The 462,962-nt window shown below is 48.8% G+C and overlaps 10 protein-coding genes and 4 long non-coding RNA genes across 26 annotated transcripts; 9 read left to right on the plus strand and 5 right to left on the minus strand.

Moving 5' to 3' along the window:
- Positions 1–3,713: 3,713 nt before the first annotated feature.
- RAB6A (RAB6A, member RAS oncogene family) lies at positions 3,714–46,142 on the minus strand. 2 transcript variants are annotated; one of them, XM_023945474.2, is made up of 8 exons: positions 45,786–46,142; positions 21,344–21,402; positions 18,813–18,866; positions 17,123–17,228; positions 15,220–15,331; positions 14,421–14,514; positions 8,919–8,985; positions 3,714–6,801 (listed from the first exon to the last, which is right to left on the minus strand). In XM_023945474.2, exons 1-8 carry the CDS (start codon positions 45,853–45,855, stop codon positions 6,737–6,739), a joined length of 627 nt encoding a protein of 208 aa, XP_023801242.1. In that variant the 5' UTR covers positions 45,856–46,142; the 3' UTR covers positions 3,714–6,736. The 2 variants fall into 2 exon arrangements, with proteins under 2 accessions (XP_023801242.1, XP_023801246.1); XM_023945478.2 differs by lacking the exon at positions 17,123–17,228 and adding an exon at positions 17,296–17,401.
- MRPL48 (mitochondrial ribosomal protein L48) lies at positions 46,131–53,633 on the plus strand. Its single transcript, XM_023945487.2, has 8 exons — positions 46,131–49,479; positions 50,175–50,227; positions 50,450–50,487; positions 50,788–50,873; positions 51,494–51,666; positions 52,568–52,670; positions 53,202–53,291; positions 53,383–53,633. Exons 1-8 carry the CDS (start codon positions 49,459–49,461, stop codon positions 53,455–53,457), a joined length of 639 nt encoding a protein of 212 aa, XP_023801255.1. The 5' UTR covers positions 46,131–49,458; the 3' UTR covers positions 53,458–53,633.
- A 923-nt stretch (positions 53,634–54,556) lies between these two features.
- On the minus strand, positions 54,557–55,293 carry COA4 (cytochrome c oxidase assembly factor 4 homolog). The gene is made up of 2 exons (XM_086883675.1): positions 55,209–55,293; positions 54,557–54,935 (listed from the first exon to the last, which is right to left on the minus strand). Exon 2 carries the CDS (start codon positions 54,927–54,929, stop codon positions 54,681–54,683), a length of 249 nt encoding a protein of 82 aa, XP_086739801.1. The 5' UTR covers positions 54,930–54,935; positions 55,209–55,293; the 3' UTR covers positions 54,557–54,680.
- On the plus strand, positions 54,678–65,335 carry PAAF1 (proteasomal ATPase associated factor 1). Of its 2 annotated transcripts, XM_023945494.2 has the most exons (12): positions 54,678–55,418; positions 55,496–55,536; positions 55,944–56,047; positions 56,380–56,469; positions 60,189–60,287; positions 60,958–61,108; positions 62,153–62,347; positions 62,681–62,772; positions 63,078–63,193; positions 63,750–63,832; positions 64,065–64,147; positions 64,928–65,335. In XM_023945494.2, the coding sequence occupies exons 1-12, from the start codon at positions 55,372–55,374 to the stop codon at positions 65,003–65,005; spliced, it is 1,179 nt and encodes a 392-aa protein (XP_023801262.1). In that variant the 5' UTR covers positions 54,678–55,371; the 3' UTR covers positions 65,006–65,335. The 2 variants fall into 2 exon arrangements, with proteins under 2 accessions (XP_023801262.1, XP_023801270.1); XM_023945502.2 differs by lacking the exons at positions 54,678–55,418; positions 55,496–55,536; positions 55,944–56,047; positions 56,380–56,469 and adding exons at positions 57,596–57,706; positions 57,795–57,868; positions 57,956–60,085.
- Positions 65,336–65,467: 132 nt separating this feature from the next.
- DNAJB13 (DnaJ heat shock protein family (Hsp40) member B13) lies at positions 65,468–72,922 on the plus strand. 6 transcript variants are annotated; one of them, XM_023945511.2, is made up of 8 exons: positions 65,468–65,573; positions 66,097–66,200; positions 66,419–66,580; positions 66,797–66,954; positions 67,687–67,800; positions 68,450–68,563; positions 68,647–68,726; positions 69,082–69,300. In XM_023945511.2, exons 1-8 carry the CDS (start codon positions 65,506–65,508, stop codon positions 69,233–69,235), a joined length of 954 nt encoding a protein of 317 aa, XP_023801279.2. In that variant the 5' UTR covers positions 65,468–65,505; the 3' UTR covers positions 69,236–69,300. The 6 variants fall into 6 exon arrangements, with proteins under 6 accessions (XP_023801279.2, XP_086739791.1, XP_086739792.1 ...); XM_086883665.1 differs by lacking the exon at positions 69,082–69,300 and adding an exon at positions 72,853–72,922 and having other exon boundaries at positions 65,479–65,573; XM_086883666.1 differs by lacking the exon at positions 69,082–69,300 and adding an exon at positions 72,853–72,922 and having other exon boundaries at positions 65,479–65,573; positions 68,650–68,726.
- Positions 72,923–98,740: 25,818 nt separating this feature from the next.
- LOC111942367 (uncharacterized) lies at positions 98,741–107,100 on the plus strand. 2 transcript variants are annotated; one of them, XR_002870526.2, is made up of 4 exons: positions 99,435–100,203; positions 103,002–103,196; positions 105,556–105,657; positions 106,385–106,554. It is a non-coding gene; the product is annotated as an uncharacterized LOC111942367 (long non-coding RNA). The 2 variants fall into 2 exon arrangements; XR_002870522.2 differs by having other exon boundaries at positions 98,741–100,203; positions 105,556–107,100.
- An 11,974-nt stretch (positions 107,101–119,074) lies between these two features.
- Positions 119,075–163,071, minus strand: HUNK (hormonally up-regulated Neu-associated kinase). Its single transcript, XM_086883677.1, has 10 exons — positions 162,771–163,071; positions 148,995–149,287; positions 141,598–141,653; positions 137,071–137,206; positions 136,716–136,843; positions 133,294–133,429; positions 129,887–130,055; positions 129,273–129,356; positions 124,314–124,377; positions 119,075–122,157 (listed from the first exon to the last, which is right to left on the minus strand). The coding sequence occupies exons 1-10, from the start codon at positions 163,017–163,019 to the stop codon at positions 121,514–121,516; spliced, it is 1,959 nt and encodes a 652-aa protein (XP_086739803.1). The 5' UTR covers positions 163,020–163,071; the 3' UTR covers positions 119,075–121,513.
- A 7,844-nt stretch (positions 163,072–170,915) lies between these two features.
- Positions 170,916–175,019, minus strand: LOC147654471 (uncharacterized). Its single transcript, XR_015285262.1, has 2 exons — positions 174,106–175,019; positions 170,916–173,704 (listed from the first exon to the last, which is right to left on the minus strand). It is a non-coding gene; the product is annotated as an uncharacterized LOC147654471 (long non-coding RNA).
- Positions 174,222–212,832, plus strand: SCAF4 (SR-related CTD associated factor 4). 4 transcript variants are annotated; one of them, XM_086883678.1, is made up of 21 exons: positions 174,320–174,358; positions 183,606–183,689; positions 184,268–184,312; positions 184,785–184,946; positions 187,108–187,243; positions 189,518–189,657; positions 190,172–190,348; positions 190,565–190,665; positions 197,538–197,585; positions 198,688–198,796; positions 199,132–199,299; positions 199,912–199,997; positions 200,734–200,918; positions 201,846–201,946; positions 202,885–202,998; positions 203,682–203,838; positions 204,622–204,776; positions 205,538–205,700; positions 205,805–205,885; positions 205,968–206,156; positions 211,664–212,832. In XM_086883678.1, exons 2-21 carry the CDS (start codon positions 183,618–183,620, stop codon positions 212,503–212,505), a joined length of 3,231 nt encoding a protein of 1,076 aa, XP_086739804.1. In that variant the 5' UTR covers positions 174,320–174,358; positions 183,606–183,617; the 3' UTR covers positions 212,506–212,832. The 4 variants fall into 4 exon arrangements, with proteins under 4 accessions (XP_086739806.1, XP_086739804.1, XP_086739805.1 ...); XM_086883681.1 differs by lacking the exon at positions 174,320–174,358 and adding an exon at positions 175,124–175,291; XM_086883680.1 differs by lacking the exon at positions 197,538–197,585 and having other exon boundaries at positions 174,222–174,358.
- Positions 212,833–214,843: 2,011 nt separating this feature from the next.
- SOD1 (superoxide dismutase 1) lies at positions 214,844–217,974 on the minus strand. Its single transcript, XM_086883682.1, has 5 exons — positions 217,850–217,974; positions 217,323–217,416; positions 216,858–216,927; positions 215,428–215,542; positions 214,844–215,120 (listed from the first exon to the last, which is right to left on the minus strand). The coding sequence occupies exons 1-5, from the start codon at positions 217,922–217,924 to the stop codon at positions 215,010–215,012; spliced, it is 465 nt and encodes a 154-aa protein (XP_086739808.1). The 5' UTR covers positions 217,925–217,974; the 3' UTR covers positions 214,844–215,009.
- A 652-nt stretch (positions 217,975–218,626) lies between these two features.
- On the plus strand, positions 218,627–228,331 carry LOC147654472 (uncharacterized). Its single transcript, XR_015285263.1, has 2 exons — positions 218,627–219,284; positions 225,120–228,331. It is a non-coding gene; the product is annotated as an uncharacterized LOC147654472 (long non-coding RNA).
- Positions 228,332–228,911: 580 nt separating this feature from the next.
- On the plus strand, positions 228,912–381,016 carry TIAM1 (TIAM Rac1 associated GEF 1). The gene is made up of 29 exons (XM_086883683.1): positions 228,912–229,053; positions 259,192–259,390; positions 273,216–273,275; positions 308,926–309,104; positions 314,007–314,989; positions 325,764–326,211; positions 327,978–328,150; positions 331,886–332,110; positions 333,395–333,580; positions 336,163–336,309; positions 338,703–338,777; positions 339,243–339,413; positions 343,997–344,101; positions 346,121–346,202; positions 350,425–350,511; positions 352,852–353,076; positions 358,851–358,954; positions 367,336–367,440; positions 367,837–367,905; positions 368,184–368,309; positions 370,185–370,293; positions 372,562–372,741; positions 372,855–372,973; positions 373,723–373,831; positions 374,803–374,861; positions 375,657–375,759; positions 375,890–375,977; positions 376,777–376,949; positions 378,608–381,016. Exons 5-29 carry the CDS (start codon positions 314,018–314,020, stop codon positions 379,081–379,083), a joined length of 4,716 nt encoding a protein of 1,571 aa, XP_086739809.1. The 5' UTR covers positions 228,912–229,053; positions 259,192–259,390; positions 273,216–273,275; positions 308,926–309,104; positions 314,007–314,017; the 3' UTR covers positions 379,084–381,016.
- A 19,889-nt stretch (positions 381,017–400,905) lies between these two features.
- LOC111942412 (uncharacterized) lies at positions 400,906–409,830 on the plus strand. Of its 2 annotated transcripts, none has more exons than XR_015285258.1 (6): positions 400,906–401,006; positions 403,285–403,479; positions 404,188–404,389; positions 406,418–406,603; positions 407,017–407,108; positions 409,352–409,830. It is a non-coding gene; the product is annotated as an uncharacterized LOC111942412 (long non-coding RNA). The 2 variants fall into 2 exon arrangements; XR_002870540.2 differs by having other exon boundaries at positions 400,918–401,006; positions 403,319–403,479.
- A 2,243-nt stretch (positions 409,831–412,073) lies between these two features.
- LOC111943123 (claudin-17-like) lies at positions 412,074–417,200 on the plus strand. Its single transcript, XM_023946147.2, has one exon. It carries the CDS (start codon positions 413,281–413,283, stop codon positions 413,923–413,925), a length of 645 nt encoding a protein of 214 aa, XP_023801915.2. The 5' UTR covers positions 412,074–413,280; the 3' UTR covers positions 413,926–417,200.
- Positions 417,201–462,962: the final 45,762 nt, after the last annotated feature.

The raw sequence follows: 462,962 nt of genomic DNA on the forward strand, positions 1-462,962 counted from the left end.
ACTCACTGGCACCTCCCCATGGCACCGCCACTCCTGGGCCGCTGATCCAGCACCCACAGCTACTCCTGCTGCAGGGGTGGGCATGGGAATAAAACAACTCCTGTGACATGGGGCCACTGTCATCATGTCCAACCTGTGACACATCCCAGCTGTGTGTGCTGACATCCCAAAATCCCCCACATGCTGGGCTGATCCCCCATCACGGACAGCAGGGGAAAGGGATTGTGTCCCTCTGCCCCTGAGCTGGGGTGTGACCCCACCTGCAGAGCTGCCCCAGCCCTGGGGCCAGCAGCACAAGGAGCTGGAGCTGCTGCAGAGAGTCCAGAGGAGGCCCCGGAGCTGCTCCAGGGCTGGAGCCCCTCTGCTCTGGAGCCAGGCTGGGAGAGCTGGGGGTGCTCACCTGGAGAGGAGAAGGCTCCAGGGAGAGCTCAGAGCCCCTTGCAGGGCCTGAAGGGGCTCCAGGAGAGCTGGAGAGGGACTGGGGACAAGGCCTGGAGGGACAGGACACAGGGAATGGCTTCCCACTGCCAGAGGGTAGCATTAGATGGGATATTTGAAGCTTTTCTGGGCAACCTGTGCCAGGGCCTCACCACCCTCACAGGGAAGAATTTTACTCTAATATTGAATTTACTAATCCAATATCCATTTTATAATTCACTGATCAAGGTGCATAATCCCAGGTGAGACACACTGGGAGATGGAACAATCTGGGAACTTGTTACCAATTGCAACATGACCAGAAACTGTCTGTCCTTCCCATGCCACGTCCAGCTGCTGACTTGCAAAAGCTCCTTTTCCCGAGCTCAGACACCCATGCTCCTCATCCCTGCAGTACCTGAACATCCTGAAACTGTTCCTGCTTCTCTCCTGCTGTGCTGGTCTCCCAGAGATCCAGGGACACGGAGCAATCCAGGCAAGGACAGTGCTGGACCAGCACATGCCTCCAGCAGCAATTCCCGGGGTCTTCACACTGCCGGTGGGAACAGCTGTTGGCAGGCAGGCCCTGCACTAGGGAGCTAAATGAAGGAGCAATTAAATATAATATAAATGATTTTGGAAGCACAAACGATAGAACCACAGCCCACAGAAGTACCTGGCTTGGTCTGCTCCACTCAGGAGGGGCTTCCCAGGAGCTCGTGGTGCCGACCGAGAGGCGCTGGGTAGGACCAGAGGGACAAGGAGTGCTGAGGGACAGAGGTCAGGGCTGACCTGCTCCGTTCCCAGCTCCAATCCAGGCTCGCAGCACTCCTCTCTCCCAGCAGGGAGAGCTGCTGAAGCTCCAAACACGGAGCAAAGCTCAGAACAACTCCAAAACCCCTCAGAAAAATGGGATCCGCAGTAAGGAGCAGGCACAAGCCATTAATGTCCATCATACCCACAAACTGCCTGGAAAATGAAACCCATAGTATCCCATGGCACGGGAATCAGCTGGGGGCCATGTGACCCTCGCTGTGATCCAAACCCACCTCTCTGGAAATCAAGCAGCTCAGGAAATGTCAGGATCATACCTCCCATTTCCATCCAGCCCCCTTTCCCAAGCTGGGATAAATGCAGGAAAGGACAGTGCCAAAAAACCAGCACTGAGAGCATCAATAAATCCCATTTTCTCCCTTCCCTGCCCTGAATCCGAGGACCCACTGGCTGTGGGAAAGACACTTCAGTGCTTTAATTAGCAATAACTTTAATCAAGCCTTTAATAACATCCTCGTTCCAGACGTGCTCTCCGGGTGGCCGACAGCGAGCACTCAAAATGGCTCTAATTTATATCCAAACCCTCGGAAACAGGTGGCAAGCCTGGAAAATTCGATTGGGAAACAGCAACCCTCCCTCCCAACCCAGCAGGGCAGAGCTGTGGGGCAGCAGGAGCATCATCACCCAGCTGCTTCCAGCCCTTCCCAACCCCTTATCCTCCTGGGAAGAGCAGAGCTGCAATTCCACAGGCATTTAACTCCCGACACGCCCAAGCCTGGCCTTTCCAGCATTGATCTGGGCAGTCAGCTCCATTCTGCTCCTACAAGAGGATCCTAAGTATTTTATAAAAAGACACATTTGACCTTAGCATACGCTCGGACCAGGGTGGGGAGGGGGAAAAAAATGGTTAAAGAAGGGGGAAAATAAAATCGGTATTTTTGCCAATTGATGAAAAATCCCTTAAACTGGTGAAGAAACAATTCCATTGGTGAAACCCCAAGCCCAGCAAGCCTGGAAAGGCTGGCTCAGGCAGCGGGAGAGCAGCAGAGGAGGAGGCAGCGCAGATGGGAGGGAGATGCTGCTCCGAGGTCCGGGTGTTTGCAGCTGCTTCCCTGACTGCGGGAGCGCTGGCAGCCTGTGCCGCAGCCTGCCCACCCCATTTATCTTCCTTCGGAGCTGGGACATGCCCAGCATGGAAAAAGGTGCTGCTGCAGCAGGTGGGGAGAGCCCTGGTGTTTCGGTTTGCTGAGTATTCGGGAGCTGGAAGCAGAACTGCAGCGAGGAGACGGCTCGGCTGCTGCAGCAGCTCTGCAGATGCTGCCAGGTGGATGCTGTGGCTCCTCCAGCCTGGAAAAATCGGGGCTGATCCCACCAGCAAGCAAAGAAGCCATTGGTGCCCTCCAACCCGAACCAGACTCTCCCTCTTGGATTTTGGAGCCGGAGCTCGAGCCACTGCAGCCAGGAGCACCCTCTGGAGCTGGTGGGTGCCCCCCTCCCATTCCCTGCTCCACGGCAGCCCTGGCTCTGCAGTTTAATCCAGACCCCTTCACCAGAGGGAAGCTGGGAATTGGGGTACCAGAGGGAGGTGGGAGTCCCAAGGCTACCCACGGCAGTAGCCAGGAGGAATCCAGGAGGTGAACGTGGTGTTTCCAGAGGCTCCCACCCAGGGCAGGAGCCGGAGGTGCCAGCTGCAAGGAACCGAAGCTCCCCCCAGTGACAAGAACCTTCTCCAGGAACTCATCCCCCCCACCACGACTTTTCCCACATCCCTAATTCCAGCACATCACCACCACTATGTTCCAGGTTCCTGACCAATTTATTTGTGGTCCTTTTAACAGTGAAGAGCTTGACCAAGAGATTTGGTGTGCGTTTGGGCACACACCAAATCCAGGTAATTCCCCTTCTCTACTGCCCAGGTTGGATGGGGCTATGGGGCTTGGAGGAACCTGGGCTAGTGGAAGGTGTCCCTACCCTTGGCAGTGGGTGGCACTGGATGGCCTTTAAGGTCCCTTCCAACCCAACCATGCTGTGGTTCCATGATTCTCTCCTTCGGGAAAGCAAAGGGTAACTCACCAAAGAGCATCTGTTACTCACCTCCCCGGCCCCGCAGACCTGGCTGCCATCTCCAGCAAGAAGGAGGCTTGAGGAGGATCCTCCTCAGGGAAGCTGGGCTTGGTGCACCCGTGTCCCAGGGAAGCTGAGGCAGTGGTGAGGCCGCCCAAGGTGCCTTTGGGAAGGGAGCAGAGCTGGATGCAAGGAGCGGGAAAGGAGCAGAAAGGAACAGCTGCAGCCAGCAGAGGCCGGGCTCCGTCCCCGGCATCGCTCCTCGGGCGCTGGAAACAATGGCAGAGACACCGCAGCGACAGCAAACACACCCCTGCACCACCTTCCCCCTGGCACAGAGCCCCCCAGAACTCTTCCTCCTGCCCTCACAAAAGCCTCCTGCTTCCTCCAGCCCCCCGTGAGGAGCTGCACCTCCCGCCTGCGCTGCGCTGGACGTGCTGAGAGAAGAGACCCAGAGCTTTCCAATGAGACAGGTATTTATTTAGTTCAAGCACTAAGGATTTGTTCTCTTGTTGTTGTTGGTTCATATTATCAAACAGAGCTGAGGTACCAGTGACATTCCAACATGAAGAAAAGGAACCTTTTTTTTTCCCCTTACACAATTTCTTCAACTACTTTTATCAAGACAAAACGTGAGGCATGGAATAGCTGCATGATGGACTGTACAACAAGCAAGCCAGAGCAGGGAGGAGAAAAGAAACAGAGCCGAGACCTTCACTCAAAAAAACCACACAAAAATCAGCATTAAAAACATCTGTTCCCATGGTTCCACTGGCCACGTCCACGGAGTAAAAGAAAATTAAAATCTAAAACCTGACGGGCGGATGGTGCAAAAAAAAAAAAACCAACAGAAGAAAAAAGAGAAACCGAATAAAAATGAATCTGAAGAGCACGCTGCTCCTGTGCTCACCTTGGAAGTGTGCTTCCTCTGGAGAACTGGGACGAGGACAGGACCGAGCCCTGCGGTCATGTTAAGCACAGGCTATCGGCAAGGACATGCACTGAACGTACCTGGCTGTGCTGAGCAGCCCCAGGGGCCTCGTCTGTGCTCCTGCAGCCCCCTGGCCGTGCTGAACACGGAGCTGTGGGAACGCTGCTCTCCAGACCTTTGTTTCCAGCGAGTTCTGGACAAACCTGCTCCCAGGTCTTCCAGGAAAAGCATCCAGGCTGCTGGTCCGTCACAGCCCCTATGGGCTAACCCAGCTCCTTAAATCCAGTGCTTAAAGCTTGGGACTGTGGGAAGCAGAGGGGGCTGGTTCTATCAGAAGCAAGGAAAAAAAATAAAGGATGTGCTTGTGGGGAACAGCCAAATGGGGACCAACAGAAGCTGCATGGAGAACCAAAGGAGAAAAAAAGCAAACCAAAGCAAAGGAAAAAGCAGCAGGATGAAGCATTTCAGCACGGTTAAGAACAGTACAACAAAGGAAAAGCAGCCAGGTTTCCTTCCCCCAGAGAGTTTCTTTTAAATAAAGAATGATCCTTTGTCACATATCATTGATGTTTATTTCAAGACATGCCACGTCAAAAAAATTCGCCTTTAATATTGCATTAGAAAAGCACTTTTACATCTCGTTCTGCCTTTAAGTTATTGTTGTGCAGACTTGCTAGAAACCCAGGGCAGGGCATGAGCCTGGCATTCACCTCAGGAATGAAGAATTCCAACTCTTTTATGCCCGCTTCCTGGGGAAAGTGGTGGTGAGGACGATTCCCTTCCTCTCCCCCAGGTGGTTATTTTAGATGGTAGAGAGAGGGGCAGAAGAGAACCAAGGAGGAGCCTGAATATTCCCTTGCAATTGTCCATTTAATTCACAATCGCAACACAGACTCGAGAATTCCTTCCTGCACTGTAACTCGGCCAGAGTCGCCCAGCAAACAATGTATTTACAATTGTGTTTATTAACTTACACAGCAACTTCACAATGACTAGTAAAGATTAAAAGGGTGCACTTCTAGTGTGTTCCATTCCGTGTTTCTCAGGTAGCTACATCTCGCAACATCAGCAAAGCTCTACACAGATTCCTCAGCCAAAGGAAAACAACAAAATCAGCACTGAAAGGAGTAAAAAAAATCAAAGCCGAGAAATAAATATCAAAGGAAAAAGGGTTAATTGTCAGCCTAATTCCGTAGAAAACTAAATTACTAATTATTTAACCAAACTATACAGCTCTAGAGAACCAAACTAAACCAACCTGGAAGACTGAACATAAAAAAAAAAAAAAAAAAGAGCTAAAAAATAAAGGCATAAATCTGCATAATCAGAAGTTGGTTTCCATCCTACTCAAGTCCCTCCCTTTCCATCTAAGATGTCTCAACTAGGATTCTGTAGGATCAAAGTAAACACCCCTTCTCCACTGACTTATGCCCACGCTCTGGAAAAGCGGGTGCCATTCCCCCTCTGCTGGGGCAGCCAGCTGCTCTTCCCTCTTTCTCCCAAATTTCCAAGGTTTCAATCGGCTTTGGCAGGTTTTAGTGCCAGTCCTGATTTCAGTATTTCCCCTAAAAAAACAAAGTAGCAAAATGCTTTCTCCTCCAAACAGCTGAACCATTACATTCCCATCTCTTGGGCAGTAATAATTCACTTCATTGGTGTTCTACTTAAAAAGGAAAAAAAAAAAAAAGCTCTGAAAACTCATTTTGCACTCGAAACATTATTATTTCCCTGTTTCCTGCAAGTGTTTTGCTAATGCACATCCAACCTTCCCTTCCCCCCAAAATCCTCCAGAAGCCACTCATCCCTAAGAGCCCGTCCGTATTTCCCAGCAATGCTTCCTTGGAAATGTGTCCCCGCTGCCTCGGCAAGAATTCCCAGCTCCAGCAGCCGGGAGTGTCAAACCCCTGCTAAGGCCAGCCTGGGTCTGGACACCAGGCAGACTCGCTCTGCTCAACGCAATTAAGAGCTTGGGGTTAATTTCTGTTTAATTATCAAGGATAAGCGTTTAACCCTCGGCATCTGCCGCCTCCCCCCGTGATTCCGCCTGCTGTCTAAGCATTCCCAGTTTCTGAGAGAAATCCAATGGGTCAGATTTACAAGCCTTCTTCTGCACATACATCTCGTCTGGGTCCAATTCCAAACTTACTCAGTTGCCATCATTTCAAAGTGCAATACCATAACATATTAAAAAAGGAACAAATATTAAGAAATTGTACCTATTTTTTTGTTTGGATTTTTTTTCTTTTTTTTTGCTTTTGTTTTTTTTTCTTTTTTTTTTTAAAGTTATACCTAGAATATGGTGGAATATTTTGGCTTTTTTTTTTTTTCTTATAAATAATGAAGACACTGACATTTTGTTGGTGTGTGTGTGTGGGTGGGGGGTGTGCTTGTGAAGCTAAAGATCATCTCCACGAGACAGCCAGCGATGATGAACTGCGATACGTTATTACGGAAAGGGGAAGGTTCAAGCCAATATTCACACTGCAGTCAATGAAGAGGACAGGGAGGGAAAGCAGTGATGTTCTGGAGAAAGGTGGAAGCCACATGGTATTAGCAGGAACAGCCTCCTTCACTGACAGGCTGCTCTTGAGGCTTTTCCAGTTTTATGTCAATCACTGGAAGGAGGAAGTTAAGGCAAACACATCTCCAACTCTGCTTCCCCACCAAGAGCAGGAGTTTGCATGGCATTTTCAGTGCTTACCACTGAAATGCTCAGAAAAAACAGCTCCAAACCGAAGGTTTCTCACCTGCCTCTCCTCCCCTGGCACCAGCACATTAAATTTGCAGCAGAAACGATGTCAGACCCCAATGTTTGTCTCTTCCCAGCAATCCCACTGATCTCTTGCTGTGGGAATTTAAGATGCATGGATACACTGAAGGGTCTAATCACCACCTCTGCAGAACCACAGAATCATTCAGGTTGGAAGAGCCTGCTGAGATCTTCAAGTCTACCTGCTTCCCCAGCACCGCCAAGGCCACCAGTATCTCATGTGCCCAAGTGCCACTTCCACACTTTAAATTTAACACACATTTAAATCCCTCTGGGAGTGGGGGTTCCACCACTTCCTGGGCACCACCGCACATTGCTCTGGCCGTGCCACCCCGACCTCCTCACCAATCCTTGCTCAATCTCTCCGCTCCCCCCAGCAGCCAGCAAAGCCCTGCCACCAGCCTGAATTCCCCCTTCCAGTGACAGCTGATGTCCCACAAGGTCACTGCAGAGCTGGCTGCTCACAACCTGCCTGTGATAAGCGACTCCCTCTGCAGCACTCGAATTCCCGGCGGATGCCCTACAGCTACAGCCTCCCGGAGCCTTTCCCGGGAGGGAAAGCTTTGAATGCTAATCCCCAGCTCAGAGCTGTTCACCACAAGTCTCCAGCATTCCCCTTATCAGAGAACACAGAGGCAAAGAGATCACACAGCTGGTACTTCCAGCTTATTCCTTTAGGGGGTTGAAGTTGCTTTTTAAACAAGTTTGGAGAAAATAAACATGGAAATGGAGACAGAAGACCAGCAATTCATCTCCAATGTTTGGTCCATTTGACTGATTTAAAGCTTGAAGTGCATTTAAGTTGGAGATGCTTGACATGAGCCTTTCCAGCTTAATCTCAGAGCATGAATGGGTCGAGATCCTTGAACCCTCCATGTTTTGCAGAAGTGGCCCCGTTAATCCTAATGCAGCTGCCTGGGAGAGGATCCTATCCATCCCTGCTATCTGCAGGCTGCAGAATGCCCAATTCCCAGTGCCCTAAATGCACTCCCATTTAGAGACTGGTGATCAAACTCTCTGCCACAGACCCTGCACTCTACACCTTCCCAATGAATAAAGAGTGTTGCTCATTAACCTTTTGGGGACCTGCATAATGAAGTATTTCTTATCACTCAAGTCCCTGTCACACGAAGCTTATGCCTCAGCAGCTGCAATCCCCAGCTTCCCAAATCCTTTTTCTCCCCATGCATCAGATGCTCTCATAGAATTTTGGTGTCAGGCTTGTCCCACTCCCACAGTTCCTGGGACTTCCTTCCTCGAAGGCACAATTTCTCCCGTTTACCAGCTCCATGATCCCTGCTACAAATAAAACCAACAACCCTGGAAAAGCTGCTATTCCAAGCATACCCACCTGTCCAGGTCAGTGATTCCAGTGTAGCCATACTGCTTTTCAAGCCTTTTCCATCCCTCATGCCACCTTGCTTTCCCTTGGCTGAGACCGATCCCATCAGTTGAGCTGTCTCCCTCCCTCCACAGAGATGCTGCCTGGGGTCCAGGCTGTGACAGGCTGCCCTGGGAGGTTGTGGGACCTCCATCCTTGGAGATTTCCCAAGTTTCCCTGAATGAGACCTGGACAAACTGGCTCAGTTTGGGAGTCCTGCTCTGAGCAGGAGAGTCAGAGAAGGGGCCTTCAGAGGTCCCTTCCAGGACAGTTTGGTTTTCCATCAGTCAGATCTGCAAGAGCCACAGGGGTTTTTGCTCAGACCTCTTTGCAGCTGTTTTCTCCCACCTTCCACACGTTCGAACACCAAGCAAAGAATCCTTGTGGATCACCACTCCTTCCCCTGCTGCCTCCACCCTCAACACCCCTGCTCCCAGCCTTCCAACCCACCAATCCTCCTTCCTCAGCTCGAAGGTTACTTGCCCTATTCCCCCTCTTTTTGGGATGTCCACGAGCTGAGCGGGGGCTGCAGCAGATTTTCCTGTCCAGGGGAACGCCTGGCACAGGCACAGAAAGGATACTGTCTTCTCTACTTTTGTCTTGTGTGCTTTCCATCCCAGGCAAGGCAGCTGCCACGCGTCGGAAAAGCTGCAAAGAACCACACAGGGAACAGATGAAAACAACGGCTCCCCCCGGCTGAGACAGTTCAAACAATGATTCAACACATCCCCCAGCGCTATTTACACTGCTCAGCCCCAAAATCCTGACACCAAATATAACCTTTATTCCTAGAAAAGGGCAGAGCACAGCTCTTGTTAGTGGAGATCAGGCAGCTGCGAGCAGCAAGCCTCCTGCACTGTCTCTGTAAATAGGATGGGTGGGATCCAGCATTTCACATCACACCTGCCATGGATGTCCATGGACCCCAACAACCTTCCCCATGGCAGGTGGGAATTCGATTTTCACACCTCCCCAGAGGATTACAGGAGCATGGACACGCTGATGGAGGCAAACACACCATCCAGGAGCCTGTCACCACATCAGCGGAGCTGACACATGTGGAAGAGCATCAAAAAATGGGATGCATGGAATGGATTTCTTTCAAGCCTCACTTATCTGTGCCTCAGGCCCCTATGAAACAAAGGAACACGCCCAGCCCTAATCCTCAAGTTTTGGTACCCACTCCATGGTTATCCTATGTCCACATTCAGAGCATAAAGCACAGAATAAATGCATCCAAAGCCTCTCACTTGAACACCACCTCCAGTTTCCCAGCAAGGTCTGATCTCCAAACTCTCCTCCTCCTTGAAAGAGGCGAGATGAAATGGGACCAATTCCTTCTCCTGCATTTCCTACATCTGCCCCTGAGGTTCAGACCTGTAATTCCCAGCACACAGCTTTTCCTCAGCCCTCTCTCTGGGTGAGGATCTTACAGATGTGCCCACTATTAATGCAGAAGTATTCCCCTGCATTCAGCTGCCTGTGCCCCCCTGCACAGGATGCTCTCCATCCATCACGTGTTCCCACTGCATCCCCGCAGCCGCGCGGGAGTCCCGGATCGCGTGCTGTGGGTCTGACGTCAGGCCTGGCGTGTTGTGTTCCATTACTGCACGTTTTCCTGCCTCTCCTCAAATGACACAAAGCTAAACCATTTATTCCCAGTGACCCACTTTCCACAGAAAACCCAGCCAAGCCACTGCCAGCCTGTTTACATCAGGAATGTGGGTACCAGCCCCGCGGGTCCCTGCCCAAGGGCTTTCCCTGCTTCGGCTGCCAGTGTCCCAGTGATGCTGCAGAGACAGCTGAGACAGATTTGTTGCCTTGAGAGCCCCCTCCAAGCTCACCATGAGCAAGCCCCCAGGTCTGCCTGGGATCTTTCTTGGCAGGAATCTGGCACACACTGAGCCAAGGACAAGTCTGAGAAGTCGGAACTTGATGTAACTCCCTAATTTCAGCCAATAATTCCAAAGTAAAAAAAGCTTAGTACACCACCCTCTGTGTTTCTGGGAACCTTTGCCATTAACCTGGACCTTCCAGCCTCCCTGAAAACCTCCGGGAAATCCTCATAGGCCAGCCAGGAAGTAACAAAATTCCAGATGCTAAACTCTACCTAAACCAACAACAGGAATGCCCACACAGAGGGAGGGTGAGGAATCTCCAAAAAATCCTCAGCTGATGGAACCAACTGGAATTCCTGCATTTAAACCACACTGCTGACAGAAAGGCTGTTTAAAATACAGTAATCCTTTCTTTACATTAAGACCAGGAATAAAATGATGCTTTTAGCAGTATTTCTCTCCTAAATTATCAGACTAAAAATAGGAATTTGGCAACTAAGAAAAATCAACTTTATTTCTTATTAACCTTCTGCTTATCAGCCCCAGCATATGTGAATAAATCCAATTAGGGAAACTTCCTGATGGTTGGAAAGCAGCCTTCCCACAGGGCCCTCCAAGCTTCCTGGTGCTGTCAGCCCCGAGCCAGTGTGTGTCTGTACACACATGTACATGTTTAAATGTTTGTGTGGGTATAAAAACACAAGTATTGATGAGCATCCAGGACTTTTTTTCCCCAAGGCGGGAGTTAAATGCAGCAGCTGAAAGACTAAAAGCCACACAAACTCTTTCAGAATTCAACTCTGCAATCTGCTTCCTGATAGAAACTCTGGAAAAAAGCCTCATCTCTCACCATCAGTTTCAAGTCATTTGCCAAACTGTGTCTTTCCTGCTACTCCAGCCAATAAATCCCAACAGATCAGGGTCACAAAGGACTGCAGGCACAAACCAGTGTTCAGCCACACTCCAGCAGCAATATGGAAAGGACAGGAGGATCACTGGCCAGATGGAAAAGCCGGGTAAGAAACCTGTTCCCCAGTGCAAGGCAAACAAAAATCTTTCCCTAATTCTCATTCTCTGCAACTCTGAGGATAATTCTTGCCCATCAGATGGATAAGAATCAGAAGACAGGAGAAAAAGCCCAGCTCTGTGAGAACAGGGTTACAGAGGGGCTGTGCTCAGAGAGCTGCTGCCGTGAGAAAGTTCTTCTGCCAAAGACCACATTCATCTCTTCCAGGGCCAGCGTGGAGCATGCCAGGTACTGCTGGAGGGAGGAACCCAAGGGCTCTCCCTCCCCTCTCTTTCTACAAGACAGCAAAATGAACCCTGACATATTCTGGGCAAGAAATCCACGGACTAACAATAAGATTCCCTGAAATACAGACTGCTGAGACAGAGCAGGAATAGCAAAGTCTTTGAAAGCTTATTCAGGGCTGACAGAATGAATCAGAGACTACAATTCTCTGCATTAAAAGGAGCAAGCTATCTACTTCTGTTCTCCAGCTTAAGGCTCCCCTGGCAGTCAGTCTTTGCAGGATCCAAAAGGCAATCTTTTCCCCTCTGCTGCAGCAGTTTAACCCCAAACTAACACTACGACCGCTTTTATTCCCTAATATCCATTCATTTTTCCTTCAAGACTGCCTGCCCAAAGCTAGAAGGACCTTGGGGACTGCAAACAGCTCTGCAGTCACAGATCCAACAGCACCCAGCACTGAGGTGCCATCCTCAGAGCTCTCCCCTTTCCCATTCCACGGGGAACAGCAGAAAAAGCCTGGCAGCAGCACGGTCCCCTCTGCTGCTTTGCTGGTGGAAGATCCTGGCACTGGAATATCTGCTGTTGGAAGTACAGAGCATCTCACCTGCTGGGTCCCAGCACAAAGCCAGGCCCTCTGGATCTGCAGGACAGCTGCAGGGAACACAGACCTGGAGGCAGTGCCCTTCCCTCTCATCCGTGCTGCCTTCCAGCAGAAAAGGATGAACCAGAAGCTAAAAGCAGCACCCAAGGACAAAAGTCCCCTGGATTCCCACTGATAAGGAGCAGCTGGAAAAATCACAGCCATTCCCTCCCCAAGCAGGCCAGGAAATTCAGCTGTTTCTGGATGAAAATTCTGTATGAAAATTAACTTAGGCAGTGATTGTTCTGCAGGATCAGAATATATTGTGGAGAGAAGTTATCGGTTATGGGAAGGTCAAATTTGCATTCAGCTTATTAAGGATTTTACACAGGTTATGGGAAGGGGATCCATTCTGCAGTTGTACTTTCCCATTTCACTGGGAGAGAATTTACTGCTATGTTACTAAAATAAATTCACACAATTTAATAGAGAAGCTGCAAGGAAACAGGGAACTAAGTGGTGGTATTAAAAGTCTTATCCTTTGATAACTGCTTAAACAGCTACTTATTAAACTAATAAAAAATGAGAGTTACAAGTATTCTAGAATATAGAATAGCTTTGAAATCCTTGAGCATCCCAGTCCACACCTGCAACACATGGATCAAAACCCCTAGGAAAAATCCATTTTTAATTCTTTTTGAATATCCACACATGTCTTTGCACACCATCAAATCCTCAGGGCTCCAAGCTGGCCCTTAAAGCCACAACTCCCTCACAAGCTTGGCTAAAGAACCTCTGGAAATGTGGCAGGGCACAGAAATGCCCTCAAGGAAAGAAGGAGTGTAGAGCTTCATCATCATCATCATCATCATCACTCCTCTCAGTGAGGCAACTACTCTCAGTGCACACCCCCAGGTCTAAGCACTCATTAAGGACTGCAGCACAGAATCCAAACCTTAATTACAAGGCAGCCTCTGTTGTGGCAGGATAATTGGGGGACCCTGGAAGCCAACACGTCCAAGGTGGGTAATGCAGTGAAACAGCTCTGAGTTAACACTGCTATAATTATCCCATTATATAGGGAATCATTTTGCTACTTAGAGACAAAGTCAAGGGACATTTTAATAGCAGACTCTTTAGTCCTGTCTAGAACATGAAGTGGTTTATAATCTTATTTTATTACTCCTGGTACCCTTCTGCATAGAAACCATTTGTGCAACTACATATATAATATATACATGGAATGTCATCCATACATAAAGAATGGTTTGGGCAGGAAGGGACCTTAAAGTCACCCAGTGCCACCCTCTGCCATGGGCAGAGACACTTTTCGCTGTCCCAGGCTGCTCAAAGCCCCATCCAGCCTGGCCTTGGACACTTCCAGGGATCCAGGGACAGCCACAGCTGCTCTGGACACTCTGTGCCAGGGCCTCACTATCCTCACAGGGAACAATTCCTTCCCAATATCCCATCCATCCCTGCCCTCTGGCAGTGGGAGCCATTCCCTGTGTCCTGTCCCTCCAGGCCTTGTCCCCAGTCCCTCTCCAGCTCTCCTGGAGCCCCTTCAGGCCCTGCAAGGGGCTCTGAGCTCTCCCTGGAGCCTTCTCCTCTCCAGGTGAGCACCCCCAGCTCTTCCAGCCTGGCTCCAGAGCAGAGGGGCTCCAGCCCTGGAGCAGCTCCAGGGCCTCCTCTGGACTCTCTGCAGCAGCTCCAGCTCCTTCTGTTCCTGAGGGACAGGGAGCTAACACAGCATTCCACATGTGAATTTAGACACCCATGAATTTATGTCTTCTCCAGGTCTGAATTCAAAGAGCCACAGTTCATCTCAGGACATAAACCCTCATTTTTCTGCAGTCTCATCACTTCAAAAGACCTTTCACTGCTTTCCCCAGTTCAAAAGCAACTCATCATCTACTAGAAATATTAGATGTTTTGGACATGGAGCTCTGGCTGTCCAGAAACACTTTCTGGCACTTCCAGTGCTCTCCAACAGAGTGGGAACAGCAGTTGCTCTGTCTCCCTGTGCACTGGAAGCATTCCGAGCCATCATGCTCCTCTCCTTCGTTCGTTCGTTCAGTGACACGGAACCACAAACAGTCCTCAGACCTGTGCTTCCCCAACTTGGTGTCTCATTGTCAGTCTAAACAGCAAATCTGGATTATCAAAACCCCAGGAAGGTGTGATTCTGTACTCACAAAGCTTCTTTCATAACTCCTCTGTTATTTAAGGGGAAGGAAGTCCCAAATCATGTGATGCAAGGTCAGAGATCCTTCAGAACCTCAGCCAACAATTCAATTCTGAGGTGTTGCTTGCTGCATGTGGACTACAATTCCCACTGGCTCCCTGTGCCAAGGCTTCCCAAGATCCACGGAAGTGCTCCTCCCACAAGGGTGTGTTAACAGCAGCCACTCACCTGTTTTACATTGTATCCTGCTTTTGCACTAGTTTCAATGAACATTACATTCAACTCTTTGGCTTTCCTTTCTCCTTCCTCAATGGACACTTGTCTGGGGAAGAAAACACTGAGTTAGGATAAAAATACACAAACATAGACAAATACCTTAATAATTAAGATTTATCAAACCTTAAAAAAAAATCCCAAACCTCTAAGTGCTTTACCTGAAAGCACTTAAAGGTTTTTTTTTTTTCCTGCATGGAATGTACAGCTGCTGACAGGCATCATCACTTCACTTCCATGGCATACCTGGCTCCCAAAGCAGAACTCAGCATTCCAGCACAACAGCCAAGTGTTCACCCCCAAATCCCTGTCCAGGAAGCTGCGCTTTTATGTCTGAACAATTAGCAATCACAGTCCAAAAATAATCATCAAAACCAAACTGTTTTAACTCCAGGTGTAACCATTGCATATGGGAGGAATTCTGTCCCGCTTTTCCCTGGATATGTGTTCCACCCATTAAGCAGAACATTATCAAGAACAAATATTTGCAACCAGTTTATTCATTCACTGGTGTGAGCTGTAGGCAACAATCCCTTCTCTCCTGACATCTGTACAAGTTGGTGATGGTTTTTCAACTCATTCACAGAACTGTGATGGAAATATGGCTTAGCCAAAAGAAAGAGGGTTTAAAATTGAAATTTCTCTAGTCACAGCCACCTCCAGAAAAAAAATACATTTAAATATACTCCTTAAAATAAGAGTTATCAGCAGCAGAGTAAGAAAAGCATCTGAAAGCTGGATTATTCCTCCATACCTCTTATCTGCTAGATCTGTTTTATTTCCCACCAGCATGATGATGACATCGCTGCCCCGTTCCGTTCTGACATCATCGATCCACTTTGTGGTTTGCTGGAAGGAGTTTACATCTATCAGAGAATAGTGGAGAGGGTTATCACTGCAGGTGTCCCTCACAGCTCACCAGGAAATACATCTGGACTCGGAAAGAAAAGCTTCATATTCTGTGGAGTCGGCGGAAGAGGGTGATGAAGAATCAGCGAGTGAAACCCTGAATCTCCCCCACTAAAGGACACGGATGCTCTGGCATTAATTTCAGAAGGGCAAGTGCTTCATTCATTACAAGTGGGTTCAAAGCCACGGAGGGGAACTGAGTCCATCTAGAATTTGGTTTTGACCGCACCTAAAATGAAAAGTCTTATCACTGTGTTTCGGCTCCTTATTTTTTAGTTCAGTGTATTTTCTATAGGGAGTGGGGATTAATTTTTGTGCTCTACACTGCTCATGGCTTGTGCACCTACAGAGGTTCCTGCAGTTCCACTGCTGCTCAGAATCCTCAATCCCAGTGTTTTGTACGCTTGAATCAATCACTTTTTATTTTCTCTAGGGAATCCCAGGGTTATACAACACAGCAGCGACTCCTGTGGCACTGAACACTCGCCTTCAAAACAATTTCTAAATCTTTGCATAACACCAGAAGCAGAAATTTAACCTCTTCACAGGTACTTAATGCTACATCCTTAAAAGCTGCAAGGTAAGAATTCCAGACTGTGGGGTGCTTGAGAAGTTGCATCCCACAGGGAAAAAGGAGTTGGAGGGAAGCTGCCACAGAGCTCAGCATTTGCCAGTTAGTGACACAAAGAGCATCTGAGCAGCCAAAGCAGTTCCAGTACTTAAAAAGGGGGGGGACTCTGCAGCAGTTCTTGAAAAGTATTGATTTTTTTTTTTTCTTTAATGGCTTCTACTGCAAAGTAATATATTGCGTGCTAGAGAGCCAAGACTTGATCACTTGCCAGTTTTAATTCTCTTTACTGCTTGCCAATATTGAATTTGCTGGGTCAGGAAAAAATTCAGAGTTCACAGCTAACCTATAATTTTAGCTCAAAGGAAAGTGCCATTTTTAACAATTAGATCTTTTCCAGGTAAAGCCTCTATTCCTGGCTGTAATCTTCTGGTATATATAAATCAAAGGACAAGAACTTAAGCATTTGTGTAGAATTAGGCCATTGTTCTGAGTCAGTTCTGGTTTAGAACTGAAATTGTCTGAAGGTTTAGTTCCCCTAAAATAGAATTTCTGCTCTTTGTCAATGCAGGAACCAGTAAGTTAAGGGGTGTCTGAACTGAGGGGAGGGACAGAAGAAGCAGGGCTGAAGAAGCACTAATATTTTAGTTGACAAAAATGTACATACCTTAGTAAGAAATGAAAGAGCAATTGTTAAAGGGTAAGGGCTTAGTGGTAAGTTTTACATCTTGCAGCATGTGAGAGTGGCTGATTCCAAGGAAAATGTGATGTTAATGCGTTCTCCCCGCCAGCCCGTGCCCAGATTTCATTTGGTGGGGGAGGGTGAATGAAGTGGAGCAAGCTACAAAAGTCTCCAAATTGAGAATTCAGATATCGATGGACATGAGGACCGAAAGTCACAGGTGATGTTATGACCAAAAGGCAGATGGAAGAGTGCAACGAGAGCAGGCAGGACTGGAGGACTGGAGAAAATGGGGTAGGGAAGGGTTAAAAAGGCGTTTGTGAGACATTTTATACATTACAACAGCAGCAACCACGGGGCTTGTGTAAGACAAGCAAAGAAACCACGTTTTTGTCATGCCAGGATGAAGCCCAAGCAGATGACGTGAGAGGACATGCAAAGCTAAGCTAGAGGATGAAAAGGGCAGAGTATTAGAAATGCAGAATTCCCCCCACTCACTTGTGATATCATAAACAACAACTGCAACAGTGGAGTCACGAATGTAGCTAGGAATCAAGCTCCTGAACCGCTCTTGACCTGCTGTGTCCCATAATTGCAACCGTACCTAACAAAATCAGTCAAACAAGCAAGAAAAATAAGAAAAAAGGTCAAACCCAGTGCAAAATACCTACTTGTGATATCGTAAACTACTACAGCAGCAGCAGAGTCACGGATGTAACTGGGAATGAGGCTACGGAAACGTTCCTGACCCGCAGTATCCCACAGCTGCAACCTGATCTGTGGGTGGGAGAAAATTAAAAAAGCCAAACTGCCACTAAAAAGAAAAGAGTAAAGAAATGTTTTACTTTTTTCCAAAAAAGCTAAATAAAAAGGATAAACTCATGCAGGAGGTGCCTGGGGACTGGGAGCAGCAGGACACTGTCTCCTTACAGCAATCTCTCCCCAGGGGTAATAGCCAGACTGGGGGGGTGCAGCTTCCCAAAAAATGCTTCCCTTCCAAAAGGGGAGGAGTGGAATGGCTCAGCTTCCAAACTCAGAGGACCAACAAGAAAGCTACAGCTGAAGTGTTGGAATCATCATCCCTGGAAATGTTCAGAAGTGTGTGGATGTGGCACTTAGGGACGTGGCTTAGTGGTGGCCTTAGCAGTGCTGGGGAATGGTTGGCCTTGATCTTGGAAGGCTTTTCCAGCCTTTGTGATTCTGTGAAATGTTCACCTGCAGTTCTCCCTACACAAGAGATTCATGCTCTGCTCTCCTTCCTCACGACTCACACAGGCAACCTCCAGCAGCATGAAGGATGGTTGCTGGTGGAAAAACTGGGAAAGCTACTCATGTCAAGTTTTTTGAGGATAAAATGCTCGTTGTAACTCTAAACTGCAAAGTAACACGCACAGAGAGGCTGAACGGCTCTTACCAGCAAGGTTCTGGAAGAAAAGGTAAGACACACTAAAAGCAACATTTATGGCAAGGTGTGCAAGAGCCAGTTTGGCCATGGAAAGCACATTTCATCCCTCATGCACTTTCCATGCAATCCCATTTATTGGGGGTTTATCCAACCCCACTTACTGGGAGTTTATCCAGTACCACAAGCTTCTGCAGCACTGCAGTTTTGATTCTGTAAATAGCTCAACTGAGGCTGAATTTCTTAATTAAGAATCTGAGCTCATTTGAAACCACAGCTTTGCTTGCACAGAGGAGTGATTTCATTTGATGAGCTAAAACTGCACCAAGCAAGGAAACAAGTCTCATTTGTGAACTCATCAGGGGCCACCTTTTTTTTAAACAAGGAGCATTAAGAAGATGGAGCCAGCTATTAACTGGCCACATCTGGCAATTTGTGTTTTACCTTTCTGTCTTGTGGCATCAAAAGCTGAAGGGGTTAAGCATGGTTCCCCTTTCTCCAGATTCCCACCATCGTTCACCCCTCAAATTATCTGTACCACCTCTCCCTTCATGGAGGATGACACTAAAGCACCTTGTGCCACTCCCAAACGGCACCTGAGAGCCCTGCACACATGAACCAAATGATGATTTCCCATCCCCACTGCTGTGTCTCTGCCTGGAAGCAGCTGGGAGATGAAGGCTCAGCCTGTGCTTCTGAGTGATCTCAGAAGTGTGGGCTGCACAAAACCAGATGCTGGTCCTCATTCCTACTGTTCACAGAGAGAAGTAACAAAATCTTACTCACTGTTCGATCCTCCAAGTACATGGTTTTCGATAAGAAGTCAATGCCAATTGTTGCCTGTAAAGAGATGAGAAAACCAAGAGCTCTTCAAAAAATGTCAGAACACCTGCAGTGGTTTTCAGGGGAGCAGCAGCAGCTGCAAGAAAAACAGGTTGGGTTTCTTGTTTTTAAGATATAGCTCGATCCAATAGGCAATTTGTTTAATATATCCATGATTACAACAATTCCTTAAAGCACTAAAGGTTTGAAGCTGGACTTCAGTTCATGCATATTGACAGTTTAATCCACACATTTATTTGGGCAGCAGCAGGGGTTTTTATGCATGTGACAAATGGGTGTTCCCCAGGTCAACCAGGATATGTGGGCACACTGTCTTCTTCCCAACTGCCAAATATCTCCGTGGATCTTCACTTTTCCAGGCAGATTAAGGCAGACATCTACATGATCCCCAACAACCACTAAAGCTTGGTTCATCCTAAAGCAGCACTCAAACTTCCTGACACCAGTGGGAGCTTCTTCGAGAACATCTAAATGGCAGTGGGAATCCATTCTCTCTGTCCTGTCCCTCCATCCCTTGTCCCAAGTCCCTCTCCAGCTCTTCTGCAGCCCCTTTAGGCATTGGAGAGAGATCTGAGCTCTCCCTGGAGCCTTCTCCTCTCCCAGCCTGTCCTACCGCAACACAGGGAAGCAGCAGCATCAAGGACTGGATTCCAGCACGCTCTTTATACCAGACTTTTACTAAAATAGATCTTCTATGATACGACATGTGACATGTGAGGCCACAGCACAAAGGAAATCATTCCCACCATGTCCATGGAAGGGAATCACTCCTTGTAAAATAAATCCCTCCAACCACAAGCTTTTATTGCAGGTGTTTGGGTTTCTGACACAGTACAGCAAGTTCTTACTGATAAGACAGAGGGACACAGCTGAATTCCTCTCATCCAGCAGTGAGCAGAAGGAATCCAATGCACCGCACGGATTTTATTAAATGGCAGCTTGCTATTTTTAACAGCTGAACATAAAAAGCCCCTGTTCAAATGATAGGTTTCAGAAAAAATATGCATTCAAAAGCTGCCAGAAACGTCCAGAACAAGCAAATCGTCCCTGAACTCACCTCCCGCTCCAGTTACCCATGATCAGGGTATGATGTGCATCGAATACTGGGCTCTCAGGGGTCTCTAGATAATCCTGGTATCCGAAAATGTCTGTTTTGGGTTGACACCAACAGGCAGTGTGATTTTGGCCAAATTCCTGGAGCTTTCGTGACTGATTCCTTCTTCCAGCTACAGCACAATAGGAGGTACGGCCCCACCTCAGTCACAACTCCAGGAAAAGCAAGGGGTTTGGATGAATGGCTCTGACCCAAATCCATTAACACCCAAACTGGACAGGCAGCACTGATGCTGAAGTCATCCTGGAAGCCCTTAGGATTTCTCACTGTTGTAAGTGCCACTGACTGATTTTGTAATCATTTAATGTATTACATCAGACCACCCTTCCATGGTGACACCCCTATTATCCTACAGCACACAGGCTCAAACCTCCTCAAGGAAGAACCAGGACACAAACTCCATGAGGAAAAGGAGCGGTCCTAAAAGAAAAACACTGTGGGGGGAAAAAAAATCCCAGCTTCAATAAAAGAACTGCCTTCAATGTCCATGTAATTACAGTGGGAGGGATCTGCGAGGATGTTTGCTGCCTCGGGAGCAGTGACGTGTGCTCCAGCCCTCCCACACCATGGAAGCGTGGCTCTTCCCACAGTTCAGGGAGAACTTCCCAGCTCATTTTTTCTAGCAGCAGCAAGCAGGAATTGCTGAAGAAGGCAGGAGGGGAAGCTCCCAATTCAATGAGATCCTTGGGTAGACACTGAGGAACAGGAGAACCACAACGTTTTCCCTTTTAATTTTTTTCTATTACCTCCTCCTCCCACCCCTTAAAAAAACCTTCCCAGGCACCAGGGAACAGATTTTTCTCAGTTTTGTGTATCCAGAACATCACCAGCTGCAACCAAGTCATGAAACATGCTCTGCTTGGAGGAGACATCCTTCATGAAACTGAAGTACTTTTATATCTCTCCACATTTTGAGCTCATGCTAAATTCTGGGAGTGGGCAACACTGACTATTCTCCTAGACTGCACAGTGCTAATGTGAAAAATTGCTTTCTAATTATCCTAAATTTTCTTTTTTTTTTTTTTGTTTTTTTACATTCCTGTTATGTTATCCACACACAGGGATTAGATCTGTGATGGTCTGGTAAAAAATGGCAGGGGAAAAAAAAAATCTCTTATTCCCTGGCTGTGCCTTGGGCATTCCTTTAGAACCACAGCTCATCCTGCTGCAAGCAGCAGCAGGTAAACTCCTGGAGCAAAATCCAACCCAGAAGTGCCACTCTGGCAGGTGATTAAAATAAAGATTTTACAACTGGGAATTCCACGGTCAGTGCCCCAACTCTAATGGAATGACTTTTCCTGCAATGGAAGACATGGCAGCAGAGGAGTCTTACACAAGACAAAAATATGGGTTAATTTACCTGGTAGGTGTTGTCAAAGCTGTCATACATGAACCTGGTGATCAAGGAAGTCTTCCCCACTAAAAGAAACAAAAAAAAAACAACCATGGATTCAAGAACCAATTTCAGAGCAAGTTTTAAGCAAATGATTTAAAAATGGTTTATTGTGTCCAACAGATCCATCTTGAGCACTTAAACTTCCTGCAAGGACAAGAACAGTTATTTGACTTTACAATTGAAAAGTCTTTTTTTTTCCTTTTTTTTTCCTGTATCATTCCCAAGCATCAGTTTTACTCTTAAATATTTGTGATTTGAGGTGAATATTAATTTCATTGCTCTGTTTTCTACCAAGTCATTCAGTAATTTTAGTTGAACTGAATTAATTTAACAGCCCCTATAACCAATTATTAGCAACAAAAAGCTCTTCTTCACTCATAAAACATGGGACTTACTCACTTTCAGACCCCATCATCCTCACAACACTTATTTTCTACTCCTGTAAGACCAACAACACGGCAGAGCTGGGCCAAAGCCTAACTCATAATTTACAGGCTTTTTCCATCTCCTACATCCTCACCTGGAGGGATCAGCAAGATACACAGGAACTGGAATATCTCCAGCTGCCTCATTTTGATGTGCATAAATCCTCTTAATTGTAGGCCAGTTCCATTTAGCCCTGAAGTTACTCAGGGCTGCATCATCACCTCCCAGTGTTTTTTCCAACCTCCTTGCAGCTGGAATTTGCCATCTCCCAGTGGCAGAGGAGAGGAGTTGTGTGACTTGTGTTGGACACCAAACATTGCATGTGCAGATAAAAGGTAAGAAAGAGAGCTTGGGGCAGAACTTGTGTTCTCCAAGCAATATTCCAAGGATTTTAGTTCTTTACTAGGTGATCATCCAGTGACAGGGATTTAAGGCAAGATTAAGGTCCCTTCCACCCCAAACCATCCTGTGATTTCTGGGGTGAGTTTTGGGGTTTTTGTTTGTTTGTTTTAGATCTTAATGTAAGAGTGTCACCAAAATCTCCAGTATCCCAATCAAGCAGCATTTTCATCTTCAGTTATGTCTGAGAAAGGGCTAAACAAACAGGAACCCAGCACACAGCCTCAGAGAGATGAGATTTTCCCATGTCAAAATCTGAATTCCCATGTGAATTTCTAACATATTCTGCTCTGGAGGCAGAATCAGGTTTCCCACAAAGTTAAAAAGCTGCCTTCATGAAGGCAGAGCAAATATTCCCTTCACTGAGTAGGTTTTCGGAAGCAGCACATCCCAGATGGGAAAAATTCCTGAATCCCTTACTCAGATTTGTCCCATGGATGTGCTGAACAGCTCGAGCTGGTGCAGGACAAACAGCCATGAGCTGCTGTGAGGAGAGAAGGGATTCATTCCAGACCCAGTGCCAATCCTCAGGAGACACAGACAAGCAAACCCAATCCCATCCCACCGCAGCACAGGCTGAATCCCGGGAATTGATTTGCAGCATCACAAACAAGCTGGTTTTCCTCACGTGGTCACTGATGCAAACAGCCACATTTAAGTCTTCACAGATCCAATCTCACCCAGGAAATTATTTGCTTTGGTAACTCACGACCCTTGAAGGACAATCAAGTGTTCCAGAAAATTTTTCCCTTCTGAGTGACATCTTGGACAAGATTTGTCCACAAATCATAAAATATGAAAATATTCTGTTTATTCCTGGAACCTCCCTACCCTACCCTCACTCATTTCACAAAAAGAAGGGAAAATAAGGTGCTGCTTGGCTTGTTTATATTTAAATATCTGCTTCAACTAGCATTTGGAGACAGCATCCTAATGGACTTAGTTCCAAGACATTTCTTCTCTGAAAGGACCCAGGTTTATGTTGACAGGCACCAGATCAAGATGGTATTAACACCAAATGCTCACAGTTTTAATTCCATGAATACTGAGGCACTGCCATTCCTCCTTTTAAAAAACCCAAACTGACTCCTTTTAGAAATCCTGGCAGGAAAGAAAGCCCACAGTTCCCACTGTATCTCTAATTTCTATTCCGCCTTGCTGGCCGTATGTTTCTCCAATTCTCAGAAGGCATTAATTTGGGAGTGATTGCAAGCAAGGGAGAGGACAGATTCAGAATTCAAATTCATCTTGGAAAATGCCAAAATGACCTCAGGAGGCAAATGAAGCTCAGCAGGGAGAAGCAGAACAAGGTAATACATGGAGACAAGAACAACCAGCTGCTTAAAATCCAGATGGGAAACAACTGGATAAGTAATCCAGGGGTTATAGCCCAAGGAACAGATAAGACACTCAAGATTTCAGCTTTGTTTCATTAAGATGTTGGTTTGGGTTTTTTTTTTTAATCTAGTGAGTTAATTTAATCTGTTGGAAAAATTTCCACACACAAGTACATCCAGGGCAGCATTAGTCAGCAGTGCAACATCCTTTAGGCCAAAATATTCCTGGTATGCAGCTGGAACAACTCCAAGAAAAAGGTCAACATCACATCCTTGGAGGGACAGAGGTGGGGGAGGAAATGCTGCGAATGGGGTTTGACTGGACACACTGACAGCTCAGGGAAAGTCTCAAACAATTCAGGAGCTGAGAAGGAACTTTTTGGCAAAAAACCAGGCAGCTAGTGGAGTTCAGTTTCAGCTGAAAGGTGACGGACAGAAGTGACTTACTGCTCAGGAAATGTTGTCTCCAGCCACTTTGCCCTCTGTAGATCAAGGTCTAACAGTTAAAAGCTAAGTCCAACCACAATCTGAGCAGGAAGGGCACAGAACTGGGAAACTGAGGCAATTAAACTTCAAAATAACTTATTCAGCTGGGCAGTGGATTCTCCTCCCTTCCTTGGCATGCAGAGTTGTCAGATGTCATTCCACTCTAGGAATTTACACCCAAGGCATACAAGAATCTTTTGAAGAGGAGGAAAGCCAAGTAAATAAGTGATAAACCAAAGAAACCATTTGTTTCAACACTGAACCTGAAGGTCAGCTCTGGACATTTTTCTGTCATTCAGAGGCTCAACAGTGGCTTCATCAGAGGAGTTCTTGGCTCCCTCCAACTTTCCATCCAACAAAAGCTTCACATCAAACAGCTCCTAATCAAACAGTTGTGCCTCAGACACCATTGATTAAGTGATTGCTGTGACTATAAAATCCTAGAAGGTTCTGGGTTGGAAAGGACCTTGAAGATAAGCTCATTCCAGCTCCCTGCCATGGCAGGGACACCTCCCACTATCCCAAGTTGCTCCACGCCCCAGCCAACCTGGCCTTGGACATTTCCAAGGATCCAGGGACAGCCACAGCTCCTCTGGGCACCCTGTGCCAGGGCCTCACTATCCTCACAGGGAACAATTCCTTCCCAATATCCCATCCATCCCTGCCCTCTGGCAGTGGGAAGCCATTCCCTGTGTCCTGTCCCTCCAGGCCTTGTCCCCAGTCCCTCTCCAGCTCTCCTGGAGCCCCTTCAGGCCCTGCAAGGGGCTCTGAGCTCTCCCTGGAGCCTTCTCCTCTCCAGGTGAGCACCCCCAGCTCTCCCAGCCTGGCTCCAGAGCAGAGGGGCTCCAGCCCTGGGAAGACCCTCTATCATCTAATTATCCATGTACACTTCTGAAGGGGTCCAGCTCCAACAGGAATTTTTAAGCTCAGATCTGACTTGCTCAGATGGTTTCTTCGCTGGATCAGTTCTGGAAGAATCTGGACCTGGTGGTTTCTGCATCATGAAGTGGCTGCTCACCCCATCCACATGAATTCTGGAATGCTGCAGTGTTTCCATATGTTCTGGGACAAGAAGAAGTTGTCTGTTCTGACATGTAATATTAGGAAACTCCTAAAAGGAAAGGTTTGATCACTGGTTCAGCACAGAAACCAGCAGATGCCCAAACACCAACACCCTCCTGAATCAGCATCTGAATCGTGGCAGCAAACAGCCAAGTGCCCAAAGATGATGGAGTTACAAGACAGCAAAGTTGTGAAGTTCCTATCAGTGGAATTGCCGTGAACCAGGAGGGGCTAAATTCCAAACCTTCAGCTCATGGAGTCACCCTGATCGATCCCCTTTGTCTGGGAGCCTCGAGCCACTGCCTGGCAGGGATTTCACAGTGAGAATTCAGCTGCAAGATGGAATCAATACGCTGATCTCGTGCTTCCAGCCACTTTGATCCGACAGCGGCCGCTGGAGAGATTCCAAGGTCGTTCCATCTGATTCTTGCAGGCTGCCTCTTCCCTGCTCCTGGGGAGGTTTGTGTGTCCAGCAGCAGCCCCCAGTACTGACACTGATTAATGGTGGGCTCCCACGGCTCCCGGTGCCGGCGCGTGCGGAACGGCTGCGCTGTGCCGGCCGCTCTAACGAGGCACTGGGGAGGAAGGCACAGACCCATTAGATAACACAAATCACCTCCCTGCCAGCACTGGATTAGAAGGTCATTTGTTGCCAGAGTCTGCAAAGGGCTCAGGCACCAGCCAGGAGTGACCTGCAAGGAAAAGTAATTGGGATTGTGCCACTTGGACTGCGTGATGCACGAGGAGCAGGTCTGACATCCCCCTCATTTTCTTCGGTGTATCATACTAGAGATTCACATCTTGTCCAAGGATTCTTCTGGAGAAGTCATATTTAAATTGCTGACTTCAGCCTAGTAGTTGTTTAGAACTTTCAAAGCATCAGCAATCAGGAAAAAATCCCCAAGAAACAGCTTGAAAGCAAAATAACCTTAAAAGTAATCAACACATCCAGCTTATTCAACTGGAAAACTGCACTTGGCCTCTCCCAGCTCTCAGAAGCAGCCTTGGCTAAGAGATCCAACCTGCTGAAACGCAGAGGTAAAGGGAGGAAGATGAGGAAAGCCTTCTCCTCGTGTAAGGAAATAACTCACAGTGTAATCCCAAAATTTCACCTGCCCTTTGCATGACTCCTTTCAGACTTGATTGAAGGATAAACCCCAGTGACACTACAACTTTCTTTCACAGATAAGCTCACCTCAAAATCTTCACTGGAATTATTTTGCAGGAAAAAAACAACCCAGGGCACCAAAAGGAAAAGCACTGCTAAGAATGATATATTGAATTATGAATGCCTCAAAACCATTTTTAGATTTGTGTTTAAAAAGAAGCCCCAAAAGGAAGATGCACACAGTTGACTTTAAATGATCTGCATCAGCCAGTAAGAATATTTTTAGCTATGCCATTCCCAGCACTGGAAACAGAAATGCTGTATTAAAGTGATTAAAGCAGCTTCTTTAAAAAATAATAAAAAACATTCCCCATGCTCCTCTGCTCTTTGCTGTCAAACTATGGAAATTTCACCTGGTTCCCTCAAAGCAAGAAACAAAACCCATTCATTATCCAAAGGCACTGACAGAGCCAGCAGACTGCATTCATCCAAGGAATTCTCAGTCAGGTGAAGTTTATCCCAGTCACAGAGAAAAACTTGGAGGATGGAATCCAGTCTAGTCCCAAGGAACAGAGGTCTCATCTCTTTGCTCTAATTAAAGTATTTTTCTACCCTGATTTTTTTTTCCCTATTGATTCCACTCCTGCTCTACTGTCAAACCTATTTTATTCTTCCATTTCTTTCCTGATGGCAGATGAGATCAGACCAAAGGACCACCTCAGCCAATTCCTTACAGTTTTAAGTCCTCAATAAATTTTTTTAAAAATCAAGAAAAAATAAAATTAGTAGGAAGCCTGCAAAATATAAACCTTCTTGAAACCCATACATGGACACCCTCTAATTAATATAAACCAAATGATTCAAACAGACCCTTTTAAGATCATTTATTCACAGCCTAGTTCAAGGTCTAGGTTATAAATTAGACTGTGGTCCTATTATACAAATTTCTTTAAGAAGAAATTTAAGATTCTGTTTACGAAGTTAACGTAGAATATCCAGAGAGTTAAGGGAAACAAGACCCAGAAAAACATGGAACAATTTAAGTTTGTTTTATATTGTTTTTGGAATTCAGGAGATGCTCCATAATTTTCTACCTTAAATATATTTCATTCCTCCCAGGGAACAACTCACCTTGATTTTAGCTGATTCTGGGTTTGATACTCATTCCAAGCAGAACAAACAATGGCCTGAAGCTCGTGGCAGAGATCACACAACGGAAATTAAAGCAGCGACAGCGAATCCGCCGGCTCGGAGCACAGGGAGCACCCTCTGCACACAAAGTCCCCTCAACACAATTCCAGCAGTTTTATTCCTTCTATTTTACTGGCAACTCCTCTGACAAAGGACATTTGCAGCTGCACTGCTTCTCACAGAACCACAGGCCAGTGAGAACCTGTAACACAACGTGCTGATGCCAAATACTGGTATTTAGGTATTTCTTTGGAATAGGAAAATACCTAAATACCAAGAAAATAAATCATGGAATCACAGAACCATTTTGTTTGAGAAAGCTTTCCAAGATCATGGAGTCCAACCTGCCAAGAACATCACTAACCCATGATCCCAAGTGCTGCATCCACAAGGCTTTAAATTCCTTCAGCAATGGGCATCCAGCAGCTCTCACAGGGCTACAAACAACACCCACATGGCAAATCTCAGCCCCAAAGTAAGTCAAAGCCCTCCAAGAACTTACACTGCTCCAGCCTGCTCTGAACCTCCTCCAAAGAAAAACAGCCACAAGGATGCTGCTGGCAGCAGCTTGTCCACGATTGCAGGGGAAAGGAAGACAGACAGCAGAGGAACCACCTCCAAAAGGGGATTTTGGCAGTTTATTTGTGGAGGTTTTATGGCATCCTACCTCGAAAAGGAACTCTAGAAAGGCAGACACAATCAATAACAATGTCAAACAACTGCAGCTGGCCTTTTTAGACCAATGAATCCCTGCCAATCCTTTATTTCTTTTCAGGTCACCACCACAACAAAGCTTTTATTTTGCCTTTTAATTAAAAGCACGATTGAAAACTGTTTGATACAGTCCTGGATCAATTACTTTGGCTTCAGGGACTGCTGGCAGCCTGGAGCTCTCAATTTGAGAATGGCTGGCCTGTACCCACAGAGCAGAGGAGAAAAGACAGAAATTCAGAGACTGGAAGTGGAGGATTCCCAGTGTATTCTAAGTGTATTTCCAGAGTGGTCTGTTCAGCCTTGGTGAACTACAGGGAAAAGTGGACTTGGCCTTTTCTTAGCCAGCAGTTGACAGAGCCATAAGCAGTAACTCCTCACAGCCATCACCACAGTTATTCACAGACTACTTATAGCAGAAACAATCAAAATTAAAAACCCTACAGAAACTGACCAGAGAACATGAGAGACTTTTGGAAGCTCAAGGTAATCCTGAAGCAAATGGGTGCCCTGGAAGTGTCCAAGGCCAGGCTGGACAGGGCTTGGAACAAACTGGGATAGTGGAAGGTGTGGGCAGGGGGTGGGACTGGATGGACTTTAAGGTTCCTTCCAACCCAAACCATTCTGGGATACTGTGATTAGTGGGAGAATGTTGAGTCTCTTAAAATTAATTTATTTTTTTAAACCCCAGGTTTTAACCCCTTTCCAGATGATCAGTAATAGCACTGTCCCAGTGCTCCACACAAAATGATGATGAATTTAATGAGATGCAACGTGTGACCAATGAACCAATGGAATAACAAAATTGGCCTCTTTCCTCTGGCCTCCAGACACAGCCCTGAGTATTTTAAAGTACTGAGAGATCCTGAACAAAAAGTTGATTGTTTGCTCATTGTAAATTCAATCCCCTTAGTTCTTGCAAACATTCTATCTGGACTGGACTCTTCAAGGCAAGATGAGACAGTTTTATTAGAGCTGAAGGTGAGGAGATGAGTTTTACTCATTTAATGAAGTAAGAAACAGCACAGCCAGAATCTTGCTGCTGCTGCTGAGGAAATTTCCATTTTCCTTTTACCCTGTGACAATCAGGTGCCTTGAACTTCGGTCAGCTCTTTGTGATGGGAGAATTTCTGTGCAAAACCTTTTAAAGCCTTAGCATCCCAGCAATTCCCAGCAACTTCCCAAAGCAGCAAGTGTGACATCAGCCTTTAGCTCCCCAGCCAGCCTCCAGCACCGGTAAAAAAAGCTGCACTTAGCAAACTGGAACAGACCCTAAGCCATGGATAGGAGCCTAAATGGATGGTGGGAAGTGTACATGAATATTTATAAGTGTCTGGTGCAGAGCAGCAGGAAGGGAAGCATGGAGTGGAGTGAACTGGCATGATGTAACAGGGAATAACAAGGAATGACACCTACCCAGCAGATGAACACATGGAAAGCTGTTCTGGGAATGGCTGGGATCAGCTGCAGCTCGTTCCCACGTGCTGCAAGAACAGGGATACAAAGGAAGGAGCCAGACCCTTTGCACAGCAGCACCATTTTAAATTCTAAGGATGTGAAAAAAAGCTGCCCTGATCCTGCATTTCACATGCTTTTTCTTCCCAAGACAGAGGGTATAACTTGATTTTCCTAAGAGTTACATCAAAAAACATCTGCTCTGTTGCAGCCCCAGGAAATCAGGAAAGTGCAGCTCCTCAAGGCTCAGGGAAATATCCTCAAACAGCACCAGAGCTGTTTGTTGCCCAGGAGGTCGAGACTCAGCCCTTCTCCCTGGCCACCACCAGAGACACGTTTGTAATGGCTTCTAAAACAAATTCATAATACTCATTTCAAGCCATGCCAAAAATTAAGTTTCACACACATTTGGGATCGTGTTTAAAGACCTGCCCTCGCTACTGAGAAACAAATAGCAAACAGAATTTTTTTGCAACCCTGTTGTCATCAGAGCAAAAGGGTTTTAGTTCCAGTCAATCTCTCTGGGCAATAATCCATGGAAACAAGAGTTTGATGCCTGCCCCTTCCTGTCAAGTATTTCCATCATTTACAAAAAGGGACCAATTACTCCCTTATCTACAACAACCAGTAATCAAATGATTAACACTTCAGTAACTGCCTTATAAAAAACATGACTATGAAAATATGTGTTAGCCTGAAAAGCTCATTAATTCTCATTCATTCTTCTCTTTGGGCACCTCAGAGCACATTCACAGTGTTGTTTTCCACAATAATTCAACCAAGACAGAAGGAAATGGAGGCTGATGGACTTGTCTGACCTAGTAAGTCTTTTTTCCCAGGGTGTTGCTGACAGCAGTGCCCAGCAAGGCCTGTAAATCCACTCCCCAACTTTTTAGTCAAATTCAATACAATGCAGAAATCAAGGATTTGTTTTCTTCCTTTCCACAAGATGCTTTTCAAAACCTAACAGTTCAAGGCTGGTTCATGTTTTAAATTTGAAGCCTTCCTTTAGATTAGATATACATCTGGACACAGACAAACACTTGGAATTAAATCTATCTGAACGTTAGTCTCTGTAACTAGGAATGGAGAGCCAGCTAAAGTTATTAAAAACCTAGTCTCTTTTTCCTTTCAATGAGAAAATTTTCATTTTATTCCTGATCTTACAGTGTACATTTTCCTGGTGTAATTCCTGCTGTACACTACTGCAGTTTGCTTCAAATATTTGGCAGAAGAGTTACCACAGAATGGGTTGGGTTGGAAACGACCATCCTGTCCAAGCTCTCTGCTGTGGCTTTCATCCTAAATAGCTCAGGTGAAACTTCCCTTTCTCAAGGGAACCCGAACAGTATTTCTGCCACTGTAAAAGATGTGAGCAGACAGTGACAAGTGGGAAAGTCCCTTGTTCCTCACGGTCACATCTCACCTGAAGATTCCTCCTCCCTCTCAGACAGCTGAGCTGGTTCACTGGTATTTACTGGTCCACTCCAGTGGACAAGAAATTGCTTCTAACAGGCAGAGCAGCAATTCTCCCAAAGGATGCTTCCTTTTACACAACCATTCCTAGGCATGCTATGTAAAAACCCAGGAGGGTTTTACAGCTGACAGCTACACATTGAAGGACAACCAGAAAAAAGCCAGCTCTGCCACTGATCCAAGTATTCAGTGCCATATGGATGTATTTTATACAGTCCCCGGGCATTTTAAAACCAGCAAGAGAAGCAAAGTATTGTCACTTGTATTTAAAGCTCAGCAGTAGCTAAAGGGAAAAGAAAGAGGCAGAAGAGAGCATTTTCTATTATCTATCTTTTTCTAAGGCAACATCAGCCTGTTAGCTGTCTACAGGCAATTTAGAATCCTATTTTATTTATCACTACACTTTTTTCTTGAGGGAGATGCCAGTCAGCTGTACCTGGTATCTGTATTTCTCAGAAATAAACTAAAGCACAAGTTAAGACTGGCCATGATTGGCCCCAAGGTAGAAGGCACAGGCTGGACACATAAAGCTGGAAAAAGCTCCCCTTTGCATTTTGGGATGTGAAAGGATCACAGAGATCAATAAAAATGTGTAGAGACTCATTACAAGTTTAATGATAAACTCAGAACTCCTTCCCGCTAAGCAACTCCTAATCAGCACTGGCAGAGTTGATAAAAGTAGAACAATATCCCTGATTATTAATGCACAGGCAAGATTTCCTTTGGGATCCGCACCAAACCTTGTGACAGGGACAAAAATACCCAGTGATAAATAGCTTCATTAACTCTTGTGGGTTTTGTCAGTAATTAGCCTGACTCTTCCTCCCAAAATGGGAAATAAATGAAGGAGCACAATGCAAACAAATCTTGTTCTGTTTGCTCAGTCACAGCCATGAAGAAATGAAACAGTAAAAACGGGTCAGCCTCTGGTTCTGTCTCAAAATCACACTTTGGAGTTTTTTTTAAACAATGCAAAGTGTTCATATAAAAACTGGGGTGTTTTACCATCCCATTGTAGAAAAGAATAAACAAGAGTCAACCCCTCACTGTTGAACAGGAAGGAGCAGATGTATTAAATATAATAATTCGATTACTCTCTCAGTCTAGTAAAATTAAAAAAAAAAAACAAAACATGGAAATGTTACCTCCTAAGCACAGCTATAAAAATTCATTTTAAAATCTGTGCCTTATGCTCTAGAGATAAACCCCTTGTCTGGTTTTCTGCAGAGGAACTCCAAGCCAAGCCTGTAACAACCAGTGCTATTTTCACAGTTTGAAAGGTTTCTAAAAGCAACAGAGCCAAAACAAGTGTCACAAGTGGAAGACCTCCAGGCAATCCCAGTTCTCCTCCCCCAGGATAACACCAAGCCTCTGGGAAGTGACACAATGCCACGTGAGGAGCCAGACTCCCAGTTTTCTGTTGGAGGAACAGCTGCCATCTCTCATGTTCAGAGTGCTGAGTCTCCCATCATTTTGTACAGAAGGGGCAAATATTCTGATTAAATACAGCTGAAGGTAACTGAGGTCTGCAGAACTAAAGTCCTGCCCATTTCTGGATGTTGGGTGGGTTTTTTTAATTTAATTTAGGTTAAACTGGGGTGGAAGGCAGAACTGTCTTCAACTTCCCACAGCCAAGCAAAGAAGGAGTTTTGGCTTGGAGGAAGAGCCTTGGAATCCTGTGAAGAGCTGAAACCAAAATGCTGCAATGGGGTAAATGAAACATGCATGTGAACACCTGGAACAACAGGGAACAGCAGAAGCAGGAAGGGAATCTCACTTGCCAATTGCTGCACAGTGTGGCAAGTGTGGTTTCATTCAAATGAGGAAGAACAAATCCAAGATACGGTAACCAGAAGATCAAGATTTGGAGTAACTGTGAAGATAAGGAAAACAAGAGAACAGGGAGACACAAGAATTTTGCCCCTAAGTGATGAGACAAAGTACCTAAAGGGAAGATCCTGAGCAGTTCTGACTCCTAAGAGATGCAAGACAAGTGTCACAAAAGCATGGAAAGCCCAAAAGCCACGATGAGCATCCAGCTGTGTCCCATCCCGTGTCACAGCATGGGGCAGAAATCTTGGCCCTCTGGAGGACAGGGATCAGAGTGGATAGTTCAGATTTACACTACAGTGACTGTGAGAGAAATCCAGATTAGGATGCCTTTCACTTCCACGTGGATGAGTTTAACACCAACCAAAGAACAGGAATTGTGGATGATACACTCACGTTTTCATGGATATCAGGCTTGGTTAATTAACTAAAGGGTACTCACAGCCTTTACATTTCAAAGACTTCTGTGCAGTCTCTCATTATTTGCCAGGAATGAAAAAAAACTCCAAAATTAACAGACCCACGAGGATATTTTTTCACCACAGCCTGAGGATTCTGCTTTCCTTCATATCTCACACAGTTCAGGTTTTTAAAATAGTTTCCAATGAAGTTTCAAATATTCTCCAAAGGACTTTACTGCTAACAAAATGCCTCAGAACCCTCAGCCATAAACACTGGTAACACAAAGCAGCACTTGGAAATATTGAGTCAGAAGATCCCAGAGATCTTCTGATCAGGTGTGGATGACCATGGAGCTAAGGAAGAAGGAAGATTTAGTAGTCCAGAAGTCCATGTGACCACAGACTGTACACAAAACTTCCTAGGAGCAAGGCACAGGGAGTGAAGGAAGGAGCTCTGAGCTGTGGGAGTTCCATGTGGACCTGATTAACAGCGCAGCTGGCATGTGCAGCACAGGCTGGAAAGAGGAAGACATTCCATGCAGGAGATGTTACTCGGAAAGCTGCTCCTACACCTCAGAAATTATTTTTTCTAAAGGTGATGAACAGCAGCAGTTCTCACAGTCACCTTTTTTTGATTCCTCACTTTGGTTTGAAGCACTGGGTTTCACCCTGGGAAGACATATTCCATAACTGGACTGGAGCCTATCCTCAATATTTAGCTAGGTGATATTTCCAAATACATTTCTGTGAGGAAAAAAAAAACATTTAAGAGCATATTTGTGAGGCAGAGGAACTGGAGGATGACTGGGGAAAGGAAGGAGGAACAGTATTAGTTCCTGGCTAGTGCCATCCTCTTCATTCCAGCTGCAGTTTAGTTGGGAATGGCTGCCTGTCCCTGAGGCAGAGTACGAGGATTCACAAGATTCACATTTACTATTTCCTTCTTCCCAGAACACTCTGCTCATTATTGCTCCAATAACCCAAAACAGCACCACTCCAGAAAAACATCATCTTAGTGACTCAATTTTTGGACAAAGTATCAATTTTGGATTGCAGTGTTTGGGTTGAAATTTCAGAACTCAACATTATCCCACATTATTACAGCTTTGCTGTGAGCACAATGGAACAAATGTTTTTAGAGACACCTCCAAAAATTCTATTCCATTCCATTCCATTCTCACACAAAAATTTGACCTATCAAGTTTCAGAGCCCAATACTGAAGTTTTATTATTGTCATGCAAGGGCGGCTCAATACTCACTTTATATATGATGTCAGTTAAAGCCCATGGGGATGAAAACACTTTTTGAAGCATCTATTACTTTCAGGTTCTATCATTCTAACTTTCCATTAAAAACCAGTGTAGGACTGAGCAAAAACCCACCAGGAGACCTTCAGTAATTAATCATTCATAAGATCCAATTATTACATCCCAGTATTTTATAATTATCTGCTTGTAAAAGGCTTGAAAGAAATAAAATGCTACATACGGAGATCAAATGTAATTAAGCCACTCTGGACAGACATTTTGTTGGAAGGGTGAATCTGCTCTGCCAGGAATGGTTCTGGAAAGTGCAAATTCCACACAGGCAAAAGGGGAAGGAGCCAAGAGCTCCTCCATCACCTGAAGCACAAGATATCCCTTCAACTGATTTCCAGATTCACAGCCACTCTAAGTCCTCAATTTAAGTCAGAAACTAAATGATGCCAAACCATTTTGGAAAGAGGAAGCAGACACTGAAAATGTAATTATGAATTTTTGGTTTAAATACCTTTAACACAGTATTTGTTCCTATAACAAACCATATTCATGGGCAGTTTAGACAGAAATCTGCATAAAAATCCTCAAACAGAACAATGTTTTCCAAAAGTAACTTTTGTTAAATTAACTGCAAATGACAGGCTAATGCATCATCTAATATGGAAACACTCCCCTGGATTCCTCAGAGTTATATTCCTGAGGCAGGAGAGAGAGACCGCCACCTGAGGGTGCATTTCTGAAGGGAAACATTCCCTGCTTTGAGCAGTGAGCATGATCCCCGATGCAAGCTAAACCAGCAGATACCAGTATCCAACTGAGGGAATCCAGGCATTGCTTCCCTGGATCACATGCCAAATGGAGCCCTTGGAACAAACTCCTGCTCTCTTCCCGGTGATGGTTTTGCCCTTGAAAGCACAACAAGCACTGCTAAGTCAGCTATTTCCAGCGAGGAATTACAGAAGTTTCAGGAGACCTATTAAAATGCAAGGGATTTCCATCCCCTTCCCTTCCCTCCATCCTTTAACTCTGTTAAATTTTGCCTAATGTTTCCCCAGCACCATTATCCCACTGGCAAAGCAAGGAAATACTTCCTCCTGCTCCCTCCTCTCCTGACTCCCTACACTGCCACAAAGAAATCTCTGCTCCCTCACACTGTGGTGACAATTTTTCTGCTGGGGGAAAGAGAAAAGGAAAAGAAGGAAAAGGAGAAGGAGAAAAAGAAAAAAAGGAAGAAGGGGACAAGAGCTCCATACAGCATTCTCCTCAATGATTCCATCTTACTCCCACAACCTACCATCTCCTGGGCAGCACTGGAAAGATTAAGATCTGTCCTCTGCTCTTTCCACACAGGAGGTGCAGAACAGCTTCCACAGGAGCTCCCTCAAACTCATTCTCCAGGCAGACACACGGGTGAGTGTTCCTTCAGAAGTGAGTTTGGACAAGACCCTAAAATAATCCTGGTTTAAGGTCGATGCAGCCTGGCTTATGAAGAGGCAACTTGTAAGGAAAAAACTGCCCAGAGCACATTCATTAAGCACAGCTCTCCTCCAGGCATCTGCTGATCCGAGCTGACAGGGATGGCTGTGGAGAACACCTGGGGACTGCTGCTGTGAAAATAGCTGGAGCTGCACCAACACACACGGGTTTGTGCACATGATGCAGCTCCCCAGCCAAGCACAGGGAAAACAGCTGGTGGAAAATACAGGACATGGACACCAGGGTGTAAGCAAGGGCAGCACAGAATCCCAGGGTTTTGCATGAAAAAAACCCCAACCACAAGTTGGTTTTTAGCAACAGAAACCCAAACCGTGCAGAAACTGAGATCAGCACAGCTGAAGGAGCTGCAGGCTCTGGGTGGGTCCAGGCAGCACATGGTTACAAATCCCTGATGTTAAGGATTCAAGGAAAGGATATCCTGATACAACACTATTCTTTTCTCCTCCACATCTCCTGCTCCTCAGCTGCCCCAGCTCTTCTCCTGGGAACTGGGGCAGGACAGAGCCCATCAGACACTTGATGCTCCTGCTGCCTGCACTGCAAATTAAGAACTCCAAGCTTAAAGGATGTTAAACTATTACATCAATTCCCAACTTTTCAATGGGAAACTTTTCCTCCAAAATCTTCCTCTTTTCCTCTAACTTCTTCCTAACTGAGACACTGACCTCTCCATATGGAGTTTCAGCCAGCTGACAATGAACTTGTTCCTTCCCAGCTGTGCTTCACAAACACCTTGGGAAGAGGCCACGGATCTGCTAACCCAAGGCCTGGTATTCATGTATATGAATTTTAGAAATAAAAATAGCTAGTCTTTGAAAGGTAGAAATGTGGCTCCAAATAGGAAATGGAACAAGTTCTGTTGGTGTTGTATTCTGATCTTTTCTAGATGAACAGGTATTTCAGAAGGAATTGTGGGATTCAACTGTAAAAAAAAAAAAAGTGTTTATATGAGAAACTGGGTTTAGAACAGAAAATTCTTTAGACAAGGATTATCTATACTCCAACTGGGATACAATATCTTGAAATAAATACTTTCCTCTAGCACTATTTTCCAGAAGAACAATTCCTTCATATTAAAGACATATACTAGTTAAGTTCCTATTTAATTGTAATGTTTATTCTCTAAGACTTGTTTCTAACTTGAGCAATTCCTTGTATAAACGTGCACAGAAAATATTTTGGGCTCTTCCGACTAATCTACCTAAAACCAGCTTTAAGTGCACCACAGGGTTGGCTCTAGACTCAGGTTTTTAGGCAAGCAGCTGAGAAGCATCAAATCCAGGGAAAAGCACAGAGCTGTTTTGAGACATTTCAAAAACATCTCATGTAGGACATTTCTTCCCCTCCTCCAGTTTCCAAAAGGAAAAGCTAAAAAGCTTTTGCTCTTCCTGGGATCTGGAATCAGGCAGGCAAAGCCAGATCTCAAACCTCTGCCTCACTCTCAGCAGTGCAAGGCTTGTACAGACTAAACAACCATTTAAAACATCAGCCACACAATCCTCCAGGGAAATTTTTCTCTAGATGGCAGGATTTACTGGAGGCAATGTGTAGTAATTCACACAAGGTTCCTTTTGAGTTTCCTAAAATCTCTCTTGCATTTTTAAGCGAAGATGTAAAATTCCTAAGGCCAAGGAATTTATTTTTAACTGTAAATTACTCACTGTGACAGTACAGAGTCCACTAAGCCCCGGAACAGAGGCAATCTATGAGCTCTTTGCATTTCACCAGAGAGGGGGGAAATATTTTAACACGAAACCAGCTGATGAGTCAAGATTGGAAAAGCTTTTTTCACTGGGGAAAGCTGTCTTCAAGTCTGCTGTTGCACTACAGCATCCAAATAAAGAGGTCAGTTTTATGGGACACCAGCGTTTGATCTGCCTACTGTTTATGCAGTGTCAGGGAAAAAAAAACATTCTTTTCTCCAAGTCACACTGTGGTTTAAGAGCAACTAAAAATAAAACAAAAATGTGGAAGAGAATTATGTTCACGACTGTACAGTGGTAGATAAAAGCCACTCTGATGACTGCCCAGTGAAGAAGGACCAAAGATAACTCAGCTAGGGAAGAAAAATGGGAAGCTGGAAGAACAGAAAGAATAGGAACATAATTATGATTTGAATACATAAATATTTAATATTAAGAGGCAGCTGGAGAAGCTGAGAAGAAATTACAAGAACTGGTGAGTGAGTCTGGCAGTGAGAGACTAGAATAGACCAACCCTGCGAAAACCTCTTTGTAAAGCATTCCAAGGTCAGGAAAAAAAAAGGCAAAAAAAAATAAATTGGGATTTCCTTGTGATGATCCTGCAACTGTCTTCAGCCATTGGCCCCTCCAGCTGTGTCCAGCTGCTCTGCTGAAGGATTCACCTCTGGCTTTATCCCAGTCAGCAGCACCAGCTCAGCCTGAAGAAAGCCATCCTGGGTTTTATGTGGACACAAGTGACTTTTCAGCCATTTGGAGTGAGCTAAGGACAAAAAGCTCAAAAGCTGCTCCAAAAGCAAGTAAGGGGAAGAGGAAAAAAACAATGAGGTACTATAGACGAGACAAAGAAGGCAGCACACCTCTAGCATGAAGACCTGCCTACTGCTGCCAAGGAAAGTCAGAGAGGAGTCAGAACTTCCTTCTCCATCTCCACCACTCAGATATCCACTGGATGATTCCATCACCCAGCCAGTTCAGATTTCTCTACTTCCTTCCATGAGGCCATTCAAAAAAATCCTCCTGTCACTGACACCAAGGGTTCTCACAGCCGATTCTGTACCAGCAGAGGAGGACAGGAATGAGTATCTTCTACTCCCAGAAAAGGCAACATCTCCATTAAATAAAAAGGAAGCTGCAGAGAAACACTCCTGCCCTCACATTAATCCACTGCTGTCTGCCCACTCCTGTGCAGCTCCAGAGATCTTGCAGGACTGAAGTTAAGAGGAATTCTCTTCTCCCAACTCCAACAGCAGCTACCTATACCCCTGACAAAGCCACTGACAGGGATCTTGCCAATCCTGCATCAGCCACTGTTTGGAGCTTTGCCACGGATGCTGCACCCTCCAAGGGCCCCTCTCCTTTTAGCCACACATCTATCCCAGCTTTAATCCCCTTCACTTTGTGTTGCACATATCAAGAACATTATGAAAATTAACTTGCTGTAACTCAAACCTAGACAGGGGCATGGACAGGAAGCACAGCAGGAAGCATTTAGTGGAATGGAATAAACTGGCCCCTGCATTAATTACAGAAATGCTGGAATGGCTTGTTTTTTACTGCAGCAATTGCTGACTACTCCTGAAGAAGCAAACCATTAAAGGAAAGTCACTTAGCAGGATAAATGGCACTCATCTCTATGGTGCAAATGTTAATAGTACAGAGGTTTAAAGGATCACAATTTGAGACAGAGAAAAGACCAACTGAAAGTTAAGACATTTTCTCATTAGCAGGTTTAGCTGCCCCTTCCTGGTTCTGGCCATGTCTGAAGACAAAATACTGCTCATCAGTATTGCTCCAGTATTTCTTCCCAACTCTTTAAATTCTGGGAAAATATGCTTTAGAGTTAAGGCAAGGCCTTAATTCTGTGTGTTGGTAACACCTACACACGTCTGGATGAGAGAACACTAGGAGCCTGCGAATCTCAGAATAGCTGGGTGGCATCTCCAGGGGATACTGGCAGCTATCCAAGGCATGGAGACACTTCCAAGTGAGCCCCAAAACCCCTTCTCATTCCAGTGGCAGCAGCTGCTGTGGGTGACATCAGCATGTGCCCATCCTGGTTTACAGGGGTCCAGCAGAAAGGACACGCAAACCAGGGACAAAAATCAGGCAAGATACACCCTCGCTCTAAGAAGTCAAATTAATTCAATGCACTATTGTGCTGGACAGCTGAATAAGGACTTCCTTCCCAAAACTCCTTTTTTGCCAGACCCAACGGGAGGCAGCCAGAAGCAAGTGAGGGGCTTGACAACTCGGAGCTCACACTGAATTTATTTATGTTTAGTTTCACACAATATTTGCTTCCCAGATTATCTTTGTCTTTCTATTATTTTTTGTGATGCACTAGGCTTCATTTGGATAAGAGTTAAATAGTACTGAAACACACAAAAAAGTCATTTTTTCCAGTTAATATCACTAAAATATTCCAGAACATGGTTTGAACATAAAAGGAAAATATCTGACATAAAATAATTGATGGAATTGTTCACTGTCCCTGGGCCTTTCATTATATTAGAGCCAGAAGAGTTGGGTTTATGCTGAGGGGAAAACAAAGAATTCATTTAGCTTTTCAACTTTGTGTGAGCTCAGTAAATAAATCAAGCAAAGAGACCTGAAAAATTTGACTTTCACTGCAAGTCCACATTTTGGCTGCTGTTTGCTTGCCAAGAAACACATTTTTCATTTAAACTACTTCCATAAATAATTTATATTAATGTGTCACACCCATCATCATTTTGGTGGTATATGTTAATTTTCAAAATAGCTTTTACAGAATCTCAGGAGCATCTAGGTTGGAAAAGATCATCAAGTCCTTGATCAGTCAAGGGTTGGACTGGATGATCTCAGAGGTCTTTTCCCTGCTCCATACTGGAAGAAATGCATCAGCATTTCCGTACCTGTTCAGAAACATTCACGTATCACAAGGTTACTGTTCTTACAGGTTACAGGCCTCACAGAAAAATTTTGGAGGTTGCCTTGAAAAATCTGATGGTGCTCATGTTGAGACAGCAACATGTGGGATTTTCTGAGCCACGTTTCAAAGCATTGAAGGGGTTAGCTGGCTTGTTTTGGTTGGTTGGTTTGGGGTTTTATAATCATTAGTGTACACAACAGGTACTTGTATACGCATGAACACAACAAAATGCCTTTAAACATCTGGACTAAATTAGCAAGTAACTAAAAGACAGCTATTTCCTCACAGACTGATTACAGAAGACAGATTTTTAACCATCACTGAAATGGAGAAAAATGGCTGTTTGCTCTGATAATTCCCAAATGTCACATTGTCTGCTAAGGTGGGCTCAGATGAGCTTCCCTGCCTTTGTTTCTCCATTAGTCCCACTTACAGCTTCAGCAAAAGCTTTCAGACATCTGCTTTGCAGAGCCTGCATCCAGTGCCAGGTACCACCAGCACCCCAAGAGCTGCAGATAGAAAATCCATTATGTCACATCAAGGAAAAAGATGATCATTTCCTTCCAAATCACAGACTATTTCTGAGATGCAGAGAGGAGAGTACAGTTCAGAAAGGCACAGCCATTCCTCCTTTCAATAGGCATGGCTCCTTCAGAAGCTCCCACAAATAGACAGGGATCAAAAGGCACAGTGAGAACAGACACCACAGAACACTGATGTCTTTTTCTCCGTGCTTTTTCCACACGTTGCTGTAGGAAGGGATTTTTCAGCGATGGAGAGTGGAGAGAAATGGTGGAGTTCAAGATCTTTAGGACAGCGAGGAAGGATCAGACACCAAGCACGTTGCACTATGAAGGAATCCCAGAATAGTTGGAGTGGGAAGGGAGCTGCCATCAGTGAAGATGTTCAACAGTGCTGATCCCATGACTGACCCCTGAAGAATACAGGTGAAGACTGAGGCAAAGAAAGTCATTGAGTACCTCAGCCTTCTCCAAATCCTGGGTAATCAGGTCTCCTGTTTCCTTCTGGAGAGAACACACACCTTTCCTGGTCTTCCTTTATCACTACAGAAGCTTTTCTTGTTGCCCCTGATGACTGGCCAGATTTAATTCCATCAGGGCTTTGGGTTTCCTAACCTGATCTCTGGCTGCTCAAACCTTTTCTGTGCATTCCTCCCAGGCTACCTGTCCCCACTTCCACCCTCTTCCAGGCTTCCATTTTGGGTTTGAGGTTGTCCAGGAATTCCTTGTTCACCCATACAGGCCTCCTGGTGTTCCCTGACTTCCCCCTTTGCTGGGATGCCTTGCTGATATTCCACTTCCAGATGTGAAGCCTGAGTTCAGAAACCCTTTGAAAATTCATACAGTCCAAACAGAACCCCAAATATGGGAAGGCCCAGCCACAAGAAAACCACAATGTTAGGAAATTAAAGAGAGGGGAGGGGATAAGCTTTTAAACCACCAGTGCGCCGAGGTAATAGCTCTCTGGAGTTGGTCAAGCTGAGAATTCCTTAGAAACAAGGGAGTTTTAGGCAGCACAGGGATGAGTCTGTGCCTACTGGGAAAAGTGTTACACCAGCCCCGTGTCACACACAAAGCACCTGCAGCTCCCCAGTTATCTAATGAGACACATCACACTGCTCAGCAGTGCCTGTACCAACATCGTTATGCAACAGAACAGCTCATTAGTGCTTTCCAAACAGTTATCTTTCAAAAGTTATTACACTGCACTTATCAGTGGGTTTTCAATATTAAAAATCTCAGCTCCTGATAAAAAAAAAATACCAAAATGCAACTGGTTCTAATTTCCTTCAAGATCTTATGCAGAAATGCTAGCACAGAGAGACAACAGGGAGTTCTTTTGCTTTCTGTACACGTTGGTGCCCTTCAGACCTGCTCGCCAATGAAACCTGCAGTAGAAACTCACGTGACAAACAAATTTTTCTGTTGCAGTGCCCCAGCGTTCAGTTCTGCCCACTCAATCAAAAAAAAAATCCATTTATTATGAAGAGGTGTTCCTATGCAAAGCAGAACTAAAGAGGTTATTAATAGTTTCATATGTGTCATATTTACTGCAATTTACCCCAATGGAGGTGATGTGTCCACTCCCTGATGCGACCCAGAAATCAGAATTCCTTAAACTTAAGGTATTAGCACTGATGAAAATCACCTGATAAAACCAGATCAAAGGCAGTAAGAAACATACTTCCCCACACACAATAGCTCCATCTAATCCCTCAGCACAGAGCTCTCCCTGCCTTTTTAGCAAAGATTAGCATATTTAAAACTGCTAAACTCTGTATAATCTTCAACCATTGAGAAAAGTAATTCAATTAAGGAGAGTGCTGGTGAAGTTGCCTTCTTGCTAGCCAGCCAATGCTGTATCCCTGTACAAGTTTATAAAAATAGAGATGGAAAGAGAGGAGAAGATTCTTCTGATGTTGCAGGCTTGTGATGCACCCACAGCACACGCAGCAAGTCCCCAGGCTGGGCCTGGGAAGGGCATGGGGGACACAAGCCCCAGAGACAAGGGGATTTTGGGGACTGAGGAGCGAGGAAAATCAGCATGTTAGCATGGGAAAGAGCATCTGCAGCAAGTGATGAACAGCACGAGGCAGAGCCACTGCAGTCCATGCGGTGCTGAGGGATACGGCACTGAACTCCCACAATATGGCTGAGGAGAGCGGAGAAAAGCACACACTGTATCCGCTGTGCAATCCCACTCTCACATGGAAACAAAACGCCCAGGGATGCTTCTAGATTTCCCATGGAAGGGCTGCAAAGCCTGCCCAGTAAGGAACTGCAGTTTAGATTTCCTCAGCCATAAGACACAGGTTTATTGGTGAGGCTGTGTACACTCAGCACAGCTCTGCCATCAGCCAGCTCTGGATGCTGAGGCAGCTAATGGCCATCGCAGCCCTTTGTACCATTTCATTTGTCATCCTGAAGTCCCTGGATGTAAATGAACCCAGGGCACTCAGCCTCCGCACCAGCAGCAAGAGGATATCTTTAATTACGGCCTTCCAACAGGGCAGAGAACCTTTCATCTGAGCAGGAAGCAAATGCAGCAATCCAGCGCAACAGTTGCACAAAGATCTCCTGGGTTATGAAAGCTGCTATCCTAAAAACTTTTATTTCTGCACCTCCCTTAACCTTCCAGACAAAGAAAAACAAGGTGTGAGCAGAGCCCACTCCAGCTCCCTTTTTGCAACACCAGATTCTTCCGCAGTTTTCTCCAAATATTATGAGGATGTTTATTCCTCCAGGAGCCACTTGGAACGAGAGCTCTGCATCCTTCGGGCAGCAAGAAAATTAAAAAAAAAAAATTACAGGGAGTGACATCATGACAGAGACATCTGAAGAGCTTCAATCCAGGAAGGGACGTGTCTCCATCAGAGGCAGACTCATGGAGCGCCGTGTTGGAGCATGCCCACGCTGCAGCACCCGCGGGATGCGCGGACACGGAGCTGGCACGGAGTCATCGCCCAGCATCCCAGACAAAGGCAGGGCTGGAGCCCACCCTGCAGCTGGCCCCGGATTCCAGTCAGCTCCCACCCATCCGTAAGCTCCAGCCCAGGCAGCAGTTGCGGGGCTGGGAATACTCAGTCAGGAGGATTTCGCTGTGCTGAACCCACAGAATCCCTTCTCTCCTCCCTAGGTTTGACTGGGAATTACTTAAAACCTTCCAGTATAAAAACAGATGATTAGCTGAGAGGGGAAGAATAATTCCTAGAGGAAGCAGATATCTGACGTTATGTCTGCTAGAAGAGACAAGAAATCCACGTGTAAATGAAGAGCTGCTGAGATTTAAGATCTGCACCAGGTGCCACAACCTTCCATGGAGGTATTTGAAAAGCTTCATGATATTGAAGCTCAGATATACAGGTAAACAGGCCAAGGATTTTGCAAATGCATTGCTAATATTTCAGATTCCTGTTATCAAATACCTGGGAAAAAAACAACCAAACAAAAAAAGCTTAAAAAAAACCAGCATTTTCTACACATGACCCTCACCTAAAATCCTCATAAAATGGCTGGCCAAATAGCACCTTACCAAGCAGATCAGGTGACTTTCCTAAAAAATAATAAATAATCAAGTTGCACTCGTGCTCCCCAGATCCCTGATATGGGAAGAGCTGTTTCAACTCCAAAATCATAAAATGAGACTGGTTCAAGGAACAGACTAAAGGAAATTGCCAATGTAAATAATTTCAACAGCAGCCTTATCACCAAGCTCATCCACATCTGAGTGAGGAAACACCAAGATACAACTAATTTGGCAAAAAAAAAAAACAACTAGTATTTCATCATCTCCTATCACAGGGACCAAAGGTGGCTGAGGGAGCAAATACCCCGCCCTGAGACAGAAAACCTATTTGCACCTATTCATTATGTCATAGATCACTCAGTATCTACCCAGAATTACACAAAGCATCTCATAAAGGAACTTTTATTTATTTTTTTTTTAAGAAAACTCTTCTAAGGGGAACATTTGGAATGCAGTATTGGAGATACAGGCCTTCCACTAAGGGAGGAGGAGACATTGTTTAGGTTGGGGGTTTTTTTCATTCCAAAGACAGGGAAGAAAACCTCACTGACTGAATTAAATATTCAGAGCGTCGCTCTGCCAAGACATAACTCCATTATGGAAAAACGCTGTATTTACACAGTAAACGCTGCGGATTGAGACTCCTGCCCCCCAAAAAACCAGTCGAGCTGGGATCGAATGAATCAGCAACTGTTTCTGGAGATGGGCTTTGGTGGTTTTTGGGGGGTTAAACCAGAGCTGAAGCCCGCAGACCCCCACCAGGGTGGGTGGGTGTCAGGGACTCTCATGAGGGAGGCTGTGTGTCAAGAAGGGTGAAGAGGGGGATCCCGTCTGACCCCATGAGGGTGTGTGGATATCGGGGAGAACGAGGAGGGGATCCCATCAGACCCCATGAGGGTGTGTGGGTATCGGGGAGAACGAGGAGGGGGATCCCATCAGACCCCATGAGGGTGTGTGGGTATCGGGGAGAACGAGGAGGGGGATCCCGCCAGAGCCCATGAGGGCGGGTGGGTGTCAGAGACACTCATGAGGATGTCGGGGAGGATGAGGAGGGGGTCCCTTCGTGCCCCGACGAGGGCGGGCGAGTGTCGGGGTGGGTGACTCACCGCTCTGCTCGCCCAGGAACACCAGCTTGAATTTCCGCAGCGGGTTCCCGAAGTCCCCGCCCGACGACATGATGGAGGAGCCGCCGCCGCCGCCGCCGCCCCGCGCTCGCTCCGCTCCCCGCGGCGGCACCCGCGACCGCGACCGCTTCTCTCCGCCTCCTCCTGCTTCTCCTCGTCCTCCTCCTCCCCGGCGAAGGCTGCGAGCCCCGGTGAGGTGCCAATGCCGGTGCCGCTGTCGGTGTCGGTGCCGCCGCTTCGCCCCCCCCGCGCTCCCGGAGCCGGCGCTCCGCCCGCCCCGCGCACGCGCTGTGGGCGCTTCCCTCTCCTACGGGCCGGGAATGGTTTGGGTTGGGAGGGACGAGGAGAATCATCCAGTTCCACCCCCTGCCATGGGTAGGGGCGCCTTCCACTGTCCTAGCTTGCTCCGAGCCCCAGTGTCCAGCCTGTCTTTGGACACTGCCAGGGATCCATGCTCTGGGCAGGCTGTGCCAGGGCCTCGGCACCCTCACAGCCTCAGCACCAGGGGGTAAGGGCTGCAAGGTGTACCCAGCCCGCACGGGCGTGAGGGAGGAACCAGCAAAGTCCTTAAAACCAAAGGACTTTAATCTTACCTGATACAGATACTCTTTTCAGAGGAGCATCTCTGAGGAGCAGCTCTCTCCCAGCGGAGTGATGTTTACCAGGAAGGTCAGTGATTCCCACTGTCATCCTTTGACAGTGGGTGAGGGCCCTCCATCTTTGGCCAGCTTTCCCTTTCACTACTTTTTTGCCCATTTTTCCACACTCTGCCCTCAAAGTTCAGTGGTTTAGGAGGTTCCCAGGTGCATCCTGGCCCTTCCCGTTTAAGCCTTGGCTGGGAGATTGTTCCAGAGCATCTCTGCTCTGATAGTCAGGGAAATGGCATCTGCTACATGTTTAGTTTTGAAAGCCTTTCTGTTTTTTATCATTTCATTTATACTCCCTCAAGGTGATTAACAGCCTCACTAAGTGCTGGTTTTTTTCACCCAGGCTTTGAAGTACCAGAGAACTAAAAAATGAAAATGTGTCTTTAATCAGGTGATTAAACAAGTTTTAATAGATATTAGCAGAATCTCCCATCCAGCTCTGTGCCTGGCATCTGGGAATGTTTCCACACTGGTTGTGTGGCTGCTCTCCTGCACCATACAGAAAGGGAATCCAGACTGGCAGAGACTGGCCTGATGTGATTTCAAATACTAAATACAGATATTGTCCTTGTTTTTGTGTCAGGGTGTATTCCAGGATCTTTCCCATGGGTCCCAGGGAAAACAACAGCTGAATGCAGAGAAGGAGACATGCAAAACAGAGGTTTTCTTCTAAAATCTATTTGAACACTTCTTGATTGTATTCATCATTAGATGAGTCTGAAAAGAAGTGGAGGCAAGGCATGGGAAGCTTTAAAAATGAGGAAAAGCTTCCTGGAGTCTTTTTATTATGGTCCAGAAAAAGCAAGTCATTGAGTCACCTCAGCTTCTCTGTGTAAATGTCACAAAAAGGTTTGGAAGTTGTGCTTCTGCAACAGGGATTCGGCTCCCTGGCTATGAAATGATGCAAAAGACAAAGAAAGGCACAATGCAGTTGGAAATGAGGACCGTGTCCTAACAGAGAAGGTGCTCAGCCACTAGAACAAGCTGCCAAGAGCAGCATTATCTTTGTATCCAGGGAAAATCAAGATGAGCCTTTGTGAGAAAGATGCTTTCACAGAGAGAGGAGTGATCTGCTGCCATAAAGCCATAAGTCACTGGAAACCTATCGACTGCGACATGCAGGAGAGTGAATTCCGTGATTTAACAGTCCCTTTTGGCCTTAAAATGTATCCATCCATGATAGATGTTAGAGACATTCCTCAGTGGAGAGGTGGACTCGTTTCTCATGGAGACACCAGGGACAACTCATTGGGAGGAGGGATTCCTGCAATCTGTTACTGCCGAGCCCCAGACTCAGCTGGGGCAACGCTCCCTCCTCAGCCACGTTTTGTGGGTGGAAGAAAGGTGAGTCCCCAGGAGGGGCAGAGGGAATTGAGGGGTGCAGTCCCACTCTGTGGGCACATAGCATTGGAGGGCAGGGAATTAGGAGTCATCCTCAACCTGCTCTTAACCGTGGTGCTCATCACAGCTTCCCCTACAAACGCAGGACCAGCCAGTCCCCTCCAGTCACAGCAGCCCCTCCCCAACTTCCTCTGGGGCTTCAAAGATCACAGCAGGAGAAGCCTGGATTCCTGGAGTGGGAGTGCCAGGCTTAACCCAGCTCAGAGTCCCACAGTGATCCTTAGTCAAGTGTCATTCCCTGACTGGCCCTGCCTGGGGCTCACCAAGTGGGATCAAAGGGCAGGATAACATCCACGTGGGCAGTTCTGTCATCTGGGGAGCATGAGGAAAACACAGCTTGGAGCTGGGAACACGTGTCCTTGCACTGTGGGGCAGAGAGCAAAGGAGCCATGGATTCCCTCTGCTCTCTCCCTGTGCTGGGTAGGTGGAGACACAAACCTTGTCCTTTCACATTCCTTGTGTCCCGTCCATGCACCAGCGCAGTGTGGATGGACATCAAGGGTGTCCAGTGTGTGTCCGGAGCGCCAGGCACTCAGAAATGCAGGACAAGGCTGGATCACAGAGCAGGAAATGAACCTGCCATGTGGATGAACCAGAGGGAGAAAGTCCATCAGGAGCTCTGACAGCTCTAGGAGGAGAAATTGGAGCAGGCATCAGTCAGCAGAGCGGGAAATCCTGACTCAAAATCCAGCTCCCAGGCAGGGAACAGCTCCAATAAGGGCGCTCAGGGATGTGGGCTCCAGGGTGAGCATCTGCTATGGAAGAAGGAGCAAACAAGCCAGACTGGAGAGAAAGGAGACAGGAGGAGGGAAAAGAGCCTGTGAAAAATTAAGGTTTGTATGGAAGAGGCAGTTGGACATTGGATGGGTTTTCCTGAGTCAACTCCAGACTGTCAGGCCTGGTGGGCAGAGGACCGCAGGCCCATCTCTTCCCAGGCAGAACCCCTGCCCACCTGCTCTCCCACTGGGAGATCAGGGAGGAGGTCCCCGCCAGCCCAGCCTTCCCACACTTAGGATTTCGTGCTTGCAAATATATATATATTTTTTTAAATGATACTAAAGGCCTAAGTAAATGGCCGCCGCTACGCCACACTCAAGGTGGCCGCTGCACCACTCTGGGGCGGGGCCGGGCGCGGCCCGCAGCACCGCCACGTGGCCATGCCACACTCAACATGGCCGCCGTACCTTGATTGACGTGTCAGGAAACCAATCAGTGTGCGAGATTAGGTGGTAGGTGGGCCGTGACGGGTGGGACGCGCGGTGATAGGCGCAGGGCCGGGTGCGCTGTGTAGCCGCTGCCGCATGGCGGCGCTGCCCGCTGTGTGTGGGCAGCCAGGAACCAGGTGTCCGCCATTACCGCCCGCACCCCCGCGCCCTCCCCGCTGCCTCCTTCAGGACACCAGGGCCCCGCCAGTACCGCCGGGTGTCCAAAAGTTGATGCGTACGGGAGTTCTCTGTGGACCGAGCGGGGAGATGCCCGAAAATTAGAATTCCCGGGAGCCATCGGTGGGCGGAACGCGGGGAGGGAGCCGCGGGACGGGGGGAGCCGAGTGAGGGCGTACCCAGGCACGGAGGGGGAACGCTTTGAGCTACGGACCGCGGCGCCGGATGATGGCGGCGGTGCCGAAGGTACCGGGGATGGCCACAGGGAAGGGGAGTGGGGACGGGGAAGGACGAGGGGACAGAGGGAAGGGGAGGAACAGGAACGGAGGAGTAGCCTTGGTCCTTGGGACGGCTGAGGCAGTCCCAGCCCTGCTGCTGGAGGCCCTGACCCGACCCTGGTTTGGTTTCGGAAGGAAGTGTAGGGGTGATCCTGAGAGGGTCCAGATCTTGAGATCGTGCCCTGGACCTGTCTTGATGATCCTGGACCAGGGGCTGAGACACCCACACACCCCTGCTCCCCATCCTCACACACCTAGGGGGTCACCCCAACTCTATTAGACCCCTCGTCTCCGTGGTCCCTGTCAGATCCCTGTTCCTCTACACTGGGATATTTGGGACATCGGTATTTATCCCCCACCCTGGTTTGGCGACAGCAAAGTTGTTTGCCGGACCGATGAGCTATTTCCCTCCATCCTCGTGGAGGTGGGACAAGCACGAGGGTTGTTCACGGACTGTCCAACCCTGTCTCTGGGAGCGGTGTCCAAACGCTCCTGGAGCTCTGGCAGCCTCGGGGGAAGAACCTTGTCCTAAATCCAACCTAGAGTTCCCCTGTCACAGCTCCAGCCATTCCCTCGGGTCCTGTCCTAGAGGTGTAGTAACCTAGAGCTGTTGATGAAGATTCCCAGAGGATCTGCCACCCTGTTGTGTTTTAACAATTGCAGGTGCTGTGCTCGGAAAAGGGAGCCTTGCTCCGGCAGGTGGTTGCCCTCAGCAGGTGAGAAAACATACATGACCAAAAAAATTAGGTTTCTTTTTGCCAGATCTTCTTACAGTGGAGGTAAGACTTTGAGCTTGGAGCTGAAAGGGCTGTGGGATGGGAAAAAGGGGGAGTCTTTGTGCTGATGGGATCAGGCCTTTGCAAAAGGATATTGGCCACATATTTTTTCCCGTAAGTGAGGGAAACCAGAGTTGCTAATTATTATCTTTTTTCTTACAGAGCAGCAACAGCCAGAGAAAACCGTCTGTGTGTTGCAGGTAAGGTCTGTTGTCAAACTAATTTTGAGGCAAAAATTCACTTCCCTTAAATAAATATTAAACATTGGAGCATTTCTGCTTCATTTTGGGTTTTTTTTTTAGCCAATACTGGACTGGTTAAATAAACAGAGCAGGAGCTCTGCCACTTCCATATGGTTTTTTTCTAACATTTTCTTCTTTTTTGCCCTGTTCTTGGTTAAGCAAGTGTCACCAGCTGTGGTGTTATGTGATCATAATTTGGGGCTCTCAAAGCACCTGCAGATGTTTGCTTGCAGCTGGAAACACTGCTTTCATTTTCAGGTGATGCACTCCTGGCTTGCCACAGATCCTACAGGTCCCGACCTACACATGGAATTGGGAAGTTTAAATACCTGCTCCCAAAGGAGGTAAGCAGAAGGATTTCCCCCTGTGCCTGCTTTCCCAAGGAAATCCTGGAGTATTCGCATGCCCCATCTCAGAAGGCCAGGTTGGATGGGGTTTGGAGAAACCTGGAATTGTGGAAGGTGTGTTTCCCTGTGGCAGGGGGTTGGAATGGGATGAGATTTTGGTTCCTTCCAATCCAGACTATTCCATGATTCCATGAAGTACCCACACACCACACTGCAGAAATGCTTCCTTTTGTCCAGTACATTCCTGTGGAAGTTAATGAGTAGCTTTGGAAGGGAGGAACCTCTTCCTGACACTGAATTTAACACCTGAACTATTCCAGAATATTGTGAGCACGCCTTACTTGCATGTAACCTTTACACAACTCCCTGAGGTCCATTTGTGTGGAAGGAGGAAACAACAAGAAGTCAGCTGCCTTTTAGGCAGGAACTGAAATAAACAGCAGGTTTATTTCTACTGGTTTTATTCCTTTCTTTCTTCCTCTGGAAGAAATTAATCACAGCCTGAGTGTGTTTTCTTGTGTGATGCCACCTAAGAGCTGAACCTTTATTCCCAGCATTGTTCAAACCAGATACTTTCTATTTTATTGTATTGTATTGTCTTTTCTTTTGGAAAACAGGTTCCAAAGAAGAAAAAGGAAAAAGTGCAGATGAAAGAGATCGATGCTGGCACTGAGTACCAGTATGGAGATGTCAATATCCAGATGACTTCCTATGATCTGTGCCTGGTGGAGCATTTTGCTCAGTATGTCCACAGACTCTGCAACCGCCTCTCGATCCGAGTCAATGAGAGGTATGAGGAAATCTGTCCCTCTGGATTATGACCCCCTGCACATTGGGGCACACTCCAGTCTCCTTGAGAGATTCCCATTTGGATGTAAATCCAAACATCTCACCTTCCCTGTGTTCTCCTTTCGTCTATCTGTACAATTTTGGATGCTTTATTTCCATCAGGAAGACTGAAATTGAGTTTTTAAGGCACCGACTTGACCAGATTCCAAGGAAAAAATAGCTGTTCTATCTCTTTCCTCTGAGGAAAAGGCTTTAAGCCTGTGGAATTGCGCTGTGAAAAAGCACTGAGCTGCCACCAGGGAATAAAACCAGTGGTGACTGTCTAAAATGTGGAGTTTACATTTGTACCCTCTGAGGCTGGACGTGGTTCAGGGTGTAGAGAAAGAAAGGATTTACCCTTCAGACTGGAAATTGAGGGGAAAAGGTGAGCAGTAGGATGGAACTTGGAAGGAGCTGTGGGAATGGGGATGAGGAGGCTGAGGTCTCTGAGTACTGAGCAGAGTCTGATCCACTCCCAGTCACATTCCCATTAAATCTGAGGTGTAAACAATGTATTTCTACTGGTGCATTCCACCAGTAGATTTTAGCTCTGTCCCAAAAGACAAAGCAAGTCAGAACTGCTGCTTGTCTTGAACTATGAAGAAGTTAAAAGTTCTCAGGCTGGTGTTTGGAGCTAATCCAGGTTTTTGCTGGTAGCAGTGCTGCAGAGCTTCCTCCTTATCTCCTTCCAGCAAAACACCCGCCTCTGCCAGAGCCTGATTTGCAGGATACATCCTTTGCATAATTAATGTCCCATGAAAAGTTAATCTTCTTCCCCATTCTCTGCTGTGGAGGTTGATTCATCCCCGTAAAGTACTGCAAATATCCTGCCTGTCCTAAGCACTGCCCTCTGACTCCTGCAGCTACGCCATGCCCACCAAAACCAACGAGGTGCTGTTCATGGAAGAGAGGGGATCCAAAATGCAGCTGGATGCCGTCCTTACCACCCACCAGAGGGTTGTTCAGGTAGGAGCTGGGATTTGCTGGCAGTGCTGCAGCACTTGCCATCACAGGCTCCCCAAACCCCTCAAATATTTAAGAGATGAAAGGCATCACTTGGGCATAAATGGAAGCAAAAAGTCTAACTACATTTTCTGCTGAGTGTTGCTCTTTACTAGGAGTCCAGGAGGGTTTCCTGTCTCTGTGTTTCAGGCAGAAGATTTATTATCTATTTTCTGCTGAATAATTGATACGAGGGGTAGAAAAGTCATGTTTGGGGATGGGTGATTGGAGAAACTCACAGGCATAGATGGGATTTTGGGAAGGAATTCTTCCCTGTGAAGGTGGGGAGGCCCTGGCACAGGATGCCCAGCGAAGCTGTGACTGCCCCATCCCTGGGGGTGTTCAAGGCCAGGCTGGACAGGATTTGGAGCACCCTGGGATAATGGAAGGGGTCCCTGCCCATGGCAGGGGTGGGACAGGATAATGTTTAAGGTGCCTTCCCACCCAGAGTATCCTGGGATCGTTCCCCTGCAGCTCTGTCATTTCTGCTTTCAGATCCGCGGTTTGAGTTCCACGTTCGCTCCCATACTGCTGGAAATCATTCAGAGTAACCAGCCTGAGGGGGTCCATCTGTTGATGAAACAGGTATGGTTACATTTCCCAGTGCTTTCCCTTTAGGAAGCAGGGAAAGGGTTTGTGTCATCCTGATTTGTGGTGGTTTTCCCTCCCTCCACAGCACACAGAAGCTGATTTCAAGAGCAGACTGAAGTCTCGACCGGAGCTGGAAGAGCTGCTGGCAGAGATGTCCTGAGGTGAGGAACAATGTGCCATCCATGGGCTGTTCCATGACCTCTGCACTGATAACTTAGTGAATTGGAAGGAATTCCCACTGTTTGGAACCAGCTTATCTCAGTAAAAATAACGTTTATATCTGACTGGTTTGTACTGGGAGCAAAGATGTCACAATGAAATTTGGGTTTGCTTCAATTCTCTTTTTTTTGTTTTTTTTTTTTAATTCCCGATTATTTTGCTTTTGTTATGTGGGGATTCCTGCAGAAATCTGTGTGTGAATAATGCTGTGCTGCAACAATCCCAAAACTTTTATAACCAAATTTGATGGATGCCAAGAGAAACTGTTCCAGAAACTGGTTTGTTTGGAGGCTTTTTCTCCCCCTTTCTAAGGACCAGCTCATGAATAAGATGGAAAATAACTTATTAATTTATACTCTACCCCAAACTGGGGCTGTCCAGGTGTTTGTGCTTCCATGCCCAGCCCCTCAGCATTCCCAGCCCAAACATCCCTGGGAAATCACCTGAACCTTCCTTCTGGCAAAAGCCATACGAAAAAGCAATTTTATTTTTTTTTTTCATGGCTTATTTTCCAGGAAGTTGTGGTCAGATGAGAATCCCTTTTTCTCCCATTCCTAATTATTCTGTGGCTTCCCAGGAGATAAATCCTCTCACCAGAAATGCCATCCTGTGGGACATGAGGTTATCACTGCTGGGAAAAGCCTTAGGATGGCACAGAGGACATGAAGTAAAAATCCATAGCAGGGCTGTTCTGGAGCCAAGAGCCAGCCTGAGTGTGCTGTGAATGCTCCTGGATTTGGGACATTTAGGGCTGCAAATTCACAACCACAGAATCATTTTGGTTGGAAAACACCTCTGGAATCAAGTCCAAGCTGTGTCCAGAGGACTGAGTGCCATGTCCAGTCGCTCTTGGACACCTCCAGGGATGAAGACTCCAAACCTGCTTGAGCAGCCCCTTCCAGTGTTTAAAACCCTCTGCCATGAATTCCCCCTGCTGTCCAACCTGACCCTACCGTGGCACAGCTTGATGCTGTTTGATACCCCAAACCAGCCACCCCCTCCAGCTTGCACTTATCCAACTGGCACAGATGGAGCCGAGAGATGACAAATTCCAGGTTTAATTTCCCAACAATTCCACCTGGATTCCCGAGCGGTTGGATAAAAATAAAGCTAAAAAGGGGGCGAAGGGCGCAGCCCCGTTGCTGCGGTTCTGTCTGGGCGCTGTCAGTCCGTGGGCCGGGCCGGGCCGGGCCCGTCCTGCCGCTGTTGCCGCCGGGCCATGCAGGCCCCGAAGGCGCGGAGCTGCGTCTGGCAGTGCCGCCAGTCCTGCCGCTCCGCCATGCACTCCTGCAGCTGCCGGTGCTGCTCCAGGCAGCCGGTCCGTGCGATCATGGCATCCAGGGGATCCTCGCCCTCCTCCGCCTCCCCCTGCTCTGCCGCCGCTCGGCTCCAGGCGTGCCCGGCCTTCGCCATGGAGCGCTGGGGACCAGGGAGCGGCGCTGTCCTTTGCGGCACCCGGAGCCCTCGGCACCCTCCCCGCGCACCGCACCCCAGCCACGGGGGCCCGGCACCCTCCGCCTCCCAGGGCTCTCCATGGCCGCCCAGCCCCCTGCTCGCCTCCCAGGGCTCTCCATGGCCGCCCAGCCCCCTGCTCGCCTCCCAGGGCTCCCCATGGACGCCCAGCCCCCTGCTCGCCTCCCACGGCCCCCATGGATCCCCTCCCCGCCCCACCCATGGGCGCAGCCCCCGTACCAGCGCAGCGCGGTCCCTTTAAGGCGGGAGCTCGGCACGGTACTTCCGGGGCGCGGCTCGGCCGCCGCGGCGCTCGCTGGTTGGCGGATTTCCCCCATTTCCGCTCGCGCGGGGATCGACGGGAAGTAAAGAGGCGGAAGTGCGTGCAGTTACCGCGGCAAAGATGGCGGCGACGCTGCGGATCCAGAGCGACTGGAGCCGGGCGTTGAGGTGGGAACGGTTCCTTTCTTTATCTCTGGCCTTGTCCTGTTCCCTGCTCCGCTCACGGCCGCTTCTTCTCTCTGCAGCAGGGACGAGGGCGAGGCGTGGCTGAGCTGCCGCAGCCCCGGTGAGTGGTCTGAAGAGGCCTCGAGGGGGCCATGGGGATGAGGGGGGATCGGGGAGGATCGAGAGGGTGAAGGGTGTTTGGGGAACCCTTTGTGTGAGGGGCTGACGGTGGGGTGCCCCGTTTGTTAGCAAGGAACGGGGCTGCCGGGGTGCCCTGTGGTTCAAACGGGTGCGGGTGGCTGGGCGTCCCTTGGTTTAAAAGGCGTGGGGCTGGTTTGGGGATCCCTTTGGTTTTAAAGGGCGTGGGGTCATTTGGGGGCCCTATGGGACTAGGAGGGCAGGGGGGTGTTTGAGTTCCTGGTGGGCAAGGAAGAGGTGAGGGTGGTTGGGGTCCCTCTGGGTTGGGGGGGGATGTTTGGGGTGCCTGTAGGTGTTTGGGCTCTGGGGCTCACGGCTGCTGTCCTTCAGGGAAGCCCACCCTGTACGGCAGCGTCACCCGGCGCGGGCTCAGCTCTGACGGCGTCCCGGACATCGTGGCCTCCGAGGGATTCGTGGTCGGGGAAGTCACCAAGGTGCCAGGGCTGGGGGGAGAGGGGTTGCTGACCACCCCCCATACATAAAGGGGGCTGCTCTGACAGCCCAAGCTGCCCCCTGGTCCCTGCCCAGTCCTGTCCTGCCATCCCGAGCCTCCTGCTGTGCAGAGCCCTGGAGCTGGTCCCTACCATCCCACAGGGCTGGAGCAGCCGTTCCTTCCCACCCACATCCTGATGAGATGAGCCCCACACTGACCTCCCAGGCTCTGGGATCTCCCACAGCTGGGTCCAGGCCACAGTTCCACTTTGGTAACCTCTGTTCCAGGATTAACAGCACTTCTAATTCATTTTCTCCTTATTTCTTCCCCTAGAAAAGCATCCTCATTTCTTGTCCTCACGAAAATGCGTGCACAAAGTTCTTGGCTCCGTACACAAGTTTTTGTAGGATTCATCAGAAAAGTGTGAGTAGCCTTGTGAGGTGGGAATCTCTGGGTGTGATTGGCAACTCTCACACCCCTGTCTGTGGTGTCCTCACAGTGAGGGGTGGCCTGGAGTGTGGATTTGTGTGGGAGGGGTTGGAATGGAGATTGAACTGCGATCCTGCGGTTTAGGACTGGTGTTCCCACTGAAACCCCCCAGACCACGTGCTACTCACTCCTTCCCTCTTCCCCCTGCAGCGGGATGGAAACGGGGACTGGAGGCACAAAAGACAAAGATTGGGGTCGGGATAAGAACAATTTACTGAGAACAGCGATGGAATAAAAAAAGAAACAGTAACAGTATTAATTACCAAAACATACAGGACAGGGAAGAGATCCACTCACCACAAGGAACCCAAAACCCAAGCTCCACCCAATATCCCAAACATCTCCTGCCCCTCCCTGCTTCTGTAAAAATTAACCCTGTCCTGGCCAGAACCAGGACATTCCCCACCCATCATTCTATCCCATCTCCTAATGCCCACACCACCCACAAAAGCACTGGAATCATTCCTTAATCAAAGGCTGTCCCTCTTAAACATATTTATATCCATTATACTGCTTTTCCTTGTTATCAGTGAACTTCCATCCCCTCTCATTGGTATCCAGAGGCTTTTTAGCTGTGTCCTTTTGAATTTTTAAATGCTTCTGATTTTTTTTCTCCTGCTGCCATTTTTTCACTTGTACTTCTGAGTCTTATGAAATCAATCCAGTCCGTTCTTTCAGACTTCGTTCTCTTCAACACTTCTCTTTGGGAGCTCTTCTAAAACACCGATCTTTTCCAAGGCTTGGCTTTGTAACGTTTCGGGTTGTTCCGCGCAGGATGCTCGGGGACGTCCGCAGGTAGGACAGCGTAGTCACGGCAGATGGGGCAGGTGCTGGAATGCTCCTGGAGCCACGTCCTGATGCACTTCCTGTGGAATTCATGCCCACACTCCAGTTCACACGAGTTCCTGCCTAGCTCCTCATGGCATATTGTGCAGGGATCATTACTGGAGGCTGCGTACTCCTTGGGCTGTATTTCCAAGCGGGACAAGCTGCCGTATGGCCAGGAAGAGGGTTTCAGTGCATAGTCCCAGATGAAGGCCTTTAATTTTATCACCTTTAGGGACCTATTCCACGTGAGTGATGAGAACACCTCGGCAAAGACCGGTGGTGCGCTCTTGGTGAACGCCTCCCAGATGTGCCAGGTGCAGTAGGCGCCGTCCGGATCGCTGAGGTACCGACTGTTCTGCGTATTCCCAAAGAGGATGTCCGCCATAGTTAGCTCTGTCAGGTACTGAGTACCTTCCCGTATGCTGTTCCAGCTGTCCCGGTACACCAGCAGGTCATCCGCGGTGTACACGTCCCTCACGCTCCACACCAGCCGCATCCAGAGGCTGTGAGTTCCCGTCTTCCTCCAAATGCCCCTGTCAATGGCCATATTCTGGGACAGGCGTCCCAGCTGCTTGGCTTCGTATCTGTCTAGGAGTACATCCACATCAGCTCCTGCAAACCAGCACTCGTACAGCCACAGCAGCATGGACTGACCTGGAGGGCGGGAGAAATTCTGATAGATTTCTCGCAGCTTACGCTGGGATTCACTGATTGGCTCTGACTCTTCATCCTCTTCATCCCTCGCTAAGGAAACCGATTTGGTCTCGGATGTGCTCTGTTCAGGAGCGACTGTTCCCAGCGTGGGTTGTTCCTCTGGTGGAGCTGCAGCTTGAGTGGCCACGGCGCCTGCTGCTCTGTTCTCTTGCTCTTCCTTCTCCTCCTGAGGGGACTGGCTGCTATCCAGCAGTGTCCGATAAAGAGTAGCCAGGGCCCAGCACAGTGCAGTAATTTGCTCCTCCCTGGAACCATCGCAGCGTTTCTCTTTCAGATACTCTGCCACTTTAACAGGGTCCTGGATTTGTTGAGGGGTGAACTTCCAAACTACTGGAGCTGAATACTCCTTCAAAACCTGGCCGATTTTCTCCCAGCGTCCGTGCCACTCATCATTATCTGACCTCTGGAAGACCTTGCCAATAATCTCTTTTGTAACTCTAAAGATGATATAGATCCTAAAGATGATGTAGGCCAGAGCCAGGAGACACAGCACACACAACAACGATATCCTTCCTTCGATATTCAGAGGGAATCCAGAATCCTTAAAAGCTGCTATAAGAGGCTTGAAGGAGTCAAAAAAGACTAGAGGGTTGTGAAAATATTTGTAGCCTGTTCCCCCCATGAACTGGAAACGATTATTAATGATCTCCTGGAGGTAGTATATCATGTCACGAGTTGATACCGCATATTCTACGCACATAAGAATCTTGAACCATCTCTCTACACTCTTAAAGTGCGTTATCAGGACCACATAGGGAATTATAAACCTGTACAGGTACCAGTCCACTGAGGGCAGACAAAGGCACATCATGACCAGCGACTGTACCTAGCACACTCGGCTCAAACTTGCTTCCACCCCGCTGCGGGCAGAGCTGTTCTTATCTCGGCCCTCGGTGCCGCACGATGGATGGGGCTTGCGGCGCTTCGGGATTGGTATTCCCGAAATTTAGCGTTCCCACGGGGGAGGCTGCAGCGGGGAACCGGAGGCACCAAAGGCAGCGCTCGGGGACTGAGACCACAACAACTCACTGGGAACAGCAATGGACAGGGACCGACCGCGGGGACCAGGCTGGCAAGAAGGGAAGCCGGAAAAAAAAGCCGGGAAAAAGGACTTTTTCCCGCCGGCGCACGGAGGGTGGGATAGGAGAACATCCGCCTCCGGCCCTGCCCCTCCTGCTGCCGGAAAACTTAACCCCGGCGTGGCTCAAGCTCATCTGCATTTCCTCCTGCCCTTGGATTTTACCGCTGTAGCGGGTCTTCCCCCTACAGCCTGAAAATTCCATTCAAAACATGCAATGCAAATGCAGCTCACAGAATCACAGAATTCCTCGCTGGGAAAAGACCTCTGAGCCCATCGAGTCCCAGCTGTGCCCGATGCCCACCCTGTCCCCAGCCCAGAGCACTGAGTGCCACCTCCAGCCCTTCCTTGTGCACCTCCAGGGATGGGGACTCCAAACCTCCCTGGGCAGCCCCTGCCACAGTGTAAAACCCCTTTCCATGAGGAAATTCCTGCTGATGTCCAACCCGGCCCAGCCTGAGGCCATTCCCTGTCCTCCTGTTCCCCCTCGGCTGTCTCCTCCTGTCAGGGAGTTGTGCAGAGCCAGAAGGGCCCCCTGAGCCTCCTTTTCTCCAGGCTGAGCCCCTTCCCCAGCTCCCTCAGCCTCTCCTGGGGCTCCAATCCCTTCCCAGCTCTGTTCCATGCCCTGAACACACTCTAGCCCCTCTATGTCCTTCTTCTGAGGGGCCCCAAGTTTGAACAAAAAACAAGAATAGTTTTGTTTCAGTACTTCAGCAAATTTAGGCTGTGATTTTGGCTTCATAAATATCTCAAACTTGTGGGCTTGTGAGTCGGGCCAGTTACTGTGAGCTGTTTTCTTATTTCTCATTTACAGGACCTGTTAGAGAAGTCCAGATTTCTCTTCTACCTGGGATAAACCTGGAATACAACTACAGGCTTTTGCCTCACATTCCTTTTTCTCCTTGCCCTGCAGAGTCACAGGCAGAGAATGTACTTAGCAGGTTTCCCCCTGTTCAGAATTAGGCTCTTGAGCAGAAATATTTATATACAGAATTATATAAAGCTAATTCTTGGTGCTTTTACCTTCCTGTAGATTACCTGCCTTGATATTTCCAGTGGTGGAGGACTTGGTGTGTCTACCAGCACAGATGGGACCATGAAAATATGGCAGGCTGCAAATGGAGAGATAAGAGTAAGAGCATCTGGCTTGGATGTTTTGTGTTGTCTGTGACATTCCTGAAGTCCTGAAGGCCATGACTTTGGTCAGGCTGTCCACACCCTGTGAAGAATCTTTTAATTTTAATGAAAAGCTAATTGAAATTGGGCGTTTTGGAGGCTTTAAGTCAAATCTGTTGGAAAAGGTGGCTTCTCCCAAGGGGGATGTTGCTCAGAGAGGTACTCAGGAATAACAGGAATAACTGACAGTCCCTATCCTATGTGGTAAAAGCACTCAATCTCTTATGAAAGAGAGAAGAGGGGAGGAAAAAAGATTTTGGTGCTGGATTAGCTGGATTGGCTACATCCTGGCTTGTGGCCTTTCCAGTAAAGGGGTAAAGCTCCTTTTCGTGGAGTTTCACCTGTCAGCTCCTTGTTTGGCAGAGGATAAAGATGTTTAACCCATAATTAGAAGCAAATGTAGTATCTTTTTCTATGTAATTAGCTGCTCAGATGGTAAAGGGAGGCCCAAAGTCACCTCTTTGACTGCCCCAAATTCAGACCAGTCCGTTCCAGCAACACAGACCCAGAGGATCTGAGTTTAATCCTTTGCCCATGTGAGAATGCCAAATTTTCCAGTGTCATAACAACTGCTCGGCACGAGGATGATGACAATGGAACTAGCACGTAGTTCTTTGTTTTTCCAGAGACTTTTGGAAGGCCATGTGTATGATGTGAATTGTTGCAGGTTTTTCCCATCTGGCCTCGTGGTTCTGAGTGGGGGAATGGATGCCCAGCTAAAGATCTGGTCAGCAGAAGATGCCAGCTGTGTAGTAACATTTAAAGGTCACAAAGGAGGTACAGAGCTCTGAAAATGCTTCATTTGCTGTGTGTGTACTTGCCTTGCACTCCAGGGCTGATGCCCAGTCTCCAGCTTGCTGCACTCTGTGTTTGGCGTCTGGAATGTGGCATCAGATGCCCCAAATGCTACCCCAAATTATCACTTCCCTGAGCTACCAATTGCTGTGTCCAGGCTCTGGTTTTCCCTGTCCCATGAGGTGCTGGGCTTGATTGAGAGGTTAATAAACCCCATGTCTGGCTGCCCTAAGCTTGATTAACTCAAAAACCCATCTTGTGTTGAATCTGCTGTTGTTCTTACATGATTTGGGAGTTGGAACTTGATCTTCAAGGTCCCTTCCCACCCAAGCCATTCTATAATCCTTTTGTGTGCACTGAAAGTGCTTTTGCAGCAATGTCCCCTAACCAAGCCAGATGGTGTGAGAGAACCTTGGTCAGTGATGCTGCCAGTCACTCCCAGGTGACTTTAGTCACTGCTTATTCCTCCAGCCCAAACTGCTGGAGTCTGTTTGCTTGGCTTATCCTGTCCTTTGAGCTTCAATAGGGAAGGTGCCAATTAAATCTTCCGACCACCTGCCTCTTCTCTGCTAAGAAAACCACTGTCATTTTTCACATCCAAATTTGACAGCCCACAGTAAAATAAAGTAGTTAAGGGATCTTAGAGCCAGCAGGCACTGCTCTTTGGATGTTGCTGTAGCTGGATAACAGGGATTCTGCTTTTGGGGTTATCCAGGGGTGGATATGGGAACATTTAAAAGTGCCAGGCTCTTTTCTGCCCAAATTAGAGCTTAATTTTGTGTGGCACCAGCTTGGGCTGAGGTGAGGTGTTGCTGATCATTTGATTGATAATATCCTCCCTTTGTGCCAGATGGTGGTTCTGCTCTGTGAGGTTTTCTGGGAGCTGCTGCCTTCCACAGGCACCTTTATCTAGAAGCACAACTTGTCTGTGTGTGACTTCTGTCACTGGGGACAGTAGTCGAGTTCAGCTCGGGAAATTAGGTGCTTTTTTGTGTCAGTACAAACACAGTCTTTGATTTCATGCAGGTATTTTGGACACTGCCATTGTGGATCGGGGAAGAAATGTCCTGTCCTGCTCCAGGGATGGCACTGTCCGTCTCTGGGACTGTGGGAAATCTGCCTGCCTGGGCGTCATCGCCGACTGCGGCTCTCCCGTCAACGGCATCGCCGTGGGCACTGCTGACAATTCCCTGAACCTGGGCTCACCTGAGAAACCTCCCAGTAAGGGGCTTTCCTTTAAAATCCCCCTTCTTTTCCCTGCCCCAAGCTGCTTAGGGTTGTCACCAGTAATCCCAAGTGTCTGCAATGCTGCTCCATGCCCTTGTACCACCTTGGTAAGGGAGCAGAGTGCTCCAGTCCTGGGTAGAATTCAGCCCTATCAAGCGGTCTGAGTGATGGAGACTGAACTCTGTGTGGTTACTGGCCCTCTTGGTGTCTCAGGATCTGGAGGAATCTTGCCACAATTCAGCTGGGGTGATCCAAGCTGTTGGGTTCTGATCCCATCAAGATTTGTTGTGTAGCTACTGCTGGTATTACCTGTTGTCCTTTTGCCAGGTGAGCGTGAGGTCGGGACAGAAGGGAAAATCCTGCTGCTGGCTCGAGAGGACAAGAAGCTTCAAGGAGTGGGACTGCAGAGCAGGCAGCCAGTAAGGACCTGAGACTGTCAGAGCACTGGAACGGGGAATTGAGCCAGGTTAAACCTAAACTGGAGGAGAGGCCAAAGCCTGGTGCAGTAAGGGATGTTCTCTCCTTCCTGGACAGATTTTTATGTGAGGAGTAAGAATTGCTCAGGATTTAACTTGGAAACCGGGAAGACAGTATTTAAAATTAAACAGTGGCGGCTGTACTGTCTTCTAAATAAATTTGTAATAATAATAATAATAAAATAATGTAATAATAAAGTCCTGGGTGTCCCACGAGTCTAACACATGGTTTGTTCCCAAATCCTCAGGTGTTCCTCTTTGTTGGATCTGATGCCTTCAACTGCTGCACGTTCCTGTCAAGCACCTACATTCTGGCAGGGACTCAGGATGGGAACATCTACCAGCTGGATGTGAGAAACACAAAGTGAGTGTGTGCCTGGGGCAAACAACCAGTGTTTTGGTTGGAAAAGAGGGTCAGGCAGAGCTTGCCACCAGCCAGTGCCACTTTCAAGGGGTGCATTCCATTGCACCAGGAGCTCCTGAGCCTCTTGCATTATGTTGTGTGTGTTGTTATATAAACATTTTGATAATTTTATGTTTGTATCATCTGTGTGCACATACGTGCAGCAATATTCTCCCCTCCCACACAGCCCATTTCTTTCCCTCACTTGAGTCTCTTTGTAGGATCCTGACATTTACCCTGGTCCTCATTCCAGCACAGGACTGGAACTGAGCTGTGGAACTTTCCTGCTGTTCCCTGCTAACTCGGTCCATAGGAAAGAATCATGGAATGGTTTGGGTTGGAAGGGACTTCAAATCTCATCCAGTTCCACCCCTTCCCATGGGCAGGGCCACCTTCCATTACCCCAGCTTGCTTCAAACCCCATCCAGCCTGGCCTTGGACACTGCCAGGGATCCAGGGCCAGCCACAGCTTCTCTGAACAACAATCCTCATCCCTTGTTTCTCCTCCTTTTCCTAGTGCTCCAGTCCAGGTGATCCATAGATCAGGAGCACCAGTGCTTTCCCTGCTCCCGTACCGAGATGGATTTATTGCCAGCCAAGGTAATTCCAGGGCTGTTTTGTGCCTGTAGAAATCCTATGATCAAATTAAGGAACCTTGTGCTCTTTGGGCATTGTCCTGTTGCCCCTTTGCTTTGGGATTTCCACCCTCCATGTCCCTCAAGAGGGCCTTCAAGGCACATCTCACCCTCTGGAGCCTTTTCCTGATGGAATTTCTGTTTGTAGTTCAGAGCGTGGGTTGCTTCACTAATTGGCTGCTGTGCCTTCCTTGCAGGGGATGGCACCTGCTTCATTGTTCAGCAAGACCTGGATTATGTCCTGGATCTCACCGAGGCCGACTGCGACCCCGTGTACAAGGTCGGGAACGTGGGGTGTCCCTGAGGAGAAAGTGGGCAGGGAAAGCTGGTGCCAGGCAGGAGGCAGCTGCCTTTACCTCAGGTTTTTCACCTCAGCAGGTTCCTTCACACAGTTGACTTTTGAGTTTATTTTTTTTCTACCTGAATAATCCTTAATATTTTGCATAAACCAATCCTCTGCAGAATTTCCTGGCTTTATCTCCGTTGTGCAGGAGCTGACTGGGATGGTGGAGTTGGAGCAGCTCTGGCAGAGCTCTGTTCTAGAACAAGTGTGGATAAAGGGTGCTGAGAGAATCCTGAGGGTAAAAGCAGTGGTGCTGCCTGACTCATCTTGGGGAATTTGGGGCCAGGAATGGGGTCTAGCTGTGTGTTCCAGACATCCAACTGTGCTTGCACAGATCAGGGAGTGCAGCCTGGAAATGGGCCCTTGTTTTTAGCCTGTCCTAGCTCCACAGTCCTGTTCTCCATATCCCACCCAACACAGCCCCTCAGGTGAACACGCGGGGGGATTGAGGTTTGACCTGCACAACTCAAAGCAGGAAAAACGCTTTTCCACACTTAATTTTCCCTTGGGATCTGTTAGAAGAACCCTTGTGTGGGGACACATCTGATCCCTAAACTCTGGTGATACCTGGAAATGTCCTTTAAAAGCTGCTACTGGTGTTCCAGGAGAAATTTCCCTCCTCTTTCCTTTGTGAAAGTCCAGAAGGAAAGCTGGATTTCACTGGGAACCGTCACTTGGAAAACTCTGTGTAAATACTGATTTTTTTTCCTTCTTCAGGTGGCTTCTTGGGAGAAAGAAATCTACACTTGCTGCAGGGATGGGATAGTGAGGAGATACCAACTTTCCGACCTTTAAGTGTTTGAAGGGGCCAAATAAAGGAGAAGTGTGTCGGAAAGGCTCTTCCAAGCTGATTTTCCTGGGATGTGTGTGTACAAGTTTGAGGCTGTTGTGATGACCAGGCTCCATACACAGTATTTTTGTAACGGGTGGTGTTTTTTCCTATTACACAACTGGGATCAATTTTTAATTGAGAGAGGATCTCGTGTTGCAATGATGTTGTGATTTCAACTCCAGTGCTGAAAAAATGTAGTTGGGGGGAAATAAAGAAATAAATGGGTAGAGGGGGGTGCAGTGAAAGTGACTGTCATAGTATGGAGCGAAATAAACCGCTGCTTTGATAACAAAGTGTTCATACATGCGTTTTCATGAGAACTTGTGGATTTTTAAGAAAAAAGAGATGGGAGTGAGGGTTGAGCGGGCCCGGCGGAGTGCGGAAGTGAGCGGGAGAACTACGTTTCCCGTGATGCCTCGCGCGGCGCCGACCGGAAGTTGTGCTGCTATAGCAACGGGACGCCATGGGGCTGGACTACTACGCCGTGCTGGAGCTGGATCGCGGGGCCACCGCCGACGACATCAAGAAGGCGTGAGGGATCTCCGGCATCAGAGAGAGCCCCTGGGCCGGGGGGCAGCCGGGGGGCGGCGGTGGGAGTGGGGCGGCCCCGTGAGTGGCTGTGCTCGGCCTTCCCCCGGGCTGGATGTGGGAACGGTGTGTCTCCTGTCCCCTTCAGTGGGTCTGGAGGGGCCATGGCGATACTCTGAGGGCTGGAGCCAGGCTGGGAGAGCTGGGGGTGCTCACCTGGAGAGGAGAAGGCTTCAGGGAGAGCTCAGAGCCCCTTGCAGGGCCTGAAGGGGCTCCTGGAGAGCTGGGGCACAAGGCATGGAAGGACAGAAAAAGAGAGAACCCCCAGAGGGCAGGGTCAGAATGGGATACTAGGAAGGAAATTGTGGCTGTGAGGGTGCAAAGAGCAGCTGTGGCTGCCCCTGGAGCCCTGGGAGTTGCTCCAAGCCCCGTCCAACCTGGGATAGTGGAAGGTGTCCCTGCCCACAGCAGGGGGTGGGAATGAGATGAGCTTTAAAGCCCCCCCAAACCATCCTGTGATCCTCAGTTATCGGAAGTTGGCCCTGAAGTACCACCCATTAAAATGCAAGGAGCCCTGGGGGCCGAAGAGGTTCCAGCAGCTGGCAGAGGCCTACGATGTGCTCAGCGACCGTAAGTGGGGAGTGACCCCTTGCACTGATTGCAGGGGCAGGAATGGGGTGTGAATTCCTGGTTCCTGGCAGGACCACAGTGACCCACAGCCCAGCTGGGAACTGGCACATGCTCCCATGTCTATCCTGCAAACCCTCTTCTCCAGCCTCCACCCAAACAAGACTTGCATCTCAGGCTGGGGCTCTCCCTCGATTCCCAATGCTTCCTTGTTCCCCAAGCTATGAAGAAAGGCATCTACGACAAATTTGGGGAAGAGGGGCTCAAAGGTGGCATCCCCTTGGAGTTGGCGAGTGACAACCCTTGGAGCGTCGGATACGTGTTCCACAACAACCCTGATAAAGTCTTCAGGGAGTTCTTTGGAGGGGACAACCCCTTTGCAGGTAGGCTGGGAGACCTGGAGGTGTCAGCTTTCCCCAGCTGCTCCTTTCTGGGATTCCCATCAAAAAGAGGGATTAGGGAGGCGAGGCTGCCATAAACGCTCCTGGAAGGGAAACGCTTCGGGTGGTTCTGGGTGGGAGAAGATGGGAGGTAAAGACCCTGGAGGGACCCCCAGCTCTGACCCCAGTGAGGGGCTGTCCCTCTGCTCCCTCACACAGAGTTCTTTGCTGAGGATGGCTCGGAGGTGCTGCTGCCCTTTGGAGGGCCCCGAGGCCGGGGGGCCCTGCGGCGGGACCCCCCCATCGTGCGGGATCTCTACGTGTCCCTCGAGGACCTGTTCCATGGCTGCACCAAGAAGATTAAGATCTCCTGCAGGGTAGGGGGCGAAGGGGGCAGATTTTGGGGTGAGCTCTGCCCTCCACACTGAGGATTTGGGGATGGCCCTGCCCCAGGAGCTTGTCTCAGGGAGGGATTAGCACCAAACCCAGAAGGACCTGAACCAGTGTTCTTTTCCCCTAGCCTGGCAAAGGGAATTCAGCACAGGAGGCAATGGGGGAGCGGGTAGGAAGCGAGGGCTGATCCCAGAGATGGGTGGAGAAGGAGCTCTTTGTGTTCTGGCCTCAAATAATCCCATTTTCACATTGCATTGTGTCTCCTTTTTGTCCCCTTGGTGACCTCTGTCCCCCTCCTTGTTCTCCCAGTCTCCTGGACCCAGCCCTGCATCTCTCCTGCTCTAGGACATGAGGAAACAGCCTTGAGCTGTGCCAGGGGAGGTTTAGGTTGGATATGAGGAAATATTTCTGGACTGAAAGGGTTGTCAGGCATTGGAATAGGCTACCCAGGGCAGCAGTGGAGTCCCCATTCCTGTAGGGATTTAAAGCTGTGTGCTTGTGGCACTTGGGGATATGGGTGAGTGGTGGCCTTGGCAGTGCCGGGGTAACAATTGGACTCCATGATCTTGGAGGTCTTTTCCAAGCTAAATGATCCCATGATCCTGTGATCTGATCCTGTTTGTACCCACGGCCACTTTGATGTGGAGGACAAGCCACCCTTGGCCTTTCCTCTGGTGAGCAGAGCACTCTGACCCTCCCTCTCTGTGCACCCGCAGGTGATGAACGAGGATGGGCAGACAAGCACCATCAGGGATAAGATCCTAACGATTGATGTACAGCCGGGATGGAAGCGAGGCACCAGGATCACCTTCGAGAAGGAAGGAGACCAGGTAAGCACAGAATCACCCAAGAGTCAGGTTTGGAAGGGACCTCTGGAGACCACCTCACCCAACAGCCCTGCCCAGGCAGGGTCATCTGTAGAAAGAACTCATCCAGGTGGGTTTGGGATGTCTCCAGAAAGGGAGACTCCATGCTCCAGTCCTGTGCCCACTCCATGGAAAAAGTTCTTCCATGAAGAAGCTCTGGTTTCCCATTGCTGAGGGCAGCAGGACCAACAGAGAGACTCAGCATTACTGTGCCCAGAAGCACTCTGAGGAGCCATCCCTGCCTGGATTTTCCTTAGAACAGGCTGAAGAACAAAGAATTGAAAAGGGGTGGGTTTTCTTCCTGACTGAAACAGTTTTGGATTTGCTCATGGCTGAGCAGGCATCTTGGATAAAAGATTCCTTTTTCTCTTAAGGGAAGAAAGTACCTTTCCCTTCTCTTCTAGCCAGCTGAAAACAGCAACAAAAGAGCAGGAATTTGTGGCAGTTTTCCCTGTATAAAATAATTTTCAGTTTTCCAAGGACAGGCTGGATGTGGCTTGGGGCAACCTGGTCCACTCATGGCAGGGGGTGGAACTGAGTGAATTTTAATGTCCCTTCCAACCCAACGATCCTGGCATTCCATGATTCTGTGATCTTTTTCCCTCTCAATTAGGGCCCTAACATCATTCCAGCTGACATCACCTTTGTTGTCCAGGAGAAGCTTCACCCCAGGTTCAAAAGAATCGACAACAACCTCCTTCATGTTGCCAGCATCCCCCTGTCAAAGGTAAAAGGCTGAGTGAGGGGACAGAGCTCCACCTTTGGGCTCTGGGGCTGCAGCAGCAGCTGCTGGTGCCACTCCATGCCCAGCAGGCGCTGACTGGATTCACCCTGGATGTGTGGACGCTGGATGGGAGGCTGCTGAACATCCCCATCAATGACATTGTGGAGTAAGTGCCAGGGGAAAACAGGCTCAGGGCTGAGCACACACTTGGGAGGAACTTGGCCTGCTCCAAAGCCTTTTCCAGCAGGTTTGGGGCTGCAGGAGGAGGAGGAGGATGCCCACAGTGGGTAGCTCTTCTGGTCTGGGGCTGTGTTGCTGGGAGCAGAAGCAAGGAGAGGGCTGGGTGTGGGTGGATGAGGGTGGACGCTGGAGCCTGGAAGAGGAGGACAGGCCTTGGTTGAAGCTGGAGGAGCAAATAACCTGAGAAACCCAGCTGGGGCTCTGCAGGTGGGGCTGGGGATCATGGCCCCCACGTTGGGATCATCCCATGGCCCCTCTCAGCCCCTTCCTTTGCTTGGCAGCCCCAAGTACTACAAAATGGTGCCAGGGGAGGGAATGCCGCTGGTCCAGGACCCCCAGTGCAAGGGGGACCTCTACATCTACTTTGACATCCTCTTCCCCAAAAGGCTCAGCCCTGAGGTGAAAACACTCTTGAAAAGCATCCTCCAGCCCTAGGGACAGTGACCTTCCCCCTCTCCCCCTCCCTTATTTCCCCCCCCAATAAAGCTTTGGAGCCAGCACTGGGACTCGGCAGAAGTTCTTCCAAATGCTGAGAACCGTAAGCCACAGGATCACCCTAAAACAACAGCCCTGAGGCCTGGCCTGGGTCCTGCTGGCTTTGTGGTCTCTGCTCCCACCCTTCAGCAGCAGCTCTGCAGCCCCAAGGGAGGATTTGGGGGGATAGAGGGAGGCACCCATGGCCAAGACCCTGCCCACTGGCCTCAGTGCTTTATTTTCCTAATCCCAGAATCTGTCCCTGCCCAAGCTGAGCCCTGACAGTGCAGGGAGAGGTCAGGTAACACTTGTGTTGCCTTTTCCAGTGGCACTCCAGGGCTAGGAGAATGCCCTAAAAAGGGAGGAAACGCTGACCCTGCTGCAGTCAGACCCCATAGGGGAGGTTTATTGCAAGTGCCAGTAGGGAATAACAGGAAGCTGTGCTGGGAAAAGCAGCTGAAGGGAACATTCCAGGGATATCCCCATCCCAAAGCCAGTGTGGGTTGGGATATTTGGGGTTTAGTCAGCACAGTGAGGTTGTGGGTGCTCAGTGGGGCATCCCCCACTCACCCTTTGGAGAGACCAGTGAGAACATCCTGGGTGAGGGATGAAGGCACCTGGGCACAGGGGCTGCCTCACCACGAGCCAGGAGCATGTCCAGAGATCAGCTGAATCCTAGGGAATTCTCTCAAGTCTCCCACAGGGACATCAGTGGGGCTGTGGGGATGAGGGTTATAAATAGCCAGTTCTTTGGGATATAAACCTGGCATTGTCCTGATCCCGGCTGAGATCTCAGATCCCTGAACACCACAGCTCCATCACCCCAGAGGAGCTCTGCAGATTCCAAATGGAATTCTGGAAACAGCCTCCAAACTGTTGTAGAATAATTCTTTAGAATGTCTCAAAGGGCAGCAGCTCCTGCACCCCTGAGCACCACAATTCCATGATCCCAAGGGATCCTGTGGCTGCAGACCTGCTGCTCCTCGGGTTCTGCACAGCCAGCCGGGATCCTGCATTCCCGGGAAAGGGACATTAAACCGGGAATCAGGGAATCCCTGCACACCTCCACTGTGAGAGGTGACACCAATGCAAATAGAACAGTGCCCCGCTCCAGAATTTGCATCCTTACCTGTTTTAGCCATTAAAAATATGCTCCTTTTTCTTACTCTATTCTTTGCCTATTTTATTACAACCATTTTCATCCCAGATCCCACTTGTCAGTTACTCAATCATTTACCATTGCACTTTGGACAAAATAAGGGACACCAGGGATGCTGGACCACAGGAAATCTGCAGGAGAAACCCATTAGAACCCAACAGAGAAAGGTTTCAAGGCATTCCACAATGCAGAAATCTGTCCATGCCTTGTCAGGCCGCCCCAGTTCTGTCACATCCACCTGAGCTGTGCAGGTGAGGCCAAGGCTCCCCTTCCACCTGGGAATATTAATAATCATAATATTGTCAATAACAGATATGAGATATCAATATCAGACATTGCCAATATCATACATTGCCAATATCAGATATCAGATATCTATCAATATCAGACATTGCCAATATCAGACATTGCCAATATCAGATATCAGATATCAATATCAGACATTGCCAATATCAGATATATCAATATCAGACATTTCCAGTATCAGACATTGCCAATATCAGATATCAGATATCAATATCAGACATTTCCAATATCAGATATCAATATCAGACATTTCCAGTATCAGAGATCAATATCAGACATTGCCAATATCAGATATCAATATCAGTATCAGAGATTGCCATTATCAGAGATTGCCAATATCAGAGTTCTCTGCCCACCAAGGACACCCCAGCCAGGAGGGACATTTCTCCCACTCTCCAACAGAGACCTCAGGTACATTTTCCAGCCTGGCAGGTGCTCCACTGGGCAGCTGTCCAGGCCAAGTAGCTCCTCTGGATTTGTGCAGTAATTGGAGCTAAGAAAGGGACATTAACCAAGTATTCCAGGCTGACTGGAATTAAAAGATGCTGGCCAGAACATTCTGACTGGGAATTTCATGCAAGAGCCTGAGGAAGATGAGACACCTGCTGGAGTGGGCTGTACATGGATAATCCAGCCATGAGAGGGCAGTGAGACCCAGCTCAGAGTGAAAAACATTTCGTTTACAGAGCACTTCTGGCTTTTGCTCTGCCAGTCTGCTCAGTGAGAAATTGTTTCAAAATTCCCATGACCTCTCTCTGCTGCGGGGCAAATCAATACATGGGTTTGCTTCTGCTCGTGCTGGGAGGAGAAATGAATCCCAAAGAAAAAAGCTTTTACAGCTGATGGGAAAGGTTAAAAACAGTAAGTAGGCAACACTACCCTGTGTGTTGTTTGTCACTGCAGTTGTGCCACAGAACCTCTTCCAAAACATCAGAGAGCACCCCAAAACCGTAAGCAGGCAAACCCCAAGGGTTCCCCATTCACTCCTAGCTCAAATCACTTTCCTTGACATACATTTTATCACCGAGAGACCTTATAATTATCTTATCCCCAAAATGTTTATTGTCTCCCCTCCAGATTACATTAATTTTTCCCTCCAAAATATTCGTTGTAGCTTAATAGATCTACTCAAGTTTTATTCACAAATTTTCCCTCTCTCCACTACTGATCACCTCAGTTTACCTCAAAATATTTGTTCTCTATCATGGAGATGACCTCAGATTTTAACCTCATAATTTTCACTACCTGGCAACTTCTAATTACCTCATTTTTACCTCAAAATATTCATTGTCTCCCCGACAGATTAACTCAGATTTTATGCCCAAGCTCTTCACTTTGTCCCCTATAGATTACCTCAGATCTTTCCTCCAAAATGTTCGTTGTCTCCTACACTTCACAAAAAAAAAAAAAAAAAAAATTCCATAATTAAAAAGAGAAAGTTGCTGAAAAGCAGTCAAAATTCTCAGTGAAAAAAATAACAGCATGGAACTAGGAAAACCAGCTAAGAGCTGAAGATATTTTTTTATTTCCTTATGATCTGCAATAAGTGATAATTTTACACTGGGAATGAACACTTGGTTCCTCTTAAAGGGAGGACGGAGTTGCAACGCATTGTCAGTGTCATGAATTGTTTTACCACTCGAAGAACTTCCCAATTTTCTCAGTGTGGCAAAGAGAAGGTTCAGAGGAGGAATTAAAACCCAGGGATGCACCTTGCTTTTCTAACTCGCTGCTTAGCTGTGCCAGAGTTTAAAATGTTAAAATTCCTGAGCACCCTCACCTGGTTCTGCTCTGTTGGTTGAGCTGAGTCACGTGAAAATATAATTTTCAAAATTACATTACTTATAATTAATAATAATACATCATGATGATATGTTGTTATTTCCCCCAAAATAACTTTCTGAGCAGTTTTTTCGCAGCCGTGTCCCTGCAGTGGTTCCCGGGGAGGCCGGGAGAGGGCACATCTCCACAAGGGATGGATTTCACTGCTGCTCAGCAGTGCCAGGGAGCATTTTCACTCTGCTCACTCAGGAGCTCGGGGTTTCACCACGTAATGCTGCGGCTTTTCTGCTTTCCTTTCTCCCCCTCTTTGCTCCTCGGGATGAATTTCCAGGCTGGCTGGAGGCTGCTTCGCTTTGCCACTTGGAAGCAGGAGGTTTGTGGAATAAAATCTGTTTGGACTCAAAATTGTTCAGATGGAGCCACAGAGGAGCCTGCAGGACCCTCGTCTGTGCCTTCCCCGAGGTTCCTGGGGGATGATGTGCTATTATTACTGGGATGCTCTCTATGAAAATCCCAGAACCCTGAGAAAAGACAGATTTTTCTCGTCTGGAGAGTGCACAGGAACTCACATCTGTCTCTTGTTTCTGATACATGTTATAGAAGTAATAAAATGTAGCAAGCATTCATTTAAGTCATACTGAGAAGCAAATTTTCATGCTTTGACAGAAACTCAAACCATTTCACTTATCTTTACAGAGTGAGGCCGGAAACATGAGAACTTTCCTATTTAAAGCTTTTATAAATAGACCCTAATTGAGTTTTCGGTGACACTGTGATACTCCAGAAATGGAGCCCACAGCCTAAATGTTGAATGGCAAACCCTTCAGCAGCAGCTAATTAACACCGCTGGTGCATCTCAGACAGCCCCTGAGAGAACCAAAACATCTACCCACTGAAGAGCTATTTAAAAATACCTGGGACAGAGTGACTTCACGCAGCGATTCCTGTGTGAGTAACTCAGCTCTGCGTTGTTCACATTTCAATTGTTTTCTGCCATTCTGTTTCAAATCACCAATTTCTCGGGCAGGGAGCAGCACACATCCCAGAGGGGAATGGTGGATTTCGGGTGAACCCCTGGAAGCCTCTGTTTCTCTCAAAGTCCCGCTGGGTTTTGCCGGCTGTTCTTTAAACCCTGCCTAAGCAGAGCTCTGCTTTACACCAGACCAGCGGGGCTGGTGAGAAAGGAGGGATCACTTTACAAAGCTCCCTATTTGAGCAGGGATTAACAAGGCTTGGAGGCAATTTGCAAACACACAAACTCTTCCTGGCTGCTGCTTCCAGAAGCGTTTTCTTAGAGCATCAGGCAGCCCCAGGGATGCAGAGGATGCAGAGGGCTTGGCTTAGCTGTGCCAGTCCCCCTTCACAGGCTGCTGTGAAATTCCAGGCTGTCCATTCCCTAAATCCTTGCTGGGGTACAAACCCAGCCCATGGCTCAGGGACACCACTGGCAAACCCCTTTTCCTGCTCTGCAGTTTTGACTGAGGTGCCTGTGAGCCCCTAAGTTTTTATTTAGAAATAACCCACCAAAAGGGACCACATTCCCTTCAGGGCACGTTTCCTTTACAAAACTCTGGCCAGTCAGGTTGCTTCTAACCTTTAAAAGGTTCCACACACTGAGAGGAAAAGCCCTTGGATCAGCAAGGAATTGGGTCCACAAAGCCCCAGATAATCCAAGGCTGTGTGGATCTGTCATTCAGATAAGGCAGATCCATTTCAACACCAGCAGGAGGAAATATGGTTTTAAAAGTTTATTAAACAACATGATATATGTAAATTTGGTCAGGAAACACAGAGACACATCACCCTGCCAGGACACAAAGCAGAGCTGTCCAAAGCAGAGAGAGCAGCAATGAAGAGTCTGAGATAGGGTTGTTATCTAATCCAGATAGCACAGAAAACAGAAACCCCAAATAGTTGAAATGCCAGGAAAATCACACTGTTTCCCTGATTTTTTTTTTATTTTTCTTACATCTTGGAAAGCCAGCTAAGGAAGTGGTTGAACCACACAGGGCAGGAGATACTGAATCTGCTGGTGAGGTTTTATTCAAATCCAAAATGCTAATCCAAAAGTCACCTCCTAGTTTCTGCTTCCTCTTTTGCTTCTCGGGTAAACTCCAGAATATTTGCCTCAGGAGCTACAGTGACTCTGAAATTGCTGCCTTTTCCTCTGAAGAGAATTATCTCTCTGCCCTGGTGACATGTGACAGTTTTTTGGGGGGAGGATCACATCCTTCTCCTTGCAGACTGCTCTGTTTTGTTTTCCTGCTCTGCTTGGAAGAAGTGGATGTTATCTTTGAGAACAATGCCGTGGAAGGGCTGTCAGCAAACAGCCTCACAGCATTTGGGAGCCCACAGCTGGCTGCTGCATCTGCAGGGAGCAGAACTGAAATTCTTGAGAATGGATCTCTGAGCCTGACAGGGACATCCTGAGGCTGCTTTAGCAGAGGTCACATTGATGCTGATCAAAACACCAAAACACCCAGAAGGACAGGAGACAGAGTGCCAAAACTTTCCAATGTCCTGTGTGAAACTCAGCTAAAACTTACCTAATTTTCAAATTTTCATCAGCATTGGACAATGCACTGCCTTCACTTACTTCTCTCTGCTTTGCTGTGTCTTTTGCTCGGTTTAACCTGGGTTAAACCTGCCTTTCCATGGGCTTGTCCCTGTTTTCTCACAGTAACTCAGGTCAGAGGTTTTTGAGGTGTCAGCTCTGAAGCTCTGCTCCTGCCATCTCCAGATCTGGTGGGGATATTGCCAGTGGTGGCAGAGGAACAAAGATCAAACACTGTGAGTCTTCTGCTGAGGTGAACTTGAAACTGCTCACTAATTCAATCATTTCCTTCCTTCCTTCCTTCCTTCCTTCCTTCCTTCCTTCCTTCCTTCCTTCCTTCCTTCCTTCCTTCCTTCCTTCCTTCCTTCCTTCCTTCCTTCCTTCCTTCCTTCCTTCCTTCCTTCCTTCCTTCCTTCCTTCCTTCCTTCCTTCCTTCCTTCCTTCCTTCCTTCCTTCCTTCCTTCCTTCCTTCCTTCCTTCCTTCCTTCCTTCCTTCCTTCCTTCCTTCCTTCCTTCCTTCCTTCCTTCCTGCCTTCCTTCCTGCCTTCCTTCCTGCCTTCCTTCCTGCCTTCCTTCCTGCCTTCCTTCCTGCCTTCCTTCCTGCCTTCCTTCCTGCCTTCCTGCCTTCCTGCCTTCCTTCCTGCCTTCCTGCCTTCCTTCCTGCCTTCCTGCCTTCCTGCCTTCCTTCCTGCCTTCCTTCCTTCCTTCCTGCCTTCCTGCCTTCCTGCCTTCCTGCCTTCCTTCCTGCCTTCCTTCCTGCCTTCCTTCCTTCCTTCCTTCCTTCCTTCCTTCCTTCCTTCCTTCCTTCCTTCCTTCCTTCCTTCCTTCCTTCCTTCCTTCCTTCCTTCCTTCCTTCCTTCCTTCCTTCCTTCCTTCCTTCCTTCCTTCCTGCCTTCCTTCCTGCCTTCCTTCCTGCCTTCCTTCCTTCCTGCCTTCCTTCCTTCCTGCCTTCCTTCCTTCCTGCCTTCCTTCCTGCCTTCCTGCCTTCCTGCCTTCCTTCCTGCCTTCCTTCCTGCCTTCCTTCCTGCCTTCCTTCCTGCCTTCCTGCCTTCCTTCCTGCCTTCCTGCCTTCCTTCCTGCCTTCCTGCCTTCCTGCCTTCCTTCCTGCCTTCCTGCCTTCCTTCCTGCCTTCCTTCCTGCCTTCCTTCCTGCCTGCCTGCCTTCCTTCCGACACGGCGAGAATTCGATGCCTTCCAGATAAACTGGCATCACAAGTAATTTCTTGCTGTCTCTGTTGGTGTGCTTGGAAGCTCACAGGAGCTGAGGAGATGCCACGTGTCAGTCAGCAGGGAGAGCAGCACGAGCTAGCTTTTCCTCTGGGCCCTTTTGTACATCACAGCCGTCGTGTTCCATCAGGCTGCTGGAGCCGCTCCAAGCTGCAGGAAAGATGTCCTCCCTTGGATGTTTTCTTAGCAGAGTGGAGCATGTTCCAAATGTTCAGCTTCCAGCTGGGTGCTCCCCGAGGTTAACTCCCTATCAGGAGGGGAACGAGGAGGCAGTTTCCTTCCAGGCTGCTCGGCTTTTGTCCGCAGCAAGCCCAGGGCCCCCTCTGGAAGGGTAGAGCTGCTTGTTTCACAGGAGAGCCGTGGTCCTGCCTTGTCACAGGGCTTTGGGTGTCCCCCAGGCCGTGTTTGGAGGTGTTTCACGTGCACTGTGCGTCCTGCAGGATTTATTTGCTTTTACTCATGGAGATGGGCTCGCCCGTCTGCCTGTTGATTTGTTTCTCCCTGCAGGAACTTTTGATGGGAATTTCAGCCAGGTTTCAGGAGTCTCCGAGGTAACTGAGGGCTTTGTGAAACTCAGCAGTGCAGTGAGGAAACTACATAGTGTCCTACTGAGGGAAAAGTGGGCAGAATTAAATTATTATCCGTTCTGGACCCACAGAGCCACAGAGGAGCTGCAGCACATGACAGATTTCATCTGCTGCGGGTGTGATGTGGGATATGGAGCAGCTGGAGCTGCTGCAGCATCAGCAGAGGGAGTGGGGATCAGGAGCTTTGCTCCATGAGAAATCCTGCAGTTTTTACACTGTGTGTTTGGGTTTGTGGCCCATGTTCTATTCAAGCCCAAAGCATTTTGTTTAGTGCATCACATCACATGAATGTGGCAAAGGTAATTAAATATTTTAGTAAATCAAGCTAATTCAGTGGCTGTATTCTCTGATGTCATCTCAGTTTCTATACTAAAGGAAATTAATTGTTTCATGTAATAATAATAATAATAATAATAATAATAATAATAATAATAATAATAATAATAATAGTAGTAGTAGTAAAGAAACAGCCACCCAAGTTCTAGGGGTTTTCCTCAAGCAGAACTTGTTTTCATTTCCTCTCCAGGCTCATGGTCCTGGAGCTGGTGTAACACAGGCCTGGTCACAAAGAGAAGTTATTCCCTCTGGAAAGGGGGGCACAGGGGAACCACAGCCAGTTCTCATGTCTCCTATCTGTCTCTCTGGGATCTGAGGTTCCTGGCAGTGGCAGCAGCTGGTTTAATCAATAAGCTAAATAAACACCCTTCATCTGGAAGGAGTTAGCAGCTCCATGGAGCAGAGGTGAGCGAGGAGCAGAGTGTTCAGTGCTGCTGTGTGAGCTGAAGGGCTCAGCAGCGACTTGAGGAGAGCTTGCCTGAGCCCTTTTGCCTGTCTCCATGGAATGGGAGCTCCTGCTGTTCATTCCCACTCCCAGGGACTCCAGTTGCCCCAAAACCAGGTTGCTTTGTCTCCCTCTGATCAATGTGTGTACAGCCACGTTTTGACATGTGGCCACACACTTCCACACCTGCTCATGCTTTCCCCCTTAGCATTCCGGCATTCCTGCAGATCCCATGATCCCGTGCCCAGGGTCATCCCCAGCTCATGCTGGAAGCAGTCAGGGAATCCTCAGCTGGATTCAGCCACCCTGTGGGTGGGACAGCTCTGTGTGCTCAGAGCTTCCCCATTAATTGGCAAAAGGAACATCAAATCGTGCCTTCAAGGAGTGACTGCCTCCTCTGGAGTGGAGGCAGGAAGAACCTGCCCTCAAACGCTTGCCCAGGCAGAGAAATTTGCTGGGAGGTCTGGGAGGGGTTAATAACGCATAGAATTTTTTTTTTTTTTTGACAAAAGGCTGATGGTGAATTTGGCAGAGCAGAGGGCGGCACCTGAGAGCAGCTTTTTGTTCAACAAATCCCTCCCCAAACCATCCCAGGCTGGCACAGCACCATCACTCCAGTATGGAGAGGTACAAAACTGGAACCTGTTTTTGCCAGAAAAAGCTGGCAGCCCTGAGAGGTATCAAAGAGGGACCTCAGACCTGCCTGTGAACCCTGGTAACAGAAGGATTTGGCTACTCTCAAATCTCAAAGTAAAGCTGGTGCACCTCAGCCAACTTCAGTGGGGTTTTGCTTCTGTCTGCAGGGTTGGTGACATCAAAGTAAACAAAGCGAACTCCTTCCTGTGCCTTAAAATCCTGCTGATGTGTCCCATGACTGCTACTCCCAGTGACACACACGAGGCTGATATTTTTAGTACAATATATCATTTAGAGCTTCTTTTTATCCAATTAAGAAATGAAATCTAGCTAACCCAATTTATGCCCCGAAGGAGAAAACAAATCTAAGTTTCTTGTACAAGCATCAGGATTGTACAAGTACTATTTCCCAAATCTGAAACAAAACCTGAAGGAATTGTCACACAGCCTTTGCTGGGTAGACCCCACCTAATGAAAAACAAAATTCAGTAGCCGTTCCTGAGCTGGTTTTGGTTGGGGTTTTTTGGTACAATTTCAGTCCCAAAAAATGCACCGCGTGAGAATGGATGTAAATATGAGTTACTAAAACTGTCATCATCAGCTTCTGCTAGGAGCAGAGGGTTCTGGAAGCATTACCAGGTATAATGCAAAGTTGTTGGGGAATAATAATTCAAACAAACCAGAAACTAAAAAAAAAAAAAAACCCATAACAGATACTTGGATTGCATATCTGGGGACATTTTCATTAAACTTGCTACATATTTATATTAGCTGATTTATTTTTTTTATCCATGTGGAGCAAATAAATTCATAGGAAAATAAGTATTTTGCAGACAAGTTCACCAGAAGGTGATGGGTGAAGACCATTTGCAATCTCAGCTAAAAGTGAATCAGAAAGCTATTATGAACAGGAGGGTCATTGGAAGTCTGTGCATTTGACAAAGCTCTCTGCAGCAGGATTCTTTTGTTTTCAGTTCGTGCTCAGGGGCTGAAAATCAAACACAAATGTCAAAGGTTCACCTGGTTCTTCAGTCTCCTTTTTGTTTTGTTTTGTTTCTTAAATGCTAAATAAAAAAAAATAAAAAAAGACAAAAAGAAAGAGGGAATGTCTGTGAGCACACACAACCCTTTTCAGTCAGGTGTTTTTCCTTCAGACATCTGAAGTTTTTCTTCCTGATCAGATGTCATTAGCATATAATTAAGGTGCCAGATCTGTGCCATTTTCCTGTATGCTTAATGGGGTGAGTTCCTGAGGTTTCTTGGGAGGTTTCTTCCTCCCAAACTGAGGTCAAACAGTTAACCAGTCATTCCTTCCCTCCTTCTATTTATAAGCCATAAGAAGCAGGATGTAGTAACATTCTCTTGTGGTTCACCATAAGGAAAAGATTCCATTTCTCTTCGGAGACAATCCCCAACAGCCCCCTCAACAGAACTTCTTTTATGGAGTGAAAATGGGGGAAACCTCTGTGTGTGTCTGTGTGTGTCCTGTCTGCCAGGTCCAGCAGCAGAGGAAGCCCCTGGTGCTGGAGAACCTGGTGAGAACCATCCTCCCCTTCTGCCCTACCACACCTCTCCTTCCTCCTGCCCCTCTGTCTCCTCATTCATTCCAACATTAGAGCTCTTCCTCCAATCAAACACTGTGTTTTCTCCCCCAAATCCATGCCCTGTCCCTAAGGATTGCAGTCCAGAAATCTTAGCCGAGTGTTTGAGCATCCACAGGGCTGACTAGAGGGGAATGACACCGGCCCTGCAAGGGCACCTGGAATTCTTCCTGAACCTCTGTCAGAGCCCTTCTCTGAGCCACTCTGTGCCCAGGGTGTGTAAACAAAGGAGCCCAGAAGGGCTCCATGAAGTCTCCTGGCCCTCAGGGTGCCTGGGAAGAGCAGGGGATGCTGCCGGACAATCCAGCTGGAAAAGCAATTACTGCCTTCCCAGCAAAGGAGCTCAGGGCTGAGCCCCGGCCCCTCTCCAGCTGCAGACAAAGACAAGAGGCTTCTGAGCCCCAAATACCTTTTCAATGGTGAGGAGGAAACGTCCCACGGGTTTTGTTTTTCCCTCCAGGATGTCAGCATCCCGTCCTTTTGAAATCTTTGTGTCGGAGTCCCCACCTCCACTCAGCACCGCTTTCCTCCGGGAGGAGCTGGGGGGAGGCAGGAGCAGAAAGCATCACTGGCTTTAAAAAGAGCCAACTTCCCCCAAGAACAGCCGGGGTGCTCCTTGACATCACAGCTTCGGGCTGCCCACTTGAAGCTCTCCTGAATTTTCTCCTTTCCAAGATGCTCCTTGATGTCTGTGTCCATTCCTCCCCCTTTATTTAAAGCCCGAGGTGCTGCAAACCACAGCAGCACAGAGAGAGCTGGCTGCATCCAAAAAAGGAGCAATTTGCCTAAATCTTGCCTTTCAGTATCTGTGGCTTTAACTTAGGAACCTAACAATGAAAACACAAATATTGATTGGCACTTTGCACTCTTTAGCTGCCTCTAGTTTTAATGGGAGCACCCAATGTATGGGCTCATTCTGGATATATTCTTATGTTTTCAGAGGAAAAATAAATCTCAATTTTTCTCTCCATGCTAGGCTAAACGTTCAGCTCTGTGTGGCTGTTTTCCATGCAATATCCAGCAGCATCTTGAATACAAAACATGAGGGGGGAACATTCAATTAATGCAATTAAATAAGACACAGAATCGTGTTTCATGCTAATCATTTCTGTAATCCAACAAAAGCCTGCCCCACTTTTATTTTATTTTCTTTTTTAATCTGGAGCTGCCACCGAGTTTCCAGTCTGCTGCACCAGAGCCATCCAAAATGTAGGTCAGGCTTGCCAAGTCCACTTCTGCATGAAACAAGGCGTGTTCTCCCCCTGGGGGAAGCATCCTCTCCACCCCTCCCGCTGCCAGGATTCGGCCCCTGACAATTCCTGCTGGCTGGTGGCTGCTTCCCTCTGCTTTAGGGCCATGGGAAGTCACCTCTTTGTGGTGCCCTGGCTCGGTTTTGGTAGCATCAGCCTTAGGAGGGTGGCCATCCATCTCCAAACCCAAGCCTGGTGGCACCAAAGAGGGTCCAGGTGACACGGGGACAGCAACCCCAGTGATCCCGGGCGGGCACACGGGCCACGGCCCCAAAGGTCTGAGTGCAGGTTCAAATCATCCCCCAGATGGTCTAAAGCGGTTCCTGGCAGCAGGAGGGGAAGCTGGAGAGGAAGAGGCCAAGGACAGGGCAGGCCAAGCGCGCCAGGGAGGCAGCTGTGGTTTGGGAAGCTGGGTGGGAGCGGGCTGGGGAAGCACACAGGGAAGAGGCAGGATACCACAGCCTTCTGTGTGGGATGGGTGCGCTGCCCCTGGGTGCCACAGCGGGCTTGGGATCCTGGCAAGCCCTGGAGAAGGACAGGGAGATCCAGAGTCGTGCCAGGAGCTCAGGAGATCAGCAGTCCTGGCTGGAAAAGGGGAGGTTCACTCACATTTTCATGCCTTTTCATGGAGTGATGCAAACTGCAATAACTGCCTTGTGGGTGATGTCATGTCCAGACTCCTGTTTCCCAAGACAGGGGGTTACTGGGATGGATTTTCCTCACTGATTGTGAGGTAATCAGGGGTGCCCTGAGGTCAGCTCTGAGCACCACGTCCTCCTAAAAACCACATTAATCAGTTGGTGCCTTCGGAATTCTGTCAAGTACACTTACTTCATTGAGCAGCTGCAAAACCCAGGTAAGACATTAAGGCTTGGGGAGGAGGGATGAGACAAGGGGGAATGGCTTCAAACTGACAGAGAGTAGGTCGAGATGGGATATTGGGAAGAAATTTTTCTCAGTGAGGGTGGGCAGGCCCTGGCACAGGGTGCCCAGAGAAGCTGTGGCTGGGTCCCTGGAAGTGTCCAAGCCAAGTTGGACAGACTTTGGAGCCACCTGGGACAGTGGAATGTCCCTGCCCATGGCATGGGGTGGGATGAGATGAACTTTAAGGTCCATTCCAGCTCAAACCATTCTGGGATTCAGTGATTTAACTGTAATTCCAACTGAATTGTTGGAAATCCCTCTCGCTTGGCTGGGAAACTTTACAAACCAGCCTGAATTTCCTTAAGTGCATTTGTGGGAAGAGAACAAGCCCACAGAGACACCAGCTCCGGGGAAATGCTGGGAATCTGACCCAGGTTCTTGCCTGTGTCCTGTGCACTGGAGTGAGTAATGAGCTCACTGAAGCTGCTTGTTTCAGACAAAATGTTCCTTATCCAGTGAGTCGGCACCATCAGGCTGTTTCCATGTGGAGCTGGAAAGCTCATCTGCACAGGCTGGGAGAGGCCAAAGTGACAGACAACTCTGAAGATGGTGCAGAAGGGAAAAAGAATAAAAATAAAGATGAATGGGAGTTCAGGGAAAGTCCCAAATCTAGCAATCAACCAACCTGACAAATCCATGCAGCAATTGACTCTCTCCCCTTGTCCTGTGTGTACTCTGATGTGACAGTGGAAAAAAAAGTGAGATTTCTTTTCTGCCTGCACTGCTCTGCTCTATTCATCACCTTCAGCTTCGGGGCTGCAGTGCTCAGGCTTGTGGAAAAAAAGGAGCTGTCCTCACGCTGTCTCCTCGCTGCCCTCCGGAGCAGGACCTGGAGAGGGAGCAGCGTTCCCGAGGCAGCTGCTCAGGGGCCTCTGCGCTTCCGAGCTGATAATTAATGAAACACTCTGGGAGCAGTCTGCAAGAGGGAGCTGCTGTTAATTAGCAATGCATTTGTCACATGATGACGTGCAGAGATGGTGGAGGAGCTTCAGGAAGTCTGAGGCTTAACCCAGCAATGGTTATGGGCTGTATTGGTAATCACCATTATTAGGCAGGGTTTTATTATGTATCTTTAAACTCACTGCAACTTCTCTCAACATTTTCTGGAAAAGACATAATCCCATCTGTTGGATCATCCAGAACAGGTGAATAAGGGGATGATGAGCCTTCCTTTTTTGCACTGTTTCTAAGTGTGGCAGCACTGATTGCAAAGTTCTCCCATCGCTGGTTTTGACTGGCATAGATAACAAAGCCATCCTGAGGAGCTGCTTTCCATGGAGTCACATGCCTTGGAGCAGAAAGCCATTTATAGAGCTCCAGAAAAGACCAAAACTGCTGTGGATTATTGCTGTCCCCAAATACCCTTGGTTCACAGGACATTGGAGGCATTTTTGCAGTGGCAGAGCTGTGGTGAGTGTGCCTGGAACCCCTGAGGCAAAGCACACACTGCTCGTGTGGGAGCTGGCAGAGCTTTCCCAGGGCTTTGTAGATATCCCAGGATCCCCTCCATGCCCACATCCTTGTCTCCATCCCTGGGCATGCGTGTGTGCCTTCAGTGCTGCAATCCTGTGCCTAATAAATCCCCGTGGCCCCATAAAACCCAATTACTAATGTGTTTAAAATAAAAGATGAATGTGTATTTATAGCCACGTGTAATATTTTATATAACGCTCTACAACAGATGTCCAGGGAGCAGCAAAATTTTAATTAAGGTTTTCTCATTGCTTTTCCTAGGGAGTCCAATCAAAGTCCTACTGAAAGACAGGAGTGAGACATTAAAAAAAAACCCACACAGTGACAAATGTTTACATGTATTTTATAACTTATTCTGTAAAGGACATCTGTGGCTCATCTAGTGCAAAAAAAATAAAGAAGCCAAGACTATCTGGTATGAGGCCGTGTTCTACTTATGCTTCTGTAGTGATCATGCCATGAGTAGTGTGGAAAAACCTTGTGTCCAGGGTTTTTTTGGTGTTTGTCCCATGATTCGTCAGCACTTTATAAAGAGGCAGAAATGTGTTTGATCTCTGGCTTGATGAGTTTTTAGGAGAGTCTCTCAGCAACTCTGGCACTGCTGGCTGAGGGCCTTGCAAGTTCCATGGAATTTAAACCCCCTTTGGGCACAAATAAACCTCATGCCCGGTTTGCAAAGAGGAACTTGAAGGGAAAAGCTTTTGGGGAGTTGCCCACTGTCCCTGGGGGTGTCCCTGAGTGGACACCACAGTGGCCTTCTTGCTCCTGAGGGCTCCCAGAGTCAGGTCAGAGATGGGAGACAGTGGCCTCCTCCTTCTCGTGGAAAAGGAGACTTTCCTGAGTTCTGAGGAATTACTGAGCTGGTCCTGGAGGCTGGGGTAATGCTGCTGCAGGGCATGTTTGGGGTTCCTTCTGCCTAAAAGGTTGTCTCCAGAGCCTTGACCCCTTCTCCCTCCCTCCATACTCAGTCTGGGAGCTCTCCTGGTTCCCTGTGGCTGGGGAGGCCCTGAAGGACTGGGCTGGAGGCAGGACAAAGCGAAAGAGGGACAACCAGACTGTTTCCACATAAATTTTCCTTGCATGCTGGAGCAGATCCAGGGTGCCTGTGAGCCAGACTCCCCAGGAGAGCCATCAGTGTGCTCCAAGTGCAGTGTGAGAGCACAGGAATCATTTGTTTGCTGCCCTAGCGCAGTGCCCGCTCCATTATATTTAGGTATTATTAACTATGATTAAGTGCACGATCAGGAGACAGAGCTGCTTTCATGAATTGCATTTCATATTCAGAGAAGGCTGCTGTGATGGTGCTGGAACATCACGGTGTGAGTGATGGGATGGAAATCAATTAACAGGTGGAAAAATAGGCTGGTACATGCAAAACTCTCTGAAAAGAGCACCCACTTCTTCCTTGGGATCTTACTCATGAGACAACAAAAGGGAACCCACACAGATGAAGGCTGAACCATTCATTTGGAAGTTTTTAATTTCTTCCCTAAGGGAAGCTAAAGAATATTTTTAAAGTGTCTACAGTGTTATAAAGGCTCCTCTTTTGGCCTCAAGCATTTGTTTTTATAGCACATCTTATATGCAAGATGCTGATTTCCAGGATGGCTGCACCTTAGATCCTGGTGGGGCTCAGGGAAGGCGTCTGTGGTGTGGCCCTTGCCAGTGAGATGGACAATCTTTTCTGCAACCTGCTGTTTTTTAAGGGGGTCCTAAAGTCTCTCTTCATTGTTTTTCCTTTTTTGGTCCAGTGTTTGAACTTGCTCTATGAACTGGGCTGCTCCTCAACTGGCTTTCTTTCCAAACTCCTCTCCACTGCTTTTTCTCCATGCTTACCTGGCAAGTTAAGTTTCTGAGGCTCTTTCCTAGCTACAAACAAGGTAACAAACACCTCCTGGGACGCTCTGGGTGTTGCCCTTCCAGACCACTTCCCTCTTTTCATAATATTTTATTGCTGCTTCTTTCCTTTAGCTTTCCGTCCCGCTCTGAGAGCTGCAGCCATTCCTGGCTGGTGGAGTTTGTGCAGCTGGAAATCACCTGGAAATCGATGTTTGCAGTCAGTTTGTCACTTCCAAGGCCCACACAGGACACTGTGCATGCCTTGCAGTCAGTTCTGACAGGAACTCTGGGGTTCAGTCTGGGTTTCCCAGGCATTTAGCATCTCAGAAGGTTATCTGGGAAAATAGTTGTCTTGGCCACATCTTCCCAAGTGCACGACACTTAACAAAGCAAGAGGGGAAATACTAAAATATGAATGTGTGGCAGATGGCCTGGTAGGACAAAGCTGAATCTGAGGATTAACCAGACCATAATAAAAGCTGTCATTACAGGTTGTCATCATTGCTGAGTTATTTATTAGCTCTAAACAGTGCTCCCCTCAGACACCAAATGTCAAATGTTTCAATAGGTAGGACCCAAATCTTCCCCTTCCAGCTGCTCCCATTTCGTCCTGCCAGCTGCACCGTCTCATCTTCCAAGACCTGCCAAAGAGCCCAACATTAACATACCTTATTATGCACATTATTTTGCCAGTAGAGGCCAGATGAGGCCAAATCATCCTGATAATAAGTCCTGCTGTCATTAAATGCTATTATGCATGCTACTGTTGATCCCCAGACCTTCACAGAATATTAATAAGGGCATGCTTGGCATTTGCTGCAAGGATTCTGGAGCGGATGAGTTTGGCATTTATTGGATCTGTCCACAGTCTGGAGAGATCTGTGGCTACACCAGTCACTTCTGTAACACAGGATCAAAATACAAGGTGCCTGGTTGGCAAAATATTCCCAATTCTCAGAAGGTTTCCTTCTCCTTTAAAAAGGAATCATGGTTTGGGGGGTTGATTTGGATCTTAGAAGGAAAGGAAGGAAGGAAAAAGGAGGGAATTGCCTGAGGATGATCCAAATATTTCATTCTCATTTTTTGAAAACCTGTTTTAAGGTCAATTTGAAATGAAAATGGCATTGTGAAGTGAGGAGCTGAACATGCCAATGTGAAAAGAGAAGCTGAACCTTTTCAAATTCCCTGAATGCCTTTTTTTTCTCTTCTATTCCTTTTCTTTTCTTTTTTTTTTTTTTTCTTTTTCCCTGCTGAAGCAATGTATGTTTTGACCTGAAGCTGTGATTTGCTTTGGTTAGCCTAGAACTACTTTTTTCTGTGATTTTTTTGCTTGGGAAAAAAAATACTCAACTGCTTTAAGTGTTCTGTCTTTTGAGGAGGAGGTGTTTATGTTATAAAGTTCTTTTAACTGAAAGTTTCAGCTATTATTGGAATTTTCTTTCTTTTCTTTTCTTTTCTTTTCTTTTCTTTTCTTTTCTTTTCTTTTCTTTTCTTTTCTTTTCTTTTCTTTTCTTTTCTTTTCTTTTCTTTTCTTTTCTTTTCTTTTCTTTTCTTTTCTTTTCTTTTCTTTTCTTTTCTTTTCTTTTCTTTTCTTTTCTTTTCTTTTCTTTTCTTTTCTTTTCTTTTCTTTTCTTTTCTTTTCCTATTGTTTTTCCTTATCCTGTCCATCCTCTGCAAGTATTTTGTCAGTTTTTATGTAGCATGGTTTCAACAGGGCAGTGGTACATAAAAGTGGTGGGGAAAAGTGCCACAAGCTCTCCATTGTAATGTGACCATAAATTCAAGCCTTATTTCAGTTATGGGTGGCCACTTCTGATACCTAAAGGTTAAAGCCTCCCTGGCAGTGATTAACTAGTCAGGATCTCAGCCAGATTTCAGTACTTGAGCAGTCACTACCGTGGAAAATAACTCGAAATCTTTCCCCTGACCCTTTTGTCAAGCTGTCAGTGCCAGTGATTGATTTCAGTTCGTGCAGAGCCCGGGGCTGTCTCTGAGCTATAATTGTGAACTAATGTGCAGCACTGGACAAGTCAAGGTATATCTCAGCATTTCATGATCTCCTTTACACCCAAGGGCACAGGGAATTGGACAGAACCCACAGGGACTGAAGACTGAGCTGCAGAGGGGCTTTTAATTCTCAGTGAGTTAGAGAATTCCTCTCACCTTACTTCAAAATTAAGCAGAAAGATCAGAGCAGAGCAGCCCTCGGAGATGGCAGCATTGCACATTCACAGACATCAGTCTGCTGGAAAGCAGAGTTCCTTTGCTAATCCAGTCCTTCTCAAAAAGAAAATTTGGGTAGTAACTTTTGGGACCTCTTTGCAAAAGCTGAGCTGATGGCACCAGGCTTGTGTCACATGCTGGAAGAAGGCAAGGTAAGAATTTTTACTTCAGCTAGCCTGCAGCCTAAAAAAAAAAAATCCCCCCAGAAAGCAGGCACCTGCATTTTTTCACCAGACAAATGGCTATAGATTAGAACATACCTTGAAAAAACCCAACATCCCTTTAGATAACATTTTCTGTTGTCAAACAGAAAGAAAAGCAGAGCACAGGCCTAAAATCAGAGTCAGAGGAAAAGACCAAAGTATTTTTAGATTGTCTGGATTCCCAGCCTAAGCGAGGGAATGACTTTAATCAAATTTAGCCAAGCCCCAGCCATTCTCTCTGTGGTTGGTTTCAGCTGCACATGTCCCATCTTGGAGCAGCCCTTCCCAACAGCACACAGGCAGCTTTGTTTACAGCCTGGGAAGGATCAAATGGGCTCCACTGGAGGGAAGGGAGAGCAAAGGAAGGCGTTTTCCTCTGAGCCATCCTTGCCTGCAGAGGAAGCTTTATAACTCCACAAGCCAGGGTACAATATGTTCAACATATGTCAGTCTTTCCTCCCAGCAAGAGAGATGAATCACCTGTTTTCTGCAGAGGGGAGATGTTTAAATCCTCTCTGTTCACGAGGAAGAGGGAGCAGTTTTCTCATTGTGATGGATATTAGTAACAATCCCAGCAAGGAGCGTAGCCTGTGCAGTTGATGCTTCTCCACTGCTGCTGGCTGAAGGGTTCTTGAGGAAAGGCCTGTTTTCCATAAATAATGCAAATTGTTTGCAGTTCCAGTAATTCAAGGCCCAGGGTAGGAAGTTTGCCTCATTCTGCATGGGGTCACACTTCCTCCCCATGGGCACTGATGGGGTGGCCGGGAGCCCACTGCAGGCTCCAGAGAAACACCTGGGGGAAACAATCCGGCTCATAAACACATGAAATTTGGGTCTGGAGAGGGGTGAGAGAGGCAACACATCTCCCAGGGAAGGGGGCTTTAAAAACCAGCTACGACAAAACATGCACGTGTGGGCTTCAGTCCACCCCTGCTCAAGAAAGCATTTCAATCCAGTGCAATAGCAACAGCTCAAGGGTTTAAGTGCTTCTAAAAGCCAAGTTTCTGTCAGAAACTCCCCAGAATAAGTGTGGTTTGCACATCAGGCTACAGAGCTAAGGGAAACATTGCTGTGTAACCTCAAGAAGAGCTATGGAGGCTCCACTGTAAATCTGATCCTTGCAATTATTTCCATGATGACAACACCCACCAGCCTTAGCTGGAACCTATTTGCGATGCTGCAAATGGGGTAAAAAAAATGCTTCTTCCTCTAGAGAATTTGTGAGATAAGTATGTGACAAGGCAGTGAAGGGCAGAGGGAGCCCAAGGAAACCTGAAATGATTTGCCAGGTGGAGGGTTTCGTTCTTTAGGCCACTTGTTGGTTCTTACAAATTGTGGTTCTTGCAGCTGGCTACACACGGCATTCTGTGATAGAGTCAGGAAGGCCCCCGAGCTCATTTGACTGTTTGCTTTGAACCAGCTACTTTTAAAATTGTCATATAAAGGGGAACATAATTCTTCCCCTGCCTGGAAGGAGCAGGGAGAAATATTGCTTTGAAAAGGCCAGTTTAAACTGCTTTTGCACCCAGCTTTTTCGGTGTATGAACTGGTCACTCACACGATGGCAAATGTCCTGCTTGCACCAAGGTGAGCACACAGCCCAAGGCAGGCTCCCTCAAAGAGCAGGAGTGTCCTTCATGTTTGTGTGAACCAGGAATAAAAACTATCCAAAGGAGCACCCTGGGTACTCAATATCACAGTTTGCCTCTGGTCATGGGGCAACAACTGGGAGTGGAATGCAAAAGAGAAGTTGTTGCTCTAAACTCAGATTGAACTGAAATAGTTCAACAAGTGAAAATTATTGAAGTATCCTGGGAATAAAAATATGGCAGGATTTATGGGGAAAGCAAGTAGTTAGAGCAAACTTCAAAGAAAATCAGTGCTTTGTGATTTAAATTGTGTCCTTGCCTTGGTTTGAAAAAACAGGTGTCTGCTAAGGAAGGCAGGAACCTCCCTTGAAATGGAAAAATGTAAACTTCCCCCCTAGATTATTATAGATTTGAAATCAAGGGGCTCTCAGGCAAAGATATGGGAGTAGGAATAACAGCTCTTTCCTAAGAACATTAAAATACAATGCAGTAATACAAAAACCACTGACAGAGTCAGGATACAACCTGACACCCTGTTGGGCACGTGTTGCTAGCGCTCTCACTAAATGGTGCCTGCAGTCCTCCTGCACTGACAGATGGGCTCTGCTGAAGCAATGATCCTGTACAAAGGCTGCAGTTTTCCTCTGAAGCTCCAGGGCTGCTGGAGGTGGGTCATGGTTTCCTCTGGGAATCCAGTGGAGAAAGGCTGACTGTGGTGTTCCAAATCTCAGATTATATCCAGGTAGGAATGCTCGGCTCCTCCCCCTGGGTGCAGCATGTCCCAGTGGGATGATGGAAGTTTATCAGTCATGCAGTGAGACTCAATGGCCATGAACAGAAGATTTCCCCCTGGAGGGAGGATGGGTGGTGGGAGAGATAAAGAACACTGCCCCACCTGGTTTTAACAGCTGCTAACAGAATACAGACTTGTGGTTACATCTTGCAGTGCAACCCAAGACAGTCCTGTAGTCCCTAACCCTGTGATCCCTGGAAGCAGAGGTGGTTTCTGTGGAAGGAGCACATTTTCCCATCCTGTTCTGTTCATGCCTTCCCCACACACTTGTGGAGAGGCAAGGTGAGCTCATGGAGAGCCTGCACGTGTGGAGGAACAGCTGCCCTGCTGCCTCATCCCAGCAACATCTGTCCTGTGCCGGGCTTTGGGACAGTCCTTCCCTCCACTCTGCTTTCAAATGCTAAAAGCTTTTCCTCTTGCCCTCATAGTTTCATTCATTTAATGATTGCTTAGTGCCTAAGTGTTGATTAGACCGAAAGCTTTCCTTAACTCTCACAGTATTTCACTGTGCTGAGGAAAAAGGGCAGATAGATCCCACTGGTCAATGAGGTCCAAGCTCCTGCTGATGCCTTTTAGCCATCTGCAGCACATCCTGTTCATGCCAGCAACTTCTGACATCTACTACTCATTTTAATCCTTTGTAAAACATGCAGGGGAGTATGGTGTACATAATGCATGACCTAGATTGTTAAAGTGTTAGGAATTCCGTTCCAATTGCTCTGAGATCTTAGCAAATTCATTTGCTACAGGCAGAGGAAAATAAAACTTTCCCTGACTAATTTCATTGTGTTCCTCTGCTTGTCCCTGGGACCCTCCCCACGCTGCCTTGGCCTGAATGCTGCAGGTGGCAAATTTCTCACAGCACTTTGAATCCTGTTTTCAAAAGTCCAGAAATATTCCAGAAATACGTGAAGTAAATATGCTAGCTCGTGTCAGGATCATTTGGAGGGTTATTCTTATTTTTAAAAAGATTTCTTCTTTGAAGTTGAAAAGCTTAATTGCAGCCCCAAGCACAAGAGTTGTGGCAAGCCCTGAGGCTGTGGCTGCTCTGCCTTTGGATGTCAGACAGCCTGGTTTGTACACACATCATGCTTCCCCTTCACCATGATGGGGACTCAAGTCTGCTCTGGAATGAAATAAAGCATTTTGCTTTTGCAGCCTGATGGTTTACGAGCGTTGAAGTAAATGCATAGGCAGCACTTCAGATTAATACCTTTATTATCAGCTGGGATATTTAACCTGCCCATGGCCCCACTGCTGCCCCAGCCAGCTCCAAGCCCATGGTGGGGAAGGAGGGAATTTAGGTTGCTTAAAAATCTTTTTCAAGATGAATTTTAGTCCATCTGTGTAGCACAGTCAACTTGATCTCTATCTTTTATTACCAGAGGAATCCCAAATACCTTGATTTAAAGCTGGGCTGTTTGTTTAAAAAGCCACAGTTAGACTCTTTAGACTTCTTCATTCATATTTCCTCTTCATGTAAAATTCATGGCAGGATATTTTAAAGCTCTGCCTTGTACCCAGGTGTGTGATTCTCATGTGTTTCAAGGTATAGGAGGTATTTTTCTGTATGGAAAATCAATTGAGTTCCCTGGAACAGAAAAGTTCCAGGTTTAACATCTACCCTTGCTGTCCATGGAGGTAACACAGCAGGAATGGAATATCCCGGAATGCATTACAGGGATGTGGTCTTAATTCCTTACTGGGACAGAACTGGTGCTGGTTGCAGAGTCAGGCTCTTGGCAGGCAAAGGGTGTAACTCAGAAACCACAGGCTCAGAAATTCTCCAGGAATTATCTGGATTTTCTACACTGCATTTGCTCAAGCTGATAAAGGGCTCCGTTTGCAAACCCCACTTCAAGTGTCGAAATCGTCGGTGTCTACTAATTCACTTCATGTGTACACACCAACTTTTTATGGAGCTGTAGCTTCTCCTGCTTGCTATAAATCCCTTTAGAAGGGATCAAGTCATACCCAGTGAGAATTCACAAAGCATGTGGAAACGTTGGCCCCGCTAAAATGAGTGGGAGTCTTGCCTTTGGCTTCTGTAAGTCCAAGACTTTACCCACAGAGTATAAAGAACAAGAGGATTTCTTTAGGCTTTAAAGTGTTTTTCTTCTTCTTACTGGCATTTAGAGTTATGCAGCACTTTTTGATTATGCTTTTTTTAAAACCTGATTTTGCCTTGCTTCAAGAGCAAGCAAAGGCAGCGCTCTGAAGTGTGTTCTCTAAAGAGAACCGAGTGCCTAATCTACTAATGAACTGTAATTATCCTTTTCTTCAGTTGAAATTGCACTTAGCCCTGAGCCTTGTGGGTTGCTGACTCAGAGAAGAAACAGGTTCTGGGTAAGTTTTGTACATTAATATGTGCACAGCAATACCTATACGTGCACATAGACCAGCAAAAATGGCTTTCCTGTGCCTGACTCGTAGAGCAGCAGAACCAAAATAAAATAGAACTCGTAGTAATGTGGCTTTACCACAAATTCCTGTCAGTCTGCTCATTGTGTATTTTTGTCCATTTTTCTCTGTTTTCCACGGCTTGAAAATTCTTAGTGTCAGCCCTCACTTTGGGAAGACGTTGATGCAAGTCCTCAGTCACTAGCTTGGACATCTTTGTCATATGTGTACAGCTAAGAAACACCCAGGAATATCACTCAACACAACCAATTTCTACACTGTGCTCCTCCTGAATTGCTGTCACATGTCTAGATAATTGTATTTACCCTGGGAATAATCTTCAACAGAAATTCAATTGAATTGTTGTGTAATCCCAAAATTCTCTGCCTCAGGTTGGACTTGCAGATGGAATTGGCTGGTTTGCCTCAGAGGAGAGGCTGAAATAAGGTCAGATATGCCTTGTGTGGAGCTCAGGAATGCACTGGCTCTGCTGGAGTGGTGAAGGAAAGGTCTCTGAGCTCTCCAAGGTCTCTGGTTCCCTCTGATGTGCCTGATTTCCCTGAGAGAAAGGCATCACTTCCTTTTGTAGAATCCTGCCCTTTCCCATTTCAGATGCCCACATTCCAATAAATCCCTCATTCTGCCCCTCAAAATCCCTCTCTGCCAATCCAGATAGGTGCATTGCAGTCACAGCCAGATTCCTTTTGTTGCCAGTCCATCTTTGCCCGTTGCACAAAACCAAAATGAGTATTTCCAACACCAAAAGCAGCCTCAGGAGTAATTTTTTTTGGAGGCAGTGGCACTGCGTGCTCCTTTATGGGGCTCTTCCCAAAGAGCTCTCTCTAGTCCTCATTCCTCACAAAACATTACAAGGCAGGGATGGTGTGGACAGATTTTGGAGGTTTTTATCTACTTCAGACCCTTTGTGAGAGTGTTGGCAGAGAGGCCTTGCTGTGCCAGTGAAGATGAGTCCTTCTTCCTCCCTGTGGGAGAATTTCTGTCACAGAAGGACACACATCCACAAAGTGATTTGCTTCCTATTTTATTCCCTTTGTCCTCAAATTAAGTCTCACAGAGAGGCCTCAAGTACTTTAAAGGCCAGCCAGGCAGGGCTGTGACTTCCCCAGGCTGTGTGCTCTGAAATTGGAGTCACTATTCATTCGCTTGTGATCAGCCCAGCCTAAAGGGGGACTTCATTACTTACTGAGTCCTTAAAATAACCCTCTTTATTTGTAGCCCCTTTGCCTGCAGAGATCATTTGGGCCCATATGCACTGTTTGGTTTTAAGTTTCCATTTTGTTTTTAAGAGCAAGAAGTCTCACATGCCTAAAACAACCTCTTTCCCCTCCCTGCTCTCATTAAACCAACTGACAATGACATGTTTAACTTTGTCAATGTTTGTTTTTAAAAAAAACCATAAAGTTCAAGGCAGGTTTATGTGTGGAAAGACTCTCCTTTCCTCAGAGATCCAGCTGGACCAAAGCCATATCAAAAACTTCCTGTAAGGAAGACATAACTAGAAGGGAGAGAGGAATTTTTCGGTGCCCCTTTCTGCAATAAAAGCAGCCCCGTGGCTGAGCTGGGCTCTGCAATGTCACAGCTGTCTTGAAAGCATTTCCACAGAGACATTTGTGCAGGCATGCAGAGCTGGGGGCAGAGCAGGGATGTGGATGGAGAGCAGGAAGCAATTGGGAGTTCCACATCCTGCACCACATGGCACGGCGGAGAGCGCATGTGTGGTGCCAGACCCGGCGTGGGACACTCATACCCTCCTGCTCAGTAATCCCTGCTTTGCACAACCTTCATCTCCCCTGGCCTGTCTGTCAGCCATGCACTGAAGTGAGAATGTGAGCCTGGAGCCCATCCCTGCTCCGAGCATTGAGGTGCAGCTGCATCCTTCCACCAGGCATTTGTGCTGTCTGCAGGGTGGCTCCAGAGGCCGGGGGACACTTCCCAGCAGGACTCTGGGTTCAGCCCCAGGGTGAAAAGCAGAACTGACCTGAGTGTGCTGCAGTGCTGTTGTGTGTGCACAGTAAAACACAGCCTGTGTCTTCCCTTCAGTGGGTAACTCACTGCAGGGCAGGGACTGAGGGAGCCTCAGTGTTGTGCAGGACATCTACACAGCGTGTTCTGTGCGTTGGCTGCCTCCTGAAGCACAATCCTGCCTCAGGCTTGACACTGGGTTCCAGCCAGCCAAACACAGAACAAATCCTTCCTCTCAATGACCTCCTCAGCCTGGTATTTGAATCACACCAGGGGGAGGAAAAAAAAAAGAAAAAAAAAAGAAAGAAGCCAGTTAAAATTTGCCAGAGCAAAGAAAAAAATACTAGTGTGATGTAATGCATGTGCTGACTCGAGTGTTCCTCCCTGAGCCCTCGTGGCAGGTGTCAGCACACACAGCAGGGCCAGGAGTGTCCGTGTGCTGCATGTGCTGGAGGAGCTGCCTTGGCACAACCAGCAGCACTCTGAGATCTCCTTGGCTGCCCCTCTGGTGACTGACTGCAGCTCCATACCTGACTGTGGCTGTCCCAGCTCTGGCACCTTCCTGTTCCACAGCCTGCACCTCGGCGTGGAGGCTCTCTGTGCCTGGTTCTGCAGAGATCCTGCTCTCTGTGCCTGGTTCTGCAGAGATCCTGCTCTCTGTGCAGGGTCTGTGCTCCTCCAACAGAGAACTGGGCTCGTCCTGACTCACTCCAAAAACCTCGCTGCTTCTGAACAACAAACGTGGTGGAATCTCAGCTTTCCTGGCTTTTTGGAATGGGTGATGTCCTGCTGGGCAGCAGAATCCCAGCACCTTTGGGATGAAGGCAGATGCACAGTTCCAAAGCAGGGCAGCCCACTTGGAGGCCCCAGAGCAAGAAGGAATGTGTGAGGTTCAGCAAAGGAGATTTCCCTGGCAGGGCTCTGGCCAGGACCTGCTGAGTGAATCCATGCTGGTTTACCCTGGACTCTGATGGGAGTTTCAGTCACTGAGCTGTACAGACCAGTAAAGTTCAGCTCAGCCTCAAGTAGCTGGCTTTCAGCTTACTGACATTTTGTGGTGATACCATTTCTCCTCCAGGATTGCATTATTGGTGCTGCTGAGAATGTGATTTTCCCCAGAAGTCACAGCAGGGATCAGAGCGGAATTCTTAGCATCCAAACCAAGTTCCTCAGTTAACTGAAGAACATCCACCCATTTAAAAATCCTGCTCTATCCCCTCATTTCATGCACCAGAAGTTTTCAAACACAAGTAGTAATTGTGGGTGTGAATGTATGCCTTCCTATTAGCTGGAGACACCACTGAGGCAATCTGCTGTCTCTGATAGGTGGAAATTAAGTCAAAACTACCCAAAAGCTCTTCTCCCTCTGTCTGGAAAAACCTGAATGAAAAATCTGTTTGGATGTCTGAACGGTGCATCCCCAGCAATTCCTTTTTTTACTTTTTTTTCCCAACAGGAGAACACCAATTCAAATTGGAAGTTCCTTATACCTAGGGGAAAGCACTTTATAGGCTTGTTTTGAAACCCACAACTTCTCAGCATTTCCCACTTCAGCTTGTAACCAATTTACAGCTGGAAGGGCTGAGGGCTAAAACCCAGGTAATTCAACAAGCAATTAAAACCAACTCAATTCTACATGCAGACGACTCTCAAAAGTGGTTACTGGAGCTCTACTGAGCAGTGCATGTAGATTTTTATGCCCAGGGGAATATCACTGAGGTAATTGCCTTTCCATTTAGAATAAATATGTTTTATTCTTTGCTGCTTAAGTTGGTGTTTTTTAAAAGAACCATGCCCATTAACATGAAAAAAGAGACACTGCTCTCCAGGCAAAAAAAACCCCTGAAAGCACTTGTTAAACAAATAGAGCATCTGCCATGAACATTAACTGCTTTGTAGCTGATTTTTGTGGGGTTTTTTTTCCCAGTCTAAGGAGAGTTTGTCTGCATAACTTCAGGACTCTGTGCAAACTCAAGCACCTGACAGTATAAGAATAAATATCTTATTTTTCATTCACCTATTTTTCATTTCACTCACTTATTTTAAGCTCCTCTTCACAATTTTCCACCTAAAGCATAATTCCAACCATGACTAACACGAAGTCATTTTTGTTGCCTGCATATGTTGCATGCTTGTGAGGAGTTTTTAGTCATTCATAGTATTGGTTTGATTTGAATTAAATCTTTCTGAATGTGCCTATTCAAGTAACCTTTTGCTTCCAATTCTTGAAAGAAATAACTTTCATGTCACCAGGCACAGCCTCCCAGAATGAAAACCTGGGCACAAAAGGATGGATGATGGGATGCAAAGGGAAGAAAGGAAGGGGAAGGCTTGGTGTCTCTGAAAGGAGAAGAGCAGAAATATGGAAAGAATTCAAAGAGAAGGCAGTAAAAACCCCACCAGGTACAGCTTGACTTAGCACTGGGGCTGCATCAGAATCTCCTGTGGGGATATTTTTGCTCTGAGAGCTGGCTGGAAGGAGCCTGAAAATTGTGAGAAAAGAAATTGGCTCCTCCTGTAGGAGGATTTCTGCTTGGTTCAGTGACACAAAACTTTGTCTTTTGCAAACAAACAGGTTTCTGTCACAGAGCCCCAGTTCCACTATCAGTTTCTCCTCCTCTGATTGTTGCTAATGGCTCAGATCAGAAGGGCTAAGGAAATAGGGAGAAAATTCTCCTCTTGCTGTGGGAAATTCCACAGCCTTCCTGAGGACAGGGCTGGAAGGGTCCTCAACAGATCAATCTCACAGCTTAACGCAAGATCATTTGGGCTTAACCCCCCTGACAGGTGTCACTCCAGCTTGTTCTCAAAAACTTTCCCTGCTGGAACTTCCACGGTTTTCCAAGGCAAGCTGGTCAAGATGTTTGTCCAAAGCTTGTTAATACACTTCCCTCACAAGTAACCTAGATCTTCCCTTGAGGCCATTAATGCTTCCTCTGTGCCCTGGGCACATGTGAGAGCAGTTTATTCTTTCCTCCGTGCAGCCTCCATTTATGCATTTTAAGTTTACTGGCATCTTGTCCTTAATTTTTCCTTTCTTTAGCCTGAACATTTCCATTCCCTTCGATGTTTCCCCACAGGTCTTGTTTTTTAGACCCGATTCTCTTTGAAATAGTCTCCACCTCACATCCTTCTTGGAGAACAGTGCCTAAATCTAGACAGAGCAGACCAGCCAACATCACCGCAGCTTGACCCAGCGGTGTGAAATGATTATTTTAGTTGGTCTTAACTCGCGGTGTTCCTGCCTGTACCTCTCACCACTGGGTGCTTCCTTCTCAGCAGCTGGTCATTACTGATCCAAGTTCATCCTGCAGTCACAAAACCAGGCAAACTTTTCCTGCAGAACCACTCTGCAGGTGGCTGTTCTGCCCGCTGCTTGTGGGGACAGCTCAGGGCAGTCTCCCAGGCTGACTGTGAATGACTGAGGAGTGTTATCTCCCCATCTTCCTCTTCCTTCCTCTATTTCCAGAGCTGTGAGCAGCTGACAAGGCTCTAGCTGAGCCCTGGCCTGGAGTTAAGGTGACTGGAGAGGACGTGGGAAACTGCTGGCCCTGAGAGATAAGGACGGATAAGGGGAGGGAAGTTACAGATAAGGGCTGCATTCTGCAGGTGGTTAGGGAAGTGTTAAGTGAGCAGTGGCCAGAAGTCACTGATAACTAGAGAGAATTCCTTGGGGAGTAGGACCCTGCTAGGGCAACAGGTTAGCACATCCAGGAGCACCAGGTAAGGACAATATTACCCAGGGAGCCATGTCAGAAACACCAGACTGTGCAGAGGTGGCAAAGCTGGGCCCTGTGAAGAAAAATGAATTTGGGGTGGGTGGGTGCAGAAATGGGGAAGACAGCACAGCATGGGAAAAGGAAGGATTAATAGATGTGGGGGCAAGGAGGATAAAGAGCTGTGCCAGGCAGCCCTGAGCTTGATTACAGCTCATGGCCCAAACATGCTGCCCTCGTCATCCCACAGAAGCTGGCTCTGTGGTCAGGAGGATGGGGGCAAGGATCTGGCAAATCCAGGGAACATGGAGGCAAAGACAGGCCAAGCATCCCGGTGTCACCGGCTCCACGCCACTGCCAAATCTGATGGCATCACCATATTCCCAATGCCTTCCCAACACTCCTGCAGAGCTTTTATTCTAAACTTGATCGCTTGTTTGAGCCTGTTTGCAGCATGGCTCCACACACCCAGTGTGCTGCTGCCCAGGAGTGGGAATGAGGGGCCAGGAGAGGCATTTATTTAAGGCAGTGTTGTCACTAAAGCCTCCATTCCATCAAACCTTGGCTCAAGAATACAAGAAAATGATTTTTCGCTGCTGCTTTGTCCTAGCCAAGATTCAGACCCTTCTGAGTGAAAAGTTATGTGTTCCTGCCTCTCATTTCCTCTCTTTCCTTTTGTTCAGACATCTATTTATCATTCAAAACCAGAAACCTGGGGATTAATTTATTCTTTACAGAACTCAAAGAAATGTGGGGATTTTTTAAATTTCCAGATCTTCCACACAACAAGTAAGGAATATTTGTCAGCTACTAATTTTTCCCCATTCTATTTATATTTGCATTCTTTCTTTCTGTGATAGCTACTTCACTTCACCCTCTGACATTTTATTAGACAAAAATGGGAAACTCTGGCCCCCGCTGACGTCAAGAGGAATTTGGGTATCGATTTCCCTGAAAAAGCAATTTCAAGCAGTGACCTGGCAGCCTGCACCAACTTGTGCCCAGGCTGTCTGCATGCAGGGGGCCTTCACCCTCCTCACACAGCCTTTTCATTTTCCTCTTATCCAGCTCTAGATCCAGCTCAGAAATACTCAGAAGAATCAGTAACAGAGTGGAAAGATGTGAGCCTTGATATTAACTATCTGCTTTTATAGTTTCTCTGATGTTGGCTTTGGTTACCCATAACTGGGGGTCGTGCTTGGCTGCCAACTCACTGAGCAACTTCCTCTGTTTAAACAGAATATATAAGCCTTACTCTTTTCCAGAGTTCATGACTCTTTTGTAAAGTGTTTTATGATACAGTTGTTACAGAATCCACCATCACAGTAACAGCTCCAGACAAGGCCTCGCTGTGGGCCTGGCTTCCAGCCCACTTCCTTGAATGGAGGTTTTTCCATCGCTATCAGCGGATGAATAAATACATCAAACTGCAGCACACACCCCCACTGCAGGAACAAGGCCACGGGGGCTTGGGGGGACATGTCTAGTCGTTGTTTTCTCAGAATCAGAGATCGTGAATCCAGCCCCGTGCAGAGGATCCTGAAGGCCTGAGTGCCTTTGAGGCCCTTCAAACACAGCTTTTTCAGAGGGTCTTAGCAGCGGTGCTCAGCACACGACCTGTGAAGTCATATAAACCTCCCACACATCTGTTCTGTGCCTTACATCCCTCACTTCTGTTTGTGTGAGGTTTAACAGTGACTGCTCCGGACTGAGAGCAGCCCGTGCAGCGTGATCCATCCTTTTATCACGGCGTTGGGTCAGGTCAGCTCAGTAAGTGATGGTGGCCTTGTGGTAGTAAATGATCTCCAAAGTGCAGCTTCTTCTGCACTTCAGGGCACAGATTTCCCACAAAGGAAATGGGAGTGCTCGGGAGATGGTGCCGGTGGAACCAGCAGAGGAAAAAGGTAAATCAGCACATCGTATCGCTTGTAATGGTGTCACATTAAGATCACAGTGCTCTGGGAGGGATGCTGTAAATCAGCTTTTGGATGTCCTATTTTTAAATCTCACAGAATGCACTCATTATCAGAGGAAAGCATAATCCCGGCCTGAGGTATTTGAGGTGACTTAGCTGTTTTGTGACTGGATGAATCATGGCACATTCACAGTGTTCCTGTCCCTGCAGCTCAGGCTGAACACCTAGAGACCCTCAGATGGGACTTTTACTGTGCTGGAAAAATCACGGCTTGTAGGGAAAAATGTTAATACATCCTCATACAGACAGAGCTTTTGATCTCATTCCTTTAGATTCCAGTTCATCCTCTGTAGCCTGGCTCCAAGGAGTGACCGATGCCAGATGCTGCAGAACAAGGACTGGACAATTTTTAGAGCATTTTGGATAGAAGGAAATCTTTTTCCCAGCATTAGTTTGAAGCACCGGTTGGCCCCAGTCCTGAAGCATGTGGGGGAAGAGAAAGGCTGAGGCTGCACTTTAATTCCCCCTAATGTAGATTTGGAATGGTGGGTTTTGTTTCCCATATGAATGCAGTTATTCTTTTTTCTCCTATTAAGCATAATCAAGAAAAAAATCGTTGTGAACCAAAGGTTTTAGAACATTAAAAGGACAGAAAAATCTCTCTGGTGACAGCTAGGGCACAGCTAATGCTGAGTGCCCGGTTGCCCTGGTCATCTGCCTTCCTAAAGCTCCCCTGAGTGCTTCTGCTGTGGAAGTATCTGGTTTTCCAGCAGTAACTGGTATTTCCTGGGCCTGAGAGACTCCAGCAAATTACTTCAATTGCTCTATTTTATTTGCTGTGTTTCTGTTTTTAAAGCAAACCAGCCCGAAGTTCAAAATCCCTTTGTAATGGACAAGAAAGTAACGAGATTCCCTGGAAGTCTGTATTAACATGCCAAATCAATTACAGTGTAATTAGCCAGAACTGTTACTTGTTGAAATCCTGTCAACGAAAATAACTCAGGCTTCCCCTTCAGATTGCTCCAGCACCTCCATCTTCTTGACAAGGACTTTGAGAGAGAGAGAGACCACCTCCTCCCAGCCCCTATCAGACTGAAGGCAGGGAATGAAACCCAGATGTGTTCATCCTTACAAACATGGAATGGTGGAAAATGCTGGGGAAAAGGAGGACAGAGCTCTCCTGACCAAACCACGATGCCTTTCCAGGGCAGGATGAGCCTCCTGGGCAGGCTGGACCCTGCTTTCCCTGGGGTAATGCTGCAGGCTGCTCCTGTGTTCCCTGATTTATGCCAGCCCACGGAGAAGGAGGCCCACTCCTGGGAAGCTTTATCTGCAATTCATTTAGGAAAGAGGCAAGTCCTCTCCTCTGACCTAATTGAAAACAGGCAGCCTCCTTCTAATTGTGCACTCTAACCAGTTCATGTGCATTAACAGAGGAAATTGGAGAGGAAAAGGGTTTGGCATTAGGGAATTGGCATTAATTTCCTGCACTTGAAGGTCCATATGCCAGCTGTTTATCTATCTATCTATCTATCTATCTATCTATCTATCTATCTATCTATCTATCTATCTCTATCTATCTATCCATCCATCTATCCATCTATCCATCTATCCATCTATCTCTAATTCACATTGTTCTCTCTACAGAAACTTGACTTCAAGTAAAATACAAGCACCAGGAATTTTTTTCTGTTCCAGTTCTAGCCAAGCGTGTAGAAGGGCACAGTTTTTCCAAAAGGCACCATTTTCAAAGACTAAAAGACCTCTTAATGCCAAAAGAGTTACTATTGCTCATCATTACTTTCAAAAGACCCTTTTCGTGTTTGGCTCTGCCTGCCCACAAGGAACACTCTGGGAAAATGGTCAGTTTTGGTTAAAATATTGCAAAGCTGAAGGAGAGTCTTCATCAAATAGCCAATAGGAAGAGGATGAGAAATGCCCTTGTCAGTCAGCAGCTTCAGGAGGTTTAATCCTACAAAGTCATACATGTTCTGAATGCAAAGTTATATTAAATAATACCAAAGCAGCAATAAAACTTCTGGCAGTGTTTTAGGTGTGTGTTTGCAGTTCCAGTGATCAGGTGTCTTTACAGGTCTCAAGTTTTGTGAGCACTGGGGTAGCCAAATAACTTAGAGTTGTTTCAAAGTCACCACAGGGTTTGGAATCTTGATTGTATCTATCTGATCATACACTGAATGTGCTTAAGCAGAAATAGAAATGACTTTTAATTGCAATCAGGCAGCTGTACGTACCAAAGTCACCGCAATATGCTAATGAGATGCTAATATATCCCTTTGCCTTTGCTGCAGCCTTTTTTTAGTATTTTATCCCCCAAACAGGTTTTGCAACACACATTTCAAGGTGGAGACTTTTGGAAAGTTGCTGCTTATTAGGTGGAATTTTGGGGAAGCAGCAAAACTTCCTCATTTCCAGGTTGCCCTGGACCACCAGAATGGACAATGCTTGAATTATTACCTGGGCTCTTTCCAGGTCCTCAAATGCATGGGGACAAGGGAACCTGCCTTCACTGTTATGGTTGACTGCAGAGTTATTGATGGGAATTTAAAAACTGTTTGTCAGGTTAAGCTTTTGGGGGGGGGAAAACAGGGCTAGAGGTTTAAAGCAATTCTGCTGGGTGCTGGCCAATCATGTAGACCAAGGACTGAAAGTGGGTGGTCTTGGAACAGAGCCAGTGGAAATGGGGCCAGGAGATGGTGTCATCCTTGACTCCAACACATTCATGTTTTGGCTCTCCAGCAAGGGTTATTTTTTCTCTTTATTCTGCAGTTCAACACAAACATCTTCTTCGCTTTCTAAAATCCGTGGGCTGAGGTGTTCCACCTGCCAGGTGGAAACACAGACCAGAAAAATCACAGCAAGTTCCTGGAAAGTAGGAACAGAGCAGGAGCAGGCCCAAGAGGAGGTGTCACACCTGCCAAGTCACCCAGCCAGGAGCAAACTTGGTTTTGGACTCCCAGAAAGGTGTGTGAAAGAGTCTTAAAAATCACAAAATAAGGCAATGTGATGTCTCTGGGACCTGCCCACGCACTGAGCTTTGACACTTACCTTGAAGTATTTTAGTGTAAGGTGGGTGTAAGGCTTTGGTATCATCCCCTTAGTCTTAAGCAGAAAACTAAAGTTTTAAGCAGAGAGCCTTGACATTTTCCTAGAAGTAGGAGGGATGTTTTTAAATTTTTTTATGTATTTTCCTCTTTTCTTTTCTTTTCTTTTCTTTTCTTTTCTTTTCTTTTCTTTTCTTTTCTTTTCTTTTCTTTTCTTTTCTTTTCTTTTCTTTTCTTTTCTTTTCTTTTCTTTTCTTTTCTTTTCTTTTCTTTTCTTTTCTTTTCTTTTCTTTTCTTTTCTTTTCTTTTCTTCCCTTCCCTTCCCTTCCCTTCCCTTCCCTTCCCTTCCCTTCCCTTCCCTTCCCTTCCCTTCCCTTCCCTTCCCTTCCCTTCCCTTCCCTTCCCTTCCCTTCCCTTCCCTTCCCTTCCCTTCCCTTCCCTTCCCTTCCCTTCCCTTCCCTTCCCTTCCCTTCCCTTCCCTTCCCTTCCCTTCCCTTCCCTTCCCTTCCCTTCCCTTCCCTTCCCTTCCCTTCCCTTCCCTTCCCTTCCCTTCCCTTCCCTTCCCTTCCCTTCCCTTCCCTTCCCTTCCCTTCCCTTCCCTTCCCTTCCCTTCCCTTCCCTTCCCTTCCCTTCCCGTTACTTTACCTTTGGAACTTCAGGGCTCTTCCCAGGCCATGGATTTCCATGTGGGCCTCCCACTACTCAGTTTTACCGTGGGGTTGCAAAAACATTTTAAATGTTGCCTTTTAGGTTTTGCCTTTTTTTTTCCTTTTGTATGTTCTGTGTGTTCTTCACACACACATTTGTAGCTCTTTAGTCTATTGTATTAGTGACTGGTTTTCTCAGTTCTTTTCCATGGCCTTTCCTTAAGCAGAGAGATCTCAAATTCATTTCTTCCATGAGGGGGGAAAAAATCAACCCCCTCAAAAAGGCATTATTTTCTGCAGAAAATAAGGCCTTCAGCTTGAGCAAAATGCTGATTTCTGGCCTTATGAAAGGAAAAACTAACAAAAAAGAAAACTAGGGCATTAAAATCTGCAATAAGAAGTGTCCTCCCTTTCAGGGTTGCAAGGAGTCTTTGGGAGGTGGGTAAATTTAGTTATTTTTTTGCTTGAACAGAATTGCCTTCCATCTCCCAACCTTCAGGCAATTTTAGGAATCTTTTCCTGAAATAAATGGATTTTCCCCAAATAAATGTACCAGCACAGACAGTTCTCAAGACACTGATAATTCCAGAAAGACTAAGGCCACATTTTTCAATGAATTTACTATTTTCCAATACATATACGTGGCTCTGCCCCCGTCTAGCACAGAATCTTCTGAATATCACTTAGCCAATGTGTTAAATGTCTATTTTTAAGTTGTTTTCCCACGCTCTGAAGAGTGAAAACAAGTCAGTCCAAGCATATGTGGAGATCATAGCTTGGATGTGGGAAGCCTTCCAATGACACCTTCATCTGCCTTGGAGGACCTTTGTTTTCCACTCTTTGGAAGAAAAAACCACACAGCCACGTCTGCAAAACAAGATATTCAGCCCCTGGCAGCCAGCAAACACCAGCCAGAGAAAGGACACAACATTTATGGGCTCCCAAAACACAGATGTAAACAGAATCTCCTTTAGCAGCGGAGAGAGCACAGGCCAGGCTGCTTGAAAAAAAGAGAGTTTTAGGTGCTGGCAGCTAAATTGGTCTTTAGATGTTGCTGAGGTATTTATAGAGCTTCTGGAAAGGGATTTGAAAATATGCCATAATTAAACATTTGAACTGGGATAACGTTGTGATAAACGATCATGTGGAGGTCCCAAACACCTTAAATAGTCACTCTGTGCTCCTAAACCAGAATGTTATTGGCTCTGATGCTGATTTAACGTCCTCACAAGGGGCTTTAAAAACAAGCACGGGACAGAGAAGTCAGGCATCCAGTTTTTATTTCAGAATTCAAAAGCCTAATGAGGTAAGGAAGCTACCAAGAGATCCATAAAAAGGAAGGCAAAAGGTTGAACAGTCCACAGACTTGCATAGGAGGTGGTTGCAGATGTGCATGATACACAGCACAGGGCAATTGCTAAACTTGCTATTTAAATGTTAATCAAATCCTTTCAAAATAGTAGCATGGAAAAAAAAGGGGCTAATTCCTTTTCCTGTACTTCATCAGATGGTAGTGGGAGAGCCCACCAGCTGTGAGGAGGCTGTGGAGTGCTTGGCTTCTGTTCTGGTAATGAGCTTTTGATGAGGAATGCACTTTTCACCCAACACCGGTTTTCCTCTGGCTCCCAACAGACATGCAGCTGAACTGGCATGAGGGACCGATGTGCTGGTGGCAAAAGGGACCTTCCTTGGCCCTTTATGGATTCCTTTCTACCACAGACACAGAATGGCTGGGTGAGTTCTGGATGAGCGAAAGAACGCGGAACACAAGTGGTGATGGACAGTTAGAACTTGAACATTTGGGCACATCCTCCCTTGGCATGGCTGCTGGGGGAACCGTAACACTTTACATCTCCTAAGAGACTTCACAGACATTCCTTCTTTATTGTACAACTAAAAATAGCCCAGTGCTTTGGCTTGGGTTGTTTTTAGAGGTGGGCAGGCCTTTCCCAGTCAAATACAGCAGTGATAATGAATGCTGAGTGCTGGCAATGCCAGAGAATTTGTCATGGACAGCCTTCCCTCTCCTCTTGCCTGCTGGCCTTTCTGACAAATTCAGGACACTATTTTTTGAGGTGTCCAACTGCTTACAGCTTCTATCCCTCCATAATGAAGGTTGGGGGTCGGACACATTTCCCTGTGAGCCACTCAGAAAGAGCAAATGAACTGGGGAACTCAAACAATTCCAAGCAGGGTAAGAGAGATCTGTCTTCCCTCAATGCACATGCCAAACAAATAGCCTGACATCATCTTCATTCACCACACAAAATCTATAGCAAGAGCAAACACCCTTTTCCTTCCTCTTGGTTCAGCTTTAACAGTGCAGAACTTAATCCTAACTCGCCACAGGAGAGATGGTCTGTGTGTATTTTCCTCTTCCTGTTCTTCTATAAATAAGCTGAGTTTTGCATCATTGTCTATTAAAGCATCACTGTTTTTTTTTTCCTTAACTCTGGGACAGACAAACTGGACAGGATGTAGGGCTTGGTACTGTTATTTACAGCAAGTCCTTAACTCTGCAAGCAAAGTGGTGCTGAATCCAAATGAGGACATCAAATGTGGATCCTAAGGAGACCTGTACCTTTGGAATATGAATAACCCTGCAAGAGTATTAAATCTGGATTCTCCTGACTTCTGTGTGCAGAATCAGTCTTTGGTGTAACATTTCATTCCTTTTTACTCTGTCATTCAGATGCACAAACCAAGCATGCCAACGTGCCCATACAAATGTTAAGAGTATTTCAAGCTCCTCTCAGGTTTTGTAAGCAGAGGGAATAAAGCTAAATGGAACAATTATTCCAGCACAGTATTACACACAGCAACCTCCTGAATAATTCCATATGTGTGCTGTCTCAAAGCAGTGAAATCAATCAGTCAAAAGCAATCGGTCCAGTGGAAATTGCGAATGTGTGTGGGGAAATAAAAAGACATGAGGGGCTTTGACCGCTCCTGTGATTTTTTGAAGAGCTGCTAGATGCCCTTTGTTTGGGGTGGGCTGTTGAGTTATCACCCTGGCTCTGCTGGAACAGCCAGGAGACTTTCACGTGTGAATTAACGCGTCTCTGTGTGGGAAGCTGACACGGCGTATTTCCATTTCCCTCAGCGTGCCCGTGTGTACACAGCCATAGCTGTAGGGGTGTATCTATCAGTACCAAATAAATGTATCCATGCCAGAGTGAGCTGCCCTGTGAAATGCCTGCTTGCACGGAGCTGGACAAGGTCTCAGAGCCTGGCAGGATGGTGGTGTCATCCTGGCAGGACGTGCCCCAAGCTCTGTGCTCCTTCCCCTGCCAGAAGGACGAACGTCCTGTGTTTCCTAATGGGGTCAGTTCAAAGAGAGGTCTGTCCAGCTGGGGCCCCACCTCACCTGAGCTCCCTGTTGGATGGGAGAGCTCGGATATGGTTTTCATGCAGCTGCTGCTTTGCTGTTTGTACTGTTTTCTCTCTATGAGGCAAAGCAGGGTGCGCTCTGCCCTGACACAGCTGACTGTGGGTCGTGTCTGATCCCCGGGACACAGGAGTCCTTCTCTCCCTTCTCTACCCTCACATCCCTCTGCATGGATGGGGCCTTTATCCCTGTCCCTGATCTCTGCAAGGGACACCAGCCCACCAGGGGATGCAGCTGAACGTCAGTGACCACTCAGCACTGCATCCCCCCTCACTCCTTAGCCTCAGCACTTCACCCTGAGCCTCCCCCAAAAGCAGCTTGCAGCCCCCCACACTTGCTTTTGGCAGTTTGAGGTTTCTTTTTTGTGGAGCTGGACTCACACCCTCAGCCTGAGCAGAGGTGTCCGAGGAGAGCTCCAATCCACATCCAAGAGGTGTCAGGCTCTTGTTTATGCACTGGTGGGAGCACGGTTGCACCTGTGGACACAAAAGCATCCATCCCCCAGGGAAAAGCAGGGTTCAGGCTTACTGCTGGCCCCTCTTCCTGCTCTGAGCTCAGGAGAATCCACACAGCCCACAGAGCAGGTCTGGGTCTGCATCTTGCAGCTGACTGTGTTTATAACACACTTAGGAGTGACAAAACCCCGTTCCATGACATTGAGCATTGCAGGAACACCTTCCGCTTTTCCTGGGTTCTGCTGGCTCTGTGTGTTGTGAAGCAGTTCCATGACAGGAAACACAATTTATGGGCTGTAGGTTCACACAGTTCCATGACAGGAAATACAATTTATGGGCTGTAGGCTCATTGCCAGCGAACCTTTGTAAATACATAAAGTCCACAGGCAGAATCTGCCCTGTGTGTAGTCTCTGGTGACACTGGGCACGTCTTGCCAGCAGCCCAGGGGGAATCAGGGGCAGCTCGTGGGGTCAGTGTGGTGGCTGTGGCGGCCAGGGAAAGGCATCCCAGCTCTCCTCATGGCAAGGTCTGCTCCCATTGAGAAGCTGGCTGTGCAGCCGAGTGTTTGAATGCGACTGTCACATCGCCCTGTCTTCCTGACAGGAGTAACTTGGCTTGAAGGCATTTTCAAAGCAGTAACCACAGGATATTTTTAACTGCCTTGTGCTTGCAGGAAAAATAGAGTCACTTTTATTTAAATACAACGTGAAATTACTCAGCCCACGTTGATAGGGCATGTCAAGTGGGATGTGTAATGCCAACATGTCCTACAAGCACCATGACATTCCTATATATAGTGGGGCATCCATTTCATATGAAAATCCCTGTGCTGAGCATGAAGCAAACGACTTTTCCACACCTGATGCTTACTTGGAGGGGGAACACCACAAAATCAGCTCTTAAAGTGGCTTCTGACCTTTTTCCTGCCACACCATGCTGCCCAAAATAATCTTTCACATGCAGCAGTTGAACATCTCCTTGTCTTGAAGGTGGCAACTTGCACAACACAGAAATCCTTCCACAGGGAGGTTTTGGGAATGAAACTTCTGCCAGCATTAACAATTGGGCTGCCTCCAGCCAGGCCCTGGTCATCTGAAAATATCAGAACCCCCCCACCTTCATCTGTGATTAAAAGAACCCAAGCAATGAAATAAAACAAGCTGTTGGAATTGTCACCCTTGCTCTTCCAAGGCAAAACCTACCATTGTAAATAACAGAACCCCACCCAGAGCAGTCCTGCATGCCCCTGTCAAGTGCAGAATCAGCAAAAGGTATCATTATGCCTGTATTACACCTATCAAACCCAGGAAAAGATGAGGAACTGAAGCAGAAATCACAGACAGGTTGGAGAAGTCAGCCAGAGACACACAGAGACACAATGCACCACGGAGGGATTTTTCAGGCTTTGGTGACAGGAGATACTTGGATTCAGGAGCATTTGCCAGGGGCCATCATTTGCTGGGAAGGCTGAGACTGAAACAATTCTCTTTCAGGGCAGCCTGTCATGTGTGTGGCTGTGCAAGGCCTCAAGTTACTGAGACAAATGTGGCTTATACTCCCTGTGATATCTGAAATTGTATTTAACATCTAGCTTACTTTTTGCGTCTGTATTATTGCTGTGAGCTCTTTTCTACTCGGGTGGATCTTGACCTGACCAGGAGTGCTTTTAGTGCGTGAGTTCCTGCTTTTAATAAAGGAATGATGGAGAAAAGACACGAAGAGATGGGGAGGAAGGATGTCTCAGCCTTTCACGTGCTGGGAAGGTTCATGTGGAGGAGCTGTGGGTGCTGAGCCTCTGACAAATGGGCTTTGACAAGAGTGAGTGACAAAAGCAAGAGCTGGCGCCTGAATTTGAAGGGCTCTCCTCTTTTTTTTCTGCCTTGCTTTCGGGAGGGCTGCTGTCAGACAGCTGTTGGATGCAAAGCAGACTGATCTATACCACGGGTCCTGTGGGGATCTGAGGGAGAGGAAGGAGGATCCAGCCACCCTCTGGCTGCCTATCCTCATCCCACCACACGTGGGGTCAGCTCCCACCTCAGAGGGGCCACCAGGAGAGCCAACAAACAGGCCCCCTGCCTGGTCTCCCCGTGGAATTTGAGGGGAAGTTCCCTCTGAGCATCTGTTAAACTAATTTAGACTTTTCCCCCTAACCCCGGTGCAACTGCTCCTTTTTGCAGGGCCTGCAGGAAATAGACATCACTTCTGGAGGATTATCACACTGGCCAAAATTAACTCCCTGTTATCCTGTTCCTCTCCATCTGCTTGGTGCAGGGTGCAGGATCCACCTTGACCACAGCAGTACCTGGCATCAATTCCCTGCTGATCCTTGAGGAAGTCTTCCTGGCATTCCAGCCACTATATAAAAGCAACAAGTTCTCCCTCACAGGGCTTAGCTGGGACTGGGGTGCATTGCCCATTCCTCTGAAATCCTGTTCTCTTTGTTTCCTTCCAAATACTGAAACAAACAATGTTTGAATTTCAGGCTCTCTGTTTCCCACCCCTGGTGGGATCTTCCCAAAGGACGGTGCCAGGATTCCCAAACCTGATGATCCTGGGTAGCATCCAAAGGTCAGCCATCCATTGGTGCTGAGGTGAGGTTAGGATCAGGATCAGGATCAGGATCAGGATCAGGATTAGAACCAGGATCAGGATCAGGATCAGGATCAGGATCAGGATCAGGACCAGAATCAGGATCAGGATCAGGATTAGGATCAGGATCAGGATCAGGATCAGGACCAGGACCAGGACCAGGACCAGGACCAGGACCAGGATCAGGATCAGGACCAGGATCAGGACCAGGATCAGGATCAGGATCAGGATCAGGGTTTGGAGTGAGCCCAGGGCTGTTGGAGGGGGGCTTGGGAGGGACTGTCAGAGAGAAGAGTGGGCTGTGGAGAGAGCTTGGCTGTGAAATAGATTGATCTGGGATATATCCATGGGATCTCATCCGACAGCCTGCCCTCTACCAGGGCTGCAGCTGAAAGCCTCCTGCTGCTTCTGGGAAGGGGCCACCTCAGGAAAGCCTTGGATGCAAGTCAAAATGCTCAGGTCCTCCCCTTCAGGTGCTCCTTCAACACTGTCCAGACCCCCCATCACCCTCACTCCAGCTGCAAGCCTGGAGCAAATCTGAACCACTTTGTGTCCATTTTTTTTATTTTTTTATTTTTGGTCCCTATGAGAATAACAGAAAATGGTCGTTTAAGGTTATTTTTTCTGTTTAACCTCCTCCTGCTGTCCCCAAGTGTGCTGCACAAAGCCCTTATCAGGATTGCAGGGCAGGTTTGAAGACAAGCATTGTTTCTCTCAGTCACGATTTGAGAGTGAAGTGGTGGGAGTTTCATTATCAAAGGCTGGCCCAGCTGCCAAGTTTGAAACAATTCTGAGATCAGCTCATTCTGCTTCCCTCCTGCTGCTCCTTGTCCCTGCTTTGAAGTGACTTTTTGGAAGGAGTTAATCAAGTGCAGTTTCCAGCCTCTCCTGCAAGCCAGGCTCAAGCACAACCCAAAGTCTAAGACTGTGAGGGCCACGAGGGGTTTTCCTTGGTTCACTTTACCCTGCTCCACTGCTCTTAAAATCCCTTCTTGCCCTGAGTGTGCATTTACCTAAAAAAGCATCATTTAACTTTTTTTTTCTGCTTTATTTTGTTTTTCCCATGGTGAAAGAAACCAGCAGAGCACCTGTTAACATTAAATTCATGTCTACAACACACGTTCTTCAGGGTAGGAGCTAACACAGACTTTTTTCTTAGTCAGTAGCCTACGTCAGTTAGGAGGATGTGGCAGCCCAGTAGGATCTATTTGACAGATGTGCCCTGAGGTTTTAAATTGTCTTGGTCTTTTACACAAATTGAACAAACCCCACAAAGCTGCTGTTTGCCTCCTGGGCTCCAGTTGTCCTCCTGCCCTGAGGTAAGTGAGGCTGAGGAAAACCTGCCAGCACTCTGGGAAGTAGAAAAAAAAGCAGGAGCAGAGTAATTCAAATGCTTAACAACTCCCGTGAATGCAATTTGCATTGTAGAAAGGCTAGGTAATTTCTCACAGTGACAGTCAGATAGAGATGAGATGCTTCCCCATTTTACACATCAAAAAAAGGAAATCAAAGGTTGTAAAAGCCCTGTGTTCGTGCCTAGTCTCAGTGTTCCTCTCAGAGACAGGGGGAGCTGCTGGGTTTGTGTCTTTGGAAGCATCTTAGGAGGCACCTGGAGTGACACACATCCAGCACCTGGGGGGACACACATCCAGCACCTGGAGGGACAGACATTCAGCACCTGGAGGGACAGACATCCAGCACCTGGGGGGACACACATCCAGCACCTGGGGGGACACACATCCAGCACCTGGAGTGACACACATCCAGCACCTGGGGGGACACACATCCAGCACCTGGGGGGACACACATCCAGCACCTGGAGGGACACACATCCAGCACCTGGGGGGACAGACATGCTGCACCTGGAGGGACACACATCCAGCACCTGGAGGGACAGACATTCAGCACCTGGAGGGACAGACATCCAGCACCTGGGGGGACACACATCCAGCACCTGGGGGGACACACATCCAGCACCTGGGGGGACAGACATCCAGCACCTGGGGGGACACACATCCAGCACCTGGAGGGACACACATTCAGCACCTGGAGGGACAGACATGCTGCACCTGGAGGGACACACATCCAGCACCTGGAGGGACACACATCCAGCACGGACCCCAGGGAAGGATGATCCATAAAACCTCTCCTGTAGGCATTCCCCGTGTTCCCACCCTGCTCCCCTTGCCAGACTGCAGCAGCTCATCAAGGAGAGCGGGCTGCTCCTCGTCATGGTGGGAACGCTGTTCTCCCAGCAGAAATCAAGAGGATATTCTCCTGCAAGTGCCAGAATTCAGGCTCGCCTGTGCTTCCCTCACGATCTCCAACAAAAAACGATGCCTGACTCATGCCTACACTGATTCACCCCTGAGAACTCCCAGTGCTGGCAAGAGCCGTGCAGACAGTCAGGGAGAGACGTTTTTTGGGGGGTTTAGGAGAGTTTGCATCTCTCCTCACTCTGCCTTTTGGCCTCTCATGGGCTGTGCTGGGGGTGAGCGTCTGAAGGGGGGAAACCTCAAAGCCCTTCACACCAAAGTCACAGCAGGGCTGTCCCTGAGGAGCCCCTTGGATTTACCCTGGTCACAGTACCTGGGAGAAATGGTTGCTGTCTGCTTGCTCATGCAGTCCCAAAACATCTGAGCTTGGTCCACACAGTTGCTCTGCCCTCCAAAACCCCTGCTGAGCCACGCTTGAGGGCCAGGGGATCCTGTCATCTCAACAGGACAAGAATGACCAACAAGACAGGAGCACATCCCCTCAAGAGAGAGGGATGTGGGGGTGATGGATGAGGGGAAGGGAAAGGATTGATTGCAAAGAAAGGGTTTATGGCGATCCCCAGCCTAATAAAACTCAAATAGGGCAATTTCTTATTCCGAAATCTGTCAGTGACCTTTGGCAAATCAATTCATCTCTGTCTGTGCCTCTAGTAAATGGGAATAATATAGCCTTGCTGTCTGGAAAACCCTTGGTAATTCTCAGATGAAAGATGTTTTATTGGTACCAGTATCATCCTTCACTGTCATTAGCATGATAACAGATCCATCACCTAGCAACAGAGCAGCAACTCCTGCTCTGCTTGTCCACGGATTTCTCTTGGATTTTGGCTCTCCAGCAACCTGCTTTTCATTGCAAGAGGTTTTACAGCCTGTGACTGTTCTTCCCTTGATGCTGACTGCTGCAGACAAGCACATCTGCCGTGCCCCAGGTGCTCCTGCCCCCTTTCACTGCCCCCTTTTGCCTCTCACCATCACAGCAAACAAAATTTGCTTCTCGTAGCTAAAGCATCCCAGCAGAAGTTTTGAACTTCAAAATATACATATAAACTCCGTGCAACCCTAGGAATACAACTATTTATCAGATGTGCACAGATCACAGGGGGAAAAGTAGCAATCAGGAAACTTGATTTAAAAAATGGCAAAAATTGTGGCAAAAGCCAATTCCAGGCCTCACTATTAAGGACAAAGTTGCACATACATGACTATAACCAACCACTGCAGATCAGGAGTCGTGCCAAGTCCTGTGGTGCCTTTAGACTCGTGGCAGGAGCAGTGCTCCCACCCTCAAGTGGTGCACAGACCAACCTAAACCACTAAAACCAGCATCAGCAACTACTTGGAGAGGGGATCAAAGGGAAAGATAAGGATTGTGAAAGCATTGTCCTGTCTCATCCCAGACAAGCTATCCCTAATACACATTTTTTTGTCTAAGCCCTCTGCTCAAGCACGGCTGCTTTGGGAAGGTCCCTTGCTGGAAGAAATTTGGAGAAGTTGTGCACAAGGATTTTTAGATATTAAGGAGCAATAAGATTCATGTCTATTAAAATACATGAATTCATGACTGCAACCCTAGGTTTACATGACTAGTTATTTAAAAATACTGTACAGTCAGGAGCTGCTTCAATTTCCAAAGGCACAGCAGCCACTCCAAGGCATCAATTACTTTTTCTTTCAAAGATGAAAACACCCCCACAGCCATCTCATGTTTCCAGGTCAGTACCTGGGCCTGAGCAGGGCTGTCACCATGGTGCTGCCTGGGACACGAGGCAGAGTGTGACACTGTGACACGGGTAATTGCCAGCAGTTTGCCTTTCTTGTCCCTCATCACCCCAGCACAAAGCACAAACCACAATGGGTGTCAGAAATTGACTTTCAAGGTTTTATTTAGCATGCCTGAAAGGATTTGAGGATGGTCAGTGTAAAAGGCCTGTAAGAATTGTTTCTGAGATGTCAGGATCCCTTTGAACCGGTGGGGAAGAGGAAGAGTCTGATCTTCCCTAATTGCTGTGTAATCCCATCCTCAGCCTGGGAGGCACAGGTAAATAATCAGGTTCCCAGCCTGGCAGCTACTCGGGATTTGGTGTCTTCATTCAAAGGGGATTGCAGGTAACTGAATAAATAATGGTACTGCCACGCAAGCCGCTCTCTTGGCAACCACAATTCAAGCAGGGGAAAATATTCTGAGAAAAGGGTGGGCTGGGAAGGGAAGGAATTGCTTGAGCACACAGCGTTAGGCTCTCCCAGGAAAGACAGAAATGTGGAAGGTGTTTCTTCCCTGTAACATTTGGGCATCCCTGAATCAGTCTCACAGGATGCTGGCCTAGGTATCCCACAGCACAGGTTGTCAGGGGGCCCAGGTGGATGCTACATCCCTGTTTCCTGGAAGGATTGCTCAGCACAGGCATCAGGAAACACCACGAGGATTTTCATCCTCATCACTGATGCACTTGGATCAGGTGTGGTGAGCAGGGAAATCTCATCTTCCATGAAATCACTTGTCTGGGTGACGGGGGGAATTCTCCATCCCCAGCCCCGTGCAGACACCTGAACACCTTGCAGGGAGCAGGAGAGGCTCAGGGAGGCTCTGCTCAGCCAGATGTGTCTCTGCCTGGCTCATTCCTGTCCCCATTCCCCCTGGCAAGTCACGCTGCCCTGTCTGCAGGGATGTAATTATTCACTATGGAGACTGCTGCAGCCCCCCCAGCCGTGCTCAGGGCTCAGCTGAGCACTCAGCAACAGGTGCTGGGCAGCTTTTTGTGAGGAGCTTTTCTCCACATGGGGTGTCTGAAGGCAAAGGGAGGTTCTTCCCTCCCTGCTAACAGTGAGTGTGCAGGTGGAACTTCCTGAGGCAGAAAAGTCCCTGTGACATTGACCCTGTCACTGGTGGAGTGGACTTTTGAAGGGTCTCCCCTCCTTCATGCTAATGAAGGGTTTTAACCTCATGGAAAATCCTGCACTGTGTGTGAAGCCTTGGCTCAGGGGGTCCATCAAAGGCAGGGAAATCAGTGGGAACCACAGGTCTGCAGTCCTGCAGGTCAGATCCCCACGTCAGGGCTCCCAGCCTGGCCCAGAGGCTCACAGCAGCCCAGACTATGGCCCCAGCACATCCTCCCCTTCCCTGAAGTGAAATGTGGCATTTGAACCCAGGAAAAACCCGGGCTGGGGGTGGGGAAGGCAGCATTTTGCTGACACTAGAGACACAGTAAGTATTTTATGTGCTCTAGTGCCAGCTCCAGGCCGTCTGCCCGCCCAGCTCCTCAGGATGGAGCACAAGCGTCCCTCACGGCTACGGGCAGCATGGTCGGAGATCAGCTGCCACAAACATGTCTTGGAGCTGGGACTGAGGCACCAGGAACGGACTCCATGCCTTGGACATGAGACCTTTCCTGGTGCCTCAGCACTGGCAAACTCTGGGACTGCCTTCAGCTGCAGCTTAGCTCTTTCCCTTGGAGAGCAGACCTGAGTCAGTCGTCTCTTCCACGTGGAAAAGAGAGCACAGCTCTGGGAAAAAGAAAACCCGGGACATCCATGGGGTTTGCCAGGTCAGAGCCTGGGAAAAAAGCCTGCTCTGAAGCACTGGCAGCTCCCTGCTGGACCCACTGCCCCATCCCCATCCTTCAGCACGGCTGTGGGACACGGGATGTGGAGGAGAAGGGGAATGACAGCTGTGGCTAACAACTGCAGGGATTTGTATATCCAACACCCGTGCATTCAGCAGCCCTGGAGGGGCTGGACCTGACAGGCCCCCTGGGGAACAGCAGCAATGCTCAAGCGCACCCAGAGGCACCCCAGGACAGCCAGGTGAGCGTTCCCTACCCAGGAGCTGCCAGGGCAAAGCCACCAGTGCTGCTCCATGGGAAACTCCCAGCACAGCTGAAGGTTCACATCCCTACCCAGCCACCAGGAAAGGACAGAGGGGTCACAGCCAGCTGCATCCATGGATGAAATATTGAATAGGAGCATTGCAAGAGGGGCCCCTGGGGTGTGGAGAGACATTGTCCCTGGGGTGTGGAGAGACATTGTCCTTGCAAGGCACCAGGCAATCTGCTCTGCTCCGGGGCTCTGCTGTGACATTCCTGCAGATGTACAGGAAAAGCAGCTGACACAAACCCCGAGTCACTGCCCACCCCCATCTCCCAGTAATTTCTTGATAGAACAGACACACTGAAACACCTGTCCACGGTGCACTTTTGGCTACGAGCTACACTGAATATCCCCCCAAGGGAAAGCTCTCCTGCTTGCAGAGAGGCATCCAAGCCCTTAGGGACAACACCTGTGTACCTGTGATTTTAAGCAGCTCTGGGCCAGGCTTGGCCCCTCTCCTGACAGCCCTGCCTGGCAGGGAGCCTCCCTGGCAGCTCCCTTTCCATCCTTCAGATGTTGCACCAGCCCTGAAACTGCAGTGGAGCTGCTCCAGCCGAAGTGAACATCACACAGCAAGTGCTGTAGGGATGCTGGCTCAGCAGAGAAACCCCAAACACAGCTGCTGGAAGGGGTGAGGTGTGCTCTCAAAAGCATCATTCCACTTATTTAGGAAGGGGGAAGGTTAGCACAGAACCATTTCCAGTTTAGGGAAATGATGAATTCCCATTTTACCTACACCTGTGCTCTCAGACACTTTGTTTTCCCCAGCCTTTATATTCTGAGGCACTTTCCCTGCACCAACATCCAGGTCTTGTCATCCAGGACTGCACACCCAGACATCCAGCCCAGCTGTCACTTCCAACAGAGCCTTGAGGCTCCAGAAATGTTAAACAGCAGATTCAGACCTCTCAGATTCGCTTGGGAGCGTTTCAGGCCAGGAGAGCTGGTGACCTGTGACAGTTTTGTCACCGCGCGCTGACAGAGCGAGGCCCTGTCCCTGGAAACCGCAGTGACACCCTTGCACAAGCCTGTTGTGTCCTCCTTCTCCCACGCAGGAGAAACTGAGAGAATCTCCTGTCTCTGGGGCCAGGAATGTGAGAGGTTGAGCAGATTTTGCTGTGAAGCTTGAGGCAGACCCATTGCGGATCAGTTCTTTCACCACTAAAATTTCCCTTCGTGCTTAAGCAAAGAAAAACTTGGATTTCTGTTTATGAGCTGTCAGAAAAGGTCATGCCTGGGAGCACCTGTCACAGAGCCCATTCCAGCATCCCTCAGCCTCCTGAAAAATGTCTCAGCCCTCCTGGCCGCTTCCTACCAAAGGGAGCCTGAAATCAGAAATTTTCCAGATTTTATGGGGATTGGCGACCAGGTAGAGGAACCTCCAGTCAGCTCACTGGGATGCACAGGAAACATGGTTCTGAGTCCACACACGGGACTGTCTGGGATTGTCACGGGAGCAGGCAGAGATGGGAGAGAAAAGACTCATTTTATCTAATAGCCATCTGGAAATAAATGGTGACCTTTCTTTGTTCTGGATTCTGTCCTTTCTGCTTGTAAGAGACATGAGGAATTGGGTTTTTTCCCCTTGTACAGGTAGAAGAGTGCTCTTCTTACAAACATTAATAAATATAATAAAATTATCTTAATTTTAAAACAAGCTTAGCTCCTCACCCTTACTCAATAACCACCTTGTTTCTTCTCTCCTGGCATCAGCAGGGAGACAGCAGAGATGCTCCTGCAAAATCCAAACCCACTCTAGGCTCTATCTCTTTGTTTTTCTTATTGCCTGTGCCTCAGTAACACAGAGCATCCTATTTCAGGCTTCCCTGGAGAGCAAACATGGGAGAATTCCATGGTGCTCCAAGGGAGCCATGTAGAGGGAGGATACACCAGGGAAAACTGACCATTTGTGGCCACAGAGGATCAAAAAATCAGGGAAGAGACAGGAAAAATCCAAAGTCCTGCACACAGCAGTAGTGCCCCTGAATTTTCTGCTCATTTCTGGGCAAGCACGGTGTGAGCTTGGGGTGCTACAAGCAGTGAAGTTTTTCAGTATTTAGCAGCCCATTTACAGGAGAAGTACAAAGACCAACACCTTCTGCAACAGCTGCTGCTTTCTGCTCTTTCTCGCTGAATAAATCCAACACCTGTTTTTCCAGGCAGAAGAGCCTGAGCAAAACCACTGTTACCAGTCTGGATCCTGAAGTGCTGCCCAGCGATCAGCCAGTTTGCAAATCCCTCCCGTGAGTGTTTCACAGCTGCTCCATGGACTCCTCTGGGCTCTGCATGTGAGCAGCAGCTCAGAAAGGCCCCACAGAGGTGTTTCCATCTTGCACCAAAGCTCAGAACTGCTCTTTTCACAACATCCAGCCTGAAGTGTAAGGTGTATTTTCAGCTGTCAAGCACATTCATGACAGGTTTGGTGCCAAGACTGAGGCAAACACCAGAAAAAAGATCTCAAGCTTCCACTAGACCAGGTTGTTCCAAGCCCCATCCTACCTGGCCTTGTAGTTTTTGTCCTGAGATTATCTTTGCTGTACACAGTGACCTGGCAAACAAAGTCAGCAGTCTGTGGCAATCTTGTTCAAAAAGTACATGTGTTTAATAATGATACCAAATACAGCTTTTCCCCCCTGGAATTTCCACTATGATATTCAGTAGGTCCCTCCTGTGGTCACTGCAGCTGGACTGTACATAGCTACTGACTATGACGAATAATACATGGTTATGTTTTAGCGGTGTAGTACTCATATATTCTCTATAAATATAATAAAAGATTTAATATTTGTTTTCATTCTGATTCTTACACATATTTCCTGTGCTTCCACGAAAAAAAACCCAAAACAACACAACAAAAACAAATCCCAACCAAAACATGTCTCTTTCCTGCCTCCCCCAACCTTTTATTGGGTTCCAAATAAACCTGAGTTTGTAATTCAAGTCAGCATCTGCCATCTGTTCGGGTATGTGAGTCTGGTGCACACAAAGGAGGGGATTTCAGTGGTCCCTGATTCCAGTGATCCCTGATTTCAGTGGTCCCTGCCCACTGGCTTGCCAGCACAAACGTGTTCTTAGCATGAAGAGAATGAAAATGCTCTGATGTTTATAAATGAAGGAGTTAAAATGGCCCCCTGGGATGCACAGGTGCTCTCTACAAACAATGAAACACTTCTCCATGTGAAAATGGGTAAAATTATTCCAGAGCTGTCTTTTCTCATCAGATTGGGGACTTCCATGTGTATTATTTTACAGGCAGCACAGCTCCCTCAGAGGTGGGAGTCCTCACTCCACTGAAGGGTCCAAGATGCACACGGACTCTCCAGTGCTAAGGGAAGGTCCCACCTGCAGGGATGAGATGGGTGCTCTAGGCATCACTCTGCTGGTTTTGGCAGCACTGAGCAGCCCAGTTATCTGTCAGTATTTGGATTAATGCCCATTTTCTCCTGCAGATTTTGGTGCTGGGCCTGTGCTGTGCTGCAAAGCAGGAACAAAAGCTCAGCTATGGGCTCTGCTGGGAACCTTCTCCCCTGCCTCTGCTGCCCCTCCTGACCCAGGATCCTGCTCATGGAACTGGAAGGAAAACTTCCCAAACAGGGGTAAGGATGGACACCGACGGGGCAATGAAATTGTCTGTAAAAGTCTGGATGAAAACAGGGCCTGGATTCCTACCAGTGGCAAAATCCCAACGGCAAGAAGACGCCACCTCTGCTCCCTGGGTTTTGAAATGACGTTCAGTGGAGGGAGCAGTGTGGGCCAGGGCTGCCCATGGGGGAACCAGGCTGGAACAAGCTTTACTGAGATGCTCTGAGGACACAAACACGTACACAGGGGTGGTACAGACTAGAGAAAAGAGCAGACTTTGTCTTTGGCTAAACCTTCTGATTTATAGGAAATGGTTTGAGGACAGAAACAGAACCAAAAAAATGTTGTCAACCTCTCAGATGTATCATTTACTTAGAAAAGCAAGACTGGTATACAGAACATGGTGTCTTTTAAGAAAGTTAATCTTCACTGCTCGTAACAATACCCACCCAGTTTTTGGTAACCACTACATTACCAATCTTGGAGTATAAAATGGACTTGGTACAGGTTCATGTGTCCTTTATTAGTCTTTTTAATTCACTGCAGTCTGAAAGAAGCCTTCAGGTGTGTCCAATGCTGCCTTGATGTAGCAGGGGCTAATGCAGGTGCTGGCTGATTATTTAAACACACAGCCTACTGCAATCTGGATTCCTGTTTGAAGCAGCTGCTTGCAGACCCCTCATATGAAAGGAGCTGGCCTTTAATGCAGTGGATTTCCACGTGATGCCACTTGTTTTTAAATAACCATGTTTCTTGTGACATGATTAAATCACAGTTTTCCTTATGAAAAAAAATGACTGTGTTATTACCTACTTTATGTAATTAACAGTAAAATCTGCCTTGAATTCCAATATTCCCACTTCCTCTGAATCAGACCGCTCGTGTCTTTATTCAAGCTTCTACCACCTCCATCTTCTCGGCAGGGCTTGTCAGCAAGCTCACTTTGGACAGAGTACCTGGGGTTTTCCCCCTTGCCTGCCCCAGGAGCAATGCCTGCAGCAGCACCACGTGCTGTGTGGCACAGGCAGGTGGAGCAGGGACAGTCTCACCACAGATCCTGGCCCGGCATCCGTGGCACCACTGCTTTCCTGGAGGAACCAAACCCTCGGTGCTCGCGGTTCTTCCAACCAACCTCGCTGCCGCGCCAGGTGAGAGCAGTGAAAATACAGATTCACGCAGCTCTTGCAGGATGTTTTACTGTACAGTCAGATGCCAAATGCGAGTATTTCTTAACAGCACAAGCAGAGCCCTTTCCTTTCAACTTTAATATGTAGGACAACGCCTTCCTTGCAAACAAACCTCCGATTTCCTACGCTGCACCACCACAGGGTATCACGCAGTGACAGCAACACGCCTCTGGCTTTCCCTTCTTGATTAAAGGAGAAAAAGAATCTCGGATCCCAGAGAAGAGCAGTGCAAATCCCAGGATGTCAGACTAACACTGGCCACTGACAGCCTCTGTGTTGAAGGAGATCTGTGTGGGGCTCATCTGCTGCAGCTGAGGCATCCTGGCTTCCAGGGGCTTTTCGCTCGCCGACTGCATGGTCTGGTTCCTCTTCCGCAGCATCTGTCCGATCCCCATCATGGGGAACCTGCCCCTGCTTTTCACACAGTTTGGGCTGCCCAGGGGGTTGCTGGGGGCCAGCTGAGTAGGGGACACTGCTTCTTCCTTGGCTGGATACGCCTTCTCCTCATACGTGAAAGAGACCTGGGTGGGGTGGACGGGAGACGTGCTCCCTGGGGGAAAGAGCGGGGACAGTGTCCTTTCACTTGAGCTTTTGTAAGGGAAATTCATTGGAGAGCCTAAAATTCTGTACTGGTGAGAGGGGGAAACCTGGTCTATTTGGTCCTCTCTGTCAACTGACTCGAAGGAGTGCACAATATTCAGGATGAGAGGGGAGTCCCTTGGCCGGCCCCCGATCCGGGACGGCTCTGGCTGGGGAGACTCCTGCCTCTTGAGGAGCCGGGGGGTCCTGGGGGGCGGCTGCTGGACCTCCAGGTATTCCAGGGAGCTGGAGGTGACACAGCCTGTCTTGGCTGCCAGGGGCTCGTGGAAAGGGCTGACGCCGCCGCCGGAGTCTGCAAAGCAATGGGAGAAGGAAGCAGGAGAGCATTTTGCAGTTACCAGCGCTGCCTGGCCCACGGCACCTCACACACAGGAACTGACCAATGCACCAGCTACAGCTCTGGGACACACTCAGAGCCCAGTTCCCTCACCCTCACCTCATTCTAACGCCGTTGTTTCCCGGATGATTTATCTGCCCTTTCCCTCACAGGCAGGAAAAGTGCTTAAACTGAGACAGGCACTTGAAAAGGAAAACCACAGATGTCTTCAAGCTGTTTGTATTAATCACATCCTCTAATGCCACGCCTGAGAAATCTCACATTTCTCCTTTCTTAGCACAACTTTGTGTGGCTCTTGCTGGGCCTGTGCTCACCGACACACCTAGAGACACAGGGGAGCCCAGTGAGTTAATCCCTGATGGCTCTCCCTGCACTTTGGAACAGAATCTGTTCCTGGTTTCACACATGTAAATCTGGAGTAGCAGCACTGGCCAGATTCAGGCTGCTACAGTTGGAACAGATTTGCTGCATCAGCTTCAGCAAGAACCTTCTTCCAGCAAGGGCTGAAAATAAATAGAACAATCCTTGCAGGATTTGGCCGAGTCAAACAAAACAGCTCGTGGAGAAGATCTGCTCAGCTCCTACAGAACGCTGGCACTGCCTCATGCCAAGCTAATCACAGGCAAGCACGTTTTGCTGCCTTGATGGAAAGCTGTCCAAGGAACCTGACTGCCAGGTCCCCCTAATTGAATTAACTGGTAGCTATTCCATCAGTTCCCTCAGTCTCAAATCATCTAAAAAGGATCTGAAATTATTTAGCTCTGCCAGCACTCAGGTCACAGCCACAAATCTCACATGTATTTTTTGTGGAGGGATGGTCTTGTCAGGGCTTGAGACTTGAATGGATGAACAGGATGAAATCTCACACTTGTTTGGTAAAAGTCGAAGTTCAATCCGACCAGTTTCTTTCTAAAACTGGCCAAAATTATTTAAGATGTGTCAAAGCATAGTCTCCATAAGCAGAGAAATGCTTTAGCTAAGATCTGCATGATTTTCAGGTTTCAGAACAAAAAAGCAGGGAGAAACATAAAGCCAGAAGAGAAAGAACTACATTTTCTTCCCCCTCTGCCTTTCTTGCAAAGGGGACAGCAAATCTGAGCGAAACGGGCATTTTACAACTTTTTTTAACATTTTTTCACAGGAAGTATGTGCCATTCCTGAGCAGCTCTCTGGACTCCTGCCACCTTGCAGCAGAGGTTCCCCAGACAGACAGGACAATTTTTTTCACGTTGAGCACAACAAATGATAAATTATCAAGTCACGACAGCGAGCATGAAAGCATCACAAGCCACCACTCTGAATAAGCCCCTGACACCACGGTAAATGTTTCACATCACTGTATTTTCTGCAGTGACCTCTCCTCCCTCAGTTCCCTATTTAACAATGGGCTACATCACCTTCCTGCTCCTCAGTGCCTCCCACCCAGGTGTGCACTGCCCACACCCCTTTTTCCCTGCTGATTCCCCTTTTCCTCCACTCCATTCTCCACCTTCCTTTTGCTGGCTGGCTGGCACATCTCTTCCTCTCCTTGCTCATGACTTCTCCCCTCCTTTCACCCGCGGGCAATCGCTGAGGTCGGCAGTCCCACCTGCCTTCCCTTGGGGCTGCCTCTTTCCCACTGCTCCACCACCAGCCCCTCCAAGGGACCCCTCGAGGTCAGGGGCTCTCCCGTGCCACTCCTTTTCCTGCCAGGAAAGCACAGTGGCTGCTAGGAAGAAGCTTGGCTACCATCTCTGGCTCCTCAGCGATCCGCGGTGGGTGGTGATGCTTTCAAAACACCAGCGTGAGCGTGGATGGCTTTGTGCGAGGAGGTGCGAACGGGGAAAGGAACTGCCTTTTTAAAGCCCTGCAGGAATTCTGTCAAACACGGAGAGTGAGGACTCCTGAGTGCTGAGCACCACCATGGTTTCCTCAGGGCCTTTCACCCCGCTGTGCGTTATCGAGGCCTCTTTCTCGCATGCCCAGAATGACAGGGAGCACAAAGCCGGAGTCTTTCCTCAGGAGCGCGCGCCACACGGGACAGGACGGGCTCAAAACCACCACAGACACAGACACAGACACACAGACACAGACACACAGACACAGACAGCACTGCCCTGCCTCCCACTGACCTTTCTCCGGACCCCCGGGCTTGGCGACTTTCCGGTCCTTCAGCAGAGCCTTGGTGTTCTGGATCTGTGAGACAAGACAGGAAGAAGGCTGTCTATATGAAACTGGACTTTTCTCAGTTTTCTTTGGGAGCTGATGGTGAAGAATCTCCCCTTTCTTTTCTTGCTCTTTGAGTTTTTTGTCCTTTAGGTTGCAAAACAAACAAGAACGATTTGGTTTACTCAAGGGAAGTTTCAGTGGCCCCCAGACCTACAAGGTGGATTAAATACTATGTATTTTACCAGGAACTTATTCTGACTACTCAGAGTAACTAAATCCTCCACATCTCATTTTCCTCTGATCAGCTTGCTGTGATTTCATGGCTCCCATCTGCTCTGACATTCAGGCAGTGTGAAAGCTGGTTTTGGAAAATTAAAGGAAAAGGGAAAGTTCTTGGAGAAAGCAGATAAAAGTTTGTGCTCCTCCATACCTGAATTACTCTACTTAAGCACTGAAAAAGTCTGACTTCACTCCCTCTGAGATTTATGAAGGTGAGCTGCAAAGTTTTAAAGAAGTTTAAACCCTCTGAGTCGTTTATCTTCTGTCCAGACAAGATCTGGAGGAATACAGCCCTTGCTTTTACAGCATCTCTGCAACTGCACAGGACATGGAGGGGGAGAAAGTTATCCCTTCCCTGAGCCCTGACTCCTGGTTGTGATGGGGAAGGCAGCTGAAGGTGGGATTGCAAGAAGAAGGTAGGGTTGATCTCTAGTGATGACAGAGGAAAACCAGAACCTGGCAGCAGGACTCTGAAGAGGAAGGCCTTTTTCAAAGCACTGTTTAACAGAGAAAATTCATTGCATCTTCTTTCAGATTCAGCAAACTGCTTAGCACCCTTCACCTGTCACTGATTTCTAGGGGAGCCCAAAGTCTCCTTTCACATTTAAAAAAAAAACAAACAAGTTTTGGTTGGTTTGGGGTTGTTTTTGTGGTCATAGCTCTCATTTAAACAACATGTTTTGCTGCATCTGGTTAAAAGGTTGCTGTAAGTACAAGCTTCTTTAAAAAGTGAAGGAAAGTTCCTCCCCTCAGTTACGTGCCTGTGTTCTGTCTGGTAATTATGCACTGCCACTCCTGATTTTCTTTTGCAAGCTCACTGACGTGGAGCTTATGAAAACCCTCAAAGTGAAGCGCATAAGAACATGTGAGAGAGGAAAAGAAAGATGCAGAAGACAACTTGGATTCTCCTGGGCCACTAAACACCTTGGAAGCAAGACAGACACCGAAGAGGCAAAAATTTGGACTCAGATGGAGCCTGGCTCCTTGCACAGACAATGTCTGGGCACTGCTGGACTCTGCAACCTTTCAGGAGTTACAGAGCTGGAAAGAACCTTCAGTGACTCACAAACAGACATTTTTAGTTTTAACACCGACATGGTTAGGTGGGTGACTTGGGAGAAGAAGAACCCAAGATCCTCTGTGAGCTCCTCACTGGCTTCACCTCAGCCTCTCTTCGTGCATGTGGGTTTTGTCCCTGTCCATCCCTTATCCCCCCCAACTCCTTTCCCTCTGGCTAACTGCAGCTGGCTGACCCTTCCACAGCCACAAAGGAGCCCCTCCTGGAGCTGTACACCTTTGGAGGTGGCTGTGCTTGGAGTAACACCACCGTGCTTGGAGTAACAGTGTGGATCAGGCACAGTCCCTCCTGGTGAGGGTGAAGCAGCAACAACAACAAAAACAACAGCAGCAATAATGCTGCCCATTAGTGCTGGGGGAACACCACCCTGCCACAGCAGGCAGGGGAAGGTGTGCAGCTAATTCTGAGCCCACCACACTGTTTTTCCTCCCACGGCTCTGAAACTCTGCTGTCGAGAGAGCCTTCAGCAGAGACAAGGCTCTCCCGAGGATCTTTTTATAAAGGCACTTGTGAGGATGAGACCAAGTGGTGACTATATTAAGCTCACAGGAGCCAATCCAGATTGTTAGGAGCTATCTGCTGCTTTGGCTAGGTGAGGAGGGATCTGCGTGCTGGTTGCTGCAGCCTCTGTCGGGGCGCAGGACGTGCCAGGGCTGCGGTATTTTTAGCCTGATGGTGCACGAGCCAAGCTGCAGCTCCTCACCTGCCAAGAGCTCCTGCCTTTGCCCTCACCCTGCTGGTACATTCCCTCAGCCACAGCAACACAGCCACTCCACACAATTAAAGCACCCCTGGCAAAGGAAATTCACGTATCCGGCGCTGGCAATTAATTACTTCACGCTGGATGAACACTGCCAACAGTCTCAGAAGTATTTCTAAAACTGCTAACGCTGCTCCTTAATGATCATGGCTGTCAGAGGCTCAGGACCAAAGTCCTGAACTCCCAAGGTGCCACAGACTTATATTTGAAAAGGGAAGGAAGATTTCATTTGGGGGAGTTATAAAAGTTCCCTCTGCACTGCAGTGTCTCGCTGTCCCGTAATGCCGGAGCTGTACCGGTATATTATACTTGAATAGGTTGGGAATTACCTCATCCTCTGCTATTTCCTGTCCTGACCTTGACCCTCAAACCTACTCTTAGTCCCAGCAATGGGTTTGAAAGGCAGATAAAGGGTGTTTGCCTTGGCCATGTTTGACACGGTGATAGGATAAGGACACCAAGGGTTTAAAAATTGCAAATTGTACGTCTGAGCCCACTCGCTCCCCTGGATTTGCTGGAGGGACAGCCATTCATCCTGAGACCCCTTCCCCAAATAAAGAGATGGAGAGAGCCATACAGACTCCTCCCTCTCCCTGCACCACAGGGACACCAGCCTGGAAACAGCCTGGGTACCTCACACCCACAGCAGCCTGGGCCCCTCTCCATGCTACAGCAGAACTGCTGGAGAAGAGGGGCAGGACATGACCTCTGCCCACCTGCCTGCCCCAGCTGCTGGCAGCCCCTCCTGAAGCCAAATCCTTATTTCCCATGGCTGGAGAGAGGTAGGAGAAATCCCACGTGTGCTGAAGCTAGAACTGACCATCCCTCTCCCTCCTATTCCCATGGCAACCTGCAGCTCGGCTCCCTAGGGACCAGTGGCTCCCAATTCCTGCTCTGGAAATGGTGGGGAGGGGTAAAGGGATTCCATCTCCAGCTCATGAACCTTCCTGAGCTTGCCAAACCCCTTCCCCCGAGTCTCCATTTTCCTCCACTTCCAGGGGGGAAATAATTGGCACAGTATTTGGCACAATATTGCCAGAGTAATTGGCACATTATTAAATCCCAGGGCTGGACACTGCCAGGGCTGTGTTCCACCCACAGGGAGGCATTTTAGGAGCGATATCTGCCTGAGTTACAAAGGGCAGCAGTGTCCCAGGGTGTGCATTCACCCCTGCGTGCTGCTTCACCTGTTCTGCCACAGTAAAAGTAGCATAATTCCCCTGTGTAAGAACAGCTAAAGTGACAGAAAACATTGTGGAACCAGAGAATGGGTTAGAAGGGATCTCAGCCCATCCTCACCCCCTGCCATGGGCAGGGACACCCTCCCCACGCCCAGCCTGTCCTGCACTTCCCTGCTCTGTGCCCATGCAGCAGGGGAACAGGCTGCTGTCATTATTGCTATTATTGCAGTGTCTGCACAGTGAGTGCATCCTGGTAAGTATTTCAGGAAAGACATGACACCCCCTCATCCTCTAAATAGCTACCCTGGGACTAACTCTGAGTGCAGGAGAGGCTTTGGAAAGAGCTTCTATCCCCGAGCAAGCCTACAAACCAAACTGGGGCCACACAGCAGCACAGGCACTGCTGTTACTTTCCAGTTTTCCTCAGGGAAATAAACTTTGCAGGCAGGCCTTGCTCAGCCTCCCCTGCACGGGAGCAGGAGCTGTGAGCTGACCCCTGGAGAATCCCAGAGCACAGTGGCTCTGTCACTGCTGGGGGAAGTGACACCAGCAGCTGGTCCAGAGAGAACCAAGATGCTCCACGCAGGATCTGAAGCGTTCAACTCCCAGTACCTGCCCCTGCTTCCCTGCAACAGCTTGAGCGAGTTGTGAGAGCTTTGTGAAATATCATATTCATTGAGCCTACCCACTGCTGATCCATTCCAAGTAAGATGGTTTTGATTTATTCAAGAAATAAGTACTTTGCCCTGATATTTCCATCTGGCTTGCAGTTCAGCTTGTCTTGCAAGCAGCCTTTGTAATAAACAAAACCAGCCACGACACAAATCTGCCCCTGCAATTAGATCATCAATCCAGTGCTGAGGAGCAGCTTTTGAGACAGGCAGACTCCTCAAGAATGCTGCTCTTTGTGTTGGCAGGGAAGACTTGCACAGCTCATATTACTCCTGTAATTTTAGTGCTTGGCAAAGAATCAGCCAGGGAAGAAAAATCCAGCCATGATTTAATACCAAATACCTTCTCTGCTTGCAGGCAAGAAGACTGGAGACCTACAGAGCAGAAGGTTAAACCTTTTGCCTGCCCAAGGGAATTCCTTCATGATGCAGCGGGCTGGTCCCACATCACTTCTGCTAAGGAGCAGAGAAAATTGACTTTGAAGAGTGTTGTGCTAATACAGCCTCACTGCTCCTGGCAGCCAAGCCAGGGTTGGCCCAGGACACCAGGAGAGTCACCCTGGCTGTCACTCAGCTCTCTGCCCTACAGCACCAAGCTCTCCAGGCTCAGAGCCTCAAGAACACCGAGTTTTCATCTTTTTATAACACCAGCAACTTGCACCCCAGAATGAAGCTATGGAGCCTCCTGTGTTTGCATTATTTTGCTAAACAGAGATTTAAAAACATTTAATTTCTTTAAAAATCCTGAAAGTCACCTTTCTATTTCTTCTCTAGAGGGTTACTATTTGTTTCTTTAAAAAGAAATAAAGGGAGTTATTTGTCCTGCACAGGCAAGACCACAGGTCTTTCTTTTTTCCCCAGGTCCACAAACCCATCACTTTAATCACAATCACCAAGGATGCTCAAATTCAATCTGCTTTCAAAGCACTTCAACAAGCTGTGGTGAGCTTTACCTCATAGGAGTCTTTATTTGCCTTGTATTTTTCTATCTGGTACAGCTGGTTCTTGTGGCAAATACTGTCCTGGCCTTCAGCCTTCTGTGGAGAGAAAAGCACAGAAAAGTAAAATACATAAAATAATTGGAGAAAACTGATGTTTAATTACCACCTAGAGGACTGCACCCACTCTTGGAGTTTAGCAGAGGAACATCAGCTTACAGAGATGATGGATTTGGTCCATTACATTTTAAATATCACTGGTGGCACCGTCCCTAATGTGAAAAGGACCAAGGAAAGAAAAATCTAAGGTGCTATTGTCAAACTGGAAAGTCTGAGCCGTGCTCAGGGGCCAGGGAGATTACATCTTTTTAAAATTAAAAGATTAAAACTTTCAGCTGAGTTTTCACTTGAAAGTTGAATAAGTTTAAGAGCTCTTAAGCTTCTTCTTGATGTCCTGACTCAATAAATTGTGCTCATTCCAAGGAACAGAACTATCTCAACACAGGGACCTCACGATGGATGATGCTTGGGATACTCTGCAGTTCTGAGGGATCAAATGGCAGCAAGCCAGGCCACTTCCAGCCTTTTTGTGCCCTGCTCCCCCAGCAGTGGCAGGAGGCAGTGCTCACCCTGAGGCTGGCCAGGTAGCGCTCCAGCTTCTTGTTGAGCAGGAAGTAGATGGCCAGCGTGTGGCTGGCCCTGTTGGAGAGCACAGTGTTGATGACATCGCTGTTCTTGTAGCCCAGCTTCTCAGTCATGTGCAGCAGCACGCTCTGGCTGAGGTCCTCCAGGTGAATCCTGCACAGGGAGAGGCACAGAAGGATTTTTGGGCCGTCCTGTCAGTGACAGAGCCCCCGGGGGATGAGGCAGAACACCAAGAGGAGGCCCTGAGGGCTCAGTATCTTGGGGGTAATTAGTTCCCTTCTCCCATGAGCAGGTAGGGGAAGAACAGATGTCAGGGAACACAGGAGCTGCAGGAAGCTGGATGAACAGGACTCTGTCCACTGTGTCCACCCTGATGGGAAATGGCACCGTGATGCTCAGGCCATTTGTTACCCTACACCTGACCACTGAAGATCATTAAGATGAGCTGGTTTTGAAGGAAAGGAGGTAAAATCCAAGCCAGATCTGGCTCTCTGAGAAGCCTCTTTTCTCGTAATCAAGCAGCACTGCTCTGAGCTTCACCCCCTTACCTGCTGCACCCATGCACTAATCAGCCAGGGAATTTCCTGCTGGAGGAAAGGGGATGTTCAGGGTTACTCCTGCAGCTCAGAATGGCAACACTGCTGTTACCCCTCCTGTCACAAGTCCAAGCCATGTTCATGTCTCTCTCTTCTATAAAGTCTGGAACAGTCTCAGCCAAGGCGAGAAAAGCAGTACAGGGGTCTTTTGGAAATGCCAAAGCATTGGCTCAGCCTGAGTTAAAACCAGATTTTTCCAAAGAACTCTACTCCTATTTAGACCTCTAAACGGGCTGGCCAGCTTCCCAGAGGTACCCGTCAGCTCCCATCCATCTCCAGAGAAATGCTGGGTTCCAGTTGTTTCTAGAGGATATTCCTCACTCCTAATACCAAGCCCAGTATCAGAGGGAACTTATTTTGCAAGATTCCCCCTTCCAAGGGATGCGTCCCCACCTTTCCCACTCCTGGCTCCCGGCTCTGATGGACAGGACTCAGAGATGATGTCAAACACAGTCTGGGAAATCTCAAAGAACTCATTCCTTTTGTTCCCTGTGCTCATGAACACTCGTTCTGCCCCTAAAAAATGCTTGGGGCTGTTTTTTTTTCCACAAGTTCAAAAGCAAAACTTATCTTGGCCACCGCACGTTGAGACATCTGGGCAGCAAAAGAAATTCAAACAATTTCTACTTGAAGTGCTCAGCAAAATGGGAAATTTTTGCTTGCCTTCAGGGAATTTCTTTAACAAAAGCAAGCCTATAAAAAGCCTGGGAAAACATTCTCCTGAAAGTGCAGCTTCTGCTGTTCTCCCACCTTATCTCCATGCTCTTCCCTTCCTACCACGCTCCTGTCTTGGGAACAATGGGTGTTACCCCCAGAGCAGTGGAAGGGCACTGCAAGAACACGACACAACTCCTTCTGGGTCAATTAAGAGAGGAATTGATTCTTTGCAAAAATCAGCAGTGTGTTTTTCAGGCACAATTTCACCACACCTTACCCATATCTGTACACTAAGGAAAAACTGGAGACGTTCCATGGAAGCTGGCTCTAGTGCCACTTTCTGAGACAAGCTCAAAAGGAACCAGGCCACATCTTTAAATATTTAAAACTTTGCAGATTATTCTCCCTAAAAAGCTCCAGTATGACAAAGACTATGGGGGTCAAGCCTGGGACATCAACTAATGAAACAAAAGTAATATTATTTCTGAAAAATGAAAGAAAGGATATCTTTGAAGGCTTTTATCCCTTACAGCTTCACACGTCCCCTGCATTTGGAGGAGTGATATCGAGAGAATGGCTCTGCCTCTTCTCATCCCTTGGGAAACAATTCATCACAGGAACCACCTTTATATCCTGGGGATTACGGGCAGCTGGCCCCACATCTGCCCTCCTCATTTCAGGAGACGGATTCAGTGATATCCCCAGGCATCTGTGCTGCTTGACATCCATCCATCCATCATCCATCCATCATCCATTTATCTACCCATCCATCCATCCCTCATCCATCCATCCATCCATCATCCATCCATCATCCATCCATCCATCCATCCATCATCCATCCATCATCCATCCATCCATCATCCATCCATCCATCCCTCATCCATCCATCATCCATCCATCCATCCATCATCCATCCATCCATCATCCATCCATCCATCATCCATCCATCCATCATCCATCCATCATCCATCATCCATCCATCATCCATCCATCATCCATCCATCCACCCATCCACCCATCCATCCATCATCCATCCATCTGTCTTTTGGGAGCTGGAGATCTGCTCTTCTCCACAGGTCAAGGAATGGCGCAGTCACTCGAAAGTGCCACCTCTGGAAGGAAGGGAAATGTCTGCTGCTAAATCAGGGCTCCTGCACCCCCTGCCAAGGCACCACATCTGGTTCCTGGCAACTGAAGGAGGGGAAGTTATGATCTTCACTTAGGGACTCTCCTCTTAGCCAAGTTAGGACAGAAATTCTGCAGCACTATCAAGTTTAAGCACCAAAATTGGGCTTTAGGTTGCTGTCTTTGCCTCAGTGCTGCTTGGCCTGCAAGGCAGTGAATCCTGCAGGTCCTGGGTGGGGTATGAGACACAGCTGGAGGCCTTTGATACAGGAAGGAGATTTTATCTGATCAAATTGAGACATGTAATTCCAAGTGAGTTCCCTGAGGCTTCATTTACAGTCACTGGAGAGGAACTCATGTCTCCAGGGCACAAAGTCATCCTACGGCAGAATCAGAGAGAAGACAGATGAATAGTTATGTAAAAAGTGCCCTTATTTCTCTCCACTGACTGCAACTCTACACTGCAGATGTTTTAAGTCCAGCAAGATTATTTATAACCAAACTGGACCACAAGTATCTTCCCTTCTTCCTTTTTCCCTGGATGGATGTTTGGCTGACACTGAGATTCGTTCTCTGCCTGCTTTCAGTCACATATTCAGCAGGGTGCAGGTATTCAACACCAACAACCAAGGAAGCAAGACCATTAAACTCTGACCTTTCTCACCATGGTTTGCATATTCCCTTAACCCACAGCATCTCACAAACAGGCAGAGGCTCTCCTGGAGAAGCAGCTTGGCTTTTACTGACCAGCGAGGAAGAGATCAGAAGCACCTCTCACACCTCCCTAATCCCAGACCTGCAGCAAATTGACTTTTTTAAAGACCTGCCTACCCCATCCCACCCTGCAAACAATGCACTGTACTTGCAGCTTCCAATTTAAGGTATTGCTCCTGACCATTTCAAGCCACACAGGGCCAATGTGAATACTCTTTCTGATGGACTGACAAGAGCAATCCCTAGGATCTGTGACAGCAGCCAGCCTGGCAGGTTTTCTCCTCCCCTCCCCGCTGTACCTGTTTGGATAGGTGACATTGGGCGGCGCTCTCCCGGGGTAGTTCTCGTTGAGCCATCGGTTTGCCAGGGCCTGCTGGATGTTTGGTCTCTTTGCGGGGTCTGGCTCCAGCAGGGAGCGCAGGAAGGTGATGGCCGCTGTGGAGAGATGGAGGGAAAAGCCCAAACAAGAGCTCTGTCAGTGCCTTTAGGACTCGCCCAGGAGAAGAGTTACTGCAGGTGTGCGGCCCGAGCAAGAGCAAGCTAAAAAGGAACATTCTCCTTTCTGCATGCTCCAATGTCCTTGAGGAAATGGAAGAACTGATAAGGGATTAGTAACTAAAACAAACAGTGATTTACGGTCACAATGATTTATAGAGTTATAAAGGAGAGGGGGAAAAGTGCTTTTTGTCTCAGAACTCATCTGAGGTTTCAGAGCAGGTGAGCCAACATTTAATTCCCACATGAGGGCAAGAGGCTGGAGCCAGGCCAGAGACAAATCACTGTGCTCAAAGCAGAAGGAGATGGACCAGGGGTGAGTGAAGGGAGGGAAGGGATGCAGACCTGGGAAGGAAGTCACAGCAAATTAGGCTCCTTTTGACATTATAAGGATAAATTCTCTGGCTTCCATCCAATCTACAGTCGGCTGCAGAATGTTTTAGCCGAATTAAAAGAGCATAGCAAAATTAGCAGGCTTTGCTTTGTTCTCCCAAACCTTCAACTTTCAGTGACACTCAACCACTCCTCCTGAGGCTCTTGCAAAAATGCTCAGTTTTTAAGCCATGTGCTTCTTACATGATTAGGAGCAATGAAATCAAATGATCTGCCCAAAATCTCACAAGAAGTGCCCCCCTGAGCTGAAAATAAACTCTGCTTCAACTAGGTCTGGTCCTTATTCCTTGAATTAGCAACGCTAGATTTCACTGCTCCCACATGCAATTTAAAGAGGATAAAACACCTTTTGGTGACACCACAGTGGATGGGACAGGATGGGCTGGTGCACCAGGGAGGGTGGATGATGAGGAAGGGGGAGTTTCTCCTGAAATAAATCAGGGTTAGACCCAACAGGTACCAATTCCCAACAACCTGAGCAACCTCAATGTACAATACCCTGCAAAAATCACCTTTCAGCTGGAGAAAGGGCCCTCTCTGTGTCAAGAACCTTATATGTGCAAGAGAGACTTATTACTCTGTATTTACCAGTCCAGCTGGGTTTTTGCTCATCTCTCTCTTCACAAACCGCTGACTTATGTGAGATGCTTTATTTAAACATTCTCCAGTATTTTTTGTTATTATCCTACAGCAGCCATGTTGTGGGAGCAGCAGGAAGAGCCTACATCCGAGCTCCCAAACTTGCTGGAAGCTGCTCTCTGTGTGCCTGGTGTGCCCTTTCTTCATCCCCATTACAGCAAACAACAAACCCTTGTTCTCCCATTTAATCCCCTCTTGCTCCAGTGCTTCCCCCGTGTCTGTGGTAGCAACCTCACACATCCCATTGGCTCAGAGCCAGGGAAATAAATCCCTCTCCCCAAACCCACACACTCACTCCTGCACCACCACCATGCCTGGTCTCCAAATCACCCAAGGTCTCCTTAAAACTCCTACTTCTCCACCCCCACCCTTGCCAAAAGGCAAACTGATTGAATAAGGCTTGTGAAGTGCCACAGGTCAAGAGATTCAGGCTGGGATAAACTAATTCTGGAGTGAAGATTCCCCCCTGGAAGCTCCCAGAGCGACAGCACCTTGGCTGATTCGAGCTGGGATGGCACAAGGAGCTGTTCCAGCTAAGCCACACAGCTGTGGACAGCAAAATGATTTCCCCAGGGAACAAACATGAAGGAAAAGGAATACATGCAAGGTGAACACCAACTTCCTGAGCATCTGACCTCAGCTCATCTAAAATCAATTACCAGATAGTTGTTGTTCAAGAGGCTGCATGAGAAATAGGTTCCTAAGTGGGAAAATTGAACACCAAGTCCAAAATTTCGCTGTTTTGCTGCACAGGTTGTTTTGGGTGCTCACAGTCACCCATAGGTCACACAAATGAAGTGTTTTCCTGCTCAGTGATAAGACTGGCTACCTCTGCATGATGGGGCAGTGTGTTCAGGAAGCAGGAAATTAAATATTGAAAGACAACGTACTGTGCACACAAAACAGACTCCTGTAAAAATTCTCTCCTCTATAGATGAATTGATGGAAATGAAGAACTGACTGAAACAAAGAGTCCATAAACCCAAGAAGTTAACAAGCCCCACAATTCCCAGAGCAGAGGAGCAGAGTTTCTGCCCAGTGACCCACAGCTTAAGGGTGGCAGGAACAAATGTCACCCTAAATCACACTGTGCCATGTCACTGAGCTCACAAGGCCCTGGGGTCAGGGACAGATGGGTACCTTTGTCCACCGTGGGCAAAGGTTAACATCTTTAAATGCAGTCCATTAATTTGCCATCATCTCTGCAAGTCCAGGCTGCTGGAGCTCTCACAGGATAAACACAATCCTGCCTTCCCTGGGGACCACAGTGTCAAGTGAGCCACAGATGCTAGAGAGAGAAAATCTGATCTCCGCTGTTAAGTGGCAGGATGGATAAAACAGCAAAACGAAGCCATTGTCAAAAGCAATGTTTTCTTTTCTGCTGCTCAGGGTCTGGCTTTCTACAGGGTGGAACCCAAAATCTGTACTTGGACAATTCACCTTGTGACTCAACTCCCAAGGCTTTTCTTTTACACCCTGTAACAAGGATTTCCACTCCCTTTTTGTATTTGAAATCTTTTAGTTTTATCAAAAGCCCCTTGCAAACAGGCTGCCAGGGAAGGAGACAGAAGCTCTCCACGGACAACAAATTTGGCAGAGAAAAATAAAGCCTAGCTACCAGACAGAGCTTGTTCCAAATGCTGACAGTGGCCTTGCTGCAAGCTGAAAAGTGATTCTGTTGCCTAGTGACACGGCTCTGTAGCAGGAATTAATATTTCTGATACTAATACATCAACTATTTTGCATTTTGTGAACACACAAAGGTTATCCCAGGTAACTGTCCCAAAATAACTTTCTGAGTGCATGTCATTATTCCATAATAAATGTGAGGTCATTTAAGGCAGTTTATCACTCCACCCCAGTCATGATAAAGCCCAGGAATGTGTTATTCCAGAATAATCTGTTCATCCATCCTTACCCTATGCTAGAATCTTCTGGATGTGCAAAAGCAATTCCACAGAATTTCACAGATTTATTCCTTCTCTCACACTCAGCACAACTTGGTGCTTCTCCAGAAATCAAAGCAAATAGGAATTCTGTAGGAATTCTGCTACATCAACTCCTGCAGGTCTTGCAGAGGCCAAAAAGAGAAAAAGGAGCTTTTCCCAACTAGCAGAATGTTGGCAGCCTGACTCACGATTGCGCACTCTGACCCACTGGATCTGAACGTTTCCCAGCAACCCCCCTGGATTACCTGAAGAGAGCTGGGTGGGAAAGGGGTTCATTTCTTTGTCCACCATTTTTTGGTATAAGGCTCTCAAGCTGAATGGCTCCACAGTAAAGGGTAATGTTCCAGTCAGCATGGCATACATGTTCACCCCACTGAAAGAAAACATGCAGAAAAAGAAACCAAAGTGATCAGCAGCAAGGAAAAATGTAGGTTTTAGAGACTGTACTTCACCTTTAATGTCTGACAGTTATTACAGGGCTGATGGCCCATCTCTGACAACATTTCAGGTCAGGCTGAATGGGGCTCTGAGCCACCTGATCCAGTTGGAGATGTCCCTGCTCTTTGCAATAAACAATTATAAACTCGAGAAGTAACTCACATGGACCAAACGTCTATTTTGGGCCCGTATTTCTTCCTTGCCAGAAGTTCAGGGGCTGCATATGCTGGGCTCCCACACTGGGTGCTGAAGGGATCAGAATAACCCAAGATTCCTGCACAGTTGCTCAATCCAAAGTCTGTGAAAGGCACAGAGACACAGTTATGAAAGAGAGACACAGTCAAACTGCACTAGAGCACAAGCTAAAAAGAAAGAACATTTTTTTCCAAAAGCTAAGCAATGAACTCCCTAAGGAGAAAAAAACCCCAGCTCATCCACATGCAGAAATTTCATGTAATCTGCTTGTACGAGGTGCTAAATAACCAGAGGTTTCCACTAAACAATAAAAAGAGCCTTAGAACATACTCAATTACCACTTCATATGCAAAGCAACTACATTTCACTGGCAACTGGATGGCAACAAGCAGAGCTGAGCTTGTCCCAGGTTCTGAGCCACCCCAGGCTGCTGTGCCTTCCACACTGCTGCAGGATTTTATACAGGGGACAAGGCTAAGTGGGATTTCATCAACATTCCCTCTAAATCCAAGAGAAAATGAACCATGGGATGCAAAACGGGGTGTTGCTGTCTGGGGCTGCACAAACACTGAGGGTTCAGCTCTGGAACAACACATGGAGGTCCTGGAGCAAGAAGGGGAAATGAAGAGTCTTGACTTGGCTGCTCTCTCCCTGACTTCTGCCTTGAATTCTTGTATTCCTGGCCCTTGGGTGTACCTGGCACACTTTTGTGGCAATAATAATGAGGGACTGGCTAAGGCTGGCACTGGAGACAGGAGGGAGCCCCTCAGCAGGAAGGACTGCCCTTTCCCAAGTGCTCTCTGGCAGCCCAAGGGTGCTCCCAAAATTTCCCTCCTGTCTGCTCCAGCACTGGAGCGGCTGCAGGCTTTGATGGGTTTAGGGAACAACAAATCCCATTTATTAAGAGTTGGACTGTTGATCCTTGCGGGTTCTCTCCAACTCAGAATATTCAGTGAAACCACCACTATTAAGAACATTGACACTTGATTAATTCCTCAATGTCCTCTCTCAGTCATTAATTTGTGGCTCTTTTCCTTACCTGCACACTTATTTGCACTGGACTTGCAGTGCTGGCCTGTCCTTAAGCTTTCACCCCACTGAAAATCAAATTTGGCTGAAATGTGAGGAGCTCCTCAAGGTATTGGAAGCAACCTGACAGGGCAAACACATAAGCCTCATTTCCTCACTAAACTAGGCAAAGATATAAAAATGCTTACCAAAAAAATGTGATTATCACAGTGACTGGAAGAGCCCAAATGCCTAAAGGGTGGCAACAGGGCTTTCCACTCAACTGGCTGCACCTCTGAGGGACAGGCAGGCACAGGGGGGACAGGAATCACCACCTTTCACAGCTAAAGAGGCTCACTGGGGTTTTCCTGGAGAACACTGCCAAAACTGAAGGGAGAATTGTGGTGATTTCCTTGCCTCTGATGGAAAACAATTATCTCTGGACACTGCTTAATCATCCTTGCTAGAGATGTACCATCCCTGAGGCTTTTACAAATACTGCAGAGGATCCATTAACTTCATTCATGTGCTCATTAGCTGTGGCCCGAGATGAGTTCTGTCAACTGCAGAATACTTTTAAAAACCCCTGGAAATAATCTCTCCACACAGTATTATTCCTGGTCCTTACCCCGCTGTGTCATGCCAGCTCCAAATCCCTTGACTGTTCCGTAATGTTCTACAGTCACAGGATACAAGGGCTGTATTCTGTGATGGTGTCAATCAGCAGCCCTTCATCAGTATCAATGGGGGGATATTCTATCAGAGGTTTTCACTCTCTCATTTGCTTCAGTTGTCAAGCCCTTATTCACTTTCTTCAGCTCATTCATTTCAGCTGCTACGCCTTTTTTTTCCCTGTTGAAATGCAGAATGTGTGCAAACAGATGCACGCTGGGGACAGGGATCTCATAGCCATGGAAATGAGAATATTGCTATTAACACAGTGTCAGCACATCGTGATCACAGTGGGATTTTTATTATTTTTATTATTTTTAAGGATGCCGTGCTGATCTTGATGAAGACAGTGCAACCACCAGCGCTGATAACCTCACTGCCACTGCCCGCCTCTCCCTTTCAAACAGCCCAGCAAATTACAGAACTCAGATCAAAGGCCACACTTGATTTCCCAAAGTAAATATTTTCACATGGGAGCTCCACCACCCCCACGACTCGTGCTATGGAATCACCATCGCATCGCTCCGCTCCTCCTCGACGCCTCCAGGGAATCCACATCCAGCTAGGGATGCTCGGCTATCCCTGGAGCCCTGCCAGTCAGCACAGGGAAAGAGCTGTTAAACACAAGCTCCTGGACAAGCTGGACCAGCAGAGCTCCACAGAGCTCAGCAGAGTTGGGTGTCCCAGCAGGATGCCAAGAGCTCTGTGTGTGGCTTTTTCCAGGCGTCTTTATCAGACTCCAACCACATGGGCTGGTAGATAACAAGGAGTGAATTACTTCCAACTGTCCCAATCCTGATGTTCTTCAATTTGATTAAGAGAGTGCTAAGAATAAGTCCTCTCAAAGGGACTTCTTCCCAAGAAGAATATCTAAGAGCAGCCTGTAAACCACCTTGTCCTGTAGCCAAAAGGAGGAACAAATCCAAGGTGCCCTTGAGCAGCTGAAGGCTCAAGATATCCAGGCCTCACTGAAATGCATCAACAAGCAGTGGCTTCAATACCTTATTTTCAATCTTCCTTTCACCTTTTGCTCTCCCTTTCACAGCTATTACAAGAGGAACGTTTTTATTTTTATTTGCTACTCCTGGGTTTACTGCTGTACAAATCATGGAGACCAAGCTCTCAACCCACAGCAGGTAACATGAGCCAGTTTTGTAGCTCAAAGCCTCTTCTCCCAGTCATGAAAAGCAGCACTTCAATTCCTCAAAACATGTTCCTGAGTCCTGAAGAACCTTCCTGGGAAGGACTATGTGATGACACAACTGATCATTCCTAGTAGGGGAGGCTACACAAAATTTTGCAACCTTTCTTTTGCTACAACACCCCCAGCTGGGTTGTGGGATTTAATGGCTTTGTTTCAGCGTGCACACTGCCTGCAATGTGCTCTGCTTAAACATCAGGCTGCAGACCTGAGGACAATTTACTGAGGCTGTGGAAGATCAAACTTGCCTCTTTTCTGTGTTCTTCCCATACCACCCACTGCGAGGAGACCTTTCCATGCAGCCCAAGCAAACAGAACTGCAGGAAAAGGCCTGGAGTAGTTTTTTTGGCACGTGAGTTTTAACTGTACATGGATCATCTGGGAAGGTCTTGGTTGGGATGTCAAGTTCACGTGGTGCTGTGTAACCAAACCCCCAAGAACAGGGAAGCTCTGCGAGTTCTTTAAATCCATCAGATGTTCGCAGAGCGCGGTGCAGGCCATCTGGTCCCGTTTATCTGCTCAATCAGGACATGGGTGGCATCCACCAGTACTGAGGGATGATTCATGGTCACTTATCAGTACCCTCCTGACCCTCAGCCGAGGTAAGGCAGAGTTCTCTTGGCTATTATTTTCCCAGCTGCCTGATTTGCTACAGAGTAATCACTGCAAGTCGGGGTAGCATTTCCAAAAGTGAATTCCCCGAGTCAAACCTGGCTATTTCAGAGCTCATGAATCATCCTCCCCTTGTTTGCTGGGAGATGTACGGACTTCATACGTCACAGTGAGCGCCCATCTGACCTGGGTGTTTGAATGTTAAGTGTTTTTCACCACTTCTCAGCCCGTGAAACTTTCTGAAGAGAATCAGTTGAGCTTTTAAGTCTGCAGCCACAGACACTGCTGTTGGCAAAAGTGTAGGCATGGAAAGAAATACAAACAGATGTTTGGCATTTATTTTATGAAAGGAATATTTTCTTTTCAATGCCCACATTAGCATTAATGGGAGTTATGCAAGGCAGTGAGAGACTGTCCTCACCAGTGATTAATCCAAATGCCTGCACAGCTTGAATGAATCAAGCACCACGTACAACTGATACCTAAATACAATCAAGGCTCTACCGTTGATCTTTTTTATTCTTTAACAGCCCTCTAAACCAATTTTGTCCCGGGTGCTGGAAGCAAATTTAACAAATATAAATATAGGACCACATTTTGCCAGCTGCTAAAAATGTGTGCAACTCCCACTGACTTCAGTAGAGGCATATGTTCACGGGGGCAGAATCCAGCCCCTAGCAAATAAGAAATGATCATGATAATGAAATAAACCACCGCTTCTGTGGTGTCAATTCTTAAATTCTTTACCAAGCTCCCGATTTGAATGTGAAAGATGTGGGTTTAAGATGTAGGATTATTCCCATACCCAGTTAAATCTGAATTATTTGGATCGTTTTTTTTCACAAAATGCTTTCAGGAACAGCTTGATTGCTATCTATACTCTCTCAGCTCCTCTCTGCAGCAACATTAGCAGTTGTCACATGGAGGATTATGAAGCCTCAAAAACTCTCTTTATAAAACTAACAATTTCAATTACTGGAATTGCCAAACTGGTTTCTTACCAATAAGCTTGATATTGTTGTCTTCATCTAGCAGCAGATTTTCTATCTTCAAGTCTCTGAAAGAAAGAAAATATTTTGAGTGAGTCTCCAAAATAATGAAGCAGCTTTGCTTCAGTCTCATCAGTGCCTGTACAAGACTTGTATGTAATCAAATGTATACTGAAAGCAGCACACCCAGTTCCACAGTGAAAGCAGAAAGCCCCATGCATCCTGCCCAAAATTAACAGTGCTTTCACACTCTGCTTCCCACCTATTCTTCAGGCACAAAATGATATTACAAGCACTTGTCAGTACATCCTGTAATTAACCAGGCTCATTAAGTTTCTTCAGTACTGCAAGTTTACAGAAAACTTACAAAGTGGAAACATTTTAAGTTGGACACCCAGAAAATCACCCCCAAACCCCAAGCTGTGCCCACTGGGCATTAAGTACAATGTGAAAAAAACCCTATTTTGCTCTCTACACGACTGGTCCACGACTCCTAGCAGTTGGCTAAGTCTTCACCACATGGATTTTTCCCCCCCATCCAGACAGGGAATATTTGTAACAATCAGCACACTGGGATATCCACGGCTCGGAGGGGCAGCAGTGCCTCTCCCAGCACGCTTTGGAAAAATTTAATAATAAATAATAAATGATGGATAATAAAGCCATCAGCTCTAATTGTGGGAATTCAGTGACATCCACAGTATTTTGCCTCTGTAAGGCAAAGGCAGTGATGAAAGACACCTCCATTACAGATGAAGATATCAGGCTTAATTAAATAAGACAGGTAACCTGACCGAGCCAAGCATTTCCACAAGGAGGGAGCTGTGAGAGAAAGACTCCAAGCCTTTTTCAAAATGCTCCTCTTCATTTCACTTCATGTCCCAACAAACCTGAGACAGAAGGCAGGATAACCCTCACTTCATCAGTAAGACCACAAGGACCTACCTAGGAGGGATTTTCTGCATCAAGAGCAGGGTGGGCAGGTGAAGGGGGGATTCTGCCCCCACCTGCAGAGCTGCCTCCAGCCCTGGGGCCAACAGCAGGATGTGGAGCTGCTGGAGCCAGTCCAAAGGGGGAATGGCTTCAAAGTGATGAGATAATGGGTTTAGATGGGATACTGGGAAGGAATTCCTGGCTGTGAGGGAGGTGAGGCCCTGGCACAGGTGCCCAGAGCAGCTGTGGCTGCCCCTGGATCCCTGGATCCCAAGGCCAGGTTGGCCAGGGCTTGGAGCAGCCTGGGACAGTGGGAGGTGTCCCTGCCATGGCAGGGGTGGCACTGGATGGGATTTAAGGTCCCTTCCCACCCAAAGCCCTCCAGGACTCTATGATTACATTCCCTGCTCTGGCAGTATCCCAGGGGTCCCTGCACATCCTCCAAAAGGCATTTCCCTCATAGAGCAACCAGTGCAGCTGAGAAAGGGCTCGATCCAGGGACAATCTGCCCTGCCAGATGGATCAGGATCAACCCACTCCTGCTTCCCTCTGCTGCCAAAAAGGGGCTCAGTGCTTCACCTCTGGCATCTTTATTGCTTGCAGGTGGAGGTTTTCACAGGCTGTGTGATTGGTCTCCAGGAAAGCATCAGGACTGGGAACTTAATGGGAGAGACTTAAAAAAAACCCAAAAAAACCCCCAACAACTTTAAAACCCCAACAGTCTGGGAAAGACAGAAAAATACAAAACAAGCCCCCCACTATCACCTCCAAAACCCCCAATTAAACTGAAATCAACAGAAGCACTGCAATGCTTAGTACAGCACCTCAAAGCAAAGAAAAAGACACTGAGTATAAAGAAATATTAGCTAAGAAGAGGCAAGACTTTAAAGGCAAGGAAAGGGAAAAAAATGCAAGCTATAAGTTAAGGAGAAAAAACATCCAGGCAATCAGAGTAACAAATGAGTGACAGAGGGGCTAACCATGAACATCAGAAAATATATTTTAAAGGATTCAAAGTAAAAAAAAAAAAAAAACAAAAATAAACAAAAGGTAAATATTACAGGGCATCTTAAAGCCATCAGAGGAAAAAGATAGAAATGTAAATATTGCCTCAGTATAGAGTGCAGTCAGACCTGGTAAAAGCTGTTTACCCATCTGTCTGTTCTCAGCAGATTTGCCAGTGAGTGGTAACTGATCTAATGGTCCATATGCACCACAGTTTTTGTCCACCCCAACAGGAAAACACTGATTTTTGGAGCAATACCAGGAGCCAGGACAACAGGCTTTCCCACATTTCTCTTTGTGGTGGTACAACCCAGCTGCACACCTGCTTTAGGACACACTGCCATGAGCATCCTAAATGCTTTATTAACTCAGCTGTGTCCAAGACAAACTTCAAGTATCTTTCACAAAAAGGTTTATCTGAGCCGCTCCTAAGACTTGACCAACTCTCACTGAGTGCCTTACTCACCTTTAATGTTCCAAAGCCTTTATCACACAGTGCATGAAATGCAGGCCTCCAAACGCTTTTGGGGGCAATGGTGTTTCTTTCTCCACTGCAACAAAGCTCTGGACACTTTTAGTTTCCCTCCCTGAAGTAAATCTGATCTCGTGCCTTTACCGTCACGGCTCCTCAACAACAACCATGACTAAAGGATTATTGATGGGTTTTCCCCCATAAGCAAATTCTCAGCATTCATTGCTGAAAAACTTAAAAGATACTCCCAGGCATAAGGAACAAGAAGTGCAACCTTTGCCTAAGGGATCAGTTCCCTGATGCTGAGAGTGTCTAACTATGGGACAAGGCAGTCAGACCTGGGAATAATGAAGTCATGCAAGGAAGGCCAAGCTGCATTCCCACAGCGTGGAGAACCAGCAGATATTTCTGTCTTCTCAGCTTGTGGAGCTGGCAGCACACAGTTGGCATTCCCTGGATCTGAAAATACACCAGCTTTAAGGGCTAAGTTTCTCTGAGAGTTTGTCCTGCTGTCAGTGGGGCTGATTTCTTTCTTTGGAGCACTCTGGAAACCCCACGTGCAGCCAGTGCCTCCAGGGAGGAACACAATGAATCCCTGGAGCAAGTGACCCCATCAGCTGCTCCCACAGCAGTTTGTTCCATGCCATGGCAGGCAGCAGGCTGCAAAAGGGAAGTTTTGCATTTCACACTTTATTTCTTGTCTGGGGGAGGAAGGATGAGAAAGAAGGTTTTACCAGCAAGCAGCTGCACAGCAGCAGTGGTTGGCTGCTCTCTCCTGAATCTTATTTTTAATCTGAACAGCACCACAGAAAATCACTCCTTAACTGTCAACCCTCAAGGCCACTTTTGAGCCTTGTGCAAGAGCTGGAAAGGTTGCAGAGATTTGGGTTCATCGCCACATTTATGTACAATATACATTTCAAAGGCTTTGATATCAAAATGTTATTGAGCCCAATTCTTCTGTCAGTAACAACGTCACTGGATTCCACATGGCTGCCTCTGCAAAAGGGGAATCTGGTCCATTGTCTTCAGTAAAATGATGTTCAGTTTGTTTACACCAGAGCACTCCAAGAGAGAATGCCCAGGGGTAATTCTGAAATCTGAAATAAACCAGAGAGATGAACCACCGCCGCACTCCAAAAGGAGAATTTGTTCTGTAGAGCAGGATCTGTGATAAATATTGCATCAGCAGCCAGACTACTGGCACTTGAAATTAATAGGCTGGAAGTTATCAAAGCCAACATGTCCAACAGAGGTACCAAATGAGGAATCCTGTGGCACTCTGGATCGTGTGGCACCACCAGCTCTGCCCAGAATGCCGGGGTTTTCCACCTCTTTCAAACTCCTGACCTGCTTCCAATCACCAAATGGCAGTGGAAGGTAGGAATCTGCTGCCATGAGGGTAGAAAAAGGGGAATACAGCAAGCCATCTTTGCTACCAATACACTATTCAATTCTTTTCTTTGACAACCTGACAGTAATTGCATTGAATGGGATTGAATTTTGTTAAAATGACTTAAAAAGGGTTGTTGAGAATTTCCTGTGGGATGCAGTGGCAAGCACCAAGGCTTTCACTTCATTTTCCCTGCTGTCCTTGTGCTCCCAGAGGGCTTATTGCTCATTCTGCTTTTTGACAGCATGAGGACCTGTGTAAACACCAAGAGAAAGCTTCACCAGATTCTGCCATTTGGTTCTGTTTTCCTCTGTCAGAGGAAAAGATAAATATTCCTACCTGATTCACAGCTGAGCTTGTTGCAAGTATATTTTTAGCAGCAACCAACCAGCTCCCCTGATAGAGGGAAAGAAACCCAAATGATAACATGAAATTATATATAGAATAGTGGCATTTTGCTTTCAGCGAGCAGCCAAGGAGCTCTGAACCCTGGGCACCCCTCACCAAAGATGCAGCAGCTTCTGCACTCTGGAACTTGCAGACTTCATCTCAGCAGATGACATATTTAGAATTTTTAAATACATCTACCCGATCCAACGTGAGTTTGGGGGTATTTTTACACCTCTAAATAAAAATGAGGTTTCTTGAAGTTGCTTTATTTTAGGCCGTTCACACATCAGCGCCTCTTAACAAAAGCATTTCCACTGAGTTCTGGGTCCCTGCTCCAAAGACCAGTGATGTGAGTACTTTTCTGCCATGCCAAGTCTGGATTGAAAGCCATGCAGCAGCTTTCTGAGTAATACCAAATAACATAAGCAAATTTCACACAACTTATTCCACCTGGGGTTTTTCATCCCAAGCAGAACAGGGGTAAGCCATCTAGATTATTCCCCAAATAACGCAGCCAAAAGCTGTGATTTTTTGTTTGTTTGTTTGCAATAAAACAGCCAACAAAGAGCTTTTCAGGGCCCTGCTCCATTCCATGGGAAGCATTTGGAGATACAAACAGCAGCCCCTTTTCTGGCTGGGGATGCTGCAGTTTGTTCCACACGTGGCAAACTCCAACTCCCCCGGATCACCACGCACATGAAAGTGCTGGTATTTTTACCTGCTGCAAAAATAACAACAACAACAGAACATTGCCATTGCAGCCAGGCAGAGAATGAATCAGACTCCTGCACTATTTTCTCCCTCCCTCAGCAGCTGATTGAATAGCCTGTTTTTAGAGCTGCCACAGTCAGAGGCCCGAGATGCTGAAGGACAACTCCTGAGGTAATTGTTAATTTTTCTCCCTCGCTTGCTCAGATTGAGGCAGGAGAATAAATCCAGATCATACCACCAGCATCTCCACGCTGCTCTATGCTCTTTGCTTGCAGGAGAAGGCAAGGCATCCAATGGGTTAAGGGAGAGAAAATACTTGCAGATATGCTGCCCGTGATTCTGTCAAGTTTTATCAGTTCAGGCAGAATCAGACCTGCTCATTCACTGTGTGGAAGCCTCCCAAGAAGCAGCTCAGCGCTGCACAGTGATGTGAGAAGCAGGGTGGATGGAGGAGGCTGCCTGTGGGGTGGGGATTAATTCTGCACCACGGGGCTGGACAGACAGAACTCAGCTGCCAGAGGCAGCCCAGCACTGGCACACTGCTCCCAGGGCTGCTGCCTCCTCCCACAGCCTCTGCAGCTGTGCTAGGGTCACAGAGGCAGCAGAGAGGGAGGGGGGAGAGCCAGACCTGCAGCATCCACATGGGAACTCAGCATCCACACAGAAACTCAGCATCTATACAGAAACAGCATCCACACAGAAACTCCTCAGCATCCACACAGAAACTCCTCAGCATCCACACAGAAACTCCTCAGCATCCACACAGAAACTCCTCAGCATCCACACAGAAACTCAGGCTCACCCTGGGCCCCAAGCCTTGCCTCCTTCTCACCACAACAGCCTGTTGATTCCAGCTGGTGCTTAGGGAACGAGCTATTTTGGTACAAAATGTGGGTTTGAGTCCTTTCAGAAAAAGGATGGAATCGAAGTCAAGCCTGGCAGCCCCCTGTAAGTGCCTTGGCCACTGTGCAGAAGGTAAATTTTTGGGGGAGAGGAATTGCTGGTGCTGACCCAATCCTGCTGTTAAAAGCTAAACATGTCCATCTGTTCCTGCCTTGTTTTCCTCTGCCCATCTCAGAAACTTGATTTATTTCCTTTATCTCTCCCTCTCTCTAAACACTGGGTATCAACTGATGCCTGAAAACAGTAAGGAAACTTCTTCCTTGTCCCTGCCTCAAGCTGTGGGGTTAAAAATGTAAAGAGATCAGCAGTTTTGAGGCTGGTAGGGAACCGTGGTACCAGAAATGTAGCTGGAAGTGAGACCAGAGGTGGCCTGTGCACATAGCAGTTATCCCCCATGGACCACAGGGAACACACAGAGACCCAAGACAAAAGTGGCTGCACCCCCGCTGCACAGCTCAGCACACAGCTGGGCACAGCTGTCTGTGGGCAGCTCCCACCTCCTGCACGCTCAGTGGAGCTGAGGAGATGCAGAACCAGATCCTGCAAAGCCTTGGGATGTCTGGCTCCCGCAGCGTGCCCACAGAACCCAGGAGGACGGGGCCTACACAACTCGCTCGGCATCACACGGGAACTGCGTGGGAGCCCAGACTTCACACCAGCTGGCCCAGATTTAGAAAGCAGAGCCTCCTTCTTAGCACAACGCCCTATAAATACACCTAGGAACAGGAGAGGAGAGATGCTGGCTCCAAAGGTCCAGCCAGCCCACCATCCTCCTGTCTCCATAGCAGCCGAGAGCACAGGAGTGGAGAAAGGTACAGGGACAGGCAGTCACGTGTGACACCGCCACCTGCACTCTCCCACTTGCTGCTCAGGGGCTTCAGGCAGAGGCAGCTACTCTTTATTCAGCAGCCTCCTCGCTGCTGAGCTTGTCCTGTTTCCCTGGAGCCCAGGTGAACTCCTAACTCCACAGCATCCTCGTGCCAGGAGAGGCGCATCCCACTCACACACAGAGCTCAAGGAGTGGCTGGAAAATGCTCCCAGGCACAGGGTGGGATTTTTGGGGCGTCCTGTGCAGGACCAGGAGTTGGGCTGGGTGGTCCCTGTGGGTGCCTGTGAGTCAGTGGATGAAAGTCCTGGAGAAATGAGGTGATGCACTGCAGCAGCTCTGGCTCTCTCCGTGCCGTGAGGCCCCGCCGAGGTGATGCGACAAACAACAGGCACAGCCTCCTTCTCAAAGAAACAGCAAAATGATTCACTGGCTCACCTTGGGGCAGAGCAGTGCTTGCAGTGAAAGGGCCCTACTTTTGGACTCTACCTTATCTTTACTGTCACAGACCCACAGAATATCCTGAGCTGGAGGAGATCCACAAGGTTCATCGAGCCCAGCTCCTGGCTGTGGAGTCAGCACAGCTCCTGTGTGCTCACCTGAAGCTGCTTAAGTGCTTTCTGCAGGTACAGCTCAAGACAGGAGCATTCAAACAACACCACAACAAGGAGCCAGAAAGCTCTCAGGAACACACTATCACAAGGAAATCTCCTTACAATACAAACAAACCCCACTTAGAGGAGCTGACACAAACTTTACAAACAACACAAAATTACCTGTGCACGACTCCCGCCCGGTGAAGGTGCTCCACTGCCAGGATGAGCTGCCGGATGTATTTGCGGGCTTCATGCTCCTCCAGCCTCTTCTTCTCGTAGATCTTGTGCATCAGGTTGCCACCAGGGCACAGCTCCATGACCAGGTAGTAGCTGTTCTCGGTTTCCAGTATATCCAGCAGCTGGGCAATATTGGGGTGGCGGATCATTTGCTGGATCTGTCCTTCCCGCCGCAGGTTCTTGGTGACATAGGTGTCCTTTTTGGCTCTTTTCTTGTCAATCACTTTCACTGCCACCTAAGGAGACAACAGGAGAGGCTAGCTGTCACATGGAGGATTTTGTTGCTCTAAATGTTTTAAAAACAGCCATTAAGAAAACCAGAAGTCACAAGGATGTCCCTCTCAGCTGGCACACCGTGGCTTCAGGTCAGAGAAAGAGTTGCTTTTCCAACCCCACTGACTCATCCATCCTTCACTTCCTTCTACAATGCCAGTCAAAAATTACTGCAAGGAAATCAGTAACAAAGGAGAGGAGACAATCCCACTAACCACCCACAAACACTTGACATGCTTAACGCTGGGCATTTACTGCTGTTGTTTACTCAGAAAGCCTCCAGGCTGGTGTTTACAACTTTTAAGTGTCATTTTTGGCTTTTCCTGGCTTTGAATACACAACTGGAGATGATATCCTTTCATTACGATTTTCTTAAACTATAGTCAAGTGTTGGCTTTGCATGATTTGCATATAAAACATACTATGAAAAACAAAACCATTTTGGTACCGCTCTCCCAGCACATTTCCTGCTTTTTCTCTCTTGTGGGAGCTGGAGAGGGACTTGGGAAAAGGGCTTGGAGGAACAGGGCAAGGGGAATGGCTTCCCACTGCTAGAGGGCAGGGTTAGATGGGATATTGGGAAGGAATTCCTGGCTGTGAGGATGCTGAGGCTCTGGCACAGGGTGCTCAGAGCAGATGTGACTGCCCCTGGATCCCTGGAAATGTTCAGGCTTCCCAGTCATCCTCCCCTTTGACATGAATGCCTTGGAATTGAAGGATAAAACTGCAGGAACTGGGGCTTCCTGGTGTGTGCTGAGAGCCAGGAGCCAATATTGCTGAGTGTGTTATTGGCTGATTGTGTTCCTGCAGTGGAAAGATCATTGTGATGGCACAGCCCTGATAAAGAGCTGAGACACCAGAGCTGCCTGGGTGAACTCGGAGCAGCATCAGGACCTGGGAGCTGCACCCCTGACTACTCGCATTAAAGAGACATCATTTAGTCATCAGATAAAACAACAGGTAAATCAGAGCTTAATTTCACCATTTCTGAAAGCCTCAGGTGGTTCACCAAGGAAACGGACTTAAATTAGTTCATTCTTTCATCTAATGAGGTGGAACTGAGCACAGAGGCTTGCACAGAGTATTTAGACAGCAAACCACAGGAGTTACTCTGGTGAGGACAAGCAAATTCACAGGTTACAGAAACATGAGATACCATATTGTACATTGGCAGCACAACACAATCTCTGCCAAAGTTTAAAAAATAAAATAAAATTAAATGAAAAGCTGGCATTTATCACAGCTGCAAGGTACAAAACACGGTGTGGTAACAGCATGAAGCAGCAATCTATTATGCATCTTGGTAAGTCACCCCTAACTCACTGACAGTAAAAAGCACATTATACACGTCCACATGTGCTGCCCAGCCTGAGCTCAGCTGTGGAGGTGGAGCAGCCCCCTGACCCCAGAGGACAGAGTCAACCATGTGACTACTGGAGGACTTTTCCACTATCACCAAAAATTAGCTTTCTATGCCTTAAGGACAAATTTCCCCTCCATTTTGACAGGAGCCTTGTCAGGCACCCCACCAATCCCAGCAGACAAGCAAAGCAGCGTTGGGATTCAGCCCAGCTCTGAGCCCAGCTCTTCAAGAGCCCTTTGAGAGATCCCCCTGCACAGCTGACAGAGCTGACCAAGGTGGAAACAGCAGATTTGTTCCAGTAACACCCTGTTCTAGGGATCAAACTCTGCATGCAGCTAGCCCAGGGCTGACTTAGCTCAATATCCCCGATTCTGAGTTCATCCAGAGGTAGACAAGGCAAGTGAAGACCAAATGTGCCCAGACACACTTAACCCACAGAGCCTCCTGTGCAGCGTAGATGTGCGTGCACGCACCTGGAAATTTCATTCATGCAGAAGGAAAAAGCGTTCAGTGGAGAAAATACTGCAGACGTTGGGTAATCATCAAACAAACACATTGGAGCTTTCACAGCCTACTCAAGACATGCCAATTACTCAGCTTTGCTCTCTCCCAAGCTTCAAGTAGGGGCTCTTTGTTTCTGCATCATGCCTATCTCCTGACTTGAGTTCCTGGCCAATGCTGGCACAGAAGTAAAAAAAAAAAATAATAAACGATAAAGCAAGCAATTACTCTCAATATGTAGCAACAGTGGCTCTTGACATTCTGCTTTTGGCTAAACCTCTGCTGTGTAAACAGATAAATGGTTCAGGTTATTCTGTGTTATGAGATACAAAGATGAGTAATAGCCCATATTTTTGGTTCCCGAGTCCTAGAATTACACCGTTGGAATGAATTACTTTCCTGAAGGTTACGCTGTGACACATCAGATGAGCAATCGCTGCTCCCCTCCATCGCTGCACTAATGCGAGTTGGGCTAGAGCAGCGCAGGTGAGGGCAGGGCCAGCACCTCTGCGCTGCTCTGTGCAGCGAGGAGAGGCTGCAGCAGGCAGCAGCAGAATGCCCAGCACGGGCACGTGTCCTCACCCAAACAGCGGCACGTGTCCCGCACACACGGGCGCTGGGGACCGCTGCCAGCTCCTGCTCCGCGAGGGCTCGTGAGTCTCAGGGAGAGAGAGGCGGGGGAGGCTGAAGCTGACTGGCACCAAACTGCACAAAAACAGTCGCAGAAAGGCCCCCAGGAAAAAAATAAACCTGAGAAGAAGCAGTTTAAAGGGCCAAGCGTTGCCTGGAGAAATCTGGGAGCCAGAGCTGCTGCCATGTTCTGCATCCCCTTTGTAAGCAGTCTGGAAGTGCCACGAGGCAGGGAAGGGGGTCCCACTCATCCTAGGAATGCCCCCATCCCTGTGTCCGTGCAGGAGGCACCAGCTCCCGTTGGGCAGCTTCCCAGACCTGCCAACATCCCAACGAGGTTCTGCTGCTCCGGGCAGGAGGAACCTCCAGGTGCTCGGCGAGCACAAGTCCAAGTGTCCTGGGGTGACTTGGGTCACCCTCATCCCTCCTGCCACCTATTTAAAACCTTGCCAGGGACACTTGGAAAAAGCCCAGCTCGGGAAGTCGTGCTTCTGCAGGCATTTGCTTGCCCAGAGGTCAGTTTAGCTGGCGGCCTGGCTGCTCTGCAGCAGTGCTGCTTCGCTCAAGTCTTCGAGAAGCCAAAGTCAAGAGGTCCTGAAGGATGCCCAGCTCGGCTGCCTGCAGTAACAGCTCCAGGAACACTTGCACTGCAGTGGCCCCAGCTCTGCAAATAATGTTCTAACATGTTTAACTTTGCAGAGAACAGGGGACGGCATGTGACCTTGCAAAATCGGGGTGTGACATTTTGAGGGCTTTTTGAAGAGGTTTCCCCACTTACCCGACCACTTGGATTGTTTCCTTCTGCAAATTCCCAGCCTAAGAGGGAGGCAGTTCCTGCTGGCTGCTGCTAAAGGGAGCTTCGGCTGAATTGAGAGGAAACTGGTTTGAAAAGGAATCCAGCAAGAACTCTGTGGGATTTGGCCAGGAGACCAAGAGAGCACAAGAAAAGCAACTCCAACTATCGGCAGGACTATTTCACTGTTGGAGGGACAACCCCCTGCCTTTCTCCTCTTTTTTTCCTCTTCTTCTTTCTTTTTTTTTCCCCAGAGTCTACTCCTGGCAGACCTGCCTGCCGTGGTGCCAAGCCAGGCAGCAGCACTCACACCCAGCACCATCCTGGAGCATCCTGACCGTGCCAGTGCAGCTCAGAGCTGCAGCTCAGGGCAAAGAGAAGGCCTGAGACTTGGACTTCTGCACCCAAATCAAAAACCTTTTCTGTCCAGCTTCAGCTTAGCCAGGAGAATGAGACAAAGAGCCAGACCATGGCGATGTTTTGCAGCCATCGGTACTGCAAGTCCATCTCCAGCTTTTTTCTTTCTGCTGTGCCCAAGGCAGCAATAAATTCAGTTTCTTTCCTCCCTTATTTCCAGCGATAGCTGTCTGGCTTCACTTGCAGCTTGCTTTGTATTTACCACTGTTCTCACCACAAAAATCTGAGCTCCGTTTTCAAAACCAGCTGGTGATTTTGGGTGGCCAACCCAAATCATATTAGACAGACCTAACTCTGAAGCCTGCACAATTGTCAGCGCAGTCCCAAAATCAACCCTTCAATGCCTTCGAGGGCATCTCATTTTGGGCAATCGCCCAGCCAGGCACAGAACAAGTTGTTCATCACAACCAAATCCAAGGATCAGAAAATGCCAATTTCATTCTCTGGGTAGAGTTTATTTTTTTATCTGACTGTTACAGCTTAGCAAATTTGACAGTGCAGTAAAGGAAGGTTGGTTTTTATAGGGCAAGTACCAGTATCCTAAGAAATAAAGCACTAAAGGAAAGGGTATTTCAGCATTTCCTCTAATTGTAGTAAAATCAGCAATCAAAAAAGGTAGAGAGGAGTCACTGCTGCAAAGGTATTTTCTTTTCTTCTGAGTCTGGCAGCATAAGCCAAGAGTTTGGGGTGCAGCAATACACAAACCCAGCTGCTGCAGAGGAGCCCAGGATAAATGTCCCAGCAGGCAGGAGGCCACTGGCTCTGCTGGCAGCCAGACACAGCCAGAAAGGCTTGAAATCAGCCCCTGAAGAAACATCAGCTCTTCCAGACAAGCCCTGAGTACATTCACTCATGCACTTTGGATTCCTGCTAGCCTGAAGGGGAAGAATCCAATGGCCAGGGGATAAAAACAACGTCCTACCGATTCCCTGCAGCCCAAACACAACAGCAGCCAGCAGCGTAGAAAGGTATTCAGGAGGACTTTAGATAAGCAAATGATCCTAAGGCCTCTTGATGCCACAGCCAACTTAAACATAATCCCTCTAAAAGCATGAGCAGGATGTATTTGGTAAAGTAAAAAAAGGTATTAATTACACCTGTGCAAGGCACTGGGGACTATTATTGGAGTGCTGTCTCCAGTTCTGGTGCCAGTAATTAAAAAATTACTTTGAAGTTTTGGAAGGAGTTCTGAAAAGAGCTTCAGAACCGTCTGAGGTCCAAGAACTGTTTGTCATAGTAACTGACTGAAGCTCAAAATATTTAATTAAGAGACTGCTAAGCACTGATTCAATGATTTTCCTGCAAGCACCTACAAGAGGGAAAGATTTCTGATAAGAGGAAGTTCTTTAATAAAATTAAAATTAACATCCCAAAAGGTAAATGGGGGAAACTCAGGCTATTCCTCTTCAACATGTCTGTTACCTCCCATCATATTTATGGAGATGCCATGTTCCATAGGCAGCTGTGATTATCCTTCCCTGGGCCTCTGCTCTGCTGTTTCCATAGAGCCAGCTGCCCCTTCCCTCCCATCTTCTGTGTCACTCCCTGTTCAAACAGGGACAGACAGACATATCCTGACCTGGCAGCATCCCTGGCACCTGGAACAGCCAGGCTTTCACAGCTCAGGGACCAGCAGGAGATGGTTTGGAGGCAAAGTGGGGTGACACACTGCCCCTACCCAGCCACTCAGAACAGAAACCCACATAAAATACATTTTTCCTTTGTTCTACGTGTCCCAGGCAGCAGCATCTGTACCAGGCACTGATGCCACAGGGTCAGAGACCGCCTGGGCAGCAGGAACACAGAACAGCCTCATCCATGGGAAGGAACTTGGCTTATGCCTCGTCTTGAGTGGGTCATGGTGGGGATCTGTCTTGCCTTTGGCAGAAAGAAATCAATTCCAGCAGCCTCCCAGTGCTCTCTTGGTCAGCTAATTAATGGGGCAGCCGTGAGGGAGAGCAGCACATTTTTACCTCCCTGGCCTCCAAGGATATCACCACAAGTCAAGAGAGATTATGCAGACACTGATGAAAGTAGTGGTGGCAGAAAGCCAGGCACAGACATACACGAGGATGCACTAAAAGGTTCCAAAGGAAATCCTTACACAGCTCGTCAAAAGCAGCCTGCAGGCCGGAGACGTTTCCTGCAAGGAGCAATCTCGTCTCTTGAGTGCCTGGGACAGATGGGTTTGCCTTGCCACTGACAAAACCACAAAATATCCACCAAGCTTTCCAAAATCTCCCTGTTTTGCAGAAAAAGGCTTTGTGACCCCCGTTCCTAAGGTAAGACCAACATGCCAAAACACCAGAGGCAAACTCTGAACTCAAGGGACGAGCAGCTATGGGGAAAATAAAGCCATGGCTGGCCCTCCCGAGGCTGCTGAGAGCTTCTCCCATGGCAGGAGATGGATGAAGGGCTCAGGTTTCGAGCAGGGAAGCAGAAGCAGAGCAGGGACACCAAGGACATTCCTCCAGCACCGATCCCTGCCGGAGAAACGCGGCAGCCACCGCTGCTTCCCCTCTCCCTGCTTGTGGGATATGTTTCCCATTAAATACAGCCCCCGTTCCACATTTTAGTGACCTCATGCAGAACTGGAGCTCTGGAAGGCTAAGTGCCCCTGATTTAATACCAATACAGCTCTCTGGATTTAAGGAAGAGAAAAACCAACAAGCCGACCCCAGTGAGCCACGGCTTTTGAGGCCCAGGTAATACTCTCCTTTGTAGTGATTTAAAGCACAGCAGATAAAACATTTACAACTGTCAGGAGCCAGGAAAAAGGTGTCTCCAATAAAGATTTTATATATAAATAATACCCTCTCTCCCTCAGCTCTGTGGACATTATTCACAGAAAACGAATTTATTCTCCGAAAAAAAAATGTTTCCATGACAATCTTCCACAACAGACAGAGAGCAAAGGAACTTTATTTTATATAACTTGGCTTTTTTTAGTTCTCTTTGTTGCAATGGTTTTCCTCAGCGTGCCTCTGATCTCACATGGCAAGTGAGAAGCACCATGGGTATAGCACCAGAGGTGCTGAACCCAGAGCTCAGGGCCAGAGCAGAGCAAACACAGGCAGAAAAGGAGACTTTGGTCAGTGCAGCAGCAGCTTTTGTTAATTTTTCGCAGGTGGTTTCCCTGGGGGACCGTGGTGACTCCTTCCAGGCCCTTTCCATGTGGATGAGGTTTGACCCTGCTCTCTGCCAGCCCTGACAAAGCACAGATCAGCACTCAGGTGTGGCAGGGTTCCACTGAGCTGACAAAGGGGTGCCTCTGTCCCAGGTGGGGCCCAGAGCAGATTCTCTCCTCCTGCAGAAAAGCCAGCCCAGTTCTCTTCACCAGCACAACCTCCAGCCCACCAGAAGCACTCTCAAGGCTGAGTTCATCCCCTGCAGGAGATCAGACAACCCCTCAGGGAAACAGCATGAGCTCCTGCACTGGGCCATGGAAGAGGGAGGTTTGGGTTTTCTGCTCTCTGATCCGCTTGAAAATAACAGCGCAGCCAAGGTGGAGCTGGAGTAGCCCAAGTGGGGCAGGCATGGCCTGAGTCCATGCTCTGGAGCACTTGTACCCCACTCTGCCAGGTGAGCACTAACCCTGCAATCCCCCTAATTCATCTCCTGGCTGATACCTCCCCAGTGATTGGCTTTGGACAGCTTTGGTGCCTCTCCATAACCTTGAAGAACAGCACAGTCAGCTGTAAACCCTCAGCTCATTCCTGCGCCGCCGCTCAGACAGCACAACAGCTTGGGGTTCAGGCAGACTGCCACAACTCAGTCACCACAAGGTTTGTCACCACTGCTTTCCTGCCAGGGCTACATCCTTGTGAAGAGGATGCTGCTCATCGATAGCCTCCCTTTTCCCAGCTCCCGAGGGCAGAGGGGCAGAGACGCTGCACCTGCTGAAATGCAGGAAGCTGCAGCAGTATCCTGCAGGTCGCTGCTGTCACAGGAGACATTGCACAATGCAGGAAGCAAGATGTGCTCTGATTGCCCAGACATTTATAGGTAACTCATGCCTTTGGGAATGGGCACACAGCTCTGCATATCATCAAACAAGTTAAAACTACAAAACTCACAGGAACAAATACTTGGATCCAGATGTGAGCGTCACCTGGTGTCAGCTGAAGCCAAAACGCTCGGCTTCCCTCCATCCCACATCTGCCACTGAAAGGAAAACTGTCTGTAGGAAAAGCAGCACATTGCTGACATGAGGCATCCTTAAAACTGCTGAATGCAAACTTGAAAGCAGATTATCTCAAGAGGATAAGGAACTGCCACACACGCATCAATTCAGCTCACTGCAGGACAAGTTGCAAGCTCCAGCTGAAAAACATCAAGTCAATCTTTTTGGAAGATTAATGAACGGGCTCCTGGCCTATCCCAGCTCGTTCCTGCTCACACCCACTGTGCAGCACAGGAAAGGGAGAGAGGGAAGAGCATGGCTTCACAGCCAGTTTTCACCTGGTTATTTTCCAGGTGGGAGCACATCAGTAGCCTGGCTTCTGCTGAAAGCACTGTGAGCTCTATCACACCTCTGAGGGAACACCACGCTGACACAGCAGCCTGCTCCTGCTCCCAGCCAGCTCCTCAGTGCTGCCACTGCAAGCACACTGCTGCTCTCCAAAACATTTCCTGGAGCCTTGCACGTTAACAGAAGCTCCAGCACAAATTCTGGATCTGCACACACGGGCGCAAACCCCTGTGAAAAGAAAAGCTGCGAAAGCAAACACCTAGAAGCAAGGAAAATGTCATAATCCAGGCTGCAGAAACAGCCTCGTTTTGCCTCCTCAGCGCATGTAATTAAGAGTGGCACATCTTCCAGGTGCAACAGTTGGCAGCTGTTTAATAAAGGGGAACAGCATCCTGGGAAAAAGCCACTCTGTGCTTTTCAAAATAAGCTTCTTCAAAATAATTTTTGGATAGAGATAAAGCTTGAAAGTATGTTGAGAAACAGGTAAAGATGAAATTACTAACTAAACATAAGTGAGAGAACAAAGGCACTCAGGAGATTGATATACAAGTATCACAGGAGGAAGGAAAAAGAAAAAAACAAACAAACAACAACAACAAAAAAAAACCCAGATCAAATTTGAAATGAAAGTCCTGCAGCTTTACCCTCTTGATGCCCTGAAAACAATGAAGGTCTCACAGTTTTATCTGCACCCTCACAGTACCTGGGAGGGAGGAAAAAGGAAGAGGTTGAACTGAAAGACCTGCAAACACCTCAGAAACTCAACTTTTGCCTGCAGCCAAGCAAATGCTGACCCATTTGGCTGGTTTGAAAGTGACACCACACAAGCCCTCAAGGCCCCCAAAACTCAGAAAGGGTGAAGCCAGAGGTAAAGATCTTACAACTGCACATGGGTATTTCCCAATTTCCGATTTTCTAGGTTTTAAGCCAGTGCTGCTGCTGCTTGGGAAATTCTGGGTTTGAAACCCAGACGAGGCTGACAGTCCCCCCCAGTGCTGAATTTCCCAAAGAAGAGCAGTGATGGCATCAGATCCACACCTGCCAACACCCCCAAAAGCCCCCGAGTCTCCATTTCCTGAAACCTGTGGTGAAACACTCAGGGAAAGGTGAAATTTACTCGTGGCAAAATTAACTCTGTGACACAAAGAGGCATTTCCAGGTCTCTGCAGGGAGGCTCTGCCCACCCACTCCTGCACCTCTGGGGGGAAAGCTCAAATACGCCTTTTGATTTTTTCCTCTACCTCTTTAATAAAGAAATGCGTTCTGAACGTGAACTCTTCTGTGAAAAGGCCACTTTTAATACTAATTGCTTTGCCTCCATAGAATAACTGGTAAATTGTATTTTTAGCCACTGCTTCCCACTGATGCAGAATGCCTCTTGACTAAGTGTAACTAAAAACGTACCTTGTTCCATCTCAACAATAGCACTGAAGAAAATTATAAACAAATTTTTCCTTGGATGAGAAATCAAATGAGTCAATTTGCCTCAGTGATTTTTTAATTTATTTTTTTTTTTTTGCTAGTGTCAAAGATTACAGTGAAAAACAGTAAAATATAATGTTGGATCAGGTTTGTTTACAGGAACTTTGGCTCAATATGTTGTCAATGTGTGAGTTATTGGGACATTGCACTGGATATTGGGATATTGCAGCAGATATCAGAATAGATAACACAAAGTGTGATAACAGAGCCTCAAATCACCCCACCACAGTGATGGCAACATACTCTCAGCTCCCCAGGAATGCAAAATATAAGTGTACTTTTATAAAAATATACCTCTTTTTATAAAAACATCTCTCTTCATAAAGGAGAGATAGCTCCTCTGCCTGATCCCCATCACCCAGTGAATGACTTGGAACAATCCAAGCTGTGCACAGGCTCCCAAAGCCACCCAAATACAGCTCACTCAGCAGGGCTTCAGAGCCACAATCTAAAGCTAAATTGGCTTGCTCCTCATAGAAGAGCTACATTTCCTTAGGATTAGCAATAAAGACTGCCTGAGTGGAGCTGACAAATCAGCCCTTTACCCCAAAATGTCAGATTACAGGCTGTGATACTTCATTCAAAAGCCACGGAGAGAATAATCTGTTCAACGCTCAGCTAAAATGCACTTAATTGCATCAGGCCCCCCCAAGGGCTTTTCAAGCCCAGAAAATAATAACATGCCTGGCACTATGGCAGCACAAACCACAAGCAGCACCGCCAGAGATGTGGGTTAAGGTCCATGGATAAAAACCTGGGTGGGGAAGGTTTAAAAACCTCACCTCAGCTCACCCTGCCGAGCTCGCAGGCGCTGCCATCCCACACAGGTCACTCTGAGTGCACCTTCCATCAGCTGCCCTGCTGAAGGAGCCCTTGTCTGGCCTGCAGAATGTGCCATCCCATCCTCTGGAAGACCTTTCCAGCTCCCAGTAATGCCAGCGTGAGGTAATGGCAGATTTTTGTCACCTTTTTGGTACCCTCGGCTGGCTGGGGGCTCGTTAATCCCCGGATTTCATGCCCAAACACACCAATTCCCGAGACAGCAACGCGCATTAACTCCTCCTGGGCTGCTAAAGTCTGCTGCAGATCAAAACCTGTTTGGGTCCCCCGCTGAAATCTGACATTTCGGTGACCGTAAGGGCTCCCACACTGCACGGGGAACACTCTGCTCTACACTTAGGGCAATCTGATTGAATTCAGGCAATGCCCTGCCTCAGCAAAGATCTGCCTCGGGCCACAGAAGTGGGGCCACCTTATGGAGAGACCTTCCGTTCCAGCCTAGGGAGGAGCCAGATGGGAATGGGATTGGGAACAGAAGTGCCTGGCAGCCGGGGAGCGGAGATGCTCTGCTGGCAGCACATCACGGAGGATGCTCTGCTGGAGGGCTGAAGGAATGGCTGATCTCCACAGCCAGGTGCAGTGGTGTCTCCCCACAGAGCCCCGGGCACATGTGGGGTGGAAAGCATTCACCCCTCGGGTGAGAGGGAGGAACATCTCTCAGAGAGGACCTCACCCGAAGCCAATCGTTAATAACTCTTATCTGCCACCCCTCGACTCGAACTGCTCATCCACAAATAGCTGGAATTAAAGAGGCGGGTTTCTGGGAACCTGGATGTTTGGTCAGTCAGTTTGGAAATACGTGAGAGATCCTTCAGCCCTGCACAGGGCCGGGTCACACAGAGCTCGGAGATCACCCTCAAAGATGCTGACCACCTCACCTCTGCCCCCAGAGATGGACACAGTGGCTCAGCAGGAAGGAAGAGTGACTCGCTGAGTTTCTCCTTGTCACTTTGTCACAGCGTGTGCTATTCAAGACACAGAGGGAAAAAAAAACCCGAATCAAGCAGCAGACCTGGGAGCTGAGACAGAGGGGTGTGTGGTGGATCTTTTTTATTTTTTTCCCCTCTTAACAGACTGAGATAAATGTAGCAAACCCAAAATGTGGAGGTGGGGAGGACGTGTGTGTGCATGTGCCTTTTATCAACTGCAGGATCATTGGATGTTTCTGTTACCAAGGAGAAGCACACGCTTGGTAACAGAGGAGAGCAACATTTATTTATTTTATTTTGCATTCCTATATGATAATATTCACAAACCTTCTCATTTTTCACATGATGAGGTTCTCAGAGCCCTATATTAAATCTCGCCCCGTGACAAATTGATTGGAATGAAGAAATAACTACCCGAGAGTGCAAGAATGCAATCATCACCAGCGGCACGTTTGCGGTGCCGCTGGAGCTGGAGGGAATTACACCGCACACAGCCCCACTGCTCCGGGGAGGCTTCAGCACCAGCACCCTGCCGGGGAGGGAACCCTCTGCTTCCCTGATACAGGAGAGGCACCAGTCCGACAGCTCACAGAATCCCAGGGGCATTCAGGCTGGAAAAGAACTCGGAGATCACAGAGTCCCAGCTGTGCCCGATGCCCCCAGCCCAGGGCACCGAGTGTCACCTCCACTCCTTCCCTGGACACCTCCAGGGACGGGCACTCAAAACCTCTCTGCCACAGTGTAAAACCCCTTTCCATGAGGAAATTCCTACTGATGTCCAACCTGAGCCTCTCCTGGCCCAGCCTGAGGCCATTCCCTCTCCTCTTGTCCCTGTTCCCCCCCGGCTGTCCCCTCCTGTGCAGAGCCAGAAGGTCCCCCCCGAGCCTCCTTTTCTCCAGGATAAACAACCCCAGCTCCCTCAGCTGCTGCTCACAGCACTTAGAAGTTGTGTGGATGAGCAAGAGCAGCGCAACTCTTTGCTGGGGACTCGTCCTTGCTCGGTTTAGTGGCCAGCCAAGCCCCTGCTGCTCTGGGTAACGCCGTGACCTGTCCGAAGTGATGGGTAAGAGCCTCCGCCCAAGGGCTCTGCATAAAAACCAAAAATCACAGACCCTGCACGGACTTTACCAACCAACCAACCTGGGGAAGAACCAGCCGGGGCGCATCTCCACCAGCAAAGACATTTGCCGGGTGTTGTACCAACAACTTGAGACGGCCGGACTGTGCCCCCTCCCGCAGCATCTCCAGCTGCGCGACAAGTACCAGTGTGGAGCCACTCGTGATATGTCGCGACTGGACTGCGCACAGGGACGGCTCCCCAGAAACACGATTGTCGCCAAAAACCCCGCTTTTCTCACCAGAAAAAGTGAGCAAACAAACGGAGCGGGGGGCGGGGGGGGGAAGATGAAAAAAAAAAAAAATTAAAGTAAGAAAAAAAGACAGGTCAAGGCAGCTGAAGTAGTGCAAGAGGAAGGGGGAAAGCTCGGCGGGCACGGGAGGAGCGCCCGGCGGAGCCGAGGGAAGTTGGGGATGACGCCCAGGGGGCTCCTCCATCCTCCCGAGGGGCTCCTCCATCCTCCCGGGGGGCTCCTCCATCCTCCCGGGGAGCTCCTCCATCCTCCAGGGGGGCTCCTCCATCCTCCCGGGGGGCTCCTCCATCCTCCCGGGGGGCTCCTCCATCCTCCCGGGGGGCTCCTCCATCCTCCCGGGGAGCTCCTCCATCCTCCAGGGGGGCTCCTCCATCCTCCCGGGGAGCTCCTCCATCCTCCAGGGGGGCTCCTCCATCCTCCGGGGGGCTCCTCCACATCGGGAGGGGCTTCTCCATCCCCCGGGGGGCTCATCCTCCCAGCCGGAGGAGCTACTCCATCCTTAGGGGGGGGGGGTCTCCTCCATCCTCCCGGGGGCTCCTCCATCCTGCCGGGGAGCTCATCCTCCCGGCCGGCAGGGACTCAGCACACCCGCTCACCAGCCAGCCTCCCGTTTTCCCCCCGTTTTGCCCCGGGGGTGGGGGGCTCGCTACCTTCTCTCCGGTGAGCACATGCAGCCCCTCGCGGACCTTGGCGAAGGATCCCTCTCCCAGCTTCCTGCCGATCAGGTAGTTGCCGACCCTCTTGGTGTGCTGGAAGTCGCGGAGCCGCTCCCGGGGCGCGGCGGCGCTGAGCCAGGCGGCCAGGAAGGATCCGCCGTCCGCCGCCGCCCGCCGCGCCTCCCCGCCCGCCGCCACGGCCGCCGGCTCGCCCAGGAGCCCGTCTCCCGCTGCCGCCGGCATGCCCGCCTCTGCTCCGCTCTGCCCGGCCCTGCCCGGCTCTGCCGTGCCCGGCTCTGCCCCCGGGCCGCTCGGGGAAGTTGCTGCGGGCAGCGCTGCAGCGGCGGGGCGGAGCGGGGCGGGCGGGGGCCGGCGCTGGGGCGAGCCCAAGTGCCCCGGGCTGCCGCCCCTCCTCGGAGCCGGCGCCTCCCCCCTGTCCCTCCTCCCGCTCCAGCCTCACGGGGCGGGGGGAGCGGGCTCGTTCCAATTTGCGGTAATTCCATCCGCTCGCACGCGGCGGGAGCGGCTGCCGTGCAGAGCCGGCGGCCCGGGGCTTTGTCCCCCCCCCGGCATCCCAGCGCATCCCTCTCCCGGGAATCGAGCCGCTCCCCTCGCTCTGCGTGTGGCTCCGCTTCGCTGCCGCCCGGGAGCGCCTTTTGTGTCGCTTTTCCCCAGCCGCGTGTCGGAAAGGCGCGATGGCCACCGCAGCTCCGGCGGCTCCGTCCCGCTCCCTCCCCGCTTCTTCCACCGCCGCCGCTCCATCTTATCCCCGCCGGAGCTCGGGGTCCCGGCCCAGCTGCCCCCGTCCCCCGCCGGGAGCGACGGGCGCCCATCGGCTGCGGGCCGGGCCCTTGGCACCGCCGCGTCCCCTCCGAGCCTCCGCAGCCGGCGGGGACGGAGAGGGAGGGAGTGAGTGAGTGAGTGAGTGAGTGAGTGAGTGAGTGAGTGAGTGAGTGAGTGAGTGAGTGAGGGAGGGAGGGAGGGAGTGAGTGAGTGAGTGAGTGAGTGAGTGAGTGAGTGAGTGAGTGAGTGAGGGAGTGAGTGAGTGAGTGCACTGCCATTGTCACCGTGCAGCCCCTCCCGGCCCGCCGGGAAACCGGAGCGAGGAGGGCAGCGGTGCAAGAGGAGACAGAGCCGGCAGAACCTCCCCGCTCGGAGTTTGCGATGGTCGGCGATGCCCTGCCCTGCTCTTTGTGTCTGTGCTGCTGGCCACCTTCCACTCGTGCTGAGGGAGACCTGATGGAGCAGTTAATTCGTTGAAATACCTCACAAGGATCTTAACCTCTAACCCACCTGTAGTTGTACTAGCCAGAAAGTCAGGAAGATTTGTCTTCAAGCATAACGCACGTTTTTAAGTTTTGCCTGCGTGCTTGTGTTATGGAGTACTTTGAAAGGAACCACGTGCACCCTAACAGATGTGAGTTGTGTCAGCAAAATGTGCCCTCCTGTTGAGGGGCAGCTGTACCTGGCACCAGCCAACCTAGAGCTCCCATCCCATCCCATCCCATCCCATCCCATCCCATCCCATCCCATCCCATCCCATCCCATCCCATCCCATCCCAAATGTAAATCTGATTTTGCTTCACACTGCTGTCCATTTAACTTGGATTTTTGTCTTGACTGGCCACATTCCACCATCTGAATCTCTCCAAAACACGTTCCCAGTGGCTAAATACATTCTTGGGGCCAGGAACCCTGGAACTGGCTCTACACCACCATGCTCCATTGAAATATATGTTTTCAGATGAAATTTCAAACAAAACAGAAATCCAGTGCTGTCCCAGGAGGCAGGAACTGGAGAAGTGAAAGCTTCATAGCCCATAAATAATAGTTTGGATTGAAAATCTCCTCTCATTGCATGCCCTGGGTACATTTACAAGCGTTGCAGCACACAGCCACCTAAAGCAAGAATCTGCACGTCCTCTGTCCCCACGCTGTCCTGGGAGTGGTTTGGTGCCTTGTGGGACGCTGTGGGGACACAGGATCACACTCCAGTGCCTGAACTGATGGCAGCTGGGGTGCACTTGGGCAGGACACGTCCAGGAGAGAGCTTCACTGATGTTTCCTCAGTCAAAGCCAGGGTGGGAAGGCACCAGGATTGTCCCTGTGTTCGCAGGGAAGGTGACCAAGCCCTTGCACAGGTGAGGACAGTGGCAGGCAGGATGATTCCCAGGTCTGTGTCACAGTTTCTCTGGTCAGCATGACAAATGTGAGGGTTTTAACAACATTGCTGCATGGGAACAAAGGAAAAAATGGGGAGGAAAAGCTGTACTGCAGACAGTTACATTGGAAGACTGAAAAGTACAGCTTGCTTCCCAGTTGGGAAGAGGCTCCATCCTGTCTTATTTAAATACATGGCTGTGCTAAGAGGGTGTGGAGCCAGACTCTTTCCCTGCCTAAAGGAATATCCCTTCAGAGAGACTGGCAGGCAGAGCTGGGTGCCTTTGTTTGGGCTCCACTAACAGAAACATGGCTTAGCCACTTCGGGGATTAAACAGATGTTAATGGTGTGTTTTCCAGTCAAACACCTGAAAATCAGCCTCTTTTAAAAATAAAACTGGTGAGAAATGCCCATTGCAGCAAACAGGAGGAGAGTTCTGAAAGAACCCAGTGAATTTTTTTTATTTTAATTGCCTCAACTCCAGGACTTAATGAGTTGACAGTATCCTTTTACCAGGCGAGACCGCTGCCTTCTCACGATTCCCATCCTGTCCAGCTGTGCCCATCAGGGTGCAGTCTGGATGAAAAGGGGATCAAAGGCTGCATTCATTTCTGTCCATGCTTTAATTTAAATCTAACTCCAGTGTGCTTTATTTTGAGTTGCAGACTTTCTAGGTAATGACATTTTCTGATTAACTGTTGAAATTACTAATGAATTAAAGGCACTAGTCTGTCTTCAGGTTGCAAAAGCTGTAATAACAAGCTACTAAAAATAATACAGAGCTTGATTTATACCCACCAAAGCAAAGAAATTCAGAGCTACCCTGACAGTATTGTCCTTTGCCATCCCCAGCCATTTAAAATACTGCAGTAAAAAGGATTATTAGGTTGTGGACTGGGAGTTTTACAGCCACGAGGGAGGCTGGGCTCAATCCCCAGCGAATCCTTACTGTGAACTCATAATTGTGCTGCAGGAGGGCACCGAGTACATTCTGTCCTGGTCAAATTAAAGGTGGTAATTCAACATTTCCCTGCCACATCAGCAGGCCTCTTGCAGCCAGTGGTTAACTGCTGACTTCAGTCAGGTCACAGGAGATACCCTGACTTAGAGCTGATAGGCTAAAAAAAAAACCATCTCAGGCTGTTATTGCTTATGTTTTCCTGGGTATCTCATCCTGCTGTAAAATAATTGGGGATTTTTGCAGAGTTTGGGTTGAACTGTTTAATTTTGTAATATTTGGGGTTCAGCTATTACGGATTAGAAGAGTTTAAATTAATTTAAAGGAGATTTTTTTTGAAGTGAGAATATATTCTTAGATAATTTTTAAGGGGTTTATGGTGTTTGAACCCCCGAGTGCAGGCAGAGGAGAGCCTGTGTTTGCTGGCACTGCCACAGTAACAGGAAGGAGCCAAAACAGGGACAGCAGTGGAGAAGAGAACCCTCTCCATATGCCAGGGATGGTCAGGATGAGCTGAAGACGTTGTGACTTCTGTGCCTGGCTCCTGCAGATGCCACTCAGCTGACAGGGATAGGGGCCTTCCTAAACCCAGGATGGAGAATGAATGTATTTCACTTTTCCATTGTTGCAGGATCCTGCACCTGAGCATTCTGCTTAAAACTTGTCTTTGGACATATGTTGTCCTTAAAAATATTCAGAATATAGTTATATATACATGAATGTATATGTATGCAAATTTACCTGAGTAAGCACTGAACTATTTGATGACTTTTACAGAAATGTGTTGGCAGTGAGGTGACCTGGGACTCCAAAAGTCCTGCTAGACCTGTGCTCACAGAAAAATCTCCAGTTTGCTCTCTGCAGCTTCTGTCCTGCAGTTCTCCAACACATAAACCAAGGCATTTTGGAGGTATCAAAAAGCAAATGGAATTTAATATCAAAGTGGCAAGCAGGGGGTCGCTGTTTTGGTGCTGTTATTCTTTTTCACATTCCATTAATTAAGCAGTTCAATTTCTGAATCTCAGTTAAACTGCTGTGAAGCATTGCTTGCCGCGCACACTGTTGTGTAATTTAAGACCTTGGGTTTAAGTTTCATTTACGTGTAAGAGAACACAAGAGGCTTGTATGGGAAATGCTCTGTATTTTCAAATAGCTTTTAGGAATCAGTGATGGATGAGATGTGAAGAACAAGGAGAGCGGACCGTTGTGAATCCCTGGATTTAGTGTATCCTGCAGGAAGAGGGGTGAGGTGTGGGGAATGCTGACAGAGCCCCTGCAGTGGCCTCCTCGGGTCAGCCCTGGTGCTCTGAGGGCCATTTCAGTGCATGATGAGGATGGAGATGGGGTTGAAATAAAGCTTTACACCCCAGGAGGGACTGCTGCTGGTCCAAACCCTCCTGCCAGTGCCATACCACAGTGAATTTGGAACCAAGATGCCCTCAGAATGTTGTATCTCCTCACTCTCCTCCTTTTTCTTTGCAACAGGTCAGAAAATATCCTCAGAGCACAGTCCAGGACTGGCTGTGTGCTTGCATCTGTAGTAAGAGGTGTTTTTTGCAGTCAAAGAAAGGCAGATATTCAAATGCTTCCTTGCAAGAAATATTCCAAACACCTTGTTAAAATGTGACCAGAGCAGCGACTCCCTCCTGAGCAAAGACCTCTGTGTTTTGTTTAAGCATGAGAGAATTTTGGATGGCTGAATGAACTGCTGGAAAGCAGCAAAAAAACCACCAGACTAAAAAAATCTTGAAATGAATGCAGTCTTGTACCAAGCTATGAAAATTCATCTCGGTGCTTTGCAGCCGAAAACTTTCATTTCCCAAGCGTTTTCCTTTGTGTCCAGGACAGACTTGCTGCATGATGATTGCAAGGCTCATTTACAAACCACAGTTACCTTGCTGCACTCAGGTCTCTGGATGCACCTTCCTGAGCTATGGAAACCACATCAAAGGCTCAGGGCTGGCAAACCCAGTTACGGAGTGTGCAATTATTTACAGGTGAATACTCTGGCGTATGTTCAGGACCTGAAACATTTCTGAAGTGATACGAGCTTAAAATAAATAGATTCAATTTTAAATTAGGAATCCCTGGGAGTGTGGGGAGGGCCTGGCACGGAGTGCCCAGAGAAGCTGTGGATGCCCAGTCCCTGGAAGTGTCCAAGGCCAGGTTGGATGGGGTTTGGAGCAGTGTAGGGTAGTGGAAGGTGTCCCTGCCCTTGGCATTTTTCCATAGATATTCCAATCAACAGGTATTTCAGCTTAAGGCCAGGCTTCCAGGTTTTTCCTTGGCATGCTTAAAAGAATGGCTAACTTGGCTGAATCCAAAGAAAGAAACGTGTTTCTTTGTTACATTGCAATCCTTTCTGTCACCTGCACCGGTTCCATGTACAAATTCAGTGATGGTTTATTCCTGAGTGTGTGACATGTGCCAGTCTGCTGTCACAGAGGCACTTGGGATGCACTTCCCTTGCAGGATCAATGAAGGGATGGCCTGGCAGAGATCACTTGCTCACTCAAGCATGAAGAACCACCAAAATCTGAGGGGTTTATTTAACTCAACAAACTTATTTGTTGCAAAACGCCCGGAGGGTGAAATGAAATGGCTTTGTTTAGTTTGTTGAACAGCCTGGACAGACAGCCGTGGTTTAAAAACCAACTACATCCCAGGCCACTGTTCATCCCACACAGACTCCCATGGGATGAGTTATCCCTGCCAGAGGCCAGGAGAACATCTGAGCATGCAGATGGGCCCCGGGGTCAGTGGATGTGGCTGCAGGAGGCCACTGGGAGAAGAAAATTCCTGAGCTGAGGATGTTTCGAGGGGAAAGCAGAGCTTACACTCTCCAGATGTTCCCTTTCAGGGCGTGTCAGCAAAAGCTCTCTGGCTGCTCTCAGCTGTCAAGATAGTGCTCAGAGGAGGGGAAGAGCAAATTCCTGGGGCAGCCGGGGGTCGAGCTGCCCTGTCTCGCTGCTCCAAAGCGGGGGGCCTTGGGTTCACAGCATCAGAACCGACACGGGAGCCCAGCCCTGGAAAGAAACACGGGATGCACTGGCTGTGCACTTCATGAGGAAACACCGCTGCTTTGCTTTTCCTTCCCAAAGCCTGGGGACACAGCCTCCCTCCCACAGCTCCTCTGCATCCCACCGTGTTCCAGCCCAGCCACACATCCCCCTCAAATCCCTGCTCCTGGCTCGGGCGCAGCTCCTCCAGAGGCTGCTCTCAATTCCCTCCCCATGCCCCCCTGGGATCCCTGGCCCAAGCCAGCCTATCTCAACAATGCTTGCTGTATGGTCAGAGGGAGCTTTGCTCCTATTTAGTTCTTGTTTCTCTGCAGGTTATTTTGCCTTTCTCACTTTTTTTCCAGTCTCAGGAGAGTTATCCACAAGATCAAGCCCCCTATGACATTGGTTCAAGGAACACAAAGCAGGAGGAGCTCTGGCACCATTTCCCATGACTCCAACTTCCCCCTTCAACGCAAAAGAAAAAAAAAAATGTTGGTGAAATAGTATTTCCCATGAGATTGGGCTGCTCTTTCTCTTACTGGTGCCCTGAGTACAGAGATGGGCTTTTTGCCCCCAGCTTTCACCATGGCTGCTGCTGCAAACACTTGGGCTCTGATCCCAGGGATTCCAGGGGGATAATTGCTTCAAACACTCAGGGGGAGAGAGGCTCCAGTCAACTCATCCTTGTAAATCCTCCAGTGGAAAACTGGAATACAATTCCTGAATGATCCCCAAATAAAAATTTTGAGTATTTTACTGACAGGCTTTCTAGAAAAAAAAAGAAGGGAAAAAAAACCCCAACCCTACAGATAAAAATACACTTCTGGGTTTGCATATTTACATGGTTACAGAATCACTCACAGACGTGTTTGAGAATCAGGTTGATTATTACAAAACCCAGTGGGTTATTCATTCCTGCACCTGCTTCTGTAGCAAGCACATTCTCCCTTGAATCAGCACTGATCCACCTGGCTGATGAACACGAAGTACCGTGAAATATTTGGCAGGGAAGAGGAATTACTCATGAAGACTGGCTTTGACAGCACTTTCAGACCCTGCTACTCCCTGTCTGCTCCAAAGTGGCCAAAAGAGATAACGTGACTCAGGCACTGGGCAGGCCTTCCTGCCTATCCAAAATAACATCTTAGTCCATGGCCTAAGGGAAAGCAAGAAGAAAAAGGATTTTTCTTCTTTTCCCTTAAGAAAAGGAGAAGAAGAAAAAAGGCTGCTAAATGATCCAAGTATCATGCACTCCTGCAACCTCAGCTGGAAAACTGCACCTCCACGAGTCAAGGAGTTGGTAAACAGAAGAAAATTCATAAAGGTGCTCTGAGAGTGAAAAAAGATTTAAATAAGAAACTTTCCAGTGGAGCAACTTGGTCCTTTTAAGCCCAGCAAAGGGAGGGGGCTCCTGCTCCCAGTCTGTGTGCCTGAGTACGAACCCAGGCTTGCAGACAAGGCTATAATGAGATCCAGGGCTTGGGAGCTGAATCCAGACAAATTCAGGCTATAAAACAAGACACATATTTTTAACAGTGAGGGTAATTAACCAGCACAGCAACCCAGTGAGGCATTATGGCAAAGTCTCCTTCTTTGGAAATCTTTAAATCAAACTCAGATGTGTTTTCTGGGAGCTGCTGTACTCCAGGCAGGAAGGAGCCTGGTGCTGGGTGTCAGGCAGGAAGGTGGCCTGGAGGACCCAGCTGGCAGGACAAACCAGCAACTCCAGTTATTCCTCTGGAACCAAGCAGATCCTCCAGGGAGAATCAAGAGAAAACTCTGCCTTCAGAACTGGGAGCTGCTGGAACAGAGAGAGTGGGAAGGTCCAGCAAAGCATACAGGGAGAGGCACTGACTTATTTTCTGTCAGCTGATAGAGTTTGGTCAGCCCTCACGAGCTCGTCCAGAGCTTTTCCCAGCTCTATCTGCTCATCTCAGAGTGTTTTATCTCCTGCCAAAGCCAGCTTCAGTTGTCCTGCAAGGTGATTGAAGGAGTAGGCACACAAAAATAAAGCATGATTTTTAAAATCAGTCCATTTTTGTAGAAGTTTATTTTTAGAAGTAACCCTGGTAACATCACAGGATGATTTTTATATATGAGCATTACAACTGAAATATTTGGACAATCAATAGCCAAGGTTTCATCCAATCAAGTGACCAATAACAACATAGATAAATTAGTCACCCCCTTACCAGATTAAGGCCTTGTTTCCCCAAAACACAAAAACATGCACAAAAAGCATAATTACATGAGCTTCATCTTCTGAATATTCTAAATGAAATGCTAACAGACCTCAGGGTCACTCAAAGCAGAAAACACATCTTCCCAGCCCATGCCAAATGTGCCTCATTGCCAGTTGGTTGCTTTCCAAATAGTGTAATATCAAAAATACAGAAAAGCTCTAAGAATCTTCCCAAAATGTTGGCAGTAATTACTTCTGAAGTATGTCCCAATCCCTACATTGAGTAAAATATCTAAATAAAAGATTGTATTTACAAGCATGTGTATTCAACATTAATGTATTTCCAGATGTACTTGTATACTTACAGCAAGGTAATTTTCCTAGAATCCTCTCTAGGCTTACCCATATTTTTCTAATATGTCCCATATTTGTGGATATAGAGGAATTACAGGAAAACAGAACACAGAAATGCATGTATTGGGGGAAAAAACACAAACCTTTGCAATGTATGTTTCTCATCACACAAAAATCCCCAGGCATGTAAATAAGTGAAAAAATAATCCAACTGAAAACAAAAAATCCTTGTGCTGTGAAAGAGGCAGGTACTAAATTGCCACTGATAATCAGCCATGAGCCTTGCAGAGGAGCAGGAGAACCTGGAGAAACGCTGCTCTCTTTGTGACAGGAAATGGAACATTAAAATCTGGGAAAAGCCAAGTGGTTTTGCTGCTTCCAGGAGATGTGGCACTCGATTCCTTCAAACACCCCCCTTTTTGCAGTACTCCAGTGTTTTGGAGGAGCACACGAACCAACAAACCCATCCCACACCTTGTTTCCTTTCTTCAAGGAAGAGAAGATCCTCACATGCACAGGAATGTTTATTTTGGCAGGGTTTGTTTTACTAATTATTTATGTTTGAAATTATGGGATTTCTACCTTGCAAAAACCAAACTAAACCAAACCAACCAAACAAACCCAAAAACCCAACCACAACCAAAATCCAACTGCTTTCCCTTCCCAGACTCCAGTGTTCACACCTCACAATGCCCAGGAGCCCTTTGGATTGTTTAGGTACCTAACATTAGGGACATTCTTTCCAGGACCTGAAGGAAACCTGCAAGAGGGGTGGAGAGGGGCTGGGGACAAGGGCCTGGAGGGACAGGACAAGGGGAATGACTTCCTATTGCCAGAGGGAAGGTTTAGGTTGGATTCTGGGAAGAAATCCTTCTCTGTGCACAGGTTTCCCAGAGAAGCTGTGGCTGCCCCTGGACCCCTGGAAGTGCCAAAGGCCAGGTTGGATGGGGCTTGGAACAGCCTGGGATGGTGGAAGGTGTCCCTGCCCGTGGCAGGAATGGGAGTGGATGGGCTTTAAAGGTCCTTTCCCACCCAGGCCATTCTACAATTTGGCTGGAGTTTGATACGGTTTAATTCAGTCCCGAATCACAAAAATGATCATCCTCTGCAAGAATCCTTCTGCACACAAAGTAGAAAACAATCTGCTTAGCGGCCATGGTGCAGTCTGTGTGTGTGTGGGTGTGTTTATATATATATATATACATGTGTGTGTGTGTGTATAATGATGTTTTTACTAAGAAAATGAAACAGGTTTTTGTGTTCTCACACTTGGTTTTCTGGCTGAAAAGAACGCCGGCTGGGGAATTTTGGATGCAGGCAGGGCTGACTGCTTTTGTTGAGAGCAAAGCAAAAGGTCTGAAAGTGAATTCTGAAAATAAACCAGGGATAAAAACTGGTGTTGGGGAAATGGCTGTGGGCAGCGGCAGGTGAAAGGGACGGGAGGTCACAGGGGCAGTGACTGTGGGCACAGTGCATTGACACCTCAGCAAACCCCTGATCAAAGGCTTATTCAAGGAGCAGCCCAGACAAAGCATTTAAGTTCCTTCCCTGATTTCCATGGGCCCTGTGATCTGCACAGGATCGCACTGCCAGCCTGGGGGAACAGCCCAGGGAGCTGCTGCCACTTTCCATCCTCCTCGCACAGCCTCTCACATGCGACTTCAGAGCTCCATCCCTTCCCCTCCAGAGGAGATGGGTTCAGGAGAATGGTCCTGATGTTTGGCAAAGTTTTACCAGGATAGAAAGGTTCTCATTGGGGTGGCTTGTCACAAGTGGGCTGTGCTGGAGAACAGAACAACACAGACTCCATGGAGGATATAAACACTATAACTTGGGGAGGAAGGGCAAGTAGAAGTACAAAAAAAAAAAAACAACCCAGAGATGATAAAGCCTTTTTCGGTGGAAAATAATCTTTGGACCAGACCTCAACATCTCAGAGCAAAGTGCTGGAAACTGCCTTTAGATGATTCTTGCTTTAAAAACAAACAACCCCCCGCCAACACCCAGGAATTTTGTTTGATGACAGGGACACGTCAGATCCTTAGTACTGAGCATGGAAACAGAGTTCTTTTGTGAAGCGACAAGTTCCTGGACTTTGTTCTTGAATCTGCGCCCCTCATGCGCTACGAGATCAAAGTGATTTTTTATCCTGTGAATTCGCACTGGCCCAAGATGTTTGCTGCCACTCCTCACACACAGTTTCAGGGAGAGCAAGTTGCGTTTCCCCGCTTTCCCCCTCTTAGCGCGGACATCAGGGCCATCTCCTGGCCGCTGCAGGCACCGGCGGAGCAGCAGTAAATGAAAAAAAAAAAACCAGCTTTGAAATCTAAGGTGTGAAGCCTGTCAGGAATTATTTGCTGCCCAATACCCGGGAAGATTAATGGAAGCCACAAGTTTGGATTTGATCAGTGCTTCTCCAGAGTACCAAGGAAAACTCTTATCCACTTTGACCTAAGGATTGTGTCTTGCACAGCATTTCTTTCTCCTGCCTCAAATACAATCCAACTAGATTTTTTTTTTAACAAGCGTATTGCAAATCCAAAAATGCTTACAAGTTAATTAGTGACACATTCCTTGTCAGGTTTAACTACTTGGTGTTTACATCCCATAGAAAAGCACTGATAGGACCCAGAATTTTACTGTACCCAGTGCCCCAATTTTATTGTACTCACCGAACTGCCCTAAACCCCTTCTTCTGAACCGAGTCCAGCCGAACCGAGCCGGGTTCAACCGAACCGAGCCGAGCCGAGCCGAACCGAGCTCAGCCGAACTGAAATTCTGCTGAACTATTTCCCGATGTGTAAAGTGACAAAGACTCTGCTGAATTCCAGCACACGGGCAAGAACAGCAGCAAAAGCTCCAAGTGAGGTTAATTTACCCCTTGGAAGGGACCAACATCACAAAAGGCAAGGACACGGACAGTAGGTAGGTAATATTATTAATTGTTTTCTTCCACCGCTCCTTGGGGGCTTGCTTTAAAAAAACATTACTGACACCTTGGACGTGTCCCACAGCATTCCCAAACTTCAAACCTCTGGGATTGAACAGTGATTCCAAAACATTCCGGTGGCAAGCGCTCCGTCCCGGGAGCTGCTCTGGGTGCTCTCGTGGCCGTTAATTAGCGCGAGTGCTGTCGCTGCCTAATGAACTCCTGCCCGCCCCCGCTCTCCCGTTCCTGTCCGTGCGGTGGCCGGGCCGCCCGTGGGACGCGGCAGCAGGAAAACCCCGAGCTGGGCGCCTTTAACGTGAGGCGGCCCCGCTTTCCCTCGCGGCGCCTCGGCCCGGCCCGCGCCGCCCTCAGGGAGCCGAGCCGAGCCGAGCCGAGCTCCGGGGAGCGCAGAGGGCGGCTCCGAGCTCCCCCGAACCGAGCCGAGCGTGGCCGCACCACAACAGCTACGGCCTGCTCTGAGGGGCCGAACCGCAGCTCCTGTGGGGCGTGCCGGGACAGCGATGCCCTCCCAAGGGCTAGGGCAGTGTCGGTGACAGAGACGGCGGCTGAGGGCACTGACGTTACCGCCGCCGCCATTCTTTCCACTCCCCCGGCCGCGGGGGTGGCGCTAACATGGCGCTGGCGCGCGCGCCGAGCAGTCACGTGGTGTCGCCATCCCCGCTGCCCAACCTCTCGCGTGGGCCGGGAGGAGGCCCGGCCGATCCCGGCGTGCACCGCGCCCCCCCGCCTCCCCCCGCCCGTCGCGCGGTCGGCCCGGGCCGCGCGCTGCCCGCGAGCCCCGCCATGGCCGCCGCCATCATGGCCGCGCCCTGAGGGCACCGACCGGCCCTGCCGCGCCGCCCGCCGCCTTCCCGCCGCCTCCCGCCGCCAGCGCCGACATGGAGGCCGTGAACGCCTTCAACCAAGAGGTGGGAGCCGGGGGGCGGGCGGCGAAGCGCGGGCCGCGGCGCGGGGGGGGGACACACGGCGGCCGCCATCGCGTCCCCCAGCTCCCCGCGCTTCCGGCCGGGCCCGACCCCGCCGCCTGCGGCCTGCGCGGGGAGCGCCGGCCCGGGCCTGCCGCCGGGCAGAGAGCGGTGCTCCGGGGGAAAATGGAGGCGAGCGCGGCCTGGCCGTTGAGCGGCCGCTCCGCGAGGCCCCGCGCGGGCCGGGCCTTCCCGGGGGGAGGCGTTGAAGGGAGCTTTGGGCGTCCCCGCCAGCCTCTGACCTCTCTCTGATCCCCTCGGTTTCCTCTTGCAGCGCCCGAGAGCGGTGTCCCGGGATCCCGGGCCGGCTCCCTGTTGGCAGGGGCTCCCAGGCGGGCTCGCTGTCACGCGGCGCCCCGGCCGTGTGTGTTGTTCGGGAGCCGGGGAAGCCGCGTTTCGGGGCCGGCGTTTCCCGGTAGTTGCTCGGCGGGACAGCCGCGGTGCGAGGCGGCGGCACGGGCAGAGGCTGCAGAGGGAGGGAGAGCTGGCAGAGGGCTCATCCCTGTACGGGAACGGCGCCTGGGATGGGACTCAGGGATCGATCCCAGTTCAGGGGACAGGACAGGCTGGAAAGCGCTTACTCGCTTTTCGTACCGCACAGAAGGTCCCTCCCTGTCTTCTTCTGGTTTTTGGTTTGTTTTTTTTTTTATTTCTTAGCCAAGAGGAGTTGGAAGCAAAGCGGACCGTGGTTGTTTTTTACATAATATATGGGAAATCAGTTTCTGCTGTATAAAGTTTTTGAAGTTTTTGACATGTGACTACAGTGTGATTATTAATTATTGTTAGTTATACTTCCGCCTCAGCTGGACAGTGTGGCTTTGCAGACCCTCCATGGACAGAAAATCCCTTAAAGCAGAGGCAGAGCCTGTTCCCAGATTCGTGTTGGCGGCTGGGTGTCTGTGCCTGCCTGTTGAACAGAAGCAGAAGAAATGGCAGCTGCTCCCGTGTGATGGACTCAGGCTGTGTAAGGCTCACTCTCTGCAAGGGCTTGTCTTACACACACCTGAAAATGCCCGCATCTGTACCAAAACAGTGCCAGTGCAAAAGAAAAAGTGGATAGCATGTAGCTTCTGTTAATGGTTAGTTTATTTGCCAGTGTTTCGGGGGGTTTGTGCAGCTCTGAACCAGTGGGATGTCAGGGTGCAAAGCCATCTTCCCCAAAAAATTCAAACAGCACACGTGTGCCATTTTCAGTGTTGATGGAAAGAGGGAGCAGCAATATTCTTAGTTACCTGCCTCAATATGAGCAGTGGGCCTGGCAGAGCACTGCTGCCTGACAAACCTGAATGGGGCAGACAGTGCCCAGTGCCTGTCAAACAATAACCCCACTGCTTGTGCTGAATGGTGACTGCAGAGCAAAAGTGGTGTTTCTGGGGATCCCGTGACTAATCTGTGCCTTGGAAACGGGCATGTTTGGATCTGTACCTCTTCCTCTCCCATGTAAGAATGGTGGGATGTTTTGCTTCACTGCTGTAAGAAATACTGAGTGGGATCCTGATGTGTGGCTGCTGGAAGAGCAAAGCCCCGGGTTTCAGTTGGATCTCAGTTCTGGGGGAGAGAGCTGTACTTGCTAAAATCCCTGTTCTGCAGTCTTTTGTACGCCTGAGTGCTTCTGTAGAGCTACTGGTGTGTAAAGCAGCACATGAATAACTTCATGGGCTGTGTGGTTCCTGCCCTGTTTCCTCTCAGGAGCTGTGTTTGTGGTGGTGTGCAGGGCATAAAGTCCAGTTCTCGGACTGATCCCTTTTCCGCCTGGAGCTGTGCAAATGAAATGCGAGGAGGGTCAGATTCACGGGCAGGGATTGTTCGCGTCTGGGCTTTCTCAGGGAGAGAGCAGTTGTACCAAAGGCCTGGGTGCTGTTCCCAGAGTGGTGGGGATACCCTGGGACAGCTGGGTTGTGAGGCCTTCAGGGGTGCCACTCCCAGGTCGCTGAAGAGTTAATTCTTTTCTGAGGAGGGGAACAACTTCAGCGGTGGGGATGGGGTGGCTACAGAATACCCTACAGGTCCAGAATTCCTGCACTTGCTGGCTGTACAGGGCCACTGCAACCAGGAAATTGTGGTTCTACCATGGCAACTCCAACTGCTTGGGGTTTGGTGCTGAACTTGCCATGTGTGCTGGAGATGGTTCCCTACTGACTTTGCTTCCCTGGAGGTGGCACCTGCCAGCTCTTTGCCTCTCTGCCTGAAGGAGGAGATGGCACTTACTCCATCAGGTGGTCCTGTCATTTGGGTTTTTTGGGTGGGCTTGCTGTTTGCAGCAATTTCTCGGATGATGGGAGCCCAAGTTCAAAGCGTGGATGTAAATCTGCTGTCCTCTAAGCTGTGGGGTTGGTGTCTCCCTGGGAGGGAGAGAAGTGAGTTTGGCTCTGGCAAAGGGTGGGAACTCCTGGGTTGCATAATTCCATTGTGTTGGAATTGTGGTGCCATTCCCAGTCCTGTTCTTTGGACCTGTATTTTGAATGCAACTTTGCCAATAAACGTCCTCTTCCAAGTCCTCTCGTTTCTGCAGGAGCAAGCAGGGGTTTTGTATTGGCTGCTTTTCTCTATCCAGCTGTAGTTTGAGCAGGTGCTGTCAGCTGAGTAGGTGGGATTTGACAGGTCTGTAGTGGAGTGTGTTTTCTCTGAGGAGTTTACTTTCACGAGCTAGAAGTGCTGTTAGGTGTATGTGTTATGTTACACTAATGGTACAGTATAAATAAATCACAAAAGGTAACTGGATAATGGGACAGAACTTTTTATGGTTTTAAGAAAACAAGCAAACATTTTTCTTTAAAAAGAAAAAAAATTAAAAATCACACTCCCAAAACTGAAGCAAACAAAAACCTCCCACTGAACCCACACATCTGCAATATAAATCCTTGAGGTTTTTAATTTAGGGGATGTCTGTCCTTTTCTTTAATCTGGAAAATTTGAGGCATGGTTTACTGGTTATAATGGTTAGAAATAAAGATTTTTTAAATTTTTTTTCCACAATCTTGCTGCTGGAAGTAAAATAAGGTCAGCTTTCTTGTTTTGTAATCTTTTATTTGTGTTGAGTAATGCATATCATTCACTTAGTCCTGTGTCTCAGTAGTTAATGTGTACCCCTGAAACAATTGATACCCGACCTAAACGTGCCTAGAGACAAATAAATAAGAGGTCCTGGGGCTGTTTATTTAAAGATGGAGCTGTGCATTCCTTCTTTGCTGTTTGCCCATCCTTAGGGCACTGGACAGCTGAAGTTTAGATCCCGTGTGGCTGTTTTCTGCCAATGGCAAGGCTTCATTTTGCCCGTTCTGTGGCAACCTTCCCCTCCATCCTGAGGAGCTATAAATAGAGGTTAGCAGGATATCCTTCCCAGTAGTTCTCCAGCAGTTACTGGAGCTCAGGATCCCCAGTGAGTCTCCATGTGCACGGAAAAGGAGAAGGACATGACTATCAGCATCTGGCTCGAGTCTCTTGCCTCTGCCCTGAACTTGTTTCCAGGTATATTGGAAGCTGGGACATTCTGGTAGAGATTCCTGGTAAGAGAAGTAGAGAGACAAGTGGCTTTCCAGGAGATGTGCTGGCCAAAAGAGCCCTGCACTGATCCTGAAAGCTGTGTTTCCAAAGCACATGAGTAGAAAACAAAACTCTATTCTGTGCACTTGCATGATGTCATTTTCATATGAGTATCTTTTGTGAAGATGTTTCTCCCCAGTGATTCTGGATTTGTGAATGGTCTTTCTAGGCCACAGAGGTAGCTTAGTTGATGAAGTGCTATTGAGCTTCATTGCATGGAGGTCATATCTGGTCAAATTCAAATCTCACTTTATTTTCCAAAGAGTGCAGCCTGACAGCTCTGGATGTTATAGTGGTCTCCTACCTTCAGCAGCACCTAATACTTGCTGTGCTTCACAGCTGCTGGTCAAGCTTTTAAAACTTGCATTGATCCTCTGAGAGACAGCTTAGCAACAGATTCTTCTCCTTCCCTTAAGGAAGAACGAGGACCTGAAGAGGAAAAGCAGCAGTGACTTTTATAGGGGATGTATAGAGCTGACAGAATTCCTTTTAGAGGTCTGGTCATGCATTACAATAAAGGTGTTCTGTTAACAAAATAGTGCAATATCTGTGCTTGTTGGTCATGTCCTCCAGGATCCTTTTGTTTCTGTCAGGAACAAGCAACTGCAGTTATGTCTGTAAGTCACTGGGGGTTGGCTGGATCAGGTGGTTTCTGAATGCATTAGTGTGAAAAACAGAGTTCACTCTTCAGAATTTTTAAAAGTTTGGTAATGGACAGTGTCCAGCACAGGGGTGTTTCTGGCCATCAGCCAAAGAACACACCGGTAGATCAAGACAGTGTTATCTATATACTGTTACATTACTGAGGTCTATACATATTTATGTGTTTCATACATTATTCAAACATTCTTGGGAGTTTTGGATGTTGCAGAAGCTCTTTTGTTTGGCCTTACATGATGACTTATCTGCATGACATCCTGTAGATCAGGTCAATATATTTTATTCCTTCATCCTGTTGGTTCGCACTTCCCTGAAAACGAGGAGTTAACAAGTTCTTCTCCAACTCTGGTTTGTGTCACTGTTATCACTTGGAGAGGTCGGTCAGCAGATGCAGGAAAAACAACATAATTGCTTCACACCTCTCCCCTAGTTACATAGAAGCATTTTAACATTTGGTGTTTTGCTAAGGCTGGCAATACAATACATTTATCACACCACTGTTTCTGTAAGCTGTACGGTGCATACGTGGCTATAATACATTCATCACACGACTATTTCTGTGAGCTATAGGGTGCAAAGCTCATAGATTGTGTTACACTAATGAGCAGCTAAAAGGAGTCACAAATTGTACTGGATCCAAATCCTTCTGGTCAATAACAACATGTGAAGGCTAATACAGAAATGCTAAAGGCAGTATCGTGTTGTTATTTTTAACTATTAATAAAATGCATTCCAAAAGACAGTGAGTTGATGTAGAGTACTGCCTGTGCATGGAGCCTGGTTGGGGAAGGGTTGTTGGACACCTAAGGCATGTTGGAATGGTTGAGAGCGTGTTAGACTGCTCTGGAAATTGGAGAAGGGGAGGTTGAAGGAGGTGTCCTGACAATGACCTGGGTGCTTGATATCCACTAATCACTAACCACTGTCTGTTTCAGTAGCTCGTGCTCCTCTCTGTGCAGCTGCTGTGCTCTGGGGTTTGTTTAGTCAGTATATAAAATGGGCTCGTGGCTCTTTATTTGTAAATAAAGACACCTTTTTATGGCACAGACACTTGAGCAAGAGGGCAAAGCCAAGGAAGCCAGTTCAAGTCCTAAAAGGTGCTTTTACTGTGTTATCTCACACCTAAAACAGATAGACTTAAGATCATACATCAAACTGGGTAAATTTTAAAATAGCAGTTCTCCCCTTTACTTCAAACCCCACTGGTTCTCAGGTTTCCACGTAAACTAAACCATCAAAGGGTATTAATTATAGAATGAGAGAAATTAATGATTTGCTGCTCAAAAGACTGAGGAGTGAAGGCCATCAGTGCCTTGTGCCATTCCCTGCCCCTCTGCAGGGGCTCCTGGGCTGGAGCAGGGGCACAGTGGGAGCTGGAAGGTCTCTGTTCAGCCCTCCCCATGTGGAGCTCCTGTACTTCACACTCAGTTTGTATCTGGGGACAGTCACTCTGTGCTTCCCTTTTGCTGTACTACCATGATTTAATAGCCATTATTAGCCTGAAATTGAGCAGGTGAGTTTTCTGCCTTTTACATCCCTGGCTTTATAGATACTTTACTGTGTACTTCCATCCTGCTGGGAGAAGCACCCAGAAATATTCTTAAATCCTTACTTTGTATTGTGGCTTGAGTTTTATACTCTTGAATACCTCTACTTCTTTTGTATCAACATCCTGTAAACATGCAGTCAGGGGCCGTAAAGCAGAAAGTAATTTCTAGCAGGTCACAGCATTCCAGGCACAGGCTCCTGTTGTGAGGCAGGACTTTGGAAACCTCTCAAGCAATAAAATTTTCTTTGTCTTTGTTACATACATCACTTTTTTATTTTTTTTTGTAAATTGAGTGTGTTTTTCTGGCAAAGTTGTTCCTTGAGCTGATTATGTCATCCTTTGAGAAACTGGATTTATTATTGTGAAACAGCCCTCTAAAAATAGTGGTCGGGTGACTTTTGTATGCTGGGAAACGTGTGTGGAAGAAGATCCAGGTGTATTTGAATTAATGTAACAGGAAGTACCTGGGTGTCTTCTGAGCAGCTCCCCTTTCCAACAGGGAGAAGCCACAAGGAACTAGAAAGGGAGTTTAGCTGTACCCATCTCTAAAACACAGTGTTGACACATGTAACTGATACTGAGAATTACATAAAAATTGGCTATAAATAGTTATTTGGTGTTCTAAGATCTTAGGTAATTTTAGAAAAGGAGCAAAATTCTGAGGTAAAATTCCAAGAGATGATTTGGGGGGATGAAAGGAGCAGGATGGACGAATGGATGGATGGATATGTAAGGAGAGAGAGAGAGATAGATAGATAGATATGCACACTCATGTATATGTGCCTTTGTTCTCCCTAGCATTTTATTTGTCCTTGGGTTTGGTTTTTTTCCTGTGTTTCCCCCAGTTGCAATGCCCTGCTTGGGATACTTTTAAGACACTTCTTTTTATTTTTTTCACTGCACTCATTTCTTGTCACCTTGGGCCCTGCTCTAAGCTCTCCCAATTTTCTTGGGGTCTCTCTTCGTGTTCCTGAAATACAAATGCCAAAGTGGTGCTTCCACACCAGCTCCTTTGTTCTTTTTCTGTGGGACTGGATCCCTTCCCGGAGAACCAGTTGCTTCTTCGTGGGTAAAGGAGGGGATATGGAGTGCCTGTTGTAACGCTGGTTCTTTTTCTTCCTCCTCCATTTCACTTTTTGAGCCTTCTGGTGGTTTGTTTGTGGGTGTTGAGGTTTGGATTTTCTTTCCCCCCCTTTCATTATCTCTTAAAACAGATTTTCCTGAGTTTTAATAATAGCACTGGCTTTGTTCATCCAGAGTCTCTGCACTTACTCTAAAGCACTTAAGTCTAAATTGAAAACAAGATATTTTTTTTTTAAAAAAAAACCACATCAGCTCACAGACCCTTCTCTCCTTCTGTCTTTTATCTGGCAGTTTTTATTTGTCCATACTGTGATTTCTCAGCAAGCAGCGAAGTTTGCTGAAGTATCTCTTACAGCTGAAATGGCTTTAAAACCCCAATGTTCTGGCACAAGAACTTGCATTTTGTAGGGATGAATAATGAAAAGTCATGGTCTTGTGTTGGTGCTGGAAAAGGGATGTGGTGTGGCTACCACTGTCTGGAAGGACAGTTTTCCTATCTCCTGGAACAGAAATCAAATTAAGAAAGCAAATACCTTATTTCCTAGTCTTGGTGTTTTCTAGGTCTAAGGCTTCCTTTAGTGTAGCTGAACACGCTGTTAGAACTTCCCTTGTCTTTGAGTGTGTGGCAAATTTTTTCATCTCCTTCACTGATTTTTTTTTTAACCCTGAACTGAGGCAGTGGATAAATATGTTTAAATTGATCATTTCACCAGTATCTTGGAGCTTTAAATTAATTAATAAAATAAGAGACAAAGTTTTAAATGACATCTTACTTTCCATTACATGGACAAATGAAGACACTTCGATTTTCTTACTTTGCTTTGTGGTGAATGATTGATGACATTTTTTACTCATATTCAAGGGCTCAATTTTTTCTTTGTGATAAAGAGAAAAATGGAGTTATTTTGCACAAACCAATTTATTCTGTGATTTGTGAGGAAGATTTAAAGGTAAAAACAATTATGTGTCTATGCTCAGCTTTCTGTGCCCATCTCTATGTGCAGTTCTGTTTTCCCTCAGTTTCTGAAACATGGAGCTAATGCTTATTTCCAGTTATGGCCAATGTCACCTATAAAGATGACACATAACTTCTGTATCCTCCATATAAACCTCTATAAACTTCATATAATATCTATAACTTCTGCAAACGTTCTCCTTGAGGAGTGCACCTTTCCCCTGGGAGCCATTTGGAGGGTGAGGCAGCCAGATCTGCAGAAGAGTTGGAGCAGTTCTTTCTAGCAATAACCTGGTAAATGCCGGTTTCTGGTGGGTTTGTAAAACAGCCAGTCCTCCCAGGGCCAGCCAGCAGCATGGCCATACTCAGTGTGGGATGGCAGTAATCAAGTCACCCACCTGAAATGTTGTTTTTGCTTAATTGCTCAACTTCAGAATACATTTTTAATGTTTGTTTTCTCTGTTTAGCTCTTCTCGCTGATGGAGATGAAACCTCCAATTTCCCGAGCCAAGATGATTCTCATCACAAAAGCTGCCATTAAAGCTATTAAGGTAAAGTACAACAAAACAAAGGTGAAACTGTAACAGCAGCAATGTTTTATTATTTCACTTGTAAGTAAATACTCAGGATTTGCCAATCTCAGCTTCGGGGATGGTTTATTCTAGCTGCTGTTAAGGCTGTTGTCTAGAAACAAGTGGGTGGTGAATATCATCCCTTGGTTTTGGACTAGAAGCAAAATGCCAGCTTGGTTTTTTTGAGCTGTTGCTTTTTAATGCTACACCCACTAGAGTGTTGTGATTTTTGTGTAATAAAACTAAATATTGCAGGATGCAACCGCACCTTAACATGTGAAACCAGTGTGGATTACAGAGACAGTAAATCCAGAAAGCTTTCACTCATACTTGACAAGCAATGTGCCTTGTGTGCACACTGACACACTTCTGACTTGGATCTGGGTTTTCCCCATGGAATATTTTCCTCAATTGGGGAACATCCTGCTTTTTAGAATGTGACTGCAATGTTCTATAGCCTTTCTGAAATGCTAATAAGCACAAGGAGTTAAAATGCTTCTAAAATGATGTGCCACTGCCAAGGAGATGATAAATTAATGGATATATTTATTTTCCAGCTTTACAAGCATGTTGTCCAGATTGTGGAGAAGTTTATCAAAAAGGTAAAAAGTAAAAAAAAATTAATTTCTTGATAAAGTTATCTGCATGCTTTGCTAGACATCGGTAACAATACTAGTAAATAACCAGAAAGGCTTCTGTTACTTAGGTTTTGAGGGAGGAAATCCTGGTTTGTTAGGATTTCACATTTTGGTATTACTTTGTCTATATAAGCTCCACATTGTAGTTTTCCATAATACATTGAGGAGGGGAGGGAAGAAGTAAATTGTGAGATTTCCCATCTTCCCTACACAGCAGCTGGGGAGGAACCTGGAGGTGCTGAACTGCAAATTAATTGTCACTAAGACAGTGCATATTTCCAGAGAATGCAGTGTTCCTGCTTGCCTGGGCATGAAGAGCAAGAGGCTGGGATGCAGGGCTGTGTTTGAGCCCCAGAGCAGGTTTGCTGTGAGGCTCTGAGGGGGATGTCACCTTGTGGAGTCCCTGCCTGACGCAGAATCTCTGTGCTGTTTGCAGTGCAAGCCGGAGTACAAAGTCCCAGGCTTGTACGTCATCGACTCCATCGTTCGGCAGTCTCGGCACCAGTTCGGAACAGACAAAGATGTTTTTGGGCCAAGGTTCTCTAAGAACATTACTGCCACATTCCAGTATTTGTATCTGTGTCCATCTGAAGACAAGGTAGGACCGGCACTTGGAGTGTTGCTGTGCATTGGTGGGATGCTGCCTTGGTGCTTGCACTCCTGTAGCAGGGATTTGGGGATTCTCTCTGACCATTATAGTGACTGTTGCTGAGAAGGATTATCAAAGGTGGCAGTTAAATGCAAAGTCAAGTTAAAAGATGTATTTTGCCTAACCTCATTGGTTTTGTTTTGCCTATGCAGACACTTCAGCAGTGTGTGTTAAATGTGCCAAAAGTTCTTCTTGAGGCTCCTTCAGCACTTCCTTTGGAAGGCAGAGTCTGCAACAACGAGAAAGTTCAGGAGAAGCTCTGGTTTTGTGGGCAGCAACTGTTCTGCTCAGAAATGTTTTCTAAGAAAATCATCATGTTGATTTCTTCAGTCTTTTCCAATCCCATACTTGAGTTTTGTTGGTGCTCTCCACTGTCAGGGCTGGTCTAGAGCCTCATTTTTCTTAGTTCTGCTGTACTTTTTAGTTGAACAGAGGCTCAGAAAGTGAATTCCTGATGGTCCAGAGAAAATGGTTTTTGTGACCTCTGTCAGTACAGTTTTGAGACTCCCAAGTTCAGTGTGTTTTAGAAGTTGCCAGCTGGTTTCCGGAAAATCACCTACTCCCTTTCTCTTTGTAAGAGTGAAATACTCCTTTTCTACCTGACTTCCTCCCTAACTCTCTAAGTAAGCTTTTGAAAGGCTTGGATGCTCTATAGTTTTCTAATGTGCAACATTCAGACCTTCAGGCATTGAATCTGATATTTGGGAGCTCCTGGGTTGATAGCCTGTGAAACAGACCAGTCCCTTCTTTCTGTTTCTGCATTACCATTTTGTTCATCTGAATGAATGAGACTGTCCATCTCCTTCATGAAACTACTTGATATTGGGAATGTTATTATTTAAAACACACTTCTTTTAATGGATTTCTTGTTCCTAAACAAAAGAAAAAAACAAACCCAACCCCGATCTGCAGATACACAACAACTGTGGGTGATATCTGAAGAGGATGCTACATTTATTATTTTAAACAGCCTTTCTGTAAAATTAATATGTGACTTAAAATGAGAGTATTACATTTGCCCATTTTTTTGCCTTTGTATAAATTTCAAGTTTTCTGGAGAGATAGAATACCCAAAGTAAAAAAAGTGCTGCTGTTTTAAAGTTAACTGTTTTTCAGACCAAAATGTTACTTAAAAATAGACATTTCAGGTTTCTCTGTAACTGACGTTATTTTAGCAAACATTTTGTAAAATTCTTTAATTGCCTAGTTAGAGGTGGGTTTACATGGGTGTATATAACTGAGTCAGAGTGAAAGAGCAGAATCAATTCATTTGAACTAAAAGGTACTTACAGCTTATATGTGTGCAAGTGAGTGACTAAGTCTGCAGAGAGGACAGCAATGCAACGTGTGTTCTGCCTTCCACCTGCTTGCATCTTCCAGCTGAAGCAGCACAGCTACTGAGACATCTTTGTTTGAATGCTGGGCTAAAGAAGGAAGGGCCAATTTCTAGCTTGTTCCTGGAAGCTGCATTGTTCTTCATGTAAAAAAAAAAAAAGGAAAGAAATGAGCTTAAAATAACAGCTGACAATCAGAGATTCTAAATTAATCCTTCTGCAGTGATCAGTGAGGATGTTTCCTGCTTGCTTTCCTCATCTTTTGGATAATGATGGAGATGCAGTTTCTGGTCTCAACATAGAATTGGTTGGGTTAAGAATAATACCAAGAAAGGAGCCCTCAGTCTGACTGATTCTGAATCAAAGTGTTGTGGTAACATTTTCTGGTCTAACTGCCCCTCTCTTCACGAAGGCTTTCCAGCTCATCTTCCTTTTCTCTTTTTGGTCACGTGGGTTCCTTGTTTCATCCCTTTGTGACGACCTGTGTAAACACGGGGCTGAAATGGATTGGTCCTGGATTGTACAGCACACCTGGATTTGTGATTGGCCAGAAGAGTTTGAGGGAAATGTCAGATGGCTTTGATAGTAAAACAAGTTGACAGTTTTTATCTTTGCCAGTTCAAAGGTGTTGCTGCCCTCTTGTCACGACACAGGGTTTGCTGAGTTGATGATGGTGATTTTGTCACGTGATGTTCAAACCTTCTCTACATACAGAAGATAAAATGGTAACTTAAGAAAGCTGGATTCAGCATTGGTGCTTCCTTTTGTTTCAACAGAGTAAAATAGTTCGTGTCCTGAACCTCTGGCAGAAAAATGGAGTATTCAAAATTGAAATAATTCAGCCTCTCTTGGATATGGCAGCAGGAACCAGTGCCACTGCACCCATAGCAGAGAATGCTACTAACAATGAAGGTAGGAATGACATTTTAACTTCTGCTCTCAAAGGGTAAATAGCAACAGCTTGTTTGCTTTCAGCACAAAGTGCCTGCTCTTAGTTCCAGCAGTGACATAGCAATAAAGTCAGCTTTGTCACAATGAGCAGCCAAACTCATTTTCAATAAGTGCTGATACTGTACTTCAGAAAATACTGTACTTCAGAAGTCATGTCAGTATTGACATGGGAGATATATTAAATGTTTATCATGTATGTATGCATGTGTACATATGCATGTGCACACTTAGAGGTGACTTCAGTGTGCCCTCTTAAACAGACACTATTTTTTCTTTTGCTTTGAAATATTTTTATGTGATTTCTCAATTTCATAATTGTGATGTAATTTTTTAATGCCAGTATCCAGGTGAGTGACTGGTATCTTAGGTGTTAAAGAGCTCCATCTTCCTTTGAGTCAGCTTAGTAGCTGAAAGCAGCAGCTGTCAGTGTCTCAGTGTGCAGCCCTGATAGTCTTGGACTGGTGTTTCACATCCAGGTTCTCAAAGAGAACATTTGTGCCAGGGATTTTGCATGGACTGCTGGCTGAGAAGCACCGACCTGCAGAGCACAGCAGTGCCAGCCTGCCCACAGTGCCTGCACTGACCTATTTAGTGCCACAGCAAAGTGAGAGTGAGGTTACAGGGAATACGCATTCCACAATTCCTTCCTTCTCCGAAGAGCTGCTTTTTGGCTCTGCACTCCGTGTTTCACACTGAGCTTTGGTAATCTCCTTATTCACTGTGCTCATGGAGTAGGACTGGGAAAATGGAACGGAGGGAGTGAGGTGTGGTGAGAGACAGCAAAGCAGTGAAATCATCTCCAGCTGTGTTCAGGGAAGTGTATCCCATTAAAGGTTTTATAAACTTGGCAGGGCCAGGGAATGAGTGCCTTGGCATCTGAGCTGGGGGGAGAGGGCAGAGTGGTGGCTGTACAACTGAATTTTGGGACGGGTGAGGGGCACTGCCTGTCCAGCTCTATCTCTCCTCAGTAGTGGTGAACAGGTTGGATGCCTTCTGCACAGATTTTCAGTGAGGTTATTCAGATGCATCACAGGGGGTAATTTGGCCCTGCAGTAAATATGCTAATGAATAATAATAAGTATATTAATGCATTATGTGAAGTAGAGTCTGTTTTGCTGATAAAGGTAGAGAGAAATGCAAATTTTCTCCCTTGAGCAAGCAAATATCCTTCCGAATATATACAGGAAATAATTTGGGAGTTACTTTATATTTAAAAACAACACGTACCTTTTTGCTTTGTTTTTATGTTGCATTTCACTTCTGGGAAAGTATTATTCAACACATTTGCCTGTGCTTGCTGCCTGTCAACGCTGGAGTTATTTGAAGTGCAAACAGAGGAATGGCTTTATAAGAGTTGCTATTGCAAGGCGAACGTGTTTGCTTAGTGTTTCGAACGAAATATTTCTGTCTGTGGAGTTGTTTTTTTTTTAACTCACTCCTTGTACAGCTTTATTATGTCCATTAAAAAAGATCCACTGAAGAATAGTTACTCACAGTATGTAGGAATTGATGGGATTATTGCTAATTTATTTGGTACTGGCAAGATGCTTACAAAAGGTGTTGTAATGTAAGACAAAGAGAATGGGAACACTAATAGCATGTCTTAAATTGTGATCTCAGTTTCAGCAAAGCTTAGTGGAAATGGGAGTCTTTTCCTGGAAAAAGGAGTAAATATAATTTTCCTGGTGGGAGGATTTATCCATCAGCTGCAGGTGTGGCTTGTGCATGTGCAAAAGAGACATATGAACAAACTTTGTCAAAGAAAACTGCCTGTGAAGTAATCCTTAAAAACCTTTAATTATTGCTAGACTTTTCTGCAAAAGTTCAGTTACTGGGAGAATCTCAGCTGTTCTTCCAGTGAGCCATGAGATGGTTGATTTGGATAATTTACCCAAAAGGATGAGCCCAGGTCTGTGGAAGCAGAACCACCACATTCAGGGTATTGAAGCTCATTGCCTAGTGCTGTTTGAGTGAGAGCTTTTCTAAACCTGCACAGCTACTAACATGGAGCTGGGAGCTAAAATTCCGTGTGGGACCAGCTTTTCTGTCTTAGTGCATCCCAAGCGCAGGTGTGAGCAGTGACTGGAGCAGCTCATGGCACAATGAACAGAATACGCAGCTGGATGGTGTAAATTGGCCCTTTTGGGTTAAACTGGGGGTTGTAGGCAGACACTTGTGGGGAGCAAGAGGAATGTGGAGTCACACAGCCCTGTCTGTGTTCCTGGAAACCCTCAGGTTCGCCGCCGCCTCCGGCCAAGGTTCCCTCAGAGGCCCCGCAAGTGACCGCGAACTCAGTGCCCAGCGTGCCACAGCTGCCCAGTTCTGATGCCTTTGCAGCTGTAGCCCAGTTGTTCCAGACAACACAAGGACAACAGGTAACCTGCTCACTGATGCCCTTCAGTTTCTGTGTGAAACGAGAGGGAGAGTGGTGGAGTTGAGAGCCTGGATTTGAAGCTTCCCAAAGGTCTTCAGGGAAAAACTTGCAGGAATTAGAGTATTTAAATTCTTCCATCCAATAGTTGCAATATTTGATGATACTCGGTTTTATGTTCCTAAATAATTACTTATGAATTGATGCAGTAACAGTGTTTCCAGAACAGGTGGAATATCTCAAAGAAAATGAGGAATTTAATTATTCAGACCACTTAAATGTTTGCTGTATTGAAGGGCCTGAGCACTGCAGTGTTGGGATCTACTGAGTTTTGCCACCAGAGTGTTTAAAAAGGGACTCCTGGTCTTGCTGTAAATGCTCCCACAGTTCAGTCAGGTTGTTAGTGTATTCATCCCCTACCAGAGTCTGTACTGACATGAAATTTATATCCTACAACTATTCCAATACTTGGTGTTTATATGAGAACATACACTTAATACTGTCTTACATTTCTGTAGCTTCAGCAAATCCTGCAGACCTTCCAACAGCCTCAGAAGCCCCAGTCACCGGTCATAGACAACACTGTGATGGCTCAGGTTCAAGCTATTACTGCTCAGTTGAAAACCACAGCAGCACAGCCCCCAGAGCAGAAAGCTGCTTTCACAGCACCTGAGCAGAAAACATCGTTTGACAAAGTAAGTCTTGGTTCTCATCTTCTGAAGCTGAAGAAAACTGGTTTTGGACAGTTTTTATTTTGTATTGGAATATAGATTTCTGTTTTTCCTCAGTTATATCCTTGTCTTTAGTTTCAGAGCTTACATAGGTTGTAAAAATGAGATAATAAAAGATATTTCGGCTGGCAGTTGGGTAAGATACAGAAAAAATAGTTGTCCTGATGTGATTTCTTTCAGAAGCTGCTAGATCGGTTTGACTATGATGATGAACCAGAAGCAGTGGAAGATTCAAAGAAAGAAGATTCAGCTCCTTCCCCTTCAGTGTCTCAGCCGGCTTTGTAAGTTCTAAGTCATAATAAAACTAAGGAATCTTTGTCCTAAAACATTTTTAGGTTAGAAAGTAGATTAAAATTCCAAGTTAGTTCAGTGTTTAACTGCTACAGTTCAAATCTAAAACATTGCTAACAGGTTTTGGTGTGTAATTTTTATGTCTCGTTAGTTTGGTGATCTGGTGTAGGTCTGTGTTGCCTCATTGATTAAGGACTGTGCTCTGTAGAGAAAAGCTCGGTTTTGGTTGCAAGATTGAGTTCCATGTTTTTACAGTACAACTGTGGGTGTCAGGCCATCACTGGATCAGCTGGATTGCTTTACTAGTTGGGGAAAAGCTGCTATTCCAAACATTGTGATCGTTTTAAGTATTCAAGAAATGAAAATTAGCTTTACAGTTTTATGTTGGCAAACATTCCTTCCCCAGGAATGTTTGCAAACAGGAAACAGGCTCCTGTTTCCCTTTTGCTGTGTGAACCTTTTGCTTGGGTTGTACTGCAAGACAAGTCTGTATTCTGTTAGCAGCTGTTAAAACCAGGTGGGGCAGTGTTCTTTATCTCTCCCACCACCCATCCTCCCTCCAGGGGGAAATCTTCTGTTCATGGGCCATTGAGTCTCACTGCATGACTGATAAACTTCCATCATCCCACTGGGACATGCTGCACCCAGGGGGAGGAGCCGAGCATTCCTACCTGGATATAATCTGAGATTTGGAACACCACGGTCAGCCTTTCTCCACTGGATTCCCAGAGGAAACCATGACCCACCTCCAGCAGCCCTGGAGCTTCAGAGGAAAACTGCAGCCTTTGTACAGGATCATTGCTTCAGCAGAGCCCATCTGTCAGTGCAGGAGGACTGCAGGCACCATTTAGTGAGAGCGCTAGCAACACGTGCCCAACAGGGTGTCAGGTTGTATCCTGACTCTGTCAGTGGTTTTTGTACTACTGCATTGTATTTTAATGTTCTTAGGAAAGAACTGTTATTCTTACTCCCATATCTTTGCCTGAGAGCCTCTTAATTTCAAATTTGTAATAATCTGGGGGGGAGGTTTACATTTTCCATTTCAAGAGAGGCTCCTGCCTTCCTTAGCAGACCAAACCTGGTTGTCTTTCAAACCAGGACAGATTTTGGTGCCCTGTGTGGGGCATGAGGACATTGAGAGAAAAAGGGTGAAAAAAGGAATAACAGTTCTTTAGTAACTTGTGTTCTGGATCTAGAAACCTCATTAGGTGGCACCATGTGGTCTCGCTTACCCTGGTTCAGGTGGCATGTGGTCGTGGCTGTATTTCTTCTGTTTGCAGGCCCTTATCTACACATGGGTCCTATAACTAAGGCTACTATGGCTATTATCCAATTTGCTTGATAGCTTAGTAAGGTGAGGAATTAATGGATTTTTTCCTCTGGAAGGTGGATGGATTCAGAGCTATCACACACTAACTGTATGTTTTTGGGGTTACTTTAATAATGGTACCTACTGTGAGGAAATGTTACCAGGGGAAATTTTCCCCCATCCCTCCACCCAGCTCTTTGGGTCTACCCCACCTGTTTTCAAAGGGTTCAAATCTTCTCTAAATGCTAATGATATCATACAATGACTGATGTTGCTGATACACCTGTTACACTTAGCATTCAGAGATAAAGGGAGATTGGGTTGGATAGCCACCCTGACAGCTACCCCAGAGAACAGGGATGCTGCCCCTGAGCCTGACCCTGCCCCACAGCCCACCTCAGAAATGAACCACCTGGATTGGGTGGGGGATTCTGGTGAAGGAGATGGGCCAGATGCTAAAGGAGTGCATTTCCTCAGCTGCTGGGAAACCCTCCCCCTGCCTCGAAGAGGGAGAGTCTGATGGTGCTGCAGTGGAACCCACAGACGTTACAACTGTCCACAGTTCCAGCTGAACCACAAGGGCAGTCACAGCCAGCAGCAGTTGCCGCTGTGGAAACAAAGTCTAAGATGAAATCAGGGGCTAAGAAAGGAAGGCCCTCATAACCTGCAGGGGAGCCAGAGGCTGAGATCAGCACTGAGCCGCTGACGTATGAGCGTCTCCATAATCTGCAAAAAGACATTGTGAGGTGGGGGCGTGAGCCTTATACAACCTGGTTACTTTGGGTCTGGGACCTTATGGGTGCAGGTGTGCAGCTGGATGGTGGTGAGGCAAGGAATGTGGGACCCTTGACCCAGGACTCAGGCGTGAATCAGGTATTTGTCAGGGAGCAAGGGCCCCTTTCCCTCTGGGAGCTGCTTTTGATGAGTGCAAGAGAGAGGTTTGTCCACAGAGAGAGAATGGAAGAGTACTATCATAGAAGGGGCTGGAAAACCATTGAGGAAGGGATCCAACAGCTGAGAGAAGCGGCAGTATTAGAGGTCCTTTTTTGGAGGGTTGGGACAGCATGATAATGACCCCGACAAAGTCAGGTGCACTGGACAGATGTTGTGGAGTCTGGCAAATCTAGGGCCACGTGAATACACCACCTTCATTGCCATGATTAATGCTGATAACAACTGAGAGACAGTGGGTTCTGTCACCACCAGGCTTAGAAATTTTGGGAGTATGGTCCATGGCCCGCAGCAGGCTTGGATTTCTGCTGTGATTAAAGAACTCAAAGAGGAGATGAGGGAAATGAGGGAAGAGATGAGGAAGAGTAGTTCCCATATGGCACCAGTGCGAGTCACAAGCCCAAAACTCCAAGCCCAGCGTCCCCCAGCTAGAGAGAGAGGGTACACCCCACGAGCTGAGCTGTGGTTCTTTGTACGTGACCATGGGGAAGACATGGGAAAGTGGGATGGGAAACCCACTTCTGCCCTGGCAGCACCACGAGTGTGTCAGCTCAAGAAGGGAAACACTAACCAAAGGAGTTCCACTAGAGCGAAGGTAGCCTCAGCCTCCCATCACCAAGCTGCCAGGTATTATAGAAGGCAGGAAGATCTGTCAAATACCCTTAAAGGAACTTTTAGTATATATGCCCAGGAAAGAAATAATAACCAGTGCTAGAGGGGCCCTGCCTCTAGCCAGGAAGAGGCGCGGGAAAACCGGGTCTTTTGGACAGTGTGGATCAGATGGCCTGGCACATCAGAGCCACAAAAATACAAAGCTTTAGTTGATACTGGTGCACAGTGTACCCTAATGCCATCAGGATATGTGGGGGCAGAACCTGTTTCCATTGCTGGGGTGATGGGGGGATCGCAGCAATTGACTCTGTTGGAAGCCGAAGTGAGTCTGACTGGGAAGGAGTGGCAGAAACATCCCATTGTGACTGGCCCAGAGGCCCTGTGTATTCTGGGCAAAGACTTCCTTTGAAATGGCTATTACAAAGACCCAAAGGGACTCAGGTGGGCTTTTGGAATAGCTGCTGTGGAGGCAGAGGACATTAAGCAATTGAACACCTTGCCTGGACTATCAGAGAACCCATCTGTAGTAGGACTCCTGAAGGTGGAAGAACAGCAAGTACCAATTGCCACCTCAACAGTGCACCACCGACAGTATAGGACAAATCGAGATGCTGTGATCCCCATCCACAAGATGATCCGAGAGCTGGAGAGCCAAGGGGTGGTCAGCAAAACTCACTCACCCTTCAACAGCCCCATCTGGCCTGTGCGTAAATCTGCAGGAGAATGGAGATTGACTGTGGACTATCGTGCATTGAATGAAGTGACTCCACCTCTGAGCGCTGCTGTGCCGGACATGCTGGAGCTCCAGTATGAGCTGGAGTCCAAGGCAGCGAAGTACTACGCCACTATTGACATTGCCAATGCATTTTTCTCCATTCCCCTGGCAGCAGAATGCAGGCCTCAGTTTGCTTTCACATGGAGGGGAGTGCAGTACACCTGGAACCGACTGCCCCAGGGGTGGAAGCACAGCCCCACCATCTGCCATAGACTGATCCAGGCTGCCCTGGAAAAGGGTGAGGCTCCAGAACATCTGCAGTACATTGATGATATCATTGTGTGGGGGAAAACAGCAGTGGAAGTGTTTGAGAAAGGGAAGAAGATCATCCAGATTCTGCTGGAAGCCAGCTTCACCATAAAAAAGAGCAAAGTCAAAGGACCTGTGCAAGAGATCCAGTTCCTGGGGATGAAGTTGCAAGAAGGATGGCATCAGATTCCCACTGGGGTCATCAATAAGATCACTGCAATGTCTCCACCTGCCAGCAAGAAGGAAATGCAGGTTTTCCTAGGTGCCATAGGTTTTTGGAGAATGCGTATTCCTGAATGCAGCCAGATTGTGAGCCCTCTCTACCTGATCGCCCACAGGAAGAATGATTTCCACTGATGCCCTGAACAACAACAAGCCTTTGCTCAGATCAAGCAGGAGATCACTCATGCAGTAGCCCTTGGCCCAGTCAGAACAGAGCACATGTGAAGAATGTGCTCTACTCTGCAGCCGGGAACAATGGCTTGTCCTGGAGCCTTTGGCAGAAAGTGCCAGAAAGTCTCCCCAGAAAGTCTGGGGAGACTCAAGGCCGACCACTGGGATTCTGGAGCCGAAGCTACAGAGGGTCCGAAGCCAACTACACTCCCACAGAGAAGGAAATCTTAGCTGCCTATGAAGGAGTTCAAGCCTCCTCAGAGGTGATTGGCACAGAAGCACAACTCCTCCTGGCACCCCGGCTACCGGTGCTGGGGTGGATGTTCAGAGCAAAGAGTCCTTCCACCCACCATGCCAACGCTACATGGAGCAAGTGGATTGCTCTCATCACACAGCGCACCCATGTTGGAAACCCAAATCGCCCTGGGATTTTGGAGATAATTACAAACTGGCTGGAAGGTGAAAACTTTAGTCTCACTGATGAAGAAGAGCAGGAACAAGTGACATGGCTGAAGGAGCTCCACCATACAACCAACTGCCAGCAGAAGAAACACGCTATGCTCTGTTCACTGATGGTTCCTGTCACGTCGTAGGGATGAACCAGAAGTGGAAAGCAGCCGTATGGAGCCCCACACAACAGGTCGCAGAGGCCACTGAAGGAGAAGGTGGATCAAGCCAACTTGCTGAACTCAAAGCTGTTCAACTGGCCCTGGACATGGCTGAAAGAGAGAAGTGGCCAAAGCTCTACCTCTACACGGACTCATGGATGGTACCCAATGCTCTGTGGGGATGGCTGGAAAGGTGGAAAAGGGCCAACTGGTAGCGTAGGGGAAAACCAATCTGGGCTGCTGATGAGTGAAAAGATATTGCCACTAGGGTAGAGAAACTACCTGCCCATGTCCCCAGGAGTCGGGCTCATGAGGAGCTCGGAAACAATGAGCAGGTGGATCAAGCTGCTAAGATAGAGGTGTCAAAGATAGATTGGCAACATAAGGGCGAGCTGTTCCTAGCTCGATGGGCCCATGATGCCTCAGGTCATTCATATCCGTGACTGAGACATGTGCCACGATCAAGCAGGCCAAGCGGCTGAAGCCCCTCTGGTACGGTGGACATTGGTCCAAATACAAGTATGGGGAGGCCTGGCAGATTGACTAAATCACACTGCCCCAGACCTGCCAAGGCAAGCGCTATGTGCTGACCTTGCTGGAAGCCATCACTGGATGGTTGGAAACCTACCCTGTGCCTCATGCTACAGCCTGGAAAAGCAAGTCTTGTGGAGACATGGCACCCCTGAGAGAATCGAGTCAGACAGTAGGACCCATTTCAAGAATAGCCTTATTCTGGGCAAGAGAAGGCGGTATTGAATGGATATATCCCTTATCATGCACCAGCTGCCAGGAAAGCTGAACGATGCAAGGGACTGCTTAAGACTACCCTGAAGGCACTTGGCAGAGGGACCTTCAAAATTTGGGAAATGAACTTGGCAAAGGCCATCTGGATGGTCAACACCAGAGTCCATCAATTGAGCTAGTCCTGCCCAGTCTGAACCCTTGCACACTGGATGGAGATAAAGTCCCTGTGATACATGAAAGGTACTTTAAGAAAGACTGTTTGGATTGGTCCCATCTCAGGCAAAGGCAAACCTGTCTGTGGGATTGTTTTTCCTCAAGGACCTGGTTACACTTGGTGGGTAATGCAGAAAGATGGAGAAATCTGTTGTGTACCACAGGGAAACCTCATCTTAAGCAGGAACTGTGTGTAGGGTTTCATTGTATATGTATATATATATATATAGAGAGAGAGAGTTTAAAGAGGGTATTGATTTGGGTATGATGCAGATGGTAATAGAATAAGGGATGAATAATGTCTTCGGTTGCACTGCAAGATGTAACCACAAGTCTGTATTCTGTTAGCAGCTGTTAAAACCAGGTGGGGCAGTGTTCTTTATCTCTCCCACCACCCATCCTCCCTCCAGGGGGAAATCTTCTGTTCATGGGCCATTGAGTCTCACTGCATGACTGATAAACTTCCATCATCCCACTGGGACATGCTGCACCCAGGGGGAGGAGCCGAGCATTCCTACCTGGATATAATCTGAGATTTGGAACACCACAGTCAGCCTTTCTCCACTGGATTCCCAGAGGAAACCATGACCCACCTCCAGCAGCCCGGGAGCTTCAGAGGAAAACTGCAGCCTTTGTACAGGATCATTGCTTCAGCAGAGCCCATCTGTCAGTGCAGGAGGACTGCAGGCACCATTTAGTGAGAGCGCTAGCAACACGTGCCCAACAGGGTGTCAGGTTGTATCCTGACTCTGTCAGTGGTTTTTGTACTACTGCATTGTATTTTAATGTTCTTAGGAAAGAACTGTTATTCCTACTCCCATATCTTTGCCTGAGAGCCCCTTGATTTCAAATTTATAATAGTTTGGAGGGAGGGGGTTTACATTTTCCATTTCAAGAGAGGCTCCTGCCTTCCTTAGCAGACCAAACCTGGTTGTCTTTCAAACCAGGACAACTGTGCATTATGATAAAGTCTGGAATGACATGACCACATCCCAGTTTTTTCCACAGGACCTCTCTCTCATTCAGTACACAGGCTGGATGGTGCTCAATGCCGGGGTTAGTCCATATTTCTTTTTTCCCTGCTTCAGTATGTGGCCCCCTGTCTTTCTCTCTGTATCTGCATCTAAACCTTGCTTTGAAAACCAGAACCACTAACTTTGTCATCAGCTTTCTGACTGTGTCTCTCACCTTGAGCACTTTATGTCCAAGAGTAGTAGTTCATTTGAGTGCCTCTGAAGGAAATAGCTAGATTTAGAATACAGATGGAACTCTGGAGTTCAGAAAGATGAGGTAGGTCAAACATAGGCACTGCTTGTGTCTGCCCAGCTGGGGGCTTGTGAGCATGTTTATGTTCTGTTGGTAGTGCTTCATGCCCTCTGTCCTTGGTGTCTCACAAGTGTGCAAGGCATCCCTGAGGGTGGCATTCCAGTGTTCCCAGTCTGGGCACACAAGCTCAGTAATTCTCTCTATAAAATACTCATCTGTCCAAAATCTTCTCAAAATTGTCTTCAGACATTGCAAAGTTCCATTTCCCATCACCATCTAATTCTTTTATCCCCCTGAAATCCTGCTGAGTTTCTTGCACAGGCTGCATCCTGCAAGCAGGTCCTGTTACCTCCACAGAGCTCCAGAATTCCCTGAGCACTGTCCATTCTGTGTGTTGAATCAGGAAGTGATGGGGATCACTGTAATCCTCGTGTGATACACACTCCCTTCTCTGCCCTATTTCCTCCCAAACCAAAATGTTTTTGTACAGCAAAAGTACAGACAGTTTGTTTTCCCTGTGGAGAAAAGCACTGCTTCTTTTGTTCCCAAAAGAGGAACTGCAAAGGAAGAGAATTAGCCTAAGGCAGAAAATCTTCCTGGAATATTTCTGTAGGCTGAGATCTTTAGCAAGCTTGCATAAGTAGAGGGGCAAAAGAGGCTCTAACCTTTGTGTAGCATTCTTTAAATGCAAAAGGACTACTCTTAGAGTGGAGAAGAGATCCAGAGGCCACTCTTTCTTCCTTTTCTTTTTTTGTTGGAAACAGGACCATAGTAAAGATAACTGTTCTGTCTGAAATAACAGCAAAAATGTGTAAATGTGCATAGAAATCTGTAAAATAAAGACAAATTGTACATTTATTGACTTGTCTCACCAAAATATTCCTGGTTTTAGTGGTTTTCCAGGAGAAGGCATGCAGCAGCCAGTATTTCCTCAGCTCCCAAATATGGATCCTTTTCAGCAGCGGATGATGGGAATGCAGCAGGATCCGATGCGGCACCAGGTAACCCCAGGCTTTTCCCTTGTCCCCCTCTTGTGTTTTCCATCCTTTGCTGTTTTCTTTGGTGCAGAAGGAAGGAAGTGATTTTCCTGTTGGTGAAGAGTGAATGTGGCTTAGCCCTCCATCTTCCCAAAGAAACATATTATTTTTGGTGTCTGTCCTAGTCAGTCTTTGAAGGACAAGATTGTTACTTCTACACCCAAATGCTTGGCTTGCTTCATCTTTCCCCCATCTTTTGTTATGAGTTTTGAGCAGACATAAAACTTCACTTGAGCCTGCTGGGAAGCAAATGTAATTCCTTCTCCTAGATGTAATTCTGTGTTTTTTCCTCTCCCAAGGTGCCACTTCCTCCGAATGGGCAGATGCCAGGCTTTGGTCTCCTGCCTACCCCCCAGTTCCCACCCATGGCTCAGCCAGTGATGCCTCCAGCAGCACCAGTGCAGCCAACTTTCCAGTCTCCCTTCCCAGTCCAGGCTGAGCCACACCTGCAGAAACCCCATCAGCAGGTGAGCAACCCTTACAGTGAACAGAGCAACTTAAATGCTCTCATACATGTCTTTCCCAAACGTGTGTGGATTGTCCTGGAGCAGAAATGTCAGGATGACCAGGACACAGCTGGCTATGAGGCTGGCTCTGCTGGGAGGCAGTTGGGGAGCTCCAGGACTTACCTTTTTTCTGTCTCCAGCATACTTCAGGCTTAAAGTAGTTTCTTATAACATCTTGGAGAAAAGTTGCATCAGATCTCACTTTGCCTGAGACTTTGATGATGGAGCAGGAGGATCCACTGACTGATTTTAAGGAATAAAATCATATTCTGTGGGGATGCAGGTGGTACTGAGATGGGGTAAAATGTGGAAAACCAATAATTTGCAAATTGAAAATGGGAATTGTGTAAATTATTTCTATGGTGTCTTTTCAGTGGCTGTATTAAGTACCTGCAGTACTGGACCCTCTCTCTGCTAGTGACCACAGAATGAAGCCTTTGAGTCACATTACTCTTTAATTTCACACATTTGAATATTCAGTGTATTTTCAGTGCTATTAATTTAGTCTGAGCATAAAAAGAAATAAAATGCTTGTGCTGTTCACCCATAACAGCTGTCAACTTCACTTTTTAGGATATGGAAGTGGAACAGCCACCCATTCAGGAGGGAAAAAGGCATGTTTCCGACAGTAGGAAATCAAGATCTAGATCTGCATCAAGGTAAATGACTGAAAGTTCTTTTAGTGCAGGAATAAAAAGCAGATAGCAACTCTTAAGATACATGAACCTCTAAAGTCATCTCCCTTCTAGAGAAAATATGGTATCTATGCAGTTCTCTCTCACTGGGAGAGAGCAACTTCCATGCCTGTCAGTCCAGAATAAATTTTAGGTAGGCAGAATGTGATAGTTTAATTTTGTCTGTGCTCTAAAAACACTTTTTGTATGAAAACATTTGTGATCTATGTCTGTGTGTCACCAAGTGTGTGTGTCACATCCCAGCTGACCGAGCAGATCTGGCTCCACTCTCCCTTTAGTTGCCAGTCGTCTTCACCAAGTTCCACATGATTTCTCTGAAGGTCTTCCACAGCTTGAGTGGTTTAGAACTTGAACATGATGTAAAATACATTTTCAGTGGCAGATTCTATTTATAGTCTCTTTGAGCCATTTCTTTGTAAAAGAATAAACATTTGCCTCACTGATGCAGTGTAACTTTCCAGTGTTGAAGTGGACACAGTTTTGATGGTCAACTTCAAGACAAAATTAGTAGAGGACGAGATAGTGGAAAGTAATCATCTGTTCATATCAGCTACCGCAGTAATTTATGAATGCCTGTGAGTGAGCTTGGATTGTTGGATTCCCATATTGACGGAACTCTTTGGGTATTTAAGCCCTTAACCGTGTGTCGGTGTCGGCGTGGCAAGCGCTGACCACGCTCTGGTGGCTCTGGTCCCCACAGGTCCCCCAAGAGGAGACGCTCGCGGTCGGGCTCGCGCTCGCGGCGCTCGCGGCACCGGCGCTCGCGCTCGCGGGACCGGCGCCGGCACTCGCCCAAGTCCCGCTCCCAGGAGCGGCGCGAGCACGAGCGGGAGAGGGAGCGCCGCTCCAAGGGCCTGCCCCAGATCAAGTCAGAGACTGTCAGTGGTGAGTCTGCTCTCTTGGTGGCTGCTTGTGGGACTCTGCACCTTCCAGTAATGCCATTGTCTGGGTGATACTTTCAAAGTTTTTGTGCTCCTACTTGTGGTTTCCGAGGCTCATCCAAACAGAACAAAAGTTAACTGCCTTGTGATTCCTGGCAGGAATTTCACTACACTTCGTAGTAGGCTGTTTAGCATTTCTGGAGTATCTCCAAGTTAGAAATATTATGGCTGTAAAATGAGAAAAGGAAAAGCTGGAACCCCATGTTTTTCTTTTCCTTCCTTTGAGACATATAAGGTAAAGCAGACTGAACAAAAAGAATTAGAGTTTATTGTAAATTATTACAATTTTTCAATTTTTCAAGTATTCAGTCTTGTGTACCTCTCCAGCTTGAAGGGGACTTTGACCTAGAAAACACATAGACTAATGTTTGGATTTTTGATAGAACCTTGGCTTTGCCAGTGTTTATAGAACAAACATAGTAGTTATCTTCTGAATATTCCTTGGGAGTGTGGAATCTTCTCCAGGGTCATCAAGTAAAATAAAAACATTCTTTCTTTGATAAGAGAGACAAAAACCTGAGGTGTTGTAAGAGCCAAGACCTGAGCAGTGACAGTCCCAGGGGTGTAAAGGCCTGCAGAGCCCTGGTGGCTGTTCAGTGGGAGCTCCCTGGCAGTGTTGTGAGATGTGCTGCTGCCAACACCTTTCCCAGGCTCTGTCAAGTTGGCTGTCAAAGTTTGCAGTTCTGTATCTCTGGTGGGAAACCTGGATGAGTATTCGGTGTTGCTGCAGTACTCTGCAGCCTGGAGGATACCTTGAGCTCCTCTCCTGGTTGTCACCCTGGGTTCACACAGGATAAATGTTGATTATATGTCCTCTAAGGAGCTTGTGTCAGCAGTGGCTCTGAGCACCTGTGCTAACTCTTGGTTGTAGTTTGCAGTACCACGCTGTGGGTAGGACAGCTCGACAAAAGGACAACTCAGCAGGATGTGGGAAGTCTCTTGGAGGAGTTTGGCCCCATTGAGTCGATCAATGTGAGTAGAAGGGGTGCAGCGTGAGCCGCTTTGATATGCTTGGGTGCAGAACTTCTCTCCAGGCTGCTGTGAGGCAGAGTTATTTCTGATACATTCCAAAGAGCTGGCCTTTCATTCCCTATGTGTTGTGCTTTCAATTCATGTGGCTGATGGAGGGAGCTGCTTTGGTTTCCTGCAGTACAAAAATGATTGTGGGGTAATACAGAGTATTATCCCTTTTTCATAAAAATCCTGCTGTGGCTGCAGAATTACATCCCATGCTTCTGAGTTCCTTGGTTGCTTCATTTTATTTGATTATAGGAGTATGGACTCTCAAGCTGGTGTTCTTGTTGCTCTTCTTTCATTTTAACCATAACCATGGAGAACTATTGTTTTATTTTGCTGTATTTAAGTATATTTTATATAGAAATTATAGCTGTTCCAGTAACTTCAAAAACTTCATTCATTCAAACAAACAAAAATAAATGACTAATTTTCTTCCTATTCCCAAATTTTGTAAAAGATCATTGGAGTTTTTTCCTCAAATTCATTACAAATAGAAATTATTCCAAATCTGCAGCTAGAAGTGAATGTGGAGGTGCAGCTGGCAGAGCAAAGGGGGATACTGTTGTGCATTCCAACAAAGTAACTAATTGCCAGACGTTAGAATTTACATGAACGCTATTGTTTAACAATTTGAAAGAATTAAATATGCAAAAGTCAGCTGTATTTTAGAGTTTTGGAAGTTTTGAGAAGTTGTGGAAGTTTTAGTTCACTAGAAATGGGAATTTCCATAAGATACTGGATTTCTTAGCCTCTTAAACTAGCATTTCCTTCCATACTTCCATATTCCCTTTTGGAACAGCCCCTGGTGTCCCTCCCAGCTTGCTGTAACTGAGCATTTGTGTGTTGTTCACTGTGACCCACAAGATGAACTTTTCCCCTTGAACCCTGCACAGATGATACCACCCAGAGGATGTGCCTACATTGTCATGGTGCACAGACAAGATGCCAACAGAGCCCTCCAGAAACTGAGCCGAGGCAACTTCAAAGTCAACCAGAAATCCATCAAGGTAATGCTTGGAAAATGTCAGGCCTTCCAAAGCTGCTGTAATTATTGTCATCCTGTCTGGTCTGTGCTGGGGGAATTCCTTGGGGGTATTTCAGACTTATATGTATTCTGGAGATGATATTCTGTAAAATTCTGAAGAAATACATGAGTGAACTGGTTTTTGAGAATTATTATTCCTGGTCTATAGTGGGATTAGTGGAACCTTGTATCAGTTTCCTTGAGAGATATCTGTTTAATCAACAGAAATGGTGTCCTTTCAGGGACTGGCACTGTGTGTTTATCATTGCCAGTTATTTGTCTCCTAACAGAGTTTCATTACATATGATAATCCTACAAAGAGTACTAATAAATAAGGAAATGTGCATTAATTAATGAAGTTATTCCTTCTGTAGAATGTCAAATTAGTGTGACATTGTCCTCCAAAGGGAAATGGAATTAATTTTAGGGGCTGGGGATCATCAGAAGCAGCTGGCTTTATACATTTTTACAAATGGTGTACAAGAGTCAAGCCAAGGAATAGGACCTAAGTCTGCTTTAAAAGAAACTTACTTCAGGAGTTTTGTAGCTATTTCACTTCCACCTTTTACTTTTCGCCCTCAAGTGCTGTTTTGTGAGAATGAAATCTTAAATCCATTAAAGTGGAAATATTTTGCTGACCACTTGTATTTCCCCCTCCCCCCCAAGATTGCCTGGGCTCTGAATAAAGGAATAAAGCCAGACTACAAGCAGTACTGGGATGTAGAATTGGGTGTGACATACATACCATGGGACAAAGTCAAACCTGAAGATCTTGAAAGTTTCTGTGAAGGAGGAATGCTGGACAACGAGACCCTTAGTCCAGGTACAGTGCTACTGCATGCTTTGTTATTGAACCTTTGTTTCAGGGTTGGGTCATTCTGTCCAGTTTGCCCACTTAGCTGTCAATTATTCTATATGTGCTCTATCTGTAGCATCTCTTCATGCTGAACACACAAAAATCAGTTGTGTTTTAAACAAAAATGTAATGAATCATGAACATAATGTCAGTGTGTTCCAGTCCTCTCAGTGCTTTTCTCTCTCCCAAAGTGCCCCCTCGCTGATCCCTCTTTTTGTGCTCTTCCCAGGAAGTTTGGATAGGCTATAGGAGCTATTTCTTCCATAAATTAAGTTTAAAGCTATATTTGACATTTCTCTTAATTTGCTGTAATTCTTTATAGTTTTATTCTCCTTTTCCTTATTTTGAGGCTTGAAGATGTTGGATATTTTAGAAATTAGTTCTCAAATTAGTGCCAAAGCTGCTGCCTTCTTCCCTGAGAGCGATAGAATGAACCTGTTGAAAGCTTGTCCCAAAAATCCTTACAATTTTTGTCACAGATAATGTAACAGAATCCTGGGTGTGTATAAATACTGTCAGTGCAAAGGATTGCTAAATGACTACATAAAGGAACAAGTTGACTTGCTGTTTCAGTGCTTGCTGAGTTTAAGTGCATTTGGAATTTTTATTGTCAGAAATCAGTGCTTCTTCGCTCTGTGCTGGTTATTACCTGAGTGTTTTCAATTAGGTTATTTTTGGAAATATGGCAAAGCATGTTTCACGTGGCACTGCTTGTCTGATCCATGTCTGTTGGGATTTTGTTTTGGACAGAGTGGAAGGGAATTCCCAAGAAGTCTGAAAATGAAGTGGCTCAGAATGGAGGCGCAGAAGCTGCACACAATGAACCAGTGTCACCTATTCCCAAAGCTTTACCTGTCCCAATTCCTGTTCCCATGCCTGCACCAATAACAGTACCTCCTCCACAGGTGAGAGGCGCTCCACAGAAATAAACAAAAACTCACTTTAAATAATAATTCAGGGAGGGAGGGAATGCCATGAATGGTAACTCTCTTCTCTCAGTCACAGAGAAATCACTGTAGTTGAATCTTGGTTATAGAAGGGATGAATTGCATCTTCAGGTTTTCTGATTGGCTGTTTTTTGTTATTTGTTTTATTAATTAATGCTCCTCTAAAAGCTTTTCTTATTGGCAGATACTCCACTCCTTTTGTATCAGTAGTTTCTTGTCAGTGTTAAAATAGGAGAATCCCATAAATCAGACCTAATTTAAATTCAGAGCTTGTTATAAATCAGAAATAAAGCAAAACGAAACACCAGTCACTCTGATATGCAAACTCAGGTAGTGAGAAAGAGACAAGCAGAGGTTTTTACTTGCTCTGAAGTTGTGAGCATTCAGTGGATCCTGTCTGGAAATCCATCATGCTGGGTGGAAACGAATTCCAGGGACTGTGGGAGTGGTATGTGGAGGTGAGTTACTGACGTACCTTAGTACCCACTTAACACAGAGGGAAATTTTTCTCTCATTTCAAAGGCAGGCAGAACTGGTGTTGGTGTTTTCAGTGATGGGAGTTCCTGGAGTGCTCCTGCATCTTTTGTGCAAGTCCCCCCATGATTTTGAGCTCGCTGAGGTGTCCTGGTGGAGCTGGACACAAAGACAGATCCCCAGTGGGACAGAGAATCAATGGGGCACTCTTGGGGTAACCCATCTTTCCCTTTCCTTTTTCCTAGGTTCCCCCCCATCCATCAGGGCCTCCCATGGTTGGTGCACTCCAGCCCCCTGCTTTCACAGCACCTTTAGGAATCCCCCCTCCTGGATTTGCCCCCGGGGTGCCACCGCCGCCGCCGCCTCCATTCCTCCGGCCCGGCTTCAACCCGCTGCATTTACCTCCAGGTTTGTGGGGTGCGCCTGCCTGAGCCCTGCTGGGCCCAGAGCTGCACTGGCTGCACGGGGGGTCTGCCAGGGGGGCACTCAGGGCTCTCCTCTGCTTCTTGTAGGGTTCCTTCCTCCTGGGCCACCACCTCCCATAACTCCTCCGGTCTCTGTCCCGCACACTCCGGCAGTGAACATCCCAAACTGTAAGTGTTGGGCCCTGTGGAAGGCAGGGATCCTGCAGGAATTGCTGGCTGGTGTTGAATGTGTCCTTGCCTTGTTCTTCAGCTACAGCAACTGGTGGGAATGAGGACGCTACAAAGGAGTCGTCAGTAGGAAATCCCATCCCAACAGTAGTTTCTGGAGGCAGAGGGAATGCTGAAAGTACTGACACTTCCAAAATCTATGGCACTATTCCACCTCCTGTAGCACCTACCAGTGTCCCTGCTCCCGTCACCCAGGCTGTTCCACTCCTTGGTAAGTTCCTCCTCCGTAAGTTCTGCACTTCATTGTTCCCTACATTTCAAATAGTGTTTTGATTTGGCTACTGACTTACAGTCCAGGGGAAAGGAAGCAAATTTTTGGAATTTCTGTCCTACTGTTAGCTTTGAAATCAATTTTAGAGACTTAGTTTTGCACAGAAGAAACAGTCAATATTTTTTACTGTTGAAGATCTGTTTTCTGAGGAAACAAAGCCATGATGTGTAAGTTACAAACTCAAATGCTGTCCACTTCCAGCAAGTGAAGGTTTATACAGTGTAGAAAAGGAACATACAGCAACACATGTGTATGACATAGGAACCAGATTTGAGACTCAACTATATTTAAAATTAACGTGCAGAGAAACTGTTTTTAGTGTATTTTTGAAATCTCTGAGGATGGGATACATTCTTTTAATAGAACAGAAAACCAAAAGCTTTTATTCAGCCCTGCTGAATAAAACCTGGACAGGTTTTGAAACCTTTGTAAGAAGATATTTAAATACTACTAAATTTTTTTTTACTTATTAAACCCAGAGTAATGGGAGTACGTTGCATTAATTACTTTTCCTAATAAGATACAAACTTGGTCAGATTTTAAAAGGGAGTGTGAACTGTTACAGAGCTCTGCTAAATGCTTATTTTATGATGGTCTTCGATGGGCCAGTGTCAAGAATTTACTCGAGACTTGTTCCCTACAAACTTTAGTGAGGTTACTGCATTTATGGGATTTTAGGCCTCTACATGAGCGCCTAAGGAATGAATGAATGAATGAATGAATGAATGAATGAATGAAAAAGCTTATTTTGTGTTAGTGAGTTTCTGCCCAGAATTTTCAGTGAACATTGGAGAAAATCAGATTTGTCTCCCTGAGAGCTCACTGCTCTATTGAATGTGAGGGCTAAATTTTCCATCTAATTTAGATTACTAATTTAAGTCAGTCATTTCTATGACTAATGATTTATGGATCCTTCATGTTGAAAGCTTGACAGGAGACCCTTTCAGAACAGAGAAAAGCTTAAGAAGCTCTGTGGTGACACCATGGAGTCAGGGAATTTTGTTAGGAATTTCAGAAATTCACACCTTCCTGCTGAACGACACTTTCTGTAAAGGTAGCACGGAGTTTTGGAGTTTCACTGTCTTGGACAGCATAACCTGCACTTCATATTCCAGGCCTTTGGAATGTGTGAGGCTCCTCTGCACTTTGCTGTATCTCTGCACACATAACAAAAAGGTTATACAAAATAAAGACTGAACTAAGTCAGGCACTCAGATCAGTTCCTTGGACAGCAGCTGCTTTTTATTCTTAAAAATCCAAGAAAGCTGAATTTGAGAAACCTGGAAATCAGTAACTTGCCTTTGCTTTTGTTAACTCGTTTCCTGAGTGGCTGAGGCAGATCAAGTTCTCTGTGTGGTCAGAGTGAGTTCTGTCAGTGAGGGGAGGGTTTAGAGCTCACAGAGCAGTCCTGGAGTAATGGCTGAGATCTGTGTGCTTGATGAAGCTGTAGCACTTAATGTTGGGGAGTGTCTAATTTCAAGAAGTTATTTATAATTAAAGAGTTATGTAAAACCCATCCTGGAGTTGCAGGGCACTGTTCAGTCTGAAAACAGAGACAGAAAAACCAGAAGAAACAGATGATAATATTTTATGTGATTAAAAATAAAAGGTTAATATCAGTTGTCCTGGCTTTTTAAAACCTCTCAGCACAAATTACACTCTTCCTAAAAGCACTTGGAGTCACTCTTGCATTGAGAGTAGCCCTGCATGTGGGAGGCTAGAGAGTGTCCTGGGAAAGGATGAGGAAATGCTCTCCAGGTACTTGGGCAGGATGGGAGAGCTCCTGCAGCAGGCTGGACTCAAGGGATGAAGATTGCTGGGAAGAGGCTGTGGGAGAGATCCAAGATTTTGGTTTGGGAGCACTTCTGTAATCCCTACCAAACACAGGAGCTCTTGGATTCAGTTTTTCTGTGGAAGGCATGTTACGAAGTAATTCTAAAGGGATTATTGTAACTTTTCATACCCTTTCATAAGTTCTCTCTCAACTCCACCGATTTCCTTTGTGCCTCCACTGTAATTCCTTCATCCCTTCCAACCAGGACGTGGTTGTGTTTTAGAGGAGTGATGTCTCTTCGACTTTGGGTCTGGAGTTTTGTGCTTTTGTCTAAAGCCCACCCTCAGGTTATTGGGATTCAGTTGTGCCGTTGACCTCACTCTCTGCTGTTACACCTTGTTGTTCATGGGAACAGGACGTGGGATGGCTCAGTGAGCATGTGCTCAGGGAATTTGAAATGATCTGTAGAGAGGGGATTTGCAGGCTCCTGTGACATGTGCCTGCTGCAGGAAATGACAGCCTTTAAATCCCCTAGGATTGGTCCACGTGTTCCCAGCATTGAGCAAATGCTGCAGCTTGGGCCAGTAATAGACTGCAGATTCTGTGTTTGGAATACTCAGATTCTGTGATCTCTTGCCCTGATGAAATACACCCTATTGCAGTTGTAGGTCCTGATCTAGTGCTCTTTTTACCCAAATTCTTACAAGGATCATAACATGTAATCAAAGCTAAGTTATTCTGGAGATCACATCAATCACTTCCTGGTGGTGCAAGCTCAGTTACTACTCTTTGCTGATGGTTTGTTCTGAAGTGATTTTTGTAATCTGCATTAAATCATAAAACACAAATACAGCATTCTCTGAGCCCCTCATAGTGTGACTGTCTCAAAATGTTGGGATTTTTGGCAAGATTTTTCAGCTGTGACTCCATATTTAGGCCCTTTAGTTCAGGCTTTCTTTACAGTCTTGCTCTGCAAGATTCTGCATCAAACTCCAGCAAAAACCTACCAGACTTACTACATGGTCCCTCTCTCAAGAATTCCCTGGCAGTATTTAATGTTGTAGCTGTAAGATGCCACATTCCCCACTGGAGAACATGCTGAATGCTGGAGAACAGCAGCTTCAAAGTGGAGTGAAAACCTGCTGCTGTTGTGCTGCATCTGTGAGTTTTTGGCTTGTTTTGTGTGTTTCCATGGGGTTTGTGTGCTGGGACAGACAGAAACCACACAGCTCCACGTGCTGGGAAGTGATTTAAGGGCTTGAGAGTTACTAGAACCACTTAGTGAGCAGAGTTTGTGTAAGAGTAAATCAGGTGTGTCAGCACTGGTAACATGGGAATTATCCCAAGGGAATGTAGGCTTTGTCCAGCTGGGAGAGATGGTCAGATCTGGGTCACAGGGACATGGAAATCTGGCTTCATACCTCATTTATCAAAGCAGCAAGGATGGCTCCTGTGCCCTCTCTGGACAGAAGATACTTCAGGCCAGCCTGAGCACTCCTACTTGTTGTAGGAGTCAAATGATGAAACTTGGGCCAGTTTGGTGGGTGATGGTTGCTCCTCTGAAACCAATAAAGTGTGTTGGGAAGGCAAGGTGTGGTTTTGCACATTGGGACAGAGGAGCGGGTGTCAGGTGTGAGGGAACTGGCTCCAGTAGGACAAGATGGGTCAGGAAATCACCTCAGGGTTTCTCTCGGAGCTCAGGGAGTTCATACCCAGTTCAAGAAACTGCTTGAATGTCAGGTACTTACTAAACCAGAAGAGGACTTCAACTTGGCCCAGACATGGTGTGTGTGTCTGTACCATGAATTTCCCTGAGCATTTTCAGTAAAGTGGAATGTGTTTCTGGACAGCTCTTCAGGTTTTTAGTCGGTGCCTGATTTGTCAGCAGAGTGAGGAAACTCCAGTAGTTCTACAGTTGCTTTAGCCTCAGCATTGAAGGCAGTTGATATTTAAAATAAATTGAAAATCAAAAGTGTGCAGCTCTCTCGCCAATGCAGTGCAGAATGGAGTTCCAGGTACCATTATGTTGCTTCAGTGCTGCCGTTTGAGTAGAAATAAGGTTGAGAAATTAAATGTGAAACTTCCCTCCCTCACCTCATGTTCATGCTCTTGTAACTCACATCTGCTCTGCTGCTTCTAAGCAGAAGCATAGGCTGAACTTCAGCTCTTCAGTTCTGTTATTCTATTCTGCCTTGTTTTAATCTTCTGAGGAAGATTAAAAGATATTTTTACCAACGAGAGTATCTCCAAACGTCAGAATTTCTGAGAGACATCATTACCTGTGAGTCTGTCTTGTCAGATCTGTAGTTCTGTCACAGGAGCAGTTTAAACTGGGTGATTCAGACCTGGTTATTGACCAGGAGAGGGGAGGGCTCTGCATTTTAGAGAAAGGGAAAAACGCAGAAAAAGAATGCTGTTGGTACCGGAGCATTTCTCTGCAAGAGTGTGACCTGTGGAGCAGTGTCTGACTGCTTGGAGGGGAAGGGGAGAGGGTATCATGGACTTCAAGCTGTCACAAGAGTCTTCGCACTGGCAAAATACAGCTTCCTTCCAATATGAACTTAAAGAGCACTGAGGTGAAAAGGTGCAAAGGTTCCTGTCAGAGATGTCCCTCAAAGGCACTGGTGTGGTGAGAGGGCAGCTCAGGAGGCTCAGGTCTGTCTGGGGCCAGGTGCCGGGGAAGGGAGCGCTGAACACGCAGCTGAAGGTGGGGAGCTGCACCCACGTGCACCTGTCACTGCTGACACCAATTCCAGCATCACTTTCCACAGTGCTCCATTCTGCCTCTGCCCAGGCGGGGGCTGGGTTTCTAGGGCAGCAGGAGCAGATGGAGCAGTGTGAGGGCTCTGGGAACACAGGACAATGCTCCTGCTTCAGACTGAGGAGTCACCTGCCCGGCGGTGGGAAGGCCCCAGCTGCAGCTCAGGGTTCCTCCTTCCTTCTGGCTCGTTGTGTTGTTGCCTGGGAGCTTTGGGCTGAGCTTGAGAGGGAGTTTTTTTCCTCCTTTGAAGAGCTTAGGAATAAAACTGGAAAATAGTTGGTGCTGAATTTGTGCTGTAAAGGATGAAACACTATTACAGAAAAAATCAGGAATGATGTGTTGCATTTCCTTTTAGTTTACATTGCAAGGTTTATTCTACTGAAATGAATCTTTGGTGTGTGTCCCTTTTCCCTGGAATGGCAAGCAGAGCTGTGCTCCAGCTGTATTCCAGCCTCATCTCTGCTGCCTGTGTGCTTGAGCCTCTTGCTGATGCTGTGCAGCTCTGGGGTGTTCAGCTGCTGTTGGTAGCAGGGGGAAATGTTTGAATCCGACTGGGGGAGTGAGGTGTCTTCACCTGGAAGCACAACACCAGGAAGGGGCTTTGGCTGCAGCCAGATGAGGAAGCGTGGGGCTGAGCCCTGACCTGCACAAGGGCAGAGGCTCTCGCCTAAGGAATCCTCTGGGAAGAGAGAGATTAGTCGCTGCCCTGGGCACAGTCATCGCTGCCAGCAGCACACAGCGCGGCGCTGGCAGCCGCTGCTGCCCGGGCAGTGCGCGGAGAGCCCAGGGAGCTCCGCTCCGGGTTCTGGGGTGCTCTTTTCCCGGGCTAAGCGCAGGTTGGGTTTGAAGTCACGGAAACGCTCCGCGTCCCGTCCTGCCCGGCTCTGACTGTCGCTTGTGTGTTCCTTGCAGGCACCCAGGGCGTGGCGCCGCCGCCGCCCGCGCCCGTGGTGGGGCTGCAGACTCCGTCCACGGGGCTGCTGGGCGCGCGGCCCGGGCTGATCCCGCTGCAGCGCCCGCCGGGAATGCCGCCGCCGCCGCCGCTGCCGCGCTTCCCCATGATGCCCCCGCGCCACATGCCCCCGCACATGATGCACAGAGGGCCCCCGCCGGGCCCCGGCGGCTTCGGGATGCCTCCCCCGCACGGAATGAAAACGCCCTTCCCTCCGCCCGGCCACTTCGTGCGGCCCGGGGGCGGCCCGGGCGGCGGCGGGCCCGGCGGCGGGCCCGAGGAGAGCAGGGACGGGCGGCAGTTCCGGAACGACAGGCAGTTCACGCCCAGCAGAGACCAGGAGCGGTTCGGCAGGAGATCCTTCGGGAACCGGGTGGAGAACGACCGGGAGCGCTACGGCGGCCGCGACGACCGGGAGCACGAGCGGCCGGGCGGCCGCGACAGGCGAGACTGGGGACGCCGCAGCCCCGAGCGCGACAGGCACAGGGACTCGGAGGACAGGAACAGGCGCTCCAGCGGCCACCGAGACAGGGAGAGGGATTCCAGGGATCGGGAGTCTCGCAGAGACAAGGAAGAAACCCGCGGCAAGGAGAAGGCGGAGGTGACAGACAGGGCGGAAGGCGACAAAAACCACGAGCCCCACGGCAGCAAAACGGAGGGCGCGGAACTTGTTTCAGAACTCGCTGCGGGAGACGCTGAACCCGCGGGCGCCAAACCCGCGCCGGAGTCGGCGGCCGAGGCTACCTCATCCCTGGAACAGGCGGACAAGGACACGGGCTCCGCGGCCGAGGCGCCGCGCTAGGGCCGCTGCCCGGCGTGCAGTGTCGAGCTTTAGTTGTACAGTGCTGTAAATCCGCTTCCGCCCCTGCGCCCCCGACGCGGGGCACTGTGAGCAATTTGACTGCTTCCCTTCTATTTAAAATAGCCACAACATAACATAAAATACTGAAGAGATGATTAAAATATTACCCATTTTTGCTGTAACTTTTTTAAAGTTTTGACTTTAAAAAGTTTACGAATCAGAAGTAGAAGTGCTTTCTATTTTTTTTTTAATTTAAGAAAAGGTAACGGTGAAAGCTCCTCAAAACAATAGGGATGTGTTTTTAATAAACTCTATTTTCGTAACAAACTTTTAACGTGTGCTATTCTTCCTACGCTGCACTGAAGTGGAAAAGGAGTGTTCAGCAGCCTAAAGTTGGAACTGTTGATGCTGTGCCGGAGTCTAAATTAGACTGGTTTGGTTCTGTTTGTTAAAGGAAATCCATCTATCTGTTTGTGTAGCGATTCACAGAAGCAAATTTTTATTTGTAACAGTCCTCTGGAATTTTAGATTGCTGCATTTTAATGAGCTACTTGACCACCCCAGGTAAAAGTTAGTTTTAAGATGTTAATTGCAGAGTTAACTGTTTTAGTGTTTGCAATGCAATCCATTCTTTGCTTTATTTTTTTTTTTCCCCCTCCCAACTGGTTCTGTGGTTCCTGCTGCCCTTAATTTGCCTTTTCTTGAGAAGTGACACCTTCAGGCACCGTCGGGGCCGCTCCGATGTCACACAGCGTGTGCTGGGCTGCACGGCACCCGCTCCCCGGCTTTTGTACTTGGGAGGCACCAAAATCGCAGCCTGGCTCTGGAGGCGGGGCTGGGACAAGCACTGGGCCCCTCCTCGGCGGAGATGGGGCTGCTCCTGCGGGAACGCCAGGCCCTCCTCAGCCTGCCAGAGGTAGGTTGTGCCCCCCTGGGCTGGGGACAGAGGGCAGCTCCTGGTGTTCTGGGTGCTGTGCCACCTCCTCTCCACAGCACTTCCACGTTCTGTCAGCTGTGCCGAGGGCAGCTGCAGTTTCTCCATGGCCAATCCCTGGGCAGGGACACCTTGGGAAGTTCTGCCCACCCCACATGGCTCAGAGCTCCCATAACCCAGCAGCGCCGGGGCAAACCTGTATGAATCCTGTGCATAGTCAATGGGTTTTTTCTCCTTGCTATAGGTGTGTTCTACTTTTAAAGTTGGGGATTTTGCCCCAAGGAAAGGGCAGCTGCTTCCTTACATCAGTCCTTTTTCACAGCTGCCCTGCAGCAGAGGGAATTGTCTCTGTGGGAGGGAGAGGGTGGCAGAGCCACTGTGGAGCTCTGGACTGGGGAGAGGACATCTATTTTTATGTTCTTGCAATAGCAGAATAAAGAGAGAAAGAACCTGTTTACAGATTGTAGTGACCTCAACTTCCATGTGTTAAAACTTGTGTCCTCAGTGGTTGTTTCCTGCCAGGCCCCTGGGCCGTTCCCGTGTCCCACACATCGAGGATTGAGCCTTGGAAAAAGCTGCCCCAGCTCTGTAAGGAGGGAGGATTTGTTTCACTGAGAACACCTCCTTAAGGAGCAGGAGACAAGAACGAGACACAAGGCTGCCCTTGTTCACGCAAATCCCACCCCTATTCTCTGCCTCAGTAGGGACTTGAAAGCAGAGCCTGGAAAACTGGAGCAACTCCTTACCCCCTTCTGCAGCAGCAGCCCTCTGGACGAGGCACAGGGAGCTGAAGACTCACACAGTGCTCTGGCAGCAACAGGGAACGTAAGTTTGAAGTATTTTTACAGTATTCCTACTCTACTACCCAGTTCCCTTAGTAATGTGCCTCAGTGGAATGGGGTATGAATGAATGGTTCCATGAATATCCTGAAGTACAGAAGGAAGGAACACTGACACAAGTCCTCATTAAAACGACTCCTTTTCTCTGTTCAGAGAGACCCTGAAATGTGTCTCTCAAGGACACACTGGAACAGGATGGAGGCTGGCACAGACACACACTGGTCTCTCCTGGGATACTGCCTGCAACCTCTTGCCGATGGAATTTAACCATGCACATGCTGAAGCTCAGGTCCCCCTTGCCAACAGGGGCAGGTGTGGGGTGGTCCCCTGTTCACAGACAGCCAGACCCAGGTGTATCTGCCCACAACATTTATTACACGAGTTTGAAGCCTACAAATGCTGCTCCTGCCCCAGGAGGAAGCCCTGACACACCTGGGGGCTGCTGCTCTGCCAGAGCGCACGGGGCTCGTCCAGGGTCTGGGATGGGAGCACTACTCACATCTTCCCTCACAGCAGGGATGTGACAATGGTGACAGCAGGGGCGTGAGCAGAGACCACAGAGCCTTTCCATCAGGGGCATTTTAATTGAATGTACATCATACAAAACTCGGTCAGTCTCCAGCGTGTGAGTGCTGCGTGGGATGCAGAGGAGCGGGAGATTAATGACAAATCTTGAGCTTGCACGAGGAAGGGCAAGAGCAGCAATGGAGGAGCACTGCAGGTGCCACACTTAGCTCTTGGCAATGCCAATCACTCCGCAGGCCAGGCGGGGGCCTGCGTTTCCAGTCACTGTGCTCTCGTTATCTCCCCCTCTGCCCAGGTCATCCCGCTTCTCATGCACCTGCAAGAGAAGGGAAGGCACCTTAATTGATCCCACTGTGGATCCTGGCAGCAGCAGCAGCACCACCAGACTAATTACACGATGCCAAACTGGTATCCGTGCTAAAAACTTGTGACTGGAGCTGCCTCCAGCTCCAGAGGGGTTCAGGCACCCACAGCAGGAAGGGGCAGAGTCAGAGAGGGACATCTCTGGAAGGCTGGCAGGGAATTGGGGTTCATGGCAGTCAAGTGCCACACTGAAACACAGAGGGATGGCTGTAAACCCCCTCTCCCTGCTCAGGAGCTCCCCAAGGCCCCTGGCCACTCACCACCATGGTGCGGCCGATGATGCTGTGTGGTCCGGAGAGGGAAATGACGGAATCCTGGATCTCCACCTCGGCCACGCCTCCTTTGGCAGTCACATTGCCCAGGTCTCCCACGTGCCTGCACAAAAACACAGCAAACTCACAAAGTGGCCTGGACTGAGAGCTCTTCCAAGGGAAGCCTGTGAGTTTATGTCACAGCGTAACAAAGGCTCCCAAATCCAGTGGAACAACCTTTCCTGCACACCTGGTGCAACACTGCCGCTGTTCTCAGAGCTTTTGCTGTCCATGACAGCTCAGCTATTGCACAGGCAGCTACAGGCTTTTGGTTTAAGGAGGATTAGGAAAAGCAGTTTGTCAGACAGCAGGTCAAAGGCAATGCAGGAACTGCTCAGTTCCAGCCAGTGCCAGGATGATTATTCCAGTCTGGCATTGCCCCATCTCTTGGCATACAGATCTCCCACACAGCTTCTATCAGCACTGCATCTCTGCTAAGGCTTCCCTGGAAAACACAGCCTCCAGCAGTCCAATTTTCACAGGACTCCTGGTGTGCTGTGCCCTGCACACCTGCCCCAAGCACAGCATCCACTCAAAATGCAGCTGATTCTGTTCTATCAGGCTCCTCTGTCCAGATTCAGAACCTGGAATACTGACACATCCCTGCCTGGTGACTGGCTCAGCAGGCCCGGGGCTGACCACCAGCTTTTTACACAAATTCCTTATTTTTAACCAAGTCCTATAAAACTAGGTTAATGGCAGCTCTCCCCTGAGGAATTTGATTGATCTAAGCTTCCAGGAAGCTTCAGTCCAATTGTTTCTGTCCACTGATAAAAGCACATTCCACTTCTTGCACCCCTCCTAAGGGACTCCCCTGCCCACAGCCACACCAGGAGCAGGATCTGCCGAGGCTCCAGAAGCCACAACGTCCGTGCAATCCCAACCTTTAGCCCCGAGCAGCGGCTGCCAGGGCCCCGACACACGTTTCATGCTGTGTCATGCAGGAGCTGGCCCGCATCCAGCATCCAGCTCTGCCCGGCCTGAGGCTCAGGTGGGATTTACCAGCCACACGAGGAGCGCTCACAGACACCAACGTGAGCGTTCCCAGGCCGGTCCCTGTGCGAGGCCAGGCTGCCAGAGCCCTGCTCCTCTCCCACACCCCACTCCTCTGGCACCGAGGGAACCCGGCTGGGAGAGCTGCTCCCCGGGAAGAGCCAGGCCCCACATCCCACTGAGGTACAGATACCCAGCGCCAGCATCATGCCCTCGCTGTCCCCTCCTCCGAAGCCACGACAAGACCAGAAAACGCCCCCGGGAGAGTATTTCACACCACACTCAGCAAAACAAACCGCTGGAGGCAGCAAAGTACGGCTAAGTGACCTCGGGAACCCTGCAGGAATTAGCAGGGTTTTTCTGGCACGTCCGTGCCCTGGACTCACCTCTCGGCATCGCTGGGAGCCCCGTGCTTCTTCTGCTCTGGGTTGAAGTGGGGGCCAGCACTGGTGCAGCCTGGAACACAGCAGAGCGTCAGGCAGGATCCCAGGATAAACCTGCTGCTCCCAGCACGGCAAACAGCTCCTCTGGCGTGCCATGCCCTGCTAATCCCCTGCAGATAAATCACCTGCTACACACAAGTCCCAGGCTCAGCCCCAAGCTTTCTTATTTCATAACGCTGGGTTATTCAAGCGTTCAGGTGAGGTCTTGGTATGTCAGGTCTTGACCACCAGCCTCAACACGCTCAGCGTCTTATCCAGGAAGCAATTCCTCGGGAAGCGTCACTATTTCCTCACACAGATTTGCAGCCGTGAGAGCCCAGCTGCTGCTGCTGCCCCACCACGAGCAGCTCCCGAGAGCTGAGCCGGCGCTTTCCAGCCGTGACCCGCAGGCCCGGAGGGACATCTTACCATTGGTGTTGTCACCGAACTCATGGACGTGGAAGCCGTGCTCTCCATCGGCCAATCCAGTGATTTTCCCAGTGACTTTCACCGGTCCGGTACCCTTCAAAGGAGAGGATTTATCACCGCAAGGACTTTAGCATTACGCGGCTCCGTGTCACACCAAGGTGACACAAAGCACCGGGGGCCCCGCTATGAGCCCACGACAACACTGCCCAGAATGTCCGTGTTCCTTTAACGCTCCCGAACACGTTCCTCCCCCTGTTTTTTCACTAAACGCAGGAGTACCCGTTATCTGATGGGGCCTTCCAGAAAAGCCCCGTACTTTGACAGGGGAGCGCGGCTGCTCCCGCGGCCGCGGCCCCTCGGCCGACCACCAGGGACGGCGCAGCTCCCGAGGGCCGCGGCCATTTGGAACCGCAGAGCCCTCGAGCTGAGCCCGCCCCGCTGCCCACGGGGAGGAGGCTGGAGAGGGGGACCCAGGGCGCTTCGCGCCCGCCGAGGATGGGGTCTCAGCGGCCCGGCCGTGCCCTCACCTGCTGCTCGAAGTGGATGACGCCCTGCACAGCCCCCTCGCCTCGCATCACGCACACGGCCCGCGCCACCGCCATCTTGCTCCCGCCCCGCCCGCAGCGCTCGCGGACTGAGGGCACGCCCCGCTCTCGTTCTATATATAGGGCGGGCGCCGGCGCCGCGGCCAATGGCACTGCGCGGCGCGCGCGGCTCGGCCAATCGCAGCGCAGGAAAGGCGGGAGGGGCGGGGCTGAGGGCGGCGCGCGCGGTGCGGTGGAGGCGCCCCCTGGCGGCGGGAGGCGCATAACGGGCACCGGGAGCGGGAGCGGGACCAGGACCGGGAGGGATTCAGAGGGAGCGGGCAGGCCATGCTGCTCACGGCATCGCTCACGGCTGTGTCCTCGGCCGTGCCGCGGGGACGAGCGGCAGCGCTGTTTCCCTGCCCTGCGCTGGGGCGGGTGCTCCGCTCCCATCCGAAACCGGAATGCGGCTGTGGGGCTGCCCCTCTGCCCTGAGGGTGTTTGGAACTTAAATCACAATCACAGAAAGGTTTCAGAGTACCTGGGGCTTTGTGTAAACACGGAAAGGTTTGCGTTGGGAGGGACCTTAAACGCATCCAGATTCACCCATTCCATGGGCAGGGACACCTTCCACCATCCCAGGCTGCTCCAAGCCCCAGTGTCCAGCCTGGCCTTGGGCACTGCCAGGGATCCAGGGGCAGCCACAGCTGCCGGGGCCTGCCCACCCTCCCAGGGAGGAATTCCTTCCCGATATCCATTCTAAACGCACTCTGTCACTTTGAAGCCGCTCCTCCTCTGGACTCTCTGCAGCAGCTCCAGCTCCTTGTGCTGCTGGCCCCAGGGCTGGGGCAGCTCTGCAGGTGGGCTCACACCCCAGCTCAGGGGCAGAGGGGCACAATCTGCCCTTCTCTGCTGCCCACGGGGTTTTTTATTAATCTCTGTCTATGACTGAGGTATAAACGACTTAAAGCCCAGGCAGTTTTAAGTGGCAGTTTTGAGCCCTCATTAGGCCAGGGAAGGATGCAGAGGGGTTGTGCTTGTTCCACACACCAGACTCGCACAAAAGACCTGAGTCACAGCTCAGGTGATGTTACTGAAGCAGAGATTTGTTTGCTTGAGAACACCAAATCAGGTGAAAAAAACTTGATGCGCAGAAATACATGGAGATTGTTTGCCTGAGGGACACACTGGGATTTCGTAGTTTAACCCTGGAAAGATGCTGGGAAGAGAGCCAGCCGGAGCTTCCCATCTAGGAGGTGCCTTGGCAGCGTGAGATAAACTCCTTGGAGTGTCAGTCCTGATGTGCCTGGAGAGGAGCCTCAGTAACTTGTGAGAAAACAGGTCTGTGCTTGTGGCACAGCAGCAGCACCCTGAGCCTTGGTCCAGCAGGAGGAGAGGTTCCAGTGCCCTCGAGGTGGCCCTTCTTCCATTCACAGAGGTTCGTAACCTTTATTTAGATGGTACGGTCTCATTTTACTTCCCTTATCACTCTTCTCACCCTTTGTGGATCTTTTGTGCAGGGCTTTCTCTTATTTGAGTCTGACCTCCAAACCTGCCCTGATGTTTCCATCAGGTTTATTGTTTCCTCCCTGGAAGTGAGTTCCAAGATCTGCCCTTCTTGTGGCACAAACAGATGGATGAGAGGTGTCAGGTTTCTTTACAGGTGAAGTGAAAGAACCCCAAGTAATTTCAGAGACCGATGGGGTAAGTATTGGGTGTGAGGACTCCTGGGGTGCCCCAGCTGGGCAGAACTCTGCTGACAAAGCTGCCCTGCTCTGGGACGCCCCGGAGAGGTGGGGATTTCAAGGACTAACACAAGAATTCCTGCAGAAAGAGGTGAGTAATCCTACACAAGTCACAGCCTTGAGAGTGTTCTATATGAGCCTTTTCTTTCACAAGTACAATAGAAATACCAAAATATCAGTTACTGCTGTGCTCATTCACATCCAGAAGCCAGGGAAGCATTTTATGTAATGTTTTCTCCCCCACACTTATTTTTAACTTTTTCATTTTATTAAATCTCACCAGGAGGTGAGAAAATCCACCCACCTCCCAATGCAGCTGAACAGCACAAAAATCATCATTTGACCCTGTCACATCAAATGGTGATGTAATTATTTTGTTATTTGGAGTATCAGAGTCAGAGCAGAGAGGACAGAAGAGAAAGAGCAGCTTGATTCTCTCCTAATCCTGAACCAATTTAATGAGCGATGAAATAACTGCTGCGAGATGGAGGTTAACAGTCTAAACGTCATGGAGAAAAGTTAATTAACATTTCAGCAAAATGTGACAAAGTAACAAAAAATCCCCACCCTTAGGTGCTGCAAAATGGTGACCCAGAGCGAGGATAAAGCCCTTGAGGGTGCAATTTCTCTGGGATTTTATGCAAGTTTAAAACTAAGAGGGAATTTTGAGAGCTGTGTTTCCCGTGGCAACCATACATCTGGTGCAAATATATAGTTTCTCCTGCTTGGGATGGTTCTCTGGGAAAACCATGGAGCTGAACTAAGCCTGGAATGCCCATTTCACTGGGGGTTGTTGGAGCTGTGTCCCGAGCAAGCCGCTGGGTGTCATTAACACTTTCCCTTGGATTACACGTGGGGAATTCGCTGAGTTTATGCATGTGTGGCACTTCCAAGGTGAAACTGTGCTGTGGAAATTATTCTTTCACTACAAATTGGCGGCTCTCTAGGGGAAAGGCTGCTGCTGGGACGAGGGGAAGCGCTGCTGCTAACCAGAGTGTCCACGGAATTGACGCGGAACAGGCGAGATTAAAACCAACATTCACTCGCGGCTGGGCTGAGCAAATCTTTGTGCTGCCAGTGAAATATGAACCACAGAGGAGAGGTTGTGTAAATGTTGCTTAAGAACTTTGTACCCGCTGTGGTACAAAGCTTCAACCTGCCAGGGCTGCCCAAGGTCTGCCCACTGCTGTCATTGTGTGTAATATTCCTGCTATTCCTGCCAGTTCCCTTTCACCGAGTGCTTTAATTATCCCACACAGTACCAGGGCCTGGCCGTGTTTCCCCGTGGAAACAGCCTGACAGGCTGAAACTGGGACCACAAAGCCAGGAAAGCCAGGATGGATGAAAACAGGGATTTTCAGCATTTGCAGGACAATCTGCTGCGGGCTTTGTGGGAGCTGCTGCTGCTGTGGCACACAGGGATGAGCGCAACCAAACTGAAACTTAGCTGGAGTTTTAAATGGTTTTTAAGCTGTTAACTGGAGCATGGGAACATCCCTTCTGAAACTGGCCAAGGACAGAATATTGTCCAGAAAGCACAATCTGAAAAATGTTGTTGTTCCTTTTTTTTTTTTTTTTTAAATGAGAGTCTCTCAAAATGTTTATACACTCAGGAATGCTATTTTGGCCACTGAAAGGCACCTAAAGGAATGCAACCAAAACACTGTGTGTCTGTGTATAAATATAGAGATATATTTCTGGGATGTAGATTTCAAAATATCAACATGGATAAAAATGAACAAAGTCCAGAGAAACCCTGTACCTTGTCATGCTTTGTATAAAATATCTGGATAAGGATTTCATTCACAGTGATGAGAAAGAAAAGCTTGGTCTTAGATTTTATTGCTGGGGTTTTATTTGTGAAAATTCTTACAGTGGTAACTAAACAAAACAAAAAACTGCAAATCCCAGCCCACGTGAGCAGGTGCCACAGGTAAGATCCAGGGGGCTTCAGCTGGATTTATTTCAGGCACAGACTGCCCTGCACTCTCATTTTTGCCACATGCAGTTAAGTACTACAGCAGGTGTCAGGACACCCGAGGGTGAAGTGGCTCGGATTTAACTCAGTTGTGTTGGGTAATCCTCGAGATGCAAAGTACAAAACCACAGGGAAAATGCTAATTAATAACACAGTTAGAAAATAAATGCTACAACAGGGTAAACTACCCTGTTTCTGCAGGAAAGCAGGAAAGACAAACAGAATGTAACTGGCGGGTGTCCAGAATAACAAAACTGTGGTTTTATTTGGGGTTTTAAACACGTGGTTTCTTCTCTGGGAGCTCTGGATGGTTGGAAGTGGATGAGTTCCTTCATGAGCACCACGCTGGGTTTGTAGAGCAGTCAGTAAAACGAGGCTTTGGGGTGCTGCTGGTTTAATTCCAGCCATTAATAAGCGGGAACCCGGCTGGAAAATGCACCAGCCAGGTATTTTCATACAGTTTCCACAGCACTGTGGAGTGTTTATTCATTAATATTGATGTGCTCCACATCCGTGTGGAAGTTTTTCCGCAGTCTGCAGCCGTGCCAAAGGGCCGAAGGGCGCTGCAGGAGGCAGCCTGCAGACTTTGTACCCCCCGTGCCTGCCAGCAGCCACTGTTCCTGCGGGCTGGAACTCCTTCCCAAAATGTGCTCAGAGCACCTCTGTGTGTCTGCAAGGCCAGGGGCTGGGCTGGGACTGCTGGAGTTGGGGGCAGGAGCACAAGTTCCTGGGAACTACGCTGGGGTGTGTGGAGAGACTCCAAACCCTGCGTGAGGGCTCTGCCAGGGCCAGGCTGTGCTGCTGCTGCTCTGGAAAAGGCTGTGGCACCTCCAGAACCTGCGTCTGTGCCGAGCCACATCCAGGCCTGGCAGTCTGGGGGATGGCTGGAAGGCTCCTGACAGCCCCTGGCTGGCAGCCACCGTGTCACAACCAGGGAAGCGTCTGGCACTGCCAAGCTTGGCACTGCAGCTGGAGCAGGGCAGCTTATGGCACGCAGCTGCTGGAGAGCATTCCCTAATCCCGGCCTGCCGCCGTGATCCCAGCTAAGCCACGCTTTGGAGAGCAGGGATTTTCTGGCAGGGATCACTCTGCCATGCCGTGCTTAAGGCACGGCTCCAGGTGCAGTTCTGCCAGGAGGCCTGAGACGCTGAATTTGCTGCTTGGCACGGGCGGGTGGGTGCAGCCCTGCTCTGCCCACCAGGCATCTCTCCAGAACCAGATCCTCCTCACTGCAGCCTCCTGGCACCTTCCCTCCGTCCTGTGCCTGAGCCCGACCCCTCCTGCCTGCAGCCCCTGCCAGGGGGCTGTGGAGAGCCACAAGGTCCCCCCTGGGCGTGTACATTTTTGGGGATTACTTCAGAGACTGAGCTCTAGGGGACAGTTTCTACAGAAAACAGAGGTAGGAAAGGAAAATGTATTTAAGACAAGCCAGAAACAGCTTGTTGTTTCTTACGTTTTTTCAGGTTCAACGTGGGCTCTGATGGGGACAAAAAACCGCAGTGACAGAGACTGCAAACAGTGGGGGAAGAGTTTAGAGTTTAGTATTTGTTGCAGGCAGTTCGGGTTTATTAGCGCTGGTAAGTGTCAGGGAGTGCCACAGGATGGCGTCAGTGGTCCAGGTTTGTGGGATAGGCTCTCCCTTCCACAGCGCTTTTCCTTGGCAAAATACTGTTAAATTGGAAGTAACAACAAGAACAATAAAAAGTAAGATACCTTTATGAGTCAGGGGTCTGGGGAAGCAAAGGGAAGGAATGATGTAGGCTGATCAGCTCCACAAAAATAAATGTCCTTTTCCATCTAAGCTTGTAAATTTGGTACCGTGATGAATCTTGGACTGTGTGGCAACATAAACTTTGGAAAGAAAAAAACAACAACCTCCTTCCATGTCCCACAGGAACTGTGGAGAATAGCTCATAGTTTCATGGAAGAGAGAATCTGTCTTGCAAGGGTTGAAAATAACTAGTCTGGAAAAAGATCCGAAAGCTTTCACGTGGGTAGAAATGATTGCTCTAATTCCTCTGGGGACACAGAGCAGATCTTTATATGGCATCTAGCATAGACTGCGATAAAAACAAGGGGGACAAGGTGTTTGTGGGGGAAAAACCCCATCCATGAGCATGAAACCAATCTGTCTGGGGAAAAAGGATTTTAAAGTGAATGGCAGCACAGGTAGCAGGAGCACAAATGGCCCAGGTCTGCACTGTTGGTTTAATTTGCTTATTTGGAGGCAAGGCAGTGACCCCGTTGCTCACAGGCCCTGCAGAAGCAATGCTGCTGAGTGTGGCTCAAAAATACAGATAAACTGAAGGGCAGCTCACTGACCTGCTTCCCACCCCTGCCTCCCGCTCCTCCCTGCATCTCCTGCCTTCCTTCCCCACTCCACACCGATACACACATGGGAGAATGTGGTCTCTAACACCTCTGACTTGCTCTCCACCCTGCTATCTCCAAAGCTCTAGGATGCTGGGAAATGCTTCCCAGTGCCTCCCTCACTGGGAAAGGATGGCATTGGACAGACCATGCTATAACCCACTTCTGTATGGCTTTAATATTTTAAGTGAATTATTCAGAAACTGTACACAGGCACAGTCACCTTCCCCTAAGCAGCAGGTAATCAGGAAAACATTAATATTTGAGGAAGAAAAGCTCTGGGCTAATGGTTTAGCCAGGAAGGCTGGGGATTCTCTCTCCTGTGCCTTTCACAAGCAGCTGTGTGCCTCTGTACATCTCATGGGCATAGAGTCATGGAATTGTTTAGGTTGGAAAAGTCCCTTGAGCTCATGAAGCCCAACTGTTTTCCTGTGGGAGAACTATTTGATGTCTTTGCTGGTGACAAGGACAGTGGGACTGATGACACAGCTCTGTGCTGGAGTCACACAGCAGAGGGAAGGGATGGGGCACCCAGAGGGACCTGGATGGGCTGCAGAGGTGGCCCTGTGAGAACCTCGTGATGCTCAATAAAGCCAAGCTGCACCTGGGTCGGGGCAATGCCAAGGACAAACACAGGCTGGGAGAGAATGAACTTCCCACTGCCAGAGGGCAGGGATAGGGGGGATATTGGCAAGGAATTCCTCCCTGGGAGGGTGGGCAGGCCCTGGCACAGGGTGCCCAGAGCAGCTGTGGCTGCCCCTGGATCCCTTCAAGTGTCCAAGGCTGCGTTGGATGGGGCTTGGAGCCACCTGGGATGGTGGAAGGCGTCCCTGCCCATGGCAGGAGGTGGGACTGGATCAGCTTTAAGCCCCCTCCCAACCAGAACCATTCTGGGATTCTCTGAAATTAGCACTGACATTGAAAGCAAGACTTTAACATAATAAGCTGACAACAAACAGGATTGGAGGCCAAGTCTCTTGCCTGCCTCACGTGTGTCCTATGGGATGAGCAGCAGTACCCCTGGGAAAGCCACAGCTCTGCCATTATCCAGAGAACTCTGATTTCACAGACCACTTCACCTGCAGCGCCAGTGAACACAGATAACAGCATTTCTCCAAAGAGAGGCTGAGGTGGACAATAATTCATCAAATGCATTTCCCTCTTTTACATAATCCTACAGGCACATCATGAGGATGTGATCCCACTATTAGCCTCGCTGCAGCCTGACAGAAATACCAGCTGGAAATCACCTGGGAAGGCATTTTTGTGATTTTTAAAGCATGCAGAGAGAGCTTCTCCAAGGGACTCTGAGGGCTGATGGATATTTTGCACTTAGGGGAGCAGACTGTCCTCCCTAAAATTCATACTAAGCAGGAATACTTACTTTCTGTCTATGGAGTTGGCAACCAACCTGAGTCACTTACATAAATCCAGAAACCTTCATTATTACAGTGTCATTGCTGTTTTCAAAGACAAAAATAAGGCAACAGTTTGTGGGTTGTGGTGAACATCTGCAAGCTACAGGAAAATCTGGCAGGAAAGTAAATGTTGCACCAATACAGAACAAGACCTAATTCAAATCAGTTTGGATGGCCTGGTTTGTACTGGTCACAGTCTACCACTATTTTTCAAAGAACAGTTTCCACAATATATTTTTTATGACTTCTTTTTTCATCTTCCCACTTGAAATGTCCCCTGTGGTTCCTGTCTCTCAGGTACAGGTGTACACTGCTCTGGAGCAAGAGCATTCTTTCATGTGGAGGAAAAGTACCACAGCGTGCATTGCAAAGAGGAAAAACCTTTATTTACAAAATATAACAAGTGGAATGTCTGCAGTAGAGACAGAACTTTGCTTCTGAGCTTTCCTCCTCCATACAGATTCTTCCACAAGGAATGCTGTGCCGTGTTTCCAATCATGGAATTGCCGCCCTTGCAGTTAAGTTTTACTCTGTTCATTGAGAGTCACCAAATTGTTTCTTTCTGTCGGGGCTACTCCTGTGTGCCCCTGTCAGAAACAACTCTCTTTTGTGCAGCTCAATCATCCATAAACTCAAGATTTTCCTAGGAAAGTGTTTTACTCCTGCTACATTCCCTGAAAACAAGGTTTGCTGATGTTGGGCAATTGATGAGTAGCTGGGGGAATTTTCAGCTCAGGCCCATCTTCTGCTTCCTTTGAAAACATTTCAGAGGAAACCAAACTTTGGATGCACACAGACAGAAATAGCAGCTCCCGAATTAGCAGTGAGTAGGTGGAGGGGAACAGCCAGCACACGGGCTTGGCACAACAGCCTGGCTTTGCAAATGAAGAGATGGGGCTTGACGTGCAGAGTAACTGGAACTGTCAGATACTAATGAATCCCAGCCATTACACACCGGTAAATCTCAAAGGAGGTGGGATTAGTTAAAGATGTGCCCATAGGAGCTGGCACAAGCTGCAGGTCTGCAGGGCTGTGGGATCCGTGTGTGGGGCTGGAGTGGGGAAGGGGGACAGTACTGGGGGACACACGGCTCTGCTGCCCTTGTCTGCTGTGCACCAGGGCATGAAACAGCTGTGCCTGCAGCAGCTTCAGCCTCTGGGCCCTCCTCCCACTGTTCCTTTGACATTCTCCCAGGACTGGAGCCCCTCTGCTCTGGAGCCAGGCTGGGAGAGCTGGGGGTGCTCACCTGGAGAGGAGAAGGCTCCAGGGAGAGCTCAGAGCCCCTTGCAGGGCCTGAAGGGGCTCCAGGAGAGCTGGAGAGGGACTGGGGACAAGGCCTGGAGGGACAGGACACAGGGAATGGCTTCCCACTGCCAGAGGGCAGCACTGGGTGGGATCTTAGGAATATCCCTGGCTGTGAGGGTGGAGATGCCCTGGCACACCTGAAATCAAAGTCAGGAAAGGACCTGTGTTTAATGCTGCCGATTAAATGCTCTGCCTAAAGTGCTTGGTGTGGTAATACCATTTAAAACCTGCCATTAATTAGTCAACGGCTTAATGAAGAAAACTGACATTTAATATTTGGACTTGATTCGCAAGCAACACGTGATTAATGATATCTGAGATTTTGTATTTGATTTTTAAAGGCAGAACAAATACACAGTATTAGAAAATAAATATTCTTTATTAGATACACATTGGGTTGGGTTGGATTTCCCCACTCTGACTTTCAAAGGTGTTGGGGAGGTGCTCCCAGTTTTTTTGTGTTGAAAAACTGTCAGTTCAGACACAGCTCATGTTTATTTATTATGCATTATGAAATGTGCTTCTCCAGGCTGGAGCTGAGGCTTAACAAAATCCAAGTGCTTGCAGCACCCGGGTGCTCTCTTCAGGCTGAGCCGGGTCCTGCTGAGGGGAGGCTGCGTGTGATGCAAACAAAGGCATTGGTGTTCACTGGCTACAAGTTACACAGTTCTCTTATTAATTAGTGTTCTGTCCTCTGATGGTTAATGATTCTCTCGCTTCTGCTGCTCATTCCCATGCTCGGTGTTACTCTTCTTTTGGGTCGGTGGGGTTTTGGGGTGGAGGTCACGATCTGCCCTCCTGGAATTCCCTTTTTCCCCAGTGGGAGCTCGTTCTGCACAGTTACTTTTATTAGTTTCTTCCTTATCTTGGGGGTTCTGCCAAATGTCCTTGTGGCCTGTAAATCCTGCATTCCTCGTGTTCGCTATCAGAGGCACATCCTTCTTTCCAAGCTCTGCTCACCTCCCCTAGGTCTGACATCATGGAAACGTGTCCAGTCCTACATCTTAGCACGTAATTTGTTTTTCTAACACCTGGATATCACCTAGAGCTTGTTGGCTGCTCTCTGTTTCTGGGGCTGTATCTCCTTTCTAGCTGATTAGGCTTGAAAGTGTAAAAGATCAAGCATCACAGAACATCCTGTCTAAGGGACTTCTGGTGTATTCCACATTTTGGGACAGAGGCAGAGATGGGGAAAGCTCAGCACCGGTCCTGGGGGCTTTGAAGGGGTCAGGAGCCAGGGAGGAGAGGAATGCCCCACTGCAGTGTGAGAAATGATAGAGCTCTATGATTTTAGTTAATGGTTTTAATTAACTTTCAAATTAATTGTTTTAATTTATCATAACTAATATACATATTAATTATCGTGTGCTACTCTTAGATTAATCTTAGCTAGCATTTAGCAAAGTTGTCATAAGCTACTTTTATGGGAACACAGCTGGGGAGAATGACTGAAATTTTAACTTTTGATAAACTAACTCTGCTGTGCTCCAATGAACAGAGCCTGGGAGAGGAAGATGGATTGGTGTGGTTGGACATCTGGAACGCAGAATTTATGGACCACAAGGACATTTTGTAGAAAGCAGAAGGTAAAGGAGAGACTGAAGAAAGAGTCAGTAGATGTATTGGAAAGGCCCTGCTGGAGGAAATAAAGACTAAAAATATGGACTAATTAACATGAAGTGAGCAATCAATAACCAGTAGGATAGAATACTAATTAACGAAAGCGACCGGTATAATTTCGAAATGCCTTTATTTGATGAAACGTATGAATAGGCGCAAAAGTTCTGTACGCGTGTGTGTGTGGAGGCTGGAATTCTCCCCTACAGCCAGCCATGCATACGCCCCCTGACCAACACCAAAGTAACGCCCGACTCGCTGGAGCTCAAAAGACGGCGGTGAGAGGGCTTCATTCATCCCGGACGATCTCGGAGGATTTGGTAACAGCGTGAGGCAGCGCGGTGGCAGCGGGGGGAGTGGAGAGCCGTGCGGTTCCGGGGCTCTGGGGCCGTGAGGGGCCGTGAGGGGCCGTGAGGGGCCGTGAGGGGCCGTGAGGGGCCGCGCAGTCCCGCGCGCACCCCTCGCGCCGGCCGGCTCGGCGGCCCCGCCCCTCCCGCCCGCGCCCATTGTCACGCACGGGGCTCGGCGACTCCAAACGCGGTGATTGACGTGCGGCGCGGCCAATGGGCGGCGCCCCCCGCGGCTGGCGGTGTGGCAGCGGCGCCTATTGGCGGCGGCGCGCGCTGAGCCGCGGGCGCCCGGCGGGCACCGGGAGCGGCTCCCGGGGCGGGCGGCGACCCCCGGCCAGCGACCGGCCCGCGGCCACCGCCTCCCGCCGGTCGGCACCCGGTACCGGCCGCCGGCCACCCACCGCCCGCACCCGGCGCCCTGCAGGTGAGTGCCCGTCCGGTCGCGTCCCCGCATCGCCGCGCACGCCGGAGCGCCCCGCGCCGGGGCATGGCGGGCATCCCCATGCCCGCTCCGCCGCCGCTCCGCTCGGCGGGCGCGGGGGGCGTGCGGCCGGTCCCGAGCCGGCCCTGCCGCAGCCTCCGGGAGCGCCGGGGCCGCGCTGGAAATGTCGGCGCGGGACCCCCGCGGCCGGCGCTGGCCCGAGCCCCGTGCCTGCCCCGCCGGTGAAGCCGCGGGAGAGCGGCCCGGGGCGCTGGGGCGCGCACAGGTGAGCGCTGCCGGGCAGGTGAGGTGCCCGCCCCGGCCGCAGGGTCACCGGAGGCAGGCTCAGCCCGGAGTTACGGCTCCCGAGGGATGCTCGCAGCCCGGGGATCCATGGGAAGCGCTGCCCTGGCAGGAGGTGCGGGCTCCCGAGGGATGCTCGCAGCCCTGGGGTCCACGGGGAGCACTGGCACAAACGCGGTGCCGATGGAATTGCGGGAAGGAGTGCGTATTTCCAGCGCTGCCACGTTGGGTTGGGAAGCGCTGGGAGAAACTGACATGTTGTTCCTCATCAATGGTCCTTCCTTCCCGCTCCATCGGGGCATCCGGAGGACTGGGATAACGGAAAGTGACCGGGGCTAGGGAGTAGGTAGCAGTCGGGAGCTGTTAATAATTTTGAAATTCTGACTAAAAAAATGTGTTGGAATAAATTAGGGGAGGATGAGATCTATGGAGTGATTAGTTGGGTGTCTGCGATTAGAGCATCTTTCTCCCTTCCTCTATTATTAAAATGCTTCTGTCGTTTTCAATGACACTTCAGTGCTGTGATGTAAATTATTGAGCAAGGACAGACGAGACCTCCTTCACCTGTGCTGTGAGGGCCCAATCCCACAGAGAGCAACTTCCTGCTGCCCCTCCTGGCTTGGAAGCTCCTGGAGCTGTGTGCTGTGTCCCCACTCCCGTCCCTGTGCAGTCCCTGGCTGCCCTTCCCCTGGAAAACCCTGCCTTGGGCAGGCGGGGTGTTGCTGTTGGATTGCATGGAGCTGCTGTCCTTGCTGCTTCCCATGGAGCCCCACGGATGGGACGGTCCCGTGGGATTCTGAAGGTGTCAGTGACCTTGGCAAGTGCGGTTCTCTCTCAGCTCTTGCCTTCTTTGCCCTTCTGCATCGGTTTGGGGACTGATAGGTGCCCCGGTCCTGGGCAGTGTCTTGGAAAGGGATCGTCACCCTGTGATAGTTACTGGCTGTGCTATACTTGCACCTTCATCATGCTTAGGGAAAACGGGATTGGGGAGTGAATGGGGCTGTTTCTTCCCTTCCAGGCCCTGGAATGGTGGAGGTGGAAAAGGAATGTAACATAGTTGGCTCACCTAGGCTTTGGCTGCGGGCAGCTCTCTCCCGTTCCTGCTTCGGCTGCGGGAGCACTTGCTGCCCCACAATCATGATTTCCATGGAGGAAAAAGCCATTTCCTTCTCCAACAGCAGAGCAGCTTGAAAATGTGTGTTGTTACAGGGGTTCTCCCCGAAATGGTTTATTCTGCAGCCTTTCTGCTGTTGTTGTTATTCTTGCATTACTGACCCAGTTATGCTTTCTGGGATATTAAAGGCGATATTCTGGAGTCCTTCCCCAAATGCTTGTTATCTCTAATGATAACTGACTTTGGGCTCTGGCCCTGCATAATCTCAGGTGATGCTGACTGGAATTTACCTTGAGGGAGACAAGATAAACTGATGTTTAAAACAGCCTTTTTGGTGTGTCTGGCTGCTCTTGAATGAAGCAGAATCCAATCCGTGGGGATTCCTGCCCCATGTCTGTCCAGGGATTCACCTGGTCATGCTTGGAAGAGGAAAGGCATTGGTGGTAGGGATTTTTTTGCCCATCAGAGGCGATGGTGCTGTGTAGTCCTTCAGTGGTGAGGAGCATTGGGAAAACCTTGTGCTGTCTGGTTTGAGGGGAAGAGCGTGTGTAACGGGGGTGGAGAACCACGTTTGTGAGTACCAGAGCTCTGCTTTCGAGGCGAAGTTCTCGTGCTGTAGTGAGGAGCGCGGTATAAATAGCAGCGCTGGGTTTTAGCCACTGAATTCAAAGTTATGGTTTCCACAGCAACCAGCACTCAGGCCGTCGTTTGTGTATGGAATATTTCCCCCTGTTTTTAAAAAGCCCATGTGTCTGGCATCTGGTGTGGTGCTGTGTCCAGTCTTCCTCTGCGAGCACCCCTCGCTCATGCCTCCTACTCGATGTTTGAGCGTCCCCCTCCTGCTTTCCTTCTCCCTGTTCTTGCTCTGTTCCCAGCTTCCTCCTGCCTTCTCCTGGGCCAGGAGTGTGTGCACCAAATCCCAGCCTGGCCACTATGTCCCTTTGTCTTCCAAGCCTTCCTTTTGGTGCTGGTGTTGGCTTCCAGCCGTGCCTGGGCTGTGAAAGGCAGAGCCCTGCTTTGAATCCACGGTACATCCCTCAAACACCCAGCCGTGTTTCCCCTTTCTGCCTTACCTGGGGGGTTATTTCAGTGGTAGATCCACAGCCCCCCTGACCCTGCGGTCGTGTCCCTTACGGCTCAGAGGAAATCAGAGCTGTGCACTGTTGTGGAGGAGCATGGGATGTGCTCTTGCTGTAGCAGAATGGGGATGCAATGCTTGCTTTAATAAATGTTTGTCATACAAATGTGCGGTGTTGCTAAAGTGGTTTCATTTATAGCCAGGGGGCTGATGTATCTGCATGGTTGTGTCCAAGTTACAGTTTCCAGAGCAACTGGAGCAGCTTTGTGTCTTGGAAGACTGTTAACTAAAGCATGAAACGTTATATCAAATTTTCCTTTCTTAAATTCTGTAATCTCAGCTACTGTTAAAAACGCAGCTGTGCTTATCAGAGAACATGTTTAAAAGCCTTGAAACGACCAAGCACATCTTCAGGTGTGTACCTCTGCCACAGAAACAGGAGTGGGAAATGTCAGCCCCAAAGTAATTATGCTTAGGGTTAGAGCAAAAGGCACTTTAATTAGAAAAGCCCAAATAATCCACAAAACCCCAAAACTGCAAGCAAAAAAAAAAAAAAGAAAGACAAAGAGGAATGACATATGCCCTGTTGAGTGGGGACAGTTTTGGAAACCACAACATCAGACATGTCTCAATCTGTTTGATCTAAAGGAGAGACGGGAGGATGGTGAAGGGTCTGGAGGAGTCCTCCAAGGAGCAGCTGAGGGCACTTGGAATGTTCAGCTGGAGGAGAGGAGACTGAGGGGAGTCTCACTGGGGTCTGCAGCTTCCTCCAGAAGGGCAGCTCTGATCTCAGCTCCCTGGGAGAGGGAAGGGCTGGAGCTGTGCCAGGGAGGTTTATGTTGGATATTAGAGGGTGCTGGCAGTGCCCAGGCTCCCCAGGGAATGGGCACAGCCCCGAGGCTGCCAGAGCTCTGGGAGTGTTTGGACACCACTCCAGGGATGCCCAGGGTGGGATTGTTGGGGGTCTGGGCAGGGCCAGGGGCTGCACTGGATGATTCTGGTGGGGCCCTTCCAGGTTGGGATATTCTGTGGCTCTGTGATCTTGTCTCTGACCAGAACTAATGACAAAAATATGATCTGGGAAAATGGTGTAAAAAGGCTGATGTCAGCTGAAAGCAATCATGAAATGAAGGCTGGAAATAAGAAGGAGTGGGGCTCAGGATTCCCTGTACCTGGGGGCAGTTGGGCAGGCTGTGATGCCGAAGGTTGGTCTGTTATTATCTTTTTCCTTTCCTTCTCCTTCCCCTCTCCTTTGGCTGCTGCTCCTTCTGAAACCGTGTCGCTCTCGCGGTGTCTCCTGCTTATCTGAGCAGTAATTTCAAGGACCTGGGGTATAACAAGAAGTCACTTTCCCACTGCAAGTCAATTAGAGCCCGTGTTACTTCCCAGGCAGTGGGTGTTGCTTCCTTGCTGGTTTTGTCTTGTTGGGTGCAGTGTTGTGTGAATAAGCAACATCAGATTCCCTTGGAAATGGACGTGCTGGGTGCTTTTGCTGGTTTGAGCAATGATGCTGTAAAGTGCTCTCTAGGTTTCTTGGGCAAGCTCAGCCAGGAGGCTTTAAGTGTTGGCTTGGGTAAAAAGGCATTACAAAGCCAGTGTCTCAGGGGTCTTTCTCTCTATTTTTATTAGTAGCATTCCAGGTCAATGTTTTCCTCTTTACATATTTACCGTGTATGTAATGTCCCATCGATGCAACAGCCCTGTCAGCAGCCTATGGGCTTTGCTTAATAAAATGGAGGAATGATTCTTCTCCTACAAGATGGTTTTGAAATGAAACTTAAACCCAAACCTTGTGATCTTTGGTGTGGTGCCCAGATTAGAGAAACAAAACGATTGAAAGAGCAGCTGGAAGTGAGCTGAAATACCTTAAACTTCTCCCTGAGTCGCTTGAAGGAAAGGTGAAGGTTTTTCCTTCTCTGTGCTCAGCCCAAGCTTTGTGATATGGCACAGACCGAGAAGGGATCTTAGTTTGGAGCTTGTTCCCATGGGAGCAAGGCTGCAGGGGGATATGCCCTGTGTCTTCCAGCTGGGAAGTCTCCCTGCAGCTTTGGCAGGTGAGGGAGAGGAAAGAAAAGGCTGTTTTCTGTATGTTGGCGATGAGGAGGGGAGGGCTGGTCCTCAGCACTGGATGTGGCACTCCCCTGGGGTAAAGTAGCTCCTGAGATGCTGTATTTTCCCCCAGACACTGGGTTTGGGTTTGAAAAAACTCAGTTTTAAAGCTCTGTCCTTTCCAGCTAGGGAAAGTACCAGCTTTGGACTAGGACTTTGTGCTGGCTGAAACCAATAATGTCGCCTCACGGTGGGGAAACCTTTCTTCTGGTAGCAGCAAATCTCAGTGTTTGGAGTTTTGCAGCCCAGGCTACAGTAACAAACACTTGGGACACCTCTGGCCACAGTTACCTTGTGCGTGAGAGGATTCTCTGCTGCATCACCACGTTTGGCATGTCTTTGTGTCTATTTTCCCCTTCCTATGCGCTGTGCCTAAGATTAGTACAGCTTTCCTCCTCACGGATAAATAATTTAAACACCTGGACTGATTAAGTGTGTGCATCTCAGCTCAGAACAGTCGTGACTTTTTTTTTTTTAATTTTTTATTTTTTATTCCAAGACTGCCTTTCCCGAAGAAGATTCAAAGCAACTGAAAATAGCTTCATCACAGAAACATCAAGAATAACTTGGGGATTGTTGCTCTCGTGGCAGGGATTCTGACAGTGTACATTTGCCTCCCCATTAGCAACATCTCATTGAACGCTCAAGGGTTTATTGACGACTCGTTTGCTTTGCCTAATTGTGTGCCTTGCTGCAGGGCAGGATTGCCTTCCCTTGGCCCTGCTGGGTGAGGAGCCAGGAGCCAAATCCCTGCTCTCCCAACCCTGCTGCTGTGGGCTCGCCCCAAACCGAGCAGGGAAAGAAAGAAATCTTTTTCCCTGATGTGTGACCCCTCTCATCCTGCCTCAGTCAGTGCTCAGACTGGCTGACAAAAGCACTATCAGATGACTGGAGTTTCCTCTCCCTTTGTTGTCAGAAAGTGCTCTTGGAACTACCTTTATAGAGCAGCTGAATGTCTCTGGGCTCCAGTTAAACCACAGCTGGAAAACATCTGTCATCTCTCACTCAAAACATCTTATATCTAGAGATGTAAAACCTCGTGCCAGAAAGCTGCGGCAGAATTCTTTGCCCACGATTTTTCCCTGCTACACTAGCACTCCTCTGCAAGACCATGAATATCCTGGCTGCTGTGTCTTGTCTGTCTGATTTGCAGGAGGAAGCGTGCAGAAAGCCAGCGGCATGAGGAAAGTTTTGCTTGGCTTTTGGGTTTTCTGATTCTCCTACCTCCCCCTTTTTTTTTTACATTTTTGTTTAATTTTTGTGTTTGACAGTAACCTGGTAGATTTGTCGAGGTTTCAGCCCTCCCTCTGGCTTTCCAGCCTCCCTTAGAAGTAGCGCTCAGCCAGACACACAGCTCTCAGCAAGCCAGGGCAATTCCTGCTTGGATCCAGTTCCTGCTTGTCCCTGGGACCCATGCATTGCTGCAGCAGCAGGCAGGTTTTGTTTCAAATTATCCCATACCCCTGCCCATCACACTTTGTCTCTTCTAAGGCAAATCTTAGCCTGCATTTGCCCCTCGGTGTGGCTTGGGGAGGAATGGCCTCTCCAGCCCTTCCACTCCATCTCTCCACTGACCTCTGTGCTGGGATTTTCCCTGGAAATTGCTGCCCTCTGTCACCAGTGAGGCCTTGGACCAAAAGCCTCTCCCTCAGTGTTCCAGCACGTCTCTGTTTGGCTGCACCAGCCCCTCACCTCCGTTTGCTTATGGAAAGTGTGTCTGAAGCCTTGAGAGTCCTGCTTCCTGACCACCCAGCGAGTTCCTGGGGAGTTTCTGTGCTGTTTGGAACTTCCATGAAAGCCTAGATTCATGCCCTGCCTGCATTTCTGCATTCCTACCTGCAGGACTTGCTGGAGGCCTCCATCTGTAGCTTGTTCCTTCTCCAGGAACCTTCCCTGATGTCTGGGCAGGTGTGATGAAATTGCAGAGGCACTTTTAAATCTGCAGGAGCACAGGAAGGGAAAACAAAAAGCCTGCAGTGAGAGCTGACTGCAGTTGACTTTTCCACTTACTTTAGTGTTCTGGTACCATCAGGCTTTCAGGAGATGGCAGTGGGTTTTGGTGTCTGTGAGCTGAGAGATGAGGAGCTGTCATTGATGGCCATGAACTGAAACACAACAAGTTCCACCTCAGCCTGAGGAAGAACTTCTGGCCATGGAGGGGCAGAGCCCTGGGACAGCTGCCCAGGGAGGGCCTGGAGTCTCCCTCTCTGGGGACATCCCAAAATCCCAAATTCCTGTGTCACCTGAGCCAGTGACCCTGCCTTGGCTGGGGGGTTGGACTGGGTGAGCTCCAGAGATCCCAACCATCCCAGGATTCTGTGAACATAAATCCTGGCTTGTTTCTCCTAAAGCACATTTCCAGGCTTGGCCATCCCTGTGTCACCTTGGCAGATCTGGCAGTGATGTCAGCGGCTTTGGGATTTCTCTGGTGACTCATAAAACTTTGTTTTGTGAGTTCTAGCAGCGGGATGGCCTCGTGCTGCCCCTTTGCTCAGGGGTGCTTGTGAGGAAGGGCACTGGAGCTGACAGAATCACCTGCCAGCATAATGAAATGCATAGCTAAATGAATATAAAAACACCAGACAAATGAGTTGCTTTTGTACAAATCGCCTTTTGTCTTCGCTTTTTTATTGAGGCTTGCTGGAGTGCGAAGATCCCTCTGTGAAAATAAGGTGAGCCATTAGTATTAATTGATTTGGGTTTTAATACGGGTTGGGATGAGCTTGCTGAGGCTCAGTGTGGCAGTGTGTGCAGTTCCAGGAGAAATTGATTGCGTTTTGTCTCTTCCATGTGTCGCTTTCCCTTAAACTGCTAATGAAATTCCATCACTAATGAACAGGATGTTCCATTAAATGTGCATTCAACTCCTAATCGTTAACAAGTGTCTTTTTAGGATCCTTTTTCCTTGCTAGCCCCCTGCTTTGCTGGGTGTACAGTATTGGATTTTACTCTGGGATTTGAAAGCTGTGAGTGGAGACAGCAATGTGTCCATTCCTGTATTCCTCTTTGCAGAGTTACTCTGCGTGGCCTGGCTGGGGGTTTTGTGTGTTTTGCCTTTGGTAGCAATTACTGCTGCTTGCATTTGTGGCTTCCAATGCAGAACAAAGCTGGTTTGTGTGCCTGGCCAGTAGTAATTGTTGACTGTTGATAATGTTGGAGACCTTTCATTGTGGCTGGGATCTGAATTGTACCAACTTCTGCTGAACCCGAATTACAGGGGTTTAATTTTAGCTTCAGGGCTCCCATGCTGGAGTATTTTCTTTCCTTTGGTAATAAAGAAAAAGTCGGTGTTTGAGGTCTTTCCCTGAACCTGCCATGTGAGACACAGAGCTGAAGTGTCACAAAAACTGCCAGAATTTCTATTCTTACCCTTGTCTGCTCTCAGACTGTGTTGGTAACACAGAGTTATTGTGTCCCACGGGGTGGTTAAACTCATTCCCTGCCTGTTAAATCTGTTCTGTGTGTTAGGTGGAATATACTGAGTGAGAGGGGCTTGCTGGGGGTTCTGCATATCCAGTTACTGGAGCAGCTCATGGATCATGAACCATTTAATCCCAGCCCAAGGAGCTGGTCAGGAGAGTGGGACCCCCCCAGTGTGGGGAGCTTCTGGGCCTTGGCTGAGAATCTGCTTTTCTTGGAGCTTTGAATGAAGCAACTGGTGTTATTAACCTGGGTGTTTTCCAATTTCTTTTCTCAGTGAAGTTTCTGTGAGTAGGATGGTTTGAAAAGGAATGTGTCATTTTGGGAGGTTCAGGTTCCTGGGTGTCAGCAGGAATTGCTTCTCAGAAAGATCAGCCATTGGAATGGGCTGTCCATGAAGGTAGGAAGGTCTGGATGTGGCACTCAGTGCTGGGACAAGGTGGGGGTCACACACAGGTTAGAGTCCGTGGGCTGGGAGGGCTTTTCCCACCAGGATGATTCTGCGGTTTACAAATGTCTGAGAATGGTGTTTACCCAGGAGTGATTAGGAGATTAAGTGATGGATTAATTGTAATTATTGCACTGGAACCCCCCTGATGTGCCTCTGTCCTCTCTGAAAGGGCTGTGTGAGGAGGCTGAGGGCCTTGTTTTACTTTGGGCAATTATTTGTTGGCAATGCACGTTTTTGTCCTTGTGTCCCAAATTAAAGCTGTTTAGCTTTCAACTTGAAATTGGTGTGAAATTCCTACTTCTCTTCTAAGTGTGGAAATGGTTTGTTGGCAGCATGTGATTTCAGGGGAATGTTCTGATTTGCATCACGCAAGACTGGGAGAATGAAAGGACAGCTCTCCTTTGGCCCCTTGTAGGTGTTTGGAGGTACCTGCTGGGGCAGGATTTGGGGTGAGCTCAACCTGGATGTGCAAGGCAGTTCTCTCTTCCCATGAAGAGCATTCTCACATCACACTGAGTTTTCTTCCACTATGAAATACATCCGTGTTTCCGTTCCTATATAGTGTTTCTGTTCCGTGTTTCCTATTCATATATAGTGCCAGAGCTTTCTGTCCTAGGCATGGGGATAGACCTGGGCAGGTGCTACTGACACTTCTCCAGAATGCTCCCCAGCTTCCAGTAATGTGCACTGGGGGGGAGATTTTGCAGCCCATTTGTATTTAGCAGCTTTTTTTTCTTTTTTCTTTCCCCAGAGAGAACCTCTCACTTGGTTTTTAACAATGTGCATCAGGTTTTGTGAGGAGCACACGAGTTCCTGGGTAATATGAACTGGAAAACTGGCAGATGACATTGTATCTGTCAGGGATGTGTTGTGTGAGGCTTGTGATGGCTCCGGAAAAGGCTTGGCTGGTGTTGACCTGCAGCCAGGGGTTCAGCTGATGGCCAAATCCACACTGTGGCTGGGGCAGGGTTGCTTTGGTTTATTTATTTTTTTTGATGTGTGTGTAGCTGAGGTGAAGGGTGAATGGCTCACTCACCTTAGAATGGTTTGGGTGGCAAGGGACCTTAAGGATCACTCAGTTTCCATGGGCGGGGACACCTTCCACCATCCCAGGTTGCTCAAGCCCCATCCAACGCAGCCTTGGACACTTGCAGGGATCCAGGGGCAGCCACAGCTGCTCTGGGCACCCTGTGCCAGGGCCTGCCCACCCTCCCAGGGAGGAATTCCTTGCCAATATCCCCCCTATCCCTGCCCTCTGGCAGTGGGAAGTTCATTCTCTCCCAGCCTGTGTTTGTCCTTGGCATTGCCCCGACCCAGGTGCAGCTTGGCTTTATTGAGCATCACGAGGTTCTCACAGGGCCACCTCTGCAGCCCATCCAGGTCCCTCTGGGTGCCCCATCCCTTCCCTCTGCTGTGTGACTCCAGCACAGAGCTGTGTCATCAGTCCCACTGTCCTTGTCACCAGCAAAGACATCAAATAGTTCTCCCACAGAGAGGGAAAGAAGTTCCCCCAAAGCTCTCAGAAGCAGAGCTGGGTTCCGTTTCTAAGACTGCAGACCTTGTAAAACACAACCTGTGAGTATGGGCACCCCTGCATCAAACCAGGGTGAAAAATGGAACCTGTGGAATGCTGGGTTGCAGTTGTGAATTCAAATGCTTGACTTACCTGGCAGATCCCACACACCATCCCTTTGCCTTGCCTTTCCTCCCCACTGAGGCTGGAATCCTCACTGATGTGAGGACCCCCTCTGGCCTTGTCCAGGGGTGAAAGAGGCAGGGGGACAGCAAGGAGGCACCTGGAGCGGTGAGTGGAAGGACTGCTGGTAGGTTTGGCCAACAGACAGTAGGTCTGCTCTGTGTTTTTTAACTAAGAGTGCCAAAAGACACCCTCCCCCTTTTTCTTCCGGGAAAAGAAGGGAAAGCATCCCTTGAAGGGACCCCCTGGGGCCTGACAGATAAGCTGTCTGCATTTTTGTGGCAGGGAGTCATCTCCTTGCTTTAGTCCCTGCTCCAGGTAGGCTTTATCTGCCCCTTCATCTGCCCCCCCCCCCCCCAGGCTCTCTGGTTTTCCTGACTGTTCCACAGAGTTCAACTGCTGTTCCAGTCCCAAGGAGCTCCTGGGGCAGATGGATGTGGCTGCTGGGGGGCTTGTGCTGCGTGCCCTGGTTCTGTGTGGGTCTGGGTAGGGCAGGTGTGCCAGGACTGCTGCTGGAAGGAAAAGCAGGTGCCCTTCCTCCTGCTGGACACCTGGGACTCTGGCCAGGTGAGTTTGCACCCTTCCCTGGCACACTTGCTGCCTCTTTGCTGAGCTTCTGTGGCTGCTTCTAGCCCTGGCCCCTCCAGTTTGGTGTCTTGCTCTGGCTCTCTGCTCCTGCAGAGCTCAGACACGAAGCCGGGGCTTGCTGGGGGAACAGGTTCCCTCCCTCTCACTACCTTGGATTGTTCCATGGAGCGTGTTACAAGTTCATTTTTTCTGTCAGCGCTTTCCCCAGTGCCTCCTTTTGCCCTGCAGTGGGAGCAGGAGAGGCAGCAGCAAAGGGACTGAACCCCGTGCTTAAAACCAAACTCTCAGCTTGGTGTAGGAGCAAATCCATCAGTTTTCTGCAGAGAACCCAAATTTTCTTGAAGATAAATTATGTTTTGTGTTGTTCTTGTGCTGGAAGAGTAGAAAGACATCCTTGAGCTTGGCTCTTGCCTGACCTGTTTGCTTCATCCTGGGGCAGGGGACAAAAACAGAGGGATCTGGGTGGGCAGGAAAGAGGAAAGACTGTTTTTTGCAGAAGGATTAGAGCTCTAGCATGCTGCAAGGATTGGCAGCAGCAGTGGAAGCAGAGTTTTGCTGAGAGCCCCTAGGATCCACGGCAGCTGAAATCCTGTGGAGGAGGCAGGGGCACCCTAATGGGAATCATCCTGTGGGGAGCTGGGAATGGCAGGACATGAAATGCTTCGGGTGATCTGCCTGCTGCAGATGCTCCAGGTCTCTGGAATCAGTGAACAACTGAGTCTCATGCACAGGGAGGTAATTTATTCCCTGTTTTCGTGGGCAGGAGAGGGAAGAGCTCATGCGTGGTGGGAGTGAGCCTCAGGATAATGTGAGCAGCTTGGGCTGGGGATCTTCTCTCAGATCATCCCAAATCCTTGTTGACAGAAGGAATGTGTGGATTTCTTGCCTCGTGGCTCATCTGCTCCAGCACAGGCAGACAGGGAGCTCTTTATCCTGCTGGGTCCCCAATAACCTTTTAGGTGCAGGGAAGTCTCCTCCTGGGTTTCTGTGCCCCCCTTCATGTGGGGGGGTTTGTCAGCACCCACTTCTGGGTGGGGGGCTTGGGAAGACATCTGTGTTCTGGGCCCTGTTTGTGCAGGGGAAACCTGGGTTAGAATGAGGGGAAAACACTGGCACTGATGATGGTTCAACATAATGTCTGTGGTGGACACCAGTCTCCCTTTATGCTGTCCTAAAAATAATACAACCCTTTTCCCCAGCAGAAGCTGGAAATGCTGTATTTTTTGTGCTGTAGGAAGCTTTCTGAGGAAACAATGAGAGTCATTAAGCATCTCTGAGAGTTACCCAGGGATGTAGCACCCTACACAGGGCTTTCCCAGCACCAGAGTTGATGTGCTGGTCTGCTAAGCTGAGCCTCTCCCTCCATGTCACTGAATCATTTTCTTGATCTTAGCTCTCAGCTGTACTTCAGCGTCCTCTGGAGAGCTGTGCCAAAAATGGAAAAGCCTGTGCTTGACTTGTTCTGGTTCTAATCCTGCACTGGGCTTTGTGAGAAGGGATCATTTAGTCACCATCACCAGTACCCGAGAGAAGGGCTGGAGCTGTGCCAGGGTGTGTTTATGTTGGATTTCAGGGAAAGGTTCTTCCCCCAGAGGGTGCTGGCACTGCCCAGGCTCCCCAGGGAATGGGCACGGCCCCACAGAGCCCCAGGAGTGTTTGGACACTGCTCCCAGGGATGCCCAGGGTGGGACTGCTGGGGGTCTGTGCAGGGGCAGGAGCTGCACTGGATGGCCCTTGTGGGGCCCTTCCCACTCAGGAGTTTCTGTGAGAAGTGATTACAAAAATACAGAGGCACTTGGGGAGTCAAGGAGTTGAAGTGTCTTCACTCAGTTTGGGCTGGCAATTCTGGATTTCCCCTCAGTGTGGACAGAAAGAAAGAACACAAACAAGTTGTCCCAAGGGAAGGATTCTGTGTCAAAAAGAAAAAACAAAACCAAAACAAACTAAAACCCCAAACTCTCCACTTCTAAAAAAATAATTTTCTAGCATGTCTGTACACTTAATCACCTCTTTAATCCAGGGGACACAGAGCTGTTCACCCCATCAAAGTGCCTGATGCAAATGTACGATATTCTCTCAGCACATCCTTCCTTCCTTTCTTCCTTCCCCAGCACTTTAATGCTGGAGGTGGTGGGAGGAACTGTATGTGAAAGACTTTATCTCTCTAAGAGAAAGTGTCTGAACCTGTTTGTTCTTCAGGGGCAGGTACTGCACCTCCTTCTTTGTCCCTGTGCAAGACCAGCTTTTCTTCTTTTGTGTGCAGGATGCTTTGGGCTCTCTCCTGTTGCTCTGTAGCATTGCAGAATGGGAAGATGACAGAAATATGGGAAAGGAGAGGCAATTACGTGTGTGTGTGCTGTTTTCTGCTTCCCTGCAGAAGGGGCATGTGCCCTTCCTTCCTTTTAGGTACCTGTTGAAGGGAACTGGTAACCTCTTTCACCAAGAGCAGACAGCCAAATGCTGCTGGAATGGCCTCATTTTTGAGGCACTGGGGCTTTCTGTGTTTCTGAAGAAATTAGGAAGTTCTGGGGGATCTGTCTCCTAGATCAAGTGAAGTGTATTTCTTGCATGTGCCATTGCATGTTTCAAGACCAGGAGGGTAATTGTTGCTGGTTTGACTTGGTGGCAGATTGAATTGGAAGGCTGGGATGAATGCAGGGGCTGTGGTGACTCAGTGAGCCACTGTTCCTTGCTAAAGCCAGCTCAGAGCTGAGGTCACTCTGTGTGGTGCCATAAAACACCTCCTGGCTTGGCCTGAGTGCATGGGACAGCTGATACCACTGGAGCTCCTCTGGCTTGCCAACAAAACTCAATCCAGTCTTAAATCCTGTCTTTCCAGCTGGGTATGGCAGTGTCACTCCCCCATGGATGCTCTCCTTTAAAATTATGTCTGTAAGCTCTTTGGAAAAAGATAATTTCTACCCTTCTGAGCTTTTGAAAGAGATTCAATCAATTTGTCTTTTGCAACCTGTGCCAATGTTTTCTCTGTTTGAAATACTGCTTCTCCTGGCTGAGATTAAAATTTCCCATTCTCATTTAACTTTAGAACCTTCTAAAATTCAGGGCCTGAAAGTGTGCCAAAGTCGAGTTGTTTTGTGTAACTGCTTTTTACAGAATAAGATGTAACTCGTAGAAATAGTGTGTAAGGGAATTTAAACACTGATAGTGATCTCTCCATCCATATAGCTAAAATCACAGTGATGTCAAAGTGATTGTCAGACCTTGGGTTTCTCCTTTCAGATCTGTTAAAGGTTTGTTCTGTTCTTTGGGTCTGTTTTCATCTCCCCTTCTTGTTATCAGCGTTCTGCTGCCACTTACTCTCTGCCCTCTTTGTACTTGAGTTGCAATACCTGCTCCCACTCCAGAGGCCTAAAGTAAACATGCTGCTATTTTGGTTCAAGTACTGTTTTTAGTTGTGGTTTTTTTTGTTTGGCTTTTTTTTTTTACTTTTAGGTGAATATAACCCAGCATACCCCCAGTATTTATTTGTGTTCAAGTGGTGGCCAGCCCGTGACCCGAAGGCCCAGCGTGCTTAAGCATTTCATGTACAATAGTGCCTGCCTCACAAAAAAAACACTGATAGAGACAATAAATCCAAGTGTAACCAGGAGGTTGTGAGTACCACAGGATGCTGTGCCCCGTGGTTCAGCTGCAGTGACCCTGCCAGGGGCTGTGAGCTCCCTGTCACACCGGATAATGGGAACGGTCAGCTGCTTGCAGCGGTACTTTTGTTATCTGCCACAGCGGGTGAAACTTCTCCTGGTCCCTGGAATGTGGCTGCTGCTCCAGGTGTGCTCCAGCCAGGGCACAGGGGCAGCCTGTGATGGGGGTTTGCACAGCCCCAGGGCTGGTGAAGGGGGAGCAGCGTGTCCCTGTGCCCGTGGTTTCCGTGGGGCTTCTGCTACAGAAGAAAATGGCTTTGGATTTTTTCCTCATATTTCAAATTGCTGCTGGTGATCCCTTGAGTTCTGGAAAGTTGGTCCTAGAAAGAGACTACTGAGCTTCCTTGAAATAGCTAATTAAGTATGTATTTAAGCTTGTCTGTGTTAGAAACTAGCCAGCCTAGCTGTAATAGGATTGTTCTGGCTCGTTTTAATTGTGCTGATCTAACTTGTGTGGCTGCTCCAGTGCAGGATAATGTTTGGGAGGAGACTTCTCTTGGAAACCTGCAGTCAAACCAACCTCTTCCCAGAATCACAGAATCCAGAATGGGTCAGGCTGGAGGGGACCACCATGGGTCACCTGGTGCCACCCCTGCTCCAGCAGGGCCATCCCAGAGCACAGGGCACAGGAGTGTGTCCAGAGGGGGGTACGGGGTATCCCCAGGGAGGGAAACTCCACAGCCCCTCTGGTGTTTGCCCAGGGATGTGGCTCATCCCTGACCTCCTGGGAATGCTCTTCCCAATGCCCCCCAGGATCCCCCATCCCTCCTGTTTGGCTTTGCTGTCTGGTCCCGTGACTGTGGGGACTGTCCTTTTCTTCACCAGCAGCAGTTCTGAGTGATCCCAGGTGGCAGAGAACATTCCTGCTGCTCATCCTCCCTAGTCCTCGCTGCTGTGGCTCTGGATGTCTTGGCACTGCGGATGACCCACATCGGGGGCAATGAGAACAGTCTGGTATAAATATTTGAAGTCAGGAGTTACTCATGCATACAGTATTCAATTTGATTTATTTATTTGATTCAGTGTTAAGAGCAGAGGAGTTGAACACTCGGAAGTGCAGGGGAAGCCTTGCCTGAAGACTCCTTGTGTGCATTCAGCAGAGGGGTCTTGAGTCCATGAATGTGCAGGACTGTGGCAGGAGTTTATTTTTATTTCTTCCTAGGGCCTTCGTTCAGGATGTTTCCTTTGAACAAAGAATTAAAAAGGTTTTGGTTTTTTAAACATCCCTTACTTAACCTCCAAAGTATATTTTAAGCAGAAGTCTGCTTTTTTTTCCCTTTTTCTCTTTACAAAAGGAGCTTGTGCTGAAGTAGCAGGACAAAGCTTTGATGGGATGTTTTTGCTCTGCTTTGTGCCTCTCGTGACTCTGTGGAATTGCTGTTGCCCTCCCTTTCTTGGCTGTGGGAATTCCCGTTGGAAATGGTTTAGATGCTCGGGGAATTTGAGCTGTGTTTCATGTCAAACCTTTGCTGGGCTACAGAAAAAGTTGCCCTTCTCACTGTTAAATTCCTTCTGCACAAGCAAGGAGATCGGGACTAACCCCTAATTAAAGCAAGGAGGGCTTGCGTGAGCATCTCACTGACAGGAGAAGCTTCTGGCTTCTTCCCTGGGAAAGCAGCCTGGCTCTGGGGCTGCTGCCTGAGGAGGGGCCCAGAAATCTCCTCCTGCCACTTAAACAGTATATAAAAATATAATAAACCGGTATTTTCCCCTTTGGGGTTTAGATCGAGCTTTTGGTGCAACAGTGTCACAAACTGGGGAAGAAAAACATGAATAAATAAATATGTCAAAGCTCCCAAAAACCCCACTGCCTCTGAACCCTTCACTGCAAAAGTATTTGACTTTCTTGGCTTATTTTAAGCCTCGGCTTCTTAGCCCCTTTCAAATCAGATGTATTGCTGAAACCAGCCTGCAATAATGGGGGAGTTTTGCTGCTGACTTTGCTGTGTGTGAGAGGGAATCCCTTTCTTCCTCACTGATAGCAAATGGATTGCTATCAGGTCACTTCTCCTTTTTCTGGAAGAAGGTTTGCTTCAAAAGACTTGAAGTATCAATTCTCTGTCTGATATTTGCCTTGAATGGGTAGTGCTGCTAAAAAATTAATGGAGTGCAATAGCCTGGGTGATGATTTCGCCTCTGATGTGAAGGAATTTTATATTCTTCTTTTCTTTTTAATTGCCTGGTGCGCTTTCTTCTTAACTATCTATATATCTATTTCATTTTTCTTTTTTCCTGTGTGTGCAATTCCCTGGGATCCTGGGTTAGCGATTCCGGCTGGCATGGCTGTGACTGGGGCAGCCGCTGACGCGCCCAACGCGGCTTGGGATGCTTCAGCTGGGTGGAAATGGAGCTGAAATAGAATGTTTTTATTCTCAAAGGTAGTTTCCTGAAGTGGGGAGGGGGGATGACAGTGATTTCCATTCATTTCAGTCCCACTTGCTGTGCCACGAGCGGCTGCGGTGGCGTTGCTGCCGCAGAGCCCTGCCAGGTGCCCCAAAGCCACCCAACCTCTGTGACAGATGACAGGGGCTGCACTGGCCACTGGTTCCCTGCCACCCTTGCTGGGAGCCCTGGCTGTGCTCCCACAGGGAGCCAGGGATGGAGAGGGGCCGCCCAGTCCAGGATGTGCCTGCAGGAGCTCACCCGCTTTTCTCAGCGCGTGTGCGCGTGTGGATTTTTCCAGAGACAAATCAGGACGGGGCAGAGATGGATTTTACTCTGGAGCAGTGTTTTATGTCACTTTGCAGCAGTGTTTATTTCCCCTGGGCAAAACCAAATGGTGAATACTTCATAGAGATTGCAGAGCAACATTAATTACTGTGGCATATTCTCCTCTTTGGCTCAACTCGTGCCATTTTAAAAGCGTTTTCCATACCTTGGGTTTGTTTGTGTGGGAAGTCAGTTGCATAATTAAAGCAAATTCTGTTCTATGATTCTGTGTTTTCAGCCAAATGTTTTCTCTTAAATTAGTGCTGTCTGTAGCTAGGTAAAAATGAGGAGTGTCTTTGTCAAAGTTTTTTTTCTCCTTTGAAGCCTTTTGTTCTCCTAATGGGTATTTTCCAATATTGTTCTTTGCAATTGTTTTGTGATCATTGTCTGCTCTGGTTTGGAAAGGCTCATTAGGAAAGGAAGCAAAGCCCTTGATGCCCAGCTCAGGAGTGGTATTTACGATGTGTGAGGTGCTCTCACTTTGGTGAGGGGGGGTTTGCAGAAGGTGTTTCTGCTGTTTTGGGTCCTGCTGTGAATAGAAGTTGTTCTGATGAGGAAATTGCTGTTTTCCTGCCTGCGTGCTCCAGAGTTTGCATTAGTTCCACTGGGAAGTGTCTGGGATTTGTGCTGTCAGGACATTGGTGGCTTTTCCTTGTGGAGAGCCTGATCCAGTGCTGGGGGCAGGAAGGAGGATGGCAGCTTTCAGGGCCAGCAGGGAGCTGGGGGGCTCTGAGCACCACGGTACCCACCCACGGTGGTTGGGATTATCTGCACCAAGTGAAACAGCAAATGTGCAAGCCAGATCCAGGAGTCGGGCATGGTGCTCCCTGCTCACACTTCCCAAAGGCTTACAGGGTGCCAGGGTGGGCCTGGGGGTGCTGTGGCAGCATTTGGAAGCAGCCCTGTTAGGCTGGTGTGATGGGAAGGGGAGGTGGGGGATGTGTTTTGCAGGAGCAGGGTCTGATTTAAGTCAGGCTTTACAAAACAGTGCTTTGAAAGAGCTGTGCTGGTGAGGGAGTGTGGAAGCATCTCCTTTCTGGAAATATCTTTCTCCTGGGTGCCTGGGACACGGCTGTAAGTCTCGAGGTGTTCAAGAAGAGGTTTGCCTGCAAATCATAGCAGAGCTGCCTTTGGAGGGGCCTCCCTCGGTGTGGGAGGGATGTTTCTGTGCAATGTGAGCTGGGAGCTGCACCTCAGCTCGCTTCTCACCCACCTCTCGTTATTTTGTACTGACTTGATGCTGGCATCACTAAATCATGGAATCATTTATGTTGGAAAGGACCTCCAGGATCATCAAATCCAAGCTGTGCTCGATGCCTGCCTTGTTCCTAGCCCAGAGCACTGAGTGCTATCTCCAAGCCTTCCTTGGACAGCTCCAGGGATGGGCACTCCAAACCTCCCTGGGCAGCCCTTGCCCATGCCTGAGCATCCTTTCTGTGGAGAAATTCCTGCTGGTGTCCAATCTGAGCCTCCTGTGGCCCAGCCTGAGGCTGTTCCCTCTCCTCCTGTCCCTGTCCCCTCCTGTCAGGGAGTTGTGCAGAGCCAGAAGGACCCCCTGAGCCTCCTTTGCTCCTTCTGAGCCCCTTTCCCAGCTCCCTCAGCCTCTCCTTCTCAGATGCAACCCTCTGGATCCTTCACCAGCTTTGTTGCCCTTTCCTGGACTCAGTTTCAGCTGGATGTTTAAAACTGTCCTTCATTCCAACTGGAATCCAAGAGGTCTGTGCAGCTCCACTGTGATCACTGAGCTTGCTGGAGCTTGGGGGTGCAGACACAGAGATGATCTCCCTTGGGTATGGCACTGAAATATGAAAATGCACTTGGGGCATCTGCTGAGCTCTTACACTCGTGGTGTGTAAATAGAGGACTTGGATTGCCTGGTGAAGCCTTGGCCTCTGTGGGGCTGAAACCATCAGCAGCTGGAGCAGCCTGAGCCAGAAGGGAGAGGGGAGCTATGTTTGTGTTCTGGCTGCTGGATATACTGCAGGGAACAAGCCTTGGGTTTTCCCTGCCTGTTCCACAGCAGCTGCATTTCTTTTGGTGCTCTTTTGTATCTCTGAGTGTGTGTGAGCGTGCCCGCAGGCACTTTGGGAGTGCTCACCTCCAACCGTGTTCATGGAGCAGCCACCCCTCAGGAGCTGGCCTGGGCTCCTGTGGAGCTGAAGGATGAATCACGGCAGCCTGGGAGCCGTGGGTCCCTCACGGAATCCCACATCCTCCGTGTGTCAGCGGCAGAAGGGACTCACCAGGTGGCTGGAGTCACACAGACAGCGGGTTCGTGCCCATGGGCGCCTGAGGAGGAGGAGGGACCAGACGGAGCAGTTCTTCTTGTTCCTGCTATCCACATTCCCAATCTCTCCAGAGCCTGCTTTTCCAGCACCAAACATGCCTGTGCTGTTCCTTGGCATGGTGGGTTTGCCTTGCCAAGTGAGGACTGATCCCAAAAGGCTCCTGTGGGGTGCGACAAGGAGCCTCCCCCTGTTTCCTCCATAAGGAAAACTTGGCACAGGCACCCACTCAGCCCTCACTGGCTTCTCTAAGGATTCTTGGGGGGGATCTTACCTTGAAACTTCCCTGTACTTGGTGCATCTTTATCTGCTCAGAACCAGAAAGGTCACGTATGTGAACCTTTTCTTCTCTGCTGAATTTCAACGTGGCCATTTACCCTTTCTGCAGTCTGCCTGCCCTGCTGAGCATGGGAATGTGTGGGACACGTGTTTCCTGGTCCCTTTGAGTAATTGCGTACAGACCATCTTCTCACCATCTCCTCACTCTAAAAATCCCTTGGCAAACTGGGCAAGCTGACTATGAGGGAGAAAGATCCCCACTCTCGTAGTGGATTCTGCTGCTGAGTGCATCCCTGGGCTATCAGGGCTGGGGAAGAGCTGCTTTGAAACTACCATGGAATCATCCCCACCACCAATTCAGATGCTCCTTTGGCACTGAGATGAGAAGCAGAATTACTTTTCACAGCGTTTCCCTTGTGAAATAGGGGGCAAACACTGGTGGCTGTGGATTGCCCCTGCCGTGGTGGCACGGCTGAGTTCAGGGGTGGTGTTGAGCCACAGTTTGCTCATCCCGGCCCCTCGAGTGAATTCTGCCTCGTGTTCAGCGCAGGGCCATCTGTTCTCCTCTATGTTCTCTCTTCCCTGGCAGCCTGATCCGAGTGGAAAGGTGAGGTTGCATCCATGTGAGGAGGAGCGGCTCCTTTGTTCTCCCAACAGCTTGTTTGCCAGCAGAGGAGCCAAGTGACAAAAGGAACGCCGGGGTTTTTGCTGTCCTGAAAATGTGCTCCTAATGCAAAGTCCTGGGGATTACTGACAGCTGAGCTGAGGGGCACCTGAGTTTTGGGGGTTAATTTGGAACCTAAGACATAAAGGTCTCTTGTGACTGGGCCTGAGCAGCCTTTTAAAGATGCTGAAATGTGTATTTTGAGCTAACACAGATCTCGGTGTATGATTCCTCAACGTGCCTGCCAGAGACCCCCATCCCCCATGTCCTCCCGATCCGTGCAGAGCTGTCGCTGCCATCCAGGTTTTCCTGTGCTAGCTCCTTCTGCACTGTAAATGGTAATTTAACTTCCACATTTACAGGCCTTAATTATGAATAAAATCATGTGCATGAATTTTAGAGCTGAAGGGTGGTGGATTAATGGCTCTTTGGGAAGGGGAGGCCTCTTCAGCAGAAGGGATTCAGCACAGGAGCGGCTGTGCCAGAGCTGCCTCTTCCATCCCGTGGGCATCCCCGAGACAAAAGGACTTCTGCCGTCTGTCCCTGGTGCAGCAGCGTCTGTTTGTCTGTGTGCAGACACACTGCAGTGTCCCACTCTCCCCACGCATCCTTGGAGGCTTGGGAGAGGCAGAGGACGGAGCTGAGTGCAGGTTTTGTACTCCAGGCACTTCTCGGCCCAAAAGGGGTTTGTTTTCTTTCCTTGGAAGCGTGGCTCGCAGCAGTTTGGCTTGGCAGAGCTTCCTGCTCTGGGATGTCTCCAGCCCTTCCTCTGCAGCAGCGGTGGAAACGCCGCCGTTCAGTCGCAGCAGCCTTCCCGAAACCCGGCTTCTGGGGCCGGCTCCTGCTCTGGGGGTGTTTGTCTGCTTCCCGATCCCGCTGGGCCATGCCTTGGCTTGGGATGGGCCGGGGTTGTGCAAGGCCTGTCTGGAGGGCACGTTGCCATCGGCCAGCTCCAGGAGTTTCTCGTGAAGCGGCGCTGAACTTGCCGGGGTCAGCCGGAGGTGATGGGATGGTGTTGCCTGCGGTGACTGACAGGGCAGTGGCGGAGTTTTGTGCTGCACGACTCCTGGTTTTATTCCCACCGAGTGCCCTAAACCTGCCTGGCCCCAGGAGCGGCAGCAAAGGCAAGCGGGGCTAAGGTTTTCATTCCTTTCTAACACACAATCAAAAAATATCCAAACATAAGTGCTCAGATTACTCACAGGGCCCACTGGTTTTGGGTGACTTCTTCCTGCTTAATCATTTATTTTCCAAGCTAATAATTTCATAGCAGCCTCTTGATCCTTATACTTCCCTGCACTTTGTTTGCTCGTTGTGCCTGGCTATCATCACGCTGTCCAGATCTTTCTCCCCATCCATGTTTACAAAACTGTGCTTTGAGCCATGCCTGGTACTCATAAAACATTGGTGGTGTAGCCTGGGCTGCTTTTGGTGAGAAGATGATTTGTGAGTGGAAGAGAGAGGCCCAAGCTGGAAGCCTTTGCCCTCTGGGTGTATGTACCCCAGTACTTCACGGGATCAGAGAATCACAGACTGCTTTGGGATGGAAGGGATTGTAAAGATCATCTGGGTCCATCCTGCTGCCTTGGGCAGGAGCAGCTTCCACTATTCCAGGTTGTTCCAAGCCCTGTCCAGCCTGGCCTTGGACACTTTAGGTTGTGCTGAAGTTTTCTTGAAGGTCTAAAGACCAAAAAAAAACCCCAAACCCCCCAAAAGGCATGTTTGTATCAATGTATTGAGCTGACAACAGTTCATGCAAACAAGAACGTGTTCAGCTACTGGAGTTCCCACTCTGGCACACGGCCCCAGCCTCCTACTGAAGTGCTCAGCAGCTTTGGGAACCTGATCTCAAAGGTCTGATTTACACTGGTTACACCAGTAACTCCAGCTGTGCCCAGAACCCATACCACCAGGTTATATTTAAAAGAAGAAAAGGCAGAAAAAGCAGAACCATGGCATTTTCCTGTTCCTTGCAAATCCTGATTTTATTTTTTTTTCGGTTCCTCCTTAACAGTTCATGTGGGTGCTGGTTCTTGCTGCTGTGTGAATCTGCAGCATTTTAACCAGGTTTCTGTAGGATATAAATGGTGTTTCTGTTGCTAATCATGACACACCACAGCAGCTGTTCATGAGAGGGTGATACAGCAGTGGAACAGCAGCAGGAGATTGCCCTGAGCTTATACAACACAGCAAGTGTTGCCCTTTCTTAGAATGTTTTCCAGAGAGAGAAAACCAGAGGTAGATGGCCTGGGGAGGACGGTGGATGTTGCCCTGTGTCTCTCTGTTTGCCAGAAGGGTGAAAGTCTTGGAGTTCTGAGGTCCCTTTCTGCAAATTCAAAGGATCCTGGTGGGTACGAGAGCCCCAGGCTGTTGGAGGGAGCAGCAGCAGGAATTTGGGCACAGTTGGGAACTGGCAGGGCTGAGGGGTGACATGGGTGCGGAAACATGGGCTGGACAATTTTTGCCCTCACCTGATTAATTCTACCTGATAGTTTTTAATCCTTGGTCTCTGGAAGTCCCTGCCCTCCTGCCAGGGAGGGTAATTACATTCCCCATAGGAGCCTGGGTTTCCCTGGGAGATGTGGGAGCCTCAGGGCTGCTCTGAGAGGCTTTCAGAGGCCCCAAGGTGTTATTACTGAGTGGTTTTTACACCATGGGTAGAGGTGTGGGTGAGTCTCCCTCACTTCAGACAAGATCTGTCCCCATTAGTGTCAATCCTCACTCTGTTGACTTTTGGCCATTTCTTAACCAGCTTAAAAAAGTATCTGGAGCAAAAATGGGTCGCTTAGCAACCAGGCCGGCCAGAGAATGGGTCAGTGATTAACAATTATGTATAATCAAGGTTAAAAATGCAGGGCAGTCTGCACCGTCACTGCTCGGCCGGCCGGAATGTTTCAGCGCTCCGACACTGGGATTGATGGTGGTGGGAAGTAAATTTATACCAGCTGTAGTTTTGACCTCATGAACACAATGATTCAAGACTTGAAACCAGACTGAAGTCTCTCTCCTTTACTGATATCTTACAAAAAAAAGCTTTAAATAACCTTTGGATGAGTAACATAGGCATGGTCTGTGTATGACATGTGTTTTTTCCCAAGGCTCTGGGCCTTCCCCATGCCATGTGACTTTGCAAACAAACAGAAATAGATCTGCACGGGAATGTGGAAAATACGGGGTCTAGCTATAGGGCAGAAAGGAGGAAGGGCACTGGGTTTCTGGTTCTGGTCACCTGTGTGAATGTTGATGCACTGTTCCTCCAAGCAAGCAAATGACAAGTGCCACAGAAGCTTGATGAATTTATTTTTCTGAGCCTTACTCGGCAAAGCGATTATTTTCCTAAGTCCTGGGTGATGCTTTGGTTTCTGGATGGAGAGGTCCCTGGCAGCTTTTTCTCCTTGCACAGAGTAGAAAAGGAGGTGTCTGGGTTGTGATTTCATTTTCCCCAATAAATGTCCCAGCACTCCCCGTTGCTGCAGGACCATCCAGTGAGAATATCAATCGCTAGAACAGCGCTGCATCTGTTGGATGGGATACCAGGGTTGTTTTGCCAAGTCATTTTCTTTCATTGTCTAATCAATTCCTCAAGTCTCTTGCCTATTTGCCTCTTTGTTTAATTAACCCCTCTTTTCAGCCTTATCCCACCCAAGTCATCATCCTGATGTTGAGAGGTGAGGATCAGCTGACAGTGCCTCTTCAGCAGTCACGGGAAGCAGTGCATTCCAGGACTCCTGGCTGAAGGTGATTTATATTCCTGAGGACTAATCTTCCATCACTGTCTGAAGCTGACAATGTCACGGACAGGCAGCTCTCTTCCTTCACTCCCCTGACCGTTTTTTCCCCCTCCCCTGTTTCCACTGAATAGACTTATTCCCTGCCAACTAAAATAGTGCATATTTTAAAGATCCCTTTCAAACTGATATTACTCATCACCTTCCTCTCCTCCCACCACTGGTCCAGGAGAAAAATCATCTTAATGCCCCTTTCCACAAGAGTCAGATGATTTCTTAATGAATGCTTTCCTTGCTTGGTTTTGGTCATTAAACACACTCTGCCACAGTTGGCTCTTTATGGCATCAGCCTAAGTGGTAAAATCCATATGTGAGACTTTGCAGAGGCTTTTAGGTGTCATTAGGGATCATTAATATGCAGAGCAGTGCCAGGCAACAGAGGCTGCTGGGGTAGGAAATATCCATCATCTGCTGCAGGATAACTTTAGGTCAGCAGAAATTTGGTACAGGGGGCTGGATTTGGGCAAGGGTTCCTTGTTTAGTATATCAGGAGAGTGTGGGGTGGGATGGGGAGGGAGGAGGCAGCCCTGAGCAGCTTTGGGGTTCCTTCCATCCACTTCCAAGTGCTGGTCTGGAGCGTCTTTTGAATCCTGTAGCTCTTGCAGTCACTCCAATAACTCCTCACTACAGAGAGACTGTGCCCAAACTTGATAGCTTGGACTGCATTTGTATAAATTGAATTAATACCCAGTTTCAGGCTATCTTCTGCCTGCTTCCAGAGGCCAAAGGGTTTTTTCCCCTTCCTCCTGCCTCCTCGATTAGCATCTTCATTTCTGCCTTATGAGCCTTTCCCTGGTTTTGCTCATTTGTTTCCCACTGGGGATGGATTTCTGCACCCACACCTAGGCAGGTGTGTGCAGGGGAAGCCCTGGCACCTCTGTGGTGGCACGTGAGTGCCTTTGGTGCCTTTGTGGGTGCAGCAGAGGGTGCCTGTGATGGTGGTCCCCTCTTTACCTGTGGCTGTAGGATGTCTTCCCGGGGTGCAGGGAGAGCTCTCTGCTTTGCTTTCCTTGCTCTGCACGGCCTAGGAGTATCAGGGGTGTTCCCTGTGGTCTTTTATGGCTCAGCAAGGAAGGGAGACCAGCTGAGCAAGGATTTGTGTATCTCCTCTTTATTTAAAGAGTGTTTCTCCACCTTGGAAAGTTCAAAAGATTATTCTCTCCGTGCTGGTTTCTGATACCGGACAGGCTGGAAATGTGAGTGGGTATGTTAATGTTGCTCCTGGCCCTCGTGGCATTCACTCCTGAAAAATAGAAATGGTTTTAATGTGCTTGGCCTGGAAGCTCTGGTTTGAAATGAATACTGTCAGCCATGTGAAATAGATGATAAATTACACTGAAAAACGTGTTTTGGTTTCCAGCAGCAGCGCCGGGGTTATGCCACAACTACAGGAAAAGCAGAGTCATTTGAAATGCAGGTGTTTGCCCTCCTGGCTCCTGCCATGCTGTGCTGCGCTGCTGAGCCACCTGGGCTGCTGGGAGGTGTTCCTGCCCATAGCAGGGGCTGGAACTGGCTGGGCTTAAAGGTCTCTTGCATTTTGTGATTCCATTCTGTGATTCCTTGGTTTTTCCATGGCTGGCTTTGGATGGAGGTGCAGCCGGCTGCAGTGACTCCTACTCCTGAGGGGCACCAGTGTGGAGGGTGGCAGGAGTTGCTATGTTATCCCATGGGGCCTTTCCCCAGGTGGAATCACAGAGTCACTGAGGCTGGAAAAGACCTCTGAGCCCATCGAGTCCCAGTTGTGCCCGATGCCCACCCTGTCTGCAGCCCAGAGCACTGAGTGCCACCTCCAGCCCTTCCTTGTGCACCTCCAGGGATGGGGACTCCAAACCTCCCTGGGCAGCCCCTGCCACAGTGTAAAACCCCTTTCCATGAGGAAATTCCTGCTGATGTCCAACCTGGCCCAGCCTGAGGCCATTCCCTGTCCTCCTGTTCCCCCTCGGCTGTCCCCTCCTGTCAGGGAGTTGTGCAGAGCCAGAAAGGTCCCCTGAGCCTCCTTTTCTCTAGGCTGAGCCCCTTTCCCAGCTCCCTCAGCCCCTCCTGTGGCTCCAGCCCCTTTCCCAGCTCCCTCAGCCTCTCCTGGGGCTCCAGCCCCTTCCCCAGCTCCATTCCCTACCCTGGACACTCCAGCCCCTACAGGTCTCTCCTGGAGTGAGAAGTCCAGACCTGGAGGCAGCCCTCGAGGTGGCCAGCAGTGCCAGCCCAGGGCTCAGGGCTGCTGCTCCCCACTCTGCCATGGGGCTCCCAGGCACCCACAGCACAACCCCTGGAAGTGACATTCTGGATTCAGCTTGGCACTGTGCTGGTGAAAACCCTGCCTCAGGCAGAGGGATGGCTGAGGGTACTGGCTGCTCCCCTGGGCTCCTGCTTTCTGGGATAATTTTTCCTGTTGCTGGTTGCTTTATACGCTCATTAAAAGCAATGGGAATTTGTGGGTAAAAGGGAAGATAGCAAATGTAACCCAGTGTAAGCTCTAATGTGTTTGTAGATAAAAAGCAACCTGGCATGTTTCTGTGCTGGAGATTTATAATCTAATCATTCCTTCACTTGCTCAGCAGGGGCTGGAGCAGCATGTAGTTATTTACATATAGGGAACATTAAACAGCCACCTCTTTAAACCATATGTGAACATAAAATCCTACAACCACTGCTGAGTAATGGGTATCTGTGAAAGAAAATAAAGCAGAAACGAGTGGAATGAAAAGGTATCACTGCATGGAGCAGCTGTGCCAGGGGCACATTCTGTCCCTGTGCCAGAGTGGGAGCGTGAGCCTGTGTGTCCGTGTCCTCCTGAATTAACTCTGTGCACAGGGAACATGTGCAGCAGGTTTGCTCCGTGCTCCTCTGCCTTGTGTCCCTGTGAGGAACTGGAGGGTGGCACCCCAGTGTCCCTCTAGAATCATCACCCCTCCTTTGGGGCAGTTGTGATCCCTCAGAAACTGAAACCCTGCTTGCACCTTCCCCTCAGGTGGTTTATGCTGTGTCCCTGCCAGCTCTGGATCAGGGATCAGGATGAATTTGTCCCGTGCTGGCGCTCACTCCTGTGATGGGATTATCTGGCACAGCCCCCTTGGCTGTGCCACGGCTCCTGCCACTCTGGGCTCTGTGCTTTGCATCTCTGACTTCTGAGGTTGGCCAAGGGATCAGGGATGTTACTGGCTTTTCCTTCTGTTTTATCAGGAGATAATGCCTGGAAGAGGCAGGCTCTGGAGAAATCGCTGCACTCTGTATCATACAAGCCCTAAAATATCACATTTTAATGTGTTCTTTCTGTTGGTGGCTTTGTTTCTTGAAATGGACTGTGTGCGCTTTTCCATTTCTTCTACTGATTATGAGCAGGAGCTTGAAAACAATTCCCAAATCCAGAGGAGGCATTGCCAGGGGTGTGCAGCTGCATCCTGCAGGAGCCAGGCTCACCCCCAGGCAGGTTTGGTGGTAGGTGTCAGCATGCAGGGCAGAGACAGAGCTGTTAGCTGTGCCTCAGACAGGGATTTATCCCTTCCCAATGAATCTCCTTCTTGCTGGGCTCCTCTGGGGCTCTGCTGATGGTGAACCTGAGAAGAGCAGCTTCTGGGGGGATTTGGGATAAAAGGAGAAGTCAGTTTCTGTGATACGGGAGGAAAAGACAGTGAGTTTCTATCACAGAAACAAAACTGTTTCCTACTTGTAAAATACCCTTTCAATGGCATTTTGACAAAATACTGTCCTTAGTATCTCTCATTTTTAACCTTCTGCATTCTTGGGTCCTGAAAGGAATGGGATTAAAAAATATGGAAAGGGAGAGGCTTAAGCAATGTTTTGTTCTTAAATCCCCACCATTTTTAAGTAGTATTTTAGAAATCTCTACTGTATTTTAAATTAGTTTGTCAGAGTATAATTACCATGAACGAGGTAAGAAACTCATTTAAACACAGTAACTGTAGTGGAGGATCCAATTTTCAGAAATCAGTGGAAATTGTAATTGGAGTCATTAAGTGCCAACTTCTGTAATTAAGAGTCGGGTTTTGACATTTTGGGCTCTGTTGCTAATCGTCCGTGGAGAGGGTACAAAAATGTTGTGTTTGCTGAGGATTTGGTGGCTCCCTGGGCCTGTGCAGCTGCTGGCCACGCTCACACAGGGGTTGGCAGCCTGGCAGAGACGTCACTGGTGCCTCCTCTTCGTTTGTGTGACAAGATCCCTTTGGGTAATACTCAGGAGAAGGAGCTTTCTAAGCAAGAGGTTGATGGCCAGCTCCTCAGCATGTTGTGCTTTCAAACCCGGATCTCACATTGTAAATCCATCTTGATGAAACATCTGGATCTCCCTGCGGAGTGAAAGTGCTGATAAAGTTATTCATGGAAGAAATCAGCGGTGGAAGTGCATCCTTGTCACTCCTTGTTTGCAGAATTATCTCTGGGAAGTCGGGATGTTCTGCATTTTTAACTCCTGCAGTTCAAGCAAGATGCTTTTGTTTTAGTAATGGAGAAACCATGAAACCCCTGACATGCTGATAGTTATCATCAGCTAGAATGAGCCTTATGTTTACTTTCCTATTAAGAATTTTAATTTTCCAGAGCAATGGCATTTATAATTTATATTTATTTATATTTATTTAATTTTATTTTTTTCCCGGCTCCCAGATAATGGTGTCTTGGCTTCCAGCATGGGGGCTGAGGTGATGGTTTTGTGCTTTTGAGCTTTTACACCCACAAACAAACCCATTGGTGGCTGCAAGCTCCTGCTCTGGGTTTGGATCTGTCACGACCTCCTGTCTCTGCAGAAGCCAGAGTCCAGCTAGGAAGCTTCCTAAAACATGTTTTTAGCATTTTGGCCATGCTCATTTCTTAGGCATGTGAAAACCACTGGCAGCCAAACACTTGTTTTGCCCAGAAATCTCCCGTTTTCCATGGTGGGGTTTCCCCAAATTGCTCTTCCCTTCTCTTCCCGGGGGCTCTGACCTTTAAAGCTGGATGGGTGCTTTCTCCTGGACTTGTTCATGTTTGTGTTTGATGTGAGGCACATGTGGGATGGATAATCTTTGGAGTTGGGCACCTGGTGGGATGGACAAAAGGGAACAGGCACTGTGAGGGAGGGCTCCGAGGAGCAGCCTCAGCCACCCAGCTGCCTTCAGAAGGAATGATTGCAGAATCATGGAATATCTGGAGATGGGAGGGAGCTGTGAGGATCACCGAGTTACATCCCTCTCCATGTCCCATTTGCCACCATGTGGTTTCTGGGTACTGCCCTCCTCAGAGAATACCTGGCAGTGGCTGAATGCTGTGTGACAGAAGCAGGGAAGCAGCTGGAACAGGCTGGAGTCACCATTCCAAGCTTTCCTGAGCAGGCTGGTTAGGAAGGGCTGTCTCCTCACACCTGGGCTTTGGGCAGCCCCTGTGCTTGGTGCCAGGGCTCCAGGCTGGGCTCTCCCAGGCTCTGGCTCCCAGCTGGGCTCCTGCTGGAGCTGCAGCTTGGGCCAGTACTGAGGATACACTCCTGTTCCTTTTCCCCCCTCCTTTCCTTTTGGTTTATGTCTGCAGACAGCCTAATTGGATTACTGGGGCACTCCACTCTGCAGGACTGGGGCTGGTCCCGGAGGCTCTGCGGCTCTGGAGCTGATGTGGGCTGGCAGCTGCTGAGCCTCTGTGCTTCCTTAGGGATCTCATCCCAACCCTACAGTGGTGGGTGCACTCCTTCATTTCACCTGCCCCTAGCTGTAGGGAGGAACGATTCCAAGTGCCTTTGTTTGGGAGCGTGCTGGAGCCTCTGGGTGGGACTGGCCTCTCCTGGGGAGCGCATGGCAATGGAGAGCCTTGAGTGCAGCTCAGATATTTGCCTGTGAGCAGCTCTCCTTCAAACATGGGCTCTGTGCCCCAGACCAAGCAGCTCCTTGCAGCTCCCTGGGAGCTCTCCTGAATAGCTGAGCACTGGCCACGAGCTGCACAAACCCCACGGGTTTGCGTTGGCTCTCTGTGAAGGCAGCTCTCCGAGGATCCCCTGTGTGTCTCCTCTCTCCAGAGCCTTCTGCTGCCCAGACACCAAGTGGAGGAACCGTGAAGGCCGAAATCTGTTGTCAATGGGACTGCCCAGAGGGAAAACTCAGCCCCTGTGCTCTCCAGGGATCTCTGCAGACAGCGCTGTCAAACCCTGTCCCTGTGGAGCTGCTGTGCTCGCCTAGGAGCTGTTAGACCTCTGGAAAACGAGAGATCTTGACAAGGTAAGTACAAATGACATGTACTTACAAATGAAATGCCCACTCTTCTCTGATTTTTTTTTTCTTTCTCAGTGACTGAGGTGTTTTCAAGAAGGAAGAAGATTAAGGCTTTGCTTCTTCTGGGACAAAACTTCTGTGCTATCCTTCCTCTGAGGTTTTTATAGTTTAAATATGTGGGTGTCTGTTGTGGCATCATGTGTGTCCCACCACACATCCCTCCCTTTTCTCTGCCTCTTCTGTCATGAGGATTTAAGTCTCACATGCTCAAAATTGGTCACATGGACCCAGTAGCAGTTAAAAAAAAGAAACACTAAAAAAAACCCTCAGAAAAGCCCAGGTGTGAAGAAGACCTCCTGGTTTGGATGCCTGGGGCTTGGCCACAGCATATTTCCAAGGACAGTTTGCAAGGAGGGGGTTTCTCCAGTGTGTCCCTGAGCCCTAGGCCAGTGCTGGGCTTGCTCTTCTATGGGGGATTTGAGATTTTCCTGTGGCTGGCACTGCCCCATACCCATTCAGGTGCATGTCCTTGGGCCTGCTTGTGTGCTTTGGTGGGGCAGAGTTGTCTCCTGGCAGTCTGGCCATGTAAAGGCTGCTGGTCCCTACCTGTGGTGCCAGGGATGTGCAGGAGGAGGGAGGAAGCGGTGCTGGAGCTGCTGCATAGCCCCCACCCTTCTGTTTTGGAGGAGAAGAGGTGGAAGGAGGATGGGTGGCTTTGCTGTGGCTATGGTGGTCTCTGCAGTGCTGTGTGACCTCAGGGCTCTCTGGGGGATGCTACTGCATCAGTTCTCACCTGCAGCCTTTCCTGAGATTGAAAGTGGAGGCCCACTTTGTTTCTGCTAAAGCTGAAGCCTCACTGGAAAGGGATTGATTCTCCTTGCCCTGGGCATGTCTGAGAGGAGCTTCTTTCTCCTGCCCCCATTCCCCTGTTGCCTGGTTTTCCCTCACGGTTTCCCTCGCTATGAATCTGCCAGTGTAAAGCTAAGCCGTGGAAATTCCAGTGTGGCCATTAATCAGCCCTCTCTGAGAGTTTCCAGTTGCAGAATTGCCAGCAGTGACAGATGTGGGCTGTTCAATCTGAGCAGCTGATCCTAGCAGGAGGGCACGGTGGGTTATGTCTGGGTGCTGACCGTGTTCTCTTGCCCCAGTGCAGTGCCCTGATTAGTTTAACACAGAGATTCCAGTTATTAGTTAAATGCCTTTTTCTTACTAATTCCTTATGTCCCCTCCTGTACTTAAGGGAAACTGGACTTAGGGCAGGGGTTCTGTTGTGGTGAGATGGCCAGAGCAGGTTTGCAGGCTTTGGCTCAGTCCCTGCAGTGTCTGAGTGGGCTCAGTAAATTCCTGCCTGGTCTTGGTGGGTGTAGGGTGATTTCTGCTGTGGGGCAATAAACACACAGATCACAGAGTCACAGAGTGCCTTGGGTATGAAGGGGCCTTGAAGCCCATCCAGTGCCATCTCCTGCCATGGGCAGGGACACCTCTCACTATCCCAGGATGCTCCAACCTGGCCTTGGACACTCCCAGGGATCCAGGGGCAGCCACAGCTGCTCTGGGCACCCTGTGCCAGGGCCTGCCCACCCTCCCAGGGAACAATTCCTTCCCAATATCCCCCCTAGCTCTGCCCTCTTGCAGTGGGAAGCCATTCCCTGTGTCCTGGCACTCCAGGCCCTTTTAAGCAGTCTCTCTCCATCTTTCCTGCAGCTCCTTCAGGTCCTGGAGGGCTGCAATTAGGTCACCCCAAAGCCTTCTCTTGTGCAGGCTGAACGATCCCAATTCTCCCAGACTTGTAAAGGATGTAGAAAAAAAAATGAAAAGGAAAAAAAAAGAGGAATTTTCCCTTTAACAACGCCTTGTTGCACAGAAGCAGGAGTTCTTGCCCTCTGGCATGCTCAAGTCGGGAGGTCAGGATTTGGGGAGGGGGGGATTGGTGCAGGCTGACCCCTGGTGTGACCCATGGAGCACAATCCCACAAAGCAGGGCTGTTCCCGGGGGGAGCAGGCGGCCAGTCCTGATGGAAACGTTCCAGGGAGCGGGGACTGAGGAGGACACTGAGCACATTTCCTTCCCTGGGTTTTTAGGAGATACTTAAGGGAGCATGCCACGATGAGTGAGGGCAAAGGCGAGCTGCAAAAAGCACTCAGTGAACTTGTCTGGGGATTTCAGCCGTGTGGGCCGTGCCCTAAGAAACAGCAATAAAAGCCAACAGGCCCAAAGACCCAGATTAATTTAGAAACTCTGCAGCTCAGGGGGGAGGGCTGGAAACACAAATGCAGCAGCTCAGGCTGACCTTTCCATCCACTGCAGCGCTCTTGCAGAGGCGCAGGCAGCGCCTGGGGTGAGCCAGGGGCAGCTGTGTCCCCGCAGCGCTGGGGCTGCTCTGCAGCACGGAGCAGCTCCCTTGGCAGCTTGGAGAAGCTGGGCCCCAGGTGCCTGTGCTGCCTGACACGGGCCCAAGCTGCTGCAGAGGGATTTGTGGTCCTGGTGACCCAGAATAGGCCTGTTCACATCCAGCTGGGATGCTGAGCGGGGTTCCTTGGCTTCCCTCTTCCATCTCCTCCCTCCTCTCCAGCATGAAGCTGATAGCAGAATTCCTCTTTCCCAGGCTTCTGTAGGCACTTGTTTCTATGATCTCTGTTTGTATAGATCTGAGGCAGATTAAAGCCTCACAGGCTTGTCATGGGATGGGGTGAGCCCGTGCGTGTATCTCACCCAAAATATTTCAGAGCTCCTGGTCCTGTGAATTCTGTGTCCTCCCCATGAGCCTCCTGGTGCTCCAGGAAACTTGTAACCACAAGAGCATCCTAGTCATGCTACAGGCAACTTCCTTCCCAGTGGCTGTTAGGCTGTATTTCCTCTAATGGCAGGTGGAGAAGGGAGTCACAGAACCATCAAGGCTGGAAAAGACCTTCAAGGATCTCTGTCAATAAGGCTGGGTCTCCTGACTGGGGGGGATTTCACTTGGATTAGAGCATGTCTTCCTCTTCAGTCTTTTCTATACCAGGGTGTTGTCCTATGACCAAATTCTCTCCTGAAGTTATTTTAAAAAAGCTCTAAACTGTGATATGTTCCTGTACAAGTATCACATGGACATATATATATATATATATATAGTAATTTATAATGGCATCTTAGCAGCTTAGGAAGTGATTAGTTTACTTTTGTGCCAATGTTTTTGCCTATGTGGAGTGGGAGTTCTTGCTGACATGTGCTGGAGTCCTTCTCCTGCCCTTCAGCTGATGATGATTTAAATAAAAAACACTTCCTTTAGGAGTGTGTCAGAAGAGATCTGTTTTGAAAAGCTGTTTGCTTTCCTAAGTCCATGTGCACATATGTTTTTCTCTTTAGGGTCTTAGGTTTCAGTGGTGTTTAAACCCCATTTTTCAAAACTGAGTTATTTAGAAGCCTAAGAGATTATTTGTATGAGTCTCTTCACTGTTTGTGGAAAAAAGGGAACAGAGTTTATGCCCCCCCAGTTTTGTTCTCTCTCTACCACCTTTGCCCTGGTAACTTTCTAAAGGTGTTTTTTGAGCTGAAATCTCAAAATAAGAGATAGAAATGGATAGAAAACTGTCATGGTCTTTTGTAAACTATGTAAGACTATCCAGATGTGTAAGAGGCTGGTGTAGACCAAGGCTCCAGTAATTTTGAAAATGAGAAGCTGTCCATGCATACAGCTCCTAGAAACCAGATCCATCAGTTATTTCTGGGGTTTTGAGCATCTGGAGCAATTTCCTAATTTTGCAGGAGACTTGGTGTGCAATTGAGGGCTAAGTGCTTCCTTTCTGTCTGCCTTGCTGGCTCCCCAGTGCAAAGCACCAGGAGCAGCAGCCCAGGAGAGCTGTATGAACACATGCTCTGGCTCAGAGCTGGTGCTTGGATGGAGTTCATCCTGCCTGGGGGGCAGCAGGAGGCCTCGTGCAGCCTTTGGAAATGGCTTCCAAGCTGGTCTGGGCTCTGTTGGCTCAATCCAGCCAGGCTTGTTTCATGTAGGAGTTCAGCTGAGCGCTGGTGGAAGCTGTGACCATGTATTTCTCCTCAGGCTGGCATTTTGTTTGGTTTCTCACGTTCCCCTGCTTACTCATCCCTCCTCTCAACTCCTTCCCCCTCTCCTGACTGGCACACCAGACCCTGCCTGGAGGATGGTGCTGATGGCTGGGAGTTGGCCCTAGCAACCAGAGAGATCCCCAAAAATAGCTGCTGCCAGGGTGGCAGAGCCTCTCTGAACCTCAGGACATGGCTCTGGGGTCACAGTTCTGTCTCTGGTGGTGGGATGGGCCAGAAGGAGCCGGGGCTGGATGGGCTTGGTGCAGGAGTGATGCTGTTTGAGGCAGGAGAGGAATTCCTGCGGTGTTTTCGTGCTGAGGAAATGCCTTTGCAGCCCAGGCATTCCTCTTGTGCACCCACATGTGTGAGAGTGCTCGTGCCCATAACCTGAGCTGTCACCTGCCTGGGCACACGTGTGCTGCCAGCCTGGTCCTGCCAGGGCTGGAATTTCTGCTGGAGAGGCTGCTGGTGCCCCTGGAGCAGGCCAGCCTCTCCAGGAGGGCTCTCCTTTCTGGGAACACGGCTGCACAGCTCTCTGCTGCTGTTTGTTCTTGTGATAGTCAGCACAGGAAATATTTTAAGGTTCTTTTGGAGTGTGGCTGTTTTCTTTGCCCTGTCTCTCCAGCCTAAGAAGATTCCTGTGTTTGGGATATCACTGCACTTCCACAGCAGTCTGAGATTTATGGAGAATTGTTCAGCAGTCATCTTCTGCTGTGGCAAAGCTTTTTTGCAAAGATTATCTTTCCACTGCTTTTGGAGGGCGTTCTGCAGCCTGGTGTGTTGCTACATCCACCATTCCTGCTTATCAGCTTCATTTTCCTCCAGATCCTTTCCTCTGGCCTCCATTTCTTGCTAGATTTAAAACTATGCCAGGTAACTCATTTTTTTTAAAAAAATCTTTCCCTAAATGTTTTTTGTTCTTGATGCAAACTCACAATGAGGAATTTTAGATAACTAGGCTTCACCCCAACTTTTGTGCATAACTTCTGTAATTTGCAGTTGCACTGGAAGTGTAAATACTCACTTATAAAATATGAAATAATCCCAAATGGTCTCAGTGTGCTTGGGTTTAAAATAGCTTTTAGGTGATAGGAAGCACGATGAGTTTATGCTTGGTTTTGTCTTTGGTGGAGTAGGTGTGGGTCAGAAGAGCATCTGCTGTTGGGAGCTGAGGGAAGGAGACATTTCTGTAGTACCATGGGCTTTGCTGGTTTCATCAGGCTCTGTACCAAGCCAGCTTCTTGTACTCCTTGAAGCACTAAAATGTGTCTCTAACACCATCTGCTTGTTTATCTATCCCTACTCCTTTATAATACAGCTGCGACCTGTTTGAAAGAGAAATCCAACCCAAACCCCAGAAGGGAAGGAAAACAGTGGCAGGTAATTGAGTTTTAATGTGTGATGACATGCAAGACGTAGGTTCTCAGGGGCCAGAAGTTATGTAAATTGTTGGTATAAGGAGACAGAGGACAGCCCAGATTAAGGTGGGGGCACAGATATTTATTTGCATGTGGGAGAGAAGAGACTATCAGCTGTAATATTTACACTCAATTACCCAGGGAGGGCTTGTAATTCCTTGTGTTCTCTGGAGCATTCTGTGTTCTCCAGCATATTCCTGCCATATGTATTTGGCTGCCAGAAGTTTATATACATTTTCTGCCTTTCCTTCCAAACAATGTAACATTTATTAGGAGTTGTTTCAAGGGGGAAAAAAACCCTGCTTAGAGCTGTGTTCTGGCACTGTACAGTGGCTGTGTGTGCCACATGGAGGGTGAAAAGTTCTGTATTTGCAGCCCTATGAATGATGGGGCAGGAAAACTCTGCTGGACACAAGGATGGACCCACGCAGGAGCCACTGCAGTGCTCTGGCATTGTTTGCCATGCTCACCTCTTTTATTTCTTTTTTTAATTTTTCACTCCCTTTCCCTGGAATTACTTATGATTGATTGTTGCAATTGATTGCAATTGTGAGAGCTAATTTTAGTGCATAAATTTTACACTGGAAGCCTGCCAAGTGTTTGTGTAATGGAGGAGAGCGACTGCACAGGATTTGGTGTGGGGTGTGCTTGTCTTCCTTTCTCCAACCAAATATCAGCAACCCATCCACAGACTGATTTAGATTTATATATAGGGAATATTTGTACATAGCCAGTTTTCTCCGAGAAAAAAATTCAGTCTCCTGTGGAAACAGAAGAGCAATTTACAGAGCTGTGATGAGTTCTAAGGACAACAGTGATGAAGTGACCATTGCCTTGGTTTTGAGATGAATAACCAAGCTAACATAGTTCACTTTTAAACTTTGTGTCATGGAGCAGAGAGCAGATAGTGTTGTTGCAGCCCTAGGAGACAAATCTGGTGTGTTTAGCTGATGAAGAGCAGCACATGGGTGTATAGGTCTGGGCCCTTGGAAAATGTCCAGCCCAGTCCAATTTCCACAAAGTTCCAAGTCAGGACTGGCAAGGAGGGGAGGTTGAGTTGCCACAGGATGAAAATGGAAGGTTTATTTCTGAGTGGAATATCAACTCAGGGATAAATTTTGCTTTCTACATCCACATTTTCATATATCCAGGATTCAGGGTACAGTGAAGCTGGACTGTCTTTCCTCCTTTTCCACTTGAATTTGGCCAGAGAGGAGCAAGAAATGTGAAAGGATAGAGAGGATGTGGAGATTGTAGTGGTGGTGCTTAAGGCTTTTTGGGACAATTTTTATATGGATTGAAAATTGATGCTAAAAAGAAAAGCTCATCTAATAGATTATTTTTGGTACTGAGATGATGGGCTCACTTGCAAGATTAGATACCAGAACTCCCTGGAACTTGTGTTATCCTTCTCCCACGGGTTTTTGGTGTCTCCTCTCGCTTGGTTTTTTTTCCTGTCATTCCAGTTGTGATTTATCTTACATGCTTGTTTCAAAACAAGTTACACTGTCAAGCTGCCATTATGGAAACATTTGTCCTGGTTATCTTTCCAGAGTTATTCACAGATATAAGTTCTGGCAAAGTCAGGGACAAGAATGATGACAGGTGGAAGAATCCACCTTCTTGAAATATCAGTTTGGGTTTTTGTGTTGTCTTGGGGCTTTTTTAGTTCAGCTTGGTGCCATGTGGGTTTAACTTAAGGACATGGTTTGTCCCTGGAAAAGTGTCTTTAAAAAGGATGGAACAGTTGAAATATGTTCAAGACAATTAATTAACATGCCTTTCAATGGAAAGGGAAGGAGTTGTTTTTTTTTTCCCAAATTAAAGCTCCAGCCTGGTTAAACATTTTGTATCAGTTACAAAAGGAGCTCCAGTACATTCCTCTGAAACAAGGGATGAGCCAACTGCATCTGTGAGGTGTGGGAGTGACATTTCAGAGCCCACTGACAGCCTCATTGTCAAACTGAACATCATCTCTCTCTCTTACTGGTGCTAAGTGAGAGCTCCTCACTTTCCAGGGGCAGAATTGCTCCTTTGGAAAATGCCACTGGAAGGCATGGATACCTTTGGGCTGGGAACAGGCTGCCAAGTAAAATTAAAGATGAAATTGAAATAGCCCGTGTCCAGAAATCAGCCCTGCCTTCCCTGTCAGGAGGCACTGGGGAAAGGGAAAAGCATGAAGCTCTTTTTGAGCAGTGGGGACTTTCAGCCGTGGTTTTGCTATCCAATTTTCCCAGGTGCTACAATAATTGCATGTTACACTGTGGTGATGTCCTGAGCCTTAAGCAGCTTCAATTATCTCCTTCCTTATGGGAGGATTTCCAGAGGTAGAGCACTAGAAAGAGACCTTTGATGTCCCGTCTGAGCTGTGATTGATTTGAGAAGCGAGACGCCGCAGCAGAAGGGACGCGGGGCTGCAAGACCTCTCTGCTGTGCTGTCAAGTGAGCAGCCACTTCCAGCTCCAGCCTGGATTATTTTGTTTACAAGAAAGTGACAGAATGGTAGGATTGTGTAGGTTAGAGGAGCTCTCCGGTCCCACCTCCCTCTCAAAAAGCACTTAGCAGCGTTTTTGTGTGTGTGTGTGTGTGTATAAACAGAGATCTGGCGCAGATTGCCACCCTCCTGCGTGCTGCTGTGCTGCTCCCAGAGCCCGGATTACACTGCTCAGGTCTTGCACCCCTGCCAAGAAAAGCCATCACCTGGACTGGGAAAAAGTGTCTTGGGAGGAGCAGGTGCAAAGAGTGAGTCTGAGGGAAGAGAAGAGCCAGGCAGGCACTGATAGAACATTCCTGGTGATGGAGCTGACGGTGTAATCGAAGGCCAGAGACGTGGACAGGACCTGGAGGCAAAAGGAGCAGTAATGAAAGAGAAGCAGCACATCAGAGAGGCTGATTTGAAGGCAAAGCTGAAGTGAAAGCAGAGGGGAGGTTTCCCTCTTTGATCTGTTTGATCTGCACCTGCGGCGCTTTGTCCGGGCACCTCCCGGAGAGGGGCTCTTCCAGAGGTACCTTGGAAGCAAATTCCCACTGCTGGGAGGGCAGGGGGGCCTGCTGAGCCAGGAGACATTTCTGCAAGCCTTTGTCGCCCTGCAGGGCTCCTGGCACAACAGAAAGAGAAGGCAAAGGCCCCAGTCCATGTTTTCCAGGAGGAAAGGCTGGTGGTGTGGGGCGAGCTGGATGACAGGTGAGGTGAGGAGCGTGTCCACAGTCAGCGGTGTCTGCACTCAGGTGCAGACTGATTTTATTCTCTGCTTGGAATAAAAGCACTCAGCACACACTCAAGGGCTACTTTATAAATGTTTCCCTCTGGAAACTCTTACATGTTCCTAAACTTTGCAGTGTTTGGATGCCACAGTGCAGTGGGGGGAGCAGGGTGGGGAGAGGGCACGGGGATCAGAGCTGCCTGGAGGGGAAGACAAAGGCTGGGCTTGTTGGCTGGTGGGAAAGGCCAGATGGGAGAGAGGGAGGCAGGAGGAGGAGAAACGGATGTTGGATGATGTTGGAAGTGGTGGGTCAGGGGTGAGGGGCTGCAGCAGCCGCACCTCGGGGTCTGACCACGGGGGCAGAGCCAAACAGCACAGCCAGAGGAGCTCAGGGTGCTGCAAGGGTGGGGAGAAGATGTTTTCCAGAGGAAACAGCTGGGAGGGATCATTCCCAGGCTGAGAAACCCCAGCTTTGTTACTGGGAATGGCTCCTTGGGGGGGTTGGATGCTGTGCTCCCAGGGTGAGGTGGCCTTAGAGGGGAAAAGAGGAGAAACTCTCGTGAGCAGCTTTAGGGGTGCTGGTGGAGCATGGCTGGAGCTGCCTGTGACCTGCTCCCCATTTCCCTTGGTGTGTTTTCCAGGAAAGAAATAAATAAATTACATCCTTGAGTACATCAGGCTGATTTCATTTTTTTGAAATTACTTTTTAATGCTCCAGAACTGAGTTACTGTGGGTTTGAGCAGTTTGATTTATTCCTGACACATCTGCAGAACCATTTATCCTAATCCTTCCTTTCCTGTCCACGTCCATCCCAGTTGGTGCTCCTCAAGTGGAGCCCAAAGCCTCTGGAAGTGCCACTGCTGGCCTGGCAGCTGTTTCTCGAGAGCTCTGCCTGCTCCATGGGCTGTCCCAGACTTTGTGGGAGCAGGGATCCAGGAAGCTGGGCTGATGTTCTCACGGAGACAGAAGTGTCGTGCTGGCAAAGACAGCCGGGGTTTGGACTTGCCAGCAGTGACTAAGCCATGAGCTGACAAGAGTGTGTCGGAGGTGTGCTGTGAGGTAAGAGACAGGTGTTGGGCAAGAGCACAGGGGAGGTACCACAGGGAAGAGGTAGCTGGCAGGTGGATGGGAAAACAGCCTTAAAACTGGGTGTCAGTGTTAGATGGAGGAGATGGTGATTCAGGAGCTGCACACGGATCTCGTGGATACAGGCCTGTGGGAACAATGCTCCTGGAATAAATGAGGCAGAAGTGGTTTAGCTCTATTTTATTTTATTTCTTTATGCAAGAGGTGGGTGTGTTGCTGAGACACGGGGATGGCTCGGTGGTGGCTCAGTTTGCTGACAAAAGCAGGGAGATGGAACAGGGCACAGGAAGGGCCAGGGGCACCTGGCCTGTGGAATCTGGGGGATCAGAGGCAGAAGAGAGCAGGATGGGATGAGTCCTGCCAGCAGTGAGGCAGTTTGGGGTGGATCTACCCTCCTACCCCAGCTACAGGCTCTAGGGCAAGCCACTGAGACAGAGTGTGAGGTTTTCCATCCGTGTCCATGCTTCTTGTCTTCTGCTGTTGTGTTTTGCATTTCTGCTCTGGTCAGACCTGTCGCCTCTGAAGCCACCTTGGTCCTTGGGAGCGTGGCAGGGGTTCCCCCTCCCTGCCCTCCTGGAGGGAGCCCTTGCTGGGGCAGGCTGTGGTTTTGGCAGTGCCTTGGAGGGGAGATGGGACTGCTAGCTCCTCCCACGGCACTCCAGAGGGGCTGCTGGCCACGGGGGAGCCGGACAGTGCACAGCAGCTACGTGAGCTTTCCCCCAGATTTGCAGCAAAGATAGGAGAAGCATTTGGATGTGACTGGTTTATAGCCCGGGATAATTTCTGCCCTGGTAAACCCAGAAAGAGATAAAGCAATGGAGAGCTGAGAGCTAAATCTCTCCTGTAGAAATGCTGGGAGCATATGTAATAGGATTGTTGAATTGGAGTTACATGTTTTCTGGGATAAGCACTGGCTGATGATAGCGGGCTCTTGTAGCCATGCTTAAATCAGGAAAAGAACTGGGGATTTGCAGCAGTTGTTGGGAATGCTGGGGTTTCTCTGCCAGCTTCCAGAAGAGCAAAAGGGAAGAAAAGGCTTTTGTAGATAAAACAAAACAGATCCCTGAGAAGGCTGGAGCTCCTGGGGGGGAGAAAACATCAGTGCTCTGACCTGAGGGTAGTTGGGTATCACAGGTTTTCCTTACACTAAATAAAACCACTTTGTAGATCTTCTAGCTGAACTTCCATTAGTTAACATGGGAAAAAGGAGGTTTTTTAGCAACATTTTCATTTTTCTGCTCACCTTTCAAGAGGTGCATTAAAAACTGCACATCTCAAGAGCTGTGTTAAACACCTATTATTAAAGTGCAGTTTTAAGCTAAGCTTAGGAGCTGTCAGAGCTGAGCTTGTCTGCCTAATCTGGACTTGCTCTCTTTCCCTGTGAGGGCTCTGATGTAGTGTTAATTGCAGGACAGCTCCTGCCTCACCTGCAGCAGGGCTGATTCCTGGCAGTGCTGGTGGCAGTGGGCTGCCCTCACCCTGGTTTTGCCCCAGGAGGGACTCGAGGATGGGGAGGGATGTTTGCTTCTCTCAGTTTGGGCAGCCTGGGATCTGCTTCTCCTGGGGACTTGCTCTTGAGCTGTGTGCCCATCGCTTGTGCTCTCCAGCCCCAGCCAGGCAAGGGAGGGAAATGCCTCGAGCTGCTTGGGGCCAGGCACTTGAGATGGGGCAAGGGCTGGGAGGAGGATTTTTTTGGGCTGGGAGGAGGATTGTTTTGGGCTGGGAGGAGAACTCGGGTACCCACGTGTTGGGTGAGAGCATCGTGGCAGAGCCTGTCTGTGCTGAGCACGTGGTGCTGGAGGCTCTGTGGAGCTGCTGCAGCCCAAGCCCAGCTCTGGGCCAGCACAGCCTCTCCGTGGGGCTCTCCACACCCCTCTGGGGGTGGTGGGAAGGGGAAGCGCCCGGCCCGGCCCTGGGTGTCAGCGCAGATTTCATCACGCCGCAGCGACAGCTCTGCCCATCATTAGGACTCAGGCCAGCAGGAATTATGACTTCCAGGCTGATCTCCATATCCTTGGCAGGATAAAATTTCCCAGAAGTGTTGCTAATCTGCTGCTGCCTGCCCTGAGCTCCCTGCAGACCCAGTCCCTTGTGTGCCAAGCCCTCCTGGCTCCAAGAGGTGTGTGGGACACCCTGCGTCCAGCTGAGCTCCCGTCTGTTCCCTTTCCTGAACACACAGCTCTGCTGAGGCAAAGCAGCAGCCAGCACAGGAAACAGAAAGGGCTGGGTTGGGGTTGGGAGGGACCTTAAATCCCGTCTCATTCCAACCTTCCGTACTCTAGCACCAAGCCCTGTCCAACCTGGCTGCTGGGACAATCTCTTTCCCAGCATCATTTTTATGTTTGAGTTTTTCCAGGAGCTCCTTGTTGGTCCACACAGCTCTCCTGGAGTTCTTACCTGCCTTCCTGCTCGGAGGAGGTGATCCTTGGGTATTAACCAGGTTTTATGGGCCTTTCTTCCATCCAGGGCTTTATCCTGTGGGTCTCTACCAAGCAGCTCTCTGAGATAATGGTTACATCCAATTGTTGTTGACTTTTTGATGAAAATCCCTTTCTTTCTGGCTGTGTCTCTTCTTCCCTGTGAGACCCCAGAGCTGTACTTTACCTGCTGTAGAAACCTGGGAAATGCTGCTGTTTGTGTGTGGTTTGCTGGGAGAGGGGAGGTGTAGCTGTGACCCCAAATGATAGCTGGGGTGAAGGGGTGTCCCTCCAGGGGAGGTGACTGGAGGGTGTTGGCTTTGGTGGGTCCTCGTGGAGCAGCAGCAGCTTGGAAGCCTCTGTCTGAGAGCTGCTGTGTGGGGCAGTGCTGTGGGACTGGGGCTGCTGGCTCCTGGCAGCTCCCTCCTCTCTTTCCCAGCTCTCTGGCTGCTGGATTGTCAAAGAGCAGAAGACCATTCCCATGGAATTATGGATGGATAAAACAGCGGCGGCTGTTCAGAGAGCAGGTGTTTCCTCCCGGGGTTTCAGTTGCCAAATTCATCAGGACATTCCAACTTCTTGAATTTTAAATTCCCTGATCCCCAAGAACAAAGTCATTTTCTCAGCTTTGGAGGCTGACATCTGCTTACAAGGATTACGTGTGTTCCTGGAGCAGTGGGCACAGATTTTCTTTGTGGAGAGGGATATATTGGAGAGAGTATTAAACCCCAGCACAAGTTCCTGCTCTGGAATGGAAATTGCTGTGCAGGTTTGGAGCAAGGCATGTTGGAACTCGCTTATTTATTTGGCAGATGTCTGATGGTGTTACATCATCCCCAGCCCTCGGAGCTGCTAGTGCTCTGGAGGGCTCGGGGTGGTGGGCTGGCCACGGGATGCTCTGCTCTTCCCACTCTCCTGGTGTGGGGGAACAACCATTTTCCATCAGGAGCCGTCAGCAAGCTCTGCCTGCCACGAACCCGTGTCCTGAGGTGATGGGAAGCACTGGTCAGGGAGAAGAGCCGTAGGAAATCTCTGCTGGATGGTGCTCAGGAGTTGTCAATCCACTCATGTTTCCAATCTCAGAGCAGCATGTGGGGATGATATTTGCTGGGGATAAGTGACCTTTTACTGCTTTCATTGTGCAGGCATTCTAGAGATTTATTTTTTAAATACGTTCTGTTTTGCTACCTGAAACCTCTGCCAGTGCTCCCAGGTTATTGTTCTGTGAGATCCACAGTAACCTCGAGCATAATTTTGCTGAGAACATTCAACTGGGAGCCAAGCTTTCTGTAGAACTGCAGATCAACAGCAGTGTGGTACAATTAGCTGAACCCTGGGCCCGTGGAAAGAGTTGCTTTAGAACAAGTAAATGCTGCCTGCAGCCCTCGGTGTCTGGAGCTGACCGACCGCAGACCCAAGGGAAAGCACCTTAATTGGCTTCTGTGGCTTTGGCAAGATACAAACAGCAGCTAACAGTGAGAAGCAATGGGGATTTGAGTTCTTTCCCCCCTGCCCTAGCAGGTGGAGGTGGTGTCAGTGAGAACAGTCTGGCTGCCTTGCTTTGGCCGAGGTGTGTTTGGGGGGGTCAGGCAGCTGAACTGCAGCTCTGTGCATCTGGATGCTCCAAGCTGACCTTTTAATCTTCCTTTTGCATTCCAGGAGCTACGTGGGACAACCAATGTTTCCCTTTGGTCCTGTTTACTGCTGTGCCACCCTCATGTGAGTAAGGACTGGGGTGGATTTGGTGAGGGTGTGTGTTTGCAGCTCCTGCTCACCCTCCTCCTGCTCTGCTCGCCTCCCCTTCCCCTCCCCGCCCTGCAGAGCAGAACAAGGGCTCTCTTGGCAATAAAAATGTTATAAGGCCTCTTGGAGATGCAGAGTGAAATGTTTCTATGAGAGACTGTCAGTAGCTGCATGATTTTTCCAAGCAATCATGGCCAGGAATGTTTGTAGAAACGTGGCAGCACTAAATTGGGACAGTTGGTCACTAATCTGTGCAAAGATACAAAACTGATTAAATAAAAAGATTCCCTGAGGCAGCCTCTAAGTTGCAATATAAGGGTGACCCGGGCTTTTAAAGGCTCCTCTTTAAAACAGTGGGGAGGCCCCTGTTCCTCCCCACACTTCCTCTGTGTGGTGGTCACTCCAAATTGCTGCCAGCTGGCCCATTTGTCTTCTCTGGGGTTGTGCTGCTCCTTGGTTTTGACCTTTCAAAGAGACAGACAAAATCTGTGGCTTATGCAAATCTTTGAATTTGCAGCCAGCCTAACAGTGAGAGGGAGGAATACAGGGAATTTGAACTGCAGAGGGAAGAGATTCTGTTCTTCAGTGCCTCACTATTGACCACAGACCCCACTGTGCCCATAAATGAGTCCGAGTTCGCTTGCCTGTTGTGTTTGAGGTTTTCTTGCCTCTCTGTTGCCTTCTACCCTTGTTTCAGACATCAGGTTATGGTATGTTTCCAGCTAGACAAATATGAGCTGTTTTTTTGTTCCAGGGTAAGTTTTATTTTCCAGCCGAGTGGTTCCGTAGTGTGGTGCCTTCACAGACACAAAAACAGAAGAGAAAAACATGATTTATAAAAATGTCAGCATCATAAAGGAAGAAGAATGAAACCAGAGGACTGCTATATCATCAAAGTGAGGGTGCCAGTGTGTGAACATGTGGCAGGACAGTCAGTTAACAGAAAATGATAGTGAAATTGGGTGATATTTCCAGTCTCCCCAGGGGGAAAGCACACATGCTTTACGATGGATAATGAAACATTATGGTTTTTATGTCTAATGCGTTAATTCTGCCAGGGCAGTAATCCCAAGGTTGCAATCCACATTTAAGTTGGAAAGATATGCACAGGCTTTTATTGAGGACATAAACTACAGTGCATTTAAGGCAAAATAACAGAGAGATGGGAGAGGTTTCCACTTCCCTTCTCTCCCACTCTATTGTATCAAATACTGACTCGTGCCAGAGGGGCTGCTGTCCTGAAGCCAAGGGCTTCTTCCATGGCAAGTATAGAAGTTAATCCCTTTTCTTTTTTTCAGTTTTGGGAGGGAGATACCGTTTGTGATGTTTTTGTGCTCATGTGGGTTTTGTAAGAGCAAGCCTTGAGCACTTCTAGCTTGAAACACCTGCAGGGGCTGGTGGTTGTGGATCAGCCCAAGGTACTGATCCAGAGTGTAACCTGTGTGTTGTGTACCTGGTTACCCCCACTCCAGCCCCAGTTCCCTCCTGTGCTTCCCTGCCCAGTGGTGGAGATGTGGCTCTGAGAGCCTGGGCTGTCCTTCTAATCAGGGCCATGTGTTCCCTCTCCCCTCCCTGCAGCAGCACCGGGGCTTTGCTCAGTGCACAGTGAGCAAGTTCAGGGAGCCAAAATGGCCAGAAAATAAAACTGTGGTCTTTTGGCCAGCTGTGTTTTGGGAGCCAGGTTGCTGGGAGAGGTAGGCAGGATGTGGCAGCCCTGATGTGGTCATTTTTGGAGAGGTCTGAGGAGGAAGGAGGTGTCTTGGAGCCTGTTTAGCTCTCTTGTAGTCCCATCAGAGCACTTCATTCCCAAAGCCCAGGAACAGATGGTTTAACCTCTCCTTGCCAGCTCTGGGGTTGTGCTGCTTTGCTGTGGCTTTTAGAGCTTCTCCACTTGTGTCCTGATGTCCCAGGGGACACCTGCTGTAAGGACCAGAGTCACCCCTGCTGCAGGATGGGGACAGTGCAGGAGACCTGAGCTTTTCTGTGCTTTTTATTCTGCTTTCTCAGGGGTCTGTCCAGGACTTGGAGGACATAGAAAGCTCTGAGTTTGGTGTGTTACTGGGATGGGAGAGGAGCTGGATGCTCAGGCCCTCTGTGCTGGCCTGGCTCAGCCCAGGGGAGCTCAGCTGGGTTCTGCAGAACCCCCAAATGCGGAACGTGGCTCTTTGGCTCCAGGAGTTCCCTTATCTGCAGCAGGGGAAGTGGGCCACGTTAGAAAAGCCATTTCTCCAAGTGACCAAGCCCAGCGTTCTCAACGTGCTTCAGCACACGATGCCCCACTTCTGCTTTTGGGCAATCAGTGCAGCCCGTGGAACTGAGCTGTTCTGTTACTCTGCTGTGTATTTTTGTTCTCCCTGCCTATTTATTGACACTTTAATACCTCTCCACCACTTTCCATCCCAAACCCTGTGTATTAATCGTGTCTGTGCGTGTGTGTGGGGAATAGAATAAAGGGAAAATAGCTTTGGTCACACAGACTTACGCAGAGCAGGATCTGCCCTGATATCTCTCCGAGCTTCTTAGAGTTGGAACAGTGACAGCAGGCAGCATTGGAGTCCACCTCCCAAATGTTGTGTTTAATCCTAAATCAGGCTTTAGCATTCAAGTAACAGACAAATACTGAAAAGCCTCATAAGAAGTAGGAGGAACAGGCAGGACTTTAAAAAAAAAAATAAAAAGCACAAATGAGGAAAAGTAATCAGCAGTTCTGGAGCTGTTACGATTTTCAGAATGTGGGGCTTTTGCCAGTAAAAGGGACCAGGTCTCTGCCCTTGAGCTTGCTTAAGAAGTTAATCTGAGTATGAACTCTCAGTCTTGGGGACCACTCAGAGAAATGATGGATCCCCGAGCCTTCAGTCTCACATTTGTTCAAGAAAGAAGGTAAGGTCACATAGCAGTGGCATTAGAGGCTGGAGGCTCAGGTGGGACCCTAATGCAGCCCTTCCAGAGGTGAAGATGTAACCCATGGCTGCGGCTCTTGTCTGTCAGGGTTGCTGCTGCTGCAGACATTCAGGAATAGGCTCACAGGAGCTGGGGTTGGACTAGCACAAACCAGGTGTTCTTTGCCTGCTGTGTCTGTAATGAGCCATGGCCATCCTCCAAAAAGTAGCTTGGAACAAGGTTTAAGAGGCTCCTTATTTTCTTTTAAATGTGCTGGTACCAAAAGATAGCCAAAGACTTGTGACTGCAGTTTAGAGAAGATGCCTCCAGTTGCTTTGTGCTTGTTCTGCCTCTCCCCGCCTTGTCCTGCTGGCCATGGAAAAGAGTCATTGTTTAAAGGTGTTCCCTGGAACTGCTTCTCAGTTCCTGCCATTCCATAGACTCTGAGGAGGCTTCAAGGCAGTGGTTTATCTGCCCTGGATATGGAGGTTGTGTCCTCTCTGCCTTATGTCCTCTCTGCCAGGCATGGCTGGGCCAGGGCATTTGGGAATTGTTTGGACAGTTTCCCTGAGCTTGGGGTTACCGTGTCAGGTGGGAGGGAAGGGATGTGTGGGGTCCTCCCAAAGCAGGATCAGCTCTGGGACCAAACCAGGCTCCTCAGGGCTCTTCTCCAGGCAGAGCTTGAAAACCTCTCAAGGATGGAGCAGGCACAACCTCTCCTGAGAGCCTGATCCCATTTCCCTTTTTGCCCTGAGCATCTTCATGGTGGAGATCCTGGTGTATCCCAGGTGCTCTGCCACTGATTCCCTGTGTCCACTGAATCGTGGTGCACCTGGACTTGGCAGGGCACCACCTTTGGGGATGCCTGACAGAGGCCAGAGATGGATACAAACTGTGCTTTGAAATGAAAGCCTTCTTCCTCGTGAGCACTGGCAAGCAGATCTATGGAAATGGAGTTCTATGGGATATTGTGGCATGGCTTTGAATGGGGGGAGGATAAATAGGGAAAGCCTAAAATCAGCATTTACTTTCATATCAAGTTGTGTTGCTCTTTCAATTAAATAACTGGATGTGAGTTTTAAAAGGGAAAAAGACCCCTCGAGGCAGCTTAGAACAAGTTAATAGGAAAGGAGAAGCAGGGAAGGCACTGAGACATAGAGCAGAGACGTGGTCAGTCCAGTTGTGCCAGCTGTAATGTTTATAACCCTGAGTCACCCTGTGACAGTCAGTGCTGGTGGCCCTCTGGGCAGGACCTGAGGTCCAGATCTCTGCTTGCCCTGGAGGGTTTTGGGTCAGGCTGTGAGTGGGTCAGGGCCCCCTGAGAGAGGTGTTCACAGTATGGTTCCTGCACCGTGCTCTGGTCCGGGGAGGTTGAAACCAGGTCAGGGCTTCTTTTCATTGAGGTGACATTGAAGGGAGGTGTTTTTTTTGGTTTGTTTTTTTTTTTAACCATCTGGCTGTAATAGAAGAAATAAATTGGAGCTTGTTTTCTAAAAATGAGAACATGTGCAGTCAACCAGCATCTTTTATTTTTATGCAGCACATCTAAAATAGACGCGAGTCTGCCTCTTTCGGAGCGTGCATCCGGCACGAAGTCACAGCAGCGTTGGTGCTCCTGCCCCCTTTCTCTGTGCTCCCTCCCCTCACTTCCCTGCTCCCACCACTTGGCAGTGAGCTGTTGAGGAAGTGGCTTGGGTTTGGATGTGCCAGTCAGCCCCACGCGGCAGGGGGAAGGTGCCAGTGACACGGGGAGGGGGTGAGCGGTGCCGCTGCTCTGCTCCCTTCTCCCTTGGGAACCCTCTGTGGGAGGAAGGAGCAAGGACGCTTGTGGCAGCTCTCCTGCTCGGGTGGAAGGTAGAATTGGATGGGCAGGGAAGGTCTGTCCATCAGAGGAAGTGCTGGCAGGGTGCTCTCTGCCATGTCCCTGGAGCTGGCGGGCACCGAGGGTCCGTGCTCGAAGCCGTGCACTCACCCTGCAAAGGAGCAGCTGCTCACAGTTGTTTCTTTTGGGTCTGCTGGGAGTGGAGAGCATTTCCCCTCTCAATTCTTGCCTCCAGCACATGAGGAATCATGGAATCAGAATAATTTAGGCTGAAAAATACCTCTGAGACTATGGAGTCCAAGCTGTGCCCAATCCCTGCCTTGTCCCCAGCCCAGAGCACTGAGTGTCACATCCAGGCTTTCCTTGGACACCTCCAGGGATGGGGACTGCAAACCTCCCTGGGCCTCCTGAGCCTCTGGTCCCCCCTTCCTCTTTGATGTCCCTTCCCTGTGCTTGGGCAGCTCTGCAGCTGTCCAGGGCAGGAGAACAATCTGCCCAAACTGTATTTTTTTTTTTTTTCCCCATCAGGGCCATGCAGGAGATGGGGATAACACTTGCCTTGCAGGGCCATTGTGAAAGTTAATTTGCTAATTATTTACAAAGCACATCAGAGTGCTGCTTCAGTTATATGCAGGGTTATGATAACATCTAATTAGTAATTCCTTATGATGCTTCATTTTCTTTCTGCCATAAATATTGGCCTAATGTAGGGACAGCCGTGCCTGTGCTTGTCATCCCAGTGCCTCAGAGGGAATAAAAAAGCTGGATTTGATTTGTAAATGGTGCCTCTCTACCCATCCCCTCCTCCTGTTCCACCTGACCCACAAAACCACTGACCCCTTTGGTGAGCTGCTGCCTGGCTGGTGTGCATCGATGGGTCACTGCTTGGGGAGGGCTCTCCCCTTCCATGGAAATCTCATCCCTCTGGCAAAACCTCTTGCTTTTCCCTGCTTTCCCAGTCTCACAGGTGTGTGCCCTTTCTTGCTGGGCAGATAGGAGGGATGACAGGCAGGAAAGAAGGAGCTGCCATGGGAAGATCTCTGCCCTCCCTTTCCGTGGGACCTGGACCAAGAGCTGGGATAACAGGGTACAAGATTTTCTCTCCAAGCTTTTCTGTTTTTTTTTCTCTCTCTGTCTTTGCCTGGGTTTGCATCCCATATTGTGCTGCTCTGTTTCATGGTGTGTATGCAGCATCTTGTCTTTGCTTTGGCCAGCGTGGATATGTCATCCTGTAGTGTGTTGTTTTTCTCTTCTCCAAATAAGTAAAACTCAGAGACCTTTGCTGTCCATCACACATTGCTGGTTTTACTCAGCTGTGAGTGGCTTTGGGCGCTTCTGAGGGTGTCAATATCCTGTGTTTTTAACGCTTCAGTGCAGTGAGTCCAGAAGCTTGTGATACCTATTTTTAGCATTGAAAAGTTTTGACAGCTAAAGTAAACCTACATTATCCATCACTTGACAGCATCGTCATCAGCGTGCAGCTTGTCATTCTCGTTCAGAGCTGATTTTTCCAATGAAATTAAAACTATTGGCAGGGATGTGGTGGAAGTGTGTCAGAACGCAGCATGAAAATGACAGCAGCTACTGCCTGGTTTCAAAAAAATAAATGAGAGGAGGTGTTAGCATTAGAGGTCCTGAATAAAATGTTCCTTCTTGAGCCTTCCCATGGAAAAAGGAGGCAGTCTCTGTTTTGTTCAGCTCTGCTTGATGGGGGCTGCCAGAGCTCCAGGAGCCTTTGGATGACACTCTCAGGGATGCACAGGGTGGGATTGTTGGGGTGTCTGTGCAGGGCAGGTTGGGCTGGAGGATCCTTGTGAGCAGCTTCCAGCTCGGGAGGTTCTCTGGGTGTCTGCAGGCAGAGTGCCCACGCTGGTGTGAGATCTGCCAGCCACAAGCAGTGCCCTGAAACGCAAACCTTAAATTTCAACTCGTGCTTGGGCCAGAGGTGGTTCCTGCCTCTTGTCACTTGTCTTGGTTTCACAGGCAAAGGTGCTGGCTCGCTGCCAGCATCCACTCCCTGGAGCTCATTAGGAGCCTTTTTCTGCTCCCCTTGTACAGAAACAACAGGGATCAACTTTCCCAGGAGCTGATATATCTGCTGACCTCTCCAAAGGGAAAAAAACCTCCTGTAATTCATTACCTGACTTCTGTAGGGGCTGAAAGGGAACTATTTGTGACTGAACAATACTTTCCTTTCACAACTCCCTTCCTAAGCCCAAACAGAAACATAAGGCTGAGAAAATCTTTCTGATAGCAGGGAGTGTGGGTACATTCAACCCGGTATCATTTTTCATGGCATTAATGTTCTGTAATTGCCAGGGGTTGGTTTGCAGGTTTTTATTGAACAAAGTGAAGGCAGGCAGTGTTAAATGCCTCCATTTACCAATTACCCCATCAGTTTGAGGGGGTAGAAGTGATTCTGATGGTGGCATGATGGTTTTCCATCGGTGCCCTCTTGTGAGGTGCTGCATCACAGATGCACAGTTTGAAAGGTGAGGTTTGAAAGAAAATAGTACAAGCTAAGTCAGCTGTCTTCTTCAGTTTATGATCGACTACAAGAAGGCTTGAGTCAAACCATCCCCTGCTACACAGGGACAGCCCTTTGCTCCTGCCAGGTGTGTGGGGCTACACAGGCACAAAGAGTGGGATTCCAGGGTGAAAGCCAGTGCTTGGCTTGGCCACATCATCCACAGGGAACTTTGAAGGCCGGGTGGTTATATGTGTAGGACTGCAGTTTTTCCAGGATTCCATGGGAAAGGGCACCAGTGATGTGTGGCCGGTGCCTGCAGCGTCATCTGTGCTTGTGGGATGTCTGGAGAAGCACCCAAACTGGCTGTGGACATCAGCTCCTTGGTGTTCCCCTGGGGATGTTCCTGACAGATGATTAGTGCCTGCTGGGCCCCAGGTCATGTCCTGCTTCATCAGAGTGGGTGAGAAGTCACCCAGCATGACTTGCAGAAGGACCCGAGTGGCTCCAGTTGTCTGGATGGTGAAGACAGATCACTCCTCCAAGGCCACCTGTGTGTGCAGGTGAAAAATAAGACAGATACAATCATGAATTTTTGAAGCACCTTGGCTTTGTAAGGTAAGCCTTAGTTAAGGAGATACGGTCTGCAGAGCCCTGTGTGAGCACAGCGGATGCTCCTCATATCTCACCTTCCTGCTGTGCTCAGGGTGAGTCACTGTGCTGAAGTGACTCCCTTTTTTCTGCCCCAAGTGCTAATCCATTGTTAAAATGGTATTAACTCATATGTGCTAATTAGCAGGTGTGCCAGGGTGTGAGAGGCCCAGGATGTTCATTAGGGTTGATAAAAACACCTTTATGCAGGATACAGACCTGGATTGTGTCTCCCTTTCACCACAGGGAAGTGCTGTGTTGTGGGGGGGCCTTACTCCTCTGGGCTCTGTGGTGGGATCTCCACGTCTCAGCTTGATATCTGGGAGAGCCTGTGGGCTCCTTGGAAGGTTCACAGAATCACACAATGTCTTCCCTTGTGGGAAGGGCCCCACAAGGATCATCCAGGGCAGCCCCTGTCCCTGCCCAGACCCCCTAACAACCTCACCCTGGGCATCCCTGGCAGCGCTGTCCAAAGGCTCCCGGAGCTCTGTGGGGCCGTGCCCATTCCCTGGGGAGCCTGGACAGTGCCAGCACCCTCTGGGGGAGGAACCTTTCCCTAAAACCCAACCTAAACCTCCCCTGGCACAGCTCCAGCCCTTCCCTGGGTGCCATCCCTTTCAAAGGGAGCAGAGATCAGAGCTGCCCCTCAGGATGAGCTGCATCTCCCACTGAGTTCTGACCTAAGTCTTCTCCAGACTGGTGGGATTCATCCTGCCGGAAGGATGGAAGGAAAAGAGACTTTTCCCAGTGGTATCATTACTCAGCTGAGGAGGGGAGGGCCATTCTGTGCCCAGCTGCAGGGCAGAGCTCATGGCTACTCTGGAAGCTCCTGGAGGTGACGTTCCCCGCTCCGGAGCTGGCCCGGCTGTCTCCGCGCCGTGTCGGGCAGAACGTGCCGGGCTGTCTCAGAACAGGTTTTGGTAGTTCCTCGCCGGTGCGGGAGAGCCCTGCTGTTTACACAAGCTGGCTCGCACCCTCGGAGGAAGCCCACATCAAAAGGGTGGATCCCAGTGCGTCAGCAGGGCCAGGAGACGGGGCCAGGCCTGGAAATGCCTGTTCTCCCCGGCGGGAGCGGACACGCCGGAGCTCCCGGCGAGGCTCCCGCGGGACGGCCGGGACCCCTGCTCCCACCCAGCCACGCTTCCCTGCAGGAAACATCTCATTTCTCAGCAGGAGGCTGGGGTGGATCCTACACGACTCAGGAGAAGGCATCCCTTGTCTCTCCCTGCTTGGATCTCTCTCCATACCTTAGGCTTGCTGGTTTCTGCTCCGGTGCTCTGAGCCGTGATTGAAGGGGAAGTCACTGCTTTTCTTTCTCACATCTGCACTGAACCTTCTGGCTCTGCACAACTTCCTGACAGGAGGGGACAGCTGGGGGGGAACAGGGACAGGAGGAGAGGGAATGGCCTCGGGCTGGACCAGGGGAGGCGCAGCTAGACATCAGGGGGAATTTCCTCATGGTAAGGGTGGTCAGGCATTGGCAGAGGCTGCCCAGGGAGGTTTGGAGTCCCCATTCCTGGAGGTGTCCAAGGCATTCCTTGGATGACTCAGTGCTCTGGGCTGGGGACAGGGTGAGCATCGGGCACAGAATGGACTTGATGGCCTTGGAGGTCTTTTCCAATAAAATGGTTCTGTGATTTAAAACTCACGAGTGGTTACACCAATGTCTGGAGCTTTCTGCAAGCTGCTCATAGAACAGCTCATGCTCTCCTGGGGGTTCTGGCCATGCCAACGGTTTGCTTCTGGGGCAGGAAGAGATGCCCCATGCTGCTGTGGCAGGGTACAGATAGCCCCAACAGCAAGGCAGTGCTGCCTTTTGCCCTCTGAATCTGAAAATCGCTGCAGACAATCGCTGCTGATCTGTCACGGTAAGCACCTGTCCCTCCTGTGGAGTGTGGCTGCTGTGTCTGTGGGAGCTGTGTGCGCACACCCGTGTGTAGGGACGTGCCGAGGCTGCTCCGATGGGAGCGATCCTAGCTGGGTGTGGGAGCTCTGAGCTGTTTCAGAGGACCAGAGGTGGCTGTGCCCGAGTGGACCCGAAGGCAGGCAGCAGCAGCAGCCCCCATCACCCTCTGAGTCACTCATGGCTGGCTGAACCTGCTCGTCCGCTCGGGGTTTGCGAGTTCCCAGTGCTGAAAGCTGCTCTCCCGTTTGTTTGTCCCGCAGGTGGGAGCTGCTGGTTTGCTCATTCAGGGTTTCAATGCACCATAATGTTGAGGATTGTTTAGTGCTGCCCGCTCCGAGCAGTGTCTGATCCCACCCCTCCTTCAGCGCTTTGCTGCTGCCAAGGTGGAGCTCTCTGGTGCTTCTGGGGTGTGCCTGTGGTCATGGGGGACCTCGTGCTGAGCGTGGGTGGATCTGCCCAAAACATCTGAGGCTGCGAGCGCTGAGATGAGAGGTTAAACCCAAGGCGCCGTTTGAAGTGGGCTCAAGCTCACTGCTCACTCCTGTTCCTGGTCACGGGGGCTGTAAGGATGACTGTGCCACGTCAAATTGCTTCTCTGATAACTTGTCCCTGTCCCGAAATAGAATCCTCTCCTCCCTTGCTCTGCACCCGCAGCACCTGGTGTGTGGAGCCCCACAGCCTCGCTCTGGCTGTGAAATCCTTTCAGTCCCACAGCAGCGTGTCCAGCCCTGGGTCAGAGCTGGGCTCCTGCACACACCTTTCCCATTTTATTTTGTTCTTTTCCTCATGGTTCTGTCCTTTCCCAACTTGCGGTCACTGCTGGCTTGCAGAGGGTGGGACTGCAAGGGTACGGTCATTGCTCAATACTCGGTATTTGTGAAGGATCACCCAGAGCTGTAAATGTTAATTTGTTAATTAATTTGATTTCTGCTTGTAAAGAATGTTTACTGTGTTGTCTGCTTCCTTTTCAGAGCAGTTTCATACCTGTTTTTCTTGTCCCATATATGTGGTGCAGAGGCAAGGTGGGGGAAGTCGGGGGATAAACACAGATGGGCTGGGTTTTGCGTTGGTATTTCTTATTTATAGCAACCATTAGTCTGCCTTGGTCTGGAGGATGCTGCTGCTCAAATCTTAATCCAGAGACGGTTATGTGGAAGTAGGGAATTAAGTAAGACCAGATCTGTGCGTAATTCCTAATTCCCTGGAGTTCCCCATCCTGGGAACCCTCCTGCACCTGTGGGCATCTCGGTGGGAGCAGCCTCTGGCGTGTTTTTAACGCCTCCTCTCCAGAAGCACCATCCAGATACGAGCCCAGGGAATCCCTCGGGGTCGAGGGCAGAGGCAAGAGGCACAGAGTAGGTCAGAATGTTTTCTTTTCGGTCTTGCCGGCGAGCTGCTGCCTTCAAGCGCAGCAGAATCCCGAGGAGCAGGATTGCAGGAGCGAGTCGCTCCGTGGGCTGACTGGGGATTTAGTTCCTGGCTCCTCTGGCAGCGCTGGCGAGTTAAAGTCACCCCGGAGGGATGTCCTTAGGAATTCAGATTTCAGGAGCCAGCGGGGTTGAGTGGCAGCTCGTCTGAAGCCTGTGACAGGAGGAATTAACAGAAGAGGGAGGGAGGAAGAGACGGAGGGAGGGAGGGAGGGAGGGATGGCAAAACCCCAAACCTTCAAACACACCCAATTGACCCATCTCATCTTAGCGTGAAACTTCGCAAGTTCCACCCACTCCGGAGCAGAGGGGGAATGAAATGCTGGCGCTTCCTCCTTTCTGCTAGCGGCAGCCGTGGCTCGGGAAGCACGCGAGGCAAAGATGTTTGTGCTGCTGATGATGAGCGGTAAGAGCAGCTCAGCTGCACCTCGGATAAAGCTGGGCAAATGTGTTTGGGGCTGTAGTGTGTCCAGGAAGGCTCTCCTCTCCCAGTTCCATCTTTCCCCGGTGTGGATAGGGGTGTTGCTTTCTCTGAGTTGGGTTGTCAGGCGCTGCTTTGCTTTTCCAGGGTTTGTGCCCAGACACCGGGGGCTCGAGCTGATTGAATGGGAGCTGGGGCTTCATAGCTGAATTCCCTTAGAGGGAAAATGCAGTATCGTGTTACTGACTAGAGATGTTCCCTTCTCCAGCTGTCTGGCTTTATTTTCCGTAATTACAGGTTGCCACGCTCTTTAATTGTTGAAAATGAGCCCCTTGAAAGGTTTCAACTTGACTCGGGCTCTGTTGGGTGTCTCTGCGAGGTGGGGAGAGCCGGGAGGCTGTGAAGGGCAGTGCTGCTCCGTGAGAGGGGAAGGCTGGCTTGGGATTTGGGAACACTGGAGAGCCGGGACTGGGGGAACCTCGTCCGTATCAAGCTGCTCATTTTCCTCCCGGTTCCTTCAGCGATCGCTTATCGACTTATTTAATATCCCGGGTGCTATCTCTGAATCTAAATTGCCTAATTCTTGGGTTGGTGACAGGAAATGTGAGCACGGAGCCCTGGCTCTGCAATTACTGTGACTAAGCATCAGGGCTGAGCACCAAGCGGCAGCGCTGTCTCCTGGCCCTGCGCTCTGGGGGACGGGCTCCCCGTCCTGTCCCGGCTCCCCAGCCCGACCTGCTGTCCCCAGGGCTGCTCTGGGAATGTCGGGATGGCTCCTGCTTCCCGAGAGGCACGGGCTTGCCTTCCCACAGGCAGGGTTCAGCCCTGACTCAGAGCTGTGCAGCCCATCAGCCGTGAGTAATCCTCCGGGGCCGAGGCAAAGGATAATGCATACCTTTTTCTGGGAATTAAGTCACTCTGGAGCTGTTGGAAACGTGTTTTCATAGTTTTGTTTCGTATACCAGAGCCCCGTCGCTGAGCTGGCTGTTGGTTCCTTGGATGGTGTTTTAATATTGCAGAAGGGATTTGCATTTCCACACGTGATCAGTGCTGTGGAACGAAGCGAGCAGGTTTGGTGGGTGTCACTGGCTTGCCTGTTTTTCCCCAGCCTTTCGGAGTTAAAAGTGATCTCTGTGCAGTATGGAAAAGGGGTGGAAAATTGCTGTGCTAAGCACATAGGGCTGAGGGATCAGGTGCCCAAATGTGGCAGGCCTGGTTATGCTTCCTGGGGATCTTGCTCTTTAAAGGGTGCCTGTCTGCTTTCTAACTTGTTTTGAGGCAGAAACACTTTATTTTTCCAAAATGCCTGACAGAAAAAAATCTGCCAAACCGCAAATTTGCATCATTTAAGCGTTTGCTAGAGCTTTATGCTTTTTCTCTTGGAAATCAGTGGTAGGACTCCTGCTGGAATTGGTGTTGAGAAGAAGCATTGATTTTGCAGCGGCAATGAGTCTATTAGGCATCAGTGTTTGGAGCAGATTCATTTGTGTCTAATGAAGTTAGACATTGTGGCTTGGGTTGTAGGTAATGGTTGTTTGGAAAGGAGCCCCCAGGAAAACACAGCTCCTGTGAGCTCCCTGCAGGATCAGTGACCTGGACTGGTCTAGGGAATGCCTGGAAATCTTCCTGCCAGAAGCTGGGCAGGAATGGGAGCTCTGTGCTTGGGGCAGCAGGTTGGCTTGGGTCTAAACTGTGAGCTCACTGTGTGTGTTCAAGCAGCGAGACCTCATTGCTTCCCTTGGGCTCTGATGAGTTCCCCAGTGTTGGTCTTCTCTCAGTTGTGAGGGTTATTAGCTAAAAAAATTAAAGGGGGGCAAAAAAAGGCCACCAGAATAAAATGCCAGCTTCTAAATAATTAATTCTAAAGAAAAATCTAGTGCAAAAGTAACAGTGGCATCGAATCTTTGCAAGAATTCATCAAGAAGGAGGATGAGTCTCTACTGATGTGTCTTCCTGGGTATTATTTCGTTAAACTGGCGACTGTGCAGAGTGTTCCAGGGAGTTTTATGGCCCAGTAATCCATTGCTGGATGAGGGGAATACATTATTTATAGATTAGAGTGTTTTAACATCCTCGCATGGGGTTGTTTAAGGAGGTCAGAATGCAGAGCAGTGGGAATGGGATTAGCCCAGCTGTGCCAGAAGCAGTGCAAAAGCAGGGGGTGAAAGGGGAAGGTATCACGTAGATGTTTATGTTTTTATTGTGCCTCACAAGGCACAGGTCACAAAAGAGTTAGGGGCTTCTAGAGACAGATTGTATTTTTTATTGGTGGTGACATCTCAAATTCTAAGTGAACTGGAAAGAGACACGAACATCCTTTTGCCCGGTTCAGCAGGCTCGCTCCCGGCAGCGTGTTCGTGTTCCTGGTGGGATGGAGGCAGAGGACTTGAGGAAAGGGCAGCATTTGTGGGACCAGCCAGCCCCTCCTTCCTTCCAGGGGCAGCTGTTGTGTTGTTCCACGTGCAAAGCCTTTCTGCGTGCCCGTGTCCCAGAGGCACAGCCCCGTGAGCCGGCGCTCTGGCTGCCAGACAGGTACTTGATTCACTGCAGAGTGCTTTTAGTGTAATTGCTTTTTGAGGCTTCCAATTAGGCTTTCCATGAGAGTTGGGATGTGATGTTCTCAGGCAGCTCGAGAAGCTCTCATAAAGCCAAGCAAAGGAGTGGTCTGGGCAGGGGAAGGGGGTGCCTGGCAGGCAGGACCTGCAGGCTGAGCCCAGGGAAAGCTCTGGCCCTGGCAAGGGGCTCTGCTCCCGGTTTGCCTCAGGAATCTCCGGGGTCTCGCTGCTCCCAGCACCCACAGCAGTTCCCACTCTGCTCTCTGCCTTTGGTCTTCCCAGCAATGAGCTCTGGGCTGCCAAGCTCGTTTTTAATTATTTCTGGAGATGGGAAACCAGCAGTGGCCTTCTCTAGCAGTGTCTAGACAGATGTCCCATGGTGGAACCTGGTGGCCTTAGAGGTCTTTTCCTACCGTAACAACCTTATGAGTCCGTGGTTCTGGGAGTGTGGGGTAATGAGGAGCTCAGACTGCTGGTGATGTTAACAGAGTTTAACGAGTGGCCAGGCATTCACTGGCCTGCAGGAGCTGCGTGCCTGGTGTCAGAAGCATGGAAAATGTGCAGTGGTGCCGCTTCAACAGGACTGGTACGGGATAAAGTGCATCACCTTGCGTTGCCAGAGGTGCCCCTGAGTTGCAGGGAATGAGCAGCACCTCTGGAAGCTGATTTGGGGCTGACCACAAATCACCCTGCACACGTACATCCTGCTGGAGTGTCTGCAGGCAGGGACATTGCCCAAAAATCAGCCATGTGGACACAGGAATGTGGAAGTCACAATGGGTGTGCTCTTCTGTGGCTGTAAGGGAAAGAGGGGGGCCAGTGGGCAGCCATGGGGTTGGAAGAAGTTGTGTTTATTTCTGAAGAGGCAGAAACTGCTATTTTCTTCTGAAAGCTGCTCTACGTTTCTATTTCTACTTTCCCTTCCAAACAATCTGGAAGCGATGGGCTCAGTTTCTCCTGTGAGGTGCAGAAGAATGAGTCACTTGTTGAGGGGATGTGATACTGGATAGCAAGTGCAGAACCAGCTCTGGAGTAGCAGGGTCTTTGTGAAAGAGGTGTTCTTCCTGTGCGTGTAGGGAAATGTCCCCTTCAGCTCATGCTGGGGCTGTTGGGCACCGAGGGTGACCCCTCCAAGGATGAGGCTCCCTGAAGTTGGGCCATGTAGGGCACCAGCAAGGCAGAGCTGCAGCTGCAGGAGCTGGGGAAGTTGCCAGACCTTTCCTGTAGCATTTTGTCCAAAGCCAGAAAGTGCTTTTGGGGTCTCTGAAATAGCAGAAGTTGGACAGAAGAGGGGAAGTATGTAGGTTTTGCATGAATACCTTCTTGCCGTGTTTCTGGGAGATGTCAGGATCTCCCTCAGTACCTTACACTGCCCGGTGGCAGTGCTGAAATACCCTTGCAGCAGCTTGGCTTCACGTATTGGAAACTGCTGTAAGGCTCACAAATCCTGACTTTCCCAGGTGAGCAAACAGCCCTGTGTGCTCCAGTCCAGCCCCTCCAACAGGGAGAACAAAGAACCTTCTGCCGGCTGCTTCCCAGCTGGGAATTGCTTTGCTGTTCATTTGCATTAACCTGGGTGGGGAAGGTGTTTTCAGAGTGTGCCCCAGGCCCTCAGACACCCAGATGGAGACAAAGGCTCCCATTGCGCAAGGCCACCCTGGGAAGGGAGCTGGGAAGCTGCTGGTGCAGCAGCACTGAATCTTCTAGGTTGGAAAAGATCTTTGGGGTCAAGGAGTCCAAGCTGTGACCGATGCCCGCCTTGTCACTGAGTGTCCTGGTGTTCCCATGGACACCTCCAGGGATGGGGACTCCAGCAGTGCAGGAACACCGGCACAACCTGGAAGACCCAACCCCGAGGTTGTGCCTGATGCTGCCGGGCTTTCCCCATGGCTCTTCAGCTGTGCTCCTTCCTTTTGCCAGTGGTTTCCCTCCTCTCCTGGTGAAGGGATCCCGGGAGCGAGGGGCAGGAATGGGAGCCCGCAGTGCTCCAGGTTTGTGGGTGTGTGTGATGGTTGGGTGATGGCTGCAGGTCTGTGCAGGGACTGGGAGCCTCTGTCAGGCATCCCGGGCTGGAGGTGATGTGTAACACATGCCAAAGGTTGTTTCGGTGAAAAATGTCTGAGGTGCTTTTTTCAGCAGTAACAAAGGAGCCTTTTCTTTCTTCTTTTGCAACAATGAAAATCTGGTGGTTTTCTTTCTCCGAAGTGGGAGGAAAGTTGTGTTTTTGTTGACTCTCGTGGCTCTCCATGGTGAGTTAGAGGGTGCTGCTGTAAGAGGTGTGAGGTGGGCAGCAGAGGCACCAGAAACACACACAGCGAGTGAGACCTGAGGCACAATGCAGAGCTCAGTTCTCGGAAGCTGCAGGATGAAATTTATGACAATAAAAAGCCAGTGGGAGTCAGTTCCTTGCTGATTTTTTTTTTAAAAAAATTAATTTTAATGCTTTAGTAACATCTGGATGATTGCTTGGTAATCTTTTTCTGGGAAGGGCTTTTGTGTCTGTGTGTACTTTGTTGTGGAGTGATAAATCACTGTAATTTACCAGCCTGGTTTTTAAAAATTTGGAAAGTCATGCTGTGTGATGTGTCCCTTCGAGCTGTCATTCCTGGAGGCACCTGAATGAACCCATGACATTTCAGTTCCTGTTTACTGCTTCAAACTGGTCTTTATGCTTGACATGGTTACCTGAGCCTACCTTTAAGTTTGGAGTTTATGGAGAGTTTTTTAAAAGGGAAATTAAAAAATAAGAGATTTTTGAGGAGGAATTAGATGCAGTCACTTGTTTTAAGCCACCCAGAGCTAGGAAATTCATACAAATGTCCAGAGCTCCATGAGGACTAAGGTCCCATTGGGAGTACCCCTGGGAGCCCGTGGTCATGGGCTGTCCACTCCCAGCTGGCTCAGCCAGTGCCTCTTTCCTGAAATGTGCCTTGGTGCAGCGGGGGCTGAGCAAGAGAAGGGCAGAGTTGCACATCTGTGTAGGTGCTCCAACAGCTGAGTCTGTATTTCCAAACAATGTGAAGCAATGCAGGGAACAGGCAGTGACTGTCTGGGGCCATGAGAAACTTGCAGTGCTCTTGGTTTGTGCTTCTGGGCAAGAGGAAAGAGAGAAACCAAGGCTTTTTTGGGGAGCATGGCTTTGAGAGCAGATCCATCTGCAGGGTTTGGGCTGCTGGAGCTGCACCTTTGGGACAGGGGGCTGGATTATTTGGAAACAGAGGCATTGCAGGGACGGTGTGCTGGCAGCCTCATGGGGCTTCACAGCCGAGGGAGAAACCTCGTGTTTGCCAGTACCTTACAGCTGTCCTCGTTGGGAACTCTTCTTCCAGGCAGAGGTTTGGTTAGGGAGCACAGAGAGGCTGGCACTGAACAAGGTAAGGATTTGGGCAGGATGAAGGTCAGATGGAGGGCCTGGTCTCTTTGAATCTGCTGCAGGGACTGGGTTCTCATCAGGTATGCATTGGTTAGTTCTGCTGGAGAACAGGAGGCTGACCCACTTAGTGCATACCAAAAACCTGGCTCCACTGTTGGGTGGCACTGATCTCTGCTCTGGTGGCCAGGGACAGCAGCCATGGAAGGGCTGGAGCTCTGCCAGGGGGTGTTTATGTCAGAGATCAGGGGAAGGTTCTTCCCCCAGAGGGTGCTAGCACTGCCCAGGCTCCCCAGGGAATGGGCACGGCCCCGAGGCTGCCAGAGCTCCGGGAGCCTTTGGACAGCGCTGCCAGGGATGCAGGGGTGAGGTTGTTGGGGGGTCTGGGCAGGGCCAGAGGTTGGACTTGATGGTCCTTGTGGGTTTCTTCCAGCTCAGGATATTCCATGGTTCTGTGGTTCTGTTTGGTGCCATGGGCAATGGGAACTGGGGCTGTTCTGCTGCCTGAGATTCCCCCACCAGCACCAGATAGATGGAAAATAAATAATTACTAATCCCACATCTGTGATGACAAGAAAAACAGCCCCAGCTTTGTGTGAGTCCCTGGACCCAGGATCACATCTCCTCACGTGACTGTGGAGCTCTGGTTTCAGCCCACGCCGGAGCTCTGGGATACAACTGCAGGATAAATCTAGCAGGGCCCCTGAACAGCTCCCGAGGCAGTCAGGGTGGATGGTGTCCCACGAGGAAGACACTTGCAGACAGCAGAGCCCTTTTGTGTGTGTAAAGCACAGATGCAAAGACTGGCAAACCTTTAGGAAGCGTGTCAGTGGCGTGTGCTCTTTTTGCACGATGCAGCAGTGCAGAGCATGGGCGAAATGCGTCCTTTGAAGCTCTGCAGTAAAGGTTTGTTTGGTGCTGAGGACAAACACACAGGGCAAAAAAGGCTGAAGTCTTTGAAGGGACCCAGTAAGACTCCTTGCCAGCACGTGGTTAGGCAGGCAAAATGGCAAATCAGTATGTTGAGAGAAAAAATAATCCCTGCACACCAAAATGTGCGGAGCTCCAGGGACAGGAGGAGCAGCCTGGGATTCCAGGATTTTCCTGTGGGTGCTTTTGGCTGGGGGTGAAGCTGGCTCTCTGCTCATGTGGGGCACCAGCATGGGAGGGGGGGCAGGAGTTGCCATGTTATCCCATGGGGCCGTTCCTCAGGCTCAGAATCCCAGAATCACTGAGGCTGGAAAAGAGCTCAGAGAGCATCAGGTTGGAGCTGTGCTCGATGTCCCCAGCCCAGAGCACCAAGTGCCACATCTCAGCTGTCCTTGGACACCTTCAGGGATGGGAATACCAGGCCTCCCTGGGCACCTCCTGCCATTGCTTAAACATTCCAATGAAGAAATTCCTTCTGCTGTCCCACCTGAGCCTCCCCTGCACGTTTCCAGTGTGTTTTGCTGAGAGCCATTGTCTACACAGGGAACAAGAAGTCTGAGGGATTGCCTTTGGAGTTAATTTGGAGCCCAGCCAGCCTCATTTCTAGCACACAGACCTGCCATCCCTGTGACCACATCCTCCCTTGCGCTGAGATGGGGTCCTGGTCCAAGCTCCAGGGTTTCACAGGCCAAGGGGCTCGTCCTGCTGGTCCCCAGAACCTGCTCAAGCTGTGCCATTCTTATCCCAGGGTTTGGCCATCGTGTGTTTGAAATGGCTGCCCAGCCCGTGTTCCCTCAGCGGGGTTAGGAGGAGCACAGCTCACCTGGCATTCACACAAGATTGCAGATATTTAGCTCTTTCAGAGCAATCTTGAACCTGCTCATCAGAGTGTGCATCTCACTTGAAGCAACTCCAGCTGTGCAGAGCTATTTTTGTACAGGAATCCTTTGAAATTTTAATGCACTTTTTGCTCGTTGAACCCCAAAATGAGTCACTTAAGGGAGCAGCAGCAGTTTTTCCAAACCTCTGCCTACCTGTTGCTTCCACTGACTTTTCTGTAAGCTGCTTTTGGGCCTCAATTATTCATGGAAAAAATAAAACACATCCAAGAGAGGCCAGGTGTTTCTCAGGAATGGGATGGGATTGTCGGGGTGTCCTGTGCAGGGTCAGGAGTTGGACCCAATCCTCGTGGCTCCCTTCCAATGCAGGATATTCTGTGGATCTGTGGTTCGAGGGTTTGGCAGCGTGTAAGACCTCTGAGAAGGAATCAAGGACCAGAACATTTTCAGCAGGTATATAAAGTTACCCTTTCGTCAAATTCTTCTTAAAAATAAGATTTCGAATGGTTTCGAATACAGGAAGAGAAAACCTTGTAGGGGTTGTATTGCTCTCAGAGCTCCTGATTCATTGTCTAAATGGCAATGAAATGTCTTGCCTGGCTCAGTCTGCAGTGAGATGTGAGTCACGTCCCCACGTTGCTCAGAGTTGGGCACAGAAGGGACAGACTTCACGCCTCCCTGGCAGCTCCTGCTTTTCACAACCCCGCTCGCAGCAGACGGCACCGCAACGTGTTGCCGTGAGGTTCGGAGAGAAATTCTCCAGAGGTCTCAGAAATTCAATCCGTTTGTGTGGAAGCCTCTGCAACCTTTTTCTCAGCTCCCCCGCTCAAAGGGCTTTCAAAAGCTCGGAGTTCTCAAACTCCTGGAGCTCGGTGAGGCTCCCAGCCAGAGCTCTCAGGAGTCTGGAAATGGAAATCATTTTTTATTGCTCAAGCTGGACCAAATTTCACATTTAGAGTCTCTGCTGGTAAAACTGACAGAGCAATAAGAGGATTATCTTTGTCCAACCTCTCTTTTTAAACCTAGTAGAGGCATGCCAGGGAGAAGGGATTCATATTCTGCTATGCCTGACCTACAATTTATGGCAACGTTATCCCAAAGTAATTGAGTGGGTCCCAGAAGTCTGTGTAGCAGCCAAATTCTGGAGGTGCATATGACTCCTTTCACTTGATTTTAGAGGCCTTTTCAGTGCAGCAGAGTAAGTTTGAAGGTGCTCTGATGAAGTTGCACCGTGCTGAGCACAGCCCCTGCTGTCTAAGGAGATGCTTGTCACCACCACGTCCCCTGCAGGGGCACCTCTCCTGGATGAAGGGATGATCTCGAAGGTCCCTTCCAGCCCAAACCACTCTGTGGTTCTGTGATTTATTCTGGCTTTATTTTGGTGATACAGCAAAGGAACTTCTCTCCCTGTTAAAGGGGCTTTGAGACACAGGGAGATTCCAGGTGCTTGCCCGTGAATCCCTGGAATTAAGTTGAAGAGTGGAGGCCTAATCCAGCACTTTCTCTCTCAGACACAGCTTTTGCAATTGAACAGAATCCTCTGGAATTTAAAAACTTTGTGGGGGGGAAGAAAAGGAGGCCCTCAGCATGAAATCCCCCTGCCCATCCCTGATAAACACCCCCCACATCCGAGCTGGGTGTTCTCTGGAGAGGTTCAATACGTGGAAATGAGCGGCAGCAGGGAGTGTAGGAAAGCACCGGGGGCACGAGCCCGCCCCGTGTGAGTGCTGCAGGTTATTCCATGGGAATAATGATGGAAAATGGGCTCCCCCAGGGCCAGCCTTGTGCAGAGCGGGCTCTGAAATGCCACCTGTTGACACGAGCTGTGTCTCTGGGAATGGGGGGATGCTGATTCTTTCCTGGGCTGAGTGTGATTATCTCAATAGCTGCACTTGAAAGCTGTTATTTAATTTCCATTGTGACACCGTAATAGTACTCAGAGGATTACGTGGAAATGGATGTGAGGAGCTTGATCCCCGAGAGCGGGAGGCTTTCAAACCATGTGCCTGGGCTGGGTTATTGGGTTTTCTTAAGAAATTGAGCGGGGGTTTGGACTAAATGACCATTTGTGCCTCGGCTCCTCGCAGCCTGGTGCAGATAACCATGTTCTGTGGCTCCCTCTGCTCTCAGGGAGGCGATGCATGTTGGCTGTGCTGTTTTTAGTAAGAGGACGTTGAAAAGATTCTAAATACAACTCTGTGTTAGTCCAATGCACGACCGTTTTAATTTTAAATCAGCAAATATTTCAGCCGGACTTCCATAATGGGTATTCGTTTTTAATTATTTCTGGCATTTTCTCTGATTAAAAATGGAATTTATTACTCTTCTAGTTGTAATTTTATTTACTGACTTGGCAGGTAGTATTGCTCCTGGTTTATTTCATGAAAGGCCCTGTAATCTTGAAAAAGCTGGATGGCTCCTGTGTTGATGGTTTTTTTTCACCTGAATGGATTGGGAAAATATCAGTAGAATTTTGGCATTTTAAGACTGGTGGAGCTAACAACTTATTAATTGTTGTTGTGTAAGTATCAGGTTAGCTTTGTGGGACAAAACTTAATGGTCAGTCTGGTTCAGGATGTCAATATTTGGTCTCCCTTCAGCTAAATTAAAATTAATAGCTAGCTGTCATGATAGTAACTGGGATTTGATTTATTCTTCTCTGTGTGCAAATTCCAGCCCATTGTGGCGCACATAACCTGTTGTGCATCATCTTCTGCTGAGTAGATCCCTAAAAATTGTCAGAGGCATCCAAGGTCCTTTTGAAAGGTATAATTTCTGTAGGAATTTGTCAACTGGCACAGCAAAGGAATCAACAAAACTCCACAGTGTTTGGGTTTTTAAATTTGATGTTGTCATTAACAGCCGGTGGTGTTGGGAGCAGCGGGCTGGGCCCGGCCCTGTGGGACACTGCAGAGCTCCAGGCACCCGAGTGCTGGGATGGGAACGTCCCCACGCTCTGTAGGGAGCCAGTTCCCACCCCAGCAGCGCTCAGCTCTGCCCAGCTCTCACCTGGTGCCACTTCAGAGCCTTCCTTCGGAGCGTACAGCACGTTTCTGGGGAAGAGAAGAAGATGGATGCTGGAAATCTTGCATAAACAAATTACACTTGGCAGGAGGGATGCTGCCGGCTCTTCCCTGCTTGTTAGGAGTTCCAGTAAAACGGGCTCTCTGATACTGAAATATCCCAGAAGAGAGGCTGGCTCAGGAGAAACTGGAGCCAAAGCAGGGCTGTACCTTCTCCCTTTGAAGCACCATCCTGCCTGTGTTTGCCTTTTCTGCAGTTTTCCTGATGTATTGGCAAAGAAATGTCAGGGTAAGTTTCCTGAAAACAAAGGAGTGAATGAATGAAGTCTTTTTCTCTCTTATTCCTGAAACTGGTTTTGGGCTTTTCTTTTTTTCCCCTAAGCCAGTTAGGTTGGGCTTTAAAGAACAAACCTCAAACCCCAGACAATGCAGCAAAGCCAAAAGCTTGGAGCAGGTGTTGCCCACTTGTTCAAACAAGTCCAGGACTTGTTTCCTTTTCAGAACACAGTTGGAAGTCAGGCCTGAAGGAGGAAAACTAAAATGGAGCTATTGAGCATGAGCTCACAGCCCCAGCCCTGTGCCCCAAAATTGTGTATTTATGTGTGGGGCTGTGAGAGGAGCAGGTTATTAACCCTGCTGAGCCCTGGGAGCAGAGACACATCCTCACACTAAACCTTCCCAGAGTTCTCCAGCCTTTTAGTTTGTTGGGAGCATTAACTGCAATCCATTTGCCCTCTGTGTGGCTGCCCCTGCATCCCTGGAAGTGTCCAAGGCCAGGCTGGATGGGGCTTGGAGCCACCTGGGATAGTGGGAGGTGTCCCTGCCCCTGTTAGGAGGTGCCAGTGGATGAGCTTTAAGGTCCCTTCCAACCCAAAGCATTCCATGACTGTGATTCCCATGTTCCAGATGCTGGCTGCCTCATGGCTTGGGCTTTTCTCAGTGTTTTGGGTTGAACTGCAGTTTTTGTGAGCAGCTCCTCTGTTTGAGTGCACAGCTTCCTGCCTGTCCACAGCTGAACTGTTCCTGGCAAGGCTTTTCCCCCTGGCCTCTGCCCCACTGTGGCACAGCCACCCCGCTGGGGCTTTTGTGGTGCTGGAAGAGTTCCTTCAGAGTCTGGGATGCACTCGGGATCCATTTGGCCAGCGTTTGCTGCATCTCCCGCGTAAACAAACACTTGTTCTTCCTAATTCCAGCTCCATGTCCAGTTCCCATCGGGGCATGTTTCCTTGTCAGGAGCCCTCGGCCTGTTCCATCAGTGGAAGTTGTTTCCCTTGTGAAGTTTGAGGTGCCCATTGTGTAAAATGTTTCACAAGTCACCTTGGGCTGGGAAAAGAACATGGTGGGGCAGAGCCTGCAAGCTGGAGCAGAGAGGTGCCCTGCCAGGTGATTATACATTCCTTTTCATGGCTTGTTTGGGTTTTTTTAGGAGGCAGAGAATAAGTTGAGGCATGTTAAAGCCTGTGTGAGGAGCGATAATGGAGCGCTCTCTCCTTTCCCACAGCTGGGCGTAGGGAGGACGTGCCAAACCTCAGTGCCCGGCTCCTTGTGCTCGCAGCCCTGGCCCTGGGGGGCTGGTGGGAGATGGAGGGGGCTGAGGTGGCACATCCCTGTGCCCTCCTCACCCTGGTGCCTGCTGTTATCCCTTCCTCATCCCACCACCCCAGCCAGGGAACGAGGTCTGTGCTGAGTGTCCCCTTTTCCCCCTGTCCTGCTGCCCAGTGGGGTCATTCTGACTCCTCAGGTAAAGCAGAGCTTACGGGGGGTGGGGGTGGTGGAAATGGGCCTCAAGCCACATTTCCAGCCATCACTGGATTTATTTGTCTCGTTTAGTTTATTTGTCTCGTTTCAGAGCCATTCCACGGCTGGTTTAAATTACTCCTCCCTCGTGACCTGCTGTGCTGGTAAATGGTCAGGCTGAACAATATCCCAATATTAATTGGTGCAGTGGGATTTCGGGTGATGCTTGGAGGAGCTTCATTCTGCTTCTGAACATTAAGTTACTCTGCAAATGTTTTTATTGTCTTTAAATGGGGTTTACTGCTTGTTTACATAATTACTAATCTAATAATTACAGTGGAATTGAACCCTGAAAGTTGGTGGATCTTTGTGGAACACTGAACAAAGGAAACCAGTCAAGTTTTTGTATCTTTTATAAATGTATCTGGAACAATCAAACCGACAGAAATGCCACAAAAATGTCCCAGTTAATGGATTTTCTGTTTGCTACACTATATAGGGTTACCCAAATTCTGGTAGCTAATTGCAGCCTTACAGATGGCACCAGGAGGGATGGATTTCTCCAGACTGTGCTGCCTTCCTTTGGATCCCTGCAGTTCAGAGCAAAGAACACTTTTTGCAGAGGGAGGAGAGTATCTGGCTGCTTTTTGGGTGCTTTGCTGGGAGAATTTCAGGTATTTTAAAAAAATTATATGTAAGTTGTTAACAAGGGCTCTTTCAGAACTTATTGGGAGTGTTTTTGAAGGGCACTTTTTTGTTTTAATGGGAAAGTGAGGTGGGGATTGTGACCTGGGGTGGTGCTGGGAGATGACAGAGAACTGCCTTTCCTTCCTCCTCCTTCCTCCTCCTTCCTCCTCCTTCCTCCTCCTTCCTCCTCCTTCCTCCTCCTTCCTCCTCCTTCCTCCTCCTTCCTCCTCCTTCCTCCTCCTTCCTCCTCCTTCCTCCTCCTTCCTCCTCCTTCCTCCTCCTTCCTCCTCCTTCCTCCTCCTTCCTCCTCCTTCCTCCTCCCTGGCACTGCTGTGTCTCCTGGGGCAGAGCAGGGAGAAGGGAAGGAGGAGGAAGAGGAGAAGGAGCCTTCCTTGCAGCCAGGGTCAGCTCCTGAGATGGGCGAGTGGAACTGGCCTAGCTGCTGAGGGGGCTGTGAGTCAAAGAAAAGGCCCTAAAAATGACCCCTGAGGAAATGGTTTGTGGAAAAGCCAGAGAAATAATATCTTGTTTCTTTGAGATTTCCCCCCTGTATTTTTTGCTCCCTTTGGCCTTTTCCCTCTCGGTGTGAACATTTTGTGCAGGAGGCAAAGAGAAATTTCCTGCTGCGGCTCAGGGGTCTCAGAAGCCGGCCTGAGCTGTTTGTTTCCATGTGGCACTCTTCAAACGTCGTCACTTCTCGGGGGGCCTGATGCAGAGCCCAGGGAGTGCATTTCCCCCCGATTTCGGGGTGGCTGTTGGGCAGGGCGGTGGAGAGGCGCTGCCGTGCAGGCGGAAGCTCGCCGCGCCGCTCGTGTGCCGGCTTGTTCCCAGCTGCCCGGTGTGCAGAGGCTTGGCTGCTCCAAATGGAAGAAAAGGCTGCAGTCAGCACTCTGCAGGGAGGGAGACACTTCTCTTTCCTTCCTTCCTTCCCCTGGCAGAGCCCAGAGCTCTGCCCATCCCTGGTGCAGCCCTGCAGACGGGAAGCCATTGGAAAAAACGGGAGCGTTTGTGTTGCTGTGTCACACCAGCAAAGCAGTGCTGCTGCTGGAGGAGCTGATCTTGAGCTTGGTTTTCTTTGGGACTTAAAGAGGGATGTGTTGCTGTAAGTCACATCATGATTTTGCTCCTGTAACCCCATTGCAGTGGCCTCTGCAGGCACAGCCAGAGGTCGTGTCCCATCACAGCTGTGCTGGCAAATATTTGTAATGTGGATCTGGCCTCAGTGTCGAGGCCGTGCTTTGATTCCTGCACTGCACAGAGCTGTTCTTCTTCCTTTAACGTACAGGGAATAACATCTTGAGAAAGATTTTGTAGAAGTTGATTGAAAACTGTAAATACTAAAGTGAGAAATACAAGGTTTTTTACCTCTTCTGCCTCTTTTCATGTCGGTATGTCAGCTCTGACAAGCGGTAGAAAAAAACCTAAGGAAACGAGAAGGGAATTGTATTTGAAATATTTTGATATTGCTCATGGGTGACTTGTACAGCCCATCAGTGATGTGTGATAAGGAGATCTTTTCAGACTAGGACTGTTTTTGATGGCAAAACATCCAGAGGTCTCCAGAGCACCTTAGGGCAGACTCTGTAGTGGAGAGTGGAAAAGTTCAAGGTAAAAACCCCCAGAATTGGCACAAAGGTTATTGCCTCCCAAAAAGAGATGTAAGGGCTGGTGCAGAGCCAAGGAGTCTTTGTTTAGCTCTGCTGTAAAGGTGTCCTTTGCTTCTCTCTTTTGTCCCTTTGAAGGGCTTCCCTTGAAAAGGGCAGCAGCCACTTTGTGTCTGGGGTGCATCCACTCACTGCTTCTGGCCTGGATCTGTGGGATCAGTGTGGAGACGTGGCTGTGGCTGCTGGTGGAGTGGAATTCCGGAATTCCGCAGAGTTTTCACTCTTGAGTTTTTATTCAAGAGGTGTCTCTTGACACCAGAGTCACCTCTCCTGGTGGTTTTGGCTCAGGAGGGTGGAAAAGCATCTTTCAAGAGGAAACTCCTGGTCCCTGATGTTATTTTTAACACCCCTTTGAGTAAAAGCTGCTTTAAGCAGTAACACAGTGTGAGCTGTGAAAATGGGTCTGCCATGTGCATGCAGACAAAACCAGTGCTGGGAAGCAGTTGGGAAAGGCTGGACATCCCTGCAGCTCTGGTGGGGGACAGAAGCCATTCAGGTGAATTCAGGAGCTGTTGTGAGCTCAGGTGGGCTGAGTGATTCCCGTGTGGCACAGGCAAGGTGACTCTGGGCAGTGTTTCCACAGATACACTGAATGTGCATCTACTGCAGGGTTTGTTTTCATTTGGCCTGGGCATGATGCCACACAGAATACCAGTGGCTTTCACAGCCACTAAAACCATCTACTGCTCTTTAAATGTAAAGAGGAAACTGGTTATTTTCTTCCAGTACTATTTTGGGCTAATGTGAAGCAGTGAAATGATGGAATGGCACTTGCTGCTGCTGCTGCTGCAAGTATCAATCACAGGATCATTGAGGTAGGAAAAGACCTCTGAGGTCATGGGGTCCAGGCTGTGCCCACCTTGTTCCCAGCCCAGAGCACTGAGTGCCATGTCCAGTCATTAAAGTGCTGTGTAGATTTACTGTGTTTTTGTTTGATGGTGTGGCTGATACCTCACCAACCTGGCATTTGGAGGAGGCATAGCTGTTGTTTTATGAGGAATTTGTGTTTCTGACACATATTTTAGAATGCCTAAAAAAGAATCCCACTTCTTCATACTCTAGCTCAATGTTTTGTTTCTGTGACTATACCCGGCAGTAACTGCACGAAAAGGCAGCGAGAGCCTGGTGCTGAAATATTCCCACTAGGACTTGGAACATCTCTCCTTGCTCCTTCTCTGGCACTACTTTTTGAGTCATTTTCAAGGGAGAACTAAACTGGAGCTGCTTTTGGCAGCGTGCTGTGCAGGATGTTGGGAGCTCACAGGTACAAGCCCTGCAGCTGGTCACCTGGCAGCACTCACAGGCAGCTTCTGTGTGCCAGCAACAACATTCTCCTCTTATTGACCACAGATTGCAAAGCCAGAGGAGGACCTGGACCAACTGCAGTGCTGCCAAACTGTGGAGGATTTGTCACTGTTGTTTTCCTATTGCTCAGGAACAGCTCGAGTTTGGGAAAGACGAGCTCTGTCCCTCTGTGCAGCTGTGATCCATGGGTCTCACCGAGGCTGGCCAGGAGTCCAGGGCCATGCTCAGCCCCTGAACCCTCCAGCTGGATACCCTGGGGCTGCTTGGCCACCTCTCTGCTTGTGTTCCATTTGACAGCAGCCTTGTTCTGCACTCCTCTGGAGTGCAGCTTCACTTTGGCCTCGCTTTTGCTGGGGGTGTCTGGTCTGTGCTAGCCTTGGCAGCGATGAGGATTGCACGTGGTGTTCCAGATGAGCTTGGTGTCTTCTGCAGCATCAGTCACTGCTGCTTCTGCTGGGCAAGTCCTGCTTGTGATTTACATTCGCTTTTCTTGGCATTTCTGTCACACCAGGAGTTCCTGGCCCTCTGGGATCAATGTGAGACAAAAGGTCTGCTCTGTGCTCTGGCTTTATCCAGCTTTGTGTCCTCAGCACAAGTCACCGGCACATTTCATTTTTATGTCTCGGCACTGAAAACATGAAAAAACTCGAGTGAGGTAATTCTCTCCTCAGCACAACCTCTGTGTGAAGTTTCTTATGCAGATCATAATTCCTCTGCCAGTTTTTGTCATCTTCAGCTCCACTGGTAGTTTCCTGGAAAGGTGTCTTCTGCCTTTCCTCCTCTGGAAAATGGGTCATCTTCTTGCAGGGAGTGATCAAGGGTAGCAGGCAGAAATGAATTCAGTTTCCCATTTCTTCCCGTGTCATTCCCGGTTCCATCTCTCAGCTGTGCTCTCCTGCCTTTGACAGACAGATGGATACATCACTGCTGGGACCACTTGTTCTGCAGTCCTAGGCAGGATCCCGATCTGCAGGTTTTAATATAAAAATTCTTGCCCATGTCCCTGTGGTTGCTTCTCACATAGTTTTGGGATGCAGCTTGAAAGCTGCTGCTGACTGGCACATTTTAAACTCTGGATTTTGCTCCTGATAACCTCAGATGTGGTGATTCACATGCCTCCCCCCCATGCACTCCCTGGAAAAGGAGGCAAAGCCTTCATTTTAGTTGGAGGCCACACTCAGAGCTGATGGGTATCAGCTTTCCACCCTGAGCTGCCTTAGCCTGGCTTTTGGTAGTTCTGGCTTTTCCTCTCCAGAGCGTTTGCTGATCCATCCTTTTTCTGGCTCTGCTCCCTTCCCACCTCTTCCCAGGGTGGGGGCTCACTCCCTGAGCCCCGAGGGTGTCTTCTCCCGGGATTTCCATCCCTCATGGGTTTTGTCCCCTCTTAATTAAAGAAGCAACACCCAAGCATGTGGCCCTGGAGTTGTGCGTTCCTCCCTCAGGGAAGAGCCGTGTCAGGAGATGCGATGGACGAGTCGCGACTGAAACCGGTCAGCCCAGATAAACTGAAGCCATCAGGTTCTGTCAGGACGTGCAAGATAAAACCTGAATGCTTCATTTACCTTCAGCAGGACCAGGCTGGTGCTGACCAGCCGAGCTTTGCATTCGTGGTGTCTCCGTCTCTGCCCGCTGGAGGAGCGGGGCTGTGCCATGGTAATGCCCGGTGAGAGACCTGCTGCCTTGGGGACAGCAGCCCTTGGGCACCTGCTCGCCTGCCTCCTCCCAGGCCCTGATAAACAGGAGTCAGGGTTCCCAGGCGGGTTTTGGGAGGCTTGGGCTCCTTTTTGCTGCTCCCGTTGTCTCCGGCAGCCAGCAGGAGCGCTCGGAGGGTGGGAGGTCTTTGGGGAGTCCTGGCTTTGGGCCCGGGTGAAATGGCTGTCTCAGCATCTTCACCTGCCCCTGCCCCACCAGAGAACCTGTGCTGCCACCGACACGTCAGGCAATAAACAACTGCTTTTGGCAAGCTTAGGATGCTCAATGCACGCTTTCTGCTGGCTGGACACAGCTTGCTTTCCTCCTTAGCCACCCAGTACCCTTTCCCTCTGGGATGGGGCCGTGCTGGCTCTGTCTGCAGCTGATGAGAGCGCTGTGTTCACAGTGAGAAGGGAGCCCTGGCAGCAGGAGTCCAGTCCTGCCCTGCCCTGCAGTGCAGCTGCAGTGAAGGACGAGTCCTGAGCGGTGCTGATCTACGAGCACAAGCTCACAGAGAGATCCTGGTGCCAAAACTTGTGCAAGGCATGCTGTCATCTGCAAAGGACATCCTTTGCTTCAATCCTCTTTTTTACTGTGCTTCCCTTGTGGCCTCGGCATGGAAGTTATTTTGCTGTCCTTTCCCCTGCCTCCAAAGCAGTAATTGAGGAACCTTACACAGCTTTGGTGTTCAGCGAGGTTCCTCAGGCTCCCTCAGAGAGAGAGGGACCAGAAAGGGAAAGCTCTGCGGATCGTGCCTTTGCCTGAGCTGTATTTCACACCGGTTTTTCCGCAGACCTCTGGAATCCCTCCCTAGTACTTAAGTCAGGGTATCTAAAATTAGATACTTGATATCTCAGGCACCATCTTAATGATCTGTGTGAGGTCTTTGGCACTGCTTGAAAATCAGATTACTTACCTCAGTGTTTAAATAAGGAGATACACTAAGCACTTCCTCTCCAATTCCCCCTACCACAATTATTGCCCTTAATTTTTTTCCACAACATTTTAATCCTTCGCATCCTGTCTCGTCGGTCACTCACGCCAAGGGCTTCAGTTTTTATTGCTGGAGCCTGTGGTGCTGGGTGGTTCTTCTGTGCAGGAAAGGTCCCTCTCCTTGGCAGTACAATGAGAGCTCCCACAGATCAATTTGGAGCTTGTTCTCCTGGCCCAAACATTTTCTTGTTACTTCTCAATCTTTTTAGTGCATTTGGCACGTCCCACCCTTGCTGTGTATCAGCAGTTCTCTGCCCATTTGGCACCAGCAGAAAGCCCTTTTTAAGCAAAGTGTAATAACAATAACATAGAACCTAAAGGTAAACAAACAAGCCACACCTTATTTTTTATTCCAGCTGCATTTTGGGAATTCTTTTAGTTTTTCAAGTATCATGTAAATGTACATGGAGGCCAAGTGGGCTCCTCCTTCCCTGCAGTTCCCTCCTGGCTGGGCTTAGTCTGCCCCACAGGCTCCAGAGAGTTGCCCTGGTGGCTTCCCATAGATTTGCTTATGTCTGATGATCTGAAATTAGAATCCTTCCCCTGCTCTGCCCTTTGCTGGAAACGTGTAAAACCTTGCAGATTCCCCCCAGGGTAGAAAAGGGGATTTTCCCACCATTAAAAATAAAAGGGAAGGGAAGGAGAAAGAGTTAAAACATGCTCAGATAGTTGTAAAAATGATTGAAAAACAAACAAACCCACAACTGTGTCAATTATTCACATCCCCTCTATAAATAGAGAAACCCTGGAGAGGGGGCTTTGCCTTGGGCTACCTGCTCTGCTCTTCCATTGATTTATTGCCAAGGCCCCACGGTGCTTTCTCAGTGCTGTGCTCCTGGTTTTGTTCCCTTTAGCTGGAATTTGGGCATGGCTGGCTGTTGGCTCTGTGGAGGTTTAAGGTCTCTTGACAAACCTTCCTCCCTCCCTCTCTTTTTGCCTTTTCTCCCCTCCCTTGGAAATTGTCATAGGAGTGGTGCTGCTGCAGCTGGAGGAGCAGGGCTTCCCACACCTTCCCCTTTAGGAGTTCTTCTCAAAGGGAATGTGGGTTTATTTTTCTTTGCCCTCCTCTTCATCTGGAGGATCACCAGCATTGTTCTCCCAGCCGTGACAGACACGGAGGTTGCGTGTTAACAAGGCGCTTGCAAAGAGGTTTTGCAATTGAAGCTCTACCAGCCCATTCCTGGGCATGGATGGATGGATCCCTGACCTTTCTGGATGGTCACTGTTGTCAGACCCCAGTTTCAGGAGCAGCCATTCTCCTCAACAGGTAGTATAAGCTGTGGTTGGTTTGAAATTAATTTCTCTCACAAGCAGTGCTCAGTTTGGAATTAATTTTTCTCACAAACAAAAGGCTTCTATGACATTTTAAATGCCATCGAAAGAAAACACAGAGAGGAGCACGTTTGTAATTTATTTTCACTGTTTTAAAAGTCAACTGGTTTCTGCAGTCCTCTAAAGTTGATCTCAGGGCTCAGTGCTTGGATAGAGAGTGGGGAAGCTCAAAGCATTTCTGGAGTGCATTTCTGAACAAAGACCTGGGCACAGAGCAGTTCTCTCATCCATCCATCCCTCCCTCCCTCCCTCCCTCCCTCCCTCCCTCCCTCCCTCCCTCCCTCCCTCCCTCCCTCCCTCCCTCCCTCCCTCCCTCCCTCCCTCCCTCCCTCCCTCCCTCCCTCCCTCCCTCCCTCCCTCCCTCCCTCCCTCCATCATCCATCCATCCATCCATCCATCCATCCATCCATCCATCCATCATCCATCCATCCATCATCGCTGGTGCAGCCTCACCTCGAGACGTGGAGGCAGCTTTGGGCACCACAGTTTTAAGATGGATCTAAAGCTATTGAGGAGCATCCAGAGGAGGGACACAAGGATGGTGAAGGGTCTGGAGGCTTGTTGGGGTGTCTGTGCAGGGCCAGGAGCTGGACTCTGATCCCTGTGGGGCCCTTCCAGCTCTGCATATTTTACTCTGCCTCTCCTGTTGGTTTTATTTTGAGGAGGGCAGCCCAGGGATATGGGATGGGGAGAACCAGAGCTGTCAGGGCAGCAGAGCCCTGCAGCATTTACCTCGCTCTCAGGGCAGGGCACTGGCTGGATGGATTTCAGCAGCAATTCATGTTAGTTAACTAGCTATTAACTAACAGAATGTGGCCTCCAGTCACAAACCAAGGGCCTGATCCTCCATTTCAGGAGATGGGATCACTGGAGTTGAAATGGAACTGGGATGGTGGGTGGGGAATACAGCACAGAGCTGCTGCTGAGTATTGGATGGTTTCTGTATGGAATGCCTACTACTTCCTGTCTCTGTATGTGCATCCTGCTTGGTGGTAGAGTTACCGAGGGCTTCTCCAAACTGAATGAAGATTTACTTAACAACCAACTGATTGCATTTGAAATCTGACAAAAATAATGCCTCATAAAATGAAAAAGTAAAAATAGAATTGAAGAGAGCTGTCGTCCTTCTCGCCAACTTTTCCTGTTCACTGGACAAGGGAATATATTTGCATACTGATTTTTTTTCATACTGGAAAGGAAGGGTTGTGCTTTGAAAAGGAGGCTTTTAGAAAACTACAGCTTCCGTATTTTTCATCCATTAATGTTCCTGTCAAGTGTCCGCAAGCAAAAAGAAAACAGGTGTGCTGGATTTTTCTCCAGACTCTTGCCATTGCAAAATCCAGCATGTGGAAGTCAGAGCTCTTTGCTGTACCTGGGACTGCAGGTAGCAGATGTGAATAACAAGGTGCTCCTTTAATCTATTCTGCTTCCTCGCTCTGCGTTTAATCCATGCGCGGGGGCTTCCTGCGCTCCCCCGGCCGGGACCGGCAGCGCGATGAGCCCTGTGGGAACTCCTTGGCCTGCTTTTTGGAGGCACTGCTCTGTGGCTGTGCAATAAATACAGCTGTGCTGCTTGCAGGCCTTCAAAGGGCGCGGGGAGCTGCGCTGACGTGTGCAGGCGTTGGCTTGCAAACACCACGGATGTGTCTGAGTGTGTCAGGAGCAGTCGGTGCTGCCGGGGGATGTTTCGTCTCCAGTGCAGAAGTTTGAAAATCTTTACTTGATTTTTTTTTTTAAAAAGAAAAATCAGATCAGTTGTTCCATGAGTCAATGTTTACAGCTGTTCATCTCCCCTGAGAACAGACTGGTCAGCTTCCCCCCTACCAGTCTCCATGGGAGCATCCGTGGGAGCAAACGTGTCCAAAAAGGGCTCTGTGCTGGAAAGGAAGTGATGGGGCTGTGCTCGTGTTTGCTTCAGCCCTTCCTCCTGAATGAGGAGCATGGACATCACTTTCTGCCCTGTAGGACCTTCTGACATCTTGCTGGAAGGAGGGCTTTGCTGGAGGCTGCTTCACAACTCAAGAAATTGTGCTGTGGCAGAGCCTGGGCTGTTGGAGTGAACCAGGACGCTGAGGCTCGTTCCAGTGCACATTAATGTCAGACAAAGTATGAAAAACGGATGTTCTTCTTGAAAAGTATGAGTCAGTTTAACTTACAAAAGACTGGGAGTTGTAAAAGTTAATGGGAGCAAAACTGTTCAGGAAAGAGTTGATGGGTAATGATAAATCCTTGTCTTCTGGAGGAGCTGTGCGTGCCCAGTACTCATCTGTTCATGGCAAAGGATGTTGCCAGCCCTTCAGATGTACTGGAGCAGCGTGAGGGTTTGGCTAATGCAGGATCCAGCTGCAAACATCCCCTTTTTAGCAAAGGACTGCCAGGAGAGAAGGGGTTTTGCTGGAGGAGCACAGGTGGTGTGTGCAATGGGCTGCCTTGGAGCTGGTTTCTCAGGGGAGTGACCAGAGTTTGTGTCACCCTGGAGCAGATTTTACTGAGTTACAAACTACTCAAAAGCCATGTCAAGGTGGAAGAGCTGATAAAATGCTGGGCTGTGTTTTGTTCTTCTTTTGGTCAGGTTATTTTGGGGCAGTAGCAGCCGGATCTGAACAGAGATGGTCCCAGTTCCTTTTCCTGGGAGGTGAGGAATGCTCATGGCAGGGTTGCTCCCTGGCCAGTGGGTGCAGGTGGGGAGCCTCTTGCCTGTAGGACCTTTTTTGTCAGCAAGATTCCCCTCTTGGAAATTATTGGCAGCTGGCATGATAATGAGTCCATTTCAATATAAATGAGCTTCATTTTATTAATTTCTGCCAGCTCCTGAGCAATTCATGAACTGCTTTTCAGATCTCAACCAACAGCTTGAGGGAAGAGGGGGAGGTGAGGAGCAAAGAAGGGAGCATGAAGGAAGAGAAAGAAAATGGGAATAGTTTTAGTTTTAAAAAGAGCCAGTGATTCTCATCTCTTTTGAGAATTCAGCCAAGAGCAAGGATCACACTTTCCCCACCAAGCAGCTTTGAAGAACGTGAAGGGCAGCAGTAATCCCTCCCCAGGTTTTTGTTCCTTGGGACCTGTGGAGAAGTTTATAGCTCTCCCAAGTTTGTGTTCAGTGTTGAGGTGATGTTTTAGTGCTGGTGCTTGGCTGGGAGAAGGGGGAGTTGGGTGGCAGCTGGATTGGGAAGTGCATTCAGCCTCTCCCAGGCTGGAGTAGGGCTGGGCATTCACCAGTGGTAGCAGGCCTGGAAAGGGCTGGGATTTGGTACCCACGTGAGCTCAGTGTCTGACTTGAGGGCTGTCCTAAGGACTTGTCTCAGGTGTAGGTAAGCACAGACTGCTGTCTTGTGTCTGCGCCTTCCTGAGCACAATTAACTCGAGAATCCCTTCCTTGCTCACAAAACCAGATGTAAATGCTCTGCCCCAACATCTGATTCTCCCTTGGAAAATGGTAATGAAATCCCTGCCTGCAAAACCGCCCTTTCCGTAAATGAGGCGGTCTGCAGAGAAATCTCCTCTGAGGCTTTCCAGCGTCTCCTGGGCGGTTGGGTTCCCCTTGCTGCCAGAAATCGAGCCCTGCTTTGTTGGACAGGGCCTCTCTTGGTGGTCGTCTTCAGATGCAGGTGTGGTTTTGGCCCTGAGCTGAGACAGGCCGGCCTCAGCAAGGGAATGTTAAAGTCTGGGGGGATTTTGGTTCTGCGGAGCTGTGGGAAGAGGAACTCTGCACGTCCTGCGGTTGGGGCTGGCGGTGCTTGACTGGGTTTTTCATTTATTCTGCCACCATCAGATTTCATCACCCGAATTTGAGCACAGCATTCCGTGCTGTACTGCCCGGTGCTCCTTAGGTAAGTGCTGGTGACAGGTGCCGGCAGAAGATGCTCCTGTGCAGCCCTCTCTGCTAACCCTTTGTCTGATTTGTTTTTCTCCCCTTTCTCCCCAGGTTTTTGGCATGTAGTCATAGAGTCTGACGCGGGAGTAATGGAGCCGCTGAGTGGCAGGTGCTGACAGCTTCTGCAGTCCCAGTAACTGCTCCTTTCGGGGTCATTTGCAATTCTGTACCTCTAAATGCCACAGCTCTCTGGGGGAAGGTTGCGCTGGATACCGGGACTGCCTCGGAAGGTACACGTGCGTCCCTGTGGGGTTCTGGAGGGCTTTGCTCTGCTCTGGGATGCTCGGGGAGGGAAAGGGCATGAGCTGCATGTGCTGGGTACCCGGGCTGGGCTTTTCAGTGGCTGTCAAGCAGCTCCTGGTGACATCCCTTCCTCCTTCCCTCCTCCTCTTACTGGAATTGCCTGCAGGGCCTTTCTGGAGTCCATCCCGTGCTTTAACACATGGGAGAGCGGCTCACAAAAAAGAAGTGGCTGGTTAAGAGGTTCTGATGTGAAAACAATGAAATACGCCGCTGGAGTTTCTGAGAAACTCAAAGGCTTTCTGTGGAATTTCAGCCTCTCCATTGCCCTTTTGAAAAAGCACATTTTAATTACAATAAAATGTGTGTGTTCACACTTGGTTATTAGTCTTGTACATTTTTCTATGTGGTTCTGGTGAGATCAGTAAAAATCTTTGTTGTTGGCTGGCAGATTTTAGCAGAAGTTTATTTCTGTAGGCTCACTGCCCGCTGTGGATTTGATCATTGTTCTGGTTCTCACAGCCTTCGAGCTACGCTCCAGGAGAAAAATACAGATTTGTCACCAGGGCCTCCCACTAGAATCTAATTTTAAATTTGCAATCTGTTGTCTTGTGAGGTGCTTCAAATTTGGTTGGAAATTTAGTATTTTTTAGGTACGCTTCTGGAATCCAGTGGACCAACCTTTTGCAGGTTTAAGAGTTAGTAACATGGGTTTAATTGAAATGAGTATTCTGGTTTTGTAATTATTTTAAGAAATAATTTAATACCAGGGTTAGGGGGAGAGGAAGGAAAATTACTGTTTTTAAAGGAAATTATGTTCTCTGAGCGGGCCATCATCAGTGGTCATCTAGAATGTGATATAATTTATGTGTAACATTTCATATAAGAGTCATCCAGCAAAACCTCAGCAGTTCAGCTGGAGGTCAGTCTGCTTTTCCAGCATACCCAGTGTAGGGAACACTGTTTTTCCAAAGCTTGCCTGCAAAATTCACATTCTCTTTGCTAGCAGCCTAATCTTGATGTCAATCTGAAGTTTGAGCTTTCAAAAAACATATCTCAACCCCCTGTCCTGTCTCTTGATATGCAAGCTGGCTTAAAGGTGACTTTCTGGAAGTCACCACAATTCTGACATTTTCCCCGCACTGAAGCAGGAAGGAGCAGGTTTTTTGGGAGAGAGAGCCCTTTCCCAGCATGGAAGGTCAGGCCACCTCTTTGAGGTTGTGGAGGCAGAAGTTGCCACCCCTCGTTTGCCCAGCTTGGGAGATACAAATCTGGATCTTCCGCGTCTCCGGTGAGCGCCTGAGTCAGGGCGCTGGTGCCTCTTGGAGGAGACGTGCCTGTCTCCCTGCTTTGCTTTTCAAGCCTCTCCTTCCCAGAGAGAGACAGATTTCATCAGAGGCCCTCAATTCCCACAAAAAGTTTGGGTTCTGATGAATCAACATTTTCTGCTGAAAAACGTCCAGCCAGTTGCGCTCGCAGCACGCGGTCCGTGCTGATCTCTGCGAGGCTCAGGGTAATTCACAGCAGATTCCCAACACCACCACAGACCTGTCTAAAGCCTGGAGATGTGTCACACTTGATCTGTGTCATATCCTGGTGGTACCTTGATGGGTCTTTAATGGTGGCCTTTGCATTTGGCGGCTTGAGCTAACAAGGGGAGCCTTTGTCCTACCAGCACTTGCGTGCAGCTCCCATTAACGTTACTCATTTTCTTAATTTGATACAGATTTTTTTCATTGAGTGTGCTAAATGCAGTTAAGCCACAGACAGGCAGCATCTGGCAGTCCTTGCTGAGCAGTTTGAGACGCTGTTGCCCCAGGGTGTCTGCTGTGGCCTGTGGGAGGGGGAGGCTGGGGCTCCCCTCCCCGGCCCAGCTCCCGCTCGCTTAGGATGCCGGCGTCTATAGCAGTGCCAGTTCCCTTCTCAGGGCTGCCTTTCCACATCTGCCTGAGCTCACCTCGCAGCTCCCTGCTGCCAAAAACCAGAGGTGTCACTCACCGTCCCTCCTCCTTGCTGCTGTGTCACCCTCCAGACGCATTGTCCCATCCTGTCCCCACTGTGTCCCCAGACAGGCACTCTTGTGCTGCCTCTGGTGTGTGCCTGGCCAGCTCTCTAGCTCAGCAAAGACGAACTAATAGCTAAGCTCTAACTAACTAAGCTCTTCTTTTTGTTGTTCTTTCTTTTCCCACTCCCTGCAGATTTATTTTCTGCTGTTTTAGTGGACTCTGCTGCAGGAGCACTTGATTTGGTTCGGAGTAACTGGTGGAAATGCTCATGAAGAAGGTAGAATGGGGGTCCCTTTCAGAGGACCCCTCTCAGCGTGACCTGGTGGGGACGACTGTTCCACCTGAGCTGTGTCCTGCATCTCCCAGGGGAGATGGGCTCTGCCAGGGATGGTGCCAGACTTGGGGGATGGCGCTGGATCAGCTGCGCTGCTGCCTGCAGCCCTCTTGCACCCCCTGGGCAGCGTTCCTGCAGCCTTGCAGCCGGGAATTCCCTGGGACTAGGCAGGGCCTTTCCAGGGAGCAGGAGCGAGGTATGGGCTCACTGATAGCCGAATGTGGATTTACATACGTCCTCACCCACGCCCCCACCCAAAGCACCAATCCACAGAATTAAAAAAGGTCAGCTCTTTACTTTGAAGTCTGACACTTCTTGCCAGTCTCTAGCAGATACTTCATTGTGTGAAATCACTCCCTAAACATTCCTTCTGTGGAGAGAAGACTTCCCTCCTTCCAGGAGAGTGTTTTCCTCACTGGATGCAGCCGGAGATGCTGCTCCTTTCCTCACCAAGCCCACTTGCGGTCCTGTTGCTTCTCTGGCTGGGGGAAAGTCTTCCCGGTGTAGTTGGAAGGTAAAGAACCATTCCAGGTTTCAAGAGGACTTTTTTAACTGCTCAGCTTGTCCTTAGGTTGAGAAGGGATGGCTGGAGATGGGTGGGTGGCTGGAGACTGGGGATAAAAGGTTCAGGCTCTGCTGGGCTGTGCAGCCGGTGGAAATCCTGCTGGGTGGAAGTGCGGTCAGCAAGAACCACAGCAGGGAAAGCACTGCCCTGAAAGGTTTCTTCTGCAGGACAGAATGTTGGGGTCTGGTTTTAGATATCTGCGGAAGAAAAGATGTGGTTTTTGTGCTTTAAAATGTTCTATAGGCAAAAGCTGGCTGATTGTTTTTCAGTCTTTATCAAAGAGTGGTAGCTCTTAGGAGGTAATAAACCCTTGTCTGTGGATTGATAAAGCTGTCTTTTTCTTTTTGTGTTTTAAGATTTAAACCTGCCCTTTCTTCAGTGCATTTAGTTTTTTAAACAAGTCATGTCAGCCAAAGGGAGTTCTGCCATTCATTTCGGTAGATGTAGGGCATTTCCTGCTGTAGTTTACTTCACATGCAACTGTATTTATGTTCAGTACAGAAATGCTCAGATGTTTATGGTGTTGTCTGTTGCTCCAGCACTGAACTTACTTCTAGCCTCAGCCATGAGCAGCTTTGCTGGATGGAGGAGCAGAGGCACAGTCCTCTTGCTGTGGTCAGAAACGTCACTGCAGCGTTCAGTTCTGTCCCGTTGTTTAGTGCCATCGGTTCCTCACTTTCCATGTGTTTATGTAGGGCTGATTCAGTTCTGTGCAGCAGCAGCAGTTGTGCAAATATACATAGTGAGGGAAAACACCTGGGTGCATTCATTCTGCCAGCATCTGGTTCAGTATCCATCGGCATCCTGGCAAAGGAGAGGCAATTACCCGAAGAAATTAAAAACTCCAGATTATTTTACTATCAGGGCAGCTTTTTTATTTTCAACCAAAAGTAATGGAAATACCTGGAAAAAAAAGAAGTTTTGTCTTGGAATTTCTACTCAAGACTGATGGACTGTTTTTCTCTATGTAATTGTCTTGTGTGTAATTCAGGATCTCCTGTTTAATTTTGAACTTTGGCATTTACTTTTCTTATTCCTCTTCTTGCCGTCAGGCCAGAAGGAAGGACCTAATACTACTGATAAAATATTTCTGACATTTGTTGAGTGAGATCACAGACCTCAGAGTGTTTTCCAAGGTTGAATCAGATCATCACTCCCACCTCCTGGATGGGAAACCTGTTCCACGGCGGGACGTGCACAGCTGAATAATGCAGGAGGCTGGGGCTGGGGACACAAACCCTGTCCCTGCGTTCCAGCTCAGATCAAAGAGCTCAGATCTGCTTATCTGCTTCAGAGGGAGTGGGATGGAAAGGTTATTTTTGTATAGTCTGAGTCACTCATGCTAATTTATTTTTCATAATATGGCTTTCTTGTGTGGGGCTCTCCGTACCTGCTTAATGTTGCACAGGTTTTTGTTCCAGAAATCAAACCTGTCATTAGCTCGCTGCCAAATGGGAGGATTTGTACTTTGCTATTTGATGCTTCACTTCGCAGTTCCTAGCCAAAAAAAAAGGTGAAATCTCAGCTAAAGGTGTACGTCCCTCTACTTTTCAGCATCTGTTACTTGCAGATAAACAGGAGCTGTTGATTTTTAGAGTTTGTTGGCTGGAAGCACGACGCTGATGCTGAGAGTCAGGTGAATGTGTGCAGAGCTGAGATGGCACTGTGGTGCTAAACTGGTTCCAGTTCCCACCGAGCTCCAGGGTTGAGTCCTTCCCTCTTCTGCACTCCTCGTTTGCACCAGCAGAGCTGTCTGGCTGCTCGCTGCATGCCGATTTATCCGTATTTCTAAGTTCACCGGTACAGCCGCCGGCTCCCGTAATTAATTCTGCGGGATCATTGCCGCGGTCGCGGCAGTCCCCGCGAGAAAGCGTGGCGTGGGTTTTGGGCCGGGTTCGGTCGTTAATTAAGCAGGAGAGCGGCTGTGGGTGTACCGGGGTGTCCCCGTTCCTGCCTCCCCTAACGGCGCTCGCTGTGTCCCCCGCAGACCGTGACGCCATGGGCAACGCGGAGAGCCAGAGCGTGGAGCACGCCTTCTACGGGGACAAGCAGCCGGGGCTGGGCCGCAAGCACACGTCGCGCTCGCTGCGCCTCTCCGGCAAGGCCTCGCGCCGCACGCGCCACGCCTCCTCGGGCAAGGTCATCCACCGCAACTCCGAGGTGAGCACGCGCTCCAGCAGCACGCCCAGCATCCCGCAGTCGCTGGCCGAGAACGGCCTGGAGCCCTTCGCCCCCGAGGCCAACCTGGAGGACTTCGGCAGCGCCATGTGGGTGGAGCGCGTGGACATGGGCCTGCGGCCCGTGTCCTACCACACGGACTCGTCGGTGACGCCCAGCGTGGACAGCAGCACGGTGCTGACGGCCGCCTCCGTGCACAGCATGCCCGACTCGGAGGAGAGCCGGCTCTACGGGGACGAGCCACCCTTCCTGGGCGAGGGCGACGGGCGGGCGCTGCGCTACGCGGCCAACGGCAGCGCCTTCATGGATGCGGCCAGCTTCAAGAAGAAGCGCTCCAAGTCGGCCGACATCTGGCGCGAGGACAGCCTGGAGTTCTCGCTGTCCGACCTCAGCCAGGAGCACCTGACCAGCAACGAGGAGATCCTGGGCCTGGCCGAGGAGAAGGACGCCGAGGCCGTGCAGGGCCCGGAGGCCGGTGGCAGCCCCCAGCCCCTGGCCGCCTGCCAGCGGGCCAACTCCATGAGCGACCTGTATTCCCCCAAAACCCCCAGCGCCGCCATCAACGGCGGCCCCCGAAACGCCTTCGGAGGGTACTGCCGGAACCTGGTGTCCGACATCCCGGAGCTCGGGAGCCATAAGATGGCATCGGTGACCGCCGAGGATGCGCCTTCCTCCTACAGTAACTACAACACGCTGCCCTGCAGGAAGTCCCACTGCCTTTCCGAAGGGGCCACCAACCCCCAGATGAGCCATAGCAGCAGCATGCAAGGCAGAAGGGCGAAAACTACCCAGGTAAGGCAGTTTTCTTCTGTCATTTGGCATTTGCTGGGCTGGGTCTACAGATGAAGTTCTCCCAGGCTGTGTTGTCATTCAACACCCCCTTTCCAAGCAGAAAGCTGTTTCCAGGAGAGAGCTGAGCTAGCCAGTCTCCAGAGCTGGCTCAATTCCATCACTGTCCCTTCTTTATCTGCAGCTCTCCTTGGACCTTTTCCACTCCTCACTGCCTCTGGGACAGGGAAATCTGCATTTGCCAGCAGAAGATTTCCCTGCGTGTTTTGCAGTGCTGATGGTTCCTTTTTTCCAGGGTAGCTGCCAAAACTGATCACTCCTCTGCAGAGCTGTGTCCCCTCTTCTGCCCTCCCCACCTTGTCACCCTCCCCTGCCTGCAGTTGTAGCTGGAGGCAAAGAAAAAAACCTGTCAGTGTTTCCCCTCTGTGCTGAGCACTCACTGGGCTGAAATTTCACTCTTCTAATTAGCTGATGTTCGTGTCTGTGCTAAACATCTCCCCAAAACAGCACTGGCACTGCCAGGCCTGCTGTAAACCGAGAAGTGATGGGGCATGGAGATGTGTGGAGAGGATGCTGCTTCTCTGAGCCAGGGCCCGCGCAGAGTCGAGAGGAGCTTTGCTGTCAGATGCCTCTCCTGCACTCCAGGCCTGGCATCTTGGGCTTTGCTACATGTTGCCTTGCTTTTCCCTGTCCTGCCTGACGGAGTTCCTGCCTCAGGCTGCAGGCAGTGCTTCTGCTGGCACTTCAGTGGCAGATGACCTGTAGAGAGGGGCAGAAAGGAGTTCCAAACCCTGCCCTCGTCTCCCAGCTGTGCCTGGCATGTGCTTTGCGGGCAGACTGTGCTCAGTTGGAGTCGGTTTGGATCTTGTGCAAGCAGAGCTCCAGCTGCCTGCTGGAAGAGCTGGCAGCGGTGTTTTACTGTTCCCTAGAAGTGGCTCAGAAACACGGCCTGGGGACACAGAGCAGGGATGGGGCAGGGCTGCTCCCCTGCCTGGCTGACCCTGTGCTGTGCCTGACCCAGAGACGGGGGAGAGCTGCACACTGGTCAAGGCCAGAGCACATCCTGCTGCTCCCTGAGCTCTGTCTGAGATCCAGGACTGGGCAGCAAACTCCAGGCAGGCTGTGCAGGGCTCGGGGGAGGCTCCAGGAGCCTGTGCCCCATCCGCTGGCACTGACCCATGGGAGCTGCTGGGATGGGGCTGCTCAGGGGCTCCCTGGCCGTGCTCGGTCTTTGGAGATGAGCTGCTACTAAATATAAAACTGACGTGCTGAAACAGATGCTGCAGCATCCCACAACAACAGCTTTGTTCTTCAAAATCAGCTCTTTGCTCTCAGAGGTGAAAAGCCTCTGGTTTTGCACTGCCTGCACCAGCACAGGATAAAAACCTAGAGAACAACAAGCAAAAAAGAAAAGAGATGAGTTTTGGCAGCCTTGGACCTAACAGCTTTCCTGAAGATTGTTGGGTGCAACTGCTGCCTGCAGCCTGCTTTCAAGTGTATTTAAGGAAAAAGAGAATAGAGTCAGTCATGAACAGCCAAGCATTTGTTTTTCTTCTTGGTGCCTATCCTGGCATTCAGAAGATTCCTCTGAGGCATGTAGTGAAAGTCTGGAATTTAAGTAGTATTTTGTGAGGCCTCAGCCATACCCAGGGAAATTATTTCGTGAGGCTGGTTTCACTAGATGTATCTCCCGAGACTGGAGATGATGGCTGTAAGGAGTCTTAGGAGTGATTATTACCATGGATAAATTCAACAAAATTAAAGCTTTGCAAAGGTCAAAATTCCTCCTCCCAAGTCTTTAATCCCAGCAGCATCCTGTAAGTATAAGATAGTTGTCAGAAATGAAGTCATGTCAGCCCCAGCCTAGCCTGAGCAAGCTTAGGGAAATGACTGCCATTATGTGTTTAAAAAGGCAGAAATGAAGTCTGAGTTTGCACACAAAGTGAAAGGAGTTCCTTGGTGAGCCTGATGAGGTGGCTTTGGATGGGCTGAGGGGAGGGAGGTGACCAATCTGTGTCTGCAGCAGGTCCCCAGGCAGCAGTGTCTCACACTTTGCTCCTCTTTCCTTGGCACTGCTGACGTGGGGTGTGCTGGGAGCTGAGGTGTGGAGCTGAGCCCATGTCACTGCCCTGCTCTTACTGTGCTCCTTGGCACTCTGCTGGCCTGTGCCAGCTGGCACTTGGGCACCTTTTGGGCAGTTTTGTTTCCCTCTGCCCTCCCTGCCTTTCAGCACTTTTATCTTTATACTCTTGATGATCCCCTTGCCCTGGAGCCTGTCATGTGTGTCCTCGTGCTGGAAAACACTTCCTGATATAAATTCGTGTTTTGACCAGCCTTTTAAACTGCTTCCCCCATCCCAATCCCACAAAACAGTTGTCACATCTTAGGGCCCTGAGGGGACACACAAGGGTGACCCAGGGCCGAGTGTAATGGGGTATTGGACACTGTTTTCCCTCTTGGCCTTGGGGCCAGTGAGGTGTCACTGCTCCGTGGAGTCACCTAATGGATTCTCCTAGCCAGGAGTGAAGTTTCTGCCCAGATCCTTGTTGTCAGTCCTCTCAAGACTCTGGAGTTGTGTTTGCCTGTGGTTTGGGGTTTTAGCCCACTTTTTGGAAAGCTGTAGCTGGGGTATGCATCTGTTTCTTTAGTCTTAGCTGCCCTGGAAGGGCCTGATGATCACTGGTGGGTGACTTTTGACTAGTTTAGTTCCTAAGGGGGTCACTGCCAGAAGGGTGGCTCTGAGCCCACAGCAATGGCCTCGTGCCCTGGTGTTTAGTTCCTGAATCCAGCCACCATTCCACTGCATGCTCAGCTGTGTTCATGAACACCATCATGGTTTCTCTAAGTTAAATTTTCTGCAGGTTGTCACTAGCTGTGCTTTCTGGGCTCTGCTGACCAGTGCTCCTGGAAAAATGTATCCTAGAAACACGGTGCCAGAATCATGGCTGCACATGTTTTGTTCCAATGCCTTATCCACGGGTTCTTTGCAAGGATATAGTTTACATTAAAGGGAAAAACACCAACACACCAAAAACAGGGAAGAAAAGCTCACCCTGTCCAAATTTAAACCCTAAATTGAACGGTGGGAGTCACTTTCCACTAATTGAAGGGAGCTTTTTCCCCATGGAGAGACAGTTCTGTTCAATATGCACAAGTGATTAGTGCTCACAGGGTGCCTCTGGGGCACCCACGCAGCAGTTCTGCTTTTCCCAGCATTGTGCCATTAAGGGTTCAGCTCTGCTGAGCGAGACTTCCCGGAGAGCTCTGCTGGGATCATGTTTGGCTTTTGGAGCTGATGTGGTGTAGGTGGAAAGGGCTTCATTGGTTGACATTTGCACCCATTTTTCCTGGAAGAGAGAAAGCACAGGTTGGATACAGCTTGTTCTGGCTGTGGGTTGTGTGATCCCCAGGATCCTGCAGCCTGTTTTGTGGGATCCAGATTTTGTTTAGCTGCCCGGTTGTGTCCTGTGGCAACTAAACATCTGCCTGCAGGAGACTCCCTCCTCCTCCTTCTCCTCCTTCTCCTCCTGGTGGATGTTCAGGGACAAATGTACCCCATGCTCGCCTGCTTTTATGAGCCCTAATTGACATTTCAAGGTGGGAATTTGCCAGAGCAGCTGTGGCTGCCCCTGGAGTCCTGACAGAGCCCAAGGCCAGGCTGGACATTTGGGTCTTGGAGAAGCCTGGGATGGTGGAAGGTGTCCCTGCCCATGGCAAGGGATGGAGCAAGATGGGATTTAAGGTCCCTCCCAACCCAAGCCTTCTGTGATTCTATGAATTAAGGGATGAAAACCTTGAGATGTGGTTTTGTGCCCCTTCCAAGCCTGTCTTGCCATTTCTTTATTCCATATTCCTTGTGGAGCTGAGTGGGGGAAAGGAACAAACTTCCCGCCTGACTCACTTGGAAGCTGTGCCGGCTTCAGCGCCAGCTCCAGGCCATGTCCTTGGCGTGTTAAATCCCCTTTTGTCCAATTTTCAAATTTATTACTATTTTTAGGCCTCTCTAGGTAACCTGCAGGAATCTGGGATCTCAGACCTTTTAAAAAAAATAATCCTACATAAAAATTTTTGCAGAATATGCAGGAGATGAAAAGGGGCTTTGCAGGAATTAGATCAGGATGTACAGAGAAACCAGTCTAGAATTAGACAATCTTTCCAGTTGATATTTTCTTTTTACTATCTCAGGGAATTCTATAACTGGTTATAGTGTTTCATTATGTTCTGTAGGATGGCTAAACTCCAGAGAGCTGATACTTGGTTTTAAGTTGTGCGAAACTTTCTCACAAAATCGTTTTGTGGCTTGAAGGATACAACCCCAAAATGGAAAAGAACTACACTGGGTCAGTCCTATGGAAGCACCATTCAGCCCAGATCTTGTTCCCCAGAGAGAGTATGGGGTGAAATTTCCTTCAGGGCGTTTTTCCCAAAGCCAGCAGGTTAGAGACTGGAGTCTTCCTGTGCAAGGAATGCATCCAAAACCCTCCGGTTGACCTGTCCCCCATGGATTCTCTTTGCCGAAATCATTTCTGCTTCTGGCTTCCACTGCATCCTGTTCACTCTCTGCAGAGCACTTGTGGCCTTCCAGCCTGCTCCTCCAGCCCTCCTCAGCCATGCCTTTTCCAGGCAGAGCATCTTCAGCAGCTGAAGCTCTGCTCCTCTAAGGGAATTCAGCCTGTAGTCTGGAAAACCCGGCTATGTGCAGCCTAGGTGTGATTCCTAATGAGATGGTTATGGACCTTTAATCTGAGCTGTTTGACTCCAGATGGAATCAAGGACATAAAGACAGAGTTGACAATGTTCAGTGATAATTCCTGGCACACAGGTTAGTGAGTAGCTAAAAGCAGGGTGTTGCTGGCTGGCAGCTGCAGTGTGGGACTCACTGATTCCCGTCCCTTTCCGACAGAGGTTGTTCCCAAGGTCTCAGATGTAGCCTGAGCCACGTTCCCAGACCTCCAAAGCTGGGAACGGGACCATTTGGTTCAGCTGGATCCCACTGAGGAGCAGTGGCCAGCTGCTCACCCTGCTGAGCCCCCAGGCAAACCACCCCCTAACCCAAATATCTCTGCCTTCAGCCCCAGGAGAGCGAGGAGGGCAAGGAAGGGGTGAGAACGGGCTGGGGGAAACAGAATCCACTCGTTTTTGTGGCAGCCCAGGCTTGCACCGGGGCAGACTTAGGAATCCGCATCCTGGGTCCTGGTGTGGCAGCTCAGAGTGACCAGGCCCCTTGAAAGCCTGGACCAAACGAGCTGTTTATAGCCTGGCTGACTGGAAGTGGATTCAGTGAGGAGGAAGGCTGGAACAGAGAGCTTCAGACCCAGACTCAGAGGTCTTTCCTGCCCCATCACCCAGATGGAGGAGATTAGATCAGGTATTTCCTAGTCGGGATAGTTCAAAGCAAACAGCAGTCACTCCCTTCAGAGCACACAGCTCTGCCCCAATATTGTCAGGGAAAGGAGCATGTGAAAATTGGTGTTTTGGTCTTCACTGGCAAATATTTTGATACTCTTTCAAAGATCTTAATTTGTTTTTCTTCCATAGCTCTCGGCCGGAGGCCAAGGGAAAGCAAATCACCAGTCCTGATATTTGATCTAGCTCCACTCAGGCATGTTTTTTTAAACAGTAGGACTTTGTCATTTATACATCTGAAGTGTATATAACAATACTGGCAATAGCTGTATTCTCTGTAAAGCTATACACACTGCACGGTTTTAGCTCCAAGTATTTTGCACTTAAAAAATCACAGACAGGTTGCCCCAGCTGCTTGTTTGCTGGGCTCTGCTTACTTACATGTATGCAATTTGCAGGAGTGCTCCTTTCCAGTGAAGTGCTCCATTGAAATGCTTCTTTTCAGACACCCTCAGCGTGTGATGCTGTGTCTGGTTATCATCCCTGATGACAGGCAGGGAAATGCATTTCCCTGCTTCCTTAGGTTGGGTGGTTGTTCAGGTGAATTCCTCCCAGATGATGCTGTTCTAGCAGCTGGCCCCCATTTCTACCCTCTCTATTGCATTTCTCAGGAAGAATTGCTTGGCTTTTCTTCTTCTTTGCTTCAGCAAACAAAAAGTAACCCAACCCTGTATTTTAATTTAACAGGGAGGATTTTGATGGCACGTTGCCCTTGGTTTAACTCGAGCACAGTTCGGCTGCTTTTATTAGTTTATGATTAACTCAGCTCCTCTAGAAACTTCCTTCAGCTGGGTGGTCCACTGGGATGAAAGCAGGGTAGATTTGGGGGTTCCTCAGTGTATGCTTTGGGAACAGAGGCATTAAACACTGCAGCACCCGAGAACTGAGGGGACGGAAGGTGGGAACTCACCCCGGATCCGTGCAGGTGTCGGGAGCTGCAGGCAGGGATCACACTGCAAGAGCCTTTACTGGGTTAGGGCCAGATTCTCCTTCATGGAATTAGGGACTTCAGTACCCCTCCAAAGTCAGTGCTAGAGCCAGGGAGGAGCTGGTGGGGATAATTTTCATACATTTTATGTCTCACAGCTCCAGGGCTGTACTCTTGCTGCTGCAGGAGTCCCCGTGTGTCCGTGATTTGCCTTTAGGGCATCTAAGGTAAGAAAGCTTCCTTGGGGAAGCACAGGGATGATCTTCCTGCAAAGGCCCAGGTATTGGCTGGAAAACATCTGGGGAATCAGTGAACCAAAAATGCTGCCAAGCCTCGCTGCCTAGAGCTGAGGTGGCAGCTCGGCATGGAGTGAAGGAGCCAAGGGTGGTCCTGAGGGACCAGCTGCTGCCTGCAGATCTGGGCATTGCAGACCCCAGCACAGTGGTGTTTGCTGCCTGCTGTCCCACAGGAGCACAAGGCATGCACATCTCCTTCCCAGATCCCAGTGTCTCCTGGGCTCCTCTTCTGTCCTTCCAGGGTGCCAAATTACACTGCAAGCATTCACCACAATGAGCTCACGAAGGAATCCTGGTCCAGATCCACTGAAATCCGTGCCCTAAGACCTTCCCAGGGATTATTGCCCAGACACCTGTGGCTGTGATTCATCCTTTCGTAATAAGACTGCAGTTTATTGCCAGGAGAGGTATCTGGAGGTCTGGGCTAGTCCCTTTTTGTCAGGGGCAAATTCTATTTCAGAGAACCGTGACCCAAACCTGTTTGCTTATTAAACTACCCTGAGCAGCTTTAATGACACATGCAAGCGTTTGTTTATTTTGTTTTTTCTAAATTTAATTTCTTAAAAATTTTGACTCTTTCAGACATCTCAAGAGCTGCTGCCCCAGTGCAGTGAGTGCACAGAAGTAGGAATTAAACCATTTCTCCCACTCAGGTTTCAGTTGCAGTTTAGGATTTATCTTTGCCTCTTGACGTGACTGTGGAGAAAGGATTCAATTTGGGTTTGCAGCGAGCAAACCTTGACCATCAAATGATGGCAGAGTGAGTACTGAAAAGAAAGGAAAAACACTTATCAGGCCAATCTTTTTCCACATAGGAGCTTCAAAGGGACACCAGTCAGATAAAAGCATGCAAACCATCAGGCTGCTCGCCCATTTGAAATGTATGCTGAGGTGCTTGCCTCAGGAGCAGCCAGACAGGTTGTGTGCAATCACTCTTGCTGAGTGTGAGCATCTGATTGCTCTGTTGCTCAACAGGACAGGGAACAAAGGATATGCATTGGCTTGGAGGGAGCCCCTTCTGAGGAAAACCCCCACTCAGCTGTACTTTTAATTTAATGGATCATTTAGAAAGGGCTTTAACCAAGAGGAACTGTTTATATTTATGGAAGTAAGATTTTTCCTACTAAACCAGCCCCCAAGTGCCCATGAATCAGTGCTGTCGTTGGGGCAGGAGAAGGTGATTCACCAGGGCCTGTCAGTGTCCGTGGCAGGACTGGTGGTGGGAAGTGTGGGAAGTGCAGCTCTTGCAGGTGCTCCAAGTGTGCCCAGTCATGAGCCAGAGTTGGACAAGGCTTGTCCCATCCTCTGGTTCCTTCCATCAGAGGCCAGTGCCAGGTATGTTCAACATGGGGACACTTGGAACCTGTCCCAAAACTCCTCCCCTGATTTTTGCTAGCTGAATGTAGACATTTTTCCTAAAGCAAAGGGGTTTTTTTTATGCTTATCTTTTAAATTTAGCCAAAATTATTTAACAGGTATGGCTGCAGCAGAGGTATGGGTTACCATAAGAGCACATGCAGAAACTACAGCAGCAGGTGCATTAGCCTGATGTAGCTTTTGCATTGCAGTTTTATTCCCCACTGCCTTGTTTTGCCTGAAACACAGTGTTGATGTGAGGAAGAAACCCTGTATTTGAGTGGGTTGCTAATACTTCCAGTGGCACTTTCCCCAGATGGTTCAGCAGTTCAGTTGCTCTCTGCTCTTGATGGGGCTGTGATAACTCGTTCCACTTCATTGCACAGGGCTGCTCCTAGGGCTGCCCTGGCACGTGGCCTCGGTGCTGACAATGGTCCCACACGGATGGATGGATCTCTGTGGCACTGGGCATTCCACCTCTCCCTCCTCTGTCCCGTCAGGATGTCTGCTGAGCCTCCTGGGCGCCTCCAGGCACACGGCAGCACTGCCAGAGTAAGGAATGGTGCTGCTCCTCTGGGCCCTCCCGCAGTGCCAGGGGTCCCAGAGCCCAGTGGAACCTCTGCCACAAGTCTTGAGAAGTAGTGTTTAGAAGTGGAAAAGGGAGGGCAAGGAGCAGAGGGAGATTAGAGGCAGGGCTGTAACATTACACTGAAAAGGTCTTTTGACGAGTCCAGCCTATCACTCACATTGTGATAAAGATTGTAGAGATCTTTGCAAAATGTGCCATGGTTTAACCTCATGAGCAAGTGTAACAACTATATTTACTCTGAGATCTCCATCCTTGAGGGATTTTTAAAAGTAATTTTTTTTTATAAGCTGATACACTCATATGTTAGTTACAGAGTATAAGCCCCATTTATTGACAGGGAGACTGAGGCAGCTAAAACAATGTCTCACCAAGGTCATCTGAAAGGCTGTAACCTTACAAATCCTATCTCCCTTCCCCTCGCCAGATAGTCCTCCTTTGCACAGAGTGAGAAGGTAATTGGCCTCCCAAAACCCAGAGTGTTGGAACAGCAGGATCCACGTGTGGCTGTGAGAGCTGCTCTGGGTGGGGACAGGGCTGTACTTCCAGGAAACCCTACTCATCCCTTTCACACATGGAGGAGCAGAGCAATCCTGGCCTGGCCAGGGCAGCCTGTCTGTCACTGTGTGCTGCATTAAATAACCAGATGGACCAGCAGAACTGTGCTCATTGAGCGGGGAAGGAAGTGCTTATTCTTCCAGCTGGACTCCAAGTGTCCCTTGGGAAGCGGTGTTTATAAAGAACGAGCCCATCCATTGCAAATTAATGCCTTAAAAGTTAGTCAGCCCTTCCCCTGCCCCTAAGCTCTCCCCAGCCAGCCCTTGCTCCGCAGGAGGATGATTTCACACTGAGCTGATGGAGAGTTTCTTTGTTTCCACAGAGCTGCTCTTGGATACAAAGAAAACTGGTGCTTGAACCAACATCTGGAAGCTTGTTTTCTCTCAAAATAAATACTCCATTCTGCTACCTCTTCTCAGAGACCCATATTTTTTTATTTTTTTTTTTAAACTTGTGAATCAAGAGCTTGCTGCTCTTGCAGGAGAGGTAGAGGTTGAAATCACTGTTGGTTTTGGCCATATTTCTCACTTCTTTGCATCCTCTTTGCTCAAGTGCCTAAAATGTTTGTTTCCATTTACAGGGTTTGGCCTTTGTTTGTCCTCCAAAATCTGCCACAGATGCCTGTAGATACCGAGGCGGTGATGGGTATCCGCCTGGGGGGATTGGCCTTGTAGCAGGGGGCAGGCTGAGTCACAGGCTTCAAAACCCCAATTCAATGGGGTTTTCTCCTGTCTTGCTCAAATTGGCTGTAATCTTGTCTCTTCTGATCCTTGCACTGCAAGTTCCTGGGAACCAAGAAGGGTCTGTGGGATTTGGTGGGGAATATCATATGGCACATCATTACGGTTTGTGATGAGGACAGAAATAATCTCAACCACATTAACCTGTCAGGAGGAAAAAAAAAAAAAAGAACCTTTTTAGTTACATAATTTTCAAAGGTTGGCCTTGGGGTGTCTGAAATGTATCTTCAGCTGGAGGTGTGAATGCACAATATCAATGTTTTCTCCTCAAAACGCGTAGGTTGGGCGCTGCTTTTCTCAACGCTGCCAGTTTTTGCTACCATATGTTCTCCTTTTGCAAAACCTTTAGCACTGTTAACTTGGCTTAATGTAAACAGATGATGCTGCATCTTATATTCCAAATTGCCAAGGCCGCGGAGGCACCACCTGGAGCAGTGCATGTGTGACTGGTCTTTCCTAACCTGTTCTGGAAGCTCTGCCTCGACCCCACCTTTTCCTCCAGTTGTTGGTCTCCAGAAGGAAGGAATCCTGCCTTAGATGCCCCTGAGTCAAAGTGTGGACCCACAGGGACTCCTGCAGCAGTGGGGAAACACAGCCCTGGAGCTGTGAGATGTTAAATGTTGAGAATGCAGCTGTCCCCATGAAGCTGCAGGGAGATTCGTGGCACATGGAAGGTGATGAAGCCACCTTTCTCTCCAAGGTGGAGAGTTCTGTGCTGTCCCAGGACAGCTGTGGTGCCCTTTTGTCACTACCCCACCTTTTCCTCCAGTTGTCCTAGCGTGGAGAAGGGCTGAGGGATTCCCATTGCTAGGAAAAACGGAGGTGTGAAGAACCGCGGTGCCCCCGGGCAGGCCCAGGGCCTCGGCCATGCTCTCCCCTCCTCACCCCACGTCTCTCTCTCCGCCAGGACGTCAACGCGGGCGAGGGCAGCGAGTTCACCGACAGCGGCATCGAGGGCGCAGCCACGGACACGGACCTGCTGTCGCGGCGCTCCAACGCCACCACGGCCAGCTACTCGCCGCCCGCCGGCCGCGCCTTCATCGGCAGCGACAGCGGCAGCAGCTCGGCGGGCGATGGTCTGCGCCAGGGCGTCTACGAGAACTTCCGCCGCGAGCTGGAGATGAGCACCACCAACAGCGAGCACCTGGAGGAGGCAGGCTCGGCCCTGAGCGACGAGCAGAGCAGCGGCACCCTCAGCTCCCCCGGCCAGTCCGACATCCTGCTGAGCGCCGCGCAGGGCACCGTGCGCAAGGCCGGCGCCCTGGCCGTCAAAAACTTCCTGGTGCACAAGAAGAACAAGAAGGTGGAGTCGGCCACGCGCAGGAAGTGGAAGCACTACTGGGTGTCCCTGAAAGGTACCGGGGAGAGCGGGCTGGGGTCCGGTGGGGCGGCCAGACCAGGGGCCTGGACTCGGAACAAAAGCTGCCGTGATCTTCAGTATCGTTCACTTGGAGTGCGGGGAAGCGGCCCTGCTGGTTTTTTGGGTGCTGGTCGTTGATGTGCTCAGCCGTGGCACATGTGTAGTCCAAGGCATGGCAGTGAGGTTCATAGCTTACTTGGAGCCCTGCTGGCACCACCCAGGGATGGTTCCCTTGGAGAAGCGTGTCCATGGCTTGCTGGCAGCTGAACGAATGCCCGTGTGCCACCGCAGGCACACCATGGTGGTGACAATGACACGAGGCCTCTGCCACGCTCTGCGTCCCTCCCATACCTCTCCTTCCCTGGGAGGTGCTTCATGAGTATAAACACTCAGGGTTGCAGCACATTTGCGGGGTGGACAGGAGGCTGTGGTTGGTCATCAAGGCTGATGTGTGGCTCTGGCTGTGTCACCTGTACCCACCCAGCTGCCCCGCTCCCTCCTCGGCTGCTGGGCCACAGACCCTCTTCTCTCCGGGTTGTTGCAGTCGCTGTTAGGCACATGCTCTCAAACTCACCTTCATGTGCTTCATCAGCAAGGAAACTGGAAGCCACAGTTTTGGGGCTGGCCTCCCTCTGCTCTGCTGTGGCTGGAGCCAGCAGAGGCAGAGCCGTGTCTCCTGCTCTAGGTGGGGTCACCCAAAAGGCTCAGTGTGCTCAAACCCTGTCCTCCCCACAGAGAGCTCTTCCTAGAGCGCTTGTTTATTTTTTATTTGCAGCTCTATTTTAAGGCCATCAGCAAAGTTTGGAGCCAGCTCTTGCTTGGGGTGGCTGGAGAGCTGGGGAAATGAGAGAGGGGAGGTGAGGGGCAGTCCTCATCTCCTGGGAAGGGGGCAGGAAGGTCTTGCTGTGAGGAGCAGGCAAACAAAGGGCCATCTGGGAGAAGAAAGGGGAAGGATGAGCAGGGGAGGGATCTTGTTTTGAAATGCTTTGGCTCAAGTGGAGTGTTAACTCCTTGGATTGCTGTGCCCTAGTACTGGCAGTGTTTAACTGAGGCTTTGAAGTGAGCAGCTGCCATTGTTTGGCTGCAAATTGTTTTCTGAGGGGCTGGGTACCAGAACATCCCTTTCCAGTGACACAGCAACTACGTGCCAGCCTGTAAATAACTGGATATAATGTGGGAAGGTGGGAGAGGTGGAGACCCTTTTCTTTTTGGAATCTCCCAAATTGCACACTTGCTCTATACTTTGTTTTCCTTCCCCGGGAGGATTGTAGAGATTATTTTGCAACACCGAGCAGGTTGTTTGGTGTCCCCAATTAAGTTTTTTTGTCCATCAGTCTTTCAGCAAGCACAGCTCACCCCAGCCCATTTTAATTCCAGTTACTGTCTGCATCCAGTAATTAAATGGCTTGATCTTAGCCTTGCAGGGACTGTAGCAGCAGCTGCAGAGGCTGAGGCTGGGCCATGCCCGGGGGCCTGTCTGCTCCCAGGGCTGGCTCACAGCTGATTGTCACCCTCAGGGGACCAGAATTTCAGGCATGGGGTGGCCATGAGCCCGAACTTGTGATTTCTTATGATGTTACTCATCTGGGAGTGTATTTTACTGCCTGTGACCTTCTGTTTTGGCAGTCCTAGGGAGAACAAAACTCAGGGGGAACAAAACAGCCCTGGGTCAGGGTTCACTGTGCCCTGCGGCTCGTGGTGTGCCTGCTTGCCATTAAAACCAGCAGAGCATTTGAATGTGCTGCTTGTTGTCCCTTGCAGGCTGCACGTTGTTCTTCTACGAGACTGATGGCAGGTCTGGCATTGACCACAACAGCATCCCCAAACACGCTGTCTGGGTGGAGAACAGCATCGTGCAAGCCGTGCCTGAGCACCCCAAGAAGGACTTTGTCTTCTGCCTCAGCAACTCCCTTGGGGACGCTTTCCTCTTCCAGGTTGGTTTTTGCCAAGTTTTTTTCTGTCTCCCAGACAGGAGGACATCTTAGCTCTGGTTGAGATCAGTGGAAAGTCCTGCTGACTCCAGTAGGTTTGGGGTTTTCCTTTGGAAGGACACAATCTGAACATGATCAGTGTCAAATCTGCTTTTTTAATAACTGGCTGGACCCTCTTTGTGTGGATGGCTGGGGCAGAGAATGAAGAAATGCCCCAGCATCGCCGTAAGATCTGTTTGGGCAGCATGCTTCAAACACACAGACCAAGCCTGTCACCACACAGGACATCCAGCTGGGCATTAAATGTGCTGTGCCACTCTCTGTGTCTTGTAAAAGACCCGTGTCAAAGGAGGGCCTTGCAGAGAGGCTGGAGAGGATGACAAGAGCAGTAGGAAGTGCAAGGGGATGTCTGGATCTGCAGGTGCTCTCCCAGAGGGGCTACAGAATCCAGCTGCCCCTTGTTCATGCATTTTGCTGCTGCCCAAGAAGAGACTGGAAGTGCAGGAATTTAATCAGGAAAGAGAAATGTCTTAATTTTGCTGGGTACATTTAAAAAAAATTCCCAGGACTTACATCAAAGACCATCCATTAGTTCGTGTGTTTCACTTGAAAAGATTTCTGTAATTTGGTAACCACTGCTTCCCTGAGTGATTTTTAGGTTGTCATCCCCTTTTTTATGTCAAGCTGGCACTAAGCAGAGTGTGACATTCTGTTATTTGCAATTGGCAGAACATGCTGAGGTAGGTGCATTTCCTCTGGAAAAATTCCTTTACTTCTCTTTCCAATGACAATGGAGTTTCTTGCCTTCTCAAACCAGAAGCTGCTCTGGGGTAGGATGTGTCCCCACATCATCACTCCCCTGTATTCCAGAGCAAAAAAATTAAAATTACGCTGTGTTGTAGGCCCTTGCAGCTGTACTTGCAAAAGGCTGGATTCTTAAACTCGTGTAAAAAAAAGCCCTTCTGATTCTTGGAGGGACTGAGTGTCTGACCCATCTTTTTTTGTGGACTAACTTCTCTGACACCTCAATGGGATTTTTCCTCAGCTCCTTCTGTAGTAGTGCCCCTGTCCCTCTCTCCTTCACGTCTTCCCTGGGAAGGGGATGTGTGTTTTGGCACCTGCACACCTTCCTCCAGCTGAGAGGGAATCACAGAGCCTCAGAATGGCCTGGGTTGGAGGGGACTTTAAAGCTCATCCAGTTCCACCCCCTGCCATGGGCAGGGACACCTTCCCCTGTCCCAGGTTGCTCCAAGCCCCAGTGTCCAACCTGGCCTTGGGCACTTCCAGGGATCCAGGGGCAGCCACAGCTGCTCTGGGCACCCTGTGCCAGGGCCTGCCCACCCTCACATGTGGAATTCCTTTCCCATATCCCACCTAATCCTGCCCTCTGGCAGTGGGAAGCCCTGTGTCCTGTCCTTCCATGTCCCTACAAAGAATCCCTCTCTGTCTTTCTTGTGGGCTCCCAGACTGGAGGGGCCCAGTGAGATCACCCCAAAGCTTATTCTCTAGGAGCCTGGTGTCGTTATGCCACAGGTAGGTTTTTGTGTAGGGAAGAAGCAAAACTGAGCCTTTTCAAGCAAAACCCAGTCATTTCTATTGCCAGAAAGGTTCTGTGATGTGTCCCCTCTGCCACGGGGCAGAGAAGGAGGGGATGTCCCGAGAGTGCCCCCAGCCAGCACAGAGCTGTAGGAGCGGGTTTGGCAAGGACAGGCACAGCCCTGCAGGAGGCTATTTCTGCACTGTGGAAAACAGGGCTGGCTGTGATCTCACACATCCTGGAGAGCTGGTAAGGAGCCTGCCCACTGCAGTGCCCCCAGAGGCACCCCCCATCCTCGCACAGCGCTCAGGCAGCTCCGGCTGTGCCCACGCAAACCCAGCCTGGCACGTGTCGCTGTGTGTGCTGGCAGCTCACAGCAGCTTGGGACAGCACCCACGTGTGTCAGGTGCTTGCAGCCTGCTTGGGTCATCCTGGCCCTTGAGAAGGGCACTGATTCCCATCACCCACCTAGGGCTGGGTCCAGCTCCTAAAATCCACTCCAGACCCCTTTTTCCCTCCCTCTCCCCAGGAAACCCAGAAGAAAAATTAATCTAATTGTATGCAGATAATGCTTTGAAATGTAATAAGTCAGCAAACGCTGTTAGGATTTTGCTAGGAATTAACAAACACAGCATCTCATTCTAAGCCCAGTGCTGATCTCTTCTCTGCTGGGGATGAGGTTTCACCACCTGACTGTGGGCAAAGTGTCTCCTGTTCTGGCAGATAATTCCAGCTAGAGGGATTCACAGTATCCTCAGCAGCGGAATGAGAGCCTGCTGGTGCTACTGCCTGGGCAGAGGGCCTGACCATTTTTCAGCTGTATCCTGTGTACAGTGCCAGCTAGAGCCGAGGGAATTGGGAAGGAGGAGGTCAGTCCTGGAGCAGGTCCTGTTTGTGCTTAGGGCTTCTAGCCTGAGTGAGGAAAGTGGTGTCATTCTGGGACAGCTGTGTCCCACTTGTTTCAGCACCACAGAAGTTTGGGGAGCATCAGTCTGAAGGCCAGCTGGGCTTCTCTGGGAAGCTCTCCTTAGCTTCATCCGTGGCTGTCGGTTGTGACCTCAGTGAGGGTGACCTTCCTCATCTTCTCCAGCAAATGGTGGAGTCATGCTGGGCTGTCTATTAATAGATCAGCATCATCAGAAAGTTTAATTAGAACAGGGTGTTTTGGCACCTTGCTACTTTTCCAGCCAGGAGCCAAATACCAGTGTGATTATTGCCACAGGCTGACTCTCACAGAAAGTCCTCTGCAACCCTGAGCTGGCTGGAAGGTTTGTTTTATGACCTACTGTAAAAAGGAATGGAGTTTAGTAAGAGGCCTTAAGAGGATTGACTTTTTATTTTGAAAATCTGGAAAGAAGAATCTGGAAAGATTCTTCTTTGTATGTCAAAAGCCTCTAATCAGAACAGTTTTCTTCCAGAAAACACTACTGGTGTCCCATGCTCCAGCCTGGTGTCTCATGGAGTGCTTTGGGCTGGAAGGGACACTAGAGATTATCCAGTTCCACGCCCTACCTTGGGCAGGAACTCCTCCCACTATTCCAAGTTGCTCCAAGGCCTGTCCAGCCTGGCCTTGGACACTTCCAGCACGGAGAAACGTACCCTTTTCCCAAACTGCCATATCCATGCTTGGGAAGGGACACAGCCAGAGCTGTGAAAATGAGGATGAGCCTTTAATGGTAACAGAGGTGTCTCCAGAGACCTTTGGGACCTTCAGAAACAGAAAGCTTGTTTGTCTGTGCACCATAGTAGAGCTACTCGTACTTCTCATGGTCACCTTTTAATTTATTATTAATTTATGATTAACTGCTGCATGCCAGAAAAGCTGTCCATCCTGGGAAGAGCACAGCGGTGGTGCATTCCCTGCCTTAAGGAACTGGAGTTTAGAAATCATGGTAAAATGCCAAGCTAGAAATTATGGCAGCACTGAGCCAGGGAGCTAATTCCTGAGGCCTTGCTGGGAAGCACCCACAGCTGCAAAGCACAGATAGAGGTGTAATTCCAAGTGCTGAGTGCCTGGTGCTGAGTTAAAAATGCCCTGCTTATGGATGATGGGGGGTGATTACTTCGACAGGAGTAAGTGGATTTAAGGCTTTGAATCTTGAGATCAAAGGGAAAGGAAACTCCTTGGAATTGCATTTGTTAATCTGCAATCAGTTTCAAAGAGGATCCTGAGTGCCTCTGCCCTCTTTCCCTGCGTGCAGACATGCAGCCAGACAGAGCTGGAGAACTGGATCACGGCGATCCACTCGGCCTGTGCCACCGCCGTGGCGCGGCAGCACCACAAGGAGGACACGGTCAAGCTGCTCAAAACAGAGATCAAAAAGCTGGAGCAGAAGATAGACATGGACGAGAAGATGAAGAAAATGGGTGAAATGCAGCTGTCCTCTGTCACAGACTCCAAGAAGAAGAAGACCATACTGGATCAGGTAAGCTCTTGCTCATGTGAAATTAGTCCCTAGCGAGGGTTTAAGGCCTTTCAGAGGTTGATGTGAGCTCCCTGGAGCCAGGTGGGAGCAGGAGAGCTGGGCTGGCTGCCTTAGCTGCACCATTTCCCCACTAAGATCCAGAATGGGCTGTTTTCTGCTGGCCTCCAGGAGATTTGGATAGCAGGAGGTTGACTGAGGAGGCTGCCAGGCCACAGCTGGAGGGTGCCGTGGGGAACAGCTGCTCACACACCAACAAACACTGCTGCTTCTGCTGGCAGCTGGCCTGAAGAAGCCATGCCTGGTTTCTGCTTGTCACAAGGGTCTGCCTTGACCTTGTGGCTGCATCCCTGGCTCCCCCTGGGCCCGCTCCTCCTGCCATCAAGTGGACAGCGTGGCTGGGTTTCAGAAGCAGAGAGCCTCGAGCAGATGTCTCTCCCACTGCTGCAGCAGCGCCTTATTTTGGGAAGCTTAACATATGGCTCCTGCTTCCCTCATTTGGAGCTCTGCTACCACGGCTGCCAAGTGTGTAATGTAAGGCATGGAAAGTGTTTGGGGCTGAGCTAAAGAGATTTGTACCCCTGGAAGCCCGTGAGAAGGGGAAATAGGGGAGAAAGGGGAGGGAGATGCTAAAGAGCTCCACTCAAAGCTGTCAGTCACAGTGAGAGGGCAGAGCAGTCTCTTTATGTAACTGAGTTTGTCTGGATGCTTTGAAACTGCTTCCTATAAGCTATTTGAATTATTTAAATAAGTCCTTCCATAGGCTGATTACAGCACTCTTCCACTGATCAGATTAATTATCCCCAGTGTATGGCACTTTTTCAAGCTCTGTTGTTGCTCACAGCAAAGCTGCTGCGGTGGCTGCTGATTTGGGATGCCCTGTGCCTGCAGTTTGGTGGGGTTTGCTCTTCTGGTTCCTCAGATGCTCTTGATGCATGAAAAAAGCCTCCTAAGGGACTGCTGAGCAGAGAATCCTGGAAATACAAAGAAAATTAAAAATGAAATTTTAATCCTGTTAATTAGCATTGTATCAAAGGAGCGGTTGTCCCAGGAGGAGACTTCTGCCATGAATGTAGAAAAAGTTGTTTTCCATCTAATGAAAACTCTTAATATTTGCATCCTTTGGGGGCTTGGGAGGGCGGGGGAGAGTGGGAAAATCAGGAATCGGGGTTTGTTGAGTGAGATGAGTGTTGGTGAAAAGGATGTGCTGCTGGGAATTTTTTCAAGGCATTTACCAGCCTCTTCTCCCCTTCTCTCCCCTCGCTCTGGAACCTCGGCCGGACCCAGATCTTCGTGTGGGAGCAGAACCTGGAGCAGTTCCAGATGGATCTGTTCCGGTACCGCTGTTACCTGGCGAGCCTGCAGGGCGGGGAGCTGCCCAACCCCAAGCGCCTGCTGGCCTTCGCCAGCCGCCCCACCAAGGTGGCCATGGGCCGCCTGGGCATCTTCTCTGTGTCGTCCTTCCACGCTCTGGTGAGTGGGCATGGGCAGGGCTGGGCGCTGCAGGGTCAGGGATCAGAGATCCTGCTCCCAGAGGGGCTGGGGGTGGCTGAAGGAGCTGCTGCTTGCTGCCTCTTCGACCTGTACGTGTCATTTTGCATTTCCACCATCGACAGATTTTCCTGTTGGTGCCTAGAGAGGCTACCTGGAACAGAGGCAGGACGGAATTAAAGGAATAAAGTAGGTGTTTATTAGAAAACCTTCAAAGGATGCACCTTGGGCTGTGGCTCCAGCCAAGATGGACTCTGAGTCATGAGTTTTCACGCTTTTAAAAGTTTTGGTCCATTTCCACATTTAATTGTCCAATTACAGCTTCAGGTGATGGAGTCCCATCCTCCCAGATTGCTCTCCTCAGTTCACTGCTGTTTATACATTTTGGGCCTGAGGCTGCAATGGTGTCCTTGGTTCTGGGGCTGGAAAAGGATTGTTGTGTCTGCCTGAGCCGTGAGGAGAACTTGCTGACACTCTATATGAAGTTCAGAGTCACACACAAATGCAGTGCAGAATCTGGGAGAAATGAAAGCTAAAACTTAAGGCATGACTGTTAAAAGAGCAGGGTCATCTCAAGTGCCCACGAATTTGGGCTTGATCCACACATCCTGTGAAGACAGTGGAGCTGCTCTGAGACCCTCAGCCTTTGCTGGCTGAGACCTTCTCAAGTATGTCTGACTTCCGTATGGATGGAACTACTGACCATTACTCCACTATCCACCCTCTGGTCATCAACACCTGATGCTCCTCCAGGGAGGGGAAATGTTCTTCTCTGCTACCTAAGGTGTGGCAAATAATGGTTGTTTAAATTGAAGTATTGTAACAACTCAGCTCTTAAAAGTACAGGGAAATGTTCTGCAAAGTGCTGGGGTTTTAATGAATTTAAGTTCTTGTAGTTTCAGCTTGGACTCCTGGAGTTTCTCAGAAATAGCTGAGCTCCACTGTTGTCTTGTAGATGTCAGCTGTACCCTTCAGCTGAATGCAGAGCTGTAATTCAGTTAGGGGCGTTTTTATTCTTTCCTATATGAAAAGATTAGCGTCATCATCTGCTAATTGCTGGTGGATTTATTATATTTTTTAAGTGGCGGGCTGTAATTTGCATTTATGCTGGGGGTTTTTTTTGCATCAAGCAAAGCACTGAGTGTTAGGCTGAAAAACAGTCTGTCTCTTCATGCTGGTGTCTCTGGAGAGCCAAGGGAAAAAATATGTTTTGAAAATGTTGTGTTGGAAGAGACACGTGTTCTCTTCTCAGCAAACTCTCATGTCCTCCTTTGCCCCCAGGAACGAGGGGAAATGCAACCTCATGTTAGAAACCCTAACTCAAGTTTCAGGGAGGGAATTTACCCAGAGCAGCTGTGGCTGCCCCTGGATCCCTGGCAGTGTCCAAGGCCAGGCTGGACATTGGAGCTTGGAGCAGCCTGGGACAGTGGGAGGTGTCCCTGCCATGGCAGGGGTGGGGTGGGATGGGCTTTGAGGTCTCCTCTGTCCCAAATCATTCTGTGATTCCATGAGCCAAATCTCCTGCAGATGTTCCTCAGTACATTGATCCAAGGCTGTGCTAAGTTATCCCAGGTAGCCCTGTGTAAATGTCCCAGGTGGAGCCGTGGGAGCTCTCACGGTCTGGGCTATGGGAATGGAGATGTCGCTGTGGAGATGACAAAGTGCCACTCTGCTGGGCTGTGGGAAGGCAGCACTGAGGTGCTCAGGAGGTGCAGTCAGCAGGGTGGGGCTGGCTGCTTGGCTTGGCTGTGCCTCCCGTTCATACCTGCTGTTCTACCACTCCCTTTTTGGCCTGAGGAGCTCCTCTCCTCAGGCCACCTCCCCATGGGAAATCTCCTTCGACTTGGGCCTGACCACTTCAGCTCTGAGTAATGTCCCACCGATCTCCTGCACAGCTTCCTGGCCTGGGAAACGCTCCCCAGGTAGCTGGGATCAAAAAAGGCAAATGGCTCTTCTTGCCACAGGGCATTTTGCCGAGTAGTTGACACTGCTCTGATGGGAAGGGTCATTTCATCTCACTTTTCCCCTTCCTGTGCCTTGCTCAGCCCTTCAGATGTCACTTATCTTTAAGGAAGTGCAGGTTTAAATGCCATGACCTGCCTGCAAGCTTTTATCTGGCCTTGCTGCTCTTCTGAGTCAGCACCAGGATGCCCAGAGTGCTTCCACAGGAAAGAGCAAAGAGGAAAACCGAGTTTTTGGGAAGCAACAGATAAGTCTGGGAATCTCAGGTTTCTTCAGCTTTGAAATCTTGCTAGGAAAAGAAAAATAAAAGAAAAAATTCAAACCCCTCACAGATGTTGAGGTTTTTCTCTATGTTGATTAGGCTGCTTTAAAACATCTCACATTAAATGCCAAAAAATGATGGAGGTGGCGTGTAGTGTCCATTTCAATATTTGATGTTGGGAGAAGCCAGTTAATTTGCAGTAAGACAGCATCCCCACTGTCCCAGCAGTGAGAGCCCTTGGTTGCCATAGGATTTGCCCTTTCCCCCAGCCCAGCCCCCAGTTTGGTGTGGGGTGTGTTGTGGGGCTGCTGCTGATCCTGAAGCCATGTGGCATCGACAGGTGGCGGCTCGCACGGGGGAGTCGGGCGTGAGGAGAAGGACACAGGCCATGTCCAGGTCTGCCAGCAAGCGGAGGAGCAGGTTTTCTTCTCTCTGGGGGCTGGACACTACCTCGAAGAAGAAGCAAGGGAGGCCGAGCATTAACCAGGTAAGCAGGTGCAGGTTCGGGGTACTGGTATTTGCAAGGTCGGTTTGTTAGCGGGCAGAATGCAGCGACAAAGAGTCACTGGCACAGAATCACCACATTCCTCATCCCCCTCACAAATCAGGGGCTGCAGCTGCACATCAGTGCACAGCAGCTCCTATCACAGGTTTGGAATTTGCCCTTTCTTTAGCTGAATTCTGTTGTTGCATTTCTGCTGCTTCTGCTTTTCCTGGAGGTGCCTTCCCCAATCTCAGGAGCAACAAAGCAGCAGTGTACAACAGATACAGCTTTGAAGAGAAAAAAACCCCAAAACAATCCAGACTTGCTTGGTTGTTTTTAATTTAAAATGATTAATTTGTACAATGCTTTAAATATAGCTGAGTTTTCTGAAAACTTCCTAAAGTGACAAGAAACTTTGCATTCAGTCAGGACACTCCCTGTTTTGCTTCAGATTTATAAAAAAGGAGAAGTTGTGCTGTTTCCACCCAGTCACTGCCCAGATCTTTCTCTGTGTTCCACTGTGGTAGGAAGGTGCTTCCCTGTTATTCTTCCCAAACATCCCTAATTACAGCTTTCACTTTTTGAGAGCCATACCTCATCTAATTGCAGGAAATGTGGGCTCTGCCTTTCTTTCTCTTCTCTCACTTCTTGGAGAAAAGCTGGGGACACACGTTGTTGTGTGCCCTGTGATTTCTTGTGCTGTCTGTTCAAGCAGCAGTGGGTGTTTGTTTTGTTCAGCAGAGGATGAAGGCTGTGGAATTGTTCAGCTTGTTTGGAGCGAGACACTAAAAGTTCACCTGATATTTAGAGGCTGAGCAAAAGCCCAGGGTTTGGCTGGAATGCAGCTCCGTGAGCACCTTCCCAATTCCTTGTGCCAGTGCTGCAGCATCCCCATCACTTTGTATTTTCTTGCCCCAAATCCCTTGTCCTGAGCTGGGATCCTGCCTGTGCTGTGTTTTCAAACCTTTTTTTCCCTGCCCTGAGCTCCCCCTTTTGTTTTTCCTTTCAGTGGGGATAATTGCATTCTTCACGCTGCCTCCCCTGCTCCTGCCCCCCTCACTCCTCCACAGCACAGGCATGGAGAAGGATTCTGTCCCAGGTTAAAGGAAAGTCTTTGTGAAGAGAGTTGTAAAAAGTGTGAAGTTTTGAGAAAGTAAATTGAGAGTGTCTAAATGCAGTGCCTGAACACATTTCCCTCGCTTGTGCAAAGTGTTGCCTATTGGAAGCAGACAAGTGTAAGTCCCTAAAAGGCAGAGACCTTTTCCCATCCTGCCTGGTCCCTGCTTCATTTTAGCCAGGGAATAATTAAACAGCCCAGCAACTTGATCCTAGAGCTGTGCTGATGTGGAGCTATAAAACTGAACTTTTCAGTTTTTAGTACTGGATTCTGCTGCAGCTCCAACCCTGCCTGCCCATCTGATGCAGTCCTGTGCTGATTTGGGGTGGATGCCGCAAATATTCCTGTTTGGTCATTCCTCCTGCATGGGATGCTGTTGATTTTGCCTCTCTGGCTCATGCTGGGTTACCAGCTCCTGTTTCATTAGAGAAGGGTTCCACTGACTTGTGCTTGAATGTTTGCTCAGTACATTTTGGTAGCTGGCTCATTAGAAAGCCAGCCAGAAGCAGAGCCCTCCTGAGTTCTCAGCGTTGGCAGAGGTGGGGAAGTGTTCATTTCCCACTTTTACTGAGGGGGAAACCCAGCACAAGGAGAGATAAAATTAGTCCAGTTCCTCCAAGGAAGTCAGGACAAACATCCAAGCAGAAGTGGCCTCTAATCTTCCTGTACCACCCCATCAACCAGGTGTTTTTCACCTCACCTTCTCTTCCATCCAGCTGCTGTTCTCCTTTTCTCCAGTGCATCTGCAGCAGAGAGACAGGGAATGTTGGAGAGGTCCCCCAGCTCAGTGCCCTGCAAACCTTTGTGGAGGTCTTTGTAGGTCTGGACAGAGACTGGTGCAAAGATGTGCCTGTGCCAGTAAAGCCACACCTGTGCTCAGGAGCGGTGCTCCTAGTGAGGAACTGGGGCTGGGGGACACAGGACAGCACTTCTCTTTATTTAAAACAACACTTGGAGTGAGCTGACCTGCTTGGGATCCCCTCTCTGCTGAAAACACCTCTTTGTTCTTGTGTTATTTCTCTTTGGATGACAAGCTCAAGCAGAAAGAGGTTAGAGGGGCTGCTGGATGTGACCTACCCACCCTGAAGAAGGTTTTCCCCACCCCAAATTTCTGCAACAGTGAAAAATGTCTGCAAGCAGTGTGTTTGGAGATGGATGTTCATATTTCTCAGTTTGAATTTCATGCTGGATGTTAGACAGACTGTTCTGCCCATGGCATGTGCTGCACACAGGGAGCCAGGCTCCTGTTTTAAAGCAGATTCCCTCTGTTGTTCCTCAGGTGTTTGGAGAAGGAGTTGATTCAGTGAAGAAGTCTCTCGAAGGGATCTTTGATGACACAGTCCCGGATGGAAAGGTAAAACCCTCTCCAGCTGCCTCCTTCACCCACGTTTGCAGGCAGTAAATTCAGAATAAATACTAAGATTTGCTATTTTGCCATTTCTAAGCATAGTACCTGTAGTACCTACGACAGTTTTTTTGGCATTGGTTTGCCCAGAAACAGCACGTTTCACTTTTAAATTTAAATCTGCTTTCATCCCTACTATTTTTTGTTGCATTCCTAGCATTCCCAGTGGCCATAGGGTGAAATCCCAGGAGAAGCACACTGCAGCAGTGTAGCTGTGTGGGTGGCACAGGAGGCACACTCTATCCTGCTCAGGGAAAACTGCAGGTTCCTGTCCAGACAAGCCTTCAACCTGGGCTCAGGAGCAAAAGATCTTCTGTCTAGGAGGGCTCTGATGCAGCACATCATGCCCTAGTTATTGATGAAGAGGGAGCTGAGTTGGGCTGGGATAGGCATGATGGATTTTTGTCTATTTAGAGGGAGAAAGAAGTGGCCCTGAGCAGTGTCCACCAGCACAACCCCGACTGTGATATTTGGGTGCACGAGTACTTCACGCCCTCGTGGTTCTGCCTGCCCAACAACCAGCCTGCCCTGACGGTCATCCGGCCTGGGGACACCTCCCGGGACGTGCTGGAGATGATCTGCAAGGTAAACGTGTCCTGGGGCCTGTGGGAAATCGGTGCAGCCTCTGTGCCAGTGCTTGGACTGCTCTGCACTGGGACACCAGCTCTGTATGGAGTGAAAAGCACAAATTGCACTGCAGCAGAAAATCCCCTGCGGCTGGAGCGAGCTTGGCGTGGCTGCAGGGATGGGCAGCAGGCTGGGGTTTGCCTTCCCTGCTCTGGCTGAGCCTGGGAGCTCTGCCTGTGCTGCTGCCTTTCCCAGAGCCAGCCATCCTCTGTGGCTCCAGTGGGACCCAGCTGAGTGTGGGACCCCTCTCCCAGCCCCTGGGCTCCCCACACTCTGGTGGTGCAGCACCCTGGTGCCCCCAGCATCCCTCCCACAGCCCCTTCCCCCCTCTGCCAGGCAGGTGAGGTGATCTCACCCCTTCCCAGGAGCCAGGGGACCTGTTTGCACGTGCCATGGCTCCTTCCTTCCCCTCAGGCTGGCACTGGGGAGAGTGTCAGCACCGTCAGCAAGAAGGTGCCTGTGTTTGCTGCCCGCGCTGCAGAATCAGACCCGACCTCGTGTGGGTGGCAGGAGGGGACAGGGGAAGGCTTTTATCTACATTGGAGTTGGGGGGAAGAAAAACCACCTGGATTTCTTTGCCAGATGAAGTATCAGAGACATTGGACCATTAAAAAGAGTTACATCTCTAAAGAGTTGGAAACTTTGACAAATTAAACACAGGCTTTCAGATCTGGCAGCTACATAATGTGTGTTTTCTGAGCCAGCGAGACCCAACTCCTGTCACGTGCTGCTCTGAAAAGTGAGTCTGCTTTGTACAACAACAACAGCAGGAGAAAAGAAAACATTTATTACTATTGAGAGCTTAACTTTGGGGACTTTGAGAACGTGTTGCATTTGCTTCCAAAGAGAGGGAAGGTGAGAGAAAGGCGTTTGTTTCCAGTAATTGTACGGTGCGCTCGTCTCTGCCAGGTGCGCTGCAGCTTGTGAAAGCTCTGCTTTGTGCTCAGCAAAAGATGACATTTTTGGAGAGAGACATAATAGGAAGCTGGATGACACATTATTAGTAATGATTTATTTTTAGGATGTATGTTTTCCTTTGGGTAAGGATGGGTGACTCAGTGGACTGAATCCTCGGCTGGAGTAAGCTGGTGTAGCTCCGTGGGTTCAGCAGGTGCCTGCTGAGGGTCTGGTCTCTCACTGTGCTTTTGCTGCGGTGGGTGGGGGTGTGTAAGGAAAAGGGGAGGTTGGTGAGTGTTTTTGCAAGAACTATTATCTGTTTCTTTCCTTTCTGTAAGAGTTTTCAGCCTGAAAAACACTGTCGAGATGCCTTTTTTCTGTAGCATTTAATAATCAATCTCTTTCTTCTGTCTCTTGCATTCAGCTCATTTTCCCCCCTTTAATATCTGATCCACATCATTTCACATCAGTTTGCCATCTGCCATCTGAGAACCAGTCAAGTTCTGGTACAGTAAACATTTCAAGCTCTACATTTCATATAAACCTCCTCATGTTTGTAGATGTGGTTAAATCTGTGCTGCTAAACTGAGCTTGATTTTTCTGTTGGAGAACATTTAAATGCGCTAAAGTCATTGTGGAAAATGTGTTCTTAATGCTAACATTGCTGCTTGTTATTGTACAGCAAGTTAGGCTTTGGAGGACGCTTTGTGACACTTCTATGATTCAAGATTGGTGGGAGGAGTGTTTAAAGCACTTTAAAAGTGGTTTCTCAAAGATTTCTCCCAAGATGTAACTGGCAGCATCACTTGGAAGGCAGGAAAACTCAGTGTATATGCATTAAAATTGCTTTCTATGGCTGATAGGAAGTAGTTGGTCCCTTCCAATGTTAACCGTCCTGTGATTCTGTGATGACACTGCTCAGTGTGAACCAATGTATATGCATTACTAACATTTGCATAATGGTATGTCTTAAAATGGAGGAGGAAATCACACTCTGTCTATGAATTTAGGCAGAGCCAGCGTGGAGATAATAACACCAAAACCCAATATGGAGATAATAGCAGTAAAAAACAAGCCTAGATGACTACATGGCATTTTGTCTTTTGACTGCATAAAAAGCGAGGCTAGAAAAGTTTGGGATTTTTTTTCCCCTCACAATTTACATTTTTCAAAGGGATCTGCATGAGGGGTGAGAAGCAGGTCCCCCAAGGTCTCTGGGTTTGTGCTCAAAGCCTCTGAGAAGGTGCTTAAGCCTGATGCTCTGGGGGCTCCTGAATGGGATCACAGCCTGCCTGTAAATTCTTCTTCTTCTCGAGCACCTCAGTTAAGCTGTCAGGTTGTGCTTTAAACGGGGTTAGCTGCTTAATTTAGTCCAGACATAGCCAGAATTATTAGGAGAGAAATAAATGAACCAAGGAGCTGATTTGGATGGCTGAAAGGTGTTTTGGGTGGTCTTGAAAGGATATTAATATCATTAAAGCTGCCCTGTTTCTGCTCCCACCTCCCCACAGATGGATGCAGCTCCCAGCAACAAAAAGTGGGTTAATGGTTTGGCTTTTAGGGCAGCCTGGCTGTGTCCACGTTCAAGGGACCTTTTCCTTTCACTTCAGTAGAACATCATGGCCCTATTTGAAACACTTTAGCCAGTGTCAGATTTTGAGGTAGACACAGCCTTGGGGCAACTGTAGGATGTTAATTAGCTAAATGGGGTGGCTCATGGGCAGCACCTCTCATTCCTGACCTGGATGGGATTGCAGTGTACTGGATTGATGGCATCCATCTGGGTTGATGTGGTTTGTTTGAAGAAATCCTCTCCTCTTGTCCCTGTTCCCTGGGAGCTGAGCCTGGCTCTCCTGGCTGTCCCCTCCTGGCAGGGAGTTGTGCAGAGCCAGAAGGGTCCCCTGAGCCTCCTTTTCTCCAGGCTGAGCCCCTTTCCCAGCTCCCTCAGCCCCTCCTGGGGCTCCAGCCCCTTTCCCAGCTCCCTCAGCCTCTCCTGGGGCTCCAGCCCCTTCCCTGGACACCCCCAGACATGGGGGATGCCCTCAGTGGGTTTAGGTCTCCTCTCTGTGTTTTTGTTTAAGACGCTTTTGTGTCTAGGGACAATAAACTAAGCTGGCCAGAAATTAACCCAGGATTCCTCTGTGCCATTTCTGAACCTTTAATGCCAATTCTGCTTCCCTTGTTTTCTGAGGTGTTTGTGAGGTGTGTGTCCGTAAAGAGAAAATGACTGAAAACAGCAGTTATCAGGGAGGAAAGCAAGCAAGAAACTTTCCAAAAAAAAAAAGAAAGTGAGGTAGCAAGGATATCTCCTACATTCAGCTGTTTTTCTTTTGGCCCTTGATAGACTTCAGTCATTATTTAATTAACTAAGAATTTGCCTGGATTACAGAGGTTATTCCATTTCAGGTACTCCATTTCATCCAAGGATAATTTGATCTTTGGGTTGGACATATTTGAACTAGAGCACTGTGCAGAGTGCAGCAATAGATCTGTTTCATTTTCCTTCTTATTATTGGTAGCTTTTTCTTTACTCCTGGGCTAGTCCAGGCTTTCCAAAGCATTCCCTGTTCTCTGTGTGTTTGCTGGAGGGCCAGGGTAGGATGTTTTCCACAGGTCCCTTGGTGTACATATGAGCATGTATTGCTCATCACCTCAGTGCTGCTGTATCACGGCTGGAACTGGAAAAGCCAGGCTTTAAAAAACAGGACAAACAGGCAATAATGATGCTCCTGAGTGAATTTTCAGATAAGCCATTGTTTTCAGCACAGCCTGAGAAACCTTGGTAATATGCTGGTTTAAAATGAAAAGGCTGAAGGTATAAAAGCCTTTAATTGTGGGATTTCAGAAGTGACAGTGAGGAGAATTTACCTCCTGTATCTGTGAATCACTTTGGGGTTTCACATTAGATTTGGTTTAGGAACTTTGGAAGTAACTTCTGGATGATATCCTTTGTGTTTATCATACTCATAATGTGTTTTGATTACACACTGCATTAACCTCTGCTTAAATCAACCTTATTAATCATGCTGAGAAAAGGTCATTAACATCTCCCAGACCAAATGCTGTATCCTCAGCTAATTATAACTAATTCATTAAAATGGTGTGACCTGTTTCCACTGGGATGCAATCCAGGATGCAACTCTTGGCTTCTTCTAGCCTCATAAAGCCAGTGTATCCTGAGCTGCTTTGAATTTAGAGGACAGACAGATTTTTGGTGTTTATTAACCTTGCTTGAAATCTGCCATATCATATTTACGTGCTAAATTATGAAGATGCTAAAAAAACCCAAACCAAACTGAAAACACCTTTCCTGCTATATTTTGCTCTGTTAGCAGAACATTCAGTTAAATATCGTTTTATCCAAAGGCATACTCTGAGATTTCTGTTCCAGCATGGGCTTATTTCTGGAATGGCTTGGGAGGGAGCAGGGTGCCAGGCCAGCAGAGCCAAAGGAGGCTGCTCCCAAGTGCCCTCCGTGGGTACACAGACTTTATTCCTGGGGGAGAGCAGGAAGGCCAGGTTTTGCTCAGGTTTCAGGGCAGGAGGCCGTGGTGGAAGGTGGTGCTGGGTCGTTTTTGTTCCTGTGAGGCTCAGAGATGAGGGGAAGACTGCTCTTCTGTCTAAAGGATCTCTGTCTCTTGCAGACACACCAGCTGGACTACTCCGCTCACTACCTGCGCCTGAAGTTCCTCATTGAGAACCAGATCCAGTTCTATGTACCAAAGCCAGAGGAGGAGATCTATGAGCTGGTAATGCTGCCCACTGGGCAAATGACATGACACTGGGAAGGACGCTGTTAATTAGTGTTTATCTGACATTCTGGAGCAGGCAGAGTTATGCTTTTTGCTTTGCAATTATGGTGCTTTGCAGACCATAGCAAACTGACCTTCAGCAAAGGGATCTCTCCAAAGGTTTCATCCTGTGTTGGTGTTTAGCTGGTATTTGTGTGTGGATGTGTCTGGGGAGAGAGGAGGGACAGCCACAGGCAATGTGTGAAAGTCACTCTAAGGTCCATTTAAGCTTAACTTCCCTCCAAGTTGTCTTTTCCTGTTGTTCATGTTGTCCATGGAGGTTTTAAAGACATGGTGTGGAGGCCTGAGCACTTCATGTTACAGTCCCTGTCTGAGCTTCAAAGAGGGGAGAAACACACAAGTTGTTTGGTGTTTTTTGCATTTTTTTCCTAATGATGAGGTAAAGATTGAGGTCAAGAAGGTCTGGAGTTCTGTGTGAGAATATACTTCCTTAATTGCCTCAGCTGGCTGTTTTCATCTCGTTCATCTCAAAAGCAGACTTCAAAGGAATTTTGCCATGAGAGATTAAAAAAAAAAGACCAAACAGGATTAGTGTCATGCTTTCACTCTGTGATTTTACACAGGCACGCTGTAAACCTTTTTAAAGTCCTTCTCATTGGTGGTTAGCTTACTTATAAAAATAAAACTTTGTTAGTTATGGAGGCTTTTGCTCATTTAGCAAAGAACTTCTGGGATTTTCCATTAATGCTGTCAACAACAACAAAAAATAGTGAGAAAGTGCTAGAGGAGTGCTAGGACTGGGAAGTGTGATATAGCTGGGGAAAATTAAAACTCAGAGGAGACAGCTTTTAGCTGCGTTGTCTGGAAGGACTTGGGGGCCTTGTGTTGAGAGGGCGTAGGATTGACAGAGTCATCACTTACTGTTTATTCTGAAAAGCTGTAATTAACCCAAAACTCTGTCCCTGGGACTGTGCAGATGCTGGAAGGGAATGGCAGGATGCAGGATGATGTCTAATGTGTGGGTATTAAACCAACACACTTTGTATGTTTCCTTGTCTGTGTGGGCTTGTTTGGGGAGAGCACTGGAGTTACTTCCATGGGGCTGTAGCTATTTTGTAATACTGAGTTTTGCAGTGCTGATAGAATTCTATTCTATATTCTATCAGGAGATAAAATTATATTTTTATTAGGGAAACCTTTTGCAAACGAGTTCCTCTTCTTTTCTAAAGGAATAGCTGACATTCTGCAGTCCAAACACTGAGTTTCAGAATGTTAATTGTTGTGAATTGCATTTTTACACGCTCACAGCAGCATGTAAACAGAATTAATATTCACCCGTGGGCTCTCGTTCACCTGGGGCTATGGTTTTTTTCCGAAGACAAAGGGCTGGTTTGTTACTTCGGTGCTGAAAGGCAGAGGGATTTACAGCTGGATGGAGGGACTATTGCCTAGGTGTGAATTTGTGCTGCTCTCCCAGGAAGGATGTTAATGACCATTTCAAAGACTTGGGGGTTTTCCTTGGTACAAATAAACATCCAGGTGTTAAAGGTGAAACGTCATGCTGAGGTATAGCAAATCTGATAGTCTGATAATGAAGAAATGTATTTAAGAAACAAAATCACTCCTTGTGATTTTAGTGCTGTCGGATAATTGAATTCCTGCAATGTCTTCATTAAAATAATAGAAAACCATTCAGCTATTACTACCTGTAAATGAGGAAAACAGGGGCAGAAACTGACTCAAGATGGTACTGACTGAGTGAAATAGATGCACGCTCTGTTTTGTGATGGGGGTGGGAAAACACTGCTTCCTCCTCTCTGTGTTCTGACAGCAGAGCTGAGTGACACTGCTAATGCCTCTCACACAGGTGGAGAGAAACTGTTTGATAAATAATGACCACAGTCCCTTTCTTCTGCCTGTAATTAAAAACCAAAAATCTGTTCCAAACGGTTACAATTGATGTGTCCTCCCACAGTAATATACTTTCGTGTTTGTTTTTTTTCCCCCTCTATTCAGCTATACAAGGAAATTGAAATCTGTCAGAAAATTACCCAGCACATTCAGATGGAGAAGTCTGATGCATCCTCTGATATTTATGGTGAGTTAGTCCCCGACTTGTTTTGCTGTTTCTCCCCAGTCAGTTCCAGCGCTAGCAGGTTCTTGAGTGCTGTTTACTGATGCACCTGAAAGGTCTCTTGAGCACAGTGAGAAAAGTACTTCTGATTCCTGAGCCACCCACAGGAACATTCACCTGCCCTGGAGGAGGACAGCTTTGTTTGGAGTGCTTTGAACGTGGCTTTCCTGGAGCTGGAGGATGCACAGGGAGTTTGCTTGTTGCTGTAGTTCCTCCCATTGCCACCCACGGAGGGTGTGGGTGGGAGCAGCATCCTTTGCCAGCTGTCACATCTCACACAGGCTCTGCTGGGGGCTCTGCTGGGGCTGCCACACTGCCCACAGCCTGCAGGGCTCTGCAGCTCCACTGCTTCCTCCTTGTCCCCTTCCTCACTCCTTCCTCCTTGCTCCCCTCCTCTCTCCTTGGCGCATCGCTGTGGGTACGAGGCATCTCAAGTTCTGTGGCCAGGCAGCTCCACAGAGGCTCTTTGGCTGCTTCTCACCTGCCAGAGGCTACCAAGGTGGGTTCCTGGCCTGCCTGCCATTCCTGAGGCTGGGGATGCCCGGCTCCAGGGTGTCCCAGGGATGCTCCAGCCCTCGAGGATGTCCCACAGAGCCAGGATCTGGCACGTGGCAGATCTGTGTGAAACATAAAGCAGGGGAAGGCTTCCCTGTGTAATTTTAGCAGAATCTCTCATCTCTGTGTAGTTCATACTTCTCAGCTTTCAGGTATTTCAGGTTATAGCCCTCCTGCCTGGTGAGTTTGCCCTTTGGCCTGGCAATTACAGTTCTGGGGTGTATTTTAGAGTTTTCAGTGTAACCTCCCCCACAGGAAGCCAATCTGCATCCTTTTGCTGTTTATCTAAATATTCTGTTTTAATGAGTGGAATAATTCTGAATCCCCAAACTCCTTATTATACAGCTGCAGGCCATTGGAATACTGAGCTTTGCCACAAAGCAGTGGTACAGAATATTGTAGGCCTAAGAAAGAAATATTCACCATCCCAGTGATGGTTCAGGGTTCATATTTATGCAGTGCCTGAAAGCACTGCAGGAGTTGGGGCTGTCATAGCATTTCCTGTTTATTTCTTTTTCTTCTTTTTTACTAAGTGATAAATGGGAAAAAAATGTGAAATGCACTGTGGTGTCCTGTGAGATGAGATCAGCTGTGTGAGGTGTGGGATGTAGCTGTGCAGTGCTCTGACCCTGCAGGGAGGGAATGCTAAAAGCCCCCCAAATAAGCTGACTTTTCTCTCATTTGAGGGGAAAATAGCCAAGTGTGGTTTGCCTCCAATTGGCAGAAGGATTTCTGTGGTCTGTATGTGTCTCCTTGTGTGTTTGTCCAGTGACAAGTGTGTACTGAAATCACACAGTTCTGGAGTAGTTTGGGCTGCACAGGGCCTTAAAGATCACCTCATTCCAACACCTCATCTCGGGGAGAGCTCACTGGGAACATTCTGTGGTGCTTCTGCTCCCACCGGGGTGTCTGTGGTAGGAAGAGGCACTCCTGGAGCAGAGTGGTGAATCTCTCAGTGGGATGCTCTGCTGATGCCTGAGCACAGATGTTCTCACCTCTTTGGCTGGTACTTTCCCTCTTTGCCAGGGCTGTGAGGGCAGAAATCGGTAAGAATCCTCGGATTCCAGTTTCTGGATGTATCAGGTTCACCAGCAGCTGGTGTGCCAGGGGCTGTGGGGATTACCCGAGGTGGATTTGTTCAGCTGTTGAGCTGCTTTGGCCACGTGCACTCAGAGATGCAGATTTTTGTTCTCCTGTCATCAGAACTTTGCAGTGAGGAGAAGGCTCTGCCTGGGTCACCACCCATCTCTTCCCACCTGTGTTTCAGAGTCCGTGCACAGTTTGATGATAATGTTTTTGGCAGGAATGCCAGCTTATGCAATCACTGTGGCTTCCACCCACTCCTGCCCTTCCTTTCCACCCACTCCTGCCCTTCCTCTCCCGCGATGTTTGTGTGGAGCCCCGTGGAAGCCAGGCAGATGGGAGCTGTTCATTCCTGCTGTCCACGTGTGTGTGCAGCCTGCACACGCACTGGGACGAGGTGTTTCTGTCCCGAGTGCAGGGCACTGAAGGCACTGCTGCAGCTGGTGTGAGATCCAGCCTCTGTCCCAGCTGTGGAGGTAAAACAGGGCAGGGGCGCACTGTCTGTCTGTGGAGGGGTTAACTGGGGGTGTGAGATGACCATTTCCAGGCTGCTGCCAGCTGCCCATCTCTCATCTCTTAAAGCTGGTGACAACCTGTGTAATTGCTCCTTGCGCCCTTTCTGCCAGGAATAACTGCAGGATTTATGGGTATGGCTGAAAGATGAATTAAGAAGCAACTACGTGTGCATTTAGGTCTGATGGATTGAAGGAGGCAGATGTCTTCTCATGGAGGAATCACAGAATCCCAGAATTCTATGGTTTGGGTTGGAAGGGACCTTAAAGCTCCCATTCCACCCCCTGCCATGGGCAGGGACACCTTCTACTATTCCCAGGTTGCTCCAAGCACCAGTGTCCAGCCTGGCCTTGGACACTCCCAGGGATCCAGGGGCAGCCACAGCTGCTCTGGGCACCCTGTGCCAGGGCCTGCCCACCCTCCCAGGGAACAATTCCTTCCCAAGATCCCATCTAAACCTACTCTCAGTTTGAAGCCATTCCCCCTAGTCCTGTCACTCCAGGCCCTTGTAATGAGTCTTTCTCCATCCTTCCTGTGGGCTCCCTTCAGGAAAGCTGCAATTAGGTCACCCCATAGCTTCTCTTCCTCAGGCTGAGCAATCTTAGTTCTCTCAGCCTTTCCTTGTAGGAGAGATGGAGCTTGGGGCTGCTTGGATGTGCTGATCTCGTCCCAGTGAGAGCCTGAGCTGTCCCTCAGCCTGGTTTTAGTGTGTGGTGGTTGGCCCAAACAGCATTTCAGCTGAAAGGGCGACGCTCTTAGCAACTGATGCTTTGTGCTGACTCAAACTGCAGCCTTGGGCACACTCTGCTGTTTCTCTGGATGAGAGTTTTCCAGGTAGGCTTCGTGGTGATGACAACCAATAACTACTATATTTTACAGCTGCTCTTTTAGTCTAGGGCTCTTCCCTCTGCCAAAACGGGTGTGTTGAGTGAGCTTCACAAATTTAATTTGATTCAGCCCAAGTAGCTCGCATGCAGGTTCCAAGTAGCTCAGTAAGTCATGAAAGGCCATATGCTTCTCACTTCCGAGCTGCCATGTTCTTCCCCCTCTTTTCTTCTTCTTTTTTTTTGTTTTTTATTTTTAAATCATGGAATAAAAAATAACTCTCAGCCATAAGGATCAGCTTGAAGGGAGTCCTAAAGTCAGGATAGGCTCCCAGCACATCTGCACCGCTTGGTTGGTGGCTGATTGCATGTCAAAACAAATGACTCCCCCCAGAGGTTTGTAAATGTTTTTCTAGTCTCTAGAAAAAGAGAGAGCAAATGGCTGCCTGCACTCATTTAGGGCTTAATGAAGTTTCAGAAAGGCAAATGTTCTGCTTTAGATAACTCTCCACAGTAAATAAACAACCTGCATTTAACTTGGCACGTCGTTATCTTACTGTGTCACCCACAAATGGCAGGAGAATCCCCCAGCCCAAAGCTCCCAGTCCCATTTGCTCTGTTTAAAATGAGGCTGTGTCAGCACTTCCACTCCAAGACTGTTCTGTAGTGAAATGCTGAGCTGAGACCTGGCAAATGACAGGTTGTGCCAGAAGCAGCTGAAAAGGGGAAGGGGCAAAGGGGAAGGGGCATTTTTACAAAAGTGCCCAGCCCAGGAATCTCAAAAAGCAGAGGTCAGCTCTCTGTTCTAGCAGGAGGTGTTGTGCTTTGCCTGTGTTTGGGGCAGCACATCAGCCGTGGCTCCCAGATTCGCAGCTTTTGTCCCGAACCATGGCTCTGTGCAGCTTTGGTCTGCAAACAGCAAAACCTCCTGGAGTGACCTTTGATGGCAAGAGAATTGGGAGTCTGTTCCAAGGCTTTGCAGCTGTGGTATCCTCAAACATGTAATTGGTATATGCACTCAGAAATTCAGTTTGGGTTTTTGTTAGAGCCACTTTCATTGCTGAACTTCCCCGTTGTGTTTGTAAAGGTTTGAGGGAAGGGAGAGGGGAGGAATTCCCACCTGCTCATAGCAGGGACAGCACAGCCTTGGTGGCTGGGACACTCTGGAAGGGGCTGGCTTCCTCTGACCATCTCACTGGCTCTCTCCCCAGGTTTCTCTCTGTCCTCCGTGGAAGAGGAGGGGATTCGCCGGCTCTACGTGAACGGCGTCAAGGAGACGGGCCTGGCTTTCAAGAAAGGTAAAACACTTGCCAAAGCCCTCCCAAGTCAGTCACTGCCACACAAATACAGCAGGAGCATTGCTCTGGCTAGCATTACTGCCTCTGCTTCTGCTTCCACCCTTAGCAGGAAGCACACACTTGCAGCATGAGCCAGCAGGGATCCCCAGCTCGTCCCAAGGCAGAGCAGGGTCTGGTTTAGTGCAACTTATCCAAGCTGAGGCCAACCATGCCACTCGTGTGCCAGTCACTGCCTCCCCTGCTGCACAGACATGGGGTCAGGCAGCTGAAGCCCAACCACACTTTGAACTAGAGCACGGGGACCATGAGGGGTGAGAAGATTCTCATCTCTTCATAACCCAGTGGTGCATGCAGAGTCCTCAGAAACACCTTCAGAGTTCTCCTGCTGAGGGCTTATATGGCCTTGCAGAGCTTATTCATCAGCTGGCCCTTGCCAAAAGCTGTTCCAAGGCTGCTGCCCCCACTTGGCCTGGTGCTGACTCTGGCACTCCACTGAGCCAGAGCCATGGGAAAGTGCCCTGGCTGGTGCAGCTGGCTAGGGTGCTTGGGAATGAGTGGCCAAAGGGCCAGTGGGGGCAGAAACAGGGAGGAAGGAACAGTGGAATGGGGGAACAGGGAATGGGAGAACGCCTGGAGTTGCACCCCAGCTTCAGAAACCCACGCTGGTGTGTGTTAAACATGAAAACATCTTGCTCTTTGCTGTCCCTCAGCCCCACAGCATGCCCTGCTGAACAGGATAGATATCCTGCCAAAAAGCCCTGAGCAGAGCCGTGGGGGGCTCCCTGCCAGGCTGACACAGGGAAATGAAACCCTGCGGGTTCCTGTGGGCTGGATGGGGGTTTCATCAGGGTCTGATTTTAGGTGCTGCTGGAAGAGCAGTTGGGGTGGATATGTGAGCACAGAGTGCCTCCTGTGGGGCTGCAGTGCAAGGACAGGCAATGAGAACTCACACTGCTCAGAAGAGACCTGAAACAGCACTGCTGAATGAGCAGCAGGATACCGGGACAAGATTCCCTGAGGTGGCAGCAGGAAGGGAGGAAAACTCTCTGTGCCTCCCATTATTTACATGCAGTGTCTGCTTTTGACTGCACTCCCTCAGATATGAGATACTGCATTTCATTTTCAATCTTTCCTCCAATTAGAAGACTTTTATTTTCTCCTGGTAATTTTTATAATTTATCCTTTTGTTTCTTCTGTTGGCCTGCCTTAGCAAGGCAGGCATTCCTTATTGGAACGGGAGCTCCTTGAATGCACTGAGATAGACGTGATGCTTTATCCCAAACGATCCAAAACAAAGACTACAAAGAGTAAATGAAGCCCCAGATCCAATGGTTATGGTTGCAGGCCTATTAGTGTGCTACTATTATGCCACAGAATCACTAAGTAGAATAAATTAAATAATGCGAAATGCTTGACTTGCCTTCTTTTGTCCTTCTTTCAGATATGATTTTACAGTCCATTTACTTCGTAGCTACTCTATCTAGTTCATTTTATTCTCCCTGAAACTGCACACCACACTAGTTTCTGGGCACAATTACGTGCATTTAGGGAGATCTCCATTTTCCTAAGGAAGCTCTTTAGCCTCCTTCCTTCCACCTTTCTTCCTGGAATGTGGGTCAGTACTCTGAAGGATTCATCCAGGCTTTCAGGGTGCCAGGGCTCCTCCTTGGCATGGCAGGGATGGTCACCCCAGTTCTTTGGCTGCTGTCGGTTCCAGCTCTCATCCCTGTAAATGCAAGGATGGAGATGGGGAGGGTGCAGCAGCGGGGGGGCTCTGGGCACTGCTGTTCCCGGTGTGCTGCTGCCTGCCAGGCCCCAGGGATGGTTTGGGATCAAAGCCCACTCCAGCTGGCTGTGGCTGGTCAGGGAGGGCCGGGCTGGCCGTGGGGAAGGTCAGGATTCCCGTGTCACCTGTCCCTCAGCATCCCGGGGAGCAGGAGGCAGCTGCTTCCCTGCACATCCCCTTCTCCCTGGGGCGCTGCTGCTATAAATAACTCCTGAATGAGGCTGGGAAAAAAGCCATGACTAACTTAGCAAGGGCTCAGCTCTGCCTTCTGAAGATCCCTGTGCTGCCATGGGGTTCGGGAAGGGTCGTGGCGGGGCTGGGCTCTGTTTGGTGCAGGAAAAAGGGGATAAATTGTTGCTGAGGGACTTGCTGGGCGCTCTGCTCTTGGGGTGGCACTGTAGTAGCAGCCAGACAGCAGGTCTCACAAAGGCCATCAATTCTCAGTGTCGTTTGCAGTCATTAATGATTATGTCTAGACGTAAACACCGTCAGAGCTCCTCCACATCTGTGGGGAACACGGCGGCGCAAGTCTGACCTGTTCCTCCGTGTCACAGGCCTGAAAGCCGGGGATGAGGTGGTGGAGATCAACCAGAGAGCTGCAGAGGAGCTGGACTCGGCGCTGCTGAAGGACGCCCTGCTGCAGCCCGCGCTGTGCCTCACCGTGCGCACCCACCCCGAGCCAGAGGAGGAACAGAGGCTGAGCCAGCCGCCCCCACGGCGCCCAGAGAACCCCTCAGAGCCCGGGGACGGTGCCCTGGCCTTCTCTGGGGGCAGCCAAGGTACTGGGGTCGGGACAGAAATGGCTCCTGCCTGCAGGTTCCGTGGTGGGATGGATGGGAATTGCAGCCTGAGTGGGGCTGGGGAAGCTGTGAGGTGTCACAGGGCTGCCGACAGCCTGGGACCCTGTCAGCACCAAAGGCACCTCACGTCCTCGGGATGTGCCCACAGACACTCACAGAACCAGCTGCTCCCTTCTGGGCAGCTCAGGAGATGCTTTGTCATCTGGATTTGCCCACAGGATCTACACGTGGCAAGGGGAGTGAGGGTTAAAGCGTTCTGTGTGCACTTTGGGGCACCACCACGTCAGACAGGTCTCCAGCTGCTGGAGAGTGTCCAAAGGAGACACAGGGAGGATGGTGAAGGGTCTGGAGGAGTCCTCCAAGGAGCAGCTGAGGGCACTTGGAATGTTCAGCTGGAGGAGAGGAGACTGAGGGGAGTCTCACTGGGGTCTGCAGCTTCCTCCAGAAGGGCAGCTCTGATCTCAGCTCCCTGGGAGAGGGAAGGGCTGGAGCTGTGCCAGGGAGGTTTATGTTGGATATTAGAGGGTGCTGGCACTGCCCAGGCTCCCCAGGGAATGGGCACAGCCCCGAGGCTGCCAGAGCTCCGGGAGTGTTTGGACACCACTCCAGGGATGCCCAGGGTGGGATTGTTGGGGGTCTGGGCAGGGCCAGGGACTGCACTGGATGATTCTGGTGGGGCCCTTCCAGGTTGGGATATTCTGTGGCTCTGTGATTCACCCTCTGTGGGGTCAGCCAGCAGCACAGAGCCCTGTGTGTGTTGGATGAGATGCACGAATAACTCACAGGGATTTTTTAAACCACCTGAAGATGGGGATTGCCATTACAGTGTGACACAGCCAGGTGATCCCAGAGCACACTGCTGTGGGAAGGGACATTCCTGCCCAGCCTGGAATGAATGACATTGCCCTACTCAGAGAACCCAACCAGCAGAAGATTAACCTATAGCAACTGGGAATTGTTTGCCACGAGTTTGGCTTCCTGAATTTCTACTCAGTGCTCCTTCTAGATTTGACAGCAGAAGATGACCTCTTGCCTCATTTTTTTGAATTTAGAATACAGGAGAAATCAGTGGAATTGCTGGAGTGAAGTAGTTTCTAGGTAGTTGAAACTGTTCTGAGCTGAGACTGGCTTTGGGGAGTGTAATATTCATAGCAAGTGGAAAAGAGGGAGCAAGAAAACTTCCACACAGCTTATTATAAATCTCTCTTAGGGGGACTGCTAAAAGCAACCTTGTGTAAAATGTGGACTAAAACTACACAGGCAGTTAAAATTCAACATTTTCAGGAAATTTTCCCTTTTTAATTTCCATGGCAGTTTACCGAGTTAGGCTTTTGTGCTGGAAAACCGAGATAGTCCTGTACATTTTCATAGCTGGCCACAAGATGCCCCCATTTGCTGCTCAACACAGCTTTTCACAAGCCTCTTGTCTTTGCCTGTGATTTGTCACTGGAACCCTGAGTGCTGGCTCCTCGTAGCTCAGCTTTTCCCCGAGGTGAGCGTCTGCCCTGGGAGCAGAGGGTTGGGAGCTGGCATTTCTGTGTTCACACAGAACCTGGAGCTCTCCCAACATTCCCATTCCTTCTAGGCACAGGGAATGCTGGGCTGGGATCTGCCTCTGTTCCCCCCAAAAGGAGGGGAATATTTCTGCAGGAGGAGTGCAGCTGTCCCTGGCTGCTTCTGGAAGCACCTATAGTTGCCACATGAAATAATTTGGGCTGGCTTAGCCCAAGGTGGGAGTGAAATCAAGGTTCTGCACCCATGTGTGTGACTGGGAGGCAGGTGATCTTCCCCACCTTTCCCTCTAGTTAGGTGTTTGTAGAACATCCTGTATTATTGAAGCCTTTCTTCTTCTGCTCCTGTGCTTTGTCAGGGATCCGTTACCTAAAGTGAGATCCACGTGACATTTTAAAAAGTGGTCTGTGCTCGTATTTGGGACATTGTGGTGTTATCTTAGATTTTTGTTCTTGGCTCTGCAGCTTCTTGCAAGAGCAGTCAAGTATGAAATACCCACTGACCTATTTATTTGTGTCCTTGTTGATTCCAGGCAGTTTGGCTGGCCAGATGAGCTCCATGATTTCTGCTGAATGCTTTATTTCTAGGACACAGATTCTGTGGCTGGCCCTGAGGTGCTGCAGGCCTCTCTCAGCAGGGTCACAGTGCCAGTGGGCACACAGCACCTGTGGGCACATCCCTTCTCCAGGAATCCAGGATCATGCTGGTGTCTTAGCATTATCTTCTTCCCTAGCAATTCTTCATCACATGTGAAAGCTGCAAAGGGTCGACTTCATTTTGCGGCAAATGATACAGTGTATTTTCAAAATAGGAAAGATGTATTTCTTAATGAAGCTTTCCTGGTGCCTTGCTGCTCATTGGGAGGTCTAGAGGAGCAAAGCAGGGTGGTGTTTCTGGGAGTTGACCTCCCTGGAGAGCCATCTGCCGGAGCTCCTGTTAAATCCAACATCTCACAGCCCTTTCATCATCTGGAACTCCCTTGCACATGCTGAGCTTGGGGCTGGAGCTGCAAATCAGCTCTGTGGCCGTGGTTACTTCAGGGTGTTCGCTTAGCAGGTTATTCTGGAAGTGACCTTGTGTTTTATATCTCTGATTGATGTGAGAACTGCCATCCTGGGCACGATGGATGCTTTCCCCGTGGAACTGCGCTGCCTTTGCAGAGCCACGAGTTTTCTTCCTCTCATCTATTATTGCTTTTCCTGGCTCTGGGTTCTCTCCTGCTAACACAGCCTGCATGAATTTGGCTGAGGAGGATTAGCTCTGGTTCTGTCTGGAGCCCCACAGCAGGTTTTCCTTATTGCCTAAAAGGATCAGTGGGGTCTGTCTCCCCTCCCCACGAGGAGTGTTCTGCCTGCCCACTCTGCTCCCCTCAGTGCAGGGAATGAGAGCTGGGGACACAGCCTTGGATCTCTCCCAGATCGCCAGCAAGGCATTCTGCTGTTAGTAGGAGATTTGGGAATGGGGGTTTATCACCTCCATACCCAGATTCGTTTGTGGTCTTCCCCACAATTCACTCCCTTCTTTCAGTGTGAGGCAGAGTCTCTGAGGTTTGGGCTTTGCCTGCCCCTGTATTTTGGAGACCTTTAGCATGGGGAATGAAGTGGAGCACATAAATCACCGTGCAGAATGGATAAAGACTGAAAAAGAAAGTGCCCCCCTGCTTGGAACAGGTGTACCAGTCTCCTAGATAGGAAACACATGGGTGTTTTAGGGAGTTTGTAATTTGGAGTTATTAACACACAGGCTAAATGTGTGCTATAAAACTGAAACAAACTTCTACTGCACTGTAGCCACTGGTTTTTATTCCAACCTCATCTGTCACAGGCCCCCTCGGGCTGAGTAATTTGGATTTCAGAACCAGCTGAGGCCAGCAGTGACCCTAATCTCTTCAGGGTTATTTTCACGAGGCTGATTGCAGATTTCATTCATTGATGTAACAATTCCGGGGCGCTTCCTGCAGCAGCCACCGGAGGGGTTTGGGATCGGATTGCATTTTTCAGTTCCCCGAATTGCTGCGGTGCTGCCTCGCCCTCTGGCGGCCGCGCAGGAGGCCAGGCTGGGGTTCCCGATTTCCCCATGGAAATGAACCCCTCGCTCCCGGGGCTTTCACAGCTAACCAGAGTTCTTCTGCAAGGAAGAAAAAAAATACATACTCACCCGTTTTACTGCGGATTTATAGGTGAAATGTCACCTGAAATAAAAATTTAATCCGAGACACCATTCCCTAACAACTTCTGTCAAAAATGATATTTTTGCATTTAATGACAGAGCCTTTCCAGCCAGGCGTTCTGCTGTCATAACGGGGCCATTCCCTGGCAGCATGTGGATTAAGGAAGCTGCTGTTAAACTGCCCAAAAAGATGATATTGGGAAGTTTTTGAAGGATTGCAGGATTCCTGGTTCGTATTTTGTGTTAGCGGGATGCACACTTGGAGCTTTGTGCTGCAGCTGGCAGAGCTTGGCTTGGGATATTTATTCCCACTGCACTGTAATAAATATATAAATAGCAATAAATAAATGTATAGCCTGGCAGCAAGACGGAGGCTTTAGGAGACTTCCACATATTGTGGAAGTCTCATTAAAACCTTGAGTTACACCAGCCCTGCAAGCTGGAAGCAGCAGTCATGGAAAATTCTAGCCAAGTGCTGGGTGGTGCTGAAGCTTTCTGTGATTCTCCAGGCCTTTAAGGCCCAGCACCTTTGCTCCAGTGATAGACTTCCTTCTGTTGTGCTGCTTGTGGCCACAGATGGGAGTTATTTAGCGGGCATTGGTCACACTGTCCCAGGATGACACTGCTGGGGCAGCCCCTGTGAGCTCCCTCTGTGCTGGGGCCACAGGGCTTTCACCCCCTTTTCCTGCTGCTTTTTTGGATTTCCCCTTCTCATTCCTTAATGCCCCGTGAGGGCAGCAAATGGCAGTGGTCAGGAGGAAGGAAAGCAGCACATTCTCCTGGCAGAGCTAAATAAGGATTCACAGGGCAAAAGGCAGGTGATGGAACGATCCTGACAGAAGTGGGACGGTAACTGGGCGGTATTAACGGGCAGGAACGTGCAGCTTTATTGCTCTGATTGCATTTAACAAGCAGCAGATAAACCTGCTCAGGTCCCTGCTGGCCAAAGACATCAGGAAAAGCCCGAGCACACGTGCTGGGTGTCTGCTCCAGTGAAAGATCCCTGGCTGCTGGCTGAAAGAAGCGCAGGAAACAGGGTAAATGGGGCTTTGACATACAGGAAAAGAAAAAGGGGTGGTTTAAAAGTAATATGAACAAATATTATTGCCTTGGTTTGGGGTGAGAAACAGCTGCAAGGTGCATTGTGCTTGAGAAGGGAAATTAATTGCAGTGGAAAAACAGACTGCTCCACACAAATTAAGGCACATAGCACGTATTTTTCCTGTTTTTTTTAAATGGACACCTTGAAAATTCTTTCTCACATGTTAACAGGGAGAGCAGAAAGCTGATAGTGAGATTTGATAAAATCTGGGCAAGGCTCTGAAAACTGAACTTCTTACAGGGAAAACACTTCAAATAGACTCTGTGTTGTCAAACAATCCCTCCAGGCACATCCTTTTCCAAGGTAAACCCTCCCTTTTCAGGAGAGAGGCCTTTTATGTCCTTTCCATTTCATCAATGCCCACCTTGGCTCCATCCCAGTGTGCAGAATATGTTTTGAAGTTATTTCCAGATTTCTGAATTCTGGCTTTTCCAGATGATCTCTGGACATAACAAAGTGGCAAATCTTGCACAGTCATGCAAATTATTTTTAATAATGGGGCCCAAAAGCTTTCAGGAACAGCAGCTGAATGCTGGGTCCCACCTCCTAAAAACATCTAAAACTGGGTTTATTTCCTCAGCAAGTGAGTGTGTCAGGCCAGAAATGCAGGCAGTGGAATCACCATGCACCAGGAGCTGCATACCACATTTTGCACGTGAAACCACTGGGGTAGAAAGGTCCTTGGCACTGCTCACCAGCCAAGCAATGAATGCTGGATTGTCAGAATTTCAATGTGCTAAATGACATTTTAGCCTTATCTCTGAATCTGTAGTGGCCAGTGAAATGATGTCTGGTCGTAACCTGTTTGGTTTTTACAGCCGTCCTTAAACCAGAGGTCGTCGGGTGCCTCCGGCACAGCCTCTTGTTGGAAGGTGTTTGTGTTCCCTGGGAGCTCCATGGTTGCAGCCAGCTTTTCTTGGGGATTTTGGGGCGTTGTGGCCGTGTTTCACACCCGTGTCGCTCTCGGCAGGGCACTCCCTCTGCAGTGACCCCGACAGCTCGGCCGAGGCGGCCCCGGAGGAGGCGGAAGCGCAGGACCTGGAGTCGTTGGATGAGGCCGAGAAGATGAGCAAGGTGAGGAGGTTCCATTTTCACCTGGCAGGGAGAGCAGCCAGACTAGAGCACCCTTCCTGGGAAAACGCTGGGTTGGGTTTGAAGGTGTTTATGGATGATTCTGAATGGAACAGGCCTCGTGGCATGTCACCCGCTGCCTCTTCAACAAGATTTGTGCTCTTTCTCCAGGCTGGGTTCATCCCTTCAGTACCCTGTGAAAATGCTCCCCATACAGTTTGTGAATGGGCTGGTTTATCACCTCCATCCCCAGAGCAGCTTCACTAAACCGTGTGGATTATTAGGATTTCTTACTCTTTCTGGATTGCTAGGCTTAGGACAAACATAAGCTAAACTGTATTTTCTTAAAGCAGTGGCATCGCTCAAGTGCAGGTTTCTAACTGCAAACTAATCTTAACCAATCTACCTCAAAGCAAAACTGTTCAGTTATAGCTAGGAGCTCGTGCAAATGGGTTGCTAATTGCCATCGATTCAGGGACACAGCTTGGTGGTGACAGAAGTGATGATGGTGGCTTCTGAGGCACAATCCTGCAATATTACCTTGATTGCTTTTGGGTGTTTGTGATACAGGTGATGCTGAGAGCTCACAGCAATTTTTCTTCACAATCAATGATCTAAGGAGAGTTAGATCTCAGTCTGCTGGTGTTTCTGCTCTGTGCATGTTTTCTCTCCTGTTGTAACCAAGCTGTGTTGTAGCAAGCTCTGGGCTGGTCCCTTGCTGCTCTGCTGCAGAGAAAGGAAGGAAAAGACCTTGGCCTCTTGTTTCCTGATCCCTTGTGTCACTCTAGCCTGGAGTTTTGTCCTTGATAACCAGGCAGTGGAAGTCAGATACAGGAAAACACTAAATGCTTGCAGAGAAGGTGGTTACTCATACAGTTTGTTTCCAGGTTTTATTGAGGAACCTTTTCTTGTAAGTAGAAATAATTTCTTCTTCGGTCAGTGGATGTGTTTGTTGGTACTTTGGGATTTTTAACTGTAAATTTCTTCTCCAGTAAATGGAGATGTTTGTTTAGATAGTTTGGGATTTTTAACTGTCGATTTCTTTGTTAAGTGGAAATGTTTGTTGATACTTTGGGATTTTTAACTGTAAATTTCTTCTTCTGCAAGTGGAGGTGTTTGTTGATATTTTGGGGTTTCTAACTGTAAATATGTGGGATTTTCATATGCTCTGAGCAGAGTCTGTTCTGTCAAAGGAAGCTGTGGCAGAGCAGTGAGCTCAGCACGTGGCTGCTGGGGAATCAATGCTCTCCATGGGTTTTCCAGGGCTTTCTGTCCCTTTGCTGTGCCACAGGCTGGGGTGTTTTGCCCCTTGTCTCCTGGATGCTCAGAGCTGTAATTGCCTGCACAAGGCGTAAGGATTACCCGATTAGCTCTGCAGCTCAGCAGATTTAGTCAAACTGAGAAATGGGTGTTAGCAGCTTTAATGCTTAATATTCCATCCTGGGGGAGTAACTCCCAACTCCAAGGAGCCCTGGTTTCCAGCAGGAGGAGCTTCTGCCTGTCTGGCATTGAAATGTTGACATCACTGAGTGTTTCCTTTTGGGATACAGAAATATGTCTCTGTATTTGTGTGGGGTGAAGGGGAGTGAGGCATTTTTTTTTTCTTTCTGTTTCCAACTGCTTGAAATGTTCTCCCACAAATAAAGGACACAAGTAGCTATGGAATATATATAACCTACTCAGTGTGGCAATCTCAGGGATGCTGCTGTCCCTGCTCTGTACTCGGTGTCTTCCTTCATGACTGCAGAAACCCCCAAATTATTCTGCAATGCCTATAGAAAATTCCAGTATGTGGTAGTGGGGGAGAAAAAAAAGCTCAGCGGAGGGTTTTTCTAATCCCTTGGCTTTTCTCTATGCTTGGGAAAGCTGATGTGCATGGGAAGGAAGGATTCTTGCAGTGTGTGTTTTCCCATGGGAAATCACGGACACGAGGAGAAAAACAAAGGTGTTTTCCTGTCCATGCACTCCCACACCTTTCCATGCTCCTGGGATTATGGCACAGGAGATTAAGGTGGTGTCCTCAGGGCTGTTTCAGGGGGGTTAGTTATTTTTGTACGTGGCAAGGGGAAGGCTCTGCCCTCGTGCCACGTTCCCTTTTATCCCATCTCTGCCACAGCTCCCAGCCACAGATGGTGGAGCTCAGTGGAGACTTCCCCTATTTTTCTTATTTTTATTTCTCTGCCCTTCTTGGCTACAGCAGGGCAGGAGCACTCCCATCCATTCACCACTGGTCAGCAGGGGAATGTTCCCATGTTCCCAGCATCAGAGCTCCCCAGCTAAGCACAGAGCTCCCCTCCTTCCAGCACAGAGGCAGCGTTAGGAGCTGGAGATCCCAAAACAGCCTTTGGGGTGTCTTGTGCCGGTCCCAGGGCAGGGTTCCATCCAGAGAGGGACAGTTGCCAGCTTCCCCAGGAAGCTCCCTGGCTCTCCAGCCAGCAGAGAGATCCTAGGGCAGCATTAATGATTGATGGGAAGAGGAGAGGAGAGGAGTGAGGCACTCGCAGCCTGTGTTCATCTGCTCTCATAGCACAGGCTTTGCATGAAGGTAAGAGGGGGAAATCCCACCAAAAGCTGGGCTTGGTCCCTTTTACCTTTGCCAGGCAGGTGGCAGGGGGCTGTGTGGCACAGGAGGCATTAGAATGTGTCCTCTCTCCTCCTCCTCCTTCTCCTCCCGGTGGCTGCAGCCGCCTCTGTCCCTTCCCCCAGCCCAGCATGTGTGCACGTGGGTGTGTGTTTCCTTAGGAGTGGTGCTTCTGCTTCTTAATCTGCAAAAGCCTCCAAGCTGTGGTGGTACTGAAGGATTTGGAGGTGCAGCAGGAGCTCTGAGGATCCCTCCCTTTTCTGAGAAGCTTGTCTTCTGTATATCCTAAAGGCCTGATAATGCAGATCTTTCTTCTCCATTGCCGTTGTCAATGATTCCATTATCGAGAATAAGGGAATAAGGGAGGTGTCTGTGTCTGTTCTGGTAAAAAAACCCATCTCCAAGGTGGGCTGAGGTGTCAGTGGTGTGGGATAGCTGCTGTTCTCTGAACTCACTCCCTATCTAATTTCACCCTCTTATCTCTAGGGATGGACATCTGTGTGAAGGGTGGCAAGCAAGGCACTTTCCAGGTGCAACCCTTTGCCTTAAGCCATGCAACTGGCCCTGGCCTGAGGTTTTCTACAAGTTGTTTTTGCTCTGGGGTGGACTTCTGGCTTTCCTTTCTGTCCCCATTTCATGTAGGAGCCAAGAGGAAAGAGCTGGGAGGGAGAAGAGTGGGGGAAAGGAAAGCCTGCTCTCTGCCACCTTTTCAGGCTTGTTTTCATCTAGAACCAAATTTCAGGCTGTTTATGAAATGGGGGGCACGCCCCTCTGTCGGCCTCTATTCAACAGAGCATCAGAAACATTTCACATCAGAGTAATTTCTTCAATGGTTACTTGCCCCTCTGGTGACCTGATTATTTTGGCCTTTTCAATAGTGAGGTTCCAGGGGGGTAGCCAAAAAATCGAGTATACGAGTTCCTGATGTTGCAGGTTGCCAAAGGCTAAAATAGGTGTTGTATTGAACATCAAAATCAATCTCTGTGTATTTTCTTTTCCTGCCGTGGTCCTTCGAATTTAACTGGGGATGTGTTGTAAGAAGTGTCAGCAGTTAAAATTGCTGCGGGCCACCGGTTTCTCCGTGTTTCTAATTGCAGACATCTGCCTGTGGCAGTGAAGGCCAGTTACCTGGCAGCCTGGGGGAGCGTGCTTGATGGGCTCTGTGTGTGCGCGCCTCTGCCACTCGGAGGGATTTTTTTTCCAAGAAAAGTAGGTCGGCTGCTCTCTGCAGCATTACTCCAGACCGTCGTAAGTCTCCAAACCTTCAGTGTGTTGCGGTAGACGTGAAAGGATTAAAAGGGGGATTGGCGGGGTCGGTTTCCCAGCGGCAGAACCGGCTCTTTTAAGTTCCTTTCATTCGGTGCCGCGTCCCTGCGCTGTTTGGTATTCCCGAGCAGCGCCGCTCGCAGCCAGCGGGCTCTGCTCAGCCGCCGGCAGCTGATATTCCCCATATTCCCCATATTCCCCATATTCCCCGCTCCTCTCCATTGCAGCCCACGGCAGCACCCGGCTCGGGATCCGCGGTGAGCAGATGGCACGGGAGGGGAGGCTGTGCTGCCCTGCCCCGCTCGCACGGAGAGCGCCGGGGTGCCCGGGAGGAGCAGGAGCAGCTCGGGGTGCCCGGGAGGAGCAGGAGCAGCTCGGGGTGCCCGGGAGGAGCAGGAGCAGCTCGGGGTCCTTGGGAGGAGCAGAAGCAGGAGCAACTCGGGGCTCCCAGAAGGAGCAGGAGCAGCTCGGGGTGCTTGGGAGGAGCTGCCTGGGAGGAGCAGGAGCAGCTCGGGGTGCCCGGGAGGAGCTGCCTGGGAGGAGCAGGAGCAGCTCGGGGTGCCCGGGAGGAGCTGCCTGGGAGGAGCAGGAGCAGCTCGGGGTGCCCGGGAGGAGCAGCTCGGGGTTCTCGGGAGCCCTCGGAGCAGCTGGGGATGTGCAGCCCCGGGCCCGTGCCGCCGGCTCGGTGACAGCCCCGCAGCCTCTCCGGCCATGTCGGCGCTCTGGAGGGGGAACCGAAAGCTGCGGAGCGAGAGCGCCGGCAGGGACGGGGACTCCCTGTTCCGAATGCTGTACCTGGTGAGCAGATGCGAGGGGATGGGCTCAGGAGCCGGCGCTTAGGGGATCGTGCGGGTTCGAATGGCTGAGCTGCGAGGTGTGTGCCCTGCGGGGGCTCTTTGTTGCCGTGCTGCAAGGATGCGGCTTGCCTGGCTTTGTTCGGGTGGGCGCTGCTGGCCAGAGGTGAGCTGTGCCGTTCCAGGGGAGAGCTCCTGATGCCCAGGCACCCGGCATGGCAAACACGGGAGGAAAGGGCTTTGGGCAGCCAAAGCTCCCCGCTGTGCTTGTGGTGGATGTCCTTGATCCTCCTCCGCGGGAGGGATGTGATCTTGGCTCCTCTGCTGAGCCCCTTCCCGAGCAGGGGGTTAATGTTTGTGAACTCCGCTTTTCAGCCCGGTTGTGGCAGCCCTCGGTCTCGTTTCCAGCTTGCTTGAAGGGATTGCCTGTGGGATTGTGCCTGAAGTGTGATGCTGTAATTCTCCTAGAGAAATCCTGGTTTAGTGCTGTCATTGTCACTGCTGGCAGAGCTGGTGCAGGGAGATAAAAGGATCTGTTTCTCTTCCAGACCTCCCCTACTCCATCCACTTTCTCTGGGAAAATGGGGGCAGAGGGGTTTTTGTGAAATCTGCTTGAGAGTTTTCACCAAAGTAGCTGTGCCCTGAAGCCCCCATGTGCAATGTGTGTCTGCTTTGTGTCTGGAAAGGGACTTTTTAAGGGGAATACAGGGTTGTGCTCGGGGATGAAGCACAGCAGTTGTCGCAGGTGGACTCGTGCATTTTAGTTCTAGGAGAGAAACAACAATATTTTTATTGTTAGGGTCTGATAAGGGAACCAGGTTTGCTGGTCAATACGATGATGGTTTAACAAGGCTTGATGGTGAGGCTCACTCAGTTGTTTACTGCAACCTGCCATTGAGGCATGAGGGTCAGAAGGGACCCTCTGAATGGCTAAATTCAGGGTTTAGGTGCAGCTGGATCTGCTTTAGTCCCAGACTTGGTCAGTGGTTTATGTCTGAAGGATGATATATGCACAGCTTTATAGCCCTTGGCTGACAATACAAAGTGTCCTAATCACTTGCCAGGGCTCTGTGGTGGCCAGGAACCCTCAGCCTTGAGGAGAACACCTTGGGAGACCTTCCCACTCAGGTGTGGTCACACCCAGAGCCATTTGTTCCATGGACAAGCACCAGAAGAGGTTTGTGAAGATGAGTGAGCTGGAGACTGCCCCAGGGGTGTGCTGATCCGGGGGCGGTTCCCAGGAGGTGCGGGGCAGGGCTGTGGCTGGAGCCACCAGCGGTTTATTGAGTGTGCACAAGTGGAGATAAGGCTTTGGGAAGTCCTCCCCACTTCCTTCCTGCCATATGGGTGTAACTGCTCCTGCTGGGGCGCACCACATGTCTCTGGGAGTTATTTCAACTTCAGCGCTGAGCTGGTGTTTCACACCCCGAGCAGATTTTCGCTCTCTCTTTCTGGGTGACCCATCTTTCCCTGCAGGAGCGTGCACAGGATGGGGTGGCAGGCAGGAACTGCTTAAAACACTTGGTTTATTCTGGGGTTTGATTCCAGATTGTGCTTTATGCGTTACAGCTGGTGTTATTTGTACATTTGGATCTTAAAGCAAAACACCACTGGACACGTCTGCCTTAAGCAGTGCTAACAAAGCCAAATGTTGCTGAGCAAACCCTTGCCTGTCCCAGGGCTCTGCAGGCTCACATTTTTGTAGCTGAGCTGTCAGCTCTCTGTGCCTTCCCAGCAGAGCAGGGGACTTGGGAAGGTGCTTTAACCTGTGCTGCAGCCAGGCTTTCACCTACTGCCCTTGGTGGATTTGGGGCTGTTGGGATCAAGGTCACAACTGCTGAAATCTGATGCAGATCTAATCTAAAAGTTTGGGTGTGCTTTATACTTAAAAGCACAGCAAGTATAGGTGGAATCTTGCTGAGAAATAACAGGAATTATTGAAAAATTAAGATTAGTAAATCCCAAATCTCAGTGACGCATGCCAGGAGTAGAGTGAGTTGGAGATGGACTGGTCCAACTCACAGCTTCCTCCTGCCCTCAGCTTGCAGTATTTTTCCTTTCTTTCACACCTGAGTTAAACCTCAGGAACTGAAGGTGAATAATTTCCCTGTAATAAAGTGTATAGGCAGTTTTGTGTTGACAGCCAGTTACAATGAGTTCCTGGCTTACTTGTGTACTGAAGAAAATGATCCATTGTGTAATGAGCATCTTTGCTCATGTGCTGTGCAGAGACCTCAGGGGAGCATCTGCAGTCCCAAGAGACCTCTAAGGAAAGGGAGTAGAAATCCTTCCTTGTCCTAACATGGCTTGTATGTGCATGGAGAGGAAATAGCTCTGTGTGAGCAGATTGCATGGCTTAAAAAACATGGAGATCACAACTACCAGTGGGTGGGAGTGAAGTGATGTCCCAGGGGCAGAGCTTTGTCTCCACTGCAAGGTGGGGATGTGCTTTATTTTCTCTTTTTTTTTTCCTCTTTTTTTTCCCTTTTTTCTTTTTTCTTTTCTGTTTTGTTTATTTGGGGCTTTTTTTTGGGTTTTTTTGGTTAGTTTTTTTTCTCCTCTGCTCTCTTTACATTTTTCTGGTTGAACAGGCTGATTTTGAGTCAGTTGTTTCACAGAATTACAGAGTTACCCATATTGGAGAACACCGCTGAGACCATGTAGTCCAAGCTGTGCCAAATCCTCACCTTGTCACCCAGCCCAGAGCACTGAGTGCCTCTTCCAGGTATTCCTTGGACACCTCCAGGGATGGGGACCCCAAACCTCCCTGGGAGGCTCTGCCAGTGCCTGTCTACTCTTTCCATGGAGAAATTGCTGAGCTGGGGGTTGTAGAGGCAGTGCTGGGAAATCACTGAACCTGGATTAGATCCTCTGGCAGGATTGTCAGGTGTGGTCACTGGAGCAGCTCTTTTCCCTCCAGGTCTCTGGGAGGGATGGAGAACAGCCCACGGCTGCCTTGGCAATCCTGGAAGCCTGGGGCTGTCGTCACTGACACCAGAGACTATTCCTATTCCAAACTCTTGGGTGTAATGAAAGATGTGAGGAAATGATCTAACACGAGGGGGTGAAGTGAGGATAACTGGCTTTTTATATAGGCAGCTGATTAAATATTAAAGGAAGCGGCGAGATGGAGCAGCTCTGGGAAGCGGCACTTATGGGGAAGGAGTTCACCCTGGGAGGCACATTCCCAGACACAGCTTAGGGATCCAGCTGCTTTCCCAAAGAGCTCGTGCTTGGTGCCTGGAGGGGCTTTAGCTGGGAGGCTCTGCTTGCCCAAACCCCAGCAGGAGTGGTTTGTGCCAGTGTGTCACAGGATGCTGCAGCCCTGACTGGAGAACTGGCAGGGGGCTGGGGTGTGTGTTTGGTTTGCCCAGGTGTTTTTGGTTCCCCATTCTTGGCCCTTTCTGTGAGTTTGTCAATCTTAAGTGCTGGACAGAGCTGTTTTAATGAAAATTATGTGTCTGAAACCAGGAATGGAGGATTTGAATTCTGCTACTCCTTTCTTTTCCTTTATCCCCAGTTACAGAGAGACAGGATAGACACTTGTGGTGCCTGTTGAAAGGTCCCCAAGCTGCCACTGCCCAGATGCAAACCCTCCCAGCCCCTTTGTTCCTCTGGCTCTGATTTCCAATGTTACCACTGCTCTTTCCTCTCCCTTCTCTCCAAAGAGCACAGAGCAGGTCGCAGCTTTCTGTCGCAGTCTGCATGAAATGAACCCCTCTGACTGCAGTGCTCCCCCCCAGGACTGTGCAGGGCCCCAGCTGAGCACCATGAGGCAGCTCACGGACGCAGACAAGCTGAGGAAGGTCATCTGTGAGCTCCTGGAGACCGAGCGTACCTACGTCAAGGTGAGGGGGCTCAGCCCCAGCTTTCCTGCAGAGCTCTCTTGCTTTCTGCTCTGCTGCTTCAGGCTGGGTGTCGTGTCCGTGTCTGCTGCTGAACTCAGTTCTACAAGCTGTGCCTAAGGTACAGCTTCAGCCACTGAAATAAGGCATCTCCAAGTGCTTAGGCTGTTTTCCTTTTGAAAGGGCTTAGCTGGTGAGCAATTACTGCTCGCTGAGATCTGCTATTGGCTTTGACTAGAAGTGTGTAAACATTTCCTTTTGCTGCCTGAAATTGTGTGCGATCCGGCTATTTCGTGTTGTATGTAAAAAGGAAAAAATTCTCAGATTAGGTAAGCAGCATTTGCCACCTCAGTAAATATCCAGAGGGACCAACGTGGGAATCTTTTTCTGAATTTTTAGGACTTAAATTGTCTGATGGAGAGATACCTGAAGCCTCTACAGAAAGAAACCTTCCTCACGCCAGATGAGGTATGCTGACCTTCGCTTGAAGAGAGCTTTTGCCTGCCCCTCCACTCTGCCCACCCAGCTGGGCTTGTTTGACTGAAATTAATTTCACTGAATTCCATTTCCTTCAAATAATGGATTAAGTAGAGCATTGAGGTGCTGCTCAGTAATGTCTGCAGCTTGTTTCTTCCTGACACCACATTGATTATACAATTGGACTGAGAATTGCTGCAGTTAGAGAAAACACAGTTTAGCCTCAAAGTGATATTTTCAGCATTCTGCTTTTTTTTCTTCTTTATTAGCTGGATGTTCTCTTTGGGAATCTGACTGAAATGGTAGCATTCCAGGTAGAGTTCTTGAAGACTCTGGAAGATGGAGTAAGGCTGGTTCCAGACCTGGAAAAGCTTGAAAAAGTTGAGCAATTCAAGGTAAAAAATGTTTTATTTTATGTATTAAAAACACATTATTTGCACTGTCTTGTTTAAATTTTGAGGAGGCCTTTAACATTCTTCATCACATTTTTCTGACTCTTGCCACTGTTCATGTAGAAACCTGCATCTGCTTCAATTTAAGATTAATTTTCAGCTGATGCTGGTGCTGCTGAAAAATTTTCCTGCTGCAATTGTAGTTTATGCTGCATTTAGCCATATAGAGCACTAGAAACCATGTGCTTTTTGGTTCTATTCTTGCCCTTCTGCCAGATTTCTTGCCTTGAGCTGTCAGGAAATGCTAGAAATGGAAAGTTACATAAAATCTTTGTCCTGACAAGTCTCATGTTCAGAAGCCCTCTGGGGCTGCAGATCAGAACAATATGTGGAATTTCGTATTTTCACTTGCACTCCATGGTGGCAAATACTTCTGGCTTGCAGCAGGTGTGCATCTTCACAGGTAGAACTGTAAACTGTGCCTCTGTGAGCTTCATTTAAAACCCAGAGAAATGTAGAAACAAATTTCATTTTGCATCTAAGGCAGTGGAGGCATGGCAAGGAGATGATAGAATGTTTTTCCTTTGGGGAATTCCACTCTGGCTCTGAGCACCACTCACCTTGGTAAAGGACAGGATAAGTAGTAACAGTAATAATAATAGTAATAATAATAATAATAATAATAATAATAATAATAATAATAATAATAATTCCTCTGGTGCCTGTGTGCTCTATAAGAGTGCCAGTGAAGGGTCCTTCCAGAGAAAACTCCATCTCCTGAATGCTGCTGCTTCCAGCTCTTCCCATGAAAACTGCACTGAGCTCGCTTTCAGTTCTGCCCCTGGGCCCTGTCTGAGAGCAGGGTGTGAAATGTGGGGTTCTGTGGTTTCAGTTCTGCAGTTTGCTTCCCCCTCTCCCGCTCACTGTCCCCAGGCTGCCACGTGTGGTCTCAGCCCCTCAGTGGGTGCTGTCTGGTTCCCAAGACATTTTGGGACTGTGTCTGGCCCTGAGCACCAGCTCACTTCCAAGCAGGTGAGCCCCTTGGTGTGTTTGTGAGGGATGAGTGTTGCTTGCAGCTGCCCAGAGCCCTGATCCATTGCAGGGTCAGGCACATCCAGTCCTCTCTGTGGCCTCTGGCCATTGCTGAGGTCAGTGGAGCTTTTAAACAGAGCTTTGGAGGTGGAAGCCCAGTCCCTGTGGAGTTAGTGCTGCCTCCAGGATGGGACTTGGCTGATGATGCTAATTGCAGAGGCTGAATCCACACACCTGGGCTAGCCCTGTTTCATGGTGGATAAAAACCATCAAAGAATGGTTTTGGTGGAAGGAACCTCAAAGATCCCCCAGTTCCACCCCCTGCACTATCCCAGGCTGCTCCAAACCCTGTCCAGCCTGGCCTTGGACACTTCCAGGGATCCAGGGACAGCCACAGCTTCTCTGGGCACCCTGTGCCAGGGCCTTCCCACCCTCCCAGGGAACAACTCCTTCCCAATATCCCATCTAAACCTACTTTTCTTTTAGTTTGAAGCCGTTCCCCTAGTCCTGTCACTCCAGCTCCTTGTCAAGAGTCTCTCTCCATCTTCTTTGCAGGCTCCCTTCAGGCACTGCAAGACCACAAGGGTGGTCACCCCAAAGCTTCTCTTTTCCAGGCTGAACATTCCCAGCTCTCCCAGCCTTTCCTCCCAGCAGAGCTGCTCCACCCCTCTGATCATCCTGGTGCCTCCTCTGGGCTCACTCCAGCATTGATGTCTTGGTGTGCAAACACACTAAAACTGCGTTGTCCTGTCCTCCAAAAGCTGGGTGGAAGCCTCAGATGACTTGGCTGAAGGCAGAGTAACTAAATACCTTTTTCCTAATGCTTTTGTTTTCTTTTAATCCCAGAAAGTGTTGTTCTCCCTGGGTGGATCCTTCCTGTACTACGCTGACAGGTTCAAGCTGTACAGTGCCTTCTGTGCCAGCCACACGAAAGTCCCCAAAGTCCTGGTGAAAGGTAAGAGCCCCTTTCAGAGCCGTCACAGCCACATATTGGTTGTGCTCACGGCACCCCAAACCTCTCAGGGCAGGAATGGGGGCACACACGTGCCTGGCTGCTCTCCAGGAGCCTTTGGAGTAGGGAGATAAGCTTGGAGAGGCTCCCGGAGCGCTCTGTGCCGTGGGTGTTGTGGGACCACCCCATGGTGACACCTGAGCAGCTCGTTACAGGAGGTGGCTCACCTTGCTTGCAGTTTTTCTCCTCCCATGTTTTGTTCCTTCTCCCTTGCTGTGTTTGGTTTGTTTTCAGTCATGTGGGAAGATTTCCTAAATGGGAATCCCATCGTGGCTCTGTGCTGATGCGTCACTGCGTGCTCTGGAACCAGGAGTGGTGGCTCTGCAGTGACCCCTGGATCCTCCTGGAGGCTGTGCCAGGAATCCTTGCTGGTGGCAATCCCATGGAAGCCCCAGCCACTAGGAGAGGATCAGCCTGGGAGAATGTTTCTTGGAAGCTGGAGAAATATTTTAGTCCTCTCTCTCCCTCCTTCATTCCAATTTGTCTGAGAAGTTCCCTTGTCAGAATTCCTAGCAGAGCTTGGCTTGCTGAGTTGGAGATAAAAGCCCTGTGGTCTGGCTCCTGGGCCAGCTTGTCTTGCAGGGATGTTTTCCCCTGTGGAAGTGTAAATCTCCTGGAGTTACCAGTGCTTCATGCAATTCCTTTTTGGCCAAGACATTAAACAAACAAATGGCTCCAGTTGTAGCAGCAATGCCACTGAAGGAGGAACTCTTGTTTTTCAAACAACATCTGGATGTCTGACAGTCAAAGATTTTGAGTCCTTTTGCTTCTTGGTTGGTTTGGGTTTTTTCGGGTGGTGTTTTTGGTATGTTTTTTTCTGTGCACTTTTCCTTTTTTCATTTCTGCTTGTAAACTTCTTACTCCCTGTGCTGCAAAGTATACTTGGCAGTTCTGTGGAATACATAAAGAAATGATTTGTTGCTAGTCACATCCATGCTTTCTTTTGGTGTTATTTTATTGGTAGACTAGGTAGATCTGTTTATTTTGCTTTTCTTTTCCATTGCTGACTGTGTTTATAAATAAGAAACTGTTGTGCTTGAATTGTGGCATAAACAGAATTCAGAATTCTATTCCAGAGGTAAATCTCTTAAAAAGCCTGGGAGTGTATTTCAGGTGTCACTTGGTGTCCTCAGCTGAGGTGCAGGTGGCTTTTGCATTTGAAACTCAAGTTGCTTTATGGAAATCAGGGGACTGCCTGCAAAAATCCCCCAACCCCAGCAGGGGACACGACTCTAATAAAAGCAATTGCTCCTGTACTGAATAATTTGTATGTCTATAAATACCACCTCCTCCTTCCTTCCCTCCTTATGCTCCAGTGGAGGGAGCAACAGAAAAAATGGCAGTTTTGTAAATTTACAGCAGTCAGGTAGAAAAGATGATGGCAATCAGCTGTCCAGTCTGCCCATGTTCCCAAAATCCGGTGCATTAGAAGCTCCTGCCTCTCGCCAGCTCCCGATGGTTGTTGTGACTCAGTGCTGCATTTTAAGGTTTAATGAGGTAACAAGAGCCAGACTTGCCAATATTGTGGGTGCATCATGGCTTAGAAGTAGTGACTTCTCACAAATGTCCAATTTGAGACTTTGCTGAAAGGGAACAGATGATTAAAACACTTCGTGCTGCTCTAAAATAGTTGCCAGAAGTACTTAGTGCTGTCTGCAGCTCCTCCCAAGAGACAGCTTCAGTCTCTGCTCCCTGGGACAGGGACTGACCCAGGGAAGGGCTGGAGCTGTGCCAGGGGAGGTTTAGGTTGGGTTTTAGGGAAAGGTTCCTCCCCCAGAGGGTGCTGGCACTGCCCAGGCTCCCCAGGGAATGGGCACGGCCCCGAGGCTGCCAGAGCTCCAGGAGCCTTTGGACAGCGCTGCCAGGGATGCCCAGGGTGAGGTTGTTGGGGGGGTCTGGGCAGGGACAGGGGCTGCACTGGGTGATCCTTGTGGGGCCCTTCCCACTCAGGAAATTCTATCATGGATAGTGAAATTAAAAATTGCCCGTGCTGGAGGTGGATGCCTGCTGTGAAATCCTAAATAGCACATCCGGGGAGAGTGTCAGTGACTCAAATCCTGGAGGGTGTAAATCTAATTCTGCAAGCCCAGTAAATCTGCACTTCCTTACAAAATGTCTCCAGATAAACCAATTTAAACCTGGAAAAGTCACTTTCTCAGGGCAGCAGTTAGGCTTTTTCATTGATCCAATGGCTTCCTTTGAATCTTGCAGCCAAGACAGACACTGCTTTCAAGGCGTTCCTGGATGCCCAGAACCCGCGCCGGCAGCACTCCTCCACCCTGGAGTCTTACCTCATCAAACCCATCCAGAGGATACTCAAATACCCCCTCCTGCTCAAGGAGCTCTTTGCTCTCACTGATGTGGATAGTGAAGAACATTATCACCTTGATGGTAAGGACCTAACCCCACTTTTCTCTGGTTCACCTCTGCTCTTGAACCTCCTGCCCTCCTTTCCTCTCAGAGAGTTAAAATTCTGTTTTGCTCATCCCCTGTCTCTCTTCCAGTGGCCATCAAAACAATGAACAAAGTTGCCAGCCACATTAATGAAATGCAGAAAATCCATGAAGAATATGGGGCAGTGTTTGACCAACTCATAGCAGAACAAACAGGGGAGAAAAAAGAGGTAACAATCAGATGTAGAGTGGAAAGGGCTGTTATTGTGTTGCCTGCTAAACTGGATCCAGTATTTGCCTTTCCTGCTGTGCCATTGAAGTAAATCCTGGTGCAAACAAATAAATCCCAGCTCAGTTCAAGATCTGAATTGCATTGGATTGAATTCGGGCTTCACTGAGGGGAGGGTGGAGGGATGGGATAACATCCCCCTGGCCTAGGGATGGCCCTCAGTTTGTCACTCTGCAGGATCATAAGGAGAAAGGTCTGCTTGCTGCATCCCCCAGCAGTTGGGCACTCCTTTCTTAGTCTGTTCCCAGCAATGTGGTGTCCATAGAGGAGCCTTTGGGCAAAGTCAAGAGCCACAGCAATTGTGGGAAGGGGGTGCTTTGGCCACTGCATCTGATGCAGTCCCTAAACTTTACCCCAAACTGAATACGTGCTTAAATATTCCAACAAAATACTAAGAAACTGGTAGGGAGAGAAATGGACAAAGGGGAACAAAAGGCAAAAAAAATACCTGGTTTTGACCCTGGCTTCCAAGAGCTGGACTCTTGAGTTTAACTTAGCCAAATTTATGCTCATTAATTAAGGGTTTACATGCATCTGTTTGTAGTCAGCTGATGAAATACTCCAGAAGTTTGCTGGGGGGAATTTTGTTCAGGACTAGACTTCATGCAGGTTTTCTTGAGCTGCAAACCCACATCAGATTCCTTGAGCTGATTAAAACCCTCACGTCTGTGCATGTGTTGGTGTTGGCAGGTCGCCGACCTTTCCATGGGGGACTTGCTCCTGCATAACACAGTGATATGGCTGAACCCTCCTGCTTCCCTGGGCAAGTGGAAGAAGGAACCTGAGCTGGCAGCGTTCGGTTTGTATCCCAGGACTTTTATTTCAGATGCCTTAAAGACTGACAGCTATGCCTAAAAAGTAACTGAGCATCACCTTCCCCAGGGTTGGCTGGAATTTAAACATGGGCTTGTCTCTGTGCTGCAATGCTCAGTTCTGCTCTCTGGTAGTTCTCCTTCCTCAGGCTAAAGGTTTGGGAATAGAGGAGACCCATTCCAAGCCTTACGGATGCTCTTGAGGAGAGGCTGGGGGAGCTGGGCCTGGTCACTCTGGGCAAGGGAAGGCTGAGAGGGGATCTCTCAATGCACACTAACATCCCCTGAGTGCACACCAACATCCCCTCAGTGACACCAACATCCCCTCAGTGACACCAACATCCCCTGAGTGCACACCAACATCCCCTGAGTGCACACCAACATCCCCTGAGTGCACACCAACATCCCCTGAGTGCACACCAACATCCCCTGAGTGCACACCAACATCCCCTGAGTGCACACCAACATCCCCTCAGTGCACACCAACATCCCCTCAGTGCACACCAACATCCCCTCAGTGCACACCAACATCCCCTCAGTGCACACCAACATCCCCTCAGTGCACACCAACATCCCCTCAGTGACACCAACATCCCCTCAGTGCACACCAACACCCCCAGGGCTCTCAGAGGATGGTGCCAGACTCTGCTCAGTGGTGCCAGTGACAGGATGAGGAGCAGTGGCCGTGACCTGAAACACAACAAGTTCCTCCTCAGCCTGAGGAAGAACTTCTGGCCATGGAGGGGCAGAGCCCTGGGACAGCTGCCCAGGGAGGGCCTGGAGTCTCCCTCTCTGGGGACATCCCAAATCCCAAATTCCTGTGTCACCTGAGCCAGTGACCCTGCCTTGGCTGGGGGGTTGGACTGGGTGAGCTCCAGAGGTCCCTTCCAACCCCAGCTGTCCTGAGATTCTGGGATTCTGTGACTCCATAGCTTTTGTCTCTAACTTTCTCCTCCAGTGTTCAAAACTGCCGTGGTCCTTGTGTACAAGGATGGTTCCAAACAGAAGAAGAAACTCGTAAGTGTGCAGGGACTGTGTGGGTGGGCGTTTCTGGGGCTGTGATGGAGTTTTGATTTCCACAAAGCTGTGGAGCTGGAATGTGTTCTGGCACATGTGGTCCCTGGTGTCTGAGGAGCTGGGTGGGCACAGCAAGCATTCCTTTATCCTTTGTTGCCATGCTTACCACAGCCATTCCCTGCTGTGGGTGGATTGTCCTGGATGAAGATGTACTGCCAGTGTGTCTCTTGGCTTAGGTTCTTTGGTCAGTGTGTGTGAGTGTCTGAGAGCTGATTATTGTCTGTCACCTCACACAGTGCCCTGGCTGTCATGTGCCACCAAGCAAGTGCTGGCTGCTCTCAGCCCCCTCAGGAGCGGCTCAGGGATCCCGCTGGAGTTTGGGATTCCAAGTTAAAGCTGAGCTTGGCAGTGCTACAGCAGGGGCACAGTCTGTAGTGATACAGGGAAATGAGCAATCCCTGCCCATGGCATAAACCAGAGAGGGCTTTGAGGTGCCTGCATAGGAAAAGGCAGCAGGCACAGGGTGACTTCAGGGTGAGAAGCAGAACTCTGACATATTCCCAAGTGTGTGTGCACCCAGGGCTGGGCTGGGTGGCTTTGGAGGATGTTGCTAAGAGCTGATGGGCCTTAGGGCTGCTTTAATCCAGATATCAGCAAGGTCTCCAGAGAGAGGCCCCCCAGGGAGGTGTTGGGATGAGGAAACCAGGATTGCAGCAGGGAGCCCTCAGCACAGAGCACAGGACTGTCTGCCTGCCCCAGGGTGTCATTTCCTGACAGTGTCTGAAATTCTTCCAGGGAGGATCACACAGAGCCTCAATCTACGAAGACTGGGATCCGTTCCGGTTTCGCCACATGATCCCTTTGGAAGCGCTGCAGGTGCGGGCCCTGGCCAGTGCAGGTAATGTTCCCACAGCTGGAGTCTGCCAGGCTTTGAATGTGTGGCCTGGGGGCCTTCCCTGATCATGCAGTAAATGCTTTGGAGTTCAGCTTGAAGGTAGACATGAAGTTCTGCTTGGTTTTCCCTTTAGATGCAGAGACCAATTCTGTGTGTGAGATTGTCCACGTCAAATCTGAGTCTGAGGGCAGGCCAGAAAGGACATTTCACCTCTGCTGTAGGTAAGTGGGTTTCCCTGTTTTCTGTGGCAGTTGCATCTCTGCATCCCTGCTTGTCTTTCCTTGGAGGCAATCTGGGACCAGCCAGTGAGGGAGAGTGGGGAGAGGGTGTTAAAACCTTGCTTCTGGAAGGTAGAATTTTGTACAGTCTCTGAAAATAAAGGCATATAACTTGATTAGCTTTGCACCTTTGTAGGAAAAACCATATTGCAATTTTCCAGTGGGTCTTTGTGGCAGGTGGTGTGTTCAGGTGGTTCCTTTGATGGCACCAGGTCCCAGCCTCTGCACTTGGGACACTGCCTTCCCTTCAATAAACATCCATTGTTGTGGTGGTGGTTGCCCTGGCATGTTTTTCGGGTTCAAGTAAAGAACTTGGAACACAAGTTCGTCAGGATCCAACAGAGCTGATGCCAAGGCAGTTCCTACTTCTAGGGAAAGTTGCAGGAGCTGTGGGGTGTGCTTGCAGGGACAGATTGAGCACCACAGGTCACTGGATGTGTGTCAGACACAGCCACGTGTGGGTGGCACTGCAGGGAAAGGAAACCTCAAGAGGGTTGAAAGGCTGAATGTTTTATTAATGACCTGGGAAATCTGGTTTCCTTGGATGCCCACTGCAGTGACCATGGATTTAGCTTTGCTTTGAAAATACTGAGTTCAGTGGAGTCTTCTCAGGGGAAGTGCCTGCCAGTCTATTTGTACTGTCTTAAATCACAGAACTGGCCATGATTTACCTCATTTACAGCCAGCTTTTAGCAGTTCCCAAGGAGTAACTCTGCCTTTTGTATTCCCACCTCTTTTTCAGCTCTCCAGAACACAGGAAGGACTTTCTGAAGGCAGTGCACTCCATCCTGCGGGACAAACACAGAAGACAGCTCCTTAAAACCGAAAGTTTGCCCTCATCCCAGCAATACGTTCCTTTTGGTGGGAAAAGATTGTGTGCTCTAAAAGGTGCAAGGCCAGCCATGAACAGGGCAGGTACTGTAGGGCTACAGACTTTCAAGATCCCAGTAACCCCAGCACCGTTGTAGGACGCGTGGTGGTGTCTGTCACTTGTATATTAGGATTAGCGTTCTCTCCTGTATATGTAAAATCTGCAGGTTTTTCCATGCTTCACTTCCTTGAGAGCCTTAAATTGCCTCTGTTTACCTTGCTTTGCACTCAAGGCTCAGCTTCAGAGCAGTGCTTCTGGCGTGGAAGGGAAATGGGATTCCTGACAGTACCAATGGGCTGTGCACTTTAATCTGAACTGGGGGTCAGCTGAACAGAGCAGAAGCTGTGTGGTTCTTAAAAGCATGTACAGAATTTTGAGGTAGCTCGAGCACTTTTGAACTAAAATGCACAAGGGAAAACAGCTCCCCTGAGCTTGGTTTGAAGGGGCAGCTGTGGGTGTCCTCCACCTGAGCCTTTTCAGCTCAATTGCCAGAGGGCACGTGCTCCTCCTTCCCACATTTGGAGGTGCACTTGGTACTCTGATTTTTGTAATGGCCTGTCCTAAACCATGGATTTTCCTTTTCAGTTGACTTCAGGCAAAAGCAGTGAAAAAATCCCAGGGAAAAGCAGGTTTTCATTTTCAGAACTCTAGATGCTGGAGGGAAGAAGTATTTGCTTCCAACTGCAAAGTACACGGCACCGCTGCGTGTTTTGTTCTGGTCTGTTGTTTATTTCTTGTTCTGCTCATTAGATCCAGCACTGTAGACAGCCAAGCTTTCTGTTCCTCCTCTGACCAGGGCAGGCCAGACCAACAGCAGCTGAGCCCAGCTTCTCACTCGGGGTGAGCCCTGGCTCCAGCTGGCCCTGGCTGCTGGAGATGCCAGACCTCCTTTCAGTGTGCCATGAAAATTCTGCAGGGATTGAAATCCCACCTTGCAGTCCAGGCCTCCCCCTACAGATAAAATTTGCAATTGCTGAGCCATTGTACTTAGTGCACCTTGAGGCTCAGGGACACTAAAATGACCTCAGCCCCAAGGCAGAGCTGTATATTTGTCAGTGCAGGGCAGCAAACTCCAACCTCAGAGCTCTGTGTGTGCCCCTGAAGCACCGCAGTGCCTGCAGAGCCGCCAGCTGCAGGATTTGCCCCTGCTTGGGAAGATGTTCTGACACACAAGATGGGAATTTGCTAATTGGGCCAGTTGCTGAGTAGATGCTGAGGAAGGAGCTTCTGCTAACTCTCATGGGTTGGGGGATTGCTTTTTTCCTCGCCCAGCAGGGAGGGAGAGAGGAAGGGAGTAGCAGAGCCTGAACAGGGAACGTGATTCCCTGTCTTTGACGCAGCATCCTCGGCACTGCTGTAGCCACTGGGAAAGCCGTAGTGCTGCTCTGAGGCCGGACACATTTCCCTCTCCGAGGTGTGAAGCTGTTGGATTTTGCGGGGGCTGCGAGCGAGAAGCTGAGCTGAGGCCGCTGGTGCTGGCCAGGACTCAGGAGCAGCAGCAGTTGAGGGCTGTTGTCTGTCACACGGTGGATCTGAGCAGCAGAAATTGCCCGTGCGGGCGCCTCGTGCCGAGGAGCTGCCGGGGGTGACCGGGCCGCGCTGGGCCTGCCCGTGCCGGACGCGGGCCCCGACAGCACTTAGCTTTGGCCCAGAGTTGTGCCGTGTGTAAAACACCTGTGGGGTTTTATCTTTGTGTGTGCAGTGTCAGCCCCGAGCAAGTCTCTGGGGAGGAGGAGACGGCGGCTGGCCCGAAACAGGTTTACCATTGACTCGGAGGCCGTCCACAGCAGCAGCCCCGAGAAAGAGCCCGCGCAGTCCGCGCAGGGAGGGGACACTGACCGCTGGGTCGAGGAGCAGTTCGACCTGGCGCAGTACGAGGAGCAGGAGGACATCAAGGAGACTGACATCCTGAGCGACGACGACGACTTCTGCGAGGCGGCGCGCGGCGCGCAGCGGGAGCTGCGGGAGCGGCTGCAGGCCACGTCCCTGGCGGGCGGCCGGCGGCCCGAGCAGCGGCCCTGCCCGCCCGGGGACGCGCACGCCGCCAGGATGGCCCAGCTGAGGAAGCAGGCGACCCTGCCCGGCGTCAACGGTGCCGCCGAGGGCCACGGCGAGGAGGTCATCTGGGTACGGCGGGAGGACTTCGTGCCTGGCAGGAAGCTCAACACCGAGCTCTGAGCCGGCCCCCGCAGGTGTCCCCGGCCCCCGCAGGTGTCCCCGGCCCCCGCAGGTGTCCCCGGCCCCCGCCGTCCCTCCCGGGGACCCCGCGGATTGCACACTTGCACACACCATTGCGGCAGCTCAAGCGGTCCGAAGCCGTGCGGCCACGCTTCAGGCGACTGACAAACGCTCCAAAACCGGGAACGAAACGAGCTCGAGGTCCTGTCTTACGTTAACCAAGGGCTTTCACACTATTTTATTTATTCTAAAACAATCAGGGGCTGAAATGGAGTAACGGAATCACTGGAAAACAAATCACTCTGGATGTTGTAACCTCTGTGCAGCGAATGGGCTCCGGCAGGAGCGCGAGGACAGAGGGGCCGGTGGCCGTGAAAGCCGTCGGTCGTAGGCTCATCTCCTTGGCGAGGAAACTGCCTTTTTAACCTGTACAGTCGCAGTATTCTGACCCCCTTTCCCCCCTCTAAATGTAAGAGAATATTCATGTACTTTAGGAACGTGTGAGGAAAGGTTTGGGATTTATGTTGTGTTCAGTCCTCTTGGTCTGTGGCTGGTCTAATTTAACGTCGATGTCGGAAGCTCTAGTTTTACATACTCTTGTAAAGATGCCAAACTCTCTTAAAAGAGATCCAAATTTAACACTTGAAGAAATATTTTTTTGTATTTTACCTGAGATGCAGGGGCACAAAGAGGTAAGAGATTTAGGGTAGCTCCACGTCTTGGATACGAGGCTAGCTTTTTGCAGAGGGTTAGGAATGGTGGTTTTATATTAAAATATGAACTGGAAACTCTTATTTAGGTATAACTTTCTTCAGGAAAAGGTTTATTGTATATGTTTGAGACTGGAGTTTAGTTAGCTAATAAAAAGAATAATAAATAAAATGACATGGCTGAATTGCAGCGGGGCAAAGGGATCTGTGCTGTGCCCTTGCTGGAACCACAGATCCCTTTGCTCCTCTCTCTCTGGCAGAGTTTGGGCTTAGGGGACAGGGAATTCATGGCCAAAAAACTGACCTCACCCACTCTCCTACCGTGGGTGAAACTAGTGTATTTTAATTCCTTTATAAAAGCTTTTCCACTGCAATAGAGGATGAAAAAAGTTGTACACAAGTAAAACTTCTTTAACATTTTAAATCTTTTATTTAAATATCTAAAACAGGGTAAAACATGACTAAAATCTCGTGGTTTTTAAGTAGACTTCCAAATACGAAACACAAAATAGCACTTTTTTTTTTTTTTAGGATTTCTATAGCTTTCCCCATTGCAGTCTCACCTATAGGAATAAAAAAAAAAAAAGGAAGATTATATGAAATTTTGTTCTGTTTTGCTGGTATCTATTGATGTTTGACACATCACTAGGTACTTTGAGAACCTGAAATTTTATAATAGCCTTAGGATTATATTTTATAAAATCCACTCTGACTATATTTTAAGACATAACAAAAATTATTCCCACTCCCCCCCAAAACATCCATCACTGTCTGTGTGTCCCAGCTGGCATCCTCCCCTCGCCCCCTCCCTTCCCTGGTTTCTGGTGCACTATACTTGACTTACAAAAGCTTTCTCTAGTTAACTTTTTGCTATCTCCTGGTTTCTTTTCATAAGAGCTTTAGAGGAGTTTCTACCCCCTTTGTATGATCACATGGTTGTTTTTTGTATCATCACCTGTCGGTCGTGTCCCACGTGCTGGAGGGTTTGGCTGTCCTGGGCTGCTCCCAGGGACGCAGTCGGCACTCGGATACTGGAAGGCTGGTACTGGGAAGGTACCGTGGCTCTTGTACATAATGTCATGACATGTCTATGTCAAAGGTTCTTATATATTTCTTTTATAAGCTGAAAGAAGGTCTATTTTTATGTTTTTAGTTCTATGAATGGAACGTTGTAAATGCCTGTCAGAAATAAAATACTGGGAAAAAAAACAACAAACCAAAAACTGCGGAGAGTGGTGTGTGGAGGCCACAGGTCATGTGGAGCCTGTTGCAGGAGGGCTGGGAGGTGGAAGGGGGGTACCAGGGAGGAGGTCCTGCATTCCCAGCTGCTCTAGCTCGGGAAGGAGCCCTCAGGTAAGGCTCTGCTCGTGTTTTGGTGAGGGGGCAACTCCCATTTCCCTAATGGCAGCTGTAACCAGCCATTCCTGCTGCTTTTCCAGGCTGCTCCCAAGGAGCCTTCAAGTGAGTGTTTTAAAAAACGAGATAAAAAGCAGCAAATTCCAGAAGAATTCCAGTTGCACTGGAAAAGCTCCCCAGTGTCTCTGTGACCAGTTCCTTGCCTAGTCCCTGTCCCGTTGGGGTGCTGGGTTTAGCACCCCAAAGATTTTGGGTTTGGGCCCAGTTCTGAGTGGGGGAAATGAGGGAGTGTGGCCAGAGCTGCAGGGAGAGCTGGCACAGGCACCCCACAGCTGGGGCTGGCGCTGGCTGAGGGGTGACAGAAGTGACACAGGAGGGAAACGGCACTGAGAGATGGGGTGGGCTGTGTGCTGCACTTGCTACAGCATCCCTTGCAGCTATGCCATGTTTGCTGCTTCAGGCAGGATTATTTTCAGCTTGTAAGGCTACCAGGCTAATCCGAGCTCCTCAGGAATCGGGGAAATGAAGAGTGGAAGTGAAGAGAAAGCAGAGCGAGGGCCTCAAGAAGAAAGCAGCACATGAGAGGTGACAGTCAGTGACACGTGTGGCAGCTCCACAGCTGAAATGCTTTGGCTTTCAAGCTCTGTGCTGCCACCAGCCAGAAACAGAGGATGACAGAGGGAAAATTCCTCCTGCAATTCCCCATGCAGCTCAGAGAGGTGAGCAGCAAGACCTTGTTTTTGTGCCAGGAGGGACTCTGGTGTCCCCTGTGCCAGATCCCCAGCTCACAGTGTGCAGGTCATTGGTGACCCCTCTGCAATCACACCTTGGTCCACCAGCCAAACAATCCCCTTCTGGGGAAAAAATACTGCTTGAAACAAAGCAGGGAACTCAAGGAAGCAGTTAGAAATAGCGAGTTGGAAAATAAAGAGGGCTTGGAATGAATTAATGTTGCGGGAAGCAGATCAAAGGCAGAAACTCGGAGCCATAAAGCTGCAGAGAGGTGTGAATAGAATATTAAATATGTTCTAGGCTGTCCATGGATGGAGGGCAGGCTCTGAACCAATGCCTGGGGGCTCCGAGTGTGGCAGGAGAGAGCATTTTCCCGTGGCCAGTGCTGGGGAGGCGGAGGGAACTCCAGAGAAGGACACAGGCTGTTCTGGATCAGCATTCCCAGCGCCAGAGGAGCCTCTGGCACTGCCTTTTAAACCAAATTGCCCAAGCGTGCTTCCAGCAGCTTTTCCTTCAGCTCCTGCAGAAAACCCTGTTGCCTTCTGGGTTGGTCCAGCAGGAATCATTGCTCCTTAAGTTTCCTGGAGGCTCCTTTGGCTGCATGGGGTTGGGGTTGGGATGAGGGATGGGATGAGGGTTGGGATGAGGGATGGGATGAGGGATGGGATGAGGGATGGGATGAGGGTTGGGATGAGGGATGGGGTGAGGGTTGGGATGAGGGTTGGGGTGAGGGTTGGGACGAGGGTTGGGGTGAAGGTTGGGGTGAAGGTTGGGATGAAGGTTGGGATGAGGGATGGGATGAGGGATGGGATGAGGGATGGGGTGAGGGTTGGGATGAAGGTTGGAATGAGGGTTGGGATGAAGGTTAGTGTAAGGATCAGGCTTGGGCAGCCCTGTGTGCCTCCCCAAGATGTGCTGAAGGCTTTTTCTCGCTGACACCCGCAGCAGCTCGGGCTGTGCCTCTCCCTCCGTTCCCGAGTGTCCCGGTGATTCCTGCGGGGCTGGCTCGCTCCGAGCTCCGGGGTGCGGGGGCAGCTCCCGCCCGGTGCCGATGCCGTGTCCCGGCAAACCCGGGATCCATCCCGCTGCCCCTGCTCCGTTCCAGCCGCGGCCGGCGGGTGTCCCCCTTTCCCCGCAAATCTCGGGAATGCGAGGCCTTTCCGCTGCCAAGAAAAGCCAGAGACAGCCCGAGACAGCGAGCCCCTCCCGGGCGGTCGGCAGCAGCATCCTCCGCTCCATCCCGGGCTTGTGCGCCATTCCAGCAGGGAAAGGAATGCCCAGGGATGGACTCGGCTTCATCTCAGCGGAGATTAAACCCCTGTAATGAAGTCCTGAAGGGCTGTCAGAGAGCCGAGTAACTCTGCGGTTGTTTCAGAGTGATCTCAGTGCTGGAGGAGGCATTAAAAGTGCACTTAAAGAGTCCCCGTGCCGGGAGAACACCGAAAAAGCCCTTCAGATCTCCAAGGTGAAATTCAAAGACTCAGCCAGAGTGAGAGCATCAGCTTTCTTCGAGGTCACTGCAATAGCAGACTATTAGTTGAATTATACACTGGAATACTCCAGGAAAAGGAGATTAAAAGAAAGTCACTTGAAAAGATAAGAAAGTCCAATCCTCTGCCCCCTCTAACCCTCACGAGACAGGAGTAAACGAGCAGCTGGTAATGAAGAGGTTTTTTAATGACTCTTCTTTGCCTGTCTCCCGTGTAGAAAAAGCAGTGAAAGATCTGTTGCTGAAGGTAAAATATAGCAGAGAGCGTGGGGATAAAAGCTGTAATAAAAACTTTTGAAAGCAGTAGCTGAGTCTGGGAAGATTCCCCCCAGTGTGGTACAGACGAGTTGGAGCTGTGGGCTCAGCTCTCTGCACTTCCCCAGGGAGCTCAGGACCGGATTTCCAGGCAGTGCAGGGAAATAAGAATTCCTGGCATCACTCCTGGGGTGGTGGCCCAGGGAGATGCTGCTGTGTGCTGGGGCAGGAGCAGGGGAAGCTCAGGAACATCCTTGTGGAGATTTGGAATTGGACTGGGACAGGGGGCAGAGGGAAAATGGGGTTGGGAAGAGAGGAATGAAAAGGAAGCACCACAGGGCAGTTTTATTCAGTTGTGGGGGAGTTAGGGCTGTTTTATTTCGGATATTTAGGCTGCATGACTTGAACCTGCCAGAAATTCTCCTGCTACCAATAACAGCAGTTACACCTGGAGTGTGGGACAGATCTTTTTGGGGAAGCACATTAGATTTCCTCTTGGATTGATGCTCTCTGGTCCTGAAGGCAAGAAAATCAAAAAGACATGAGGGAGGGCTGTCCCCATATTTAATCATGTTGCTTTTACATGGAACATGGGAAAGGGCTTCTCTCTGTCTCATAAGGAACTGGGGTTGTTCAGAGGTAACAACAACAGTTCCACCGAGCTGAGGGCTGCATCCCTCACCTGTGCTGTCAGGTTTTGACAGAGCATTTTCTTCCTAGGATTCCTTCAACACTGTCCAAGCAGCCAGAGCCAGCCTTGCCTGCAGGTTATTGACTGAACACCCCTGGGACATTGTGCGCGTTTCCACAGAGGCAAAGGGACATTGTCACTTTGTCACTTGGCTGATAGAAGGAAATACAGCTGAATGTGGGCCTGGAGGGACTGTTAACACAGCACAGAAATGCTGATACAGGGTATACACCCCTGTGCTCAGACACAGGTGATAAAACCCACCACAACCATTTTTGCTGGTGCCTCTGGTTTTGGTGCCAGCAGAACCCTGCCCGGAGCCACAATGGATTTAAGGGGATGAGGAGGTTTTGTGTTAGTTACTGTGAAAACTGCTGTCTGATCATCGAGACAGGGGTGGGGAACACCACAAAAGGCAGAAGGCTCAGTGTATCCTTGACAGGGACTGGGATGTGCAGGTCCCCTCAATGCAGAGACAAACAGCTTCATTTTCCCTTCAAAGGCAAAGCACAGAAAGAGATGTAGCTTGTGTGAGACACATTCCAACAAATTCACCTTTTCTTCAGCACGGCACGGCATTTTGTTTGGCTTGGCACTCAGGGGAATTCCTGATTTCACTGCTAGCAGTTTGTGTATCCCAATCCTGCGGTTCCCTTCCCTGTTTCTGCAGAGCAAAGCCAGTGGACACAGAGCAGCTGGGTCAGTGCACTCATCCCACCTTGTGCCCTCAGACACAGCCAGGCCTGGCTTGTGTTTGTGTCCTGCAATTCCTTATTGAAGGGGCTGGATGAACCCAGCAGCTCTGCACCCTGGGGAATTCCGTGTCTCCTCTGGCAGAGGCGGTTCCAGATCGGTGCTCCTGGTGGCACCCTGGCTCCGTGAGCTGTGGATGCACGGGAGCAGAGGAGAGAGCCCTCCTGATCACCTGGAGCAGAGGAGAGAGCCCTCCTGATCACCTGGAGCAGAGGAGAGAGCCCTCCTGATCACCTGGAGCAGAGGAGCAGAACCCTCCTGATCACCTGGAGCAGAGGAGAGCCCTCCTGATCACCTGGAGCAGAGGAGCAGAACCCTCCTGATCACCTGGAGCAGAGGAGCAGAACCCTCCTGATCACCAGGAGCAGAGCAGAGCTCTCCTGATCACCTGGAGCAGAGGAACAGAACCCTCCTGATCACCTGGAGCAGAGGAACAGAACCCTCCTGATCACCTGGAGCAGAGCAGAGCTCTCCTGATCACCAGGAGCAGAGCAGAGCTCTCCTGATCACCAGGAGCAGAGGAGCAGAGCCCTGGTCCCGTTGGGAGGTGCTGAGTGCTGATCCCACACCCCAGAGCTCCAGGCACATCCCACCACACTCCCTGTGCCTCCCATCAGGGTCTGAGCCCTTCCCTCGCCGTCCCCTGGGCTGTGGCATTGTCCTGAGCCAGGAGGAGCCTTGCATTTATTCAGGTTTCGAGGAGGGATTGGTGACTGCTGCCTGCAGCCTGTGGCAGTGGATTTCAGAGACAAATGTCACCTCTGAACAGTTTGCCTTCCAATGATCAACACGAACAAGCTGTAAATAAAGCCCCCCCACCTTTTCCTCTGGACTTTGATCCATCTCTGAGCAGCAGAATGGATTTCCCAGGGTGTGATGTGCTGACAGATCCTGGGCCACCTCTGGAGCCCTGAGCTGACACAACCAGTGAGGTCTGAGCGTGCTGGGAGCGAGGGAGCTTCTAAATAATTGTAGGTAATGGTTTTAATTACCTTTTAAAATCGTTGCTTTAATTAATCATAACCAACATACAGATAAATTATAAATTGTGTGTTATTCTCAGATTACTCTCAGCAAAGTTGTCATAAGCTACTTTTATGGGAACACAGCTGGGGAGAATGACTGAAATTTTAACTTTTGATAAACTAACTCTGCTGTGTTCCAATGGACAGAGCCTGGGAGAGGAAGATGGATTGGTGTGGTTGGACATCTGGAACGCAGAATTTATGGACCACAAGGACATTTTGTAGAAAGCAGAAGGTAAAGGAGAGACTGAAGAAGACCCACTACCTCTTGGAATTTGGAGGGGAAAGGTACTAAAAATATGGACTAATTAGCATAAGGAGTGAGAAATGATAACCAATAGAGGACAGAATACTAATTCTTGGAAGAGAATGTCATCACTTAGAACCAGTGAACATGAATTTCTTCTCTTTTACTTAAAAAATGTATAAATAAGGGGAAAAGTTGTGGGAATTTTGTCAGCCACACACCCAAACCTTGGCTAGGAATAAATTGCTGGCAGTGCAAAGGGAGTGTTAGAAGAGGATTTGGTACCATGGGAGTGTTGAGACAACCACTCAAAACCTGTCATAGCAAATATATTTATAGGGACAGCAGCTCCCTAATAAATGAGGGAGCCTTGGCTGTGGAATTAAAGCTGCCAGCAGTCCAGAGGAGGGCAGAGCCCATCCACCAGGAGCTGAGCTTTGGAGATCCTGACCAGCAGGGAGATAAACACAGGAATTGATGCTGCAGGATCCCCAAGGGAAGCACAGGATCTGCTCAGCTCCTCCTCATGTGACCACAGCACAGGCTGCCCCAGACACATCAGTTTTCCTGTAGAAGAGTGGGGGGAAAAAAAAGATTAAGAAAGGTTTTGTAAAAAATGAAAGAAACAGCTGGATGTTTCTTAATCACTGCAGGCACAAATGGAAGAAAAACTGCTAATCAGGAATCTATTGATGGCCACACAATTCACAATCATTCCATCTGCATTGCCTGGAGCTGCACTGCCTCAGCTCAGAAAGCCTGGCTGCTGGGAGGCTGGGAACCAAGCCTGGAGGAGACAGGATGAGGTAGAATTTGAGAATTTGCCTTGAATGTTTACTATAAGCACCTTTTAATTCTTTTTTTTTTTTTTTTTTTCCTCTTTTGAAATGAGCCTCTTAGTCCTGCTACCAGATTTGTGCACTTGATAACCTTCTCTGCCTCAGGAGAGATCTTTATTCTCACTGTGAGGAAAAGAGGTGCTGCTGTGGCTGGAGCCAGGTGGACACTGAAGGGAAGGAAACCTGGCACAGGCTCTCACTGGCAGGCCAGAGGCTGAGCTCAGATTTGCTAAATCTCAGATCTGGTCAATCTCAGGCGGAATCCTTCCCATGACAAACTCTGCATTCAGCAAAAAGCTGAGGGGAGCTTTTCCTCAGAGGCTGCACCTGATTTTATTTGATTTAATTTGTGGGCTGGAGCTGCACAAACCCTGTCCCAGGGCCAGGAGGAGCAGAGGGAAAGCAGCACCACAGCTCGGCCTCCAGGAAAGCAGGGCCAGTGATTCACTGCTGTAAAACCTCACAATTCATCCCTTCTGAGCAGAAAAGGGAGAACAAAGAACATCACACTAAAGCTCCCTTTCCCTGTGCATAAGCAGCCCACTGCTGGGGAGCCTTTGGGGTAATTCCCACAGAAATCAAGTGAAGTTTGAACCTCTGGTTTCCAATCCCATCCATGTGAGAAGGGAGGGCCTTTCCTGAGGCACCGGGAGCCACGAGCTCCTTTAGAGACCTGAGGCTCCTTTAGAGACCTGGGGCTCCTTTAGAGACCTGGAGCTCCTTTAGAGACCTGGAGCTCCTTTAGAGACCTGGGGCTCCTTTAGAGACCTGGAGCTCCTTTAGAGACCTGAGGCTCCTTTAGAGACCTGGGGCTCCTTTAGAGACCTGGGGCTCCTTTAGAGACCTGGGGCTCCTTTAGAGACCTGGAGCTCCTTTAGAGACCTGAGGCTCCTTTAGACACCTGGAGCCCCTTGTGCCCATCAGTGACTTTGGAAGAGGTTTGGTTCACAGTGGCACCAAATCCTGCCAGGAGAAGCCCAGCCCCTGCTGCTGGGGTGTCAGGAGCAGGAAGGGAAAAGCCATCCCTTCCTTTTGGAGCAGTGGAAATCCACACAGGTGAGCCATGGTCCCTGGCCCAGGGCAGAAGCAGCTCTGGAGGAGCCCTGCTCAGGGGGCACAGAGATGTGCAGGAGCCTCCCCACATCCCTCAGCAGAGCCGTGGAACAGCCCCCATGTCCTGATCCTCACCAAATGCTGATAAAACATCAACAGGAAGGATCCTCCTTGGCATAAAGCACGGTGACATCAAAGGCTCTGAACTAATTTGCTTTTTTGTCAACTAGATAAAGATATTAAGTTAATGCCTTTTGTTCCTAGACAGAGTGTTTTAGTCAGTGAACAGAGTTAATTGTGTTGACATAATGGATTTATTGTTTCAACAGAACGCCTGTCTGTTTTCACACAGTGGATAAGGGACTTGACAAAACTAATGCTGATACCAGGGGATTCTTATAAAGCTGAATTATCAGCCTGATAAAACGCCTCTGGTGTAAGAGACAGCAGGAAGGAAAACACACAGTCTGTGAGGCAAAGGCAGGGAAGCAGCACCCAAAGGATGCTTTCCCTTTCAGTGGAGCTTTGTGTTCCTGCTTGCAAAGGTGAGACCAGAGCTGTGAGCTCAGCCCAGGGGGGTTTGCTTTGGGCTGGCCAGGGATGAAGGGCTTCCTTCACAATCCTCCTCCCAGCTGAGCTTAAGTTTATTTTCACTCCCTCCCCTTCTCCTCAAACAAAAGGTACTTTTCTCATCCAGAGCTCTTAGTGCCCATGAGAGGGGGGAAGCATGTCTGCTGAGGAGACAGCACAGATTTATTTTCATTTCCTGGAGCCAGGAATAGCCCAAGTGTGATAAAAGCCGGATTTGGAGCACCCAGTCAGTTCCCTGATGCCACCACAGCCACAGGGACACGGAGGGAGCTTCTGAAGGGAGCAGGGATCCCAGCCACTCCCATCGGATCAGCGGCTGCACCAGCTCCAGGCACAGATTTCCCTTCATTTCCCAGCACTGGGGGCCTCTGCAGTGCCCAGGATAAAGCTGGGGACAGAGCCAAAGGTCCTGACCCTGCTCCTCTGTGCCTTCACCTGTGTTTCCCTCTCCACACTCCGTGTTATCCTTACTCCACCATATTTATTTATCTTTGGACAGTCAGGAGAGAGGAGCTGCCCTGAGCGAGTGAGGCCTTGGCAGGAGGAAGAAGAGGCTTTGTGCTCTGCTTTCTGTTTTGTGCATTCTGGGTGAGAAAGAGGATTTATTATTATAAAATAATAACCCCTTGGAGATGATGGTTTCCAGCCCATGGAGTGGAATGCTCTGTCCCTGTAACAGGATGCAGGGATGCTGCAGGAGGAAGGCTCAGGGAGCGAATCACCAGGGATGGGGTTTGTCACACCAGGGTCTTGACCCAGGGAGGAACCAAAGGGCTCTGTGGCACTGACTTCACAGCAGAGTGGTAAATTCTGCCTCCAGGATCCTAAACCCTGCTCTCAGTTACATCCTGCTTAACCTCAGCACAGGGACCTGGGGCACCACATCTCCACTGGTTCCTCTGGAATGCAGGGAATGAGCTGGGAAAGGGTCACAACTGTTCTGATTCCCAGTGGTTCCCCCAAACCTCTTCTGAGGCTCTGCACTGGGAAAAGCCTCTCTGAGCTTCCCCTGTTCCCCACAAACTCTGCAGGATCAGCACAATGGCATCTCCAAACCCAAAGGTTCACTACAGAGGGAGACTTCTTGCAGACAAGGCTGAAACAAAGGGCAAAATTCCAGAATCTCCCAGATTTTGGCGCATACATCGTGGCTTGTGGCAAATTTTAATTCACAATTTGAGCTGCAAATTTTCTGTTCTACATTGGGTGTGGCCTTTTCCCTCTCAGTCTGTTCTGGCTGCAACCCATAGCCACAAGAGGAGCCACAAGAGCAGCCACAAGAGGAGCCACGGCTCCTTGGGATGAGCTGGGAGAGGTTCTCATTCCATTCCACCCTGTTGCTTTAATTGCACGCATGGCTGACATGCCTAAGTCTTGAACTCTCTTAAACTAACACATTTCTTTAAAAAAACTTCCAGAACTCTTGAAATCCAGGTAGGTTTCACTCTTTGCTGCCAAAAGGTGGCTCATTAAAGGCTATTTCCCATCTGCCTGCAGAAACAATGCTGTGTCTTCTGAAAGGTGTAGGGTCACCGGAATAATGGGTTTCCCTCTTAATAATGGGATCCTGATTGCGTGTGATGGCCTCTTTTTTAACCTTGATGAAGTTGCTCCGTGCATTTGGCAGGAATAAATGATTTGATGGAGGTCCTCACAATTTCCAAAGCCTGACTCTCCTGGCTCTTACTCCCAGTGAATGTATGGACTGAAATTAATTTCCAGCATGATCTTTTACCCACTTAGAGGCAGAGTTCTGCTCAGAGCATGATACACTTCACTGGATCCACTTCAGCCCTCTTCAATCCCTGTTTTTGAGACAATTTTCCTCTGGAAACACCATTTACTGTGAGGAGAATGCTCTTGTCTTTTGGGGAGAGCGTGGCACGTCCCAGAGCTCTGTGCTTAGCAGTGGGATTGAGGAACAGAAGGGAAAGCTCAGCACAGAGAGAAGGAGGCTGTGTTGGGAAGAGATCCATGAGTAGAGAAAAATCAGTCCCCCAAATCCTCCGGCCCCAGGAACTCGGCACCAGCAGCAGCCAAGGGCATCAGGTGCCTCCCTGGACCCTTTGGCAAGAAGCAGGTGCACAAAGAAGAGCTGTTTCCTCAGCTGAGAGCAGCTGGTGGAGCAAAGCAGCAGGGCTGAGCAGCTGCAGGGTTCCTGCAGGGGTGTGGGACAGGCTCCTGGCTCCCAGGATCTGCCCCTCTGTCCCTCCAAAGGCACGGGAATGGTGCAAGGGAGGGGCTTTTCCCAGGGGGGCTGTGCTGGGGTGACCCCTGGTGCATTCTGTGTCTGCTGCTGCTCCTCAGCACCCAGCAGAAGCAGTCAGGGACAAATGTGGGACTGCAAAAAGCTGCCCTGTGAATGCAGATTGTATTTAAATTCCTTTGGGCTGTCTTCCACGGCCACACCACACTGATGAGGGGCTTCATTTCCCATTCTTTCTGGGGACCTTGCATCTCCCAAATCTCATTTAATCTCCTGTGAGTTAGGAATTTGTATTTTCATGGAGCTGTGCAGCATGAGGAAAGTGCAGGAGAACCTACATGCAGTCCCCTGAATGGGATAAAGAGGCAGAACAAACCACCCACTGTTATGGCTCATGGAGAAAGCCCCTCCAGAAGGCCACAGCCATCCTTCCCTCGGGTTCAGAGCCAGGAGGGAACGCAGCTGAGGCAGCAGCTGGGGCTCTGGGCAGTGCTGGCACCGCTGGGTCCTGCATCCCAGGATGCCACTGGGGGTTTGAGGGAGGCAGCAGCTCTGTGCAGGTGCATTTACATCTCTCAGGGAACCTTCTGTATTTCTGCTGTGTCCTTTGCCTGAACTTTACCTGCAGCTGGCACCAACACGCTCTGGCTCCGTGCCTTGAATGAGCAGCTCTATTAAATTTGTTTCCTAGCAAGCCAAACAAACCCCACCACCTCCCACCAACCCAGCAAAACCACAGCTCTGTTTATTGTGATTATTTTTGGTGTAACAACCAACGAGACAGGACTCCAGAATCCTGCAAACAGCAGGGCCCTGCTTTGGGTGCACTCAGTGAAAAGGGTGCTCAGAACCCCACACTGAAGGCACAAACTGAGGAGCCAGGAGCAGAAATTCACAGATGCAACATCTCCACGCTTTAAGCTGCGTGATTCAGGTGTCTTTGCTCCCCTAACAAATGCTTAGTGAGCACAAACTGTTCAGAGGAGCACAAGGAGATGTTTTGGTGTGTGCACAGCAGGAACCCACCCAGAACTCCCACACAAATCCGTGGCTTGGAGGGAGAAAAGGGGAGCAAGAACAGATCAAAGGAAGTGGAACCATTTCAGAATCAGGATCACAGAATCATTGATGTTGGAAAAGCCCTCCTGCCCATGGAGTCCCAGCTGTGCCCAACCCCCAGCCCAGGGCACTGAGTGCCACCTCCAGGAATTCCTGGGACACCTGCAGGGATGGGCACTCCAACCCTCCCTGGGCAGCTCCTGTCACGGTTTACAACCCTTTCCATGGGGAAATTCCTGCTGATGTCTGACCTGAGCCTCCCCTGGGCCAGCCTGAGGCTCTGACCTGCCTTGCCACAAACAGAGCTCATGTGGCATCCACGGTTTGAGAGGAGGTTTTGGACAAGGGACCAAACTTTGGCACCTGGCTCAGGAAATGGAAGGTGGCTGATAAAACATCTCTCAGACACCCTGCAGCAGGAATTCCCAGAGGGAGGGAGATTCCCTGGCTGTCCTGGGCTCTGGATGAGCTCAGCAGCCCTGCCCAGCTCTGGGATCCGGCACAGACAGGATGGTTCTGCCTTTGGGGGAAGCAGAGGGAATCTCTGCAGGGTGCAGTCCCGGGGGAGAACCCCTCAGGGGTTTGTAAAACAAACATGTGGGATATTCTGAAATATCCCACTGTTCTCTGCCAGGAATATCAGTCTCTGTATCAAAGACATTCCCTAAGTTCTTCTGGCTCAGCAGGTGAAAATATCCCAAAAAAAGTAAGATCTGAAGAGTCAGCAGGGGTGGAAATCCTTGGTGGGAGCCCACAGGCAACATCCTTCTCTGGTCATCAGCGTTGCTACTTCTTCTGGAAGAACCTCAGAAAGAACAACAAAAAACGTGGAGGATCCTTTTTAGGTAAGTTGGGAACAGCAATAAATACAACCATTGGCAGTGACAGAACTGTGAAGTGAAAATCTCCAGAACCTGGTGGAACTGGGGCACGCCGGCGCTGAGTGGATCATGAAGAATTACGCTTTATAATATCCTTGTACACCCTCTAAGCGTGGGGAAAAGCGGATTTTGGGACAGTAAATTCCCTCCAACCTGGGAATGTTAGAGTCTTGCAAAGCCAAAGTAGATTTGCCTGCATCACATAAAAACTCTTAAATTAATCCTTAGCCAAAATCCAAGTCTCTGTGCACGGCTAATGTAGGTTTGCCATAGGTTGCCATGTAATCAACACAGCAAATGGTGCATGAGGAGCTGCTGGGCTGTTCCAGGGGGATGGGAGCTGCTCCTGGGATTCCTGAGGGCCAAGATTTGGGCTGGGGAGCTGCTGCCAGTGGCTGCCAGGTGGATTCTTAGCAAGCACACAAGTGGCATGCAAAAATGTGTGTGTATATAAGCATAAATTTAAAGCAATGTAATTTAAATTATCTATACATATATATATATATATATAAAAGGTAAATTAAATTTAAAGCAATATCATTTAAATTATCAAGAAATATATATATTTTAAAGATCATTTAAATTTAAAGCAATATCATTTAAATTATCATGAAATATATTTATTTTAAAGATCATTTAAATTTAAAGCAATATCATTTAAATTATCAAGAAATATAAATATTAAAGATAATTTAAATTTAAAGCAATATAATCAGCAGTCAGCTCCTTTGCTGTTTCTTCATGAAGCTTTGCCAAGGCTCTGAGGGGTTCTCTCCATCCCTTCTTTGGCACTCCTGGGGTGCAATTCCCATAAAAAAGGGGGAAAAAAGGGCAAATTTCCTTACCCTTGCCATTTGAGGTGGGGGAAGACCTTTTTCCCTACAACAGGAGCTCGAACTGACGCTGCCTGTCTGAACCTGGTATTTTTTAATCTCTTTTGAGGCCTCCTGTGCTCTTTGGAAGGAGTTTTTTCAGACAGCCAGTGGCTTCACAGTCACAATAACATTTCAGTGTCCTGCTCCTGCTCCAGCAGAAAGCTCCAGGTGTTTGAGGAGGTCTCTGGAACGTGTTTTCCCCCAGCCTCAGCAGCACAGGGATTTCATGGAGCTGCACTGGAGGGAGGGATGTGCTGTGAGTGATGGCTCTGTTCTCCTCCAGTGCTGGCAGGAACTGAGCTTGTTCAGTAGTGCCACCCAGAGACCACAGAGCTCCAGAAGAAGTAGGAATAAAAATAATAAATAATCATTTCTGTCTCCTCTGGGTGCTTGAGCATTTATGCTGGGTCAGGTGCCATGGGCAGAAATGAAATAAAATCCAATAAAAAGTGTTGCTGCTGGGGGATAATCCCTGGAAACACAAGATTTTCACATTTCTGCTTTTTCCTTGGGAAAATGGACAGCCCTGGCTTGTCCCTCCTTTCCCTCTTCCATCAGCTGCCTGGAAACCCCTGTTCAGAATTTATTAGGAAATAATCACAAACTTTCTTCTAAAACAAAAAAATCCCTTTATCTTTCCAATTTAAACTTTGCACCTTACTGGTAGTGCTGGAGAATTATAGGTCCTAATCCTTTTTGATTTAAGATAATGGGATTTAAGCCTAAGGTGGTAATAATAATAGTATTGATAATAATATTAATGATAATGATGATAATGATGATGATGATGATGATGATAATAATAATAATAGAAAAATAATATAACTGTTGTTATTATTATCATGATGATGATGATGATGTTTTGTTTTGGTTGTTTGGGTTTTTTTAAGTGCTTGAGATAGCAAGTATTTTTCTCCCACCTTTCCACGTTTATGGCTTGATTTGCTTGTTGGTTCCCTCTGGGCCAGGCACGTCCTATTAAGGGAGCATTATCCCAGCCCATGCTTACTTTGGGATTTATCTGAGGGCAAACTGTATTAAATTATGGTGCTGCATTATTAACAGGACATATGGGCATCAGGCTTGAGAGAGAGAAGCTTAACAAGGACACACGAAAACAATCTTCCAGATCCTTCCTTCTCCTAATACATAATCCTGAGTGCAGGAAAGAGATAAAATATTGAAATGCCGTGCTGGAGGGCTGGGAGGGACAGGATGTTGTGGAACTGCTCTGAGAGGGCTCCATGTCCAGCCACCACCTCTGCTGCTCCTGCCCAGCGCCTGTTTAAAACCAGAATATGATTTTAAAATGCTCTCTGGCCCAAGAGGAGCACTGAAAAGCATTTTCCCCTTCATTTTCTGTCAGGTTTATTCACTTGTCTGCTGTTACTTGCTGCAAAAACTGGGTGCAGTTCTGGGCTGCACAGTATGAGAAGAATAAAAAGCTGTTAGAGAGCATCCAAAGGATGGGTAAGAGCTGAGCCCCAGAAATTGTGAACTCTTGGGTTTAAAACACTCAAAATCTTGGCACCAAAATTCACCAGCTCCTTCTCCACTTTTTCCCATAGGAACCCTGGCAAGAACCTGCTGGGCTCTGAAGTTCACAGCCAGCTGTTTCTGTGTGTGAAGCTCCCAGTGAAAGCCACGAGGTATTAAAGGCACTTTGGGGAAATCCAGGGAAACATTTGGATGGAGGCGCGAGTTCCGCCTGTGCCCACGCCTCAGCTGCCGGCAGGGAGCTCCTCCTCAGCAGCAGCTCCCACAGAAAGGAGATTGCAGTGGTGTCCCTTGAGGGATGAGGGATGAGCTGAGGGATGGCTCCTCATTCCCCCTTTCCAGCCTGGAATGATGCCGTGTCCCCCACCCTGGTGTGACACCCCTGGTGTGACGTCCCCGCTCCCCTGTGGTGCTCACCCTCACACTGATGCTTCTCCATCAGGTTCTGTCTTCACCTTTATATTTTAAAGGCTGATCCCTCCCCCCAGTATCAATCCCAGTTCTGCTGGGAAGACAGAGGAGAAGAAAGGATTTGCCTGAATGGTTTTTTGGGATTGCATTGGGAGTATTTGGTTGCATATTTGACTTGTTTGGGCAGTTTCAGACCTCCTGCCCGCTGTAATTTCTCGTTTCTCTGCTGCTTACAGGTGAGGACAAGAGCAGGACAGAGCCACCTGAGCAGGCTGAGGGTGCCTGAGCAGACAGAGGGACAGAGCCCCAGAATCTCAGGGCAACGCTAGCTCACGTTGCTGGGGTTTGGAACACTCTCGTTGTCGTCGTCGTCGTCATCCTCCTCCTCCTCCTCCTCCTCGGGACTCTGGTTTTTCCCCACTTCCTACTTTGCTCTGCTCATCCCTTGGAAGATTTAACACCTGCTTCCCCTTCTGTTGAGCTTTATTTGTTTCTTGTCCATATCCTGGCCTCCCCTCCCTGCCACTTTTTCTCTGCTTGCCTTGGGAATTCCTGCATTTCTGGATTTTCTCCAGTGGAAAATATTTTCTTTCTTTTTGTTTGTTTGGGATTTTTGGTTTCATTTTTCCCATTTTGTTTGGGTTTGGTTTTTATTTGTTTTCAATGGGGTTTTTAGGGGTTTGTTTGGGGTTTTGGTTTTTTTTTTTTGATGTTGCAGGCACAGAGGCTGCAGTGTGTGTGCCATCCCCTTTGGGCATTTTGGGGTAACCCTGTCACCCTTCTGCAGCATTTGAGGCTTCCCTGTGTTCCCAGCATATAGACAAGCTGTTTCTGCTTATTTGCACTTCCCAGGTGAGTGGAATGCAGAGGTTTTGGGCTGGTGGCACCCAGCAGTCTGGAGGAGCATAGTGACTCACTCATTTTAATGCCATTTTTAATGCTTGTGTTTTCTATTCCAGCTGCTCATGTGCCCTGACCCTGGGTCTGCCTGAATTGCTCTCTGTGCATCCTCCTGGCTCTCCTCTCAGTACAAACCCCCTTTATCCTCCCAGCCAGGCCTCCCTGGCCCTGACTCTTTGTTCTGAAGGAGGCTCCTCTGCTAATTCCTGTGTTTGACCTGGAGCTTTCCATCCTGCAGGGAACCTGTTGTCCATCTTCTGTGGAGGGCTTTCACTTGGCTTTGCCTCTTCATTATAATGAGTTTGTGGTGAGGAACAGCTCATCTGGGAGCTGCTTTTAATACAAGAGAGGAGAGCAACAAGTGCCTTGTACCTTTTGTTCCACATCCCTGGGACGTGCCAACAAGCACTGCAGCTGTTTGCTGGGCTCAGTCGGTCCTGGCCATCCCAGCAGGGTTTGCCACACTTTTGTGGGTGCTAATCAGGCACTGAGCACATCCAGCACGCTTCTCCTGCTTCCCTGGGGGCTCAGAGTGCCAGGAAAACACTCCTTGGGCTGGGGGCTGCTTGGAGAGCCCAGCAAACACACACCAAGCCCAGCCCTGCCTTGCCTGGCGCTCCAGAGGGAGGAATTTTCCTTCTCCTGGCTTCAGCTGTCCAGGAGAGCAGGGAGGGGGGCCCTGGCTGTGTGCAGTGGTGCCAGTGGGCTGGAGAAGGGACTGTCCTGCCTGTCCTCTGTCCCGCCTGTCCTCTGTCCCAGGCTCCTGGCAGAGGAGCCTCAGCCTGGGGAAGTGGCAGGGAAGGGCTGGCAGAGGGGCTCTGCTCCCTGCCATCACCACGGGATGGCTTCCAGGTGGAAGAGGGCAGGGATGGATGGGATATTGGGAAGGAATTGTTCCCTGGGAGGATGGAAAAGCCCTGGCACAGGGTCCCAGAGCAGCTGTGGCTGCCCCTGGATCCCTGGAAGTGTCTGAGGCCAGGCTGGACAGACCTTGGAGCAGCCTGGGACAGTGGGAGGTGTCCCTGCCATGGCAGGGGTGGCACTGGATGGGCTGTAAGGTCCCTTCCAAACCAAGGAATGTTTTCACAATTCTCTGACTCCACAACCCCCCTGTCCAGCTGCCTTTCATGCAAAGTGAGTGTGAAATGACAACAGGACAGAACTGACATAGAGCTGGGAGTGCTCACAGTGCATTGCACAAGAAGATAAATCCTGAAACAGAGAGTGGTTTGTTGCTGGCATCGAATAATCAAAACAGAATTTATTTAAAAAAAAAATCACATCAGTGATCATGTACCTAATTTTTCACCATGTTGTGCTAAGGCTGCATCAATAAAAATGCAGAAATTGCAAATCCAGCAATATCTGGTGTGAGGCAGTGCCAGAATCATGCATTCACCTCCCGTGAGGTGCTGTGTGAGAATTTGTGACATACACAGATGGGAATTGCCCTCAGACTCCTGAGCTACCTTTCACTTGAATATCACTGAAGTTACACCCCAGGGGGGAAAACCAAGGAGTATGGAAGGGAGACATTCCTGCCTTTGGCTGGAAAAGCTTTTCCCAGTGTAAGGCTCTATGAAATATGAAGCAAGGCCAATTAAAATATGAATGCAGGAGGTGCACAAAGCACTGGAGTGACAGTGACAGTAAGAGGTGACAATTTGGGTGCTGGGGACAGGAATCCCTGGTGCACCTCTTTCGTGACCTAGGTGGGAATTCCTTTTTCCATGTGCTGAAGCTCTCTGCAGAACAGAGCAGGGAGGGGATAGCTGGGAAGTCAGGACAGCCAGCACTGCCATCAGGAGACATCTGCATTTCCAAGGGCTCCTGAGGAACCCAGCCAGGACAAAGAGAGCAGCTGCCTCTTTTGGGACACTTTGGGAGTCTCCTCTTTGGGGAAGGGATGGCTTCCAGAAGGGATTCCCAAAGCAGCAGCCTTTACATCCGTGGCTGCAGCCATTCACCTGTTCCTGAGGCTCTCACGTTCATTTTCCATCCAGGAGAGACGAACCAAAGGCGCTGCTGACATGGAGTGCCGAGATGTTCCCATCTCCCCAGGAGAAGCACTGCCCAGCCTGGGCAGCTCTGGGTTAATTGAACCCCACAGCCTGATTGGAAGAGAGGGTTTGGGGAATTCAGAATTCATTTGAGCAGGGTTTTTTTCTCTCCTGCCTGTGCCTGACCCACAGACTTCATTTGCTGTCTGGGTTGAGGGAGGCAGAGGCAGCCTGGTGTCAGGGTGCCCAGGTGGGAGGAGGTCTCTGAAGCCAGGGAAGCTGAGGCCAAATTCCTGGAAATCAAAGCCTGAGTGGTTTGCAGTAAATGTTTTGTGCAGCTTCTGCAGGTGTTTCGGTGCCATAATCGTCACCTTTGCTCCAAAGGACCTGGAAGCTCATCCCAGTCCAGGCCCTGCCATGGGGACACCTCTCTCTACCCCAGGCTGCTCCAGCCTGGCACTGCCAGGGGTCTCTGGGCACCCTGTGCCAGGGCCTGCCCACCCTGCCAGGGAGGAATTCCTTCCCAATAACCCATCTAAAACCACCCTCTTACCTTTGGCAGCCCTTCCCTGTGTCCCAAGCCCTTGTGAACAGCCTCCCTCCATTTTTCCTGCAGGTCCTGGAAGGCTGCAAATATGAAGTCCTTGCTGTCTTTATGAGGAATTCACAACTGACTGCACATTCTGTGGTATTTTGGTGTCCCAAAAGAAGAGAATTAATATTCATCAACAGCCTGAAATGGGAATTTGTACCCAAAAAAAAAAAAAGAGAAAGAGCTTGTTTGAGATCTGTAATGATAATGTTCTTTCACAGCTGCTTTTGTGAAGGGGGAATAATTTAGCAGCACCAGAGCTGATGTTGACTCTCCAGTTTGTGGTGAAATTATGAAGTGAATGTTCCCTCCCAAGGACTCCAGAGCTGCTGATGGGAGCTGGAGGCACACTCTGGAGAGAGCCTGGAGTCTGCTGTGCTGCAGGATTGTAAATTGGTGCAATTTCACTGCACTGCCTCCATCCCATGGAAAACAGCATTCCACAAAAAATGAAATGATGTGATTTTTTTTTTTTTCTTTAAACTTTAGAAAAATGAATTTATGCTAAAATGGCCTTATGTTTTATTTTTGCCCCCTACATATAATGTTGGATCCTATGTGACAATTTATCCACAGAAGCACTTTTTTCTCCCCCTCCCCTATTCCTAATAGGAAATTTCTGCAGACAGAAAATCCTTAAATGTGAAAAGGCCAGAGGCTGGTACAAGCTAAACAGAGGAAGATTAAGATCAAATACAAAACCATGGTGTAACAAGATAAGAGGCAACACAGCTTCAGAACAAAATATTTAGATAAGGATTATTTGGGACACTGCAGGGAGGGAAGAAAAGGGGTTGGAAGGGGTTGAGGCTGTGCTTTTCCTCCCAGTGTTCCTCGTCCCCTTCACCCCTCTCCAGCACCTGCCTTGGTTTGCTGTCCTTGGAGCTGCACAGGAAGTCTGTCCCTGAGCAAGGACAGTGCTGCAGAAGGCACCATGGAAAGGTGGAAACCTGGCTGCTTTTCCATGGGAACAATTCCCTGCTTTCCTACAGAGGGAGAACTGTGGGGTAACGACACCTATGTCACAAATCTATTTATATACAGATTTTATAGAAAATACAGTTATAGAAATGATTTTTCTCTAGAAATGTAGAAATGCAAACACAAGACATAAGAGAGTAGTTGTGGGTGTGAAGGTGTTTCCCAGCCATTGCCCATTTAATCCTTAATTTTGTGACAGAAGCCAACACCATTGATTTTGCCTAAGGCATTTGACCAAAAGGGAATTATTTTTTTTAATATCTGCTGAGGAAAGCCATTTTAGGGGTAGCAGTTTCTTAAATAATTGGAGTGGGATTTGTTAGCATTGTCAGAAGGAGTGACCTTGTTGTTGGTATTCGCTAGCAAAGAGCTCCAGGAGCATCTCAGGGCAGACGAGATGTTACTCGTGGGACAATGAATTTGTTCTTTCCTGTGAGACAGGGCTCCCAGGGACAGGGTGGGATTGTTGGGGGTGTGTGTGCAGGGCTGGACTCGGTGATCCTTCCAGGCTGGGATATTCTGTGTTCCCGTGGCACAGGAGGCTCGATGGGATGCCAGGAACAGCTGTAAGAGGCTGTGTGAGCCCTCCCAGGCGCAGGGCTGGCTCTGGATCCCTGCTGCAGGTGTGCTCCTCATCTGGGGGCTGAGGGAGGGCTCTCAGATAAAAACAGAGCTCCCTGCTGCCAGGGCTGAGCCCTGGGAGTGATCACACACATGGACCTGCACTCACAGCAGGGAGGGACCCCACACCTGGAGCCTTTCTGCAAAGGGCTTGGACAGGTAAGAACAGTTTCCCTGGGCACCCTGTGCCACACCAGCCTCACAGGGAAGGATTCCTTCCTCAGCATCCATTCTAAATCTACCTTTATTCAGTGGGAAGCCATTCCCTGTGTCCTGTCCCTCCAGGCCTTGTCCCCAGTCCCTCTCCAGCTCTCCTGGAGCCCCTTCAGGCCCTGCAAGGGGCTCTGAGCTCTCCCTGGAGCCTTCTCCTCTCCAGGTGAGCACCCCCAGCTCTCCCAGCCTGGCTCCAGAGCAGAGGGGCTGCAGCCCTGGAGCAGCTCCGGGGCCTCCTCTGGACTCTCTGCAGCAGCTCCAGCTCCTTGTGCTGCTGGCCCCAGGGCTGGGGCAGCTCTGCAGGTGGGCTCTCACCTCAGCTCAGGGGTTGTCCACCCATTCCCTGCCCTGGATTTTCCCTGCTGAACTCCACAGGTTCTAGGCAAGCAGGCAAATCAGAAATTTTGCTCTAATTCCCACCTGTGAAATCCTGCTGCAATCATTGAGGCACCTGGGCTGTAACAAGACCAGCCTTGCCCAGTGGTTTTTATCTTTAATGAACCATCATGTCACGCTTGTGGAAGGGCTGTGAGTCAGGATGGGCAGCCCTTCACAGCAAGAATGGCAGGAATGCTGAATACAAAAGCCTGGGGACGTGTTAGAAAAGAAAATGAAATGTAATGTGGTGCTGCAACCTCCAATAGGTTGGAGAAGAAAGGCCACAAATGATAGGCTTTGTCCAGAGATGTGAAACTTTTAATCAAATCAGCTCAGCAATATTTGTACCCATCTGAGGTTTCAGCTCTCTCTCAGAGCCAGAGTTCAGGGAGGTGTGGCCTCTGTGTACCTACAGAAATCCAGTTTTGGAGCTGCATCCCTGTTCCCAGCCAGGAAAATATCCTGCATTAGCATCTCACCAGTTCAGGGAAACCTGAATTTCCTGCACCACCTGTTCATCCAGGGGGGCATCATCACGGTGCTCTCTGCTTGCTGGGTGGGATTTAAAGCCTGAAGAGCTCCCAGGGGAGCTGTGGCAAGGTTGTCTCCTCCCCAGAGAGAGCAGAGGTGCAAGGAAAGCCGTTGAGGAGGGGGAGGAACATCCCACACCAGGGGATGAACTGGGAAATGAAGTGCCAAAGGGACAGGGAACAGAATGTCCTGGCCATGGGGACCTGTTTGGAGCCAACCCACACCAAACCAGCCCTGAAATGTTGTGTGTTACCTGCCCAGGCAATGCTGCAGTTGCTTTAGGCCCGTATTTTAAGGATATTTCAGGTCCAAATACACAGAATAAAAGTGCCTGCAGCTCTCACCTGCTCTGGGGAGGAGGGCAGAGCTGGGAGAACCGAGCAGGAAAACACACAGGAAAGTTGGGAACTGACTTCAGGGGCATTAATTCCTTAATGTAGTGAAAAAGGAGGAGGAAAAGAAAGGTTAAATTATGCCTGCACATATTTGTTTTCTGGCACACTAATAGGATCCTGTGGCTGACAGCAAGCTGTGATTAGCTACTTGCAGGCATTTTTGATATTTCCCCGTGATGAAATGACATGTTTGAATACAGAGGAGAAGAAATAATGAGATTCTTGACTTGCCCCTTTCCTGTGTTTTAATTATAAACAAGCAGATGCAATTCAAAACATTAAATAAGATTTCCCCACATTTCCTTCCTGAAACAGTTTTGAGCAAGATAAGGCACTTAAATTTAATCCTTCCAAGAATGCACAAATACTGAATCCCTGATGCAGACACAATCTTACCACGAATTTACACGGAAGCTTAATGGTTTTTCAAATTAATCAATAACGTGCTTAAGTTATATTTGCTCAGCTAATTATTTTCCATGTCCTGTAAATCTGAGCTTCATCAGCCTCAGAGAGAAAGCTGCCCTGCTGTTTGCACCCCGTTTGTGCTTGCCTCCTGATGCATTATTGCAGAGCTTGTTTATTTGTTCTGCTCGGGCTGGCAGCTTTTCCTCTGCTCTTTGAATGGCAACCATGGGGCTGCAGAGCCCAGCAATGATAATTCCATTTCTCTGGGTTCTCTCTGTCAAATCCATTCTAGCAGGGAAAGGCTGGGCATTTCTAGGCTCTCCTCAAAGCCTTCCCTGGGGGAGCAGGATTTAGCCCCCCCTCTTCCCCCAGGAAAACTTGGGGATGTTTTTGATGGTGGAAATGGAGCTGGGCTCTCAGCCTGGGGATTTTGAAGGGCACAGCTTTGAGCGTGGGTTAGATGAGATGTTGTTTAGGGGCTCCTTCTGACCTGAATTATTCTGTGATTGCAGGCATCTGCTCATCCAATAAATTTTCCCCCCTCAGTTTTCCTGAAGCCCTGGACCCAGAGGTGATTGCAGCAGGCAAAGCAGCAAAAAAACCCAAAAGGACAAACCAGGGCTCAAAGGGCCAGAAGCAGAAGGAGAGGTGCCCTGCCTTCCCAGTTTTCCATATTTTCATGGGCAGCAGCCAGCTGCAGAGGTTGGGTAAGTCAGTGGAGACAAAAGACAAACTGAATTTGGAAAGATTTGTAGAATGCTTCTTACTTTGCCTCCCCTCCTAACCATGGTTTTGCACATGGGAACACACTTGGGGAGCATAAAATATTCCCTAAATGGGACTTTTATCCCTTCTCTATCCCTGGCATATTTAGCACTTCTGCATTTGCTTTCTGCTTTTGAAGAGATATAAATGGCAAGAGAAAAACTGGAGGCAAGAAAGTTCAGATGAATAGCAGCAGGCTTGTATTTCAATATCTAGGTAGTTATATCCTAAATTGTTCTTTTATTGTGTAACAAATTAGGTTTTCTCTTAACATATGGAGTTCAATTTTGCCACAAAAGAATCTTAGTTTATGCCTGGGTTTTTATTTCCCATGCTAGGGCACATTCAGAGATTAGGCTGAATATTTCATGCATACATTCAAAGCTATAAGAATCTGTAAAAAGGATCTACTGTTCCCTCTCTGTTTGGGAATTTTTCTTAGATTTTTTTTTTTTACCCTATGGTTTCTGTTGTTCTGGTTTTCACAAATGTCTTCACCTGGCATTTTCCAGGAAAGAAAGAAAGAAAAGATCACATCACATCACACAAGAACGCTTCAATGCCTTAAAAAAGGCAAAACCATCTTGCCATAAATCTGAAAGGTTTTTGTTTTGGTTTTTTGAAATAGAAGTGGTGTTTTTCTGATGTAGTTTCAGGTAGAGCTCTCACAGGTCTTGGGGCACCGATGCTTCCCACTGCACTTCCAGCAGACTTCTGCAGAGGGAAAGGATTTGTTATCGTGGCTTAAATCCCATCCTGAGGAGCTGAAGGTGCAATCCTTTAAGCACAGGGATGTCTCTGGAGTGCTGCCTATTCCCACAGCTCGCTGTGCAGCAGAAGGAATGTCTAGAGGTGTGTGTATATATATTTTTATATATTTATTTCTCCCCCTACCACGGTGTTTAGCAGCTTTGCTTGTCCCTTACAGAACTGTCTCAGGTTTGGGGCTACTTCCTCTGCACCCTTCAGATTTGCTTTGTCCCTGGGTCCTGTCTTCTGCAGCATCAGAGCAGAAGTGCTTTGCTTCTGAGCTGAGGTGGAATATTCCTGCTTTTCCCACAACCCAGGAACAGCACCAGGGTTTCCTTGGTGGGACTGCTCCATCCCTCAGCATGAACACAGCCAAGGGCAGGGCTTGGGGCTTTTTATTAATTTTTAGAAATAATTACCCCAATGCAGAGCATTTGTCTCACAAGGCACATTTATCCCAAGTGGCTCTGGCTGCTCCCAGCTCTTCCAGAGGGACCCAGGATCTGGCACAAAACCAGGATGAGAACCTGCCTTGGCCTCTTGCTGCTCTCTGCTGTGGCTGGGGGCTCAGCCACGCCTGTGGGCTCTGGGTAGTGCTCTTTTGGCGCCACTTTGGGTTATTTTGGCGCCACTTTGGGTTATTTTGGCACCACTTTGGGTTATTTTGGCGCCACTTTGGGTTATTTTGGCGCCACTTTGGGTTATTTTGGCGGTGCCATGGGTTATTTTGGCGGTGCCATGGGTTATCTTGGCGCCACCGTGGGTTATCTTGGCGCCACCGTGGGTTATCTTGGCGCCACTTTGGGTTATCTTGGCGCCACTTTGGGTTATCTTGGCGCCACTTTGGGTTATCTTGGCGCCACTTTGGGTTATTTTGGCGGTGCCGTGGGTTATTTTGGCGGTGCCGTGTGTTATTTTGGTGTCACCGTGGGTTATTTTGGCGTCGCCGTGGATTATCTTGGAGCCACTTTGGGTTATTTTGGCGGCATCGTGGGTTATTTTGGTGGCAATTTGGAACAGCTTTCAGGTTGTGTGGTTCTGCTTTTGCTTTGGGGTGCATTTTGTGTGACAAACAGTAACTAAGAGCTTAAAATTAGAGCATGGTATGAAATTCTGGCCTGTTGCAATGAAGAGCAGAGTTAAGCGGCTGAGGGGTTTTTTCTGCCTGGGAAAGGAGGGATAACAGTGAATAAAGACAAGATAATAATGGTTTAAAAGAAAAGCATTCACGAAGGGATTGATTTACTGTAGGCTTAATGGAGGGTTGCAAGGAGAGTTTATCCAGCAGAGGAAGGTAAGCTGAAATACATGAAAAAAATATCCCTTATTTCAGAGAATAAACACAGCTCTCTATGTGCATCCTAATTATCCTCCTTTCAGGAAAAGTTAATATTTTCTTTGTAGCCCATTTAGGTCAAACTCATTCACAAGCCTCTTTTAGAGGCAGCAAACTTGTGGCTTTCAGCATTTCTTTTCCAGCATTGCACAGACCACAAACACTGTGCTGGTTGCTTGCCACAGGACTCTGTGGTTTATATTTACATTCATATTTACTTTTATTTTTTTACTTTTATTAATTTTTATAATTTTTTTACTTTTTTTTTTACTTTTTTTATTATTTATTTATATTTTTATTTTTTATTATTATCATTATTTTTTTAATACAGGGGTCTTTTGTGTAACCAGGCCAAGACTTTTGTTGAGACCCTCCTCTCACACCAGCATAGTTTATAGGCATAATGAACATAAAGAACCATCATAGTATTTGCTCACAGTTCCCATTAGAAGAGACTAAATTATATTATTCCCATTAAGATCATGTCACCATGATAGGCAACAATGTAAAGGAACAAAGCCTGGTAAAAAAATAAGCAATTCCAGACAAATTGATTTAATGAATGACACAAACCAATCAATAGCAGCAATATTTTAATAGAATTTTGCAACCAATTGATAAAGTGTAACTGCAGACCCACAGAAATCAATGGAATTTTGCCTTCGACTGAACTGGGAACATAATTCAATTTGTGGCGCTTAATGGAGAGCAACATTCTTGTTCTAGAGTTTGGCTGACTGTTTTAAAAATTTCATTGGAAGTTTATGATGTGAAACCCTTTTTTTCCTGCTTAGGGACAAGAGAAATGATTTGGGGAATAAGTGATGAAACCAAGGGGCTCTGCCCCATCCCTCTCCACTCGGCATTTTGGGCACCAATTCTGTGGAAGTGGAGCCTCTGCAGGTGCACCCGGTGCCCTCTGGGTGTGCAAATGGATGCACACCCCGCAGGTCAGAGGAGAAAAATGCTCTTTGGCTCAGGTGGGTGAAGCTCTATCTAGAAAAGCTGATAGCTCTGAACTGCTCCCTTACTCTGCTGGGTGGATAAATTTGCCACAGGTGTTCCTGAGAGTTGTTCCTGCGCTAAAACCTCCAGAGCTGCCATTCTGCGGTGTCCTTGGGAATCTATCCCAGCCCTTAATAATCGTTTTCATTAGAAAGGGTTTTCAGGAAGCTTAAACTGAATCTCCTCGCTGCAGACTGAGGTTCCTTCCCCCAGTCTGCAGCTTTCCTTCAGATCACAATGTTTTTCCTGACCTGACTCCTTCAGCCTCTCCTGCTCAGCTTCATCACCTCCAGTCCTTTCCCCTCTGTCACTTTCCTTACATTCATCCCCCCACTCATTCACCCCCAACCCCAGGTTGGTTTTGGCTGCTTCTTCTCTCCCTTTCCAGGTTTGTTGCCCTAAACCCACCCAGAGCATCCCAGGGGAGCCTCCCCGCTGCAGAGCACTCGAAGCACGCTCCCCCAGGTGGTCACAGCTCAGGTAAATGGCTCTCTGAGCCTGCAGAGCCCTTTCCAGGGTGTGTGGGATGCACTGCTCTCCGTTATCCCGGGCTGTGGGGCTCAGCACATCCCCCAGCTGGAGGTCTAAAGCAGATTTCCTTGTTGCTGGACTGCTGAGGGGAGTAGGATGAGACCCCAGAGAAATTCAACAGCAGCTGAAATCAGTGTCTGGAAATAGGAATGTGATAGTTCTCCTCCCAGTACAACCTTTTGTTGTTTGACTGACTGGTGGGTTCTGCCTCTACCTTACATTCTTGTTAGTCTTTGCCATCCCTCCAGTGTCTCTGTTGCTCCCCACTGCTGTGCCAGATGCTTTAATAAGGTCCAAATGGATTCGATTTTATCAACTTTTATTTTCTAGAAAATGAAATAGCAAACAAAACCTGAACTTATTTTTTTTTTTGCTACATCCATGCTGCATTTTATTTTACTTTCCATTTATTTCCTGAGGAATTGTTAAGCCTCCTCCACACTCGCCTCCCTAAGCTGTCCGGTGTAATTAGTAAAGAATAACGAGATCAGATCAGAGGAGCTGTTCTCCCTGGCTGCTCCAGGCTCTCTCACCTCACTGGCAATGGCCTTGTGAAGAGATGCAGCTCCTCTCATCCTAATGACCCCTCAATTCCATATTCTGCCTGTAATGTGAGCCCTGCTCCTCTCCAACACAACAGCACCAGGTTTCCTGAGACCTCCTCCTTCTCCATCTCATCCTTGGTTTTAAGTCAGTCTGCACATACCTGTTTACCATCTTTTTTCCTTTCCCTTCCCTAACTTCCAGCCCCCTAACTCCCAGCACAGCGTTGGGATAAATATTTATTAGACATTCCTCCTTCTCCCGAAGTGCTGTCCCCGGTGCCAGCTGTGCATTTCACACCTGGAAAGAAAGCAGCAGCTGCTGAAGCATGGACAGAGGAATTCCCATTTTGCCTGGCCAGGAGCAGCTCTGGCTTGTCCCTGAGGAGGAGCCTCAGGAATGGGGTGCCCTGGCAGGCTGGGGCCTGTCCCCATGCAGGGACACAGGTACCAAATGATGGGGAGGCATCCTTGGAGCTGGTCGTGATGCTGGGGAGGAGTTCTGGGAGCAGAACTCCTGCAAAACCCTCCTGCTTTGGTCTGTGAGCTGGGGTCTGGGGTGGCAGTGCTGGAGCTCACTTTGGTGAGGTTCATTTTGGAGGTGGACATTAACAGCGTGATTACATGCAGGATGTGCACTTGGGAGAGGACAAAATGCAAGGGGGGACCAGACTGGACAGGAAAGTGTCCAAATCATGACTAGGAAAGATGAAAAAAGCCCCTTTTCTTCATGGCTTGAGACCTACTGGATTAGTTGCCAGCAGTGCTTGGCTGCTGGAGAGCTCCAGTTGAGGGGTGTATCGTAATGCTGAGCTCCGAAAACCATCTTGGGAGTCTGAGCCTAAAACCTTGTTGCTGAGGGCATCAGGCAGTCTGATAAGAGCTATCACCTCTTTCTACAAACCTTGCCTCTCACCTATCTTTAGGCCATCAATCTACCTTCTCTTCCTCTTTGATTCACCCACTGAATGTCACAAACAGAGCAGTTCCCCTGGAACTGGCTCTATTTCCAAGAGCTCAGCGCCAGCAGAAGCCCTCAAAAGCACTTGGAGGTGCTGTCTGTAAGCAGCAGAGTAAGACAGCAGTTTTCTGGCAGCTTCTGTTTCTGTCAGGTTGTCCTGCTCCCTGTGTGCAGGCAGGGAGGTGACAAATTCCTTGTAAAAGCCTGAAGCGGTTTAGTGGATTAAATACTCGGAGGAGTGTTTAATATTTGATTACTGTAGGGTTTCATTACTCTGCAAGCAGGTTCCTCAGTGTCCAGGAGGCAGGCTCCATCAGACATGGAAGCACTCAGAGCCTGGCAGCGCTGTCAGGCTGGGGATTTGGGGTGTGCTGCAGCAGGTGACAGGAAAGAAATGTGAGTTCTTTCCAACTCCAGTGACAGTCAGGGCTCGCCTCGAAGCTGGAACTGGAGGTCAGTGGCCCAGATGAGCAGGAGAAATCCCTGTCTAAGCAGAGCAGGTGTTCCTCTCACCCCAAAACGCTTGAAGAGAGAGGGGAGGAGATGCCCTTTCATCTTTTAACATTAAAAACATATCAGAAGCGCAGGCAGCAATATTAAAGGTAGCAGAAATAAAAAGGCCTCTGTTGGCTTCAGGCCATTTTCTCCTGGAGTAAGAACAGATTTGAGATCACCTTTTGCCTCACCAGGATGGAGATGCAGCAGTCGATCAGGCTGCCAGAGGAAGCAGTGGAGCCATTGAAGTGGAGTGTGCTTTCCCTGAGCAGCCCTTTGGGGAGCTGAAAACAACGTGGTTAACCCAGCAGGTAATGAGTGGGGAGTGAAAGCCACGAGCAGGAAGGACATGATGCCACTCACCAGCTTCCTAAACAAGTGATCACAGCCAGTCCCGAGCTGGAGATCCCTGGCACTGCAGTGAGCACCGGTTTGAAGTGTGCCCTTGAGAAATCTCCACGTTTGCCTGCTCCAGGAGTGTTCCTGAGGCTCCAGCTCAGCCCCTTAGGCTGCAGCCTAGCCAAGCTCCCTGCTGCTGGTGAGAGCACATCAGGGACTCTGGACATCATGGCTGGACATGTGTGCAGGATTGGAGCCTCTTCCTTCCTCTATAGGTGCATGTGGATGGATGAGCACTCTGAAATTAAAGGTGGAGAGGTTATTCACAGAGGAATTAACCCTGCTTTAGGGATGGAGTTCAGTGTTTGTGTTATTGATGCCTGTAACTGATTAAACACTGAGCCTCATCGACAGGTTCTGCTGATCCTGTGGACTGGGGATGTTCCACTTCTCCCTTTCGAAAGAGAAAGGGCATTTCAAGAGGCAGAGAGGGAACAGAAGGTGGTGCCCCAGGGAGAGATTCAAATGAACATCCTGATCTGAAGGGAAGAGCAAATGTAAATCTGAGAGAGATCCTGGGAGAGATGAGGTGTAAAGGCTACGTGCTCCCTCAGCCGCCCATTTTCCTCATTGAGGGCAGATTTTGGGGTGGGCATGTTTGCATAAGAGCAGGTCTTGTCCTCTTGAGGCAGGGAAGCATTCAAAGAGCACAGCAGAGGGATGATGCACAGTGAGGAGTCTTCCAAAGTCTGGCCAGGTGTAAGCAGGGATTTCCTTTTATTTCCTCACATCTGACCCTAACTCTGTGGTACCTTGCTGTGCCCACCCTGGCAGCATTTGTGTGGTTTCTGCTCTGAGAGAGAGGTGCTGTTCAGGGAGGTTTGGAAATGCCTCAGCCAGCCAAGCCCCTCTCTCTGAGCACCTTCAAATGGAGCTCCTGTTCTCTGGGGGGCACAGGGATGTAAGAGCCCTCTCCAGGCTGACCCAAACTCAGGATTTACCTGCAAAAAATGGGTTTTTCCACAGGTTAGCAAAGCCAGGGACTCGCTGGTACTTGAGAGCTTCAGGAGGTTTTCCATGGTCCAAGATATTTGTAGTGGTTTTGGGTTTTATCCCAGCCTGTCTCCTGTAAACTTCTGAAAGCTGTAAATTCACCTTCAGATTTCATTTGATGCTTTCCCTCTGCTGCCTCTTTCCCCTCAGGTTCCAACAAAAGGAACCCTCTTGCACCTGCAGCAGTGTCCCCTGGGTTTCCCCCTCTCTGCACAGGATCTCACCCACCAAAAGCTCTAATTCCCACTAAAAATGGACCCCTCTCAGCCATTTTGCCCTCCCTGGATGTATTGCTGCATTTTAATCCTATTTCTCAGAGTGGTTTTCATCTTCTCTGCAGCATGCCCTGGTGATTTTCCACATGGCCTCCACTGCTAACCCCCCCGGAGCATCCAAGGGAGAGTTATTTCCCAGCACCCCTGATGGATAAAGCAGCCAGCAGAATGGATTCAGGGCATTAGGCATGGTCTGTGCTCACCTTCAGGAGCTGCCTGCCTGAAAACACTGCACAAGGAGTTTTTCTGTTAAAAAAAAAAGAAAAAAAAAAGAAAAAAAAAAGACATTTAAGTGCTGGTTTTAAGAGGGATTTTCCATCATAAATTGATTTCTGGTTCTGAAGTTAAAGTAAGAAATCCAAAAACTGGTTTGGGGAAGTCGGAGGTTAAGGAAGTCCAGCAAGATGGATGGAGACTGTGCTGGAGTTTAATAGCTCAGGTTTTGTGTGCAGTGTTCCCCCAAGGGAGCAGTGTCTGCCAGAGAAGGGAGTTTCTTCTAGACCCATCTCTGACTCCTGATTTCATCTCCTTCTTTGTGGCATGGTGAAAACTGCCCCAAATTTCTGCATCACAGGATTCTTCTTTTCTGTCTGTGGAAGAGTGATCTAAAACTCCTCTCCCTGTAACTACAAACCTTATGATGGATTTATTTCTGTGTTTCCTTCCTTCCTTCCTTCCTTCCTTCCTTCCTTCCTCCCTTCCTCCCTTCCTCCCTCCCTTCCTTCCTTCCTTCCTTCCTTCCTTCCTTCCTTCCTTCCTTCCTTCCTTCCTTCCTTCCTTCCTTCCTTCCTTCCTTCCTTCCTTCCTTCCTTCCTTCCTTCCTTCCTTCCTTCCTTCCTTCCTTCCTTCCTTCCTTCCTTCCTTCCTTCCTTCCTTCCTTCCTTCCTTCCTTCCTTCCTTCCTTCCTTCCTTCCTTCCTTCCTTCCTTCCTTCCTTCCTGCCTTCCTTCCTGCCTTCCTTCCTGCCTTCCTTCCTGCCTTCCTTCCTGCCTTCCTTCCTGCCTTCCTTCCTGCCTTCCTTCCTCCCTTCCTCCCTCCCTCCCTCCCTCCCTCCCTCCCTCCCTCCCTTCCCTCCCTTCCCTCCCTCCCTCTCCCTTTCTGTGGATTTAGCTTTGGCTTTGATGGTGTTGTGTAGGTACCTAAAGCTATATTAAATTATTACCATCAAAGGCAATGTCTGATATTTCCAAATATCAGACAACAACACAGAGTCCACAAGCCAAAAACAAAACCCGGAACAAGTCTTTCTCCAGCAGCACTTCTAGGGGCTTTTATTGTCTTTGGTGGGCCAATTTTTTTTAGCTTGTATTTTGTACCTGGTTCAAGAGCTGGAGTAAGTTGAGCAGCAGCAATCCCTGGGCAGCCTGGGGAGGATCAGCCTCTGGAATGTGTCTGCCCAGGGATCTGCAGGCTGGGCTGTGGCTTTGTGAGAGGAACTCGGGATTTGGGCGTTGTTGCACATCCTTCCCACATTTGGAAATGTCGTTTGGGGTCGAACCATTGCCCCCAGCCGCCCTGGGTCACCTGGCCACGATTACCTGTGTGGAACAGGATGACAACACTTTGCTTCTCCCTCTCCTGGAGGATTATCTCCTAACTGTGCCTTTGCTCCTGCATCCAGGGCAGGAGCGGAGCGGCTCAGCCACTTCTTTGCTCTGTTACCCTTGTGCATTTTGGAGCTGGTAGAGGGAAGCTTTGATGTTGGTGGGAATGCTTGACTTTCCTGTACCTGTCTGATATCATGATTAGGCTTTTGTAGTTGATCAAAATGAGAAATCTGCATTAAAGGGCTACATCAAGTACCTGTTGGCTTGATTTAAATGAAAATGATAATCAGTTGCTTTCCCAAGGCTGCAGCACTTAGAAAATGAGCCCCACTCAAGCCTCAAGTTCAGCCTTTGTTGTAAGAACAGCTGTAATGACCCATTTTAAACAATATTTTAGCAGATGGAAGTTCAGGCTTTCTGTACTGGATTTCAACAGAGTTGCAATCTTGCAGTTAAGAAATTGTTAGCCCTGCAATTAGGCACCTTTAATTGAATCCCTGCCACTCGCTTAATTATAGCAGCACTTCAGACGGGCTATGAGGAGCAGTGAAATCAGCCCTGCCACACCTCTGCCAGACTGCCATTGGCCACAGACTTGTCGGGCTTGATGGGCTGCACTGAGAGGATTTCAAAGCAAATAAATAGCAGGGTCTTGGAGCAGCCAGGAATGGATTTCCACCTGTTTGAACTCCGGGCTGGAGCGAGCCTCGGCCCACAAACCCAACCTGTCTCCTCAGGAAGCTGCTAGAGCAGAAGTTCCCCATCCCAGCGTCCAGTACCTGTGCGAGTGACTTTGGCACCGAATGGCTTTGGCACCGAGTGACTTTGTAAGTGGATTTGGCACCGAGTGACTTTGTAAGTGGCCTTGGTGGCCCCAGGCAGGAGCTGGAGAAGCTCTGGGAGCAGCAGCATGGATTGCTGCGTGCTCCAGATCACCGGGCTCATTTTTGGCGGCGTGGGCATGGTGGGCACCTTGGCGGCCACGGCCATGCCCCAGTGGAGGGTCTCGGCCTACGTGGACGGCAACATCGTGGTGTTTGAGACCATCTGGGAGGGGCTGTGGATGGACTGCATCAGCCAGCTGGGCCTCAGGCTGCAGTGCAAGTTCTACGACTCGGTGCTGGCGCTGCCGCCGCCGCTCGAGGCCTTGCGGGCCCTGATGTGCCTGGCCGTGGGGCTGGCCGTGCTCTCCTTCCTCACGGCCGTGGCGGGGGTCAAGTACTCCCAGGGCGGCCGGGAGGGGCCCCGGGCCGTCAGCGGCCTCATCCTGGCGGCCGGGGTCGCCTTTCTGCTGACCGGCACCCTGGCGCTGATCCCGGTGTCCTGGACCGGCGGCAGCATCGTCCGGGATTTCTACGACGGCCAGGTGCCGGCGCCGCTGAAGCGGGAGCTGGGGGCAGCCCTGTACGTGGGCTGGGGCAGCGGTGCCCTGCTGCTGGCCGCAGGAGCCATGTACTGCCACGTGTGGTGCCGGGCTGGGCCGCCCGCCGGCCACCGATACCCCCGGCTGGCCCGGGCGGGAGGGCCGGCCCCGGGTGCCCGTGCCTATGTCTAGCTGCCATGGAGTGCACGGGACATTCAGGATCATCCCACAGCATCCCCTGCCACGGCAGGGACACCTTCCATCGTCCCAGGGAGCTCCAAGCCCCGTCTGACCCGGCTTTGGACACTTCCAGGGATCCAGGGCCATCCTGTGACCTTCCTACTTGACATGTGCTGATTGACTTCTTCATTTACCTCCAGGCGTGCACTGGAGGAGCAATTGAGTTGCTTGGCTGTTTACTGTGGATATCTGCTCCACAGATATCCTAGAAGCCTGGCAGGAACTGCTCTTACAGGTGTTTGGTTAGAGCCAGAATGGTTAGTCACCATTTCTTTGGGAATGAGGAACGGCGTGGGGACAGCAGCAGTCAGGAGGCTCTCAGGGAGGATGAACAGGCTGGGCTGGGCTGGGGGGAAGGAGCTGCTGTGCAATGTCCCAGTGCCCTCCCCAGAGCCCTGAGGTGCAAAGGGAGCAGGGAATTTCCCTGTGGAGTGGGCTCTGCAAGGAGCGCTCCGGGAGAAGCGTGGAGCTGGCAGCACAGCTCGGTGGCCGGAGAAGCTTCCAGTGCTGGCACCGAGATGTTTGTGCTGAGAGGCCTCTGAGACTGTCCATGGACCTCTCTGATGCTTGTGGAGCTGGTGAATGCTCCTCATCTCCTTGGCAGGGCACGGAATAGGGCTCGTGGGGCAGATTTTAATCACTTCCCCGGAATGTGCCGTGAGAGTGTTGCCTTCCCTGCTGTTTCCACCCCTCATCTTCTGTGGCTCCTCTGTAAAACCTGGGGCACACCATCAGTCCCTGTGCTGCTGTAAAGCAGAATTAAGCAGGGAAGGCACAGGCAACCCCCACCTGCCCGTCGGAGCTGCTGCCCACGGCTCCCAGCACACCCAAAAAGCCCAGCCCTGATGTTGCTCTGGCTGTCTTGTGCATGCCAGACTGCTCTGGGAATGCAGCCTGGTCCTGTCTGTCTGTCCTGCAGGATCCAGCAGCGCTTGCAGCTGGGAATTTTGTTATTCCCAGCTGCAAACCTTGGAGTCTGCATTTGGTGTCCATGCTGCTGCTGAAGACCCAAAGGAGGTCCCGTCCAGAAGGGTTGTCTGGTCTTTACCCAGCAGTGATGGATGGCAGCGTTTAAGGGATCATTTCATGGCACAGGCTCAGCCTGACCCTTTTCTGTGCCCGTGGCTGGTGCTGAGAAAGGCTGTAATGACTGTTTGGGCTGAGGAGAGCAGTGTCTCTGTGTATTCATTTGACTGCTCAATTTGAAAGAGAACATGGAAAGCTGCATTTAATTAAAGAAGCCTTTTATTAACTTGGCTTCAGATGAACTTAGATGAGACGGTGCTCCACAGAAATTCATTCCATGTATTAACCCACGAGCATTTGCACTGAAGGCAGACAGCTCAGATCTTGCAGTGGGAATTTTCGAGGCACCACAGAACAGGTTTCATGTCTCTGTGTTTCACCTGAGCAGTCAAATCAGCACTTGCTAATTCTGGATGGAAATGGAAGAAAACAGTCATAAATAGGTTTTCTAGAACTAAACCTTATATTTTTTCTGTTGCCTTATGAAGTCTGTCACGGCAGCTGTCACTGACAGCTGATTTCAGTGGAGTCATTCTGGTGACTTTGGTAATAATTTCCACTAACCTGAGGAACTCCACCTCCTATTTTATTGTAATTTTGCCCTATAATGCGTATTTTGTTTAATATGGAACTATTTGGTGAGTAAGCCAGAACTGCACATTTTGGAGTAATTTAGATGTGACACTTGTGATTAACAAAGCAGAGCATGAAGACATTTGCAATGCAAATTTGATACGTATTTATGTGGAAGGTAATGGATTTAAATGATGATGTATTCAGTCTAATGCAACTTTATGCAGATGTAAGTGCTTAAGAAGTAATTAAGTACAGTTTTCTGTAACATTAATTAGAGGATCCTGAATGCTCCCACTATCAGTGGGCTCATCTAGGAATCAAATTGGAACGGGGTGTGTCATTTGCACTGGTAACTTTATTTTGAAAGAGTAGGAAGATAAAGGTGTTTTATTTGAGCATTTAACATCACTTTCAAAGAAAACCTGAGCATTTAATGTCTGACATTAGCACCTGATGACTACATATTGCCCCATTTCTCTCTTTTACCAGCAGATCAAAAGAGGAGTTCAGACAAAATCTCTTGAGTGGCTGCACATGGCAATTTCTGGGGATGTGGTGGAGCATTGGAGGCTCTCAGGAATGCGTTTAAGGCTCTGTTAACATTATTTAACATTAACATTTCTGAGTTTGGTGCAGGAACAGCTCTCTCTAATCTGCGGGAGGGGTAACGTGGGGGTGCCTCCTCCTGCTGAGCAGGACTGACATTCCCACGCTGTGGATTCTGGCAGGGAAACGCCCAGTTAGAGGATTAGCAGATGTTTTATCTCTGAGTGCAAGGAAGGCGTTGGGCACTGAATGGGTGCATTTGTGCCTGCTAAAAAAACCCCAAAACAACAGTTTTTGCTTTACCCGGTTCAGATGCTCTGAACTGATGTGGGAGCTGCAGCCTGGGAGAAGGAAAAGGAAGCTGTAAGACTTCCCTGCAGCTGAACTTTGAAATGGAACTGCTGCTGTGGATGAGTTTTGTGAGGGTAACAGAAAAGTCTGGCTGGAGGAGCTGGGACACATCCCTGTGCCCAAAGCTGCACCTGCTCCGGAAAATCTCAGCTCCTGCTGGCTTCTCTCCAGTAACCCCAAGTGCCCAAGGGGATTCCTGCAGCTGATTTGGATGGCTGAACTGTCCTTCCACGAGACAGGTGAGGATGCTCAGGAACAAGAGTAGTACAGCAAAGATTTAGGGAAAGAGCCGCCTCTGTGCCCCAGGAGAGCCCTGGAGGCAGAACTCGGTCACAGTGCTGGAGGAAGCGGTCTGGGAATCGTCACAGCCTGGGAATCACTCTTTGGCAAGGACAGAAACTCTCCTTGGCTCCACTCTGGCCTGTGGCTGGAATTTGCTGGGGAGTGGGCCAGGGGTGGCTAAAACGTTGTCAGGCTGTGAGTGCTGCAGCTCTGCTCTCCTGGAGGAGGCCGGGGGAAGCTGCCCTGGTGCCCCAGGCAGAACTGGCAGAGCCTCCCCAGACTGCTTTGAGGGAGCTGATTAAATACCCTGGTTCCACCTCTGCTGTGATACCCTGCTGCTTTTATTTGTTTTAGTCTTTGGTGACTGCAGGACAAAGTGGAAACAAATGTGCCTAGCTGAGACCTGGCTGTGTATTCGAAATAAACGCGTGGCCTTGCTGGGAAAATCCACAACTGCTGGAGGTTTATGTCCTAACAGGGGCCAGAGGAGTCCTGCAACTTTGTTGGAGTAAAGGCAGAGGGATCCAGCCCTCGGGGTTTTGGCTACTGATAGCTGAGTTCTCCCATCCTTCTCTTCCAGCTGAGAAGTCCAAATCTCCAGGGCCCCAGAGACCCTGCCCTGAGTGTGAGGGGCTGTCCTGGCTGCTGGCCCTGCACTGCTGGCTGGCTGGTACGGGCAGCAAAGCCAAATTCATTCCCAAATGAAGCCAGATAACCCCAAAGGAACTCCAGTAACCTCGGATCAATTAAAAAATACTCAAATGACCTCAAGTAACCCCAATTGTGACCTCAAATGACCCCTGTGACCTCAAGTAACCCTAATCAGGGTTCTCAAATGACCTAAAGTAACCTCTGGAAAAACCAAAAAATTCTCAAATGGCTTCAAGTAACCTCTGTAACTTCAAATGACCCCTGTGACCTCAAGTAACCTCGACTGAGGCCTCAAATGACCCCAAATGACCCCTGTGACCTCAAATAACCCCAATTAAGGCCTCAAATGACCCCCATGACCTCAAGTAACCCCAACTGGGACCCCAAGTGACCCCTTGGCTGCCCAGTTCCCAGCTCCCCAATCATCTCACAGACAAAAGTTTAGACAAGTCTTATTTAGGTGTTTGTTTTGTTTTAATTAAGGGGGAAAAAAAGAACTCAATACAAAAAGTGTCCTGTCCTTGCTGAGCTGTTGTGCAGCACGTTTTGAGGATGGTGAAGAGTGGCTGAGGCCATTGGGACCTGCTGTTCTCCAGCCCCCAGCAGTCCCACAGCACAGCTGAGAGACCAGGCAGCCATCCCCAAAGCCCCAGGTGTCCCTCTGAGGTTCTGAAATCCCCATTTCTGACAGGGCCCCTGCAGGGCCTCTGGGCCGGTCCTGGTGGGGGTTTCTGCCACTCCTTCCCAGCTGGACTCACTCCAGCTGCTGGCATCCTCCTGACCCCAGAACCTGAGTTTATTTGCAGTTCACATACCAGGCTGCTAAGGAGGAGGTGGGTTTTCCATCCCATGTTCCCGAAGGAAAAGCCATTGTGGATGGAGTGTATCCTCTGTCCCTGGCTGGCTGCTCCTGGTGCCAGAGACTCTCGATGGTTGAAAGGCTGTAAGAAGAAACCACTCTCCACTCTTCCCCCCCAGGGGCTGGGGGTGGTTGCTGAGGGGGAGCCAGATGTGGCAGCCCAGACGAGGACAAGCAAACAGAACTGAAAATAAACCAATAAAGCAATTTTCATCCCATTCCTTGGTCTCAACGGGAGCGTTACAGCAGGCAGCTCCACCTGTGCAGAAAAATATAGAGAGCAAGGTACAAGACCCATGTAAGCACGGTGAGCATCATGAATAGGTGGTTTTAGTAATACAGAATTGCAATTCTGACTTCTCTCAGAACTGGCCTCACACTGGGAGCCAAAATATGTGCCAGCTTGAAAATAAAGCAGTGGGAGATTCCAAGTCAGAACTACAATTTAATAGGAAAATTAAAATAAATGCAGTAATACAGAAACACATATAATAATATAAATTAAATATTATTCCATTAAATAATATAAATTATTTTATTTATATTATTTATTTTTAAATAATAATATTTAATTAAATAATATAAAATAAATAGAGTAATACAGAGTTGGGATACAACTGACACCCAGGTGTTGCTAGCACTCAATGGTGCCTGCAGTCCTCCTGCAGTGACAGATGGGCTCTGCTGAAGCAATGACCCTGTACAAAGGGTCTGGTCTTCCTCTGAAGGTGATTATGGAGCTCTTCTCCTCTGGGAATCCATAGACAAGGTGCTCGTGGTGTTCCAAATCTCAGATTATATCCAGCTCCTCCCCCTGGGCAGAGCATCTCCCAATGGGTGATGGAATCTGAGTCATACAGAGAGATCTGGTGGCCACTAAAGGAGAGATGGCCCCAAGGGAGTTATCAGAGATGTCCTGGAAAAAGAGAGAGAGAGAGAGCACTGCCCCACCTGGTTTAACAGCTCATGGAGATGGTGACAGCATTCATTCCTTCAGTTTCATCTTCTATTGTAGCCTAAAACACAACCCTGCCCAGGGTGTCCCTCAAGTAACCCCTCCCAGGGGCTGCAGTGACCTCAGTGAACCCCAAATGACCCCAAGAAACCCCTCCCAGGGGCTGTAGTGACCTCAATGAACCCCAACTACCTCAAGAAACCCCTCCCAGGGGGTGCAGTGACCTCAATGAACCCCAACTACCTCAAGAAACCCCTCCCAGGGGGTGCAGTGACCTCAATGAACCCCAACTACCTCAAGAAACCCCTCCCAGGGGCTGCAGTGACCTCAGTGAACCCCAAATGACCCCAAGAAACCCCTCCCAGGGGCTGCAGTGACCTCAATGAACCCCAAGCAGTCCCTGGGGTTCTGCAGCCTCAGCTCCCAGGGACGAGCAGCGTGCAGCACCCCAGAGCAGCACACCAGACCCAGGCTGGCAGGAACAGGGATGTGAAGCAGACTCTCCCACAGCTTCCCTCCCTGCCTAGTCCCTCCATTCACCTTCTCCAGGAGTTGGCTCCTCTGCAGCAGGATCTGAGCAAGGCAGAGAACCCACCATGGTGGCCCTTCAGTTTTGCTGTACAGAGTCAGCACAGGATCTTAAACTGGGTTAAAAAACCCCAAAATCAATGAATATTGTTCCACAAAACAACCCAGTGGGCACAGGCCAACTGACTGCTCACGTCTCATTCCGCCTGGCCTCTGCCAGGCCTGTACAGCGTGTTTGAGGGGAGTGAGCAGAGGCACATATTTATATATCCATGTATCTATGGATATAACACACACAGTGCTAATTCCCATCCACACACAGCAACAGTGCTCGAATCAATGAACCTGCTCATGGTCCCCATGAGCAAAAGAGCACCTGAACAGTTCTTCCCCCTTTGGCATAAAATTCCAGTCAAAGAAGTTCCATGTCTACCAGGACACATTTCTGGGCTCAGCAAGAGCTCCAGTGTGGTGAGCCTGGGTACAGCAGTGGATCCTGACACCCCTGACAATCCATTTCCAATGTTCTTTTCTACATCTGGCACACTGATTCCTTCCCAATCACTGTCCTGGTGGCTGTCCCCTTCCCTTCAGTCCTCGGGGCTCCCTGCACTTTTCCCCATCAGGTGTTGTAAAAACTGCATTATCCTTGCCAGTACCTTTGCCTTTTCCTCATCCCTTCTCTCACATCTTTCATTGTTGGGAAGGTAGAATTAAAAAGAAATTATAAATATGACTCCTTAGCCTTTCTGGCTAAGGAAGAAATACAAATGATAGCACAGTTTGAATAATTCAAAGAAACCAGGCTGGTATACCAGAACACATTCTTTCCTGCAATAAAACCAAGCTAAGACCCCTCATCCCAGCCTTATAAGGAAAGGTCTGAAGGACCCTGAGCTAACCAAAAATATGCAAAAATAGTGATTTCTACAGGTTGCACACAAATGTTGCTGTATTAGTATACTTAGAAAGATTGGTCAGCGAAAGAATAGAATATTCATATGTATAGATTATATAAGTAATTGTAAAAGAGGGTTCACTCTCTTGGTTCTCTTAACTCTTGGTCTCTCTTAACTCTTGTTTCACTTGGTCTCTCTTAGCTCTCTCTTAACGCTCTTAGTCCTCTTGGTTCTCTTATCTCTTAGCTCTCTTGATCTCTCTCTCTATCCCATGCCCTGAAATAAACTTCTAACACCTAACTTGATTATAGAGGTCTTTGCTGTGTCCCAGAAAGCATCTCCTACATTTCATATCCCTGATGTGCCTTTCTGCTGTTCCTGGAGCACTCAGCCATGCTCCATACCCCGCTCCAACTGCCTGTGGGCTCTCACCCTCCCACAGCCACCAAATTCTTTGCAAAATCACTCTTCTTCCCAGTGACCCAAACAAAATCCCTTTGTGTGTCAGGTGAGGCTTTGGTGACACATTGTCTCCTACAGAGCACACCAAAGGCTGTCCTGTGCCTTACAGGACTTTTTCCTTTCCTTCCCCTTCCCCTTCCCCTTCCCCTTCCCCTTCCCCTTCCCCTTCCCCTTCCTTTTCCTTTTCCTTTTCCTTTTCCTTTTCCTTTTCCTTTTCCTTTTCCTTTTCCTTTTCCTTTTCCTTTTCCTTTTCCTTTTCCTTTTCCTTTTCCTTTTCCTTTTCTTTTCCTTTTCCTCTTTCTCTCTTTCTCCCTCTCCCATTTTTTTTCCCTCTCTTTCTTTCCCTCCCCCCCTCCCTCCCTCTCTCGGAGTTTCAGCCTCCTTTCATTCCAAACTCCCAGCCACATCAACTGAGCTACAAGGATGGTGCAGCCTTCCCAAACCACCTACCACATCAAAAACCTATTCTTCTACCCCAAAACTTCAGAGGTTCAGCCTTGTGCAAACCCACCTGTCTGTTCCAGGAGCCAAACTGGCACCAGGTACCAAACCTGCTGCCCAAAGTCAGCAGGGACACCAAGCCCCATTTCAGACCTTCACAGACACTGAGCCCCATTCCAGAGATGTTCACAGACACTGAGCCCCATTTCAGAGACATTCCCAGACGCTGAGCCCCATTTCAGAGACACTCAAAGACACTGAGCCCCATTTCAGAGATGTTCACAGACACTGAGCCCCATTCCAGAGATGTTCACAGACACTGAGCCCCATTCCAGAGATGTTCACAGACACCAAAACCCATTCCAGAGATGTTCACAGACACCAAGACCCATTTCAGAGATGTTCACAGACACTGAGCCCCATTTCAGACCTTCACAGACACTGAGCCCCATTTCAGAGATGTTCACAGACACTGAGCCCCATTTCAGAGATGTTCACAGACACTGAGCCCCATTTCAGAGATGTTCACAGACACTGAGCCCCATTCCAGAGATGTTCACAGACACCAAAACCCATTCCAGAGATGTTCACAGACACCAAGACCCATTTCAGAGATGTTCACAGACACTGAGCCCCATTCCAGAGATGTTCACAGACACCAAGACCCATTTCAGAGATGTTCACAGACACTGAGCCCCATTTCAGACCTTCACAGACACTGAGCCCCATTTCAGAGATGTTCACAGACACTGAGCCCCATTCCAGAGATGTTCACAGACACTGAGCCCCATTTCAGAGACACTCACAGACACTGAGCCCCATTTCAGAGATGTTCACAAACACCAAAACCCATTTCAGAGATGTTCACAAACACCAAAACCCATTTCAGAGATGTTCACAGACACTGAGCCCCATTTCAGAGACACTCACAGACACTGAGCCCCATTTCAGAGATGTTCACAAACACCAAAACCCATTTCAGAGATGTTCACAGACACTGAGCCCCATTTCAGAGATGTTCACAGACACTGAGCCCCATTCCAGAGATGTTCACAGACACTGAGCCCCATTCCAGAGACACTCACAGACACTGAGCCCCATTTCAGAGATGTTCACAGACACTGAGCCCCATTTCAGAGACACTCACAGACACTGAGCCCCATTTCAGAGATGTTCACAGACACTGAGCCCCATTTCAGAGATGTTCACAGACACTGAGCCCCATTTCAGAGATGTTCACAGACACCAAGACCCATTTCAGAGATGTTCACACCCCTAGCTTCACCCATCGAGCTGTTTGTAAAGACATCAGCTTTTCTCTCAGACTCTTCAGCTGCCTTTGGTTTTATTTCTTTACCATTGTATCATTTCTTTGTCATATTAAAGTGAAGGAATGTATTTCCCCATTGCCAGGGAAAGACAGCTTCAGTATTTCTATAATGCTCCTTTTCTGATTCAGTGTTGGTTTTTACATTCTGCTTTGGGTTTTGCTAGACAATAAACAAAGTGGGTCTGATTCCTTGGGAAATAAAATATACAAAAGTGATTTAGTGTTGGCTTCCCAGACTTGCTCATAAGAAGTTTCCTGAAGCAAACTGGTATTTCAAAACCTGAATGTCCCGAAATGTATATTCATCTCTGAGATGAAAATAAAAGATTCTGGAGCGAATAATCCACCACAAAGATACAGCCAAGGGAATAGATTTATGGTGAAAACAATGGCTTAGCAAAACACTTCATTACAGCAGAGAGAGGAATCAGACAGGCTTTGGGACAAATAAATACTCACAGTCCTCAGGCCTGAGGTGTGAGGGGCATGAAGACTAGAGGAGTTTTCTCTCAGAAATGTCACATATCCCCTGCAGAAGTGGCTGGGGAAAGGGCTGTGACAGGAGGGTTTACAAGGCATGTACAGCCACAGATTTTGTTCCATTCTAGGGATCAGGAGGGGCTGAAGCCAGTGTGTTCTCAAGGACAGTAAATACAACCAATTGCCTCATTTTAAAAGCAGTTAAGGGGTACAGAGAAAATGCTACATTGAACTCAGCTGTCTGCACCAGAACAAAAGCAGAGCACAAATGGTTACCTGGGATCTCAGCCCTCCACTCCCAACCCTTTAAAAATGAAAGAGGGAGCTAATTTTACCATTAGGCTTTTTATTCTTTTATCTCCTCCTCTGCCTGTCCCTCCAAAAAGGCTCCTCACACCAATGTGTCACCACCTGAGCAGTGACAAATTTGGAGGCATTACAGAAAAGTAAATTTTGCTGTAAACTTTTACTTTTCTGTTGCCAGGCACTCGAGGCAGCGAGCCCCACCAGGGTCTGGGCCAGTAATGTTGCTCCTCAGCACCTCCCCGCACCTCAGAACAAATCCTGCTGCTGACAGGAGTTTTGTGAGGTGTAATTTTAATCAAACACTATCTGTGTATCAATGAACACATCATATAGTTCCCTTCAGCACCCCCCCTTTTTTAAAAAAAATAAAATTAAACATTTCTCTTTATTTGGACAATTGCTTGCAGCAATTGAAGCGACAAATCCAACGCCTTTGTGCAAAAAAGACACTTCCAAAAGAGAAACGACAAACTGACCTGCTCCCTGCATCAGCAGCAGCCAAAATAAGTGCACTGATCTCTGCTGTGGGCTGCTCCTGGTGCCAGCTGCTGTGGATGCTGCCTGATTGCCAGGTGACAACAGGGATGGGTTCAGCAGCAGCTCTGATGTTCATAAGAAGTTTCCTGAAGCAAACTGAGCAGCTGGCAGAGCAATGCTCAGCGTTTGGAGTTTCTGCTGGGGGTGGGAATGGTCTCGAACATCTCCTCAAATGCTGTCACATGCAGGGATTCTGTACAAAGTGCACGTGTGGAGGTGCCCAGAGCTTTCTGCAGGGCCAGCCTGGTCTCTGCTGGAACATCCAAAAGCCCTGTGAGGTGGGCATCACTCACAGGCTGGACCTGGGGATCCTTGAGGTCTCTTCCAGCCTAAATGAGCCCGGGATTCCAAGAGGTTCCAGAGCTCCCGGTGAGCAGAGGGACCATGCAGGTTTCTTGTGCACGTCTCTTGAAGCAGCAAAGTGCAGCAATTCTCCTGGAAACCCTCAGGAAATGGAGTTTGTGGAGCAAGGGCTGTGTGTGAGGTGATGCAGGGCTGGCTGTCTCTGATTTCCTCTGCCTGAGCTCAGCCCAGCCAGCAGTGGGTTGTGTGACACCCCAAAGCTGTCTGCACCCTGGCTTTGGGAACCCTCCCCTGCCCAGAACCAGCCACTCACACAAAATCCACAACAAATTTCACCTGCCTTGGCATGGCCAGAGCCACTTCTGGGAGCCAAAACGTCCCTGCAAGGCCGAGGAAAAATGCCCTGAAACAAAGCCAGGGCCGTGCAGGTTGTTCCTGAGGAGGGGACTGGAGACCCTGGAAAGGTTCTGGTTGGGACCAGTTGATCTTTTAACAAGTCAGCCCCAGTCAGAGTCAGCCAGGGTGAGCTGCCAGGAGCCCTGGAGATGTTTGGTGGTTGGGTGGGGATGGCAAATGGAACCCAGCACCAAAAATCTCTTCCTGGGTTGCACAACCTCTTGTGTCACTGGTGGAGCAAATGCTGCTAACCATGGAGCTCTCCCAAAGGTTAGAAGGAGAGAACCAAGCACAGATTACTCACTGTGTGCATTTACTTCCCCAACAAGGGACTGAAAATCCACCCCTCCCTTTAAGGTGCATTTGGGGACTTCTAAAATTATTATCATCATGGTGTCTTTCTTTTGCTTTTTTATGTTTTTTTTTTCTACTCCCTTTCAAGGTCTTCCCTGAAACATGTTGTTACTAATTTGTCTCTGAGGTTTGACCCCCATGGAGCAGGAGGAGAGCTGAAAATATCTGTTCAATGAGGTTTGGTGCTGCCATGGTTGTTATTTATGTGGTAGCAAACGAAGTTCCTAGAAAAAATCTTAGTTAATGCCAACAGTAACACTCCCAGGATGAGTACTAACATTCCATACTAAGAGCAGGAAGCACAGGAAAAAAGAAATGGCCAGGGCTTGGTTTTAGTGGCCTTCTGTGCTCCATTTTATCTTTTCTATCTGCTTTGGCAGCGTGTCTCAAAGGGACAGCCCATCCTAAATGTCTCTCTAAAGCCCTGAAACAACACCACACACTCAAACTTGACTGACAACAACATTCTTCCAGAATATTCAGGGCTTGCTTTGTGCTTTTCATAGGATCCTTTCACTTGCTGTAATTAATTCTCTGCATCTGGCCAAAGATTGCATTTTTTATCTTCCCGAGCATTAAGTTACGCTATTAATATGTAAATCAGCAGGTTGTGGTTTTCTTGGGGAAGAAGAACTTTTTAAACATTTTCATGCTGATTTCACCACTGTGATCCCTTTCTGTGCTTCAAAAGTGTAAGTTTTGCTCATATTTCACTCCAGAAAGCCAAAGTGAAAATCAGATTCCACTACAGCAGGGAACACTGACACTGGGCAGCCTCGTCCCCTGCCAGGGCCAGAGGGCAGATGCTGGAGAACCAGGAATAATTGTTCTGGAAATGAGTGGATTTGGGGAGGTAAATCCTGAACTCTGCAAGAAAAGGAACAATATGTGGGGTAGGAGTCAGAATGGTCCAGCAGACAGTCACAGAATCACAGAATCACATCCCTGGAAGTGTCCAAGGCCAAGCTGGATGAGGTTTGGGGCAACCTGGTCTAGTGGAAGGTGTCCCTGCTGGACACACAGTTTTAGATTTAAATTTGACACATACCTTGCCACTTTCAGTCCAGTAAATTCCAAAGGGAGATCCTTTTGTGTGTAAAACAAATAATAAAAATTTTCTAAAGAAATAAAAACCAGTTTTCCCATGTTTTAAGTTCTGGATAAACTCATTGTCATGACTTTAGGAGCGGAAGAGTTTGGCCCTCCCGGAGAGTTAGAATTTAGCAAGTTTAATTTCATCCACAGGCATATCCAGCTTTGTTTGTCCTTCATTACTCAGCTTGGAGGGGGATTGGGGCAAGAAAACACAATTACTGCAGTCGTTGTAAGCTGAGTGAAACCACAGATTTCAGTGCTGGATTAATAAACCACTTTGCTGAGAGAAGAGAGGTTCTCCCTTCTGTTCTACTGCACAAGGCCATGTTCCTTGGGCTATTTGCTTCCCCCAGATGCAGTTTGCTAATATTTGACAGGGATTTTTCCCTACCTGCACTGGAAGCCCTCTGTGCCATGGTTGCGATTTATCCCCGAGTTCTCTGTGCCATGTGTGGAGCAGGGTTCTGTGGCAGTACCTTGCTCCTGCCTCCCATTTGTTCAACCTGAGAGCTGTGAGCATTTGTCTGAAGCAAACACTGACAAACCTCACAGCAGGAATCCATCCTGCCAGCTTTAGAGCCGAGTTTATGCCCTGTGGCTCCACACTAAGCAGCCCTGGACAGCACAACCCTTCTGCTGGGTGTCTCTCATGTAAAGATTCAGAAAACCTGGGCTGTTCTGTACACTTTGGTTTCTGGAGCTGTGCTCTTGGCATTTTCCCCAGCTGTCTTCCCCTTCATTTCCCTCTCCCCATCTGCTTTCCCCTGCCTTTCAGCCCTTCCCCGAATTTTGTTCTGCCAGGATGATTGGGATTTTCCTGTGAAGCCAGGTTGCCATTTGGCTCCTGCAGCTGGAATAGGATGCACTCTGCTATTCCTTAGGTGACCTGAAGTATAGGATGGGGAGCTACAGACACTCTTAAAGTGTCCTTTTGCCCTTTTTCCCAGGATAAAAATAAAAATTGCCTTAAAAAATCATAACTCAGCAGGGCAGGGGAATACAGACAAATGTATTTATTTGTGCCATGGAGGGATAGGACAGGGGGGAATGGCTTCACACAGAAAAAAAAAAAAAAAAGATTTAGAATGGATACTAAGGAAGCAATTCCTCCCGGGGAGGGTGGGGAGCCCTGGCACAGAGCAGCTGTGGCTGCTCCTGGGTCCCTGGAAGTGTCCAAGGCTGGGTTGGACATTGGGGCTTGGAGCAGCCTGAGATGGTGGAAGGTGTCCCTGCCCATGGGTGGAAGATCTTCAAGGTGCCTCCCAGCCCACAGCATCCTGTGATTCTGTGAGAGATCATCCAGGTGCCATGGGGAGCTCCTGCGTGGCTCCTGAGCCAGCTCAGGGAGGTCACTGGGCTGAAAGCTGCTGCTGAAGTTAATCCACCAAAAAAGGCAGAGTCAGTTCTCAGCCAGCTCAGCCCTGAAAGGAGGTTCCCTGTGCTTAAATCCACACCAACACAGCCCGAGGGAAGGCTGGAGGGCTGGGAGAGTCTGAGCAGCCTGAGATGCCTCACCCTGAGCCGCTGTGTGTGCCCTGCACATCACCTTCATCCTTTGTGCCAGCTCAGGCAGGAAAATGAACACCAGCATGGAGAGCAAACAGCTCACTCCTCAGCATCCTGCTGTATGTGAACCTCCAATTCCTGGAGAGATGGACACAGCCAGTGTGGATGCTCTGATGTTAAACACAGCTAAAGAAACAGGAATGTTGGCCCCACTAAATATGGGGGGTTCTGACGGCTGGGAATCAGAGTCTGGGACCTGAACCAAACACCACAGTGGCTGGAATTTTTCGCCACCACCATGAAATTTTTCAAATTGGCTTAAAATCCTATTTTAAACCCAAATGACAGACTTAGACTTTTTCTATATGTTCTGGATCTCAAAGTCCTTAGGTTCTTCATGAATTTTGCATTAAATCATAAAAGCTGGAGTTATGTTTTAGGTTAGGAAGAACTTCAAAAGTTTGGATTCTTCCTTAATCCATTGACTCAAAGGATTTTAAGAACATCAAACACAGCTACACTTTCAACTAAATTCTAATAGCTGGTGTAATAAATTCATATATATATATTTATATACATGTATATATATGCATACATATTTGCATATAGGCACATAAGTATAATAAAAATCCTTGTTCCTTTCCTTAAAGGAATTTCTGATTTTGAATTCCTGTATGTCATCTCTGGCATAAACAGTCCATGAACGTTTGCAACAAGGTCCTTTGATCAGTTCTTGATCTCTTTCTTTGTCTCCCCCAGGGCTCATTTGCTTTTTGTTCTCATTTTATCTGACACTGAGCTTTAACATTGGTTCATTCTGCAGTGGCTCTGGAGCTTCGTGGAAGGCTGGATCTCCATCTCTGCTGCCTGCAGAGCGAGCAGAGGTTATTTCCCCTGTGCTTGCTCCTGGGACCTTGCCAGGAGGGTTTTCCTCAGCTGCTAATTTGGGTGAGATGCTCTATCCTGAGCCCAGGACTGCTCCGAGGAGCAGCTACTGCTGGCTGTGCACCTCGCTCCTCGCCGAGCTCTGCGAACACAAATCCTTAGCCAAAGCCCTATTTTAAACTAATTTCCCCCGGGAACTTAAAATTTTCCAGCTCCGATATCAAAAGGTGAAATATTTGGAAAGCATTAAGAAGGTGGAAGGGCCTGTGTGAAACCTCGGGAGGAATGAGAGCTGCACTTGACACTTTTCTGTGTTACACTGCTTGTTAAGGACGATATTTTTAGAGCTGGGAACACATCCCTGCTCCAAAGCTGTCCCATTTCCTCAACTGCAACTGTTTCCTTATGCTCTGCGTGTGCACGGCAGGACAGCCAGAGCTTCTAGCAGAGTTCAGTTCTCTGTGAAAATATTTGGCTGAAATTTGTGTCCCAGGCCCTGCCAGCAACACGACAACAAAACCCAGTTTTGCCTTAGTGACCTCCAGAAGCTCCTGCAGCACAGAGAGCTCTGTTTTCTCTGGGAGCTGCTTCCTGTGCTCAGACAATGAGGATGGTGATGTGAAAGAAATAAATCTTCGGCCACACCAGGTTATTGCCTCAGTTTGGGTGGGAGCTGGATGTCACCTCTGGCTTCCTCTATCAAACCTGCTTTTCCTTCCCTCTGAGCAGACACAGAAATGCACCGCCTTTGTTGTGAAACAGCAGCTTGGCAGTAAAGGATCCCGAGTTCTCAGTCACGCCAAAAGGATGGGGAGGGCCAGATTCGGGAAGGAAAGGGGTTTGGGAGAGGTTTCCGAAGGTACAAGGGACGCTCGGGAGCTGCCAGGAGTCGCCGCCTTTGGGGCTCAGAGAGGACGAGCCTGTCTGGGCTCCCCGAATCAGCCGGGCTGGAGCACTTGGAGCGGGGCAGGGGCTCTGTTCCTGCAGGAACCGGGCACGGGAGGATCGCCCCCCGCTCCCTGCGCCAGCCGCCGGGGCTGCGGCAGCACAGCCCCGCTCCCCGAGCATCCCGGCCGGGACACACCCGGCCCCGAGCCCCGGCTCTGGGAATTCGGGACATGGGACCGTCCCCACCCCTGGGACCGTCCCCATCCCTGTTTCCCATTCCCAGGGAAATAGAGATCCCGGGCTCTGGGAATTCGGGACATGGGACCGTCCCCATCCCTGGGACCGTCCCCACCCCTGTTTCCCATTCCCAGGGTTCTGCTGGAGCCTCTCGGTCGCAGCGATGCCCGAGCACAGCTCTGAGCGATTCCCAGAGCCAGATGTGGCACAGCTGGACTGCCCGATTTTTGGGGAGAAGAGGGAGAGGGAGAGGGAGAGGGAGAGGGAGAGGGAGAGGGAGAGGGAGAGGGAGAGGGAGAGGGAGAGGGAGAGGGAGAGGGAGAGGGAGAGGGAGAGGGAGAGGGAGAGGGAGAGGGAGAGGGAGAGGGAGAGGGAGAGGGAGAGGGAGAGGGAGAGGGAGAGGGAGAGGGAGAGGAGAGGAGGATTCCCCTGCCCAGCCAGCAGCCATTTGCCAGGCGTGTTACAGACCTGTGCCACCGCCTTTGTGTAGGGTGAGATGTCCTAGTTTCCTGATTAAAACCAGCTCCTGATTTGCAATTCTGAACGGAGATAATTGCTTCAGCAGCATTCCAAAGCGGGCTGCAATTACGGAGTGGGCACGCATTAACAGCGGTAATTTAATTTGTGTCTCCATTTGTAACACAAGGGAAGAGTCTTTCAGGCACTACTGTCAGTGATATTTTTTGCCTCCAACACATATTGGAGGCCACATTCACAAGAAATACTTGCATGAATAAAACATGAGAGCAGCGATTCCTCTGTCTAGCCAAACCAAGGAAACAAACATTGCCTTTGGGACACCGAGTTCAAACAGATGCGTCGGGGCCTGCACGCAAGTGCCTCACCTAAGGAGGGGAGTGGAGCTGCCTGAAACAAATACTGTATTTGGGAAGAACTGCCAGAATCCTGGCACTAAGTGGTCTTGAACACCAGCTAATCAAAATAGCTGCTAACCAGCTCAGGAGAGGAACTTATAATTAGCAGCATAATGAAATTTGCACTCGAGGCTTCCACTTCCTCTCTCCTTCAGAGGAAAAAATGCCTCCAGTGGTCAATGACATCTATTTGTTTTTTAAGAGATGGGAATTTTCAAAGGTGCTGGAGGGAATTTCTTGTTCACTTCTGCAGAGAATCACAGCCATGGATGAGCTTCTGTCTCCCAGAAACAAAAGTAGTGCCTGTTTCCCACAGACCACAGCTTAAAATGCTCCTGCTCAATTCCCTCCAAGTCTTGTGGCTCGAGATCACTGGGGTTTCATGGTTTCTGAGCTATATATAGGAGTTTTCACCCCCAAAATGTGTTCTCAGGTAGTTTTTAGTGAAGTATTCCATAGGGGTGTTGTAGCTGCTTGTTCCAGGGGCCTCATTCCCTGCTCTCCAGACAGCAGCTGCCATGCCAGATAGGCTGGGAATTCAGCTCCCCATCACACTGGTATTAATCTGCTATAACTCCCTGATGTCACACTGAAACTGGTATAATTCCCCTGATGTCACACTGATATTGGTATAATTCCCCTGATGTCACACTGATATCACTGTGATGTCACACTGATATCACTCTGATGTAACTTCCTGATGTCACACTGATATTAATCTGATATAATTCCCCTGATGTCACACTGATATTGGTACAACTCCCTGGACTCTGAGCCATCTCCTTTGCCCACCACCCCACCCTCCTGAGCTCAGAGGCAGTTTCACAAAGAAGAGATTTTGCTTGGCTGGTGAAGGCCCCACTTTGGAGTTTTGGGTGAAGACTTCAGCTCAGGGGCAGTAAAATGGTCAGTGCATCAATGACTGGCCACATTCCCCACTCCAGAGCCTGGAGCAGAGTCATTAACCCGAGCATGTAATTAACTTGGACAAGGGACACATTGCATTTAAACTGATCATGGAGTAAAAACCCCAAAAGACACATGCCAAGTAACAAAACACCTCCAAGGACTTGGTATGAAATAAAGCAGAATGCAGCACACAAGGATTCCCAAGTGCTCTGCAAGTGATCCACAGGCATTTGCTGGTGGCAGAAATCCACTTGGAGATGAGTGCAGCACCTGCCTGGCAAAGGGCATGAGCTCTGCAGTGTGAGGGACAGCCAGGAATAATTGTTTTGACTGGAAAAATCTGCATTCTGAACAGGACCCGTAGATTTCCTGTTTCCAAGGAAAGCAGAGAGGGATAATGTCTTCCCTCAGATGGGAGGTGCAGCTTTGCATTTGCAGTGAGAGTGAGACGTGTCAGCCCCTTATCACTGTGATTCTTGTTCCAACTGGCCTTTGAGGATGGACCTAAATTGATCATTTCCTGCTTTTCCATCACTGGGAATCTCATGTTGTATCACTTGGCATTGCCTTAGTGAGTGCATGAAGCAGATTTTGGAAAACTTGACAAAAGAAACCTTTCCATAACGTGAAGGAAGCTTAGGAGAGGGTGTCATGGACCACGCAGAGATATCCAAAGTGTGTGTGAACATTTGTGTTTGTGCTGCATTCCAGGGGAGCTAGACACCACAGCTAGGGAAGGAAAAGGGTATGTGGGGCTTGGAAAAGCAGCCTGCTTTCCAAAGAAATCCTGAGAATCATCTGTGCACCTGTGTGGCCACCTGAACCCCCCTGGTACCCTCAGGGTGATGCCTGAGGTCTCCCACTTTCAGCATTCAGAACAAGCTTGGGCCAGGGGCAGAGGAGATGGGCCAAAGCCTCCACAAAGGGCAGTTTTCTGCCCCAGGAATGGCCTTTCTTTGCCTTGTGTCCATTTAAACCTGGGAGCATTCAGATCAGCAGAACTGGCCCAAATTTCCTCATTTTTCCCCGGAATTAAGCGGGGAGGTGAACTGGTCTCTTTCAGAAGCGCTGCCCCAAATCCCTGCTCACCCTTCTCTGCTGCTCACACCTCTCTCTACTTTTGGCCAAGGTCACAGGAAAAGCCCTGGGAATCTCTGTGTCAACACCCAGAGCACCTGGAGCACACACAGAGGGAGCTGCTGGAGCTGGGGTGAGGGAAGCAGGAATTGTTGAGAATTGTTCTGATAAAACCCATCTAATTATTGCACACTGGGGGTTTTTTATTATTTACATAGTCATGTTACATGCAAAACGAGTGAAGAAGGGCAGAAATAAATTTGGAAGTCTGTTAAAACCACAGTGTGATTTTCATTTGCCCAGACAGATAATGACAATTATTAGCGGGCTGTACTCTGCCCCCTTGCAGCAAAGCAGCAATGCCAGACATACTGGTTGCTAAATCCTGAGAATCAAGAATTATTGCAATAATAATAACAAATAAAAAAGCATCACAGCTTTCCTGGGGTTCACCATTACAGGTTCCATCTGCCCAACTGCCAGATGAGAAACCAAAGAGGATCACTGGAAAATCTGATTTGGACATGTCAAGACACAAAGAACAAAAATATATTTAGGAGGTATTTGTTTAGGACACATTCAGAAATCACTCTTTGGGTGCACTGATGGTCCATTGTTCAGTTTGTTAGCAGGAAAACCACACCAGCCTGAATCAAACACTCTTCAGAAGCAAATAACACCAAGCAAGGATCTGTCCCTGTGAGAAAAGGGAAAAATTAACTCCCTCAATTTAGCCTAAAGGGAGCTTTCACCCAAAGGTGAGAAGAGAGAGTGTCGGGCTGTAAATGTATGAATAATTTCATGGCTCCTGTTGATTGGGTGTAGGAGGTGCTGGAACATAACAGTGTTGGGTGGCAAAGTGACACAAATGAGGAAGGGACTGCTGTCACTCCAGATGTAAAAAATGGTAGTGGCAAATTTCTGCTTATATCCAACTTGGATGAAGTACATTTGCTAAAACCTGTCTCAAAACTGCATGAAAACCAGAAACAGAGGAAGACTTAGGGAATGGGAAACCAGTAATCACACAGATGGATTCACATTTCAGAGTGACTTTGACACACGGCCATAGACCCATCAGGAGGAAAATCCAAACTCCTACTTCAAAAGCACACAGTTGTGGAGGGCTTCTTTGTGAAGGGCCAGGCCTTGGGCCTGGCCAGTGTGGTCAAGGGAAGGCTGAGAAGGGATCCCTCAATGCACACCAACATCCCCTCAGTGACACTAACATCCCCTCAGTGACACCAACATCCCCTGAGTGCACACCAACATCCCCTGAGTGCACACCAACATCCCCTCAGTGACACCAACATCCCCTCAGTGACACCAACATCCCCTCAGTGCACACCGACATCCAACATCCCCTCAGTGACACCAACATGCCCTCAATGCACACCAACATCCCCTCAGTGACACCAACATCCCCTCAGTGCACACCAACATCCCCTCAGTGACACCGACATCCAACATCCCCTGAGTGACACCAACATCCCCTGAGTGACACCAACATCCCCTCAGTGCACACCAACATCCCCTCAGTGCACACCAACATCCCCTCAGTGACACCAACATCCCCTCAGTGACACCAACATCCCCTCAGTGCACACCAACATCCCCTCAGTGACACCAACATCCCCTCAGTGACACCAACATCCCCTCAGTGACACCAACATCCCCTCAGTGACACCAACATCCCCTCAGTGACACCAACATCCCCTCAGTGACACCAACATCCCCTCAGTGCACACCGACATCCAACATCCCCTCAGTGACACCAACATGCCCTCAATGCACACCAACATCCCCTCAGTGCACACCGACATCCAACATCCCCTCAGTGACACCAACATGCCCTCAATGCACACCAACATCCCCTCAGTGCACACCAACATCCCCTCAGTGCACACCGACATCCAACATCCCCTCAGTGACACCAACATGCCCTCAATGCACACCAACATCCCCTCAGTGCACACCAACATCCCCTCAGTGCACACCAACATCCCCTCAGTGCACACCAACATCCCCTGAGTGCACACCAACATCCCCTGAGTGCACACCAACATCCCCTCAGTGACACCAACATCCCCTCAGTGACACCAACATCCCCTCAGTGACACCAACATCCCCTGAGTGCACACCAACATCCCCTCAGTGACACCAACATCCCCTCAGTGACACCAACATCCCCTCAGTGCACACCAACATCCCCTCAGTGACACCAACATCCCCTCAGTGCACACCAACATGCCCTCAGTGACACCAACATCCAACATCCCCTCAGTGCACACCGACATCCAACATCCCCTCAGTGCACACCAACATCCCCTCAGTGCACACCAACATCCCCAGGGCTCTCAGAGGATGGTGCCAGACTCTGCTCAGTGGTGCCAGTGACAGGATGAGGAGCAGTGGCCGTGACCTGAAACACAACAAGTTCCTCCTCAGCCTGAGGAAGAACTTCTGGCCATGGAGGGGCAGAGCCCTGGGACAGCTGCCCAGGGAGGGCCTGGAGTCTCCCTCTCTGGGGACATCCCAAATCCCAGATTCCTGTGTCACCTGCTCCAGGTGGCTCTGCCCTGTGACTCTGAAATGTTTGGAAGTCCAGCAAGCAATTATTGGCTTCATGGAGTGGGCACTAACCATAAAACCTGGTGAGGGAAACTGGGTGCATTTATTGCAAACACTGCAACCTCTAAAGCCAAATGTTTGATCCTCATTTTCAAAAGGTTACACGAATCCTCAGTGCAGGGATGCATTGCACTGGAATGGGGGCAAACAGCCCTAACAGGAATGGAAATCCAGAAATGTCCAGTGCTCCCTGGAAGGGCTGTGGGTCACAGGCTGCTGGGGTCCTGTGCTGAGGGGAATGGTGACCAGTGCCATGGGAACACAATTCTAGCCAGGGTCCTGTGAGCTGGGCTGGTGAGACACGGGCACAATTCCTCTTCTGGCAAAGGCAGCCCTCAATATCACCACCTAATTCCCTCACCTGGCTTTCCAGAGGCACAGGAGGAAGACAAGAGCACGTGAAGTGCTCCTGATGCCTTTCTCTGGAAACAAAAAGGCTTCTCTTGCTTTTTGTTGCAAACCAAAGCACTCGTTTATTTGGAATATCTGTCATTTTATCTCCGCTGCTTCTGGGAGAACAGAGAGAGCACCAGAGGAACAACCCAGCTGACTGCTTCATCAGAAGATGCTGTGAGATGCATAGAAAGGGAATCAGGCTCGTGTTCTGTGTCTGGAGAGGCAGATGGGGTCTGGGCTGGCCTGGAGGGAGACACCAGCTGTTCCAAACAGTGCTGGGGTCAGCTTCTGTGACACTCCATTGCCGTGTACCAGCAGATTCTGGTTTCTTAGCTGGAACACCAAAAGTGCTCAATCTTTTACAGAACAATGAGCAGATAATTAGAGAAACCAGAAGCATTATTAATAAGAGAAGCTTGTTTTAAAAAGAGCTCAGCTCGCTCCTGTCAAGCAGCTGACAGCCTCTGCAGATCACTAAATGGGGCTTTTTGATGCTGCTCTCTAAAATCCTGCTCCGCTTCCCTCAGCCTGACTGACAGTGCAGACTCAATTAACCTTTGATTAGACCAAAGGGTGCCACTGGTTTTATCCTGGGAACCTCTGCCTTGCTGGTAGACATTCAAAAACCAAGATTGTTGCAGGTTTTCTGTTTTCTAAAGCACCTCTTGAGATAACAACATTTTTTTCAGAGCACCCTCTCTGTACCTGTCTCAAAGGTCACCTGGAAAAGGGAGCAGTGCAAAGCAAAGGCAGACTCATGCCCCAAAGCAAAGGGGGGGCTGAATTTCCTGAGCTGAAGCAAAATTCCTGCAGTAAATCCTGCAAGAAGCATCCCCTCCCTCGTGTGGGTGCAGCCACACACTCCTACAGGCATGCTCTCCTGCTCTCCTTCTGACCAGAGACATTTCTGGGAAGCGTGCTTGATTATGCCATGTGTCTAAATGCACCTTAGATAGGCAGAGAATATTAAAAGTGGCAGCAAAAAAAGGGAGAGAATCTTTGAACCAAGCAGAAACATGTTCTGAAATCTTCTTGCAGCCAAAAGCCGCAGGAATATTTTTGTTTACAGCCCCCACCCCTCCCCAAAAAAGCCCTCATCAGCATTCCGTGCAAGGAGGTGAAAAACAGCAAAGTTCCCTCTGAGGTGTTTGCTGCCCTTGTTTCCCCATTTACCTTTTTTTAAGCAGCCCCACACAGATTGCCAGATTGCTTTTAATTCCTTCCCCTGCTGCTGTTGTTTGCTGTGCAGTTGTCAGGGCAGGTTTGGTGTAAACCCAGCCAGGAAAATCCCTGGGATGCTGCTGAGCATCTCAGGGGGCTCTGGTCAGGAGCAGGAGTCTCCCAGGAGGTCTCCCAGGAGGGACAGTGAGAAGCAGCTGAGGTGACATCCATTTGTGGCAGCTCCTGGGTGATTTCTGGCCCCTCTGTGCTCGTTCCAAGCCCATGTCCGAGGGCAGGGACTTGCTCAGGGAGGGATTCCCAGCCCCACAAGGGCTGTGGACACTCCAGGGTCACTTTGGCTGTTTGCAGCAGTCCAAGAGCCACTGCCTGATTTCCTGCTGAGTGGAACTGGAGGGGCTTTGAGGTCCCTTCCAGCCCAAACCATTCCATGATCCTTAAACCTGCCAAGAAACACAAACCAAAGGAAAGGCTGCTGTTCTGTCCTTACTCCAGGACACAGCACAGGCTCACAGAAGGGGGATTGTGCAGCAGCAACTGTGGAAGCACAATAAATAGAGACCTCCCTCAAGGTCTAGAGAAGAAAAACCACTGATTTTCAGTATGTGGGAATCCTTATTGTGAAGATATACGACTTTCAAATCATTTTAGGAAGCAAAGGCTGGAAGAGACCTCCAGAGGCCACCTAATCTGGCTTCCTGCTCAGCCCTGGATCAGCTGCTTTCTGTAAGCAGAATAACTCAAAGGACAGACACTCTAGAGCTTCTCCACTTCAGTGCTGTGCCAGGGAAAAAAAAAGAAAAAAAGAAAAAAAGAAGGATGTCTGCAGCTATTTCTGCTCACTTTTTGGACTCTGACTCTTGAAAGTTCTTGTATTGAAACACTTATTTAAAATGCTGAACACTACAACCAGAATTCTTCAGAAAAAAACACTTCAGCTCTTCCTGCAGGGGGGTGACTCCACCAGTTCGGGAAAAACTGCAAGGCCACTTTTTTGAAATACCATTTTTACTCATTTTTTTCTGAAATTGTACAAGCCTAGCAACAGCCTCTGCTGTTCTGAAAGAGTCTGAGGTGGAATTTCAGCTCTCCAGCCTCAGCAGCCAGGCAAGGAGTGAGTGACAGACACATACCTCATGTCACAACCAACACAGAGTTGTACTAAAGCACTCCTATGAATTTTAAAGAGCCTTTTCCAAAAATCAAGACGGTGTTTTATAGCTAAAAATATATCAATCCAAATTAAATATTTGCATGACAAGGGTGACTTGAATTAAAAACCTTTGGCATAATTTAAATCACATCCATGAAAACAGTCATTGCAGAATGAAATGACTCAGAGCAATTGAGCCTTCCAGTTCAGGGTAATTGGAAGGGAATGTCTGGGGCATGGCTCCCTGCAGTGATTTTACACCCCTGAAAAAAAGCTGATTGTGAGATCCTTTTAATAAACACTGCAGCAGCTGAGCCCAGACTGATACACGATTCTGAAAAGTCATAAATTTCTATTTGCTGAAAATGAAAATGATTTTGATCTGGTCCAGATGGGTTGGGATAAAAAGCCCCGGGGTGCAATGGATGCTGCTCCCAGGAGGATGCTCAGGGGCTCAGCTGAAGGCAACATGTCAACATGCACAAGTTCCTTTCTCTTCACTCACTCTCCCTGGGCATTTCCCAGCTGGCTCTTCCCTGCAGTCTGGGCAATATTGGAGTGTGCACACCTCATTTCCTCCCTAGAACTGCTCGGGATCTGTCGGAGCTCTCTGGAAACGTGGGCAGAGGCACTGAGCCCAAATCACAGGCAGGCCTGACCTCTGCTTGTTTGCCTGAATTGTGCCTTGCAGCCAGCAGCCATCCTCCTGAGAGACAACCTGGGGCCAAAAGCTGAGCATTTTAGGAAATAAAAAGCTGCTTTTTCTTCACTCTGACCCCCCAGTGCCACAGCAAACCTGCACAGGGAATGTGCACGCAGCGGAGCAACAACCGAGGAGCTGCGGCTCTTGAAATCACCGTGCACACAGCTGTGGGATGTCTGACAGGCCTGAGCTTGCTGAGTCTCAGGAACAAATTTAGTGGGTTTCTATTCCTCAGCCAGGCACCAGGCGGGTTTTTGCCCTTTCCTCCCACCTGACAAGCTCCTGAGTGCTCGGGGAGACGCAGGCTGGGAACCTGCACCCAGTACCACCCCTGCACAGGAGCTTCCTCCTGATCCTCCCTTCTCCCCAGGCCAGAGCATCATCTCCCCATCCCTGGCCTCCCACCTGATGGGATTTAAGAGGAACACCCAGATTTAAGGCTTGTGCTGGGCAAAAAGGCCCAGAGGAATACCTGGGTTTAGGATTTGAACTGAGCACAGAGGGTCAGGAACACCCAGGTTTAGGATTTGAGCTGAGCACAAAGGGTGAGAGGAACACCCAGGTTTAGGATGGAGCTGAACACAAAGTCTGAGAGGAACAAGCAACCTCTGACAATGCAGGAGGTGGAACACAAAGCACAGCACATTGCTGTATCCCAAGGAATAACCCAGACTCTCCAGAATGCAAATCAGGCAAGAAAAGAACATCATGTTGCTGTCAGAACTTTGTCTGCAGCATGTGTGACTGCAAGAGGTTGTAATTATTTAACATTTTGATTTCAACTTCCCCGAGCGGTGAAGCCCTTCCTGCCCGAGCAGCTGCTGCAGCTCCACGGCACATTGACAGAGCAAATTTCAACTCAACAGCAGCTGAGGAGTCACAGGGCTGTCAGAAATGTGTTCATCTCTTTGCCAGGCTCTGCATGCACTCAGGAGCACGAGGGTGGGCTTTGTGCAGACCATTCACATTCACACAGCTGCATTTCCCAGCTCTTTTGGGCTCTCCCCAGAGATGCTCTGGACCCCTCAGCATCTTTGTGGCCTCCACTGGGCCCCAGCAGCTCCTTGTCTTTTGATCTCCTTGTTAATTATGCTGCACCTTCCAAGGAAAAAGGAGGAAAACCCTACTCTCCCCCCACCCAAATAAAAATATCTGCACTTCTCAGAGCTGCCAGCTGCCCTCCACAGCTCTCTGGTGAGCACATTCCCTCTCTGCTCCTGTGGTTCCTCAGGAAGAGGAAAGGTTAGAGCTGCCTCCCTGGACTCCAGGACATGGCCAGGAGTGCTGGCTGTGAAATGCCAGGGGAAGGAAAGCAGCTGGGTGTGTTTTCAGAAGTGAGCATCTTTTCAGGGAACACCTTGCAATCCCTTCCATTAAAAGAATTTCCCTGCAGCTGAAGACAAAGCTCTGTGGGATGGTTGTGCCTTCCCTGATGTCACACAGAGTAAACACAGCACCAAATGAGTGCTTTAGGTCACAGGAAATTTTACATCCTTTGAACAGGACAGCTGAAAATGTGACTATTATTACTTTAATTTCAGGAGTTTAAAAGTTTATAATGCTATTTCTTCCTTTCCTGTATCTTCCCATTTCTAGAATATTCCCTTACTCCTCTCCTGCTCTGGCCAGTGGGAAGCTCCAGATGTGGCTGCATTTTGGGATTTGGGGATTTGTTACCTACAAAACCCTTATAAATCCCCCAGGCTTGCTGAAGACCCAACATTTTCAACAGAAGGGCAACACGTTTTTCCTTTTTGCTGAATGTTGAGGCTCAGATTTGACAAATCATCTTTTCCAGGGAAGCAGTTGGCCATTGGAAAGGCCACATTTCTTCTCAGTGACAGCACATTGCTTGGAGAAAGACCAATATAAATGCATATGCAGATTATGCAGCAATTTTGGCCCATGTTGGCCTCTGAATTTGCTGACCCAGCCACCCACTTATTGGAAGTGATATCTGATCATTCCGCAAATTTTCGACTTTCTGGTTGTCTGCTTAGATGTTTTTTGGGGTGTGTGTGTGTAAGATGTGTCCTTGAAAGCAACCAGGAGACACAAGGGAAAAACTCAACACAGGAAACAAAAACCTTTCTGCTGCTCCATCAGCTCTGTTTGGTTCTCACCTGCTCAGATGCTGCAACCTTGTTCCTGCGGAAAAGCAAATACCTGCTTGATAATGGGAAAGTGTTGCTAATTTTAGACTGAAAAGGCTCAGAATCTGCAGCCCCAAAATTCCTGCACTTGAGGGGGCTGAGAAAGAGTATCTCAGCAAACAAGCCTGCCAGAATTCCCAAATATTTGTGAATTTTGACACTCGTGCAGGCTGTGTCATGGAGATGTTTGTTTTAAATGCCAGCTGGTGCAGTCTGAACAACACACACAATTTTCAAGACAAAGAATAATGAGCCTAAAGCAACTTGGAGGAAAAGACATATCCTGCCATGTTTTTCACCTCTGATTGCAGCAGGTCAAAGGCTGAATTATTGGAAATTAAGTGAGGCACTGTCCAAATTTTTCCTTCCTTTTTGTGCTTTTTATGCTTTCTCATTTGGCTAAGGGGTGCTGGACAGAACAAAAAGACAATGAAAGGATTTGAGAAAGATCACAGATGCATCTCTAAAACAAAAATATAGTCAAAGGCTAATTCAGAGTTTTTAGGGAAAAATAAAAAAGGATACATCTTTTTGTATTCATATGTCACAGTTGCAAAAGAATTGGGAAAGCAAATGGATCTGGCAATAGACTGGAGATGCTCATCAGCTGCTAAGCCAGATTAGCTGGTTTTTGGGTTTTTTTGCACCCCCACAGAGATAATTTCATCTGAACATCCCTTCTGGAAAGAAGAAATCCAGCTGTTCCCACCCCTGGCAGCAGCACTGGGGGATATTGCACCTCCTGGCACAAACGGGGACATCTGGCATTTCCCTCTTTGTCTTTCCAGACATTCTGGAGTGTGGAACCCCCAGACCTCTGGTTGGTTCTGCGGGTTCTTTAACCACTGAAAGTCACCTGCAGTCAGGAGACTGGAGACACAAAACTGAAGTACAGAATGTGAGCCTGAATTCAGAGACTGAAATAAAGGCCCTAAAACCATCAAACCTAGAAATCAGAGATTTTCTTGCTTTACCTAAATAAGAATGATGGAAAAATCTTGGGGAGTTTGGTTGATTGGTGTTTCCTCAGGGCAAACAATGTTTAAGAAAAGAACTTTGGGCTCCTAAATGATGTTGAGGTCTGTCCAAAAGGAACGTGACCTTCCTGGGTGGGGCAGCTCCTGCAGGGATCACTGAGAATTTCCATGAGACATTTGAATCTCCTTACTGGCTACAGGGTTAGTGCAATGCATCTTCTGCAGTGTTTTAGGGTTACAGAGATCTTTCTATACTGAACAGCAGTGCCTGCCTCACACCAAGAGAATTATCTATAGTACCTGAGTAGAAAGGAACTGAGCTGGCTTAAAAAACAGCTTTAAATCAAAATAAACACCGAGTCATTAAAATGCTGCAATGAATTAAGAAATTATTTGCTTTAATACATTGACTTTTGTGGTTTACTAAATCAAGAGCTGTTGTAGTCTCCATGGAGAAACAAGATCCATTTGTCGACCTTTGTATTTATGTGCAAAAATACTGGAAAGGGACCAGAACACTGTCTGCCTGTAAATCAGCTTTTTCTCATTCTGAACTTTTACAAAGGAAATCCATGACTTTGACACCTTTAGCATTTATCCAGGCAACGAGTCCTGCACACTCCTTACCCAGCCATAAATTCGGGATAATGCAGCTGATGGCAAATCCATTTCTGACAGGGATGGAGCTCCCTTGGGCTGCTGGGGAGGGGCTGCTGAGAGCAGAACAGGGGTGCCATGCTCAGGGATATTGCCATGCTCAGGGATATTGCCAAGCTCAGGGATATTGCCATGGACAGGGATATTGCCATGCTCAGGGATATTGCCACGCTCAGGGATATTGCCATGCTCAGGGATATTGCCATGGACAGGGATATTGCCATGCTCAGGGATATTGCCATGCTCAGGGATATTGCCATGCTCAGGGATATTGCCATGCTCAGGGATATTGCCATGGACAGGGATATTGCCATGCTCAGGGATATTGCCACGCTCAGGGATATTGCCATGGACAGGGATATTGCCACAGACAGGGATATTGCCATGCTCAGGGATATTGCCATGCTCAGGGATATTGCCATGGACAGGGATATTGCCATGCTCAGGGATATTGCCATGGACAGGGATATTGCCACAGACAGGGATATTGCCATGGACAGGGATATTGCCATGCTCAGGGATATTGCCATGCTCAGGGATATTGCCATGCTCAGGGATATTGCCATGGACAGGGATATTGCCACAGACAGGGATATTGCCATGGACAGGGATATTGCCATGGACAGGGATATTGCCATGGACAGGGATATTACCACGGTCAGGGATATTTCCATGCTCAGCCCCCTCTGGAAGCCCCCATGGCTCTTCCCTGGGGTGGATCCTGCCAGGTTCCAGAGGTAGCATCCATCCCTCAGGAGGGGTTCCCGAGCTGCTCCTGCTCTTCCCTGCCTCCTGCTGCACAGGAACCATGGCTGGTGCCTCATCCTGAGCCAATCCATCATCCTGAGCACTGATCAGGGCTCTTTTTTCGCTCTTCTCCCCATTCCCTTTAATTTCTGTCTGAGCACATGTATGACTACATTTGTCACATCAAAGCTACGACAGAGGAGCTCCCGAGGCAGGCCCTGAGGCTGCTCCCAAAAGCTGGAGCTGCAGCCTGAAGTCAAGCTTGTGTGGATCCATCTGCACAGGCTGAGTATTCCCAGTTTTACCCACCATAGCCTTGGAAAAGCCAGGAGACAGAGGCACCTCCTGCTGCTTCCCCTGCCAGGTGCTGTGCAGGGAAACACCTTTCAAATCAGCCTAAAAGGGGATCCAGGCATCAATCCTGTCTCAGGCTGCTCTGCTCCTCCTGCTCACACAGCCCTGCTCTTGGGCACTGCTTTATTTCACATTTCCCCACAGCCTCACTGTAAAAGTGATTAAACCCCATGCTGAGGCTGTTTAGGTTAGGAATAAACAACCACAGTTTTTCCTGGCCTGTTAGAGTGTGGGGGAAAGGTGTTGCTCAGCACCAAACATTAGCATTGTTTGCTTCACCAGTTACAAACAAAGAGCTGTACCTGGCAGAAATCATCAAGTTATCACTTAGGAAGAGGAAATCTGTTCCATAGCACAGGCTTTGCTAAGCTAAAGGAACTGGGCATTGTGCATGAGAAGAGTGGAGTCAATGCATTTTTGTTAATTGCACCTTTTATAAGAGCACTTAGACAATGCATTGGAATAATTATTTCCCGTGAAGCAGCATTTAACATGCTTCTCACTTTTGCTTTTGTGCTGTGAAATCTCACTGACAGCAGGCAACCAGAGCTCCTCACAGCAGCATTTCTCTGAAACAGCAGAAGGAATTGTTTTTAAAAGGGTACCTGGAGGAGCAAACTATCCCCTCCTTTTGTGCTTCGAGGCCCTCTCAGCAAACATTCAGACAGATGTTTAAGCCCATGTTTGCTCCTGGAGTGTGCCCTGGTTAAACCACGGTGGGTCCAGGAGGAATCCCTTCTGTGTCTCCTGGAGATGTCCTGTCCTGCTCCATCCCATCCCAGTGGAGACTGGGAGCAGCAGGGGTGGTGCACCATGAAGGTGGCACTTGGGAGCCAGAGCTGGCTGCACTGCTGGAAGGAGGAATTCCATCTGCCACGAGGCTTCCCCAGGAGATGGGGAATGGGGAAAGCACCAGGTTCCTGCTCCCAGCCAGGGAATCTGCCAGCTGCTCCATCAGCTGGGTGCTCAAACCCCGATTCCAAACCCCAGCTGTGGAAACGAGCTGCAGGGGCTCATCTCTGAGGGAAGCCCAGAGGGAAGGGCCTGGTGGATTCCAGTTCATCATCCTCACTCCAGCCTTTCAGGGGCTCTGCCGGGCTCATCCTGCTGGTCAGCAGCGTCCCAGGGAGCTTCCTGCCTCTCCAGCTGTGCGGAGGCATGCTTGTGGAGCTCCTTCATTTCCAGTGTGCTCCAGTTGGAACCCAGCACAATGGAAAAGCAGCTGGATGAATCATTTACTGCCCCATTTCCTCATTTCCATACTGTGATGCAGGTGAGAGCTGAAAAAACAAACCCCAAAGGTGCATATATTTTTTAAACACACGGTAAGATTAAAGCTCCTTTTCTCTCCCCTTCCCATGTATATAATGTTTAGCTGGAATATTTTAAACATGATGAAGGGCTTAGGAGTGGGGATGAATGACAGCAGGAGAGCTGGGATTCCAAACATGTTGCAAGCCTTTCTCATCTCCCAGGTGGCTGGAAGTGTTTCACATCCCAGATTCACCGGAGGAACGGAGCAGACTCGCTTGGCACCTCGGATCCTGCACTAGGGAAGCGTTCCTGTGGCTGCACCAACTCACTCAAGTGGCTTACTGAGGCACTTTGCAGTATCCATGGAAAATGAAAGCCTGAAGTGCCAGCTGTGCTGAATTCAAAGGGAAGGTACAGCTCGGGTACAGCTGTGGCTTCTCAAAGAACCTGATTTCAGAAAAGAGCCAAATAAATCTTTGATATCTTCCCTTTTTCAAAAGCATGATGCCCACATCTCTTCCTCTTCTCACAAGTGTCTAAAGGGGGCTGTAAAGCCAGCCTTCATTTTAAAGCTACCTTGCCGGTTTGGGTTTTTTACTGGAGTGTTTCCTTTGGGTGGATCCTGTTTGCTCCATTTCACTTTTTAAACATGGCCTCACCAGTGCTGAGGGGATGGCAAGAAGTTTGATTCCAATTCCCTCCACATCTGCATGTGCAATGAAAACATGCCCATTGTTGGAGGGTTGCAACAAGAAATGAATCCTGGGGATATGAAACTCAGTTTTCATATATCATATATCATATCATATCATATAGATGAGGTCAATGCTGAACCATTTCAGGAAGACACTTTTGCTTTAGTTATTGCAAACAAAATGCTGTGCAGGATTTTAGAGTCTCCTCTTGTGCCTTTTTAGCTATTTATGGTTAGGAGCAGGCAGAACTCCCCCTATTCCTCCCTGTCTCAGCAGCAGCTCTCACAAATACACCTGGTAGCCGATGGCAAGTGTGGCATAACTTAACATCACTTGGTTCAATCATGTAAAATTTTGTCCATAGCTGTGCCACCTGCAAAGGAAGTATTTCCACACAGCCTATTTCTTCCATCCAGAATGTTAAAACTGGTTTCCAGATGAAAAATGTTTTTTTGCCATAAAGCTCCAACCCATTGTTGTGTACAGAGAGCAGCAAAAGGAGAACAAAACCACCCCACTGAGGGCATTTGGCCAGCAGCAGAGAGACACTGACAGCTGAATCCTCATTTTCATCCTTCATTATTCCAAGGAGCTGCGGTGCTGAAGGACCTTACAGGACCAAAAGCTCCCTGTCCCTTCTGCTGGGACCAGAAGGACACTCTGGAGGAAAGACTGGCACCCTCCCAATTCCAGCACCCTGCATTTTAGGGGTTTCTTGATCTGCAGCTTGTGGCTGGAGCCTCATTTCGGTGTCTCAGAGAGGGCTGCAGGTTCCTGTCTGCACTCTGCAGTCACAGCCTGAGGGTGAGCGTCACGCTCTGGGACAAAGCACCGCTGTCTGTCTGTCCTGATGGGCCAGTGCTGGGGGCTGTCTGTGCAGGAATGGGGAATAACTACTCCTTACTTCCCTGCTCCCTGCTGGCCAGCACTTCTGGTCCCTTTGCACTGTCCAGTGCCTCCCTGAGAAACACAGGAAGGGAAGCACAGGAGGGATGGGGAAGCACAGGAGGGATGAGGAAGCACAGGAAGGGAAGCACAGGAGGGATGAGGAAGCAAAGGAGGGATGGGGAAGCACAGGAGGGATGAGGAAGCAAAGGAGGGATGGGGAAGCACAGGAGGGATGAGGGAGCACAGGAAGGGAAGAACAGGAGGGATAAGGAAGCACAGGAGGGATGAGGAAGCAAAGGAGGGATGGGGAAGCACAGGAGGGATGGGGATCAATGGCAGGAGGGGAAGCACAGGAGGGATGGAGAAGCACAGGAGGAATGGGGAAGAACAGGAGGGATGAGGAAGCACAGGAGGGATGAGGAAGCACAGGAAGGATGGAGAAGCACAGGAGGGATGGGGATCAATGACAGGAGGGGAAGCACAGGAGGGATAAGGAAGCACAGGAAGGATGGAGAAGCACAGGAGGGATGGGGATCAATGGCAGGAGGGGAAGCACAGGAAGGATGGAGAAGCACAGGAGGGATGGGGATCAATGGCAGCAGGGCTGTGCTGGGAGCTTGGGAGGCAGGAGGAAGCTCTCAGGATGGAGGGCAGAGCCTCAGTCCTGCATGGAAAACACAGGACAGGGACAGGAGGTGATCCCAGGAGGGTCCCAGAGCTGTGTCTGAGAATTAAAACCAAAAAGTGAAAGGGGAATTCCAAAGCTGAGGCTGGGAGAAAGGCAGAGCGTGGATGAGCACGTTCACTGCAGGACTGTCATGCCCAGGGGTGGAGAACTGGATTCTCAGGGAAAGGATGGGCTGAAACAGAGCCCAGAGACAGCAAAGCCCAGCTCAGCAAGGCCATTCCCAGCCCAGGCAGAACGCAGGGAAGCAGCCTCAGAGGGAGTAGCTGTGCCTGTGTGCACAGTGCCACAGCTCCCAGCCACCCTGAGGAGCAGAAACGAGGATTCAAACCAGAACATCTCAGAAAACTGAGGTAATCAGGCCACGTCTGGTTTAGGGGAGGAAAAGAAGGATTTCAGGAGTGTTGGAGTCAAAAAAGGCAAATGTTCTGCATGTAGTGGCGTGGCTGGGATGGAGTTGAATTTTGGCCTTGGCTTTGTGCTGACAAAGACCCAGAGCCCATCAGGACAGAGCCTCTTGCAGCCAGTATTAATGTAAACACTGCAAAGGATCGCTTCTTCAATTAATTGGCCCCAAAAACCACAAAGGAAAAGCCATTCTTGATTTAGTTTCGAGTGGAGAGTGTGACCTGTTTCAAGATGCAGCCACCGAACTTCTTCTCGGCAAAGAGGCCATAAAGTATTCAAATCCGACCTTTTGGGAGGTGGAAAAGTCAAAACACAAATCCACAATAACAACATGCAACTTAAGAAGTGGATTTGCAATCAAGGGGGAAAAAAGGAAGATTGAGAAACGGTAAAAAGGAGCCACTGAAAAGATAAAATGTTTGCAGGTAACCTAAAGACCACTTCAGGACATCACCACATTCCAGGCCGGGAATAACATTAGGAAAAGATTTCCAGAGGCAGAAAAACCCACCCCAATTGCATCTCTAGCAGGAATGATTCACAGTTTGGGGAAGGAATTTAAAAACCTGTGCTCAGAAATGGGAGTTTTATCAGTTTTTGGGAAATAATTACTGAGTGAATTCTTGGCATCCAGCACAAGATATTCCAGAGAAGCTCCAGAGTTTTGTAACCTTCCCAGGAGGGTCACAGCGAGAGCAGGGTGGGGCACTGGGTGACTCCAGCCAGGAGAAGATTCCAACAGCAGATCCCTGTTCCCTAAAGTGGCCTTGAGGCCACAGCAAGAGACAGGGATGTATGTTAAGACAGTTAAAATAAACACAAAATTAATCCTGGACAGGAGAAATTCAGGAATTTCCCCAAAGAAAACCCCCAATCCCCTCCAGTTTCTGTGTTGGTAAATTAGTCAGAACAAGGATAAAACCAATTCTGTACACGAATAAATGGATATTGGGCTCATCTCCCCCTGGCTTCTGTGCAGGGAAGAAACGCCTCGTGAATTTGTGAGATTCTTTTCAAATTAGCAATAACTGTAATGCCAGATAACAAAAGACAGATGACTTCTTGTCTTTTTGGTTTTTTCAGCTGGCTGGCAGAGAACCTGAATCTCTGCACATTTCTGATTTCACTTGGAAGCATTTCTAAAACAGCTCAGCATTTCAGAACTGCCCCAGAGTACACCAGGCTGGCAACAAAACCCTGACACATCACAAGCAAACATATGTCTGCTCTGAAAAACACAGCCCACATCTTCCCCAGTGCAGCACTGGAGGGATGGCAGAGTCTGCTGGGAAGCACAAGGAATAAAATCACACTTTGGGAATTGAAATTTTTTAAGTTTTTTTGTAATAAACTTAGAATTCATCACCAATTTAACCCTCTCTCTTTTTTTAACCCCCCCACCAACTGCACTATCTAATTATTTAGTTTTAGTATTTTTTGATCAAGACTTTGATTCTATTTTCTTTCTATGTCTGAAGCTCTTTTCTGGTCTTTTCTTATCCCAGGAGCTTGGAAAATTCCTGTTGTCAAACTTTCCTGGAGTTGTTTTGTTTTTTATTTCTCCAAGGAGACTACAGATTGCAGCAGACTCATTGATTTAATTTGTGGATCCTATAATTCCAAATCAAACCTAAGTAGACTATTTCATCAGGGGGAAAGAAGAACATTGCTAAAAAAAAAACCCAAAAAACCAAAAGAATAATGGCAAACCCAACAAATAGTTTCGTAAGGGGCTTTAAATGTTTACTCCAGTGTGCTCTGATTGTGCCTAGGAGCAGTAAAATGTAAATTAAATTAGTACTCAAGCTTATCATTAGGAAATAAGCCATTTCTTTTAAAGACAAGGAGAAAACACTGTAAATTAAGCCCGATGTGGGTTAGGCCCACACGTTACATAAGCCCCTAATCCACATTAAAACCCTTTCAGTAACATATGGGCCATAATAATTCCCAGTGTTCTTTGTTCTTTCAGCATAACAAGCTGTTAACTCAGAGGGCTCTGCACTGCCCTGGGAGCTCCTGGCAGGGCCAAGGCTGGAATTTTCCCGTGGGGATCCTCAGAGCCCAGTGAAGAGTCTGGGAGTCTCAGTTCCCAGTGTCAGTCTTGGGGCACCAGCAATGGGGAATTCCAACCACAGCCACGGAATTGTGGGGTCACAGATGGTTTGGGTAGGGGGGGACACAAGGATTCTCTCATTCCACCCATTCCATGGCAGGGACACCTCCCCCTGTCCCAGGCTGCTCCCAGCCCCATCCAGCCTGGCCTTGGACACTCCCAGGGATCCAGGGGCAGCCACAGCTGCTCTGGGCACCCTGTGCCAGGGCTTTTCCATCCTCACAGGGAGGAATTCTTTCCTGATATCAAATCTAAACCTACTCTGCCAGTCTGAGTCCATTCCTTGTGTCCTGTCCCTCCAGGCCTTGTCCCCAGTCCCTCTCCAGCTCTCCTGGAGCCCCTTCAGGCCCTGCAAGGGGCTCTGAGCTCTCCCTGGAGCCTTCTCCTCTCCAGGTGAGCACCCCCAGCTCTCCCAGCCTGGCTCCAGAGCAGAGGGGCTCCAGCCCTGGAGCAGCTCCGGGGCCTCCTCTGGACTCTCTGCAGCAGCTCCAGCTCCTTGTGCTGCTGGCCCCAGGGCTGGGGCAGCTCTGCAGGTGGGCTCACACCCCAGCTCAGGGGCAGAGGGACACAGTCCCCCTCCCCTGCTGCCCATGGGCACACAAGAACACTTCAGGGGGTTGCTGTTTTCCTCTGGGTTTTAAAATAAAAATGCATTGAGTGAGAATGGTCCTGGAGCATCCGACAGCACGTCTGGATTCCTGTCCTTTGGAACACAGCCTTTGTTTTACAAACAGTACTTCATGTGAGAGTACCCAATTAATTGCTCACTTCCTAAGCATTCAGGAAATAATTAATGTGCAGGAGTGTGGAACAACAAAGCAATATTCATGCTTAGTGTAATCCCACTAATGATGGGAGCAGGTTTCAGTTCTGCCCCGCTCCACTATTCAGACTGCCCGTTCTCCTTCCCTTGACTCTTTTGCACCTCTCAGACCTTCTCTGGTGGCCAAGCAGCCTCCTGGAAACAGCCCCTCATTAAGGCAGAGCTAATCCCAAGGCTCAGATGAACGCAGCGACCACTGCTCCTCACCAACGCCAGGATTCACTTTAAACGCTGAAATATTTGCAAGAGCAGCTTGAACGAGGCGTTTTCTTTTCTGAAGCTGTTCAGGGACATCACTGAAACATTTAATGTGTCCCTGCAGGGAGGAGAGCCCAGGTCTTTGCTCTGTGTTCTGTACAGAATGGGAGCTCCACGCTGAAATGTTGAGCTCTGCAGAGAAGAGGTGGCTTTTTTATTCACCCACAAAGGGCCAGGCCCACCTGCAGGGCTGCACACAGCACAATAATAGTCATGATTGAAAAAGGAAAATATAGGCCAGAACCTGGCATTAACAAAACTCTAAAAGCTGCTGCACTGACTGCAAAACCCAGACAAAGGAGATGAAGCCTGGTCACAGCGGTGAGGAAGTAGAGGGCCTCCTGGCACAAAGCTGATTTTTGCCCTTTATTGGTATTTAGCTCATCTAAAGGGAAGCTGAAGGTTTAAAAGCCGTTTGGTAGGTTTTTTTTTTTCAAATGGGAAGTGATTCATTTCTTTTTCCCCCCAACAATATGTTCTAATCTTGTTCACTTCACTGAGAACACGGTGACACATCGGGGAGGACTGCGCGGCCATGGCGTTCCTGAATGGAAAGGAAATGTCAAACGGGATTTTTCTGCAGCACACGTGACATCTTCCTGCCCTCCTCCAGCAGAAAAAACAATCAATTCACAGCTGATGGCCTTGGCCACATCTTCTCAGGAATGCTGGGTTCCTCTAACATCACCTTGAGCACGGACCTCCTCTTCCTCCTTTCCAAAGTACAAACTCAGCCTCAGCTGATGCAAAATTCTGGCCATTGGGTCTTCTTTAGGTATCAGGAATTGCACACACACACACACACAAAAAGGCATTTTCTGCTTCTTATTTCTCCTCTCAGGAAGTCCCCAGCACCCTCTTCTCTTCCACTGCCACCTTAGGGCTCCCTGTGGGAACACAGCCCTCCCTACAGAAATATCAGGTGTCCCCAGAGAAGTTCCACGCTCTGTAGAAATCCCCTTCTCCTTTTCCTTCCATCCCCTGCTAGTCTCTGAAGAAACCCTCTGAGTGAACCAAAGAGAAGGAGGCAAAGTTTTGCCACCACATGGCCAAGGGATGATCAGATGCTGCAGAAATGAGACATAAATGAGAATAAAAGTGGGATAAATAACCAGGCTGAGCCTTAAGCATGAGAGGTCATTTAGGGGGATAAAAGAAGCTTTATCTTTGCCCTGAAGTGGTTTATGAGAGCAGCCTTTAGGCTGCAAAACAGATAAATTTTCTAGGAAAGGTTTCATTCTGTAGCAAAGTAATAAAAATCAAGCTCCCCAACAAATCTCTTTTCGTGTGAGAAGAGAATCCCAAAGAGCCACTTGCTCTGGGTTTTGGAAATTTCCTAATGAGCACGTGCCACGTGCTACACGGTGTGTGTTCTCTCAGCACGGGAGGAAAAGAGGCTGCAAAGAGCAAAGCCAGCATTCCCTGTTCCCTGAGCACACAGAGCCAGGGAACAGATTCCCAGCTGCCCATCCCAGCCACGCCAAAGGCTTTTGGGGCTGGCAGAGTCACAGGGAGACACAAACAGCTCAGGAAGTGTGCGATGCAACCATCTGCCATCAGGGCAGGGTCCGAGCAGATGTGTTATCCCTGGTTGGGGAATTCTGCTGCCCTCTGCAATGTGTCTGAACAAATTCCCACCTGGCAGAGAGCTCTGCCACAGGGGCTTGCCTCCCCCTGCTGCTGCAGGAGGGGCTGGGGCCACATCACCCGCAGGGAAGGAGAGGAACCGGGAGAGTGCCCGTGGAGCTCCGGGAGCCACGCGTGGACGCGAGGGTTTTATCTCCGATGCCTCAGCAGGGCCTGTGCTCCTGCCCTGGATACTCATCACCACCAAACCAGGCTGACTGCGTTTGCTGGAGGCTCCTGCAGAGCTCACATGCTGCCTGCACTTGGAGCAGAGGGTTTTTATGTCTCCCAGTTCGCTATCTGAAGGTTCTGCACTGATCCCAGAACGCTCCGTGGAGAGGATGTCCAGCCTGGATCCCAGCACCCACAGACACACAGGACATCAATAAAGACAAAAAACAAGTCTGGATTTCAAATTCCTGCACACCTGCCATCTTAATACATCAAAAAGATATAATTGAAATGACAACAAGTAATTATGACATGAAGATAAAACACATTTTAATGAATGCGAATCTTCTGAAAGTTCAGCTTCAAGGAATGTCACTGACTGAAGCGAGTTCTGGCGCTGTCCATCTGTAACACCATTCCCTCCCACCCTTTCCTCCTGTCAGCAACTCTTCCCTTCCCTCAGACACTTCAGATGGAGATAACAGGAGTGAATAAAACACCCCAAATCGTTATGATAACGCGGTTCAGCAGAAATGGAATATTTCACTGATTTTTCTGCTTGCTCAGGGAGAGCCACCCCGTTCAAGGATTCACAGGATGGACACATAATGAGAATTTTGTGTGCTCCAGTCACTCAGTGCATCCAAATCCTCATAACAAAATTAAATGACCCTTCTTACCTCTCTTACCCCCTTCAATTCCCAGCACAGCACTTAACATTTTCAGTCATTGTAAGAATACCTGATTTCTTTCTAACAGAAAAGATGGTGAAGTTATAACAGCGATGCCACTAACAACAAACCCTTCTTTTTCAGAGAAATGCTGTTCTTCACCCAATCCCTGAAAACCTCTAGAAGTTTCTCAAGTTTATTTTAAGCGTGGGTTTGGAAAAGTCACTCCCCATGTGGTGCCTCAGAGCGTGGCTGAGGCAAAGGAGAGACAGTAAAGAACAGAAATAAAGAACAATAAAGAACAGAAATAATAAAATGGCACTTTCCATCGACACTTTCCTCTCTGCAGAGGGTGCACCTGTCAGTCAGACCTGAGGATTTCCCCACTTCACCTGAATTTTTGTCGCCGTCTGAGGTGTCAGCACAACGTCCTGCCGTGGGTGCTTTCGATAAACACAGGTTGGACTTGATGAGCTCAAAGGTCTTTTCCAACCTAGTTCATTCTGTGATTCCTCAGGGTCATTATGAATTCCACTAAACCTCAGCATGGATTCAGCTCCTCTCTGGAAGCATGGTTAGAAGGTCTCTGAACACAATTCATTGTTACAAATATCCCCATTACAAACAGCCAAGGTCTTCCAATTAAGCAAGTGCAGGATAATAGCAGAGCACATTTTCCTGAGGTTATGTGGCAAATGGCAAAGTTTTGTCATTGTCTTCGTGTCTCTCAATGCTGCTGACATCCCAGTACACTAAAATAAATTCCCTGTTGGAGTATTTCGAGCCTCTGCCCCCTGCAATGGGAATTTCACCAGGCTGACAAAGCATGAATTAAATCTCGCCTCTCTGGCACGCGGCTGCAGAGTGCTTTTGTGCAAGAAAATATTTCTTTTGACATTTTCCATGAAAGGGACACATTTGGGATTGTTCTACAGGTATTTCACACAAGGGCAAAGTGCTGCTGGACCCACAGAGTTCAGGGGTTTTACAATTCTCTTTTCCTTCTCTGGAACAGCATCCAGAGTCCTTCTGCCACAAGCAAGACCCGGGTTATTTTTGTGGCAGCAGAAAGCTTTGCTTTCTTGCTTTGTTTAGGATTAAAATAGCCTGACTCAGTTACAAAAGTCACAAATTGTTATGTCTGACAAGTTATTCAGGTAAAAACACCGAGAGTCCTGTGCTGGAGAAGAAAAGGAATAGCTTCTGAAACAGCACACCAAAGTTCCCTCCAGATTATGGAATGGTTTGGGTGGGAAGGGACCTTAAAGCCCATCCAGTGCCACCCTGCCATGGCAGGGACATTTTCCACTATCCCAGAAAGAAGCAGCTGAAAACCAAATTTATTCAAGCCCTAAGAAATTGCCTTTAGAATTTTACCTGTATCTCTACTAGACCATCATTAATGGCAAAATAAATCTTCAGTGATTGCCGAATCCCTGTTTAATTTATGGACATCTTTTTGAAAAATGAAGGCTAAAATATACACAGGTACAGGATAATAAATTATAGATTTGAAAAGGGATATGCAAAGGCAGGAATCTGAGCAATCATTTTTCTCTTTTCTTTCGTTTCAGACGGAGAATCACCAAACTACAACGAGTTCTACATATCACAACTCTGCCTGGGAAACTTTTTAACTATAATTATTAAAATTAGGAAATATTAAACAATGCAGACGTCTTCCCCTTACTCTCTGCATGCCACACTATTGCACACAGTGAATTTATTTGTGTGGTAATTCTTTTTTTTATACCAAATTCCTTGCTGCCCACTCTGGTTTTCCTTCTCATGTGTTTATAGGGATTTCATCCACATGAGCACTCCTCCACTGAGGTCACTGTCTCCACAACCTACAACAGATTTGCTGTGGATTCCCTGCATTGAGGGTTCTTCTCTGGAACTGGAGTGCTAAAAAGCTGTTTTAAAGCTGCACAATTCCCTGACAGCCCCTCCTCCAAGGCAAAAGGATGTCTCTGTCACCTTGGCTTTTTTTAGCAGATGTCCCAAGCCTCCAAGCCCTGCTCCCAGAATTGTCGCCCTGGTGCCACTTCCAAAAGATGCCAAACCCTTGTCTTGGTGTCCCAGGTCTCTGGATTTCTCTTGGAATGCCTCTGGGACCAGGAATTGCTGCTCCTGGCACTCCCCTGCACTCAACAGGTTGCTAGAAGTCAGATTTTACACAGGACATTTGTTCTGTAAAACACAGGAAGAGCCCTAACTTCAGCTTTGGTTTTTTAATAGAAATGCTGTCCACAATTTTGTAGGGTTTTTTTTTCCCCCCCTCTGTCAATTCAAGATTAATGAGATTCAATATGAATTTATGTGGCTACTTAAGAAACTCATGGAGGACTCTGTGATCTTGGAAGTCTTTTCAAACCTAAATGATTCTGATTTATGGGATGTGGGCAAAGGTTTTGAGCTTGACAAACAAGCAAGTGCATATGTAGGTCACCCCTCGTGGAGCTCATGCTTTTCCTGCTGAATAAAGGAAGAAAATACTTTCTACCTCATTTTTGCTGTTACACAGAGGAAATTTTAAATATATTTAGAAGATCTTGCAACACAAACCCTTTGTCCCATTTTTAATCTGGTTTAAGATGGCTTCTCACTTGGCTCTGACTTGTGAGCATAGGAAAAGATGTTTTCCCTGGCAGAGTCACCAAGTTCTGGCACAGGCTGTCCCTGTCCTGGGAGATACTGAAAAGCTGGCTGGAAGTTACCTGAGCACCCTGGTTTGGGTGGAAGCAGAGGATTCCCAGGGATGTCCCCCAAGTTCAGCCACTCTGATCCAGAGGGGATCCCTGGTTGTGCCTGTGGATCCCCCATCCCTGAATTTAGTGGGAACCTTTGTTAAATACACCGTTAAAAGTGACTATTTTTGCAAGCCAGATGGAAACACAAACGTGGGAATGTGACCTGTCATCCTGGCACAGCCTTCCCAAGCTTCCTCCTCCAAGAAATCCCAGGTGGTTTTCAGCAGGGGACCTGCTAGCCAGAGCACCTTAACAATGCCATCACTTCCATTTCCTTTTGTCAATATTTTTAATCAGGAATCTCCCCTAAAATATTTACACGTGGAGATGGCCCAGCAAGGTTATCATCAAATTAAGTAAAGCTGATAAATATCATTGTGCAGGAGCTAATGCCACCATAAATAACAGCAGGGTGAAGGTGCATTTAATCAGCAACTCAGAATAAACCCAGCCCCACTGAGGCTGAAATCCACTGCAGTGAACACCAGGTGAGGACACCCAGTGTAAAATAACAGAAGAACATGTGAAGAATTTTGCCTGTTCTGAGTGCTGTATCTAATCTGAGGGGGAAAATAAATAAATAAAAAAAGACCTTTTGAGTCCAGTGCCAGCAATTTAATCCCAAATGGCCAGAGGGAAAGCCCTCACTGTTTCTGGTGAGGATGGATTTATTTGGGGTTTTGACTGCCCCACAGCTAAACTTTGGTGTTGGATCCAGGACCCTGGGAATTCCCTGCCACGGGGGACAACAGCAGCTCATTATTTTTAATGGCACTCCTCCAGGGACAGAGGTTGGATTTTTGGGTCTCTGGACTGTGCTGCAGCTCAGGATAAGAATCTGATGGATTTCACATCATTATGTGTAGCTTTCAAGCTGTTCTGGCTTGTAGCACTGAAGTCTGACATCAAATGGGCAAATTCCATGGGTTTGCGGGAGGGAATATTCCCCCCCTACACAGCCTCAGAATAATGAAGCTGTCTCTGCTGCTTTGGGGTTTTTTCCCAATGTTCTGTGAGATACCTCTTCATTCTTCTTCCCTCCTTGGTCAAACACATAAAACCAGGAGTGAGGAACAATTTATTTATCGCAGTGAGACAATCAGATTTGTATAAATTACATGAGTAGGAGAGAATTGGGAATCAGTGCTGGAAGGAAGACTTAGGTAACCCAAAGCAATAAAAATAACTGTGCTGATTAACTTCTCAGCTGGGGCAAGCATTTCATTCATTCCTGAAAGACATCAGCTGCTGCCCTACATCAACTGGAATATTTCAATTGTGCTTCAAGCTACTTAAGAACCACAAAAAAAGTGATCTAGGAATGCTGGCCTTGGGTTTCTCAGTTACAGCTTCGTGGTTTCAGAGCTGATCATCTCCTCCTGCCCCTGCCTTGGGTCACAGAGTATCAGTGCTGAGGCTGGAGAGGGAAAAGGTGCTCAGAGACATCCGAGTTTGTCATGGCAGGGCTTTTCCCAAAGGGAAATTTCAGCAATTGATGATGCCAGCCCTAATTTTTTGTCGCAGCACAGGGGAAAAAAGGAGGGAGTTTGGCTGAAATGTATTATCCTGCCCTGTTTCCAGCAGAAAAGTGCCTCTGGTGGGTCAGATCATGGTCTCTCATCAGCTCGCTGCAGAGAGCATTCATGCAGCAACACAATGGAGTGGGCAGAATGTGAATTAGCCAGGACAAAAAAAAATAAAAAAAGCCCCAAACCAAACCAAAGCAGGCAGGAACGGAGGGCAGAGGGAATTGAATCTTTTCACCTCACGACACAACGCTAATACCAAAGTCTGCAGCATCACCAAAGGCAACAGGGGCAAAAGGCAAAAGGTGCAAGGGGCTGGTTTGAGGTGCACAGAGCAGCTGGAGATGGGTGTGAGCTCTGCAGAGGAGAGGCACCTGAGGAACACGCTCAGAACCACGCTCAGGGTGTGGCAGAAATGCAGCCTGGGCTGCAACAGGAGTGTCACACACAGCTTTTAGGGTAACACACCTGGAACTTTGCACTGCTTGATGCTGCACTTCTCAAAACACATTTCTTGGTCTCCTCTGAGCTGAGCTCCTTCAGGAGCTTCCTTCACGGGGAGTCCCATTTATCTCAGTTCTCTGAGTCAGGAAGAAAACTCCAAAGCTCGTTAGGATCTTGTTTTTCATGTTTATTAGGATGTTATCACAAAACTTGGCAGGCCTTCCCAGACTTTCTGCACCATAACCTGCCTCACCTTGGCTCTGAATGCTCAAAAAGGCCCCAAACCAAGGGGCTGTTTCATCTTTATATCCATTTTTACCCAATTAACAATGGACACATGTATTGTTTTTATATATTAACAAGTAAGTTTTCTATATCTACTTACATAACTAAAATTGGGATTAACTTTCAATCAATCACTCTTGGTGCTCCTAAAAACTGCAGAATCGTGGAGAAGGAAGAAGGAGAGCTAAAAACCACACCCTATTCCCTCCATCTTTACTCCATGTATTAAACACTAAAATCTATATTTTTTTACTTCAGAGACATAGTAAACATACCACTTTCTATTTAATTTTCCATAAATCCTGGTTTACCCAGGGATATTTGGAAGCCTTTCTGACAGTAAGGAATAAGATTAATACCTTTTTGGAGAACGGGACAAACAGAGAATTGTTTCTCCATGTCTGGACTCCTTCACACACCGGGGCTCCGTTCCCTCCTGGCTGCCTCTGGAAGGAGCTCTGCTCATCCCCAGGGCCCTGGACATGGGGCTGTGCTCCTGTGAAGTTCCAGGGAGTGCAGGAGGCCAGGAGAGCTTCACGCAGCAGAACATGGAAGAGTTCGGTGCAGCCCAGGGAAGGAGCACAGCGGGAAGGGGAAGGCTCAGCCCCATCCCCTGGAGCAGCCAGGGAGGGACCAGGAGTTCCTGCACGCTGTCTGGGTCCCCTGGAGCTGGGGCAAGCACCTCCAGGCTAAGCTGTGGCCTGGGGAAGGGTCAGGAGACCCAGGGGGTTCCTCACACCACACCACTAACGGGAGTGCAAGTGAGACTCCCTCTTTCTCCGAGGAATAAAGTCCTTCTCCCTCCTCCCTGCCACATGCCAACCTCTGCACCCAGCCCAGGGCTTCCTCCACCCTTGAGATGTTCCTGAGATGCCAAAAAAACCCTTGCCTCCTCATGGCTTCCCCGCTTCCCCTTCCTCCTTCACCTTTCCTTCTCAGACCCAGCCCACAGTGACAGTAAAAGATTTTAAAATCAGAAAATTCGGAGAGTTAGAAAGAAAGTTAGGCTTGGCAAGCCCTGGGAAAAGTAGGCCCTGGGAAATGTTAGGCCTTGTGCTTGCTAAAGATCAGGTCAAACTGCACCTGTGTAATCCATGTATGATAAATGATACAATTGTTAGATGTGATTAGATATAATTATTGTTTAAAGAACATGAGGAACAATGTTAGGGGGTTGGAGGGATCACGAGAAATCCATGCTTGGGTAAAAACAATGCTTACAATAAGTTTAATAATTAATGTAACTTTAATAATTAATATGTAAGTTTAATAATTAATATGTAAGTTGTATAACGATAGAGTATAAAACATGTTCAGCTCAAAACCAAGATGGGTCAGATTTGTGTCCGTGTACCCCTGACACCCAGAGCTCTTCAGTAAACAAACTTCATATAACCATTCTGTGATTATGTGTGTTCCTGAATGCTAACAATGGGATTAAAGGGACACGTTTCTATGTAATATATACACAGATTACATTTTATATAGGTGCAAGCTATAGATCTTAAAATATTCTAAGTATCCTTTCAGTTGTGTGCTGACACCTAAATTTAAATCTGTTTATACACATACTCAAAGCCCCATCTATTGTTTTTATGAGATATTTTATTTTGTGTGGGTACATAAAATAGATCATGCAAGTGCCAAGGGAGAGACAAAACATCCACAGTCATCCCTAGAATGCAGAGATTTAAACCCAAAAGCTGCAGCTGTCAGTGGGTTTAGTTTTGCCAGGTGCTATGTAAATGATGATACAGGCTATCAAAACATGTATTACACATGTTTAAATTGAAACATTCCTCCTTGTGAACAAACTTTTAATAGTTCTTAAGCAGTGGAGTCCTGCCCCACATCTGTGGAGCGGTGGAAAAGGGTCTACAATGCCAGGACCAAGGGGAACAAAGTTAATAAGGTGAAATACTCTCTTGTTGACATTTAAGTCACTCTCCTGAAGTAAGTGTGGAAGGAGAAAAATTAGTTAGGACACATTGAAATGAATGCTGGCAGAGATTTGGGACAGTCATAATTAATAACAACTAATGGCAGAAAAGAGAAATATGCACTGGGAAAACAGAGCAGTGGAATAAAAAAAAATAAAATTTATTCTTCTCCCCTCCTCATTATCTGCTCAAAGGTTTGGGGGTTTATTGGGCACTCCTGTAAAAAGGAGCTATGGAAAGAGCTCCTTGGAGCAGAAACCCTGCCCTGGTCAGAAGTTGGAGGTTCCCACTCCTGTTGTGGAGCTTCCCAGGTTCCTGCAAGTGTGACTAAGCAGAGTTTCACAGCAGTCCCTTCTGGGGTGGGGGAGTGCCAGCATTCTTGTGTGGATACAGGGGGCTTTCTTTTCCAGAGGTCTCTGGCTTTTCTCATACATTGCAGAAAGAAAAAGGCAGCAAGGCCCTGGCTGAGAGAGGTTTGCAGTGGCTTGTGCTGGAGTCGTGGGTTATTTGTGCCTTTAAGCTGAATTTTGTGGGGCAGAAAAGCCCCCCCAGTGCAGGAAGAGGCAATTCTGCACATTGATGCTACCCTGGGCCAGTGGGGGAGGCCAGAGCTGGTTTGTTCTGAGCTCACTGCAGCATTTTTAGTGAAAAGGGGCTGCATTAATGGGTCTGGGGACATAAATAAAGGCAGCACTTCAGCCAAAAAGAGCTTTTTAAAATGGGGTGATTAAACTTGCTGGGATCACAGCAATCTTTTCATTTGTATTTGCCTTCTTAGGTGTTATGGTGCTCCAGAAAAAGTACTTGGGTCTTAACATTTTTGAGTTTAAAAAGGAATTTTGCCTCCTCACACACATGGAATTCAGGGGTGGTTTGGTGTAGTTAAATAGAGACAAAAATATTCTGTTGTACCTTAAACTGGGCAGGGTCTGGTTCAAGTCCTGAGGGCACCAGAGTTAAAACTTCTCAGAACTTGACAGAGAAATTGAGAAAACTTCCAGGGTTTGGTTGTTTGCTTCTTTTTATTTAAACTTTCACATTTCCCTACACATTTGAACACACTTGTTTTTCTGATTTTCTAGCTGCTTCCAAACTCAAACCAGAATTCTGGAAGGAGACAGAGTGGGAAGAAGGTGTTTTACATCCTAAATTAAGTCATGAGGCCCTGATATCAGGCAAGGTTTTAGCTATCAGCCGAACAGCATTATATAAACTGCAACTTGTGCAATAATCACACATTATATCCAACTGGAATTCCATCTTGTGGAACAAGAATCAAGATTGGTGAAGCCAAATCAGGCCTGAGAAACACAAAGTGAGGCTCTGAACACCCCAAACATGGCCTGAGAAACACAAAGTGGGGCTCTGAACACCCCAAACATGGCCTGAGAAACACAAAGTGGGGCTCTGACCCAAGTGACTGTGCTTGAGAGTGTTCAAAAATTCAAAGGTATGAGGAAAAGTCAGATTTAATATCAAACTGCAAATCACAACAGATTTGTCGGCAAGATTCACACTACTTACAAAGGACAACAAAGGCACAATAAGGAAAGCAAGCAACAACCAAACCAAAGAAAATCCAGGCAATCAAGGCAGAAATGAATGGAAACATCCTAGAGGGGGGATGTGTGTGCAAAGAGTGTAAACAAGGATGAAAAGGAAAGAGGCCTAAAGCCTAACAAAACTTAAATTTAGCAGCACTTTCACTTAATTACACCTCAATTTATGGCTTGACCGCCACAGTGTAACAGAAAAATGATATTTAACATGAGGACCAGCCATTCTCAACTTGTACTGCATCCCACAGAGGAGTTAAAGGGGAAAGCACCGCCCAAGACACTCCTGGGAAACACAGAGTTGTGCTCCAGCTGGGAATCTGAGTCCTGCACAGCCTGGACTGCTCTGTGAACAGGAGGCAGCTCTTTCCAGATCCATTTGAGGCTGACTGGGAGACATAATGTGGATGTTTTCCTTCCCGTGGCGCCGCAGCGCGTGCTGCCGCTGCTCGGAGGAGTTAATTTCTGCAACAATAGATAGGCAGGCTGGAGAGGAATACTAAGTAAACAAATCTAAATGATTTCAGTTTTGGATCTCAGCTATGCAATTTTAGTCCTGTTGCTAGGTGGGAGTCATTCTCCTCCGGTGGTGTTTTCTTTTTTCAGAGCAGCTCAGGACCCATATGTTTGCTTTATGGTGAAGCACTCTGAGTTTCAATGAGTCTTCAAAAAGCAGATTTTAAAAATCACCTGAGAGCTCCAAGTCACCAGGGGGAAGCGCTCTGGTGGCCAGGCCAAGGCCAGGGGACGTTACGATCCCTGTGGCTGAGAGTTCAGTGTCGGCCTGGAGGATCCCTCGCTTCATGGACACCTGGCCCCAGCCCTGCTGTCCCCTTGCTGGGGCTCCTGTAGTGCTTGGGGACAGGCACGGGGACAGAGCCACCCTGCACAGGACACCCCTCCAAACCATCCAAAAACCCAGGAGCTGCGGGGCTGGAGGGCACGAGGGAAAAGCTTCTGCAGCTCCAAGGAGGGGCTGCAGGGAGAGAGCCACGGGGGCTGGAGGGACAGGGACAGGGACAGCTCTGCCACCCTCTCTGTCCCTGTCCCCATCCCAGTGACACCAGTGACACCCTGTCCCTGTCCCTGTCCCCATCCCAGTGACACCAGTGACACCCTGACCCTGTCCCTGACCCTGTCCCTGTCCCCATCCCAGTGACACCAGTGACACCCTGTCCCTGTCCCT

This window comes from Cyanistes caeruleus, chromosome 3 (genome assembly GCF_971803275.1).
Source record: "Cyanistes caeruleus chromosome 3, bCyaCae1.hap1.1, whole genome shotgun sequence".
Lineage (NCBI taxonomy): Eukaryota > Metazoa > Chordata > Aves > Passeriformes > Paridae > Cyanistes > Cyanistes caeruleus.

What these genes read in the sequence shown, in the direction of transcription:
- RAB6A (XM_023945474.2), bottom strand. Translation starts at nt 45,855, where the DNA reads ATGTCGTCGGGCGGGGACTTCGGGAACCCGCTGCGGAAATTCAAGCTG. An exon ending in TGTACTTGGAGGATCGAACA is followed by an intron (nt 17,229 to 18,812) that starts GTGAGTAAGATT and finishes TGATTTTGTTAG; the next exon opens with GTACGGTTGCAATTATGGGA. An exon ending in ACAGATCTAGCAGATAAGAG is followed by an intron (nt 14,515 to 15,219) that starts GTATGGAGGAAT and finishes TTTCTTCCCCAG; the next exon opens with ACAAGTGTCCATTGAGGAAG.
- MRPL48 (XM_023945487.2), top strand. Translation starts at nt 49,459, where the DNA reads ATGATGGCGGCGGTGCCGAAG. An exon ending in CAGGTGGTTGCCCTCAGCAG is followed by an intron (nt 50,228 to 50,449) that starts GTGAGAAAACAT and finishes TTTTTCTTACAG; the next exon opens with AGCAGCAACAGCCAGAGAAA. An exon ending in AAACCGTCTGTGTGTTGCAG is followed by an intron (nt 50,488 to 50,787) that starts GTAAGGTCTGTT and finishes TTTCATTTTCAG; the next exon opens with GTGATGCACTCCTGGCTTGC.
- COA4 (XM_086883675.1), bottom strand. Translation starts at nt 54,929, where the DNA reads ATGGCGAAGGCCGGGCACGCCTGGAGCCGAGCGGCGGCAGAGCAGGGG.
- PAAF1 (XM_023945494.2), top strand. Translation starts at nt 55,372, where the DNA reads ATGGCGGCGACGCTGCGGATCCAGAGCGACTGGAGCCGGGCGTTGAG. An exon ending in GACTGCAGAGCAGGCAGCCA is followed by an intron (nt 62,773 to 63,077) that starts GTAAGGACCTGA and finishes CCAAATCCTCAG; the next exon opens with GTGTTCCTCTTTGTTGGATC. An exon ending in CTGGATGTGAGAAACACAAA is followed by an intron (nt 63,194 to 63,749) that starts GTGAGTGTGTGC and finishes TCCTTTTCCTAG; the next exon opens with TGCTCCAGTCCAGGTGATCC.
- DNAJB13 (XM_023945511.2), top strand. Translation starts at nt 65,506, where the DNA reads ATGGGGCTGGACTACTACGCCGTGCTGGAGCTGGATCGCGGGGCCACC. An exon ending in GCCGACGACATCAAGAAGGC is followed by an intron (nt 65,574 to 66,096) that starts GTGAGGGATCTC and finishes TGTGATCCTCAG; the next exon opens with TTATCGGAAGTTGGCCCTGA. An exon ending in CCCATCAATGACATTGTGGA is followed by an intron (nt 68,727 to 69,081) that starts GTAAGTGCCAGG and finishes TTTGCTTGGCAG; the next exon opens with CCCCAAGTACTACAAAATGG.
- HUNK (XM_086883677.1), bottom strand. Translation starts at nt 163,019, where the DNA reads ATGCCGGCGGCAGCGGGAGACGGGCTCCTGGGCGAGCCGGCGGCCGTG. An exon ending in CGGGCGGGAGTCGTGCACAG is followed by an intron (nt 141,654 to 148,994) that starts GTAATTTTGTGT and finishes TCTTTCTTTCAG; the next exon opens with AGACTTGAAGATAGAAAATC. An exon ending in AATGTCACCTATCCAAACAG is followed by an intron (nt 130,056 to 133,293) that starts GTACAGCGGGGA and finishes CTCCCTGTGCAG; the next exon opens with GATTCACCTGGAGGACCTCA.
- SCAF4 (XM_086883681.1), top strand. Translation starts at nt 175,262, where the DNA reads ATGGAGGCCGTGAACGCCTTCAACCAAGAG. An exon ending in GAATGCTACTAACAATGAAG is followed by an intron (nt 187,244 to 189,517) that starts GTAGGAATGACA and finishes GGAAACCCTCAG; the next exon opens with GTTCGCCGCCGCCTCCGGCC. An exon ending in AGATCTAGATCTGCATCAAG is followed by an intron (nt 199,998 to 200,733) that starts GTAAATGACTGA and finishes TGGTCCCCACAG; the next exon opens with GTCCCCCAAGAGGAGACGCT.
- SOD1 (XM_086883682.1), bottom strand. Translation starts at nt 217,924, where the DNA reads ATGGCGGTGGCGCGGGCCGTGTGCGTGATGCGAGGCGAGGGGGCTGTG. An exon ending in GTTCGGTGACAACACCAATG is followed by an intron (nt 216,928 to 217,322) that starts GTAAGATGTCCC and finishes GCTGTGTTCCAG; the next exon opens with GCTGCACCAGTGCTGGCCCC. An exon ending in TCATCGGCCGCACCATGGTG is followed by an intron (nt 215,121 to 215,427) that starts GTGAGTGGCCAG and finishes CTTCTCTTGCAG; the next exon opens with GTGCATGAGAAGCGGGATGA.
- TIAM1 (XM_086883683.1), top strand. Translation starts at nt 314,018, where the DNA reads ATGGGCAACGCGGAGAGCCAGAGCGTGGAGCACGCCTTCTACGGGGAC. An exon ending in AGGAGGAGATCTATGAGCTG is followed by an intron (nt 344,102 to 346,120) that starts GTAATGCTGCCC and finishes CCCTCTATTCAG; the next exon opens with CTATACAAGGAAATTGAAAT. An exon ending in CCTTCCTCACGCCAGATGAG is followed by an intron (nt 367,906 to 368,183) that starts GTATGCTGACCT and finishes CTTCTTTATTAG; the next exon opens with CTGGATGTTCTCTTTGGGAA.
- LOC111943123 (XM_023946147.2), top strand. Translation starts at nt 413,281, where the DNA reads ATGGATTGCTGCGTGCTCCAGATCACCGGGCTCATTTTTGGCGGCGTG.